Source organism: Scatophagus argus, chromosome 9 (genome assembly GCF_020382885.2).
Source record: "Scatophagus argus isolate fScaArg1 chromosome 9, fScaArg1.pri, whole genome shotgun sequence".
In the NCBI taxonomy this organism is placed as follows: domain Eukaryota; kingdom Metazoa; phylum Chordata; class Actinopteri; family Scatophagidae; genus Scatophagus; species Scatophagus argus.
This window is the reverse complement of record NC_058501.1, coordinates 23183987-23757559: the sequence shown is the minus strand read 5'-3', so window position 1 is coordinate 23757559 and position 573573 is coordinate 23183987. Positions and strand designations below refer to the sequence as shown.

The 573573-nt window shown below is 43.4% G+C and overlaps 22 protein-coding genes, 4 long non-coding RNA genes and 2 other non-coding genes across 76 annotated transcripts; 15 read left to right on the top strand and 13 right to left on the bottom strand.

Moving 5' to 3' along the window:
- The first annotated feature begins 8577 nt into the window (after nucleotides 1-8577).
- LOC124065424 (cortexin-3) lies at nucleotides 8578-15167 on the top strand. Its single transcript, XM_046400816.1, has 2 exons — nucleotides 8578-8940; nucleotides 13141-15167. The coding sequence occupies exon 2, from the start codon at nucleotides 13219-13221 to the stop codon at nucleotides 13468-13470; it is 252 nt and encodes an 83-aa protein (XP_046256772.1). The 5' UTR covers nucleotides 8578-8940; nucleotides 13141-13218; the 3' UTR covers nucleotides 13471-15167.
- Nucleotides 15168-20877: 5710 nt separating this feature from the next.
- On the top strand, nucleotides 20878-24233 carry LOC124065049. The gene is made up of 3 exons (XR_006844359.1): nucleotides 20878-21258; nucleotides 22930-23043; nucleotides 23275-24233. It is a non-coding gene; the product is annotated as an uncharacterized LOC124065049 (long non-coding RNA).
- Nucleotides 23844-28722, bottom strand: LOC124065050. 2 transcript variants are annotated; one of them, XR_006844361.1, is made up of 5 exons: nucleotides 28627-28722; nucleotides 27729-27816; nucleotides 27472-27596; nucleotides 25817-25996; nucleotides 23844-23974 (listed from the first exon to the last, which is right to left on the bottom strand). It is a non-coding gene; the product is annotated as an uncharacterized LOC124065050 (long non-coding RNA). The 2 variants fall into 2 exon arrangements; XR_006844360.1 differs by lacking the exon at nucleotides 28627-28722 and having other exon boundaries at nucleotides 27729-28514.
- Nucleotides 28723-28728: 6 nt separating this feature from the next.
- ptpn23a (protein tyrosine phosphatase, non-receptor type 23, a) lies at nucleotides 28729-45052 on the top strand. The gene is made up of 24 exons (XM_046400065.1): nucleotides 28729-28867; nucleotides 30662-30736; nucleotides 31693-31820; nucleotides 32317-32393; nucleotides 32604-32653; nucleotides 32728-32859; nucleotides 32938-33018; nucleotides 33111-33242; nucleotides 33350-33397; nucleotides 33658-33714; nucleotides 33824-33882; nucleotides 33991-34070; nucleotides 34654-34768; nucleotides 34871-34936; nucleotides 35359-35504; nucleotides 35652-35969; nucleotides 36339-36493; nucleotides 36581-36912; nucleotides 37233-39792; nucleotides 39987-40171; nucleotides 40289-40393; nucleotides 40813-40951; nucleotides 41148-41261; nucleotides 41721-45052. Exons 1-24 carry the CDS (start codon nucleotides 28784-28786, stop codon nucleotides 42315-42317), a joined length of 5835 nt encoding a protein of 1944 aa, XP_046256021.1. The 5' UTR covers nucleotides 28729-28783; the 3' UTR covers nucleotides 42318-45052.
- On the bottom strand, nucleotides 42445-71386 carry LOC124065046 (SREBF chaperone). Of its 7 annotated transcripts, XM_046400067.1 has the most exons (24): nucleotides 67914-69065; nucleotides 66081-66281; nucleotides 63009-63129; nucleotides 62341-62498; nucleotides 61373-61593; nucleotides 60054-60159; nucleotides 59525-59697; nucleotides 58477-58603; nucleotides 57206-57318; nucleotides 56922-57016; nucleotides 56418-56516; nucleotides 55381-55593; nucleotides 54692-55077; nucleotides 54096-54245; nucleotides 50889-51090; nucleotides 50287-50402; nucleotides 49528-50074; nucleotides 49128-49213; nucleotides 48709-48791; nucleotides 48097-48263; nucleotides 47698-47778; nucleotides 47170-47376; nucleotides 46716-46994; nucleotides 42445-42916 (listed from the first exon to the last, which is right to left on the bottom strand). In XM_046400067.1, exons 1-23 carry the CDS (start codon nucleotides 68087-68089, stop codon nucleotides 46749-46751), a joined length of 4074 nt encoding a protein of 1357 aa, XP_046256023.1. In that variant the 5' UTR covers nucleotides 68090-69065; the 3' UTR covers nucleotides 42445-42916; nucleotides 46716-46748. The 7 variants fall into 7 exon arrangements, with proteins under 7 accessions (XP_046256023.1, XP_046256026.1, XP_046256025.1 ...); XM_046400070.1 differs by lacking the exons at nucleotides 42445-42916; nucleotides 67914-69065 and adding an exon at nucleotides 71226-71386 and having other exon boundaries at nucleotides 43099-46994; XM_046400069.1 differs by lacking the exons at nucleotides 42445-42916; nucleotides 67914-69065 and adding an exon at nucleotides 70691-71196 and having other exon boundaries at nucleotides 43099-46994.
- Nucleotides 71387-71498: 112 nt separating this feature from the next.
- Nucleotides 71499-74691, bottom strand: elp6 (elongator acetyltransferase complex subunit 6). The gene is made up of 7 exons (XM_046400074.1): nucleotides 74430-74691; nucleotides 74187-74265; nucleotides 74001-74071; nucleotides 73388-73512; nucleotides 73026-73251; nucleotides 72638-72802; nucleotides 71499-72176 (listed from the first exon to the last, which is right to left on the bottom strand). The coding sequence occupies exons 1-7, from the start codon at nucleotides 74481-74483 to the stop codon at nucleotides 72051-72053; spliced, it is 846 nt and encodes a 281-aa protein (XP_046256030.1). The 5' UTR covers nucleotides 74484-74691; the 3' UTR covers nucleotides 71499-72050.
- Nucleotides 74692-82880: 8189 nt separating this feature from the next.
- Nucleotides 82881-129004, bottom strand: cspg5a (chondroitin sulfate proteoglycan 5a). Of its 10 annotated transcripts, none has more exons than XM_046400254.1 (6): nucleotides 128358-129004; nucleotides 110668-111649; nucleotides 98846-99034; nucleotides 92667-92742; nucleotides 88513-88569; nucleotides 82881-83893 (listed from the first exon to the last, which is right to left on the bottom strand). In XM_046400254.1, exons 1-6 carry the CDS (start codon nucleotides 128452-128454, stop codon nucleotides 83726-83728), a joined length of 1569 nt encoding a protein of 522 aa, XP_046256210.1. In that variant the 5' UTR covers nucleotides 128455-129004; the 3' UTR covers nucleotides 82881-83725. The 10 variants fall into 10 exon arrangements, with proteins under 10 accessions (XP_046256210.1, XP_046256209.1, XP_046256208.1 ...); XM_046400253.1 differs by having other exon boundaries at nucleotides 92667-92745; nucleotides 128358-129003; XM_046400252.1 differs by lacking the exon at nucleotides 88513-88569 and having other exon boundaries at nucleotides 92589-92742.
- Nucleotides 129005-134179: 5175 nt separating this feature from the next.
- Nucleotides 134180-136114, bottom strand: LOC124064924. Its single transcript, XR_006844335.1, has 2 exons — nucleotides 136052-136114; nucleotides 134180-134910 (listed from the first exon to the last, which is right to left on the bottom strand). It is a non-coding gene; the product is annotated as an uncharacterized LOC124064924 (long non-coding RNA).
- A 221-nt stretch (nucleotides 136115-136335) lies between these two features.
- LOC124064263 (homeodomain-interacting protein kinase 1-like) lies at nucleotides 136336-143927 on the bottom strand. The gene is made up of 15 exons (XM_046398556.1): nucleotides 143916-143927; nucleotides 140509-140736; nucleotides 140220-140411; nucleotides 139827-140008; nucleotides 139602-139725; nucleotides 139346-139462; nucleotides 139178-139246; nucleotides 138885-139072; nucleotides 138370-138780; nucleotides 138070-138266; nucleotides 137415-137529; nucleotides 137300-137333; nucleotides 136939-136975; nucleotides 136720-136783; nucleotides 136336-136639 (listed from the first exon to the last, which is right to left on the bottom strand). The coding sequence occupies exons 1-15, from the start codon at nucleotides 143925-143927 to the stop codon at nucleotides 136567-136569; spliced, it is 2043 nt and encodes a 680-aa protein (XP_046254512.1). The 3' UTR covers nucleotides 136336-136566.
- A 3795-nt stretch (nucleotides 143928-147722) lies between these two features.
- smarcc1a (SWI/SNF related, matrix associated, actin dependent regulator of chromatin, subfamily c, member 1a) lies at nucleotides 147723-170813 on the bottom strand. 9 transcript variants are annotated; one of them, XM_046399091.1, is made up of 29 exons: nucleotides 170536-170813; nucleotides 168443-168562; nucleotides 168260-168345; nucleotides 167984-168065; nucleotides 167665-167757; nucleotides 167460-167529; nucleotides 167123-167192; nucleotides 166882-166957; nucleotides 166420-166545; nucleotides 165242-165360; nucleotides 164571-164701; nucleotides 163279-163338; nucleotides 162990-163027; nucleotides 162755-162876; nucleotides 162274-162345; nucleotides 161992-162105; nucleotides 161265-161418; nucleotides 160940-161053; nucleotides 160757-160816; nucleotides 160040-160298; nucleotides 159434-159595; nucleotides 158066-158121; nucleotides 156833-156989; nucleotides 156459-156637; nucleotides 155767-155901; nucleotides 153611-153956; nucleotides 153050-153175; nucleotides 151295-151421; nucleotides 147723-151234 (listed from the first exon to the last, which is right to left on the bottom strand). In XM_046399091.1, the coding sequence occupies exons 1-28, from the start codon at nucleotides 170719-170721 to the stop codon at nucleotides 151330-151332; spliced, it is 3405 nt and encodes a 1134-aa protein (XP_046255047.1). In that variant the 5' UTR covers nucleotides 170722-170813; the 3' UTR covers nucleotides 147723-151234; nucleotides 151295-151329. The 9 variants fall into 9 exon arrangements, with proteins under 9 accessions (XP_046255047.1, XP_046255042.1, XP_046255043.1 ...); XM_046399086.1 differs by having other exon boundaries at nucleotides 162990-163036; nucleotides 170536-170812; XM_046399087.1 differs by having other exon boundaries at nucleotides 147723-151224; nucleotides 162990-163036; nucleotides 170536-170812.
- A 1395-nt stretch (nucleotides 170814-172208) lies between these two features.
- Nucleotides 172209-172290, top strand: trnas-aga. Its single transcript has one exon. It is a non-coding gene; the product is annotated as a tRNA-Ser (tRNA).
- A 773-nt stretch (nucleotides 172291-173063) lies between these two features.
- Nucleotides 173064-176436, top strand: si:ch211-215k15.4 (fucolectin-4). The gene is made up of 6 exons (XM_046398847.1): nucleotides 173064-173124; nucleotides 173386-173453; nucleotides 174012-174297; nucleotides 174971-175125; nucleotides 175425-175704; nucleotides 175928-176436. Exons 2-6 carry the CDS (start codon nucleotides 173390-173392, stop codon nucleotides 176076-176078), a joined length of 936 nt encoding a protein of 311 aa, XP_046254803.1. The 5' UTR covers nucleotides 173064-173124; nucleotides 173386-173389; the 3' UTR covers nucleotides 176079-176436.
- A 1826-nt stretch (nucleotides 176437-178262) lies between these two features.
- On the top strand, nucleotides 178263-181645 carry LOC124064410 (fucolectin-7-like). Its single transcript, XM_046398846.1, has 6 exons — nucleotides 178263-178390; nucleotides 178525-178589; nucleotides 179346-179631; nucleotides 180029-180183; nucleotides 180324-180603; nucleotides 181134-181645. Exons 2-6 carry the CDS (start codon nucleotides 178526-178528, stop codon nucleotides 181282-181284), a joined length of 936 nt encoding a protein of 311 aa, XP_046254802.1. The 5' UTR covers nucleotides 178263-178390; nucleotide 178525; the 3' UTR covers nucleotides 181285-181645.
- A 1398-nt stretch (nucleotides 181646-183043) lies between these two features.
- On the bottom strand, nucleotides 183044-202165 carry dpy19l1l (dpy-19-like 1, like (H. sapiens)). The gene is made up of 22 exons (XM_046398845.1): nucleotides 201711-202165; nucleotides 201285-201309; nucleotides 201106-201193; nucleotides 198569-198706; nucleotides 197885-198005; nucleotides 196130-196223; nucleotides 195811-195868; nucleotides 194597-194688; nucleotides 193710-193809; nucleotides 192838-192915; nucleotides 191097-191183; nucleotides 190821-190880; nucleotides 190473-190553; nucleotides 190191-190292; nucleotides 189737-189808; nucleotides 188830-188897; nucleotides 188369-188393; nucleotides 186808-186927; nucleotides 186458-186632; nucleotides 185668-185767; nucleotides 185173-185298; nucleotides 183044-184965 (listed from the first exon to the last, which is right to left on the bottom strand). The coding sequence occupies exons 1-22, from the start codon at nucleotides 201931-201933 to the stop codon at nucleotides 184794-184796; spliced, it is 2205 nt and encodes a 734-aa protein (XP_046254801.1). The 5' UTR covers nucleotides 201934-202165; the 3' UTR covers nucleotides 183044-184793.
- Nucleotides 202166-260358: 58193 nt separating this feature from the next.
- tbx20 (T-box transcription factor 20) lies at nucleotides 260359-270455 on the top strand. 2 transcript variants are annotated; one of them, XM_046400328.1, is made up of 8 exons: nucleotides 260359-260655; nucleotides 261587-261824; nucleotides 263192-263356; nucleotides 264249-264357; nucleotides 266199-266357; nucleotides 266892-266968; nucleotides 269285-269397; nucleotides 269807-270455. In XM_046400328.1, the coding sequence occupies exons 1-8, from the start codon at nucleotides 260526-260528 to the stop codon at nucleotides 270133-270135; spliced, it is 1320 nt and encodes a 439-aa protein (XP_046256284.1). In that variant the 5' UTR covers nucleotides 260359-260525; the 3' UTR covers nucleotides 270136-270455. The 2 variants fall into 2 exon arrangements, with proteins under 2 accessions (XP_046256284.1, XP_046256283.1); XM_046400327.1 differs by having other exon boundaries at nucleotides 269282-269397.
- Nucleotides 270456-279539: 9084 nt separating this feature from the next.
- On the bottom strand, nucleotides 279540-286256 carry herpud2 (HERPUD family member 2). Of its 2 annotated transcripts, none has more exons than XM_046399667.1 (9): nucleotides 286104-286256; nucleotides 284350-284751; nucleotides 283256-283333; nucleotides 282459-282566; nucleotides 281871-282028; nucleotides 281490-281615; nucleotides 280907-281242; nucleotides 280578-280686; nucleotides 279540-280394 (listed from the first exon to the last, which is right to left on the bottom strand). In XM_046399667.1, the coding sequence occupies exons 2-9, from the start codon at nucleotides 284494-284496 to the stop codon at nucleotides 280194-280196; spliced, it is 1263 nt and encodes a 420-aa protein (XP_046255623.1). In that variant the 5' UTR covers nucleotides 284497-284751; nucleotides 286104-286256; the 3' UTR covers nucleotides 279540-280193. The 2 variants fall into 2 exon arrangements, with proteins under 2 accessions (XP_046255623.1, XP_046255624.1); XM_046399668.1 differs by lacking the exon at nucleotides 286104-286256 and adding an exon at nucleotides 285832-286015.
- A 718-nt stretch (nucleotides 286257-286974) lies between these two features.
- Nucleotides 286975-288795, bottom strand: pkdc (protein kinase-like domain containing). Its single transcript, XM_046399669.1, has 3 exons — nucleotides 288643-288795; nucleotides 287952-288334; nucleotides 286975-287725 (listed from the first exon to the last, which is right to left on the bottom strand). The coding sequence occupies exons 2-3, from the start codon at nucleotides 288320-288322 to the stop codon at nucleotides 287101-287103; spliced, it is 996 nt and encodes a 331-aa protein (XP_046255625.1). The 5' UTR covers nucleotides 288323-288334; nucleotides 288643-288795; the 3' UTR covers nucleotides 286975-287100.
- Nucleotides 288796-289531: 736 nt separating this feature from the next.
- On the top strand, nucleotides 289532-292890 carry LOC124064921 (macrophage mannose receptor 1-like). Its single transcript, XM_046399815.1, has 6 exons — nucleotides 289532-289666; nucleotides 289839-289879; nucleotides 290094-290462; nucleotides 290543-290884; nucleotides 292015-292112; nucleotides 292393-292890. Exons 2-6 carry the CDS (start codon nucleotides 289843-289845, stop codon nucleotides 292489-292491), a joined length of 945 nt encoding a protein of 314 aa, XP_046255771.1. The 5' UTR covers nucleotides 289532-289666; nucleotides 289839-289842; the 3' UTR covers nucleotides 292492-292890.
- Nucleotides 292891-293751: 861 nt separating this feature from the next.
- ankmy2a (ankyrin repeat and MYND domain containing 2a) lies at nucleotides 293752-299503 on the top strand. The gene is made up of 10 exons (XM_046400409.1): nucleotides 293752-293975; nucleotides 294453-294517; nucleotides 295013-295151; nucleotides 295257-295355; nucleotides 295972-296132; nucleotides 296586-296800; nucleotides 297452-297587; nucleotides 297859-297987; nucleotides 298364-298493; nucleotides 298848-299503. Exons 1-10 carry the CDS (start codon nucleotides 293909-293911, stop codon nucleotides 298979-298981), a joined length of 1275 nt encoding a protein of 424 aa, XP_046256365.1. The 5' UTR covers nucleotides 293752-293908; the 3' UTR covers nucleotides 298982-299503.
- A 498-nt stretch (nucleotides 299504-300001) lies between these two features.
- On the bottom strand, nucleotides 300002-301995 carry LOC124065225 (leucine-rich repeat-containing protein 72). Of its 2 annotated transcripts, none has more exons than XM_046400411.1 (7): nucleotides 301885-301995; nucleotides 301717-301790; nucleotides 301510-301579; nucleotides 301357-301366; nucleotides 300947-301060; nucleotides 300748-300837; nucleotides 300002-300655 (listed from the first exon to the last, which is right to left on the bottom strand). In XM_046400411.1, exons 1-7 carry the CDS (start codon nucleotides 301897-301899, stop codon nucleotides 300558-300560), a joined length of 471 nt encoding a protein of 156 aa, XP_046256367.1. In that variant the 5' UTR covers nucleotides 301900-301995; the 3' UTR covers nucleotides 300002-300557. The 2 variants fall into 2 exon arrangements, with proteins under 2 accessions (XP_046256367.1, XP_046256366.1); XM_046400410.1 differs by having other exon boundaries at nucleotides 301357-301438; nucleotides 301885-301986.
- A 4879-nt stretch (nucleotides 301996-306874) lies between these two features.
- Nucleotides 306875-309791, top strand: sostdc1a (sclerostin domain containing 1a). The gene is made up of 2 exons (XM_046399913.1): nucleotides 306875-307198; nucleotides 308750-309791. Exons 1-2 carry the CDS (start codon nucleotides 306994-306996, stop codon nucleotides 309187-309189), a joined length of 645 nt encoding a protein of 214 aa, XP_046255869.1. The 5' UTR covers nucleotides 306875-306993; the 3' UTR covers nucleotides 309190-309791.
- Nucleotides 309792-310301: 510 nt separating this feature from the next.
- On the top strand, nucleotides 310302-347756 carry crppa (CDP-L-ribitol pyrophosphorylase A). 6 transcript variants are annotated; one of them, XR_006844338.1, is made up of 11 exons: nucleotides 310302-310687; nucleotides 312748-313021; nucleotides 315960-316109; nucleotides 319915-320019; nucleotides 320288-320333; nucleotides 321312-321409; nucleotides 325600-325677; nucleotides 325872-325964; nucleotides 330797-330922; nucleotides 346740-346824; nucleotides 347007-347756. XR_006844338.1 is itself a non-coding variant. In XM_046399907.1 (10 exons), the coding sequence occupies exons 1-10, from the start codon at nucleotides 310437-310439 to the stop codon at nucleotides 347109-347111; spliced, it is 1326 nt and encodes a 441-aa protein (XP_046255863.1). In that variant the 5' UTR covers nucleotides 310302-310436; the 3' UTR covers nucleotides 347112-347756. The 6 variants fall into 6 exon arrangements, 5 of the variants coding, with proteins under 5 accessions (XP_046255863.1, XP_046255866.1, XP_046255865.1 ...); XM_046399907.1 differs by lacking the exon at nucleotides 346740-346824; XM_046399910.1 differs by lacking the exons at nucleotides 346740-346824; nucleotides 347007-347756 and adding an exon at nucleotides 343853-346710.
- A 4795-nt stretch (nucleotides 347757-352551) lies between these two features.
- Nucleotides 352552-383505, top strand: meox2a (mesenchyme homeobox 2a). Its single transcript, XM_046399912.1, has 5 exons — nucleotides 352552-352735; nucleotides 353780-353850; nucleotides 373740-374322; nucleotides 378678-378850; nucleotides 381665-383505. The coding sequence occupies exons 1-5, from the start codon at nucleotides 352690-352692 to the stop codon at nucleotides 381881-381883; spliced, it is 1092 nt and encodes a 363-aa protein (XP_046255868.1). The 5' UTR covers nucleotides 352552-352689; the 3' UTR covers nucleotides 381884-383505.
- LOC124064965 lies at nucleotides 368399-388099 on the bottom strand. 3 transcript variants are annotated; one of them, XR_006844341.1, is made up of 4 exons: nucleotides 384841-384974; nucleotides 379552-379654; nucleotides 377504-377669; nucleotides 368399-372944 (listed from the first exon to the last, which is right to left on the bottom strand). It is a non-coding gene; the product is annotated as an uncharacterized LOC124064965 (long non-coding RNA). The 3 variants fall into 3 exon arrangements; XR_006844340.1 differs by lacking the exons at nucleotides 368399-372944; nucleotides 384841-384974 and adding an exon at nucleotides 387938-388099 and having other exon boundaries at nucleotides 377268-377669; XR_006844339.1 differs by lacking the exon at nucleotides 368399-372944 and having other exon boundaries at nucleotides 377268-377669.
- On the top strand, nucleotides 384782-428410 carry agmo (alkylglycerol monooxygenase). 3 transcript variants are annotated; one of them, XM_046399904.1, is made up of 14 exons: nucleotides 384782-384925; nucleotides 385086-385329; nucleotides 388930-389060; nucleotides 390196-390350; nucleotides 402708-402811; nucleotides 403033-403128; nucleotides 405220-405286; nucleotides 405410-405475; nucleotides 406886-406965; nucleotides 407380-407514; nucleotides 410230-410346; nucleotides 413418-413500; nucleotides 415292-415397; nucleotides 427801-428410. In XM_046399904.1, the coding sequence occupies exons 2-14, from the start codon at nucleotides 385210-385212 to the stop codon at nucleotides 427879-427881; spliced, it is 1341 nt and encodes a 446-aa protein (XP_046255860.1). In that variant the 5' UTR covers nucleotides 384782-384925; nucleotides 385086-385209; the 3' UTR covers nucleotides 427882-428410. The 3 variants fall into 3 exon arrangements, with proteins under 3 accessions (XP_046255860.1, XP_046255859.1, XP_046255861.1); XM_046399903.1 differs by having other exon boundaries at nucleotides 384809-384962; XM_046399905.1 differs by lacking the exons at nucleotides 384782-384925; nucleotides 427801-428410 and adding an exon at nucleotides 421821-424774 and having other exon boundaries at nucleotides 384958-385329.
- Nucleotides 428411-439673: 11263 nt separating this feature from the next.
- On the top strand, nucleotides 439674-499258 carry dgkb (diacylglycerol kinase, beta). 5 transcript variants are annotated; one of them, XM_046399711.1, is made up of 25 exons: nucleotides 439674-439979; nucleotides 442211-442350; nucleotides 447998-448074; nucleotides 448805-448825; nucleotides 449647-449794; nucleotides 452459-452596; nucleotides 455998-456047; nucleotides 457510-457584; nucleotides 457740-457859; nucleotides 459409-459526; nucleotides 459991-460079; nucleotides 460410-460526; nucleotides 460801-460899; nucleotides 462000-462101; nucleotides 464333-464406; nucleotides 465008-465082; nucleotides 468225-468310; nucleotides 468984-469073; nucleotides 470193-470353; nucleotides 476786-476850; nucleotides 487144-487234; nucleotides 488387-488582; nucleotides 494393-494513; nucleotides 494665-494725; nucleotides 497387-499258. In XM_046399711.1, the coding sequence occupies exons 2-25, from the start codon at nucleotides 442281-442283 to the stop codon at nucleotides 497492-497494; spliced, it is 2352 nt and encodes a 783-aa protein (XP_046255667.1). In that variant the 5' UTR covers nucleotides 439674-439979; nucleotides 442211-442280; the 3' UTR covers nucleotides 497495-499258. The 5 variants fall into 5 exon arrangements, with proteins under 5 accessions (XP_046255667.1, XP_046255668.1, XP_046255669.1 ...); XM_046399712.1 differs by lacking the exon at nucleotides 439674-439979 and having other exon boundaries at nucleotides 441843-442350; XM_046399713.1 differs by lacking the exon at nucleotides 439674-439979 and having other exon boundaries at nucleotides 442273-442363.
- Nucleotides 453935-454043, bottom strand: LOC124065506. Its single transcript, XR_006844437.1, has one exon. It is a non-coding gene; the product is annotated as a U6 spliceosomal RNA (small nuclear RNA).
- A 1792-nt stretch (nucleotides 499259-501050) lies between the features above and the next one.
- etv1 (ETS variant transcription factor 1) lies at nucleotides 501051-525610 on the top strand. 9 transcript variants are annotated; one of them, XM_046400453.1, is made up of 14 exons: nucleotides 501051-501686; nucleotides 501832-502052; nucleotides 502952-503042; nucleotides 503369-503416; nucleotides 504098-504188; nucleotides 507656-507709; nucleotides 513246-513375; nucleotides 514525-514713; nucleotides 516216-516463; nucleotides 519785-519853; nucleotides 519944-520012; nucleotides 520124-520293; nucleotides 521890-521991; nucleotides 523747-525610. In XM_046400453.1, exons 5-14 carry the CDS (start codon nucleotides 504128-504130, stop codon nucleotides 523966-523968), a joined length of 1314 nt encoding a protein of 437 aa, XP_046256409.1. In that variant the 5' UTR covers nucleotides 501051-501686; nucleotides 501832-502052; nucleotides 502952-503042; nucleotides 503369-503416; nucleotides 504098-504127; the 3' UTR covers nucleotides 523969-525610. The 9 variants fall into 9 exon arrangements, with proteins under 9 accessions (XP_046256409.1, XP_046256408.1, XP_046256410.1 ...); XM_046400452.1 differs by having other exon boundaries at nucleotides 501058-501686; nucleotides 519782-519853; XM_046400454.1 differs by lacking the exon at nucleotides 504098-504188 and adding an exon at nucleotides 510345-510377 and having other exon boundaries at nucleotides 501068-501686; nucleotides 519782-519853.
- The last annotated feature ends 47963 nt before the right edge of the window (nucleotides 525611-573573 follow it).

Sequence of the window (573573 nt, the reverse complement as noted above, 5' to 3'; positions counted from 1 at the left end):
GTTCTGTTAAAATCCTGAATGTTTAAATGCACAGGAAGCATTTCCCACTGGAAATGGACGGCGGTCCAGACACAGACCAGGTCCGTGCAGACAGCATGGCGTACTTTAAGGCTGTGACTGGTAATGCAGATAAAATTCCCCCAAAAAGAGGATATCCTTCTGTCCGATCAGATAAATGAAATACACACACACACACACACACTGGCCGTAAACCTTCAGGTTCGCTCAAATACTCAGCAATGCCGCAGACTCCTGGAGATTATTCAGGGCTCCAAATTGGATTAACAGAGATGCTTCTGCCAGCAATTAGTCTGAGGGAATAGATGAGCTGAAGGAAGCACAAAGCTATTAATTAAAGCTGGGGGGAGAGATGTGCCATTGAGTTCATACTGTAGCGATGAAGACGAGGTGCTGCGGGAGAAGAGGTGTCAAGCAACGTGGCCCATCAGACGAAAAGCCTTGAGAGGAACGAGGAAATCAATAACACCCCGAGCTGCGCTTTTTGTACCCTTGATGACTGACTCGGATGTCAGTTTGCTTGCAGGAGAGCTACAGGGAGCTTTGGCATTGCAGAAGTTTGTAAAGTGTACAGTTGACATTTTTTCTCACACTTAGCGGCCTCATTAGAAATTTAACATGAGAACTTTGTAAGCCAAGCGGGCAACATGAAAGGCGCCTGTCGTGGGGACCGGGAGAGAACATTGGCTCATCAGTCCAGGGATGCAGCTCACAGCATCCCCAGAGTCAAGTGCACTCAAGTTGAATGTGAAGTGCCTGCGAGCGTTGGACTTACCTCTTTAAATGCAAATGCTGGGTTACATAACTTTGTTGCATGAGCCTAAGTGATGTGGTCAAATGACTTTTACTTTCTGGAAATACATGACATGAAAGAGAGTTTTTATTTGCAAATTATTCCTGCAGAAGCTTGACATCTGCACAGATGTGCCTCTGCCGTCAGTCGCTCTTCGTCTTATCCTCATTTAGTGTTTACTGTCTCATGCTTACTTCTCACTTTGGGAACATTAGTTTGACTCGTCGACTTTGGAAAGCATTTGTCGGCACTTGTGTGTTTCATGAAAGACAAAATATCATTTGTTCACCTTATAATGCAAAACTTATTGGTGTGTTGTTTCCTAGCCTTTCTGTAAGAACTCTGTGAGCCCACATGAAAGGCGCCCGTCAGAGGAACAAAGGGAGATTTGGTGAGTAAAGGAACACTTTCATTTGTGCATTTCTAACACATCAAAGCCCCATACTGCAATCTGTGTGTAGCAAACAAGACTTCTCTCCCCACAAACTGCATTAACGGAGATTAAATGTGCCTGTCATTTGTTTCTTTGAGCTGACGCTGAGTGAACGCTGTTAGTCGCTCTTACATACGCTAACGTTTTCCCGCTCTGCACTGATGCTGCGGGGAAACATGGCTTCGCTTACACTTACTTAGCAGACCCTGTTCATCACCCTGAAACGATTCAGTATTATATTCATAAATAGCACATTCAGGAATAAATGAACCTGTTTGCTCACACTCAGGTCTGTGCTACATGGCCCCAGTTGCTCATAATGTTTTTGGCCTTTTCAGGGATCATTTGTGACGCAGTTTGACTTTTTTTATTATGAGAAGTGCAAGATAGAGGAGGGCAGCAGTTTGATGTTAGCTGATGTTAGTACATTTCTCCACAGTCATAAAATAAAATGAAAATATATTTTAATACAACTCGTGTTCAAATGGACACCAGTGGCTGCATTTTCCACAGAGGGGCAACACAGTTTCACAGTTTTGTCAAATGTTTGTGAAATGTGATGTGTAAGATTTGTGTACATGTGCACAAATGTTGACAAAAAGTGCAACAAAATCACTTTCTATGGGATTTTTCATCTTTAACTTACGAGGATTAACTCATTAATTTGTGCCCTTTTGCATAAAGATTGCAGATTAAATTTCCTCACTGTTTCACTAAGTGCTGTGAAACTGCACGGGGAGGGAAGGCTGAGTCCTGAACCGCAACACGCACCTGAAACCTGGAGGTGAATGTCTGATTAAATCTGAGATCTTGTTTATTCATTCTTTTATCTCTTTTTATATATGAATAGTTCCTTAAATCATTATTTTGCTCTGAGTATTTAGGCAAAGTTCCTGCTCAGCTGTTTGTGTGTTGGTTTATTTTGTGAAAAGAAAAACAAATCGGCTTCCCTTAGAAACATGCCCATATTCTTCAAAGGTATCAGAAAGTATATTGTTGGCACTGGCACCAAAACTCACTGGTCACACTGGCACTAATATCAAAACACTTCATGGCACACAAGCTCACAGGGGGCGTAAATAAAACACATTCTTAAATCAGTTGCAGGGCCACTCTCAGTATCAGCAGGCACCAGTTGTGGACTCTCTGCTTGTCAGCTTCCAGGGTTCACATGAAATCAGCCCCCCCTCCGGGTCCCAGCCCGGTCCCTGTGGTTCCCGAGACACAATGTCTGCTGTGTGGCACTTCAGATCCTCTGCTGCTGGCCACCCCCACAGTTACCAGTCAGTCAACTGGCTGCTCATCCCCGTCCCTCGTTAGCCAGCCATTCTCTTTACCGTCCACCAGCTTTTCTGTTTCTCTGCAGCACTTTTTCCTACAAAGTGCTCATCTTCTGAGTTTCTGCTGGCCAGCCTGCCCTCTGTCTCTCAGTCAGCTAATCTTCCTTATGTCTCAATCTGAGCATCCTCCTCCAGTCCGTCTGTTCCCAGGGCTTCCAGCAGTCCTTCAGTCGCTCCGTCTCTGTTGCTGCCTCTCAGCCCGAGCCTCAGTCTGAATGTATCTCCATGTGTAAACATGAAGCTCTCTCACTGTACGAGCATTAATCTGAATCTGTCTCTGAGCCTGAGCCTCTGTGTGGGCCTGAACCTGACACTAAACCGAGAAAAGTCTTCTCAGTCTCAACCTGAACGCGTGTCTCCGTCTAAACCTGAAATGATCTTTTGAAAGTTGTCTCTCTCAGTGAGCTGCAGTCTGAGTCCTTCTTTTCTCTGTTTCTGGCTGAGGAGCAGATATTCTGTTCCTCAGCACAAACCTGTGAAACAGAAACAGGATGGGGTGAGTGACACTGATCAGACTCAGCTTCAGCCTCATCCACCTGATCCTGTTTCTATTTTTCTTCTAGGACTTGGATCTGTTCATCTTTGCACTCCGGAGCTTCAGTTCCACTTTGTTTCCTCTGTTTCTCCACACAAGTCAGTCTCCATTAGCTCTCTGTCCAGCTGTGCTCTCTGCCCTTGTCAGTTTCTGTCTATATTTTCAGTGTGAGTCCTGTAGTCACTATGCTGGCTACCCTGGGGGGATGTTGAATTTTGTCCCTGAAGGTTGCAGCCTTTGGGGACAGGATGTCATCCTCAGATTGCCGACATGTCTGCTTGGAAAATTTCCAAACCCCGTCCTGCTCCCCCGTGCCCTCCAGATGCACTCATGTTTTTTGCAGACACAAGCTGACCCAGGTGCTCCCCTGTCACTGTCAGCTCCAGTGATTATACACAGAGACCAGTTCACTGATTATGTTTCCAAGGGTGCTATGGCCTCGGAAATAAAGTAAAATGCCTCAAAGTGTGTCTGCATTTGGGTCCAGTAATTTGTTGCTGTGACGAGATCTGTGACAGAATCTGATAGTTTAGTTATTGTTGGGTTTGTTGGGCCAAATGTCCTGATTTAATCCTCAGCCTTGTTCTCCATATTATTCGCACAGCACCTGCTTCTACCCAGACACAGATAAAGCAGGGGAGGTGATGACCTTTTACATGCAGGAAGGTTGTTTAAGACTTTGCATAACAAGAAAAAATCATACGTATCAACCTATGGTGTGATTTTCCTTCAGGCTCTAAAAATGAGAAAAGTACCAAAGAAATCTGGCAAAATTCAGTCTGAAAAGTGAAGTAGCATAGACAGACGGTCCACCCAAAAACTGCAAACCTGAAAATTCTTTGAAAAACCAGGACAAAACCTACAAACACCTACAAGATCTTTATTTTCTGGGATACCGAAAAGAGATAACAAAATCTGGAGATGAAAAGTTTTGAAAAACTGGGCCCAGATGACTGTTTTGGGTTTTTGGGGTTTTGGGTTAACATCCCAGCCAGAATCGATCAGTGCTTGTGTACTTAATGGATTTCTCCTCTTGACTCGCAGCCATTTTGACACGAGCCAGGTAGGATTTAAAAAATAAAAGGGTAACTGAGCCTGCTGAGAGGCATCGAGTGGTGGTGAGCAGGTTTCAGACGACAGCTGCCAAGTCGCTGGCATCGCATCATGCAGCATGTGTTGGCTGCGAGTTCTGGCAATGTGCTCATTTTTTTTTCTCCGAGCCTGTTAAGATGACAACGTGTGTGATGGGAGTATGTGTTGAGGTTACAGCAATGTGATCAGTTTGTCAGCGCCAGCGTTGGCCTGACAGCCACATGCTGTCAATATGACAGAAGTAAAGATCTGTTTATGCTGAACCAGTGTCAGCAGCGTGTAAAACCTGCACTGAATCCTGCTTTAAGGTTCTGATGACCTGGCTGGCACAGACACACATTCAGGTTAAGTGTGGAAATTTGTTTCTTCTACTTAAATCAATTCAACTTTTTTGTCACAAAATGTCATTAAATGTCAAAATATGCCCACTATATAATTTCTCAGAGCCCAAATATTCTGTTTACTATCACATCACGCAAATTCCCACATTAAAGAGAGGATGGTCTGATTGGGCCGATGGTCATTTGCATGTGTTCATTTATGTGTGAAAGTACCTTCATTTGTGAAACTGAGTAAGTTCATGTACATTAACACTCACCCTGCCAGCTCCAACCAATCACATATCTGCTGTTGGTTTTGGTAGATGATCAGCATTCACTTTCCTCTCTGGCTCCTCTGTGCAGCTTCATCTGAACATCCAGCAGTCAGACAAAGGAAATTGGTTCCTAGCCTGGGGAGGTATTGGGGTTTTCAAGGTCAGGTAGCAGCTCCCCTGCAAGATTTTTGACAGGAGAAGATGTTCACCCTGCAGGGGCTCCAGGATGAGCTCAAACTGCCTCCATACTCAGTATCATGCATAATGAGATCAGAACCAGCCAACCAAGGACTCCTGGAAGTTTTTAGTTGTGAATTAAAGTGCAAACGCAAACCACAAGACTTTTGGCTGTCCCGATCAAATTTCTTTGAACTAGAACCCTCAATTCAGCACAAATTCGGCTGATTAATCGGCTTTGCCAGTGACTTGGCACTGAGGTCAGACGAAGACTCAAATCCAGAAAGCAACACATTAATAATTTGTGTAGATTAAAGGTTAATCCGTGTTTCTTTTCTCCACTACAAGTTGTGGCTCCTGTAAATCACGTCTGTGTTATTTGTCTACTTGCTTTCTTGTTTGAAATAAATAACACCATGTGTCTGTGACAGAATCCATTGAATCTGAACCTCAAGCACTGACACATTCTGCCTGTATCATATCACCATATCACTGTCTCCAATCAGGGATTTCTCAAAATGGAAAAATCTTGTAATCAGTGCACCTCGTCTGAGACTGTGCAGTTTGGACTTTTTCTTGTTCACAGTGGGAACATGAAGGTCTTGTGGTCTGAGCTGACCAAAATTCTGAAAGCTTTAACGTCTGCACTTGGCTTCAAGACTAATGTGCTGACACTATAGTTTTAAAAGATCAAAATTCTCTTTTTTGACACAGAAGGTTTTACAGATATTTCATATTCCGGTTCATGGCCTACTATTCACCCAAGTGAAATTAGGCCTTGCAGCAGTAGTAAACATGTGACTCTGCAAGATTCAGCAGATTCATTAATAACGTTCAGAGGAAAACAATCACATGTAGTGCAATCAAACTGTTGCTTTGCTCATGTGTCAGACACATTTGTAGTGCAGCAGAAATACATTCGTACGTCTCACATTCAGTGTTCATCGAATATGCATGGATCTGCTCCAGCAACCTGCAACCTGCTGGTGAAACTGTGCAAAAGCAAACTGTTATTTTTCTGTGATCTTTGTCTTCTGGAGCATGAACTGTGGACTGAGATACTGACACAGCAGCAAGGACCAATTGGCAGCTGTCCAATCGGCAACTCCCTTGACCAGGCTTTCATAACCCTGTTAAGTACAGAGTATGACCTAAAATATCATCCAGACCCCAAAGTTGAGACAGTGAGTGGAACAGAATCTGCTGATTTTCAAACATTTCATATAAAGATTAAGCTGACTTATATATGAAATAAGGACATTTAAGGTGTAGAACATCGCACATCTGATCTTCAGCAGGCTCAGCCCTCGTCTTAATGGTGGCCTTTAATGCTTGACTAACTTATGTTACCCGCGATGAAGGAACACACTGGTATTTTAGGAAATGTGATTTTTGGCCTTCTTTCCAGTGGCTCAATAAGAAGATCAATACCACTTAGAATTTTGTAAGCTAAGTAAGAATCTGTAGCCACAGACAGTTAGCTTAGCTGGCTAACCCTTTGAGCTAGCCTGGAAACAGGGAGTTTTGTAACTTTGTCGCTTGTGGTGGGAACTTAAAATGACTTTCCATCTGCATTAAGGTGAGAAGATAATGACTGAATTTTCATTTTTGTTTGAACTGGAGTTTGTTAACTCTGTTTTGCCATCTTATTTACTGTGCAGATGAGAGTCGTATCAATCTGCTCATCAAACTCTCAAATAAATATATTTGTCAAGACCTTGAACTTTTCCTTTGAGGGTTTAACTCCTGTCTGCATCTGCGTCAAAGCACTACATTACACTACAATCAGCCTGCATTAAGAGCTGTGTGCATAGATAAAGAGGTTATTGATTTCAGCCTTATTTAACAAAAGCCCGACCCCTAAAACGACATTCTCTTCTGCTGTAGTTCGGCTCTGAACGCAACTTACTATGATGTAGTCTCAGCACCTGCAGTCCTAGCTAACCTCCACCGGGTGGAGACACTGCACAACGTTTAGGCTGCCACGCCTGACGGAGGACATTATGTAACCTCAGATTTCCCTCCTGACTGCTCTGCACAGTCACTATGTGACCCCTCCATGGGCTGTCACGTCCTCCCAGAGCTCTGACGGCTAATTTGCATCTGTCAGGCTGAGACAGCAAAGTCTCTACAGCTTGTCACCAAAATATACACAGGATGAGTGTTTTCTGCTTAAGATGCCTGTCACGCCTTAACCTCAAAACAGTCGCTGCCCACATCCAGCCGGACCAGCGAGCAGTCCATGTGCAGCAAAGTCTGTTCTGATTTCCCCAATGGGTTGCATGTCTTTTCTGGATGTATGGTTTGTTGTAACAAATCCTATTTTTTACAATACGCTGCCAGTTTTGCATCATGACAAACTGTCTTCGTAATGCACTTAAGGGATTGGAATAACAAGATTGGTGCTTTTTAAAATACTGATATACAAGGAAGTTTCAGTTTGTGTTGATTTTGGCAGCCCCTGCAGAGAAAAGCGGCAGTGTTAACGAGAACAAAGGCTGCAGTGTCACAAAGATGTCTATATGGCTACTATGAACATTAGTTTTGGTGGCAAGTGAAAGTAAGTGAAACTACTTATTTTTCAAAACATTTTTGATGAAATAGGCTTTCTATTTGTGCCTATGTGGAGCTGTAATATTATAATGGCAAAACAAAGTAAACTGTTAAGCCTACAACTAGCAGAACTGGCTGCAGATCTGGTAAACAACATACCCTTCAAATCAGTTCAGGGTCATTTTGAATCCTTTCAAATCCCGCAGTTCTCTCCATCTGGTGAATGACTGGCCAAGGTTGACTCTTGTTTTCGTCTGCTCTTCGTCTTGCTCTTCCCTTCCTGTCACTTCTTCTCTTGCTTCAGTCTCTGAGTTGGCGTCCCCCCACCCCCGTGCAACTATAACAGCTTTGTGAGGTCAGACACTGTTGTTGGACCAAAAGGCCTGGCTCACAATCTCCGTTCCAGTTCATCCCAAAGGTGTTGGATGGGGTTGAGGTCAGGGCTCTGTGTGGGCCAGTCAAGTTCTTCCACACCAAACTCATCCAACCATGTCTTTATGGAGCTTTGCTTTGTGCACTGGGGCACAGTCATGCTGGAATAGAAAAGGGCCTTCAACAAACTGTTGGCACAAAGTTGGAAGCATAGCATTGTCCAAAATGTCTTGGTGTGCTGAAGCATTAAGATTTCCCTTCACTGGAAGCCCAAACCCTGAAAAGCAGCCCCATACCACAACTGAGTTCAATAATAAATGAGTGTGTCCCAATACTTTTGTCCATACAGTGTAGGTACTCCTCACTGCTGAGTGTAAACAGGCTCTTCCAGTCTGTGTGCTGTAAATGGCTTTATCTGAGTTCATGTTATTCTGTCTTCTGGCTGATGTTACTGTTTGCTTCTGCTGGTTGTATACAGCCATCGATATTAAATTCAGACTGTTTGATGACCAGTTAAAAATTCCTGGTAGCTCCTTTAATGAACAGCTTTGTTGTTGTTGTTGTTGTTGTTGTTTTTACATCAGTCTCCTTCTCCTTTAATTTGTGTTTTGTGCTCTTCTGGCTCTTCTCTTAATTTAGCCCATTTGTGATTTGCAGCTATATGAGAGCCACACCTATCCCTCATCCGCTTGCAATATATAGCCTACCTGGAGGATTGCTATGGCAACAGGTTGCCAGTGGCGACGGGGTACCACTACATCTCTGCGCGCGAGTCTGCGGGGATGAGCTGCGCGTCAACAAAACACAAGCGAGCAGCAGAGGGTGAGGTCTGCCCGGCTCAGTCAGCAAAGACAGGGAAATAAGCACTGCGAGGCTTTTTCTGTCATGAAGTGAGGAGCCCCGCAGTCTGCAGGGACGCGTCTGTTCGCTGCTGTCGTTTCGGTGAGAAGAGTCTGCAGCCAGAAGCGTCGGATCGAGCGGGATGGAGAGCCGCCGCTGACTGAGATCCCCCAGCGCCCCCGACAACAACAGGTTAGTGCTCACACACTCGGTCACTTTCACCTGCCGCCGATTCGCTCGAGCACGACCACATTCACCTTCACCTTTGCTTTCCTGTGTGTGTGTGTGTGTGTTTAATGGGTTGGTTTTGTGCTGTCAAGGTGTGAACCGTCCGACGCACCGGAGAGGAAACAGATTTTGATGCATCCACGTGTGCAGAGAGGAGTCCTGCTGTGGCTCACATGCCGGCTCGTTGCAATGTTAAGGCTGTCAGGGTCGAGTCGGAACAGATGAGGTTCAGGTTCAGGTTCAGGCTCAGGCTCAGCACATGCAGGTTTTAGACGTTCACGTTAATGGCGGCTCCTCATTTCGCGCTGAGTTGTTGAGCGTTAACGCGTTCAGGCTGCGGGTGTGTCTACCTTTGATCAGGACTGGATTACATACAACCGGAAGGATTGTCCAAATTAAAGTATGTATATGTTCTTATCAGCACCGAATGAATGAAAGGCATGTCTTTTTATCTTTTCATTTATTCCACTGGAACGGCGTCATATTTGGACCTCAAGCGGTAATTTAGTTATGTACACCCTCTTTTTAATCTTTTCTTGCATTTCTTTGCATGAAAGTATGTAACTCTTTAAATAAAATTAGAGAAGTTTATAGTTCTAATGTAAAGATTTTTAATTAAACACTGTACGCATATCAAAAATTTCCAATTCTGGATCAGTTTCAGTCGGCTTCCTGTTGAAATGACTGCATGTTGGCTCATAAGGAATCAAAGGTTTATTTGTCTCTTACATGTAATGAAACACAGTGTGTGTCACGTGTCAAGACTAAATACGAATAAATATTATTACATGTACATTTTTACACATATTTCACTGTTCGTTTCATAGTTAAAACTTAAAAATGTGTTTCATAATGTATCTGTTCATTGCAATAACTTCATTTTATATTATGAACGCCCCGGCAACATGCTGAAAAATAAAATCTTGTAATTTTCCTGTTTCATTTCACCCCCTCTGATGCACTCTGAATTCTCTGTCAGTCACAGTCAGTCACACACACACACACACACACACACACACACTCAGCCTGCAGGTTAGCTTAACTTTACAACATAATTGGCTTCATTTCTAAATTTGTCTCCATGTCCTTGTCACACTCTCCCACTTGTCGATCACTTTGTTTTTCCTCCTCACCACAGCAACATAACGCTGAACAGTTGGACCAAATTAACTCATGAATGAATGATAACTCATATAATTCTGGGCAGTTTCTAAAATCAGACATTCACCAATCAGATTAATGATTAAAACCCCTGACAGGTGACATGAATAACTGATCGACTACAGCATTCATGTGGGTTTTCTTTGGCGTGCACCACCCCCGTATCACCGACCTTAACACTGCTGCAGACCACGTACCCCTCCAGTCAGGACGATTTGCACGCGGCGCTGTAGGGTCAATCAGATCTCAATCTGATCGATGTGGAACATGTCTGATCCACAAAGGCCTCACCTCACAACCCACACCGTTAAACTGCTGTTGTGGCCGATCAGTAGGGCTGCAAGAATCCAGATGCAAAGTGAAAACATTGATCCATGCTGTCATCAACAATATGACTTTATTTTGAAATTCCAATGTCATGGAGTCAATTTCAAGTAAATTAATTAGTGTTTTATGACCAAAAGCAGAAAAGAAAGGGATGGCAGCTTCTCCTGTCTTTAATAAAATATTGAATCGTGATGAAACTTGTGATCCCACACCCCTGCTGATCGGTGTGTACGTATTTCTGTCATCCAGAGGCTATTTCAGGGCCTCAGAAGTGGTTATTTTTTCATGAAACGTAGCTGCTGATGAGCAGAGTACACAGATAACACGACATTCTTCAAACAGTGGACATCTCATTTTGAAATTGAAAGCGTATCCCTCTCTGAAGTCGTCAGTGGAAGATTAAACACTTCTTGTATCCCTGTGTAAGAAGACTGTCAAGAAAAGCTCCAAACTCTGAGCACTTAGTCATGGAGCTGCTGATGATAGAAATGTGGGGAGTCTTTTGAAGCGCATTACATAACCAAGTGGTTTCTGGCCCAAAGTGCTAATACTCCGTAACCTCGCAGTGTCCTTGGAGGACAAGATGACGAGATTATAATTTGACAGTAAACGGTTATGAAAAACCAGCGGACAAAGACAAACAGCCAGCTTCTTATCATTTTTCACAGCGAGGGCAATGAATCACTGCTGTGAAATATCATTTTTGAGTTTTAAGGGTGATGGATTACAGGCTGCTGATCAGCGAGGCAGGGCTGAACGCTGCTCCCTCTCTGTCTCTCTCCTGAGAGTTGCCTACAGAGGCTTTTTTCTTTTTTTAAGTAAGGCAGAAAGAGACGGCTCTTCTGCCCGTCCTGTCACTTCAAGCGGTCTCATAACATCCTCCTCCCCTCCCAAGTGATTGTCGGCCTCTGTGACAGCTCTTCACGCTTACAGGAGCGTAACCAAAGGACAACCCTATAAAGGTTGGAGTTTGGGTTACACAAACATTTCTCAGAGGCGATTGATAATCTGGGAATGATCTTAAATTGGTAAACGGAGCCAGCAGAGCAAACTCTTTCTGCTTTCAAGAAAAGCCAGCTGACACTCTGGTCTCATTTTTTTTTTAAATTTTGGCTCTCTAACCTCTCATTTGTAGACAAAAACAAAGCTCAGTGGTAAAATCTCTTAGTTGTAATGACAGAATTGCTCTCATGTGCACCATAATAGTGTGCACAGAGCTGTAAATCACACATGGTTACGTTTCCCTCATATCCTCATAAAGAGAAGCTTCAGGCTCTATGGGTTGGGCTGATCCCCATTGGACATGCACCCTGGTTTTAGGTGATCACAAGGCAAAAAGTCTGGAAAACTTTGGCTTAGATTGGGGATGTTCTGATATACCAGCATGGACAATAACCGGACAGCTAAATGAAATGTTGATATAATGTTAATAGTACACATCTGATTTTATTGTGTGATGAATCCAGCACAGATGTTTGCGGATCTGTTGTTCATCAGCTCATCGGTTTGCCTTTCCGCTGTTAATTAAGTCTAATTGTTCTTTTTGTTGGGTTTTTGCTACAGATTTTCTGTCTTTCTCTCACCTACACTAGTTTACATAGACTAGATGATGCTCACTTGATCTGAAGATTTGGTTTTGAACTCCACAGTTTAGCTGGTGGACAAATGTTAGCAACCTTTTTAAAGGGTCTGTGTTCAAGGCTACAAGAATAATAGAAGAAAAATCTATTTAAGCCTGAAAAACAACCTCAGTTTTCTGAACAATCTCACACATCTGAGGTTTAAATAAAACATTTTGTCTCTTGTGCTCCTCTGCTGTAAAAATAATTATAACTGGTTTGCAGCAATGTGAAACAAACAAAAAAAAGACGATGAACAGTCGCGCTGGTTATTTTTGGATTGATGATTTTACCTCCAGCTCTGTTTATAGAACGGACAAAGCCAACGATCTTCTCCAAATTCAGTGTGTGCCACACAGAAAGCTGCAAGCTGCTCCTCCTGTTCAAACTCCGTTTTAGCATATTTGTTGAGAACAAAAGTCATGCTATGTGTTTATTTTCATATTAAAAGTGAGTCCGGTGCTTCTAAAACCGACTGATTGACCTGACCCTGAGGGCCATGCAGCTGTTGCCAGTTTTACTGCCTGCCTCATTCATGTTACCTCGTCTGAGAGGAGAAATGATTTTTTTCTCACGTATGACAGTGTTTAAAAACAAACTTTGCCACTGGATATGATTTGCGGCTGCATATGAACGTAATTCACTGGAGATCGGATTGGACATTTCAGAATGGCAGGCTGCGGTTGAAGGAAGCCAGCCACATATCTACCTTCAGACAAGTGTTGAATCCAATAAATGTCTAACTAAGACTCTAAAGTGTCGATTCAAACCCCCCAAGCTGCAGAAATTCAAGGCCAAAGGAGTCCCCTGAGCCTTCTTTCCTCACTGAACGGGCTTTTTGCCTGGAGTTCCAAATATAAACTAATCCGAGAGCCACTTTGTTCTGGTCTGACGCACATTTTGTTTTGTTCCTCTTGTCTGTTTATAGTCCTTAGATTTTAGACTTTTTCTTCTTTCCACGATTGCATTAAGTCAATATATTGGTTTGCCGTTTCATCTGTCAAGCCACAGACGACACGATCTCCAGTCTAATCCGTCTGCTTGGATTCCCTCACAGGTCTTATCCACTGAGCCCATCTTCCCCTGCAAAATCTGAGCAGCAAACGACAAAGAGCTGGAGCCGAGACGATCTAGCATGGATGTGCCCAGGATGGCTGAGGGCCTCTTCAGCAGCACGCTGTCCTCGTCGGGTGGCGGCCATCATGTGCCTTCCTACCTGACGCTGGAGCAGAAGGCGGCATTCGTCTTTGTGCTGCTGCTCTTCATCTTCTTGGCCCTTCTCATCGTGCGCTGCTTCCGCATCCTGCTGGACCCCTACCGCAGCATGCCCTCGTCCAACTGGACAGACCACACCGAGAAGGACACGTTCGATTACCGCATCGTCTGAGGAGCCCTGAGGGTGCACAAATTGAAAATAAATAAATAGATAAATGTATTAAAGACTGATTTGATGCTTAAAGAGCACTTTGGTCCGAAGAACAAATGACTGCTGATTGATCAGGAAAACAACGGCTTTCAGAAAACCTTCTGAAAACTCAGACGAAGTTGTCGTCGAAATCAGCACTAATCAGAGTTCAACAGCTTCTCCCTGCCAAATCAGAAAATTCTCAACCATGACATGACAACCAGAGCTGTGCTATGAAGGCTACTGATCGAACCACAAACTGTCGAGACCCTCCGTCCAAGTCATGCACCAGGGCCAGTTACCCGTAACTCCCCTTCCCCACCATCAGTTCTCTTGTGGACTACCTCGGTCCTCCTCCATGCCACGTGTGGAAGACTTAGTGTTCTCTCATATCTCACACAGGGTCGAAATATCTTTTGAGGTCTAAGCCAGTTTATTAATAACAGTGTTTACATCTTATCATGTTTACATCCTTAGATTGTTATTGATAATGTAGACAATCAGTGTTTAAAACAGTTAGTTGAAAAAAAAAACAACTTGCAGAATAAATATTGGAGGTCTTTTGTTTTTAGCGTATTTTGTGGACAGACACGAGAGGTGCAAAAAGACTTTGTATGACTGATGTGATTCAGGCGAAGAGGAATTAAATGCCTTATGTCTTTGTAAGATATTCTCTGGTTGTCATTTCCTTCTAGGAGAGACTGGTTTCAAGGTCATAAAACAGGTTAAGTAATCACCAAGAAGGAAATTGTAGTGGAAAAGTTCTCCCTTTAATGTTCTGGAAAGGTTCGGACAGGCAGATGCCAGCAGCGAGTACGTGTAACCGTTGTGCGTGTGCGATAAAAACAGTTCGTCCTTTCAGTCTCGACGGGCCCTGTGGTGTCCACGTCTTTAGATGTCAGCAACCAAAAGAGGTATTGAAGAAAAAACAAAACATTTACTGTGCTGTACCGTGTGCCTAATTTGAAAAAAAAGAAAAAGAAAAAAGCTAGATTGATGTTTTAGAAAAAAGAAACAATATTTCATATTTTTGTCCTTCAATGTTTTTTGTGTAATGCCCATTTAAAGAAACTTAAACAGCATTTTACTGCCTGCAGTTGGTGTATTGACAGTTGGTATGCCAGACCTGCAGAGTGTTGATGATGATGACTATGACGACGCGTTTTCACATCAAACCCTTTACGAACTGATGTTGTGGCTCTTTCGTTGGGCAATTTTTCAACTGTGCGCCTTATAGTGTAGATTGTTTACAGTATCGTAGGTAGCGGAGACACTGGAAATCAGCCAGTCACTGATGTGTCTTTGCACTTCACGGAGATGTCATACAACCCGCTAAAAAGAAAAAAAACAAACCCTTCCCTGCTCTCGTTCCTGCCGAGACAGGAAGTAAACTCTGGCCCTTTTTGACGACGTGTGATGTTCTTGTGATCTTCCGTGGCCTTTTCCTACCTTATCGCAGATGTTGCGATGTTGTGCTGAGGTGATGTATTCCTTTTCCGCATGTATCTCTTGCAGAGTTTCCTCTCCGTGCATGGTAAATGGTGAAGTGCTTTAATCCTGATGTTGTAGCTGTGGGTCAGTTGCTCAAGCAGCTATTTCCTGTCTGTACTGGAGCCTTTTGTTTCAATCTGTTTTTCGCCTGGAGCCGCCGTTCTTTTTGTAATAAAAATGATCAGAGTGCACAACTGCCTCTTAATGTGTTTTATTTCATTGGGATCATTCACCAGGCAGGAAAGGTGGCAGGTGTTAAGGACAAACAAAAAAATGGATGAGAAAACGTTCTTCCAAACCACCCTGCCCTTTTCAAGGCAGCCATTGGTGCCACAGGCCCAATACATTCTTTTCCCCGTTTTATCAGCAGCTGGCAGTGGTAGCCGGCAGGTGTCTCAATTGGTTTTCTGTGAACCCAGACACTTTGTCTGGCAACACACACACACACACACACACACACACACACACACACACACACACACACACACGCACACACCTCAGAGTAGTCTCCCGGCTCCAGGCCCAGGCTGCTCTTTGAGCCGAGACCCTCCGGAGTGCCATGCAGAATAACAATCTTCTCTCTGACACCAACACTGAATATGTTGATTTGCAATCATCTGCTGCACATCCCTGAAAAAACTCATTTCTCACACCGAAGCAAGACGCGGATAGATCGACCTATGAATTTTGTTTTGCGAGTGAATGTGTGCATCTCTTGTGTGTGTTATTTAATAATTCTGCTGATATCACACATCCACAGGTTTTTTTTGTTTCTTTTTTATTTTTTTTAGGGACGGCAGGGAGCTGAAGCGGATCAGAATTTTAAATGCGAGCTGATCCCACAGAGGAGAAATGTGCAGTCTGCGCTTTTTGGATTATTATGTAAGAGACAACCTACGTCTTTACCGAAGCCTTTTCACTGTTTGCTCTTTTCTAAAAGTCAAAATAGTGGTGTGGATGCCATCCTCGGCTGATAACGGCTGCAATATATGGAAGCAGAACTAAATCTGCATCATTTGTTCAAAGTGAAAGCCGCTCTGGCGCAATGCATGCTGGCATGAAGAAAAATCCAGTTTGTTACACAAGAAGCTGCTGTAAGAACAATCTTCTGACTTAGAGGGAACACATCTGAGGAGTGATTAGATATCCTTCATTTGGAACCAGAAAACAGAATGACAGTGACGTGAAACTAAAACCCCTCTGAATCTCCCCTCAAATCTGTGCTTTCCCCAAATTACTCATGTTGTTCAGCAAGTATCACCCAGAGGGTTCGAAATTCTGATCATTCTGCTTGATAACCAAAATAGAAATAAATGAAAGCCTTCATTTTCTGTCTCTAAAATCTCATTAGCTAGTGCCAAACAAAGGCTATAATCCAATCTAAACACGCCCTTACACAGCGAGTGGGAGCAGCAGTGAGGAACATTTACTATTATGGATCAATATCACAGTCATGCTTTATGCAACATGACTCGTATTAAAGAAAGACACTGATAATTGAATTATTTTCATTCTCTCTGCTGTGCACGCTCAAATGCCTTGTGCTGAATTTATTTCCAAACGCCTCATTTCACTATTCAGCCTCCAGTTAATTTAATGGTCTTTGAGCAGGTTGGAAGGGACGGTTCCCCTGTGAATGTGAAAAGCTGTGCAAGAGGATAAGAGAGGAACTAGTGATATTGGATAATTGATTTTGCAGCGATTCCTCTTATTCCCGAGAGCTGGTGACATTTGCAATAGTCTGACACCGATTTCACCGACGAATAGCGTGAGACTTCAGGGAACATCGGCACCAAAGAAAAGACGATTGCTGGCATAATTCAAAAATGCTTCAAGTTTGCAGCTTTCAGAGGATTGTTTGAGTGTTACTTTGTGTTCAAGCACGCAACAACACCGTGCATCATAAAAGGTTTAAGGCACTAAAAAAAATTAGTGCCTTAATTTGTGCCTTGATTGACAAAAAATTAATCAGCAACAATTTTGATAATTAATCATTTGTGAAGAAAAATGCTAAATATTTGCTGGTTTCAGCTTTAATGTGACGGTTTGCTTTTCTCTGACTTAGTATCATTGCAAATAATTATGGGCTGTCAGTCATAATGACAGCTGGACAAAATGAGCAAATTATGAAGACATCCCTTAGCGCTAAGGGGAACTGTGATGGAAATTTTCCAATTTCTGACTCTTTATTGACTAAATAGTCCACAACCAACCAGTTAACAATAAGCGAGAGATCAAACAATAACATAAATAATCATTAGTTTGTAACCCTAAATAGAATAAAATGTGGCAGTGAGAAAAAGCAGATAAGAAGTGCCGTAATGTCAGGAGGACCTTTAGGAGGAGTACATTATGATACAATAACACTACAGTTATACTGGCTTTCTATGTGGAAGATAAACCTTACGTTGATTTGTGAGGGCATAGATGGCCTTTAGTGTATAATGTGCCCAATGAGTGTACCAGAAAATTAACTGAAATATGTCATAATACATACAATGCATCAGAATTCATGCCAAATTAATCCCACTCACGACAGTCAAGAACTAAATAGTTTTGTGCAACGATGACGAAGTATTTGAAGTCTGACTGCGTGTTAGATGTGAGCCATAATCAAAGTCTGTCTGCAGGTAAAGAGCCGCAGATGATGCGCTCAATGGAAAGCTGAGGGATCAGCAAAGTGATTGTAATTCATCCTGAGCAGAATATGAATTTCAGTCCATCCAATAGTTCACTCACAATTTCACTCAAAACCACAAATGTCAATTTCATGGTGGTGCTGGAGGAAAAGTCAGGGGATCACCAAAGTCATTGGGATTCATCCTCTGGGGATCATGAATGTTCAAACAGAATTTCAAGGAAATCTATCACAATCATCGCATTTCAGTGATGGACCAACACGTATGCTGCCGTTTCTAAAAATAGAAATGATCAGCTTGCTGACACAAAAGCTCAACAACCCTTGTAACCCTTGGAATGAAAGTATTTGTATCAAGTCTGTTGTAGTGGATTGTGTAAGAAAGTGTTTTACAGCCCACTTAAAACCAAAGCATGGAGGAAAAAGACTTAGCTGTGCAGCTGCATTTTAAGAGGTGATTTTAAAGGTGACATTGTCCCGTTCTCCTCAGGCAGGTCATTCCAAGCCTTGGGGCCCTGACAGATGAGGTGCTGTCACTCCTGGTCTCTCTGGGACAGCCTGAGGGCCCCTGCCAGGTGACCTCAGGCTGCGTGAGTGTTCACACAACCTTCACAGCTTTATAACATGGCAAGGACCCTGGCCATGAAATTCTTTTGAGGCTAAAATTTGAGATCAGCTTTGAAAATTGCTGGCAGCCTGTGTGAGGCGGATACAGCAGGGGTGGTGTGATCCCACCTCCTACGTCTTGTTGAAAGTCTGGAGCCGGTCTGTCAGATTCATGTCAGCCACAATCTGCTTTAGTCCTCAAAGTAGGAAGACAGCTGTTCAAGAACACACATCAAACACCAGCACACACTGAGCCGTTTTGCGCCCATATTTCAAGGGCTTTCGGAACAAGGAGCTGAGTGCAATGATATTTGTTGTTGCCATTGGCCACCAGGAGCTGCCCAGCATAATGACAGTCATTACTGGTGACCACTGGAGAGCGTCACTAGCGCAGCTGGAGGATAAATGGCTCCACTGGCTGCAGCACAAAAAATGTGGACAATTTACACAAATGACTGCATAATTTAAATATTAGTAAGTGTTTGAATCTTCATATACAGTATCTCTAAATACACTATGTGGGCGAAAGTATTGAGACAACTGACCTTCACACCAACAGGGACTTTAATGACGTCTCATTGTAAACACACAGACAGCTTTGCAGCTCTAACAGCTTCCACTCTTCTGTGAAGGCTTTCCACAACATGTTGGAGTGTTTCTGTGGGAATTTGTGCCCATTCATGCAGTAGAGCATTTGTGAGGTCACACACTGATGTTGGACCAAAAGGCCTGGCTCACAATCTCCGTTCCAGTTCATCCCAAAGGTGTTGGATGGGGTTGAGGTCAGGGCTCTGTGTGGGCCAGTCAAGTTCTTCCACACCAAACTCATCCAACCATGTCTTTATGGAGCTTTGCTTTGTGCACTGGGGCACAGTCATGCTGGAATAGAAAAGGGCCTTCAACAAACTGTTGCCACAAAGTTGGAAGCATAGCATTGTCCAAAATGTCTTGGTGTGCTGAAGCATTAAGATTTCCCTTCACTGGAGGTCAGGGGCCGAGCCCAAACCCTGAACAACAGCCCTGTAAAGAGGTGTGTCTGGATACTTTTGACTATATAGTGTTTATATGGATGATGCACAAAAACTGAGATGGCTGTTCACATATGAAACAGATTAGCTGCTTACCAGGAGAAAGCCTGGGACATGAAAAAAAAGCTCTTTATCAAGATAAGTGTGCAGTCCATTTGAAACTCATTATTCTACTTTTAATCATTTCATTTATTTTTGCTCCTTTGTGTATTTTTTATCTTTACATCCTCAAGCTATGATTCAGCAGGCTTTAATCACACTGTGTGATGTGCCCTAAAAATGATTTCATGCATTCTGACACAGATTAGGCTTCATTAGACTCGTCTCGCGCAGCGTGATACGTGACGAACAAAGACTGTCCTTATGGAGTTTATAGGCGCCCTTAGTCCCCCGTCAGTCCTTCAGACCCCCTGCCCCCAGTTTGTTCTGCAGACTTTCTGTTCTAAATTTGTGTTCTCCAAGTAATCCAGGATGAGATTATCCTGATGACTTCACTATGACATAATTCAGATTATTTTCCCAGACTCCTCCTGTGGTTCTGGATGTGTTTAAGTCAGTGAAATGTTCTTTTAAGTCTCTGTCTTATCTATCTGTTGTTTTAAAAGAATGACACTGATTCAAAGTCAGAAACAACAAAGCTCTTAAATGCAAATACGCGAACTCCTGACAGTTTCATAAAGGAAATAAAACATTCAGATTAATCTTATTGTTGTCTTCACGATTTCTTGGCAGGGAAATATTTAGTTTTGGTCATTTTGCCAAGCATTTTTTGGCTCAAAAACCAATGACTGACCTTTAGCTCGCTCTGCTGGGGAATGTCACCAGTGTTAGCGTTAAAGCTGCTGTTACTTATACACTCATGTCTTTTTTCTCCCCCTTTTGGCTGGATCTGTCTGGCTGTAGTTCAAATTAAACCTGTTGTTGTATCACACAGTAGGAGGACTGGACGGATGGCAGCTGAGATGTTTAAGAGGCTGCTCGAAAAACATAAAGGTCACAAGTTTGATTGCCAGGAACGATAAGGTGCATCCATCGGCTGCTGTGCGTTCCTCTGAAGAGCCCATCGCTGAGCTCCTGTCTGCTCACTGTAGGTCACCCTGGATAAGAGAGCATGAAGTGCTCTTACTGTAATTGCTTCATGATTATCTCCGTTCGTACTGTGCGGCTCCACCGAGGCCCGGTGACACATGACGGTCTGAGGGCCCTCGTCGCATAAGAAGGACGTAAACACAAAAATACACCAAACAGTGAATAAATACGAGATTACAAAGAACCGCAGGTGGTTTCTTCTTTTACACACATGTGGGTTCTTTTCCTAGTGAGCTAGTGATGTATTTACTTACGCTGTTTCAGTCGATGCTGTAAATTCACTGCCCTAAAACTTGAATTTTTGTTTAATTTTTCTGTTAAAGCTCCACAAGTCAGTAGTGGATCAGATGATTTTGTGTATGTAATATATAAAAGGTAGTGTTTTTTTGCCTGATAGTGAGACTAAATTTCAATTGCATTCATTCATTATGGCTGATTTCTGTTTATTTGCCTGAACCGAGCAGTAACGTATCTGTGCTGTCTGCTGCGATGGTGAGGAGCAGTCAGCTTACCATCTTTATGGCCCATTTGTCTCTATTTTCTCACTTATTTCTCCCACATGAAGATGACGTCCCCAGGCTTAATCCTACCGATTTAGATTTGATTGGCTCATATTTTGTCTCCGAGCAGCTGTTAACACCTGAAGTCAAAAATCACTTGTGGTGCAAAAATAGGTGAGCACATAGGTGTGTAGGTGCATTACTACTTTTTCTTATTATTTTCAATAAATATTTTTCAACTATTATTACACTAGAACGGCCTAGTGCCTGGTAGGAACATAAACACGTGACACAGGTGGAGCAGTTGCGTCCGGGTCGCTAAGGGGGCGGACCACCGCTCTATGCTCACGTGCGTTTGGGATGAAACTGAACGACAGCAGCTTGTGTCATCTCCCTTCTTGTATCTACCTGTTTACAGGTTAGTACTGGGTTAGCTGCCTTCTTCTAGCTAGCTGGGTCCTTTGAGGTCCCATTGATTCACGTAGCTAGCTGCTAATATAGCGCTGTTAGCTCCTGGACGCTGTTTTTAGACACAGTTATTTCACGAAGTTTAATGAGTATAAATATGTTCACCCACTGCTTTCGTGAATATTGATTGAGTATAAGATATGTAACCGTAATGACTTTGATACATTGATATTGTTGTTTTATAAGTGACTTTAAATGGATCGGGTGTTTTATAGTAATGAACTGAATCTGTTTATGTGTTATTCTAAGACTTTGCTCCTGTGTGGAATTCTGTTCAATATGAACGTTTAGTCCGGTGGTTTGCTAGGCGGCTAGCAAGCGGTAGCCTGTATTTACATGCAACGGAGCATCCTTGTTACTGCACCATTGAGCCATAGGGGCCTATTTTCACTGGTGAAAATGTGAATGTATGAATATGTTAGGGATGCATGAACATATGTGTGTTATGTTACAAGATGGCAATATGAATGTATAAGTAAGTTACACTGAGACAAAAGAGATTTTGCTTTTACTGTAAGTAAATGAAACACTGAACGACAGCAGTCTGTGTCATCTCCCCTCTTTTATCCACCTGTTTACCTGTTTACAGGTACACTATCTTTATTACTGTGGTACCACTCTTGGGACCCGTACATACAGTTTAAAATGTGCACATGAGCAGGGATCATGAATGTAAACTGTCAGGGAGTGCGTCTGCTCCAGGTGGGCCACAACATGAGAGCAGACCGATAACCTGCCTGATGTGATGGGCTGCGGGGTCCGTCTTCCTCTTGTGTGTGAGCTGCTGAGGCTCCTGTATCACCTCCTCTCCTTCCTCCTCCTCCTCCTCCTCCTCCTCCTCCTCCTCCTTCTCCTCTGCGACTGCACTGGCTGGCAAACCACCAACAGAAAAGTGGTTGAGTGAAGACTTTTGCACACAGCTGGGATTGTTTTTATGGTCTCTTGTTTACTTATGGTGCAGCATCAGATGGTGTGTGCATGGGAGATGTTGAGTTTGATCTTGATTGATTTGTTTGGGAAGAGGATTTACTCAGGCAGATTTAAGAAACCCAACTTTCTAACAAACTGAATTTCTGTGGTTTATTGCTGAATCCCAAAAGGCTGTTTTTTTGTTAATTTTGGAAAATGTAACTTTCCCATCCTCAACCTGCACAAAGTCACCAGGGTGAAACCAAGCTTTTGTTGTGCAACACCTCAGTCTTTTCTAAAGAGGAATTTTAAAATTTAAATGAATGTTTTTAGGCCATAAGATCTGTTGAGCTTTTCATCAAAAATTAAATTAAATTGTGACCTTAAAATCAAAAGTCAAATGGAGTGATGGATTGGGAGGATCATGAGACCCCCCAGATGTTAACCATATTGTGTTTCATTTCAGATAGCTGAGTGCAGTTTCTTTTCCATTTTGCTTTGTTTTAGACAGAAAGAGTCAATAGAAAGAAAGTCAATAGAAAAGAAATGCAGCTAAAGGAGGACTTCTGACTCTTTGTCAGAAGTCCTCCTTTAGTTGTATTTCTTTCTTGACAACACGCACGGGCCTCTTTTACTTTACACTTTAATTTAATTTTGTCAAAAGTACCTGTTCTTACAACAAATAACTGGTTTTCTGTTTGTGTTTTTGCAGTAACATGTACTCGGGATTCGGCCTACAGTTTCGTGCGAGTCCTGTTTGAATTCAAGATGCAAGTGAACACAAGCTGCAAAGTCACCTTGAGGTTGTCGGAACTCGTCCCAGCAGGTGTAATGTTGAGAATCCCTGAGTGATTTCAGCGCTTCCGCTTTGCCTCTCCACATACAATGGAAGAATTATAATAAACTCACTGACTCACTGCTAATGTGCTTCTTGTTTTTAAATTATTTATTAGAATTTTGATTGTTCTTTGGAAAATTGTGATGTCGGTACATCCTTATTAGTTAGGTCCTGAGGTGAACACTGACTGACTGTCCACACACTCTGCTGCCCCCACAGGGTGACAGTGAACCACTGGCCCAGGGCCCCTGGCAGCTGGTTGCCATGTTTGATCGTCACTATGGTAACAACCCTCTGCCCACTGTCGCCCACCACATGCTGAAAGGTTGTTTTCACCGGCGTCCTCTGACTTGCCTGAAGACTGAAGAAGAATAGTTGGTTTGTATTGTTAGATAACAACCACCACCAGGGACTACACAGACAGTATACTGCTTACACAAAGATCGCAAAAAAGGATGAAGTTTTACACACTCACATTTTGATTCACACTGTTCATGCTTGTTGAGGAACACAGATGGATGAAATGAAAGGCTGATTTGTCTTGACTGCCTCCCATTTTGTTCCTGTTGGAGATCGAGGCGTCCACTCCAGGTGTTCCTTGTTTGTTGTCGGATATGATCACACGTCCCTGGAGGCAGCACAGTAGGTCTCCTGATGCTTCTTTATCCCACACCTGCATGAATTTCACTTCCCTTCCATCTGCTGCTTATTCATCATTTCTGTCACCCCATTTTTGCATTTTATCACTGCACCAGAGCACAACTGACATGGTGCCTTCCAGTGATGGTCTTAGAGGTGGTGATCCGCCCTAACAGGCAGGGACGACGTAGTGGGACTCAGGGTTGATGTTTTCCTGGTTGTGCATACCGTCCAAGTTATACTGAATTCTGTCATGATCATTTCCAAATTGATCTGCTGCCTAAATGAGTGAGAACATTTCAAATGAAATCATTATTAGCTCATGTGCACCTGCTGCTTTCTCTTGTTACTCTTATTCTCTTCTACACGTATGTAAATTGTTTGTAAATGTTATCGATGCCTACCTCTGTTTTTTAACTATCCACTTGCTGCTGTAATAATGTGAATTTCCTCATTGTGAGACAATAAAGGAAATCTTTACAAGATACAAGATAGGTTTATTCGTCACACACACAATCATACACGGTACAATGTGCAGTGAAATTCGTTATGTCCCTGCTACCAAAAAATACTTAAGTAAAATTTAAAGTAAAATTTAAAAATCTTTCTTATCTTATCTCTATTTGCAGTATCCCAGATGTCTCCAACAATGTCCAAAACCAGATAAATCTGTAAATTCATTTGTTTGCCTGTCGCTCTAACTTCCAGGAGAGTCAGAAAGTGAGGAAGGAAGTCAGGGAACACGATTAAACGTAACGTGAATGAAACTTAAACACGTTTTTTGTGAACATTTCTGCCTGACTCGTGTCAGAGATTTCCATCAGAAATGTGAATTGCTTGAATGACTCCCATGATGCCACGCTACTTATGTCTTTTGTTTTGTCTTCACTTAGGGACCCCGAGCAGCAGAAATTACGTACGATGTATCTGCTCACAACACAAGTCACATCTGTTCCAATTTTCATTTTGACTTTACTCCAGCAGTAACTTTACTTCAGATCACAGTCACATATCATGCAGACTTATGGTGATTCAGCCCTCACCAGCTGCTTCTGCTGAAGGCTTTACTAACTTTATCCTGGCTGGTTGAAGAGTCATGACCGAGGAGAGCAGTTATCTAACACTAACTAGAACCGCCTACGTACCACCCAAAGGCCTACACACACCTCTCTTACATAAGGCCTCTGTGGGAGACCCGAGTGGGCCTTTTATAATCTCATTTTTCCCAGGAGTGTGTCTGCTAATTTCAACATAATCCTTAACCCCAGTTCTGTTGTTTTAACTAATAGTCTGGATTCTGTTTGTTTTCACAGGCGAGCTCTAATCCGATCTTGTGTGAAATGGTGTCTAAATGCGGGTGTTATGGTAAGAACTGTTTTCAACATGGCTGTCTGACAGAGAGAGGCTGCACGGCCACTGAAACCATGGCAACGCCGGTGAGAGTCCGACCGGAGCTTCGCTAGTCGCACTTAGGAAACATCAAACGTATTATTGAAATCACAGGGGCACTGAAAAAGCACGACTGCGCCTGCAGTCTCGTACTTTTGTCTTCTTATTCTCTTTTTACTTTTCTCCTCCTCTTTCCGTCTTTTGGTTAATCTTCTCGACTCCCCCCGTTTCTGTCCTCTCCCCCCTCCATTGTGCTGCGCTCTGGCTAATCTCTGTCCATCTTTCCCCCTCCCTTCCTTCCCCCCTGCTTCTCTCTCTCTCTCATTCATCCATCTATGTCTCTTTGTCTTCCTGGCTTCATCTATCTGTCCATCTCTCTCGCCATTTCTCCTCCCCGTCTTCATTTTTACCCGCACTGGCTGTAATGTGTTTGGTCATTTTCTGTCTGTTCTGTTATCTTGTTTTATAACCTTGCACCAAAGTATTAGAGAGAAGCAGAGATGACCTGACTCGAGTCTTCCCCCTCCACCCTCCTCCCAGCATGCCTCACCCTTCCTTTCCTCTCTCAGCTGTCTGTCTTTACATCTAATTTACCCCCCCAACAGTTTCTCTTCCCTTTCTTCTTCTCCCTGCCCTCGCTGTCTCTTCTTCACTTTCCTGTACTCATCCATCCTTGTCTCTTTATCCTTCATATGACATGTCATTCGGTATGTTTGCCCCTTCCTGTTTTCACCTGTAGCCGTGGCATCAGCTCAGCATTACTTCTTCTTGTCACACTTGTGGACGTCTGCTCCGTACCCCGGCACGAGCTCGGCCACCTCCCTGTGGCCGTCTTGAGCCTCCCAGCACTGTCATCTTCAGTGTGTTTTTGGCACTGATGTCAGCACACTTCTGCACAGATACACGGCGCCCCCTGATGGTGGGAAAAGGGGAGGGGGGACAGGGGAGAAAGGGGGAGGTGATGAAAAAGATGTCTGTGACCAGGCATGTCTGAAACGTGGGGTGGGTGCAGAGTGTGCACAGTGTGACAAGGTTGAAAAACGTCATTGAAAACAGATGCTGAAATATCAGCAGCAGCAGCTTCAAATGTTTGAGTTTCTCCAAAAGCAGAGCTCAGACAAGTGTTTGATGGCTCTTTGGTGCAAATGGAAACAATCTGAAACACTAAAACCAAGGTCAAATATAACAAGTTTACACTGTGGTAAATTGGGTTTAGGGAATGTGTAAGCACTGTGCCTCAGGTTCACAGTGTAATTATAACTGATGCAGCAGTTTGTCAAAGGCTCCCCTTTGCATCACACACTGCAGCACATGAGACAGTTAATCCATCAATGCTGACACTCCAGATTAATAGAAATTTAAATCATCATCTGTCATATTCACACAGCCTCACAAAGAAAACAAGGACAAATCAGTTTCATTTCATTTAGACTTGATTTTGAATTTATACACATAACTAATGTGGTCAGCCAATAAGATTAAATAGGTAAAATCTCCTCTTTCTGCCCATATTTTAAAAGGAAGAGATCATCACTAAATCCTGTGGCCTTTAACACTGAAACTCCTCTTGCACATCTTGTACATTTCTAAAATGGGACACGCTGTCACAAGATGAGTGACAGAAATAAATACACTTTGACAACCTCCAACGTGTTATCTGTTCTGGTATAGCAGGTACAGGTGGCATCAGAGAAGACAGAATTAAATACCTCTGTGTTATTGGTGTACACGGCGCCTGTGAGCTGTGAATTATAAATGAATGTTATATATAGATATGATAATAAGAGTCAAAGGAAGTGCCTGTGGAAATTTCATGTCAGCTTGTGTGTTTTTAGTAAAAAAAAAAAAAAAATCTAATACAATTGCTTTTCATTATAGTAATAGGTGGAAACGATAACTGATTCCACATAGACACAGAATGTTGTGGAAAAGTACTGTGGATTATGGTACAAAACAAATGATGTGATGCAACTACTGGTATCTCTGGCTATTTAGACTGTGTAAAATATGGATAATAGTGCAGCTGAAATAATAAGTTCATTAATCAATTATTCCATGGGGAGTGACTGCTTTAGATCATCTATTCATTATCAGTCACTGAAGTTATTTTTCATTTCTGTGTTTGCCTTGTGTGACCCCAAACTGAATGTCTTTGATTTTAACCGTTTGTCAGAAAAAAACATGAAATTTGATGGGCTTTTTGGCTATTTTCTGACATTTAACAGGCCAAACTAATTAACAGATTAAAGGAGAAAATAATTGGTGATTAATGGAGTTTATTTTATGTGCTAATTCGTCGTGTTGCGCACCTGAGGCACTGTAACTGATAACTTGTTAGTTTGTTTGTTTTGTCCTTCTTTAAACAGTGTCAAAGCAAGATATACTCACACAGACAGATCACAGCAAAGAGAAAAATCTAAGAGCTGAGAGCAGTTTCACACTTCAGTGGGTGTCTGCTCAGTGTTTCTCACTTTGCCTTGAGCTCCATACGAGGCCTCAGCCAGAAGGTCACACTGCCAGGTGACAAAGTCCAACACGACAGTGAGAGCCGACAATCTGTTTCTCTGCAGCAGATGAGCGTCCACATTCGTCTTATTACAGATTATCTTGAAGATTAGTCCATAATTAACCTATATCAGCCTCACCCAGTCTGCTGTGAACGGAGCCCCATTGGCCAGCAGAACTCTGACATCATCATCCTGTCAGTTGCTGCCTGAGACCCATCAGTGACATCTGCTGGCAGGAAGGAGAAACACTGTGATGAAACAGTCTAACATGGACAACATTTGAACTGGACACCAACTATGAGCATTTGTCTTTGGTCAAACTTATGATTTCCATCCAATATCCTTATACAGTATTTTAATACTGCTTTTGTCTTACGCTTAGCAAATTATTAAATGCTTTCCATCAGCTTTAAGAGAAAACTGCTGGACTGGATGATCGACTTAAAATTGGTCAACATTTTTTGATAACCGATGACAAATTTAAGTCAGTTATCAAACTAAAATGTCAATGGCTCTGTTTCTAACTTTTTCAGATGTTTGGACTTTTGGTTGGACAAAACAGCCAGTTTGAAGACATGAGTGTAGGCTTTGGCATTTTTTTTTCCACTGGTATTTTATCAATAAATAACAGGTTATTTAACTAACAACAGATTCGTCGATAATGAAAATACTTGTTAGGTGCAGCATTTGCTTTTTAAAATTTACTTTAACTAGACTAAATAATACAAATGTGGGCATGTCCATCTGTCAATAATCCCGTGGTAGAAGAAATATTTTGTTCCTTTAGCTACTTCAGTAACAAGTGCATACTGTACGTATTTCTCATGAAATGTAGGTTACTTAAAATATCAAAAGTAAAATAACTAACTATACACAAAATGGTTCATGTCAGATAAAGTTGGACAGCCAGGAGTTGTGTGGATAGCAAATTAACTATTTCCATAATACAGCAATAGTATCAAACAACACAGAGGAAAGAAGTTACACCACCGACTACATTTCCCACAAACCCACGCGCCACGTATTGGGAGCTCACGTCACGTGTGTCTCCAGCTTCCGGTTGAAGTGTAAATGGATACATGACACAGTTGTTTGGAGGAAAGCAATCTCTTGGAAAACCGTTAACGTCCACAAAACTACCAGCGTGGTTTTGACACCGTAACGGCTGACAGTCTCCCGCTGAGTCGGCCGCGATGGAGGCGGTCCCCCGGATGCCGATGATCTGGCTGGATCTGAAGGAGGCTGGGGAGTTCCAGTTCAGCCCGTCCGTCAGGCAGGTGAGCTGGGTGGGGAATGGAGCAACAGGACTGAGGTCGAAAGTCAGCCAAGCAAGGATTATGGACGACTGGATAAACCCGTCGATAAGATAATGTCAGACAGTGTTCAGACTTAACCGCCGCTGTCTGTCCGGGAAGTCAGAATTTTCCAGAACGGGTAGCCTGCCAGCTAGCTAAGATCTGATTGTGGCAAATCCCCCTGACCACCGCCTTTTGTTTGCTAACGTTAGCCTCATGCTAGCTAATAATAAGCTAGCAGCTCAAGTCCAAGTTCCTAATTAGCCCTCAAGCAAACGACTCACTGCTCAGAAACAAACCACAGCGTGGAGTTACACACAGCTAAAACAACGAGCCTGGCTCCCAGGGCCCGGTCTGACTGAGCCGCCATGAAAACGATAAACAGTGATCTCATTGTCACATGCGGCACTACAACAGGTTCCTCTGACATTTAGGATCCCTGCCAAAGGAAAGAAAACCAACAGCCCGTCTAGTCAGCAAGCATCTGTGCTGCACATTTCATTTGTATGTTAATCTAGAGTTACAGGACCAGGAAAAAAGTAAATAAAAACAGTAAGTTGTAGCTGTCACACTACCTTTCCGACCTAAATTAGGTAGAAACTGCTGTTTAACAAGTTTTCTGTCGTCCAGTACATGAAAAATAGAATAAAAATGGACAGAACCGTATCAGCTGCTAAATGTAAATGTCAAAACTAACATCAGAAGTAACTAGTGTATTCAAGGAAGATAATTAACAAAAAGGACAAGGAGATGTGGTTGTTAGTCTGTCCTTGGAGGAAACATGCTTCTTATTGCACATTTTGTCATATAAAAGCTTTATTTTCATACATCTCTGACATAAAAACCTGATGTATGGCAGGGCACACGTAAGTGTGATATTAAAAGGGGTCCAGCATAACTACACATAAGGGCTCACTTTCAGGCACACTGATTTTTGTGATGTTTACAAGAAAGCAAATGCACATCATTCAGTCCAGTTCAACGTGTCTTGCGTTTTATTTACCCATCTTTATCTGGTAACCCGTTTTCCAGCACCTTCCTGATTCAGATAAAATCACAGACCTTTGCCCTCTGGGGTTGCTGTAATTCCTTTCGGTAATGCTGCTGTGAGACATTTTGCAGTGAACTTCCTACGCCAACACCTTCAGTCAAAAAGGGTATGAAAGTTGTTGTTTTCTGACTCCTAACCTCAATGTTAACCTCTAATATACTTAATACCAGTTTGTTCTGGACAGTGCTGGTATATTATTTAAAGCTGTCTCTAAATGGGTTATAATTTCACCTGTTTACCCAGGCCCATAGGCAGAATAGCACATAACTGGCTGGTTGAAGTCAGGACAGGTGCAGTCTGTTTTGTTGCTGTGTCATTGTGCGTTGGTCCAGAAGCCCTGTGACCATCCTACATCCATGATTTCATTAGAAACAGAAATACATGTCAAGCACCAGAACAAGAATGAGTAAGTCTGCAGTGTCATTCACCTCCTGACCCGACGTTAAGTGGCTTGCTGCTTATTCCATTGGCTCAAGGGGACTGGGAATGTCTTGGCAAAGCATGATGGGAGTTTAAACTCTTTGTTCTTGCTTAGGGTCAAAGATTAGTGCTTTCTAGTGGCCGCTGCAGTTTACACACAGTTGAAATGAATGTTATCCTTCTTCATGTAAAACGTGATTAAAGCCAAAGCCTTCAAAATGTGTAATTCCAGTCTGGAGGGTTTTTAAGGATTTTTAAAATACGTCATGTTGATCTGCTTGTTCTTTCTGTGTCTTGTCCTCTAGTTCATCTTGAAAAATTATGGAGAGAATCCTGACAACTACAATGAACAGCTGAAGAAACTGGAGACACTGCGGCAGGTACGTACTGCGAGGAACAAGTGCACAGTCACTTTCTGTCAGATCTCTGTGGCTCTGACCTGTCTGTCGTTATATGGCTTGTGTTTAAAGCTGTTGATGTGAGACGCATTCCTTCGTCTACCATCAGCTCCTGCTTAATTAGATGTGCTACCTCAGTATCTCCTGGTCCCAGGCTCAGTTCATCCCCTTATAGGACGAGATAAGATAATCTTTTATTAGTCCCACAGTGGAGAGATTTACAAAATGTGACGTGGCCTGTATGGGGACTACTAAAACTACTAAAAGTAAAATAAATAAATAAATAAATAAAACAATAGGATTGTTCAGAATTATTAAAATGTTTTTTGTACCTTCAGTGAAGTCAGGATGAGGAAAGTGATAATTAGATAGTTTATTTAAACTGAAACTCAGTACAGAAGGATCTCAACCTGTGACGAAATCGTGCAAAGTTTTATATTGGTGTGTATTCATGAGAAAACAAACTATACATGAAGTATACACAAACATACTATAATTATGGGCTTATTTGGAGTTGTTGGTTTCCAAGGGGCACAGACACGGGAGCTGTGTTTTCATCTCTTCAGTACTTCATGTTAATGATGTTAAATTGGCAAATTAAATGATGTAAAGGACTAAATATATTAATATGTTTACTGAGCCACACACAATTATTTGTCCTTTTTGGGGTGAAATCTCTCTGTCTCTGTTTTCAACTTCAACACCTTCCTGATGTGATTTCAGTCGGGATTCAAGTCCTAGTGATACCTAAAAATAAGCTCTTTGCGGCTGTCATCAAGAAAACAGTCCATTGCAGATGTTAAATGCTAAGACCTGAATTACAGCTGAGTTAGGTCACTGTGTGTGTGTGCAGAAGTGGTGACACTGTGGCTGTAGTGGTAATGAACTGATAGCTGATTGAACACACACCAAACAGAGTGCTTGTGTGTGTTTCACAGAGTGCTGTAAATGTGACGAGGGATTTCGAGGGATGCAGCACACTGAGGAAGTACTTTGGCCAGCTGCATTACCTCCAGAGCCGAGTACCCATGGGAACGGGCCAGGAGGCTGCTGTACCCATATCATGGTAATAACACGTGTACACGCATACACAGAGGAATACATGGAAGCAGTACAGAATACTTGCACGTGCTAATTTTAGTGTGACCCTCGCTGCAGTTTGCTCTGGATAAAACTGCCAGAATCCTGAAACAGAAACAAGAAAATTTTACAAAACAGTTTAAACTGATTTCAAATTTTGTTGATACTGTGTCAGAGCAGTTTGTAATTTATAGTTTTGTAGTAGCAGATTGGATTATATTCCTGTTTCCTCTCCTGCTGTCCAGAATGGGGTCAGACTGATACTCTAGGTTTATTTGCTGTTAAATATTGAAACTTTATTTTGTCCTTTTTTGATGCGAGTGAATCTTCTGCAGCAGCGTGTAGGATTTGTAAGATGGCTCATAGTGTCTCATGTTGCTGCTGTGTAATTTTTCAAATGGGTATCGCATAAGAAGTTAAACTGGTCACTCAACTCCCCTGTGTTTTGATTGTATGCTCTGTCATGCCCTGTTTGTGTGTAGGACTGAAATTTTCTCTGGGAAAACAGTCACCCACGATGACATCAGCTATGAGCAAGCCTGCATCCTCTACAATCTTGGTGAGTTAAGTCATGGAGTTGGTTCCAAGCAAAAACACAAAAAGCTGCTAAAATTCCATATTTCACCTAATTTACCCTTTTCCGATTATATTTTTGGTAGCATAGATTTCACAAGAGGTCAAAACTCGAGCAACACTTGTGGTTTGAAGAGTTAACAGTAAATTTGTTTTTGACAAGCAAAACTTCACTGACTTGTCTGTGACTCTGCAGGGGCCCTGCACTCCATGCTGGGAGCCATGGATAACAGGGTATCTGAGGAGGTAAGACACACACAGACACGCAGCATAAACATGCGCGCACACACAGGCCCACTGACTCTCTGCTCTTCGTCCAGGGGATGAAGGTGTCGTGCACACACTTCCAGTGCTCGGCGGGGGCTTTCTCCTACCTGAGAGACCATTTCAGCCACAACTTCAGTGTGGACATGAGCCACCAGATACTTAACCTCAACATCAACCTTATGCTGGTAGGTTACACACAGGCAAATACACACACACACACACACACACACAAAAAGTCTCATTAACCTGTGTGTGTCTCCCAGGGCCAGGCTCAGGAGTGTCTTCTGGAGAAGTCCATGTTGGACAACAGGAAGAGTTTTCTTGTTGCTCGCATCAGCGCTCAGGTTGACTTACCGGCATTAAATGTTAATTGCATTTAATGATAGCAATCAATAATTGAAATATGCGAGGTTAGTAACTGGCTGTGGTGCCGCAGGTGGTGGATTACTATAAAGAAGCCTGCAGGGCTCTGGAGAACTCGGAGACGGCATCAATGCTGGGAAAGATTCAGAAAGACTGGAAGAAACTGGTTCAGATGAAGATCTACTACTTTGCTGCGATTGCACATGTGAGTCTGCTCAAAAGGTTGAATGTGTGTGTGTGGAAATCTAATGTTTGTATGAGTGTGTCTGTGTGTTGGCGTTTTATTACTTGTTTTTTTTTTCCTCTTCACAGCTTCATATGGGAAAACAAGCTGAGGAGCAGCAGAAGTACGGCGAGCGGGTAGGACCAAATGTCACATCTAAGAAACTCTCAGGATGCTTTTTTGTGTGTTGGTTGCTGCATTGTTCCTAACGCAGCATATCATGATTAACAGTTCGCTTTTCTGCTCATTTTACTGTTGAAGTCAGAGCGAGCTGCTGTTCCTTGTGCCGAATGTTTTGAATACAAACATTTTCTTTCTTTTTTCTGTCCTGCTCCTGATTTCCTCTCCTCAGCATTTCTTTCTGTTGCTTATTCATTCAACGTTCTGTCTCCAACAGTTGGCGTACCTGCAGAGCTCCTTGGACAAGCTCAATGAAGCCATCAAACTGGCCAAGGTACACACATAATGAGATCATTTAAGTGTCCCTCTAACCCATTTGTGTGTGTGCGTTCTCAGTGTTTTAGAAAATTAAACCCTCCTTTGTTTTGTCTTGGTACAATCAGGGTCAACCTGACAGTGTGCAAGAAGCCTTGAGATTCACCATGGACATTATTGGGGGAAAGTAAGCGATATGTCTTTTTTAATGTAGTTTCACTGCTGTCTCTGACTTGAATCAAACCCCATCTTGACAATATTTGTGAAAATGTTGCGTTTCAACGCTCATATGCAGGTTTAACTCAGCCAAAAAGGACAATGACTTCATCTATCATGAGACGGTTCCGTCCCTGGAGACTCTGGCCTCAGTCAAAGGTAACAGGAAGAAGCTTCCGTATGTTCAGGTTCCTACACCGACTCAGTGCCTTCATTACTCTGTGCATGCAAAGCTGCATTTGAGTGATGTGAAGAGCTTCACCAAGTTAAAATTTTGGATTTTTACATGTTTCATGGGAGTAAAGTGAGTCTGGCACAGTTTATTATTTATGACTCCTGCTCATTTCTAATTACAGATGCTTTCTTGTAATTGAGGCGGCAGTTGATGCCAGCCTGGATTTGGTCCTTTTTGAGGCGTATTTGCCATAATGTTTGTTAAATTATTCCGTTTTTTATATATAGAATAGTGCTTTACCCCACCCCCCTTAAACCTATAATACAATAGCATTTTTATTTAAAAGAATGGCATACTTTTGCAGTATTTGTTGATTATTAGGCTTCCTCACATCCTGAATCTTTGAGGCACACACTGATTAAATTGGCTGCAGACTGTGTTATAAGCACAAACTGCAGAGATTGTAGCTGTTTATTTTAATCTCTCACCTTCTGTTGATACCCTGCACATAAGATTGAGCTTATGTGTTCCTGTGCCAGTAAATCCAGCTCCTCTGTGCCCTTCTAGGTGCCCCGCTGGTGAAAGCTCTTCCAGTTAATCCCACAGACCCCAGTGTTACTGGACCAGACCTGTTTGCCAAGTTGGTGCCAATGGCTGCCCACGAAGCCTCGTCGCTCTACAGGTAGGCTACCTGCGTTGGATTCTAAGTTCACATTAGAGGTTTGGAACAGAGTGCGATGACAGAGGTTCATTCGTGTCTGTGGTTACGTGTCTGTTTTTCCAGTGAGGAGAAGGCCAAGCTGCTCAGGGACGTCATGGCCAAGATTGAGAGCAAGAATGAAACTCTAGAGTGAGTATGTGAGAGTGTGTGTGTGTGCGTGCAAAAAATGAGCTTAAAGTATTTTCCCCTGAATTAGGCCAATAAAGTAACATCTGCTGACATGCTGTGTACGAGTGTGCAGAGTACAAATTCTGGGCAAACTGAAGTGATGATAATGTCAAAGGAATGTGATGATTGTTGTAAGCTGAATGAAGTCTCGTTTGTTTATGTGAAGGTCATTCAAACTAAGTCAAGATCCCAACATCCTCAGTTCTGTAAATGTCTGAAAATGAGACAATCGCTGGATATGTTGTTAAAAGGATCCACAGTTTCTAAGCTTTTTGGTACCTTTTATAGCCATTCCATCCTCTGAACTTCATACTGTTGCAGAAAAGGAATAGTGATGTGCTGAAAGGCCACTGTGAGCTGACTCGTCTCGTCTCTTCCTGCAGGCAGTTCATGGACTCTCTGGGCTTGGAGCCGGAGTCAGTGGACAACCTGGACATGTACAGCCACATCCCTCCAGTCCTGATGGAGAAGTGTGCTGCTCTCAGTGTCCGCCCAGACACCGTCAAGAACCTCATCCAGTCCATGCAGGGTCAGTGGCAACATACACGGAGCAGACAGACAGTAATCTAGACTCCAGTGGAAGAACTTAATCTGAGTCCTTTGCGTTTGTTAGTTTGTGGCACCTTGCTGTGTGCTTCTGTGTAAATAATTTCTATCACATTTCTCACCCCTGCAGGGCTGTCGGGTGTCTTCACTGACGTGGAGTCTTCACTGAAAGAGATCAGAGACGTGCTAGAGGCAGACGAGGTGGGCGAACGAGCCCTCCAGGAGGTGGGCGGTCCAGCTGCAGGCGAGGTGCATTCAGCCACGCAGGCCCAGGCTCTCAGCGAGATCCGCAGGGACTTGGAGAAATACATGGAGGCCCATGAGAAGGCCAGTTTCACCAACACAGAGCTCCACCGGGCCATGAACCTCCATATCAGCAATCTGCGTCTGCTGGGGGGACCACTGGAAAGCTTGAAAGAGGCGCTGCCGCGGCCCCAACTCAGCGAAGGTGAGTGCATGTGTGATGCCGCTGGTTTGTACACGTGTGTGTGACTCCAATATAAACATATTGGCCTAAAATAGAATCAACAGATGTGTTTGCTCCATGAAAGTTTGACAGGTTTTGTTTATTTTCATCAGTGTACAGTGATTTCTGAATCAGTATTTTCATGATCGATTAATCTGCTGATGTCTTCATAAGTCGATGAATTATGTTTCATAAATATTTTCGGTTGACCATCACATGAGAGAAACACAAATTAGAAGTTAATTTAGGGAACATCAATAAATAAAAACGTCAGATGCATCAGTCGTGCTGAATCTTAAATGTTAATATGAACAGTGCATGTAACCTGTATGTCTGTATGTACGTTTGCAGATGAAGTGGCAGGCCTGCAGTGCATGAAGCGAATCCTAGGAAAAGTGCAGGAAATGAGGGAACAGAGAAACTCTTTGGAGAAACAGCTCCGTGACCTAATTCAGCAGGATGACATCACCTCCACCCTTGTCACCACAGAGAGGGCAGACATGAAGGTTTGCGTTAGCATGGGCCATATAAATGTCTGTAGCTTTTTTAAAAGCAGTAAATGAGAGACCTCTAACTAATTCCTGTCCTTCCAGCGCATATTTGAGGAACAGCTGAAGAAGTATGAGCAGGTGAAGGTGTACATTGACCAGAACCTGGCAGCTCAGGAGAACATCCTGAAGGCCCTGACGGAGGCCAACGTCCAGTACGCCTTGGTTCGTAAGAGCCTGAGCCAGACTGAGCAGCAGTGGAACAGCACTGTGCAGGGACTCGTGGGCTCGTACGAAGCCTACGAGGACCTGATAAAGAAGTCACAGGAGGGGAAGGAGTTCTACGATGACCTGGAAGCCAAAGCATCACGCCTGCTGGAGAGAGCGAAGACCCTGTGTCAGACAAGGGCAGAGGAGAGAAAGCCCGTCCTGGAAAAGTAAGGCAGACATTTAGTAACGCAGAAGTTTTAATACCATGAGGAAGACTTTTGAAAGTTTTGAAATGTGAAATATAAGAAACCTGTATTTTGGGCTACAATGGATGACTGTTGCTTTGGCTCTTATAGATGGACATACATTTTTTTATGACATTGGATTGTCGCAAAGTCAAAATGTCAAAATACATATTTTTGAATTAGATGACCTTCAGATAGATGAAGCAGTTGATGAAGCACAAGAGACATTTTTTTTACTTCTGGTTTTATTTAAATCCCTGATTATCATGTTGAACTCCTGCTCTCCTTTGTCTTTTCCTCAGAGAGACCCAGAAGAAAGCTCCAGCACGGCCCACAGCAGCTAAGCCCTCTTTGAAGCCAAAGGCATCGGATGTTGACCCTGCTTGCTCTAGCCTGGAGGACCCAGAATTGGCCCAGCTTAGTGCAGCCATCCTGGCCTTGGGGGGTGACCTACCTGAGGAACTCCGTAGCCTCCCCCCTGACATTCCTTCGTTCCCCTCCACTGCAGCTCGTTTGCCTGGTCCTGAAGCCTTCATCCCCCCTAATGCTAATCTGGGCGGCAGCAGCTCTCTGCCTTGGCCTGCCGCTTCAGCTGCTGGTCTTCCTCGCTTCCCTGCCAACCTGCCTCCTCCAGAGCTCCTAGCACGAATAGCTCAGTTTCCTACATCTGGGGCTTTAGCATCACAGGGAGCACTGCCACGGGGACCCCTCCCTCAGATGACTCCACAGATGCCTCCACAGTTACCAACACAAGCAGGTTATCGACCACCCCCTCCTCATGCCCCCCAACCTGGACCCGTTGCCCCTGCCGCAGTCCGGCCATCAACCACGACTGTGGATAGCATCCAGGCCCCTATTCCGAGCTACGCCCCTACACCACACCACCCTGTCCTGCCTGCATCCTCAGCTGGCTACAGTGTACCCCCAGAGATGGGAGCCTACCCCCACTTCATGCCCCAGTCAGGGATGCCCATTCACGGTCCAGCCCAAACTCCAACACCCCAACCACAGCAGCAGAAGCAGCCACAGTCGCAGCAGTACCCTCAGACAATTGGGCAGCCACTGCCTCAAGGATATCAGCCTGGACCGAGGTCTATTCCTGGCCCCCATCGTCCTCTCCAGGCCCAGCAAGGCTACCCACATGGATATATGACCCACCAGCCTGGTGTTCCTCCCCACTACCAGCAGGCATTCCCAGGTCAGCTGCAGCCCCATCAGCAAAATGGCTATCAGCCCCGTCCTCAGATACCCCAAGGCTACCAGATTCCACAGGGTTATGTACCCCAGCAGCACCCTCAGATGATGCCAGGCTCCATGCCAAGGCCACCTCAGGGCCAGATGCCACCTCAAACCGCACATCCGCAAATACCCCCATCCTCTCAGGCAGCACCTCCTGCGTCTCAGCCATACCTGCCGCATCCCAACCAACAGATGCCCCCTCGACTCCCACACCAACACATGTTGCCCCAGCAGCAACAAATCTCAGTGCCTCCTAACGCACAGCAGATTCCACCCCATCCACACATGCAGATACCAGGTGGCCCCAGAGCACAAATGCCCCCAACAAGTCAGCCAATGCCTCCAGTCTCACAGAACTACATGCCTCCAACTAGCCAGCCAATTCACCCAACCCTGCACCCACAGATGCCTCCTGCCTCACAACCTCATATGGTCCCCGGTCCTCAGGTCCACCTGCCAAGGGGCCCTATGCCGCAGATGCCCTCCAGTACACTACCTTCACAACATCACTCTCACCCCGGACAGCCTCCTATACCAAACATGTCCCAGCAGCCCATGCAGATGCCCAGCCAAGCCCAGGCTCAGCCGCCTCATTCCGGTGCAGTGTGCTACCCTGGAGGTGCTCCAGTGATGCCTCAGCAGCCCCTGGCACCACAGCCTGCAGCTCCCCAGCAACCTCAGGCTCCTCTTCCAATGACCCATCCACCCTCTACTATGTACGCTGCAGCACCAGGAGCTAATGTGCCTCCAAGTGCCCCACAACAACCCACTGCCATGGGTCCACATGGTCCACATGTCCCCCCTGTTCATCACATGACCCAGTCATCCCCTGGAGGTCCTTCAGTGGCTCAGCCACCCAACACTGTCCCTCCTTCACCTTCACCTTCACCGTCCCCATCTCCCTCTCCAGGTCCTTCCTCTTTAGGTCTGAACCCTCAGCAGAGACCCACACCAACTCCCACCCCTGGAGGCACAGCTACTCCCACTCTTCCCTCTCCCTCTACTGTTTCTCCCTCCACATCGCTGTTTCAGCGGCAGAACTCAAGCACAGATGACCTACTCTCTTCGAGCCCCGAGAGCCAACCTGGAGGAACCAAGGCCCCCACCAATGTCCTCCAACCCACCAAAGCAGACCCCCAGGATGGGGAGCGTCGAAAGAAGAGCTCCCAGGGAGTTCTCCTGATCCAGGGCGACCCATACCAAGCTCCAGAGCGCGTTGCCCGTCTTCATGGTGAACTGGAACGTTATAAAGCCCAGGTAGATTCCCTGGAGCACCCGTCAGAGAACGAGGGTGGCTTGTCAGTGCTAGATGCCCGTTGGAAAGAGCTACAGGACCAGCAGGAGAAGGACGCTCGCCAACTCTCCATTGCTATTGCTCGCTGCTATACCATGAAGAATCGTCACCAGGATGTCATGCCCTACGACCTCAACCGTGTGGTGCTTCAGTCTGGCAAAGACGACTACATCAATGCCAGCTATGTAGAAGACTTGTCACCATACTGCCCACGCCTTATTGCCACTCAGGCTCCACTCACTGGCACAGCAGCAGACTTCTGGCTGATGGTGTATGAGCAGAAGGTGTCACTGATAGTCATGCTGGTTTCAGAGCAGGAGCTGGAAAAGGTACAAAGTTTTACTTTTCACTGTGACTGATACAGAAACAAATAGCTAGAATTGCAGAAACATTTTGTTACGTTGAGATGAACATAAATAATCAGCTAACTTTCTATAGGTACACACTCTAGATGTCATTTCTTTAGTTATTCTGATGTTGCCGTCTGTTGTGTTACAAACATTGTCTTCTCAATATCTCTCAGGGAAAGGTTGTGCGCTACTTCCCAACAGAGCGCGGTCAGCAGCTCTCTCAGGGACCAATCACGCTTGGCCTAACCACGCAGAAGACAACACCGACACATGTAGAGCGCATGATCAGCCTGCAGTACCGCGACCAAAGCCTGAAGCGCACTGTCGTCCATCTTCAGTTCACTTCCTGGCCGGAGCTGTGAGTCATGTGAATACACGACTCTGATCATGCGTTGTTGGGATTTATTTATCTCAATTTAGTCAGTCAAGTGCATTTTGGTGTGACGAGTCTTCGTTTCTTCTAATTTGCCATCAGGGGTCTTCCTGACAGCAAGAGCAACCTGTTGCGGTTCATCCAGGAGGTCCATGGACACTACCTTCACCAGAGGCCCTTACACACACCTGTCGTGGTGCACTGCAGGTGAGTGTCGAAATATCTGAGACGATGCCTACTTTCAAAGCAGTTGTTTGGTTCATTCTGCAAGCTGTCCTGTCTTTATGAGGGATTTGTGCTGAGTCCTGTTTCACAAAGAAGTCATTTGAGAGCACTGTTTTGTTCCTGAGTGTTCCATAGATGGTCAAATGAGCCCTTAATCCGTTACAGGGTCAAAAGTATTGTGACGCTCCCTAAGAAAACCTGTTTAGGGTCATAAAGAGCCCCCTGCAAAGGGGTTAATAGTTTACAAGTGAAATAAAAATGTGTCATCTGTAATGAGGTTTTTTGTTTTTTTTTTAATGATAAAACGGTCATGGTTTGAATTTAAAAACAGATTCTTTCACAAAGTTGGATGTGTTACAAAAATCGTTGAAGACTAACTTGTCCACATGCGTCTGTCTCAGCTCGGGTGTGGGACGCACCGGCGCCTTCTGTCTACTGTATGCTGCACTGCAGGAGCTGGAGGCAGGAAACGGGATCCCAGACCTCCCACTGCTGGTGAAGAAGATGAGACAACAGAGGAAGAACATGCTGCAGGAGAAGGTAAGACACACTGCCACCTGAAGCCATTACATTTGATTTAAGTCTGTGTTTGGAAGCTGCACTTGGCAGCTAATGCATTACATTACAAATACAATTCATCATGAGTCGAGCCCGGTGCTGCGGATCGTGTAATCATTAAACCACAAATGTACAAAGCTTCATACTCAGTATTTTTCTGCTTTTTGTGCATCCCCAGCTCCACCTGAAGTTCTGCTATGAGGCTGTGTTGAAGCATGCTGAGCAGGTCCTTCAGCGACACGGCATCACTACTGCCACCTACAGCAAGAACACCAACTCTGCAGCCGCAAAGGTTTGACGCTCACAAATTCCAAAACTCTGTTCAGGTGCATTAGATGTTAAATTTTTAAACTGGCTTCGGGATTCATCAGCCTCGGTGTCCAGTAGATGTGATCTGTGTGCTTTCAGTACGTAGCTTTGGAACCTCTGTGTCCCATAAGCCACTGGGACATCTGAATATTTAGTGTTTTAGTTTTTACATTAAAATGTCTGCCGTCAGAAAGAAGTCGAGTAGAATCCCTGTTCCTCTAGTGTAGTGCCCGTTGGCGCCAGTGTTTTAAGTCATTTACATTTGAATTTTAATGTTACTTTTGCTTCACATTTTGCACACGTAAAGGAATTCCTCGAGTTCTGCTCAGACGAGGTACTCTTTGTGCTTTCAGTAGAGCTGTCACAGCGTCAGCAGAGGTGCTTCATTTTCTCTCGGTCTCTCTTTTTGTTCCTGAACATTCTTCTGTTTTCTTCTCTGCAGCCTTACTCGAGACAGGAGTCCCAGCAGGATATTGTCCTTGGCGGTGACCTGCCTATCAGCTCCATCCAAGCCACCATCGCCAAGCTCAGCATCCGGCCGCCCAGCGCCACGGATCCAGCCATGGAGGCTTCTTTTGGCCTGGAGGAGCAAGTCGGTGCTATCTTACCTGACCTTGACTCGCTGGGTGACATCCAAGTGCTCCACTACCCCTGTCCCCCCACAGATCCCCTGCCCCCTTCCTCTTTCAGCCCACCTCTCACCTCCCCATCCGACTCTGTGCTACCACCACCCAACGGCCTGGATGCTGTCTCCCCCTGCACGCCACCAGTGGCCAACCATCAGGCGGTCCCAGAGGTGGCGCCCAGCGTCAGCCCGCCTCCTGCCTCCTCTGCTCCGGCTCCTTCATCCCTGGAGCTGCTGGCCACGCTAACGCCCGAGGCCTTCTCCATGGAGGGAGGGGGTAAGGGGAAGCAGCGTGTGACCAAGCAGAGCTTCCTGCAGCCAGCGGACGGTCAGGGTCTCCACGGGACCCGAGGGGAGGAAGGTGACGACCCACTTAGTAGCTTGGACCCCCTCTGGAGCCTCAACAAGCACTGAAATGAGTCCACAGATCGCCGTCTCTATTTCACTTTACCACCAGGTGTCAGCAAAGGCCTGTAGCGCTTTCTTTTATTAACTCTTTCTCTTTTAAGAAGAGATAAAACTGAATCCTGAGTATGAGACATTTTAGCGGTGTTGATTACCAAGACGTGCCTACTGGCAGACGGTTTTGAAGTTAGCATGGTTTAGGGATGTGAGATAACTTAAGACAAACACACTTGCTTCTCTTTCCATCACTGGTGGCTTGTGGGACCAGATCACTATGCACCCGTCTGTACTCCTTTAACTCCTTCTCTCACTCTTTGCCGCTTACCTTTCTTTGTCTTTGATGGAGGGATGTCCTGCACTTTCAGCATCGGATCTGGACTCCCCCAGAAATTCCCAGCATGCACTCCACTTTCAAAGCCCACCCTTCACAAGAGCTTGTCAAGGCATCTGCAGAGTGTGATGGTGTTTGGCTGCTCCCTTCTGCGCTGCTCTGAGATCACATTAATGACTGGAACAATCGATGCATGGACTTGCAGGCCAGAGGAGCTGGGTGGAGGTATTTTCAGGCTCCAATCCCCTCCCCTCAACTCAATCAGTGCTCAGTTGTCCTGTTAACACAGAGCAGCATACAAATCAGCACATCTTAACAAGTTGGTTAATGTTTTTTCCTTCATCTGTCACACTGTAAATATCTTAAATAAAATTAGACTATTGAAAAAATCCTTCTGGAAACTAATCACTAATCATTCATTATTGTAAAAATATCAAATAAATCCAATAGGCAGACAACTTTTGTGGTATCAAAGCCTCTTTATTTGAAAATTAGTAAAAAGTTTTGCGCATTACAAAATAGTAAATAAGTTACCTCCACTACTACAGCCTGTGTAGATTGTAGCCAGCCAATGAAGGGAGGAGGCTAAATGGGGGGAAGGAGGAGACTTGGGGATTTTCAGACTAAACTGTTACAGAATTTTGTTTCTTCTCCCACAGCTCTGATTTTCACCTCAGCTGTCTCAACAGTGGAAAACTGAAAGATACAGAATCTGATTTCTACTTGTTTAGTCAGCCGGTGGGAGATCAGGTGGACCACAAAGCAGGAAATAGAGTTCTGCAGTTACTGTGAGAATCAACCTTTCTCTGCTTTAACTACTCAAAGGATGTCATGGCTGCATCCACAAACCTGATATGATACACAGAAAGCCAGATGAAAAGGTGTGTTGGAAGCTCAGAAGCAACAACAAGCACGGTTTACTGAAATAAATCAGGCAGAACCGCATTTGTTCTGTTGGATACAGATAGTCACAAGTCCCCGTGAAACACAACATTCAGGAGAAGCTAAGATTCAAGTGAAATTGCCACACCAACCCTCCGTCCTTAAAGGAACAAGTTCGACATTTTGGGACATTTTATTCACTTTCTGGTGGAGAATTAGACAAGAGAAGATCAGTACCACTCTAATAACGGTCAGTTATAAATATAAGGCTACAGCCAGCAGCAGGTTAGCTTAGCTAGCTTAACAACTGCTATTCACTCCAGTGATTTTACAGGAATATCAAACGGCTCCGAATTTTCGCACCTTTTCTGCCTCGATGCCACGGTGCACGTTTAAGGACACTGGGGCATAAATAAGTAGAAGATATCTGTGTGTCAGCACCTGTTTGTTACTGCACATGTGCAATGTTATGTAATGTTTAACTTAATGCAGGGAATAATGAGCCAATGGAAGAATGTCATGGAACCGATTCTGTTACCATCAAGCACAGCCACGCTAGCTGCTAATCCATTTCCAGCCTTTATGATGACTGACTGCTAGCTGGAAATTAACTGTTAAGATTAAGATTAAATTGAGTGCTAACTCATATGTAACCTTCCATCAGAAACAACATCAAACCAATCTCCCAAAATCTCCAACTTTAAATCAAATTCACATTGCTAGAAAACAGAAGTAAACAAAACAAAGAAAAACAACCCTAGCTACACATTTTCCCATTTCTAAAAAGCTTTTTCACTACCATTTACAACAGAAAACACAAAGCTAATAAATTAACAGGTTACAATGCCAAGGAGGTCACAGGTCTGGTTTCTGTGGGTCAATTCAATGCAAATAATAACTCAACATGAGCAGCTGTCCAAACCATTTTCAGCAGAACAGGAAACACTTGGTCGCCGCATCCCAGTGACACCAGACCTGCGACCTCGACACATCTGCAGTGTGCATGTTAACTAGTGCCGCAGCTGTGAACTCACTTTAGTTAGGTCCACACTTCCTTTATGTGAGCTAATGTTCGCCAAAGTGCCTAATGTGTGTGAGCGTGCGCGTCAGAGAGGGTTAGTAGTGCAGAGAATTAACGATGCGATACCGTAAGGGATTCAGTCGCCGGTTTTTAACAGATTTGTTCGTCACACCTTCTTCTGGGACAACATTCAGTAGACGGCAGATGATTGGTGTCTTAGTCTTAAACCTGCAGGACTACATTCAGCAGGTGTCCACAGTAAAGGGGTGAAGTTCAGGCACTGACTAGCAGGTGAAGCCAAACGACTTTCCTTATTTTTTATGAGTGACTTGAATGTTGTGGAATAAAACAGGACGTACTAAAGTGTTAAAAGGTAAGTAGACGAGCTGTAAGGGAATTTAACAGAGACTGCGTGTTGGTAATTAATCATTCTTACTTCACTGAACCAGTCCTACATCTGATTGTGACAGTAACATTAGCACATCAACAGTAAGAGTGGATTCTGATAAATAAAAAAAAAGAATTAATAGCTTGATGAGTAAATTAGATAAATATTTGTATTGGTTGTTCAGCCTCAGTGGGCAGAGCCAAGGAATCATTTCATCCAACAAACTCAATTCCAGTCATACATAATGTGAAGTGCGTGGAAAAGTTTTAGTCCTGATATAAAGATTTATCAACAAAGTAACAGTGAATTAAAAAATGACTGCAGGAGCCCAGAAAGAGCATGTAAGTTGTTGGCTAAACAAGAGCATCTGTGCGTATTATTAGCTTGTAGCATAAAACTGAGCCAAAACAACTGTTTAGGTAGTTTGGAGTCTCTAAAGGAGTCTATTTCTTCACATTTTCACTGATGGCTGCAGAAAAAGGCAGACAGGTTTTCAGCCAAATCCACTCAGGTTTGCATCTCCAACATGTAAATGATAGCGAGGGGTCTCATGTTGGATGCACTTCACTCTGTTTTGATATTGTCAGTGGCCAAAATGAAAATCCTAGACTGGAAATTTAAGTTGGACCAGTTACAGTGATATAAAAAAATCTCTACGGGGCACCATTTACAAAAAGAAAGAAAAAATGGACATGTCATCAGCATTCTCATTCAAAATTCAAGCAGTTTGGAAAATGGAGGTAGCCCAACAAACGTGCAGCAAACGGGGGCCCTCGCTCGGCATCAGTAACCCCAGATCAGGATCAGAGGGGTAAAAAAGGAGGAACCTTCTCTCTTTCAGCCCCCAACTGCCAACAAACACCCCAATGATTCCAGTTCAACGTTAAAACAAATCGTGACATAACAGATTCCCCAACCCTGCCAAACAAATAATTACCACCTTATTTTTTTGTTATTATTTCCACATTATTATATTCTTGTTTAAGAGCTGGGATTAGCCATTCATAAACAAAGTGTTATTCAAAAATGTATCGCTAATAAATAACAGATTTATACATATAAAAAAAGCCCCCTCTGGAGGTTTACTTTATACAATAATCATCAGTTCTCCCTCACACACATACACACACACACACACACTTCACATATAACCGAATTTTTGTTCTCAGCAGTGTTTTGCCCTAAAAAGGCCTAAATCCATTCATTCGGTCCCAAACACACACACTTATGTCGAACTGCGCAGCTCATCCCAACCGGCTGTAGAGCCGTCGGGCTCGCCGTGGCTGCACTTCGCTCGTCAGGCAAACGAGGCAGCAGGAATATTAAAAAATAAGGAGATAGTTTCATCTTCCTCTCTGGACGGGTGGGTCACAGTGAAAGCCCCACCCGTGTCAGCAGCATAGAGGGCAGAGCCACAAAACAAACACACACGCGCAAAAACAAAGCACAAACCGGTGACTGGTGGATCTCCTTCAAGTGAGAAACATCCAGCTTTTCTTGAACCTCACGACCCTCAAAACACGAGGGTAACAAGGGTCTGCCACCCCCCTCAGATCAAATGCAGCAGGTTGCACAATCAGTCCCCAGCTTTTGTTTTTCCTCATTACATCCAGTCCTGTACTTAAAGAAAAATAGAGAGCCTTGTATCCACATGGAAGCCAGTCTTATGATCGTGCCTCCTTTGGGTGTCAGAAACAACAAAAGAAGCAAAAAACCAGTGAGAGTCAAAACGATTCAGAGGAAACGTTCTGAGTGCACTTTTTCTTCCTCGATGAGTATTCCCACCGGTATTGACTGCTGCGTCCGACCACCCGTCCCTCAGTCTAGTTTCTCCAGCACAGAGGGCACGTAGACCAGGCTGAGCTCGCTGCCGAAGTCGCAGACGATGGCGGCGTTGTCGAGCACCAGCAGCTGCCTGACGCCCTGTCCGTCGCTGCTCTGGCCCAGATAGACTGTCTGCAGCAGGTCTCCAAAGTTCAGGTCCCAGAAGGAGACGCAGCCCTGGCCCCCCGTCACCAGGAGAGACTCAGAGATCACTCCCAGACTGGCACCACAACCCACCTCCTGGTGAGGAGAGAGCGACACAAGGTTATTTTGATTTAATATGTTTTCTCCATCAAACAGTACAGAGCTCAAAGATAATAAATTTGTACTGATGAAACAGAGCAACGCTGGTTTGTGACCGTGGCTGATGCTTGCCGCTGACTGGTGCATTTTATAACCAGAGCCACATCTGTACCTGCTGTATGGAGTAGAGCTTGATCCCGGTGCTGCGGTCCCAGATGCAGATGAGGTCATCCAGTCCCGAGCTGATGACACAAGAGGTGGTGCAGACCAGCGAGGTGACGTCGCCTCGGTGACCGTAAACATGGCTGACGCGGCTACCTGTCAGGACGTCCCACAGGCAGATGGCGCCGTCCTGCCCGCCGCTCGCCAGAACCATCGTCTGAGGAGATGCAAAAACGTGTTCACAGGAAGCGTTTGGCTTTTCAGATTAAAGCTAAGTTTTTGCTAATGCAAAATCCCCACATGTAAATGTTCTTAAAATCAATTCAACCCGTGTCATGTGACCAATAACTACGAGCACAGACTAAGTGAACCATTTGTGATTCCAGTTTCAACCACATACTGTGCATGTACCACGCAGGGACATCCTTCATAATGGCCTTTCACAAAATAACCACAGAAAGTCCAGACAGAGCTGGAAGAACAGTGTGGATTTTTTAATGTGACGTGAAATGATAACAGGAGAAGGAATATGACTGACCTGGTCTATGTAGATGGCTGTGATCCCTCCAGAGTGACCCTGCAGGGTGAAGAGGCAACACGAGTCCTCCAGACGATAAATCTGACAAATAAACAACAGTTTGTGAGGACTGAACAGGAACATGAATAAAACTGTTTGTCGAGCTTCATCTTACGTCTGTACTTCTCACAACATACGCAAGTGTATGAAATCTGGATTCTCACACCAATAAATCAGTAAAAGTTTTCTGAATGCTTTCCATGCTGCTGAGTTCAAAAACACTCTGTCAAAGCCTCGCAGCTCCGACTCTTCACAGCTTTACTATTCGTTGTATTTCTCCATCTGGTGTGAAGCTCTGATGGTAAAGACTGTGCTAAAACATCAGACAGAAGCCCGACACGTTCGAATTCTGCGTCTTACCCGGACAGTGTGGTCCTGGCTACCGGTGACGACCCTGCCGGCGGCCGCTCGCAGCACCGTGATTGGCTTCTGGTGGGCGCACTGTACGGAGCGCGTGAGCTGGCAGCTGATCACATCCTCGCTGCTGTAACAGGGAGAGGTAGGCATGCTGCCGCGCCCAGGGGCACCTGGTGGAGGAGGAGGAGGAGGAGGCCGTAGTTCACCGTGTAAATGTCTAAATGTATCTGTATCTAATAAATGTCATCTGGGTTTATATTAGGGCTGCAACAGTAATGTTTTTGGAATCAGTCGTTTGATCTGCTTCAAATCAAAAAACTCTCAAAAGATTTTATCCTCAATTTCTGGGCTTGTTTTTGAACAATAGTTTCCCACCGAGAGGTAATGCAGAAAACAACTCTCACTATATTACATATAGAGTCATAAATCAAGTGATGTCAAGTGACATCAAATAACAGAAAACAAATGAATAAGGTTGTCATTCTTTTTCATTTCTGTTGATTTTCTTCACAATTAACCCAATTAAGACCATGCAGCTCGTTCAAGAGGTCTAAGAATGCATATACATAAACAAACATTGTGACACAGATGTAATGATGGACACCGGAGGCTCACCTCTGTACTGCAGCAGACACAGAGGTTTGTTGATCTCAACGGTGAAGAAATCTAATGACCCGTTGAGCCGAGCCGCTACGATTCTGAGGAGGAAGAGGAAAGAGACAGAGACTCGGGATATGTTCGTGTCTAATTTAACACCACAACATTTTCCAGTGTAAAATGAGAAGAGTTTGTATCCACTGACATGGATTCATGTTACACACTGTCGTGAAGTTTGAAAAATTCCACATAAATCTCGTGTTAAAATGACAATGGATGGCTTTTAGTATGCAGCAATGCAAGTGTGGATGCACAGCGAGTGCAACACAAACAGGTATGAACCTACATGAGCTTAAACAAAACCTGAAACACATGAAACCAAAAATCAAATATGAGTCCCATCCCAGTGAGAGCACTGTGTTTCCCTGTGTGTCAACCTGTTGTTGAGGAAGGCCAGAGCTGTGATCCCAGAAACCCCGTCTTCATTACTGCAGCGTAACGACCCTTCGACCGCATCCCACAGCTGCAACCAAGCACAACTTAAATTCACTTTGCACGTTTATCATACTGTGTATGCAGCATTGTATTGTCTTTAGCTGACGTTTCATGCAGAATGAGAGGAGTTAATGGTTCAGTATCTCTCTGAAAGCCAAAACCCTTTTCAGCCTCTGACTGAATAATGTGTGAATCTTTTAATTTACAAAACAAACGAGCAAACAAAACATTAGGCCCTCATTGCACTCATACAGCATTTACCCATTTTCCCTTATGCAAAAACAGATAAGGTATGTGAACACAAACAGCATCTTCTCTGAGTTCAGTTATTATTTTACACACCTCCAGTTTGCCGCTGCTCCTCCCAGCAGCTATCAGGTTTCCTCTCAGCTCCATGGCCCACACAGAACTTTCCCAGTCTGCTGTCGCCTGCGTCCCCACTGTGCAGGCTCTCTCTTGGGCTAAGAATGCAGCTGTGTCCCCTAAGCTGGGTCTCCTCTGGAGATGAGCTCCTGAGGGCGGTGAGGAGGAGGCTGAGGAAGGTGAGGGGTAGGTGGAGGGTGAAGGGGGCTCGTGCTCCATGTAGGCACGCTCCACCAGACCTCCGAAGTCGAAGCCTCCCCTGGGTGGGGTGGAGAGGTGGGAAGGGGGCTGGGAGGTGAAATTGGTGTCGATGAGCGGGGTTAGATCGGGCTGGTCGGTGAACAGGGTCGGCCGGGCGGGAGCAGCGCGCCGTCTCAGAGGGTAGCCCTCCTCCTCGGACAGGCCGTCACCAGCAACGCAGGCACCACCAGCTTCAGAGCCTAAACACTCCGACTCTGCCGCTCCGCTCATGCTGTCCCAGCCATCGCGCTGCTCCCAGCAGCCACTGCTGCTGCTCCGTCTGAGCCTGAGGAGGAAACATTGGATGATACTGAGGGTCACTGAGAGACAATCTGGCCTGCCTGATATCAGTGCTGGAAGTCACTGCATTGCTGCACCATTTCATCATCACAGTTTGGTCACTTGAGGGCCACGAGATTGTTTTTCAAATAAAAAATTAAATTAGTCGTTTTGAAACAAATTAAAAAAAATAACATAATGCTAAGTATCAGATCTCACCCGTGATTTGGGATGACGGTCAAACAGTCACCAGTCTGGGCGTCCCAAACCCGAATCTGTCCTGCCAGGCAACAGCTAGCCAGCAGCATCCCGTCGCTGGCCAAACACTCGATGTCCTGCAAGGCACGAAGGCCAGGAGTGAGTTTTGACTGCTTTTATTCATTAAAAAGTGATGTGCCAAAAAATACCAGTGCATGATGTGATTCTTTTTTTTTTCTTTTGTTTTTGCTGTGCCTCTGTATTTGTAAGCTGATCACTAAGTCTGCATAAAGAGCTGCTTGTCCTTCCATTTTTCTTTTCTTTTTTTTTTTTTCTAATTAGCCATTAACAGTCCTGTTTGGACACAATAAAAAATGTGATGAAGTGTCCATTTTCAAAGACGTCTATGAAAGTTTATGGATGCGTAAACGCAATGATTCACAGTACGAATGGGGCTAAAGAGAATTTGAGTCTTCAGTTTTCACAATTCTATTCCGTGCCTCTAATCAGCCCACGTGTCCACTAAATGTTGTAGGTTGATAAACTGCTGTGAACAAGCCAGTTTGATCGGTCCAATACTTCATTCAGACATCTACGCGTCTTCTTTGTTAGTCCATTCTCACCATACTATGGCCCCTCAGCAGCAGAGGTGAGATCTCGCTGACGGGAGGTGAGTAGCCGTAATCGTCGCAGGGCAGGTCTCCTCGGCGTCGGCGCCCGTGAGCGACGCCATTCTGGCCATAGTTACGTGGGCAGAGAACCCGGTAGAGACAGAAGAGCAGCAAAACCAGCAGGACGCCTGCTGCCAAGCCCAGAGCTGCCACCCTGGGTGAGGTAAGGACACAGGAGGAGTCAAATTAAAAAAAAGTTTTTTTTCTCGCAATCAAATAAAAACAATCCTCGCTCCTCGCTCCCCCCCCCCCCAAAGCAGAGCATGACACAGCAAATCCGCCAGCTCTACCGTTAGTTGAGGAATGTGGCATGACGGTGATGATGAAATCTGCCAGAGGAGTGTGACCTACTCCGTCTGAAACAACCTTTCAAACTCCTACTTTTATTAGACATCTGAGCATGCAGGAAATGAGGGGAAGGAGAGATACAAGGTAACATTAAGCAGAGATTTGTTCCAAGTTCAATAAAAAACAGCCATAGCAGTAACGGGGTATGGCTGTTTGATATGACTGATAATTGTCAGCTTAATGGTTTTAAACAGCGTGACCAAACCTGACAACCGATTTGTCAGGTAGAAGACGACTCCACAGGTCTTAATGTTCTTTCATGATTGTCCGAGAGCTTCTGGGAAAAAGACCTGCCTGAACAACTCATTGCTTCACAGTTGTTCTTTGTGGCATACAAAGATGTTTTCTGCTGATTAAAAAATAATCTTCCTGTGTTGCAACCTGCACTGAATTCAGTTGTAACAGCATGTTCAACTTTATCACACTGGCCTTCTCTCTCTCTCTCTCTCTCAGGGTCATCTAAACAGGCTATAAAACTCAGCTGCCACTTCCCAGCCGTGAAGGTCACGACACTGACCTAACTTCAGCTGATAGCCCTCGTATCTTCTGGTCAAAGATGAAACGAAGAACTCAGCCTTCCCCTCAGCACACACAGTACCTTACACAACACAGCACAGTGAAAGTTACACCTCAGAGTCTGAGGATGGATAATAAAAACCTGGCAAGAAACTGCCCCGATGAAGTCTTTCCAAACAAATTTACATAAAGTGACAAAGGTGAACCATCAATCATCAAATCCTGTCATTTAAGAATTTAATTTAATAGATTATAATCAAATTATCAAAATAGTTACCAACCAATTTTCTCTGGACAGACTAATCGATTAATCAACAAACTGCAGCAGCTCCAGAGACAAGCATGTACTTGACCCTCCTGATGCCGTAGCAACCGCTCGACACACCCAGTCGGGTTGACTTTAGAGACTCTGAAGGTGGGGACGAACTCGTCGGTGGCTGAACAACCACAAGTTTGAGAAAAGAGGAAAGTACGATCGCTTGGAGAGGCAAACTGCTGGGGCAGTCGTACTGTGAACAGGGCTCAAAGTCAAGCCGACACATCTCAGACAACCAGAGGAAGTAAAATGAAACTGCACTTTGAAAACTTCCTGACTTACTGCTTTCCATGGAGAAGACCAGCTAACTGCGCAACACCTGAATGACTCATCTGCAGGAAGAACTGAAAGGCTGCAATGGAGCCAAAACAAGCTCAAGCTCAACTTCTTTTGCCAGCAAACGTTAAATACTTCAAGCTACTAACAGAGAAGAATGAACACACTGAACACACGTCATGGGTTTTTGTCCTTGAAAATCGGAAACGTAAGCTACAGAACAAAAGAATGCATTTAACTCAATGACATATTTAACTGTTCTAAGACTATAAAGGATGAACCATCTTCCTCTCCACTGCTGCAGATCTCCAGTATTATCAGAGTAACCAGTCAGCCTTGTAGGTCCAGTCAGGGTGGGGCAGTATTTGCAGAGAAAGCCAGCAACCCCCTTTTTTCTTTATTCTGTTGCTCCAACTCTCTCTCACTGATAACAATCAGCCCAGTGACACTTGAATCAGTGAACGTCACGCATCCTTAAGTCAGAGATGCAGCTTCTCCATGATTCTTTCCTCTAGAAGTAAAAGAAAAGGCCTCCTATGCATACTGTGTGCATCCAAATATTCGGTGATTAAAAACTGTTCTGCATCACGCAGATTTACTGCCTTAATTCATTTAAATGCTCATTAAAAACAAGAAAATCTAATGTATCAAGGCTGTCACTCTACTGACACAAAAATAGTATAAAAAAAAGATACTCAAAGCCTCTTTCAATACAACAGCAAAGTTCTAAGCACACAGAGAGATTTTTTAAATCACACAGTGCTGTAACAGAGTAACAGTCACTGATCACGTGCCAACACATGGAGTAATGTAAAGTTTTTTTTAATTAATTTCTGTACTTTTGATACTATAAAATGCAGATATTGTATGGTTGTAACACCCAGAATCAAAAAAGCTTTGATACTTTGACAACCCGAGTTACATATGAGCGTAAGAGCTCTGCATGACCTTGACCACAGTCCACCTCGGGATCTGCTCTACTTTACTGTTCTATCTCAAGAGGAGGACTACTGAAGAAGGGACTCAACTAAAGGTTTCAATGTCCACTGTGCAGTCAGTTCATTGACACCCTGGTGGGAAGACCCAAGGCCAAGGAACGGGGTGTGTGTGTGTGTGTGTGTGTGTGTGTGTGTGTGTGTGTGTGTGTGTGAGCGGTGCAGGCTGTAGACTTTCCAATAAATATTTTTGTCAAATTGATTGATTGATCGTCAGAGTAATTCAGTGTTGTAAAACAATAAAACATTAAAAATCCTGAGATTTTATAGGCTCTGTGGAAATAATAGAGCCTCAGCACACAGCTGGTCAGAGATCAGATTTCTCCCCTACCTACTACTAGCATAGTTTAGGTGCTTTAGTACTATCACACTTCAGTGTCATGTTTGTCTTTTGCCTCTTTTTGGATGCAAGCATTTTGACGTTGTTGCAGACACACGGTTACTCTGAGCATTTATTTTACACACAAACTTCTGCTGAGTTTTTGAAACGGACTCATTTAACAGCTGTGACGATCTTTAATTTCCTACTGCTGTTAGAGTGAGAGTTTGGCTCTCTGACGTTCTGGTGTGTACACAAGCTCTTTAAAAAGTGGGCCTTTTAAAAGCAACCATAACCAGGTTACCCACATGCATATCAATACCCTGATTAAGAAGCCTGTTCAGTCTTTCAAATCAGGTGGACAAACGTGTGAGCGTATTAGTACTAACTTGTAAAGGGTGAGGTCTGTCTGCAGATCTGCAGACGCTTTGGGAATGGGTGGAGGAGGGTGTCTGGTGTCCTGAGGGTGTCGTGCCTCAATGGCCTCCTGAGGGCTCAGGTGAACGGTGACGGGAATGATAGGCAGGATGCTGATGTACCTGAAACAAGACGGACATTAATGAGGAGAATATTAAAACCTGTGTGTGAGGAATGAAAACAGTTGGATGTGGGTAGGAAGTGAGTGCACTTTGATTTGCAGCTAGTGGACGCGTACAGTTTATTTCTGCCTTTCACCGCATCCTGTTTCAAGCTCATGTCAGACTGCTGTTGTCTGACAGAACCTGCGTAAATTATGGCACTTAATTGTTTAATAGGAAACAAATGAAACAGGTTACTGGCTTGTACCTACTTTAACTGTGTGAAAGAGCTTGCTTTTAACAGAACACAGCAATCTTTAGATTCGTCTTTTCATTTATTTTACTAAAATCCTACAGCATTAATCTTTTTCAGTTAAAATTGAGAGTTAATCTTCATCAGGAATGGACTTTTCTGAACTGTCCTCTACTACGACTGAACGCTGAATGGCTCTCCTCTCCTCACTCACCTCTTAGCTAAAGTGATGTTATAGTAGCTGAAGAGCGATGGCCAGTGCCTAAAGGAGAGCCTCCTCCAGCCCTCCTCGTCCTCAGCACCCCAGGTGATCTGGGGCACAGCAGGTGGAGCCTGGGGGAGGGGCCCTGCCCTGGCTGAGCCATGGTGGCCCTGTGATTGGTTCTCAGGTAAGGGTGTCGGATCTGGTGCGGGGTGGATGCTGAGGGTGCTGGTAGGATCTCCTCCCCGAAAGACGGGGGCTACTCCCAGGTGAGGGGGCAGACCCCCTCCTCCGTGATCTCCCAGAGGGCTTTGCTCAGACACCTGTGCAGCAAGGTAGGTGCGTATTCCGGCTGGGTCAGTGTAGACGAGGATGCCGATCCAGATCACAGTGCCAGCCTGGACATGAAGCAAATGAGCAAACACAATCAGTCACAATGAAAAAAAAAATCCAGCTTTATCTGTCACTTTTCATCCCCAGAATTTTCAAAAAGTGCATGATTTCCAGAGAGGATGAATCCGTAAAAGCCTCCCTTGTAATGGATAGGACAAAATCCACTTTTTCAACAAATCATCCACATTTCAGTTTGGACACAGAACTTAACCCAGTTTACTTTTTCCACTTGAAATGTCAGTCATGTGACAGACAGAAGACTGCAGCTAACACAGCACAAAATCTACAGTTTGAATCCATCTTCTCACCATGATGATGCGCTGAGCCAGGCGTGTGCGGGCCAGGAAGTACACCACACGTAGCCTCTTAGGAAGCCTCAGGTTCCTGAAGGCTGGGGTCTGCAGGGTGATTGTGTGGGGGGAGGGTCGGGGTGGAGGGGGGACCTCGCGTGGACGCAGCGGGCCAGGCTTTGGTGGTGGTAGTCCTGCTTCGGCTGGTAGGCGGCGGTTCAAGTCAGCCAGCTGTGGTGGAGTCAGGTTGTTTACACATTTGTTTGCACTGACCTGTTTTGACCTTCTCTAAATGGTTTACAAAGACAACGAGTTGCACCTGCCGCTGGTTCACAACGCAAAAATGGTTCAACAATGGTTACTAGTGTAATACAGAACTGATCTTATGTTTACTCCATTTGTGTTGTTGTTTTTTCACACTATTTACTGCTGTCTTCAAACTTCACATAATCTCATACACATCATATCTCACTTTTATGCTATTTGTATGTCATTTTTAACTGGACAAGTGACTTTTGTGCAGTGAAAGGTTAAATTACTTTTAAAGTTAATATTATATTTGGTTATATTAATCATATATTTTACTTATACCACATAGTCTTCTTTATCTCGGGATTAAGGGTTTAAGGACTCTTTAGCCAGATTTTTCTTTGTGTATGTACATGTATAGGCTTACAGTGCTAATGCTCATTTAGTAGGTCACTGAGGTGAACACTAACGGAAGGTTTCTGTGTGTGTGTGTGACAGGCAGTAGAACAGTAAGAGGTTTGAAATAAGAAGTGCGCATGTGGGAAAACAGTAATCTGAAAACTATGTGTTGAATGTATGTTGGTTTGTGGCTGCTCTCCTCCCGTATCACCTCTATCTGCTCATGAGAAACGAGCTGTGTCTGCCAGCCCCAGTTTTCACGTTGTCTTCGTGTTTACATTTGAGATTTTCACACTGATTGATTCACAGATGAGTGCTACCGTTTTGTGGTGGATTTTCCCTTTAAGGAAAAGTGGCGTAAATCTGTATTGAAGTCTGCAAATAGCTGAAATGTAAAACATTCTCACCTCCATGCGTCGGATGTCAATAGACAGTACTGTCGTGAAAAAGAACATCTGCAGGAAGAAATCAGACACCAATCCCACAACAGCAAACAGACAGAACTCCTGAAAGATACAGAAACCAGAGGACACAGCAGCCCAGCAAATAGACAAGGCAAAGGTTAGCATTTCTCACAAGTACAACCTGTGGCATGATGGCTAACAAGCCTGGCATCATAATGAGCAAACAAGTAATTTTCCACTAACAATACACTGTTTGAGAATTAGAATGATAAACTCCCTGTGATACATTTAATAATTTTTGGATTGAATGTGTCGTGTGTTGAAAAAGACAGAGGGTGTGTACTGGACATGTACTTTCATATTCACATAGATTCTCAACTGTTTTCAAACTGCATTAAAATATTATTCAGCATACCAGTCATGCCTAACTACTCTTTCCTTTACTTCAAGCAATGACTGAAATCTACTTCTGTTCACAACAAGGTGAGATAAAGAGATTTCAGTTACCTGGATAGCTGGCACCAGAGTGAAATATCCAATGAGGATGATGCACAGTTCAGTGGCCATGTTCTTCATGATAGACCAGCTCTCATTACTAAGGCCTGGAATGTAAGCAACAAACAACTTCATACTCCACCTTAAGCACAAAGACACTTCAAAAACTAGACAGTTTACTATATTTTCTTTCCTTTTTTAATTTTGAAAAATAACAACTGGTAACTAGTGCAAATGTACTGGCAATTAACTGGCATCTGGTTGCTGGTCTTGCTGTGACTGAACTCAACCCTCACCCTGAGCTATGCGAAGTTTGACCTCGAGGTCAACAGGAGTGGACACTACAGACTTGGTGAGGACCAAGACGTTCTCCAGGCCAATCACCACCACCAGGTAAGGAAAAATCTCCCTGTAGACAGACAATAACACAAGCATGAACACAAAACCGTGGTCATTTCAAAAAATACATTTTCCTTTGTCACTCTGCTGAAGTGTACAGATCAGCTTGTGCTGCAGAAGTGTATAACTGGGTCACAGAGGGGCCAACAGCTCTGCATGTGACATCAGGTGCACTCAGTCACTCATAAAAAACACACACAACTCACAGTTATCTAGGGAGCTGTGTGTGTGTGGGGTCAACCAAGACTAAGCGGGAAGTTAGCATTCATATCTTCATCTTGTTGACCTTGATGTGCGTTTATGCAAACATACAGAAAATCACAGCCCACTGTGGACTTGGATCCTGGTCAGTGGTTGGAAAATGTGCAGGTATCACGCCATGAGGTCTGCTTTCTAACAAACCTCAAATGATTGGACAACCACTAAATGTCAGTATCACGATAGCTCCGCCCCATTGTGACGTCCCACCAACATCCACGCCCCGTGCTTTCATTTTCATCCAAAATAGCACACTAACTTTTTGTCCACCTGCTGTAAACATTAACACAAGTCCATGTAAAAATCAATACAGAGGAAGTGGAAAGTCAATAAGCTGGTGCATATGTGCAAAAGAGTGTGTGTGTGTGTGTGTGTGTGTGTGTGTGTGTGTGTGTGTGTGTGGCCTGTCCTTGTCTTTCCAGGAATAAAGTAAGAGATGATGATAAAACTTAATAGCCTGTTAGGGCAGTAAATATTAACAAGATAAATTTGCATGTCAGTAGAGCATAATGAGGACACGAGTTGCAGAAATTGTTCCAACTGCGACCCAGAAACTAAATTCAGTTGCGTCCCATTAATAATTTTGAGGTTATTAAGTGCAGCCTTCCACCAAACCTTTGCACATGGTTGCACCTTAAGACATCAACCCTTTTATTCATTTCAAGTCAAAGTCATTTCTCGGCACCTTGGATTCCAAATTGGCTACGCACTCACTTTAAGCTCATGCCTAATCATTTAAGTTAAATTAATTTACATTCTACTGGCAAAAATGAATCCCAAAGTCTCTGATCCTGTCCTTCAAATGTTTCTGATGTACACTGCTGACACACAGACAAGCTAATGACCACAGGGAGACGAAGCCTCTCTGATTATCTTTGTAAAGCATGCAGAAAACAGCGGGCATCCCTACCCTCCGTTGAGCGTGGGTGTCAGTCCAAACAGGGTGCACAGTCCCACAGACATGAGCAGAGAGCTGAGGACTGTCACCACAGCAGCCAGAGCCAGACCCCACTTAGACTTCACCATGTCGATCTTACCTGCACAGAGGAAAACAAGATGCACTATTACACCTCAGCCATTTTGTGTGACTTGTGACCAGCTGCAAGCCAAGAGTTTCATAAAAGAGAGTCAGCAAGTTGACAAAAGTTACTGAATGTAAATGAAACAAAACACCAGCTTTGCTACTGAAATAAACTTGACTTAACCAACAGTAGAGAGCAATAAAGAGGACGTTTGTTTCAAACTCTAAGAGCTTTTTATGATTTTCTAATCCAGAATTGTTCAAGTATTAATCATTTTTAATCACTGCCCTTGACTAAAAAAATTTGATCAATCAAAAAATACTTTAAGCCATTTTTACCATCAGAAACTGTTCAAACTATACTGATACACACATACATAAAGTATATTTTACATCTATGTCAAGAAGAAAAATATTAATAAATATTCTTGAAAAAACAAAAAAAAAGAAACAAACAAAACAATAGAAAAATTCTAAGAGAACCTAGAAGTCAGAAATCATTTTCTCACTTTGTCTCATAAATCTAAAACTAAAAAAATAAATAAATCAAAAGTACAGTTTCAAGAAATTTTCAGTTTACTTTTGCACATTATATTTGGGAAAATATCCAATTTTATCAAGGTGCCAAACATGAATCAGCTACTGAGCTTTGTGTTTGTTTCACGAACTAATGCTTATCCTGGCAAGCAGCTGAAGGTTAAGGTGAATGCACTCTTACAGCGGTGTACAGTGTTCCTGCGTGAGGATTATCCCTGCACCAGACGGGAACAACCTTGGCACACAAACACACGTGTGCACACAAAGGCGCAATAGGCACGAGTCTGGATCTTTGGCACATTTCGGAGATTAAATGGTGAGAGGTGCAACAACAAAGTATAAAGGAAACAGTGAAACAAGACAGCAAAGACAAAGCGGACGGGCAAGCCGTCGGACTGACGTGTGGAGAAGTAGATGTAGGCAAAAAGGATGATGTATGTGGTGACGAGGGGGATGAGCTCCGCGATGCCGATCTCCTCTTTGAAGTGGACGTGAACCATGTGGTCGTCTCTCAGGCTGCAGTTGGCCGACGGGTGGAGCTGCTTCAGACGGGCCCGCAGGCTGCCCAGGAACCTGGACACACACATACACACACACACACGCACACACATGGGTGTCAAGATGAAAATCAGCAGCAGCACTGCAGACACACCTCGCTAACTGATTTAATGAACACAGCGAGTGTGAAGAAAAGGCTGCGCAACGCAGATGATGGTTGTCAAAGTACTTCTGCCCGGGGACAGCACACTTTGCTTTTGTCAAACTGTTGCTTTTATATGGTATCAAAGTAATTACTGAGAAGAAGGAGATGCATGATAGTATTTTGTACCAAAGACTAAACTAAATGCACTCTTCACAGAAGCAGTATAAGTAGTAAAGTAGTATAACTGCACTTTTGTTTTCCCCTTCTGTCTGCATATGTAACTGACCCTGCGTCATAGCTGGACAGCACCACAGTGATTGTGTATGTCACCACCCTCTTCCTGTTGTAGTGACTGACGCCAGTGTACTTTCCAGGGACGCCAAACAGCAGATCTAAAACACACACATACACATACACACACACACAGAACAGCATGTTAGTGTAAAGATTCAAGATTCAAGAGTCTTTATTGTCATTATGCAAGCATAACGAAATTTTGTGCAGATTCTCAGCTTAAAAACACACTTACAAATAGTCAGAGAAAATTAAAATTGCACACTTAAGAAAAAATATAAAAATATAAAATACAAAATACAAAATACAAAATGAGGTAGATAAAAAAAGGACAACCGCTTCCTGTTGCAGTGACTGATAAACAGGAAGTCAGATATTCTAGACCAGTATTATTAGAAGTCAGTTTAGTGGTTAAGCAGTTTTAGCAGTTGCAACAGCCAACACAACACCCCCACAGCTGTTGCTGAGTACACTCAGTAAGATCTACGTGCCATTAAATTTTACAATGATTCACACAAGGTGTATAGTCTTCTGTATTAATTTGCACTGATGAAGAGGGAGGTGGGCGAAAGCATGGGACGCCTCTCACGGTGGCTGTGGGAACATAAGGATAGGATCCAGGTTCCTAAGGAAGCCTGACTGGCCTTACATCAGCTCGATGTGAACAAGAGTATCAGCCTGACTGTGTCTGGCAGCCAAGCTGTCGCTGACTCCAGCTCCAGAATAAGCTTCCCAAATCTAAATCACTTGAGCTGGAAGGTGGGGCACAATGCTGAGCAGGTTTTGGCCAGTCAAGGACGAAGCAGTTCACTGTGTCAGTGGGTAAAGTTTTACAGAGAATTCAATAAGTTCCCAAGGAATGAAACTGCTTGTTCTCTGTCAATACGAAAGCCGCATTATTTTCTGATACAACTAATCCCCCGCTCACCACCTCCCTGCAATCACTCCTGTTGAATGATGGCAGAATCCTTCCAACAAGGCAGTCGGAGTATAAAAGCCTCTGAATAAACTGCTCTCCTTTAGTTTGCATCTTCATGTTGCATTTTAAACCACCACACCAACCTTCACTTTGATACGGTGACACCAACACACTGACCGTAAATTAAGTGGGTCTGCTAAGATGAAACTTCGTGTCAGAGATACTCAGCATACTGGGGCTCCAACTAACTTTTATTTTTGCTTTTTATTTTACAAATTAGACTATCAAATAATTTATCAATTATTCCAAAGATTACTTTTTAATTACTAACAAAATACCAAAAATAAACATGAAATATTCCGTCCCTCCATCTGAGTCCTCCTCATCCCTACCTCGCAGCGTGGCTGAGGTGTGCAGGCCTTTCGGTTCATGTTTCTGGATGGTCTTGAGGAGGTCGGGGTCCGAGTCAAACAGCTCCCGCTGGTTCTGCCAGTAGTTTCCAGGAGAAACGAGCAGGCAGCCGTGCTCTGGCAGCACCGACTGCATCCGCCGCAGCCCAGGAAACAGACCTGTCACCTGGAGACACAGCGACTCCAGACTACGAATCCCGGAGCTGACAGAGGAAAGAGGATTGATGTTAAATAAGCTCACAAACACCAACGTCTCCACAAATGATTCCTTTCTGAGCAGCAGGTAACATTAATGTATCAATAATCTATCAATTTAACAGCATATGTGAACATTAAGAAGACAAGGCAAGTATCACGGCATTAATTTCACTCTCAGGAAAAATGTTTTAGATTTGAGCAGACTATGTTAGTATCAACTGCACTGTACAACTTCCAAGCAAAACAAGTGACTGTCCTTTGAATCAGCACTCCTATCAGTGCTCGATACAGTACAGCTGTCCAGCAAACGGAGGGCTGCAACACAGCACGTGCCCGACCTTGTTCACAACAGATCAATGGCTGTTTTTCTTTTCCAGTCCACAGATATTTTTCTTTCTCTCTCTCTCTTGCCAAAGGCCAAATAGTTTTAGGTTTATGGCTTGACTTTGAACTGCTTGACAGACAACAGTGCATCTTAAAAAGCAGCTCTACTGAAGACAGATGACAGACATAAACATCATATTTGTCTTTACCTCCACTAAAGGTAATTAAACTATCACAAAATGAATCTGCTATTATTTTGATAATTGATTAATTATTTACTTTTTTAAACTATGTAAATAGTAGCTGCAGAACTGGCTTTGTCTGTAGGTGGAAAGAACTGTATTGCAGAATTGTATGCAGGCTGATCTTTCTCTTTCTACCGAACAGATTGAACATCTAGCTCGTCATCTATCACTGCATGCGTTTACCTGTCAGAGTGAACATGGTTGCGGATCTCCTCCAGCAGGCTAAAGGCTCGACCCAGCGGTGACCGAAATACATCCACCGGCACCAGGCTGCTGTCCCATGGAGACACCGCCGCCTTCACCAGCACCTGCTGGATATAGGCTACCGGAGGACCCCGATACTACAGGGACACACAAACACGTAAGTAACACATTCAGACAGAACATGAACACGATTTCTGTACTGAAGCAGCAACATCAGCTGGTGCCACAGTTTCACGATTACTAAAACCAGAACTCAGGCAGTGAGAGCTTCCTGTGAACTCTGTCAAGTTCCTGTTGTCTCACAACAAAGGCTCATGGTAAATTAAAACTGCTGCTGACAAGTAAGTAAGCCACTGCTTTGTGTTCCTCTTCAGCTTTCATTATTTATGAGCTTCCATCTTTGTTGTGAAACCTGTGTGTGCATGTCTGGTTCTGAGAAACAGCTTTAGAGTAAGAAGAATTTCCTCAAAAGAAGTGTGTTTCGGTTTAAGATTGAGCTCTCAGATTGTAATCAGTCTTGGGGTAGAATGAGGATTAGGATTCAATACCAAGAAATGGATGCAGTTAAAGGAATAAAAACAAAGGTGATGATGAGATACTAAATATTATGGGATGTAGACAAAAGTGTGCGCTTTCTCTTCTCCTACCCAGTCGGGTTGTTCTCCGAGGTCTCCCTGAGGCTCATGGGAAGGGACGCTGTAGTCTCGCACCCCTGTGGTGAACTCCACAGGACCTGTCCCAGGCAGGGGTAGCCTCAATAACGGATAGCTGGGAGGGAGAGAAGGAGAAGGCGTGAGGAGGGGGGAGGCCACAGGGTACACAATAGATCTGAGACACAAGTGTGAGAATGACTGAATCTCTCCAAGAATTTGATCTGCTTGAAATGTTTCCCGAACATGTCGAGGGAATTCGTTAAACAGATATTTCAACAGGGACGTCAGCACTGTATGCAGCAACTGAGGTCTATGTGCTTTATGAATTAATCTAGTTATGCCATTTGTGGACATACCAAATCACCATTTAGGAACTGGTTAGAACGAATGCCCACCACAGAGTACCAGAGCCCAAATATTAGCCTGACTATTTCAGCTGCACAGTAACTCATACGTAGCTGTTTATGCATTTTCTGACTAATTCATAAAATAAAAAAATAAATAAATAAATGAGTAAACTAAGTAAACTAAATCATAGACTGCTTGACAATGCAGTCGTGTTAAAGCGTCTGTTTAAAGGTTTGTAACTGTGTTACATGCGTGAGTGTGTGTTCAGTGTACAACAATTTAAGGAACATGAAACCAGGGCCTCAGGCAGATGAGGTGCTACCTGGAGAGACCCACTCCCTCTTTCTCTTGGAAATGGGTGGGACGTTATGAAACAGGTTCCCTTTGAGCACTAAACCACTTATTTCTTGTCCTGTGTGTGTGTGTGTGTGTGTGTGTGTGTAGGAGTAGCAAGTTTATTTTGAAATAGTATTGGGAAACCCTGACACATAGCTAACTCACTGAGCTTTCAGGGGGTGGCAGGAGAGGTGGACAGATAATGTGAGACAGCTTAAGAGCATTCACACAGTGTCCTCCTGAAGGAGAAACAAGACTGATCCTGTGCCCTGTAACTGCATCCTTGCTTTCCACTCTCCACTGATCACCCACATCACAGGATTAACAAAAAAATAGATAATTCCAATAGAAAACTTTAAGCACTCAACAGTCACTAAGCCTCAGTGTCACTGATTATGATGTCATTATAAGCTTTTAAGGCAGGCAGTCAAGTCGAGATGGAGCCCCTCAAGAAAAACTAAGACAAGTTAGAGCCGGAGTAAAGTTAACAGTTCGCTGACTACTTCTAAAACCAAGTCAAACCTGAGAAAAATCAACACCAAGCTTGAATGGCTACGGGTAATTAGCACTTTATTTTTTATGCAGCACGAAGCAACCAACTGTAATGTTGTAATGGTGAAGCCAGAGGTCTTGCATACAAAAGACGTGCACGTGATGCAGGTGTACACAGTGTGTGTGTTTGACATCAGCTGTTACACTGTTAGCAGAGACTCCAGTCCACAGTGCAGTTCCTGATACAGTTCACTGATAAACCAGAGAATAATACAAAATGTTACTGCCTGTTTGCTGCTGTTATCTTAAAGGCAAAAATGCACTCAGTTTATTATTTATTTTTTTTTTACGTTTTCCTGTCCCTTCATCTAACCGACATGAAAACCGTCTTCCCTGCCACAGGAAATCTGTGAGGCTTTATGAAAACAACCTAAATCATGGAGTACAATGAGTGCGCAATGCTAGCACACACAGCAAATTTTTGATGTTTAAGATCAAGTTTTAGGGTTTCCCTTTGCATTAACGGCAGGTGAGTGTCAAGTAAAATAGTCCTGAAGCTGAGGAGCACATAATAAACATTTTGCTGAGTCACTGGTACTGATCAATACCACTACCAGCTTCCACGCAGACACTGTATTGTCATTTTCTGCTTTAAGTTAGTACAAATATTATTTACTTCCCTTTTAGAAATCTGCTTGTCAGTTGGGTAGAAACCTCTCTTTGCTCTCTGTGCTTCCCCTTCTCTCACCTCCCTCCCCGATGTGACTCCCCCACTCTCCCGAGGTCACTGTACCTCCACAAAGGCCTCTTTTGTGCGGAGCCAGCCCCCCTCCTGACAGGCAGATGGAGGGACAGGCCTCCCATTCTCACAGGGCCATTTTCTCACAGCCCTCTGCTCTAGTCCTGCCTTTAACATCCCCGTCGTCCAGCTCTTTTCTTTCGCTTCGCCCCGGGTGGTGGTCAGTCGTCCATTTGGTCGACACCCCTGCTGTTAAGGTGCTTCAAGGACAGCACGCAGCGTGCGCGTTTCAGATTGCTGAGGTTGTTTTACAATGCCTTTACTGATGAAGCCAGGCCAACTCTCTGACCTATGTCCTCTCTTTTGACCAGAGATTTAGCAAGAGTAGTGCATGTGCGTGTGTTAGCTGAATGTTTGTGTCGCGGCGTCAGCACAGGGGGGCTGTTATGTGTGTGCAGATGGCCAGTTCGGATGAGCAGAGCCAGTTACTCGTCTCCTCTGTCCAATTACTTTCTCTACAATTCAGTCCATCTATGCTGGATGACGAGACTGCTTGTCTCTCACTCTTTAATAGACTAAGAGTTCTGGAGTCATGCATTCATCCCAACATCAGCACCACTCCAGTCCCTCACAAACAAACAAACAAAAAAGACTCTAAAAGACAGTTTTCAAAGCTGTCAGCTTTGAGTCATAGCAGTACTATGTTTCCCCTCACACAGACTTTACTCGTGTGAGCTTCTCAGGTAAACTCAGGACATCTGGTAACCCACTGTCATTTTTTTTATTTATTTACTTATTCATTCAGTCCATCCAAGAGAATGATATCATCAGCAATTAACTAGCTAGAGATTAACAATAACCATAAGCAATGTTTCTCAACTGAACAAATTGCCAAGTTATTTTTTAAATGGCACTTAAGATTTTTCCAAGTACAAATCACCCTCTCACCCTCAGATTGACCCAGATTTACTTTTCAATTAATGAAAACCTTTCTGGCAAAAAAAACCCCAACACATTTCACTTTTACAAATCTGTCTGGTAAGGCCGATTCACTGTACTTTACTGGGGATCTTTAAGAATTTCCAACACTGCTATCTGTGTTTTTACTGATGTTCTAAATTTCTAGCATTTTCCCCAGACAGAACGCCTACCAGCAAGTGAGGATGCTGGCGGAGGTGAAAAGGATGATGGGTACTGGGTAGGAGGCACACAGCAGCCCGTGGCGGTAGAAGGCCGCCGAGATCTTCTCTCTCAGCTGCTCACGCAGCGTCATCTTGGTGGACGGCGTCAACTCCCAGCCATTGGGAAGCACTGCGCGGCTGAGGACGGTGCGCCGCGGGGCATCCAGGGACCTGGAGGAGTCAATGACACAATAGTTTAACACATCGTTCAAAAACCCACAGCTGGTGGTTTGTCTGTCACATTGTAGACTCTACCACAATGTGTACAATGAGCATTTTGTTTGCCCACCTTTAAATTCACATCACAGACACTTTGTTATACCAAAAGCAAACTTTTACCCAAGAGGGTGTTGTAGACCAAAAACTATCACTGTATCAATTTAAATTTTAATCATCAATAATGGTTCGCAGTGGCAGCTGGCTAAGCAGGGTACTCCAGACAACCCTCTGCCCAGCAAAGGCTTCCAGTTCCTCCTGTGGGATCTCCAGATGTTCCCAGAACAGAGGGAGAAATACAAGCCCTCCAAATCATCAAAATTCTAGTGAATGTCATAAACGTATTAAAGTGTTGAGGAGCACTAGCAGGAAGCTAGAGTTGCATAGAAATCAGCTGGTGAATAATTACAGGCAATGTGAATTTCCCTTGGGGATGAATAAAGTATCTATCCATCCATCCTTTGACTATGTTTATCAATGTGTATTTTGATTCATTTTGTATCCACATCCAAATGTTCTACTATTAAAAAGAATAAAAGTTTGTGCAGCCTTGACAAGACACTGTATGTGATCTCCACTTGTTTCTACTTTTCTGGGGTACCACTTCCTGAAAAGTCCAGGTAAAAAAAATAGGTATGTAAAGCAAAATTGGAGCCTCGGGGAAGCTTTTTATAATTCTCACCTTGCAATTCATTTCAAAGATCCTGTGGTGCATCCCCATAGACTGACTGACTGACAGACAGACAGACAGAAAGACAGGCGTGCACACACAGGCAGCTCTTATAGGGAAGCTCTGTCCTCAACACCTAATTTGTTCATTCCTCCATGCGTTGACACAAGTGCTGTTGACTACAGGCATGGTATGTTTTTCCTTCAAGCCAGCTCATACAGGGGTCACATGCTAGACAGCACTTAAACACACAGCTCATTCACCAGCAAAAAAAGGTGTGGACACATTCCCACCAGTAGGAAACCGGCAACTCCGGCTGAACAACTAAACTGAAGCAAAAACACATACATGTCTCATCGATCACACCTGGGTGAATAAAAAAAAGAACATAAAGAAAGCTAAGGTGGAAGAAATAAGCATTTAATGGTGAAGGTACTGTAACTATTTACTAGTGCCAAAGGTAGTTAAAAAAAAAGTTGACTCATTTTCTGAAATCTGTACAAACTGAAGGCTTTCTGAGTTCTGAGTTTAAAGAAAAGTGAAATCTTTGCCTTATGGGAGGTTAACTTTAAACAAAATCAGGTCTTCATTTTCCAGTATCAACTTCATGTCCTGTTGACTTCTCTGCCCAATCTCAGCTCTCGTCTCTCTGTTTACTCAGCAGACAGGTTCAGCGCTGCCTTATCAGTGTTTGTAGTTACACACTGCTTTATTACAATGTTTAACTGGCTGCTTTGACACAGACACAGCAGCTGAATTTGTACAGTACATCATTATATTAACCATTACCACCTTAATATCTCTTTCTTGCCTCAGCTTCTCGTCAATTTTTTTGTTAGCCATGCCAAAATTGTTATTCTTATTCTTAAAAGACAACAACACGGCTTCCACCATACAAGTCTGTTCTGAGACCATACCTGCTAACGGGAGACCAGGCTATCTCTCTGGTTCGTGGACGCTTATGTCCCCTGAAGGCAGCAGCACTTGCTGTTTTAAGTTTGAGCGGTGCCCTGTTGTTAACATAGTGCTCCCCTCTTGATTCAGAGAGAGTGTGCGACTGCTTAGCTCGTCCCCCCGGGAGCAACGGAAACATTCCCTGAGAGGAATTCGCCTCAGGAGTCCCTTGATCTGCTGTTATAAATACCCTATACAGTAAAAACAGCAACGTCCTGGTAAGCTTGCACAATGGGATCTGTAAAGGTCAAAAGGATCCTTGAAGCAAAGCCTTTCTGCTCTCTTCTTCTGTAGGCAAGTCCACTCTCAGTCAGGTTCTGGTCCTGCTCAGTGTCTAGCAGGGGAAAACTTTCAGTGAATGCCTCCATCTCTCTGCTGTCTGTTCACTGAGTGCTGTGCTGTTATGTGGGTGTAGCAGCGAGACCTGATTTGGCAAAGGCTCAGCAGCATCTCCGTCAGTGAACTAATCCGGGATTGAGCCGATCGGAAACTCAACGAGCAGGGCTCAGGGCCTATGGCCACCCCCTCCTGCTTTCCACCTCCTCTGTTCACAGCTTGTACGCAGCCTAACTGTACGTTGCTGCACACCAAAACACTCACGCATGACAAGTTTGAGGGAGAGCCAAAACTTCATAAGCAAGGCGGAAAATTTACACCAGCGCCGCGTCGAGCTGGGGTAGACTGTTGTTTCAGGCTGGTGAGTTTGTGTCTCTTCAGACACTTTGGCAGGTGACCAGCAATTGTTTGGAAATCCTATTCTGTCTGGCCAGATTGGAATAAACCAGCTACTACAGATGAGGGAATAAAAATTACATTTCTACTTTACAGCAGCTTGCAAAATGTCTGTTGGAAAACCCTGTGCTTTTGCACACATATGTGAGGCAAATACTATCTAATAAAGAGCAGTCTATACGCCTCCCCACGTGAGAAACCAGCACCGGTACCACCGGACATGACAGACATATTACTTCACACTGCAAGCACAAAATCATTTAGGCGGGTGCAGATTAATGTAGATTTATGCCTGCAATAAAACTGATAAAGGGTACAATGAGTTAACAGATGACCTTTATCAGAGCTATATCAGACTGTACACTTAGAAATACCCTACACTGGAATAGGAGAAAATGCAGAAAAATACCAGCTTACCTCTTTTCAACACTTCCTAAAATGCTGAGCTTGAAGGCATCTCCTGGGCTTATAGATTCCAGTGGCATAATGAGAACCTTTCTGTGTCAAGCAATGCATTTACATGCCTAATTCAAATATTTCAAGAGCATTACCACGAGCCAAAAGCTATATCAATATCCACAAGAATTCCAGAGAGCTTTAGGCTGTGTCCATTTTCCATAACATGACTGCATCCACATTTAGTCCCACAGATGCATAATGTGAAAGCATGCTCCTCTGATCAGTGACTGCCATTGGTCCTGTTGTAAATGTAGAGACTAGCTTGGCGTGGATGGGCAGATTACTGCAACACAGCCTTTTACAACCAGAGGGAAATGTCCTGTCAATAAGTAACCACATCAAGATAATGAATGATGTGTTAAAGGCTGTCCATCTACGCAGAAAAATGTCTGCATTTCTGACGAATTCTTAAGAAGAAGAAAAAGAAAATGTAAAAATAAGTATGTTTTTATTTTTAAATATTTTGATATACCATTTGTCATGCACATACCTTTCACAGTTTCAAAATGCATCTTTTTTTCTCCAGCACACATAGTTGAATCCACAGTCAAGAAAACGTTAAACATGCCAAAATGGTGAAACAGCTATCACAAGACAGTGAACATACGCAAGGATGATGGGGCTGATGCAACCCTGTCGCAACATCACCTGGCAGAAACAAGCTAGCACACAGGCTCCCTCAGCCAGGGCCAGGGGTGCACAGGGCTGACAAACCAGGCTGGAGGATGGTCCTCCATGACTGAAGAGCAGCTTTACTTTTATCGACAAAATGTCAAGACATAACAGAATGATTTACACGAGACTGAGTGATCCATCACAGGCTTCCCATTTTCTGTCTGTACACGACATTTACCCTCAGTCAAATTTACCAGATCAGCAGGTCGCTAGCAACACCTCAACAACAACAACAACAACAAAAGCTTTCATGGTCCTCGCCAACAGTTCTATAGTTTGACCAGAGACGGTTGGTTTGTCAGGAGAAGCTGCACCAATCACTCTACGGACACATGCAAATAATGCCCTTCTTTATTACGTTTATGTGTTATTCATTAATCTTACTGTTCTTGGATAACATACAAATAAGCATGGCTGTTTGTACTTACTGGGTGGAATTATTTTCGTAACTGAATCCCTATTGATGAATTTGCTGTTAACTGACAACTTGCAAGCTAATCAACGTTAACGTTAGTGTGAACCGCTAGCTAACGTTAGCAAATGGCATGTAGCAGGGTGCCTCCGATTTTCATTATATAACTTGTCGCTAATTATAAGATTTTATAATGTCAGTGTTTAAATAGTAACACCGAATTTTGCGACTTTAATTTCACCTAACTTCGCGAACTGCACAAGTTAACTACAAAGCCTGTAATTATTAGCTTGTTTCTGTTCCCTGAGTGTGTTGATAGACAACACTCCACAACCAGGACGTTTTGAAAAACTAAGAGACCAAATTTACGCAACACATGCGTTATTTCATATGCACCTTACCACAACAAAAAAATGCAATTCACGTGTAACGTCACTCTCAAATAAGTAAGCTTTGTCGCACCTGCAAACTTGTGATACCACTGAGCTAAAGGCTAACATCCACAGCTAAGTTAGCGAGCGCCTAGCTAAACTAGCTTCTCAGTGAACCCAACGAACCCAGGTCTCAATTGATATATATTTTCCAAATTAACATGAAACACATGTGGTAATCAAGAGGTGGGGATAACGACCAGAGACAGGGTAGCTTCACCAACACCTGGTTAACAGGGCTGTCACCGTAAAAGTATGAGAAGGCTTTACAGCCAGCAACGCTACCAGACCAAATTAAGCTAACGCTGAAGTTAGCTTGTTTAGCACGACAAGGAGGTCAGCTGTACGATGTGGTTGGAGATGCTCATATGTGATTTAGAGAAGCAAATCTGATGCGTGTGCGCCCAGCGACTGCAGCCTCGCTGCCATGGCCACAACGACGCTTAGTAGCTAACACCGTGTCACTGGATAATTCAACAGCTCTGCTCTTCTCAGCCAGGGAGCTAACTTTTGCGACATAGCTGGCTAATGCTAACCAGTTACAGCTTAACTGTTAAGTCACTTGCCTGGGCAAACTTCCGAGATTCCCAAATGTAGTTGTTGCTCTGGTCCTCTTTGGTAAACCGACGAACAACCTCCGGCTTATTCCTTTGTTTTGAAAATTAGCTAAATGCTAGCTTGTATGCCTCGAACGTGACGCTGACACGCAGGAGTAACGCTTCAAATCTACTGGTTGTCAAATCCCAGAGAGACCTCTCCACTTCGACCTCTCAACCCGCAGCGTGGAGCACAGGGGCAGGGCGACCCCTAGTGTGCACACAGACAATGACAACATTTTCCAAAGTCACAGTTTATTTTACCAACATCCAGAGAATGCTCCAATCAGTTTTGAGTGAAAATAATGATCTTACTTACTCATTATTATTATTATTATTACTATCATCATTTTCTCAGTCAAATTGCAGCCTGTGACCAATGTATTTTCTACAGTATAACAACAATAGTCAGCCTACTGTCCACTGATGATGACTAATTAGTGGCAGAATATTGACAAGAACACGAGTCTGTAGTCACACTTTCAGCAGATCAGCCTCGTAATATGACTGTAATGCCATTTAGTTATCACTTCAGTGAGCAGCGTTTCAGAGGTCTGAAACCAGGCTGTCAGCTGGCAGGTTCCCAGGGTCCGTCCTCCAGACAGTCTGCTTTCCAGACTGGATCCTTGCCACCAGCAAGCATCCAAATGTAAAGCTTGGCTATGGCTGGTAAATGTGTTGACTTCACAAACCATTTTGGCAGCTAAACGACCAACATTTGTATTGTCTAAATTTAACAGTTGGTTGTCGCATGCAAAGGAGGCCAAAGGCAAATAAGGAGGTTGAAAAATGGAACTAGAGAACAGCGCTGGATGTCCCACGAGCAAAGAAGGAGGCTCCTTTATCATGGACCTTGTACTGAAAGAGCTTCCTCTGTGTGTACTGCCCACCACCCTGTCTCCTCCTCCAACACACTTCCACCTGAAAACAAAGAACACTATTGAGTACTTGCATTTTTATTGTGGGAATTCAACATTTTTTCTGTTCTTTTCCTTTTTTTACACATCTTGCACTGATCCATTCTTACAGACCTTATACCCCACCGTGACTAAAACTGGGTTACTCATGATGCAGATAATGGTCATATCAGTACTATTTGGAAACATAAATGCAAAGTAGACAGGCATCTTGTCATCAACTACCCATCACCAGGAAAACTATTAAACACACAAATCCAGATTTCAGTTTCAGTTTGGAACGCTCTGGTCAGATACTCTGAACAGCTGGCTTTTTCTTCACAAGATTAATTAATTAAGACAATTAATTGAGACATTCAGGCAGTAATCTTTGGTTGCTGCCCAAAAGTTCATAGAGTGTAGCTGGACTATGGAAAATGTATGTTCCATCGGGATCAGAAAAACTGCACAGAAAACCACACACACCTGCCCATGTATGTCCCTGCAAAAGCCAGTAGGGAGACCCTGTACATGAAGAGTGAGGCTACACTGGTGGGTCAAACCCTTCAGGAGTCTCTCTGGGCCTTCATCATCTCCGTCGTCGTCGTCCTCTTCTTCCCCATCACAGCGTGCAAGCATCACCACATTGCCCTGCGGTCAGTCAGAGTACAGAGCGATAAGACATAGTTTTTAATCAGAGCTTTTCACGTTATCCTACCTTCTTTATTGAACGTACTGTACAGAAAGTCAGCGTGTCGTATAAAATGTCTGAAATTCAAGCTGCTGGAGAGATTATGACCATGTGAGCTGCAGCTTGAATTTACCACAATCCAAAGACAGCAATACGGTCATGCTTTGAGAGCACAAATCAAACCTGCAGCTGGGAGCAGACGGTGGCTCGGCAGTAGTGGCTGAAGTCCAACACAGCTCCAACGCTGACCCCCAGACTCAGCAGCACACTGAGGTCATCCACCAGCAACACCGGGGGTCCCCACTCGTCTGTCTCGTCTGTCCCCTCTACCCCTTCTCCCCTGCCACCAGAACTGCTCATACTGGACCGGACAAACTCATACAGACTCTTAAGGCCAACAGCAGGATCCCTGAAGACAGAGACAAATGCAATACTGTGGGACTGGTAATCACTCAAATAAATACATCTGTTTATGTGGTAAATAAAAATATGTCTGTCTCTGTGCGTAAGACAAACCAAAAGTTACAAAGACCATTTGTTTGCACCTGAGGAAGTCCATGGCTTGACTTCCTGCGTTGCTTTCTTGAGGAATCAAAACAGACAGTGACTCCTTCAGGCCCTCCAGGAAAACCAGCTGACCTTTTTCCTTTGCTTGTGTGAGGCTTATACCCTGCAGGCACACACAGATGCACACAGATTCAGTGCTGTTATTCAGTGTGTAACTCCTAAAACTAAACGCCAAAACACTAAAGCTAAGTAGACACATCAGGTTTTCAGTGACCCTGTAATATAATTCAAACTGTTGTACCACACATTATTTATAGGCTATCTATGCCGGTCTTATCTGGAATATAATGATGTAAAATACTCAAACTTCTAACTGATCAAAATTACAAGCAAGTAATCAATAATGACCAAGAAACCAACTATGACAGCATTCATACAACTGAAAATGACTTTATAGCGCAGAAATAACAAGAAAAAGAAAAGAATCTGAGATGTAAGTGGAAAACATATGTGATACAGCCACATCAGGGCAAAATAAACTCTGCAAAATTAGACTGACTGCAATGTAAAACGTCAATTCCTCATATGTCGAAGTCTTCAAAGCACACTCTCCTCTTTCAGTGTAAATGTTAAATGGGACCACAGACTCACCAGCCTCTGACTGACAGCACTGTAATGGTTGAAGGACTGCACCAGACCCAGAAACCACACTCTGCAGCGCGCTGAAATAAAAGAAAAAGACACACCGGCTGTGCTTAAGACCTGGATAAATGAGTTAACATTTTATCACACCTGAATTCACTGTTTCTCTCAGTTTGGTAACAGCTGACGACCCACCTCGCAGGTACAAAGAGAGGAAGTGGTGAATGAGGAAAGAGGCATCACTCTGTCTGTCTGAGACCAAGATAAATTCTCCCTGCAGGTTGGGACAAAGTGACACATCTTACAGAGCTGCTCTGTCGTTTAGCAGCTAACGTTACAGCAACTCACACGCAGGAACGTTAGCATGTAACATGTCTATGTGTAACGTTACAATACATATCACCATGCCACGTACATAAAAAAATGTTAAATCCTCACCCGAGTAAAGCTGTCGGGAGTGATGTTCAAGATACTGTTGAGCTCTGTAAACATAGCTAACCTTGTTAGCTAACTTAACTGTAAATAATAGAAACTGTTTGTAGGTTAACTAAAATAAAGTTACTATATAAGAGTTGTTAGCGGGAAATAATCTCAAAATTTGTCTTGTAAATTCACAAGTTAGGAGTTAACGTTAAAGATTCTACTTTAGCCTATATTTTGACACTTTTCCTTATAACTGCTGTGCTAACGACAAGTAGCATCCTACCAGAGACGTGCAAAAACAAGACAGGAGGTATCACTCTGCACCAAAGCGAAAAAGTCATATGGACCGTAGAGAAGCCACTAGCAACGGCGTACTGCTGCAAAAATGCAAAATTAGTTTTGTAAGAGTTTTTATATAAGTATATCTTTCTATACAAAATAGAGAGCTTTAAGACTGAATGATCTGTTTTATGTGTATTTTGTCTTTGGAAAACCATCCACCTAATGTCTGTGACAGAATAGTCTCCATGGTAACAGTTACGTACAACCTTCACAATAGACGATCTTTGCTGGCACATGGCGACTTCTTCGAAACGTCTCTGTTCTTATTAAGTTGTAGACACCGCCTCCTGCTGGTGATACCGTGTTAATGAGCTGGCTAACAGAAGCAGCAGAAGTGGCAGCAGTAGTGGAGCATTCAACAGCAACAGAGACAGATATTTCCCCCAGGAGCTGATAGAAACCAAAACAGAGATAAAAGAGAGTGAATATGGGACTTACATACAATCCCAAGTAGATGATGTTTCTTGCTGGTTGATGCTGGCTGTGTAAAGATGCAATCATGGGCTCACAAGTTCTCCATATCAATGTAAATGATGGTCACATGTTATTGCTAGTTTTTAGGAACTCATGAGGATATACACCTCAGGTATAACATTTTATCATCCATTCTTGAAGATCATTGAAAGGTGTGTGGCTCTGCACAGAAAAGAAAAGCAGAAAACTTTTTCTTGGTGAGATCAAATTCAGGCTAACGCAAGTCATCCATCTCATACTTGTGGTTCATGCAGAACAGCGAAATAAAACATTTTCAAGTAAAAAGGGAGACAGCAACTAGCAACTGATCATTTTTTGAGTCAGCAGATGGCAGCGTGTAACTCTCAAGCAGCTAAATATCAAGCACACCAACACAGTGAAGCTTCATCTTAATCTTTAAACACGTTTCACGTTGACCTACAAAAACACGGCTCTCCAAAACCACCTGCCGGCTGGTGCTTGTAGTTTGGCTCACCTGACTAAATCCAGAATGTTCATGTTGAGGTGCTGCAGAAAGTTAAGCAGTAAAGTCATCAAATCCTGACTTCACTTTGCTTCTCCATCACATCCAAACAAAAGAACACATGCAAATTTACATGTCAAACCAAAAAGAGTTTATTATCAGTATTTTGGTTTTTGGTTGTTTGTTTTACTTGCATAATTAGATTTTTGAAATGTAACATATTATAATTCAGAATAACAAATTAAAGCTGCATTATTTGTTGTTGTTTTGGCTACTTGGGGCCAGCAGAACAAACTGGAAATAATAATAATCTTTATTAACATAGAACTCTTTAAAATGTGCATTACAAAGTACTTCACAAAGGCAGCAAATGAAACAGATAAGTCATGAAATCATTGTTCTAAAATACATTAAAAACAGAAAACATAACAACAAGAGGACAAATAAAAAATAAAAAACAACGTAAAGTCGCACAAAACCAAAACAGGAAGCTGAATGTCTCTAAAAGGCTCCATAGAGCTGAGGGGAACTGCAGAATTGCATGATGGGTGATGGGTTCGTCACAATGAGCGACGCCTTTCATATTGCATGTGATTGATTAGTGCAGCTTTAAAAATGACAACTACAACTCTGTTGTGCTGTCAAAGCGGCATCCTTTTAAAAAACGTGTTGTAACTGACGTTTTCACCACCACAGTCTGAAAAAGTTTGTTTCTAATTTTGGCCAACCAGGTAATCAGCTACAAATTGACTGACACTCAAGTCGAGAAATCAGGTGAACTAGTTTGCTCCTCCAGCGGGGATCAATAAGGTTTCATATAATTATTATGAATGAGTTGAATCCACCTGGTTCAGCGTGCAGACGCAGAGGCGTGCGAGGAGGGTGATATCGAACAAACGGCCTGTTTGCTCTGCTACGATTTCTGTCTCTGCGAAGGCTTTCAGCAGCTTTTTGAGGCTGGACAATCCAACAGTCCCTGAAGTGCTCCTAAGCAAGACACTGAGGTTCAGTACCGGCACAGTCAGTACAGGCTGGTGCAATACTGTTTCAAACAAGTGAAAAAATATAGTATGGATTCATTTTAATTCATTTAGCCTCATCTTGGTCTCAGTGGTTTTACGTTTATATTTACTTCTTTGCAGCACTTTGTAATCTGAAGATAAAATCCAAATCATTAACTTATACACTGAACTAAACTATTATATTCAGGAAAACAGCTGAATGTGTGTGTTCATGTCATTGCACAGCTGTACAAACGGACACCGAACACGTGATTCTTTCGCTTTCTGACAGCTAACAGAGGAGGCCTTTGGTCCTCTATAACAAAAAGCAGTGTCCACTTTGTCACCACGTTGGTCCCATAGACTGCGTTGTCCTGGTCCAACACACACGTGTCTCTACACCGCTACACCGCTCCGCAACTTCCTGTCTCAACCTGACGCACTTGTCAAACTATGGAAGCAAAACCCTGCAGAAATCCTTGTGAATTTTAGTTTCCCTGAATAAAAGCCAACAAAATGCAAAGTATACATTCACAGAACGAGTTTCAAGATAAGCGGGGACGACGCGATATACGGAACAGCTCATCAGGGCGTGTGGGGGTTCGGAGTCCACAGCCTGGGACCCTGAAGCTCGTTGGCCACAGAGGCTGGCAGCGAGCGAGTACTGACGGGGCTGCAAACAGAACAAGGAGGGGACGGGGGGTACATGTCATCCTCCCACCGCAGGACTCGGTCCTTAGCTCTGCTGGGGCCATTTACAGTCTTGGCAAGGGGTCCGTTGGGGATTTGAGGTTTGGTTTTGGGAGTCCTGTAGAGGTAGACGTCATAGCGGGCAAAAGGACCTCTGGAAGACTGGAACTTAGTCCTTTTGGCAAAGCGGAGCTCCAAGTCGATGGTTACCTTACAAGGCAGGAAGAGTTTAGTTACTGACAAGCAAAAGCACAAGCAAATTTATTAAGACAAATGGACGTGTGAAGACAGAGCACATATATATGTATTCAAATTAAAACCATACTAATTGGAAAACACAGACCTACAAAAAGTTCTTGTTCTCTGTTAAATTCTATGACAATCCAGCCAGTAGTTTTTGAGATATTTCAGTCAAGCAACAGACTGAACATCACTGCCATTCACAGAGCCACTAAACACAGCATAAGAGCTTAGCATGGGAGCTAGCTAGTGCCTCAGAGAGAGACAGTAAAACAAACTGCAGAAAGTGACATATTTATGGAGAGCAAATCTCAGGAAACATTCCCACCCACACTCTTCGAGCGACAGGTGATCATTTCTGGTGTGAGCAGAGAAGAACACGACGTCACTGACATAACAGCAGCCGCATCAAAACAACAGGCTGGGACTTTATTTGATCACACAGCCTCATCATCATCATCATCATCAGCAGCAGCAGCAGCGTCAGTCTTTCCTGAAGCAAACAGTTGGGTCACATCACTCTGAGCCCCGTGAATCTGCCGCCATCAAACTGCCCTGCTGCCAGACCAGTCACTCATTCACATGCAGCGACGGGCGGGCGGGTTTACTCTGCTTTGGACTGTTAATGTTTCTCCACATTTCCATCAGAAAGAAGCCAAAGGGTCCTGTTCTGATCGGCAGCATTCCTCAGAGCCTCATTAGTAAACTAGACGGTGCCAGAACGATTCATTTAGCCGTCGCCCCCCCTCCCTTCTCTCCTCTTCCCTTTGGGTTTCAGTCTCTCCTTTCAGGCGGTTTTGTGAGGCTCACTGTGAGCTTGTGTGCGTGCATGCATGTGATCCTAAATTAAGTGCACTTGTGGAGTTTTTCGCGTGTGTGTACATGTGTCACCATGTTTGGTTTGTGCGTGTGTGTGTGCGTGTGCATGCATGCAAATCCAAATGTGTGCATGTTTATGTTCATTTCAGCACACGTGTTTTTTTCTGCACACATGCACTCATGACTTTGTGCGCCTCCATCACACACTACTACGTATGTATGTGTGTGTGTGTGACCACACCAGCCAATCACAACAGCCCCTTCAGGATCCTAACACCATCATTCCACCACCACGTCAGCCAATCACGGGCTGCTGATGAATTCCAAGTCCCAGCAGGTTTGACTCGGAACAGCAGAGGAGAAAAAAGAAAGAAGAGAACATCTTGACACGCCTTCGCCGCGTTCTCCGTTTCCCAGTCCAGTTTTCCTGAACCTCATTCACAGCATCTCAAGGTTCTTGTATTGCAATGCTTACTTTTCCATTTAATGCTCCACTGCACAACATTTGCTAATGGAGTTCCAGCTTCAACATAAAAACAAATAAACAAAACAATTTGAAAGGATGCTACTGATGCCGCAGACTGAACCAGCGGCTCTCAGCCACGTGTCTCCGCCGCGGGGTCACGCACGGTGTGGCCTAAAACTCAACGCTGCAGAAAAGAGCTGCAAATACAGACAGACAACGTGTTTCCAGAGGACGTCAATGCTGAACGCAGCTTGGACACGTTTGTTCTTACCACAGATTGTGAGGACACATAAACGAAGGATGTTCAGTAACTTCACCCCTTCTGGCTGATCGTTTCACTTGCAGCGTGTTGTTTCACTGATGTCTCTACCTTTACATAACACCTTACACCTTTACTGTGCTTTTCTAAAAAACTTTGCACGCACACAGCGACCATCCTGACTGTACTGTACACGCTGGGAGTGAAATGATAAGTTGGTGTTGAGTTATTTTAAAAGCTTTTTTTTTGTTCCCAACAGCAATCAATAAATCAAACGCTCTGACAAAATGAAGAAAACAGTCTGGTGTCGGCTGTTGTAGGCTCATCTCCTTTCAGGACGCCCTACCTGCCCGCCTGTCCTCCTTCCACAGTGCCGTCCCTCACAGGGTCAGGCGGCTACATTTCTGAGGCGATTAAAGCGAGTCAAGCGAGTAAGAATGGCAGAGAAAGTGCAGCCACAGCTTCCCAGCACCAACACGCCAACATGGCCGCCGTGTTGGCTGCACACATGAATCTAACTGAGATGAGTCATGATGAGGCCTGTGTGTGTGTGTGTGTGTGTGTGTGTGTGTGAGCCCTGAGACAACTGTAAGTGACAGCTGGACAGCTGTGTAGGAGAGGATTAGGGTCGTCTGAAGAGATCGCAGGGTTTAACGTTTAACCTGATGTGAAGTTGAGGGCAGTTTCAGTGCTCTGATATGCAACACTTTATTACTAGATGGCCATAAAGCTGCATAAAAGTCACTTAATCTGCATCTGCTGTGTGTGTGTGTGTGTGTGTGTGTGTGTGTGTGAAGGCAGAGAAACTGGGAGGTCACTGAGTTTGGCTCAGTCCGTAGCATCAGAGTGGGTTTCCATGGCAACGGCGCCCTCTCTGTCTGAAGATGCATGAAATCGTCGCCAGCAGCACATAAGTGAGAGTGAAAAAGGGAGAGAGGAAGAGAGTGTTGTAGTGACACGCACACACACCAACACACACACACACACACACGGGAGGTTAATGCGTCCTCTTCCTGCTGTACACGTGGATCAAAGCAGCTGCTGCTTTGCTCGGACGGGTCAGGTGTTACGATGCTGGCGTCCACATTGTTGTGGCTAAAAAAAAAAAAAGCGTAAAAAGCATTTTGTTTGGTTATTTTCACGCTTATTTGGCAAGTGTGAAACAGGATTCTGTCGTTTTATGAATCCTACGAATGTGGTGCAGTGGCGCAAAGTAACTGAGTATGTACTGTACTTACTGTAAGTTCTGTACTAATTTAAAGTACTGTTATATTTCTTGGGTATTTAAGGTAAAGCATGTTTTAAAAGTGTGTGCAGCGTTGGTAAAATGTTTCCTCTCAGGTGGGTGTTTTAAAAGAACAGCTACATGTGGATGAAGCCAGACATGAAGAAAACAGTGCGTTTAAGAGAGTATCCACCTTCACTCATCCCTCCCTCGAAGCTTGACTGACAGCTGACGGCAACAAAGATGGAGGAATAAAATTTAGATGTTAAAAAACACCTTCTGGTTGCTTGTCATGTGTTTTTAAGAATTTGTTATTATTTCTAACTGCATTTGATGGGGCGTAAGTGAACAAGTGCACAAAGGCTGAGTTTGTCACAGTGTCCCCGGCACCTCCCCCCCATCCTGTCCAGCTTCTCACTGTTGGTAAAGTAATGCCCACTTGTTGCCATGGCGTCCATGGTGCTCCTGGCTCCGCTCATTTCGATTCAGAGGACCTTCCTTTGGTGTGCGCGTCTGTGTGGGCGCGTTTGAGCATGTGCAGTCATGTGCTACTGCATGTGCCCACTTCAACAAGTGAGTGTGTGTGTGTGTGTGTGTGTGTGTGTGTGAGAGAGAGAGAGAGAGAGAGAGAGAGAGAGAGAGAGGCTGACTCGAATAAAAGAAGGTGATAATCACAGTTGTTGCTGTTTTTGTTGCTCACCTACTGCTGTTTCCTATTCTGGATTTAAAAAAGGGCTTTTATTCAGCCTTCTGGGGCCCGAAATGTTCTCTTACCCCCACCCTTCTTTATTTGTCTGAAGAAAGAGAAGTGCACCCAGACCTTCCCCCACCCATCAGCATCCCCTCCACCCTGGGAAGGATCACCCACAATAATGCTGTTTAACCCGTTGTTTCTCAGTGATCCAAAGGAGAAACCCGACAAAAGGCCGGCAACACTGCGACCTCATTTGAGACCCATTCAGAGTTGTTTATGACATCACGTGTGTGTGTGTGTGTGTGTGTGCACGCATGTGTGTGTTGTACTTCAATCCCTGTGGGAACCAATTGGAGTTTTATACTTTTGGACTGAGGACATTTCTTATTACACAAGCTGAACTTTTGATTGGTTTGATTGATTCGAGGACTTGAACTGAATTGGTCTAAAATGACACTTGACTTGAGTGTGTGTGTGTGTGTGTGGAGAAAGCGAGTGGCAGCGAGCATGGGAAGCTGACAGATGCTTTGTGCATGTGTGAATGTAAGTGTGCATATGTGTGTGAGCTCTATTGTGGCACTTCAGCATCCTGAATGGAACAAAAAATTCTATAGAGCTGAAACATGTGTGGGAGGTGTGTGTGTGTGTGTGTGTGTGTGTGTGCATGTAAAGATGTATATGAGGAGTTCATTTCTTTATGTCTATTTGAACTCATAAGGCTGAATTTCTGCAGAATTTGTGCTGGAAACAACTTCTGAGACTCTTTACGTACGAGTGTGTTTGCATGTGTTGGTGTGTACTTTTCCCTGTTCATACACTGTGTGGAAGTGTTTTTTATTTGTGTGCGTGTGTGTGTGTGTGTGTGTGTGTGTGCCCAGCTGCAAACAGGGAGGCGTCTCTGGAGGCAGGAAACATGCAGAAGCAGCAGACTGGTACCTGGTGTTGGCCATCGTGATTTATGTGCTGTGAAGATGATTTTCTAACAGCAGACCAAACCAGACTAAAGCTCACAGTCGGACTGTGTGGCTTCATGTTGCACGTCTCACTAGGAAACCTTCACCACGACAAAGTAAAACAACCTTCAGAATAGTTTGGATGTTTCAGTTTCACAAACCCGCAGCTTATATAGTTATTCTGTGCGGAGGTGGAACAAGTACTCAGACGTTGTACTTATATATGTGTAGAAGTGTCAGAATAATAGAAAAGTGTAGTAAAAGTCATGCATTTTAAGATGTATGTGTTATTGGATTACAATGACCGATGAATATTTGGAAAATGTGTAAATCTACATTATTGATTTTATTTACATATATATATATATATATATATAAGGCCACTTACTGGGCTATTCCACAGCTTTCAGCCACACATGTGGGACTTCATCAGCACACTGGGTCGACTGAGATGAGGTTGAAATGCTTTGGTTACTTTCAGTTAGCTTAACTTTGGTATTGTGGTCATGTGATACCTCAACATCTCCACGACACCTGAGACGACTCCGTCCACCGATGAAGGCTGTGAGATGTGGCTGAAAGCTCCGGAGAAGCCGTAGAGGTGGATCTTGTTTGAGCACTAAGAATGAGACTTGCAGCTCATATGGAAGCTTGTTCTGATAACATTTTACTCATGGTGTGTGTGTGTGTGTGTGTGTGTGTGTGTGTAAGCAAGGACGCACAATCACAGCAAGGATCTAAGAAGCTGCGTTCAAAGCCATGCAGAGTGTTGGAGTTGGGGAAGCGAGGACGGCGTGGGGGGGAGGGGGGACGCTGAGGAAAACACAGGATCCACAGAGGTCATGTTAAAAAGGTTTATTTCAACAACTGTCTGAATCTTGTTTGTTTATTCTCTGTTCGAAGTCCCAAAAAAGTACAAAATAAAACAAAAAAACAAGTACATCAAAGGATTAGAAATCACATCAATGAAAACCAAGACACATTGTGTTGCTTCTTTTTAAATCAATCCAAGCAATTTTTTTCCCCAATATTTATACATACTCACTGGATTAGTCAGACAAACATCAAAACCTCTCAATAGCTTAATCTTACTTTTTCTTTTTTTTTTACAATGACGTTTTACGTACGTTTTAAACTTCTGTATGATTTCTTTCTTTTTACAAAATACACCAATGCAGGCAGGGGAACGTGTGTGTATACATATAAGTGTGTTCATGTTTTCATCTTTTCATTGTATGTGTGTGTGTGTGTGTGTGTGTGTGTGTGTGTGTAGGTAAGAGAGATAAGGGACAGTAAAGTGACAGTAACAAGGGGGGCGGGGCTGCGAAACAGGGGCGTGAGTGGATGTAAGGGGGGGTTGCAAGGCGGCGGCAGGGTGAGGCTGATGGTGGGAGGGGTTACTCTCAGCTGGGGCGGTGGTGGCGGCGACGGTGGTGGTGGTGTACGTATTTTTGCAGCGGCTTGGGCCGCTCGGTGGCAGTGTTGCCGTGTCGGAGGCGGTTGCAGGTCGGTCTGCTGGTATGTTGGCAGGCTGGTTGGTTGGTTGACCGGTTAGGCGCACTCGGCAGCGGACGGACAGACGGAGAGCAGGGAGGGATCAGGGGGCTCCCGTTGCCGGCGCACCTTGTCGTTATCGGTGTCGTGTTGTCAGGTTGCTGGGGTTGTTTTGCTTTGTTTTTACATTTTCACATCATGTTGTTCTGCAGTGAGTTTACCTCCGAGGAGTTCTCCTCGCCCAGGACCTTGTGGTTCTCGTGTTTGGGGGTCAGAGAGTTGTGGATGTTGAGGGAGTCGTCCTCCTTGGTCGGGGCCTTCACCGGGTCCTCCAGCTTGTTCTGGGAATTAGGATCATCCTATCCAGGAAGGGGTAGAGGTGGAGGAGTGGGGGCAAAAAGTACAGTTAGAACCACAACAGTTTCGTGCTCAGCTGCAACTCTGATCCCGCCAACTGGGTCAGTTTGTCTTTTGGTCATTTGATTTTCATTTCAAAACACGGAAACTAAATTTGAAAGTTTTTCAGACCCAGTTGGCAGAAAACCTAACCTCTGTATTCTTTTAAAGCCTTTGCAAATTCCAACCAATCCAAAAGAAGCAGGGAAACAGCTCTTCATGTGAAGGAAATGCATCCATATTGGACGATTCTGCACCAGTGCCAATTCAGTAAGTCCGTCCTTCATGTAGTGACACTAACCACACCTAAACCGGAGTTTATTCACCTCCAAACTCCAGCAATGGACAGGAAAATTGCTGTCACTGACTGTTTTGCAGAATCGCCCAACATCGACGTTCTTGTCTGGTAACTGGATTGAAAATAAAAAACCCAAAGCTGAACTCAATATGCTTTTGAAGAATCCATGAACCTCGAATTTTAATCTTTTATTTCATGCATTCCAACAGATTTCCATGTTGGAAATCCTCATGTTTTAAAGAACCACAGCAGTGTGTTTACAGGTTTTAGCTCTTCAACTACAAATCTTTACTTTTCTGAGTGCTTGCTTTACAAATTTAGATTTTATACAGACACATACAGAAACTGATGGTGGAAAAAAATACTTTGATCTTTGTAAAACACAGAAGCACCGTTTGTTGATGTCGAGCGTATTTCGTTTGTAGTAAAAGGGCTAAAACCTGTGAAAAGAAGCACAGGTATGGTACTTTAGAGACAGTCCAGAATGCAGCAAGATACCATAAAATAGTCAGCAAAATCAAGCTGCAGCTATTGTGTTGTTACTTCAAGCAAAAGCAGTTTTAGTAGCAGCCATTTGACTGGTTTGGAGGCTCCACTGTTTGATAATCGGCACGCTCGGCTGGCATGTTGTGAGGACACAGTGAGGCGAGCTGCATGAGCGACGCTCCCAACCCCCCCTTTTCAATCAACCCAGGAAGCTCATGCACATCCACATGCAAGACCCTGAGAGCTCGTCCCCATGTGCAGTGACGATCGCTCATGCAGAGCCCCCGTCTCCTCCAGCTTCACCTCCACCTTGCATTTATCGTCTCAAAAACAAAAGAAAAAGAAGACAAATAAAGTCCCTGGTCTCTGATCTGTGGGTACCACCATCAGACATACCCAAACAGTTACTGGGAGGGAAAAAACCAACGTGTTTAAGAGCTTTCAATCCAATTCATCTGAATCTAATTAAGGTCAGAGGGAACAAATTGATTGTGGAGTTCGTTTTAGCTCTGTTTTTCCAGCCTCTTATCCTCATTAATATTGCATGGCATCATCGACCCTGCTGCACCCAGGCATCCTGGGGCGTCCATCTGAACCTCTTCGCCCCACACACACACACACACCCTTACAAACACACAAGTGGAGTATGGTGAGAGAGACACATTCATTCATTCACACACTCACACACACACATCAGATTCCAGACCCTGAGGCCTGTGCCATTTACAAACACCTAATTGAATGTTTGCGTTTGAATTAAATGGCACTTTTGAAAAAGGAAGAGCAGTGAGAGCATTTACCCGATGGCTGCTGGCCTAGATAGTAACTTCAGGCAGGACGTGTGGATACGTCACTTCCATGGTTACAGGATAGGGGCCCTCTGTCCTCCCGTCAGCGTGAAACTGGAAAATGTTTTTGTTTGTTGGATTTTGTTGTTGTGCATGGGTGGAGGGGGGGCGGAGGGTGGGAGGCACAGAGTCACGAGGACTTTAGAGTGGGTGTCATTTCAGGGGGTGTGGGAACAGAGATAAACAGGGTTCTGATGATGATGATGATGGAGGCACATGGACAGTTCCTAATGTCCTTTTGTGTTTTACTGGGCTGCTAACGGCGGACTGTAAGTTTGTTTCAAGGAGCTACATGACCAGAGACACAACAGAAGCTTTTGTAATTTATAGCAGGTGGGAAAAAAGCTTTTCCAACACGTTAATCTTTAAGCTCCTATACGTAGATTTTTTATGTGTTTAAAGCCAAAACTTCTAAACAGCTGGGAGGGCATATGTTTGCAGATTTGTTTTGATGGGGTTTATGGGAAAATGTGGTCTTTAATTTTAGCTACAGATCATCTCAGTTATGGTGCACAGAAATAATCAAATTCCAAACTAACTTAGCCAGACCGTGTATATTTATGTTAAAGTTGAAAAGTGCAGCTTAACTTCCTTATTATTTGTCTCTGATTGGATTCAAAGTGGAGGCAGGAGTTCTGAGAGTTTGTGTCTGGTTCAGTATCTTTATTCAGCTCTTTGAATTTATAGCATTTGGGAGTCAGTACACCTGCATGTTTGTTAGCTTTTGTTATTATGCACATAAACTTCAGATTAAAATATTTGTATTGTGTGAGCCCTTGTTTGTGCTTTGTTTGTTTATTGACTCGTATTTTTGTCTGAGTACACATTCATGTTTGCATTTAAGAGTGTGTTTGTGTGTGGTACCTGTGCATGTCTGTTTGACTGGCACAGCCTCCCGATGTGAAGTGAGACGTGGTTTATACTGGGGCACGACGGTATGAATCAGTCCTTCAGTAACAGCTGGACAGGACGACCGTCTCTCAAACACTGAACTGATGCAAAGTCTTGGTTTGCCTCAAAGGTTTAAAATTCATCTCACACTTTCTTATAAACTTTGCACTCTCTCCTCTGAATACCCTGCAGCTTGAAGGCTGTTCCTCTGTAAAGTCTTTTGGCGCAGTAAAAGTGATGTCCTTTAAATTTGCTTGGAAAATCTGAACTGTGCTTTGAGCCGTGATGCCAACAGTGCTGCTCATGCTAACATCCTCGGAGAGCAAACTTTCAAAGGCTAAAGGAAAAAATGTTCCACATACATTTGGAGCATGTGCATGTATTCAAATTAAACGGACAATTTAGACATTTATTTAATGCATAATATTACTGCACGACTGCAACATTTGGACTTTTGGATCGATTCAGTTTCAATGACAGCTGATTCAATCGATGGAAATGAAATCGTCTTAGCAATTATGGCCAGCTCTACCCAGTCAATTCATTTTCAGTGTTCAATTTATTTAGTATTGATAAAAAAAAACAATTCCATTTCAACATTTGCTACAGACGTGACAGCGTGGCTGAACTCTGCTGAGCTGCTGTGGGGAAAAGATTGAGGACAAGAGGGTTCAGTTTGCCGCAGTGAGCCAAGCACAAAGCATCCTATTACTGCAGGGAAACATAAGTGCTTTTGGTGTTATTGTTCAGAAATGACCGGTGTGTGTGTGTGTGTGTGTGTGTGTTTGTACTGGACGCATGCAAAATGTCTGTGTGTGTGTGTTTTTACAGGGTTGTCTTTTTCTGTCTTTGTTTATGGTTCAGTTTCTCTGTAGATTCAATCTTTTTTCCACCAGCTTCAGGGGTTTTCTTGTTTCATTTATTGCCTGCGTGCGTGTGTGTGCGCGTGCGTGCGTGCGTGTTGTCTGTCTGGATGTGTGACAAGGTCCTCACAAGGTCAACAGTTTCCTGCCACAGAGGCCGATGCAGCTTATGTCCGTTATCAGTCGTTGATTCACGTCTGTCAAAGGGCAGTTTCACACAGTTTTCGTGGTTTTATCGAGTAGCCGCTAGCAGCTACACAGATCACTTCCAGCTCCCACTTCTGTGAACAGACAAGCCTGATTCTACAATCACTTGTGATGCTGCGCAAAAATATAAATAAAAATGAAACAACAAAATCTATCTTTTCATTTATCAGTTGAAAACATAATGTTTTAGCTCATCAGCTTCACTGATTTTGTAGATATATGCTCATGCTGAATTTGATGCCAGCAAAATGTTGGGACGGGAGCAACAAAAGACTGGGAAAGTTGTGCACTGCCCATAGGACACCGGTTTGGAACAGTCCACAGGGAAACAGGTTGACTGGTAACAGATGATCATGACTGGCTATGAAACGGGCATCCTTTAAAGGCTCGTTCACAGGCGAGGATGAGCCGAGGTTCACCACCAGCTTGTGACCCGGGCTCAGGAACACTTTGTGAGACTGTTGTTATGTTCACAAATGATTGTGTTCTGTTTTTATTTACATTTTACTCAGCATCCAAACTTCTGTGGAAGCAGGGTTGTATAGAGCAGGCGGAGTTCTCTGTTAATAAAATCTGAACCTGTCTTTTAATGTGATGTATACAAGAAGATGTTTTACATTGATTCTTTGGTGAAAACATAACCCATACTGGTGTTTGTTTGTATTCTTACGAACATTAACTGGAGCTTGTAGTTAACTGTTGGTATGTGCTGAGCATCTGTCAAGAATTGTTTGTAAATCTAATTTTATACATCGAAGTGATGAATTGTGTTTAAAGGCAATTCAGTTCTAACAGAAGACATCATTTGTGTGGGTTTGTCTTGTGTCATGATTTTATGATATATTTTAGTCTTCATTAATTTGCTGGGAGGATTGATCCACTGAGAGCTGAGAAAGGAGTGATTGACAGGGCCACAGTAACAATGAGAGAGCTGTTTGGGGAGGTGAGAGGGGGGGCGTGACTATCTGACATTTGGGATTTGGTCTTACCTCACAGTCGGACTCCTCTTTGGTCTTACACTCCCAGGTGTATCTGCTCATGGTTTTCTGAGGGGAGGGGGATGGTGCAAAGGGTTATACTCCTCAAAACCATACAAGGCATCCTCAGAGAAAGAAAGACAGGTAGGGACGGACAGAGGACGAGGAGAGACTGATCAACAGAGAGAGACGAGTGGGAGGAGCGACAGGTCAGAGACAATGCAGAGAGATTAAGCAGAGAGAAAGATGGAGAGAGAAAGGGGAGACAGACAGGAAGAGATAGAAGCAGACAGATAAAATAGACAGAGATCGAGTGTTGGAGACAGAGACCAATAGCAGGAGTAACGAGACTTCCTCTCAGACGACAGCTGATATTCCCAGCTGGCTACAGTGTCTCTGAGGCAGAAACCGACTCTGGCCGTTATTCTGTGTTTTCACAGTAAATACACATTTGATATTTCTAGAGAGGCTCTGCGCCATCATGACACTGGGTTATTAGCTTGGAAGGGAACTGAGGCTATTTGCTTTATTAGTGGGTGTATTTAGGGGACAACTGGTGAGTTGGTATGGTTTGTGGTCTGGGGCAACCTACTGTAAACGTTCAAGTGAGTTTTGTACGTGGTCTGAACGTGTTAGAAAATAAACCTGGGCTGAATAGTAACTGGAAATCTGCTGTTCGTTTCAGGCTGAATGGATGGACAAGACGGCAGAGTGTGCCACATCTGGACCACACTGATCCATGCCAAGCCTGGCCGCCGGCCAAAGTTTACGCCAAAGTTTTTAGGACTTTTCTTTGACTGACTCATTTATCACAAGGGTTGGGGTTTGATACAGAATCCAGTGGGCATATGAAATACTCATAGATCACTTCTGTAATCTGTTTGGGTTTAGCTTTCCTCATTTCAAGTAACTAAATTTACAAATAACTGAAACTCAAAGATTCAGTTGAGAACTTTAATCAACTTTAGTTGGCTTAGAGGATTCAGCTCCACAAGGCTCGCAATTTTAGCAAAACTGGGATATTCAGACTTCTGAAATTGATGTGAAGCAATGAGCAATGAGAGCGATGCTTCTTTAAATACAGACAGCTTAGCTTCCAGAGAGCAAATAAAGTGGACAGAAACCATATTTCATTTGATATTTTTATACCCACAGAATTAACATGAATTAGTTCTAGCTGATATTTAGCCAATAAAATCAACAGTCAGCGTCAACTAAAGATGAGAAACCTGCTATGTGAATGTTTTGTTTATTGCTTTTTGTTTATAATAAAAAAAGGGCAAGATGAGATAAATGATTTGTTAACAGATCTTTCTTTAGCCCTGGAGCTAAGTAGAAGCATGTATCAGAACCCAACAACCCTGTTTGTTATTTAACGATACCCCATGCAGTTTTTGTGTAAAGAAAAACAAGTTGCTTCCACATTTGCTGTTTCTCACCAACACACTGAGTGTATCCTTGATGCCTGACGAACAGCCTTTCATTCATAAAACTTTTGTAAAGCTAATTTCAATTCATATTTTGTTTTCATGCACGTTTGCCAGCTTGAAGTCTTCAGCACTGATTTTTAAGGCTCACTGTGACATTTACGACTTCTACATTTTACTGTCATCACCTGTGCAGAATGCAACCAACTGCAAAAACAAAATAAAACAACAAACAAAAACAAACAAAAAGGTGACACACTTGGCCCATAACTATACTAGTGGTAAAAAAAACTTCACAGGGTACCTTTAATTGTGATAAAACAAAAAGCAAATATTTCCAAATACTATTCAATCCAGTGGATGATACTGGGATCATTGCGAACTGTGATATGTAGGCTGTGATATGAAGCTGAGATAGGAATTTTTAGAGATGTTATTAGGAAGTGATGATGGATATTTCTTATTATTCTTTTTGGCTTTCTTGTCCGTCGGGGTAGTGAAAATGGTATTTGTTTGTGGTTAAATGAGATACTTGCCTCTACAGGAATGAGGTTGAGTTGTTGCTAGCGTGAACAAAACATGACTTACGGAGAAAAAAAACTAGTTGTCGTAGCTTAAAAAGTGAGCAGAACTACTGATGGAGTTGTTAGAGGGTGGTACCACATCCTAAAACAAAAGAAAAATCAAAGCAAAACAAACTCTACCCCAGTTGTAGCACTAGAACTACCCATGCTGCTACAGCAATAGCATTGTCGCTACTAGCTACCCATGCTTCAGTTAGTGAGGCACCTGTTGGCTCTCTGCCGCCACCTGCAGGCAGTCGTGAGGCGTTGCATCTCAGATGTTTATCCTGATAGCCATTTCTCCCAAAGTTCCACACCTTGAGCTTACCTGTTTGTGACATTGATCCTCCCCCTGCCTCCCCCAAGAAAACCACAATAAGACATTTTTGACCAATTTTAGCAGTCCCTCCCACAGCCCCACCCGTTTTCAGGATAAACAAGTAAAGCAGACATTTTGTTATAAGTACAGGTTTGTAAACAGGCAGCGAAGCAGAGCTGCGTTGGCTGACATGGCGATTGGGTGGCGCATGTTAGCGACAGAGCAGGAATGCCATGAAATACCGATGCAAGAGGTGATCAGAGAGAGCAGGTTAGAAAGAGATGGGGTGGGGAGGGGGTGCAGCAAAGGATTGTGGGAGTTTTCCTCGAAAGCGGTCAAACCAAAGCCTTGTTGCCCTGCTACGTGCATTGTGAGGACAGTCCATAAATGTTTAGTCTGCGTGGTTTCAAACGCTGAGCTGATTTATGTCGCGTCTTCCCTCCAGCATGCAATTAAACTTCCTTAAACTTTCCTTAAACAGCAAATTTAGGCTTAAGATTTGATTTTTCCAGACATTCTCGCCTTGAAATGGTTTAAAAATGTCTCTACAACAGGCCCAAACAGTATCTGAAGTCATTTTACTTTTTGTCATCTCCAATCTGTGCGCAAGTGTGTGCGTGTGTGTCTTGCTGTCACCTTCAAAATAGGATCAATAAGCAATAAACCAGAGGAACTAAATCAATAAACAGGATCAAACTATGAGACTTGACAGCCAGCGTGTTGCCAAGGTAACACACGCCAAGGGCTCAGTCATACCTGTTACTCTGAGCTGTTACGGTACACACTTAACTTCCTGTCGGCAGGTTTACTCAGGTACAGCATGAAAGGAACATGAGGGCAATTTTTCTCTCTCATTTTTACTTTTCTTCTTTTCTCCCCTAATTGCACCTGTCACTTTAACAGTAGCAGGCTTTAAACTGATGCTTTCTCCTCCTGAAATTCAGCTCTTTGTGTGAATGTACACGTGCATGTCATTTTGACAAGGGTCACGCCTTTCTGTCTGCGCATTCATACACACTGACACTACGTGCGTGTTTGCTAGTGTGTGTACGTTAGTTTTGTTGTCGTTTTTGTCTGGTTTCAACTTAAAGGACCACACCAAGCTGTCATGTATATTTTTACTATTTTTTGCTGGCCAGTGTCAGATGCATTCTGTACGCTTCCAGGCTGTCATTTGCCTTAATGACTTGCATGAAAATCAATTAAAAGTAGTTTGTGCGTAAGCGATCAAAGTGAGGCTTAAGTCTGCAATATTTGATGATGTGTTTATGTTAGTTTAAGCACAGATTGATTTGACAAGGCTGTACTGCATTACCTCAGAGCAGGAAGGAACATTTGACCAAAAAAATCATGCAGGCTTGACAGTTCAGTAGTGCTGAAACAAAAATAAATAGTTCTTTCCAAGAAAATGGACCGAATGCTGTATTGCAGTTTATGGTAAAACATGCAATAATTGGTACTACCCTGAAAAGATGAAGTATGTCTGTATATAAATGGATATAAAGACATGGATTTAAAAGCTCTCTACACGACCGAGCGAGATTCGATCTGCTGTATGTGTCTGAAGTGTCTAAAATCATGAGAAAACTCCCGCCATCCTTCCTCACACTTCAGCCCCACCCATCCCCCTCCTTAGCGCTGCACACCTCAGAGTATCGGAGAATACTCATGCCCATGCATTAGGGGGGAGGAGGAGGTACAGTCAGGGGGCCCGGGCAGGGTTTTGCAGGGGAGATGCAGAAAAAGGGGTGCGAGAGAGAGAGGCGAGAACCACGTTACCTGACAGATAATGTTATCATAGTAAGCCAATGCACGGGCATGAGGGACGTTAGGAGGGGTGTCGCACAGTTTCCTTACATTTGGGTGGGAGCCCTCAGCGATGGTGGACAGCGAGAAATTATCATTGTGCTGCTCCGAGGTTGGCCGGTACTTACTGCTGGGTGTCGGAAGATGGAGGGGGGGTGAGAGGGAGGAGAGGACATGGGAGGAAAGATGAGTGAAAGGTGGAGGAAAAGAAATATGGCGTTGTGAGGAAGTAGAGGAGAACAGAGTTTGAAGTAAAAGAAGGAAGAGGGGAGGTAAGAGATCGAAGGGAGGCGAAGCAAAGGAGGGAAGGAAGTGAAAGATCCGCAGACGAGGAGGTGAGGGAGGATGTAGAGAAATTAAGGCGAAGGACATTTGGAAACGCAGAGACAAGGAAGGAGGTGGAGGATGAAAATGTAAAGCAAGAAAAGAATAAAGAACATTTAGAAGAACGAGACAAAAAAGATTTAAAATAGAGAAGAGAGACAAGCCAAGAAATAAAAAGAGGAGCAAAGAGAGGGGGATTTGGGGGTGCAGATAATGAAAAGGAGTTTTGGAAAGATAAGAGTATAAGGCAGTTTGAGGATTTGAAAAGAGTCCGGGAGGAGGGAAGAAAGAAATGTGGAGTGACGATGATGCACAACGGGAGAGGAAGAGAAAAGACATTTGAGCAAATCCAAAGGGAGAGCGACAAACAGATGAAAAAGACAAATGGAGAGAAGGGGAAACAACATGGAACAAAAGGACAAAAGAGGCAAGAGGAAGGACAAATTTAGGGAAGAGATTACATTGTTGAAGAAGAGGCAGACAAAAGGATTGTCGGAGGAAAAGAAGGAGGGGGGAGAAAAAAAGCAAGAAAGCAGCATTAGTCAGACAGCAGGTTCCCGTCTTCTGTTTGTCAGCTGGCAAACAGAACAAAACAGACACACACATTTTATCTGTGATGCAACAAACCGCCGATAAAACATTTCACTTTCGACCATCAGATTTAGGTTATCTGCTCTGTCCCCACAGAGGATAAACTTTGACTCACATGTGACCCTCTGTTGTCCTTGACTAACAGGGGGAAAACTGCAAAAGCAGCCAATACCCGTAAACTGTGAAACCTAAAGCACAGGTTAGCAAACCTGCATTTGACACTGGTCTGAGATCAGCACTCAGTATGAGCCAATAAGCAGGTTCAGGTATCGTAGTCAGTATCAGGAAGAGGAAAATGGTGTTGGATCATCTCCAGTTAACTAAATTAAGAAAAATGGGTTTTACAAAAGTCTGTTCGGGGCCTACAGATGCAGAAAAGCCATTTGGCTGACTACAGGTTCGTGCACCTGAAGTGGTTCTGAAGACAAAGCCTTAGCAAATGGACACTCAATTCAGATGACATTAAAACAGAAAATAAGAAAGAAAATGTAACCAGCTGCTTTTGCTGTGCTCACCTTCATTTATTTTAACTTACTTAACATAAACTAAGTAATGTAAGTAATGTACTGCTGTGCACACGTGTTATTATGTGTCCTGTCCTATTTGTTTAGTGCTGTCAGGAGGCAAATGTACAACACAAACACTCATATTTCTCAAATTGTTCCTTTAAATTAGCTTTAAGATAACTTGGGGGACACATGGATGATTTGTGTCATTCACTGTCCACTCTGATCACGTGGACGGACTCGTGAAACACTTCAAAACAGATGTAACATAAACGGGCTTTTATCTCGTCAGAGGAGCAGCAAAGTTTGGAAGTTCCCTCTTGAGTTAGACTGAACTCGTTGACTCGCAGCCCGTTTCTTCCTCTTTTTCCTCGTCTCCAAGTTCTCAAAGGGAGGAGATGTTTGTCTCAGGGACTGAATGAAACAGTAACAACACAGATTCGTCGTGGTCTCCTCTCTCACACACATCTTCCCATCTCAAAGGTCTCGTCGTGTTTCTCCTTTCCTGCTCTTCACTCCTCCCATCATTTCCACACTTAAAGAGGCTGTGATCTGCTTCCTGCGGCCGTCTGTCTGATCTTCATGCGAGCTTCCGTATTTATATTTCATGGATGCTGTGACGGGACAATCAAAGACAGTGAGACAGAAATCTGCTCTGCCGTCAACACTTCTCAAACTCTCAACACCAGAAACCAGCTTTGGACCTCTCACTACGCTGTCTTTCTGTGGATCCGAAATACCTGCAGCCAAGAAATAGTCCCGCACACCATCCTGATTAACCACACCTGTGGTCTATCACCTGTCCCTGGTCTGGCCCATAGTCAGCCCCACATACTCCTCTGTTTCCCAGCTAACAAAGACACTTGCTTGGTCCCTTCACTCTTGTTTGCCATATTGACAAAGACAAGCCAAGCTCCACATGCCAACACAAAAAAGAAGAAGAGGAAACGTGAGCCTGGGATCTGGACATTGAAACCTCAGACAAGACCTTCAGCGTCTGATGATGAAGCATCTTTGAAATTCAGCCGTCTGAGGATCCTGCCTCGACTTGGAGGCGCATCCTCTGCGTCCAGCCTGTCTTCGCTCTGCCTCCTGTGTTCATTGCCAGAGTGTTACTGCTAATGGCTCTTGGACTCTTGGTTTCAGTCATTTCAGCAAGTGCCTGAAAACAGGACTTGGCAGTAAAGCAGGAGGTCAAGTGACATTGTTATAGAGATATAAAGTCCACAGAGGGAGGAACAACAAGTTGGTTTCTTTTAAATGATAACAAAGGCTCCCTAACCTTAATATACAGCCTTAATTTTGACCAAAAATACAATGTTTTTCTGCTTGAACCATGATGCAGGTGTCGTCCCCGCGTCGAGTCACAGAGCATGAGCAAACATTTTGTTTTTTAATTTGGAGGACATTTACCTAAAGGAGAATATCAAACTGATTCTTAATGTCTAAAACGACGAGGATGCATTTCATCCATCTTTTCCTCTCTCTCGCTTTCCCTCCATCTTTCCGTCTCCATCTTTGACCAGGATGTTGGGTCTGATCTCGACTGCGGCAGAAAAACACTGCAATTACCCACAGCAGATGGGGGAGTGTGGGAGTCTCATGTATTCATGAGCCCTGTCAGTGCACGCGCACACACACACACACACACACACACACACACACACACACACACGCGCCTTTGAATGTGTCACACTGAGCCTTTCTCTCTGTGACCGCCCTCTCTCTTTCTCTTTCACTTTCTCTTTCCTTCTCTTCTCCCCTGCAACAGTTTCTCCTTCACTCCCTCTCTTCCACCCCCGCTTCATCCTGCCCTCCTTTTTACTCCTCTTCGCTGTCACCCTCCTCCTCCTCCTCCTCCTCACTTCTCTTCGATTTCTTTTAGCCAACCACTTGATGAGGCTGTGTTGTCTCTTTCATGCTGCACACTATGGCGCTACACACACACACACACACACACACACACATGCACACACCCCTCAGGTCGCACAGCTGTATGTAGGTCAACCCCGCCTCCCCCCGTCCCTCCCTCCCTCCTCTCTCCTGTTCAGACTGCCCTACTTTCAGCTGGAGCACCAATGACATCACCCTTTTCTCCTTTTTTTAAAATTTCTGCTAGCTGGCGTTGAGGCTGCAACTGACTGACTGCACCACTTTTCCTCCTCACCGTCGTCTTCATCATCCACAATCTCCTCTGCCATGACTGGCACGATAGCCTTCTCGGCTGTCGAGCTATAAATAGACCCTGTAGCGTGAGATCTGGTGTTGGATTTGGTCCTTTGCGTCACATTTGCATCCGTGGCGCTCGATCGCCGGGCTGCTGCTCATCCACGACGGCTCTGTTGCTAGGGAGATGGCCGCTGAAACACGGGCACCGGCAAAGCGATGCCGAAACACCAACCCCCCACGCCTTTTTATATTCAAGCCAGTCCTTCAGTCTGCCTGTCACTCTTCAGTTTACATTCAGTCCACGTCTGATGGGCTTTTTCTCTGCACATATTTCACACAAACATTTGGTTCTTCAGGGTTCTTCATCAGCTCTGAGGTCTAATTCTAAACACACGTGGTAATGAACTGCTAGAGTTTCATGTTTAAAATTTGCACTGCACATCTTATTAAGTGTTTGATGTCTGTTTTTGACATCATTCCATCAAGTCGTCTGTTTCCAGCACACATTGGATCGTCTGCTTGATGACTTGATCTGGTCTGACTTGGTCTCTGTACTGTATGTTCCCCATGTACACTCAATGGCCACTGCATCATTTAAGTTTATACAATCTAAAGCCTTCCAATGCAACAGTTCAGCCATAACATCAAAGCTAAGAGAGGACTAGAAATTAGAAACACCTCGCGATGTAACACCATCACCTTCATCACCAAGCAGGACCACAGGGTTCTCCACATCCACAGCGTTTCCTGGTCCTTCGTTTTCCTGAGAGTCTGTGGCGGCTTCTCTTCCCGCTGCCTCCTTCATCAGTTCTGTCATGTAGTTTTCTGCCATCAGTCCCTCGCCTCCTTCTGCGTTCCATCATCGCTTTCCTCACTTGTTCGCTTTAAACAGCTTCCTACCTGTGCAGACCTCCCCTCCTCCTCGTCCTCCTCCCTCAGACTGTCACCCACCCCCCCACCCTCGTCTTCCTCGTCTTCCTCGTCTTCCTCTCATTCCTTATCCTCCTCCTCCTCCTCTGTCATTTTCTTACCTTCATATCGTCTTTGCTGCCACTGACTCAAACATGGGACGATTCAGACTGCAGCGTCACCTTTACAACCTTGTGCCTCTGAATTTGGTTCATGTCTTCATTGTTAAAATTAGGTCAATGACATGAACTTTGCTGATCTAAAGGGAACAGGTTCACTGCAGCAACCGTGATCATCTGTTTGGAACGTTGTGTTGTTGTTGAAACGTCCAGAGCAAAGTGCTGCACTTCTCCTGCTGAGTCATTCTTTATTCTTGAGTCATTCCTGCCTGACAATGTTAGCTGTAAGAAGTTATCACTGTGAAAAATAATTCCTGTGCTCAGGGCACAAAAGCCTCCACGTCCTGGTTTCTGTCTCTGCTCCTGTGAAGGACACCTGCTGCTCTTTACTCGTCCTCTAAATCTCAAGAATTCTCCTTCTATAAAACGAATAAGCTTCTGACGTTTAACAAAAAGCTTTCAAGCGTCTTCTTTCAGTCGGTGATGTCGACTCTGTCACGGTCATCATCGTCTCGTTTCTGCGCATCTTTATGCCTCAGTTTCACGATGCTGAACGCACATTAAACAGTCAGTTAAGATTCATGTTATGAATCTTTTCTAAGTGACTGCTGGAGACTTTTTGCCCTACAGATCCTTAAACATCCATGAAATGAAACAAACCGAGAGGGAATGAAATGCTCTTCGGTCAAGCTGCTGACAACTTACATACACAGTAAAACACAACTTGTGACAACAGGCTGCAATTATTGATTTTTGGTTTAAGTGGTCACAAGCAAAAAAAGTTCTACTAAGTTCTACTTTTAGTGATTTAAGCTGGAAAAAAGTCCTGCTGAGGAATCGTTGCTCGGCAGGTGGGGAGGAAAATGCTCATACTCGCTTTAGCTATGATGACTTTTTAGAATTGACATTCATATCTAATCAACATATTTCACAACATAAATATGTGTGGCACGACAGCTCTTTTTCTGCTTTTTCCTTCCCTCTGAGACTCATTTCTGGACGTATTGATTGAATTTCAGTCGGTGTTTAAAGCTGCTGGTTTGTCTGCTTCGCCTTCAGATTTTATTTCTTCATTTCCTCTCTGCTCTCTCTCTTTGTCTCTCTCTCTCTGTATCGACCTCACTGTCTCTTCTCTCTGCTTCTCACCACACAGTCGGGCCCAGAGGCAGCGGCAGCCGCAGAAACAAAGTTTATCTCCTTCAGTCTTTAACATTGATGGGCGTAATGTACCGCAGCCGAGGTTCAGTGTGTCTGCTGGGTGACTGATAATAAATCTGCTGCGCCAGAATGTGACTGAGCAAAGCACCTAAAGACAATTTTAGTTTTGTTTGATTGATCTTTTAAACTTAAACAGATGAACCCGCTGGTTCAAAGATGAGCGTGGAGCCTGCAGGACTCCTCACGCACACCAAAAGGAGATCCTGACAGATAGTTTCACTTGGGTTTGTATATTTCTTCATAAGAAACTTTGTGGGGAGGAAAGGTCTCTAAAAGCTTGTCAGCAAAATAAATGCAGGCACTTCGATTCTAAGGTAAAATAGACTAAATAAAAACATTTTTAAGTTAAGTAAGTTAAAGTATGTCCAGTTTTTTAAATTGACCACCGCCTCACCTGCGCTTGCGCAGCTTCTTATTCTCCGTCTTGAGCACGTGGAGCTTCTTGGCGAAGCACACGATGATCATGAAGAGCAGCAGGACGACCAGAGCCGAAGCGCCCACGGCCAGACACATCACCTGGAACTCAGTCACCACCGACTCGCAGCGAGCACCCTTGTGCCAGATGTAATCCTGCACGTTACATCTAAAAGAGACGGAAAGGAGAGAGTAAAAACAGCAGTCAGAGCAAAAAAACAGCAGAGAAATAAAGGAAAGGAACATTTTGATTTAAACTGATGTGGCAGAGAGAAAAGAGAACAGACAGGGAGAAAGGGACAAAAACACAGAGAAGCTAAAGAGGAAGTGGTTAACTGTGGCATAAGATCCATATATTTGGCTTTTAGGTGTCACTGAACATGAGCTTGTTTTAGCGCCTCCCAACTTCATGAGCGTTCAGGATTTCTTTTATGCTCTTGATTGTCTGACGAAGCTCATCATATTTAGCTCCACTAACTTGTTTGCATGTTTTATGTTACATAAATCTTTAGCGTTATTGTGAATTAATCGACCACAGACGTGTCAGAGCTGCAGGTTTTGGATGATGCTTTATTCAAAACGGATAGCGTCATCATTTTGTGTGTCTGAAAATAGAAAGTGAAAGAAAGAAAAAAACGAGCCCAGCGGGGTTTACGACTGTAACACACAAACATAAACAAACAGTCGTAAAAACACATCTAACACAATGCATATGTGCGTCCTCGTGTGGATGTACATTATGGGCACGTGTGGAGACACACACACACAGAAACACACACAGTGCTGGAGTGCCTCTGTGGCCATTTGGCAGAGTACGGTGTCCGCCCGGGGACATAAACGACAGAGGCAGATGGCTTCGTTTACAGACTGTTCGGCGTGTAAAATGGCAAATCTATTTCACTGCTTAAGCAGACTGTGACTCTGCTGAGCGACGTGACAGGGCGAATGTGTGGCCGTTAGTTTGTGTCTGCGTGACCACAGAACGTGTTTCCATTGACTCAAGTTCACATTATGTCTCCTTTCCTTCAGGACAAACTGGTTGGCTGGCCGAATAATTAGATCAATGCAATTTCTCCAATTAGCCAACATTTCAAAAGATTATTCTGCTGTCTTTGTATGCACCAGTTGTTAGTTGGTGTCTTGTGTCAATGTCAGCAGTCATTTTGTCAAAGAGGGCATCCAGTTTGAGGACACTGTTTACTGACGTGTTGTGTAGTCAGGAAGGTCTTGTAGCTTTTTTGTTTTCGACCACAGGGCTGTCATAGTGCTTCACACAAACACACACAGGCAGAGTAAAGACACAAACCTGCCAACGGTGTGATTTCAAGCATGAAGGAAACGCTGCTCCTTTTCTCACTCATGTATTTTTTCACATGTTTATATCAGATGCAGTTTCGGTAGGTATTGAGCATCCAGGGTTCGTGATACTCACTCGAAACCAAAATGACCACAGAAGTGCTAAGCTTACGTTGAAGCGGCAGAAACCGCTTTTGTTAACGAATGGCGAACCATCAGCTCATTTTTCCATTGCTCCAGAGGACATTGCATTGACCTGCATTAATTCCCAGGAGACTTAACCTTGTGCTAACATTACACCACGTCTTCACCCTAAATCTGAGTGATCCAAATGGTGTTTTATCCCCAAAGGGAAGATGAGTCCCCACAGTATGAGTAACACAAGCACACACACTCAGTGATGAGGCAGAACAAAGTGAACTGAGGTGTCGGGGTGTATGGCCTCGTCGGCTACGTTCTCTGCATGATGAGCAGGTTCCTTTCACTGACCGACTTCCTGTATCCTTCCTGAACCCTTCACGCTTTAAATTCACCACCTGAAGGGAATAACTGGGCATAAACTAGAGGACATAAGCGGGAAAGAAAGAAAGAGAGAGTGATGACGGCTGATAGGAGACTTCAGTGCACTCAACCTCAATTAATTCTCTTCATACAAAGAAGAGGTTTACGTAAGTCAGAGTTAGATGGAGGGAGGATGGGGGAGGGATGCAAATAGAGAGAGAGAGAGAGAGGCATAAAGGAAGAGGGCAAGCGAGCGAGGATATGCTGGTCGTCATGGCAACCCAGCTGAGCAGCAAACGGAGCAGATGCGGCGCTGACATGTCATTCCATCACACGCAACCTCGCTCAGCCGTCCACGGGGACGCACTCGAGATTTAGCGGCCAGTTCCCATTTCTTTCCTTTCTTCCTCTCCACTTCCCTCCCTCCTCCTCCTCCTCCTCCTCCTGCTTGTCTTCTTGAAAATCTCTTTTCTTGTTCCCTGGCTCTTTACCTCCCCATCCTCCCTCCCACCCGTCTCTCTCTCGTCTCTCCTTCCTCCTCCTTCCTCCTCCTCCCTCCTGCACTTTGCCGAGCGCCTCCAGCTAAATCACGTCTTCGCTTTCATTTCATGCAACTGCATTTCTTTGACTTCAGGAGGAAAACAACAAGTCCATGGTGAACAGTCTGGTTCAGTTATAAAGGTAAAGAGATGAGAAAACGATTGAACTGAACTCTACCAACAAGTATTTCCTGTGTATCCAAAAGCCTGATAGATTTTGACTGTAAAACTACGTATGCATGTGCCACTAAGAGTCCACTAGGAGTGGAGCTTTGAACTTAATCAGAGTTTTGGACAAATTGAAATCTTGACTGGACTAAATTTCAACTGGTTTGCACCATCAGTGTCCGTCCAATCCAATTCATAATTGAGATATTTCCAGCACTGCCTTCAGAATAAAATGTTAGCACTGCATGTTTCTGCAAACCACGAACATTTGCGCATTTCACTAGTAGGATATTTACGTTTCTACAATATGTCAAGAGATTTTCTTCTTTGAGGCACACAGACTTCTTGTTCACAAAGGAAATTTCCTACCATGTTCTGGTAATACATTTTATGATCAGATTCATGACAGAAATGTCTACGTTTCTGTCATGTTGTTAGGACTACAGGGCACCAAATGTGCAATCTGCAGCTGAAAATAATCCCCGACAAATGTGATTTTTACTCCTGTTTGAGTTATATTAGGTAAAAGCTGCAGTGCCGACACATTAGATCCTGCCTGTGCTGAACAACCTTATCCATTAGAAGTTTTTGGAACATGGTTTAACAAGCTGACACAAGAGGAAACAGCTCTTGGCTGAATTTCGAAGACAATCTTTAGGAATGGTTTTCCTTTGCCAAAAGTCTCACGTCCAAGGCAGCTGCACAGAGCAGAAATCAAATTGGAAATGACTCCTCATGAGGGACGAAAACAACGTCTACTGTCACGACATTAAAAGCACCGAAGCCCCTCTGGCTGAGACGTTTTGACCAGACTCCCTCGTTCCCACTGCCTTCCACCATAAAACCTCCCTCTGTGTCCTACAGCAGAGGTTTTTCCTGCCCAACCCGTCATTATCTCCGTCACTCCGGCTGCATTTACAGGGTTGTCACAGCCGCAGAAGAATTAGCATCAGGGCGGCCGGAGCCACGTTACAAAGAGCTAACAAATCCTCTCAATATTTACCTGATTAGGCTGGCCCACAGAGGAGAGAGATTTAACTTTCAGAGGGTGACAATGGAGCAGATGGGGCTGTGGCCTCCTAATAAGACCCCCTGTTGGTTCTGATGAGGCGTAATGGAGGGTGAGACGGGAGGAGACGAGGGGGGGAGGTGAAAGGCCAGTTCTAGACAGACAGTCGGTTCAGTCGGGCTAAAGGCCAGCAGATTACAGACTGTGGTAGGTATTTTTAGAGTCTGAAAACACTGATAACAGCTCCAACATTTACAAAACCTCTGCTCTCAGTTTAATACACTCACTGTATTCTGTTGTCATAAATAACGTGTGATGATGAATGTTAAGTTTGAACACAGGTCCTTAAAGTGTCCATAATCAATATCTTTAATATTAACAAAGCAGTGTGACTTGTGAAAAGAACTGATCTTCGTGATGAACCGTCACAGACGTCACCTGAACCTGCAGCTTTGATCTCAGCTTTAGCTGATAGTTTCAGCTTGTTGTTTAACCAATCAACCCATAATTTTCTGTTTTGGCTCACTCTCACTGCCCTCATGGTGTCATTTTTGGACACCATGCAGGATGAAAACAGTGTGAAATAAATACATAGAATTTGTTTAGTTTAGTTGGGTATTTTTTAACAGGTTTTAGAGACCTTTAGAGACCTTTTTCAGCAACAAATGGACAAATTTTCTTTTGCAGTACAGAACAAGAACAAGCAGAGAGCAGAAATGTATTTGCAAGCAGATGGCCTAACCTGCACTGACCAGGCAGGGCACAGCAGGGTGTTTACTGAATGTTTTGGCATTAATCTTACGTTTGCATTAAAACAACAGCATTTTTCAAACTTTCTTACTTGAACAAAAGCATTTATTTTCTGATGTAACAATTGCAGAGGGTGAAGAGGAAGGCAGAGTCACCCAGAGGGCAGCTGATCTGATGTTAAAGACGAGAGGAGAGGGTAAACCTCTGTGATGCTGCAAACTTCTTCATATGGCAAGTTAGGACTATAAAACATCGGCCCTGAAACGAAAACCTCATCTGAGCAACCTTTCTCATCCTACCGAGGGCTTTGGGAGGGCAAACTGCTGGGCAGGCAGAGGACAGGATTAAAAACTGGGCTTTAAAAAGCTGACAGAGAAAAGAGTGCGGGACACAGAGTCTGAGCTCAGCTGACTCCATGGCTTTATTTGAAATTTAATGAAGGAAGGCAATAAAAGGAGGATGAAAGTTCATACTTTTTGTTACAATAAGAAAAAGATGGCTCAGAATGAGGTAGAGATAATAAAAATAACGCTGTGACTTCACCAGCACCCATCTCAGAGACGTAAGTGGATGATTTCATCCATTAGTTTGTTCAATTGGACGATGAGGGGAAGATTAATCTGTTATATGTTTACTTTATGCTTACTTTTCATGTTTACTTTTTTCAATGATTTTTGAAGGATAAATCTTCATTCAATTTGTTTTCAATCATAAGTGCTATCAGACTCAGTTGCTTTGAATTCATTTCAACATGTGACTTTCTTGTCGAGTTCAGCTTTAACTGTTTCAGTAAACTGCTGTGCGTTTGTGCAGGAAGACGCCCTGCTGCTACGGTCGCTCTTTCACTGTCACCGTTAATATGTGGCTTGGCTGCTGTGCTGCTGATTGAGGCCATGTGACACACTGTGAAAAATAAAACCAGTACTGAAGGCTGGAGGTCTGTGCTGCTGCTGCTGCTGCATGTTCGTGTCTGAAGGATTTGGCACCTCCTCGGCTGCTTTCAGATAAACTAATAAAACAGACAAGTGAATACAAAGATGCGAGCACAAACCAGGCCACCTCCATCTGAAAACACAAACATTACTGTGTGATTTTAGGTCAGATGCTTTTTGTCTTCCATCAGCCTTCCTCTTAGATTTCCCCGAGGCACCCAGTCCTCTGCGCCACACTCAGAACAAACCAGCTTAAATAAAATATCACTGCATCATCAGCTTCCATTATGCAGATGGAACCATTATAACCTTATTAGTAACCCCAGTGGGCAGAAAGCTGTTCCATTCAATCAGCCAGTATCGCTAAATCCTTCAATTTGAAAACTGGAAAGGGATTTTGAAAATACGACAACATAATCGGCGTTCTCCGTTTGGCACCAGAAGAATCCGACCGATTCTGACCATGATAACAATGTTAAGATACTTTCAGACATTTTGTCACTTGAAGGAGCTTGTTTTCCATGGTTTATGCCAAGTGGGAATGCAAGAAGAGGAGGGAGATCTGTATGAAGTATTTCTGAGCAGATTATGCCGTCTTTCAAAATGAGCATGAGCACAGAGCGAGTGTGATGCCGCGTGAAGATACTTGAAATGTTGCCACAGTCCAATAAAAGCCTCCCATATCTCTGGTGAGCAAACAGCTAATTTAGTAAACTTCAGTTTGCTTGACTCATTTACATTTTCTGCAGAGCTGCATCATACATGACGAGAGGCTGTAAATGACTCGCTCAGCGTGGATCTCTGTACACAACCGAGAAGAGAACTCAGAATGTATTTAGGTGAACCCCTGCGTCCCCGGAGAGCGCTCACAATACCATAAACTGCAAACCAATTACCAGTATGCAGATGTGGCCCTCGCTCAGGCTGGAGGGCAGCCTGAGCGGTTAGCAATTCTAACCTCTGCTAAACCACACTGTGTCTCTTATAACTCTATAACTTAAGAAGACGTTCCACAGAGATCAGAAACAAAATCCATCAAATTCATTGTCAAATTCGGTTGTGTGGGCGAGCACCTGGAGAAAACCCCTGTTCATCCTCCACCTGCAGCTGTTGGTGTGCTGCTTTACGGGATGAGGATCAATAAAATCACGGTGGTCACAAAGCCTGCAGTGATGGCCGTGACCTGAAACACGTCTTTCCATCAGCTTCCTTCGCAAGTCGAGCGGACAGGTGCTTGATGTGGGCTTGCAAACACTGGACGATATCTGCTTCCACAACTGGATCCTGCAGTGATATTACAGTCCGCTCTACAGCTCCTTTCAAAATAAGAGCTTGAAAAATTTAGAGGAACATGGAGCAAAGAGACAGAGACAGAGACAGAGAGAGCTGAGACAGTTAAGGTCTGGTTCGGTACAGCCTGTTGGCCCCGCCCACCTCAAGATCAATAAAAACCTATTGACTGAAGTGTGTGAGAGAGAGAGAGAGAGAGAGAGAGTGTGTGTGTGTGTGTGTGTGTGTGTGCGTCTATGCAGTGAACCTAACAGAAACACAGCCATCCTGATGCTAGAAGACCAGTGCAGTGAAAAAACATATTTCTGTGTGAGAGTGTGTGTGTGTGCGTGTGTGTGAGAGTGTGAACAATTGAATACATCAGGCCAGACTACCTTTGGCAAAAACAAACTGTGTGTGTTTGTGCGTGTGTGCGTGTGTGTCTTTTGTCTCAACCTTCTCGGCTCTCATAAATCTCAGTGTGTTTGACCTCTGGCCTGGTTAGACAAGGCTGTGCTCTTTGACTTGTCTTGTGTGTGTGTGTGTGTGTGTGTGTGTGTGTGTGTGTGTGCGCGTGTGGAGGGGGGGTGTTGTTGTTTGTGTGAAATATATGAGCGTGTTGCCATGATTTAGTCAAATCTAAAATGGACACAAACTGCTGTTGGTGCTCAAAACTTCCCTTAATCACATCAAGATGCACACACACACAGACACGCACACACACACACACACACACAGTAAATTCGACCTGGCTCGCCCGAGTCGTTTCCATGCTGGCAAGCGTTTTAAGGTTGTGACTCATTCTCTCACTCAGTTTCTCCTCCACCTCCTCTCAGTTTCTCTGTCCACCCCTCACTTCTTCTCTCTTTCTGTCTTTCTTTCATTTCCTGTTGATAGCTTCTCGCTCTCTTCTCCTCCCCATCGCTCGCTCACTCCTTTTAAGTTCCTCTGCTTTCTTTTACTTAATATCTGACTTTTTCAGCTGCAAACATTCAGAACATAAACACTCTGTCTTTTGTTTGCACCCGACACACACTCAGTCCTTCCCTCCCTCTGTTCTCTCATCCCTTTCTCCGAATATGGTCCTCTGTCCTGCAGCTAAATTCGGGGAAGCCATTCACAACAGTAAAGCTGTCAGATCGCATAAGTCAGAGGGACAGGAGAGCCAGTGCTGGAGATGCCACAGATAGCTTCCACACAAAGAGAGATCACATCGCAGAGTGTTTGTACAGAGCGACTCGGGTTAAGAGTTAAACCCTCAGAGAATCAAAGCAGTCAGAAAGGTGTGTTTTGTCTCACTTTATTCAAGTGTATATGACCACTGGAGTGTTTCTGCACAAACAGACTCTGGAAGTGACCATCTGAGACATTTGCTGAAGCTAAACTAGAAACAGACTCTGTAGGCGTTTGTGAAAGCTCAGACTGACTTGAAGCTTCCCAGGAACACCAGTTTTTCTCTAACTCTTCTCCAGATCATTTTATTTTTCACACATTGTTTGTCCGTACTGAAACATTTTCATCTTGAACTGATGCATTTTCATCCCAGTTTGCACTAAACATGCACTATAGAGACAAAAGTATCCAGACACACCTCTTTATGGAGCTGTTGTTCAGGTTTGGGCTCGGCCCCTGACCTCCAGTGAAGGGAAATCTTAATGCTTCAGCACACCAAGACATTTTGGACAATGCTATGCTTCCAACTTTGTGGCAACAGTTTGTTGAAGGCCCTTTTCTATTCCAGCATGACTGTGCCCCAGTGCACAAAGCAAAGCTCCATAAAGACATGGTTGGATGAGTTTGGTGTGGAAGAACTTGACTGGCCCACACAGAGCCCTGACCTCAACCCCATCCAACACCTTTGGGATGAAGTGGAACGGAGATTGTGAGCCAGGCCTTTTGGTCCAACATCAGTGTGTGACCTTGTGGAAAGCCTTCACAGAAGAGTGGAAGCTGTTATAGCTGCAAAATTGTACTTACAATTGTAAGTTACACTGAGACAGGTGAGCTTCACAGCCCTGCAGGAAAGACATACAACAGGCTGGTCTGAGGTCAGTAAGCAGCACTTCAAAGGTTCATGTGTTTTACTACTGAGGGCTCAAGGTCCAAACATTCATCCTGCTCTAATTGAACTGGCCAGATGTATGAGGCAGCTCTGGCTCAGCTGCATGCACCAACACACACACACACAAATGTGCACTGGACACACACACACACATGAACTCACAGTTAACACGTGTACACACAAACGCAGTCGTACGTGTAATCAGAAACATGCCTAAACACACACACGCATGCAGAGGAGCATATCGGCCCTCATCTGTGTCAGCGCTCCATTAACCCACATTGCTCTCTTTTGCCCAGCAGTCAAACGCCTCTCAGTCTGCAGCCCTCATCTGACTCACTCTCAGAGGTTCATCACTGCTGCTATCTGCTGACTGAGGCCCAAAATCTGCCCTGACTATCTGGATCATGTTGTCCGCGTAGCAACAGAGTTTTTTAACACAGCGCTGAGTGAGCATCGCACCACAGGGTCAGTAACAGTTGTAATCTGTTGATTTGCCTCCTGCTCAGCCACGGGTACAGCAATTCAAAAATACTTAAAACAATTATTTTTAAAATTTCTGTATGTTACCTAATGATGTATCATAAAAATAATCAAAAGTCACAGTCAGATCATCGGTGTTATTGGTGAGCAGGTTTGCACAAATAGTGAAAATAGCTAATTAGGGAATATTTTCATATAATGATTATGAGGTGGTAATTAAAATATATAAGTAAATAGTTTTGTTTAAATTACTGCACTCAAACGACTATGTGGGTTTGTGTGGGAACTTTTGGGACTATTTCTTCATATCTTGCACTGCACTGTAACTGAACTGTAGGAATCTTTTATTGTCCTGTACTGATTTTACAGTATTTAACTCTTTCAATTCCTACACTGAGGCAAAATAAATCTGTCTTTTCACTATCAAAAACTTCTCTGATGCTGTTCCAAGAAACATCTCTTATTTCAAATTGTGGTCATCACATAATCTTCGTGGTCTGCGCCATGTAGGCTCGAGGTCATGGGAGACTGGGGACATGTGGACTGTCTCCATGCTCTCTGAGACATTCAGCGTGTCTTTGTTAAGGCTGAGAATGAAATGTGTCTCTGAAGCTACTTCCTCCATCATCTCCAGTCAGGGGGCTGATCACCACTGTGCATACATTTGCATGTTAATCTGCGCAGCTGTTTGCTAATTGGAAGTTTCTCCCTGCTGATTGGTCGGTTCACTCATTTCATTATTGCAGGGAAAAGCATGTAAAATCTCTGTCATAACGCAATGTGAAGCCTGTGTTTATGTGACTGATCGCACAAACACGGAGAGAAACAAATCAGCCTCAGAGCTGTCCTTGACATTCACTCTTTTCTGATGAAATTGCTGTTAAAACAAACTTTATGTGCAGCCAATTTCCCTCAGCCAGGGTGTATAAACTGATCTCCACGGCTCTCATGTGATGGATTTCTTCCTGTATGGATGCTGACCGTCAGTACAAAATGGTGGCTGTAGAAAAAAGTCTTTTCTGCTTCTTTTGTTCTCAGGGACTCAGGACACCTAAATCATACGTTTAGATTGATGTTTTACGCATTTTCTACCATCTCCACCTTTTTGTAGTGCTAATCAAAGTATTAAAATGTTATATTACGTATGAAAGAAACTCCAAACAACATAACAGATGCATTTACAATATCAGTAAAGCTTTAACCTGCTTTTAAAACTACTGAATACGCCAGGCTGAAATAAATCCGCGAAACACGTTTAACTTTAGTGACCGATATTAGCAAGAACCGAAAGGAACAAAGAGCTGAAAACCCAAAATGGAGGAGGCCATCTTAGCATGATCAGCTGTGTTGCACCATCCACATGCTCCTCTGTCCAAATATAAAGCACTCCACAGACGAGGGACGAAGAACCGTGGGTGGATTTCACTGTGTCTTTTTGTGGTGTGGCTGGACATCAGCGTTAAGCGGTATTAGGGCAGATTCGACCATTTTAAGAGCACATTATAGGGAAAAGAAATGGAGGATGGGGACGAGGAAATCATTTAAAAGGGAAATAAAGGTATATTAATCAATTTTCATCTAAAGACTGACTGAAAGTGATTCTTACTGCAGATTGTGAACACGGATTTAGTATTGATGTTCAGTATATAATATGAACACCATCACTTCCACAATAATACAGTACTATAAATCAGAGCAGCCATCTGACAAGGTGCATATGGCCCTCCCCCATCCGCAGCAGCTCTAATCCTGATCGCAGCGTTGCTGATGAGATGTCGAGTGTAGCTTTTCTCATCGCAGATCAGGACGTTTTGAAGCACAGATGCAGTGGCTGACTTTGAGATGCATTGGCAGAGGACTCATACTGAGCTGGAACTACTCTGTGGCTTACAACATATTTTCATAAATGATTCTCTTAATCCGTTTGACTTTTAACCTCCACCCAGATCCAGTAACACGGCAACCCCATTGGGTCAAATATTGAGGAGAGTCATTACTGCAGTTTGTGGCTAATGCCTGGAAAGCAGGTCATAGAAAATAATATCATTAGAGCTCAGTGTTTGTACGTGAAATGAGTGTTTAATAAAATCACACATTTCACTTTCTGTGTCGGTGTTCATGTATTTACTTGTATTATAGTGTGTGTGTGTGTGTGTGTGTGTACAGTTTGCATGAGAAAGAAAACCAAATTTCACAAAGCTGAATTTCAGTTTGGCAGAAGAAGGGACATTTCCTCGTTAAAACCTCTTGTTAAAAATAATAATAATGCTCCGGCTTATATTGTGCAGTTTTTCCACGTGTTCCTGGGCAGCAGAGCAGAACAGTAAATGCAGAGTTTCATGGCGCCTTGTACATCGGGTGACAGAACATTTTATTCTACAAACTGGTGTCTGATTGCTCCGTGGATGCTGCAGAATAAATTTATTATTGATTATACATGCAAATGAAGCCTGAGGCAGCTGCGACGCTTTGGCTTTTGAATTTTTTGTGAAATGTAAATTTTCAACAATTACCTTTTTCTTTCCTTTTCTTGATTGAAACCTTTTGTTTTTGTTCAGATTTTGCTCCTTTCATTTACAGTCTTAAGGCAAAGTCAGTACGTCTCAGCTAAATTATCATTTGTAAGATATCTCTGGTTACTCCTAATTTGGTATCTAAATAGTACTATACATTACTTTTTACTATGTAAACAATTTTGGAAGGGTTTTACACATCTGTATGATGAATGGTGGATGAAATAAAATGTATGCAATGTGTACTATATGTTGGGTGAATGTTCATGTTGCATCATACCTGCAGAAGACTCCCATGCCCTCCAGCAGGTAACACTGCCCCCCGTTGAAGCAGTAGTTGGGGAGCATGTCGCAGGGCGAGCGGCAACTTCCGTTCACCATCTGGTAGCCCACACGGCATCCACCCATCCCGTCTGACCCGTCCACGGGTGAGGCCGCTGGGGGAGCTGCCACGGGGATGTTTGGTACCGGAGCTCCCACACCAGGAAATGCTGCCCCTGGGATGAAAGAGCCAGACCCTGGTACCCTTGGCCTAGAGCGAGCCGGAGACCCAGCAGAGATCCGGAGGTCTTCGTCGCTTTCGTAGGCGTCAGTCGTGGTGCTGTAGGTGTACTCATCGGCAGTGGGGGACACGCCATCCTCATAGGGTGTGAGGTAGTCGTAGTTGTCCGGCATTGCCCAAGAGGTCGGGTCACCGCCCTGCAGCTCGTGGGCCAGTGATGAAGGAGAAGGTGGGACCAGGTCGAGGCTACGGCCACGAGATGAAGGGTCAAAGAAGTCCACGTGGAGGACGTCAGGGTTAGAAGGATTGGTGGTGGCCACAGGTGGTGCAGTGGTGGTGAAAAGGTGATCCAGGTCAAACACAGCTGTGTCCTTGGAGTGAATCCAAGGCGGGTCAGTGTGTGGCAGACGCTCCTCCTCATCCTCTTCCTCCTCGCCCTCCATGACTTCCGGCTCGCGTCTGTTGCTCGGCAGCAGGTGCTCTGTCTCAGCTGAATCAGGGCTAAGCTGGGGCGGGGCTGCCACGCCCACTTCCTCCACTGCAGGAACCACCGTTTCACCGAACATGCCGCTGCTCTGCTCGTCCTCCTCCTCGCCGGCGCGGGGGATCCGGCCCGCCCTCGGGGTCACAGCGCTGATAGTATCGGGACTTGCTGAGATGCTGATCTTGTTGACCTTGACCGGCCCTTCCTCCTCATTAAGCAGGAAGGTAACATTGGCCGTGCTGTCCGGCTCAGTGGCATTGGTCCCGACTACGTTTCCTACAAACACACACAAAAAGATTCCAAATGTGACAACTGAAGAAGTGATCTGAATTTGTTTTAAAGCTTTCAAAGGAAAGCGGTGGCTCTGCAGTCTCATGGATTGATTGTGACACCCTGAGAGCAGCGAAGTGAAAGCCCCCAGTATGATCTGAGTGAAGGCAAAGATTTTTTCCTGGTAGGGAAACACAGTGATGTGGGAACTTCAACATATTTAATGAGGTGAAAATGGTTTCACTTAAAAACAGACTACAGTTTGTATTGATCAGCTCAGAAAAAACTTCAGGCTCTTAAATGGTTCAGTTATTGGCAGGCAGGGGGATCTACAGCTGAAAAGCAGAAATACCCTTGAAAATTAATGAAACATCCATAAAAATAAAAACAAACCAGAAAAAAAATTAAAAAGAGTTTTGTACATTTCACTCTCTTCACACGTCTGTGGTCAATAAAGCAAGTGTACGTCCTCAATGGGACACCATAGAGGATTGACATGAATTTGAAAATGCAACGACTTCAGCAAGTTCTCAGTCGGACGCATTAATGGATTCAATCGTGCTCGAATTTTTGGAACAACGGCTCCAATAATTTGGGAACTTTGGGGATAAAAACAGGATGTTGTTAGCTCTGGGCTAAAACTTGAGCCCAGTTTTCATGCAAGTTTGTACCATTAAAAGTAATTAGCTATTGGCTGTTTGCAATGTGCCCATGGATACAGAGATTACTTTGAATGTGAAGAAAACTTTTATGTGATAATTATGTGTATGATGAATAGAGCCACTAAGAAAACGTGTATATATTGCAACTAGCAACAGAAAAAGTCTAATGTGATCCCACACAAAGCAGCAGAAGGTGCAACGACTTTAACTGTGAAGAGCCGCAGGGGTTGAAAATAAACTGGGGGACAGAGAGGCGAAAACAACACCGTCCTTTTCTGAAAGACATTTAAATCTAAACTACATGTGACCTAAAATCAGATCACCTCAGCTAAAAATATAACATCCAGGAATTTTAGCAAATAGCAGCTAAGAATAACAAAAAAAAAAGGGCTGTTGGATGCAACATCTGCTGTTGTTTGTATCAGAACTGTAAATACAAACATACACATACAATCACCAAATGGTTCACACTTCCAGCCTCACACACACACACGTGGTTCACCGCCTCGCAATGACATCACAAACTGAAATCTGTTGTTTTTTTTTCATTCTGAGATGGACAAAAGGGGGTTCAGGGAGTCTGGCCCTGAAACCTACCTAAACAAATTAAAACGAGATGTGATTGGCTGTATGCTTATCCTCTGGTCAATTACTTCATCCAGGGGCAGCTCGTTGAGTCGTGGAAAAAGCTGCTTTACGGCCGCTTCCCACTTTGGATTAAAGGAATAATTCGCTAATGTTCTTGAATGGCGAGGATTTGGGATTATGGGGACGGGGAGGAAGGGATTTGGAAGACTTTGGGGGTACCCTGCAGGGGGGGCGGTGATGATCTTGAGGAGACCCAGACAGGACTACGTCTCGACCACTGTACTGTAAGAAAGCTGTAAATATGTGACGATGACACAGAAGAAAATTCCAGATGGAGGGCTGAAACGAACCGTACAATAACACTGGCACATTTTTATGTTCTGCGTCACAATGTTTTTATGAATTGGTGTTGAATAAGTCACGGAGGTCCTGTTTCATGACTGCATTAATCTGTGGACAAATCTTAACCTGATAATGAAATGATAAATTAACGCCAGTGTTATCCTTTAATACGCAGTCATAAATGTCATCTACACTTACGAAAAGGCTTCACATCACATTTACTCAAATCTTTTTGTCAGACCCCGATCATCCACAGTCATTAAACGCACGTACTTGTGGTCGCATAAGGAGCTTTGGTAAACGGCCTCCACTGGATGGCATATGCGAGGGTATCCGTCAGGATCTTTGCCGACTGAAGATAAGCTCTGACCCTCTGGGGATTTAATCTGTCCATCTATAAATGTCTCCTCAACACTCAGCGAGGCTCCATTTGCACAGCCAGTAGTTTATCATTTATTATGACCTCCACCAAAGTTTTATGACTTACATGACGTGATGTCTGAATTGGGAACAAACAGACATTTAAGGTGCACGCCCTCGGATAATAACGAGCCACAATCTAATAACTTCATCACAAAACAGAACTGCTTAACCGAGGAACTTTAACACGATCTCTTCTACACAGCGACGTCAGTTTAGGTTTGTTTGCTTTCAATACGCAAACGCAGATTAACCGAAAAGCTGAAATGGGGGAGGTTAGAGGTTAGAGCTGGTCTGTCTGGCCTAACTGGCTTGACTTTTATTGCCTTCTTCTTCTCCTCTGAGTGTTTTGTGATGTTTTCAGTCACTGCATCTCTCAACTGTGCGACGTATTCTGGCTTGATATACCAAACCAGCCCCTAAAATCCCACCGCCAGCACTTTCCACACCTGGCTAATCCATATGGTGCAATCAGTCATTGTGTTGTCTAATACTCAGGCTGCCCAGTCCTAAAATTAATCCTTAAGTTAAATAAATCAAGACATTAATTAGCTCGAGAAAATCACAGAGGCAATTAATCCACCAAGATTTTTTTAGCTGTGCGGCAGGTTGGAAAGAACAGCAACACATTGAGAGTTTTTCCAGAGTAACTTCAAACGAAATATATCATGTGATTTAACTGCATTCTGGTCTGCTGACAGTAATACTGACAAAAAAAATGCTTTGCTTCTTCTTTGATGGATAACTTTTGGCATTTGATATCTTTAATAGACAAGAGAGTGGAGAGTTGAGGGGAATGAGAGACAATTGTCCCTGATCAGATGCAAACCTGAGACAATCGTGGTGAGTGCGTTAACCCAGCGGCCGACCAGCGCTATTAAAACCTCTGAATGAATTGATTTTGAGGAGCTTTCATGAAAACTTCAAGTTCAATGATCCAACCAGAAAAAGCAGCATGGCCTGTGTGACTGTCAAACTGCTGAAATAAACTAATAAACACACATCATATCTGCCCAGGAGTTATTGGCTCAGCTTCCATTTTCCATTTTAAAGACATTAGTTCTGATCTTTAGTGCGATAACACACACTGTACTTAGTAAAATACGTCTCCTGCTGCCGCTGCAGGACAACTACATCTGGAGTAGGAAAGTCTGTAGTCTCAGCGTACCCTTGAACGAGGCCTGGGAGCATATGGTTGGATTGTGTCAGTGCTTAAAAAGGCATCCCTGCAAAGAAAATCTTAAACGCTGATCAATAAATATTCTTAAAATAAACTAATATATATGGATGCATACACGTGAGGGTGTCATCGTTAGGCGTGAGGCTGTCGCTTACGCCACGAGGTGTTTGACAGGTGGAAGGCTTCGGTTTATTAAAGCTTTTGTTTTGCGGCGCGCCAGCTGTGAGCTGCGTCTTTGAAGCCGGAGTCGCTCTGAGGCTAATCCTTCCAGCAGTCCCACAATCCACCACTGTTTAACACATCAACTGAGCAGCCCGCGATAATATGCCAAAACCACACTCGCCCGCACACACGCACATACACACACACTTGAATTTACTATCACTACTCAGAAGCGTTTTACACACTTAATGCTTGATGAGTTTGAAAGCACACATAAAAACAATCATGCTCATCATGCTTTATCTCTCACTTGTGTTTTCTGTCACGCACACATGCACACACAGCAACACACATGCACACACATGCACACACAGCAACACACAGCAACACACATGCACACACAGCAACACACATGCACACACAGCAACACACAGCAACACACATGCACACACAGCAACACACATGCACACACAGCAACACACATGCACACAAAGCCGACAGCTAAACGCTCATTAAGTGACAGTTTGTCCAGACGAGCACATTGTTTGGCTGAATCTCCTGGGGGAAACCAGCACACCTTCAACACAACTACCTCCTCCTGCTGCTACAGCGAGCCTAATGAATACAAACCATACAGATGGGAAAAGTGACAGTAATGGCTGCAGCGCAACCAACGAGAATGACAGGCGGTGGTGAGGAGAGACAATAACAAGGGACAAGCGGAAGAAGTGACACATCAGGACGGAGAGACGAACAGGAAAAAGCCAGAATGAAAAACTAAGGGAGGATGTGACAAAGTCTTGGACTTTTATTCCCAGTCTGCGAGTCTGTAGCTGAGTGGTACCTCCTCTACAGAGATCTTCAGTCTACTCTGTACTCTCTGCCGTCACTTCAGTTCCTATGATGCCCCCTGTATGAGAGGCAAGACCTGCTAAACGCTGCTGCGAGGCCTGACACATGATCCTCAAAATTTAGAAAAACACTGATCCGCCTTCGACTGTGTTGATGTGATTGGCTGTTGGTGTGTGATCCAGAACACACAAATCTACATCATTATACATGAAACAGCACCTCCTCAAGCTCCTCAAGGTGAACTTAACATCGTCAACTACATTAACATCCGTGTTAGCAATCTGCTTTCAGTATACAGGAAATGGCGTTTGCATGAAAAATGAGGAACCAAGTCATTCACATCCACTGTAGGACTCAAGGGGAGGGGCAGGGATCACTAAAGTGCCCTCTTGGATGCCCCTGTGGTAGATATAATAATAATAATAATAATAATAATAATAATAATAATAATAATAATAATAATAATAATAATAAAGTCCTCTGCACTGGCCCAGTGTGATAGGATGGTCTTCCAGTGCAGGAAACGTGATGCGAGGCCATATGAGCTGCCCTGCATGGTAGAAAATCAGTTGGCCTCCACGTGCCTCTAAACAGTTAAATAGCCAATAGTTTCCTGTGCGTTTTTATTACAGATAAATGGGATTTCGAATACGAGTCACATAATAACAATTTTAATGGTATCCAGGGTTTGGATTAGTTCCATCATTAATGCGACTTTCTGCATAGCGTCAGTTCCTGTTGCAGGACTGTAGTCCATCTGGCACAGCAGGTTCCACAAAGCAGGATATGATGTTAACATGTGCAAGCTGATTCGTAATTTCCATGTCTAGAATGATCATTAAAATTTATATTCTTCAAACAAACAACAAATGAACTCTGACATGCTAATTTGCTGGAGCTAGCAACACAACACATTCATGAACTCACCACAGCGTGAGCGAGGCGCATCCTGCACTTTATGTCCATACAGGCTGTTTAAAGTCTCGGACGTCAGCAGCTTAGGGGCCGGACATTACGAAGACCGAGTTTTAGCATATTGCTTCATTTTTGGCATTTGGCCGCGGCCTGAAAAGCCACTTTTGGGTGGAGCAGAAACTGACACAGCTGAGAGTGAGTCACTTGTCAGTGAAGCAACGTTCAGACATGCAGCTCTTTTACCAGCGAGACTCCCATTACATCTTCCAATCACTTTAACAAAAACACATATTTCTGTAATTCGTAACAGGGCATCATCATTCACATGAGCCAGCAGGGGTTGAATACATTCATAGTGATCAAAAAAACAAACCCTAATGATTTTCATAATCTGCCAGCGATTCTTAGGTTGTTAGTAAAATATTTACGGACTTGAATCCCAGTGTGCCAAACAAGTTTCCACCAACACTATTCTGCAGGGGCACAAGATGAAGGACAAGAAATACAAACAAACCAGAGCCTTTTCCTGCTGTGCTAACTATAAAGACTGCAGGTGTGCAAGACTCCGAAACCCCTCCCACCAGCACAGTTTCAGGTCTTCCTGAGTCCTGAAAGTCCTGAAAAACGTACATCCGACAGTCAGAACTCAGGAAGTCTTGCTGTAGGAGACAACAGTGGAGTCAGTCTGCCAGCATCCTCACTGTGCATCTCTGGACTGAGCTCCAATTAAGTGGAGTTGTCTCCGTTTCACCGCCTCGTTAGCCTAATTGGATTAACGAGGAGGAACCTTTTGACGGACAGCTGGTTTGGGATCAGCGCCGAGGCTCTGTGGCAGCTCAGGAAAGTACGTTTTGCATCACATCAGCACACAGCAGCTTTGTTTGCCAGCAGCTCTCATGTGCTGCAGCTGTTGTAAAAACATCTGGAATGTTGTTTGATTGGCTTTAACAAAATTAACGGTGGACAAAGAAAATGAATCGCTGGTATAACAAGGTCATGATTTCCATTTAGCCCGTAACACTCTAACACTGCACATGAGAACAATTAAACAGCCCATAAGGGCCCTGCAGAACTGCTGATTTTTGTAATTAGAATTTTAGTTAAAGGTTTTAACCCACCGGAAATTCAAATTTTACTTTTGAATTCAGATCAGTTTAAAGTAACGAACAAAAAGGAGCAACGACTTTCCTGACTGAAGCTTGTGTCTTTCTGAAATCGTCCTGTGCAGCAGAGTTTTTATTAAGTTCAGTGTAATGAAAGTAAGAATCACATGCTCTGATTCATTAAATCCTTTGAGCACAGATTTGAGCCACAGGGTCGATTTGAAGATATGAAAGGAAAACACTGGCCTCATAAAGTTAGGTGCTGCTGAAGTGTCACACGGAGTTTATTCATCGATTCGCTTGATTGGCAGTAAATTAATCTGCAGCTAATTTAGTATTTGATGAATCATTTGCTGGATTCAGCTTCTTAATGCGAGAGCTTGAGTCTTTTCTGCAGCCTGCGGGTCTCGCAGTAGGCAGCGTGTCAGTCTCATAATCTGAAGGTCGAGCCTCACACGGGGCGGATCTTTATGGGGGGCAGCGGTGGCTAGAGATTGGAGAAGCGGCTTGTGATCGGAGGGTCACCGGGGAATCGACTCGGAGGGTCACCGGTTCGACCACCGGACTGGCAGGAAAAATTTGGGTGTGGTGGAGTGATTAATGCGAAAAATGCCCCCCCCCCCTCCATTAGCCAGCTGATGTGCCCTTAACCCCCCAACATGCTCCTGGGCGCTTGATGCTGCCCACTGCTCCTGTGTGTGTTTCACTGCATGTAATGTGTGTGTTCAACTAAGGATGGGTCAAATGCAGAAGACGAATTCAGTGTGTGTATATCAAAATATATATACTGTCAATAAAGCTGATTCTTCTTCATCATATGTACCAGTAAACCAGCATACGAGGAATTCTGTGTCCTTTCTGTGTCTGTCCAGATATTGCTGGTATTATCACTATCTTCACTGTGTAGACAAATCAGTTGTTTGTTAATGGAGGAAATGATCAGTGGATTAATCCAAAATGAAAGTAATTCTTAGCTGCAGTCCTGGTGATCCATACAAGCTTCCGAGAGGGCTTCAAGTAAATCTTTTCATCATCAGTTAATCTGTTATTCCCATCACATTTTCCAAACTAACAACCCAAAATCCAAAGACACTCAATCTGCAAACATATAAAAGAAAGAAAAACAGCAAAATCATCACATTTAACAAGCTGCAGCCACAAAACGTTTGGCAGCCTCATTCAGGATTTGGTTCCTCCGAAGTGCAAGCCCAGTTGAACCAACAATAACCAGTGTCTTCTACCCAATTAGAACCGCCGACCAGGCAGACGAGACATCAGCTGGCAGGGTCAGAGTCAAGTCGGAGCGAGTTGTTGAGGGTTTCAGTCTGAGTCCAGGACAGATGAGACAAATGAGGCAAAACTAAAGGGATGAAAGAGTCGTTGTTTGTTCCCCTCCCACATCACACAAAATAATCAAACAGCATTACATAAGGCCTGTCTGTGAATTTGTTTATGTGTGTGTGTGTGTGTGTGTGTGTGCTGTCTCTGTGCCAATGTAACCCACTGGTAATTGGGGTGGCTTCCAACTCCTCTGGTGAAGGGTGTAGATGGTCATAATGAGAAGATTTTGGCTCGTTTACGTGTGCGAGTGTGTGTGTATGTGTGTGTGTGAGTGTGTGTGTATGTGTGTGTGTGTGTGAGTCAGACTGATTATTTGGGGGGTGATGGCACCCCGAGGCCAAGTGCTGTTGGCCTGAGCTGGCAAGTCGCCGACCCTCAGGCTTCGCCTTTTGTTTAACCCAGATCGTTTTGGAGAGGGGAAGCCACTAAACCACCCACAGACCCGGGGCACTCTGATTGGCTGTGACAGACTGTAAAGAGGAAGTTGATTGGTTGTGACAGTCGGGGCCCGCCAGCCAGTTTGCTGACCCAGACTGGAAAGAGAAAGGGAAAGGATGGACGCTGGATGGCAAACAAACAAAGGCTTACAGGCTCCTGTAGAAACAATAAACAGACAGGTTGTACCTTGTAAGAGCATCATAAATGTTTTCATGTTTTCAATGTTTTCATGTTTTCAATGTTTTCATGTTTTCAATGTTTCATTGCAGTTTAAGTATCAGTCCAAATAAAACACATTTCAAATAATCTCTATACTGTCATCTGTTTAAAAACAGATTTGCAGGTTCTGATGGCATAACGTTTGACAAAGAGCAAATAATGAAATTACATTTTCCTTACAGCTGCTTATTTAACCAATAAAAAAGGCCAAGTCACATCAGTCTTCCTTTTTCTATCAGTTCTAAAGTGTTGTGCTGGCCTGCCGTGTGTGAGAAAGGTCAGACATGAAAACGTGAAAGGGCAAAATGAGGGCATTTCTAATTACCAGACCCACACTGGCATCCTCCTGTGCGGTGCTCAAGTGATGACAACAAGGTCTACAGCATTTATGTAAAGAGAAGAAGCACTCCCGTAGTGTTCCCATAATCCCAAATAACATAATGTGCAGAACAACATCATCATCACAGGTGATACTGGTTTGTAGTTGTGTAGAATCTGCTCCAAGTCTACTGAAACTGAGCGCCTTCAGAGTGGCTGTTGCCTGGATTTCCTGTGGTGTGTGGCCATTAAACATTAAACACACAGGATTTAATTGCTGTTTGTAAAAATGGCCGCACCGACGAGACCACAGGAGACAGCGAGGAAGACGAGTGAGCAGAGACGAAGCTGAGAGAGAGAGAGAGAGAGAGAGAGAGAGAGAGAGAGAGAGAGAGAGAGAGAGCCTCTTTAACTCACTGTCATTGATTTTAGCTTACCTCATAAGGACATGCACACACACACACACACACACACACACACTCCTCCTGTCTTTTCTCATTCCCACACTCACTCACTAATGAATAAGACATGAGGATTTTTTATCTTTACTCAACGCTGTGCATTAATATCGATATAAAGAAGAAATGCACAGGTCTGCAGTCGGCTCTAATTGAAACCCTCCGCATTGATTTTACACCAGCTGCTCTCACTCCTCCTCCTAAATCTCTCCTTCTTTCACTCATCTTTTTATCTCTTTCTTGTTCCTTGATATCTCATCACCTCCTCTTCATCTCCCTCGTTCTTATCGCATACATTCTGTTCATTTCATCCCTCTCTCCTTGTCAAATCAATCTTTTCATGCCTGAAATCCTTTCTTTTCCTCTCTCCTTCTCTCTCTCTCTCCCTCTCTCTCCCTCTCTCTCTCTCTCTCTCTCTCTCTCCCTCTCTCTCTCCCTCTCTCTCTCTCTCTCTCTCTCTCGTTCTCTCTCTTTCTCTGTCCAAACGTTTCTCTCTGCCTTTTTTCTCCTTCCATCACATAAATCCTTTCATTTCTGACTCCACAGGTGGTGGGATGGAGGAAGGATCTGTTGCCATGGGAACGGTCTCGGCCTCGCTAGAGTTGATGCGGCGCTGCAAGCTCGACAAGATCTGCATGCACACGCATCAAACACACACACACACACCTAATAATAAGGTGTTTGTCTTTGAAGAACTGTAGTTTTCGGAGGTTGAAATGTAATATTGTGGGTGTGGGTGTGCATGCATGCACATTTATGAGTGCGCCGTGCACGTAAGATTTCCACACTCACAAGCGTTGTGTGTGTGTGTGTGTGTGTGTGTGTGTGTGTGTGTGTGCGTGCGCACATTAATTACATGCATTTTGTGTGTGTGCATCCAAGCATCTACACTTACACAGCCTGTTTTCCCCCCATGTGACCTGATTTTGAACAGTCAGTCAATTAAAATTCAACTGTGTAGGTATGTGTGCATACGTGTGTGTGTGTGTGTGTGTGTGTGTGTGTGTGTGCATGTTTTCCACTCTTACACACACACACAGGTAAAAAAAAAATCAACAGTACATGATATTACGACTGCTTTGTCACTGGAACATAAACATGTTGCTTTTGGACCACTTATTTACTTTACATTTATGGTGACACTTGATGCGCTTTCATTCTCTTCTGTTGTGCAAATCTGAACATAAAATCACCACACAAACCAAATAAATCCTGCCGTTTAATTAACTGTATTGCTGCTGAACATGGTCTGTTGCCATGACAGTTGTGTGTGTGTGTGTGTGGGTGGGTGGGTGTGTTCACAGAGGAGTGAGGTGGGAGGGCTGAACGCTAATATGACGAGGAGCCTGCAGACGGAGAGGAGAGGGGAGCTCGTGCACCAACATGAACTCAATGACTCGCTTCGCCAAGGACACGCGGAGACGCACGCTAGCACCTACACAACACGCTAACATACACGCAGACAGCAGGAGGCAGTCGTCCTGTAACACGCAGAGAGACAGGAGAAAGCCCACGCACACACTAAATGATACACTCTTGTTCCGGCTTTCTTTTTTCACCCTCTGTCTCTCACAAACATGTAAATTACTGTTCAAGGGCATCCAGAGTTTGAGAACAACGCCAACTCAGCACCGCTAAAATAAAAAATAAAAAACACACATGCACACACTGCACACTAATTATTATCTTGGAGCAGGAAGGACAGAAGCAGCCCCTCACTGTCAGACTGCTCGTGAAACTTCACCGGCTCATTTGATGACCTTCTCCACCTGCTGTAGAAAAACTTCAGGAGAAACCAACGCCAAGGACGGCGACAATGACGCCCAAAACAGCTGCCAGCTGTGGGAGAAAAAAAAACACCTGGACGCTGACAAGGACGACAACACTGAGGGGAAAGACGGCACAAAGGGACGCTTGGAACGCTTGAATTGTTTCATACCGTTTTCTTCTTTCTACAAAAGGTTTGCCTCAGTCTGGTTAAACTCGCCCCCTGGTGGCTGGCTGCAGTACAGCTCCTAAACCCACCCTCTCTGTGTTAGCAGATGGGACATGAGCCAAACTAAAAACTCAAAGTACACGTCAAATAAATTTTTCCCAAAGATGGTTTCTATCATTTTATGCAGTTCTTATCACACTGATGTGTGTTTAAGGGTTCGTTTTTCTGGTAAGTTTTGGCTTTAATTAGTTATTTGATGCTGCATTTTAGCTTCTTCTGCTGCAGCACAGTGGAGTAACCTTCCAACGACTTTAAAGGGGAGGAAATAAATTCACGTGGCCTGTCAGTCGTTTGCAGCCCATGTTTTATACCACAGAAGAGGAAGGTTTGCTGCACAGCCTTTTTGCTGTCTGTTGGATCTGGGACCACAAGTGAAACACACCACGAGTCTTCATCCAGTTTGTGTCCTCAGTGACTGGGACTGCTGATGTACAACTTTTTAATTATCAAATCAAATCAATCAATCCATGAAGGGCGCAGGGTCTCTGTTCATTATCACTGATCACACACAGCTTGCTATACGGTCAGTATGTTTGCCGCACTACACTGGACCACAATGGGACACTAAAACCTTCCTCAGGGTGATGAGATGTTTTTAGGGTTAACAGCTGTTTGAAGAAGGAAGAAAGTGGCAGTGAAAACTTGAACAGAAGCCTGGTGATATGAGAGAAATTTTCTATGTTATGTGTGAGGCTTTCCATCACTTTTGGCTGAGAGGATCCTCAGGGGGCTGCAGCTCTGACTGACTGGGGTCTGATGTTGCAGACAGCATTCACTTTGATATGATAATGGTGCTTTTACAGCGATGTCCATGCATGCTGTGATCACATATTCAAAACGGAGGGAAACAATCACTTTCCCCTGCAAAGTGTATTTCAGATTACATGCATGTTTGTTACTTTGTGGTATGAGGACATTTGCACCTCAGAGGAAGCTTAATTGCACACACACACACACACACACACACACACACACACACCTATGTACAGTACGTCTGCACGCACTAACACACAGTAACGCAGAGAGAAGCCAGCAGCTGGTCGGGTCAAGCCTGTGGCCACCTACGTATGCTAATGTTGGCCTGCAGGCAGATCCAGGTGGGAGGGTTTTTAACCAATGAGATTAGGATCACTCAGTTTCCCAACAAACAGATTTATCCAGGATGAGGCACATCAGCAGCCGCAACTGATCTCAATTTAGTGCTGCGAGGAACGTTTCTGTCCCTGCCTGAGAAAATGAGACCCAGCCTTAATGTAGTAATTCAGCATTGGTGGTTTAATCCAAAATATCCACCACAACAATTAGGAGCGCAGCAAAGATGATTTCCACTATCGATAACTTTTTAATCAGAAAAATAATGACAAATTGCTTGTTTTGTCTGACTAACAGTGAAAAGGTACTTAATTTATAATGACATGAAACAGAGGAAAACAGAAAATCCTCACCGTTGAAAAGCTGAAAGCAGTAAATGTGTGGTAATTATATGTGATTAATGAGTTCAATTAAGTGTGAAAATCGTCTTTAATTTGTTTTCTCTAACTTGACTAATTGTTTGATCTAATAAGCATTTCAGGATCAACCATCAATGACTGAGAATACACTCATAGGCTAACGCAGGGTTTATTTAGCCCGGCTTCGGACCTTTGAATCAATCCGCTCCACCGAGTCGACTCATGACACCAAACCTGCGGTTCTGATAAACAGCCGTGACTGACACGGGACTGAGCGCTGATTGTACCTTTTCCCTTTGACAACACAGGCCACATGTTAGGGGATGTTGGCCGGTTTTTATGTCCAGTGTGAAGGGGGTATTAATGATGGCCGAATACCATTTCGTTCATGTTATTAGTAGACTGACACCTCATCTAATGTCTGTTAGACACACTGATGTGTAAACTCAATGCGAAGGTGAGACTGCAGGTGTCACATCTCAGAGTAGCTGCTGTCAGACTGAGACTGCTGACATCACTGCAGTTTGTCCTTTTGCTTTCACTCTTTCATCGTGATTGGATGTTACTACGAATTATTTGCAGTTGGTGGGTCCATCGTGTCTCCAGCAGGCTGAAGCAGTGACTTGATGATGTCTGCATGTCCATCACTCAGTCTGACAGCTAAAATACAAAAACTATCATGCTGCGTTCACTGTAACGTTACTTTCTGCAATTTGTGTTTCAAACAATGAAAACCGAGACACTCGTTGATCCCAAAATAATTTCAGGACAAACTGTGGATGATCCGTGAGGTTTACATACAACTTTGAAGACACTTTTTGTTTTTCCTTGTAAAAATGCTGCATCTTCTTTTAGGCATTGAAACCGCAGTAAAAACACTCATTAATAGAGTCAGCAGCAGAATAAGTACGTCTGCTAAAAATCACACACGGTATGCAGTGCATGAAATCATTCAGCAGAAATAATGAATACACCAACACAAATAATGATTTCATCTCCAATTTAGAACTGCTAATCATGGACTCCACCCATTGCTGGTGACTCTGGACACACACACACACACACACACACACACACTCAGTAGGCGTACACCCACCAGACTTAGCAAGAAATTACAGCATGTGCCAAAATCTGAAAAACATTCTGAGCCTTAATGAAATTCAAAGCGCGAACACATTATGGCAGCGATATGAACACGCTGTTCTGCCAGCCGGTGTCATCCGATGTGTGTGGTTTCCATGGCGACAGAGAAGAAGCAGAGGAGAGAGTGCAAAGCCATTGTTCACCAATAACCAGAGCTGTAGATGGCGCGTTAGTTTCACGTGTGTGTGTGGTGTGTGTGTGTGTGTGCGTGCGTGTGTGTGTGTGTGTTTTCTTCCCTTACACTGCAATAAAGGCAAAAAGGGCTGGATTGGGTTAGTGGAGTCATGGAGGGAGGATTTGGCTCGAAGATTAACCCGCTGCGCATCAAACATGATCTGCCAGCGAGCAGATATGTGTCAGCAGGCCAGAGAGGAAAGAAGAGACCGAGAGGAGGAGGAGGAGGAGGAGGAGGAGGAGGAGGAAGATGAAACGAGAGGAGAAGAACACCGAAGAGGCTGTATGGCCATGAGTCTCCACCAGCCAACAAACCAAACTGTGCACTGGGGGGGAGGGGAGGATGGGAAGGAGTGTACCATCTCTGCTAAACACACACTGAAGGAGGAGGACTGAAAATGGCCACTGAAAATAAAAGGCAACAGGAAATGACTGACGGGATTCTGGTCGGCTGCCTTCAGTTCAGGGCAGTTGGCTTCTGTCGTCTGAGCATCAGTCACAGATGTGGGGCAAGCTGCCGTCTCCACACTCCACCGGTGAACCGAGAAGGTGTGTGTGTGTGTGTGTGTGAAGGGGACGGAGGAGGTTAGCCCAGCATTGTTTTAAAGTGTCTGCACCACATCTGCCTGTTAAATGTCCACCTGAGTGTGAGCTGACACAAACTGACTGCTGCAGCGCTGATGGATGAAGTCATTAAGTGCTTACTGGTGCTCAGACGGGAGGTTGAGGTGCTTCACGGTGTCCTCCATGGGATGGACAGCCAAGCACGTTGTCCTCAGCAAGCTAACATGCTAAGCTAACATGGTGAAAATGATAAACGTCACACCTCAGCTTTGTTGAAGCCTTCGAGAGAATTTCACCTTGTTTTCACGTCAGATCGATTCGTTTTCGACATCTCTTTGTCACATACGGACTCGTTTCAAACCGGCTGAAACAGAGGGAGATGTCTTCAGAGGTTCAGCGGCTAAAAAAGGCTGGATGTGGTGGGGATTTCTGGAGATTTGTCTCCAGGAAGTGAGGTGCTTTGCTCAAAGGCACTAAATTCCATAAGACTGCACACAGGAGTGCTGAGTTTAAGGTCGACCACAAGGCCAACGTTCCCAAACGCGCATCTTTTCATCTCTGGCAGCATCACTTTCATCTCTATAGATTTTCATGCAGTTTTCATTTGCATTTTTGACAGATCAGCTGATGTTTTTGTGCTCACCGTAAACTGATGTTTTAACACCTGGATTTTTAAGGACATTGACTAACACGTTAGGGCCGTTACACTGTTTCCCTCCGCTTTCAGACTTTATGCTAAGCTACTGGCTGCAGCTTCACGCTACATCACATGAGAATGGTATCCATTTTCCTATCCAACTCTACTCACCAAACTGTCAAAGTATGCTTGTTTGAAGTCTACATTCCTGTGCATCAAACCTTGTTAGAGGCTCTCATGTTTTCTTCTTTTTTATATGTGTGGGGAAAACTGAAGCACAGGCTGAAGACTGGAGGACATAATTTGGTCAGTGTGCTAAATCATTAAATATCTGGCTCGGATCCGCAGCTGTCAGGGAACAACATGGCTCTTGGATGCTCCCCTCTTTAAAAAGCTTCCAGGCGGATCTTTGCGCTCCAAATAAAACACGCTCTAGAACAACACTGTTGTTTTTTCCCCTCGGACTTCACCTTGCAGTCTCAGTGCATGAATTTCAGCCACTGCCCTGACAACAATCAGCCAGATTATACTGGATTATAACGCCAGACTGATTTCATCTCGTGCACGTTCCTGCATTATTAATCTGACAGTAATGTAGCCCGCCGTGCGCAATGAATCTCAGACAAAGAGGCAGCGAGAGACAGAAAGCTTCCATGTCTCCTTTTTGTGTTTACTCGGGTGTTTTTTTTTTCCTCCTCTCATTTTGTGTATCAGAATGTCCGTCCAGATCCCCTCATGAATTATTCATCGGGTCCCCCGGCCCTAATCCTCGCCTTTGTGTGCCAGTGCGCCTCCGGGGATTCGGTTTACTGCATCGGCTGGACGCTGTCACTGTCACACATCTCTGCAATTTAACGTTCATACGGCGGCTTGCAGTTCGCCTGCAATACTCCAAGTGTTTATTTGTTGATCTGATTTCTCTGATTGCTTCCTGAGATGTCACCATAACGCCTCATCGTGCCGCTCGAGTGTCTGGAGGGAGTGAAACGGCAGGTTTTAAACCCCCCGTCATGCTGCTGAACGACTTACAATGTCTGCACTACTCCGCACTGAGCTGATAGTGACCTTATTGTGTATTCATATATGAAGATATCCCTTTGATAACAATGCTGGATCATAAAATACTTTCGTTAATTTCTCAGTGTGTCTGTGCTGTCCAGTCGGTTTACACTGACATAATTTCTGCCTTCTCTTGTGTCTCTCTGATATCCCTAAAGACTTAGTCCGTCTCCTCGTGTCTTTGTTGTGACCTAATTTCGGGTTTTGTCCCCTGTGACATCTCTATAATTTCCCAGCAGGGACGCAGTGTTCAATACTGACTTCATCGTAACAATAGTGTCTCTAAAATGCCAATAAAATCTGAAAATTCTCCTGATATCCGCACGTAATGACATTAGTGTCGTGTTAAATTGAATGTTGAATTGCTCACATTTTACCACAACAGATTCTCCAAGACAATTTATTTCAAGTTTGCAGTAACTGGAAAATGTCATTGCCAGTACAGCGTTGAGAACAATGTCACCAAATTTTGCTAACCGATAATCCATCAATGCCAGCTGTGAGTGTGAAGTGCTTCCTAACCCACAATCCGAGCCTCACTGACCTCCTTTCTGGCTGCCCTGTGGGAGTGCGTTTAGGTGGCCTGAGTGCACGGAGAGGACGCGCTGCTGCAGCAAGAAGACACCGAGCAACAAATGTGCACCTTTCTTATTCTGCATGGTTAAAGTGCACAGTGCAGGGCAGTTTCTTACCGTGGACACGCAGCGGGATCAAGTGCAGAGCCAGGACGCACGACAGCAGCGTAAGTCTCCAGCATCCCGTGCAAAAGCTCGCCTCCTTCCCCTGCATCCTCGCCGTGCAAAGATAGCCTAAGATGGTCTGACTAGAAGAAACAAAATCCCTGCTCTAATAGTTAGAAGAGTTCACAGAATGTGGCAAAAAAAGGTAATCCGGACAAGCGGGTCTGTTGGTCTGCGTGCAGTCTAGACTCCAGCCTCGCCGCGCTTCTCCTCCATAGCCGCTCGGTCTCACACGCTCGGCTCGCTGAAGCACACTGAGGTCGCTCACGGCTCCATTGCCAAAGCGCTGCGATCGGAGACGGCGAGGCGAGGGTGGTGTTGGTGGTGGCGGCGGCGGCGGAGGTGGTAGAGGCGGGGGGTGGGGGAGTGTGCGTGTGGGGGCTCAGACGCACGCCGTGGCTCCGCTTGGCTTGGTTTGGCTCGGAACGGATCGGTACTGTGGGCACTTTGTGGCTGAGAGGGAAAACAAACGCACGGCGGAGTGCGGCGCGCTTCTCATCATGTGGGGAGGGGAAAAGGTTTGTAGATGATGCCCCCCCTCATCCCTCCTCCTCCTCATCATCCTCCCCCTTTCCCAAGACGCTTCCCTCCTTCTCCCCCTCCTCTTGCCATCCTTCCCTCTCCTAACTTTCTTCTTTTTTTTGGTTCCTCAAAGCATTTACATCTTTCCTCTTCCTCATACTTTTTCTTCCTTTCTTCATTTTCCAAGGCATTTTGCTTTGTCCTCTTTCCAAAGACTTTTCTCTTCCTGCCCTCCTCTCCAATCCAGGTTTATCTCCCCTCCTTTATCTCTTTCAGCATTTTTTTGCTTTTCCTTCTTTATCATCCTTCAGAACATCCGTGTTTCTGTTCTTCAGACTATTTTTCTTCCTCTTCACTTTCCAAGATTGTTCTTGTTTTTATTTGTTTAATGTTTCATTTTCTTCTTTCTTTCCTTGTTTCATTCGCTCATTACCTTCCATCCTTCCTTTCTTTTTATTTTTCTCAACCTTCTCATCCCTGTTTTCCGTTCATGAAATGTTTTCCTCAAAATTTCAATATTCATCCTTCCCTTCTGTTCTCTTGTCCTCTTTTTTCAGTTTTTCATCATCTTCCAAAACGTTTCACCCTCCTTCTTCCTGAACCTTTGGAAAGATGTTTCCCTTCTTCTTTTGTTCTGTCCTTTCACTTCTCTAAAACTGCTTCTCCTCCACCTCCTGCTTCGTGGAAACACATTATTCCTCCTCCATCTACATCCCAAAGACCTCTCGCTCTTCCTCCTCTCACATTTCTTTCTCCTCCTCCTACTTGACACCTTCCCATCTTTTCCAACTCTTCTCTTCCTTTCCCTAAACTTTTCCACTTCCTCCCCCCCTCCCTCCCTCCCTGCTTGTTCCCCCAAGGCTTTCAGTTTTTTGCTATTCATCTAAAAGTGTTGTATATTCAATAGAAGTGCACACTCTGTTCTGGACACTTTTTTATTTTCTCCCCAAGGGAAATCGGCCTTTTTGGATGGAGCTAAACTTCCCTTCATCACTCCTGCGTGTGTGTGTGTTTTGGAGAGGATGAAGCAGTTTGAGATTATGTAAAAAAATAAGCGTGGGGTTTCATGCCGTCAAAACAACCAGCTTTGTCTAATGGTGTGACACAGAGAAGCAAACAAAGGGGGAGGAGGGGAGGCGTGGGGGGGTGTCTGAGTGAAAGGTGGGGGTTTGGAGGGGTGAATGGTGTGTGGGGGTGATGAATGCCCAAGAGCCCCGGGGGTAATGATGGTGGTGGGGGTCGTGGGCATTCTTCCACACAGAAAAGCATAAAGAGAGAGAGAGAGAGAGAGAGAGAGAGAGAGAGAGAGAGAGAGAGCGGCTGGGCAACAGGACACGTTTGTTTGTATCTGCAGTTTGTTGTTTACATGTGCATGCAAAAGCAAAAAAAAAAAAAAAAAATGTCAGATTTAAACCCAAAAAAAATCAAAAATGTTCAGTGGAATAGAAAATGTGTTCAGTCAATTGTGAAAAGTAGGTCAAGAGGACACTTCGGTGGACTCCATTTAAATAATATAAAATATGGTCCCTTTTTGGAAAGGTTTTGGGAACACCATACACGAACAACGAGAATCCTTCCAATAAACTGCCACAAAGGTATCTTGACTGAAACACCTGTCATCTCTCTCTCTCTGTATGCTTTGCTTCTTCATTTTAGCACAATGAGATCATACTCTCACCACTGACCTTCCTGCTCATTTCTGCGTTTACCTGATCTTATTGGACGGCTGGCTCTCGCTCTTCCACCGCGTGGCCTCGATACGAGCTGGCAGCGACGTGGGACCGAGCAACAATAACAAAACGCATCCCATCTGTTACGACCTTCCCATTCAGCCATGTTTTGGTTGTGTCTTCAGTGTTCGAAATAAGACAAATCTAATAAAGTGGGTTATTTGTATTTCTGTCTACTGTTTCCTCATTTTGTCCCACTGTTGTCTACTGACTCGCCTCGGCCGCCTGGCAGTCGTCTCATCAACCCTGAGCACGAGGCTGCAGCTGTGGCAGTGGATGATGATGGTACAGTTAGGGGAGCACCAAAGTTACTACAGTTAATGCTGAGGGGAACATGAGCTCAGTCTGGACCAGAATGGTGGACCAGCTGACGGACAGACCTGAAGCCACACCGCTAACGTGGCTAACGTGGCTAACATGGCTAACGTGGCAACACTTTAAGATTGTATCTGCACCTTATGCGTTGCCATTCTGCACCTTAAATGCCATTATCTATATCATGTATATACCCTGTTATTTTTTTATAATACTCAGCTATTTTTTTATATTACTCTGTTATTTTATATTTTGTGTGATTACTTGGTACTTTTGTGTGCTTCTCTGTATTGCACCCTGGGCACAACAATTTCCTGCGGGATCAATAAAGTTCTTACCTTATCTCATCTTAATATTAACTGCCTGGCAATGACAGCAAAGTCCACCTTGCAAAACTTGTAGGTTGGGCTCATAATCCATTTAAACTAAGACTTTGTCGATCCCTGGCGTGTTTAGTAAGTATTCACTTCAAATTGCTTTTTGTTTAACAGTCCAAAATATTCAAAGTACAATGAGAAAACAGTAACTTCTCACATTTGAGAAACTGTGACGACAGAATTTCTGACTGTTTGCTTGATTAATGAGTTAAACAGTTAGACTGAGCGTGGCCCAAATGTACACAGATCTGCCTCCCTGCCAGCTGTGCACAGCCACACAGCTGGGACCTCAGCCCAATGCCCGAGTTATCGTAGGACTCAAAACTGTCAGCGAGTGTCGCTCGACGCCTTCCTTTCATGTCAAATACCTGCAGAACTTTCTTGTGTCACGAACAGCATCGTATTTTGTCGCATAACGTGATTGTGTGGGTTTGGGCTGTTATGGTGACGTGACTTCGGTTTGGCTGGCTGGTAGCAAACAGGAGGGTGTCGAAAAGCCTGGCAGAGCAAATTAGACCGTATTCTTCATTTAGAGAGTGGAAAAATGTGCCAGATGCATTGATGCCATGGGAAGAGATTGCCAAAACCTGCCCGAATACCAGTGACTGCAGTCGTAGATCAGCGGTTAGGGTGTCGGACCCGTAACCGGTGGATCGCTGGTTCGATTCCCCGTCCCGGTGTTCATGGCTGAGGTACCCTTGAGCAAGGTACCTAACACTCACTGCTCCCCGGGCGCTGCACGCGGTCGCCCACTGCCCTGGGTTTGCTGTGTGTGTGTGCACGTCACTTGGGTGGGTTAAATGCAGAGAACAAATTTCGTTGGAGTGAGTTCCCTCCAATGACAAGATATGTCACTTTAATCTTTAAATTAGTATTTTTTCATTAGCTTGACAGTTTGACTTTATCGAGATTTGTTGGTCAGAGCAGAACCAGGAAGTGTAATGATGCTGTTGTTGTCCCCAGCTTGCCGAGCTGCATGCTGACTCACGTTAACGCTGGCGGACAAAGTTGCCTCCTCAGATCTCAGATCCTTTACTTAAAAGTCCTGCATGAAAAATCCCACCATAAATCAGGTCGAATTCTGTCTGCCAGCACAGCGTTGTCCAGTATTTTGGGGTTAATTCCTCTTACAGATTTCATATCTGACTGAGGGTCACATGCAGTTGTTGTGACACTCCTGCTTTACAGACATTAAAAGGGGGACAGTGCTCATCAGCGCATGGCTTAGGGACATTTAATCCCTCATGTTCACCGGGCCGAAACATAAATACGCACCCTCGCCTTCCCTGCATCCACATCTCAGAGGGAATGAGTTTGATACGCCACCTTGAGCATAACAAACACTTATTATAAGCCTCATCACCCACTCCTGTTCCTCCTCTCTTATAATTCCTCTTTTTTAATACCGTAAAGCACATAATAAAAATAATTCTCAATAAAGTTGAGCAAACAGGGAATCAGACATTTGGCTACAGCTGGACCAGTCAGAGTCAACCACAAGACTTTATATTTCCCTACAAAAGCAATTTCATTATTTTTCACAACAAATGCAAAAGGAATAAAAAAACCAAAAAGTGATCTGATCTGTGATCTGTTTCATGATCAATGACTGGGTCCATTATTCTGACAGTGAAGTGGTTTTACCGTCTTTATTTTTGTATTAATGCGGCCTTTTGGTTGGCTCACTTACCTTATTTGTGCATCAGAACAAATAAGGTGTGAAAGAAAACATTAGAGCAGCTAAATCAGAGTTTGCCAGTTTATGTTAGCAACTACACAAGAATCATGCAATTAAGACCTCTTTATAGCATCAGAACAGAGCGACCGACGCATGAATCAAATTGCTGTTGTTGTTGTTCCATCATTACACTTCTAACATCTAGAATGAACACATTGCAGCCTGTCTGTGAGTGTGCAACACCAGGCCTGGGGTCATTTTATGACCTACATCTCTATACATACATACAGACTACCTTGTACCTATTTTAATTAGTTCGGTCCATAACAAACACATGGTACCGAGAAGAGAATCAGGCCTTGGAGCTCACTTCAGAGGAATGTTGTTGGCTACACATAGAAATGAGATGCTATATTATGTTGTACCCTTGTTTAGTGTTAAAGGATAAGTTCAGATATTTTCAAGGCTATCTTGGCACAACATTAACATGCTTGTATGTACTTTGGCAGAGCTACTGGTTCCTGTAGTCGTTCTTCTTCTCCGCACTGGCTGCAAAGCACACCCTTCCCAGTGCAGCACCAGTGTAAGAAATGAGACAAAATCCACAGTCCTTCTGTCCAAAAGGCGTCCAGCCAGAGGAAATATGAGGTATCAACCGTGTGAGATGGCCAAACAAGGTCACATTAGTCTTCTTCATGCAAAATCCCCTGAGGAGGAGGAGGATTTTTTTTGAAAAGCGGTGCTGCACATGCCACGTGTTATGCCATTACACATTTTATGCCATTTTAAAATCATACAGAAAATAATTTTAATTATCAGCTCCCAACTTACCTAAATAATGTAAATACTATGAACAGGAATTATGAAATTTCTGAAAACGCTGATGAATCCATTTTGAAGTAAATTTATTGTGAAAAGGCTGAAAAGCCTGTATTACTCATGCTAATTAAACCTGAAGTCGATGGATGTTAAGCTGCGTTGTCGTTGCACAGCTCTGGAAGCCATCTACAGGTTCAGCTTCAGGTGAGTGTTTCACACATTAGACACTTTGTTCAAGAATAAAACCTCTTTGCAATCATTGGGACAACACTTCTTATTTTACTACTTAAAATGCAGAACATTCCTGAAACTGACAGTCTTACATCCATTTTAATCATTTATTTTTAATTTGTTGTCAGATTTATCAGAAATTATGAATTATGAATATGTCTAAAAGTAACGCCTGCACGCTATACTTTACAATAATGCATTATCTGTCACCACCTATCTGTTGCATGGGGCAATTTAGAGTCACCAATTAACCTGCATGTCTTTGGACTGTGGGAGGAAACTGGAGCACCCAGAGGAAACCCACGCAGACACGGGGAGAACATGCAAACTCCTCACAGGAAGTCCCGGGCCTTCACAGGAAGTCCCTGGCCTTGCTGTGAGGTGACTGCGCTAACCACTGCACCACCGTGCTGCCCTGAACTAGATTATACACTACAGTCTTCTATCTTATTTATGAGCTGTGTGGTAACAGGTAAAATTAAATGCTGTTAAAACACCAGGCCGGAAACTATCAAGTAATATTAATCTCAAGCCCACGTGATTACGACACCTCCCTCAAGCGGGCAAGGAAAAACTCCCAAACTGACCCCTTTAACGGGAGAGTCTGGAAGAAACCTTGGGAAGGCTCGCACAAGAGGAAACCCCCTTCCAGGGACTGTTTAGTGTCGATGGGCCAAAAAGACAAGCCTGGTGCTGCTAATTAAGTCAATGCAGGCGTCACCGTTTATCTCCCGGTGTTCGTTGCTCCTTCTTCTGTGCTTCCCTGCAGTCCATTTCTGGTCCTTCCTTCGCGTAGCTCTCAGGTGAAGAGCGGCTGATGTTACAGCGATGGCCTGGGATCATACAGAGACAAACATGATTACTGTAAAGAGGCACCAACGTGAAAAAGCAGCAGTGTAGTAGGGATTTTGGAGACTAGAATGATTTTTTTCTGAGGCCCTTTAGTAAATATGTTCAAAGCCCATGTTTAGATAGGCGTCCCAAGTTTCAAAGGTATGTGTGATATAGGAAGGAGGTCTCTCTTCCCCTTCTCTTTGTGTATTGGAAGGGTCCATGTCTAGATGAATACTCCCCTTTTCTTGTAAACAACCAACCTATAAAAGCAGAGGGTTAGAGATGATTCAGGAGTGTGGTTGTATTGGCCTGAATCCACTCACATGCATGTAATTGATGCTGGACTGCTTTGTAATAAACCTTTTTATGCAAGCAAGACAGCGCAGCTCTCTTTCAACATCTTCACATCATCGTTATCCAACATACAACAGCGGCAATCTGAAAACCTCACAGCAGCATCTGCCTTATACTTACACTTGTCTGGTATGAGCTAATAAAATATGATGTTTAGTCAGGAAAACTTGTCACTGTTTGTGTCAAATTTTAAACCATTAACTCCACTATTTTAAGCTACAACCTGCTCCATTTGAAGATGATTAATCAGAAATTATTACGGGAGGTGGACATCAGCAGGCTGTGGTGTTTGCTACAGGCCTTTATTAGGACTGAAGGCAGCCTGTAATAGCAGCAGGGGAGTTGTGCCCTGCTGCCAATAATTAAAAACACTTAATATCCATCTTGGTGGGTGCCTGGTGGCATCCTCATTTAGACCCTCCATCCCTTCAATTGCCAACTTCTCTCAATCTCTACATCAAGCTTACCATGAATAACTTTTAAGTCTCATGTCAAAGAAGAAAAAACCCTGACACAATCACCAGGGTTATTTCATAAAAGTTTGGAAAATGTCCTCCAGGACCACAGAAGATGTTATACATCAGTACGCCTCATACTGAGTAAAACTGAGCTTAATGAGTCAAGCTGTCTGTGAGTGTTCAGGGTCAATTCATCTTGCTAAGTTCTTGCTAATGATAAATAAATGTAAATAAATTCTTGCTAATGATGAAACACCTAAAGACACTAAGAAGTGAACTGATTGAGAATCAGCCGATCCTGAGAGTGAGTTGCCATAGATGAGCCTACCTGTATGTGTTTGTCCACCTGCATCCCAGCTCATCTTCATCCTCTTCCACTATGTGGAGCTGCTGTCTGGACTTCTTTAGAGATGCTGCTGGAGTGTCCTCAGAGTATCGCAGTATTTTCCCATCTGTTGGACATATGTACTCACAGATAAAGAGACAGAATTGATTGCTTGTTGCATCTTATATTCATATCACGTAACAATTTCGGGTAAACTGATTTAAAACTGATTAATCTCAAGTGTGAGTGCTGGCAAACTGTCTATGGTCCATCCAGGTTCTTCTGTTTCCTTTTCCTCTTCCTCGTCGTGTCTGGAGATGAGCAGTCTGGACTTCTTTAGAGATGCTGCTGGAGTGTCCTCAGAGTATCGCAGTATTTTCCCATCTGTTGGACATATGTACTCACAGATAAAGACACAGAATTGATTACTTGTTGCATCTTATTTTCATATCACATAACAATTTCGGGTAAAATGATTTAAAACAAATGAATCTCAAGTGTGAGTGCTGGCAAACTGTCTATGGTCCATCCAGGTGCTTCTGTTTCCTTTTCCTCTTCCTCGGCATGTCTGGAGATGAGCAGTCTGGGTTTCTGCACAGATCAAATGTTGTTTAAATCTTTTGCTCCAAGAGTACAATCTAATGAAAACGGGGTTGTGATGTAATACCTACTTTTCGTCACGCTGTGACTCTTTGGACATGCTAGATGAAGCCTGGTGAGAGTTGTTGGACACCTCTGTAAGGAAAAACAAAACAAAACAAGGAAGTTCACTTGTTCACCAACATTTGGAAATTGATTCACAAAATTTCACCAAACTACCTACAAATGTGTCACTTTTATACAGGACATGGTTTAACTGAGACCTGAATTGGATTCAAAGATGAGCTTACTTGTTTTTTTCTCCACCTCCTCTGGGTCCATCCTCATCTTCTTCCTCTTTGGTGAGGAGTTGTCTGGACTTCTGGGTGAGCCAAGATGTGAGTCTGTGAAAGTGTCCCGCTTCCTTTTCTTTTGAGGTTTAACGTCGGCCACACAGGCTTGAACCTCAAATGGAATCTCTTTCGAGTCGTGAAGAGGGTCCATCCTCATCCTCTTCCTCTTTGGTGAGGAGTTGTCTGGACTTCTGGGTGAGCCAAGATGTGAGTCTGTGAAAGTGTCCCGCTTCCTTTTCTTTTGAGGTTTAACTTCGGCCACACAGGCTTGAACCTCAAATGGAGTCTCTTTCGAGTCGTGAAGAGGGTCCATCCTCATCCTCTTCCTCTTTGGTGAGCCAGTGCCTGGTGTTCTGCATAGATCATATGTGTTTGAATCTCTTGAACTTAAACAGGAGACCTGAATCATTATTGACATGTTAAGAAGTACTTACCTTGTCCCACTATGTGAGGCTACAAAAGTGGCCCATGTCCTCTTCCTCTGATGCTTTGCTTCGGCTGCGCTGGATGTTGCTTCTGCTGGAGTCTTGTTAGTGTTTTGAGGTAATTCTGGAAATGAGTAAAAGGTAAAAATGTGATGTTTTGATGCTTACAAAGTTCAGGAAAGCAATTCTTAATGTTCACCATATAAATACTGACTAAATTTTGAATCATATGGAGTGAACTTTCAGATTCATCGTCCTGCTTTCTACATAGGGATGACTGAGAAATGATTGTTGAATTATTATATAAGTTGGCCAGTTCAGATGTGACTGTCCACAGACTGCTTTCGACTATCGTCGGTCTCTTCCTGTCTGTCACTAGTTAGTAATAGTTTTCTCTCCCATTTTACGTGAATGTTGCATCAGGTGAAACAACTTTCTGCAGCAATGTTTGGCCACATCTCACTTTATTCATTTATCACGTAAATAGAGACGGTGCAGCTGTACAAAGTGGTGAAACAAACTAGTTCTAATGTAACAGTTAGTGTTTACTTTACACTCAAACCTAAAGGTATAATATATAGGATTTCTCCTAAAACTGTGTAGTCTCATACACCTCACAGTATGCCTTAAATGGTCAAACCTGTGTTGACATAAATGAGCCTACCTTTGGGTGTCTCATCACCATCCTTCATTCTCCGTTCCCTCTCTGGTGAGCCTGAGCTTCTGTTGCAGCTTTGTCTTTTGCTCTCTGGATTGATTGACTGACCAATGCTGCCGTAGTTGAGCCCACTTTTGAGTGTCTCGAAGAAATCCATGTTCACCTTCCTCCTCTTCTGCGCCGGCAGGGTCCTTTTTGTGCTTCTGCATGGACCAAATACTGTTTGAATCTCGTGAACTTCAATGGAAATATCATGTAACATAAGTCTGTAATAAAATCAGCACAGGATAGTCATACAACACTTGCCTTTCACTACTCATTGAAGATTCAAAAGTGTCCCTCGATCTTTTCCTGGTAAGACCATCTCCGCCTGGACAGCACCGAACCTTAGAGCTGACAGGCAACCGGTGTTCTGGTTCGCTCCTTTTGTGGTTAACAGAAAAGCTAATTTGCTGAGGTTCTGATATGTCGTCGTGGATGGAGAGGCTGCTGGAGATGGCTGATGCAATGTTCTGGATGAGGGGATGTTCTTTGTGTCTGTGCCAAGCAGGACGTGGCTGTCGGGAGATTGACTGGTCCAGGGGGGCAGCGCTGATGGTACTGGTGCTGGTGCTGGTGCTGGTGCTGGTGCTGGTGCTGGTGCTGGTGGAGGCCTGTGGGCTCAGGCATGGCTGCTGACCCTGACACACTTGCATCATTTCACAAGATGATTTTATGCTGCAAGAAAACCATTAATTAAATCAAGCAACTACATTGATCGAGGCACGCCAGCAGAGATTCTAACATTGAGATTCTAATGTTGAGATTTAACGTAGACTTACTAGAGGCTGTTGGGGTAGCTGTTTGTAAGGTCATTCATGGTGATGAATAGATCCTCAAGAATCTGACTGGGTGTTATCCTTTTGCTGACATCGAGCTGCAGCATCTTCTTCAGCAGATCTACAAAGGTCTCCCTGTCTGTGATTTCTGCCCTGTTGTCCTCATCTGACAGATGGCAGACTGGCTTTACCTGAATCAGAATAAATCATAGGTGTCTTAATGGCTCATGGTAATGGATTTGTGACAAATTTTCTCATGTTTAAAAACAATCTGATTTGCCAGTTGGATTTCATACCTTATTTAGATCATCCAGGGAGTTGAAATGAGTCTCAGTAAAAACTGCGCGTCCATACTCGAATGGTGTCTAAACAGAAATATTTGATTGTCCCAAACACAGTGAGTAACGGAAAGACAAAGCTTGAGGGAACAATAGAGACAATGAAAGATGTTCTAGTGTTCATACCTTTAATGTCCACTGACATTGACGATACATCTTCCTCCGAAAAAACCACTTGGTTTTTAGTCCATTGTTGAGAAGTTCCTGTGGCAGCTGACCCTGAGTCTGCGTAATATGTCGTAACTGTTTGCACAAGACAGATAGGTCCCAATGTCAGTTACACACTTATATTTTGTGAATTGTGTTGGAAAAGCTCACTAAGAAAAAGTACTGCTGTTGACTAGAGGAACTGTTTTGCTTTGTGGAAAATGCACTGACTTACCATGTCATATTCACTGTCCCCGGGGTACAAGACTTTGCCCAAGAAAAGCTCTGCAGCGATGCAGCCCAAAGACCAGATGTCAATGGCTGTTGTGTAGGGAAGTCCAAGGATGACCTCTGGAGACCTTAGAGAAGATGGAGACATACAAACACATTGATTTAGTTTGGTTGCCTGCTTTGTTGGAAATAAAATCTAAAGCTCTCGGCCATTTGCCTAGCAATTTACCTGTAATAGCGTGGCTGGAGATACGAGCCCCTCTGTGACTGTGAGACGTGACGAGCTAAGCCAAAGTCGATCATTTTAACCTTCAGCGGCTGGTTTACATGGTCCACCATCATGATGTTGTTTGGTTTGAGGTCGGCGTGAACAAGTCCGAGGTTCCTCAGGAATTCTAGAGTTGTAGCCACCTGAAATCATAAACAAGCCGTGTAAGAAGGTCAGTTTTTGTCTCTGAATATGGGTTTTAAATACAGTCCTCTCTCTACAGTCCTCTTTTAAACACAATGCAGTCCACTAGAACAGTAAGGATATTTCCTACATTAAGATACACTGCAATGCAACATCACCACAAAAAATGTTTTGTGGGCCAACTGTAATGTTAACAGCAGTGACACATACCTGGTATAAGATAGGACGTATTTCGTTCACAGAGAGACAGCAGGTATGTTTCTTCCGCATGAAATCGAACAGACTTATGTCGAGCAGTTCAAACTCTATGCAAACGTGCTCTCGGTCAATGAAGCTATCAGTCCACTTGACAAAGTTGAATCTGTCTGAGTCGAAAGCTCTCAGGTATTCAAGGATGGCCATCTGGGGAACGTAAGAGGGAGATGTTGAGATGGTTTGAGGTGAACAGTTTAAAGTACATTTGAAGCAGCACAAAGGAAAACTTTGACAAACATCATACCTCATTCTGCGCCTCGGACGTTAAACTCCGTTTCTTCATTATCTTCACAGCCACCGTTCCTTTTGTGGCTGCCTTTACGCACTTGGTGACGGTTCCAAAGCTGCCCTCCCCCAAAATAGACTTCACGAAGTATTTGGAGGAGGGGGAGGCCAGGGTGTCCAAAATAACGAGAGAGTCGTCATCTGAGGAGGTTGTCAAAGATTGAACTTTCTCCCTGTAATTCATAGACTGGAGGTGAAGCAAAGAGAAGTAGACACAGAAAAGGATTATTATGATTTGTTATTCAAATCATAGTGAGTCTGTTAACTCAGAAACTTCACTCCCACAGATTTCAAATTAAGATGCTCCAAATTCCCACTTCTTTTATTTCTCATCATGTCCAAATGCCATTTAACTAAACACATGTGCACCAAACTTGCAGATCTCATAAAAATACGACACAAACATTAAAAATTGTGTAAAAAAACTTGAGCTGCTCATCTATTTAGCCAAATATATATGCTCAGTGGACTCTAAAGTACATGTGAACCAAAACATGCCTTCACTTTAACATTGAGATCAGCTAGAAACTTAATGTGACTAATTTGCACAGAAACAAACTTATTTACTCAACTTACCATCTTGGTTGCTTGGTGTTTCTCTGTGTTTCGTTCACCGTGTCGAAACTGAAATGTCTGAAAGGTTTGTCCTCGTGCTGAAACTCACTCGAACAAAGTGAGAGCAGAACCGCAGAACGGACTGATCTGAACCCTGCAGGCCTTTGTGACATCACAGGGTTCTAAAGTCTTTGACAGTCACACGTTCTAACATTCCGCAGGTAGAATCAGCTTTATGTCTCCATGAAACAGTATGTACAGTGTGTACTGTATGCTTGAAAGACATGTTTTTTATTTTTTATGACATTTCATGAGTTTCTGTTCAGTGCAAAATGTCCACCAACTGCCCACATGTCACTGGGAAGTCCGAAATACCAGATTACACCAAAATAAAACCTACTCCACTGCATTGTACAGTCAAACATTGTACTTTATTTTCTAATGATGTTTTTTTTCCCCTTTAAACTGCTCACATCACAGCAGCAAGAGGTAAAATCATCCAATCCTTCACAAAACAATCAAAGATTAGGAAGATTAAATATGAACTTGTATCAAAATGCCCCCCCTCAGTTGCCTCAGCTCTCAGAGGTATCTGATGACCCTCTGGTGGGACCGACCCCTCGTCTGGGACCCGCCGGACTTAACTACACCCATGAAAAATATGAAAGCAGCACTGTTGTTTCTGCTCCCATTTCTCATATTTAAGAAAATGTGATTTAAGGTTTAAGTATATGCACATAATATTTATTCCTCACAGATTTTAAGGACAAACGTGTTTGGAAATGACCTTCAGCACACCCAATGATTTTGAAATCATTCAAAATCAAATCAATCAAAAATTGATGAGTTTTAAAAGGTACAAAGCACAAAAACAAAGAATAAAAATGAAGAGTGTATGAAATAAAGACTTTACTTCTGTGCCCCCACAGCTGCTGCTGCTGGACTGCAGACAGACTGCTTTCCAGAGCAGAAAAAACCAGACCGAAGACAAACCGTCTGCCTGCCAAAGAGGCAAGAAAAACTGACCACTTTGCATTTTGCTGATGCTGCGACTGAAAATATCTGACAGCGAGTGAGGAAGAAACGGTTGAGTGTTTTACACAAGGGCATTGTGACTCGACACGAGGGTCAAACTGCAACCTTTCAGCTACAAGACACTCTGCAGCGTCAGGTGTCTCCGCAGTTAGGATGGGTTTCATATTGTTTGAGCTCTGACCGTCTCTTCCTCCCATATTCAGACGATAATCACGAAGCCGACAGCGGAGGCTAACGTGACTGACACGCGTCTGTGGAAATTTGCTGTCTGTATTTGCTCAGTAACGCAAACAACGAGATGAAGCCTGCGTGTGAAATTAGGCCGTCAAAAACGACCTCATACATCTCATGAGACGTTGCTGTGATGTTACTTTACCCACACATCACTTCAGTCCCATCAGTTCAGTCTCGCAGTGAAGTCAAATGGTTAATAAGCAAAGTCTCTCAAGCACAAAATGCCCATTAAATCAAGAGAAACCAAATTCAGCTTTCTGACATCACAAGTCTTGGGACGTCAGGAAGCTGAATTTGGTTTGGTTGGTTGGTTTGGTTTAAGCTGAAGTCTCAAAACTTAGTCTTCTAAGATCATTTCTGACTTACATTTGATTCAGAAAAGATGCTGAGCATAAAAAAAACCATAAGCAGCTTCAGTGCGTTTGTAATTTAAGCACATGTGATCTATGAATCTTAAATCAACTTGCACCTGCCTTGTGATTTCACCTCATAACACAAATGAGGGCTGAGATCACATGGACGGCAGAGGAGGCAGAAGCCAGACGACACGTCTTATTCAGTGGACTGTAACGTGAAAGCAAAGCCAAACACGCAGCTTGAGAGCCGAGCTGGAGCAGAAAAGCTGATGACTTCACAAAGAAACGGTCTAACTTCAAACGCAAAATTGATGCAGTGTGTCCAAAAAATAATGACTGTTGGTCTGCTCATTCCTCACAGTTTGACTGATGATATCACACTGTTCATAAAGCTTTGGACGCATGTGTCCAAAACTGCAGTACCCCTACATAACCAGCAGGACGATCACTCAATGTCAAGTCCACCAAAAAAAGAGATCAGATCATTTCCACATTTTATGAGTAACTAGTCCTGTGTTTTGAGGCCCCTGATGTGAAAACCAAATGTAACTTCATTAAACATAAAAATAAGATGTGTGTATGGATGTGTGTCCTGGGGGGGACAGTTTCTATGTCAGTCCACCGTTAAAATCAGTTCAGGTGGAAGATGAGAAGGGTGGAAATCTGGAGAAGTTTTGGAAAGGGAGACTTATTTTTACTTCTGTGGGTCCAGGAAAGACCAGGAAGTCCTCAGCTGCAGCCGAGCTGATCCAAATGTCCAGCGGCGCCTTGTTGCCCAGGAAGGTTCAGGAAATCCAGCCAACTGCTGCTCTGCTTGCTTTTATGGACGTCACCGTTTGTCTTTCTTTCATAAACTGGACTAAACGTCTCATTTCCTCCTTTCCAGGTTGAAAAGGGCTATTCTGTACTTTTTATTTCCTCCCTTTATTTTACAGAAACAGAAATTTGGGTGCATATTTGAGGAAATCACGTCATATGTTGCAGCGTGTGCACGACTGCTGTGCGACCGCCAGTAGCTGATCATTAGAGGAACTTCATCTCTGTGTTCCACTTCTTGGTCACATTTTTGCATATCTTTGTTTACATAAAAGAGACAGACAACTTTTAAATTCTTAATATCCCTCTGATGGATTTCCTCACTGGCTCTGGCCAGTGCTCGTTCCCTCTGTGGCATCCATCCTCTCACCTTCCTCGTCATGCAGCCTCCCGCTGGTGCGGAGTGTAAATAAATGAACAAAGCAAAGCTGCAGTGGGTTTATATAACTTTTTGGGACCACAAATTCACCAGGACTCACAGTGCTGCGTGTCGCACCAGAACATAGGAAGAAGCTTGATCTGTTGATGCATGAGCCACACTGAGCATGTATGTATAATGTGTATGTGTGTGTCTGTGTGTGTGACACACTTCCCCAGAATGTTTCATAATTAACATGGCCGCTCCCTCCGGCCTCCCACATCTGCACTGAATCTGCCACTACTGATGAGCTTTACACTTTGCAAGTCAACCGTTCTCCGTGTCTCTCAGTTTCTTTGTTTTACTTTCTCCCACCAACACTCTCGCCTCAGATTTCACCTTCACTACACACACACACACACACACACACACACACAGAGCTCATGGGGCAGAAATGGCTGGTTCATATCAGTTCTGAAATATCAACTACTGGATGGCCCATAGAGTCTAAATGGTTCTCAGGGGTTTAGCTGTGGGTCACTTTGGAGGGTCCCTGTATGGAGCCAGTAAATAGAGCTTTTCACTGCTCCAAATTCCAATGAAATGCAAAACCTTCAGAAAGCAGACACACATGAACTAATCTGGGGAAAAAGGAGACCCGATGCAAAGCAGATGAGAGGACGGTAAACGTCCAGAGGTTTCAGACCTCTGGAGGTTTCGGCCCTCTGGAGGTTTCAGACCTCTGGAGGTTTCAGACCTCTGAATATCGGGCGTTTCCTTTGGTTGGAGAAACAGAGCTGATTAGGCAGAACTAAGAGGCGGGACATCTTACACCGCTAACTCCCTCCATTCATTAAAAAAAAAAATATATATATATATATATATATAAGTAAGTGTGCGTTTTTCACCGCTGATCCTTGCCATGTGGTTGGATGTGGTTGGAGGAGGTTGCTGCTATAGCGATGGGGGCGCCCAGCTTTCTGTGTGCAGGTCAGTGTGCAGGCCTAACGGCTGGAGTCGTAACCCCCAACCACCTGCACCCCACGTATGGCAACAGTTTGGGTGCAGTTTCTGTTTTCTGTCAGCTGCTGACGTTTGGAAAACCTGCGACAGGACAAAACAAACTGAATGGGTTAGCCTGAGATGCATTTGTTCACGAGGGATTCTAGTAATGGAAATCACACATACAGTTTCCTGACTGTGTTCTAATCTCAGATTAAGTGTCAGTAAAATTAAACCGCCAACAGACCCGGAAAGGTAGTCAGTGTGACTTCAACTTGCTGATGCTTCGTTTTTGGCCTTGAGTGTGCTGAAAGAAAAGGTTAAACAAAAACTCAAGAAAGGCAAGAAAGTAAAAGTAGCTAAGCTGTTTTAAGTTTAAATCTCATATTTAATGAACAGAATTTTACATCTTTTTCTCAGATTCAGAGTTACAGCAGCTGTTTTTCCTGTCATCCTGACAGGAAACGGATGGAAGTACACAACATATAGAATATTTAATACATGTACATGCGCATACCATCCAGTCCGCCTGCAGAGAGCTGACTGTGTGAAACGCTGTTTTAATATGTCAATACTGCAAACCGCAGTCGTTGTCTGTTTCTCAGGTTGTTTGGTCATGCATGTTTTCACGGCTGACATCTCACTGCTGTGTCTGGCTGTGTGTGTGTGTGTGTGTCATAAAAAATGGAGGAGGCTAAAGTAGGCCAGAGGTTCCCGAGCCCCACATGGGCTCAGGAGGTGAAGGGGCTATGCCTCCCATCGCCTCCCGTCCTGCCCTGCTCTTTGTCCTCCTCTCCTCCCCATCTCATCAAGCTGTTTCTCCATCGCACTTTGTCTGACTCCTTTGGAGGTGCAGTGAGCGGCAAGGCCCAAAAACTGCACCGATGGTTCTTTTCATAAATAAAAATCAACCACAATGCACCTGATACCTGGTACTGTTGGTTTAGCGGTCTTTTAATTTCTGCTCTGAGCTGAAATCATGATGATGAACATTAACGTTGCTGCTTTATCTGTTGTTTACCTGCAGCGCAGCAGATCCTGAAGACCTGATTCCCACCACCACAGGGTCAGATCTGCATCAGTTTAACACATCTGCAGCAGGCGTCCTGAACTGAACAACACACACGAGACACAACTGAGAAACTGATTAAGTCTGACTTTGTTTTGTCAGTCTGAGACAAAGGCTGAAGAGGAGTTTCATTCCTGGTTTGTCTCACAGTATGTGTCAGTATATTTACAGTAATTATATACCATTTTACCATCAACTGACTCCTGTTATGAGGCTCTGAACTGTTTGCACCATCACTGATCCCACAATATTTGACCTCTTGCTCTCATTGCTCCTTTCACACACACACACACACACACACAGTAATCACTCTGTGGCCCCTCTGCGCTCTCAATAACATCCTCATAGTCAATCTGATGGACAGATTACAGAACTGGCTGACAGGGATTAGGTTTTAAACAACAGCAACAGGACTTGTTGTTGTGTTATTCCCATCATTTCCTCTTCATGTATATATGTATATATATATATACACACACACACACACACACACACACACAGCAGCAGCAGCAAAACATGTGAAACAAGCCTTGAAACATGTGGCCTGCAGAGCAGAGTAATCTGATGGCATAAAACTGCTCCAGAATCACCTTTCATTCACTTTCACCACATCAGTTAGAGTATTTCTATGGTTAACAAGTCTTTAGCTTCTCTCACAGTAATAATTTTCACATTTCTTGCATTGATTACATCTGTTGTTTTGTCAGAACATAAAAGCCAACTTTCCTGTTTTTTTCCCCTACTTAGAGAGATTTATTAATCGTTAAAGGACACATTTAGTGACGTCACCCTTCAAATGTGCCGTTAGCCACCTACAAAGCTGTTCATGGCATTTGTCACAGGCACTGCTGCAGATGATTTCATGTACTGCGTTGGACAATTTTTACAAATCCAAAATTGAAAAGGAACCTGTGAAGCACTTTCTTTCACCTCCACGATACAAAACATCTGAGCGAGATGACAGACGTTTTCCCCACATAAGGAGGAACCACACACGACCGCACAACAGCTTGATAAGCCTGTGAAGTCACTGCAGCTCACACTCTGTCGACATGTTATGTGCAGATGTTTTACAGCGACGTCCCTAATCCCGACACAAAGGCTCGAGGGAAACCAGCACATAATCCAGTTCCTCCCTCTGGAGTTGCAGAGTGTCTGGAAGAGAGACGAAATGCTGGAACATCATAACTGCCATCAGTTAGCCATCACAGGTGTTTAAACATTACAAACGTTCCTCACATTAATATTCAATAATTAGATATTTTATTGAGGTAACCCTGCTGATTCAGGACCGGCGGTGGACAGAGTACAAAGATCAACAATGTGAAAATGCTTTCATTACAAAGTCTTCATGCAAAATCCTAAATCAGCAAAACCTTACCAACATGCACTTTTAAAAAAATGTTCTCTATAAATAAATATTAAGTGGTACTGTACTCCAATATTATAATAAAGCATTTTAATTATGTATGCAAACCTTCATGAGTTCAGACAGACACGACTGTGGCAATTAGTTTCTTAACCAATACTTAATATTATATTGTTCATAAAGCTCACCACAGGTCCTACCACCCACTTAAATCAAGTCTAAACTATGCTGGAGATAAAATGGTATTTTTAAGATCAAAATTGATCAGAAGTCTCCTATCAACGAGGCTCCGTGTGTCTATCAGCTGATGATCAAACAGCAGCAGGAAGCGGAGAGGAACTTTGTGAACTTTAAAAAGAAATGATAATCCAGACATCAACCTCATACAAAACACAGTTTATTCGACAGTGTCTAGGTCCAAGTACCAACAGACCCCATACAAAATAAAAAGAGAAAACAAATGCTACAAACTTCCATAGAACAGAGATAACTTCCATCTACACAAAACTTCTCCTTAAAAATACATTACCATTAACACAAAAAAGTAGCAATTAAAGATAATATATGTGAGGGGATTCCTGTCATATTTAAGTAATATTACATAATAAGCCAGGTGACATGTCGAATGGGACAGGAGGGCGCGATGAACGACAGTGTGTGCGAATGATCGTACGTGTGATGTGTGTGTGTGTGTGTGTGTGTGTGTGTTTTCTTCTTCCGACAGACCGGGAGAAGAGGGCAACAGTCGGTGATGGAGCAGTCACGTGGGCTGGGAAAAGACGAGAGAACGGAAAGGAAATGGGAACGAGAGGTAGCCAAGGGGTGCGCAGAGAGGTAGCAGGCAGCGAGAGGAAGATTTCTAGAGGAGGTAGCTAGCGGATGAGCGAGGAAGAGGTAGCAGAGATACTAACGGTGCTAGCGAAAGGGGGAGCGGAGTCGTTAGGCTTAGGAAGTCACATTTAACTTATTTCAGCTTATTTTCTAAACCTGTGTGTGCACTGCAGAGAGACGCAGGATGACAAAGTGCCTCATAGCGGTTTAGTATCTGAGGAAATGAGTGTCGGAATAATTTACTTTCCATTTTAAGTACTTCAATTGTGACACGATGTGAAATTAACCACATGTTAGTTGGCACAACAATCCGGTCACAAGGTTCCTTTAACAGCCGTTCTGGAGCTTTCGACTGTGTCACATGGTATTCCTCAGCAGCTGTCAGCAGGTCACATCTTTTTCTCAGCATCTGAAAGACTTCTTAGCATTATTGGCTTAAAAGTTTCTGAGTTCTTGAGCTTTTGATCATATCATATGATCAGGAAGAGAAGACCTCAACGCGCCTCCCCAAAAAATATAAAACTGTCAAACTTTGAGCGCCAACTTTTAAGCAAATAATGATGAAGAGTTAATAAAAAGCTCAGAAGAAATGGAAATGCAAACATCAACGGCTGCTGAGCAACACTGCGATGAACAATCCAAAGCTTCACAGCAGCTGCTAGTGGATCCTGAAATGTTTTTGACTTCTTCACCAGTCAAAAAATGAACTGCAGTCTTTATCTACTAGTCAACAAGAAATCTAAATAACCGATGAAGAAAAACACCAGACGCACTGTGGCTCCAGCTACTGCTCATGTTTTATCACTGCTGATTGGACAAAAGGCTTAATGTGAAGCCATCAGACGACCATTTTCAACATCTTATTGAAAAAATAAGTCAATAAAATGGCAGGAGATGGTGAATATTTCACTTACAACTCCTGAAGCTCAAGGTGACATCTTCAAATGTTTTGTTCGATCAACAGTCTAACGTGCAAGACAAAGAACAACATAAAATATTCACGTTTGAGACGCTGGAACCAGAGAATTCATTGTTGTTTTTGTTACAAATATAACTGAAGAACTATCAGAACCGATCCTGATTAACACTAATCATCTCAGTGGTTGTTCCCCTTGTTCACGCACCGTAACATCACAGGGTTTGAGCATGACTGCTTCTCACTGGTGACGCAGTAACTTTCAGTGTGCTGACCACAAAGCAGGTTGATAAACAGGAAGGAGGATATTGCTTAGTTTTCCCGTGGCTAAAAATCAGTGTGCGTGTGTGTGTGTGTGAGGTGCGGTTAGCGAGGTAGGCAGCACTAAGCGTTAGGAAACTGTGAGCAGTGGCGAGGGGGGGGCGGGGTTTATTCGCTACAGTATCAGCACCTAAAAACGTCTAGAAGCCCACCGCGCTGAAGACGAGCGTCGCTCATGTTGTGATGTCTCCCTCTCTGTAAAGGCTGTGTGAAGGTCAGCAGGAGATTATATCCAAGTGTGTGTGTGTGGGGCAGGGTCTGGCCAAGTCAGCGTGTGTGTGTGTGTGTGTGTATGCAGCCTCCAGTGTTAGCCTCATTTCACATTTCTGTGTGTGTGTGTGTGTGTGTTTCACTGTCTGTACTTTTTCAACATCTGAGACTTTTGCATTAATGTTGAAATTCAGATGATTGTTTTTCCTCGTCATCATCAGCAAATCCCTTTAAAAGACCAAAGCTAACAAACCCATTAGGAGCGCAGCAGTGAGCCACACTGCTGCAGCAGGTGATATGTTCATTACCATGAACACACACAGTGTAGTTTACTGTGACTCAAACCCATTATGAACCATCCTGCTGAAACACTTAGCATCAAATGTGGATTAATCCACCACTTAAAATAGTCCCCATCAAATACAGTGTTCAGTCCTCTTTGATTTAAAAAAAACCAAAACCTTCAGCAGCCAGCGGTTCAGGAGTCTTTTGAAAAATGCGACATTTTTTACACTTTTCTTTTTGGAAAAAAAATTTTACATCTTCAGCAGGAACCAGTAGGCTTGGTACTGAGAGCTGAGGGTAAGGATGTCAGAAAGTCATCAGAGATGGACCAGGACATTGATGGTTTTGGTCTTTTCATGGGATTTACTAACAAGAAGGAAAAAAAAAAGAGAAAGCCTCTTAAAATTCAGTCAGAGGGTCAGAGAACGATGACGCACCTTGTCAAACAGAGTTTCAGATCAAACTATTTTACTTTAATAGGAGTGAGAGAGACGAGTTACGAGTTCTCGTTATTAACACGTCTTCCACCTCGTTTCTCCAATATATAACGTGTTTTTAACCTGAGAGGTTTATTTCTTTAACTTTACTCATTACAGCAAAAGTCTCAAAACTGAAAAGTGATCACATAAACACACAAACGGCAACAAACGTCCCTCTTTCTTCCATCTCCACCCCTTCACACACACACACACACACACAGATCTACAGTGTATCATCTAAAGAGGAGCGAGAGGTAGATACCCGGCCAGACAAGAGGGCAGGCTGGGCCCCCTCGTGTGTGTGTGTGTGTGTGTGTGTGTGTGTGTGTGTGTGTGTGATTTACAACTCGGGTTCACACTCACAGCCCTGCTGTCTGACTGGCCCTCTTGTCTCACTAGCTCCCCCCAGCGTTTGGCTTGGAGAAAGAGGCAGCAGATGTGTCGAGTGTGTTCAAGAGGAAAACGGGAGGGGGTTACAGTGTCATGTAAAACAGCATCGGAAAGAGAAAAGAGGGTGAGACAGGAGTAGCTTTTTATGTGTTGTCCCCTTGTTTCATTTTCTGTACACAGACTCATTCTCTCCAGCCTCCATCTGGCCCAACAGAGCAGGAAACAGTGTTTATTACTAGACGACTCTTGCCGCTGTGCCCTGAGAGGAAGTCTGGGTGTGTGTGCATTTAAAACTGGGTTACCCTTGCCACTGAACCCTGAGTGTGTGTGTGTCTGACCTGTAATAACGTTTTTAGTAGTTTTGAGTGTTGAGGGGGAAAACATCGAGCCAGTAGCAAAGGCCATCAACATCAGGGCTGAGGTTCAGAGACAGAGTTATGTGTGTGTGTGTGTGTGTGTGTGTGTGTGTGTGTGTGTGTGTGTGTGTGTGTGTGTGTGTGTGTGTGTGTGTGTGTGTATGTGTGTGTGTGTGTGTGTGTGTGTGTGTGTAGGTCTTAGTTGTCAGGCACTCGAGCGCTCGGGGGCACTGGAGGACCCACAGGAACTGGAGGTACCGCTTCAGGCTGTGCAGGTGGTGGGCCAGGGTCTGGAAAGAGGAAAGATGCTGGTTTTAGAGCAAGAAGGATGCACTTCATGAAGGAAAGGAAAACTGATGGTGGGTGGCAGTGGTTTCCAACGTGGGGGTCTGGACCCGCCTAAATCTCAACAGGACAGAAGAGACCACAAAACATTTGCACAAAATAATGCACATTTTTCAGACTTTTCTATCATCAGTGTGGTGTTGAACTGCCCACAGCTTGTGGACATACGCAACTTTGTCAAGCATAGTCAAACACACAGTTTGCTTTTAAGGTCTCACCTGTCAACAGGTTTAAAAATTACTGGAGTGGATGTTTTGGAAACAGTACTAACACAGGTTCAATGTTGCTTCGGAGTCTCCCATTCATACATTCGCGGCAGCCTGCCACGACATCAACACCGCCCACCATATTCATTTTTTATTTCCGGATCTATGCTCTCTGCCTCCGCCTCACCCACATCATGACTTTCCCCCGACACGTCATCTTTACTTGGATGGGTCGGCCAAGTATATTAGCAGCCGTGGAAATGTATTTAGTGCCTCATTTTGTTAAATTTGTCCAAGAAGATGAGGCCATCCGCAATCCATTCGCGAGCCGACAATCTCCACTAACTCGACACGTCCGGTCTGCACGTGCTCAGAGAAAAACACGGACACGCAGCGAGACGACCACTGGTACTACGTCCTTTCTGCAACAGCAGCGATCGAAGCGTGACCTCTGCTGTTTAATGAAGGTCTACTCGCACTGTAGATTTAAGCTTCTAAGCGCACCTGGTTCATGCGACGTCATTCATCGTTCACAACAAGCCTCCTCCACGCACGGTTCACCTGCCGCTGTGACAACAGAATCACATGTCGACACAAATCCAAAACTCAAGCTGTGTTTTTGGCTGAACAAAGTCAACAGAGAAGACAAAGGGAAAGAGAAATAGAAAAGAGGCGAGGGAAACCGGTGTGTGCATGCATGTGTGCATGCATGTGCGTAAAGTAAAATGAGAACTAAAGGGAAAAGCAAGCTGAGCAGATGAAAATAGTTCCAAACACTTTTAACCAATCATTTATCAGCTCTAAATGATCAAAACTGAAGCAGGTTTTTAATTCCTGAAGATAAAGAGAGAACAAGTAAATGCTTCTTTATTGTAAATTACACCTCCACCACAGGAGGGAAAAACGTCAAAAGAAAACATGTGAAACACGAATGTTTGTCAGTCCGCGCTTTTTCTACAAAGTTGTCATCACGCTGCTGCCTGATGTGAGCTGCCGACTGGCTGCAGACGCAACAAGGCCGAAGAAATCAGCACAGACTGCAGGCTTGGTGTGTGATGCTAACAGGCGAGGACCCACACGTTCAGCTGCAGCTGACATTCAAAATAAATACCAGCTGTCAGTGTTTGCATCACAGAAATATTTGGATTCCCAGAAACTGTTTTCCAAAAGTTGTTTGTGGTGTAAATAACCGATTCCAAAAACATCACCACATTTTAACCTGGGTCGGGTGAATTAAATGCTGTACTCACATAAAATACCAAAAATAAAGAGTAAAAATCTCATGCACACAAACATACAAATATACACAGAAACACACGCAGCACAAACATAATGTGAATGTGCGGCAGAAGGGGATTTGTACTCACACATGCCGTTGGGAGCTCCAGGGTGGCGTGGAGGCATCATGGGAGGCATGCCGCCAGGAGGGGGGCCAGCGGAGGGCGGGCCGGGCATCATACGTCCAGGCATTGGCTGCCCGGGTCCCATTGGTCCTGTAATGCAGAAAGGAGAGCGGAGACAAATCGGTCGTGTGGAAAAACACAGACGGAGTGTGGTGGGTGGAGTTTTAAACAAAAGCTACAAGCATTGTTTCAAACCAGGAATCATCATTTGATGAAATCAATAAAATGCCATGAAATCCATTGAACCTTTCCTTAACCCGTCTGTCCCTGTCGTTCCTAACCTACTGGCTACAAAGAAATGTCCTCGTAAATTGTTTTCAAATTAAGTGATGGAGGACTTAAGGAACTTGGAGGAACTAAAGCTAATGTGAGGCTGCAGCAGTCTGAGTTTGACAAATAATGTGGGTGTTTTTCCAACGCTGCAGTCAATTTAGTACAAAACTCCTTCTGTGTGTTAGCAGGAAACGTTTTCTCTTTACACGCTTCGTATTTCTGGATCACCTGCTCTGTCTGTCCGTCTCTCACCTGTCTGTCCTGGGTGGTGAGGCGCCATAGGGTGGTGACCCATCGGTGGGTATCCGGGGTGCATAGCGCCGCCGTGTGGGGGCCCTCCGTGGTGTGGCACTGGTGCTCCATGGTGTGGCTGGGGCCCTCCGGGGTGCATGCCCGGTGGAGGGGGCCCAGGGTGGGGTCCAGATCCAGGAGCCTGTCCCTGTCCTTGTCCTTGAGCCTGAGCGGCAGCGGCGGCGGCGGCAGCTGCGGCTGCGGCTTGCTGCTCCATCTGCTGCCTCGCCTTCATCTCAGCGTATTTGAGCTGCTCCATGTGGAACGCCTGCCGCTCGGTGAGCAGCTGCTGTCGCTGAAGCTCCAACTGTACAGAAAGAAACACAAGAAACACCAAGAAAGATGATAAAATGAACTGGTAACAACCAATACCAAGAACAACTGACTGAACTACAACATGACAGTGCTGATGCTCCATTCAATTTACTTATTTTTTTTAAAACACTAAAAAGGATCAGCAGATCGAATTATTTACTTAGGTGCAAATCCATGGATATTTGGTTTTACCCCAAAATATAGAGACAGACAACCATTTTCATTTAAAAATGATATTTCAGCAGCAACCAATGTGGACTGTACCCCACAGAGCCCACTGTGTTTTGTTCTCTGTAGTGGGGCTGTACAGCTCAGAAGGTGGACATTTAAAACCAGAAGAATTCGCATGACTACATTCAACTCGGGTAAAGTGGAAAAATATGTCTTTTAGTAACTGAACTGACACTTTAATACTTTATAACACCAAAAGGGGGTCTTTATGCGAGAGTGTAAACTTTTTTCAAGGCTAAATGAGAACATTCCACAAAAGGATGAAAGAGCAGCATATTTGTACACTTGAGTGGCTGCCTGCATGTTTGCTGCATGCACAGGTCTGTGAAGCCTAACAGTCAGTGTTTAACTGTCTTGTGTCCCTTTGCTCTGCTGTGGATCTTTGTTTTTCAGAGGCTCTGTGTTTTACAGCTTATGGCAGCAGCAGAGGTTTGATTTCTCTCCAGTCTTTAACAGGCTTATGTAAACCAGAGTCCTTTTCATGCACTATTTACAGCTGTGAAACTGGGCTTCGCTCCCAATGCCTTCACCGCAAAAACAAAGTTTCATGCTCGCGCTGGCGTCTCCAGGGATTGACCAGCGGCAGCACACACACAGAGCTGAGGGCTATTCATTTGCCTCGAAGAGGCAGGTAACAGTTTCGCTTGCCCGACAGCCGCTTTGCTCTGGAAAATGTTTTGTTCGCTGTTCAGCTCCCTCACAGAGAAGCAATTCTGTGCCTCCTCTTCAGTCTCTGTGGAGGATTTGAACCAAGTGCGAAGCAACTTGTTAGGTGGCCAACGTTGGCCTGTGAGCTTCAAATATTTACTGGCTACTTATTTCAATTTAGCAACCACAGAGGAAGGTCTGTGTGACACAGTTTTAGATGAAAAACCTGAATTTTAATTTCAATTTAAAAGAGAATTTATTTGCTTTTTAATGTAAGCATAATTCACAGTCATCATTCTGAATCTTATCTCTCATGTACAATGTGTCACCTGTAACTTACATTTCTTTTTTGAGCCTCCGTGTTTGAATTCGTTTCCCATGTGAATAAAAACTTAGACGAACGATATTCGATCCTGAGCAGAAAGTACACAGGATTTTTCAGCTCCATTTGATTTCAGAAAAATCTCCCAGGTCAGCTTTTATGCATATCAATAATTTCAAATGATCACCTTATAGATGTGGAGAAGCTCCAGTATCTGAAGCAAGTAGCTTAAGAAATAAAGATGTCAAAGTAAGGAGGCTAACACCTGTTATTCTAATGTGTTGCAAGCATATTTACAGCTTATCTTATTTCAAAGTTGTAACTGAGAATTCACATGACTGACATTTGAAAACAGTTTCTTTGATTTTTTTGTGTTAGTTATTTATAAATGCAATTGGATTGAGTTATTATATTTGTTTAAATTTAAATTTAATCAGATTCCACAAGGGATTTGAAAGGACTTCAGTTTGACTTTAAACCTGCAGGATGAGCTTCATTATTCATGACTACAGCTGAGAGCCCTTACTGAGTGTGGGGAGATAAGTGAAATGTTAATGCTGGAGCGAATGCACTTGTGCAGGGTCACTGTTGGCCAACTTACCGCCTCTTTCTCTCGGTCCATGATGGTCTCGAGCTCCTCGAAGTGTCTCAGCTTGATCTCCAGCTTCTTCATCTGGGTCTCCACCAGCAGAGCCACCAGGGACTTTATCTTCCTCTCCTCCACCGCCGCCAAGTGCTGAGAAGACAAAGAAAGACAGACAAATGACATAAAAACATGCAGTGATTTGACTGAATCTACTTAACTAATTTCACAGAATGCCCTCCAACAGCCCCCACAACAAAATTTTGTATTCCACATACATCCAGCCGTGTGATGCATTTCCAGTACAGAGAAAGTTTAAGTTGTTGCCTTCAGTCTTTCTGCATTCTTGTCTTGAATAAACAATACACAATATTCAAGTAAAACCCCCACTTATGACCAACAGCTGTAGAAGAACACTGTAGAAGCTGTCTACACATGTGGCTACAAAAGACAAAACCACTTTTTTTAATTCATCAAGTCTAAATTGGCAGCAACATTCAAAAAATCTCATAAGGAAGCCTCATATTGACTGATTGATTGACTGATTCAATGAATCTGTGCTTAGCTCAGCTGTTACTTTAAGTGTTGTGGGGGGAAACATGTAAAAGCCACTGTGGACATTAGGGGGTTAATGGGATCAAACCAATGACTTGCAGCCAAGTTTTCAAAATGACCGCCCTGGTGAACATGTGCTGACGTGTGCATCTCACCTTGGCCTTGGTGGCAGCAGATGCCAGAGCAGCCGCGGCTGCCGTGGCGATGTTACCCTCTTCGATATCATGCTCCAGTTTCTTCCTCTTCTCCTCGCCCTCCTCTGTAGCTGCCTTCTCCTCCTTATCCTTCTCCTGCTCTGAGGACGACGTCTCCATAGATTCCTCCTTGTCTTTGTCTGGCAGGCACGGAGACAGAAATGTAACAACTGATGAACTGAGAACATAATCAGCATATTCATCAGTAATGACAACAATAGTTAACTGCAGCCTCATTTAGGAGCTAGATGCCAATGAAAGGCTCGAGTTGTGAGTTTATGAACGTGACTCGAGATGGACATTTTCTTATATTTTAACTTGAACCACTGTGGTACCTGCTGGAGCCGTCTTGGCCTCCCCTGCCTCTTCGCTCTCCTCCTCACGTTCTGACGCCTCTGTGCCCTCCTTCTTCACCTTCTCCGAGGCCTCCGTCTTGTCGCCACTCTTCTCTGCAGACTCACTGGGCTTCTCTGCCTCGTCCTTCGACTCGGCCTGAAGGGTTAAGATGCAGTAAACAAACAACAGTAAGTGGCAGGCGTCAAATCTACAGGAAGTACTATTAAGGCCTGTATTACAAGTTTGAAGACAAGATTTATGGCTACTGCTTAAAGATTAAAAAATTTAAAATGATGAATCCAAAAGGAAAGAACAACATACATGACCTATATACATCATCAGAGAACAACTTAGCCACAGCAAGTAAATGTGGCCGCTTGTAACCAGTCATCATTTTAAGGGGCCACTACTGAAAAGTCGGTAAACACTGTGACGCTCAGGGCAAATGGAATAATGGGTCGTATCGTGATGCTATCCACTGTTTGGGGGACGATCACTGCGATTTGGACAAAGTGTCTGACAGTGCTTAATGGGTGCTAATGAGGAAGCCATCAACCAACAAGCTGTTCAACAGAGCGGGAACAATGTCAATGCTAAAAAAAATGCCATAACATTCAGCCGCTGGGCCTTTCCAAAATGAACTTTAATCACCAAATGGAGGAAAAGTGTTGAAACAGGATTCAAACACAGAAGTGAATGCTAACAGGATGACTGCGAAACAAATCTTTTCTTTAACCTCAGTAGACTTGCAGTGACTGACATTTAATGTACTAAAATGAATTATGTTGAGTGGTCATGTGATCTTCCACTGAAGTTTATTTTGCCCCAATCCCACATACACCCTCCTGCTGCCAGAAATACTCATTAGTGTATTAATCCACCACTAAAAATAGTCCTCAACAACGGCATCAGCTATCTGAATAACGCCTGCTAAAAACAACAGCTGGTTTTAGGATCTTGCTGAACCTGTTTTTTAAATAAAAGTGCAAAGACTTTTGTAGAAGAAAGCAATGAGTTTGGGGCCTTCAATACTACAAACAGGGTTGGAAAGTTTTTAGAAACAGACTAACATCTGGTAACAGCTGGTTTTAGTCTTCAGATGGGATTTGTTGACAATAAAAGCATTGATTAACGGCAGCTTTATTCAATAATGATCACTCACAAAAATAAACCAACTTTCTAAAAAAAGTTCTCTCGAAGTTTAGGAGGAGCTGTTTGAGAGGTGGTCTTACCTTATCGGCCTGCTGGGAGTCTGTGTCAGTATCCATCTTCTCTGCTTCTGTGGTTTCTACAAGTGAGGTACAGAAATTAACAACATGTCGCAGACTAAAACGGATCCAGATGGTTACAGAATTTGTTTTGTAGCACAAACTTTTCACTGCAAATGTTCATTCATCTATGAATTGCTTATGCTTCCACAAACCGGGACCACCGAGCCAGAAGCGGGCTGAGATCGTGTTCATAGATAATCACAAAGAGAAATTACAAATCAAATCTAATACATTCAACTAACAGAATGAGGCACCGGTCACGTGCATTTACAGATTCTCTGAGACAAACGCCATCAAAAACTAGCGTTAAAGGGAAGAAATTCAGTACAGGATATAAAAGTCAAAAGCATATTCAGTGAGCAGGCCCACAGGGGAGATGTGAAGTGTGTGCAAGCGTATGCACACACTCACAAAAGACCAAGGAAGCACATGTGAATACATGTGTGCGGCTGAGTGTTAAATCATGTCACGGGTGCACTTGGGCGTGTGTTAAGGGTCTGAATATTGACTATCTGATGTGTGTGCTGGTCAAGTGCTTCAGGCAGGGCGAGGCACTGAATGCATTTAAGCTTATTGATTGCTACTGTGGCTCTAGAGGGCCTTAATTCAGGTATAACAGATGATTGGTAATGTGTGTGGGAGAGTGTGTGTGTTTGATAGCGAATAGAGGGGGTGCAACAGTGAAACAGCAAAAAATACTTCAAGAAAGCAAAGAGCAAACAGAGAGAAAGAGATAAACATATGAAAGAGTGCGATGACCCAGTTTTTGGTTCTCCCCTCCTCCCACTCCTTTGCCCCATCTGCCACCGTTGTTTTAATCCAATGGTTACCGCGGCAGTTTGCACACACACAAACCAATATTTCTGTAGCGCACCCTCCCACTGGAAATAAACTGACATGTGCATCGCCTTCAAATGTCAAGACAGATTGATCACATCTGCTTGATATCCAGGTGAAGAAAGACTGTCATTTTATTCAAAGAAAAAGGAAAAAACAAGGATCGGCTCAAGACAAAAGGATGCTGTACATCCCTTCATCAGCCTTAACAGTACACGCACGACACACACACACAGAGCAATAATCTGCATCAAACATGTCTTTCCCTGCCCACTAGCATGTGGTTAGTCTGCTACTATCTGCTGCCCTCCAGTGGCTGCGGAAGTCACAAAAACCACCAAATCTCCAGTGAAAAACAAAAACAAATTAGGGAAAGATTCCCTGCTTCTAGTTTTACACACTTCAAACCTTTTCATACAAGCTACTGATTTTTCCTGAACCTCAACCTGCGACTTCAGCTCCCGTTTATACTCCTCGCCTTGCGTTACTCACCAGTCTTTTCCGGCTCTTCGGGGGCGGTGCCAGCGATGCCGCTGCTCTCCAGGCCGAAGGCGGGGTCCACCTTCCCTGTGCTCCTGGCCGCCTCCTGCACCTTTTTCACGTGAGCCTCCACCAACTCAGCAGGCACCTCCTCACGCACACGGGAGAACTCCTCTGCAGACACAGAGAAATTATATTTAGCAACATACAGTTCAAAACTGACATTAATCTGGCACTCTTAACACTCAAAGATTTTCACGTTTATTATATCAATCAACATAAATTAATTTATAATAAACAATATTGAGAAGGGTGGTGCTGCACACAATAGCCTATGCAGGCATTAGTAAAATAGTATAAGCTCTCAAAGTGCAATTTGAAGAAATCATCAAAATATTTCTAAATAAATACCCAACATGTCAAAGTCCTATCACAATACCATTTTAGACCGACTTGATGTTCAAGACAAGGCAGGAATTCTAGCTAAGATATTTATTATTAAAAGTAATTTTGACATCATAAAATTTATAATCTCATACAAAATTTTTCATTTGAAGAACTCAAACAGACTTCAAAGATGTGATGCTACAGTTTTACTTTCCCTCTGTCAGTTCTCACCTAAAGCTGCCCGAGCAGCAGCAGACGCCACTCTGGGGTCAACCACAGAGGCCAGGAAGGCCACTGTGCTCATGACGGGGTTTCCAGACTGGCTGAAGGGGATGGGCTGGTAGGCCAGAGGGCCCAGGCAGGCCTCAGTGCTCTCCAGGTAGGGATCCTCAATGGGCAGCCGCAGGAAGTGCAGGATACACTCGTCCTGGGTGCGTGAACCAATGTGCTCAGACACTTTGTTCCAGTCATCTTTGTACATCTCCAGAGCCTGGAAGACGTGAAGAAAGAGAAAATACGAGCCTTAGCCATAACATATTGTGTGAAATATTCATAGAGGTATGCAGGATCATAAATGCAACCAAGGAGTGGGAGGACAGAAGTGCAGATTAAAGGGTTGTGATGCAGAAGGTGATGGGCTGGACAGAGTGAGGAGGAGGGTTTTGTAGTGTGGATATAAGGGTAACTGAAACGCAGAAAGGCAGAAGAGAAGGGCTGACAAAAGAGATAAGAAAAGGAGAAGGAATGAGTGTGGGAGTCACAAACAGGACAGAAAGGGAACAGAAAAGAGAAAATGTGGTGACTGGGAGGCAAAGGAGGACATTCAGCAAGTGCAATGACCATCAGTATTCACTGATGACTGAGTTTCAGTGCTCAGGATTCAAACACATTCACAATCCAGAACACTTTAAGAAGCTTCTCTCCTCTCTCACGTCCCATGAGACTCACCTCCAGCAGCAGCAGAGTCTCCTGCTCAGTCCATTCCCTGGTGGAGCTGGCAGGTTTGGCCTGAAGGAAACCAAAACCAAGCACACAATGGAGTCAATCGGAAAATGTTTTAGCAGTAAGGTTTCAACCATTTTTGCCATTATATTTTATTTTATTTTAGATTTTTAATATAAAATATTAAACCTTGGGGTTTTTCTTGTTGTAGAGGTCGGTGCGGAGGCCAAAGTTCTGCAAGTCGATGGCCTTTTCTTTGCCTTTGTCTGCAAAGTTGGGCATTGGCTGCGGAGGAGGAATCTGCTGGGATGAAGCACAGCACGTGGTCATGCGAAATGCAAATGAAGCTTTCTGTGTAAACAGTGGAAAAGGCTGGAACCCAGATGAAACGAGATGCTACGTCACAGCCCGGCTAAGATTTTCATTCGTGCTCCTCATTTCATTTTCTCCACTTCACAAACTCTCTTCAACCATTCATCACTCGCTTTGCCTTGTGCATTTTATCCAGCCTTACCGGTGGGGGTCTGTGGTTCAATGGCATGACTCCAGACGGTGTGTCGGCCAGCACGGTGAAGTGGGATGTGGGTGGGGGGCCCATGGGTAGTGGGCGACTATCAGCATCAACCTGGTAGTTCACCAAGCCCCACTGCTCCAAGAACGCATGAACCCTGGACAGACAGCAGTCACGTGTAATGGTGTATTTCAACATTTTTCTGATTTATTTCATTTAACTCATAAAGACTAAATGTTTGCAGCCTGCAGAAGAATATAACTGCATGCCTGCTAGTCCAAGACATCACATTTCTCTGACTGTCTTTGGAAGTTCTACAGCTAAGCTTTTCACAGCTTTAAGTTGTCTGAGCATTTCCAGTATTTATCTTAACCTGACACCAACATTTAACCACCACAAATAATCTTAAACATGTCACACTTTTGGGGGGGTTATGGACTCGTTCATGAGGTGTCCTGATATCAAGAGAGCTGAGAGACAAGTTCAAATCCTGGCTCCTCTCTCACCTCTGCAGGGGTGGCTAATCACAGAGTGAAGAAGGTGTGAATGTTGGATTGTGTCTTGTTTTATTTATTTTTTTTTTAACTACCACTGACTACCATCTAATCCTTCTGAGTAAGTTCTTTTTTAATTTTTATCTGAGTAAGGCAAGGAGAGAAATTTGGAGCTATGTGTGTAGTTAAGAAATTTAGAACACTGAAAATAAAACACTCGGGGGAATCTGGCTCACCTCATGATGGCACAGACATCGCCGGTCAAGTTCCTGCGACAGGAGGTGGAGGTGAGGTACTCCTGAGGGTTTAGCCGATACGTGTCGATCATGAAGTTGCGGTACGCCAGGTATCTGCGGAAGAGTCGAGCAGAACCACAAAGAGATTACCGTGACAGGAAACATAACACTTTGTGTCTGCAGCGACACATACACACAGACGTAACACACATGTGGCGGTTCAATGTGATCGGTAAGTGCGTGTGTGCGTGTGTGTGTGTGTGTGTGTGTGCATGAGCTCACATCTCAGGAGTTTTGGACTTGTTCTTTCCGTTAAAGAACTCGGGCAGAGCTCGTCTCTCAATCTCATGGATGCTAGCAGGAAAGAAGTCAAAGTTTCTGTTATACGATCAATGATTTTAAATTAGGAAAAACTGACTGAGGCTCCTTGTTATCAGCTGTATTACAACCCATTTAACTGTACTTGAACAGATGCAGTCCTCTCAAAGTCAATATGACACTGACCCTTCACTTGTAAGTAAAATCCTATGGAGCCCCCCCTTGTCTCAGCGGAGGCTAAAATAATCACACGTACATTTATTTTGCTCAAAACAATCCATATTATTACAACATTCATGTAGAGATTTCAACTTTATACGTCTGCTATTAGTACGTACGAGTTTTTATATCCTCATTCAAAAATAAAGAAAATTTAAAACAAACACACAACAAAAAAAACAAGCAAAACAACACCAGTTTAGTAGTAACATAATAATCATCTTACCAGTTGTAATCAAACCACGCGCTGTAGCTGGGGATGATGATGTGGTGAGTCTGTTCAGTCACATTGTCTTCGCTGGCGTCCATCAGCCGACTGAGTTCAGCTTTGCCCTGTTCCTCGTCATCCTGCAGGAGGCAAAGAGTCAGAGACAGGTAAGCCTGATGAAGACACGTCCTGCCAGAACAGCATCAGGAGGCGGCACCAGGTGGAGTTAGTCTTGAGTCATGGATCATCTTACCTTTCCACCAGACAGCACAGAGTCATCTTCCATGTCATCTGGAAAAACTACACAGATTTTAGTCAAGGTACATCGCACGGATTGATACTCATATTTGAGAACTGATTATTCTACTTTACTAATTCATGCAATTTATACGCAATCACTGGAGAAAAGGTGTTATTAATATATTCTCTCAAATATTTCCAATAGCCAACTATTAGCGCACACTTGAGGAATACTAAATGCACGTCACATTTACACTGTCTATCTGTGGGAGACACTGATCACTTCAGTGTGAGACACGTACCCAAGTCGGCCATGTTTCCCCCTTTCACAGGGGTGTTCTCACTGTCTTTCTTTGAATTTGCTGTGTATGGAAGAAAAGAGACGAAAAATGAAAAAAAGACTACTGCTAAAAAGGGGAAAGTAAAATAAAAAAAAAAATCTAAGACTCTAATTCAGCCGTGGGTAAGAAGGCATAAACCAGCACTCTGGTTTGCAAAAGAGGACACTAAAACAGAGACCGAGCGAGGGAGTGTGTGTGTGCTGGGGAATTTTTTTTAGAAGTGGGACATCCCAGATGGGACTCGGTCTAAACAAAAAACCAAAACATTTTCAGTAAAGATTGTGTTTGGTTTTAAAGGCAACATGAGGAGAATACAAATCAAACTCCATTCATGCCTAATTGTTTCAAAAAATCGGCAGGTTGCTTTCATACTTTTATGACTGAACACTGTGTATCTGGATTTTTCTTGAGCCAAGTTTGTCATCGTTATGCTCAGTGTATGGTAACCCATCACTGAAGTCACAGAAAACCCACCACGGATTACAGATTTCAAAAAAAATGAAATGAATTAAATCTAATGTTGACTTACGTACTTGGTAATATGACTTAATTCTGTGGCACAAAAGTTTTGAATAGTAAAATCAAGTTGATGATTTTGTTCAAATAAGGGGTTTTACCACTAAATAAGCTTTTCTGAAAAACAAAAAGCTTACAACTGCAAGAGAATGTCACACTGAAGGGAAAGACAATCCAGCTTGGTCCACTTCCAAGTAAAACAGGCAGACGTTGTGCACATTAAATCCCGTAGGAAACAAGCGGCAAAAAAAATGAATACGAAAGAGAAAGTTGTTTGTGTGGAAATCTGCAATCTCCCAAAAACTTTAATTTACTACCTGACTGTGTGCACAACCTCCTCTTTTCCTTAGCTCGCCTTCCTTTCCATCCTCTGACACAGCAGCTACACCCATATTTTCAGCAGTTTGAAATAATTATAAACTGCTAGACATCAAGTCTGAACATAAGATTCTCTGATACTGGAGTCTGTTTGGCTCCAGGTCTTCTGGTTCGCTGAAGTCTAAAATAGGTCCAAGTTTAAATTTAAACTTAATTCAAGTTTAAACTTTCCCGATGTCATTCGTGCTTGCCGAATCAGACGGCCATCATCACATCATATCAAATGTAGACCACAGCAGATCATCACCGTCTTCGTTGACTGACATTTCAACTGAATTCCCGCCTCAACCTGGTTATTCAGGGTGACAATGTTTCAAATCAAAATGAGCATCCAGCTTAGGCCCACGCTTGGCACGTACCATTCTTGGACATCCCGCCCTCCTCCATGCTGGCACCGGCTGAAGAGTCATCCATGTCCTTGGTCATATCCTCCTCTGTGTCCTCCTCTTCGCCTCTGTGTCCTCGTCGCTTCCAGTGAAGCCCCGGATTCCTGACACCAAGAAGAGAAGAGAAGAGAAGCACAAGTCTGTTTAATGCCACTGAAAACTCTCATCAAATAACTCATTTAGCAATTCAGTATATATCTTAAAATAGCAACACAAATGATTGAACCCAAGGCAACATTTTTTTCACGTCCTGCAAAGGAGACCATGAACGATCAGGCTGTCGCAGGCCGGATTTTCTAAAGCCTGAAAGCTGAACCTCGAGGAGGTGCTGACGTTTTCTCTCAGACCACTTGAATTACAATATGCTGAAAAGGTTATCATGGAATTGTTGCCCAATGACACACAGCTATATCTGTTTTAGGAAATTACTGAGCCCTTTTTAAAGATGAAAATACTGTATGTATACATACACCTTCAAGAGTTATATTTTTAGTAAGAACTAATAGATTTGAAGATTGGAGACACAGCAGGAAGTTGGATGTTTGGTTTTGGGATTTGTTGTCAACAAAAACATAAAGTGTCAGCAGCAGCAGGATCATTCAAAAGTCAGGCGTTAAAAAGAAAGACAGAAACTGCCTTCTTACCCCTTCTTTCCCCCCTTCTTGCGGGACTCGGCAGGAGTGCTGGGCGGTGAGGGCGAGCGCCTCCTCTTCTTGCCGGCAGAGTTGGCCTTGCGCTCCTTGCGATCGGGTGTACGGGAAGACTGATCAGATAAACCCCGTGCAGCGCAGGGTGCGAGGGATGGAGGATGAGAGAAAGAGCAGCAGAATGAGAGGATGGAACGGTTGCACACACAAGGAGGGGAAGCAGCGGGAGAACGACGACGGGGAGGGGTGGGATGCAGTGGTGGTGGTGGAGACAACCTGTATACTGTCCTTACTCAAAATAGGTTCTTTTTCAACTAAGCTTTAGTTTTATCTGCCTTAAGTTATGTCGAGCAGATAAATCACAACCTGACTTTGTTTGCATATCATCATTTTTAGTTTAGTAATTTCAAGTTGGCTCCTCTGAACTTTGTGAACCAAATGTAAGTAGAAAAACACCAGAATCAAACTGGTTTCTGATTATGTGCTCATTTTGGAAGCTTGAAACTATCTGAGAGCTCTGAAAAATTCACATAGCCAGTGAGCTTCATGTTATCAGAAACTGTGAAGCGTTTCCATGAAATGTCAGTTCCAAGACATAAAGGTAATGTGTAACATTTTTGAAACTAAATGTCTTCCCCCTATAAAGAATCCTTCACATGGCACATAATCACAATCAACCTTTTAGTTTGCCAGCTTTTGCTCAAAATTATTCTCTTGACATGGACAGAAATCTTAAAATATACATATTAGAAGGAGACAAAGAGTGAGGAAAGGTTTGGAAAGGATGCGCAACACACAAGACAGTGCGAGATGCAGACGAAGGAGGAGGACAAAGCACAATCCACAGGGAACAGCCACATGCAAAAAAACACAAACTGGCGGCAAAAACATACACACTTACACCAGCACTCAGGCGCATTTTATCACTCATGTGCCCAACTTTCTACACAGTACAGAATTCATAATCTGACCAATTTTACATTTATATTTCTAATGAACAGACAATCTGCATCGTTGCTATACAACAATAATCACATGGCACAAAACCAGCAAAGTTGCTGTTGACATCTGACAGCTTCACTGATGATCCAGGGCTAGCAAATGCACTTTTACATCGGGGTGTTTGTGGAACTGAAAAAAACAAAAACAAAAGCACACAAAGCGCAAATATGTACCTCCTCCTCCTTGGGGAAGATCCTCTGGCGGAAGCTGACTGGCTTCTTGTTGTCATCCACCTCATAGTCTTCCTCATTCATCCACTCATTGAAGGCATCAGTGTCTAAAACCCACTTGGCATGAACCTGAGAGGGAGGGAGACACACACTGAGGCAAGCTGACCATGAACGAGGTTCAGAGTGCTGATCCTCATCATCCCTTTACACTGCTGTCCTCATTTTCCTTTTACCACTTCCCAACAGAATACACTCACTGTTACATACTAAAAGCAGAAACAGAGTAGGGTTTTGTGACAACAGCCAGAGAAGTTAAAAAATCAGAAATGATTTAACTGCAAACAAACATGAACTGTAATTTTAAAGGCTTTTCAAAACGTTTTTCTTGATTACCCAAACCCATTTTGGGTTAAACATGTTGAAACTGAAAAAGTTCCTTTTCTGTCTGCACAACTCATTGCTCACCTTCCATGGTCTGTCAGTGCTGGGTGGGTCCTCGACATCCCCATCCACCTCGCTGGCCGACACCCAGGTATCGTAACTAACGGGGAGAAAAAAAAACAATCTCATCGGTCAGTTATGAAGTACGTTCACAAGTTGACCTGCTGTCTCCAAACAATTAAAAGCATAAAAAACAGCATTACTTAATAAGAAAAATAAATCAACCATATTTTTTGAATGATTTAACTTATCTGAAACTGCTCACCTGTCTGGGGCGAAACCCCAATGCACCAGCACCTGCTTGTCTTTCCTCATGACAGGACGAAGCCACTCTTCTGTAACACACATAAACCAGAGCAGACAGTTCACACATTAACTATATGATATACCAAGCTTCCCATAAACATATTAACTATTTCAATATGTGCTTGTCATTTCAAGTTATTTGGTATCCCCATTGAAAATCTATATCCTATGTTGTTTATTTAAACAAACATTTTAAATGATTCATTCTTGTCATTGCTGCAATAAATAAAACACTGGTTTTAGGTTTTAGAGATTGACTTTAATTGTGTGTATAGACACAGACAATTTTATCCTACCTTCTTCATGTTGGGGTGGAGAGGGGTAAATGTGGTGGGTAGCCTTTGACTTGTCATCAGTAATGGAGCCCTGAGGAGGATAGAGTGGAGAAAATGGTAATAAACAACCTGAGAGCCATCAGAGTTTGCTTTGAGAATGAAAACTTCTCTATTTTACTGACAGATCATTTCACTGGCTGGTTTGATGTAGGTGCCTTGAACTCACCTGGTGCCTTTTAATGATGTCTTTGAGCTTACTGGCTAGTTTCTGCTCGATGTCCGGCGACAAGAACACAATGGGTCGAGTCAAGCAGTTATTCTGGAAGTACAGAAGCATTATTACTTTTTTAAATTAATGTTAAAGACAGCCGCTGCTTATCCACCTGTCCATGCAACTTGGTTTGGTTAAAATTAGACTTAAGTGCCACAAAAAACAAACATCGGGCCCAAAGTTTATTCAATAAATACATGAAGACCATATAGACTGACTGCAGCAGGCATCTTTGCTGGGGACACTGAGCTGTTCATAAGAGGTTGGGTCATACCTGGACCAAGTTCTTCTCCACGTTTAGGAACATTTCCACATTCCTGTCCATCCTGGAAGGATTCTGCAGGTCAAATCTGCGCCTGGAACAGTGCAATGAGATGTCAGCAAAATACAAAAACGTTAACACTATTATTTGGTTCATGATCTTCCAAAAAAATGTGCAACTAAGTGCATTAGAGGAGTCTCATAAGAGTGAAAAAATGATTGTGAAAGAAAGAGCAGGAGCTTCCTTGTCACGACAAATTTCCATGGATGTTAAATGCAGTCAACTCACCACCCCTGCTCGCTTTTGAACTTGTAGACCGACCCCAAGATGTGGCAGAGAGCACCTCCTGCCTTGAAATCCAGGAAACACTTGGCCTGTACACAAGAGAGCAACAATGAGGATATGACATTTCAAAACTCCTCAAACTTCAGTATGTGGTTTTAGTAGAAATATGTGAGTGTGTGTTCTCACAGGTAGCTTGGTGAGAGCAGGATTGTTGACTCTGCGACCAAATGCATCCTCCTGAAACTGCAGCAGCTGGACCACCAGACCCGCCAAGGATTTACTGGACGGGGAGTCATTCTGGACATACTGAGACCAAAAGTAAAACATTCTTTAACACACACACACCGGTGATATTCATATACAAACACACCATATATAAACACACCTGAAGCAACACAGTTTGCGCAGCATCACAATTATACTGTCATCAATTAATTAAAGAGGGGAAACGTCGCCTTTGAATAGGGCGGTACATAACAATTATTCACACATCAATGATTTACAATGACGTGAAGCCAATTTTAACGAACTTGCTTATAAACGATATAACTTATCTCTATAATCTGCATCTTAGTGTGCATTTGGAAATGTTCTGGTGGAGTTGCAAGTCTGCTAGCAGAGTTCTGTTAATCATCATGAGTGAATTTTAAATTCGTAATTACCAACCACTTTGCCATCTCTTTTCAATGGATCATACACTGCTGCATTCTCTTTATTAAAACTTGAGTTGTGGTTTCGGGCAATTTTATAAAAAGAACAAAGTCACGAGGGGCGAGAATGACTGATGTGTGCAATCCAGAGCCCAGTGGTGCTGGTGTATGGGGAAAAAGGAAAAGAGAGCACTTAAGGGAAGAGCAAGGTGAGCACCAAATGCTACTCTTTTGTTAATGTTTTTAAAGTGTTTATTCACAAGTAACAATAGCCCAAAGCCATGTCCTAAAATCGGCTGCCTATAAAAGCGTATTTACTTCAACAAAGTTGTCTGAATAATAGAAGGTGATTTTTCATTTAAAAATCATGTGAATTTGCTCTTACTGCCAGTACAGCTGCATTTAATTTGAAATGTGTGTTTTCACTTGCTGCCAAGTTCACGGTCAGCAGTGATTCCAGAAGCCTGCAGGAGATTCAAGGTCTTTCTCAAGGATGTCTCAGCAAGATAGATCATGTCTTTTCTTTGTCTGCCAAATCTTACTCTCCTGACCACAGCTTCACAGAAACGACACAAGGATCAGCAATGGAAAAATAGAACAAGTCAAACTAAAATAAGAGGGGCGAAGCTCAAATAAGACCTGGTCTACTGCTAACAAGGGCAATGTCAAATCAAGCAGATCAACTTACAGCCTTAAAGCACGTACAACTTAGCTGATTTAGGTACAGAGCAAAAATGTCAACAAACTCAAACATGTGAATTAGTATTTTGTGCAGAAGCAAAGTTTACATGTTTAGTTTCACTTGTGTTTCCAATGTAACTTTATCTCCAAAAGGGGATTAATAACTCATCTCAATTAATTTAACGTGATCGTTGTCTTATTTCGCTAATACAATCAGCTAAAACATATGTGGCAGTTTGAATGAGAGCATGAAGAAACAGGAGCACCAGTCTTTGTTTGGTTAACTTAGTGGGCGAGTGGAGCCTGCATGGGACTAAGCTGCTGTGTTGACAAAAGTCAAGAGAGCAGCTCTTCTGAACATAATATGTCTGCACTTGCAAAACGTACACAGATCCGATGAATACTTTCCTACTGGAATGCATTTTGAGCGGGAATAAAAATCCACGTCCGGATCCAGTGTGCTGATATTACAAATTGTTTGCAGGGTGTCCCGTGACACGGTTGGTTAGCATCTCGGGCCTGATGATGTTCTGACAACGTAAGGTTAATTTCACTGGGGTTTTGGTAATTATGAATAGTTGCAAATATGAAATGTACAACTTCACTAGCTCCAATGTCCATCTGCTGCTCGTCGTTTGCTGCTAAACGTTTTACGGGTCAACGTGTTATTTCTATCGACAATGATCACTTAGCTGGCTAACAGAAAGCTAGCTGACTGATAAACAACCTCACTCATGAAAAACGTGTCTATTAGTGGTATGTTAACACGAACATGGACTGACCACATCACCTTCAACTGGCAAACAAAAGCAAATCTTTGTATGAACAGCTTAAACTTTAGCTGTCTTAGTTTTGTGAGGCGGAGGCTAGCGGCTAGCAGTGCCCCATTGTGGCAGCGGGACGCGGGCCATCATAGAAATCAATGGAAGAGCAGTGCAGCTAGCTCACCTTCTTGTAGTGCTTTCCGATCCACAGCCGCACAGTTTCCAACTGGGATATCGTCTCTGAACTCTCCCAGAATTTAGTGGAAGGTCCGCCGTCCTTCTTTCGTCCCATTGCGGTTCCGCTTCCAACTAGACCGGTGGCTGGTCCGCCTGAGCCCGTTCCGCCTGCCGTTGTCGCCGCCGTCGCCATTGTGTGTTTTGTTCGCTGCGTTGTCTTTCTCCTCCACGGCGCCTCTCACCGTGCAAGTTTTCGAATGATAATGCGCAGCCGCAAACAGGTTCACATTTTCAAGTCTCGCGAGTCTCAGTGTTAAAGCGCTTATGGGAAATGTAGGCATATGAGCGGCTCTGTCGAGTTTCTACATTTACTTTGACCACAGTGCTAAAAACGAACACATACAATGTCTCTCCATGTACCTTATATTGACCCCTTCACGCGAACCTTCACAAATTGTTTGTTTTTATTTTCTGAATTAATATTACATTCCTGTGAGTATACAGAGGGGCAGGCGTGGCCTAGAGGTTGGAGAAGCAGCTTGTGACCGGAGGGTTGCCAGTTCAAGGTTTCAGTTCAAGGTACTTGTGCAGAGTTCTCTTTGAGTCAACATTTTAGAAAAAGAAGAGAACAGTATAATAAAAAAAAACAGAACAATTTAATAACAAGAAATGTACAAAAGATATAAAATATGAAAGCACTATACAGAGAATATATATACACAAGTTTAGATAGAAGTTAAAGGGCAAATGTGATGATGCTGTCCGCTCTGCAGTGTTTGTGTGATTCCCTCTGCGCTGTATGTACATAGAGTCCATGGAGGGGAGTTTTGTCCCTATGATCCTCTCCGCACTCGTTATGCAGTTCAATTCCCCCACCGGACTGGCAGGATAGATGGCTGATGTGCCCTTGAGCAAGGCACTTAACCCCCAATTTGCTCCCCGGGCACCTGACAGTGGCTGCCCACTGCTCCTGTGTGTGTGTGTTCACTGCATGTAATTTGCTGGGTGTTGCATGTTTGTTCAACCAAGGACGGGTTAAATGCAGAGGAAAAATTCAGTGTGTGTAAATATATATATATACTGCCAATAAAGCTGATTTACATTTACATTTTACATTACAAGATACATTCATTATCTAATCAAACCAGGAAGTTGTGCTTAATGTGATCCCCCTGGAAGTCTATCAGCGATATCAGTCATCTACACTGATACTTTACTGCTTTATTTCTGCTTATCTGAGCAGGAAACACAACTGCATTTCTTTTTTTCATCACTCTGATCAGCAAACACACGTGATACATTTGGCAACACGAAGGTTCGCCACTGGAAAACACATAATAAAAGTGCATGTTTACATTCTTGCAACGTTCATTCAACTGATGTTGCAATGAAACTTGAAAAGACAGTTAAGACACTTAACATGTTCAAGGTTACTGCATGTCTCTGTATATGACAGAGTGCTGCTTTGATTAGAGGTGATGTTTATTTTTTTGTGCTGTCTCCTTGTTCAGTAAAGACCAGACTGAACATTTAAACACCCTTCTGTCCATTCGAGGGCGGGAGGTGGAGCAGGCTGACCTAAACTTACTCCTCACTGCAGTGGACAACAGCATCTCCATCACCATTATCAAAAAGCAACACCAAGAAGTTTAGGTTATCATGGGAAGTGATGCTTGTCGTGTTGTCGTGGCCGAGTGGTTAAGGCGATGGACTAGAAATCCATTGGGGTCTCCCCGCGCAGGTTCGAATCCTGCCGACAACGGTAGAGCTTTGGGGGCAGCCGTGCCCTAGAGGTTGGAGAAGTGGCTTGTGATCAGAGGGTCACCGCTTTGATTCCCCCACCGAACGGGCAGGAAAAATTTTGCAAATAATGCGAAAAAATTGCCCCCCCCCCCACCCCTCCATTAGCCGGCTGATGTGCCCTTGAGCAAGGCACTTAAACCCCCAATATGCTCCCCGGGCGCTTGATGCTGCCCACTGCTCCTGTGTGTGTTTCACTGCATGTAATTTGCCGGGTGTTGCATGTGTGTGTTCAACTAAGGATGGGTCAAATGCAGAAGACGTATTCAGCGTGTGTATGTAAAAATATATATACTGTCAATAAAGCTGATTCTTCTTCTTCTTCAGTTCTATCAGCCAACCACACTCGGCTTTTTCCTTCTTTACAGTCTGGACATCGTGGACTGAGAGGAGAAGCAGCTGGACAAAACTCCATGGCAAACTCAGTAATCACTGACACTGAGCTGCCTTTTCCCAGTGACATACATGAGACTCAAAGGTTAAAGAGCAGCACTGAATAGCACTGTGTTCTACTGCTGTTTGTATTCTACAGCCGTTCAAGGTTTTTGGTTTTCAAAAAAAACAAAGAAAAAAAAAAACCCCATCATAAAATGTCGCTGATCCTTGATCTGCTTGGTAAGTGAAATGAGCCTTATCTACACACAAGCCAGAGACAAAGTCATCTGTGGTAAATCATCAATAAACAATACAATGTGCCATGATAAGATGAGCGCATAAATATCCCAGTGTGGTCCACATGAACTCATATTCACCAGCAGCTCCCTGTCTTTTTCTGAGGTCATTTCTGCGAGTGACGGTGAGTGTTGCTGTTGAATGGTGTTGCGTTTAGAGTTGGACACAGTTTGTTATCTTGTTCTTACTGTGTACTGACAGCTGAGGCTACACACATGCTTTCTTCTTTGTCACCATTTATCAAAATTTCTGTCATCCATTTATTATCATTTTAATGCACTTCTGACTTCTAGAATAAAGATGGTTGTGAATATGGGAAAGAATTCAGACAGTAATTATTTCTTTAGTGGGATTCTTTCATTGACTCTCTTTTGTGTCTCAACAGGGCAATGAAACACGGCTCAGTCTTGCTTTTGCAGTTCCTTTTGGGAACATGCTCTGCTTACACCTATGGTAAGTACAATCTGGCTATAACTGTGAATTCTTTGTCATAAAATATTAAATTTCCTCTTGACACGGTACACGATGTTTCCACATTCATCTGCTATGTGCTCAACTTAAATCTGGAATTTTCAGCAGAATTAGTTTATGTAATTTTAAGAATTATAACTTTTTAAATGAACTTTGTGAACCAGCGACATCAGCTATAACTTGTTATTCAGAGCAGATGTCTTAAAATACATCTGGAGGGGATTCTAGTATGGTCAAATGTATTGAGTTTGGGAGTTTCATCTGTGAATTTGCTTCCAAATTTTATGCATTATTAGTCAAAGTTCAGAGTTTAGGACTAGAGGCTTATTTGTGACTTGCAAGACAATGACTTGGTCCTGTTGTTGTACCCTGTTGTACTGAATTTCTTGAATGTGTAAATATAAAACTGTTTGCTAACGAGTTCACCAGATCAACTTAAAATGTCAGTGCTGCACCCGCAACTTGTGTCTGCTGACCCCAAGTGGTCAAAAGAATCATTTCCTTACATTCTATTGTTTATTTTAACTGTCTCATTCATAGAAAATGTGGCCTTGCGTGGAAAAGCGACCCAGTCATTCCGTTATGACCACCCATTTGGATCCGCCTACAATGCCATCGATGGAAACCGTGACTTTAACTTCATGGCCGGCTCATGCACCCACACCATCGGCCAGACCAACCCCTGGTGGAGAGTGGACCTGCTGGAGTCCTACATCGTCACCTCCGTCATCATCACCAACAGAGGAGACTGCTGTGCAGAGAGGATCAACGGGGCAGAGATTCACATCGGCGACTCTTTACAGGAAAATGGCATCGCAAACCCACTGTAAGTCAACAAAATGACTGAGTAGTAAATCCAGGGCTTCTACAGGAAGTTGTTTAGCAGAGGTAAGCTTCCCAGATTGTGTCGCATCTTATCATCTATTTGCTTGTAGACGATGGATTGAACATGTTAAACTGTGCCTATGCTCTTTTTATGATTTTAGCGAAATCCTTACATTAGGCAATGTACTCAAATGCAGCTAGGTGTAAGAGAACAAGTAATTTTTGCCTTGATTTTTCTGGATTGATTTGACGGAGCATTTCCTACTCATTTATAGCTTCACCCTGCCCACCTAAATTTGTGGCCAACACTGTGTTCAAAAGTCCATTGAAAGGTGTGAGGGAGGAAAGGCTGTGACTCATCCTCATGCTTTCACAGATGGAGGAATTCAAAGAATTCCTCCTCTTTTTGAAAACAATTAGTTCTGACTGATTGGCACGTGTACATTAATTTCCTGACACAGACAGTCATGTTTATGCATCTGTACCTGAGAAATGTTTCCTTCTTGTCCACATGTCGCTTTTATACAAGCAACTGAATGACTAAAGTTTTAAATTTGATGACATGTGTTAGTTTGTTGGTAGAGTGACTACATGTTGGTATCATTTGTCGCTCTGTATTGCTATTAAATGCTGCAGTTTCATAACACATTCCTCTCTGTTTCCGTCTCTTTTAGGGTTGGTGTAATTTCTCATATCCCAGCAGGCAGATCTTTAAAATTAACTTTTACTGAACTTGTGAAAGGACGTTATGTGACTGTAGCTATACCTGGCTCAGGAAAGGTCCTTACACTCTGCGAAGTGGAAGTCTACGGCTACCGTGCCCCGACTGGTGAGAATTTCAGCTATTGCAGAATAAAATGATTTTTCTATGCAGCTGTGGTCACACCTTCAATCAACCAGATCGCTTTTCATCGGCAATAGTAGTCTGTGAATGAAGACAACAAGTCCCATGTTTCCACACTGCTTACAGTATGTCTTTTGATTTCCTTTTATTGAGACCCAGAGCAATGGAAACTACATGTTGTGCCTTTAAAAATGACTTACAGGAGATAAACCTTTTGTTCTGCAAAGAGCATCGAGGAAAACTAGATATCAGTGCTGATGTTTGCAAATGTGTTGTTTGTGCAGGCGAGAACCTGGCACTCCAAGGAAAAGCCACGCAGTCGTCTCTGCATTCCACAGGCTTTGCATATAACGCCATAGATGGGAATCGTGCTAGCACCTGGAGCCAGGGTTCTTGTGTTCATACAAACAATGACTTCAACCCCTGGTGGCGAGTGGACCTGGTCAAAACCCACAAAGTGTTTTCTGTTAACATAACCTCTTACAAAGAGTCTCACTTACGACTTGATGGAGCTGAGATCCGAATTGGAGATTCTCTTGAAAACAATGGCAACAACAACCCCAGGTAGTTCACAGTTATTAATGACATTATTGTATGTCTGTCATTGGGTTTGTTGGCACATTTATGCCGAGCTGAAAAAGCTAAGGATGAAGCTTTGGCAGTAACAAATATTTATCAGTGTTATCTTTAAAACTCAAAATGAAAATTAGACGTCTTTCGTAGAAAATCCGTTCATTCAAATGACCATCCGATGAGTGATCAAAGCCATTTTTTCATTTTCTTTTAGGTGTGCTGTGATCTCAGGCCTCACTGGAGGTTTCACCGGAACCTTCCTGTGCAACGGGATGGACGGTCGCTACGTGAACATTGTCATTCCCGGAAGAACCACACACCTGCTCCTGTGTGAGGTGGAGGTGTACGGCTCCAGACTGGATTAGGTGTGTGGAGGTTCAACACTGATAACAACGACCCTCATGTTGCAGATGTGGAATTGATGTTCTTGTACAGGCTTAGTGGCAAACACTTTTAGACGAGAGACAGTAGCAATGTGGCTGAGAGCATGTTAATACTGCAATATATTTTTCACCACTAGGGGGTGGATGTACTCCTTAATGAGCTGACATTTGGAATTGTTTATGTGACTGCCTGATGAATGCAAATCCAGTCTGTGAAAATTAACAGAAAATAGTTTTTCCTCCTATGACATGTGAAAATATCCATGTAAAAAAGGCATATTAAAACTGAGGGTCTTGAAGCAAGGTTGAGTGATGTAATTTAGAAGCTCCTACCTGCTTGAGGACATATTCTGTCAGAAAGCGAGTCGCACAAGAAGAAGGTGCAGCCAAAATTTCCCAATACTAATATGCGACCTTGACAGCTGTGAATGCTAACAACAGGTGTTCATAGTTTAACTTTGCTATGAAACTACTGGGTGTTTTCTTACTCATGAAGGTGACATGAGGTTAGACAAACAGGGAGGCCCAAAGGGGGGAGGTGGGATCTTTTAGATTTCAAAATAGCTACTGTTGCTTGTTTCACCAGCTTGATCAACCCGAGCTTTAACATAAACCCCTTGTATTGTTAAATTATCCAAGAGACTCTTGGAGTGATTTTATTAACAGCGGGAGAGTTCTTTTAGATATTAATACGTGTATTTCATGTGATTTTGTATGAACTTTGTACATCCGTATTTGGTTTTTTTTAATTTTGTAAAGTCATTGCTGAGTTTTTGACTGAGTTTAAGTGTCCCTGTTTTTACTACTGACAACTACCTGTGATGTCATCGTGTGCAGGTGAATATTACATGACCTAAATAAACTGAAACTATAAAAAGTAATCTGTCATGTCTTTGTTTTGAAGCGGTTTGCAGCATGTATCTCATAAGCTTATTCTGCTGTTGTTGCGACAATTTTTTTGTCTTACACATTTAAATCATAAAACTATATTCATGAGGTCTTACATTCTTGTAGTAATTTTATTTTCCCCCAGTATTTAAACTAAAACTAAACAGGGTTGTCCCCAAAATACAGTATTCATACAGTACTTCCTAGTGGATTCCTAGATAAGAAGACTGAGATCTCTCATGCATCTGTGTGTTAATTATGGATCTAAAGCCAGGAGGTGATTGGCTAAGCTTACCATAAATAGTGAAAGTGACTCTCAAAAACATTTCTGTTAACACCTCTATAGCTTTCCAGCAAGCCTTGAGATGTTAAATGGCTGTTGTTCACCTGTCCAATCACGAGTGTGTTGTTACTTACTGACCGCAAACTTCACACCAAAAATTCTTTTATGGCTCATAATCAGAATAAGGCACATCCACAATTCAACGCCATAACACCTTAATGTTCACGGTCAGAGACAGAGGGATACCGGAGAGAGCTGGAAGTGTTTTGGTGTTTCCAGAGAACAAAGAGAGAAGTAGAGCATCTGGGATGATGAAACACCAAAACACTGAAGTGATTCTGGAACAAAACAGAAGTTTCAGGGTGTGTGTACATTGCGCAAAGTAAAAATCTGCAACCAAGCAATTTCAACATTGATGGTTACTGATGTTTTTATTCCCTTTTCTGCATATTCTTAAAATTGGTAAATTTCCACTGAATAAGGTCAAAGATGTTATCATGAAGCACACACGAGTGCACTGCAGTTTTAGTGTCAGGGATGCCAGAAACTTGCACCAACCGCTGCACACTTTGCTCCCACGAGTCAAGAGCTCATAGAGAAAAGTGTTGGTTAAGTATCACACCTAACCAGCATCACAGACGCACCTGTGACACATAATGCATTTGTTTGTTTACATGTACACTACTTCCCTCTGAGACGCAGTGGAGCAGAATTATAAAACAGCATAACAAGGAAACACTAAAGTACAAGTACCTCAAAATCTAAGTATGTACTTGGACACATTCCATCACTGCCACTAACTGAGAGGAAAAATCCTTTTATTACCTTAAAGTTAATGAAAATAATGAATCTGGTGATCTTTGACTTACTTCTTGGTGTGAACTTGGACAACCTCATTCACGAGTAAGGGAGTGAAATACATGTGCATGGGAGTGAAGTAGTATGGTGTGATTGGATCATTTTGAAGATGTATATGATCTGATTTCCCATGATTGGTTCAACTGATGCGGAGGTGAAGAAACAGACGCATATATAAAGTACAGAAGTTGCTTAGTTTTTAGGGGCTTGGAAGCTTCATCCTCAGACCTCAGGAAGAAAGCGTCTGCTCTGTCCGGGTCTCCAGGTAACATTTCAGTTGTTTTAGCAGAATCTCCTCTGTCACGCTCAACATGAACATTGTAATAAGGAATAACAAGAATAAGAATAAGAATAAGAGATATACATCATTTAAATGTGGGTCTCATCTGTCTCAACCAGAATGATGAAAGTCAGTGTTTCCCTTGTGCTGCTGCTGCTGGGGTCGTGCTCAGCTGCCACCTACAGTAAGTACGATCTGAGCATTCGTGCGACGTCGGCACCTCTGAACATCGCCACACGCAGTTGTACACATTTCTGAATAACATCTGGCTGTGTCATTTAAAGTGTATGTCTCATAATGCATGTAGAAGTTTTGAATAGTAGGAACAGCAGGAGGTGGGTGAAGGTCTGGAGTTGCAGTGGAAAGTAGAAGGTTATTTTTTTCCACAGCATAACACACCACTTTTTAATGAAAAACTGGAAATTCAAATTTCGAATGCATCATGTTTTGCTGCTTCTAAATGTAGTACTGAAGTTAGATGGACCAACTTCCTCTTTCCTGCAAACCCGTACAGAACAACTTTCTGCAGGATTTTTGTTTTAACTAAAAGTTTTACTCATACTGTTTAATTATACACAATCCTGAGAACCCAGGACTGTGTATAATTTGCTTTTCCCCTAATGTATACAAAGTGCATATAATATTCAGTGTTGGAAATGACCCAGATGGTCTGACTTTGTTCATCCCTCATCTTAAAAAAAACAATTTCCTGCAGGATCAATAAAGTTCTTATCTTATCCCTCTTCAGTGTCTCCTGGAGCAGCTTGGTTCTGTTTCTTCTGTTGGACCTTGCTGCTGGGTTGTCTGTACTTTGTGTCTAGTCTGTTGGCATGTTTTCTTAGCGTGTGCAGTAAGTTCTGCTCTCAGGACCACAGCACAGGTATCAGCTGAAATGCTAATCTACCATTATGTGCTTTCTATTTCCACTGCCCGTTCACAGAGAATGTGGCCTTGCGTGGAAAAGCGACCCAGTCACATCGTTATTTGCACACATTCGGGGCCGCCTACAATGCTATTGATGGAAACCGCGAAGGTGAATTCCACTCAGGATCGTGCACCCACTCTGCTGAAACGTCCAACCCCTGGTGGAGAGTGGACCTGCTGGAGTCCTACATCGTCACCTCCATCATCATCACCAACAGAGGAGACTGCTGTGAGGAGAGAATCAACGGACTGCAGATCCACATAGGCAACTCTGCAAATAACAACGGCTTAGAAAATCCAGTGTGAGTGAATGTAAAAAAATAAAACCAATCATCTTTGTGTCACTTCCTCCTGATCTCCCTCAACTCTGCCCTGTTTAATATTCATCAACGGAGTTTCTCACCGAGACAGTTCTGTCTGGCTAAAGGTGCAGTGCAGCTGGTCTTTGCTGCTGCTGTCGTTTCCAAAGCCAAATCAGCACATAGCGTACATCCTCCTGTTTGTCTCTGCTCCACTGGCTTTCTGTGGCTTCCTCATTCAAGAAGCATTTTGTTCACTGTAGGGTAAAAAATGTGTTCTTGTGGTTTACTGCACACGTTCTGGATCTATTCATATCACTTACTCACACAGCCCATGCTGACATTGTACAGGTGTATAAACTGATTGGTGTGCTGCTTCCTCTCTCTTTCTCTCTGTTAGGGTTGGTACGATTGTTGAACTTGGCAGAGGTGAATCATACACTAAGGCTTTTGATAATCGCGTGGAGGGACGTTACGTGACCGTGTCTCTGCCTGGTGCGGGACGAATTCTGACTCTGTGTGAAGTGGAAGTCTATGGGTATCACGCCCCAACTGGTGAGAATTTGAGTGGAAATATCAATAAACGCAGACAAAAATCATACGATACTCTTTAATGTCACTAAAATATGTCAACATTTGATTGTAACGATAACTGCGAAGTCCAGGTCTCAGTGAAAATTGTGTTCTTTTTACAGGAGAGAATCTGGCCCTCAAAGGAAAAGCCTCACAGTCGTCACTGTATGAATATGGCTTTGCATATAACGCCATAGATGGGAATCGCGGCAGCAAGTGGGAAGATGGCTCCTGCAGTCACACGAACAACAACGTGGCGCCCTGGTGGCGACTGGATCTGCGCAAAACCCATAAAGTGTTTTCTGTTAAGGTCACCAATTCACATACCAACCCAGAACGACTGAATGGAGCCCACATCCTAATTGGAGATTCTCTTGAAAACAACGGCAACAGCAACCCCAGGTAGCTCATACAGTCTGGTTTTACAGTATTTGAAAATTTCAACCTTTTATTTTCTTTTTCGATTTATACAGGACACGAGCAAAGCAAGCAAGCAAACATTTACAATAGTTACACGTTGTGTTCAGCAAACAAACGGCAAAAAAAAGCTAACGTTATGGCTGATGTTAAACGAACTACACCGCAATCACACGAGTTCAACGGAAACCTGCGAGGCTCCGGGAGATGTGACACGAATGTGTCATCGTGGCTTGTACTCAAGTCATAGAAATTTTAAAATTTATAAAGAATAGCGGTCAGAAAAAGAGGATTCTGTGGAAAAACTACTAAATGTTTCAGTTTCAATGCCATATGTCAGAACAAGGTGGAGTTTTTGTAACCCCTGGCAAATATTATTCAGTATTATTTATTATTTTATTTAATTTAGCTGGTTTTACTTTTTAAAGCAGAGGGCGTTTTTACCACTGCTTGCTGACCTTTTTTTAAACACTTAACGTTTTTGGAGTGAACTCACTGATTTCTGCTTCCTGCAGGTGTGAAGTGATCTACAGCATCCCAGCAGGTGGTGTTAGTGAATTCCAGTGTAACGGGATGGAGGGTCGCTACGTCAACATATTCATCCCTGAGAGAGACGAGTTCCTGAGTCTGTGCGAGGTGGAGGTGTATGGCTCCGTCCTGGATTAGGACTGAAGATTTTCAAACTGCAAAACAATAACATTTTGCTCTTACAGACGCTCATACTAACTGGAATCACTGCTGAAGTTTAAACATAATCAAATAAAAAGCTTTTAGTGCAACAAAGGCGCGATTTGTCCAAAAATCCTTGTGAACTCAGCATCTCTTTTTATTACAGAGCTTCTAGCACAAACTAATGTAACGCTATGGACATATGAGAATGGCTCTACTTACAGCATAAGTACGCTGTTTGTCTTTCTAAATACTAAACTTATGATGGACTTCCACTATCTGCTGCTGGATAAAACTTTGTATGTCATCAATAGTGAAACAGCATTTGATGATTAAAAATCATTTCAACATAACTGTATGCTATAATAGTCCATGAAGTATTGTGTTCTCACTGTGTATGTTAAACCTGAATTGAGGGAATGTTTAAATATAAATCAACATCCATCTATCCATCCATTTTCTATACGGCTTATCCGTCAGGGTCGCGGGGGAGCTGGAGCCTATCCCAGCTGACTACAGGTGGCCAGTCAATCGCAGGGCCAACACACAAAGACAAACAACCACACACTCTCACACTCACACCTAGGGTCAATGTAGAGTATTAATTAACAATTAACCCAATGTGCATGTTTTTGGTATTGTGGGAGGAAGCCGGAGAACCCGGAGAAAACCCACGCAGGCACAGGGAGAACATGCAAACTCCACACAGAAGGGCCCAGACCGGGATTCGAACCTGGAACCCTCTTGCTATGAGGCGACAGTGCTGACTAAATCAACATCCATTACATCCCAGCCCTTTCCAAATGAGTGCACACAATGTCGATTAATTCAACAGCAAATAAATCTCTCTGGATTTCACTGTATACCTTTTAACTATTAGACTGTTTGGGACAGCCTAATATAGGGACCAAATAGACTCTGACAAGTTCCAGAAGAAAGTTCCTCCATTTTCAGACTGTAATCAAACCCACAAAAGCCGATGGCCCAGGTATGCCATTAGTCTAAAGAAGTTTTAGAAAGAGAGAAATTTTACTGCTAACATAGTTGTTCAAGGGTTTTCTCAATTAGCCTTTTAATATGATAAACTTATACACCTCAGTATATGTTCCATTAAAGAGTGCAAATGCAAGTACTTATTAGATTCGTCTACATGGCATGCTTATTCCCAATTAGGGTGTATTGTCTTTCGTGAATCAGATAAGAGATCTAACATCACTTCCTTCTCTTTTTGTTTGGGTCAATGTGCACGGATCCTAAAGATTAAATGTTGTAAGTATTTCACCAACAAATTTTTTTATTCATATAAAACTGACATCACAGTCTCTCCCTAACCTTTTCAGCTACATTATAAATTGTTAGCAAAATCACCTCAGTAAAAGGGAATAAATATGTATTCAAAACTCCTAATCATAAGATTCACACGCACTTTTATTTGTATGAGTAAACTTCAAGAGCAGCTTACAAATGATGACACGATCAATCCCATTTAATCAATCTCTTTCCCGCAAGAAGAGACTGAACCTTAACTGAAATAGTTTTAATTTCACGTTGCAGAAGCTGTAAATACTTCTGACAAGACACGATCAACTGTGGTATTTATTACATTTTTGTACAAAAAAAAAAAATTATAAAAATCTTGTTCTACTTACAAAGTATGCAAGGTTCAACAACTGCAAAACTTGCCTGAACAGACGTAAAGGAGGTAAATAACGGTCTGATTTCTATATTAAAACACAAATTAGGACAAAAAAGCAGGTGCAGATGGCACATATTTTATTTTTTAAAATACAGACAAAATAGACAAATATTATAAAAGACCTCTGAAACACGGCAACGCCTGCAACAGAAAGAAACTACTTATGTCAAAGTGTTTTTTTTGGTAAGTGTGACAACAGTCCCACTCCCTAAAAACGGGCACTTGACTCACAAGATCACACGATGAAACCTCAACAAACAGCTCTGAAATCAGACGGACGAAAAGGCTAAACGCGTTTGATTTGTTCAGACGCTCACTCTGAAGTATTTCACCTCACCGCAGTGGGACCTTCTGAACTGAGAATGTGTGTTTGTTTTGTTTAAAATCTCACTCTGGTGCCCAGCGAGTCAAATCACCTGCACAAAGGTGTACTGTACCCACATTATTTCAACCTGTTCACACACCAAAAAAAACACATTAAAGCTGAGAGAAACGTGCAGCCTTTTTAGAAACAAAACCCATCACAGAATATTTCACAAGTAGTTCAGTTCCCAGTTACTGTGAAGTGCAGCCATCACGTTGGACGAGAAAATGTCGCTCGGATATGAAATGTTCGTTTCTCCTGCTGCCACTCGCCCAACACAGTGACTCCTCACTGCAGTGTGACGTTTTGCAAAGCGACTCGCTCGCTTTCTGGCCACACGTTAGATGAGAAGATGAACTGTCTGGGTGAATAATTTCCAATCACTGACCCCAAGACTGCTACCATTTACATAAAGTCCGCTGCTAAAGATTGTTTGGATTGGCTGTTTAAACTCACAAACAGGTTCTCAGTCACTAAAACACATCTTTCACGTGCTTCAGTAATCCGAATACAAGCTTTAAGAACAAGACATACTTTGGCAATAAACAATCATTCAAGAAACAATAAGTACCATTAAAGGCTGTACAGTGGTATTTTACAAAACAAGTGTGTGGGTTTTTTCAAAAACGGGACACAGTCAGGGGAAATCTGCTTGTCTCATTGACTATGCTTTGCCTTCTCTTTCTGCCAGTTTATAACTGAATTGGAATCAAAAGCTCTTCTACTGTGTGAAACTTCGTTAAAAACCTTCTTTCCATCTAATAAAGGCTGAATGATATGTACTACAAAGGTTTTTAACAGCTTCCAAACACAAGATCAGAATTTTCACCGTTTGCTTCGAAAGAAAACAAAGAACACCCTGCATACTCGCACGCAAATAAATTAGAAAAACTGTATACTGGTGAAGCACGTCTTCAGAGATCAACACTGTGCATAACCACAGAAGAAGTCGGCTTTTGTCAAGTTTGCAAAGGGTATTGCTTCACAGTAAGTGGACATCATCGATTGGTCCCTCCAGACAAAATTTACTTCTTCAGCGCAAGAAAATGAAAACCACGCAGTAAAAAAACAATACTGATGTATGGACAGCATCTCACTGAGGACAAAGTTCCTTAATATAATGATTCAATGTAACAGAACCAAACGAAGAGCTGCGACACGTTTTAGCTTTCACTCGAGCACCAACTGGAGCGTAACAGGAACGTCGCTGGATGCCGACGATGCAGTAACAAGGATGATTGGCAAAGAGTGGACAACAGGGAGAACCGCGAGAAGCTCCATGAGCGCAGAGCCTCATGGCAACGTGTCCAAACCGTTAGTTATCCACCTCTCAGAGCACTGCAGGAACTGCATGGATTCAAGGGAGTAAACAGCAGCAACGGCAGAGCAGGAACAAAACATAGGAAAAAGAAGTGGTGGGAAGAACAACAAGTCGGTCTGTCGATGTTATCTCAGATCTTTGGCAGCTTTGGGGACTTTGAGAACTTTGTAAATGTCATTTGAAAAGACTGTGGTGAAGTGGGGACGTGAGTTCTTGGACATGTGGGTGCAGAGGGGAGTTTTACCAACATTTTGGGGATCTTCGATGTCCCAGATCTCTGGCATACTGCACCCGGGCCTGGAAGCAGAGAGATGGAAGACAAAAGATGAAGAGGAGAAGAGGGACAGAAAGTAAAATGCGGTTAATCAGAAATTAAAAGCCTTCAAGTTTGCTCTTCGTAATTCTCCCTGAATAAAAGCACCAAAACAAAAACAGGAAAGAAAAATTAGCCCCAGGTAACAATATGCCCCTGTCTGTGATAGGACACTCATGGTGTTGAGGTACCTTGTTCTCCTGGTGCACCAAGAATCCTCCAGGACGAAGAAATCGACTCCCAGCTTCATCAGGTTCCTTTTCACTGTTTCTCCAGACATGCGGCTGTACATGGAGTAAACCAGCTTGGTTCTCTCCCTGTGAGGAACACAATACAGCACCGTTACAAGGCCGGAGAGAAAATGATGACAAACAGAAAGTAAACGTGCAAATCTCCAACACTGAAGGTATCATTAACTGGATGATGGATTTATTAAATTAAAGCAAACAAGTGTTGAAGACAAATAAAGCCATAAATTGTATTTTTTATTCCCTTCACATTATAAATATGCACAATAAACACTATGACAAAATCTGCCTGAAAAGCAATGCGGGCACGAGCACTCGATTTGCACGTCGAAACGTGCTGCGTACTGACCAGGTGAACACACTCTAAACAGGAGTGCAAACTGCCTCTGGACAAACACAAACAGGTTCTCTGTGCTGCTGTGTGTGAGTTCCACTGACCTCAGACCAGCGTCTTCGTAGTGGGGGTGGTTGACGATGGGCCGCCCCGTGGAAAGCTTCACGCTGGCCATGGTGGGCATGGCCCCAGCAAACACAGAGTCTGCATCAATCACACACAAAAGCATCTTATTTGACGTTTGAAGTACAGTATTAAAACTGTGCGCTACAGGCAGGGAAAATACTTCTTTCTGATTGGCTGGGAGGAGCCCAATCAAATGGTTTATTCAGTCAACGCACAACACCATCAGTTGATTTTGCAGTTATTTTAACAGCAGCACGACATGCAGTAGAATCAACACCTCTCAAAGAAAGTTCCAACAAAACGTGCACATCATAACCGCTGTGAAGGTCGGATTTACTGCAGGACTGTTGCATCAGGCTCCACCGTTTATTACATTCAGTAACAATGTCAACAACACAACCGTTACCATTTTAGCCCGGTTTAGTCTTAGATGTCTAGACATCTTCTGACCTTCAAATTCACCAAAACACACTCACCGGGTATAGACACAACCAAAATGTCAGCCACTTGTCGCACACTGACCTTTACCTCCTCCTCTGGAAGGAAATATTTTGGTTCAGCCTGTTGTGACTAACTGTGGGAGTATTTCAGATATCGAGAGCCTGAGCAGATTCTCTACAACACACGCTTGAAGACGAACTTTGATGGCAGATCAAGTGGAACCAGAAGCTCTCTCCTGATGTAATGCTGCATAAATTTGTCACGACCCATCTCATCATACTGAGCAGCAAACTCAGCGTAGTGATGGAAGCAGGCGACCTCACTCACCAGGCCGCGTGTTTTCCTGGATCCACTCCAGCAGCTCCTCCTGCGGCAGGTTGCTGAACTCTCCAATGATCGCCCACTGAGCCTGCAGGTTGGCCACGCCCTGCACGGCCATGAGGGCCAGGACTGCAAACACCACAGCCTGGTGTTTGAACTTCTCCCCAATCCAGCCAAACAACTGGAACGAGGGGGGGGAGAGAGAGCATTACAGGAGGACAGAGTGTGTGTGTGCTCAAAAGTCTCCTTAATGCTCAGTATGTGTGAAGAAACTTCACAGCTGAAACACTGATAACGCTAAGGAAACAGCTAAACTGAAGCTGTTATTCCTTCCCTTCATGTGGTCAGAGACACACCTGTTTGGAGCAGATGAGCGACGCCATGATGCACATGTGGGGCGTGAGGAAGAGCTTCAGACGCATGATGAGGATGGCCAGGACAGCAAAGGCAACCAGCTGCAGACTGTGGTACACCAACTGCAGAGCGACAAGTTCACACACACACACACACACACACACACACACACACACACACACACACACACATCTGATGATCGAGACTGACAGGAAGGAACTGCAACCCATTGTCTTCGTCTGCCATTTTATTCCCCCAAACAAGGCAGCAACAAAAGATTATTTTCATTGCTAATTAATCTACAGATAATTTCCTGGATTGATCAATTAATTGTTTGGTCTGTCAACTGACAGTTTCAATTATCCCAATCATAACTTATTTATAAAACAAAAATGCTGAACAAACTTTTATTTATTCAGTGTTTCTGACTCCACAGGGTAATTTTAAAATTTCCACATTTTTCTTTTTTTAATACCCCTATAAATTAAATATCATTTTGCGAGTGCTGTTCTGTTAAAACAAGCATTTTGAGAACATGTGATGGGCCCAGACTAAAACAATTCATTTAAAAATATGACACACGTGTGGAATGGAAAGGAAAATAGGGCGGTCATTTCTTTGAAATTCAGAGTAAAGGTCTAAAGGGAAAATTTTAATCTGCCAGCAACACTAATAACTGATAGTGAAATCACAAGCTGCAGCGCGAGAGTCACTGATCTGATTTACACTGATTTACAGGCGGCTCCCCTCAATTTCAAACTGATCTGAACAACGAGGAACAGCTACGTTTGCTGGACAGACCGCATGATGACACTGGCATGATGCTTTGATCTTCATGCTGAGAACGCCCTCGGGGTTCTGCAGTGTTACTCACTGAGCCATGCAGAAATATTAACGCAATTATCTGGGAAACTTCCCCACACTGTGGCTGGTGGATGAACATGCGAGCGCTCTCCTGCCCTGGGAGGGATATTAGAGAAAATGACACGCAGCAGCTGGGAGGGAGCTGACAAAAGGCGGCACAGCGGGATTTCAGAGCGGAGGGGAAGCTGCCTTTCATTTCTCGGTAATGAGAAAAGGGCTGAAAATCACTTAGGGACATGGTAACTGAGCAGACACTACTGCACTGGAAGAATCTAATCAAATAAAACAGGTTTACAGAAATGGAACAAAGCTGTAAAAAAAAAAAAACCCTTCACATTAAAGTCGTCTCAGCCACCAGCCGCAACGTAATCCTTTGAGTCAACTCTGACCGTCAAAGTCACGTCCACTAAAGGTGTTTTTTTGTTTCCACTCACAGGCTTAAATTGTTACTCTGAGTATCAAAAAAACATTACATAAAGGATTCGTACCAAGTAAAACGCATTGCAGCCGTGTTGCAGCTGACGACTGAGGTGACCTACTGGACCAATTCCAAAACTTCTGGCGAGTATGAATCATTTTTATGCCAAAATATCCCAACAGAAGGCCCAGAATGAAAAATACTGGCATTCCTCTTTAACACCGAGGGCTTATCTTGTGTTTGTGACACACAACATAAAGGAGGTGAAGAGTATTTCTCACCTCTCCTCTACCGACTCCTTCACACCTGCAACACAGAACAGACAGAAGTATATCAGCTCAGCCGTCCACGTGGGACCGATCGACATGCAGAGCAGCAAAACTGGGGTGTAACAAAAAAAATAGATAAAACTTTGATATTTTGTTTTGTGATGCTGTATCAAGTTTTAATAGTTGAAACCCCTGACAGCTAGATGGCAGCGAATTAATCTTTCAGCCATTTCACTCTTCCACTCCATTGTAACGTCAGCTGAGACAGGAAGAAGTAAGCACACATTGCTAGTGTAAACACAAAGAAGACAGGCCAGTGAAAGAAGATACTGCCTGGCAATACATTAGCCCCGTAAAATATTCTTACAAACTAATTCATTTTTTCTTAATTGCTATTGAAAATGTATTCAAGTGAATCAGTAACTTTTGTGAAATCAGCAACAAGGCCAGCGAACAGGCCTCCGGAAGCTCACCCTGCAGCTTCATCAGCATCGTCAGTCTTCCTGCCCTCCCTCAGGAACCGGACTATATCCTGGACAGTCTGAAGAGGACATATTCTTTCAGACACCATGTTTCCAGCACATACTGCAGTGTTTAAGAACATTTTCCTAACAGCCTGCACAGTTTGTACTGCACGCTTTGTCAAACTGACTTACGAATTATAAGTTCAGCGTAGGTGAGGCTTAATGAGATGAGACGACGTAAAGAGCAGTTCCTTTAAGTGTTGTTTTCTCTGACGTTTGCCCCATAATGTATTTCATGTTTTGGGAATCAGAGAGCAGCAGAAGAAACATGCAAATGACAGGCAACCAACGTCTGTTCAATCAGTCACTACAGTCTACACAGAAGGTAGTCTTTTTTAATGTATTTTAATGCATGTGTGCATGTAGATTAAATGCTGAATGTGTGATTGAGTGCTTGAGTATCGAGTGTTTGTGGAGTTTGTGGTGACTGCAGCGTGGCACAACTGAAGACGTGAGAGGAAGCTGAAAGCTAAGAAGTGAACCTTGAGTTTAGCATCTTATTAACATCTTTAATGTCTGACAAAGGACTATGATGGACACTTAGCTGCTGAGTTCAAGTCCTGTCAGTTTTTCATAAGATTTAATTCTTTAAACCATATACTTGACCCCTCCTCCAAACAGCGACTGCACAATCAAAGCTCAACCAGCGTACGCAGTCACAACAGGTCTGCCACGCTTCAGACACACAGCACAACTCGTGAATCTACTGGTTGGGATTCAACCACACTCAGATCTGCTCTCTTTAATGTTTTCATGCTTTGCAGCCAGACTTTGTGCCGTTTCTTTTGGTCAGATTTTATCTTGTGCTTTGAAAACAAATCAAAGTTTGTCCATTTGTGAGGAACAGGAGATTTACCCTCCCAGCGATGAGAGCGACCACCAGCAGGTTGATGGGCAGCAGCAGTGTTTTAAGGTAGCGTACAGGAGTCTGAGGGAGACAAGAGACAGAATTATTGAGTTACAATAATGTAGACTCTACTCCAACTACCCGTCTGCACATTCACAGACACAAAACACAAGAACAGGTCTGCCGTCTAGCACTGAACTCAACTCAGAGTGAGCTGTTGCTTCTGCTCATGTCAGGTTTCTTTCCTGTGAAATTCAAAGCACAGGTACGGCTCCCTCTACACCTATGACCTGCCGTGAGAAAGTATCAGCCACTCTGATAAAAATCAGCAGGCTTTTCTTTTTGGTCATCTCAGGAGACACAAACATCTGGCAAGACGTTCACACCGAACCACCTGGGACTCAGCGGACAAACTCACACAGATGAACTTGATGAACTTGGCTTTGGTCAAAGCAGAACTTACCTCTAACTCAATGAAGTCAAATTCAGCAGCACACGTGTACATCAGAGTGTGAAAGTCTTTGTAGCTCGTGAACTTGGACTTGATTAGACCACTGATGTGAGCCTGGAAAAAAAACAATTCAAACCAATTTAAGATTGTTCACTGAACTGAAAGCACCGTCACATTGGTAAGTACTGTATACTGAGCTGTTAAGTCAAAAATAACACCACCGTACATCAGAAAAACTGCTTCTGTAAACATAAATCAAAATTAACAACAGCTTTTGAGCTCAGAGTTTCGTACATCATCTGAGGCACAGAGGACCGTGGACAGCATGAATTTGAGGAGCACCGTGGAGCCGACCCAAGCCAAGCCCTGCATGACCTGAGGGGGAAGAAGAGATGCACACTGAAAGGCTGACGTGACGCTAACACACACACACACACACACACACACACACACACACACACACACACACAGGTTGGGAGCAAGTTGTGCAGACTATGCTGCTGCTGACTGGACATACAGGTTAAACAAATTCAGTAGCCAGTGCCAATATTTTATCTCTATTAAGCTTTATTGTTCATTGCTGATTTACTCATAATTATGTGCATCCTTTAAAGACATAAAAGTGAAGTATATCCTACATACCCATGTGACGATGCCAGGTTTGAAGATTTGAGCAAATCGATCCCTCAATGCAATGATTGCCTGAACAAAAAATAAAGAAAGAAATAAATAAATGATCAACAGAATTCAAACTCACCAAAAAACCTAATCCACAGCCATGCAAAATGCTTAAACACAAATTATCTCCACTGTTTCGTTTCAAATGTATTTGTTATTTGAGCCCAGCTCGATACTTGGATCAAACTGAACTTATCTTCACTGTGCACACAGAATATCAGACTCCAGGGTCCAGCTCACCCAGATGGAGATGAGTGAGGAGGCATAGAAGGACGTGAGCAGCATGGAGTTTCCAAACATCAGGACAAAGCAGACGCCGAGAGTAATCTGCAGGATGAGAAGAGGAAGCAGAGGAGGTGTCACTCATCACAGTCCTGTGGTATTCACACGTCGGTGGACTGGGCAGCGCAGTCCATCCAGCTACACTAAGTGCTGTTTTCCAGCAGCTTGATGTGCATGATCTGTCAGTGTAATTAAAAATAATGCCAAACATGCAAAGCCGGTTTCTGTGGCTTTCCGGTGGTCTCATTAAAACACTCAGCTGCATATGCACATCTCTGTCTCTGTGTAGCAGGAGGGGATGGATTCTACTGAAAGTCAGTCAGAAGTCTCTCTGCGTGTCACAGTGTTGTCGAAAAACACTCCAGAGATTTCAACTACTGCTATAAAGTTTGAATACGCAGCCAATAGCAAAACATAATCCTATTCAACGAACTCTTGATGCTTAATCCCACAGTGGAGAGTGAAGTGAAGCACCGCTCTGCATTATGCACACAGTGGGGCAGGCTTTCACCACCGGGGACACGAATAACGCAGGGCCAGGGGGAAGCTCAACCAACCTGAAAAAATAGGAAGTTTGTGCCTTAAAACAGTTAGCATCTGAGCAGATTCTCTTAAAAAACAACAAGAAACAAAAACAAGGAGATTCAGTTTACCATCACAACAAGCAAAAATTAAAAAAAATAACAAACAAAAAAACAGTGAATTGACTTTAAATGTTGTTTCAGCACTACTAAAAACCAACAAACTAAAACCTCAAATATTATTAAATTCCAGCTTCTGAAATGTGAGAAACTGCTGCTTTTTATATTGTAAACATTTTAGTGTTTGGGATCAGATTAAAGGCATCGTGTTGGGATCTGAGGAATAGCGATGGGTAATTTTTGGCATTCTCAAAAACTAAATGCTCAATTAATGATAAAAATAACTGACAGATGAACTGAAAATTTGTTTTGCTCCTATACGTTTGTATTCCTGTAACAAGTGACAGCGCACAGGTTCGTTATCAGCGCTGTGGAGGTCAGAGAGGACACACACGCCTGGTGGTACTTCTGTATTTCTTTTCTCACACAAAGCCAAAGTCATCGTTGGCAAGCACTCTAAATTATGCAGAGCCATATGCCTTCCTCTGACACAAATCTCCACCATCTCACCACAAAGGGCCTTCTCCTTATCTGTGGAGCACACAGTCGCCAGCTAACAGGCTGCCATGCTGAGGGGATTAGGGAGAGAGAATGTGGAGGAGAGGGACCAACGGCCGCAAGAACACACACACACACACACACACACACACAAACATCTTTACACACTCTCACATCAACACTGATACACTTGTGTGCTTGGCAGGGTGAATCGAGTTGCCCACATATCCTCCCTCTTTCAGGCTAAAAAGGCGCTCGCTCAATAGCATCGTTAATGCTAAAAAAGAAAAGTCATCCCTGTCTCAGCTGGCCCTCGCAGCTCATGAAATTCCTCTGGCTGAGAAGCTGAGCGAGATAATAAGAACCGAGGCAGAGCCCATTACAGAGGACAGAAGCTGCAAAGACTGTGACTTACTTTGGAAACAACACATGATCCAAACACACAGTGAACGCTAATGTACACCTGTGAGACATCAAACTACTCAGCAATGCCACTGCATGATGCACCAGTGGCAAATAAATACGTAGGGTCAGGACTTCTGAGAGCTCATCCACTGTACCATGTGAGTGACCAGGATGGACTGCATCTTGGCGGCGCCGAGGTAACCCAGGATGTAAGAGGCAAACAGAGAAGCCACCTGGAAAAGAACAATAAAAATAGACAAACTTAACAATACAGCGCAACACCGAATAACATACAAACAAAAGCAGCAGGAGCCTTAGTTATATACACATATATAATATCTGTGGAGATTCTCAGTCATCCAGGTCATATTCACTCAAAGAGTTAAAGCAAGGCGTCTGGACTTGTGAAGATTTGACTTGAACACATATATAATATTAATATGGGCATGAGCTGTTATAATACTGTAAAATACTAGCAAAGAGGATAATCTAACAAAGCCACTACTTCTTTGATTCTAAAAACTTGTTAGACCTGGAGTGTATTTAGTGCATTTATTCAGAGTGAGAAGTGAACAGCGTGGGTGGATATACAGTATTTGGCCTCAGGTTGGGTTACACACATAGCGGATGAGACGGACGGGTCCAATTAGCAGCTTATAAATATAAATCAAAGAAATTACAGCGGTGAAATGACTAAAAACCCCCGTACAGAAGCGTGGGCTGAACTGCTGCTGATGACCTGTTTGTTCTTCAGTCCAAACTCCAGCTCTTCTGTCTGCCAGCCCACACTCTTCACATGCTTGTGTGCATCCCTCAAACAATCTGTTCCTCTCAAATTATTCGGATTTTAAATGCTCGTTTACATCTATGCTGCAATTTGTGAATTCAGTGTCTTTAGCGCTCTTCTTTCAGGCTTTCTGCACTCTTTGCAAGACTCTTCTGTCCCCTCCAAGTCTATTTAGTCTCTATTTTCTCTGAAATCTTTCCCTTTCTTCTCCCCTCACGGTTTCTCTTGCTCTCTGCTTACCTGTGTGAGCAGCACAAACTGGGCGAACTGCCAAGGGAGCATGAAGCACAAATTGGAGACGCCCAGGGCGACCATGGCTGTCCGGCTCGCCTTCCGTGTTCTGTGGAGAGAAGAGAGACGGTGGGAGGGAGGGAAAAACAGAGCGGCAAGAAAGTGTGGGCTTAAAGGAGATAAGAGAAGATGCATTAACACGGCTGAGGAAACACACAACCACACACACTTAATTTCACTCTGAGTGTACCACAAAGACCCAGTTATGCACTGAGCCAGCCTCAGAAATACGACACGGGAGTTCATTGTCCTCTTAAAGCTGGTGGGAGAAGAAGTCAGAGTCACTGGCAGCCCTCACACAACACGAGGTGGCGTCCACTCGCTGATGTGCAGCGAGAGCAGCACTCGCCTGTGTGACCGGTACGTTAGCTCACTATGCTGCCTGGTGACACAATCTGGCTTTGCTTCCCCACGCATAAACTGCAGCCCGCATTGCTTTCAAATTACAAGCAAGTAGCAAGTAGCAAGTAGCAAGTAGCGTCTTGATCACGTTTTACTGCTGTCGCTTCACATATTCAACAGGCTGGTTAAACGAAAAGAAAAGCAGAACTGCAATGGATTATAAAGTAGCAGAAAGTGTAAATTCTTAAAGTACAAGTACCTCAGAACTTGAGTAAATGTACTTGTGATGTAAAATGAACACTACATTACAGAATAATGACAAGCTGAGAGTTTCATATCAAATTAAAGAAAGAAAAATCTTGCTTTATTCCTTTGTTTTTATGATTTAATGTGGAGTATATGCTAACGTGATAAATGAGGCTCGTTGGGATATGCTGTGGTGGGAGAATCTGCATCACTGTGTGTGAAGACGGCGAGGCTGTCTGTGAGTTTACCGCAGGATGTAGGTGAGAAGGAGCATCTGCAGGACTAAGAAGGGGTAGGCAAAGCTCTCCCTCAGGGGTGGAGTCCACATCACCCGAGTGCTCTGACAACATCCATGAAAACACACATCAAAGACAAACAAACAACGTATATATTAGATAAATTTATGAGTGACCTGACAAACCAAAAAATTAAATGTTGGCTGTTGTCGGGCTTGTGTGTCTGTATTTGACCAAAGATCATTTGTGAGGCAAGACCCTCCACTCTGTCACTCCTGTACAGTCACAGGCGGACTTTTTCTTCTTCCAACTCCAACGAGTTTTCTCAATGTAGCATCACATTGTCTCAGTTGGAACTTTAACTTACATAACACCAATAATTTAGCAAGTAAACAGCACAGTCACAGCTGTCATTTCAATGTCCCAGATAAATATTTAATCAAGGTTGCATCTATTCTTCTGCTATGTGTATTAGTCGTTCCACTGCACGCTGAGCATCTTTGGCACAAAATATGTTTCAGAATTATTTTCTATTTGATCTCATTTCAAATTTCAGCTTGCATTGTCACTAGTCACCGGCGTCATTTAGGTATACAAAATATATCACATTCATCTTGACTCTATTGTATCAACAGATATTTGGGACTTTGGACTGAGATCGTTTTTTCTGGCTGCCACAGACTGCTTGCAGAAGGGGACTCGGTCTCTATCGCTTGATAAAATCGCACACCCCTATTTATACATAATATACTTCACACTATAATCTCACACGTTTGCCGCCTCACAACACTTAGCAACATTACCAACATACTGCTTTAAAAAAGCAAAAATAACAGATGCTCCTGAGGCACACTGACAGGAGGGAAAAGACAGTAAAGAGGACAGCATGGAGCTTGAAAGGACTGAGAACCACCTTTCTGTATGTGTGTGTGAGAGACTGAAATGTCGCTGTATTGATCTGGAAATGTAGTGACTTTGTATTTCATTTGAAGGAAACTGAAGAGAGGGAGGAGGCGGGTGGAGGGACTAAGCTTTGAAAGTCAGCCAAAACCAACTCTAAGCTCCTTTGAGGGCTGAAATGACTCCCTATTAACCATCCTCTGCTTTTGTGAGAGCTTCTCCATTCTGAGTTATACACATTTTGGAAGCTTACACCCATCAAGACGAGCAGCAAACGTTTAACTCCTCTGACTCACCAACACTGATAGAAAGGGCAGCGCACTCACCTCGCCGTGGTTGAAGAAAAAGCACATCGTGGTAACGACGCCTCCCAGCCGACTGCCACTACACAGGGAATATGGGAAGAATTCGGGTTGCAAGATAAAGGAGGCAGAGAGAAAGAGAACAACAGATTCAAAAAGGTCAACCTCAAACTGATGTTTCAAATCCACATCTGACAGAAGAAAAACCGCAAAGATGCTTTTTCTTCTGACAGCTGACTCATGAGGGAGGAGACAGACCACAGAAACTGATCCCCTCATCTCAAAAGCCCATCTCAGCCTGACAGTACAGAGTCACAGACAGGTGAGTCAGGTCAGGACTTACCTGAGGTAGGCACCATAAATGAAGAACAGGCTCATCATGGCGCCGTTCAGCAGGAACACACAGGTCACGTAGAAATATGCCGGGTCGCCCATTCCTAACATCCGCGAGAACACACCAGACGGAAACAGAGAAGATTACAATCCTTCCTCAGAGTTTCAGAGATTGATCACTTGAGGAACAAACAAATCACTTGACAGCCATTTTGATAATGACAGATTAATCATCAGTGAGCCACGGACAATTGTCCCCCCATTCAAGCCTGGTTGTGAAAGCAGCTTGTCACCCCAGTTTCTCCCTTTCACCTCACATTTTCTTGTTAGCTCTCTAGTGTGTCCACATTGATGCAAATGTCCCAAAAACAATTACTCTCTCTTGTGTATCATTATAAATTGTATATAAATGAGACTTCAACAAAACAACATGAAGACATCGGCTTGGCCTCTGAGATGGACACTTTCCCTGCCCTAGTTTGTCTTCTTAATGTCTCTGGTGTGAATCGAATTCACATTCAAATTGGCGAGCTCGCCCCCACCCACCACCAGTAAAGAAACCAAAATGTCTGTCTGCCACGGGAAGTCTAGAAAGATCTACGGAAATTTCGGCAGAACTGAAATTAGTGAAGATGAAAATGAGAGTATGTGGCATATTTGAGATCCGGGAAACATTTAGAGAACACGTTCTGTTTGACCAGTTCCTGTGTTGACCTAATTTAAACTGAATAATAATGCGTCTAATTTTGATGCAGAAGTTCAGGTTCCTCAGTTTGAGCTCAGAGATGCAGTTTTTTTTCCTGACAAAACACTCACTTTGCTTCATCTTACTACATCAGTAGGTACACAGTACATATTAACAAAGCTGCAAAGACGAGTGAGGTATATGGAAGTGTGCCGACATTACTGGGAGTTGCTTCATCGCTGTGACATGAGGGTAAACCACAGGATAAACAGAAAATCCAGCTTTTTCCGACAGCAGCTCAGTGTGAATATAGACTCCCTGCTATCTACTGTGTCATTCTCACAAAAATAATGTCCTCACTGACAGTTACAGGAAATGTTCCCACTCTCTGTTAGCTGTTCTGCAAGGCGGCTTGCGTCAGGTTTATGTAAACACTGTGAAAACAGCCTGTGTACATCGACCCCGGGGTGCCTCGCTGCACTAATGAGACTGACAGAAACACACAGATTACAGCATCACAAAGGAAAGCTGACAACCGATTTTTCTTGTTTACTCTCAGCAGATTTACCCTTCGAGGAAATGCTCATTCAAACAAATACCAGATAACTATGTGTGCAATAGGTAAAAGCAGTTTTCTATCCCTCAGGGTGCTGTGATAATAACCATTTTTCCCTCGCTGTCTTAAAACTGCTGTTATACCTTTGAGAGGCCTGGTGTGATTTGGTGAGCCTTGATTTGCTTATCTCATATCTCACTGCTCATCTTCTTGTTATTGATGACAGGGCTGATATGGTTGGTCGACTGACTAGTTGATCAAACCATGTTGATAATCAATTAATCATTTTCAGGCACTTTTCAAGGAAAAATGCACACATTACACACACTAATTTTAGTTTCTCAAACATGAGGATTTGATGTCTTTGTCCGTCTCATGTGGCAGCTGAGTCGTTTAATAAAGAAAAAGTTTAACATTTTTAGAAAAACACTTCTTCTTAGGTCTCCAGGAAATGAATGTAGTGGCCCGAGTGTGTGTGAGTATATTTGCATGTCACAGTGGAGCTCCAAGGCGACGGTGGGTACCTTCACAGCTGTCCACAGGCGTGAGTCCCTCTCCTCTGTTGATAGACCAACACATCTTTGTGGGAATCCCAAAGAAGCCCATTACACCTGTGTACATCCGGTACCAGCTGGCGAGGACCACCTGGGGAGCAGAGACAGAGACAATCAGTCCAAAGCCAATTTAAACATGCTTGAAAGGCCTTCCTGTCCTGTTGTCTCTGAGGGCTACAGACACCCACTGGATTCCCATTGTTGTCCAGTTGAATTCCATTACTTTTCCAGAAGACATTGTGAGTACTCCCCCTATTGTTTTGTTGAAACTAGTAAACAGTGCCACCCCTGATATAACTGAACTAGCTTTTGAAAATGCAGGAAATAAAAACAGATGTGTGTGAAACCAGTTGAAACTAAATTCTGCTCTCATCTTATTAAGTACCAGTTTCCATGCTATGGTTTTCAAAATTCCACAAAGTGAGTTTTACATCTAACATTCTTCTAAAATTCTTATATCTAATCCAGGAATAAAGAATGACTTCTATAAATCTCGTAGATCATGAGACTTGCACTTTAACAATAGAATGTTATTACATTTTTTGATTTGATTGTTTTAAAGTCTGATAACAGCAAATAAAATTTGCAAACACTGAGATGGATCACGCTACCAGACAGCAAATCATACGACCTGCTTGTCAAATTAACATTTACCTCTGGGTAGAGATTGAATCTCTTCAGTGTGTTAATGACCAGGGGGTACTCTGTCAGCCGATCATTCATGATCATGTGGAGGCCATCCAGGAAAGAGGGAGCCTCAATGATGGTCTTGTAGTAGGAATAGTACAGACCCTGCAACCAACAGAAGATTCATGCACTTCATTAAACTCATACAGAAAAGCGAGATACATTTGAAAAGAGAAATGTCAAGGCAGAGCGAGAGCAAGAAAGACCAAACAAAGAAAAGGGGAGATAGAGAGAGAAGAGAGTGATCCAGAGAAAGAGACAGCAGACTGACACTAAATATAACTCCACAACATACAAGTCAGACAGAGAAAATCAACCACTTGTACAGGCTCAGCAGATGGCAACAGCTCACAGCACATTTGGTAGCACACAGCAGGGGTGAGGGAAGGAAAAACATTCTGTTTGCATATGATTATACTGTCACCTTCAGCGTCACGTCTCAAAAGGGCAACGAGTCTACATTTCAGCGACTTTTACATGGTTATGGTGATGGGCGAGGACAAACACGTGCTACATTAAAAAGACACACGTGCTGATCGCATGGCCACTGCAGCTGCCTCTGCAGAGACCAAAGTCACTGAAAACACACACTACAGAAAAGCACCAACATTTTGCATATTGTCAGAATCACAAATGTCAGCTCTAAAGATCCAGTCCAACATTTCCAGTCCTAATACTGCGGAAGGAAATTGTGATTTTTCTCTGAATGTGCAGATCATGTGCAGAATATTCCAGTTGCTGTTTCCACACACACAATTCAAAGTCGGCTGCTCCTCCACAGCTTGACATTTGCCTCCCGACTGTTTGTCACAGCTTGGTAATGGAGGTGGTCGAGTGAGCCACACGGTGAAGGAAGAGAGAGCAGAGCAGTGAATCAGAGACAACATTTTCACAGGGTTTGTGTTCTAAAACACAAATAAACACACCCACACATCTGCACAGCCCTGTGGATTTTGGGTGAGTACAGCTGAAGTACAGGCTTCACACACACCTGCAGATCCTTAGGGAGAAACAGAGACAGCTGTAACCTGGTTGGTACTTCATAAAGTCCAGACCTCGCCAGTCATTGGCTGGGGGATATGATATGAAGTGCTGCACAGAGGCTGACAACCAGAACTGTTGAATCATTGCAACATACTAAGAAAATAAGAGAATACAGACAAAGGGCAGAATGTCTGCAGATACAGACAAAACCACACCCTTTCAGAGAGTAATAAGGGATGACTGAGAGAGAGCGCTTTGCTGGATATTATGCCTTTAAAATACAGATAATGATTTTAACTAAAGGCTGTACAAGAGACAAACTCAAGCCTGCGTTTGTTGTTGTGTACTGTGAAACTCAGACGGGCAGGTCAGAGTTCATCTCTGTTCAACATTAACTTGCAAATGCATTTGGTTTTCAAATAATGACAGAAGCCCCGTGTTTGGAAATGCTAAAATCACTTTTCTACTGCTGTGTAGTCACCTTGTTCTGTCACGCAGAGTACAAACTGCAGTATCGCCTGCAGTTTGTGATCGTGCTGCTTGATATTTATTTATGACCTAAATATGAACTGCGGCATCACATCCCTCTTCAAGGCTGAGTGTGGGACAGAAGAGTAATGTGACAATGTGATTACAGTGACTGTGGCTGAAACTAACTATATGTATACAATTTATACGGTGCATACTTGGTAAATTTGTTTTCAGAACAAAAACTTTTTTTGTAAGCAATCTTTACGAAATTATTTTTAGAATTAATTAATAATCTGAGTCATCTATCAAGTTAAAATAGTTATAATAGTAATAATCCTAGGTAGCTACCTTCTATATTTATGCACTATTTAATGTCCATTTCACCTGTATTTTTGTATAGCATAACTTATCATCTGTACATTTCCTCTTGTAAATTATGTCCATAGTTCCTGCCTATAGTCTACTACATTTAATGCATGTCCATCTGTATAATATGTTCATATCATCATCATACATAACATACGATGTACATATTATTCATTTATTTATTATATCTGCACTTGCTGCTTTTTGCACTTCTGGTTAGATGCTAAACTGCATTTCGTTGCCCTGTACCTGTACATGCGTAATGACAATAAAGTTGGATCTAATCTAATCTAGAAAAAAAACAAAGCTAAATATTTCCTGGTTCCAGCCTCTCAAATGGGAGGATTTGTTATGTGATCGTAAATTAAATCTCTTTGGGTTTTGGACTGTCACACACACACACAACCCAAGACCTTTGGGTTCTTGCTTATATGAGGTTTGGAAATATGCACTTTTCCCCAAAAATTTATAACCACAACAAAAACACATTAGTCAACAAATGTGGAAAACACATGCGAGTGTAAGTGCGACGTCGTGCTCTTCCTCTGAAGCTGAACCTGTTCTGAGCCAAAACTCGAGCACGAATATCAGCACAGGCTGACATCAGCCAAAACAGTAACGTCAGCTCTGAAACAATTTTATCAGTGCATTCGAAACAAAAACAAAAACTATGAAGTATTTACCATTTCTGTCCGAAAAGCCATTTCCTTCTCCAGGTTTGACAAGTGTGAGAAGTGTCTGTCATTCTCAAACAGCTGTGAGAGATGGTGCCTGAGCACAGGAGGAGAAATAAGTGAGCCGAGAGCTGCATCCCCAAGCAAACACAGCAGTAACAGTAAGACATGCCGACACAGCAACTCACCAGTGGAGATAGCCAGTCAGAGCAGCTGTGGACAGAAAACAACGAACTTAACGTTACTTCATCGCTGAATGGCTGCACGGACGTCCAGAAACAAACACAAACGATACCAGTTAAACTAAGAAACGAGATAGCTGACTACAGTCACACACATATTAGCTTGAACTTTGCCAGAAAACCTGTTAACACGTGAGGAACTGACAGGTCCCTGAAGCAGAGACGAACACAGGCTAGTTTTATGTGATTTTAATGAACAGCAACAATGGGTCGCTAACGCTGGTGAGCTAGCCTTCAGGTGGGCTAACGCTAGCCAACCGATCGGAGATAACTTAATCTAGCGGATCCGCTAATGCTACGAGTGTGGACGGCGTTAGCAGCAGTTAGCTAAAGGTCCGCGGAGAAGCTAGCAGGCTAACGCTCCTAACTTACCGAGGAGCAGAGTGATTCCCAGCTTCACGGCTGCAGACGGAGTTAGCCCAAGCTTGTTTCTGATACCCGAGAGTCCATTTGGATGAGAGCTGTTGAAAGCTTTGCCTTCCCTGCCTGGTCGCCTAACGTTACTTTTGCAAGGGGCAGAAACAAGCGGACTCTTGTCGCGGTCAGTCTGGGTCGCTGGACTCTTTCCGGTCTGTTTTCTGTTTTTAGCCACCATGATCTCCAGGAGGAGCAGAGGTTAGGAAGGCGCTGAAAAACCCGAGGGTGTGCGAGCTAAGCAGCCCCACAGTCGCTCGTATCTGCTCCTACGATCTGCCCCCTTTTACTACCTGAGTGATGCTTTCACTGGTTTCACGCTTCAGACGCTTGTAGAAATCTTACGAGGCTTCGCCCCCAACCGGACATTTGGCGCCACTGCAAAGAGCTTCCGATGGTAACCATGGGAACGACGAGTCCTGGGTACCATACGGTTTAGCCGGAAGCAGCGCAGTTGAAATAAAAACCTCCTCTCTATTTTGAGAGGACGTTGCAGGTTTGGCAAACTCTGGCAGGCTGGTTGAAAACGTGGCTTTTCTCTCGGCCGATTTCAGCAAAAACAAAACAAAAACAAACAAAACTTTTGTCTCACACCAGTGACAACTGAATAAAACGTCATACATCCAAATGATCTTTCAAACTTTCCCAGGAGTTGGTGAGTTGATAAATAAACGAATAAAGACTTTCCAGAAGAAGTTCCACCAGCATTTCAGCACCAGTAGGTGTCGCTGTGGGACCACACTTCCATCACAGCTGCACACTGTCGGCTGCACCTCCTAACAGTGTCAGGTTGTTGTTGCACAGACTTTGTTCACATCATTATTTAAAGGGGTCCTAAACTTTCAGAATTTCCTTGTTATGTTTTTTCCTTCACCTTTCTGGTTGAATTTCATTTTATTTACAGCAGCCACGCTACAACTGCGGCCTTGTTACAGTCGTCTGTGGACAGAAGAGATTCTGCAGATTCCCAGGCTGTAAAGGGAGAGAAGGGAAATTGTATTTTCATACACTTCAGTGTATGAAAGTGCACAGACGAGCAGACTCCATGATGCTGGGCTGAGATGTGGCTGCCTTAGTTCCAAACTGGATTGTGTGGTGCTCAGTCTGGAAACAGAGGAGATCAGGAGAGATGAGCTGGTCTCATCTGTTTAGCCTGGGGAAGGACTTGGAGGGAGCAAGGGGTGAAAACAAACAAAAGCCCTCCACAAACAAACACCCGGTGGCGGGGGGAATCAGCTCGCCGGTTCCTGCTCCGGGTGATGTGGTGACGGGCGAGAAAACCAGGGATGGACGTGAAGTTTTTTCTGCCCTGGTTCGGTTACCAAAAGCCAAAATCTGCACATGATGATCTGTAAGAATCACCAGAGAAAGAAGGAGGCGAACAAGAAGATCTGATCAGCGATCTCACTAGGAAAACCGAATATTTGTTCGATCATTTGACAGGATTTCTTGATTTTAGCCTTTGACCTCAAAAGAGTTTATGTAACGTTATAAAATAAACTGCGACCAGGCTCTTGTTTTCTTGTTATCAATAGGAACATTAATTATTTTGTGTTTTAGTTTGAGTTTTGTTGTTTGTGATTTGAGATTTGAGATTTTTCTGTGATCACTTTGCTTGACTTCGATAAAGTTTTCTCAATCCTAACCATCTCGGTTAAGTTATCTTCCATCATTATCACATTTAAATGTAATTCTCACACATCACAAGTGCAAAGGAGCCACACAGCGTAGTTCTCATAATGTAACTGCCTCATGTGAACAGGCTTTCTCACTGCCCACACATGTCTGACAGGATGCTTATTGTTACACCAGCCTACAGCAGTTGTTGTTGGAGCGCCATGCGTTTGTGCCCTCCACATTTTTGTCTGTGGAAAACCACCAGCACATGTGGACGCTGCATGGGCTGAAAATCCCTTCTCCTGCGTGCCACATCTCTCATCATCGACCCCAATTTCCAATTTCAATTTCAGGGCCGTCAGAAACCCAGAGCTGGGTGGACCGGCGGTGGACAAACTATTGAAAACAGTTAGCTCAGCTTGCGATTGCATTGAGGGAGTTTGTTTTTACACCAAACACGGCATGGCAGAGGCCCTGAGTCGGTGTCGTAGCTGGGGGCTGACGCCACCACCTACCCAAGACACTTCACGGGTGTGTTGCTTAAGGGAGCTCCTGCTAATTTAAGGCAGTTGAGCAAATTGAACAGCTAAACCAAGTCTCTTTCCCTTCTAATTATCTAAAGCACCTGAATACCACGTTCATTTTGTCTTTGTGTGTGCGTGTGTGTCCTGTCAGGTTGGCTGAGGTGTGAAGCAGTTTATAAGCCGAACTTTCAGAGCAGTGAGGCCGTCTGTGCTGCACAAACATCTCCCAGATGGCTGCAAGAACTGAGGAAGCGAAGGAGGAGGAGGAGGAAGAGGAGGAGGCCTCTGGCTTGGACTGCATGGAGACCCACCGATGCCAAAGTAACCATGGGACGCTGGGAAGACGAATGTGTGTGTGTGTGTGTGTGTGTGTTTAATGCAATCATGCGATACAAGCGTTGGTAATTACAAAATTGCGAAAGTATGGATCAGTTTCTGTTGAATTTACCTCCTCGTAACAGAGGAGCAGTGGGCACAATGTGTGTGTGTGTGTGTGTGTGTGTGTGTGTGTACTCTGGTACATCTGCTGTCTTTGTGGGGACCAGCTGAAGGATGTTTTGTCGGGTCTTCATCTCTGTGTTGCTGTTTAAAGACTTGCATTTTGGGTTAAAGTTAGGCTGGATTCCGGTTCAGAGTTTGGTCAGTGTTGGCGTTAGACATGGCAGTGTGTATTGTGTCAAAGGTCCACCAAAGCAATTTTTTCAAGAAACCAGGAACATTTTTAAGGCACTCAAATGGAGCAACAAGCAAAGGAAGAAATATAGACACAGGTGCAGTTCTACTGTCTGCGTTTTGATTGGTTGTCCTCATCATGTTCATCATTGTCTTAATTGCTTTTCTAATATACACCATTAAAACTCTGGGGGTGTGGCTTAGGAGGCAGGGCAGGTTGTCCACCAAATGGAAGGTTGGTGGTTCTTTCCCCAGCTCTGGGGAAGATATGCTATAAATCTGGTTTGAAAAAGCCTAAACTCATGAAACATCATACAACTCACCAAGAGGACATCCATCCATTTTCTATAACGCTTATCCGTCAGGGTCGCGGGGGAGCTGGAGCCTATCCCAGCTGACTACGGGCAAGAGGCGGGTTCATCACAGGGCCAACACACAGGCAGACAACAACACACTCTCACACTCACACAACCCACACAGGCACAGGGAGAACATGCAAACTCCACATAGAAGGGCCCAGACTGGGATGCGAACCTGGAACCCTCTTGCTATGAGGCGACAGTGCTAACCACTGCACCACCGAGAGGACAACAAAACCAAAAAAACTTGTGTCTTTTATCCATTTGTTTCTATTATGTTTATCTGATTTTATGTCTTTGTGTATAAGAAATGGTGATGTGAAAGCCTGACCTATAAATGTTGTCTGTAATGCCGTGTGTGTGTGTGTGTGTGTGTGTGTGTGTGTCGGGGGTGTGGGGGATTAATTTGCGGGCCAACCTGCTCCCTGCGTAGCTGTGACATGTTTATCACGGAGCAGAAACACATGCTGTCAATGATCACTCGTTGTTTGAGTATCAGTTATCTCAACATTAAGGCCCATTAGTATTCTCTGGAAACCAATTCAATTAGCGCTCTCCAGGGGCCCCGGGGCCCCAGGGCCACAGCACCACATCAGTCAGGTGGCAGGAGAGAGCGTCTGTCACAGCCAGGACGTCTGTGTGTGTGTGTTTGTGTGTGAGAGACACAATTTAAATCTTGGAGGTTAAGAAAATTTTTCTCGTTCTAACATCTTCTCATTCAGGGATTCAGTTCAGCCTTAAAATTAGGCTTAAGATCAAAGACAATCTGAGAAATTGATTAACTGAGAAAAAAAATATTATTGTTTTTTTGTTTAATGAATTTGTCTCACTCAAATTTTTACTGTCAGAAACTCGATGTTTAATATTGGTGTTTAGATCAATGAAATATTTTTTTTTGTTTCAGACATTGATGTAAATGCAGTAAACGTATGCAGACAGATCAGTGCTAGAAAGTACATTTACTCAAGGACTGTACATGAGTATTTCTGTTGTATACTCTTTGGTACATCTACTCTACAACAATTCAGAGTCAAATATTGTTTTTTTTTTTATTCCACTACATTGTTCTGACAAATGTGGTCATCATTTGCCATTCAAATGACGGTTTTACATTTAAAATAAGCAACCATAAGTGATCCTGATAATTTATGTCAACATGAAAGCAGCAGAAGCCAAGCTCTAAGGCTTGTGACCTCTCATACACTTGTGGTATAAAGACAACCAAGCTTTTTCTGATCCTGGTTCTGACTCAGTGTCAGACGGGGTCAGAAATCAGAAGGATAAAAACATGTGTTTACACTTTGTTTCTCCCAAAAACATCCGGTGAAGCAGCTAAAGCAGCAGTAAAATGCTGCTTACATACTGATGCATGACATTCAGCAGGTCAGTGCTGTCATATACAGAATCATGTCAGTCAGAGGCGGCGTTTTACTGCAGGAGAAGTACTCTTACTTTGACAGTTTTCTGTTCTTCTGCTTGGATGTGGTTTTAATGCAGGGTGATTACTTTGTAATGGAGTGTGTTGACGTGAATGTTTTGGTGAACTCAACTGAAGGATCTGAGTGCTTCTCCTTCTTTTTCTCCTTCTTCTCCTTCTTCTTCTTCTGTAGTTAGTTGATGGCTTCTGAACTAATGATTTGGTTAATGATGAGTCCTCCTGAGTGCAGTGAAAGAGAAATAGAAGGCCGTGTGATTATCTATGAGCGTATGTGAATTTTATGGTCACGATCAGACGTCCTGTGCAGCTCAGTCTTAAACTCCAGCAGGTGCTTCAGCCGTCGGACTTCTTTCCATCCAGGTCGTTGTCATGGTAACACCTGTTTTAGGTAGACAGCCCGACGGCCTTGGCCTCGTCTTAATCCTGGTAACACAGCTGCCCGGATTACCCGGCGCACCTTGACCTCGAGCGTTTGAATCCCTCGCTTCCCGGCACAAAGCTGTCGGCCGGTTCACCTGCCGCCCCGCTGATGGGGAGATAAACCGAAGAGGAGACGTCAGCCTGAACGAGGAGTCTGGCACACATCACAGACGCTGCTTCATTTCATTAAACCAAAGCTGCCGGCTGATCAGCGCTGCGCTTTAGTTGATATAAATGAAGATTATTATCGAAACTCATATCAGCAAGTCGGCCATTCATCTTTAATAAGATTTATTGTTGCTGAGCTGATGGTTAATCTGCATAGGTGATAGGTTCACGGGCTCCAGCTCCTTCAAACACACATGAAACGTTTTCTTACTTTGAAAATCCACTTTAATGAACGCCCTAAGAGAAGGTGGAAATTATGTGAGGCTTTTATGAAGCAGGCTCTTCCTCTCTTGTGTGTCCTTTTAATTATGGCCACGTTAACTTTAGAGTCCAAAGATCTGCTGTAGAGACGTGAGAAAAGCAGCAAACCAACATGTATCAGCATCAGCGTGCAAAATAATAACTGTCTTTTAATTTATTAATCCTTCAACAACCTTTAGTGGAGCTACAGGAATGAAAAACTCAAAATGAGATGTCACATCACAATTCAAAACATTTTACTCACTTTTACATGCTTTGAAAAATACCTAAAGGGGATATTTAACGCCCAAAACCCAAAAGTTTTCGCACAATCATTCAAAGAATAATTAGCCTGAAGGTGAAAATGGTTTTAAGGACTGATGATATTTTGTGAAGTTCAAGGCAGTAAGCACACATGGCACAACCAAAGAAGAAAAGCTGAAAACAAAAGAGACGGAGGGCCAGCGAGAGGCCAAGCGGCGAGTTGAGAGAGAGGACATGATTGGCTTAAGTCGGTGCAGAAAGATTGTTTCCTTTGGCCCTGTGCTGCCATTTCCTGCCCTGTGATCGTCTCTTCCATATGATTAGGCAGACGTGCAGAGCATGCAGTCATATGACGGGCTTTGCTCCACGCCGGCTCTGCAGACAAATGAAGCAGAGCAGCAGCGCGGTCAGCAGGCGAGCACACTGAGGATTAGCAGCGGCAGAGAGGAAGCCGCTCAGGTGAGGGGGCGTGGCTGCCGCGGGAGGCTACATGTTAGCATCATGTTAGCATCGCGTGCGTTGGTCAGAGCTTCGGTCCTGGATGCTCTTTGTCTTCTCCCTGCTCCCCCGTGTCACTCTGTCACCTCCTCCCACTTTAAGGCACGTGAAGCTGTGAGGACCCTCCCTGACAGGAAGTGTCCCTCCGTCCCTCACGTTCTGCGTCACAAATCTCACCTTACTCTGAACCCCAAAATAAAGTCCAGACTCTCACGCAGGCGTTGGAGAAAAGTGAGGACTGGAGAAAATGTGCTTTCTTTCCAAAGCTGCCATCACTCTCAAGAGTGCAACTCCTCTTCACAAACCAAGACGTGTGAGAGCGCACTCTGGAAAACACACTCACACACGCGCACACACACACTGATAAAGGAAGCACTAACCATCCCTGCGTAGGGTCAATGTAATATAATTAGCCCAAATCAGTGACCTCCTTTTCAGACCCAAAACAATGCCAGAGGGGCCCTGCTCTCCCTCAGGAGCCTCACAAAACACACACACACACACACACACACACACACACTTTCACCTTCACACACACCACCACCGCCTAACATCCCATCTGGGACCTTCTGGCTAATGGAGTCTGGAATAGTTACCAATGTGGGACCATATGCCAAACATACTGTGTTAATGTGTGTGTGTGTGTGTGTGTGTGTGTGTAATATATATAGAGAGAGAGAAATGATGAGCTTTCTGATCAATCTCTGGAACAGGAAGTTCTTTACCAAAATAAAATGCCATGAAAATTCTTTGCTAGATTTCCATAGAGGAAAGCACATGCAGCACATCATCTGTTAATGTTTAATCTCAAAGTTTTAATGTTTCAGAGGTGAAATATTCAGATTTATTTGAAACCAATCAGAAGCTGCGAATTATTTGGAAGGAAACTTGACTATTGATCCGAATTCTCAAATTCTACTTTTCAGTAAAAGTGGAATATTGATCCGAGATTACTCACATGCTCATGTGTGTATCAACAAGTGTTGTCGCTTGCTTATTTTTGTTTATCTTATTTTTTGTTTTTTTGTTTTTACCTGTAACTATGTGCATATAAGTCACAGTGAAACAAAGCATACAGAATAAAGAAAGTCATGTAGAGCAGGTTTTTTATACAGACAGACAGATAATCTGTATCGTATGACTCAGCAACCTGCTTTGACGATAATCCACTCAGTTACAGACACGATAAACAAGCAAAGTTTCATTAGAAATGTCATGCAGAGAGAAACAAACGTTTACTTTTTTACACACAGTGAATCGTGATACAAACTGACTATTCGTTCTGTCTCTCAGTCTTTCCTTCTGACCCTAAAGGTTTTGTTTCTGTTTATTTCTCTTTCTCTCTTCCTGCTCTGTTCTTCCAATATCCATCTCTCTCTCTCTCTCTCTCCCTCCCTCCCTCTCTCCCCCCCTCCCTCTCGCCCTCTCTATCGCTATCTCTCTCTCTTTCTCCCCCCCCCTCTGTCTCTCTCCCTGTCTCTCTCTCTCTCTCTCCCTCTCTCTCTCTCTCTCTCCCCTTCTCTCTTCCTCTCCCTCTCTCTCTCTCCCCCTTCTCCCTTCCTCTCCCTCTCTCTCTCCCTCTCTCTCTCTCTCTCCCCCTTCTCTCCCCCTCTCCATCTCTCTCCCCCTCTCCGTCTCTCTCCCCCTTCTCCCTTCATCTCTCTCTCTCTCTCCCCCTTCTCTCTTCCTCTCCCTCTCTCTCTCTCCCTCTCTCTCCCCCTCTCCCTCTCTCTCCCCCTCTCCGTCTCTCTCCCCCTCTCCCTCTCTCCCTCATTACCACAGTGATTTCTGACTAATCCTCTGACTAATCCTCTGCTACAGACGCACCTGATCGAGTATTGGGGAAGCAACCTGCAAAGCCAATTGCTTTAATGAAGGTGAAGAGTCCCTGACCGTTTGGAAAGGTGGGAAGACCCCGTGCACAATCAGCGTGTGTGCGTACACTGCGTGTCTATGTGTGTGTGTGTGTGAGAGTCACACACCCGACGAGCTTCTTCTGTCATTTGTCAGCACCCCGATGGTTTAATCTTTCCTGCCTGTGCGAGTATTAAAAGATTATGAGCGTTCTGCATGGCCTCGTGCACACCACATAAGGGGCTGTTCCTCCCGGGGCCCTTTGCTTCACTCTCAGAGGGGCTGAGATGGAGGCCGACGGGGGGTGGAGGAGCAGAGGAGGCGGTTGTGGTGTTTATGAGTTTCTTCTGCTTTCTGATGCCAGACTTGAGAGAGAAACTTTCTAAAGTTTTGGCCGCCTTAACCTGCTGTGTGTTGGCTTAGATGATTTTGAAAGGTGATGAGACGTAAAGAGTGGGATGGTTTTCATGATGAATTATGAAGAAAAATGTAATGGATTATACTTTTATGTCTTCTAGGAATTAAACCTTGGCTAAGTCCTGCACCATTAGCTTCCATTACTTCAAACTTTGTGTTCTTTTATTGCTCATATGCAATTTATGGAGATAACAAGAGCAAAACCGCCTGAAATTGAAAGTGACTTTTCAAACAGTGGACCCCCAATTTCAGATGTAAGCTGACAGAAGAAAGACTTTTTATTTCTAATTAAACTCTAAGGGACTGGAATAAGACATGTTTCTGGCTGATTTGAGCAGTTTTGGCTGCTAACTTTGTGAACTGGTTTAAAATGTTGTGTCCAGCTGATTTGTTTAAACAGACAAAAACATAAACAGTGAGTATGTCTTTACTGTGGACAAACACTCCCACAGAGCCTCCCCGGCAGTCTGTCCATGTGTATGCCTGTCCAGAAGGCCGGGTCAGATGTAAAGGCAGGGTGTGTGTGTGTGTGTGAGTGTGTGTGAGTGTGCGTTGTTACTGAGGCGAGCTGTAATAGGCTCTTTCAGCGCCTCGGCTGGCTGCCGGGCTGCGGTGATCTTTCAGCGGCTGGGCGCCCCGCTAGCACCTCTCTGCTCACTGCGCTCCTTCAATTAGCAGTTTATTATTGCAGGGGCCCTCAGCTTCGGCCCCCAGGCGCCTTTAGCTGCATGCCAATACGGCTACTGACAGTCTGTGGGCTTGTGTGCCGGGGAGACGCGGTGCCAGAGTGCAGACTGACACCTTTCAGCGGCAGCCTGTCGGGTTTTTGATGAGACGTGCTGTGAGCTGAGCAAAGATTTTATGTGTGTGTGTGTGTGTGTGTGTGTGTTCAGGTCCTGCAGAATATACAGATTCAGTCTGTGTGCGTTTGTCTGCGTGAATACTGGCCCAGTGAGGCGTGTGTGTCCGGTTCTGCATGTGCTGTGTGATGACTGCACAGTCAGTCTAACGTTTGATTTGGTGTTTGGTTTTAATGGTTGTCTCAGGTGTTGTGTCCCTTAACTCAACATATTCCTGGACGCCTGTACTGTTTTCACTCATTAGTCAGCCACAAGAATTAGTTTAGCTTCTAGTTTTCAAATATTAGTTTGACATTTCAGGAAAAACTCTTGTTTACTTCATTTCACTTGGTTTGGTGTCAGTTAAAACACCAAGCAGCTCAGTGTCCAGCACGTCCAGGAATCACATCAGTAATGGACGACTCTGCCCCTCGCAGTGTCGGTGTTAAGCAGCAAGTCTTTTATGCAGCAAGACGGAAAGTAAATGAGTGTAAGACGGCTGGATTTCAAAACACAACAGCAGATTTTGTGAAACACCTGCAAGTAACGTTCACTTTTCTTTTAGTTTTGCCGTGTGCCGATCTTGTAGAAAAGCAAAACTCTGTTTCAGGGTTTTCATGATCATCAGTGTCCAGTAAAAGTGTCGAATTAACACACTATATGTTTAATCCTTTCAAAAACAGACGCAATGTATAATTATGTCCCACCAAGAAATGCTTTTTAGTCTCCGTTTGTGTTCCAAATAAAAACACGACGTGTGTGTTAATTAGTGAGCTTCAGAGGTGTTGGTGGGTGTGAGTCAGCCATGTTCACGATAACCACAAACCAGTAAAGTGGACGTTCACAATCATCATCTGTCACACCAACATCTTCAAGAACAGATCCGTCATCAGACACATCAGCCATCATTAACGCTGAGTCAGCAGCTGCATCATCACAGCAAAGTCTTTTAACCGCGTTTTGGACAAGAGCACGCGTGTTTTGTATGTCAGGGCTGAGGGATTCACGTAACATTAAAACCAGTCTGAGTTTCCACTGTCGTCATGTCCTGTTCACTGCAGAGCTCACACACACACACTCACACACAACTCACTTTGTGTATTTCACACACAGTGTGTGGTTAACACACACACACTCTCACACACACACACACATTCATATGCACACAACTGACAAATTGTGGGCTTTGCTCTCTTGTTTTTTGCATTATCAGAAACTATGCACACACACACACACACACACACACTCACACTCACACACACACACTCACACAGGGCTGCAGCCCCCCCTGGCCCTCCTGCCAACGGGCTGCTGGTTAGATATTGTTAGGATTCCATTTGCCATTTACATTTTCTCTGCTTGACATAATTGAGGAATGGATGCTCTTATGAAAATTAAACTCTCAGTCCTCCTGGGTTACTGTAACCCTGTTAAAATGTAATGAGATTCTTTATGCGTCGTCTTGTGATTTTTTTATTAAATAGAATATCAGTATGACTAATTCCCTGGGCCCAAATGTGGACTGAGACACCGCATTATTGATAGGCCAGTGCATAAGTGGTCTCTCTTGGCCTGCCTCTAATGGCCTAATAATGCATTATACCAGTATCAGTGGGCCTGTGGCTTGCAGTGCTTATTGTCGTTATTGAAAACACCTGGGCGGACCATTCATCAAGGTTAAATCACCAGGGCCCATCCGTTCATTAGGCTGTCAGTAAACATCTTTATTTAGTTTTCGGCTGCCGATACTGACGGAACGGAGGCACGAGGGGCCCTGACGAGCAGCTGCGGCCCTGCTGCGTCCAGGAAGACGTGACTGCACGAAGCCGGCCGCGGCGAAGCGGTCGGTCCGCCACGGCCGGACCGAGCCTCCCCTGTCAGCTGGAGGGATGATCGAGCAGAATGGATTAGGTTGGCCGTTCCCGGAATAGAGACTTTTTACAAGAGCTGTGCATTCGCTGTGCATATTTATCTTCTCTGACTGTTTTGAGTGTAAGCGAAGGGAGATGCTGAAAAACTGTTGGGTAACCTGAGAGAATTCAGAGGCTTTTTCTCATCGTGACGGATGGCTCAAGGCCCTAACGAAGAAAGATTGGCCGGGCGGAGCAGCCGGTGGAGAAATGATTAACCTCATTGACTCCCATCTTTAGTTAAAGAGCAACTTGACAAATCATCACTGCACAGGCTGTGGGCAGCAGTATTAACATATTCATATGGATACTGAACAGCTCTAATTCAACACACATAAGGCTTCTACACCTGACAAAGAGCAATCAACTTCAAGTGATACATGATGCTTTAAAAAAGTCAGTGTAATCATCTGAAACAAATAATTCAGCTCATCAGAATGAACATCATTTCAAACTTTAAATACTTTGGAGTAATCAATACGTGCCGTTCATCATCCGCTGGATTAGAAATGTGTTTTTGTCCACCATGCAGTAACAACACAAAACCTTCACCAGACCCTCATACAACACACAAACACACAGTTTTGATTAATCCTGATCTGCAAAAAAAAAAAAAAAAACAAAAATAAAAAAGACTCAGAAGTACCTTTTGTTTATTTTAACTGAGTATTCAGTACATAACAATTTAACATGTAATACAAAGTTCCAAATTTCCATGTTTTCTCAGTCCAAACAGGTCTGGCTTAACTTTATTTAACATCCGGGCTCACACACAAGATAATAAAACATCGTTAAGCTACAATAAGACACAAGACTCATTTGTTTTATTCCTGGCCCCAACACACATAAATAATTCATTGTCTTCTCATAATTAATTTCTTTACAGCCGCTGGACAGAATCGGACAATTTAATGAATAAATTAGGCAGGTTTGTGAGAATAAGTGACGTCTACCGCTGTGTGCTGTAACACAAACGGGACTTAATGCGGTTGACCATGACATTAACGATTAATTCAGAGAAAACTGCTGCAAATTAAGCAGATGGGGTAAAGTTTCAGGGCTTAATTTTGATTAAAAAAAAGAAAAAACTGAACCCAGAATGGGCTTCATTGGTTTGGATTCTAATCTGGAAAATGGGCTAAAAATCAAATGCTGCCATCACTGGCTTTTAGTCGGTTCAAAACAAATGACGAGGGAGACTCCTGACTGGGAATGTAGATCACAGAAGCCCGGCGGTGAAGAATTCGCTGACTTGTGGCTCAGTGAAACAAATGATGTGTTGGTACATCAGTTTATCAGCGACTCTGCAAAATGGAGATGCTGATCGGAATCTGTGGCTTTTTTTTCTTGTCCTAATCGCTTTTATTTTATGCAAATGGAGAGAAGCTGAACAGCACATTTCAGCTGCTTTAATTCCACATGAAAAATTTAAAAAAATGTTTTTTCTTTTTTAATTTTTTTTCATCAGATGTGTGTAAAATCTGATTTCTCTTGGGGTGGATTTACAGAACGAGCCGACAGCCTAACTGATATAAGTCAAAATGCACTTTTCCACCTCGCTCATTTACACGAATGTGACGCCTGAACATTTGTGCCGTCTGTGCTCATTCACCTCGAACGGATGCAAAGACGATGTGTGTAGGAGTGTGTGTGTGTGTGTGTGTGTGTGTGTGCGCGTTCAGTTCAGCCTCTGACTGACCTTCACCCTCATATAACATGAGAAGCTACAGTCTGCACACACACACAGTTTGAAAACAGAAAAAGTCAATTTGAATAAAAAGGATACTCAACATCCTTTTTACATTTTTGATTTAATGGCCATAAACAGGAGGACATGTACAGACGGATCACAGACCAAAGAGCTGCGTCATGATCCACACACACACACACACACACACACACACACACACTTGGAGCAGACACCACATGTGAAACGGACGGCCGGAGGTGTTGATGAACTGATGTGGACGGCAGCTCCCGTCCTGCCAGCTCGGGAGACACAGCTCGGATTCATGGGAACCAAAAGTTCCAGGGAACAATATATCTCTCAGAGACTGTGAGGGGGGAGGGAGGGGGGGGTTAAAGAGCCGCGCACGTCTGTCACTGACTGGTCGGGCCCCGGGGCCTCAGACCAAACACAAACAAACTGCAACAGCTCCATGCAGGGGATTCGGACACACACACACACACACACACAGCCGTGCAGACTCAGACTCATAACCTGCATCCAACTTATCTCTTTTATGGGCTGGAAGGTGTTTATGTGTAATAACAGCACAGAGTTCTCCTTGTGCTACTGAGATTTGCACACACTTCCAGGAGCTTGTAGAGCTTAATAATTAATTAAATTAATAATTTGTATGTATCTAATGTAACCTCTGCTTAAAGTTTGAAGAAAGGGGTTTTAAAATTATCTTGTCCAAACTAAAATTAAGAAATCATATTTATATCAAAGTGAAGTATTACCCTGAATTAAATAACACAAATTTCATCATTCATATACACGATACCCGATTTGTTCACGATTAATGAATTTTGTTGTAGACATAATCTGATTGCAAAAATTAACCAAATTCGTTTTCTATTTTGACAATGCAAATCTGGCTGATACAGATCAACAGAGTTTCAGTGTATCTGAAAATATGCTGACAAATAAAGTTTGAAGTTTAAAAAAAAAAGGTTAAAAACAGAATTGCAAAAAGTTTATTGTATTTCCTGTTTCTGAATCAGTTGAGTGTTTCTTCAGGTTTTTCTCTTCATCTTTAATTGATCTCTGTAATTTGTTTTAGATGCAGCTCATCTCAAACTATCTGCTATAAGACCAAAAATACGTTAAGAGTTACTTCACCCTGACTGGAAGACACAAAGCGGTGGCCATGTTGTTCCTCCACTGACCTCTAGGGGGAGATAACAGCACGAACAGCATTGTGACCTCCGACATCCCTCTGAGCTCTGGAAAACAGGAAGAGTGACAGAGAAGAGGAAAGTCCTGAGAGACAGAAACAAACACTTTCACTTCTACTGGCCCTAAAAACTATTTTTTCTCTTCTCTCTCTTCTGTTTAATTACAACCACAATGTAATTAAACAGAAGTTGTGCTGATGTCCGCTGCCTTATGATCCAAAACCAGATGATCCAGCTCTACAAAAATGCAAAATTAAATGTAAATAGAAAAGTGAAATAATTACACAAACGGATTTTTGTAAAACATGAGCATTAACTCATGTGATTTTTAACACATTTCATAAGTTGAATCTAATGTTCTGATGGCCGGGCCTGCTGGGAGCTCTGTGGACCGTTTTAATACACGAGCACGCAGTCGTGTCGCTGTGATTACATTTTATACTCGGGAGAATAATTTGTGTGTGTGTTTTTGTTGTGTGTCTGATGCATTATGTCCAATCAGAGGACGTCAGTTGTCTTGTTACTGTCTCATCTACTGCTGTGTGCGAGTTAAATCAGAGTATTGGGATGATGTTGAGCTTTCATTTGATATCAGATATCACCAGAGACTGAAATCTGTGCAAACTGTCTGAAAACAGCCTGTAAAAGCTACAAGTTTTATTTTCACATGTAAAATGACATAAACATGAAAAGTGCACCTATGAAAGATTTTTCAGTGCATGAACAAAAAGATTTCAAATTAAAAGCAAATAAAAATGAAAGGAAATATCAAAGCATAAAACCGCAAAGTGAACTAATTAAAAAGTAATTAAAATAGGTTTTAAAAAATGCACATGTTTTTAACACAGTGAGATTTTTTCCATTTTTATCCAGCAATCTGCGTGTCTCACCTGCGGCTTTCAACTGACCAGAACTCACTTTGTGTTGTGGTTCAGAGCAGTGCCAACATGTGTTTCCAAGCGTCTGGAGACAGACACCAACAATTAAAAGCTGCTAAGTGACCTTGTTTGGCAGCAGCAGCAGCAGCAGCAGCAGCACCTCCTCACCGGACAGCAGCGACAGCGGCAGGCAGCTCTCTTGGCACAGCGAGACTCGGGGCAGAGTGAAGCCTTCTCGACAGCGTTCGTCATCCCGGCCTGGGCCCCTGAGAACTTCTGAATGAGTAAAATGATTTGATTATGTTGAAGCTAATGACGAGGGGCATACTTAAATCCATCTCCACGGTTTTCTTTGCTTCTGCCCCTGATTCAGCACGCTGTCAGCAGCTTGTTAGACGGGTTTTCGCTGCAGTGCTTCGGCTCAATGCCTCGTCAGTTGAATACTGAGAGAGAGAGAGAGAGAGAGAGAGACAGACAGGACAGAGAGGTAATAAGGAGCAAGGGAAGAAAAGAAAAGGTTTGACCCTCTGGAAAGATAATTAGCATGTGGTCACCGAAACTTTCTTCATCTGCAAGTCAGTCACTCAAACTTTATGCATACTGCACCCTTAAAGGCTTCTGACGAGGACAAACAGTAAAACAATGTGTGGCTACATAAACTGAGACATGAACAAAATGAACAACCTGAACCTCTCGGCCAACAGCTACGTGAGACGTGGACGTGGACGGCAGCACAGGCGTCCACACGGCAGTGACCATAAGTCGTGTTTCATACCACGTCTGAGAGACACCGTGTTTTATTTTGTCTTTACCTACGTGGCTGTCAGTCAGTCAGTGTCTGTCCATCAGTGCTGGAAGACGGGTTCAGATACTTTATATGAGCATAAACACCAATGCAACAACATAAAAATACTTCAATACCAGTAAAAGTTCTCAGGTCAAGCTTCTTGAGGTAAAACCACTGAAGTGTTTTCACTAAAATGTCCTGAAGGTATCAAAAGTAAAAGTACTCATTCTGACTCACGTACCAATGCTTGTTTGAATGACTTTATGCCGTGTACTGCTGGGTAGTTCAGCTCGGCGGTTCCCAGTTCAGGAGTTGGACCCCCTCGCAGTAAAGACGACAGAAGTTTGAAGAGACTAACGTGAATTTACTTTTTAGACTTTTATGTTTTGTCTCTTTTTAAACTACTGGAAAAATGAATAAGTAGATAATTATTGGCGTCATATACGTGTTATAGAGTAAAAAGTACAACATTTGCCAGCTGAAGTATGGAGTGGAACAAAAACGTCATGAAGGTACCTCACAGTGCAGTACATAATAAAGGTACTTATTGCAGTCCATTTGACGGAGGTACCTCACTACATGTACGTGTTTGTGTTTTTATCTAAGTGCAGAACCAACAGTTTGATGTTTCATGGAGGTTGTGTACAAGACTACCGGGACAAGGTCCTCGAGCCTCCGGATGACACAGTAACTGGTTCAATCTGACGAGCTCAGCAGCGGCTTGGCATGTGTCTGTGCAGCCAGGTGTCCATGCTGTTTCAGTCAGGACAAACCACCTCCACTCACGTAACAAAGTTAATGTGCGCCTCAGGCTGCAGGAGTGAATACAGACCATATGGAGAGATGAAGTCACTTAGCCTGTGATTGACAGAATTTTAATACCAGGACCAAAAGCGAACAATCGGCGGCAGGCCGAGCTCGTCCCGCCTGACATATCGAAGCAGTCGAACAAAGCCGGTGAGTGACACGCAGTGACCTCTGCTTCCAGCCGGTCGACACAACAAAGACATCCGCTGTCCACTCAGAGACAGCTGCTGCCGCACTGCGTGAGGCCCGACCCTCTGAAACCTTACTGTAAAGAAAAGAAAATCACGTTAGGGACGAGAGTGGAAGTGAGGAGAAGTCACACGGCCTGTTGTTCTAACATTAGCGATGCTTTTACGGAAGGTAAAGCCTGCTGGGAGCTCCGTGGACGGTTTCAACACACAAGCAGTCGTGTTGCTGTGATTAAATCTTACACTCAGGAGATGTTCTGAATACTTGTGTGTGTGTTTTTGTTGTGTGTCTGATGCATTAGATCCAATCAGAGGACGTCAGTTGTCTTGTTACTGTCTCGTCTACTGCTGTGTAACGCGTTTAGATCATCAGATGACACTGAGCTTTAATTTAATTTCAGAAGAAAATCTCACCAAATTTGAACGAAAGAAAAATTACATTTTTATTTTCACATTAAGTTCATTTAGTTGTTTTTGGTTTCCTGTTGTCCATGTCATACAAAACATCCAGCATATACACACACACACAGAGACACATGCAGTGTGTGGTACGCGAACGAGCGAACACACACAAGTAAAATCACTTTAAAAAGAAATGATCTCATGGAAGCTTCTTCATGAACTGTTGGCTGGATTGTACGTTTGCGTCCAGGCGTCTAAGTTTCAAAAGAGACTTTCAGGGGCCACGTTTGTCTGAATTATGGTTGCATCTAAAAGTTATTTTCATTAGTTGTTAATTTTTTTAAATTAATCCATGAATTTATAATATAGCTTAAATGTAATAGCAACCTAAAGAAACCTAAAGAAAATATTCTGCCAAACATCAAACACTCCAAAAACTGAACAAGAAATGTTATTCTAATGATTAATCAATGATCAAAATTTGTTTGATCAAAAATTATAATTTTTTAAAAGGAATTCTGTCATTTGACTAACTGATTAAATCATTCAGTTTTTGTGAAGTCAAAAAAAACCCTCTTTCTGTCACCAAAAACTAGAATCAACCCTCCACTCTGCATGTGCCTGAGTGTGCACTGAATGTGTGTGTGTGTCTCTATGTGTGTGTGTGTGTGTGTGTGTGTGTCCTCGTCTCCCGGTCAGTCTCTCAGCGTTATCGTCACTTCCTCGCTCGCCGCTGCAGGTCACGCCGGTGAAAAAGACAAAGAGCGAGATGGGAGATGAAGAAGAAGAAGAAGAAGAAGAGAGGAAGGAGGGAAAAACGAAGCATTTCACTGCTTTCAGAGAGTCCGTCGGTGAGGAGCAGCAGCACCACCACCACCTCCTCCTCCACCCCACTGGCTCTAATCACATTACCCAAGAAAACTTTTACTTATGGCTAATGGAATTCGCTTAAAATTGAACCGTTGGGGCGAAAGCAGATTTGCATTGATCCAGATATGTATAGAGCCAAAGTCAGTCTATCTATTCTGTGAGGGAATTAAAGGCCGCTAAGCCTATAGAGCCAGACTGTATAATCCTATGTCAAAAGATCAATACTGGCTGGAACCCACGTGAGCTTCTTTCATTGTGTGCTGTTGTGCGTCTGCCTGAATATACAACTGTGTGTTTCTTTGTCCAGAATGTATATTTTAGCTGTAAATCCTTCAGTTTGTGGGAGCTGGCGCTGCCCCGCTCATCTTTAGGCTCTTTTTGGTGGGTTGAAGTGGGTGTGGTGGGGGGTTTGCAGTCAGACTGTTAACACCATACAAATAAGCCTGACTGCCCAGCGTTTATTTAGTCTGACTGCCTTCGTCCAGCGTGCCCTCTGACAGCTTTCACCCCAGGGAAGAGCAGAAGAAGCAGACTGAGTTGGCAGCCAAGGTGCGGTGGGTGCAGCTTTGGCTTCAACCAGCTGGATGTCAAACATGCTGTTGGAGTGCCCACCTCCACCTCCTGTGAGCTTCAGAGGAACATGAGAAACTCACCTGGCGTGAAGGAGGCATCTGGAGCAGTCATAGTAGATCATTCTTCATGCTGATATTTCTGAAAATTCATTGACATCTGCACATATCAGGTACAGAAGTGTTAATTAAGATTAAGGTTAGGCATCTTAAACTACAAGATTAAAGACAAGAAAACATTATGGTTGCAAATAAACCAAGTGTAAACCCATTGTTCTGGTCTGAAGCCTGCACTGCGGTATTATGGTCGCCGCCATCTTGGATTTTTGGAGGGTGAAGATGGGGAGGATGAGATCCTGATTGGATCTGACTGAGAACCTGAGGACGTGTTGGGGTAGTGAGCTGTCAATCACAATGCAGCCACGCCCTTAAGCATAAGCTGCTTTATTGGCTGTTTTAGTCTAAATGGGGCATTAATTTACAAAATTAACATCATGCTGTGTTGAAGAAGGCTTGAAACTAGCAACTGAAACCATGAATTCATCAGTAATCAGTCAATCAGAAGTCAGCAGTAAACTCATTTTCTCAGAAGTTTACAGACAGTCGAACATCTTTTGAAACCAGTGAAGTCGCCCCCTGTTGGTCACAAGAAAGAGTGCAGCTTTAAAGCACTTCTGCATTTGCTGCAACTGCAATAATCACCTTTTACTAATTAATCTTGTGTTTTATTTTCTCAGTCTCTCATCATCTACAAAATGTCACAAAACAGTAAAAGAAAACTGCTCAATCTAATATTCCAGAGCCCAGAATTCTGTCTTTACGTTGCTTTTTGTTTTACAGATGAACAGTGCAATACCCAGAGATTTAGCTTGATTAAAGATTTGGTTTAAAACGACATAAAACAGCAACACAAAAGCTCATTTTTAAGTTTGGCTTTTCCGCCAAAACAACAACTTACTGCTCGTCCTGCCTTGTCGGACTTTGTTGTGGTGATGTCACAGCACATCTCACCAATTAACTTGATGAGAATGTTGTCACAACTTACAGACAGGACGGCCAAAACAACAAAACTAAGAGTCCTATTAAACCAAAATAATCCCTAAACTTCCAGCCCTCTGTTGTGGCTAAATGTTGCACCATTCGCATCATTATTATCTTAGCATCTCTTCGGGAAAATGTTCTTTCTTTGCATGTGCTTAACATGGACTCATACAGGGAGATTAGCTAAGTGGTCTCCCTAATCAGATCACAAGGTTTTAACTGGGCGAGACTGATCAGCTCAGGAAAATAATTCTCCCTGGCAGTCCATCAATCTCATCCATATTCACTTCCCCCTTCAAACATCTGGGCTGTTCCCCCTGCAAACCCTGAGAATGTGCTAAATGACCTCACACACTGACAGCGTTGCCACACACACACCCGATAGTGACCTCATTGATGAGCCAAGTCCTGCCAATACTGAAGCACACACACATACACACACACACACAGACTCGTCAGTCAGGAGGTCATTGCGAACCCATCATCATCACACTGGCCAGAATGGGCAGCGGCAGCAGCGCAGCAATGACATTGGCGAATCTGATGACTAAGAAAATCCAAATATGAGATTAGTCCTTCTGACTATCCTGCTCCTAAGTGCCACTCCACACAAATGGGGCCCTAAGAAGATAATAACCGTACAATTGCTTTTATAAGGACAGAGTTATTCAGTTACAAGCCCCTGGAGTGAAATGCTGCTGTATCCATAGCACGAATGGGAGAGGAGCCATGTTTGTTTGTTTTTTGGGGGGTTTTTGTTTTACAGTCTTCAGGAAGAAGAAAGTTTCTCTGTGGATGAAAAGAACTATGTGTTCATGTGAAGGTGATTGGAAGAATTGGAAGAAGCTTCAGAATGAGACAGAATGAGCACAGCTGTAGTCCTTCAGTGGTGGAAACCATGAGGGAAAAAGCTTCACTTTTTCACTCTCCTGCAGAAACCTTATGGGCATGTTTTCATGTGCATATTGTGGGTTTGGGTTTAGAGTATAAATATGCCATGCACAGCAGTAAGTCAAAAAGCTGCTTTAAGTGATAACTGCACTTTTAATGTATATCTTCCAGGTTCTGAAACAGACAGAAGATGCTTGGACTAAATAGCTAAATTATTGTTTTTAATAACCTGTAATGCTGCCAGTTTGAGATTTTGTATCAAAACAAGCATGATGTGCTTACCCTCAAAAAACTTTAAGGTTGTTTTCTGTTTGTTCAGATTTTTAGTTTCTGCATTATAGAGGATGTAATCACTGTTTGTGGTGTTTTGTGCTGTGAATTGGTGTCATAAAACATCTAGAAGAGTTCAGGTGCTGACCAACAACAGATAACCTGAGCCAAGTCCATGTGCTGATGAAGACCATGTGATGCAGATAAAAGTGCCATATAAAGCTATTAATGTTGTCTCATGTTCCTGAACCTGAAACCTGTTCACTACACACGCGGTCTTAAAAGTTGGGAGGTCACCATTTTGCACGAGTCACATTTGGTTTTAATTTGTGCATCCAGAGCTTTATTAACGAAGTGCCACATTCAGATGTTATTCAGACAGTAGAAACAAATGACTGAACCGTAACTGCAGTCTTGCAGGTGGAACCACAGCATCCACTTGGCTTCGGCGCATGTTTGCACCGAGGAGAATTAACTGCTGCCGTACAGTGGACCAGTCTGCCTAAAAGAATGAGTTGTGTTTGACCATCCTTCCTCAGCTCTTTGGCAGCATCCTCTCTGAGCTGTTGAAAGTCCCGAGGCGTGCTCGCTCTCTCCCCAACCCGCTACCTCCAGCTTAATCCTGTTTGTCCCCGTTTACCAGGATTGAAGTGGAGAGTCCTCTCCGGATCCCCCCGCTTCCCCCCCACGTTTCCTGGACCGTATCTATGTGCCCTCATCCAGGACAACTTCTATTACTTACAAATTACAGGCTCTGTAACCCAGTTACACACTGAGACTTCGGTTCTTCTGGAAATCGGCACGATTTCCAGGGGACGGCGGCTCGACCAAGGGCAAACCACAGCTGAGCAGGCTGTCCTTATAGAGGAAGATGTCAAGAGTTGGGACACCAGAAGGTTTTTAATGGTCAGGGATTTTCCAAACTGTGTCACTGACATGAAAAAAAAATTACTAGAACAACTAGAGCAAACAAGAAATCAGGCATGTATGATCAGCTCGTTTTACATGCTCATCGTCCCATCAGTATCACATGATAATCGATTATCGCATGACTCCACTCGCCCCAGAGGGATCCTCAATAAAGACACACAACAGCCATTAAAATTATTGATCAGTCATTCTCAGACACGTCTTGACAATCTGTGGAGTCAAGGTGGAGATCATCACCCATGAGCCTCTGGAGCTTCAGTGATTAAGAGTGGAAGTGGAGCAGAAATCTTATCTTCAGTGGTAAGATACGCAGTGCAAGCACCATTTTATTTAGGTGCATTAAGTGAGATTCTGTGTTTTTTGTGTCCTCAGTTTGACTCAGTCAAAGGCTGGAATACTCGCACACAAAGAGAAAAGATGATGTAGCCATCTAGCTGTCGACTGTATCTGTCGTCTGGTTACTTTCTGCCACTGTGAATCCCAGATATAAAGAAATGTGTCTCTGTGTGTCCTTACAGCTTGTTTCACTCAGCTTACGTCATACTCATTATGATGTTAACTTTAAGGGTGTTAAACAATATAAACACTGTGTGGAAAAAGAGAAAGGTTCAAATTATTACAAAAATCATGTAGTGAGTTCATTACTGAATTGTATAATTTTCAGCTATTATTTCAGATTTGTTGTGTTCACCAGCCTGCGCCATCAGTTATTTTCTCCAGCCTCAGTGCTCATCCTGCAGCACAATACCTGGATGCTGCCCTGTTTTCTCAGTAAACAAGGCTGTGCTTCCACAGTAAGGAGAAAGACAGCTCGGCTTAGCGTCTGCCACACAGTCTTCAGCTGCTTTTATTAAAGTCTGATGGTTGGATCCTACGAAGGAGTGAAGAACGCAAACACTCACAGACACACAGTCGAGTTCACACACAGTGTCAATCTACAAAACCAGGCCTTTATTTGGCTTATATTAGAGACAGGCCTTTGTTTCTAATTAATTGTAATTGTTATTGTAATTTTTACGAGGGACTTTTATTGGTAGGTTTTTAAATGTCTAAAATAATTGTGAGCTGTTGAATTTTTCTGGTTTATGTTAAATCAGGAGTATCTGCAAAGAAAAAAGGACTTGAATTTGTACTTGAAGACATCAGTTCTGAGATTTTAGAGGCAGTGGAGTACTGAGCCTGGAAGATGATAACGGCTGTATGCCCTTACAGCAACCTTTATTAGCCATTTGGTCACGCTGGCTACGACTTTTACATGAGAATGTAAGATATGTAATGATATTTATGTTAAAGATTGTCTTATGTGACTCAGATTTTGCCATATAAACTCTCTTCTGTATGCTCTAACTGCACTTCGCTGCTGTTCGTGCGAGCACGGAGCCAAGGCCGGCGAGTGGGGCTTTGAGACACTGTGTGATATATGAGTCTTTGATAAGTGCCGAGGTGCGGAGATCTCAGGAGGCACAGACCTGTTAGGTTGCCGGAGCGACCCTGCAGGCCTCCTACAAGAGGGGATTATGTTCAGCTAACTCTCAGTCATTTTCAGTTTATCACACAGCGGCTGTTTCTGCCAACTACTTTTAGAGCACTTTCAGCGGACGGGTTGCATCTGGGAAGCCTCACACAGGTCCAGGCTTTATTGTTGGCTTTCTTATCAACACACACACACACACACAGAGGCATGCACCCAAATATGATGAACAAAAAAAACAACTCAAATGAAAAGGAATATACATGTATATATAGACATTTGTGCGGTTTTTAGAAATTCACTTAATAAAAACAAACCTACAGGCTAATTATTTCCTCTTCTTTCCTCAGTCACGTTCACGCCAAAACACACATGTCAACCCACACACCCCCTCACTGCAACCACTCGCTCACACACTGGGGTACACACCTACCTCGTGCCTCCTCCAATTTAGCTGCCCACCAACAGGCCTCGAGGGCCACAACCACAGTAAGTAGCTAGCTAATTAGCTAATATCCTGCTAATCGAATTCAAAGCCACGAGCCCTTTAAGGCTCGAGATGGCAGATTAGCATCAGCAACTGTCTTCAGAGCTCTGATTGGTTCAATATTCAGCCACAGAGCCCAACATTTCTCATCCATAGTTGCACCTTTACCCATTCACAGGCCCTGCTGATAACAGCCTTCCTGTCCAAAATGAAACATCCCTTTGAATGTCTGCTTTTACAGTAAATGACCCAACACACACACACACACACACACACACACACACACACACATGCACTGCCTTTAAGAGCTCTCCTCGCCTCCCCAATTAGGCCTCTAATTTGGCTAATGGAGCATTAATGGAGAAAGAGGCTGCTGAAGACCCAAGCTCAGCACAATGTCCTCCAAACCAACATCTCTCTCTCTCTCTCTCACACACACACACACACACACACACACACACACACACACGCAATACACACATCATCTTCTCCTGGTCCCCCAACCCCTCCACCCTCAACCCAATACAACACACACAGATTAGATTTCACTAACAATAGTATCAGAATGCTCCTCTCTGGAGACAACACACACTTACAGATAGGCCTGTCATCTTTTGAATAGATTCACACACACACACACAAACTTGCATGCACACACAAAATTTAAAAACACGTTGGCCGAGCTACAAGGGATGCAAGTTCATCCATTATAAAACTGAACATAGATATTATTTTACTCTCTCAGGAGCAGCTTAAAAGGCTTCATCCGAGAAGATCTCGAATAGCCCAAAACAATCCTCACGAGTGTGTAGCGAGAACCCACATGGACCAAAGTGTGGCTGAAACCCATAAGAGCAACCCAAAGCGGACAAACAGACAGAACATGTTAGCAGAACATAAAGGAACATCAGGATGCAGCGTTTGTTCTGACTGATTGTTTGCTTGCGTGGTCTTCAGTCTTCAGTTTTTCTTTCCTTCTGGCTTGTTTTTTATCATTATCATGTAGACTGTAGAATAGAATTAAAACATTTTGTATGTAATGTTTTTTATAATGTCAAAATTTTAAAGCAAACAAAAACTTAAATGTTATAAAAAAAAAGATAACACGAAATGTTCACTGGGAACACACACACACATACTCATTAAAGGATGTGGACAGCATGGGAACTGCTGCAGTGCTGTTGAGAGGAGGATCAACATGGCGCCATCACCCTGCTCCTTATCAAACACACACACACACACGCGCGCGCGTGCGAGCTGGTGGTCATGTACTGTATATGTGCGTAACCCCCCTCGTGATACACTAAACATGTCTAGTGAGGCTCTGCTTCGACCTTCATGTCTCTGCACTCTCATCTCAAATTTGGGTGATTTTTACACCAAACATGATAAATGTGAAAACTTCAAACACCAAATGTTCTTGTTCTCCTGAAAAGCTCATTTTGCCATTATGAGGTCATCAGCCAACAAGCACATGTTTCAGCAGCCTTAGTGAATATGGGCCGTATGCTGCGATAAGGCAGCAGCGAACTCCTCCTGTGATGCCTTGTTGGGCTGCGTCGGAGTTTCCAAGGCATGACGGCGCTGGCGACAGCCATATCTGACGCTCTGACCCTTTTCAAGTCAGCCGCTAGCACTTCAATCTCTCTCTCTCTCTGTTGCTCACACATCCTCCCCACATCTGCAGATAGTGTCACTGCTCCAGGCTCCAGGCCCTCGATAAGGGGACCCCCTGAAAGAAAGAAGAGGAGGGGAGCAGCGGGTGTTCATGGCGAGCAGTCTGAGAGTGGAAACCCAGAGTGTGTGTGTGTGTGTGTGTGTTTGCAGTCATGCTAATCTCCAGCCCGGCTCCATAAACACTGCTGTGGCCCCGCAGAGCCAGATGCTGAGAAGCCAAGCAGCTCTGCGGCTCCAAGTCTGATGCATCGCATCACACCACGCTGCCGCCGCTGCTGCTGACCAACAACAAGAGCAGATTAGCTCTATCTGATGATGTCATCAATTGCCATTTCTGGCTGGAAGGGGGGTTGACATTACTTAACTCTCAGGAACATATCAAAATGAGACCAGTAGTGTTGGAAATATTTTACTTGAGTTGTACATTTTTATTTTTAACTTCAAACGGTGTCAGGAAAAACAGGACTACAAGGCCACAGCCATGTTGGCATCTCTGTAAGGCTGCTTGTTATACTCATACAGCTTCCACAATTTCACGTGAAATTAACTAGCAGTTAACTAAATTAATGAACTGGCAGTTAACTAAATTAATGAACTGGCAGAAGTCAGCTGGAACAAGCTTCTGTTGTGAAAGGTAGAAGACAGAACTGCTTTACATACAGACATAACAACAAACTTATCATACTTCTGCCAACATGTGCTCACTGATGTGTCCTGTAATATTTCAAAATGCTGATTGTATTCATCGCTTATCCTCTTATCACAAACTGCATTCCTTTAAATATATTATTATTGTCTACAATTGATTTCCCATTCACAGGACAGAAGATTACTGCTCATTTTGCTCAGTCTCCTTTTGGATTGGCTCTCAGAGTTTAGACTGAGCTGCTGATTGGAGGACACTGAGAACAAGTTTGGTTGTGGGAAGCAGGCGCAGATAAGAGTCGGAGCCAGACCAAATAAAGAGCAGCGGTCTGTTAGCATTCCTCACGTTGTTCGTTATCCCCCCCACCACACACGGAGACATTCCTCTGCTGCCTCAGAAAAACCCAAATGCGCTCTGTGCTTTTGTTTTCAGCACGAATTTAAATTCAAGGTGGCATTGTGTGGCTTACAGTAAGTTTCCCACACTTTGTGTGGCTGAAACATGTTGAAAGCTCCTTTCACAGCGTCAAAATTACCTTCGTTGGTCGCTGATGAGAAAACAGGTTGATATGGTGCACAGTTCAAAGACTCAAAGACTATCACAAATATGCACACCAAATAACTGAGAGTTAAAGTCAGACAGATAACAGACACAACAGAAAAAGATGAAAAGTAACCCGTCATCATCGTGGACGGGTGGAAATGTTGGACATAAATACAACATTTGTGTCTCACTAGGAGAAGAGTTTTGTTATCTGCGTTGTGACATTTGTGCACCTGTAATTATGTGAAGCATCTAGAAATGTTAACTTGTCTAACTTAAAAACTATTTTGACGACACATTTCAGGCCGGGTACTGAACTTCTTTACTTGTAGTGCACCAAATTGCTTTGATAATATCAAGCATCAAAAATGCTTCATCAGTTAGTATCAAGTTTCAATGTCTGCATCTCATCAACAGATGAGCATGTTATTACCAATATGTATATATATATATATACAGATAACAATGCCAGTCGGATAAATAAGTGAACTTTGTGCTGCTTGTTAGCCAGTGAGTGCGGCTGACTTGTATCTGCTCGTCACAGAGTTCATTCACATCATCAGCACTTCCTCCTCCTCCTCGCCGCTCGCCGCTCGCCGCTGGCTGGAGCTGAGGCAAAGTGTTTGTGGCAGCCAAGCTTACAGGCCGACATGTGTAAAAGGGCAGAAATACACCTCGAGCTGACACCGTGGACGTGTGTTAACCGTCTCCAGTCCACCCACGCTAATTAACGGGGTGTTTGTCTCACGTTTTAAATACAGGGAAGAACTTTTGCTATTTTCATTTTGTCTGGGAGAAAATACCTGCATGAAAGGAAAGAGGATGTAACATAGAGGTTCTATTGTGTGATCTTTTTCACTGGAATCTTGTCAACCCCATCACTGGTGCCTCCTCTCTTTGGCTCGTCCAACAGGATGTCGATCGTCAGGGTTTCCTGTTGGAACCAGCGGTGACTTGGGCGTGTGGGTTCCACACTGTCTTTAGTTTTTGATTTAGATGGATGGAGAAGCTGTCAAGGTCAGGACAAAAGCTCCCGAGTGGGAACCCGCATCAGCATCACACACAGTATTGACACGGAGACTTTTCTCTTCCTTTACAAAACACCAGCCGTCAAAACACAACAGCCGGTCGCTGTTAAAAACCGCCGGGTAACAGCGAGTACGCCCTCTCACACTTTCGCTCATTCATGCCATAGGAAGTAGGATGCTGTTTGTTACAACTGGGTGTTTTGCTTGTGTCAACTTTTACGAGTGAATGAGGAGATGTTAATTTCCTGTTCCTGGTGGCTCGGGCCACCCTGCCTTCAGTGTATGGCATCACAGTCACATGATGAGCTTGCACAGGACCGTAGAGGACTTTCTTAGTGCAGCAGGCATCGGGTTCAGCTCACATCTTCGAGCAAGTTGGTCTTCAGAGTCCAAATTCCTGAGAACTGCAGGGTGCAGAAAGTTCATCTTGATAAGTTCTTTTGGACTATCAACAGCCACACCACTCTGCCTGTGTTTGTTTTGTTTGTTGTACGTTTATTCATTTTTTTTTGCAGAGTGACAGTATATCCATATAAAAAGCCTGGAGTACGCAGAGACGTGCCAGACATAATTTACTCATGCCAAATATGAATATCATGGCACTCTAATTGAAGCTATTAAATTTTTGTGGTCGGAAAGAGGCCTGGCACCTCCTTCCACAAACTCCCAGCACTCCACCGTCGTGGTTTCCTTTAAAGCAGCAGTGCTGGGAGTCTATAATAAGGCCCAGTGGTTGTGCCCAACGTTTCCTGCAGTGCCATTCTGAGAATACAGATTTAAGAGACACAATAACTTCAATTTAATAAAAGAACAAACCCAATAACATGTTTTATTTTTTACCAGTAGCCTATAATGTTTGGGATGAGCTTTGGTTCTGTAAATGTAAAGACTGGACATACAATTTATAAATCTGCAACAGAATTATGTTAAGCGATAAAAGGCCAGAAGATCTTTTGAGGCTCTTCTTGCACAATCCTACTTTGCAGACTGGATCCAAATAATTAACTACAGGTAGCAATTCCCTTCCAAAATAAAAGAACTCGAGTGCTCAAGTGTGCACATAAAAGATTCCCTTGAGCGTGTTAATGTTCCAAGACGCGGATAAGCGTGTAATGATGCCTCTGTTCACTGAGGTCACTGACAAGCCACAACTCAAACCACTTGACAGCCATTTTAACTTTGATCTCTCAGGTTCTACCTCAGTGTTCGCACCTTCTCAGGGGGACAAACGTACGTCGGCGGGGTGTTAACAGACGCTTGAAGAAGGCCGCGGGCAGCTGATGATCGACTCGCTTCAAAGAATATGAACATGTCAGTGGTAGCTGTGGCCCAAATTGTTGGATGTCCCATTTTGGTATTCATCTATTGGATGTAAACGGCGCGATCCACAGCACAACAGCAACTGTGTTGTTGAGGGCGTAACTGCAGCTATGGCCCCCAGGGGATCCGCTGGCTGAGGGCCTCAAAGCCACACAAGAGGAGCTAAGCCCTGCTGAAGAGAGGCTGTCATCTTCACCCAGACTGCACCTGTGGAGACTGGCCTGCCTCTCCACAGACCTGGCCGGGAAAGAGAGAGGAGCTTTGGGAGGATTTGGCTGAGAATGGGAGCCCACTTTGCACCTTGACATGGTAAATGCCGTGAATGGGTCGACAGTCTTTGGTATCAGCCCCGAGGGGAGTGAATGGAGATGACGCTGGAGCACGAACAGCTGTGCAGACAGGAACAGGATGACACTGCTTCAGCAGGCAAACGTACACATTACATTATTAGTGCATTATCACACGGATTTGTTGAACTCCGTCTTAGCCGAGTGGATTATCGAGTGATTGTTATTTCTGTATGAATGAGCACAGGGCGAGTCGAGTAAAACTGTTCAAGCTGTTCTCTGGAACAACCTGAAGTCACATTTTTAAGCAAACAGCTTTGTTACACTTCCATGACACCCAGCTGCCAAAATAACACTATAAAAATAACACTCGGTTTTCCACTTTTTATCTTTATATCCATCCTCGTTTTTGAAAGTTGCTCTTGCTTGTTTCATCTTGTCTGATGTTTTGATCACACTTTACACACTAAAAGATTTTTTTTCATTTTGATTTGCATTGGGAACAAATTTGTATAAAACCCTTGTCTTCCTGACTCCTGAACACATCTGCATAGAGCAGTTGTAGTCTGTCTTACACTAAGATATTGTTGCAAAGAAACATTCAATGTGTTCATGCGTCACAAAATGCCACTGAAGTTTAAACACACGTTTCATGGCTTATTTAAGGATATTTTTGGCTCACTAAGATCTCGGAGAATATTCTGAAAAATGTAAGGCACAACTGATCACAGAGGAGCATCGGTTGTTTCGGTTTAATTATCCTCAGGACATCCTAATGTGAACTTCAGGAGAAACAGGAGAAACCAGAGACTCGAACAGGATTTCGTCATGGAAGACTGGAGATGAGATTAGTTGTTTGAGAGACAGACAGATGTGGCACCAAACCTGCTCCATTTTCCCGACTCCCTCCATCCACAGGAGAGCGTTTCACAGTCTGGTACTGCAGACGTGTTTACACACTCTTAAGCCTCACTGTATTTATTACTGACAGAATGCACAGGTACTTACACAGTCAAACCACCATTCAAACAAACACACAAACACACATGCTCAAATCCTGACAAATAGGCTCACTTGTGAATATCATGAAAACCACATTTTGCACATTTTTTTCTCAGAACTTGCACTTACGCTCCTCAGAAGTACTTAACGCATTAGAGAAACAAAACAGATCTGCCTCTCAGCACACACTTTAATCCTCAGGCATTCAGCTCTGGGATGGTGTGAGAGACTCTCATGCTGAGCTCTGCATCCCAGCCGCTCTGCGCTGACAGACGGCGCTCTCCGACCAACGATAGGTCACCGGGTCATGTGACCTAACTTTGGACGAGCCGCAAGCAGACACGAGGGCCATGCCACTAATCCACCTATCCGTCTTCGGTACGCTGTCGTCAAGCAAAGTGTCAGTGATGAACAAGTGGGTTGGAAACTGGAGAAAATGTGGAAGGTCAATCACTCATTCTGTAAGTTCAGCTTAGCTTTCAGGTCATGAAAATGGTTGAAATTGGACCAAAAGCTCTTCTGCAGAAGTACCATCAGTGCTGCTGCCATGTTTTTCTTTCTGCGCTGTTCTGAGCTGACATGTTCTGAGCTCACACAATTCACAATGTGATTCATGAAGGTCACAGGAAATTCAGTTAACCCAACATTTAGTTAAGTTCTTCATTTCAGAATATTTCGAGCCACTTTTGTGGATTACTACCCTGGTCTTATTTCTGTCATAAATTCACTTCTTTCTCTTGTGAATGAGTGAAAAGGTTGGTGAAAATGTCCTGGAAGTGTCTCGGCTGATGCACCTTGAGAAGCAGTGGAGGTCAGGAGGGTCGAGCTGCTGATCCCCACAGTGAAAAACACGGCTCAGGGTTTAACTCCACAAATTCACAGAGTCTGTGAGACGTGGAAGATAAATGGAGCCGTCTCATTTAAAATATACAGAAGCACAAAGTCACACTGAAGTTACTGCTGTCCAACTGTCAAACCGGAGACGAGAGCTTTCATTCTTGCAGCTCACTGACAGTAATAATCAGCTGAAAATAAAAGGTTTTACATTCTTGCTTCACTTGCGAGCGCATTTTGTTTTGATGTGCTTTTGTTGTGACGACCAGGCCAGGAATAACAACACGGTCTGGTAAATTCGAAATCTCGATTTGTGTCTCGACACAGGAAGCAAACCCTGGACTGCTGTGGGAAAATCTGACCCACCGCTCCACCATGACCTTCATCCCTTAACTTATGTACAAGCTGCGTCCATTTCCCAACATTAACTACATAAAGTATTGACTGCAGACTTTACGGTATTTGAGTTGAAAGTAGAGCAGTTCCCCACCTTAGCAGCTCTAACAGCTTCCACTCTTCTGTGAAGGCTTTCCACAACATGTTGGAGTGTTTCTGTGGGAATTTGTGCCCATTCATGCAGTAGAGCATTTGTGAGGTCACACACTGATGTTGGACCAAAAGGCCTGGCTCACAATCTCCGTTCCAGTTCATCCCAAAGGTGTTGGATGGGGTTGAGGTCAGGGCTCTGTGTGGGCCAGTCAAGTTCTTCCACACCAAACTCATCCAACCATGTCTTTATGGAGCTTTGCTTTGTGCACTGGGGCACAGTCATGCTGGAATAGAAAAGGGCCTTCAACAAACTGTTGCCACAAAGTTGGAAGCATAGCATTGTCCAAAATGTCTTGGTATGCTGAAGCATTAAGATTTCCCTTCACTGGAGGTCAGAGTCCAAACACCTGAAAAACAGCCCCATACCACACCTGGACTCAACAGAAAAGAGATGTGTCCCCATATTTTTGTCCATATAATACATCTCAGTAACAACACCCCCCCCCCCCCCAAAAAAAAACTGTCTTCTTCTTTGTCTTCTGCATTATCATGTTTCATGCATTACTGCCACCTGTTGGTCAGCGTGATAACATTCACGGTAATGTGCATCACGTGAACCAAATTTTTGTTTGTGCACACATCACATGAAAACTTCACGTACACATTATGGATGTCAGTATTCACCTGAGCTATACAGAAATCCCATTTCTTTCTACTATCTAAATACCAAAACATTAAAGTAGTAGTTAGCTGCCATTGTGTCCACATGTCAAACGTGTGCAGCTGAACCCAGAGAAAACCCCTGTGTGTTAGCCACATAAAGACGTTAGCTGCACAAAGTGGATGTGGACAGTTTGAGGAATGGAGGCGTTGATAATCTCTGAGGAAACAAATGGAGGGCTGAACGAGCGCTAGCAAAGTACGCGATCGATCACGGAGCGGGAGGGGAGGACCGAGGATGGAGGGGACGTGCGAGCGAGAGGCGGTGAAGGAGTCGGGGGTCGGTGGGTGGGTGGGTGGGTGCAGATAAAGCCGAGCTCTGGAGGATTAACTTGTCTCGAGTGTGTTTCAGAGCCAGCGTGGTTGAGGGACAGGCACTCTGCTGCAGGGGCTCTGGAAGTTCTCAGCAGCATCCAGACGCCCTGTCTGCGATCACACACACACACACACACACACACACACACATGCATAAACAGAAAAATAACATTCACCAACACAAAAGCAACACCAAAATACAGACACACACACACTGACAGCGAGTGTCTCTGTCTCCTTCAGTTCGTGACCTAGTTTTTGACCAGCCAACTTCTTTCTTGGTTTGGTGTGAATTTAGAGACTGTCAGCCATCAGGTTTTGTCTTTATTTTTCTTTATTTTTAGTTTTTCTACAAAGTACTTTTGGTACTTGGACTTTGTTAAGGTTCCCTTTAGATTTATGTTTAGTTAAAGGTTGGGATTAGGCACACAGTTTTGTCCTAAGTGATAAAATAGTGTAAGTATGTGTTTCTACAAGGTTCATGTGACCACAGGTTCAGTGTGGGTATCAGCGCAGAGCTCAACAATCACACTGAGCTCAGCCTGCACAGTTTTCCTGGGAGACAACATACACCACCTGACTGCTGGGTCACTGAAGTTATATTTATGCAACCCAAAATCACATAATTGCCTGAAGGGGCTTTACAGTCTTTATAGCATTCAACGCCATCTGTGTTTACAGCTTCAGCTTTGATATGTAAAAACTCCAAAAAGAAACTTTAATGCAGGAAAAAAAGAGTGCAGTTGTTCCTCCAAAGCCCCATTAAGAAAACTCAAAAGTATGCAAAACAAAACCTGACCTATTAATCAGGTGACATCAAGATGTCCTTTAAATAACAACTTCTGCATGTGGTCATTGTCATCACGAGACTGTGTGACACACACACACACACTCACACACACACACCTTTTCACACATGTACCCTCTGACCAACAGTCATCCACAGTCCTGCTTAAAGCCTGCGTCTCTTGTGTCACACAGAGGACGGATTACACCCTGAGAGGACGTCTTAAAGAGATTTGCAGCTTTACTCTGTCAGCTCAGAGTCTACTGAGTGAAAAACTCACAATGTGACGAGGAAGATGCTGGGATGTAACGCTGCAGCTCACTCTCACATAGTCTGGTCTGGTCTGGTCTCCATGCTGTTTTCTGCTGTTCCCTGCGTTCAGCTTCAAGTCAACACACACTCGGTTAACGTGCAGTGAGGCTGTTGTTAGTTACATGCATCACGTATAAACTTGTCCTTATTGTCAGAAACTTTTACTTGGTGTTTTCTGCACAGCACACTGGCAGTCGTCCCTGATGACTTGAGGGACTGACTTCCTGTTTCTAAACCCTCCTGGATGTTCCAGAGACGCCTGCAGCCTTTAATCAACCAGCGACACGAGTTAGCAGGTCTGTTTCACACCATGACGCTCTCGGCTGTGGTCGGCTGGTGTCGGCTGAGGAAGGTGACAGGACCCGGTGTGAAAGCGCTGATAGGAGCTGGCTTTTCCAGAACGTTCCCACATGGGCCGTCTCCGGAGCCACTGGACTGACAGCATGAGGGCCGACAAGCCTGTCTGCTGTCGGTCATCCAGGGCCCGACATATCATTTGTCAGCTAATTGATAAGTCAGTGAACTACATTTGATGATGTGATGTCCGTTTCATATTAAACCATGTTGGTGTCCGGTGATTTGGTGCTTTTGGAAGATGAGAAAACGTCTCCATACTTATTTGTACTGATTTTTTTAGCCACTATGGACTTTTAAATGTGCAGAACTCTAACTTCACTAAAACTGAATGAATGTTGAGAGGGTTTTCTATTTACGATATGTTTTGTATGTTTTTTCTTTAATTGTTTATTTAGCATTTAATTGTCTGTCTCATTTTCTGTAAGCCTTCTTGTAGCTGGATTTTATGTAATTGTGATACTGAATTTTGTTTTTCCCCATATAAAGCATCTTGTAGCTTTACTTTGATGGGTGCTTTATGAGAAACAAATAAAAATATTATTATGTGCCTTAAACTCATAATCATATGCAAACAATCTCTTTGAAGAAAAAGTACTGATGTGTTGTCTTGTTCGTGTTTCTTCTACATGTAGAGCAAAATCACACACACACACGCACACACACACACACATGCACACACACACACACACACACACACACGCACGCACACACACACACACTGCAGTTGTGTGTTTCTATCCACGCGTGTCATGTAAATACATGTGAAAGTGTGTTAGCGTGTGTTTGTGTGCGTGTTGCTCAGACGTCATCATTACTGTCATGTTGACAGCAGCACACACACGTAGTGCTGAGAGGAGTGGCGTCTGAGGAGCCCCGAGGTGCATCTGTGTGTCAGCAGCGGTGAGTTAACCGAGCCATTACGCTGATTAGCTCGTCTGCCCCCCAGCGTGATGCTTAGCGTTCAGCTGGGGGAAAAAAACCTGCATTATGTGGAGTGTGTGTTTGTGCGGCGAGTGTCGGCGTTGGTGGAAGGAGGAAGTCTTGAAGGAGGCTTTTCTTTTTTGTGTTGCAGCAGCAGTTCAGTTCAGACTTTCCCACAAATTGCACACATTTATTTAGCATTTGGGATTATATTTTGTGGAAACATGGTTTATGAAACAAGACATTTGTGATAAGCGATGTTTTGATGTGCCCTTTGTTACAGTAGGTCTTCTGTGCAGGCTTTCCTCTGGTCTTTTCACTCTTTCTTGCCCTGCACTAGCTGAGAAGCAAATAAAAATCTGGAGAGAGGCCCACCTGCTTCTTCAGCAGCATCTTCACTCCGCAGAGCCTCTCCAGCGGCTGTTAGCCTTATTGTGTCTGTGATTTGTCATCTTCTCTTTTCCTTCAGGAGACTTGGCCGGGGGACAGCTGCCTTTGTGTCGCTCTGGTGTTGAGCTCTGGTGAAAAGGCAACAGAGACGAGGCAATGAGCTAAGTGATATTTAGCTCTTTGCCTGCTTCGAACCAACACACACACACACACACACACAGACTATCACACACGACCTACACACGCAGATAGATGTTTTACACACACATCAAACCAAAACACAGCCATCCAAAGTCAATACACTCAGCAGCCGTCGAAGCTGGCTCCAAACCTCTGAGCAGTCAGCACGAACACACACAAACACACACATCCTCTGTCAGCCTCGAGTTGACGTTGACAGGCCGCTCTTTTGTCCATCATTCACCCGCAGACAAGAGCACAAACAAGACAGAGAGAGAGGGGGGGGGGGGGGGGGGAGAGATAAAAGCCCTCCCCCCTGCCCGCTGTAATCCAATTACAGGTCTGCAAATTTGATTGGCGCCCCAGGAGTGTGCCATCAGCTGTCCGTCATTAGCAGCTGGAGAACAGGGGGGCTCGCCGAGGGTGCTGTTAGGGTGGAGGGAGGTGTGTGTGTGTGTGTGTGTGTGAGTGTGAGAGAGAGAGAGAGAGAGAGAGAGAGACAGAGCAGGGCTTACACTTTATCTCTGTTTCCTCAAAGACGTCTCCTCTGTCTTCATGTGCCAGTGTCCCATGTATACTTCCCATTAGCAGCCAATAGAAAAAAATGAAGCGTACTGAAGGATGCCTTTATTAAACATCCGTCAGATCATCAAACATGCTGCAGATTCCTGTGGTAGGCCTCCATGGTCACATGAACCCGAAGGAATAAATAAAAGCTGAAAATGAAGCTGAACGGCAGCGGATCAGTGACCTTCGAGAGGGAAATAAGAGCAGGCATCTGCACACTGACTGGCTGACGGGATGAAGTGATGGAGAGACGGATGCTGTGGTCAGTAATGTGGCCCTTTGTTTTCAGCTCATCCAAAGAGGTTTTTAAAGCTTTTATTAAGTTGAAGAAGGAGGAGAGGAACACTTCATCCTTCAGTTATTTTCATTTGCCATATTCACCCCTGAGATGTCGCAGAGTAGAAGTACAAAGCAGCCTAAAATGGAAATACTAAAGTACAGACACCTCAGATTTGTACCTGCGAGGACATGTGGACGAGAGGGGCCGCTGATCAAACCTCCGACTTTAAAATCAACAGAAGATGTGCTCTACCAGCCGAGTACCTGCAGCACATGTATCACCTGAGAACAACATGTTCACTTTACTTCACAGGATGTTCCGAATCAGTGTGTGCGTGTGTGTGTGTGATGTCTTCTGAGTTACAGATGGTTAACATTTGGGCTGAAAGTGAATAATTCTGTTCATTATGGATTCATTTTTTAGCTCTTGAAAATGTCAAAACTGTGAAAAAAGACTTGAAATTGTTTGTTGTGTCTAACCCACAATCCTAAACACAAATATATTCAATTTACTATGACATAAAACAGAGAAGAGCAGTAAACCCTCACACTGAAGGTGTAGGAGCCAGAGAATTCAAATCTTCTTTGATAAATGACCTAAAGGATTAATCCACTATCAAAAATTGTTTTCATTCTTCTGTCAAGGGGATAATCAATCATAAACTTATCGTTTCAGCTATGCCTTTACTGGTTTTCTTTTGTTTCTATCCAAACAGAGGCTGTGAGGACAGAAAGCTTTGTACGTCGTTTGCTGCACTGATCGTTAAGCGTATTTGTGGCTATTGATTTTATCGATAAAACTGACTTGGCTACTTGTGTCACAACAGCTGCTGGAAAGACAACAGCCTCATCCAGCTGCTTCGGTTAGATGGTCCACCCCTGTGGTCCAGATTGAGATATCATCAAATGAGGAGCGCTCACTCAACCTGAGGAAGAGGAAGTGAAACTGAAAGTAAAAACACCTCGTTTTTGGAGCCAGGAAGTAGTTCTTCCAAATGTAACAGACAGGCCAAAATAAAAGGTTTACGGGATTAAACGATGGACTTGTCTGAAGGCGTATCTGATGGCTGAGGCCCTAATGGACTCTGGTGTCCTAACTGATTGGCAAAGCAACAAAAAAAATAAGAGCTTGGCTGAAGAAATGAGGAATCTGGACTCAAATACAGCTTCAAAAGCAGTAATGTTGCTTGTTTGAATGCCGCTGTGTGAACAGCATATGGCGGGTTCCTCTGCGGATGCCAGCGAGACGCCGCTCGTATCAGCGGGGAGGCTTGTATCTACTGAGGGAAGATCAGTGAGGAAGTCACAGACATGCCGCAGGTCTTATCTTTTATTGGCTGGCTCCTCTGGGGCTTATCTTTTATTGGCTGGCTCCTCCGTCAAGCTTATCTTTATTGGCTGGCTCCTCATGAAGACAGCCGGTAAGCCACGCAGGGCTAAGGTGGAGATGGAGGTGGAGGTGGAGGTGGAGGTGGAGGTGGAGAGGGCTGCACAGTCAGGATGACTGGGACCGACACAGATAGCTCTATCACCAGTGTGGGAAAACATACAGCCCTGTTTCCACCTTCAGACCAGAGGCAGACAGAGTTCCTGCTGTCTGCACTCTCCTCTCCTTACCTCCTCCATCCTACTTCCTCCCTCCATCACGCTGCCATTGTTTTGACCTCATGACCCACTTTACAATTCACGGTACTCATTAAGCTGATGTTTAGGTTCACTTTGGATGTGATTCATGTATTTAGATGGATTTGAATTGTGCTACAAAAACACACACAAAATCACTTTATTTCTTAATGTGTCGATTTTAGTGACATCTAGTGGTGTGGTTACAGATTGCAACCAAATGAGCAGCCGTCATCTCGCCCTGCCCTCAAAAAACACAAGAAGTAGTTAGTTTGTCTTTTCTGGGCTACTGCAGAAACATGGTGGTGCAGCATGGACTCGTTCCATCTGTACATCTGATAAGTTCATTGTAAAGTAATGAAAACAAAGTTTTTTCAGGTGATTGCGTGCTAATGTAAACAGAATCATGAATATTATTTTCCATTTCTGCCCTTGAATCCTGCACACTGAACCTGGTTACACCAGCTGACAAAATCAGTTAATTTTTCAGTCTGACTTGCTCGGATCAGTGGAATAATTCATTTGCAGTTTGTTGAACTTTGACACAATAAGAGAAGCTGTTTTGGCTTATTAGCTCCACTATTAAACCTCCTCTGTTGGATTTTAAATTTATATAGATGAATCGTTCATAGTTAAAACATTTATTTTTAAAAAAAGTAGGATTAGCATGTCCCACGCTGGCTCGCATACTAGCTGTCAGCTTCAGGCTTTTGAAGGCTGTTTTGGCTTGGCTTGAACATTTTCCTCTGATTTTAGAATTAGTATGTTGATTTAAAAGAGTAACATAAAAAACACCCATGAAAGTCTTTTTTGCTGACCTCCATTGGTTTAGCTTTCCTTCTTGTTGTAGTGGAGTACAGGTGAACTCCAGAACATTTCAGAGAACATTTCTAAGTACACCCAGCCACACCTGTCGGTGATTCTGGGTGTGGTAAGAGGTCAGACTTTCAGCAGGGCTACAAAACTTTACACGAGACTGCAGGCTAATAAGGAAAAAAGGGACCAGAACTGGAAGAAAGAAACATGGCTGCCCGCCTTATCAAACAAACAGATTCCAGGATCAATCAGCTCTCGTTTAGATATTTTATTTTGAAATGTGTATCAAAAGAAGGTTTTTTCCCCAATGTAAAATAAGCTGACAAAACTTTCAGTAGTCATTTTCATCCTTTCATACTACACTTGTTTTTAATTTTCCTCTGCATTTTGTTCCCAGGACCAACCACACACACTGACAATCTGATGTGTGGCTTTCATTCAGCAGCCTCCTTGTTCCTCATAATGTGTGTGTGTGAGTGTGTGTGTGTGTGTGTGTGTGTGAGTGTGTGTGTGTGTGTGTGTGTGTGAAATGACCGAGTAAGATGCTGTTGTTCTCAACACGTTTTTCCTGGAGTCTGGCCTATCAGTGAGATAAACAGCAGATCTCCTTCAGCTGGTCTGTTTCAGGACTTGCTGTTCACAGGCGTTACACAGAGGAAAAGCTGATAACTGACCTCTGCAGACCCCGACACGCTGTTAACGCTAATTAGCATTTTAAGAGCTGTGTTCCAACAGGAGATGTCTAAAAAAAGAGACACCTGCTTTTATTAAATATTTCAAAATACACTACATAAAACATTGTACAGAGATAATTAAAGGCTCACAACCCAAAACAAGCCCTGCATTTGGCTTTAAACGTCGCACATGCAGCCTCCTCAGTACAGCATCGCCTTTCACTCCTGAACCTTACGTGTCTTTGGTTTCAGAATATGAGATGTTGACGTTGTGTTTTGAATCACCAGTTCAAAAGACCAACGCGTGTGTACAGAAAAGTGTAAGATCCGACTCAGAAGGCACCTTTGGGGATGAAACATCCAATCACAGAGCTTAAAATTCCTTCAGGTAGTCTGACGGAAGGTAAGAATTACATATAACTGACACATATAACGATCTGCACCTTAAATTAGTTCATATTCAGGGTCACCTTTAGATTAAAAGTGTTCATTGATTCACAGCTCTGATGTTGTTTCAGTTTGTGCTTCGTGACACAATGACGGAAAAAAATACACACCAAGTTGAAATAAATGCAACTTCCAGGATTCTCCTGAGTGTTTATGTTGAGAAAAGATATTAAAAAGAGAGAGAGACAGAGCGAGAGAGAGAGACAGAGCGAGAGAGAGAGACAGAGCGAGAGAGAGAGACAGAGAGAGAGAGAGAGAGAGAGAGAGAGAGAGAGGGAATTCACAGGCAAGAAAAACAGGAAAAACACTGAACCAACGGACTTCTCAACACTATCAACAGAATCTGCTTCTGTCCACTAAATCCTGTCTGCCTGCCTGCCTGCCTGCCTGTCTGCCTGTCTGTCTGCCTGTCTTGTCAGCTGTTAGTGAGGGGGGCCGTCTCTTGGTCTCTGGATCCCCTTATCAGCCCCCCACCCCACACCTCCTGTCCCACCAAGGCTCCACCACCAACCGACCTCCCCCCAAAAACACTGATGTCCTCTACGTCTTCTGATAAGTGTGTGTGTGTGTGTGTGTGTGTGTGTGTGTGTGAGAGAGAGAGAGAGAGAGAGAGAGAGAGAGAGAGAGAGAGAGAGTTTATGGTGTGTATTTGCACAACTGTGTCCCACTGTGGCCCCTGTCTGTCTCCATGCCTCGAATGACATCACTCAGTGTCTGGAGGTGGTGGGCTGTCCTAAGGTTGCCGTGACAACAGCATCCTTCATCCCATTGGGAGGCTTATCACTCTGGAAAGCTTTTAAAAGGAGGGGGGGAGGGGGGGAAAAGGAGTTGAGGAAGCAGAGCCTGATGGGTAAATAAGTTAAGCAGAATCCATCTCCGCCATTTATGAGCTGTTCCCGTATTTCCTGATTACTAACCGAATAGCATGTGAGCGAGCGTTTGTATGTCTTTGTGAGGTCCAATTTAAAATGCTTCCTGGTTGTTCTGCCAGTGTTTCATCTGCAGCAGCATGTCTCAGTGTGATTGCCCCCGAACAACTTTTAAAGGCTCACCTACAGGTGTTTCTAATCATTGGTTGACGGGACCTGAAGCTGTTATGGCAATTACATGAGCTCGCCACACCTGGTAAAAACCAAGTCCTGACACACGACACTGGATGATTTTCCAAAGGCACAGTACATCTGAGGGGCTCTGAAAAACAGAGATGCACATTTTCTGCTCAGGTTGAAGGTCGAAGTTGCCAAACGCGACATCTTATGGCACTAAGACTGTCAGTACGTTCAGGTTGGATTTCGCCTGGTGAGACTGAAAGTGCCTTCAGGTGGTGTCAGTAATAATCGGAAAAATTACTTTACCCAGCTGGGAAAATTCACATGAACGCAGCCTCGAGCCAGAACAACCATTTCAAATTACCTCCAGAAGTAACTTGTTACATTATAAGGTTATTGTTTACCAAATTGGTAGATGATACATTTGTAAAAACAAGTGCTGAAAATAAAAACTAATTACACACAGAATGCAGTACAAAAAAAGTACATGTAGAAAGAATTCTTCCTCCTCTTAGTTCACAAAAGTAATCAGAGTACTTTCGCCATTCTCATTACCTCAGTAATCATCATTCTCTCTCTCTGCATCATCTCATGTCTCTCATCCAGCCTGCTGAAGGACTCAGGACTGACAGGGCACCATGACGGTCCACAGCTCGGTCCTGTGATTGGCTGACAAACAGGAAGTCGTGCATGCATCCAGGTTTTACAGAAAAACCTGCACTAAAGTTCAGAGCATTGATGTTGTGTTTTTCAGTTGGCACACAGTGAGGAAGAAAAAGTCACATGGCATACACCTCACACACACACACACACACACACACACACACACAGTGCTAAAAACACACACCTTCCAGATGTCTCTCCTTATCGCTCAGCTCCTTGGCTACATCTTGATACACTAACCATGTACAAATATGGAAAGAGCAAAGCACTGTCAACACCATCCCAGTCATCCCGGTATGGACCAGAGTCATTCTCCAGACTGAACACACACACACACACACACACACACAGATGAAACACACACTTGTACCAAATTCACAAAAGCACAGACTTAATTTGGTTGACTCATACAATTACATGTTCAGACACTTTCACTCTCACAATCATCAGCACACACACACACACACACAGTGATCCTGCCCCGTGTGCCCCTCCTCCCTGGGAAAGGGCAAGAGGACAGCAGGCCGTCACTGTTAGTGTAACATACCACTCTGAGCACGCTCAGATAAGACGAGCAGAGGAGCCGAGTGCTTCAAAAGACCACAGCCAGATCCTGACGGAGCTGCTGACAAGACAGTTAAAAATACTACATCACTTTTTTTTTAGTGCAAGGCACCACATAATTGATGTTCAGATGATCCTGATCAACAGTTTAATTAGCGTTCTCTCTGCTTTCCGGATGTGAATGACAATCCTGCCCAGAATAAACTGCCTCTGAACACCTTTCTGCTCTCAGTACATTTAATAACAAATTTGATGCCAGCAACACCTTTCAAACCAGTTGGGACAGGAGCAACAAAAGACTGCTACGTTAAAATATACCTTTTCAGTACTACTTCAGTAAAAAAGTAATAAATATAAATAGTTGTTTTATTTTGAAAATGGACAGCACTTCCTCAGTGAGATTACTCTGGCATCCTGAGCGGCTCCTCCTGTGACGTCTGCAGGGACTGAGCGGCTAACTGAGGGAAAGAAGTGTGTGTTGGACAGTGATGTCCAGAGTGCTGATAAAGGACAGGAGACGTGTTGTGTTCGCTTGTTCGCTACTTGAGGACCTTCTCTAATTGTGGCCCACTAATGGCCTGCAGAGCTCCTGTTAGGATCTGTGAGATGGTTTATCTGTGAACTGACCCGGGACACACACTCATAACCAACCACCATCACAAAACCAAAAAGAATAACAAATAAATTCATGAATGACTCATTAAATAAGTCAGTGAGCCGTTATGGGAAAAGACTGCAGATACTCTGAGCACGACAGACGTCGGTATTGAATAACTTATTTTGTTAGCAGTGAAAGTGAGAAAGTATTCTGACTCTTATATTCTCATATCACGACGCCTCATTGAAACGTCCCTTCAGTCTGACTGTTGAGTCGGCCTCACTGGTGATCCAGCAGCCTGGAAGCCGTGAGGGTTTGTCAGAGTCCAGGGTGCTGGGCAGGAGGGTCAACAGGTCACAGAGGGAGGCCTGAAGGTTCAGGGCCAGGCAGTCTGTCTGAGAGCTAATCACACACACACGTGCACACACACACACACACACACAGACACACACAACCGGACCTCTGTGCCACCAATAACCGCATAGTCCAGACCAGCAAGCCCAGCGTGTGTGTGTGTGTGTGTGTGTGTGTGTGTGTGCTTGCATGAATCTGTGTTTGTCTGTTGTCTGCGCTGTCTTTACTGCATGCGTGCATGTGGTCTGGACTATGCGGTTATTGGTGGCACAGGGGTCCGGTTGTGTGTGTGTGTGTGTGTGTGTGTGTGTGCTTGCATGAATCTGTGTTTGTTTGTTGTCTGCGCTGTCTTTACTGCATGTGTGCATGTGACCCCCATCCTGCCAGTTGCACATAGGGAGGCAGGCCCGAGGTCAAAGGTCACAGAGAAACAGAAGTCCCTGACCACATCTATCTTTCATCACTCCATCATTCTACACCTTCTTTCTCAGCGCTGAGGAATTAATGACAGAGCTATCAGCACTTCATCTGTGGACAGAAATGACTGCTGCTGATTTGTTTACACCAAACTTAACACGGTCAGCCTGGTGCAGATGTGCTGTTTTTATGTGAAAGTTCATTCATATTCTCAACCTCAACATCTGTTTTGTTTGAATAAACTTTATTTGAATTGTCGAAGGGAAAGACCAGCCTGGGGTTCAGTCCACAGGTTCTGGTCATGTGTTTATTTCATGAAGCACAATGTGTAAATTAAAGGCCTGTCTCACCCCTCCTCCCCCACCTCTCATACTCAGCAGACTCTGCATCTTTGGGAAGTGAAGCTGGAGAAATCAGTCATGCATGTTTTAAAGCCAGATAAAACATGATTCTTATGTACATGATTGACTTTCACTCCTCCGCTCGGAGACGTTGAACGCGTCAGCTGAGAAAATGGACACAGTTTTTATTTGTGTCGGGAGTTGGGCTGCAGGGACGTGTGACAGTGTGTATGTGTGTCACCAGACAGTTATGGAGTGTGTGTGTGTGTGTGTGTGTGTGTGCATGGGTGACCATTCAGAGGTGATACTGTGTATGTTCAGTCTTCCATAGATTTTAGCAGCAGGGTGTCCGCTGGGCATCCTCAGTGCTTAGCAGCTCGTGTGTTTCTGCGGAGGTGTGGAGGTTAAGTGTGTGTACATTCATGTACACTACAGTGTGTACAGAGTGTGCGCAAGCGTGTCCCACTGGACTGTTAGGATTCTTTATTGTTTTATGAGTCTGTAGTTGGACTCTTCACAACCCAAATTACAGTTGACCCAAACAGTCCCTGACAGAAAAAACACCAGGCCACCAATAACAATCTGACAATCGGTTGGTTGGTTGGTTGGTTGGTTGGTTGGTTGGTTGGTTGGTAGTGACCTATAGACCAGAAGCATTTATGTGTCTCCATGTGGGACCACAAAAACCAGTAAGAGAGACATCCTGGAGCGGAACTGCCAGTCAACAGTTTAGCTCTTTAGGCTAACATTAGCCTGGTGCTGTTGATGAAAGCTTAACGGTTAAAATCTCCCGTTCTCCCGTTCGCCTTCTGCTTTGTTTTGGGTTTTTTCTGTGTTTTCAAAGTGCAAAACTTCAATTGGTGCCTTGCTCCCTCTGGCACAGTAATCTTAAATAAAATATCCAAGAGTGTGTGATGCACCATGCATCTGCAAATCTCGATTCATGTTTGAGATTAAAGAGGAAATCAGCGTGACACAACACAATCTCAGATTCACTTGGGATTTTAAAACTCCTGCATTCCCAGTTTTAATCAGCTGGATTATAGATGGATGGAAAAAGAATGCTTTTCTACTGCTACTCTTTCAAAATATTTATGTGTCTGCGTTGTGTCATTCATTGTTTGATAGATCAGGAGTTTCACTGTAGTTCACAAGCCTCAGGCTGCAAGCGGGATCTGAAGTGGGTGAGCAGTTAAAAAGGCCTCGTGGATGCTCTCATTATTTCAAGTTCACCTTGTTTGCATTTATATCAGTTCTTTGGGTACACACACACACACACACACACACACACACAGATTCAGTCCACTCTCAGGGGACTGCAGCAGTTCTTAGCAGCTGCTTGGTGTTTATGTGACACCTTTTCAGGGGTGCTAATGCTGCAGAGCCGTTTAACAGCCAAACAGGCCGTCGAACCCTCCCCGCTGCCAGGAAACAGTAATGGATGGTTGGACAGTGACTCAGGGGGAGGAGAGGACGGAGGTGAGGAGCAGTGGTGAGGAGGGGTGAGGGAAGATGTTGTTATGAGGGGGTGTTTCTTCTTCTTTCTCCCATGGCGGCTCCCCTGCTGCGCTGGATGAAAGCTCCCCGACCAGCAGTCATCGCTGTAACTAATTTGCTGAGATTTTCTGCTTGACTGGAAGCACGAGGATGAGGCTCCCCGACCCGCCCAGACCCCCACCAGCCTCCCACCCGACTATCAACTTCCCCTCGTCTCCCCTTCAGCACTCACAATCTCTCCATCTCTGCTCCCCTGATCCCATTCACTTCACTTCATTCACTTTCAGCTTCCAAAGAGATCTTAATGCTGATCATAAACATGATCTTTGTTACAATTCCCCAGGTTTTTATGAAGAAAGATATCTGTTCTGTACCTTTTTATCTTTCTGCCAGAAACCCCTTCTAAGACTTGGTTAATGTCGCAGTTTGTTCCTTTAAACCTCAGAAGCAAATCTGTTAGATAAATACAGAAAAGGAGTAGCATGACTTAGCATGAAGATGATAAAACCCCAAAATAATAATATTTGAATTCCTTCATACATCGTACAAATGTTTTCTTTATGTCACAATACATGATAACAGCTACTTCTGGATCTTCTGTCAAGTTTCAGATAATAATTTCAAACTTCACCCTTTTTAAACAGCAAAAGAATTATGCTAGTAGCTCCGTGAGGCTGGACTTTAGAACAGCAGTGCTTTGAGCTAAATGCTAATGTTAGCGAGGCAACACGCTCATCATGACAACATCAGTGTTCACCATCTTCAGCATCTCATGTAGCATTGGTTTATTAGCCACAAACACAAAGTACAGCTGAGGCTTATGAAAGAATGACGTTAATCTTAAATCAAAGTATTGAACAAACTTTAAATTAAAATTTTGAAATGATTATGCCGCTAAAGTCAGAGGGTGAATCATGGCAAACCATCCAATCGTCAGTCCCGGGCCACAGTCAGGTTAAGTTCAAATACAGGACCAACATCTCCACTCAACCCCCCGCCCCCACCCTCCAGATCCCCGTCCACCTCCACTCATCCCCCCCATGAAGAGCATGTACATCCATCCATCCAATCTGCCTCCATCTCCTCCTGAGTTACTTTATTTCTCCCTCACGTTTTTGCCTTTAGACAAATTTGGGAGCAACAATTTTTAAAAGCTTATGTGGGTGCGTCCAATCACTCAAAACTTCCAATGTCAACCTCATGGTGGCGCTAAAGGAGAACCCAAAGTATCACAAGGATTTATTGTCTGAGAAGTACAAATGTCTGTGCAAAACTTCACGGTGATGCATCCAGCGTTGTTTTTGAGATATTTCGGTTTGAAGCAAAGCAGTGCACCAGGTCACACTGACATCCCCGAGCTTCTAGCAAAGCTAAACCTCCACAGACAGCAACTCACACAGCCCCTCTCTCACTTCCTCTCTGCTGTGTCGCAGTCACGTCATCATGATAATATCCCCTAATCACCGCTGTGGCACCCTTTACGGTTCAAACGGGTCATTGGCAAGAAGCCATAATCCTTTTCTCGAACTCTGACCCACGACAGCCATTTTAATGGGGTCAAATACTGAAAGCGGATCACATCACATCCTGACCAGCATCGCAAACTCTGACGTACGGGCAGCCGGAGGTGAGAGGACACTTTGAGAGGCTCTTTATGCCTTTTGCACTTTGGGAATTCAGCAATTACGTACCTGGAGGGGATAAACACGGGGATTAAAAGAAGGCGGATCGATAATATTGATGGAGAGGTGATCGCTTGTCATCGCTTCATGTACCGCCAAGCCACTGAGGAGAAAACATCTGAGTGTGTGTATGGATTACGAACAGACGCATGGGAACTTGTATGTGTACGAGCGTCTACGTGTTTTTTTGCATGTGCCTGTGTGTCTTCAGCTGTGTGTGTGTGTGTGTGTGCATTATGGTGTAACTAAGCGCTGATAATTCCAGGCAATAACAACACTTGGACAACAAAAGGCCTTTTCTTGGGGCTGTTTGGCTCTCCTCCAGTTTCCTCAGTGTTATTTTAGCAGTGATGCTAATCCCACTCCTACCGCCGTTCAGTCCGTCCGCCAGCCAAGACGAACACAGACCATGAGACCGCAAGATTACGGCTTATGGACGGTGGTTTCCATCCCACACAAAGTTCATATGAGTGTGTGTGAGAGTTTGTGGATTTGTGTTGTTATATTTCTGCTTGAAGTTCATGTAAAAAAAAAACTAAAATTAAAATCAGTCTGGTGTTTGATTTGACTTAATTTCCCAACATCTTTAACATAATGTGGGCTTTCTTTGGTCACTACAGGACTTTCATGCCATATTAATAGCTTTGTGCCATTTTACCGTGTGACCAGCATTGTTTTTTTGAATCTCACACAGCTAACCTAAACCTAAACTCTGAGCTGGATTGGATTGGATTTCAGTTAGACTTTAGAATCTAACAACTAAGTTAAAACAAGCAGCCCAAGCAGCCTTAGCTCAGCAACTTTGTCACAAAGATCTTAAATTTTCCCAGCAGCACCCACTCAGACTCAGGATTAAATTGTTGGCACCAAATTAAGGACAAAAAAGTCTTCTGAGCGACCTCACAGAGAGAGAGAGAGAGCCTGGACAGGGTGGGTGAGGAGTAAGGGAGGTGGGTGAGGAGTAAGGGAGGTGGGGGAGGGCGCTCAGGGTTGTTGGGGTCTTTAAGTGAATGAAGGTTAAACTCAGTTCTTCTAACAGGAGCTCTTTGCGCACTCCTCTCACTGCGCCGGCTGTTAGCACCCTGCATCCCTCTGCTCTTCAGATCCACAGCGTGTTTCCCCCGACAACACGACCAACACACGCACACACACTGGCATGCGACACATGCACACAAAGACTGACAGAAATGCAAAAACAAACTTGTAGTACATCCTACTAGTGCACTGGTGTTATCACTGAAATCCCAATGAGGAAAATTCAGATAATATTATGGAGCAAATATACATCAGTTTCCAGAAATCCATTTCATTTCATTTCAATCCATTAAAAACAAACTAGTCCCAGCTCATAACAGATCTGCGAAGCTCACAGGAAGCTGGAAGGGCCAGCAGGGTCCATTCTGCTTCAGTTCAGTTCTTGTTTTGCCACTATAATAATCCAGACTTCACTGTCAGGCCACTTTCACACCTGGTTTCACTCCTGTTCTCCCTCTTTGTGCTTGTGTTAGAATTTGCACTGTCATTGATCTTTTCACAAAGTGTGAAAAGTTTTTCTCGAACTGATGTTTGCTTATGTTCTGCTAGAGCCATAAATAAATAAATAAAATGTTAGGATTTAAATATAATATCTTGGAATGCGTATAAATGAATAAAATCAGTACCTGTACATATAAAGGTCTTGATATAAAAGGTGTTTTTGTCAATGCCAGAAGTGAGCAAGGGGACGAGACGTGATAAAAATCAGAGATGCACTTTGCAGAGAAAGTAATGGCAGAGTTAGGAGAAACACTGCGCCTCACAACTTTGTAAGTTGGACCGTGACCTTGACTTTTGCTTTGACTTTTCAGCCTCGGTGTGAAGGTTGCTGTGGGCAGATCTCCTTCTCTCTCCTTGCCAAAGTGAAAATCTGTGGAGCTGAAGTGTGGAGTTCTGAAGTTGAGGTCAAACTAATAGAAGGACATGGAGGTGAAGTCCACAGTCTAACATGCAGGGGACGCCTCCCCCCCTCGCTCTGGCCATATTTAGAGATGTGACTCTTGGCACATCTCAAAAACAGCCTCCCCGGGGGGTCAAGAGGGTCGATCCGGTCTGCAGAGTCACAACACAATTACAGCACTCCTTCTTAAAGAGATGTACAAGGAGGCCAAGGCGCAGGGTGGAGGGATGTATTTCTAAAACCCCACTGTTTGCTTTTAGCACCACCCCCTGCCGCTAAAATCTTATGGCTGTCCGCGTTATGCTGCAAAAAGGGTTTGGGTGTTGCAGTAAGCGTGTTATTAGCGTCTGTCACGCTCTCTCAGGACGCGGAGCAGAGAGCCTGTAGATGTGCATTAATCTGTCCTTTTTTATCCACCGAGCTCCTAAATTATTCAGCAGCAGTTTGGAGTCAAACATTCCCATTTAAAGATCTAACACTTGTTTGAGCAGCTGAAAGTCCGACAGGCGTGTAGAGACCGACGGGGCAGGTGGACGGACACCGAAACCTTTCAGGCACTGAGACGCTCAGCGTGCTTTTGACAACAGGTTTTTTAACAATATTCCAATAGAATAAAAACTTTATCCTAGTGATTCACGTAGACTTTAAAGGCAGGGTTGGTGAGGCGTGCCTGGCAGGGAAAGTGCAGACGAAACTCTTCAGAACTAACGTCCCAGCTCAGCAGCTTCAAGTGCTAACAACAGCTCTGTTCATTGTTCACGTCCGCCATGAAGTTGGTAGGTGTTTGCTTACGTGTAAATGAGACATGAGGTGGTGTTAGCCATGACAATGAAGTGCTTTTACTTCTGTGGTGAAACTAAATTCTCCACAGCGCTCGAACAGCCCTGAGCAGCAGCAGCTACAACATCAGCATCGTTCATCAACTGACCTTCTCTTGCTCATTTCTCCAACTGTACCGACAGCAGCTTTAAGGGTTTTTTTCTACCTTCTGATGGCATAAAAACTTTTGCATTTAATAGATGTGGTCCTGACTTGGTGTCCTCGCAGGACAAAAACCAGACAAATCTGCAAAACCCCTGGATTACATCCAGTGTTGAACACAAGTTGCAAGTTGGTGTATTGAGATCAATGGCTGCCTGGAAGTTTAGAAGTCGAAGTCTAAAATCTTTTCCTGACAGCCTGACGTGGTCCTTCAAAATAAAGTGGTTGCAGTGATGAGATTGTCTCCTGTCTTAGAGGTAAATGTCTCCCCTCTTCAAGGCCTCCCACATCTCACAGCATTGCAGCGTTTGTGGCCCATCAGTCCCCTGATCCATCACATCCTCGTCCCTCTCCCCCGGCCCCCTCTTTCTTTTCATTTGACCTATCCTTCACCAAGGCCCAGTGTAATCCTATTGAGTTTGGGCAAAACAGAGTTTAAGGGGGAAGGCTGGGTGAGGAGGGGAGGGGGGAGGAGGGAGGAGGGAGAGGGGGTGTTAAGGAAACCTGTTCTGTAAGCTGAAAGTCACAGAGTTGATCCTGCAGCTGAGTGTTTGACCATCTTTAACAGCAGACAAGTAAGGCAGGGTTTTTGTGTTCATTCATTCAGTCTCATAATACTGTGATCTTTAGCTCAATGTGGCTTTCAGACAAAAGACAGTAAACATAAATAAAATACTAAAACAACACAAGTGTCGCCGGGTTCAACTTTTGTGGTGGACGGCTGCGTCTCCAAACTGTCCTCTGATATACACAGACATAGATGGCTAAAATCTGTCCAAATGTGGCCTAAGTCTTGCTTAACCCACTGAAGTGATGTCGTCGTGTCCTTAGAGCTCAGCAGACGTGTGACTAAAATATTACCATAAACAAAAGGAATTTGGGTTAGAACAAAAAAATATTTGAACCAGACTGTATGAAAGCAAGGAGTAAGAAAAGAAAAGAAGAAAAACTGACTTAAGCTGAGGGTTGTGAGATGTTTATACCAGTTCTGACCTGAAGGTGGGGTGAGAGAGCACTGAGACGCAACAATCACACGCACTTTTCTCTTCAGGAAGGCACTCGTATTGTTGCACTTGCTTATAAAACCAAAATCCAAACCCCTGCCTATTTTCTTACTGAGCCAGTCGCTGCGGGAACTGGACTTGATGTCGGGTAGTCGATTTTCAGAAACGCATCTTGTTCCCTGTAAGTTTTAGCTCGGATTTAGTTCGCTGTTTGGCCCTTTGGAAGGCATATTGACTCTTTCATCTTTCAGCTTAACTGACTGATCAAAGTGTTAGTGAGAGTAAACTCCTTAAACTGAAAATATCACGCTGAATGCACCCACATAAGCTTTTAAAAGTTGTTTCTCCCAAATTTGTTTAAAGGCAAAAACGTGAGGGAGAAATAAAGTAACTCAGGAGGAGATGGAGGAAGATCGGATGGATGGATGTACGTGCACTTCCGTTTGTTAAAGCTCTTCATGGGGGGGATGAGTGGAGGTGGACGGGGATCTGGAGGGTGGGGGCGGGGGGTTGAGTGGAGATGTCGGTCCTGCATTTGAACTTAACCTGACTGTGGCCCGGGACTGACGCAGCAATTAGCACCAGGGATCAGCATCAAAAGGAACGGCACAGTGTGAAGCTGGTCTAATTAGTCATATGAACGGAGGCAACAGACCGACCACTGCATGCCTCATGTTCTGGAGTGTGTGTGTGTGTGTGTGTGTGTGTGTGTGTGTGTGTGTGTGTGTGTGTGTGTGTGTGTGCGTGCGCTGAGGGCTAATTCACTGCAGTCAACAGCAGGTGAATGAGAGTCCACGTTGGTGAAGACACGCTTCAGATCAAAGCTTTGTTAAATCAGCTCATGTGTGATCTGATATGATCTGTTTCTGAAATAAAAGGAAAACATCCCCACTGCTTCTCCGCATGTCCAGAGTTTTATTGTCCTGCATCAGTCTCGTATTGATCCCAAAGACAATAAGAATTCACAACAGCTTCCACTCTTCTGTGAAGGCTTTCCACAAGGTTGATGTTGGACCAAAAGGCCTGGCTCACAATCTCCGTTCCAGTTCATCCCAAAGGTGTTGGATGGGGTTGAGGTCAGGGCTCTGTGTGGGCCAGTCAAGTTCTTCCACACCAAACTCATCCAACCATGTCTTTATGGAGCTTTGCTTTGTGCACTGGGGCACAGTCATGCTGGAATAGAAAAGGGCCTTCAACAAACTGTTGCCACAAAGTTGGAAGCATAGCATTGTCCAAAATGTCTTGGTGTGCTGAAGCATTAAGATTTCACTTCACTGGAGGTCAGGGGCCTCAGTACTCAGTACTTCTGTCTATATAGTGTATTTTGTAGAAAAAATAAAAAAAAAATATTTATACAAATTATTTAGTGTCTGACCTCCTGGAGATGCAAGCTGAAAAGTGATCACCACAGTCCATCCCACAGCTGGTGGGTCGACCAACCACAGGAAGACATTTCCACTCGTGTGGCTGAAAACTTGTGTGAAAGAGTGTAGTCATAAACCCTCTCAGAGAGCACCGCCCTGTGGCCCCGCCAGCCCCGCAGGTGAGCACCGACGTGTAATATGCAGAAGCACCTGTGATAATGGGGGATTTACATTGACAAAACAAACCTATGCACATATATTAGATGTATTCCTGTAGGCAAATAGTCGCCCCTGCCGCCTGCTCTGTAATCTGGTAAAAGATCGTCAGGGAGGTGAAAGGTTTGGGTCACAACAACAGCCATTTCATTACTGTGGCTCAAATGTCCCAGGATTCAATTCAATCACGGGGCGATTATTTTTCCTCAGATTCCACTCTGCGGGGAATTGGCTGTCGTTTGTCGCTGACCTTTTCACGCTGCGGTCGTTTATCCCGGGGAATAATTGTTCAGATGGTTTGGTCGTCATATCCCTGAGTGCTGCAGCTCGTGGGCTGTCGGCGTGGTGAGCCGTCACATATCCTGTTATCTCCTGCTGCTGAGGAACACTGATGTGTGGCCGGACGAGCAGCACACACACTCTGCATTCACACACCAGCACCGGCTCATCCACTCAGACTGAAAATGGTTTCTTTTCTCTTTGAAACAAGTGTCTCAGAAACAGGTCTTCAGCATCTGTCTGGCTTGAGATCGTTGTTTGAGGAGAGTCTGTTTTCTGATAACTCATTACACGTGTCTCAATCTGCAGCACTCATTTCATTTGTCTGGACTGAAGGTGGGATGTAAATGAGGTGAACGCAGCCAAAGTGCGTGACAGAAATGTCACAACGAGGAGATTTAAGCTCATAAGTGAACAGGAAGTTAACCAGTTCAAAATAAAAGGCCCAGTCGGCAATTTGCGTGTATAAACCACACGTTAATTCACATTTCTTATTGTGAAGAGTCACGATGGGACAGCAGCGTTTCTGAAGTGCACATTTACAGACATTACTGACGTACTGCAAACACAGCATGAGGAAACACTGATGTGTTAGAGGGCAAGCAGGCTCCTTTACTCTCAGGGAGAAGATTTAAAACTGATCACCAGCCCTTTCAGAAATAGTCTGACTTTTTAACTTTTATTTTATTTTTATTTTATCTTGTTATGTTATCTTGTTTTATGTCATTTTGGGACAGCCGGCTGTACAGACTGTTTTGTCCCAAGCGTCCACTCGTCCCTGCTGGCGTGTTTTTAAGAGCCACGCAGAAAACTGAAAAATGAAACGACGTCAGTTTCGGAAAAGAAATGAATAACTTTAGTAAGTTAAATGTGAACATGAGCTGAGGCGTGAGCATGTTTTCAGTAACACAGCTGAGAAAACCTGATGGAGCAGATTTTATTATTCATCTTTAACTTTGTTCATTTTTTGACTTTTAAATTAATTACACTCAAAATACTCGTGTAGTCTGTAACCAAAACTGTACAAAAAAGACTTTATGACAAACAGAAGCTCCACAAGGCCAAACGTCTGCTGGCTTTCAGTGTGATCGTATGGGTTTTATTAACATGATATCAGTATTTCATTTCAAATAGCTCAACGTTCCTACTACACACTAGAATTATTTTGTTCAAAAATATTTTTAAAAAATTAAATTATTTTCAGTTATTCAAGGATTCAGGCTCAAAAACAAATTGAGATAAAATTACTTGAAGCGTAAATTTAGTATTTGTCATTTATAATCATTAAATTTTCTGCGTATTTTTGTGGGGTAAAAAATATTTTTAGGGCATTTAACCGTTTAACGTTTTGACTGATTATCACTACAGATTTGTTCCTATTTAGAGTGCGATTTGAAAGGTGATTCACAAACATGGATACAAGACAAGAAAATCAAAAACGAACCGAAGTGAACCTGCAGAGGGTTTGATGTTGAACTGAAAGACCCAAACAATCACTCCGGAGGGTTTGGACACTCAGTGACGAGGCACAATGACGACACGCACGTGGGTCAACTTCCTCCACCCTAACAGGTTTACTCCGAGTCTCTCCCGTGTCTTTGAGCCTATGAATCCTCAGTTCGAGTTTTTGATCTGCGACTCCTCATGTGTTCAGCTGTGAGAAACTGAACACCATCTGGTTCTCCCGCAGCTCACTGTTTCTTTAAGGCTGCACCGGCCCCTCAAAGTGTGAATAATATTCAGTAAGGACTAACTCTTAAGTGGGAAAGCTTTTAGCACATTATCCACTGGCAATTGCACGGTAATCTAATTCGCCCGCGCAGGTCTCTTATTAAATATCTGCAGCAGCGGATTTGCATTCAGGAGTCTCCTAATGGGTTTAGCTGCTGCGCGGATCTCTGGCTCGGCGTCCATGCGAGCCTCCATCTCAGAGAGGGGAGAGAGAGAGGGAGTGACATTGAGGATGAGAGGTGATCCTGCTCTCTGCACGCACGCACACACACACACACACACACACACACACACACACACACGCACGCACGCACGCACACACACACACACACACACACACACGCACACACACACACCTTGAGGAAACATCCGAAGTCAGCGTTTCGGAAACACGATGCCTTCAGGTGCTGTTTGAAAGCTTCTGCTTCTTCCACAGCATCAGACGTTTTGATTTTAAAAATAAAAATCTGAAAGTCTCTCTGATTGGCTGCTGCGACGCATGCCAAGCATATCAGTCATGCTGAGGGAGAGAAAAACAACTTGCCTTTTGTGACGTCTAGACCGGATTCAGTCTCAATCGAGTTAAAGCAAGGGAAATAAAAGAAAAGATTTCTATAATCAGTCCTGAAAGCTTTCTCCTTTGATATAAAACTAAATGAGTGACTAAAGACAGTAAAAAGATGATAACAGACGGAAGTGTGAGTCTGGAAAAGCCACAGACTGAAGGCTGGGCTGCTGTTACCATCAAAACCAGCCAGGCTGCTGTACTGTTATCACTGAAGACCTCATGAAAATAATGTGCATTTCCTGTTGTCACTGTGTGTGTGTGTGTGTGTGTGTGTGTGTGTGTGTGTGTGTGTGTGTGTGTGTGTGTGTGTGAAAGAGAAAGATTAGGTGATCACTGGTGTGTGTCACAGAACGGATTAACCCAAGGCTGCTGCTCCTGCACTCAATAAGGTTCCTGTGTGTGTGTATGTGTGTGTGTGTGTGTGTATGTGTGTGTGTGTGTGTGTGTGTGTGTGTGTGTGTGTGTGTGTGTTGTAAAGGTATTTCTCACAGTTGCTGAGGGTCTCACACACCTCACATCGCACAATGAGGCCAGACAAGCAGAATCAGCGGCGAGCCGGTGGACTCACTCTCAGTCTGTTCATGTGAAGTAAAAGGAGGAGGATCCTGATGTGAATAACCTCCTGAGACCCGGCCCATTCATTTGTGTCCTTTGTAGTGGACATTTTGTTCACCTGTGTCTTCCTAAAGTATTTGGAGTTAACCTATCAAGCTCTATAGCATTCTGTAGAGGACATCCTGGGCTTTCCAGTGATATGTCATGTGATGGGTTTGCATGCTGGGAACTTTATTTTTTTTCTCTATCAAGATGGCCACCATACCAACAGCCACATTTTATGGAAAGAGGAGAGGTAAGTTAAATATTCTTTATCTGTTGCTATTTTTTCCATGATAATTATATATATTCTTGTTTATTAACATGTCAGTAACAATATTTTTACATCTGAAAACAGTTTTATTATTTCTGTTTTGAAATAACAGTCATTTAATGAATGTCAATTGTAGTGGACAGCGGGATCATTTTAATGTATTTAATGACTACACATTGTTGTAGGAGAAAAAATAAAGCAGAGAGAATTCTATACTGGATAATAGAGGGAGATTCAGATTTGAAGCTGCCAGATGAGGAAAAGGATGAAGATGAGTATCAGCCTATGATAGGGGAAGATGGTGATGAAGAGGGAGAGGAAGAAAATGCAGGAGAATCTGATGAGACAGAGTCAGAGTCAGAGTCAGAGTCAGAGTCAGAGTCAGAGAGAGACCAGCAAAGTTGTTTCAGTTTCAGGCTATTGTATTCAATCTTATTGTCATTTTTAGAGTTTTGTAATATTTGTACTCTATGTAACATACTATATGCAAGTTGCCTAAAAATGCTTATGATTTTGGTCAATAGGGAGTAATATTACATCCATGACAATGAAATTACTGCATTAATGCAAATTGATGTGTAAAAAATTAACTGTTCCTTTTATTAACTTAAATTTATTTGTGTTTTTCTTCCATCCATCATAATAGATTCACACCTGTGCTACCTGGGCTTCCTGCCTATCAAGATGACCCTAAAATCCGTGAATACTGGAGTCCAATCCAGTACTTTTCACAGTACATTGATGACAACATCTTTGAAGATCTGGCAGCTTTTACAAATCAAAGACAACAGTCAATGAATACTACTGCCCAAGAAATCAAGATTTTCTTTGGCATATCAGTACACATGGCCTGCCTTGGCTATCCCAGAGTCAAAATATTTGGAAAATGAAATGCAGAACTGCTTATGATCTATGTTTTATTCTATAGTTCACTGTTAAACTAAATATATGTTTTTTGTCCTCGTAAGCAACAAGAAACAGAAAAGTGATAGAGAATTTGATTTTTTTTTTTTTTGGATCAAATTAAATGTGTTCTTGGGTTAATATCACTCTAAAGACATAATTTGTTAATTTTTTTATTTTCTGAATTCAGTTCTGTTTTCACATGGAAATCGTCCTGTTGTACTCCACAGTGGACATGATGTGAAATTAAAATTATAAATATATTCAAAAAAATTAAAATGGTATGGTGTTTTTTTAGGCCCAAATAGATAGGAAATCACACAAAAAAAGAAATTGTAAGACACTTTTTTTCTTCAGTTCTCAGGAGGATATGAGCCCGTCTGCTTCCCGCCATCTTGTCCTCATCCTGCCTGTCCAACAGGTCCACTTCTCACTGGACTCATTCAGTGCAGAGGACAGACAGACACGCAGGAGACAGACTGAAGTGGCATCACATCAAACATTATGAATGAGAGGCTGCGGGGCCATCAGTTTACACTGTGAGCTGAAGGCCGAGGCCAACGCGGAACCCGAACTGTAACACTTCAGCTCATCCGAACACATTCTGTTGCTTCTGCCATCTGATGGATTCAAGTACCCAAGCCCGAATTTAAACCTGATGTGTGCTGGCCACAGGTTGTCAAAGTGTGGTCCGGGGGCCCCAGGGGTCCTTGAGAGGGGGTCACAGCACAAAAAAAGAGAATAATTTGTTTTCATTGTAATTTCATCCACGCGTAACGCAACGACGGAAAGCGAGACTGGTCACAGGTTTCTCTCCGTGATTAGACGCCTAAAATTCTCAGGATAATTTCTGTCCATTTAAGGGTTGGTTTCTTTTGAGTTTGAGTCACATGTTGGCTTAAAATGTTTATCGCAGCTGCAGAAGTTAAAGTTTGGTGTCTCCAGCAGCTCTGAATTTCTCGCACGTTATTTGATGGCACTGGCAGGTTTGTGGTTTGGTGATATTGAATCTTTGTCTATGTGGGACTTTTATAAAATGCAGACAAATGAGTGAGTGTGTGAAGCTGTCATCGTCACCTTCCTGCTGCCATTAATTATCAAACAGCACCATCTTGGGCAAACGGCTCAGCTGCTGACATTCTGGGATTGTGATTCCCAACATGTGGTCTGGAGGCTCTCCAGGGGTCCACGAGAGGGCTACATAAACAAAGTGACTTTAACTTTTCCGGTTCCCTCCTTAATATCGTGCACAGGGAGTAAAGAATTACGTCTTCGGACCACATGCTGGTGATTTCCCACTGTCATCACCCCAGCACGGACAGAATGAAGCCTCACGTTATTCCTCTTTAAACACGCACGCTCTCTCCGGGCTCCTCGGCATGAGAGGAACCCTGACAGCTCCAGGTTTTTTAATTGGCTGCTCGGTATCAGAGCTGCTGTGGGACGGCGGGAGTGTGACGTGGAGGCAGAGGCAGTGATTGGAGGGCAGGCCGGAATTATAAGGGGAGAGTGAATCGGACTGAAGCTTCCCAAAGAGCAGTCGGCCTCAGATCTGGCACAGCAGGACGCGCACCAGTCAGTGGACTCAGTCGTCCCGCTTCCTCCAACATGCGTCCAACAAGACGCGCAGCTCGGCAGTGACAAGCGGATCCAAAGTGGCGACTGTGCGCAAAGAGCCAAGTCCAGGACAAACTGTGCGTTTTCCTTTTCCTCCGCTGGGAGCCCAAAACAGGCGGAGTTGAACCTCTCTGGGGAAGTTTCCTTTTCCTTTTCTTTTTCCTTTTGCTTTACTTAAAGGGGAATATTTTGGTCCGAGCCTTTTCGCCGACATGGAGTACACGTCGTCCCCGAAACCGCAGCTCTCATCCCGGGCAAACGCCTTCTCCATAGCCGCGCTGATGTCCAGTGGGAAACCCAGTAAGGACAAAGAGACGGAAGAGAACACCATCAAGCCTCTCGGTAAGGATGGAACAGGGCCCGACTGGGAAATTCATAAAAATGGGAACTTATTGGAGGTCAGTTCAGTCGGATTGGTGCAAAGACTGCAGCAGTTCAACTCGAGAATTAAAGAAAGATTTAAGGGAGGCGCAGGCAGGACCGACTGTGGCTGCAGAGAAGAAAGCATAGAAAACCTGAGGAAGACAAAAAAGGGAAATAAAATCATTAGGATGGGATATGCGTTGAAGTAATATATATATATAATAATATATATACACACACATATATACATATATATACACATATAATATAATATAATGTTTAGGCTACAAGTAAATAAATTTGGACATACGGTGACAATAATTTCACAACAACATGTAAATAGTTCCGGTGTGTTTTATTATTTTTTAAGCTGTTAACTGTGATTGAAAACACGGAGTAGAAACGTGTGGTAGTCGGAAAGGGAGGGAAGGTGACTTGGCTGACACTCTGATGACAGTTTTACAAAGTGGATCATCAAACTTTGACAGAAACTAAACGGTAAAACTCGATTTCATTTCTGTCAATATCAATCTGAATGTTTTTATTATTATTATTATTATTTCCTGCCTTTTAATGAACTTAGGTGGCATTTGAAGCAACACAAACACACTCAGCCTGGTTTCCTGCGACCAGTTTAGTTTAGAAGGAAAAATTAAAACGAAATAGTCTCCTTAATTTGTTTTTATTTTTAGAATTCGAGCGAAATTGTAAAACGTGCTTCTTTTTCTTTAAAAGATTTTATAAATTTGAAAAAACCAAATGCAAAATATCGAGCCAAATTGTGAGTCTATCCTGAAGACTTTTAACTGACAGAATAAAAAGAAATATAAAAATGTCCAGCCTTGTAAACTAACAGTGAAATTTCTCTTTGTGTTTCCTCACGCTGTGTTTGTTTCTCCGTCAAACCCAGAACAGTTTGTGGAGAAGTCGTCCTGCAACCAGCAGCCCCTGGCCGACCTGTCCTCCCTGGACGGCCACGGGGACTTCAGCGGGAGCGCGCCCGGGGTGTGCACGGAGCCGCTCATCCCCACCAATCCCGGCATCCCCAGCGAGGAGATGGCCAAGATCTCGTGCAGTCTGGAGACCAAAGAGCTTTGGGACAAGTTTCACGAGCTCGGCACCGAGATGATCATCACCAAGTCGGGAAGGTGAAGAGTCCACTGTCTTTATTTTGCTCATCATCTCCCTTTTTATTTTGTTGTACGGTCCCAAGGTGACTTAAAAAACGGGAATCACACTCCGTAATAATAATAATAATAATAATAATAATAATAAATATATAATTCACTGCTGAGATAGATGGGATTATTGGATCATAATGTAAGGGTGCCATAGATCTTGTAATATTCTTCTACAATAACACGCACGTGTTTGTAGCTGATTTTTTCGTTAAAATGTGTGTAAATAAACGCATTAAAAGGAAGACATTTGTCGTCCTGCTGTGGTGTTCAGGCTCTCAGTGTGGATCGTGTTTGTTGGCGTCCTGTGTGACATTTTAATACCTTTAAAAGTAAAAAAAAAAAAAAAAAAAAACCCTTGTGGGTTTTTCCTCAGACTGACACCATAATGTGATGTTTTATACTGACAGAAAGAGGAAGAGAAAACAGTTTTAAAATAAATACGTCATCTACAAATAAATCTAAATAATTCCCGAAAGCGTGTAGCCAAGGCTGGATGAATATGTAGTATTTGTAAGTATTCCAGAGTGCTGTGAGTACTTCGATGACATTTCATTTCAGTACGACGTGGCCAACTCGTGTGAACGTAAAAGCAGCGGAGCCACCAGAGCACATGAGCAGTTTTATCAGCCTGGACGGTTTTTGCAAATTACAGCTAAAAACAACAACAACAAAACATGCAAATGATGCGTGGCTTTTACACCTTTTTAATCTGTCTAAGTTTAACCGACAAACTGAAAATAAAATAAAAAGCGTAAGAGGGAGAATTTTATACCCGTGAGACTTTGAAGTAACATTTAGGACATAAAATAGAAAGCAGTCAGTAAGTGGACTGAAGAGCGCAGACTGTGCAGCTGGTGTCTGGTCAGACTGCACACACAGCCGGTGTTACTGCACAGTCACAGCGTAGTTTACTGGTAGCTGGTTAGAGGTTTTTATATTTTTAGACCTTTAGAATTGTTGTTGTTTTTTTTACTGTTTTATTGTTATTTCTTTCCTCAGTGTAGAGTTTCATCGTACAGGGAAACGTGTTTCTTCCTGTGCATATGACAATAAACACTTTGCCTTGACAGGTGTGTCTGAGAGGACGTCACGTGACCTCAGGGATTCTTTTTGTAGATAAAACAGAGCGTGTTGTGCAGCCATACATAAATATATTCTCAAAATTAGCTTATTGATTTTCGCACACAGGCCCACCGCTACGGCAGCCTTTAAGGATTTGATTTGATTCCAAAACTACAAACACATTTGATCATCACCTGAAAGAAAAATGGTCGATTGTCTTTATTTTATTTTAATGTCCGTAATATTGAAATAACGTGTCGCTTCTCCACCAGGAGGATGTTTCCCACCATCCGGGTCTCTTTCTCCGGAGTGGACCAGGACTCCAAGTACATCGTGTTGATGGACATCGTCCCCGTAGACAACAAGCGGTACCGGTACGCCTACCACCGCTCCTCCTGGCTGGTGGCCGGCAAGGCCGACCCCCCTCTGCCCGCCAGGTACACAGACTCACTCTGTTCACGTCTCTGAGCGCACCTGAACGCAACACACTCCATAAATCGTCAGTGAAAGACCATGAAACGTTGCAGCCTTAATAATTAATCCCAAATTCTGGGCTTACAGGTGACACCGCCCAAAGGGCAAGAAACAAAACAAATGTGAAATAATTCTGAAAGCTCAAAATCAAAATCCAGACGATGGCGAATAAGAGCCCACATTCTGCATTTACGTGGACTATTTGTCCATTTAACCGAGAGCTCCGGTTGTGTGAGGTCCTACAGTAGGCCGAGTCTTGTCGGTGCTGCCTGACAGACACTCTCCTTATCGGTTAGATTACGTTGTCTCAGGAGCTGCTGTTAATAACGAACTGACAAACGAACGGTTGTCCTGAGACCCCCTTTTTATGTATGGATTGGATTCGGCTAAGTTAGGGGACTTGGACTCATGACCTCAGTTTTTCGAAAGTCCTGTCTGAGCCATATGCATCCAAGAAGTCTAATTAAATAGAACAAATTTCTTGGGAGAAAGCGGAACAATAACAATATGTAGGCGTAAATGGTATTTAGGCTAAAGTTTCTGGTTGAACGATGAAGATATAGCCTGATTATTGTGTGAATGCAGTCTGTTAGTCAGGAAATACATTTTTATCTCGATGTTTTCTTGCTCTTGTATCGTCTCTCGTTCGAAAAGGCCTCCTGAAAACGCCCTGAAAAGCCTTTTCTCGGTTTTACTGGGCGGTAGAACGCGGTTGCTAAGCGACTCGTAATTCTCAAGCTAGCGACGTCCACAGCTGTGCGTCGATTGGGTGTCGAAAGTTGGGTTCGAACGCATCTCAGCCAATCACAGCCGAGAATGTGACGCGCTGTTCTTCTTCTTCTTCTCCTCCCGCAGGCTGTACGTCCACCCGGACTCACCGTTCACCGGCGAGCAGCTGATGAAGCAAATGGTTTCCTTTGAGAAAGTCAAACTGACCAACAACGAGCTGGACCAACACGGACATGTGAGCCTTTGTTACGTCCTTTGTCGTCTGTCACGAGAACATGAAAAAGAAAACCTGGCCAGGTGTCGACCCACCTCACCGCGGCGTTTACGGACGCTTTACTGTTGCGTTACCGCATCTCACGTGATTAGCCACACGTTAAATCTGCGTAGACTTTGTCCTCTGGTGAAAAGTCTCCGTTAAGTGACACTGAAATTACTCGCCTGACAAGAGCAAATTGCTCTTTTAATCCTCCTCTCAATGCGGGCTTCATGCAAGCACAAGCAGGTAATTCAAAAACATTTCACAACCCAAAAGACATTCAACGTTTATCCGTTTGTTAGCCAACAGCGAGGCTCAGTCTGGGAAGCAAGATAATTATTATCTGGAAGGGTGTGTGTGTGTGTGTGTGTGTGTGTGTGTGTGTGTGTTACACTTGTTTTTATCAGTCCATAAATAGTTTCCTAACTCTGTTTACATGGAAGTAACCAAAACAAACAGAAGCCACAGTAGGAGTACATTAGGAGTATTTAACTTCTGCTTTCATACGTTTTACAATCTGGATTTACTTATTTTTTTACGTATTGATAGTAATCAATCTGTAGTGTTTAAAGTAATTTCTAAACCTGGAGACAGTTTTGGTTATGTTTTTAAACAATATTTGATGAGATTTAAAAAAAAAAAAATTATAAAAGCATTTTTTTCCCTCAGAAGAAATTTTTTCTTTTTTTTTCAAAACTATATTTTCACAAATATTTTAATGTAAATGAAATGCAGAAATAAGTTTTTTTTTTTGTTATGTTATGTTGTGTTTTTGATTAACATTCATTGCTGTTGCAGCCATAAAATTAGGAAAAATGAATCCTGTGGCACAACAACAACATGCTGATCATATTAAACATTATCTTTGTTTCCCTTAGTCAGTAACTTAATAATCATAATTTATATACGAATGTACTAAATAAATGAACGAATGAATAATTGAAATGCAATAAATTTGTTCTCTATAGCTGCACATTTTAAAACAGAAGTAACGTAAATAAAACAAAGTAAAGTATTACTGTATCCAAAATAAATACTCCCATAAATCCTAACATGTATGATACCATCGTGTGGACATTTGATGAAGACGAAGGAGAGACGCGCTCCTTAATACTGCCTTATTATTCACACAAAGAAAAGAGAACTTTTTTAAATTGTCAGTTAAAATAATCAACCCCGTTAGCAGAAATAAGAGTAATGTACGCGGTGCATCCTGAGGCCACAGTGAGGCCACACTCAGTGCAAAAGCCCTTAGATTTTACATTTCACAAATGTTTCCACACGTCTGTTGCAGACTTCGCTCAGTATTTAATTGTGTGTTTGTTTCTTTTTATTTTCTGATTGTATTTTGTTTACTTGCTTACTCATTGACGAGATTTTAATGTATTTGTTAAATAGAAAATATCAGGAATAGAAAAAAGTCCTGGAGCAGCTTTTTAAAAGGTTTCTAAGCAAACTGAGAAAGCATCTTAAATCAAGGTCCATTCAGTAGCTGTTCTGGAGCTTTTCTGTCGTATCCGTGGTCTTCATCAGCACATGAGGTTGCCATTCAAATTATTTTGGCTCACACACCAACACAGCATCCTGTGCTTTTATTTAAATCTACTAAAAGGAAAAATATAGCACAGTTGATTTTACTCTGAGAATTCTCGCAGATTAGATGAAACTTAAAACAAATGAGATGAAGCCGTGTGCATCAACACACACTTGTTTGGTGCCCACTTGAGTCTGCGTCTGTGAATATCATTCCAGCAGAGCAGACGTGGCCTTGATGTATTCACACTGTGTGTCATCGACTGTCACTGATTCTGGCTCTGCAGATCATCCTGAACTCCATGCACAAGTACCAGCCGCGGGTCCACATCATCAAGAAGAAGGACCACACCGCCTCGCTGCTCAACCTCAAGTCCGAGGAGTTCCGCACCTTCGTCTTCATCGAGACCGTCTTCACCGCCGTCACGGCCTATCAGAACCAGCTGGTGAGTGACTGATGTCTTCATCGGCAGATTTGAGTTTGTCCAGTTGGCTTTCGTGTAGAAAAGCTCGAAACCCGGAGAGGTTCCTCCATCTCACTGAGCACCTTAGGAGCCTGGTTATTTAGTCATTCATGGGTGACTTTATTATCACCAGATTTAATAAGATGATCAAAACATATTTAATTTTCTTAAGAATATTACAGTGGTGGGATCTTATTGGCTTCCTTGGTTGTCAGTTTCAAGATTCATACATCAATAATTTAAGCATATAAAACTTAACAAACCAGAATGACGACCTTCAGTAATTGGATCGTGTAGCTTGTGAAAAATAAGGTGTACAGCAGTTGTTTGCCTGTGCCTGAAACAAAAGCAAAACAAAACAAAAATTTGTATAAAAAACGGATCAGATCAGGGCCGATAAAAACTTTATCAGGACATAAATATGACCAGTTTTAAAGCTCGAGCTCTTTCGTGGACGATTGGCTGTCGATGAAAAGCAGAAGCGTTTTGACTCTTCACTCCTGCTGTGGTTCACAGATCACCAAACTGAAGATCGACAGCAACCCGTTCGCCAAAGGCTTCCGGGACTCGTCGCGGCTGACAGACATGGAGAGGTACAGGGGATTCTGGGTCCTGCACTGTTTGTTTACCATCGATAAGAAACACGAGTGTGTGTGTGTGTGTGAGACATCCTGCTGTGCAGTCCTCTGACGTCTTTGTTTCTGTCCTTTTGTTGAATTTTTCTTTTTCTTTCTTTTCTTCTGAGTATTTTCTTCAGTCTTTCTTCATGTCTTTCCATCTTTTCTTTTTATCTATCTTATCTTCTAACTTCTCTTATTTTTCTCGTTTTTGCCTTCCAGTCTTCCCACTTAATTTCCTCCTCATTAGCCTTCTTGTTTTTTTTTCTCTCGTTCTTTCCGTCTTGTCTCTCGTCTCTCTTACGTTGCTTTACTTGTCTTCTCTTGTATTCAGTCTTTCTTTGCTTCCCCCTCTTTCTGTCTTTCTGTTGTTTTGTTTCTTGTCTTCCCTTCTTTGTTCTGCACTCCTTCTTTCCATCCTTCTGTCTTGTCTTCTTTCTGTTTTTCACTGTCATCTCTCTCAAACTCTGTTCTTCCTCGTCATTCCTTCATTCAGTCTCGTCCTTCTGTCTTTCCGTCCTGCATTGTTGTCTTTTTCTTTAATTCATTTTCCATCTTATTTTTCCTTCCTTTTTTCCCAACTATTTTTGTATATTTTTGTATATCGAGATTCTTTTCATCCTTTCCTTGTGTTTTCTTTTGGTTTTCTTTCCGTCTGACTGTCTTTGCTTCTTTCTTTCTTTTTCCCGTTCGCTGTAGTTTTATTCTTGATTACATTAGATGCTCACTGTTTTATGTATTGTACCATGCTGTGCATGAGACAGATGCCTCACACACACACACACACACACACACACAGACCATCCGAAGGATTTTTATGGATGCTGCCAAAACACACACTTCTCGTAATTCCTGATTCCGGCACTACGGCCAAAATCAGCTGACAAAATCAAACCATCTTCCCATTTCCCTCAATCAAACATCCCAAACCAGAGATGGCTGAAAAACAGCCAGACACCCTCCTCCTCCTCCTCCTCCTCCTCCCTCCTCCTCCTCCTCCTCCTCCCCCCTCCTCCCCCTCCTCCCCCTCCTCCTCCTCCCTCCTCTGTCTCTCTCTTTTTGAGGGCTGTGAATTAGACCTGATCAATTGATCTTCGGGGAGCTGCAGAAATCACATTAGTCTGGAGTCGGCCACTGCACTAAAACACACTGTAATTCAATTGGCTGCAGTGACTGATTGAAACCAGCATGCCCCGCCCTCCCCCTCGCCTCCCTCCTGCCCTGCCGTGCATTGTGGGAGTTCGCCATGGCCTCTGTGCCGGAGGGGCCCAGTGCTGATAAAAACACACACATTTGTACTCCTCTGCTGACAGATATTGCACTTTCCTAACCTAATTGGAGGCTGCGGGGGGGGCGGCGGCTGCTAATGTGGACGCATGGCTCTCATGACGCAGACCACTTGCCTGTCCACTCACACACACTCACACACACACACACACAATCTGAATACCTCCCCCAACAATTTGTGTCACTGTGTTTGAAAAGTGCTATCTGACAAGACTCAAATGAGCTAATGCACTTTGTGGGATAGTGAACATACTCACAGAAACAAGCACACACACACACACACACGTGTGTACACACTACACACAAACATGAGGACAACTACACAGAGTGAAGACACATTTTCAGATATGTAACAAAAATATTACATGAACGCAAAGATTTATGCAAACAAGAACAAACTCCTGCTGTTTCACTGAAATGTGTGACCCATCAGATTTTGTCTCTGAAAACGTGACACAAGTTTGAACTGTTGGTCAGTTATTAACAGGTGAGGCCCCATGCAGGTACACCTGTAGGACAACAACATTTTAAATATTTTAAACATGTTTTGAAAAATTTCAGATATGTTTAAATTATCGATGAAAGCGTATAGATTTTTAAAAAACAAAGAGGGAGTCACATTGGTCCACCGGCTGTGAAAATACATCACGTGTCACGTTGTATGTTTGTGATCTGTCTGTTATATGATCAGCAGTCTCTGCTGTGTGTCCTGGCCAGAACGTTCTTGAACTTGAATTTGACAGGCCACAGATTTTGACATCACAAGAAAACCTTTTTATTTACTTTTATTGTTATATAAATATATATATAAGTTTTTTCTGTTTGTTTTGGTCTCAAATAAATAAAAATGAAGCCTAAAGTAAATGTGGGCGCATTAACATTTTCCACAGTTTAAGAAGGCAAACCCGAAACAGTTTTGATGTTGGGGTGCACCTCTACAAAATAAATATCTAAAGTAAAACAAAGAGATTTATGTCGGGGTTCTCTCTTCGGCTTTTGCTGCAGGGAAAGTGTTGAGAATCTGATCCACAAGCACTCGTACGCCCGCTCGCCGATCAGAACCTACGCCGGCGACGAGGAGAACCTGAGCGAGGACGGACACGCTGCACACGCCAGAGGTGAGCGTCATGGCAGACCAAAACCAACAATCTGACTTGCTGGTGCTCAGTTCCACGCCTGTTGGTCCCTATTGAAGACATAAATCTGTAAATCCAGCCTTGGCCTTCTGAAAAAGGCTGAGTTATTCTGTAAAAGAAGTAAATCTTGCATTTTTTTGCTAATTAATTTAACTAATTTTGACTGCAGATTAATACACATTTGGTGCGCTGTAGAAAATTTCTGGCTGCATAGTTAAGGTGGGACTGACTCAAAGTAAATTACAGTGATTTTGGACAACAATGGAGCTCTTTGTCATAGAGGAAGAGGATGTTTGTTTTTCGTCTTTGGATTTGTTGACACCGAGAAAAATAAAGAGTAGCGGCAGCTGTGACTCACCCTCATGTTTACTTCTACCCGTGTCTCCTGCAGGCTCCGCGTTCACCGCCTCGGACAACCTCTCCCTGAGCTCCTGGGTCACCACCACTTCGGGCTTCTCGGGCTTCCAGCACCCGCAGTCCCTGTCGGCCATGGGCACCAGCACCGCCTCCCTGCCACACCCTATCCAGGGCTCCCTGCCCCCCTACAGCCGGCTGGGCATGCCGCTGACGCCCACCGCTCTGGCGGGAACCATGCAGGGCAGCGGGCCGTCCTTCCCTTCCTTCCACATGCCCCGCTACCACCATTATTTCCAGCAGGGGCCATACGCCGCCATCCAGGGACTCCGCCACTCCTCCACGGTCATGACGCCCTTTGTATGACTCCGTCCTGGGGAGGACACGGCCGATCCTTGCTCTGAGGCTCATCCCCAGTCCAGCGTGACCAGTTATTTCTCCACTTTGGCTCACCACTCCTCCACCATCCCGTTTGTGTCTTTCCCCCCTGGTCTTTGTAAATAGTTCACCTGCAGAGCAGAGGATGTGGCGTACTGATCCAGAAGATCCAGAAAAGAAGGACTGTGGCGCCTCAACAGGACATGCAGACACATCAACAGGTCACTTTGGTGACACTGTAATTTGACATTGACACTTACAACCTCAATACAAACTAGAAAACCTAATGCAAGATGAATAAAAGGAGGAGGATCCCGAAATCTTCACGGTAAACTCATTTTAACAACATTTAAAAGACCCTGCCTCCCTTCAGCAGTTCCTACTGGCTACAGGGTCTCCGCTGAGGCTTTAAAGATGGCTGCCTGCTCTTTGAGCCTTCAACAGTGCAGCCTGTAATGCTGATTTTTGAAGAGACTCATCTGACGCTGCAGCAGAGCAGCCATGTCAGCTGTCCTCCATTTTCTATAAAGCCAACCGTATGTACAGTTCAAACTTCTCGCTTTGTTGAAAATAATGTCAAAAACAAATGTTAAAATACGATGTACAAAGATGAGAAAGCAACATTTACTCATAGAAGAAGTCTCACTGTAGAGTGCAAAAAAACCCAAAAAAAAAACAAACAAAAAAAAGAAATCATAGGACGCATGCTGACCGCAGTAGACAAACATGGCGTATGGAATAACATGGGCGGCAGAGGCTGACCTGCGACAGGACTGAAGGCTTTTTACTTTAAAGGTCCGGTCACACCAGCGTGTAAAACAGTTAATATTTGCAGTTGAATCTTTGGTTTCCCTCACGGCAAAATTTTGTCTGATCCTACACTTCGGTGAACTTTTCCAAATGCTGACATTTGAAGAAAAGGAAAATCCAAAATGGAGGAAGTTACTTCATTGTTTTTAACCTCCTTTATTAGAGTCTAACCCGCTTGTCAAAGGAGAACTGGATTACAGACGGTGCTGAGAATATGTCTTTTGAATATGAAATTACTGCCGCATTAGCAACATAGCTAACGAGCTGCTGGCTGACGGTTAAGGGAGTAAACTGTCCAATCTAGAGAAAACACTAACTATAACTCTGACCATAGCACCGGCATGTTAGCAGTGAACTCGCCAGCTGGTAGAGCATTAACGAGCCTTCAGCGAGCGAGTTGTCCCCGAGTCCCTGAACCTGTCAGTCACTCAACAGGTCAGACTTCCCAAGTTTAAATTTCCGACTTCTGATCTGCAAGCGTTTGAGGTGACGTGAACAGAAAACATGGCGGACTGTGACAAGCTGACGCTTCAGCTTTCAGCAGTGCGGAGTCTTCGTCAACACAGGCGAAACACTGGAGGAAGAAGGAGGCATGAACTTTACTGCACTTTTATACTCTGAAACCTTTCTAAATATTCCACCCGCTGCCCTGATACCAACATGCTTTATGTTTCCTTTCACTTGAGTTCACATGTAGGACTTCTGGCTTTTCTGGAATTTCTGAGTCCAGAGTTGAAGACAAACTTAAAGACATGCGGACGAACTTCACTGTGTTACTTTCTGGTGTGACCGAACCTCAACTGAGAGGGTTTGAAGGAGAACACGTGTTGAGTTCATGTCATCAGTTTTAGTCGTATTTTAGTTCACTGTGTGAAACTGGACATAAACGCATCGCTCGTAAATCTGTTTCCACCAAGTCTGTTGACTGCAGCCTTTCAGCAGCGGGTCTTCAGCAGGTGTTGCCCAGCTGATTCATGGCCGCGTCGGCACGTGTCGACAGGGCGTCCACACCTGGAAATAATGGCTCCCCGCTGTCTCATTTAAAACACGCCGGGAGGAAGAAGCTGGAAGCTGCTGGAGTCGACTCGGCAGCAGAGCAGGTGCATAAAGATGGCGGCTCACTGGTGGAGAAGTCAGTAATTTATCCGACAAATCTGAAGGAGTGCAGGCTGCACAGGTGAGATGGTGCTGTCCTGGAGTGACAGTTCATGCTGTTGTTTCTGGAATACGTTTTAGCCACGAAGATACAGTGTCGGTCCAGGAGGTCCGCAGGAACCAGCTGTCGTCTGTGACCGAGTCCTGAAAACCCGAGCGACACTGAGACTTTAGGCAGCATTAGCTTCCTGCAGATGTGCCTGCTGTTAAGGTGGTGGGAAACCGTGTCTCCATTGCATATTTTGTCTAACAGAGAGAAGTTTACTGTTTCATCAAGCTGGAACAAACACTTGTTGTTCCTGACTGTAATTTTGTCAATGAAAATGTCAAGAGCTAAATAAAATATTCAGTTTACTATCATATATCACAAAGAAAAGCGCGAAATCACAAAATTTGACAGCCAATTATGTTTATGTTCTGCATTTAATTTAAAACAAAGACGAGTAGTTGCATCTTTGTTTGTTTGTTTGTTTGTTTATGGAAAGAGACGCTCATTGCCAGAAAATATACAGAAAACACCTCAAGGTAATTTTACCACCGAGGAAAATATGACTTAAGGGCACAGTAACTGACAAAATGACTGCTTCTGATGGAGATTGTTTTTTGGGGGGGTTGAGGTTTTATCTGCAGGTCACATTTTATGCACAAAATCCAAAGAACCACACGGTGAAACAACCTTTCAGTGTTTGGATGCTTCGACACACGAGGCCAACATGTTGCTGGAACACATACTGGACACTTTAAATGTCCCAGTTTGGCTTCACATCATCTGAAGCCTGTCGCAGTGGAATATGGACAGAAATCTGAAATGTCCCCTTTTCATGCTCTGCATCTCATTAATGTGCAAAGCAGTTCATTTAAACTCATCTGTTTATTGAAGAAAGTCAAAAAATGTTGTTCTCTGACTTCTTCTCTTTGCTGACGTGCAGCCTGAGCTTGTTTGAACTGAATGTTAATTTCCATCAGTGTAAATGTAAAACATTTCCCTCCCTGTTCGAACCATACGCACAGTCCTGACTTAACACTGAAAATAATCTCTTTTTTAAAAAATGTTTTTTGTTTTTTGTTGTTTTCTTTTTGTATGCCATGATACGACACCGAACGAGATTGTGTTTTAATGATTTTTAAGTGCAATATATTTATTTTGCTCTGTGGAAATAATGTGTACTATGCCACATTTAAAAAATAGTTATTTGTAAACCTTGAAAAATATATATCACCACCTGAACTTTTTTCACATTATGTACACTTTTCTGTCTCAATGAAATCACAGGTTGTCAGAAATAAATTAAGTCATGAAATCATTTAAAAACGAATATGTATTTAGGTTTTTCTATCACCTGAAAGTTCAGGTTTATGATTTGGTTTCAAGCAATAGAAAAAATTCCCATACAAGAATGTATGAGGTCATCGAGGAATTCTGCATCTTCTCGTTTTGTGGGGTGAAATTTTATATTTACAGAGTAGAAATCCCGGGAAATCAGTTGCTGGTCACCAAGAAAGACAACAAAGACCCAAACACCACAGTGTTCTTCTGTCTCTGAAGCTTCATCACGATTTAAACGTATCCTCCGGCTCCACCTAGTGGTCAGCTGTTCAACCTGCACCCAGACTGCACTAAGACAACCACAGTTCAGATTATCCTGTTACATTAGGAGGGATAACAAGGCGTCCGACGCACCGTCAGTCTAAACAACAACAACAATAATATTAAGTAGGACTCCCGTTAATCTTCAGTGTTTCTCACAGCTGCAGTGTTTATGTGTATTATGTGTCAACCCATCATTACATTAATAATGATCAATTAATAATTATCCGGATCAAACCACGCTGTGAGCTCTGTTCTTTCCCACATTTCAACCCTTTTCCTTTCATTGTAATCTGCAAGGCAACAAGCCTCAGCTGTCTTATCATCAAGCCACCGTGAGCGTGTTGATCAACCCCAGCCAGTTAAACCACAGCGCTGTGTCAGCAGTATGAGAAGGTTAAATAAGAGATGTGATCCTGTCACAAAAGATAAAATGAGACAAATCGGACCAAAAACATCAACTCAGCAACTCTGAGCAGCTGTTGAATTATTAAAGCCAAACCTGGGCTCATATATCATAATGTTCTGTAGGACTAATGGACCCGAGACTGAAATGCATAAACACTAAAATGTTGGACATTTACATTTCAGGCACTTTGCCGATGCTTTTACGACCATAAAAGAAGAATATGAGCATAAACATCTGAGGCAAGCAGCTTCACCTGATGAAGGTGTTTGTGTGGGTCAAAAAATGTCCATCCCACACCAAAAAGTAAAACATAAAGTCAGTTCAAAACGGTGGTTAGAGTTCATGTGTCCCTGAACACACCCACGTCTGCACTATTGACTCCAGTACACAAAGCACACACAGTCACACACACAGTCACACACACAGTCTATCACCAGGACCATCACCCGCCACCGCAGACGAACTGACGGATCGATGGCTGGACGTTAGTCACCGTTTCACCAGGAAGAAGGCCCCACTTCTGCCCTGATAAGAATCGGTTACATCCTTCGAAAATAAATAAATAAACAAATAAATAACATCCAGCGTGGCTCTGATTGGATTAAAGGGAGAGGGGAAGGGCAAGACAAGCCACCATGAGGTATGGCCTAACAAATTGGAGCGAACAGTCGGGCCAGAGAGTCCATTTTGGGGCATAATTTACACAGTGAGGAGCATGAGCTGAATCTAATGTCACTTCCATCAATTTTGCATTTTGGCCCTTCTTTCCTTCCCTCTGGCTTTTAGCGGTCATTTGAATCGTCTGGCGGAGGACAGCCGGCGAGCATTACAATGTCGGAGATGACATCCAGCACAGCAGCAGAGTGAGAGGTGGTTCTTTATGGCGTGGTGAGTGGCTGCAAAGCGGCAGTGTGCATCCACCGCTGCGACCATCTCGCAAATGGCTAACAATATGCTAATGGGGTACGAGTCCAGAACCGGCCCAGACAAACCACTTAAGGGATGTTTTATCTGCAGGTCGAGAGAGTCTCATCGGCTGCAGTCTCTCCTGACGAGACGTGCCAAGTCAGATTTAGCGATAAAGCGCTTTTAACAGACAGGCCACAAAGTGCTTCAGGGAGGACAAAGGACCCAAACACACAGAGGAGTTCGTGCTGAAATGTGAAACCTGCTGGCAAACAAAGGAAAATCGTTAAGGAAGAAATACACCTTGAAAGCAAAGTTGCTTGAGGACAAGCAGAGACGACAGGACTTCCTGACGGACACCGACTGATTTCACCTCCTGCCCACAAACTGCTGGAGTAAAGAAGAAAAAAGGTTTTTGGGAGCAAATGTGGTCTGACATTGAGGCTGTGTGGTGGTTTCCAGATTTCATTAGAGCCACTAGGCAATGAGCCTGTGCTGCACTGTGCAGCTTTGAGGGACTTGAGTATTTTTATTTTCCTTAATACTTCCATTACTTTTCAGAGGGAAATCCTCAACTGCATTTATCTGACATTCATCTGTAAAATAAAACACAAAACATAAGAGCAGCTGATGAGAATGTTCCACTTGTTATTGTCTCCACCTCCACCCACCAGGTGGATGCACCTGAGGAGGTCAGTGCAATCAGCTTCAGGTGTTTTTGGTGTGAGCAGCACACAGTGTTTGATTGGACTCGTGCAGGCCCTCAGCTTTTGTTTCTGACCGACTGTGTGGTTTGTTCTCTTTGGTTTGGTTTATTTCAGAAGAATAAGAGCTGTGAACCAACACTGGAACATCAAACGGTGAGCTGTGTAGGACTCTCGGCTGTGTGCAAACTGGACGTTTATTGGAAGCACATCTCATTAGTGAACCGAGCAGCCTGTCGGTGGCTTTTTAAGTGAAATTTTTTAAAATTGGCTCCTCCTCGACCAAATGAAAGCATACATGGCCTCTTGGGGGGCTGTGCAGCACCCTGTAAAGTACAGTATCGACATACAACCTCATGAAGTTGTTAAGGGAAAAGTATTTAGCAAACTGTTGCCTATTTACACATTCAGCAGACACACAGCAACATTAGCGTTAAAGTCAAGTTTCAGAATTCCTTTATTTATAAGTTTATTTATAAGTTTGTGTCCACCTGAAGAGTGTTACGTCCAGTGTTCACTCTCCTGAGGGAAATATTTTGACTCTTTAGCTTCCAAACGCTCCACTGTGTTAACCAGATGGGGCTCACGGTGTCTGAGCCCCCATCTGGTTAACACCGTGGAGCGTTTGGAAGCGTTCGGTGTCTGTCTGCTCTGTGGTGCTGGGCAGGTAGTTCACAGCGGTTTTATCATGGCCTGAGTGAACAGACTGAACCAAAAAAACAACAACAAAATATTCAGTTAAAACGGTAAAATGCTCCACAGGACTGAGGGGAATTGCAGAGTCTGGTAACAATATTTAATTTGATTCATTGTTGGTATGGAAATAATGAACACAGGAGCTTTAAACCTGTAGTGTGGAGCCTTTGTCTCCCCTTTTGGCAGTCAAGAGTATTTTGAATAAATTAGTTACTAATGGAGCTCTTCTTGTACTGTGGTTTTGCAGCTTTTATCGAATAATAAAATTATCTAAAACCATCTTCCACCACGGCCTAAACTGAGCTCAGGGGATTTATGATAATGCAAAGATTACAACTCAACTCAAACTACAGCTCGAAATGTCACATTTAAGTCTGAGCTAATGCAGAACTACTGATTTGTTTGGATGCGGGTGCAGCTACATTTGGGAATCAATTGAATCACACGATAATCACGTTAATCACAGCATATCTTGTGTGTGTTTCTGACAGTAGTGAGTAGGAGGATTAGCTGGCCGAAAGAGGCAAAATAGTTTTCAGAGCCACTTAACTGCCTCTGACACATGCCTGAGCCTATACAGCCATACGAACGCGTGATTTTTAAGCCTAATGCGTCTTTTTTAACTGTCAAATAACAATGCAAGAGCCAAACTTCCACCCGGGACGTGGTGGACACGTCCCCTGGCTGTCCGGCTGCCTTTCTTTTCCCCCTGGGTTTTGTCCCTCAGGCTGCATACAGATTGGTTTGGTTGTTGTGGCCACAGTACAGACCAAGAGGAGGACTACAGACAATACTAATGACTGGAAAAAAGTACTTCAACTTCATGTTGGGCTGAAGGACCTGACTTCAGTACACCTTCTTCTGAAGCCGAATCTGAATGTGCTGAATCTCTTCAATTTTGTGATTAAAGAGTTGCAATAAGGAGTGGAAAACATTACAGATGAAGAAACAATCCAAAATGTATTTATTATTTATTATTACTCTATAAAATGTCCCCATTTTCCCCATCTTTCCCATCATGTGCCATCTGTTTTATCAGTCCAAAAACCGAATATCTGGTTTATTGTGAAATATTTTTAAGATAATCATCAAATCCTCACATTTAGGAAGCTGAGGTCAGTAGATGTTTGGTGTTTTTATTGTAAAAATAAATTAAATGATAACCAGTTGAGGAATTTTCAAACACCTCTGTGAAATGCTGCTATCACGTAAACAAATAAATGATCAACCATAGCTTTAATTGTGCCGTTTGGTTGCACCTTCTTCTTCTGTGGTGGTTTAAAGGCACCTAAACTCGACTCTAAACCGCGGAGCTTTTGCTGCACATGCTCAGTCAGGGCTCTTCTAGTGAAAGCACGTGCGACAGTGCATCACCATCCCATCCGTGCAGGTGTCACGCTCATCCCCATCTTCTCTCTGTTTACCTAATGGACTCAGTCTGTCTCGGTGGCATGTGTCCAGCCCAACCGCTGCCCGTCCAACGACAACGAGGCCTGATAGCAGGGAAGCGGGAGGGAGCCGGCTGCATAACAAGGACTTATTACGATGATGAAATGTCCTACAAGACCCCAAACACCCTCTTAAGTAAATCTCTTCCTTCGATAAGGGGAGTCTAACCCCAGGACGAGAGAGGGAGGGAGGGGAGGGGAGGGGAGGGTCCTAACCTGATTGGATCGGCGGCTCAGAGGGGGGTGCGTGTAACGAAATCAAATGGCCGTCAACCTGCTGTCATGCATAATTAATTGCGCCTTCTACGACCAACTACACAAAAATCTATGGTCATTTGATTAGGGGTTTTCGTAGGCCTCTCTGAAGTGCATGGTTGTCTGAGCTGCTTTCCTGCCCACCTCCCTATCTGCAGGGTGTCAGAGCGGCTTTGGCCTGCACAGGTTTAACAAGGACGACATTCAAACCTCCATTCGGGTCCCCCTAAAACTCAAGGACAACGTGGCATTATCATAAAGTCTGTGCATTGGAGTCGGACTTGTTTGACTGGAGGTCACTACTTCTCAGCACGTGGAGTCCATGAAACATCCCTTCCTCCACATGGACCAGTTTACTCTGGCTTTCCCTCCACTGGGGTCCTAAAGCCTCAGTCTTAAAGACACGACTTCATTTCTAACAACACTAAGAGTCTGCAGCCATCCCAGCTGCCCTGTGAGGCCCGGCTTAGGCCCAGCGGTGCTTTAATCTAAGTGACAATAACACGCTGATGTCTGGTCCCATATTTAGCCCTGTGCAGGGGTTACTGAATGTGGCTCAATTAGCACAGGCTTATGGGAATGCCATTAGGTTTCATGAACCAAAGTTCTGGGTGAGTCTGGCCTGATGGTGACGCTAGAGGGAAAAAACCAAGGGTCGTCAAAGCCTGTGAATATTCTCATTCATCCAGGTCATGATTATCTCAAGGAAATTCAATCGAATGCAACTGGACTTAGTTATTTGACTAGTCAAGCGAGGGTGAACTGATGAAGCCTCTTGGATGAGAGGTGAAACGTCTTCAAAGACAAATAACTAAGTCCAGTTACATTCGATTGAATTTCCTTGAGATAAGGGTCGTCAAAGTCAGCAGGATGTATACGAGATTTTCCACAAATATCGCAGAGATTTCAGTCCGGATCGAAGTGGCGGACCAACGCCGCCATCCTGAGAGCCATGCTGCCTGCTGACAGAGATGGATGAGCGAAGCTGATGTGAAATCTACAATATTTATAGTTTTAGCCTCCTGGAAAGAGATGTTGTCACTTGTTCATCTACTGCACTGTGCATAGTTTCACACACATTTTCCTTTAATTTGCAGACAAATGTGCTGTCTCTGACTGGGACTGCTGCTAGGACTGCACAAGGCTTAAACTGAGCTGCATGAGCTTTGTAATGACAGAAGTTAAATCGACCGTCAGCATATTTTATTTCTCTTCTTAGAACCGTACCCTCATCAGACAGCTCATCTCCATGTTTCTTCATTTATGATCAGTTTCACTTTAATTTTTCTTATATTTTTCATTTCTGTTTTACTCTTCAGAGTTCAATCATCTATTAACATCTGTGTGCGCATGCTGCCACCTGCAGGGCATCGGCTGAACTACACGGTGAACTGGAGGTAAACCACAGCATACAGGTCAGATTGCAGCAAGTTTTTTTTTTTAATTCAAAAAAGCATATATTCAGGAATTAAAGATGCATATACTTACATGTGTAAATAGATAATGTTCATAAAGTGAGAAAACGATGTGCTTCAATCGCTGCAATGTCATTATGCACATCGCATGCACACATGAAAATGTCTTTGGGGATGTGGTTTTTCATGGTTTGTTGAGCACACACATCTCTGCCTATCATTTTAGGGAGATTCCTTTCTTTCTTTGTTTGTCGTCTGGATCACATCCCTCATTGACCTTACCACTGCTTAAAATGGAAGACAGCTCCCTCCAGGATTTCACTGCTGAAGCATTTACTCCGATAACAGAGCGTGGTATTTACTTTCTAAACGTCCGTTTATTCTCCTCCCCAGCTGCAGAACTCATACTGCATCTGCTCTTAAACTTCAAAGGAGCCTGTTTTAAACATTGCTCCATTTGTTGGCAGCATGTAAGACTATTGCAGTTGACTAGCTACTCCAGACTGAGCAGTCTGGCATTTGTGGGTGCATCTGAAGATGGATTTGGGGCTAATGGGACAGCAAAGATGAGGGTGCTAATTGTGACACTTCTGTAGAGTTGTTCCTGCTGGCAGGAGGAAGAGGAGGAGGGCTATTTAAGAGGTAGGCCAGAGGGACTGCCTAGTTGGCCTGGTGCGGCCGTCCCTCTGGGATGAGCGAGGTGAAGAAGGTGCTGATGAAGGACCACGCGGTGGTGAGGAAGCTTGGCTCGGGAAGAGCAGCAGCAGCAGCAGCAGCAGGAGCGTCAGCCTGGTCCTCAGGGCCTCCACCTCCTTCCTCGCCGCTGTCATCGTCTTCCACCCCCTCGTCCATCAGACGTTCCTGGGACGCAGACGTGGGAGGACAGTCATGGTTAAAAAGATGGGAACTAGTGAAGACGTAATAACGTAATACAGACAAGCAATCTGTAAGCAAGCCTGACCCACAGACATGCAGCTCAAATCAGACTTGACTGAGAGCTTAAGACAGAATACAAAGGAGGCTGTGAGACGCTGTCCCGCTCACCATTTCCTGTATGTCCTGTCTCTCTGCTTCCTCCTGAGGCGCTCTGGCTCTTTCTCCTCCTCGAAGATTCTGCTGCTCCGGCCTGAAGGGAAACCAACCAGCCTGATGCCTGGGGAAAAGAAACACCAACACAGACATAAGGATACTCTAACACTTGGGTTTATGGCTTTTAGTCTGAAAATCCACATGCCTATGGACAAATGTCTCCAAAATTTTACTCTATTGAAAACTGACAGGCCATAAATGCACAATTCAGCAAACTGTGCTGAGTACAAATTAAAGCAAATGTGTAAAACATGTATCCCAAGTGCTGTGCAGCACTGACTCACAGGTAGACCAGCAGCATGGCACCGACCACCATGACGAAGCGGCTGAAGGAGGAGTAAAAGTAAACAATGCTGAGCAGGACGCCAGCGCGAGACACCGTGTACAACCAGTCCAGCCAATCGCGGTTCAGCTCGTCGTCGTTTAACACCGCCCCGCCCTGCGCGTTCATCTGGATGTTGGGGTTGGCCGGCTGGTTCTCCGGCAAAGGGTTGGGGTCCGGGTTGGGCCCCAGTGGGGGCTGCACGGCTTCGTTGGCCTGGGCTGGTTGATGGGGCGTGGAGGAGGGAGAGGAAGGAGGGGGGCTGCTGGGAGGCTGAGAGGCAGCTACTGCTGCTTGACTGATTGGAGGAGGCGAAAAGAGGAAGGAAAATGAGACAAATTTGTTTTTTACATGACCAGACTTCATCAGTTTTAAGAGACCAGTGACGTTTTATCAGTTTGTTTTTTAAATGTTATGTCTACAACTAAAAACTAAAATTAAATTCTTACAAGTGGCTGTAATTAGAAATCCTGTGGCTACTCTGATTACTCGGTTTATAAATAGAATGAAACCATACACCATACAAACACATTTCTTCAACTTACTATTGCATGTAGTAGTGACGTGCATACATCTGCTGCCACCACAGCATCTGCATGGGCATGTACATGGGGTGGGGGGGCATGTTGGCCGGGAGGCCACCTTGTAGAGGGACCTGGGCTCCGTCTGGCCTGTGGATGAATGTCATGTTTGTTATGGAATGTATTAACTTTGTGCATAACAAACACAGTCTAAAGAGCACAGCGGCTGCTGTCAGTCAGTTTTCACTCTTTGGTATGCACATTAGAAATATTCTTCAAGAATTCAAAATATTTTCTTATCGTTTATGTGTGGACCTCAAATAAGCCCTGTCTTGAGAAAAACACTGAAAAGTCAATGAAAATGAGTTGTATGTTAGTTGTATTTGGTGCCAGATATTTGCTTACCACTGAGGGACACCAGAGGGGCCAGGGGGGTCGTACTGGGGGAAGCCGCCGCGATACCTCAGGCCGTCATAACTTCCAGGGACTGAAGAGGAGGACGAAGAGGCTGGCAGACTGTCCTGATTTGGTGTGTCGGCAGGGGAGGCGGCACTGTCTGGACTCTGAGTGATGAGATGTGAACACCAATCAGAAACCAAGCATTTAGTCAACAATCCATGTAAAGAAAACATGAGGCAAGTTTTACAAAGTCAAAGGAAGACACAAATGGAAGCTAACAAACGTGGATTTGCTGTTGGTTAATCCAAAACAGAACAGAGCTCAACCGAAGACAACAACCACCCACACCACACTGACCCCCACACCTTGACTCTACAGTATGTCATCTTCAGGTTGTAGATGTGTACATCAGCTGCTAGCACAACATGTAACCAAGGTCATCAGGACCCATCGGCTCTTGTAAATGTCTGAGTAAGCGTGAACCTGGCATTTCAGTCTGTGTTTTCAGCCTTTTGTGTGTCCAAACAACAAAACCTTCAAACGCACACAGTTTGAGGCCCACAGGAGGAGGTTGCAGTGTGTTGGTCTACTCACGCTGGGGTCAGAAGAAGAAGAGTTGGCCATGGAGGGGCTTCGAGGCACGGGCGACGCTGGGGGGCTATGAGACGTACACACTAGATGCATCATGTGGTATTCATCCTGCTGCAGGTCGACAAGGCAAGGACACAAGCCAAGGGTGTGTGTGTTGGGGGGGCAGAAAGAGGAAGAGGAGGAGGAGGAAGAGTTGAAGGCAGCGACAGGGTAAAGAGCCAAAAGAAGAAACAGAGAAGAGTGAGAGAAAGAGGAAGGATTATTGTGGAAACGGCCGGAATTCAGTCACAATGCTCTCCCTTTGTGGTAAATCACATCAGATCAGCTTTTGTTTCCCAGACAGCCTGTTTCAGTCGCCTCACCACACACACACACACACACACACACACACACACACACATTCATGTGTCTGCCCAAACCCACAACAACTGAGAATGGACAGCTGACTCATTTTATATGTTACACTTGTTAGTAAAATGTTTTTTGTCTCTACTGCTTCTGTAATGTTGTAAGCTGTGTTCTTCTGTTAACATGTGATTCTTTGCTTCAAATTAAAATTTTATTTAAGGTTTCTTTCAAACTTTGTCAGCATTTTAACTGCCTGACTGCGAGTTAAGCCAGAATCTGATAAGTTTATAATCTAAATCACTGAGAAACTCCAGTACAGGACATAAGCAGATAAGGAGAATGCAGCTGGGCAGCCTTATTTTATCACACGCTACACTACGTGACAGATGAAAGAGTATTCTGGGGACAATAGAGACAACATACAGGAACACGCAGGAACCCGCAGCTCTCACCTTTCGAAGCACATCTCTGAGCTGTAGGTGGTCTTGAAGGAGCCTTCCTGAGTACACCAGCCGCTGGTCTTTGGACAGCTACAGCACAAACCGCATCATACAGTGAGATGAAGAAATGACAGAACCTGTCGTTTCAAACTTGGGTCGAAAATTAACATCAAACATCTTGACAAGGTCAAGATTGAACTTTTAAACCTCAGTTTTTTAAAGCGCTCAGGAAAAACATGAACAACTAAAACTCCATGCGCTGATGAAAATCAAGGGATGTGATCAGAAGCTACAATACTGACCTGAAGTCTGTGTTCTGCCATTTCAAAGCTCAAAAATGGACCTCATCAACACACACACGCACTCTGCCAAATCCTTAAAGTGTGTAAAGTGATTGGGCACTTTTAGATTAGATTAGATTGCTGGGGTGGATTAGGTTCCAAAGCCTACCAAAAGCAAACCCAGTCTGAACATACTCTCAGTTAAGGCCCTTCACATCATTTTATGATTTTATTCTGACTGGAAACACACAACAGAAACACAGAGGTCATCACTCGTCCCACTGACGAGCAATACAAACAGATTGGTGTATTTATGAGGGCTACGTTTTCTCTATGTTCTCGCGCCGTTCGCAGCGTGATCTGATCCTACAGCACAGACGCCAGGATTTGTCTTTGTGTTTGTAACCAGGAGGAGAAAACAAAGGAGTCAAACACACGTCTGCACTGAGTATTGCAACAGCTCTGCATTGAGCAGGTTTCTTTGTTTGTACATTAAGTTTACTCTGAAAACCTCCGACCCCACCCCTCCCCCCACACGAAACTTGCTGCTATGGTTACACAGTTGTGCTTTGCCCTTTTGTCTGTGGCCTACTGTTTCATTATGAAAACCGTTTTCTTCCCGTATCAAAGCACAGAAGGGGGATCATCCACTCATAGATGAAAGACTAGCTCACATTACAGCTCAGCGAAAGTGGACAGCGTTAAGGTTCACAACTTGTCACCAGCACGAGTAGATGCCTGCGTCCTCCTGCACTGTGATGCATTAAGAAAGTAGTTCCTACCTGAAACAGCTCACAACAAGGTGTGTAACACATCAAAACTTACCGGCCTGCTGGGGTACACGTTGGAGATGTGACTCTTCAGTCTCTCCACGGTCCAGTTGAGGAAGCAGTTAATGGTCTGGTCTTCATACTTCTGATTGGGGGCCTTAATGACCAGGGTTACCGGACTGTCAAGTGTCCCAGAGTCCATGGCTCATATTACTGGCAAAGTGGGCTCTGAAGAATCTGAGCTCTGAGGAGCTTAGTGTCACAACTCAGGGCTCACCTGAGGACAAAATTCCTTCAAATCCTCTCCATCCTGTGCTCAGCAGCACACCTAAAGTAGTCCCTTCTGTAGGTGGAGAGGGGTGCGTGACTCCCCCTCTACAACATCAGCCTCATCTGTGCAGGAGGTTCCAACTGTATCGAGGAGAATTCTTCAGTGGTGGGTTCAGTTGTGGGATTTCTGGTGAGAAGGAAGGAAGTCTGAGTCTCTGTAGAGGCTGGTGGGTTTCCATCACAGAATAAAATCATCACATTAAAGTATATTATATATGGCTGTATAACCATTACCATTACCTGAGCCCCTGTACAATTAAAATGTTAATTAATTCATATTTTCTATAGCTGAGATGACAAATAAAGGTACTATCAAACAGTTCGTGGTGCAGCTTAACTGTACTACAAAATGTGTTTAGAATATTTTCTGTATCCTATTTATATTAATAAGACTAAATACTAGAGACACTTCTTATAACATATTACAATACAACAGCAGCAGAAACCATAGCTTCCAAAATGACCATCGAGTTGAATCACAGCCTCTGCAAAACTGAACTTTCACCACAAGAACATTTCAGGGTTGTTGTTTGTCACAGATGCTCAGTATTTTTGTCTTCTCTTGATATGATTTTTGACATTTAAAGCTACGAGGTTTGTCACTGGCAATTTCTGCAAAGGTTTTTACAAGAGGACAACAACTTCCACTCTATATTATTGTTAAAAAATGCATTAGTCTGTATCGCAGTACTTTCTGATTTAAACAACCTGTCTGCTCATGTGTTTCTGCTTAACATAAAACTCTTCAAAAGTATGTAAGGAATGTAAACTTTCATTTTTAACGAAGTAAAACAAGATACGGAAACAGCTCGGCGCTGTAGATTTAAACAAACGTTGCTCAAACAGGAGCAGTTAGTGAAATTGCTGGGGACTATTTTCAGTCATGGAAGCGGCGTAATAAATCAAGTGTCACTCACTTCAACAAGATCAATTTCGGTCTTTACATAAGGATTTGCTGAATGTAAGACAAGGGAGAGCACACATACAGTACGCAGAAGTTAACTAGCTAATAATAAGCGTGTGTGTCAGTACTTCGTGGGGAGAAAAACACACTCAAGCATCAAAACAGAAACCAGTCCCGACACCTGCCACGTCGCGTCATCTTGGCAGTCAACTGTCAAAACAACTGAGGCTAACAGCTAAATGTCATCTTGAGTTCAACTAAGCCAGGTGAATTGTGGCTAACTTTGCTAACTACGCTACTTACCACTAAACACCTTCACATTCACAAAACAAAACCCACACTCGCTCGACCGGCCGGTAAAAGGCAGCGTATGCCGAGCAGCTCTGACTGTATTTTGACCCTTGTCACGAAGCCAGGGTAACGCGGTTAGCTTTCAGGCTAACGTTAGCTCCGCGGCTGCCCGCTGGGGATCCGGTTGGCCTGGCAAACCGTTTCCGCCGTGACAACACATCTAACAGCCGTCTAACACGTGTGAACGTGTGGGATCTTCGCTTCGGAAAACCTTCTCCTCGTACCTGTTCACAGTTGAGCTCCCGTCGCCTCTTCGCCCCAGCTTGGCTCGCCTGCCTTGTTGTTATAATGTCGGGTGTGAGGCCGGAAGTCACGTCATCGTCCTCTTGACAACAGCTGATCAGGAAGACGGTCCCAGAACATTTAAACAGCGAGTCTCGGAGATGCGGCGCTTTAACTTGTAAAAGATGTGAACTTACCGTAATAACGCTGTGTGCTCTTTAAGGTCACATTCTCTTTCAACACCAAATGTGTCACCAAATGTGTGAGCTTTTCTGTATCTATAAGGTCGTAGTGTTTCCTTTTCAGACATCAAACATCGCTACCCTTGGGATAAAGTCTTTGTACACAGTTCCAAAAATCCCTTCCTGTTTCAGTGGGGTCACATTTTGTATTTACACTCATGCACACCCGTGACTCTATCCATGTACTGTGGGAGCCACGTTTAAGCACATCAACACCCAGTATGCGATTAAGAGTGATACAAAAATACAGTATGCAGTAATAACACGGCTGACAGTCCTAATCAGGGCACAGAATCTAATGAGTTACAGCACACAGACCAAAGACAAAAAGGAAAATTTATATGAAAAAGCAAAGTCAGGCTACAATAACATTCACTGTCAAGCCAGCTATTGTTTTCTTTAGAATTAATGTTTAGTCTATAACTAAAATGTCTGTAAGTAGTAAAAAATGTTCATCACCATCTCCCAAAATTACATCTTAGCACTGTTTTTTTTTTCAGACTAAAACCCAAAGATAATCAAGATATCAGTGGAAAAAAAAAGAGAAAACAGTAAAAAAAAATTACTTCAATTATAGTCAGTATACTTATGGTTACAGGACTGATTTCACTATAGGAAATAAAAGCAAGAGCACATTTCAAAAGCTTTTATTTATCTCGAAATGATTTGATCAGAGTGCTTAACTGCACACAGCTGAAGAAGGACCTCAAGTGTGTGTTTGAAATGGATTCTTTTTTCCATGAACAGCTTTCCACGCTCAAACTGGTGAGTTTAAAGTTTTCGGTTCGGTTGACACTTTCAGTTTGTGTAGTACCTCCTTGGTCAACTGTTTACTGTACCAGTTGATCTTCCAGTGTCCAGGCATCCATCCCAGCAGAAAACGATGAAAATCTGTCCAGGCAAATGCAAACATCTCCCTCCACTCTTTCTCCAGTGCAGCAAAGTTCACATCTTGTTTCACAGACAGCTTTAATTCTGTGAAATAGTAGTCCAGCAGGCCAGGTACCCTCTTTTCACACTCCCTCTCCTCCATGCAGCTTCCTAAAAAATACACAACATCTTTCATCCCGCAGCCCCCACCAACATACTGGAAGTCCACGGCGGCCACATCCTGTCCACTCTGGGAAAAACAGAAGTTGGCTAACTTAGCGTCCCCGTGAACGATGGTCTTGAAGCGACATTCATTGAGAATCCTGTCAATGTCACCAGCCGCTGCTTTAAGCTTGGCGTCATCCATGGCTTCCAACTCGTCCGGCCGGGTCTCCAGGTGCCAGTAGGTCCCGACAGGCCACAGACCCTCTGGTGCCACACCCAGGAAGAGAGCATGGAAGTGGGCAAGCCAGCTGAGGCAACCCTTTATCTCTCTGTCATTCAGGCTGGTCCTACAAAGAAAAGCAAACAACCTCATTTATCCAGCATGAAATTTCTTCATTTTCTCATCATGTCTCCGAAGGTCAAGTCTTGAAATTGACAAACATACAGTAAGCAGGTCGATGAATCGTCCAAGCAGAATCACTGCAGCACATTGGAGCTGAAATGTCTATGAGTGGCTATGAGATTCAACCACAGACTACCAAGTATTTCGTATAAGATGCCCCGTGGCCGTACCTTCTCTGATCATACCCAGCCACATCCAGATCCTCCAGCACGATCAGCATCTCATCGCCATGGGAGCAGGCAGCCAAGCAGGCAGGGATCCGACAGTTCTGATTGGTGGAATAGTTCTGGTACCAGTTTGTCTCCACCTGGTAGGATCTCACTTTACGTCTGTGGGAGCGATCGGTGTTCCAGCCACCGGGATGCTCGGCCTCTTCTGGAAACTTGACATGCTTGACGACAACAGAGTGCCGCTCGCAGCCCTCCAGGTGCAGCCGGACTATCTCTCCATAGCCGCTCCACAGGGTCTGGATGTTTGCACCAACGCGCAGAGACGAAGCCCCACACGCGTGCAGGACGAGATCCTGGTACTCCTGTTTCATGTCCAGTCAGAGCTGAAGCACAGCAAAGAGGAAGCACAGTGTGCGTCAGAGCATATTTTAACATGGGAGCAGCCAGTGGAGCGTAACTGAGTACCGAGTACATTTACTCAAGCGCAATACGCGAATGTTTCTATTATATGCTACTTTACGCTTGCAATTTACTACACCGAGGAGACAAATTTTCTACTTTTTACTTCACTACATATGTCTGACAGCTTTAGTTACTGTTACCACTCCGACATGTAAATTTTACGGGAAAATAATAAACACACTATGTGCATAGTAAAACACTTCAACGGAATGTATTTGCTTTACTTTACCTTGAGCTTCATGGCGAACGCGATTCAATGGCCAGACAACAGGAAGTGTTCCCTACCGACGTCTGTGCGGTGTTTAAAGGAAGCCGGATGGTCACCACTGCCACCTGCTGGACCGGGGTGCAACAGCAGGTTCGTGAGGCGAAAGGGAAAAGTGCATCCCAGGCTGAAAACAACTGAAAGCATGTGGTGTGGACTGACGTGGCCCCCAGCTTGAATTCAGATGTAGACTCCGTGGACTAAACAAAGTTAAGTGCTCTCTGTTGTGCATCTCCAGTGAAATCTCCAGCTTCTCCAGAGAAAATGTGATGCAGGTTGCCCGACATGCTGGAAAACTTAATGTGCCTTGAAATTTTTAAATAGTAAACAGTTCCCACCACCTACAGTTTCCACACTTCACCCCTGCCCCCTCACAAATAGGGAATGGGGATTGCAACTGGCATGATTGGCTATTCTGTTTTCATTTTTGTTATTATTAATGCAATATATTGCTGCGAACAACAGGAAAGTGATCTGGAGAAGTCTGCACCCCAGTCAGACTCTGGAACTCTGTTTGGAGTTCCAGACTTGACTTGGTGCCCCTCCTCATCTGGACTTGAGGAATTTTCTTACCTTCCTGAGGATGCAGTCCAGACATATAGATTAAACAAATATGTGCTTCCTGAAAAATTTGAATAAGTTCAACGAAGAGGGCTGAGCGTGAGCTCTAACACCATAAATCTTAAACAGATGAGGATAGACAGGTAAGTCTGTTCTGTATTCTCTAGATATCACTGTGTGCATAATATCTAAAACAACAAATATAATAATATATAATAACATATATATATAACAAATAACAGCAAAAGAAGCTTGCTGTAAGTGTCTCATTGTGAGCAGGTTATTTGTGTTGTTTGCTTTTTGTTTCTGATATGGAGATGATGACAGAACGACATCTGCAGTAAATGATCTGCATATCCATTAAACTTACAGGAGCCATCACTGCTTCATATTAACTTCACTGTGAAATTAGGAGTAAAAACAGCAGGTAAATCAATCAGAAATCACTTAGAACTGATTGCCACCCAAGCTGAAAGCTGTACGTTAAGCTTCATTTTATAATATTCATTATATTTATTTTAATATAAAACATTTCTTTCTGTATTTCACAACACAGTGTTTTGTTATTGCACACATTTTTTTCCCTCATCGTTATAAAGGAAAATGGAAACAATCATAAATCTACTTCTGCTTCTCTCAGGTCAGTGCTGTGTCCTCTATTCAAATTAAGAAAATTATCTCCCACAGCTAATTCATGTCATTTCTTCTTGCGTAATGAATTTGTTTTTCAGCTACATTACTTTCATTGTCTGTGCAGCATTTTACCAGTGAAATGCTGTATAACATTATGCTTTTCAGCACAACATACGCTTGTCAGACTGATGTCAGTCATTCATGCCTGTTTTCTCAAACAGGGCTGTGTTCTCCATCCTCATGTGTGCCCCAGCATTCATACATCTTAGTCAATATGTCAAAGACCTGGTACGAAGCGCAGACCTACTGCAGAGACACATGTTTTGACCTGGCTACCATAAACGACATGGAAGAGATGGAAACAGTACTTCAAGCTGTGGAGGGCAAGTACGACGGTGCCATGTGGATCGGACTTCAGAAAGGGTGGACGATGAGGTGGCACTGGTCTTTGGCCAACAAAGATTTCTACAAGGAGGGAGAAAAAAACAGTTTTGTTTTGGATGATACACATTACAACTGTGTGACTTACCTGGAGGGGAAAATGGATTCAATTTCATGTACATACATGAAATATTCAGTTTGCTTTGATGGTGAGACTCGTTACTTTGTACACTGCAGCTGCATTACAAAACCTTATGCGTGATTGATTTATTGATTATTTTCTTTACAGGGAAAAAAAGTGACCGTGAACAGTATGTTCTCACGACACAAATGATGACTTGGATTGTTGCTCGCGAGTACTGCAGGACTCAGCACACAGACCTGGCCAGTGTGAGGAATGAGGACGAAAATCGGACCATTCAGGAAGTAGCTGGTGGCCTGCAGGTGTGGATTGGCCTTTTCAGAGACCCCTGGGAATGGTCCGACCAGACCGACTCTTCGTTTAGATACTGGACAGCAGGTCAACAAGTCTGGACCGAGCCTGAACAAACATGTGCTGCTTTGTTAAAACACCAGTCTGGTAGATGGGGAGAACTGCCTTGTAAAGAAGCACATGCGGTCCTCTGCAACTGTGAGCAGACTGCTTCAATTACACATAACCATCTGAATTACTTGTTTTAAAGTTCTGAATGTTTAATTTCATGACAGAAATGTGCTAAATCAGTTTAAAGTTTTTACACCTATAATGCTCTCTCTTCCTGTATTGGCCTTGTGCAGTTTACACTGAGAAATATGGCTGCCTGAAATTGCTTGTATTAATTTTCAAACTATGGCTTTTTTATTCTTCTCATTTTAACCAGCAATTGTGGATTTTGACAACTGAAATAACAACCTAAATAACTAGCTTTTAACAGCTATAGCTGGCTAGCTAACTCAGCTAAGGTTAATTCCATGAGTTAATTTGCCAGCTTATTAGCAACTTACTTAATAATAGTTAACACTAACTTCATGAGCTGGTTGAAAATATTGTCTTTGACCCACCTTAAATGTTAATGGGTTTGAAAACAGGAACTAAAAATGTCTTTTATGTACACTTCATGGCTACTTATGAAGATCATGCTTGAAGACTGAGGCTAAAGCTACATGCTAAATGAAATGATCGTTAATGTTACAGAAAACAAGTAGACAACAAACAGATGCTAGATTTGTGCTGTCTGGATTGGCACTTTCACAAGAGAAAAAGCTTATAGATGACTAACCACTGACTTTGTAAAGGCTAGCTTGGCTTAAGTATTCAGCTGGGCTTGCAAGATGCAACACAGTCAGAGCAGCAAATTAATTCCTGACTTGGGCAAGGCGATAAGACATCACTTCCCCAGAGCTAATACAGAGCAGGACAGATCTGCTGATGCCACCGCGTAATGCTGATAACTTCCAAAATGGCTCCAAGGTGTAGCTTTTTTAATCCTAACCCCAAACCCACAAACCAATGCAGTTTGTTAATGACGTGCTTCTTGGCCTTGGAAGTCATGTTTACTTCACTTGTTGGTAGTGAGTTAACGCTCATTGTGTCTAAGAGCAGACCGTGTGCTTGTTTTTGGTTCAAAAAGGCTTAAATATTCTCTTTAGAGATGCATTCATTAATTTTCTTGTCATCACACCTTGTCGCATTTCTGTATTTAAAGCAAAATGTGTTTTACATCTTGCTCTGTCATGATGAATATGATGAAATGTGTCTGTGTCTTTGTCTCTTCCTGTCAGGTCCCATTCAGATGAGGTTCATTAAAATGAGGATCAGCTCACAGGACCCTGAACTGGATCCAAACGATCCTGCAGTGCATGACTACATATTGAAGCTTGTGAGTGTCTTAAACAAATGAAATGTTCTGTCTGAAGTGTCAATACTGATGGCAGAAATATTTTTACTAGGATAATTTCACTGATGTTGTGATGTCATAAAGAAATAAATAGCAAGAGGGAGATAAGTGGTCAAAACCTTCAACGTTAAAGTAATGGTGGACTCACCTGTGAACACAGCGGTACACCTTTATGAGTAAGATGTTTCAGGAAGTGGTAGAGAAAAAATAACAAAGAGCTCGTCTTTTATTTTGTTCATTTTTTTTTTCTGCTGTTTCTCAGATCAAACAGAAACTGAGTGACAAAAGTACGACTGACGTTTTCCAGCTACGATGGAAAAAGCATCCCGGTGGAAGAGTTTTTACCAGGCAACCAAACTAACATGGCTGACGAGAGAGTAGAATCAGAGAAACAGGTTTTTAAAAAATAATATTAAGCCCGGGGTTCCTGTGTGTCTGTGCAACTTTTACTTAAAGATATAATGTTTAACATTTCTACCTTAAAATGTGTAAAAACAATTAGACCTTTATTATGTATTTTGTTGAGTTGTGTAGCCTACTTAGAGCTAGAATTTCATTCAAATAAACTCACGTTTTATTTGGTCATTTGTCTAACTTCCCAGAGAGTCAGAGAGTGAGGGAGGAAGTCAGCGAATGTGACTAAAACTTTTAAACATTACTACTTCATTAAACTGCGTCTTTTGTCTTTTTTTCACCTCCTGTTTTTAAACAAATGAGATTTTCTATAACGTGTGTTTGGGGAGGTGGAGGAAGTATTCAGATCCATTACTCAAGTAAACTGATGCAAAAATATTCCACTGAAAAAGTCCTGCACTTCAAATCCCACTTAAGAACAGGATGGTGAACAAATTCAACTCTTACTAGTATTATTAGTATGGTATGTTTAAATAAAAGATGAGTCTGATGAGTAGTAAGATGCTTAATGTGGGGTTTAATGTGGGAGGAAAGATACAGAAACAGTTTGTTTACACTTTTTCAAATGTTTCTGAAATACTGCATAAATGTACCTGTTTTGTGAGTTCTGGTGGGATATGTCATAGACACTGTATATGTGTCAAGGTCAAGTCCAGTTTATTTGTATAGCAAATTTCATGCCAAGCACCAACTCAAAGTGCTTCACTGAGGGCTCCAACTCCTCTGAAGGAGTGGAGGAGGAATGTTGTGGAGAAGAAATATTCAAGTGTAAATACTAAAGCAAAATACAAATAGGCCTACTAATTTACTTTCTACCGCAGGTTTTTTGTTGTTGTTGTTTACATTTAGCCTTCTCACTCATTGTTCACTAAAGGAAACTTATGGGAACGTATTGGAAACTTGAACCTTTCATCTCGTTATTGTAACACGCAAAGTGAACACAACATGTGGCTGATTTTAAAGCACTTACATTCTGTATGAACTTTCTAGACTTCAGCGGAACTGATTATTCAGTGAAAAACATAGGGGTGAGATCCCTTTTGGAGATTTTAGTGTATTGGATGCAAATAATTAGACTAATGTTATGTGATATATTCTGTATACATTTATCACATTGTCCTAATTAAATTATTTTGGAAAATCTACTCGGGCTGGGTGTATAAAGTTTGAAGATTTTTCTCGGTTGAAGCCTTCTACACCCCCTCTGTACGCAGTGGTACAATCCAAATGACAGCTCGGCTTGAGCTAGCCTTCATGCCGGAGCGTCGGCAGACCGTCAGAGCCTTGGAAACCAAGCATTTAATCAAGACCTTTGCGTGTTATTTGTGCCGCTTTAGTCTAATTTCAAACTTTTAATCAAAACCATGTCTGCTCCTAAGAAGGGGGACTTGTCTCCAACCGAAAAGGAATTGTTTGAGGTTATTACGGCAGGTAAGCCTCTTCAGCTAACGCTAATCCCTTTGGAACCGTGCACAGCGGTTAGCTCTTGTTGCAAGTTATCCTGTATCTTGTATATGAACAGTTACCTTACAAATGTCACGAAATAGTGTCAGTGTAATACTTTCTGACAATGTCCCGGTGAGTACCTTGTTAAATCACAGCAATTAACTTCAGTGTGAATTTAAAGGCTAGGCTTTTTAATAGCTAATAGCTTAGCTGACAGCTAATAATGTGTACGAGTAGCTCATTTCTGATAGCTTACTGTCTAATATGTCCACCTCAGTGAAACATAACGTGTATTCTGAACGCTGGGTCTGTGGCATTGCATTGTAGGGGTAGAGAAGTGTGTATTATGCAACAATTACAATGTGACACATCAAGTCTTCACAAAATCTTTACAGTAAAAAGGTGTGCTTACTGTTTGATTTTGTGTTTATATTGCAATAATGCTGAATTTCATGCTCTCAGGAAATGTTCAAGAGGCTTCACGGTTGCTGGGCTGTAAGGATGTTCGAGTCAACTGTTTGGATGAGGTAACAGAGCATTTCTTACATGGCCTGATGCTTTGCACTGATTCCATTTAGCTTGTGTAGAAATACATCTTGCATTAAAGCATTGACAAAAGAATTTTGCTGGTGAGATTTAAACAAAGAAACATCAACTGTTGCATCTTATCACTTTTGGATCTGAATCAAGTGTTTAGTTTGTCTGCTGTGTGTGTGTGGGTGTGTGTGCGTGGGGGGGGTTCACCAGTTCAACACTACAGTTTGTTATATAGAAGCAGCTCTTCCTTTGTTCCATGACATATGTGTGGGACAAGACATGTGTGAGTCACCACACTGAAGGGCTTTGGAGAAGGTCCTTCATGTCCTCCATGTCCTTCCTTCTGTCTGTCATTGTTTCTTGTCCACCTGTCAAAACCAGGTGTTCGTAACTGATGTGTTATGTAGTGGAAGCTGTGCGAGTGTTGTTCCTCATACAAAAGTTTAAATGTTGCAGACGTCTTTTTTTTCTTGTCTTGTCTGCAGTATGGGATGACGCCTCTCATGCACGCTGCTTACAAAGGAAAAGCAGACATGTGCAGGTTGCTGCTTCAACACGGAGCGGATGTGAATTGTAATGAACACGAACATGGATACACAGCGCTGATGTTTGCTGGCCTGTCAGGTATGCCGTTGATCATCACAGAGTTAGGATTAAAAGTCTCATGTCTGTCACTTTGGAAAGTCTGTCCCTGTGTGTGTTGTGACTCCTCTTCCTCTGTGCCTGCAGGTAAGACTGATATCACGTGGATGATGCTGGACGCGGGGGCGGAAACAGACGTGGTCAACTCTGTGGGAAGGACCGCTGCACAGATGGCCGCCTTTGTCGGTACGTCTGGATGTGACGTGTGCTCATTCACACAGCAGTCTATTGTTCTTAAGCCTTGGATCATCACACACACACAAAAATGAGGGATTGTACGCCGCTTCTTTGTCAGTCAGGAGCATTAAGATCCATAGTGTTTTAGTCTGTTTGCTTATTTTTTGGTGTTGTTCTCCAGGGTGTTTTTGGTATTTACTGATGATGTTGGTCTTCTTAATTTGATTGGTGCAATATCTTTGTCATATCACTTCAGATGTTGTGTGCTGACACCCTCAGCTGTTGCTTAGTACCGTTTGTGACGTGAACGATCTCCATATCACTCCATAACCCTGCACAGAGTCCTGAGGACCGAATGACACGATGGGTCCTGTCAAACGTTGAATGTTGTAAAGGGACATATGGTTTGCGACCACTGTGTTTGTTTGAAAGGGAAAAAACCTCATGTGTCTTGTTCATGTCACACCAGAGTGAGCGTGATTGTGGGTTTCTGACTCGTAAATAACATTCATGTTAACATCCGAGATGTAGTTACATATGTCATGTTTTAGTTTCGCTTGTGTTAACGATTAAGCACAAACGTGTTACAAACATCACTTTCATGTGTCCTCTTTTCCCTCCTCAGGGCAGCACGACTGCGTCACGGTGATCAACAACTTCTTCTCTCGTGCCAGACTGGATTACTACACCAAGGCCCAAGGTCTGGAGAAGGAGCCCAAGCTGCCGTCCAAACTGGCTGGACCCCTCCACAAGGTCATAATGAGCACCAACCTGAACCCCGTCAAGGTAGGACACCACTGACAGGAAATAATGGTTGAGTTTTAGTTGTAGTCGTTGTGTAGCAAAGTGTTCAGACCCAGATTAAACTCATCAAAGTGCTCCTCATCCAGCCATCTTCCAATGTCTCCTCGCACGTTTTTGGGAAATATTAACAGTAGAGAAATAATCTTCATCAGTATGATTGGTTCTTCACATAAACACACCACCTGCCAATTTCGCTGATTGCATTTCTGCATGTGGCGAAGAGAGAAGCAATCAGAGAACTAATCAGCTGCTGCTGTGATTAGTTAGATTGGAAAACAGCATGAAAAATGAGCGTCTGTGCCAAAAATACACCCAGAAAGCTTTGTAGAGCCTGGGCTCAGTGGGTATGGATAAAAATATCTCCTGGAGAATGGGGATGTTTTATTTTGAAAGGGTAGGTTTCTGTGTGAAATGGCGCTTGTTGATGTGTTGTAGATGGTGATGCTGGTGAAGGAGAACCCCCTGCTGGCGGAGGTGGAGGCTCTAGAAAAATGTCGCCGGGTGATGGAGCTCATCTGCGAGAAGTGCATCAAGCAGCAGGACATGAACGAGGTGCTGGCCATGAAGATGCACTACATCGGCTGCGTGCTGGGAAAGTGTGCCTCCTTCCTCAAAGACCGCGAGGACAAGCTGGACAGCCTCATCAAGAGGTGAGGCCACGCGTGGACATTAATGGAGAATTTGTGTCCCGTTTTCCTTACTTACTAAAGGAGCACATTGAAGGCTTTATGAAGGTAAAGTGGACCAGAGGAGGGAATGGAAATGTCTAAAGAAATGGCTGCTGCATCTGATTTATCACTGCAAACTGAAGAGGATGTAGCTTTGTGGAAAAGCAAGTGTGAAAACTGTGGTTTATTCCTAACATACATGGAGAGAGCAAGAGTTCACACAATGTCACTTAAGACAAGTTAACTATTTATTGTATGTATATTGCAGAAAAAAGAAAAGAAATTGCAGAGTTATTTTTTCATATGTCGTCCAGTCCAGTTGTATAAATAACTGAGCCTTCTGTTGAACTGACAACATAAAGTTGTTTGTCTAATGTTTGCTCATGTGAAACCTTCCTCTTGTGAGATAAATGCTCACTGCAGTTCCAACAATATCAGAAGTTCAGCAGCAGGAAACACTTTTTGTCATAGCCCATTACTAAGACAAACAGTAAATACCCTGCAAATGTAGCGAAGCCTAATTTTGTACCTGTGGGGGTAATTTGTGCCTGCCTTGTAAACATCCCCGTGTGTGTGTCTGTGTCTGTGTCTGTGTGTGTGTCTGTGTGTGTGTGTGTGTCTGTGTGTGTGCAGTTTGCTGAAGGGTCGGGACACTGATGGCTTCCCCGTGTACCAAGAGAAGTTTATCAGAGAGTGCATCCGCAAGTTTCCTTACTGTGAGGCCACTCTGCTGCAGCAGCTGGTGCGGAGCATCGCTCCTGTGGAGATCGTGAGTCTGCATGAGTGACTGCCAACGGCTAAGACATGATTATTAGTTTGAGTGCAGTGTTCTGCCGTTCCTTTTTATAACGTCACAGTCGATCTAGTTTTAAACTTTGAGTGTTGATGATGAAAGTGTAGCTATTTGTTGCCATCAATTCTTTCAGACAAACTTTACGTTGGATTTAAATGATTCCCGACTAAAGGTGAAACTTTTTGTTAGCAGTTTGTTGTGCGAAGCCTAATTGGTTTTCTCCCCCCCCCCCCTTTCATCTTCGCAGGGTAACGACCCCATGGCTCTGTCCGTGCTGACTCAGGCCATCACAGGTCAGGTGGGCTTCATGGACGCAGAGTTTTGCACCTCCTGTGGAGAGAAGGGAGCCGATAAGAGATGCTCGGCCTGTAAAATGGTGAGTGTCAGCAGTATCTCAGTCAGTTCTTTTCTTCTTGTGCAAAATGCTTTTTATTTTAGACTGCAACTTCTTCTCAATAAACCCCATCAAACAAGTCTTACAAATCACGAAATACATTTTAATGGGGCCTCGTCTGGCACAGCGATTGTGGGATGAAGGTGAAAGAGAGATGAATTAAAACAGGGCTCTCTGTGCTGCCACAGTTGTGTCTCTCTTTCACCTTTTTGCATTCATACGTTTATATTTAAATTGGTGAAGTTTTCAGTAAAGGATTCCATGTGGCTGAAAACCAGTCATTTGCTTTCGCACCCATAAATCAGTCAAGTCCGCGTCAGTCTGTGACTTTTATTCATTCATCTTGTTTTGGCACTAGGTGATCTACTGTGACCAAGCCTGCCAAAAGTTGCACTGGTTCACCCACAAGAAAGTTTGCAAGAAGCTCCAGGAGCAACGGGAGAAGCAGGAGGCAGAATCAGCCAAACTGAAGATGCAGCAGAGCAAAGGTACATCGTCTGTCTAACGGACGAAACATGACAAAACAGGGCGGACGAGCCGTCCAAAATGTATTCTCACGATGTAGTTCATCGCAGTCACAGCCACACCTGAACTAACCGATTAATTCCTCCATTTACATCAGTAAAACAAATGTTTTTTGGAAAACGTCTGAGCACTAACATCAGGCAAATAATCTTATTTGGATTGGATAAAGAATAAACAAACATATACTGTAGAGTTCAGCTGGAAATGATCAGTATTTCTTTCATGACGTGGTGTAAAAAAGAAAGGAATTTGCATGAGGGGTCTGGACTCTGTAGCCCCGATGCCCCAGACGTCACCACGTTGTCTCTGCGTTTCAGAGGAGAGTAAAGCAGTGCAGGAGGCCACGGACTCCATGCAGGAGCTCTCAGTGGAGACCGGCAGCGAGATCCCCCCCTCGGACTCTGCGGCACAAACCTCAAACCCCACTTCCACTCCAGCTGCGGACAACTGAGGAACATCAGAACAGAACAGTCAGCAAACGCCGACTCCAGAAGGCATCCACACACCACAGACAGGCAGCGGACTGGCAGTGGGACTGGAAGCCAGACAAGGACTGGTTTAGTGGGAGAACAGAAACCGTATTTATGATCGACATGAGATTGTCACTGAGGCAGGAAGACACTAAAGAATCTGAGGGAAGTTTGTGCCACAGCGCTCGTCTTTTTGTCTTTTTATTATTATTTTTTTTCATATGTTAATTTTCACATGATATTTCCATTTGTGAATGTGAAAACTGCATAGGCTGATGTGTTTGTGGTAGAGGTCACTGGGAGGAATTGTGGGTAATCTGAGCTAATGATGGAACATAATTCTGCCTTAAACTGTAGCGTCCTGTGCAGGAAAGAAGTGACTGCTGTTTGCTGGGTTGAAATGTGTTTGATTTATTTTTGTTTTGTAACCTCCTGGCAGATTGTGAGCGGAGAGGAAGGCTGCACACTGTTGACCAAAAATATATATTTTTAAATGTAAACGACTTAAATATGAATTTATTTTTAGTGTATCATGAAAGATGATGTTAATGCTCAGGATTTTTCAAAATCGTGACAAAAAAGGTTTTGTTTCTTTGCCCCCCCCCCCCCCACTAATCCCACACACATTTTGTTGATCAAGCGTTGCTGCACACAGCACAAGAAACACCAGGTCCAGGAAAAAGTGTTTTGACAGAGTTTAAGTGGTTTGTTCTTGATATTCTTTTATTTATTGCGCAGCCTGAATGGACAGAGACGTGTCAGTCAAACGACGGGTCCAACGAGGCTTTGATTGTCCTGAGCTCTGATCATTCGCAACATGTCAGACAACATGAGCTTAATCACGTTAAATAAAGACCAGCTTCATCAAAGTGCCCATTCATCATGTTGATCTTTTCAAGGTTTCTTTTCGTTTTTCTTTTTGGCTACACATCGAAAAGGCATCAGTTAGCTGTTGAACTCGCAGTATTTGATATCTGCCACCAGGGGTCTCTCATCCAAAACAATCAAAACATGAGTCGTAGTCTGAAGTAGTGTGGCATCATGGGAATTGGTGTCACTGCTGCTGATGAAAATTCAACTGATATGAACAAGCCCCCAGGAAGAGCACTGGGCTTTGAAGACAACATGACCTAGTGGCCAAACTGTGTAATTACAGCATCCTGTGAGGCACACTGGCAGGTTGAGTGAGCTGTGAGGTCCATCTTGGAAAAACGGTGCCAGTAAAGTGTGCCAAAGTTGCTGTAAGTAGTTGCTGTTTGCAGTGCACCCTTGAATGTTCAGGCAAATATCACAGCATTAGTTTGGTACTGAAGAAATCTTAAAAATGTGACAATTATCAGGCAAATTCTTAATGGGGACCATAGTTTATGGAGGATTGTAACACCAGCTGAAATTAAGGTAATGTGGAATTCCTCTTTATGAGCAGGACCATAAAATGTACTGCAATGTGTTGAGAGTGACAGTCATAAAACATTCTGAGTAGACCACTCGTTTTCACTGTGCAATGACAGAAATATTCGCCAAGATAATAACAAACATCCTGTCAGCTTAAGTGGACTACGGTGCCCGTCTGCCGAAGGCCACAGACTGGAGGACGTGGTGACGCTCCTGGTTGTACATCTGGAACGACCTCCTTCTCTCTGCCGACTTCACTTCTGAAAAACGCAACAGACACAGACGAACGTTGAGAGACCACAGACACACGGCCTTTTGGCTTTGCAGGTCAGACACGCTCTGAATGTCTTACCTTTTCTGTCTAGAACCTGGATAGAAGGCAAGCAGTGGATCACATGGTGTCGATAGCCTGGTTCATGGGAGATGGGATTGAGGAAAAAAGCTGCAAAGAAGCCCTCATGTTTAGCAGAATCCAGCGAATGACAGACAGAACAGCAGCGTGAGCACAGACTTGGCTGAGGCTCGAGACGGGACTCGATGGAGTCGCTCACTTGCAGTTTGGAGCTGCTGCATCCTCCGGAGCTCGTGCATCGTGTCCTCCAGGCCCCTGATCTGGTTGTTGTGGAGGAAAAGAAGCCGGAGGCACGTCAGATGATTCAGGGTTCCTGTGTGAGAGGCAAAGAGGGGTGAATTCAGAGGTTCACCATCTGTCAGCAGCGTCAGTTTGTGGTGTTAAAGGGGCACCAAGTGTATTTAAATATGTCAACAACAAGTAGGGACTGCAACGGCATCCATAAAATATGTGTCCTTCCATGAGTTCATTTAAAACAAAGTTTAAAAAAGTGAAAAACTATAGTCAACCTCAAATTTTAGGCCACCTGTTACTCTCGCAGGTCAGTGAAAAAAGAACATGTTAACCCACATTATCCTCACATTCAGAGGAGAAAGTTTAAAAAATCACCAGAAATGGACTTGATGTTGTTGTTGTGGAGGTAAAGTTCAGTCAGGCAGCAGTTGAGAGAACGACAGCTGAGATCTCTGATCTGAAAGATTCAAAATAAAAATAAAAAAATGTCTCCCATGAAATTTAAATCTGGCTGTTGAAACGTGTTACCTTGTTGTTATTCAGCCTCAACTCCCTCAGAAAGTGAAATCTGGATAAGTCAGGGACGCCCGTGAGTTTTCTGTCCAGCAAAATAGCAAAAGGTTGGATCTAAATCTGCTTTTATTTGTGAAATAATGTAGCAGCGCGAAACTCAATCTTCTCAGCAGCTGCAGTGGGAGCTACAGATACACCAAAACATAAAAGAGTTTGTCTCACTTTGAGGCGAGATTGAGTCGGCCAACATCAACATCCCTCCTGATTCCACACTTGTGAAGAGAGTCTTTTATGTCCTGTATTTAGGATGACAGAAGGAACACATAAAAACAGAAACACATTGCAGTGTGAGGTTTTAAAAGTGGCCCTGTTTGACGTAAAGCTGCCTACCTTCTCCACCTCCATTGTCTGTAACCTTTTGGATCACCTGTTGCCAGGAAACTCCTGTTGTGCTTGAAGTCACAACAAACAAAAAATAATTCTCCTCTAGGTTTTAAAAACTGTCACTTTTATGTTGGTTTGGCTTTCAGGCATGTGTCATGTCAGATTTGGGGCATTTTTCCGTTAAATTTGGTACATATTAGTGATTAAATACCTGCATCGTTCATCTGTAGTGAACGCTTATGTCCAGTAGGGGGCGATGTTTCACCAAAATTGAATTTTAGTTCGCAGGTTCATTTAAACTGGGGTTTCCAATGGCGCTAAAGGTGAAAGGTGATCAGCTGGTTACACGGATACACACTTTGAACATCAATACCACCAGCTGGTGCAGTTTGGAATGAATCCCTTCATTAAATTAATCCTGTCATTGTCACACAGGAGGAACTTGGAACATTTAATTTGAGCAGTTCCTATGTCAGAGGGAAATATTGTACATTTTGTAACTTAATAGATGTGCAATCCCTCTGCTGAATAAAATAGTTAAACATTTTGGGGACTACGCGTAGATTTTCCTGGGCGGGAGATGAGGAGATGCCACCGTCATGTCTGCAGACTTTAGTTTAAAGACTGGAACCAGAGAGAACCTGCCAGCCTGACTTTCTCCAGTGTTCAAACAAGCCGCCTCTACTAACAAACACGTTGTAGCCTATCTGTTAAATCTATACACAAACAGAAATGTAGAAATAACAGTTTGTGGTTTTAGAGTGAAGTATGTGCTGCAACAATTTCCTGCTGAACCGCAGTTTATCCATACAGCCAGCACATCTGCACAGCAACTGTGGATGCAACACATCCAAAACAGCAAGTTGTCATTTTTACATTTCTTTTTGTGTACAAATTACAAACAAGATACAGTATGCTAATTAAGCTTCAGAAGTGCTGGTAGACATGATTCTGTTCACTTCAGGCAGAGCCAAGCAATTAGCTGGAAAATGCATTATGTTGTTTCACTTCTAATTTTCAGAGAATTAAACAAAGCACATGAAAGAACCACATCTTGGCTATTGAGCTCATTGGCCTCTGACAAAACCAACAGTACAAGCACCTTTGATTGTCATATAGGCTCAATCTAAGGGAACAACAAAGAAATGAGACGCAGCCCTCCATCCATTGTATGTCTTCGGTTGGGATGTTTGCCCAGCTCTGTCGCCACGATGACCTTTCTTCTTTGGCTTTGTTCCAGGTGTTGTGCATTCCTTTTGTTCCCCTCCGGTCGCCCTCGCCACACCCCACATTGCTGCATGAGGGCACTTCCTGATCATGCACACACTCCTGCCATGCTGCTTGTCAATATGCTATTAACCCAACCACCTTTCATTTCCCATGAGGGCTGGGGGCACCTGAGTTTCACTGCCGCTCCGTGTTTGCACCAAGAGGGAGTCAGTCTGCTTTCTGTTTCTTTACATAGCGAGAACACAAAAGCTGGGGCCTATCATATTCACCTTTCCAGCATTCATTTAACCCGGTCCCATAAGAAGCTCAGAGAGGGCGTCGAAGTGCAAACAGTCTTCTGAGAAGAGCCGGCCATGTTGTTCTTTATCTTCTCTCGGAAGCAGAGTGAATGAGCCTCTGGTGTTCCTGTTTTAGCAAGAACAAAAGAGTGAGGAAACAATAATGGAAACCGAGTGTGAACTTTAATGACAGACTGTGTTCACCTGCTGAGGAGATTTAATGCCACAACCAGGAAGGCGCGATTTCATTTTAGGCTTCTGGTACTGGAGTGTTGGCATCACTCTGTGTTTTGCTGATGGTTTAGCTCTTTGGATGTGTTGAATCGTTCACTAAACCCCTCCATAGATGTGATTTATAACTACATTAGTTTGGAGATTTATGAGCTACATTTAGTGAAGAAACAAAGTCGCTCCTGAGAAGCGCTCCGACAGCTCTGGATGCTGCTTGCTATCAGAGTTTAAGCTAACGTTGGCGTCTCTCTCCTGTTTTCTGGCGAGAGTTCACACTTCAGCAAAGTTACGTCACATTTTCCCAATACATCATCAAAGCAATGTTCAAAATGAAAGCAAACTATGTGACAATATGACACTGCCTCAGCACTGCTAACATCGATCAGCTGGTAACATGTAGATTTAGCCCCAGTCATTTAGCTCAGGAACAGCTAAGTAGCTATGAAACGTGTGTTGGACTGCTGTTATGAGATTCCTGTTTTAAAACAAATTAAAACAAACATTAAAAACTCAAACTGGCCGGAGACGTTAAGAATTCATCTGGGGCCAGCGTTGCAACCAAGTCATTAAGCTAACGTTAGCTTGAACAGGCGGTCAAATCTGCCGTTCAGTTATATTTAGCTTTTTTCCTTCTTGTGTCTGAAATCAAGGACATTCAGATTACGAAATAAAATAACACAAATTCAAATTCTGAATTTCAATTTCCTGCATTTGTGCCAACAACAAGAGAGACTGCGAGAGGGTGGCTAAGCAAACAGCTCATTTTCATTCAGCATGAGCTAATAAAACACCCTAAGTGTCCAAAAGTATGTGGACACCTGAACTTTACATCTGGACGAGTTTGTTGAACATCTCATTTTAATGTTCGGTTTTCTACGAGGGTTTGGAACCTGTGCTGCGGGGATGTGTTCCCACCGGGCCACGAGAGCATTCGTCGAGTCGGGCTTGACTGGTGTCGGTGGTGATGAGGTTCCAGCTCATCCCAAAGCTGATGGGTGGGGTTGAAGTCACAGCTCTGAACGGGAAAGGACTGGGCTTTGTGTGTGGAGGCATTGTTACGGTGAGAACCAAACATGGATGTTGACACAAAGTCCAAAGGACAAACTGTCTATACACTGTGTGCTGTAGCATTAAGGTTTCCCTTGGGTGGAACTAAGGAGTCCAAACTGTAGCCCCAGACCAAAGTACACAAATGTAAGCAAACAGGTGTGTCTGGTCATAGTGCACCACTGATAGATCTTAATTTCCTCCTTTCTTTCTGCATTTCTACCATCTTTTTAAATTTTCTTCCCTGTAGAACACAACCGATCGATCTATCAGTCATGTGTTAGCTTGTCAGTCCACGTTGGTCCGTATCACATATAAATCAGTATCAGTCAGGCTCTTCTTTCCTCCAACATCTTTTTAACCTCTTTTCTTCCCACTTTTTTTTATTTATATCATTCTTTCTTTCCTCCCTCCCTTTTCTATCTAACTGCCTTCATTCATTTCCAACCTTCCTGTTTTCATTATTTCTTTCCTCGTTTCCTATGTCTTTCTTCCTGATCTGAAATCTTGAAAACAACCAAAATGAACCAAAGACTCGACTTTTTCTTCACATTTACTGCTTTGAATTCTTGAGCACATTTCTTCATTTATGTGTTTACTTTCTCCTGTTAACTCTTACTTTTAATAGTTTTTTGGTATTGCTCCATTTGATTAAAACGCCAACCTTTCACTCGGGAGAGGAAAGTCACGTCCTCGGGCCTCCACGACTCTCCGTCCTAAGAAGGGTGCTCGTGTGATAATAAAAACCAACAAGTGATCCTCATATCAGCTTCCACTCTCATGAGCAACAATTAGTGTCTCTGCACGACGCCTCTTTTCACATCAGTGAGACGAGTCTGGATTGAATGTTCCCCACAAAAGTAATTATATCTGTGCTTGTTTTGTACAGCGGACACACAAAGACTCCAGTTAGTCTGCGCACTCAGATCATCAGACGTGTGACTGACAGGAACTGAGAGGTCGGCCGAGGGAGGACGGCACAGACAGACAGCAAATTATACGCAGACAATATCGCCTTTCACTCCTGAATTAAACGTGTGCCCGAGAGGCAAGTCACAACATGGAGAACATCCAGAGCAGAAGGTAAAACAGTTCCTGATGTCTTAAACCATCAGCTCTGTACACACGTATGACTGATATGTTCAATAATGAGCAGTGGCCTAATTTCTGTGTTTTGTCCGACGCACAGGACAACACAGCAGATGTCACAGACTTTTAACCAATTCAGAGGAAATTTGAGCAAAATTGATCAGTAATTTAGTGCTCAGCCGAGGTTTTCTGCAACTGGTTTTCAACTGATCCTTTAAGTCTAAAATGATGACCGTCCAGACATGTGCAGAGAGGTTCATCCACCTTCTTCTGGGTTTCCCAACGTGCTGCAGAGGTGTGGAAGGAAGGAAAGACTTCATTCACACGTTCACACCTTGCAGCTCGAGCAGCTGCAGCTTTAAGTTGGAGTTTAGTGAGGGCAAATGTTACGTCAAAACTAATCTAGGGAATGTGATTTAGGACAGTTTTGGAGGCTGGGGTTCATTCAGCTGACAAGTCTGGATAAATGAAGATCCAGATCTTGTTATTTTAAAATGATTATTCAATTGCAGTTTCTCAGGCAATGAAACATGTTGCTACAAAATGTTTCTGGAGAAAACAATGTGGTTTTACCCAATTTGATTTAATGACTGCTAAACACTCTTTCTGTCTCATTTAACGTGCAGAAGCTGCTGTATACCAGTTACACACCAAAAACCAACGTTGACCTGGGATCTAATTTGGAAACTATGGAAAAACTCGCCCTCTTTCTGCCAGCCAGCACTTTAAAACCTTTGTCTCTTCCCTGCCCTCGATGATTATCTCCTCTATTTTAACATCCCTGCCATAATTTCAAGAATTTCCCTCCAGGGATTAATAAAGGAATTCTGATAAGGTTGGTGGACTGTGAAAACAATAGGAAGTCCAAGATTTTAACTGTGACGGAATCGGTTGTGTTTTATAAATAGATCAGATGTTGCAAATGAACCAAACCGAAAACCACGTGTTAATGAGCCATTGACTCAGGCGTGTAATCCCATCATCATCATCATCATCATCATCATTATCATCATCATGGATGTAGGCATCCTCTCTGCTATCCAATTTTAAAGCCTCCAAAATAAAAGATGTGGGCGGGGTTATCCTACGAGCGTGACGACCAATCAGAGCCTCCCAACTGAGACGCACCTGAGTAGCTGCCAAAGCGGGAGGCGGACCGGCTGTATAAAATCACGTATCTGACGCAGTTCGCCCAGCATCAGTCTGCATCCCGTCGGACGTACACCTCCCACACGCCGCCATGCACCTGAGCGCCTACGAGTCGTGCCATTCCCTGGTCGTGGTCTGCATCCTGCTGAGGAGTTGCCAAGCCTTCAAGAACGACGCCACCGAGCTCCTCTTCTCGCAAGTGAGCGCGCCGGTGCCGGAGGTTCAGAGCAACGTGACCCTGAACCGCGCACGGAACGGTGGGAGAGGAGCGGGCAGCGCGGCGCAGGACAGAGGAGGTGGGTGAGGAGGGTGAGGAGGATGCTGTCAGGCTTTCTCCTGTGATCCTTGTATGGGGAGTGTAACGTGTGTCCTGTGACCTTATTGCACTTTAAACTGCTCTTTTAGATTCTCCCGTGTCACTGCTGTACATCCTTCGTCTTTTTGTTGCGTCCTTTTCTCTCCTGGTGTTATTCCTCACTTACTATGCATGATGTAATGGATTACTGTAGTCCAGTCCGAGGAGCATGAACAACACATGAGCTCTTCCATCTGCTCTTACCTCTCACTTCCTTCTGCTTTCATCTCTTCATTCTTCCTCACTGAAGTGTGCATGTGGCCGAAAGCTCTTGGTGAAGTTCAGGTTTAAAAGTGACATTTTTTTAAGGGGTTAAATGAGGGACCTTTTTAATCAGGCTCTCAATCCCGTCATCATCATCATGTCCACACACCTACACATCGTCCAAAGACACTGCAGACTGCTCAGAGAACATTAAAATGTAGCCTTGCTTGCATTAGAGTCTTGCAAACACACTCTGTGCAGTCAGATTTCTGTAGGAACGCCATAGAAAAGCTGCTTCCCCGAGCTGCTGCATTCATGACTTCCAGCACAGACTGAGGAAACCCTCAGCGTAAGACACACCTGGTTGTCCGGCGATGGGCCCAGGAGCCGAATGGGTGCCAGTGCAGCTGAATGGAGGTGTTTTCAGACCCAGCAGCCGACAGTGAAGGGGTGAGGGGGGGGGTAAGAGAGAGCCTCACCCCTGTTCATTCATCATACACTGTGACAGAGGTGGAGGAGGAGGAGGAGGACGGGTGGGTGTATGGAGCTGTGTGAATGGACCTGAGCTTGGGTTACAGTGCTGGAGGGGAGAGCAGGAGGACAGTGTTTGTAGCCTGCAGCAGAATAATACTGACGCTCGTAGCTCCAGCACAGACGTAATCCTCCTGTTAAATCCCTGCTGGGCTAATAAAAATGTTTTCCCTTTTTCACATGACATAATTCTCCAACTTTTTGAAGTTGAAAGGTCAGTGTGCTATTGTGGGCTCATTTCCTGTGTTCCTGTGAGCTCATACCCAAGATAACAGGGTGGGCGATGAGCCACCATTATCACATATTCATGTTTCAGTCTCATGAAGAAGAAGTACTGACACAGAGTCGCTGGGATGTGCACTTTTGTTGTCTGAGTTAGTGCCAAAAAGGACTTTCAAATTCAGATCTCTCAGAAAACTAAATTTAACATTAGAGCTGCAACGATTGGTCAGTCGGCAATTAGTCGATTAATCTAGTTTTAATCAATCTTTAAAAGAAAGAAAACAAACACTCTCTTGTTTCAGCCCTTTTCTTCTTCATGTACTTAAAATCAGCAGTTGGTAACATGAATATTTTGGCTTTTTAGCTGTGGACAAAACAAAACATTTAAAGACATTTGCAGGGGTTGTGTAGAACTTAACACGCTTTTCACTGACATTTTATAGACAAAATGAATGAAAAAAATTAGAAAATAATTGAAAAAATGGCCAAGTTGCAGATCCTTCTTTCTCACAGTTGTCATTTTGTGCTTCTACAGAACGAAGCCAAATCGGATGCAGAGAGCTGAGGTCCACTAAATACATCTCAGACGGCCACTGCACCAGCATCAACCCCATCAAGGAGCTCATCTGCACCGGCGAGTGTCTCCCGGCTCAGATGCTTCAAAACTGGATCGTCAGCTCCTATAGCAGGAAGCTGTGGGGTCGCCGGAACAGCAACCAGGACTTTCGCTGTGTCAACGACAAGACCCGCACCCAGCGCATCCAGCTGCAGTGCCAGGACGGCAGCACGAGAACATACAAAATCACCGTGGTCACATCCTGCAAGTGCAAGAGGTACTCGAGGCAGCACAACGAATCGGGCAACAAGTTCGAGGAGCCGGCTGTGTTGCCGCCGCAGCTCCTGCACAAGCGCAAGAGCAAGAGGAGGCTGGGGAAGACCCGGCTGAGCGAGAACTGGCACGAGACTGAGCCCTGAGGGCGTGCAGACTCTGAATCCACATGAACCTAACGGGAGTTTTGTCTCGCTGATATTGGGACACGACGACCAGAGCTGTGGATTATCTCTCAATGTGACGGGGACTTGATGTAGGTGAAGCTGGTGCCTCACTATGATGGAGAACTCCAAAGGGCATGCTAAGGACTTTTCTTGACAATTGAATCCATGCAGTTAAAGACAATGTGAACAGAACTGGGCTGTGCAGTCTGCAGAGCTTTCTGGAGCCCTGAGCAAACTCACGTTGTCCCAGTGGCCATGTGCATGTGTTCTTATACTCATTTTACCATAATATGGGGATCTGCAGTCAGCTGTTTGGGCACCAGTAGATGACACCAAACATCTTCAAAAAAAAAATCCTGTTTATATACCTGTACATATATCAAATTCTTACTTGCCTTTTGAAGTATGGCCTTGTGTATAAAATTTTACAATGTAAGATTTATGATGTAATATATTTTCTGTGGCAATATATAATATGATAAGTTTTGTTTAAGTGACGTCAGCATGTGAATTCTGGAAAAGCTTTTCATCAGTCTGTCTTGTAATAGTTTTATATGAAATAAATACCACTTTTTATCACATGTATTGTTGTCGTTGGATACTTTTCCTTATATGACTCTACAGTTCACTGTGATAACTCACACAGAGTGACCTCTCATCCAGAGGAGGCCATGCATTTAAACTTAAATCTGGCCACTATATAAGTCCCAATGTAAGCTAAGGGTTACTGATGAAATTCACAGATAATTTATAATATTTTTTAGCTAAACAAAAAGTCAGATAATCACATTTTTTGTGATTACACACTTATACATAAATAAAAAAGAAAATTTTCAAAGTAAAAAGATCAATTCTGATTTTCTGTTTCAGTGGATTATTGGCAGTCAGAAGAGCACACAAATTTACCTTTAGCATTTGCAGTACAACACAGTGCAGGGAATTAGTACTTTATGGATATATTTCTATTTTTAGATACTTTCTACATTTCAGTGGCAGATGTTTACACGTTGAAGGTTCAATGTGGTCAAAACCAGCCTAGACTTGGGAAGTGGGTGGTTTATTTTGAAATAATTCACCGGAAGTACGCTATTTAACTATCTTAGCTTGACTACGCTGTTTCCCAAATCTCCATCCACGTTGCCGCTACCTTCCCTTCCCATTAGCTGAGAATGGACACATTCGGGGATAACTTGTGGTGACCCCCAACCCTCCCCATCTCTGAACTGATGGAGTTTAACTCCGTCAGCAAGCCGGGCGATAACTGTGAACCGGACAGGCCCGCTCATCCCGGGGTTTTCCCAACCTGCGAGGCTGGGAAGAGCGATAACCAGTCGGCTGCACGCACCGTGGACTTCCCGGTGTCTGTGGTTCTTCCTGCCGGTGGCACCGGAGAGAGAACCGGACTGCAGACACCGAAACAGTTCTGCTCGTTTCTGGGTCGGCCACTCATAAGCTACACTATCCAGGCTTTCGAGAGGTAGGAAAACACTGGACTAGGATACGGCTAAAACGTCCCGGTTTGTGAGCATGTCCACGTTCAGGTAGAGTGACATCACTGAGCCTGCACTTCCTCTTCCTCTGACGGTCCGAGTCTCTGCGAGATGCTCATTCGAGTATTTACAGGTTTTTTCTATGGTGTTTTAATGTAATTTTTAATTTTGGGAAATTTGGGAAATTGCTTTTCATCAGAAGGCAATACTGTAGCTACTGCAGGAGTGGAAAGTATCCAAGTACATTAACTCAATTACTGTACTTAAACACAATTTGAAGTACTTGAATTTTATTTCATCTCCTGTTTTTAATACTTCCACTCCACTACAATTCAGCAGGCAATGCTGAAGGCCTGTCTTTTGAATAGAAGAATAAATTAGGATATAATCGTCCACATTCTGATAAAACTTTATTGATCCCCAGAATTCACAAACTACTTAGCAGATAAAACGTATAGACTAATTAAAATTAGCCCCACCTTTACCAAATTCAGCATTGAAGTGACATACACATTAACACATTAATAATTCTAATCCAATCATATAATATACATTATTGTGCAATGGGCCATTCAGCATAATGAGTACTTTTACTTTTAGCAGCCTACTTTAACTACTTTATTTTGATGCTAATTTGTAGTTTCACAGGTACATTTACACCTGTACCTGTTCTTGTGTCTGGAATGTATTGTCTCTTAAGAACAACACAGTACATCTTCCACTGCTGAGCTACGCTTTACATGTGTATGACCTCTTTGCACATAATCACGAGTTAAGATAAAGAAATTTGAGCCTTTGTTGTAGCGTGAACAAAATGAAACTTAATCTGCATATGAAGCAGACACAGAGTAATATGGACAACATGGTTTTTAACCCCACTGTCCTGAGGTGCATGCAGGAGTGTGGAATAATCAATAATAAATGAGAACACATTTCTTTGTAAGGTGGGGAAACTGACTCTTTCATATTTTCTGGTTCCTAACTTGTTTCCTCGTGGGCGTCCCTCTAAAACACCCTGTGACTCAGTTTTTTAAGGTGAAAATTAGCCTCGCTTATTCTGCGTTTCATTTTTGTGTTGGCAAAAGGATTTTAGTGTTTCCTCCACTACTAGAGGACTGACAGCAATATTGTCTTGATATGTCCGGCTCCATAACAGTGAAGAGAGGTGGTGGATGTTTACACCAGTTGTGATTTCTGCCTGACCTTCATTACAACAGTGCAATAACAACCGGTGTTTATAATCAGTTGTGTCTGCTTTTAGCTCGTTGTCAGTGTTTGCGTGTTGTCGGGTAGTGAATGCAGCAACATCCTGTGGACAAGACAGCAGGCGGAAATGCTGTCTGTGTGGCCTCCAGTGACTACACAAGCTCTCGGTATGGGGAGGGTCAAAGGTCATCCGTGTCACTTCCACAGGCCAAGTGAGGTCACTCATGTGTGGACACGCGGTCTGGAAAATTCTGCAGGTCCTTTATCGTTAGGACTTGGGGATTGTCACTAAAAATTTATTAAGATAAAAGGTTAAATTTCAGTTTATATCGACAATTATGACCTATTTTTAAGAAAAAGACCTCAAGAAAATAAGGCCGAATTGAACCACCGCATCTGGGGTTGGAAATTGAAGACCAACGTCACTCTCACGTCTGTGCACTGAATATAACACCAAAACCAGCAGCAGGCCAGTTTAGCAGGGAAAGAAGGCTGGAAGCAGAGGAAACAGGAAGCAAAACCTCAACTTGTCGTTTCAACGCTTACGGTTTTGTCTTGTATATTTTCTGTTTTCATCCTCTCAAATGTGAGGATTTTCATGTCTATGTAAATCAGGTATCTTGAGGTTTGGCTTGTTGGTTGGCCAATACAAACAATCTGAAGACATCACTTTGGAACTTCTAGCGAGCGTTTTTTTCATCCTCCTCCATATTAAACAAGCAAACAGCAATCAATAGATTAGTTGCAGGCCTAATTCCTGTACGAGGCTCAGGGTGTGTGCTCTGCCTATCTTCTCACCTTACCATACAGACTTTGCTGAGCAGATGGTCTCTTCTTGCAGGGTGTCATGGATCCAGTGCATTGTGGTTGTTGTTGCCAAAGAAAACATGGACCTGATGACGGACATCATCCAGCGCTTCCAGCACAGGAAGGTCCGAGTGGTGCCAGGCGGCTCGACTCGTCACAGGTCGATATGTAACGGAGTCCTGGCTCTTGGCGAAGGGGAGAGGCCGGCGGCAGACAGACCAAAGGTGGTCATCATCCACGATGCCGTGCGACCTTTTGTGGAGGAGGACCTTCTGTACAAGATAGCCATGGCTGCCAAGGAGCAAGGGGTCAGTATGATAACGGCTGTTTTATCCAAAACGCCTGGGCACTTAGAGGGATAGAAACTTTGTCTTTTGAAACCAGCTTAATAACTGTGTTTTTATACTAACTGTAATTAGTCTACAACTACTCTGATAATTGATCAATGATTTTAACAGTTTTTCATCCAAAATACCAAATGTTCTCTGGTTCCTGCTCAAATATGAGATTTTTCAGATGTTTTTTTTTTTTTTTATAGAGCTGCAACTAACAAGCTTACCTTTTAAATCAAATTATTGATGAATTGTATGGTGTTCAGATGTCTTAAATTTTTCCACCCGACAGTCTGAAATCCCAGAAGATTCACAAGTTTAATTGATTATCAAAATAGCTGACAAATATTTTTCTGTTGATTGATTGATCACTGCAGCTCTAGTCTTATACAACACTGAACTTTGAGTTTTGGACTGTTGATCAGACAGAACCAGGAAGATGTCACCGTGGGCTCTGAGAAGCAGGAATGTGCATTTCTCACTATTTTCAGGGTGCTTTATGGAGCAAGCAGTCGCTTAATCAAGAGAACAATTGGCAGGCTGAAGCTGCAGCCTACATAAGACGAGAAGATGACAGTAAATCCCGTTTGACACTGTTTTCGGTCATTTAAGACAAAACGGAAAATTTTTAATCAGATTCATCGATGTGCAATCACACACTCACTAGAAGCCCAGATTTTCCACCCAAAGTCATGACTATGATGTTAAGCTGTGTCAAAACTGGAAATCTCTTGGATGTCTGCAGGACAACATGAAGCTCAAGGAGATGCGTTCTCTCAGGTATCAGTGGAAATGGGACTTTGCTCACAGCAAACACTCAGTTTGTAGCCAGACGGTCATTTTGTCATGAGGAAACATTTAAAATGTTCAGTAAATGTCGCAATTTGGAAATGATCATAATTTATCTCCAACGCTCCAATTGTAAATGTTAAACCTCCATGGATTGTCAGGGTTTCCAGTAGCTCATAAAGGCAGGACGTGTCTATTTCCAAGAGAGCCGCAGTTCAGAGACGGCTCGTAATCCGTCTACAAACAGAGGAAACAACCTTAAAATGCCAGTAGTTCTTCATTCTTGGACAGCGTAGTGCAGCTAATTAAATCTCGGCTGTAGCCCGTACTTCATGTCTCCATGTGATCTGAGCTGAAAACCAGAGAGGGTCAATTACGGCACAGAGTGTAGACAAATGCATCATGGTTGGCTGCAGTCAGAGCGGCTGGAATCAAACCTTTTCACCTGGTGGGCTGACAGGTTATCAAAGCGCCTTTTGTTTGTGCATCCCTCCTGGTTCATTTTTCACTGTGCAATGTCAACATAAACAATCCAAATGGTAAAAAATACAGCATAGTCAAGTTTTTCAGTCGCGCTCAGACCAAAGAAGACACACGGCTCTTATGACCGCTCCTTAAGGTTTCACACCAGGCCTTTGCATCTTCTCAGAAAGTGCTTATCAGTGACGGCTCCGTCGTTCCCAGTGGTGGCGTTTTGTTTCATCAGTGATGGATGGGAAACATTGGGCGTCTCTGTGAGCATCACACTTGCAGAGGGGCCTCCTGAAGATTCATGGCTGAGACTGTGAGAGGAGACTGTGCTTAATGCGGGTCACACTGATTGTGAAAAAAGCAAGAGCACCCTGACACGAGGCCAGCATTTGTTTTATGGTGTGTTGCTGAGCGTGTGTGTTTTGTGATGAACTCTCGCAGCCGGCAGTCTGGCCTTCATTATCTTGCCAGTATCCACGCTCATGGCAGGAAGCCTGTCACCACTGAGAAGCAGCAGATTCATTTTGATTTTAACATCATGTGTAACACGCGGAACACATGTTTGCTTTCCTTTCATTTACTGGACGCACACGCTCGCAGTCCTGGAAGCTGCCTTCAGTCATGCTGTAGTGAGATGAAAATATTATCTCAGGACAAGCTATCCGCCACCCAGATGTTTGGGTTTAGATGGATTGTTTGTTATTTTGTATTATGGCTGCTGACTTAAGTATGATCAAGATTATCTCTTTGAAATGTGCAGTTAGTGATGAACAGATATCAAATTATTTGACAAAGGAAAGAACTGGAACTCGAGATCCACTTTTCTTTCAGCTTTCAGCAGCATCACATTATTTGTGTTTCATGATTATGTTCATGGATGCACAATATTTTGCAGATGTCTCATATTTTCTAAGTCATTTGGGCTGATTGTTGTGGTCGATGCTGATGCATACACGCATTTTTTCTACCTAATAGCCGACAAGCTCAAGTCTTTGGACTTCTTTTTCCTACTTGCGAACGTTTGGTGAAATTTATGCATTTTCAGATTGATTTGACGATCATTCGGCTCGTTTCATGCCGTCCTGTGTGTCTTTGTTTATGTCTGTCTGATGATTCTGAACGTGTTCCACCATTAACTTCACAGAAATGTAAAATGCATCTGAACTGCACCGTCCTCCACATTCACTTTACCAAGTTGTGCCCAGTTGAGGTGTTTGGAAAATATTAGTCTCTGTTCAGGCATTTGATCTTTGCCCTTTGGGGATATTCCTGTCTAGACATTTTATTTTTCTTGGTATATTAACTTAAAAATTCAGCTTGTAAAACAGTCTGTTTTTTGCATTTGTCACTAAACATAGAAACAACTAAGTCGGGTGAAACTTGATGTGTGTTTTCCACAAAATGCGCCACAGGAGTAATAACAGATAAGGACTTTTCTGCCGTCACAGTTTGTCTACGGTTAAACTTTAAGTTGTGAAGGAATCTGGATTTGTTGTTCATCAAACTGAGCTGACTGTGTCATTGAGGGCGTTAATGTCAGTTTTGCCTCTTTTTGAGAGAATTTGCTAATTTCACAAGAGCTTTCAGACCTTGTGTGTGTGTGTGTAAGATTCTTTCTAAAGACTGAATCCTCTATTTTTTTGTTTTCACCCAGGCAGCAGGAGCGATCCGACCCCTTGTTTCCACGGTGATAGCCACCACATCAGAGGGCTTCCTGGATCATTCTTTGGAGCGAGCCAAGTACAGAGCCAGCGAGATGCCTCAGGGGTTCACGTATGATGTCATCCATCAAGCCTATCAGAGGGTACAGTCTGTTCTCTGAGTTACCTTTAGTGTACAAGAGGGCGTTGCTGTGTTGTGATGCGAGTACGAGGGTGGTAACGACATCACTGGTGGGACTTTGACACTTGAACATCTGGCTACAGAGCGTAACTCCCCGGCTACAAAAATGAGTATATCGCGACACCCTCACTCACAGCAGAATTAAATAAATATAAACATTTTAAATAAATAAAAATGTTATTTATACAGCAGTTGGCTGCAGGTTTGACGTTTGTAGGCAGGGAGGAGGATTCAGCCGGAGAAAGTTATGCGGCATCCAGCGCTTCTTTCATTACAGACAAGATAATAAGTGAGGAAAATTTCCTTCATCGCTGAGAGGGTTTTGTCAGTGTGATTGAAAAAATGCAAAAGATTTTTAGGTTTCACAAGCTTGTGTATGTGTGGGGGCGATCTGCCCAAAAACTAATATCACAATCTCTTTAAGCACAGTCAGGATTCACAATAGATTTTTTTTGCTCAATTTTGAAATATCCTGTAGACCACAGCCGGACTCAGAATATTCAGTGAACTGGTCTGCTTGCACCATTAAAACACACATTACTGCATTAATACATTATTGCATTAAAGTTTTTGGCACGAGCTCCACATCAACCCTGTTTCATTGCAGTCAAAGTCCACCTTTGTGCATTTATCTTTGTACTTTTTGTTTTGTCGCACATACACCAGACACCTGTGTTGCACTAAAAAGCCGCCACTCGTTACCAGATTGTTCCGTGTAGCTGAGGAGGTCGAGCAGCAGCCCAGGATTTGCCCAGTGCACAGGCGACAACAGCTGTCTTTGAGAAAACTACTCAAAACGTCACAGAACCGACAAATGTAGCCCCGCAGCCCTGTGGCGCTTGTCCCTGGTGTCAAATCATTGCACAAAAAAAGTCAAATCAAAACTTATGAAATGACAGTTGGAATGAGATTTATGCTTGAAGAATTATGCCACTTGGATGACAAAGTTTTTTTATGATTCTCATTCATCATAGCAGGCCTCTACAGTCCTTTATTGTTCAGCTGATGTGCCAGGACCTGCAGGGTTTCACTCCGGAGAGCTTGTGGCGTGGGGTGCTATCGTTTTCAGTGGGCCTCCGCTGCGTCTGGGAAAGAAATGACACATTGATATATTCTGCCACACTGCAGCTGATTACTCTGTGGAACAAAAGTGAACAAAGGCTCAGCTGGAAAAATGGCGAAAGAGCGCTGAAATTACATGGCACATTTAGGTGGATTCGGATTAATAGTCTCAGCTTTTGAGTGCGTTTTAATATGCGTACCTGAAAAATGGAAAGAATTTAACAGCTGACGTCAGACGCAGATGTGTTGATTCTTCCCTGAAAGCAGGGGCTTAATGCAAAGGCTGATCCAAGACAACTTAATGTGAAACTTAAGTTGCAGAAGTTGGCCTTATTTATTTTTCAGACACTTTCAGTTTGCTGTTTCAGCCTCGACTGCGTTAGACGGTTCTTCCGATAGCCACGTTTTTGAAGGACGCAGCAAACTTTGAGCTCAGAGCTCAAGTATTCCTCCGATTGGAGCCCCTTTTGTCTGCAGTTATTTTTATTCCTGGCACGTATGGATCTTCAGATTGCTTTGAGAGCCCTGTTGGCTTTGGCATTGGCCTTTTCAGAAAATGAGCTCACATTTGTGCGGCAGTGTCAAGACCAGTCAAGTTGCAAAAATTAAGACAAACTGGGGAGGAAAAATTGGGAGAAAAAAAAAGTTTGGGTTCGACTGAAAGCGTGCCCCCCCTCCCCCCTCCCGCTCCTCTTCAACCTTTCAAAAGATATGGGAAGTGTCAGGTTAGGACTGTAGGACATGCTCATGAAAAATCTCTTGAGAGCTGCACATTTGTACCTTGACATCCATTGAGAGTAGAAGAACTCAGGGCTGAGAAGACAAAGAGGGAGACACTTTATCCAGTTCCCACTGAATGCTTTTGTACGGGGAGAAAATGCTAAAGGTTAAATTACCTCAAGACCGAGAGCGTATTTCTGCTGTAAGTTCTCTCTTCTGTTCCAGGGTCCCCTGAATAAAAGACCCCTCTCTTTTATAGCTTGATAAAATATTACCCAGGTATAATCTCAGGTAGCCTGGATTCGTCTTTGTAGTCCTGACTGCATTTTAAGCCAAATGAGCTCATCGCCTCAGTCCAAACTTCCATGTGATCCACACCAGCTGAGCTTCCCCGGCTGTGAGTCAGGGTAAAAAATAAAATGTTCAGTGTTACAGTAAAGAGCATGACCTTATCCTAATTAAGATTAGTTCAGGAAGAGAAATGAACAACAGTTACATAAGTACACACACACACACACACACACAGTGAGGGTCGACTTTCATTTTTCCAGTACTGGCCCCTAAGTAACAGTTTATGAGTTTTGGTGCAGTGCTGTAAGGATTCTTTTCTTATAGCTGCTTTAATTTATTATTGTATTACCAAAGGATCAAATGACTAAACTACAGGACTATGTTTTAAGTTTTTATTTCCTTGAAGCCTGAAAGAGAAAACGAAGAAAATGGAGTCTGAATTTTATTTGAGTTTTGTATAGGAATATTCCTGTTTTTCTTTCACAAAGTGACATTCCAGCTGATTAGTGCTTAATGTTTTTTGGTCATCCAACACATGTTGGATGACAAGGCGTTTAGATTGAGGGTGGGATGTAAGAAGATTGCAGAGGAAGTAGGAGAACACTACAGGATCCTCAAATAAATCAGGCCACTCCACCCAGATGAACAATTTTCAGATTAGGTAAACATGAGGCAACTGTAGACCACCATGTCTTGTATATGCAAGAACAACCTTTGTGTAGGATTGACAGCTATGCAAGAAAACCAGCACATCTGACAGAACAATGTGGGAAAATGTCTCGTGACCTGATAAAACCAGTGTTCTTCATACGGAGAGATAAGAGTGTTACAGGGCCAATAGTCCATCAGCCAAAGAAAACAGTTTCCTCTGAAGTGTCCGCTGAAGTATGTGGTGACGCCAGCATCGTGTTATGAGCCTGTTTCTCTTCTGTTGGAACACCAGCTCTGATCACGATACAGACAGACAGGCTTCATCGTTTCACCTCAAGGACCATATGCTGCACAGAACCAAATTATCTGAGGAATGCCCGGACTAAAGAGCCGACTCGTTTCCTGAACATCTCTCTGCTCTGTGATGTTTTCAAGTTTCCAAGAAAAAGGCTAAAATTCATTTAAAAAATTATACTGTTTTATATTTTTGTGAGGTAAAAATGATCATAATCTGAGCACAGCAGGCAGAGTAACACTTTGCGCACACAGTTAAGGTAAGAAGTGTGAAGAAGACCTCCGTCCACGCTAACAAACCTGAAAATTCATGTTACATGACCATCCACGTTCGCTTGGCGTATGCGTGCTGGAGGAAACAGGTGTAAGAGTGTCTACCCTTCCTCATTTGTTTGAGACAATGCGAAAGGTTTTTTACTTTTACTTCTCTTTCCTCACTTGGTGTTTTCATTTTCTAATATGTGTTAATTGTAAGATAATTCTTACTGAAGGCAGGACAAAAATGACGAGACGGGAAAACACAGAATCCTCCTGTATGATGCTATTTTTATTAAAACACTGTCAGCAGTATTGGATTGGGGTCCCAGCACAATTTTGCATCTTATCAAGTAACTGTTTGCTTTTGCCAAGTTTCAGTTTTGGCCCTTGAACAGAAAACGTTTCAGAACTCTGTGACAGCGTGTGACACCACAGTCCTACTGACTGTGAATCATCCTCAGCCTCTCACGTCTGTTGTGTCCCCTCTGCAGTGCAGCGAGTCAGACTTTGACTTTGGCACCGAGTGTCTCCATCTGGCTCTGCAGTACTGTGGCACCAACGCCAAGCTCATCCAGGGGCCGCCAACACTGTGGAAGGTGAGCTTGCCAGGGGCCTGGTTTGGGTTGTGGATTTGGTGACATTTTGGCTGCCACAGCTGCGTGACGGCTATTATCACACGGGCGCAAACAAAGCTCGTGAATTGAAAGTGAGGTTTGCTGGCAAAAGAGGAACCATTAATGTATTGAATGTGACATCCAGGATAAGCGTGCAGACGTTAGTTTAAATGTTCTGTGATTAACCACATATCAGATCATATAACTGTTGGGTCACCCAAATTAGACTTAAAGTTATTTTGTCCTTCAGGTAACCTACAAGCGGGATTTGGCTGCTGCAGAGTCCATCATCAAAGGTGAGTTACCTTCTTCATACATGTCTTCCTGTAGGTGCTGCATATAGCAAAGCTTTTCATCTTCTTACACTGTACCCACATGAAGTCTCCATGAAGACGTGTATACATGAAAGGCTGTAGGCGGAAAGTCTTCTCAGGCAGGTTAAATCCTCAGAAGTGAACACTGTGAGAGTTTTTGTCTTTTTGTTGGCAGGTTAGAGTTACAATTGAATAGAATGAACCAAAATGGTCCCTCACTGTAGTCGAGGGGGAAATTCTTTGTGGTGTTGTTCAGCTCGGTGGGACCGCAGTGCGCGACTGTGAGCAAACTAAATGCTACGGAGAGCAAGTCAGGACAAGGGAGCCTATCACAATCAGAGAAATGGAAATAAACACAGCCCTATATTTCTCCCTGCCGGCACCTGGACCAACAATTACCTGTTTGGTGATGACATAAGGTGCACAGTGATTATTCCCAGGCCTCTGATGTGAATGAATTCATTGTGTGCTTTTCAGAAACGACGGGGAAGAAAGTTTTCACATCTGTCAGTATGAAAAACCGTCGAGTGTTTCAGTTTGTGTTTCTGTGTGCTCACACATAGTTTCATACTCGCCACACACCACAAGGTATCTGTGTGTGTGTGTGTGCGCGCGTGCGTGTGTCGCAGGCAAACACGTGGATGTGTGTGACCTCGTTAGAACTGTGTTTCTGTGTGGACACAATTTTTTTTTTGCAGTGGAAAGCTTTTGATGTTGTTTCACAGCGTACAAGTTCGCCGTCTCGATTTAATCACCTGCCTCATTATTTTGATGGCGGTATCTCAGGAACGCCTCAAAGAAATTTTGTAAAAAAAGACTTGCACACACGTCCGGTCGGGCTGAAGGATGAACCGATGAGGTTTGGGCTGTCAAAACAGGATTTTAGCCATAACCCAAGCTTCTCTGAGACAACACTGGTGGACAGCACTACTGATGAGGTGTCATGTCTTTGTCTTTCAGAGACCCTGTCACGGTCTGCCTGTGTTATCACAGGTGGGTGTGCACAGGCTGGGACACTGGCCGACGCCCTCCAGAAGGCTGTCGGAGCTCTCGACATGGTAAGAGTGTGACAGTCACAGCTGATTAAGATGTTGGTTTCCTTGACGACGGCAACACTGAGGTTCTCCATGGGTTTGCCATTTTTATTTTCCTTCTATCTCCCTGTTCCCGTACCTCCAATCCCCTGCAAACTCAATGTGAGCTCTACTTGGGTGGCCCGGTGGTGAGACGCGCCATCTGCGGTCAGACCTCTAATGGAGCCTGTCTGGGACATCCACTCTCTGCAACTTTCCTCCTCCTCATTTTCTCCCTCCATCCCCGACCTCCACCTCTCACTCCCCTGCATGCAGGAGAGCAGATGGCAGTCATATTTTCTGTACTGTGGGAGCTTGCTTGATTAATTGAGTGTTTAGTGATGAGTTCTTACCTCCTCCTCCTCCTGCCCCCTCTGCTCAGTCACACTTGACATGTTCCCAGTTTCCACCACAGTTTTTTTTTTTTGGGCACGTCAAATTCCCCGTCTTCTATTTAATTTGTAAAATTGTTTCTGGTAGACACTGGAAAACAATATCTGTGTGCAGATGCAAAACAGCAAGTGAGTGACAGTGTGAGATATTCAGTCAGGCAGCACAGACCACGTAGAGGCTGCACATGTGAAATTCTCTAATTTACCTCAACAACTGCTGGGTTTCCCTTCAGCAAGCCACACAACCTTTAAGAAGAGTGAATGTGACAGAATATAAGCTTTGTGACAACGTGTAACCCGTGACTACAGGTTTCGGGTTTGACAGAAAGACTGGCTTTTGTGCAAAGCTGCTGACGGGTTAGGATGGTCACATTGCAAAAGCAGCATATTTGCTTTTGGTCACATTGCAAAAGCAGCATATTAATCACTAATTAACCTTATAGTAAAGAGGAAGTGGACATAATATCATGAATGGCTGCACAGTCGGTTTTCAGTGTTGTACAGTATTGTAAGAGTTGAATCAACGTCTGTCTAACACAGATTTTAACGTTCTAAGCAAAACGTAGCGGGGCTTTTGTATTGGATCTTATGAGATTGTATGCAGGTGTATATGATCTTGTGTCCATCCCTTTCTGCACATATACTTCATGTCCATCACCTGTTACTCTTCTCCAGAGCAGACACCCAGGCTGACAAACTGCCCACACATGGCTTCATGTACAAAAACATGTTTCCTGTGTCATCCTGATGTATATGTATTCCCCGAGCGTAGCTGTTGACAGTGGAAGGGGACTGTGGAGCTCGCCGCATTAAGTCTGTCCATGTTCCACCGTGATCCAAACAGTCCATCCTCCTTTAAACTCGCTCCAAGTCCTTCATCAGCCGGCATCAAACGGGCGGATCTCGCTGTCCGGGGCTGGACAGGGCCCCAGAGATGGATTGGGGTCGGTATCGGTCTCCTTGGATCGGCTGATTGGAGCCGTTCCCGTATGTGCTCAGGTGGCCGGCGGGGTTTGTGTCTTTCCGGTGCGCGTGTTCAGAACCAGATACATCCTTTTCAGGGAGTTTAGGAGGGAGGAATAATGGAGGGGGAGATGAAAGGCGAGTGGAAGAAGCGGAAGATGAAGAATTACCTTTGTCTCAGTGCCATTATGTGAATCTAATACAGGGATAAGCGAGGTTTGGCCGCCCAAGCTCAGCTGTAAACTGACAGTACAGTGTGGAGTATTGCAGCGCGTGTGTGTGCATGTGCGTGCGTGTGCAGGTGGAGGATTTGGCAGCATGTGTGAGTAAGAGGAAGACACTCAAACTAAGAATGTGATTAAGGGATTCTCTCAGCAGGATGTTATCTGAGAGACCCATTTGATGCAGTTTAAATCCAGGCTCACAGAGAAAAGAGAAAATTGTCAGTTGGTGTAAAATTTGTGCAAGAATTAATCATGTGAAAATAACACATTCCAGGTGCAAATAGTTTTTGTCACCTTTATTTACTGGGGCTGTGTATCAACAAGAGTCAAACAGCACAATAAGTACACAGGAGTTATAATTCAGTGTACTGTGATGTACTGTGATCCTGCTCTTTGTGTTTGCACCAGTGATGTGTGTTTACTGCTTCCTGTCTCAGTTGATGTGGAAGAATCAAATAGCTAAAGATGATTATTGAACTGCCTCAAACAGCCAATCTTTGCAGGTTAACTATTAATTTTAAATTCATACAGGATAACCTTCTAAAACCTGTTTCACTGCAAAACATGGAAACATTTTCTCCCATCAGACAAGCAGTTTTAACAAAGGTTTCTTAGTAATACAAAATGCGATTGTGTCCTTTATGATGGTCCAAGTCAAACACTTTTGTATGCCGTGTCTCAGTTCACAATTCAAAGTTTTTACAACGTTTGCCCATCACATCTCTCTGCTTCTCATTAGCTGAGAAACCAAAGAAGTTTGGTTAAAGGACATAAATGTTATTATTTTGTTAGTAGCAAGATAGTTGTCAGATGTGAAAGTGTAAATGGTGCAGTAACCTTTGTAGAACCTTTATAAGCCGTTATATTGTTAGATTAATACAACAGTTACAAACAATGTCAGGAATCTACGGGTTTCAGCGTCACATGTGCAACACGTGATTAAATGGAAAATCCATGAGACAAACACATAAACCAGTCTGTTCTGTTGTGGAAAATACTGAATATCTGTATAGAACTGAAAACCTCACTTTCCTCTATACGAGTCCCCTCCCCCGTGTTTGACCGGTCTTTGCGGTCTGTCACTATCCTACTTTCCCCTTTTGTTACATGAATATGACCCATCAGTTATTTCAACATTTGGCTTCAATGATTTTGGAACAAAGGCTCAGACGAGTAGATGTTTTATGGGGACCTTAGCACATAAATGAGGAAAGAGGTATTTCAGTAAAAAACTACTCCTCTGTACTACTCTTCCTTATCGCCAATCCTTTAATCTTGATGCATAATAATAATATTCCCATGTCCAGCCCAGATCAAAGATGGTCCTCAGACTCATGTATCAACTTAGTGAAGGTTTTTAATGGTTAACCTCAGCCTATGAGAGAGTCTGTCATGTAGACCGAGAGCAAGGAGTCATACCACTCCAGGAAAAGAGCTTTATTCTCTGTCAGACGCCGATAAGTAATGTGCTCACAGCAAAAGTATACCCGCCGAATGCGTTAAGTATGATTTTTAATGGGATTTTTAATGTTTAATTACCGCCTCATTTTTGTTAAGGTCCATTCGGTCTCATCTTTAACACTTTCAAACCTTCTTTCTTTCTGTCCTCACAGGGATTTGGTTGCTGAGCCTCAGTGTCTTCTTGGCTCTCCAGGCCGCGTCTAAATTTAAATAAACATTCCTACTCTGGGATTTCATGCCCAACCTGGTTTAGATCATGTCAGATTTTTTTAAAGCCTGCAAATCTAAATTTCGGACTGAAATGATTTTCCTCCTGAAGCCATGAGCAGTTATCTTTCAAGACCAATTAACCCTCTGACATATGTTTCCCATATCCATTTCACATTTCCAATTACTTTCTGTTATTTTAAAGGGTAGAACAACTGCACCTCGATGCCAAACTCAGACTTTGGGTGTTTATTTCTGTGTTTATTTCCTGCGTGTGTGAAATTGTAGCACCGGGCTGTAATTAAAGGCACAACAACGCAGATGAATGTGAAACGGACATGATGGACACGGCATGCTATCCGGATCTCTCGTGTCAATTATATGCCAGGGCTGAAACTGGATGGAAAGATCGGGACCTGAATGTCCTGGTTCTAAGAGCAGAAAAGCTTTTACGATTCTTGGCTGTAGTCGGCTTTTGACTCAATTTGCAGTGTAATGAAATTTACGTTGGCTTGTGTCTGATTGTTGTCCCCGGCTTTTGAATATGACAGAATTTTCCTGCCAGGTCAGACGTATGAAGGAGCCCAGAAATGGTTTCTTTTTTTAAAAATATCTTCCATTTGTTCAAATAAGCTTCTGATTACAGTTGATGGAAAAAAAGCTACTCGCTAACATACTGCCTCAGTGTGTTTAGATTTTTTTAATCCTTTTTCTCTAATCATAAAATTATAGATGGCAGGAAAACAGGTGGTTTGCTCTCTCACACTAAATGATTGAAGAAGTGGCTGAAACAGAAACCAGACGCCTCTTGACCTTCGAGCACTGAAGTCAATCAGTCACTCCACATTAGATGCATTAGGAGCCTGGCTGCTTTAAGTGTTATCACTCAGGATCCTGTAACAAGCATCAGGGTATCTCTGTCTTACAGGAGCTGGATGTCATCCCAGATGTGATGGGAGGAAATACCAGGTATCTGTTAAAGGAGTGGAACTTCATCCAGGTGTCTGTGAGTCCCAGTTTTAGCCTCAACCTTTCTGAGAAACGTCTGTGTAAATATTCACGATAAGTTCTGGCCAAAGACGTGTGCAGATTGTAGGTTAAAAGCTTGCAATAAACTTCTTATCTTGCTGCACATCATGGAGACAAATGTAATCTTTGCTCAAACGTTCTTATCTTGCCTTTGATTCCTGTGGTCTCCAGGTCAGTCGTTCTTGCCCGTCTGAAGTGGAGGCCTTGCTGACAGAGTTGGAGGCAGCTAATCGGGCTCTTCTCCACCCGCTGGTTGTCATTTGGGTAAATACTGAAGCTATCGTTTTAAGACAAAGAGGCTACAGCCACGCTGCACGCAGACACAGCACTTCTTTGTGCTACATGTCAGCATGCTAACATGCTCACAGTGACGATGATCACACGCTGAAGTAATGCAGGTATAATCTCTGCCCTGTTCACCACCTTGGTTTGCTAATCAGCACTGAAAGCAAAGTGCAGCTGAGGCTGTACAAACGTCTGTGTCTCATGGCAGTTCATCCATCCTGTAGTAGTTGAGACGTTTGAGTCTGGACCACAGTGGTGGACAGACTGACAGAGTGAGATCATTAGAGCCGTGCTGCGAGAAAGGCTAAAAAGCCACTTGCGATTTCACGTGTCCAAATCGATTTTACACTCCGTACACTTGTGTTTCCGTTGCTTGCTGTGAGCTCTTGTTGTACTCTGATGGACAGAGTTTTAAACCAGCAAAGAAGTATGAATGCATACATGCTGGGGATTACAGGAGCCATAACATAGCAACTGCACAGCAGCTCTGGCATGCAAACTAACAAGGAGAGAAGGCCAGTTCCTTGAATTTGTCAAATTAAGTCCATCTCAGTATATATATATTTAACCTGGACCACTGAATCAGTGCTAAAATAGTATTTGGTAATGAGGCTAACAGAACCTGTCGTGTGTGTTTAAACCAGTCCTTCTTCTTCTCCAGCTGAATAAATGCAAATGGCACACATATTACGTTGACACAGATTTGTGTCAGGTACACCGACCTCTGAGTGAAGCTCTGAGTCCACACACACAGGTTTCATTAGTGCACGATCGGCTGTCTTTGTCATGCCAGAACAAAAGCATCTGCATAAATCTTATGCTCATTGCTTTCTTTATTTTCAAACTTATGGCTGTTTTGCTTCAGTGTGTCACAGTTTCTCTAACAACACATCCTGAGTCCAGCCCGTGCAGTCATCCTGCATGTGCTGGATCTCACCGTGATGATACACAGGAAGCGATGTTTCCTATGAATGAAGCAGGATCAGTAGTTTCTTGGAAGTAACAATGACGATTAGTCATTAGCAGGGATGTTCCTGATGACTAATTTTCCTGACATTTAAAGGGAGGATTTAACACAACAACCAGCGTTGTTAACATCAGTAACAGATGCTCAGTTTTTGTGAAGCCACACGGGATAATGAGGACATGACATTTCAGTGTAAATGTCAGCATGTAGCAGCTAAGCCTACGCTTGAAGCCACCGACGGGCTGCACTGACAGGCTAATCACTGACGTGTTGTCAGTCCGACTTTGGAACTTTGATGGAATATTTTTTGTTCACTATAAATATTCTTCAACCTGTTACATGCGAGAACATGCACTAAAAAACTTAACTTTTTAAAGTACAGAAACTGTACGTATCGCAGATGATAATATGATTCAACTGTACAAACAGGGAAGCTTCCCAAAAGTTAGCAGCGGGTGGAACAGTCTGGTTTTTATCTAGAGATCTACTGTAGATCTGTGTGTTCTGGAAGTTAAACTTGTCTCACACTCTGAATGAACTTTTCTCTGCATGCTCGTGAAAACAGACATCTGTTACTGGGCAGATTCAGTTTCTTCGAGGTACATCTACTGGGGAGCCAAACCTTTTCTTTTTTTCCTCCACTTATGAAAGACGTCACCTGTAGTCCACCTTCGTTACCTTCATGTTCTCTGTAGCTGTTTGGAAACCCGACTCCTCCCGGCGGAGCTGCTGCAGCTCGGCCTGGCTTAATGCTGCAAACGCTACCATCCACCACTAACACAGTAACACTGACCGAGAGCACCCACTAAACAAACTGATCAAATCCGCTCCAACATACTGTCAGAGATATGCAAACCAAGGGCCTGGCTTCCCTCTTTTGATTTGGAAAATTGACCTCTTCAGCTAACACACAGAGAAAGCTCCAGCACAAGTCGTGGTGTGAAGAAAGAAATAAACCTACAGAGGCAGACGAGATGTCACACAGCGTTACTCCACTGAAGCCCTCCTCTTATTGGTGCGAGTTTTCAATAAGAATTGGAGCACACGCTCACACAGTCGTGTTTCCATCACTTCAGAAGACATTAAAACGGACTTATTTTCATTTCTTTGAGACTTCCCCTAAACCTAACCCTAATATTAACATTCACCCGTGTAAACGCACACACACACACACACACACAGATTTACACGTGTAAACACACAGTCTGAAGCTGGATTTCAGAGGGATCGACTTGCCACACCAGAACAAAAGCATGTCAGAGTTCCCACAAGTTCTCCACTGTTAACATGCTTCTGTTCTACTCTATTTTATTTTGCTCTTGTATTTTCTGTTCTCTTATTTTCCTCTTCAGCCTTTGCTGTTCTACTTTACTGCACTCTGTGAAACTCTTTTTACAGTTCAGCTCTTCTGTTTTGTTTTGTTGTACTCTACTTGTTTTTACCCCTTTTTAATTATACTCTTTTTTATTATACTCTTTTCTTTCTATTATAATGTTCTCCTCTGTTGTCTGTTGTGCTCTCTTCCACTCCTGTCTGCTCTGTTCAACTTCATTAGTTTCTGTACACTAGTTTAGATTAAAACAAATCACAAGAGCTTCAGTATTTAGTTGACTAATTCATTATTCAGTCAGTAGAAAATCAATCAACAACCACACTGACTGAATTGAACTCAGTCATTTAAGTCATTTATCAGACAAAATGGCCAAAAGCTGCTCTCTAAACTGAATGCTATTGGAAACTGAGCACTGTTGGATTGTTGGTTGTCCAACATTTCACAGAATGATTAGATAAAACAAACAAACAAACTTGACTTTACCAAAGTAAAGTGCATTTTAAAGCAAAGAAAACCATCCATTACTATAGCAGATCACACAAAGTTCACGTTTCCCTCCTTGCCTAACCTGATTTCATGGTCACGTTGGATTGTCTGTGACCTCGGACGTTGTGACTACCAGAAACTTGAAGCAGCCACTGAGTTTCACGGCTGTGAGATTTTTTCCCACCTCCTTTCCCCTGTTGTTAGAGTGCACTCATATTCAGCTGTTTATCCCAGGTTTGATTATATGGTAGCGATCAGTGGAGGGATAATTCAGTTTGAAGAGCAGACGGCGGCCTCGAGGGCGGAGGGGCAGGCTGGTCGATGAAGGTCATTGTTTCAAACCGTCTGTGAAAAACGAGGGGCTGTGGCGTTCAGCAAAGAATGAAGCCCGTGTTGTTGATATTAGATATATGATGATAGTGATATTATTATATTCTTAGAACCCCGATTCCAAGGGACTGGCATGCTAAATAAAAACAGACATTGAGTAGTTCTCAAATTGATATGAGCAAATAATTCTGTTTTATTTCTGTTTTACACAGTATCCCAACCTTTTTTTTCCTTTTTTTTTTTTTTTTTTTTTTAAATCGTTGTTTTAGACCACAGCTGTTGTGTTTCACAGTATGGTAGCATTTATTTCACAGGTGAGTCTAAGGTTGAAGAGTTACATTACCTGCAAATAAACAAAGTTAATTAAATGGAACCAAATGAATGAGTCAGTCACTCTGGCTGTTGGTCATTGTGTAAGTCCAATAATGAACTTAATTTGGTCAAAGAAACTTTCTTTTTCATCCACCTGGTTATTCACTTTACTGTGCATCACACACGTCCTGGCTGACCTTCTTCTGCTTGATCAGAGAGTTCCAAGAAAAGCATAAATGATCCACCACATTCAGTTTGTAGGCATCACCTGCTAGCAGCAACAGCTTATTAAAAATCAGGGTTCTCATGGTACCTGCTCCAAACACGCCTCTAATCAAAGCACAGCACGTGTCTTCTGAGGCTGCTGATGGAGGAGGCTTTGTGTTGTCTTGTACGGTGGATTAGTGGTGAGTCTGTAAAATAGCCTTCACTCTATCATCATGAGGACCTGACACCACACAACCAGACACAGTGATGACACTTTAGATCACTCAAAACATCTTCTGTTGGCGGAGGAATTGTTGTCTTACTGTCTTGATGTGATGTCTCCCAGAAATGCACTGTGCACACTACAAAGCACTGCACATCTGCAGTAGCTGCTTTTCGTGGAGCGTAGATCCCCCAGTGGACCTGTGGCCAAAAGTGCCTGGTTTAGATGTTACCGTGTGTAACTCAATAAATATGAAGTCCAAATGATTGCAACAAAAGAATGACATATTTTTGGTTATTTAATTTATGCTAAACATCACTCTGACATCGACATTTCAATAAACTCATATGAAGCAGTGGCCTGTTAACGTGCCGAACAGCCAGTTCTGAAACTGAACTTCACCTGATGACAGCGAACAGCCGATTGATATTAATGCAGAAGTGTAATAATAGCACGTTAAGGGGAGGTGTCGTTTGCACATTGAACCGATTCTCCCAACTGTTGCACCTCACTGCCGCAATTCTTAAGGACTTATGACAAAATAATTGCAGCGAATAAATCTTGAGTTAAGTTTCTGTCAGCAGGTCGGTTATGGAAGTCGGCCAAGCTTCAGATATTCTTAAGGATGACACAGTAATGTGAACCAATGTGTCTGGATTATGCTGCAGTAATTGGAGAAAATAAACCCCTAAAGATTTACAACTGAATTCGAGAGTGATTATCTCCCCAGACAGGACTGTGTATCACCCATCCTCTGTTTACTTGGTTTAGCTCAAGTCCTCTCTGAGCACAGCCTTGAATAAACAGGCCTGCAGAGTTGCAACATATTTAAACTACGGCTTGAATAATGAGCTGTAATTGCTCAGAAAAAGGGCATAATTGCTGTTCTGGTAAGAGATCCTTGCAATGGGCAAAGGTTTTCTGATTGGGTGCTTTGGCCTTTGTTTTGATAGGTGCATTTGAGCGCTTCAGATGAGCTGCCCATCAGAGGGACAGAACCGCTGGCGATCATGGACCTGGCCTCAGCAGCCAAGCTCCGAAACGTTCTCCTCTACGGAATCCAGCTTCATCAGTCAAAGGTAAGCTCTTGGTCTCCTTCCATCTTCTTTGTGTTTTTCTTTTTTTTTTCCCAAAGGTGAGCTCAGAGTTCACGAGCTCTGAATGCATATTTAAGAGAGGCCAAACAAAACAGCATGGGAAATATCTTTTAAGTGTTTCGTTCCAATGTCTTGGCATGCTTTTTATGCTTCAGGCAAGCTTGATGTCTTTTATCACACGTCTTCATGTGTGAGAATATGGGAATAAATGAGTGCCAGCCAGTGTGAGCGAAAGGGCAGGATGTCAACTTTTCACCTTCTGCTATGTGTGTTGTATAGGACTGCTTGGTGGAAAAATTCTGTTGCTGTGCCTTGAGATGGCTCAACAACGTGGTGCATTGTATTTTTGTTTTGGTCTGTTAAGTAGATGCACATGCAGAAGCAACACACAAAGTTTTAGCACAGAGCAGAAAGATAATTCACAAAAGGCTACTTGAAAGAAAGCGACACCGGTATCCCCTCTGCTTCTCTCATCATTTTACTTGCTTCAGATGAGACTTGACGATCACACAGTTTCTCTGGACTGTCTCTCAGTGTTACGTTTGTCCAACAGCATCCCAGGCTGTCGGGGTAGCAACATGAACATTAGCGGTTGTTGCAGTAGCTTGCCTTCCAGTGCTGTGGCTATTGTGACAGTCCTCATCTTGCACAGTACTGTTTCAATTGAATGTCAGAGGGATGAAAAAGGATGCAGAGGTACTTAAGGTCTGAAACATCATGCAGCTCACCCTGTGTAGGCCAAACCTCCATTATTTAAACTGTGTGTCGAGGGAATCTGCTGTGAGGCCTGCCATGTGTGCACTGGAGTCATCAGAGTGGATGTGGTTGACCTGAAATCCATAACTGAACTGCTCAGTAATTACAGGATTATATAAAGTGGAATCATTCATCCAGCATAGTGAGAAATGTCAGGATTCATGCTACCAAAGCCATCAAGTCAAATCACAGCTTTTGGGCCAGATGTGCAGGGTAAACCTAAGACAAATGTTGAATATTCATGGCGTTGTTGGCCTTAAATATGACAGCCATCATAATTTATGTTGATGACAGACTTGCAGCAGTGTGTGATAAATGAGGTTTCTTGGCAGCTGCGTCTCTTCACAAATCATTTGTAAAAGCCTCAGGCGAGGGGATGTTTGAGCAGGTCGGCTTTATTCGCTCCTGCAAAAAGAAAACGACGAGCTGACGGAGGAGGAGGCCGGTCGTCTGTGGTCAGGGATTCGACACCGTGCGACAGGCCTTTACGTCAAACTGCCGCCTAATTGAAATGAGATGCTTTTTGTTTTTGATAGTGAGGCATGCAATACGCTGTTGGGCCACATGTGAGTTTGATTCAGCTATCGGATGTTGGACATCATGGTTTTCCCCTGAATTATGGAGACTAATGCTGTTAATTAGTCATCCTGCTTCAGCTCCTCAGAGACAACAGAGAAAAGGGGAAGGGAGTAGACGCAGATAATGCGTGTTTCACCATGATAAAATGCTTTTTGTTATGAGATAGTGGAACTGCAGAGTACAGAATATATAAATCACTGTTAGCTTTTTGTTATAATGAAGATAATTCCTCACAGATGGCCTTGTTCATATTTGCCAAGATGCCTGCCAACACTTCCTCTGTCAGCCGTACATTATATATGAATATTGTTTTATGCCTTTGACTTCAATAAAGAAGATCTGGAAGCAGGCAGTAATGCACACGTAGTGAACATTTTCAGGCTATCAGTCTGATTAGTTAAAGATGCTTTTAATCTGTGTGGATGGCTTGTACTTAAAAAAAAAAGAAGCATTTTTCTTTATTTTGTTTTCGTCACGAGTGTTTGTTGCATTTGAAAAACTTCCCTGTGAAAAACACAAACATGTGAGATGGCAAGCAGCTTTGTAACTGAATATCAGGCTTGACTCGAGATCCTTTGCCATAAACTTCAGCTGATGTTCAGCTTGGTCACATGAGGGGTGGCATGTTGTGTTTCCCCAGATTACATTTTCTGGTCCCTGCAAAGAAAGGTTAAGTGTTTTTTGGTTTGAGGTCTAAAAACATTTTTGCAAAAGAAGCACAATAAAGCTGTCCACATAAACAGTCGCTCAGTTCACAATAATCTTGTCCAATATATTGCATTTTTACTATGTTGATCCTTGTGGTGTGGTGAATCAGACTTTTTCCTTTATTTGTGTGTTTGGCTTTATGCACTTGTGTGTGCGTCTGTCAGCTTCAGCACCAGTGAGAATGCAGTGAAAAAAGGCCAAACTTAATCTTTGATTCTTTCCATTCAGTACAAAACAGCTCAACAGTCAGCATGAACACAATGTTCTGCCGTCGAAGTTTAGTTTTTGAGTTTGTGAGCCGTCCTTTAAAAGTCGATGTCAAGTCGTAAGTCGACGGGATCCCAAATCGACCCAGCATCTACATTTTTATTTTTAGCTGCGTCAAAACAACAGGAACAGCACGTTAGGCTGCAACACGAGCCAAATTTCTTCTGGAAATATCCTAAACATAAAACTCCTTCTGCTTAAAGTAAACTGGGAATCGAATCATGTCTGTTGTGTTGTTGTGTGTCGGCTTTTGAACCAGACACAGGATACATCGAATCGAAACATTTTATATCTTTAAAACTTTAGCACCCATCCTGTCCAAAACATATCCTGTTTCTGTGCGTCCGTATCACATTTTCATTCTAAATCTGGTTTAAATGTAACGGGAGTTGTTAGCACTTCTCAGAAACTAGATGACAACTCAAGTTTTAGTTTTGACATTTTCTCATGCCTTCAATTTGCCATCAACATCATCACAAGGTAGGACATAAATACTTGATGTTTTTCTAATTTTTCTACAAAACCTTGTTAAAGAAAATCCCCCATAAACTCTGAGTCCCTTTTGTTCCTCCCTCAATGATTTCATTCTGTGCTCCAACATGACTGGTTGTTGTCATCTGCACACCAGTGAGAAGAACAGCCGTGGAGAACATGTAAGTGTCCCTTGCTTCTCATTATGTATCACTCCGAAGAATTACTGGACGCACCCTCCTTTGTGGAAAAGTACAGCCGCTTGGCTAATTGAATTTTAACCTTTGACAGTTAAAATGCATGAGCACATGGAATTGAGTTCGTCCCAGAGAGGTTGGGAAGTGATCCACCTCATCAACATTCAGTGATGTCTTTTTGGATAAAAGGCCGATTTTCTCAAATGAGGCCTGACTATGGTTTCACATTATTCACAGTAACACCCAGCCGCCGAGGCACAATGCATCCAGCAGCGTGTCGCCATGTGTGCCACTTCCTTCATCGGGAGGCGAGAGTGAAATGGAGTCACGGACAATGAACGGCGGTCTGTCTGAAAGGATCAAAGCACTTCTCTGGAGTCTTTTTCTGTTTGTGTTGTTATCCCTCTGAAGATGCCCACAAGCCAAACATCAGGTGCGATAATGTGTGAAAACCTCAAACCCATCTAAAGATGTTGGCTGAGAACGCGCAGACACCGGATCCCCATAAACTGACACGATGTTGTGAAAACGGTGACGGTATACGCTATCGGTGTCTGCAGCGGCGATAGGAAGTGTCATTGGATCCCTCCTCGCACAGGGTCCTGGCGACTTGTCATGTGCTGAAAAGGGAGTTGTCACGGTGATATATGGGTGTTGTAATCCCTGCAGTGAGAGCCCTGATGTTTACTCAACCCCATATTTCCTCCTCCTCAAAGAGCCCGGACCGGGAATCCTAAACCTGAGAAGAGATTAGCCGGCCGGGAAGAAAAGAGAGGGAGAGAAAGGAGAAGAGGGAGGGGAGGGAGGAAGAAAAGGAGAGGACTCTATAGGGCTATTCTCCTCTACCTGTTCAGATCTGGGCCTGAAAGGCAGACAGGTGAAACCGTACACGACATAGTGAAGCTCTTGCTGTGACACTCGTGGAGTTGTACCCTCGCCGGGGTCAAGGGAGATCAGGAAGGCTGTCGTCTCTGTGGTTTCAGCGCACTCACGACTTTTCTCAGGCTAAATCCAACGGTTGTTCTGTGCTGAATAAACGACTGGTCTTAACAGCACTGAATGAAAGGAAACATGGATGAGAAAGCTGTAGTAGATTAACTTTATAGTACATTCATTTAAGGTGTCACAAGCAAGTAATAACAAAATAAACAACTGATTATGAAAATGCACATGGATTGACAAATAGAGTTAAAATAGGTGAAATTTAAAGAAAGTAACTGTCTGTTTAAAGGGTTCTCAGTCATCCAGGTCATGGTCTGAGTAGTAAATTCTTAGGGCAATTCTTAGGTTTAAAGAGTAACAGTTTAAAGCTATGCTAGCCTCCTGAACTTGTGGTTTGGCACAATCTTTTGAGCTCCATGCTGACATCAGGATGATAACATGCTCGCTTAGTGTCAACATACTGATGTTAAGCGGGTTTATCGTAGGTTGGAGTATTATATAGTATTATATCAGGTTTTCAGGTATTTGTATGAACAGCTTCAGTTTTTTTTACCTGATGGTGGTGCTGATACCTGGTACCTGATGAAGACAAGCTTAGGGATCATCAGAGTCAATACAGTTCGTCTCAAGGGGGAAATTAATTTATTTATGTGCCAGAAGACACTTTACTTAAAATCTCAAATATCAGCCTCATGGTGGTCAGTAAAGTCAGCAAATCACCCAAGTCATTAACCATGAAAGTCTGCACTGAATTGAGTGCCAAACCTTGTAGCAGATTTGAAGATACTTCACTGTGACCTGCCGGTGGCCCAAGAGGAAGTCAGTGAAACTCATCTCTTGGGGACTGTGAATGTCTTTACAACGTTTTAAAGCAATCCGTGGAATAGTTGCTGAGAAATTTCAGTTGGAACCAAAGCGGTGAACCAACCTGACGTTGCCATACCTGAAGCCACAACTAGCAAGGCCAAAAAGAGTCTTAAAGTGAGCCAAAGTTTATAAAGTCATAAGCAGTCAGGTTTCACCGCAAAGTTCCATAACTCAAACCTGGTCTTTTAGTTAATTCCCTCAAAATGAATAACACACTCGTGGGGAATTTTCTAAATGAAGCGCTGAGGGAAGATGATTTCTCCAGAGGTCTTTGTCTGCTTTTTTTCTCACACTACATCTGTCAGGCCACATGTGCAGATTATCCTGTTTGGGTCCAACAAGGCGGGCAGGTGAAACCCAACACAAGCAAATGAGGCTCTTGCTGTGACACCCATGTGTTCGCACCCTGGCAGGGTCAGGGGAGATCAGGGTGGCTGCCGTCTCTGCTGTCCCAGCACACTCCTGGCCTTTCTCTGGGTAAATCCAACAATTGTCCTCACATGAATAAGTGACTGGTGTCATATTTTCTGTGAAGAGTGTTGGGACTTTTCATGTACGCTGACAGACCATCGCCATCCCAGCTTCTCAAAATGAGGAGCCTTTTCCATGACGAGAGAGATACGATTAGCCTCTTTGGCTGGTCTACGTCGAGTAAGGAAGTAAGGAAAAAAATGATATTAAGTTGCTGCTGTAAAAGTGATGCTGGACTAACAGATCAGTTAAAGAAAACACTACAGGAAGCAGCACACACAAGTGGCATTTTGTAAAGATTCTCTGGGAAGGCAAACACATTCGGCTTCGTGTTAGAATGAAAGTTCAGTGTCCACCCTGCTCCTTCATAGTTTTTCCCCTGCTGTTTGCCTAAGCACTTGACCTGGTTCTGACAATTATGTCCTTAAACGTTATCTAAGATCCCCCTGGAAATGTGGATGAGAGCACTTGGCTGCCTCGGTGGAGTCCAGACATCTCCATAAAGACAGAAGCCTGCTGATCTCTCCCCTGCTCACTGATGGATTTGTAGTGTGTTAGGGAGAGACTCGCACTGCCGCAACATGTGCAGGATATCAAGCTTGATCTTCCATGCTGAGAGTGCTCCAGATGTGTGTCGGTATGTGTGAAACTTGACCGCTGGAGTTTGGCTCAAGGAATTAGACATACCAAAGCAGTGTTTACTCAGCTTTGATTTCTTAGATTAAAAAGACCAGCAGGCGCGCTGTTTGGGCTGATGTGACCTGACGCAGGCTCTTACAGGCAATTTGGAAATGACATTCCAAGAGAGAATTGGTGTTACAAACAAACAGTGCATTCTTATGGAAGATTAATGTAATCCTGCTCTTCCCAATTAGTTTGTAAACATTCAGTCACTCAGACTAAGGACAAAACATACGTGTGTGTTTGTTTTGCCACTTGGTTTTGTTTCTGACCACCCACAGTAGTCCTGGTTTGAGTTTTCTTCCAGGGATTATGCTCTCATTTAACAGACCTCATCAAAGATTGTTTGTGTGGAGCTCACCTTCCTGCTCTGTTTTTGCTTGTATTTGCAGGGACCTCTCAGTACACATGTTCGTCTGCTTGGGTGTGGTGGAAAATAGCTGTGGAACGGCATGCAGTGTATTCACACCAAAATAGCACCACATGCCCCAAAATGCTGCTAAAACTTCAGCTGAGGCTGGTAAATTTGTCCGCTCCTCCAGTCACTGTGCAGGTAAACTAAAGCACTCGAAAGAGATATACCTCTGCCAGTGTTAAACAATCGATTTTTGATAATAGAAAAATTTGAAATCAAAGTAGACAGCTGTGCTAACTGGCTGTTTATGGCTATAATTTTTGGACACTTATACATTCTTTAATGGGAAGAAAAGTTTAAAAAATTTCCATAATTGTGCCCCAATAAAAATTTTAAATAAAAGCCAAGTGACATTAAGTTTCACAGAATAGCTCACACTTGATACATGCATGTACAGTAAGCTTGATTAAACGTGACCATGCCACAGCAAAGATGTGTTGTCTACCAGATGTGATTGGATGATTTATGCACGGTGCCAAAGGTTACCAACACAAATAATATACAAACAGACTTGAGTCATTCACATGACACCTGCAACGCTAGATGGGCTTGTTATGCGTGATGGAGACCTACTCTATAACCAGAGGGAATTTGAAGCAAACTTTTGAAATAACAGAAAACCAAAAACAAAACAGTTTCTATCTACTGGTTTGGAGCGAACTAACCAGGCTACATAAAGTGAAGAAGTAGAGGTTTTTGAACTGGAAACAAAACAAGTTGTTTGCCAACGACAGTAAACCTGTCACCTTGGCCAACTACAGGAGAATGTGGGAATTAATCTGGAAATGGGAATCTTATGGACATATCTGGGTAGATGCTGGCAGAGGACACGCCTTCTTCTTCTCCTTCTTCTTTTTCTCCTTCTCTCTTAGCAGAATCGGTCAGTCAAGTGAATTAAATGTTCTCTCAGTCAAGATCTATTCATAAAAGAAATGAACTCTTCCTCAAAAAAGACAAAACTACCCCAAGAACCTCAGTACAATATCTGACAGCTTTAACCTCAAGTGAGCACAGAAACTTTTTTTGCGAAATGTTGCCGTTTCCAACAACCTTTTCTGATGGCGTCTGTTGATGGAAACAGGGCCATTGTAACTCACAGTGTAGCTTCAGAGTCTTCACATGCAGCTGCTGAAGCAACACTGAAGCCCCTTAATGCACGACCATAAATCAAGCCTTTGTTTGTTGGCCTATGGCCTAACTTTCCATAACATTTTGGAAAACTGAACAGCACTGAATCTAACTGAAAGCATAACTGAAATGTTGTAATGACCAACCAAGTTGTCTGGAGGTCCGTCCTCCCCAGGAGTTAGGAGGATCAGTTGGCTGGTTTAAAAATAAAAGTATAAAAAATGGCTGAGTTTTGGGATTTGGTCCCCAGTGCTAAAATCACATTCCCTGCTTTGATGGAAACCCCAATGGGAAGTTTATAAATCTATAAATAACCAGGTTTGAAGGTAGGATATCAAGAATTCAAATCTGGTCTTGTATTTAGTGTCCTCAAATTAATCTCACAGTCATGTGAAAATGATTTTCTGTTTTTCTTGCAGTGGGCCCTTCTTGTTCTTGCACTACATCTGTCAATCCACATGGCTGTCAGTGTCCCCCTGATGTTTAGTCTGCGGTACACCGATATTTTGACAGCAGGACAAAAATACAGTGTTTCACCTATGTTTGTATGTTTGGCTTATGGCCTGCTGTGATTACAATCTCATACTTGCGTTGAGGATGGAAGTGAGGGCACTAAGCCTTGGCCAGGAAGTGTGCTGCTGAAAAGCAGGTTGTAATAAATGTCCTGTTTTGTGAAATATTCCTGCACCTGCACCTGACCTCAGATGGCCCGGGATTGGATTTGGCTTCCCTGTTTTGGTGTAAGTGATACAGTGTGATAAGTAAATGAAGCATCTGTGGAAGGTGTGTGTGTGTGTGTGCGTGCGTGCACGTGCACGTCCACTCTTGGCGCTCTCTCACCGCATGTGGGATTTGGTGTGTCCCAGTCCATAAATCCCACCCATGCCTTCATGCTTTCATACCTCCTCAACTAAAGGTCCATTGTTCTGCTTACTGTTTTGAGGTATGTCTTTCGGTGAGTCAAACTCAAACAAAGTCGTCTCTCACCAGAGCTTGTTGAAAAAGTTCTCACTGAGGGGATCCAGTGGGACTACAGACCCCCTCGATGTCCCATTCTTAGCAGCCGTCTCTGAAAAGGGCTCACAGAAAGAGAAGTCGTACATTAGACGTGACTAACAAATTGCTATGTTTGCCCAATAGACGCCCCTAGACGGGACAGGATATTTTGGAAACCCGTGTTGAAACAGCTTCGCCAGTGTACCATGAAAGGGTTGTGTGGCAGCAATTGTTCTCTCGATAGGGCCTGAAAAGCAGTTATCAATCCACAGTTTGCTTTCTCTTCCTCCTGGAAAGCCTTAGGGAGCTCACAGCCACACAGAAGTAGGGTGGGATGCAGACTTATTCATTTTCCTCCATTACAGTCTCTTTCAGACGAAGTGAGGCAGAGTGGGAACAACACGGGTATCTAAAATACAGACGCTAAAGACCTCTGCAAAGGTCAATAAAACACACTCCCCCTGGAGGCATTGAATTTGTAAGAAATATGAAATGAGGCTTCTGTCACTGCCGTCTTTGTCAGCCTCGGCTCTCAGGCTCTCAGGCTCTCAGGCTTGTATACGAGCAAATTTTTATATCTGTGGCTGAACTCTCAAAGTACTGTATGATCGATGATCTGAAGGCTGTTCAGAGCCCAAACTCAGCAGTAAATATTAAAACTGACTGGATGAAAGTATTTTCTCTCTTCTCTGTGTCTGAGTGAAGTTTGGCTGGGTTATTGATCCTGTTTGATTCAATCCATCTCAGTCATTGATCCTTTGTCCCTTTGTCTTATTCTGTTCTCCTGTCAGTATCAGGCCCATTATCAGTAAGTGGAGACTGAAGGAGTTGGTTTATCAAGCACAATACATTTTGAGTTATTTTTCTGACTCGGTCCTCACAGACTCCTGTTGTGCAGCCAAGTAGTTGTTCGAACCCACAGATCTTTATTTCAAATTTTAGTGGAGAACCCGACATTTCCAAAGATATCAAACATGTCAGGCTGAGCTTTGAGAAAAATGTTTATAAAATGGCACATGAGATTATTCACAGTGTTTCCAGCCACCTGGGAGTCCTGGCTTTGAGTACGTCCCTCATATACCTTCAGTGGAACAGGCTGGTAAAGAATCTATAAGATGCGGTCGGACAGAGTGGAACAACCGATCTTGATTTTTTTCCAACCTTAAAGCAGCTAAGGGGAAATAAAATGTGACAATGGAGTAAAAGATTTAACTGTGGGACTTTTACTTTAATGGTGTGCTCCCCCCCTGTAGGATTTAGAGTCATTCTGCCGCCATTCTTCACTGTATCAAATGAGTCTCTGCAGGATCCTGACGGTGTAAAATTCGGGGGCTCTAATCAGACTTATGGACTTGCCGGTAACTGGACCTGTTGCCCCCTTCTCGCTTCGCAGCGCAGCCCCAAGCTACTGCCTGTCTTCAGTGATACACAGAGGGGAGCGAGGGCAGCAGGACCACAATACCCACTCAGGGACGAGCTGTCAGAAGCCCTGAAACGCGATCCTCTCCCAGACCAAAGCACTGGGTGTTTTTAGCTGTATTGTATCCCTGGGATTCAACACATGGGTCATTGGAGAAATTACTTCATCTATTAAAGAGTAGAAGTCAGAGTAATGCTCAGTGAAGTTCACATTAGGTGGTTGGTTTTAGCTTTTAAGACTCCCGTGGTGGAGGATGCTGTCTGGCCTTAATGCAAGCAATGATACTGCCCTCAAGTGGATGTTCCAGCTGTTTGTATTGCAGCACCGTCATGTCACAGGCAGAAATACAGTGACAGTATAATGTTAGGATGATGAAAAGAGGCCATAAAAACCTTCTGAATGTTCTTGGCCACCTTGGTTCTGGTAGCTGGTGTGACTCTAACAACTCTTTCCAGTTCTGTTGGCCCAGGCTCTGCGCCAAGCTTTTCCATAAGCTGTTTTTCAATTAGGACCCAGCGCTCTTGGCATTTCATGAAGGGAGCAGAAGTGGAAGCCCTCAGCAGCGGCAGCAGTCCTGAGGGTCGGGGATGTCGGGAAAATGACAGAGGCATACAAATTGTCACTGTTAAAGGTCCTAATTGCCTGAAACCTTTCAAGCTTCAAAGCGTCTTGTGTGGCAGAAGTGCTGCTGCGCGCTCCTCTCAGATGGAAAGGTTGATTGCAACTGTGGCATTTAAGAGTAGCGAGAGTTTGAGGATTGCTTATTGTGTGGTCTGCCGATGCTCCGCCGGCCCGCTCGCCCTCCCCCCGCTCTGCGTTTCAAAGACCTGTCGCCTCGCGGCTTGTCAAAATCCTCCCTTTAAACAGTAAGCAAAAAATAGAAGCTAATGATTGAAGTTCCATTCCATAAACTTGTGGTCGCAGTTTGGAATAACAAGGCTGTTGCATGTGTTTGTGCATTGGTACACATGGGAGCGATTGAGCCCATTTTGCTTTCAGTCAATGCCCAGTCAAACGATTATATATTGCATTGTTTATATATTAAAACAAATCTGTCAGTTAATTTTGTAATATGACTTGTCTCTTGGACTGGAATCCAGGTTCCTGGTGCATGAAGTAAAAATAAAAAAAGGCCCCAGATCTCCTTCCATCTATGACTTCTATCCAGTGGTATTTTCCTCTTGATACCGTTCATTTATTGTTTGCTAACAGTCTCTATTTTTAAATATGGAATCCGTCAAGAGAAACTCCATAAATGCCATCTAAGCCACTAAGGGATTGAATGTGTCGGTAATCGATGTAGCAGAGGCTCTGCTGTCAGTAGAAAAAAAAAAAAAGTGTTTTAAAATGTAAATGTGTCACTTTCACATTTAATATGGCATACATTACCGGTGATAGTCCTTCCACTAATGTGAATAAATGATGATTCTTTTGGCAGGGAAATCCTTTAAGTGAGGATTTGTGGCAGTTAATCATTATGAAGTGGAAAGTGAGGTTCCCTCACGTCTAATAATAGTGAAGTGAATCTCGTAAAAACAAGCTCCTTTAAAGTAAAGTGAAATACCCTCCTGCTGACTGCACTTAAGACTTTGGCTCGAGAAGAAACTTCTGTCTTTGGAACGTATGAAGTCTAATTCCACTCTATAAACAGGTGAGAAGCACCGATCGCTCTATCAAACAGACTGATCCACTTGTGGTTTCACTTCTCAGAGACTCAATTACGCGATCGCTTCAAGTTTCATCTCATGTCTGTCCAAGTACGCCACCCCGGTTCTGTTTGTCTCAGCGCTGCCACGGAAGAAACGCTTGTTAACCAGTTTCTCCGTCTCCAGATTCTGCTGGAAGAGACACTGGGACAGAGACAGTGGAAAACTGTCTCAGTCAACGCTGGAGGACATAAACTGCTATGATGATGATGACGAGGATCTTGAGACATGTAAATCCCTCCAGGATCATGTTCCACCTCTTTGTGTTGGTGTGTGAGGCTGCACATGAAAGAGTACAGTGCCTCCCCCACCTCCCCCACCTCCCCCATCGCTCTGTGTATGTGTTCTGTCTTCGCATGCATGCATGCATGTTGTGTTGTGTGGCCCAGCTCATGTATTCCCTCTCATTGCGTGCCCGCAACAATGAGCCAATGAGCTGCTTGTTAGCAAGCTGCTTTATTCATCCTGGATGGTCCTCGGTGGAAAGAGGAGACACGAGCCGAACGGAGCGCCGCCCCCGCCAACGGCCTCCAAGCCCGGGTCAGAAGAGGTACCAGCTGAGCGCCGATCAATCAGTTCACTTGTTCCTCGCGCTCGAGTCGTCTAGGTTTCAGCCTGAAAGCAGTTAGATATGCAAATGTGTCCGAGGCCTCTGCGTTTGTTTCTGTGCAGTAATTCTACCCTTTTGTCGTGCTTTTTTCCTCAACCACATTTGAAGCCTGAGTGGCAGTTGTGACTACTTAAAGCTGTGCCACGAGTCAATGAAGAGCTCAAGTCATATTTGTGTTCCACTGTGCGAGCAACTACTTGATTTAATAATGCTGTTTTATGAAGCGTGATTAATATTTCAAAGGCAGCATATCTGGAGTGGAAATAATTCGGGATCAGGGCTTAGACAGGCTTAAAACTTTGATCCTCCCTGGTGATCTCGACTTGCCTTTTGCTTTTTATTATTTTCTTGTGCGCAAACGTAAGTGTTTTTTTGTTCTGCCCATAAGAAAACAGACCCCTGTAATAGAGTCATTAGCTGTGGTTTAATGGCTGCAGTTGTCCTCAGTTTGCCCGAGACGCTCCGAGTTTTCGTGACTTTCCCAGTTCAGTGCAGTTGGGTGGCAGTCGGGCCAAGGATGGCGCTCATCACATTTTTCATCCCCGTGGCCTTTTAGCTCCTCTACACACATGTAACGTCTCACATGCTTTGCGTGTGAAGATGTAATTCCTTTTAGATGACAATGGGAGGAATGCTTTGTTCTGATTGCTTGTGGAGTAAACAATGATAAGATGCAATTAGTTTTTTTTTCTTTTCAGAACACTTGGTGCTTTCGGAGCTCCTGAGCGATGACTGAGGAACCTCTGCATAGTCCCGAGGACGTGTGGACAGCGTTGTGCTGTCAGCTGCAGTTGTTGACTGCTTACAGATGTACTGGCCTGCGTCGCACGAGTGATTAAGCTACTAAGCAGTGACTTGGGTACATCGTAAAGGAAAACAGGAAAGCCTCACAGTTTTTCCCCTTAAATCCACTTCCTTCACAGATCTAGCCAAGTGTAAATCTAAAGACACATTAAGAGAGGGGTTTAGATGCTGACACACAATGCTCCTGGAGCCCATTCAAAGCTATCATATTTTGATTCCTTCAGTTTTTTGTCTCATTCCCTCGTGTTGCTTTAATCAGTGAGAAGCTGCAGTCACTGATCTGTAATCCAGTGCCTCGGTTCCCCCTGCAGTCGGCTGGTGTGGAAAATCCATGTCATCTGACTCCCCCAGCGCTGGTTCTGATTAGGGAGGAGCGCCCGGGGGGCTCTGCATCCAGGGTCCCTCGCTCCCATTAACCACGGTCAGGCCTGATTCCACGCTTGTCGCTCTCACACCTCGTCACTTTCCCGTCCCGCCGCTCCGTGAGCTGTGCTGTCTGGTGCTGGACGGTGAATTCAGGCTTAAGATTGAGAAAACACAGAGTGACACAAAGCTTATTTTTCTCCCGCTCATCATCCACTTCGCTCCAAATGTGCTGCACTGCTGATGTGTAGTTGTAAGCCAGATTTGAAGGTATGTTAGACAGGATGTTACAGATCACAAATCATCCTTGTTTTGTCATTTTGTGTGATATCTTTTTAATATAGTTTTATGTTCCTCTTTGTGGATGATAGGTCATTAAGGGCTTTGCAGAAAGCCTTCTTAAGCCTTCTTAAATTGTTTTATTTCACTCTGAGGAAATCTGCCTTCGGAGAGCTGGCTGCTAAAATTGGGTGTAGACCCAGAAGAGAAAGTGTCAGATTGGTTGGCGCACTTCTGGTGAAATGAGTCAGCTCCAATCCCATTTTAAAGGATAATTCACAACAATATTAAAACTTGGATCAAGTTTTTGTAGCTTCATTATTTTTGTCTGTTCTGATAACATCATGCTGTCCGAAGTAACAGGATTGTTTTACAGTGGATGTTTTGACATCTCATAGCAGGAAAAGTAGAACTAATAACGTTAGCAAAGGCTGCGCTTCAGTCCGGCGGCGCAGTTCCAGACCCTTGGTGTCATTCTGGCTCAATGTCATGACTTACTGAACACCCAAATGGAACAGAGCCGCCATTAATGTCATTAGTCACACCTGGTCGGCTGCAGTGAAAAAGATCTGAGTGCACGGCGACGTCGCTGAGAAGACGTGAAGCGGAGGACCACGTTTCAGTCTGGGAAACAAAGATCTGAAGGGTAAAGTTGTTACCCAGTCGGTCCGATGGAAACTTCATCGCAGTTCTCAGTCCGACTTGCTGCATCAGCTTTGACTTTCGTACTTTCCATAGTTGTATGTGCAGATTTGTTGTGCAGCGTTGGTTTAATTGCTGCCATTTTGAGGGCCCTCGTCTGTCGGTTTCCAAGGTGGTAGACGATTCAGGTTCCCAGCTTGTCCGGACAGTTGAGTTTCTGTCCCATCTGATTAGCAGCAGCACAGTGTTCTCAGATCTTCACGATGTGTTTAAAGCCAGCTGTTGTTCTTCATGTGGTGCAGCACAGTGATAGCACTTCAGCTAACCCGAAGAGTAGCATCACACAGGTTACATCTGATTTGTTGCCTTTGTGGAGGAAATGTTCCAACCCCAAGCTTCATTTAGCTACTGGAGCTAATGGTTAAGATCAAGAAAGAAAAATCTACCGACCTCTCCCTTAACTTGTCATGTAAGTGTAATCTTTTAGGTCTTTCAATGGCAGAGTTTGTGAAACTAGCTAAACCGCAGGCCTTTCTTTTTTCTGTCCTCACCGTCTCTTTTAAAGCTTTCAAAAGATGAAAATCTTTCTTATATTTTCTCCCTCATGCATGCGGGCACATCAAAAGCTTTGTCAAAAGCCTTATTACAGTCCTGTTCCATTTATGAAAAAGTCCAGGTAGAGCATGAAGCATAAATCTACGTGACGTTCAAGCTTGTGGTTAAAACAAAGTAAAGCTCCTTGAACTGCAGCCCCTTTGAAAGATGGAAAACAGGTCATTGTTAGGCCTCATCAAGAAACTAAATCAAAGTGGAGGGTCGCTGTAGCCTAAGGAATGGAGTCAGTGGAGTGAAAACCATTAAAAGTGCATTGTGCGGGCGGTCCGCAGAGGGAAAGAAAGAACAAGAAAGAGATACAGAAAAGACGAATCACGAAAGCAAAACAACCACAACAGTGGAGTCCGTCTGAGGCAGTGAGAGAATGTATGGTCTCCTTTTGTCTGACGAGTGGCTTAGCGTAGATCTGTCCAATATCATGCACCATAAATCTCAAAGTGGGTCTTATTGGTTTACAAGCTTCAGAGGACTTGACATTAACACAAATTTGTGAAAAAAGAAAGTGCCTTAATTCTGTGGCGTTTTTCTTCCCCCTGCTTCGGAAAATTGCTTCCGTCTGTTGATTGAACAAGCCATAAAATAACATGGGAGTCACGAAAATCCTCCACCAGATTTTGTGATTCCTACAATCAAATAAAATGCGGTAAATTCAGATGGCCGTTCAGCTAAAGCCCCGTTTGTTTGACCTCGCTGACCCCAACAGGAAACCAAAGGATTTGACTCTCATGAGGAGAATCCTGGTAGGAAGTTCAGAATCACACGTTCACTTTTAAAGAAAATGGCAGCTGATGCTTAATTTGGAACCTTCCCAACCTTCTTTTTACCATTTAATGACCCAATCAACGATGTTGTAACTCCTTCATGGTTTGATCTGTCTCTTAGTTTTACTACAAGTGGAACAACATGGTTTGAACTGGCTGCTAATGCTAACCGGATGCTGCTGGCAGACCCACAGACTGAAACGCTGGTGTGTAAACATTTGGATGACTCAAACAAAGTCGTGACTATTGAGAGAAAAGATAAACACGAACAAATGTGAATCTGCGTGGTCTTCGACCGCCGCTGCAGGACCTCAGTGCAGAGCGAGGTGGCGTGTTGCTAGCATGTCTGTAATTTTTATGTTCTTTCCTCCTCCTCCTCCTCTCTCAGGACGCCGAGCGCTGGGAGAGGTCAGTGTTGAAGGTCGCTGAGATCACGTCGGCGCTGATCCGGGAGAGGAGCTCCGCCCTGGTGGGACAGCTTCTGCAGGCGTGAGGGGAAGCAGCACCGACAGAAAATCCCCCAAATGTGACTCACTGACACCGCAGACATGAGACAATCAGTCTCTTCTGCTGTAAAAACTGAAGCAGCAGAGGCAAAGTCCCCTAAACCAGAATCCTACGCTTCCCATCATGCAACATTCACTCCTCACTGCTCGGCTGAAAGCGCAGTGGCAGCAGTGACAGCGTAGTTGGAAAGCGGTGGTCTGTTGTACGTCAGCAGTTTCATCTCCTGTCCCACAAACTAACAAAGCAAAAATCAAAAACGTCCTCATATGTGCAGTCACATCCCCGTTTCAGAGCTGTGGGAGATATTAAAACTGGAATATTTCGAGTGTTTTTGCTTCACGTCGACTGAACACCTTTTAAAGCTGCCATAATTTTGCTTTTGTGTTTATTTGTTTGTCTCGCCTGCGTTTTACTCCACCATCTTATGATGAGAACGTCAGTTCACAACAGTCTGAATGTGCGTCAACATGAGCTCAGAGACAACAGCAGATGTTAAAATACTGTACTACGTGTCCTAACCGCTGCATTCAGCTCGGGGCAGAATGGTTGAAACTCTAATATGTAGTGAGAAGGTGCTTATATTTTTGTACTCCATTAAAACTGCTTATTTAAAACAATAAATATGGCGCCATGAATTTTTTGTGTGAAGTGTTTTCACTGTGCAGGGGCTGACGATAGGACGAGAGGAGGGACGGCGTCCACCAGGTGGACCTCCTGCTTTTATCCGGCAAGATGCAAAGCTGCGACTGTCAGATCGTCTCCATCACATCAGGCTGGAATGTAAGGAGGCTCCAGAGGGACATTTTTTAACTGCTCTAAACCTGTGGAGTCTGAGTCACGCGTCGGCGAACATGTTTGATTCATACCGAAATAACTTTATTTATATATCATGCAGAGACAAGCTGAGAAAACCAGCTGCTACTGGGAGGCTTTCACACACACACACACACACACACACACACACACACACACACACACTCCTTTATGACTGTGCAGCATAAAAAGTTTTTTTGAAACACATTTTTAACCTGAGTTATTAATATTTTCAGTGTCTTACAGGCATACTTAGACTTGAAGTGAAAAAGGCCCATAAAGAAATAGATGTTATTGTAGTTTTATTTCTCATATTTTTTCTGCTGTGTCTGTACATAACTACTGAAACAATGTTTTAAAAGCTACACCTGCTCATCACTAAAGCTTTACACACATTACAGGCGCTTGTGTCATCTTTCGTGTCGTTTGTGTTCCTGGCAGCTGTGGACAAACTCAGACTTGAATCTGAATTTGTGCCGAATGTACCAAAAGGAACCTGGACTGTGGAGGGTCAGGAGGGCGTTTTCAGCTGTCAGCGGAGTAAAAAGTCAAATATTTTAACTCTGCGATGTAATGGAGAAGAAGCAGACAACCGCACTGAAAGTACATCAGTTGAGTAAATGTACTTTGTTATGTTCCATCTCTGATGTATCAGAACAAAATATATTAAGAACATGTGAAACTGCGTGCGTGTGTGTGAGTGTGTGTGCCTGCAGCCGTCCTCAGGATCGTGTGTTTGTCACAGGAAGGAGGGAAAACAGCGCTGCACATCAAAGCGTCTTTAAAAGTGTTGATGGCGGAACATTCCTCAGACGGCCACAAAGGCCTCGTCGCTTTGTGTCCGCCTCTCACACTTCCAGGGCATCTCCAGTTTCCTGCGTTTCTCCGTCCTCTGCAGCTCAGTGGAATTCCAGCCGTTGATCGAGAGCCGCCTCGGGCGAGAGGAGCTCCGTCTTCGGATTCCTGTCATGAACTCCTCACAACATGTGCTTGTGTTTCAGGGATTTCTCTGGAGGTCCCACAGTGACATACGATGAGCGCTGCAAGCGTTTGTTGAGTTTTATTCATTCATTCAGGATGTTCTTTTTACTTTCAATAGGAAAGAATAAGGCTGGAAGTGTCACTGTAGTATGACTTCTATAAAGGAAAATGAAAAAATACCATAAAATGAAATGGTAGTTCTGTTCTTACTTTTCTTATTGCAAAGGTCATTTATGTTCTTCCAGAAAGCCCCCCTGTGGGTTTCACACCAGTGATACACTATATAGACAGAAGTTCTAGGACACACCTCTTTATTATTGAGTCCAGGTGTGGCATGGGGCTGTTTCTCAGGGTTTGGGCTCGGCCCCTGACCTCCAGTGAAGGGAAATCTTAATGCTTCAGCACACCAAGACATTTTGGACAATGCTATGCTTCCAACTTTGTGGCAACAGTTTGTTGAAGGCCCTTTTCTATTCCAGCATGACTGTGCCCCAGTGCACAAAGCAAAGCTCCATAAAGACATGGTTGGATGAGTTTGGTGTGGAAGAACTTGACTGGCCCACACAGAGCCCTGACCTCAACCCCATCCAACACCTTTGGGATGAACTGGAACGGAGATTGTGAGCCAGGCCTTTTGGTCCAACATCAGTGTGTGACCTCACAAATGCTCTACTGCATGAATGGGTACAAATTCCCACAGAAACACTCCAACATGTTGTGGAAAGCCTTCACAGAAGAGTGGAAGCTGTTAGAGCTGCTGAGCTGTCCGTGTGTTTACAATGAGACGTCATTAAAGTCTGTTGGTGTAAAGGTCAGGTGTCCCAATACTTTTGTCTGAAACTGAAATGTTATGGATATTCTCTCTCATCACTTAGATGTAAAATGCATGAGGAAGGTATGAACCGGAGGACTGATTACAGCAAATAACACTCTGATGGGACTCTGATGTGAGTACTTGAAGGCTGTTGTTTCCTAATGTGGATCACATGTCAGGCTGCACATGTGAGGTATTCCTTTGTGTTTAGTGACACCTGGTGGACATCATGATTAATAAGTCTGGTCAGGTGATTTTTTCACATTTTCTCTCCACTAGGGGGACATGTTGGCCTTTCCTTCACAGGGACTTGGCTCTTAGTGGAAAATGTCCTGGTAGGTACTGAGACCAGAGAAGCTGGCGTGAAATGTGCTGATTGTGATTATTTGTCATCACTCTAATCAAGTGAAAACCAAACCATTTACTTAATATTTAACAGATGATTAACATCATCTGCTCTGTTCTTTAAGATATTTTAGGTGTTTGATGCACGTCGTTCTCCATGTCTGCCTCCTCCTGTCATCTCTCTTCTGTCACATCTCTAACAAGGCCCCACAGAAACCCTCTGAACTGTAATTATCATCCCCCAAAGACAAAGCTGAACACCAGTCAGTGCTGTAGCTGCTGGAATGTGTAGCTTAATGCTGACACCTCAGACCAGCTCTCGTTTAGATTTGAATGGTGACAATTAAAGTAGGCCTATCAATTGTGCCTATCATTGTGCAGTAAAATGTTCTCTGTCGGTGTTTTACTTTTATATGTGATGCCTTTGGATTAATGTTACTGCTGCATCAGTGTGTTTGTTGTATTTTACGGCTTTAGATGTTTAAGATTGAGTTTGTTTTAACTACATTCTTACTTAACCGAAAAGTTCCATGAGCTCAGGAAAAGTTTTCAGCTTTGTTACGGCTTATCCCACTGGGCTTTTTAAAGAGTTTATTTACCGGTAGCTTTAGCAGCAGGAGAATCTTCTTAACACCTAAAAGAAAGCTTCATCCTTCAGTTTATTGCAAACATTCAAGATCAGCACGTCTGTGGACACGTACTCTTCACCGGAGAGGAAGGCCATGAAAATTTTTAATCTGAAAAGTAAATAAAGCAGTCAGTTAAAATGTAGTGGAGTAAAAAGTGCAACTTTTACATGTGAGATGTAGTGGATTGGAAGTATAATGCTGCATAAAATGGAAATACTGAAGTAAAGTATAAGTATGTGACATCTGGCGGAGTACCCTGAGCTGGTCCTGCACTCACAGCTTGGTGTGTCTGCCTTTCCATACAAACCACATTCACTGCAGCTTTTCCGGGTGCTTCTGTAAGTGTGCCCGGGTTTGAGATGAATGTGCACGAATGTGACAATCCTAAATTTAGGTTCCCGGGTTCCGAGTTCACCCTGGCCGAAGGATTCCCAAATCTGGATCCCAATAAAAGAGGCTCGTCCAACAGAAACCACGAGAAAGCACTTCTTCCTGGAGACTACAAAACAAACACAGCGAGGGGGTCAAAAGAGCAGACTAAGAATATGAGCACTTTGGACGGGTCAGGAAGCTCCGTGAGGTGGGATGCCAAATACAATAACGCTGCCATGAATACAGAACAGAAGGTGTTCAGGAGTTTGACCTCATGAAGTCACCGCAAGCCCACAACGTCTGCTTCCTGGACAAAGAAACTCACTCGGACCTCTTGGACAACAGTGGGATTAAGTGTCTGTTTGTGCTGCTGTAGTTAAAACTGTAGCACTAATGCTGTCACTGATGTGTTTCCATGGATTTCCACCGATGCTATCAAAATAAATGTTAATGTAATATAAAAGTTTTGCAGCACTGGAAGTCACCACACACTACGACTCTGAACGAGTGGCACCTGAACTCAGAGAGGAACATCTGTGGACCACAGCGCCATCTGGTGGAGATTAACTCCTGAATTTCATGGTGGATTTAAAACAGACACTCAACAGTCTAACCGCCAAATCCAAACAAATGCATGCAAGTTTGCTGTGTCACACGCAGCCACAATTACTGCAATAGAAGGTGCTGTAAAATTCCGATTAAGCTCCCCCTAATGATTCATGCAGCTACAGCAGCAGATGGACGTTGAAAAATGCCTGCTGTGAGATCACAGCGCAGTGAAGCTGCACTGTAAACATGTCGGGAGTGATGTCAGTGTGTGTGGAGAAGTGAGTTTATACAGAATTTGGGAGGGGGGGGTTAAGCTGTGATTTTGGTGGTCTGGAGGAGGTTTGGAGACCAAGTCAGCCTGGGAAAATCCGACTGAGGGGAAATTTAATGACACATGGCTGTTCTCGCTGAGCATCCAACACTATGATGCCACTGAGAAAAGCACCTAAACTTCTGGTGGAAAACATCAGTGCAGATGAGGAATTTTACTGATCGGGTTCGTGTTGCCTTCTTGTGTGAAAACAGCATGAATTTTCAGGTCATGTTGGGATGTCACGAACACTGCTTACAAAGCCAACGCATTTATTTCAGCTTATAAAGATCATCTCACGGGCATCCTGCAGCACCTGGTCCTGGACTCACATCTTTTACCACCCATCAATCATCAACGTGATCATGTTGAGCTCCTTCTTTGAGCAGGCAGGAATTATGAGGTGCCTTCAAATGTGGTTATGACAAATACACGAGGATCCGTCAAGCGGAGCACCCGGGACCATAATTATTTAAACTTATCGTTGAAAATCATGCGTCTCTGCAGGTTTTCGACGTTTCCCTGCTCCGGCACACCTGATTCAAATGAAGAGGTCGTCGTCAGGCTTCTGCAGAGCTTCATGACGAGCTGATCATGTGAATCAGGTGTGTTGGAAGATGGGAGGGGGGCAACACAGTGACTGATGAGGTGTAACTCACTCTGCATCACCCAGGACTCCAACACACCACCGCCAAGAGGAAGTCATGACATGTGGCAGCTGACTGCTGTTCAGTCAGGCTCAGGCTGAGTTATGGCAAACGGCTTTGAGTGTAATATGAAGCAAGTCAGCAGACACGGCAAGAACATTTTATTTACTTATTTTACTGTAAGATATGTGATGCAACTCACCTAATATCTCACTGTCAGAGTTCAGCATCTCATATTTCTGCCTGCTTCTTGTGAACATCCTCTAAATTCCATCAGGCAAGTTTTGGTAACTTAAATTTATCAAGTTTGGTTTGGATCCCAGTGCTGGGAAAAAAAAAAAAAAATCTCGATCACATCCTTCTTGATGTTTTTCAATTAACTGAACAAATGTAATGTAATAAAAATAAAAACTTGACATAATACAAATCGTTTACAAAGATTTCTAATGATTTATAATACAATAGTTCATCTCCCCAGTCGACTTTCACAACATCAGTAAGCTGGAATGAAATCCGGGGGATTTGATGGCACATTTGGCCACAATAACAAAATCCAGGAGTGTGTCTTCAGTGTGCTTTCATTGGATGCTTTTGGAATTTCCCACAGCTACTGAAGGCAACAGACAAGTACTGTGAGTGGGAAACAAATATTACAACATAAATCCAGTATTTGGGAAGGACGACAGGGATCAGCACCGTTGGGGAATAACTTGTACTCAGTCTTGTGAGCTGGTGTTCAAATGCAGCTCTGTGTTATATTGTTTTATTGTTCTGTCTTCTCCGGCCCCCATACCCACTCCCACATATTTCCTCCGCCCCCCCACGAGCTGACTGCTCCTGAGGGCCAAATGAATTCCACATTTCTCCCCTCCTGAGCTGTCACTGGTCCACACACGGCTGAGGCTCGCCTTTATAAATGAGACTCAGCAGGACGTGGGATTTCTCGCTGACAGCTAAGTCTGAAACAACCTGCTGGAAACGAAGCTTCGGTGGGAGCCAAACGGTCAGGGTGAGGCTTCATCTGCCCGCTGCGGGGCCCCGGGGCCCCACGGTGGTGCTGTGGTGAACCACAACCGTGTGGCGAGCAACCTGGTGTTGAGTGGCAATGTTGTGAAGATCTGCCGCGGCTGACTGCAGATGAAGGCAGGGTTTCATTCAGTAGTCTAAAATAAAAGTTTTTTTTCTTCACCGCAGAGGTAATGAACAGCAGGAAGACTCGGATCCAGCACAGTGAAGGAAGAAGGAGCCGGGCTGATCCAAACAAGGTAGGAGGATTTATCTTCATGTGGAACATCCTGCTATCAGTGGAGAAGGGGAGGACTCTGTAGCACATGAAGGAATAAATCCATTACATTTCTTGCAATTATTGTTTCACTTAAGCGAAGTAGTCACGGTAAAATGAACTTCCAAAAAAAAAACAAAAAAAAAAAAGAAAAAATGTTCAAAAGAGATTTTCACATTGGATGAAATCTGTTGAGTACCTAAGAACCACTACCTCAAAACTGTACTTAAAGCTGTATTAATTGATGTTTGACCACTAGAGGGCAGACAATAACAGCCCTGGCCGTTGACAGGAAGTGTCTCCCCTTCCTCCCAGTGTACAAAATGAAGCTAAAATATCCCGGATTCCAGCACTGGAGCCAAAGCCTGTCAATCAGTTTCCACCCATACACCCGTCTGACCCAATCAGGAGCCACGCCCAGCTGTCAGTCATGATGTTTCGCCCCATTTTAGAGCATCAAATAGCTAATAAAAATCAAACTTGAAAAACAATTAAAAATAATCACTTGAACATATGTCAGCGTGATCAGAACTAGCTAAAATGGTTGCTGGTTCACTATCACTGTTAGTTAATGGAACTGAGCCGTCGTTACTCACTGTGATCAACCTGTGACGAGTCAAAACGTCAGCTATGCAATCAGTCCATTGCAGGTCACTCTGTGTGTTTAACTGGCGACATCTGCTCGCTAGCCTTAGCTCCTTAGCTGACGGAGTGTTTGCTAGCAGAGTTACGCCTATACGGTCAAGTCCTCCTCAGAAACTGCACTTGTGAAAACTTCATGTTGCCCCCAACACAAGACCTCCACCCCTCCTCCTGGGTGAAGTACCTGACCCTAAACGCTCCGATGTGCTCCCCATCTCGCTGCTAACTTTATCTGTCTGCTGTTTGGTGCAGTTGGTTTATCAAAGTTTGGTGGTAACCAAGCAGCTTTAAATACAGCAGGATGGCGTTTGATGTATGTATGTACAGTGCCTACCATCGGAAGCTGAGCAGCTCTCTGGTATTGTAACCTTGGTAGACTCCTTCACTCGGCAGGACTGAGATCCAAACCTTGTCTACATTACTGGTGCCAAAGGGTTGGATCAGATGTACGACAGAGTTTAGTGATAGAGTGAATTGGTCCAAATTAGGTCCAACAATTTTCTACAATTATGGCAGCGGGAGGACGCGATGGCACATCAGAGCTGATTATTTGTGTTTGGAGGCGGCTGGGTGCTGAGGGTTAATGGGTGCTCCATCATCAGGAGGAGAACAGGAGGGAATGACTCATCCGCCGTGGATGTGAACGAGCGACTTCTCTTATGCTGCAACGACCTTCATAAACGAAGATGTTCCAGAACGGAGGGATGAGTGAAGGAAGAAGGGGAGAAACATTTATTTACAGTATGTGAACAGGAAATATGGAGAAACAATGGAAGGAAGGGAGGAAGGAAGGAAGGGAGGAAAGAGACAACAAAACTGACTGAAAAGAAAGAAGGTAAATATGGAAAGAGGAAAAAACAAGAAATGAAAGAAGCAAGGAAGGAAAAGTGGAGAGAGAGGGAGAGAAAGGAAGAAAGGAAGATTAAGAAAAATGGAGGGAAAAGTAGAAAGGAGAGCAGAATGATGAAGAAAAATGTGTAAAGAAAAGAAAAATAAGGTAGGAAGGAAAAGTGAACCGAAATGAGGAGGCACTGAAGCAAGAAATGATGGAGGAGAAGGAAAGAGAGAAAGATGGAAGGAGGGAATCAAAGGATCGTGAAAAGCAATTAAGAAGAAAGGAAACAAAGTGGAAAGAAAGACAGACAGGAAGTCCTGCTCGGCGTCCACCGTTGAGCTACTGGACGGCTGGCTGACAGAAGCTGATCGAAGAGGCGAGTGAGATGTGGAACGAAAACCGCGACGTCTTATCTCGAATTGTGAAAAATCTCTCTTCACGCTGGTGCCAATAAAGTTAATTGAATCGGGCTGAAACTGAGAGTGGGCCTGCAGTTAGTTGGAAGCAGCTGTGGCTGCTTGGCCGTCGGTCCAGCGAGTCCACCAGCCCCTCCGCCCACCTCCTGTTGGACGGGACCTCCATCAGGCTGACAGCCGCGTTGCCGCTCTGTTCGTGACTCCTCTCTGCGTCTCCTCCTGGCTGCTTGACTTTTTACTCCTCAGCTCCTCCGGCGCCGCTCAATCAAGGCCACCTCGAGCAGGCGAGACGGCACATCCATCCATCACAGCCCGCACCCACGCAAACACACACTGAAGTTATGATCCACAGCATCTCATCATCAATACACGTCTGATTAGCTGCTCTCCATCACAGGCCGCCTGTCTGAACACAAACACTTTGTACAGTAGAAATATAGTAAAAATATACAAAACAAAAAAAAAGACTCAGAGCGCCACCTGCAGGCAGCATTTAGCACTGCTGGAAGTATTCAGGACATTTACTTCTAAAAGTATAAATACCACACTGTGGAAATACTCCATCAGGAAACGCCCTGCATTCAAACTTTACTTAATTAAAAATATGTAAATATTACCAACAAAATACTTAGTTAAAAAAAGTAGTCACTGGGCAGTAAGACTTCCCTCTGTGTTTTACCGTGATATCAGATGTTTTGTATTAACATTACTACCGTATTTAATGTGTATTTTACTGCTGTAGACGTCCTGTCCTCGACGTCGTGTCAGCCAGGCCTCACACAGACATTCAGTCCTGTGACAGGGAGGGTCGGGGGTGTACTTTAAAGACCCTTTAAAGACCTGAATCAGGAGAAAACAGCCCCTCACCTCTGAGCTTCTCTCCTCAACACTTGGCATCTGTTTTGTTTAGGCTGAGCTCCATCAGGAATGTAAAATGTGCGAGCTGAGGTTTTGCATTCGGCTTGGGGTCAGAAGTTCTGCTGCTGCATTAAGGGTTCGAATCGTACTTTTTTACTCCGTTACATTTGTTTTACTCTTATAGATGCTCGTAAAGGTGCTTTAAAAAAGACACGATATGCTTATGTGATGTGATGCAGTACAGCATCTGAACCGGCTTGACTAACATGGAAATGCTCTCAGTGATTTCAAAATAAAAGAAGAAGAATATAATAATACAGGAAAAGGAGCCACTCTGCACGAGTACTTTCACTTTCAATACTTTAAATAATACTTCAGTTCTTTTACGTAAATAACGTTTTGAATTGTAATAGAGTTTTTTGTACTTCTTCCAGCACTGGTTTTAACTGACAAACTCCTCGCCGTGTTGGGCTACAAGAGTTTCTGCGACAGACAGTCGGTTTGGTGTCCTCCTGCGTCCAGCTGTTGCCTCCAGGGTTGCAGGAGGTTCACGGTCCTTTCGGGAAACGTTGCATTTATATATCATTCATTAGCTTTTTAGGGAGTCAAAGTATGTGGCTGTGAAGGCTGACAATCATGTCAGACCAACTCCTTCACAGGGGGAATTTTTCCAAACGATCAGTTTACGGGCGCAGAAAACGGAAGCTCCAAGTGAAAGTGACTGCCAAAACAAATTTATCCGATTTACTGCAAATATGGTCTCAAACTCAGCTGCATCTCACTCTCTCTCTCTCACACACACACACACACACACACACACACACTCACAGACTAAGTACACCATAGAGACAAATCCCCAGCTGATCTTTCCCATGAACATGTCTCCCTGACTCAGGACTCGCCCCCCTTCAGCAGGCCCGAGCCTCGGCTCCCTCTGGGCCTCCGTTGAAGGACTGTAACTATTTTCTCCACAACGAAAACCTCAAACACAACAACAACGAGTTAGTCATCGAGACCTGCCATAACATCTTGATTTGTGTTGTAGCGTGGGAGCAACAACACACACACACACACACACACACACACACCAGCACTCTCAACAGCACACTTTGTGGGATCAACTCATCAGCATGAAAAAGATTCAAGGTTTTGGAAGCTCCCTGCATCTCTTCCCCTGAAAAATGATTTACGAGGCCGAATCATTCACAGCACTCGACTTCCTGTGAGTGAAATCTCCAGACGTCCTCCTCTGTTTTGTGCTGTCACGTCCCATCTAGATGGCTGGCTGTGGAATTTAGTGCACGGCTGGATTAGTCTTGTCTGCACATGTGTTTCGCTGTGGGGAGTTCTGTACCGTTTGACCGTCCTCGTTCAGTTTTAACTGCTCTCTTTCATGCACAGACTCACTCTGTGTTTTCCTTGTATTTCTTAATCGTCTCCCTGGCAGTCAGTTAAGCATTTTGCACTGACAGAAATACAGTGTCCTCGAAGACTCTCGGCCTCCTAAACTATTCAGACCTTTGACTCCGAGTTTGGCTCCGTCCGTTGGCTTGACGACTTCCTTTCCGATGCCGCTGTGATATTTTACTGCCTCCTGCTCAGATGCTTGAAGATGCTGAAGCGCTTGCGCACCGAAGACAGAAAGCGGCCGGTGATATTTCAGTAACTTCAGCATTCATCCTGACTGAAAGATCCACTTTTACTTTTTATTGCAAATTAACTGCAGGCCTCCAAGTAGCGCCATGCTCGGGTGATATTTATTGATATGCAACAGCCCCTGAGCGCCTAATTGGCTGTTTTGGAAATGACCCGACCTGCGATGGCTCCCTCGGCTGCCAGCTCTCCTCCCAAAATGGCTGCCCCGACCACAAGCCTTCGTTTGGCCCAGCATTTTCATGGAGCTCGGCTGTAAATCCTCTTTTTCTTCTCTCTTCGCTCCCCTTCGCCTCTAACGTCTTCATTACTGAAGTCGTTTTGTCAGCACACCATCGAGCGTAACAGAATACCATGCTGACCAACATTTAGGTCATTTCCTCCTCTTAAGACCAGATATTGCGCCGCCGCAAAGGTAGCCAGATTGCCAGATTGGAGCCCTGGGTTGCCAGATTGGGGACCCGGCTAATCTAATTAGAGAGTGAGGGAAAGAGGCCCGAGGGGCCCGCAGGAGTGGGACTGTGGTGGAGCCAGGACTGGTTCCCCCTTTTGAAAAACTATGCACCGCAAAATACAATGTGGTAATGTCTGCGGGCCTAATTCTTCCGGAGGGCAGAGAAGCCGGACTCTGTCCTGCAGACAGCCACATCCCTCGCTTCAGAGGGAGGGAAAAAGAGGAAAGAGGGAGCAAAAGAGAAGGAGTCCGAGAATGATTTATGTCCTGCCGTACAGACGCAGAAATAAATCCAGCGACCTAGCGCAGAGGGGGAAGCAGGCCATAAAGCACAGGATCAATTCAGAGCTGGTTCCCCTTTTTCGAAAAACCCCAAATGAGCCAAAATCTCCTCCCATGTCAAAGCCAATCGCTTTGTTCTATGTCATCAAGGCCTTTCATGATGGCGTTCCCATTCTTAAGTGGGAGGCGTGGCCGCCTGTCTGTCGCTGACATACGAGGTTCAGTCTCTGGACTGAGCTCGGGGATCTCGGAGCTCTCGGAGCTGATAATTAGGGTCTTCGGTGGTGAACGTGGTGATGGCTGCGTGGGAGGCCTCTTTAAAAAAACAACCAAAAACCTACACTGCTAATTTAAGTTGTTGGACTTACTGGGGTTATTGGTGCTCGCTTTGACCTGCAGCTCTCAGTGGTGCGTGGGACCTGCACGGCATCTTAGATGTCACACACACACACACACACACACACACACACACACACACACACACACACACCTCCAGGTGGCCGAGAGGTGTGCGTGTATTTCACACCCACTCTGCCACGATCAATTTCACCTCCTCGCATGCGTCCAGCTCAGTGTGCAACTTTTACAAGAGAGCGAGGGATCAGTTTCAGACTCCCCCACAAATCCCAGCTTCTTTCCATCTGCGTGAAACGGACCTGAAGCTGACCAGTAAACCGATCGCGGTGCTCATGTGTGACCTCCTGAATGTGCTGGAGGCAACAGCTATTTGTTAGACCGAAGCGTGGAGTGAAAACGAAGCTCTTCGGTTGCAGGATGCCTGACAGTGAAGTGAAGACGGACGGGAATTAGAAGAGACAAAGCAGGAAAAAGTCATGAATAACGAAGTTCTCTAAAAAGTTCAGAACTCGCTGAATGCTGCGGTTCCTCAAGGTCACAAACTACATTTCTTATAGTTTTACGAGTAAATTATTGTCATTTTTTTGCCCTCAAAGTATTAAAGTGAAAGACAGAGCAGGAAGAAAACCACCGCTTTTTAAACTGTACATATTAAAACTGTCATGCAAATTAGAGACTTTATCTTTTATTTGTCACTAAATATTAACTCACTAACAGTGGTGGAAAGTAACTAAGTACTTTTTCTCAAATACTGTACTGTGTTTCCTCTTTCTGCTGCTTAATACGTCTGCTCCCCTGCACTTCAGAGGGAAATATTATCGTTTCTACTCCACTTCGCTTACTTTCTACTTCCATGCAGTTAACCACACGATCACGTCATGTTAACACGCGTCTGCTGGTGGCCTCTTCTGTCCTTCAGGTTTCAGGACGTCTCGGTTTGTCTGCCGCATCCACCTCTCCAAATCTCGATTTCACACAAATTTGTTCCTCTTTAATCGTATTAAAAACTAAGAAAGGGAAAATAAACCACGAAGGACGATTGTTTAGCCAATAATGTGTCTCCCCTAAAACCCGCCTCCTGAGGCCCTGACTGATTTCAACACTGGGGGCCCATTTTAAAAACATCTCACACACGTTTAAGCGACTCCTCAGAAGCTGCACGTGTCTGATCTTCTTATTTTAAACCACACACGTCCGTTCATGTTGTGAGGAAGCTGAGCGTCCACTCCTGACTGGCTATCGGCACACTTGTCATTTACTGAGCAAATTTCCCTCGTTCTAATTTGATTGTGCAGGCCCTGAGGGGAACACGTTTTTCGCCCGATGCAAACAGCTGGCTCAACACCCGCTCTTCCTCTCGCTGTCTTTCTCACACGTTAACAAAACCCTCCATCTCGCCGCCTCTCAATCTCCCTGACATTGACTAATCGTGCTTTGTTGTGATTAAAGCCACCAGATGCTCGGGAGAAACCGGCCAAAACCCTGTAAACTCGCAGCTCTTTTTCTGTTGCTGCTCTTTCTTGTGGAGAGCAGCAGGAATGTCAGCCATCTTCCCATCCACACGGGACGCCACAACACACTGGCTTTTAAGAGTGTGTTTACAGTGAAACGTTCCGCTGATGTGGGATAGATTTATTGCTTATTTACTCTCTGGCTTGGCCCGACTTTTTGTTGGTCCGACTTCTGATCACTTTCGATGCCTCACGCCAGACCACGAAGTGATGGCGGCATGTAAACACACCCGACACGATCTGGAATCCAGGGATGTGTGTGTGTTAGTGTTTGTGTGGGTGTGAGAATGAGGCAGGCAGTCTGTGTAGTTATACCCACGCCGGAGTATCTCTGCATATAGATACTGTGTGTGTGTGTGTGTGTGTGTGTTTTAATGTATACATTTTGACTTATTACTGTGCATAAGTGCGTAAATGTGTGTTTGTGCGTACATGTGTCCTTGTGTGTCCTCTTCTTCTTAACTTTGTCTTTTAACTCCGTGTGTGTTCCAAAAAGTTTGTGTGTGTGTGTGTGTGTATGCATGCATGCTTCCTCCCCCTCAGCGTTGTGTAATTAGTCGGTTGTAATCAGCGCCTTATAAAGGATCAATCAGGTGGAGGATAAACACGGCTCGGTTGTGTAACACACTTCATTAAGCAGGAAAGCGGAGCTGTGGGATCACACGACGTTGCTGCAGTATTTAAACAAACGTCTGTACTTTTTAATACTTCCAAGGCTGGAATTAAAGATCATTCGGCTTTTATGCTCTGGTAAGGTGCAAATTTTTCAAGCAGTTTTTCAAATGGATTGTCTCAAAGGATAAGTCTGGTTTTGGAAACGTCGTCTGACAGGGAAAGAAACTATCAGACAGGCTGTGAAGAAGCCAACAGTTCAACCATAACTGCATACACACACAGCTACGGTAAGACCATCACACCAACAGGGACATTAATGACGTCTCATTCTAAACACACAGACAGCTCAGCAGCTCTAACAGCTTCCACTCTTCTGTGAAGGCTTTCCACAACATGTTGGAGTGTTTCTGTGGGAATTTGTGTCCATTCATGCAGTAGAGCATTTGTGAGGTCACACACTGATGTTGGACCAAAAGGCCTGGCTCACAATCTCCGTTCCAGTTCATCCCAAAGGTGTTGGATGGGGTTGAGGTCAGGGCTCTGTGTGGGCCAGTCAAGTTCTTCCACACCAAACTCATCCAACCATGTCTTTATGGAGCTTTGCTTTGTGCACTGGGGCACAGTCATGCTGGAATAGAAAAGGGCCTTCAACAAACTGTTGCCCCAAAGTTGGAAGCATAGCATTGTCCAAAATGTCTTGGTATGCTGAAGCATTAAGATTTCCCTTCACTGGAAGTCACTCTGAAAAACAGCCCCATACCACACTGTCCGAATACTTTTGTCCATGCAGTGTATTTTTAAAACTACGTAGTCCCTATATATACTTATACTTTGGTGTGTAAATGATTCATATTTAGCAAAAATTGCTGCGGTGGCTGCAACATAATCCATCATAATCCAACCATTTAAAGTGTCGTCCACTGAAAGTGCTTTTTTAATCACTCGCAGGATGTGATTGTTACAGCTGAGCTGTTGCAGTTGCTTCATCATCCAGATTGTTGAAATAAGCTAAATACTCACACAGCACTTTGGAAATTAACTCCTGCTGGCCTTTTATCTCTGCAAACTGCATCTCTGAAGCACATTTCCACGGTCGTCTTCCTGTAGCGACTCGCCTGTCGCAGGTTTTCAGAGCGAGACTTGAACAAGACGTGTGATGGTTAAATAAAGAGGATTTTAATCATAAATTAGACGAAGGCTCAGAGTCACCTTATTACAGTGTTGTTGTCAGCACAGGGTTACGATCTGAGCTTTTCTTGTAACAGGAAAACATGTATTTTTAATATGTTAAAAATAATTTATTTATATTAGAAATATTTATTAATATGTAAAATTAGAAAATGCTTGCTGAAAAGTGACAAAAATCAAATGTAAATGTGTTCTTACCTTTAAAAATAAAAGAACATAATCCCAAAATGTGTGTGAATGAGCCTCACTGATCAGAGACTTTGGTGTCCTGTCAATAAAACATCCACAGCTGGTTTCATGATGGCACTTTGTCAGCGTGTTCTCAGTGTGTCGTAAAGAAATCTGTTTTCATGGAGGCCGTGTGAGTGTGCAGCTCCTCTCTGGACGTTTGATTTGAGGCGTGTTGTGTTCGGACAGCATCGTGGGGACAAATTGCCCAGAAAGTTCTTTAACTGACCAATGAGAAAAACAAACAACTCCAGCTGTTGTTTGTGCACTTGGCAAACAGCTGTGAAATAAGCAGGAGAAACACAAAATGCAATTTAAAGAGGAGTCTTCATGTGTTCAACAACGCTGCACTCTCTGTGCAAAGATACGAATGTTTTCTTAAAAAAAGCAATTTTACAGCTATTTGATGTTGTGTATACGTTTCACGGCAGCAGCTTAACCAGCTAGCATTAACACGCGACACAACGCCGAGCTCCTCTCGCCGAGCTCCTCTCGCCGAGCAGGAGCGTTTTAGCGCCTTTCAGCTCAGTGTTTTGGTTTTCTCGCTCTCGTCAGCAGCAGGCAGCAGCTCTAATAAAAGTCGGTGAAAGCGGTGGAGGGTGGAGGGTGTGGCAGCTGAAGATGAAGGTCTTTTTTGAATGAGCTGGCAGAGAGCTTAAAGAAATGTAAATACAGATTCATCAGATGTCCAAGTAAAGGATAATATTGTCTGTTGTCTGTTGACTGTGTCTGCTAACTCAGTATGGTGCTAACACGGCAGTAATGTGTTTGTTTTGTTGTGTTCTTCGAGTTAACGGCGGCTTTTGGAAGGAAAACATGAAACGAGGGGTGGGGTTCAGCTGGTTGCAATCTACAATCTCACCCCTAGATGTCACTAAATCCTACAGACTTTAAGAGTGATTTTTTTTGTTTGTTTGTTTGTTTGTTTTACCTACAATCAAACACAGCATGCGTACTTAATATATGAAATGAAAATAAACACCGTATTTCCATCGTGTTTGAGCTCTGGCGCTCATTTGATGCATCATGTCATTGTGCCTTCTGCCACAGTTTAAGGGCACCTGAATGGAGAGTTGGTGGCGCCAGCTGTTCATCTCAGTGAATCAACCCCTAATAATCACGAAATAGTGGTGGATGGAAACGAGCATAAATCCACATTTTGTTGTGATGATTTTCTGTAAATTTGGTTAAAATTTGTGCCACGTTTGGACGGAAAGCAGGACTCGGTTCCACATGAGGACAACGTAAGTTTAACCCATGTTTCTGTAGTTCCTGCTGGTCACCAGTAGAGGTCTACATGAGTCTGACAGCAGGTTTGTGTTGTAATGAACTGCTCAGATTGGACGCCACAGGCTAATGCCGTTGCATGATGGATAACTTCTGTAATAGAAGCACATGATATGACTACGGTGTGACTGTAGACCGTCTGTCCACATTAAAAGTTGCAGCTCTTATGGGGTCACGGTTGGCCTGTAACATTCCAACAGGAAGTCCCACCTCCTCCTCCTCCTTTTGTTTTAATGAAGCCCCTGGGAGGTTCTGGAAAGCCCTGGAACTGAATGCAGTCCATCCCGTCCAAACCGCCGCCTCCTCTTCAGTCCCAGTGAGCTTGGACCAAACCCTGCTCTGCCTCCTGCACTCTGCCCCGTCGCCACGGCAACTGCAAACAGGACGGGGAACAGGGTCCCGCTGCAAGACGGGGGCTATGATTTCAACAGATGTCACGACACACAGGCAGCAGAAACGCTTGTCTCTGGTCAGTTTCTAGCGTGACTCTCGGTGGATCTGATCCACGGGCAACACATTTGACATATCACCAGGGTTCGAGCGCCATATTCTCTTCTGCAGCGCGGGCCGTCATTTTTAACAAGGCAGAACAGCTGGCCTAAGGTGTCGCAACATAAAATTCAGGAAATCGACACTACACTGTATAACAACCTATCTTACCCTGTCCTCGTGACAAAGGGGGGGTATTTGCAGCCATACAACATGCCTCTGTATCCTCCTATTGTCCCGGCCATGCGTCATGTACACACCGAAGCCAGTCTCCTGATTGGACGACGACATGGGATTGTTCTGGACCACAGTCGGGGGGGAAATGCTTGGGAACTCCACTTCCCAGCGTGAGAGGAGACGGAGAGCAGAACGGCTCCCTGGAGGCACAGCCAATGACCCCGCTGAGTGCCAAATATGCAGAGGTCACCGGATTCCTATTGGGCGAGAGCTAAATATGACTGACACCGAGCAGCAATAACCCTTGACTCCAGAGCTGCTGGGGAGACACGCTATTTATTTGCCGGCAGATAAATGTCAAGCAAACAGTTCTGAATTTCAAACATGCCTTCAGTAGAAAAGTATCTGGGGTGTAAACTGAAGGGAGGAGGAATTTCAGCTCGCTCAGAGCAGCCAGCAGAACAAGTAAAAACAAACAGTAAAAGAAGTGGAGTTCCAGTGGTGGAGGAACATTCTGTAGCTCTTCACAGCCATCTGTCTTGTTTTAACTGTAATGTTGATGTTTTGTTGTGTCTTTTCTCGTTCTGTATTGTTTTAATTCACCACAACTGACTGATATCTTTGTACTACGTCACCGCGGGGGCCTCCGCCCACTGTGTTAAATAAATAAAGAAGAATGCTATTAGATAAGGATTTCATCCGTCCTTTGCTGAAGTGCTGTGGTAAAAAGCAAGAATTTGTGTCAGTTAGGCATTTCGTTTATACTCACACACATCTGATTAGGAAAATGCATCACAAGATTAATTCAAGTCCCCTCCAGTCAAAAAAGTGTTTTTCTTCTTGTTCCTCCAGTTGAATTTCACATTCACAGGCTGAAAGTGTTAAGTTTTTCTGATTTTATGAGGTGGAGCCTACGGACCTGATTTGTGTCATCACAAATAATCTGACAGACGATCCTGACCCGGTGTTCAGCACACACACACAGGGTGATGTGGAAACCTGAAGGCCTCAGTGCAAACACACTGAAGACGGACTCCACACGTCATCGTGTCCAGCAGGAAAACTTGTGAAATGAAAAATATTTGGGTGTTCATATACTCTGGAATTTTTAATGACAAAGAAGAAATATGGGCTATTTTAAGGATTTTAATGTAAAAATTATACATTTTTCTAAGCTAAAACTCTTTATTTTAAAACAAGTCTGCATCTTCATTTCCACCTGGCATCAGTTGAGATCATTAAAGAAAAAAACAAAAACCTCCAAACTTTTAGGATTATGTCAAAATTGAAGGAATCGACAAGACAAAGATAATTTTCTGTAGTTTCACTTGAGAAATATTGACTCTGTTTTTCCATTACCTGACACCTCGTGTCATCGAGTGATTGTTGATTCATAACTTCAGCAAATCACAGTAAAATATAATCACCACAGGCTCGTCTCTGCACACACACACAAAACACTCACATCACAATCCCCTTTACCTGCTGCCAGTAGAGGTCGCTGTCCCCCAGCTGCACCTCCTGTGACCTCAGCAGGGGCAGCAGCAGCACCTTTAGGTCCTCAGGTCAGAGCGTGGAGACACGGTGGATCACTGTGCACCCGTGCTTGCAGTTGATCTATCTGTCCCGGCATGGTGTCCGGCTGAAAACTGGAACTCACGTGAGGGAAAAGATAAAGGTGTCCGGCATGAACAGGTGCAACAGCACAGCCACGCCCACACAGCCCTCACAGGCTTTTACTCAAAGGAAAACACCCGTGGGTGAGAAGATGGACACCTGTAGCTGAGTGTGGATGATGTTCAGAGGCGACACGTTTCTAAGTGAATGAAGCTACGTTTGTGATCCGCAGGGAGGCGGTCGGGGTGGATCGTGGACTCTGAGACTCCAGAGTCTGAGTTTTTCATCCTGAGTCTGTGTGTGGTTTAAACAAAAGCACTTAGTGTTCTTGGTTAAAGTCACAGCAACCTTTTTCTGTATTAAACCCCACACACAATCTTTCCCAAACTGCTGCCAAAACATGTGGTACGAGTGTCATAATGCTGCGGTCATTACGAGTGAATGTTAAACTGTGAGTCAGAAAGAAAGAAAGAAAAAACACACGAAATGAAAAGTTAACATTTTACTGATACGTTCAGTGCATGCATGAATAACAGAAGCAGACACCAGCTTCAAAGAGGGAACTTATTCAATAAACTGAAGTCAGTCACACAGTTTTCCTCTTGATTTTACTTCATCACGAGTAAAGATACTGACACATTGGATTTGGATGGTATTTGTACTCCCAGAAAGTACATTATCTTGCCAATTAGTTGCTTATAAGCATCATTCCCACGACACAGGGTAGCAAGTCCAACGCCATCAAGGACCCGACGTGGTGGAACTACGTGAGGAGGCTCAGCAGAAATCAGGCTGCGGGTGCTGATCCTGAATTAAGTGTTGATGAGCTTCACCAGCCCTGACACATTGGGTTAACATTAGTCAGAAAACAGCCCAGTCCCCCCGTACTGCAACTTAACGGAATAAACGCTCTGGGAATCGTCCAGAAACTCTCAGGAACCTAAAGAGAGAAGGAAGCTGTAAAAATCATAAAAGGTTGACTTCACTCTTCTGAATGATTTGCCTTATTGGAACAGCATGTTGAAGTCGGACCATCAGAGGGCCACTGGAGTGATGCAATGTGGCCAGAGCTCTTCCACAGCCTTTGGACTGAGCCTGCAGCGTTACGTGCTTTGGTGCAGTGCAGCAGGAAGTTTAGCGTGCGGGGTGGGTTTTGCTGGATGGTACGTGGGCGGGCGATCCAATTGAACAAATAAAAATCACTAATGGCCCCGTTCACAAATTGAGAAGCCTGGCGTTGTTCCCCGCCTGGCACCCACTCGCCTGACGATGGCGAGGAGTGTGAAGTGGGCGAAATGAAGGAGAGCGTTTACAGATTTAGTCTGGGAGGAAACGGGCTTAGCGCTGCGGCTGGCTGGGGACGGTGCCGCTTTTGGTTTTGGCGGTTGTACCCGGTCCAGATCTAAATGGAGGCTTTAGTGCGGCGACCCCGAGCCGTTTGAGGTGTGGTGTGACTCGGTGCGAGGCCCTGCACAGCATCACACACGTCTACTCAGGCTCCAGTGCCTTCAAGCTGGAGGCGGAGGGGAACCATCGCACCAGACAGCTCCAACCGCCCCCCCCGTTATAGAGGATGATCTCACCCCGGCTGTCGGCGGCCATTACAGACACAGAGAGTGGCCACCTAAGAGCTGTGCTGCTCGCTCGACGTGACTCTTTAGGGCAGGAAGTCAGACGGTTAAAGATCTTTACAAAGATACCAGAAGGTTATGTCAACATTTTAGTGAGAAAATCAGCTCGTTTTTGACTCGATGCCTGTGTTAGTTTTTTAGATTGACATTATAATCATATTTTCATCATCCATTTTCCCTCTGTGCATAGCAGGCAAAAACTGGAAGTGCAACATTAACCACAACAGCAGTGATATTCCAGACTACATGCAAAAGATTTTTTTGAGTTGAAAACAGCAGCTCTTAAACGACATCTGATCACTGACAAAAGCTGAGTCAAACAGAAGAAGATTAAACACACAAATGGTTTTTGTCCATCTCAGGCTCCATGAAGCGAGGTAAAAAAAATAACAGACGCGTTCGAAGCTGTCAGCGTTTTCCCTTTACGCCCCTCACACTGGCGCTCGCTGTGACGGCTCTCAGTGCTCGTCTCTCCATGTGACAGAGCTGTAAAGGGAGACAACATTTACTGTCTCACTTCGTCGTATATCACTGACATTATTCCCCGACAACAGCTGTAAATCTGCGGCTGAAGTCTCGAAGGAAAGGACAGTTTCCCCGCCGCCGCAGATGTTCGTCTCAGCGTCTCTGTCCCCGTCGCTGCTCTGTGATTAGGCGCCGGATCAAAGCAAGGAAACATCTAATTTATCTCTGAAGCTGATGTGCAGGCCCATACAGTCAGAATGAAAAGGGTTTTTAAAAGTGTTTTAGTTCAAATCGTGAAATTCACTCAAAACTTAATGGGACGATTATTTATGCTCATGTGGTTGAAAACATCCTGCAGAAATACTTTTGTCTTTTAACACAACCCTGACTTGTAGGCATCTGATCTTCAGATGACGTCCTGTTACACCAGCAGTCATTTTGTAAGAGAAGATATTTTTCAAAAGGTAAAAAAAAAAAAATAAAACCTGAAGAGAGTCAAAAAAATTTCCCTGATGTCAGAAATCTTTCAAAAGTTTTAAGTGCTGCAGGTTTTATTTAACTAAAACGTCTAATTCAGGTCATATTGGCTTAACTGCTCTTACAAAACGCGTTTATTCTAATCTTACTGCGTTTGGCTACATGCTTTATATATCAGGAGAGGCTCACTGAGTGTTACACACTCTGAAAAGTTTCCATATTAGTCAGAAAATAAAAAAATGTCTAATAATAATTACACACACACACACACACTGGGTCCTTTTAAACGCTTATATTACAGTCTGAAGCTGAGAGCAACATCAAAGCTTTCTGTAACTCAGCATTAAAACACACGAAGGAGCTGAGTGCAGAACAAAGATTTCAGATTTTATCACAAAGTCCATCCAACTCTGAAAGGCTGTCATGCTGTCGTAATTATGTGTCTTAGGATTATGCTGAAAGCTGAATCTGAATCATTTCCAGTTACGATTATCATTTAAAGCTTCTATTGGTTTATCAAATAAAATTTGTCCAAATTTTTAGTCTTTACTGTAAGCCATCAATTTAGCATTTATAGGCAGCACATAAATGTTTGATAAAGTATTTTGAACACTAATTATTTTTGTTTGTTTTATTATTGTTAATTCGTCAACTTCCCTGCGAGGACATAAACGAGACCATAACGAGTGTGTTTTATTGTACAGTTTACAACAAGCCTCAGCTGACGGCGGCCCGCACAGGACAAAAACATTAAGAGACACTGCAGTCTGCTCACAGACATTCTGGTTACAAAGTATTTATTAAATGGTTATTTGTTAAATGCAAAATACGGGCATTTAAAATAAAGTTTCATGTTTTCTGTCCGCACGAAGGCCGAAGCTGCTCTGCTTTCCTGTGATGTTTTGATCGGGTCTCTCGCTGTTGTGTTGCATCTCTGCAAAAGCACAAACTTTGTCCTGCAGTGAAGGCTGTTGACTTTCCAATGAAAAGCAACCCCCTCCCGAAACACGCAGGAAACTCGGACGTTATGTGAGAGCAGGCGCGACGCGGCGGCGGCGGCTTGTTTGTTTTGGTGACGGTGGCACTGAGCCGTCTTTAATGTAATCCTTCCTGCCTGCGTGACTGACAGCCACAGGCTGAGCAGCAGGTCCACCTTCGCTCTCGACTGAGGAGGAATCCTCATCAGGAGGTCGCCGTTCTGACCTCTTCAGCTCTCTTTAGTCCTCTCTTCATCTGACGTGTCATCACGTAAAGGTGTGACCAACGTGAGCCTTACGAGGCCCATGCAGGTAGTTTCAGAATTCGGTCATCGATGATTTGTGTGCCCGGATGGGAACATTTGGGACTGGAAGGCATCTGAAACAGCATTTCCTCCGTCACGGGACACTAAAAGCCTTCACTGAGTCCAAACTAATATTACACTGCGGTTAGCAGCCCCACTTGTTGTTCACAGTGGAAAAAGCTGAACTACAGCAAAACTACCTGCAGAAAGATTTGGTTCGATTTACTAAAGCTACTTAGAAATAGCAGTTCAAACTACTGTGTAAACACATAATCAAACTGACAAAGTGAACGTGATTTGAAATTACGACTAAATATGATATAAATATGTCACATGCCAGCAAATAAGTGCCCACTTGTTCACAGGTCACACATAAACCAAAACAAATAAAACACACCAGCTGCTTTCATTTGAAAGTGCTGTGAAAGTGTGTATGAGTTCATCACCTGCTTCAGGTGACACCACCCAGCCAGCCAACTTCTCTGGACATTTGGTAATAAATAATCAATACTGATGAGTCCCTGACACCTAATCAAGGCCTACAGGCATAGTTTTACTTTCCTCTCGTGGTCAAAAATTGTTTGTAGTTTCGGCGATTACACAAAAAATGGCAATAAAGCAACTGAGCTACTCGAATCACGAAGCACATTTGAATGTAGTTGAAGCACGAGAATGTAGTTAAACTACTGGTTTAATTCCATGTAGTTCACCACATGCCCAACACTGGTGGCAGAGAAGACAAACGACTCGCCAAATGAAAGGATGGAAAATTAAATGAGCCAAGTGTGTAAAGAAAATAAAGTTTAACGGCTGGATGTTATGTGGAATCTCAGTAATATCTGAAGTGGACAATGTGACAGGGTGACACCTGATATCAACATCAGCCTGATCTGGAAGTAAAATGTCACGTCTCACACACACACAGTTACGCACACTGTGGGAGATTTTTCTTCACAGCCCACGAGGGGCGAAGACTCGGGCTGACTGAAAACACGCCCGTCACCGTCACATTGGAAACACGTGTGAATTAATACCTGCTCAGGGCCCTGAGCACATACATCTCCTCCTACAGCCCGGCTAACCTGCTAATAGCCTTAATTTGTAAGGTAAACAGTAGAAGAGTTTGACACTCACTCACCTAAGGTGCCTTTCCTCTGCTGCGCTGCCTTCGGAGGCTTTGGAGGGACTGTGTGGGGGGGAGCGACAGCAGCAAAGTTACAGCCTGCCTTCGCCACGCTATCTGTTAAAGTCATTTTCTCCCAAAGAGGAATTAATTTCCTTTCTCGGGCGGCCCAGAGCGCCTGTGGCACAGCCTGAGTCGTCCACTCGGATCCCCAGAGCGCGGAGTTATTGTGGCTGATGTGAAAAACCTGCCGGGGCCCTGAAAACTCTGAAACAATGACACACTTCTACTTTGTTTTGCGTAGTGTCAGATTTTAATCTGAACTGCGTACTTTTTAAACTTGTGCCGCAGACAATACAGAGTACAGATGAATAGAATACAGAGGATTAGACACGACCACACGGCTGCTTTGAGTTTTAGAGATTTTAAGGAAGGATATACGTGTGTGAGAGGATCATTTACCTTTAATTTAATCATCTAAATTATGCCATCTGGATAAATAATACAACAGACGTATTTTAAGAGCATAGACTAAAACCAGATTTTTATAATAATTTATAAACTTCCCCCGTACACTTACAGACCAAGATTATTTCTGGTATTTTAAGTCTGATGCTGTCTGTTTTTGTATCATAAGTTATATGAATGCGTTTGAGGGCAAATAAATGTCTTAAATCTGTTAAAGGTTTATTTGAGTCTTGGGATATCTTATAATACTAAGACAATAATAATAAAGGAGAATAAGAGAAGCCAAAGTGAAGGCATCTTTCTTTCACTCCTGTTTACCGGCTTTTAGTCCTCCTTCAGTTTGACAAAATGACACTTTTATGGCAAAAATGATTTAGTGACACTGATGTGTGTACTGACAACTTGTGATGTGAGTGTTTGATGTATTTTGAGGTCGTACGTGGTTGAAATATTTCATCTTATGCAAACTCATAAACCTTTTCTGGGAATTTATTTCTGGTCACCCTCGATGCTACGAGCCACAGATATTACTTCTGTCTGTGTGTGCTTTTTATAAATAATGATAAAAATGTTACAGGTTTAGTCTTATTGAATAGTAGTGTGTTGAATATTGCTAAAGTAAGTAACGGTGATTTTTAAAGCCAACAAATTGGGTATTTGGGGCACTTTTTTGAATTAGAAGCGAATTAAAGCGGTTACCTGAACCTCCTGACCTCATATTGATGGGCGATCTTGCATCAGTATTAATGAGATTATCGACTTGATGATGTGAGGTGTTTCATTTCAAAACAAGACATCCCATAAAACTAAACTGAACTAAATTAAAATGAAATTCGGTTGTTTTTAAAGGATAGTAGGAAACTTACTTGCATGACAAAATCAAACTCTTATTTCAGACTGGATCCTCTTGCTTTGCAATGGATAAGTTTCTGATTTTTATTTTGGCATCAAACTTTCCACATTCTTTTAAAAATAGCGAAGAGTCAGAAGAACTTTCCGGCGCTCTTAACGTCACAGGATTTCTACGACACACAAGCAGAGGAAACCCTTAGAGTGTCTTTGCTTTCTTCCACAAGACTAACAGTATTTTAAAGGGTCAAAGCTGGCGAAGACGAGGCTGACACACTCAATTAACCCCTGACACCCCCACCCCCCACCCCTCCACACTCTCTCACCTCCCCTGACTCCCCCCTCTCCCCTCTCCCCCAGCTCCACCCATGAACCATTAAGGCTGTTTTCTTGCAGGAAAAAAATGGCCACCGAAGGTCAGATCCAAGTCCAAAATAAATTGCTCTCTTTTCCTGAGGCTCAGCCATTTTAATAGTACAGATTTATTGTGCTGTGCTTTTTGGAGGGTGATCATATGTATGTGGTCAGTAGCGCGTATGCAGTCTGTGACCCAGCCTCCCTCTCACGTTACACCCTATTTATAACATCCCCTCCGCCGGCTCCCCTCGTTCTGCAGTTCCTAGGAACCTCCTTCTGCTCCCAGCCTCGAGCTCCAGTCCCCTGTTCCTCCTGACATCTGAGAGGCTCTGCTGCAGCTTATCCTGGGCTAACTGTTTATCCTGTACAGCCTGGCAACTGGCCGCATGCTCCGGATTATCACAGGACACCCATTTCAAAACACACTTTACTTTCCACTCTGATTATTCAAGAGTCGAGTATCTGAGTTTTTTTTTTAACTGAAGGAAGAAGTTTGGGGATAGTCCAAGGAAAAAAGAGAAGCGTCTTGGATATGTGCATGTGATCTTTCTGTTTTTGCTTGATTTAGTAACTTTACCCTTTTTGACTTGCCCGTCTCGCCTTTCCCGGAGGGCCGTGTGTGTTTGCACACAATGGATCACACGCTGTTCGGCTGCCTGCGGAGCCCCCACGCCCCGGCTCAGGCCCTGCATCCCGCCTTCACCCAGTCTCCCCTGACCCTGCACGGACGCTCGGACCACGTCTCCTACCCCGACCTGGCCTCTTCGTCGTCCTCCTCCTCCACCTCCTCGCCATCGCCCTGTATCATCTCCAGCTACCCGGTTGACGACGGCCTGTTTCCAGGGCAGCACCACCACCACCACCACCCCCACCGCGGCCACCTGCCCTCCCAGCAGCATCACCACCCGCCTCAGCATCACGCGTCTTGGCACATCCCACAGATGCCATCGCCTGGCAGCAACACACGCCACAACCTTTGCCACCCGCACTCCCACTCGTCCCACGACAACGGGCCCACACCCCCAGACCTGGGCCACCCCGGTGGGCCCACTATGTGCGCCAGCACCCCGAGTCTGGGCAGCGGCAGCACCCCTACGGGGGCCTCCTGTGTGCAGCCTGCAGACTTTGGCAGACAAACTCTGTCACCTGCTGAGGCCGAGAAGAGAAACAGCAAGAGGAAAAGTGACAGTTCAGGTCAGAGAAGTTTTTTACTTCAAATACTCATAAAAATAAGCAGTTTTTGACAGCTGAGCCTTAATGTAAAATTCTTTGGAGGTATTTCGTAGTCCAGTCTTATCGTTGGTTAAACATCGTTGTGGTTTTAAATATCCGCACTTTAAGAAATTCCAAGCAGGGCTCAAGAATAACACAAACATCTGTGCTTGTCATTATAAATCTTTCAGCACGTAACTGCAGCTCCGATAGAAAAACAAAAAAGGCTCTGAAAAGCAGTTTGTAGGTGTCGGCCGACACGCAGGGAAGCTGAATGAAGTGCGGAGCAAAGGCCACATATCGTAGCTGTGTGGCCACATCTGACTACTGTCGTGTTTTCTTTAAAAATCACATCTGGTTTGTTGCGACGCTCTTTAGAGGCCAGAAAATGAGGCACACAGTAAAGAATTAATGTCATGGATTGTAAAAGACTACACCGGCGCCTCGCGCCATACTAAACACCCCGACAGACTTTCAGGCTTTTCAGCCTTTCCTCTTGTCTGAATGATGCAGTTAAAATAAATCACAGTCAGGTTCACTGAAATGAAAGGATTCAGAGGATCATCTGTGTAATAACAGGATGCAGGACTGATTTATTTTTAGTTTTCTTTTTATGAGGATTATGAATTAGTTTGATGCCACAAGTAAACTCTTATTGAGCCATTATTACCTTGTCTTAATACTTTAGACAGATTAAATAAAGATAAATACAGATTTATTGAATGGATTTACATTCATATAAACTCAGCTGTGTGTTCTGTCAAGTACATCAGCTGTGAGCCTCCCTGTTTTGTTTTTAGGAATTGTGTGACTGTAAAAGTCTCGACACCTTAAAGCGGGTTCAGATGTTGTGACCTCGAACTCTTAAAAAAAAAAAAAAATCACTGGTCAGTGTGAAGTCTTTGAAGATAATTTGTTCAGTTGTTTTTAAGGCCTTGCATTATTAACATCCATAAAAGTCTGTACATTTCTAATAATATAAACACATTCTGAAAAACAGTCAGTCATCTTAAAACTATATCTGTATGTTCGCACATCCGTGAAGAAATCCCTCTTTTAGGACTGTACCCAAATAGGTAAGACCTCTGACGACCTGCAGTCGCCTCAATAATCAATCAGCGCATGACAAACTGCCGGATCGGGTCGCAGGAGTTCTCGCAGGGAACGTGATATTAGTGAGAGCTCTAAGTTTTCCAGGGAAAGTGTGCTCGCCGCTCTCTCAGTCCATTTGAGGACGGCGGACCGTCAGTGCCGATCCCGCATCCTTTTAAAGGCCTCTTTGTGCGCTCAGCGTGTCACCTGCACTTGACCACCGACTTTTATTCCCGTGTGTGATCGGTTTTCGCTCAGGATGCTGGCGGCCCCAGAGAGCAGCCAGTCACTGTGACGGGCTGCAGTTCACGGCCAGGTTACAAAACTCCAGTGTGCAAAATATAACAGATACAAATACAACATTAATAGACGACGTAACTGCTCTGGAAACGTGTTTGTAATAACTGAGGTTGCAGCACCAAATGTGAGAAAAAGCATTCAAAATTCGCTCTGATCTTACACGAACTCCAGATGTTATGTGCTCAGAAATTCTGAGTGTCACGAAATCTCGCAGAGCTTTCTGAGAGCTCGGATGGCTCAGTTTTCGGGATTAGAGGCCTGTTTGAGCTAAATGTCCTATCATCCAGATGCAAACTGTGAGTTCAACACTCCATCTCCTATTTCCTCTCCTCCTTTGTCAAATCATTTGGAAACTGAGCCTCGGCCTCCTAATCCCACTTCCCCTGTAACAATAGTTGCTGCATGATCATTACATATGTGCTGTGCATTCTCTCCACGCTAAGACCAATAATCACGCTGATTATTGAGCCTAACTAGGTTGCTGACTCAGTCAGCTGTCTAAATATTACACCACTCGGGGTTGCATGTGATAGAGCCCTGATTAGGTTTCACCATCTGGACCAGAAACCTGAATTTAGATACAGAAATAACAACAAAACCCGAGAACTCATTTTCATGCGATGTTCTCCGCTATTGGGGAAATATGAAGCACCTCAGCTTTCTATACATAACACACTCGATTATGATTGTTTCCTCGACGAAGGCCGCAGGGTGGGCTGATGAGATGAGCCAGCTCCTCGGTATTTCGGGTGTCTGCTTTTTTCTCATTTTTTTGTGACCGAGCTGGAGAGTTTTAGCCCAGCAGAGTGTCTTTTGGTGGCCTTTGCCGAGTGTCTGGGTTCTATTTGCATAGTCCTGTCATGGGAGTGGTCGTTCTTTAAAAAGTTACTAGATTTTCTGTGTGGAACAATAAAAGGTGCTTGAAGTCTTATTTTGTGGGGGCAGCGTTGTAAAAAGGAGGAGCGAGGTGCCCCGAGGCCTCTCGCTGGCACTTGCCTTTTTTTCGGAGAAGCTTTAGAAAAACATTGCGGATGTGTTGGTGCATTTGAGTTCACTCTTGTGTGTGCCACTGCAATAATATTTTACCGAAGGGAAATAAGAAAATCACAAGTTTCACTCTTGGAAAACATGTGATTTTTCCATCGCGAGAAAAATCAGCATTTCAAAACGTTTTTGCTGTCCATTCGTAAAGAACGTTATTTTTGAGAGGGTCCCTCCTGCACTGAGCTCAGTTCAGCCGGGAACCCTAAACGACGTGCCCTTTCTGGGTGCTTGTATTTTTCTCATATTGTTCCTCCTTTTTTGTGGAGAGATGAAAGTTACAGCGGGGACCTAATTGCTGTGGTGTAGCGGCTGTGTCATAAAAGCCTGCCGCTCGTTTTAACTCCAGGCCTGCTGGTCTGCACCAGCGGCTTGTGTTATTCTTTTATTTCTCTTTACACAATGTCTGTGTTTACCAGAGAGAGGGAGAGAAAGCAGATAAACACGACTGAAAGCTCGCTTCAATCAGCCACACACTGTTTGGAGCTCTCGGTTTGAAATTACAGGGAGGGAAAGGCAAGGTCGTGGGGGGAGCTGGACACGGGCTGCGGGTCAAGCAATGATCTGTTTCATTTCATAAAACTCATGTGGGAATTCCTGCAGTCCATATATCTGGGGTTTTTTTCCGACGCAAGTGCCATACAAATATAACTTTTGTAGAGCAGTTTCAGTTAACTCTCATCTTCTCTTTAGCCTCTCAAGGGGGTTATTTTGTTCTGGAAAAACATACATTTAATTAGAAGGAAGATCCTCCTCCTGTTGGAAAAACAGAGCCGACAGGGGTCCCTGCGGGTGGACGTCTTAGGTGAAGAGACAGACGTCGCTTTGACGTGGCTTCAGGCTCAGTCTGGATCTGGGCTGCAGGACTATTTACAGTTTGGCTTGATGCAGGCCTGCTGGATTAACACACACGACAGGACAGGACCGCAGATGAATTAGCATGCAATCACAGCTGAATTCAAGTGCAATGTGCAACTGAAGCGTGTCCAGCAGAGCAGCCGCAAAGGCCGCTCACAATAGGAAAGTTTTGGAGGGAAAATTAAGCGTATGTGTTTTCTTCTGAAATACCAAAACACAAAGTATTTTCCCTGTGTGATGAGCTGAAGTGGAGATGACATGTGCTGGGGATTTCTTTCTTATTTGCTTATTTATTTTTTCTGTTTATCCCACGTTTTTCCTCAGGAAATTCATGCAACATGTCGCTTGCTTCTTGCCTTGCATTTCGTGCTCACACATGTATTTTTCAATGCTGGTTTAGTTTTGTCTACTATCTACTCTCCTTAAGGTTGTTTATTCAATGCAGCACACTATCTGACATTAGCAGGCGACATTTTATGTGATGTAAGCATAATGTTTTTGAAAACCTTCACCTGCAATTTCTTCTTCTTTTTTTTTTTTTGAAATGCACATCTTATGATTGCAGGAAATTCATTGTTTTGCTGGTATTCTGAGCTCTGCCGAGAAAATGTGAATCAAAAGCTGAAAAAGTTGTAGTTGAAAAAAATGCCTATAGTGGTATTTAAGTAAATACACATATATATTTTATGTATCCTACAGAATTGCTTTGTTCCATATTTAAGAAAAGTGAAGTCGTATCAGCAGATTCTTTCAAGACAAATTAAACCCATGTTGGCAGTATAAAGGCCAGCGCACTGAAACAGCACAGCTGCCACAGTCAGACACACATGTGTAGCCGCCCGCGAGTCCTTCCAGCCACTTAAAGTGTTCATAAACAATGACTGAACAATAAAGTGTGATTGACAGCTCCCATTGTTTCTCCTAATAAGCCTCTTTTCTTCCCCTGCCAACTTGCACCTGCCACATAACATTTGCCTTATTTTTATTTTTGTTGCATATAAATCTGCCCTGAGTGGAACAGAAACCTGTGTGGTGTTTGGTTTCAGAGTCCCAGGACGGGAATTACAAGTCAGACGTGAGCAGCAAACCCAGGAAGGAAAGGACGGCATTCACCAAGGAGCAGATACGAGAGCTGGAGGCCGAGTTCGCCCACCACAACTACCTAACCAGGCTAAGACGCTACGAGATCGCCGTCAACCTCGACCTCACTGAAAGACAAGTACGTTCCCACCCACCGCAGCTTGTTTCCCCCTGGGCACAGACATTATTGAGCCCTCCCATTAGCACATTAATGCCATGTTGTGAAAACAGACTCGGCCTCGGGACAACGAGGAGGCTTTTCAGCTCGCTACTGTGTTTTTGTAACTCCGGTGCGAGCGCTATTGTGCTCCAGATGTGGCTGTGTGACGGGACTATCATATTCCAGATGTTCCTGTCTATTCTTTCAAGCAGGCCACAGTCAAGGCAGGGAGACGGGTTGAAGGAAGTGCTGTCTAGCAAGTCACTTCCTCTCTTTCACTACCCCTGCAAGCACAAATTGGTCTCTGAGCGTGGGCCCGTCGCTGTAAAACACAGCCACATGAAATAAATAACAGGAGACAAATGGTTGGGGGAAGGAAACGTCGTACAGCCTGTTGTTCTCTGACACCCGTTTGGAAGCTATAAGTCACACTTAGTTGATTTCTTGTCGTGATATTTTGCTGTGTGATACAGCGTAGATTCAATGTAAAGAACTGAGGTGAGAAATGAGTTTCAGGTGAAGCCACTGATGCAAATGACAGCACAAGATCCCAAAGATATGAGCCCTATACATCATGTGTTTGTAAGGATTTATGTGTGTGTCATGCTAAATAAAAAAAAAAAAAACAATAATTGCATAAGCCAAGTACATGCAGAATTTGCTTATGAACCAACACAAACCTTCTGAAGGAGAACATCAGTAATGGCTCCATCCCATTTTGTATCTGTTCGCTGCTTTTTCTCATTGTGCATGCTGGCTCAATGGCCGAGTTCACTGCGACACCTAAAAAAGAACCAAGCCAGGTTATTATTAGACCTGCTGTCCTGCAACCACAGGAAGAGCCTGCCATGAGGAAAGAATCCAGGCCTTGAATGTTTTCTTCAGTGAACACATCGCATAAGCATCTCTCAGCAACCTGCCATTAGCTGCTCCACAGGAGACTATTGATCCATTTTGCAGTAGTTGGGGACATCAGTAATGTTGTCAGCTTGAGGTGTTCAATTCCCCCTCGCACATACCTGAGGAAATCTGCCTCCTGCTGTGAATGAAAATGTCTGCAGTTGTGTGTTGGGGGCCTCTCAAAGTAATGCGAGTAGTAAACCTGCACAGTTGCATTTAGGTTTTTACTCCTCAGTCTGAAAAGTGATAAATGTATCATAAATCCTCAAGTAACCCTCTGCTTTTGCTTCACATTACAAAGGTGTAAAAACTTTCAAGGAACACCTCTACATACCACAAAACTCCATCTGACTCCACAGGGCCACCAAGCACACAGATTGCCATTGTTAATTCCACTTCAGCCGTCTCCCAGACTGTTGCAATTAATCTTTTTGTGGCTCGAAGCAACGTAAAATGTGCATGAAATTTCTTCAGCCCACGCGGCATAAGTTGTGCGGGACCTCGGTTTAGTCAGGGAAAATATACAGCAGGAGATAGTGAGGTAAATATTGGCAATACAAACAGCTGGCCAACGAACTTGATTTACACTGCATGAGCTGTTTGGAGGAATATGATGGATGTTTTATGTAGTTGGAGGCTGTGAAACCTGGAATATTTACAAAGATGGCAGGGGTGGAGCTACAGGCACGAATTTGTGGCATTTCTGGTTTGGAGATTACACCAGCATGGGAATAAGGGTTACTTGAAAATCATTGGATTTAAATTTTGAGATGACCGGTTCCTAATAAACAGATGTTTTTATATGTGTAAACAGCTGGATCAAAACCAGGCTAATTTTGTTTAAAGGTGAATCTTTTTTTACATCTCTGAGACAGTTAGAAATATTGTTTTCATGGTGTTTAAATGACTATATTTCACTGTGAAGTAGGTAACAAAACACTGAAATAATCATTGAGGTGCTATTAAAAAAGTGGTTTGAGTAACCAAGACGTCGCCTTTCTACCAAACTCTGCTCAGTTTTAATCTGGATGCGCTGGAACTTTTGACTTGCAAACCAAATCACACCAGTTACTTCCTTGTTGTTTTCTTTTGGACGTGTGCTTCATTATTAGTTTCCTGCTATGTTTCACGACCTGAAAAGAAAAGGAGCTGAGTGCCCATTAGTGCTTCATGGAGGCTTAAATGAGCCATTTTGAACCAGTGGATCTGCCGTTCTTCTCAAAGTTGAAAGTTGTGATTCAACTGTGAGTGTGAGTGTGTGTGTGTGTGTGCACGTAAGCCTTGAGGGTCACATGTTTGGTGTGATATTAGAGCCTGGCATATATAAGTGATCCTTTGCTGGACTTTCATCCACCTTCTCCTGCCCTCAGAAAAGGCCCCGAGGCTTGTAAAGAATCCGAGGTGATACTCAGCATGGCGTGAGCCCCTGACGTTGAAGACAAACGTTTGTGCTGTCAACTAACTTCCTGACCATGTGACTGCTCGGTCCCCTTGGAATGATACTCCCCAAAAATAAACCCACCTCACCCTGCGTGACAGGAGTGAGCCTCCCCCCTTCCTCCCCCTCCCTTCAGGCACATGTGTTGACACTCTGAGGGCCTCTGCTGCTACTTGACATGTAAACCGTTTTAAGCAACAGCTTAATCATCAATCTGAGAGAGGTTAATACGGTCGAGGCTGTTGAGTCAGGGAAAAACAGGTAGACGCCAAGTGGCAGATGGAACACTACATCCACACATAATTGCTGCTGTAGAAATGGCTGCCAAACTTTTCGACAAAGTTGCTGTCAAGCAGCAAGCTCCCTAATTGCCTTTTTATTACTTTTGTGAGTGTTTGCTTTCTCCTTAAGCGCAGTGAATCTGACGTTCTCTCTCTCTCTGCTTCACCCCATAGGTGAAGGTGTGGTTCCAGAACAGGAGGATGAAGTGGAAAAGAGTGAAAGGTGGCCAGCAGGGGGCAGCGGCTCGAGAGAAGGAACTGGTGAATGTGAAAAAAGGGACGTTGCTGCCGTCAGAGTTCTCTGGAATCGCAGCGCTCCACCACTCGACGGACTCCTTAGCCAATGAAGACAGTCACGACAGCGACCAGAGCTCCGAGCACGCTCACTTATGATGCACACACACACACACACACACACACACATCCCCCACCCTGCTCCCCCCCTCCCCCCAAAGAGTAAAGGCCCTGCCTCTGCCTCATGACTGTCCTTAGAAGGACTGCTGTTTGCTGATTCGCCATCGTCATACAACGATGCTAAATAAGTGTACAAATGTACAGAGGAATGACACGTGATAAATAATGAAGTCATCGCGCAGGCAAAATGGAAATTTCAAGAAGTGAGCACATAAAGGAGGACGACATATTTCAAAGTGCCAGTCGTGAAAAATTTCCTTGATAAATGTTAAAAACAAAAAAAAGAAGAGATAAGATGAGATAAAAACTGAAATGTGTTGTTTTGGCTACAGAAATTCATCGAATAGGCTGTTGCAAAACATTTTGTAAATCAGTCAAAGTGTTGTAAACATTCCATGTTGTGTGCCTTGAGAGAAGCCGGCTCAGGCTTTGATTTGCACTGTTGAACATACAGTCTGCGCTTCAGTCAGTTCATACTGTATAAAATGTAAATTACGATGTAATTGACTTATTGATCAAATCATGTGCCAGGAAATCTAATTTGCCTAGCTAATATAAATGATCTGTAAATAATTCTCAGTATTGTCTTACCTTTCCAATAATTTTATACCCACACTATTCAGCTCACGCCGTAATAAACACTGGCAGTTGTTTGGTCAACACTTTTCTGCCTGGAGATGACATTTTGTAAACAAATCTGAAACCTGAAATAAGTATATTATTAAATCCTTTCAGGGAGAGTTGCAGATGGAATAAAATTTAACCACTTTTAAATGGGATTTCATATGATTGGATCATTTTTTTCCCCATCTATGCAGCCAACCGTATGAATCCAGGCTGATGCGTGTCTGTTTCATGAAATGAAGCTGTGATGAATTAAACATTGCAGAGAGTGCAGAAAGCTGGTGATGGCGGCGCATGCTAAATTCACCTTTGCCTCAAGGCAGGGTCGGGACTCCTGCCAAGACTCAGAGAGAGAAACCCGCAAAAGATCGGATTCTGTTACAAAATCCAGTTGAAAATAATTTCGTGACTTGATCTCATCTTTCACCACACTGTGATTGTGCATTCTAATTTGTTGAGGAGGAACCTCACACAGCATGTGAGGTTTTCTGGAGGACATATGGACGACACTCCCCTCCTCCACTGGGCCTTAATAATCATGTGCTCGACATCAGTCCTAATACAACAGACGATAAAGTTACTCAGCTTACTCTTACTCACTGAGGCAGCACACTCACCTCCAGCTTCACCTGCAGCAACAACTGCTGACTAACTTCTGATTCTTGGCTGTTTAATAAAAAACAACTGTAAAAGTGAACACAAACCTTCAATAAATGCTTTTAATTGCATGTGTGAAGACAAAGATCTGCTTTAACGTGAGCATTCACGTGGAAGCACAGTAATGTTTGGACCTGTCATTGGGCCCTGCAGTGCACCACCATAAATCTACCAAGTTCCCTTTTAACCCTGACCTAACCTACCCTTAAACTATCCTTCACACCTTCACATGCAAAGCAGATACTCAGATGTGTAACCAGGCCTCATATCTACATTGTATCTGCACAAGTTAATTTGTAATTACTGGTCCCATCTGCTTCATAGGAACTTTAAACTGAATGCCACCGTCCTACAAGCAGTCCATTCGTAATGTCCCTTGATCTTGTCTAACCGAAGAACAAAAAGTTATACAATATGAAGTGAAGTGTGAGAATGCAGGTTAGACTTCAGGTGGTGGGCCGACGACACATAGAAGGCTCAACAGTGTGTTCCGGCATTCCAGGATCACTTATCTGCACCCACACCCTGAACAACACCCTCTGAAGCAATCTGGCACTATTAGCTTACTATCATCAGTCCCTGAGAGCACATGTTCTACCCTTACCAGTCACCAAAGTAAAGGACTAGCCTGTACATGACCGTAAATATGTCAAAACTGCTTTGACTCAAATAATGTAGCCAAGCTAACCAGCCTCGCTTAACAATCCTGCTAACCTAACTAGGTCTCTGCCAGCACTGATGGTATGAGGCTTAACCAACCACAAACCAAATCGGTCTTCTCAGCTACCTCAGCATAGCAAGCGACAAAGCACACACTTCTGTCTGTAACATCAACAGCTAAGAGCATACCAGCTTACTAGTTCCTAGTTAACTTAAGTTAGCTAAGATAGCTTAAGGTAACAAGCAGCCAGTTAGCTTAAGCTAATTAGCGTGTTACCATACAGTTTTGCTATAACACTGTCTCTAAACTTATGTCAATTTAACACTGCAAAGTCTTCAAAGTCTTCAGAGGTACTGGCGTCATGGCTAATATATAGCTGACATATAGTATGTACCTGTCAGGATACAACAGGGTATATATATGTACATATATATATATATATGTGTGTGTGTGTGTGTATATATATATGTATATATGTACACACACACACATACATACATTTATATATATAAATATATATTTACAACATTATTTACAACATTTCAGTTACTTATTCAGCTCAATAACATGACCTTAAGTTATATACCTCCTTCTGGGGGATCATTAAAGGGTTAAAGAGTTTAAAACACTGTTTTCATCTACAAGACTTTCTTGTTTCTCATTGTTATTCTGTCATTGTACCAGAATTGTAACTTTAGTCAGCAGAGTGATATTCCTTTCAGATCCAGATTAGTTTATACATGGTTTGTGGACATTTAAGATGGGCTGATTGATTAAAAAAATAGACTTTTTAGTTTCCGGTTAAAATCAGAAAGTCTCTGGGGTGAAAAAGGAGGCCAGAGGGAGCTGCCTGTTTCTAAAATCCTGGCTACAGCCCTGTTGAATATGCTAGTTTGGATCCTAAGGCAGGTCTTAACATCTGAATTACTTCTGAAGAGTGTGTGATCAGACGTTAAAACGCAACAGGGGTTGATGTGCACTCTGGAATACACACGAACGGCTGATGGCAAAGTGCTGTAAACACACTTCTCGCGAGATAAAGTGAGGCGGAATGAGACATCTCAAGTATCTGGCAAAAGGTAAGCTCGCCTCCTCAGAACTGAGCAGCAACATCAGGTAGCTCACAGGAACAGCATTCAGCAGCTGTGGTCTCCCACGGCCGGTTTCCTGTGTGTGAGAAGCTTTCTCCTCGGCTCTCCCGCTTCACGTTTCGTAACTGTCCTACTTAACTTGCCACAGAGAAAAACAAGCCTGTTACACGGCGGTCAGAGGAGCTAGGTTCAACTCAACGTGCCCAGTGTGAGCTTGGTACCTGCACAGGTGACAGAAACTCTCCAGCGGCTTGCACGGTGCTGTCTTGCTAATGGCTGGAGCTGTGGAGCTCGGCTCGGTGTCCACGGGGCTCCGGGCCATGTTTTCCATGCTCACACCGAACGAATCATCATTTCAGAAAGTGGAAGATGTTCCTCAGTATGTGGAGCAGGTGGGTACAGGTACTTTCTGACTTTTACAAATATGCGTCGCAGTAATCGTAAAATATAATGCAGGGGATACATCTCCTCCGGTGCCCCCCTCCCCAACAACCTCCCAATATATTAAGGTAATATATATCTATATCTATATATATAGAGAGAGATCTATATATATATATGTCTAGATAGATATATATAAAAAACGCCAACAACGCACCACAAGTCAAAATAATCATTATCAAATTTAATAATAGGTGATTGGGGTTAATTTTTGGTGTTTGTTCCACATCCATCCTGAGTGTTTGCTGCACTGATATTATTCACATTTAGTGATTTTATCATAATTAAAAGGCCACCTCTACACACTTAGGCTTTTTTGTTTTATCGTTATGTCGATTTCAGTGTTCAGTTTCTCATTTTGTCTGCTGTGCTGCTAATGATCTTACAGTGGTGGTCCACTAAATGGGTGTAGAAGAAAACAAGCACTTCTAGTGTCGTGCTGTAGGCTGCAGCTGTCCTGTATGTGGTTTGTCCTTGGGGTGTTGCCTTACCCCAGCAGAAGCCGACTAATGTGGGTCAGTGTCTAACACCATACTGGCTCCTTTTTCCTTACAAATATATTAAAAAGTGTAACATGAGTTTGACATAAGCTGTATGACCATCGATCATGAGGAGAGGGGACGAGGGGAGGATGTAGGACCAGAGGAGAGGAGGGGAAACTGAGAGCCGAGCAAACGCCCCTGCTGGCCACACAAGTCTACTTGGAAATTTCAAAAGAACAAAAAACAGTCAAACAACAGCCAAAGCTTAGCCTTTATCTGTAGTAAAACAACATACCGAGAAAAGTAGTGCTTGGGGAAAAAATTAATTTTGATCAAATTACTCTAAATGTCATTATGTAATCACAGTGAAACAGTTACTGTGATGGAAATCGCGAGGCAGCGCTTTTGGTCCAACATCAGTGCCTGACCTCACAGGACTCCGAGATTATTTTGTTAAAGCCATTAATGTGCAACTTCAGTAAGGTTAAGCTTGAGTTATTTAGTTGTATTTTGCGCCTGAGACCTGATGACAAATCGCATGTGCACAGCGAGACAAGTCACACAAAATAGTCGCTTCACATACTCATTAAAGCAGTTGTAAATCATTTAAAAAATGCAAGTTGTGCTGCTCTTCATTCACTTCATTGTAAGGTGCAGAGCGCATTATATCAGAGCTGGTTTTAGAAAGCTACAGCTGTCATCCGGGGTCACCGCCAAACTTTATGTCTCTGACCTAATTGTCAGACTTCAGATAGACAACTAACTGCAATTGAAATCTACTTAACAATTTCCCACTACTACTTAATGCACAATTTTAAATAAAAGTTTGAGGTTTTTTTTCTCCTTCTTACTGTCGGTTTACAGTGTCTCAGTTGCTGTTTATTATGGCGAATGTCTGGTGCAGGTTTAACAGCACATGTTGTTATGAGGTTTTATGGGACACATCAGGGGAGGGAGAACAATTACCCCCTCAGCAGGAGTCCTTATAATCCACTACCAGCCATGATTAAACAAATTTGTTTTAGCTGCAGGGTGATAAAAGTTTGCATGGGTGTGTGTGAGCAGCATATGACTCGGCACTGTTTACAGTTTGGGATGTGTCATTAATTATTCCTCACAATTGTTGGTCTCTGATCCCAACGGGGCAAATTAATTAGAGAAAACAAAACACAATCTTCTAATTTTGGAGTTGTTTGGAATTATGGGTTTGTGGTTTGTTTCCAGGTCTCTCAGCTATTTGGTGATTTGAATGCAAACACAGTATTTTTCTCAGACAGCGGTGATAAAAGTGTATTGTCAGCCTGCATGTTTTCAGCCAACATCAGTCATCCGTGACCTTATAAAAAGGGTGTTTGGGGAAAATGCAGACATCTGGTCCACAAATGTCATGTTCCATGTAATGTCGGATTCAGAACAAAATAAAATTATTAGGTTCCACAACAAACAGTCCACGCAGGATCTAAGTGTGCTGCCTTTCTTTAGTGTGATTTAGTTTGTTTCTTTGCAAAAAATAGAAAAACGCAAGATGCTTATTTCAGTGCGTGCAAAATCAAAAAGGGACTTTAAAAGACAAAGGGGGGAAAAGTGGAGGACAACTTATATCAAATAAAGGAGCAGAAAATGCAGACAGTAAAAAAAAAATCCAAACTTTTTTCCCTCGCCGCCGCCTTCTTTTGTTTTTTTGTGCACAGCATGAGAATCAACTTGCCCAACTGAATAATTTTGTCACGAGCTGTCAAGAGCACCGGCATGCAGAGGTAAAACTATCTGCTGGACAGGAGAGAATAAAGGAGGGAAGGTTTTAGGCCGACGTCCAGAATGATAATCTCTCTCTCAGCGGGTTTGGCCTGCGCTGGGAGCCCATTTGTTAGCTGCAGCTCTGCAGTCTGCTGCCAGATGTTGGAGCGTTGCGTGTGATCGCGGGTCCCTGGTGGCGCTCCCGCCTCTGCATGTGCACACGCAATCACACACACATCCCGCACCTGCATGCTAAAGTGTGAGCGCTCACATGTGGATACGCACCTACACACACTCCCACTTCTATTCACACACACGCACACACTTCCTCCCTGCCCACCTGCAGATGTGCTCCTCGGAGGCCTCGTCACGCCCCTCATTCCTCGCTCTTGGCGGACTCATGTGTCCCAGTTATGGCTGCGGTCACTTGGTCAATGAGCGCCTTCGAGCTAAAGCTAACCAGCAGGTCTGACACGCCGCTGAAGTCGCAGTCTTGACCTGTTTGCTAACTACGGTCCCTCACTAATTGGTTCCATGTTTGACAGACCCATTAAGAGGTTATTACATGTTTCCAGCACGGTTAGAATAGAAGCCTGTCACTGACTGTTTGGTTAGTGCTCACCATTTGTTTGGTCATAGCTTGGCATAGTGACGAAATGCAATCCATTTCCCACAGAAATTATGTCAATTTGAATTTTGTTTGATAGTCAAGTGGCATTTCAGTCCAATAAAAGCTGCTGAGTTTGTCCCGATGGACCACACATTTGTCGGCCGTATTGCTGCAGCATGTCAAGTTGATTATACAGAAAAAAAACTTTAGCAAGTTATTAAGGCTAAGAGGCTAACTAGTTTAACCTCGATGGCTGTGTGTGTGTTATGTGTTTTATCAGAGAAAATCAATCAGTTAAACTTCCTGCGGCGTCTCTTACTCTCTGTTTTATGTTGCTTGGCTTCCAGCTGCCAGCCCTAAAAATGAAAATATGTGGTTAAGTTTAACTGAGCCAATGAGAGCGTTTCTACCTCCAGTGCAGCTCTGCTCAGACAAATGTTTGTGATCTCCAATCTGCCAATACGCTGAGGCTTTAAACCCCTTTGCTCCAGCCTTGGTCTGTGAAACAAATATCATGGATCACAAGACATGAAAGTCCTGCAAGCTTTTAGCTCATCTGCCAAGACAAATATTCAAGTTCAACACAACTGCTAAAAGCAACAGTGGACTTGAAACTGTCTTGTTTTGACAGTTTGTAACAGTGCTGAATCATGATTCCCTGTGTGTGTGTGTGTGTGTGTGTGTGTGTGTGTGTGTGTGTGTGTGTGTGTGTGTGTGCGCAGGCCACTCCTTTCTTTATAGGGCTGATGGTGCTGGAACTGGTGGTGGGCATGTTGAAGACAGGATTCTCAGTGGTGACCATCAGTGATGGATTCACCTCCATATCAGCTGGAATGATCTCCAGACTCCCACTGTGAGTCCTGCATGTAGTACAAGAAAAAAGTAATGTGCTAATTGACTTAAATATTTTTTTTTAAACATTTTTTTTGTCATCATCACAGCTGCTTTTCCTGTTTTAATGAAAAATGTAGTACACAAGTGATTTCTGATCAGAAAGCAGTTAATGTGATACGGGAAACAGGAAGCAGACTAAGTGCATCAGATGATGTGTCAGTCTTACCGTCCAGAGAGTGTACCTGTCTGTCTAAGTGTGGACAGATGAAAGGCTGTGTCCTCATGTCCTCCTTTCAGTGCAAGAGTGTAGTTTCTCATCACTTCAAGATAAATTTTATACTAAAGTCTCAGTCTTCAGTTACACTATACAGACAAAAGTATTGGGACAGCTGACCATCACACCAACAGGGACTTTAATGACGTCTCATTGTAAACACACAGACAGCTCAGCAGCTCTAACAGCTTCCACTCTTCTGTGAAGGCTTTCCACAACATGTTGGAGTGTTTCTGTGGGAATTTGTGCCCATTCATGCAGTAGAGCATTTGTGAGGTCACACACTGATGTTGGACCAAAAGGCCTGGCTCACAATCTCCGTTCCAGTTCATCCCAAAGGTGTTGGATGGGGTTGAGGTCAGGACTCTGTGTGGGCCAGTCAAGTTCTTCCACACCAAACTCATCCAACCATGTCTTTATGGAGCTTTGCTTTGTGCACTGGGGCACAGTCATGCTGGAATAGAAAAGGGCCTTCAACAAACTGTTGCCACAAAGTTGGAAGCATAGCATTGTCCAAAATGTCTTGGTATGCTGAAGCATTAAGATTTCCCTTCACTGGAAGTCTGGATACTTTTGTCCACTTATTGTGTTATCATTACCAATACTTCTCTGCCCTAAGTGTTTTCTGGCAGGCTACACACAGACTGCCTCACCTTTTTTTGGAGAAGGCTGTTGGGGGTTACATGCGACCTGAAAGGAGCACCTTCAGGCAGGACTAAAGTGTTTTCAGGCTGTATTTTGGGTTTAGAAACAAACAGAAGGGAAGTAAGAGATTTTCAGATGAAGCCAGATGAGCAAATGAACTTGATATTGCAAATGAACAACATACTGATGGGCACACTGTTTGACACCCCTATCCATCCCTCCCCCACCTGCCCAGGTTGTTGTTGAGGAGAGGCTGCGAGCTGACTGCTTACATGTTTGTGTGGGACCGGTACCACCTGGCAGAGCTGCCCTGGAACTCCGCCTGGACCTGGTGGTTTACCTTCCTGGGTGTGGACTTCTGCTACTACTGGGTCCACCGCTTCGCTCACGGTACCAGCACTCACACTGATGTGCACAGCCCACAGCAACGCATGGGGATTCAAAGCTAAGAAGCGAATAGAATTAAATGGTGGTTTCTTGTCCTGCTGTTTCAAACTGTGACACTGCTTCAAAATATGTTTAAATATGCTGCTTCCATCTCATTCATGCTTCAAAGAGGCAGCCCGTTTTTACACGTTCAGATTACAACACTGAAGGTGGAGCACCTCGTGTTGTGTTGGTCTTCTCAGTGTTGAATCTTAAATTATTGAATCTTAAGTCTCTTCCCCCGTCCTCTTTCATGTCTCCCTCGGATAACACAAACAAAAAAACTACAAAAGGAGCTGACGATAAGTGGTTGTAAAATATTGATTTAGTTGCCATCCCTGCAGGGAGGAGCCGTGAAGATAGCGCACACATCATGCTTGCCTGGATGTTGTGGAGGAAGCAATTATTTTTTGACTTGCATCCAGCTGGTTTCGAGCTGTGCAGATGTGAGAGGCCGTAGTCTCCAGAGGCCTGCGGTCTGAACCCGGAGCTCGCCCAGCAACAAGCTGTATATAGTCAGGGCCCTAAAGCAGCAACGTCCTGCAGCATCACTTTAAAAAGCAGGAATAAAAGCACGTATGCCGGATACAGTGTTTCTACAGTTGGTCGTCTTTCCATGTGTGCTGGCTCAGTGATACTCGTGCCAGATGCTCGGCTGCCACACAGCACACCGGAAGAGAGGTATTTATTTGTGGCCTGCATTGATGTTTATTTGTGTCAGTGGCACATTGCGCTGCCCACCGTCTAGTCCACATAGTTTTGGATGAAATTCCACTGCTGCCGTGTTGGTGACTAAACAGAAGTTGTGTTTTTAAACCGTCTGCTACGGTTCGCCAAGAGCTGCCCGACACGATTCTGAGGTGACGAAGAACGTCGCCTCGGGTTGCTCGGTGAAGGTCATTTTTACTCTGTTGCGCCACTCTGCTTTTAAAGTAAACTGGAGAGGTATTTTTAGCTCCCGCCATCGTGGCACAGAGCATATTGGACGTTATTATTGCCTTGGTGGTGTCTGTGTTTGTTTTAATGTGTTTTGGCACTTTCTTCAGAAGGTGGCCTCGCTTTTGTGAAATTGCCACAGTTCCTCAGCGAAATATGTGACGTTGAATAAAGCAATTTTGAATATCACTGAAATGTAAACTAGGCGGAAACAGGTTTTGGATCGAATAACTCAGCGTGTCTCTCTTAATGCCATTTCCCAGAGACAGCACAGACAGCAGATAACGTCCCTCACGTGGGTTATTCTAACGCTAAAAAGAAAGAAGAATCACTCTGAAGCCATGAATAGTGAAATACACTGCAATAATATACAACAGTAAAGGCAGCAGCTTATTTTGGTACCTCTTAAAACAAAGAAAACCTGCCAAGCAAGTCAGAGGTCTGCAGGAACAAACAGATTGTGTTTTTAATGGGACGTTTACATATGTTTCTGCACAAGACAAAGACCAAGGACAGCAGACGTATCACTGTGTAAGGGGTGCATGAAAAATCAATACTTGCATGCTGTCCATCCATGGCACCAAAATAATTAAATCCAAAGTCTGCTTGAAGCTGAGAGTAAACTGAATATGAACTGCCGATGTGTGGGTTACACTGGAGGCATTTAGTCACTAAGCTGCATGTTGCAGAGCAGCAGTCCCCAACCTTTTTTGTTCCACGGACCGGTTTGATATCAGCCCGTATTTTCACGGACCGGCCTTTACGGTTTGGCGGATAAATACAATAAAATAAAATTATAAGACCAGCATAAAAACTGGGGTATTTTTTAAATATAACAATAAACGTGAATCCAGTGTGTACTCGCAACTTTATTAGCAGCGTCTTCGTAACATCACGCCAACAGCATAACATTAGTAACGTCTTCTCTGCCCTCAACGCTCTCTGGTCGCTATGGTAACGTTTAAACATGCCTTCAAAATAAGATACACCACAAAAACAAAAAACGTACATGAAAAATACAACTCACCATAATGCTGAATCAGTGGGAGCCCTGAGCCGGAGTTTCTCTGTAACGAGGTGGTCCCATCCAGAGCCTTTCCCCTTTACAGAGACGTTTGTTGTTTTTTACTCATTTTGCTAGCTTGTGGGTTTATTTTTCGAGACAAACATCTTGACATGCATCAAGAGTGAGTCATAGACGGATGTAACGGAGAGAATCCGGTCATTTTTCAAAATAAAACATCGTTCAGACTCCGATAACGAATAAAACGGAAATAATGGAAGTTACTTATTCTTTCTGTGCGACCTGGTACCAAACGACTAATTGTCATTTTTCAAACCAAAACCTCAAACATCTGCTGGGTTCAACTCCTTAAATGTAAGGATTTGCTTCTCTTATTTGTTATTGATGTCAGTAAATGAAAAGTCTGTTTGGCTGTTGGTTGGACAAAGAAGCAACTTGAAGACGTTACTTTGGGCTCTGGGAAATTACGCTGATTTTTTGTTGCAATTTTTTTATCATTTTATAGACTAAGTTAATTGATTAATCGGGAAAATAATCGGCACATTAATCGAAATTAAAATAATCGTTAGTGGCAGGTCTAGATCACAGCTTAAATGATAGGATGCCCCAGAAAAGCACATTTTGAGTGCAGCCGTGTCCATGATGCTTAATTTACTTTATAGCTACTGAAATCAGGTCAGAGTCTCACATGGCAGGATGACAGCAGCTTAAATAATAAGCAGACAGACAGACTTTCCACTATGCTGGCATGAGATGGAACATGAGACAGATGAGCAGGTAAAAAGTGCAAAAGACAGAATAAAACTGAAGCGTCACCTCCGTACGAGTGGATCATTTCTTGTGATTTGAGGAAAAAACAATTCAATGTTTGAGGCCGAATGATCACGTAAACAAACTGCAGACTCTTAGTCTTCAAGATGAGGTTAAGCAGCACACACTGATGTTTGGAGGGCTGACAATCCATGTGTGGTGATGTGTCTGCTGAGTAACATTCAGTGAACCCTGAAGGAATTTCTAACGGTGTGTTTGTCGCCCTTGCAGTCTGACGATGCAGAAGAATGAATGACGTCTGCAGTATCGCACACCTACTGGGTTCGTTTGGCCGGCATTTCTTTTATTTTTGAACTGCAGAGTCATTCTTTAAGTCTACACCCACCTAAAAAAACTTTCCTTTTCATTTCCTCTTCTTCCAGCCTGTCGTGGTTGTTATTATGGAACATTGTGGGGTCGCAGATGATTTTCTGTCGCTGTGCGGCTGCAGCGCTCGCTCAGGATATAAGCTTTTCCCCTTGTTACCAAAGTCCTCCCCGACCGCAGGACAGGGCCGGCACGGTCCTCGCTCCGCACTCTGGTCAGCCAAGGTCTTCTCGGTCAGCCAGATTTTGACCTCCAGCTTTTTCCAGAACAAGGTTCAACCAAAATACTCCAATGTGTGGGACTGATGTTGCCTGTAATGAAGCCCTGAGGAATGAGACAGATGTAGGATGCGGGTAGAAAGTATTTTTCAGCAGTTTAATGAGTGTCAAATTGTCATGTAACGCTGCTTTGGACGGCCTGTCTTCTTTTATTGCTCTCGTATTTTGGAACGGTTTTACAATCTTGCCAGTTTCTGCCTGAAAACATCAGGAACGGTGCAACTCTAATCCTATTGTGTCAAGACATATAAGCCATAAATCTTAATATTGCATAATAAGGGAAAGATTACAATAGGAACCTGCAAAAGGAGGCAAAAGTGAAATCCTCTGCTGGGAAATATGAGCCCTTATTAGCCTCACCAAAATATCATTTTCAGTCTGACCAGCTTTATGGCCGTTTTTTCCCTCCTCCTCCGTTTCCCTCTCATGACTTCCACATGAAAGCACAGCTCAGAGATAATTAAGTGGAAAGTACTTTGAAAGGCCGTCAGTCGTCTGTGCTGATGCCATCGTCACTGAGGACACATCAATGCTTGGCTTCGCCCTCGCCAGATGCCGAGATCTTGCAGATAGCAATGGTTTGGAAGGAAAGGGAGCTGCCCCCGGTCTTGGTCTGGGTCTGGGTCTGGGTCTGGGTGAAACTCCGAAAAGCCTGAGGATAGATTATATTTGTGCCTTTGCTTTATTTTGTTTGATTGTCAAATTTCAAACACCTGAATGACCTTTGTGCATACACACAGACTCAAATGAGATGCTCGTTTATCTCTTGATATAAATATTTGCTTGAACTCTTATCACTGGTGCATGTCCCTGAATCGACATACTGTGGCTTTGGTGGGTCCCGCTTTCTTAAATTTTCAGTTATGGACTTGCGTTTAGTTTCGTTCTTTTCCAGTCCACCGACTCCCCAAAGTGCCTCACACTTGCCACATTCTCAAACACAAGCCGCTCCGCTCGTCAGGAGTGAAGTAACGCTTCCTGTTCTCTATGCTTTATCTTCCTGTCCACGCTCATTGATGTTTGCAGGAGCAAATTGGGGTTCAAGGACACTTTACTATGCAGCCGGAGCCGCCGATCAAACCACCAACCTGCCGATGGGCAGACGGCCCTCTCTGCTTCCTGAGCCACATGTTGCTGACAGATTTCTAGAAACTCCCCTAACCCCTGAAATATGATCCTTGCTAAACATTTAACCACTGGTTTATGTATTAACAGCCATCAGATCCACCTTTTATAAACACATTGGTTCAATAACCTGCTGACTGACGAGAATAAAAAAACAAACCTGACGTTTTGTCTGCCGCTTTCCCCTCTGGTCCTCTCTCACCATGTACAGGCTGCATGTGTTCACAACCTTTCTATTCTGAACCCGCCTGGATAAGCAGAGGGTTTTGAGTGAGCGCGAGGCCGGCATGGTTCGGATGTGGCCACCTTGTTGACAGGCCTGTTGATTTTGTTTATTTTAACCTCATATCGCAAGTGCCACTAATGGCAGCTCTGCTCTGGGGTAGCATCTATATCCGGGCGTGCCAGCCCGGCGGAGGCCATTAATCAGCCAGTCAGCTGTCTGTCCTCTGATTATATGTGAGGTAATGCAGTTACGCTGCAGTTGTGTCACCACACTGCCTGCTGCTGCTCTGGGCTACACTTAAAGTTTGGAGACATCTGAGAGTTACTTAAAGATCCTGTGAAATGGTTTCCTGGTGAAACAGGAGCACAGGCAGAAATCTTGGAAAATTTGTGATGATGTCTTTGGTTAAATTTGTTTTATTGATTGGAGTAAAATCTCTGTGGCTTCACCTGCCTTGAAGTCTGCGCTTAGAACCTTATCCAGTGTTGCGATTTGATCTCCTCGTTATATCCAGCAGGAAATCCTTGATTGGGATATATATATATGATAATATACAGTTTTACATGCAATAAATAAAAGTGGAACTCAGGGTGGCTGCTGCTTTTTGAGCAAACCAATGAAATTACTTTACTTTACTTGACATTAATGAGGTTCAAATTAGTACGGTGAAATGAGTTTTAAAGTTCAAAAAATATGCTTCCAGCTGTGGGAACAGACTTAACAGATTTGTAAAAGTTGGAATTTTAATACAATCAGATTTTGTAATTTTTAAGATTAAGATTAAAGTGACATATTTTGTCATTGGAGGGAACTCACTCCAACGAAATTTGTTCTCTGCATTTAACCCACCCAAGTGACGTGCACACACACAGCAAACCCGGGGCAGTGGGCGACCGCGTGCAGCGCCCGGGGAGCAGTGGGGGTTAGGTACCTTGCTCAAGGGTACCTCAGCCATGAACACCGGGACGGGGAATCGAACCAGCGATCCACCGGTTACGGGTCCGACACCCTAACCGCTGATCTACGACTGCCTTTGTGATGGCAAATACAAGTAGTTTAGATGCTCTGATTTTAGTTTCCGTTGATGAAAACCTACATGACAGGAAGGTGATTTTAGCTGCTGTGTGGGCTGTTGTGGGACATGAACTAGTTCCTCTACATAATTTAAGAACAACACATTTCTTATTGTTGCCCCAACGGATTTCCAGGCTGTGATTTTTTTTTTTGCTGAAACACTTCATGTGTTTCACATGAAAACATGCGTGCAGGAAGGACATATAAGAACTGTGTTTAAAAACTATAAAAACACACCTATCCACAAACTGCAACAGAAAAAGGTGCCTCAGCTGAAGTGCTTTTAATCAGCTTCATGTATTAAACAGTTTTTCCCTGTTGAGTCTCAGGGTCCTGACATGAGCAGCCCCCTCCTCGGTGTGTTTCCCCCCTCGTGCTCTGCTCGCACCTTCCTGCATCCTCAGTGTGTGTGTTTGCTGCTCCCTCTCCTCCTCTCAGCCTTGCAGACAGCAGCAGTTGTTAAGATAAATAGATGTGCTCAGCACTCCTCCGCCGTCCTCCGTCCCCGAGGAGACGCGGCCGATGTGGATGTTATTGTTTAAAGAGCAGCTCCTCCTGGCTGTGTGGCCGGGTGGAGGGCATGGGGTGGGCTGGTTAACCCGCCCCGGGGCTCCATAAATCTTCACCGTGACGGCGAGGTCCTGGCCCGGTGCAGGTTGCAGGGCCGACAAAAGAATCCGGGCCCCCGCTCGGTTTGCTGGTTCTGTCGGTGCGGCTTGGTCAGGATGTGGGGGCCTCGCTCGCAGCAGCAGAGGAGATCCGAGTGAAAGGCCTCATGGGAGGCAGAGATAACATCAACAGTGATCTATAGGTCACTGTGCTCTCGCTCTCCGGCTGCTGCATGCGATGAAAGAGAGAAAGAGGGAAACTGGTGCGGTTAAACCCAGACATCACAAAGGGATAACGTCCACAGGGCCTGCACGCACAGCATTTAGACAAAGTGTAGAAAAGACACGTGAGTTCTGATGGCTGAGCTCAGCACAGGCCGCAATCCGGCTGGCTGCTGCCCTCGTGTGCTCCCCTCGCTGCATGGACACGCTTCCCCCCGTCAACAGTGTGGACGGACGAGGAGACCTGCACTGTTCACGCAGCTGAGGACAAACCTCGGCCGATTGGGGGGATGAAGCGTGAAGATGAAGGACGAATATGAGCGGCAATACCTCACATGTGCATCACTTGGAATGCTGTTCTCATTGTGATTGTTTTTATGAAGCAGCGCTAACTGCTGAGATCTGTGGGTCAGTAGAGGTTCATAAGGGCAAGAGATGAGAACAGAAAGACTAACATGAAAGCTGACATCATACTGCTTATGATCATCGTGGATGTTTTGGGTGTGAAAATCTGAAAAGCTGCATTCATTTCTTTAGTGTTTTTGAAATGCTCTGTCCAGCAGCTCTGTGGCGTCTTTGCCCTCAGTTTTATGTTCATGGGTTTCGTGTAGTTTGTTTTGTCTGCCCCAGCTGACCTCCTGGTTCTTTCCTTTACTGGATGTGTTCCAGTGTGACTCTGCTGGGGTGGTAAAACTCATCACTCTGCACTCCGACTTCACTGGGAAATACGGTGGCCTTGAAGGCCAAAGCACATCAGCTTCTCAGAAAGCTCAATTAAATCGTGTTACAACAAGAAAACGTTAATTAGTGATTGAATACGAAGGGCTAAATAAATGGCCTTTCGTTTTTAATCTAATTTTAACATAAAATTGATCAAGATTATTCGTTTATGATGTAAAAGAGAGAGAAAACGCACAAAACTCTTTTGTCTGGGTTTCAGTAAGTAAGAATGAACAGATTCAGGAATACAATCAATTGAAATAAAATGTTTAAATAATAAAATCTACTAGAAAATCTACTTCATCGCGCCCTTCCCTTTCTATACGTTGTTTTAACACCCAGATTGTGAGAGCTGTAAGTGGGCCTGACCAGGTTTTAGTGTGTTTAGTTTAGTGTGTGTGACTGAGCCGTGTGGACAGCATGAAGTATGGCAGCGGCATGAGGGAGTTGGCCGACTATCCCGCCGAGTCCGGCGCTCGCTGTTTGAGTTGGCACCCCATCCAAGAGCCCTCCAATCCAAACACTGGAGGGCTGTTCGCAGGCCATTACCCCTGTGACTGACGGGGCAGCCCACCACTCAGAGCGCCGCACATGAACGACGGTCAGTCAGTTCGTGCCAGGAGTTTGTCGCCGTGGGTGATGAACAGGCAGCTGATTGATGGAACTGTAAAAGAATTTCATAAGGTTTTTAAAGGTTAAAGAGAGTTGATTATGACCTCCTTCAATGCTGATTATTTTTCTTTTTCACCAGTCATACTTTCTTTATATAGACGCATTTTCAAGGTACAGTTTGATAATTATTGGCACTTACTGTGGGCTTCTGGTGGAGGTTAATTTATGGAGCTCAATAGGACTGTGGGCCTCACGTTTATATGACTCTTGTTATATAAGCACCACTTGTGTCAGCGTAAACAGACTCGGTTAAACTCTAACTCAGTCACGTAACATGAATGATTATGACTTATAGGCCCTGAGTATGTGTCATATAATTCAACAGTGTGATCTGAAATCTGTGAATTACCTCACCCTGCTGCCTGGCCTCTGCTCACAGCCTGGTGAAACCTGGTGGTGAATACTCATACAACAAGGTTTATTTTTTCCTGCAGGCTTAGTTACACATGACAGCTTGTAATGTGCTACATCTGAACATTACCATGTTTATACGAGGTCCACTTATCACAGGAAGTTGTCATCCATTTTTATGTGGTCTTTTCACTCAAATCACTTTACTTACCCTGCTGATATGTGCCCTTGCAGATACACTGTATGGACAAAAGCACTGGGACACACCTCTTTATTATTGAATTCAGGTGTGGTATGGGGCTGCTTCTCAGGGTTTGGGCTCGGCCCCTGACTTCCAGTGAAGGGAAATCTTAAAGCTTCAGCACACCAAGACATTTTGAACAATGCTATGCTTCCAACTTTGTGGCAACAGTTTGTTGAAGGCCCTTTTCTATTCCAGCATGACTGTGGCCCAGTGCACAAAGCAAAGCTCCATAAAGACATGAACGGAGATTGTGAGCCAGGCCTTTTGGTCCAACATCAGTGTGTGACCTCACAAATGCTCTACTGCATGAATGGGCACAAATTCCCACAGAAACACTTCAACATGTTGTGGAAAGAAATAATTAATAATACTTTCGGATGCATTCAGTGGTTAGAAGGGTGTGTTGTTGTGCCCACTGCATGCTGTGATCCCCAGTTAGAGGACTAACGTTATGTATGTTGTTTCTAGCTATCTGTTAGGCCTGCATGATAAAGAAAATCTGTGACGTATAGCAATGTTATCCAGTATTGCAACGATGATGATGATGATGAAGTCAAGATGAAATTAGTTTACGTAACCCACTTCATACACTACTGATCTTCACACCCCACTGGCTCACACATATTGCACAGTGTTTATTTTAAAACTGTTCATTTATAACTCTATAACTCTATTTTTGAAACTGTTTTGCACACTTTTGGCTTTTTGCACTCTTCTTCGCTTCTTTCCCCGCTACGGGATCAATAAAGTTCATATTATCCATTCGTAAACGCATGTGATAACCAGAATGGATGGAATTCAGTCTGACCAGAAGAGAAACCAGGAGCATCTGCCAGAGAAAATAAAACAGCAATTGGATTTGAGATTCAGATCCAATTGAGATTCATCTGGTTCCCAGGCTACGAGCAACTGTAACACAACCCCCCCTCCAGGGATCGATAAAGCATTTCTGATTCTGATGAAACAAGTTGCGTGTGTTATTCAAAACCAGTCAGTGACTTTCCAAAGAAAAATCATTCACACGATGGTTTTCGGATCTGCCGCTTCTACGTTCAGAAGCTTTTCTGGTGCTAAAACAAAGTGTCGCTGCAGTGCCCTGCAGTCAGGATTCAGGCTGAGTAAACGTCCTGTTTCAGGGATGTGAATAAATGGCTGATGTTGTCATTTTTACAGTGATAATATAAACTGTGATAACTGTCCATCACCTGATTAGAGTGCACTCATCCTTATTACTCCTGAGAAAGTGTGAGTTGGGGCTCACTGGAGGCCACGAGGAAGTGCCGTCCTCAGCGTTTCTCTGCTCTTGCTGGGAACGTGGGCTCTGTGGCATTGGTTCTCACCATTAACGGGGCTTCCCTCCTGAATAGGCCCTGCCAAACTATGCAGTGTCCCGCCGAGTCCGAGAGATGAGGACATGGGCTCGCAGTGAAGCCTAGCGGTTCCTACTTCCTATCAATGACAACGAGCATCAATCTTAGCCGCCCTTGGTCCTGCATCCTGCCAAGTGCGATTCCAGCGAGAAGGAAAAAAAGCAAAAGACTCAGGCTGCTGGAGCTGAACAAAGGCTGGATTATCCTCTCAATATGTCTCTTAGCAGGGCAGTTCATCTCTGCGTCCCCCATGGCTCGGAGAGGAAGAAACGTCATAATTTTTGTGCTTGACTGCTGTGGATGCAGTCTTTTTTTTTTTCACTCGCTCCCCCCGTCTCACTCTCAGGCTGTGGACTGCAGACTGTCATTTATGTTGAGAGGGCAAATAAAGTTTGAAATCAAATCTAACCCTGTTGCTTCCACTTTAAATCTTTCCAAAGTACTCCGTTTAATACTGTGTGTGTGTGTGTGTGTGAGAGACACTCCCAAAAAACATTCCCTGTGACATTTATTCTCTCACACCTGCTGAAGTCCAGTAATAACTGTGTTTAAAAAAAGCGAGGTGTGGAGTATTGCTCGGGGGCAGGAGTTTTCTCTCAGAGCTCCTCAGGGTTTGACCTCAAACGCTTGAGGAATTCCACCTCAGTTCCACCGACTGGAAACGAGTCCGGTCGCATCGTGGAGCTCCTCTGCTCGCGCTGCACACACACCTCCAGCTCTCGGCGGTGTGTTTGTTCAGGTGCGGCGGACATTCGACCCGGTGGGGTTTACGACTGACCGACACGATACAATTCACGAGTTTATTACCGGCGAGAGAGGAGGAGGTGGAGATGTGGCTTTGAATGATTTTCTCTAAATAGAGCTGAGTGTAATCCCACAGCGGGCGAAGCTCTTACTGCGTGTGAGCGTATGTTGGTCATGCACACCTGGATGCGTGTGCTTGAACCATGTGAAATCATCACAATCATGTGAATCTTCGTATTCACTCCCTGATGGAGAGATGTGAACAGATGTGAACTCCTCTCACGTCTCTGTGTTAAAGCTAGACGGTTAGCGGTTAGCTTAGCTTAGCACGGAGACTGGAAACAGGAACACAGCTAGCCTGGTCTCCAGAGCTTAAAAAAAAGCACCAGCGCTCCTAAAGCTCACCAATTAACACGTTCTATCTTTTTTTTGTTTAATTCATATGAAAACGTTTTATGTGCTGGACAATTTACAGCATGAAACCCCTCATAAAACAGCAAGTTGTTGTCTTTACTCAAGTTAAAAATGTAGAGTATTTTTGTTACTCTCAGACGGAGCCAAGTGGGCTGTTTTCCTCTTTTTTTCAGTCTTCATGCTAAGCTAAGCTAACTGGCTGCTGGCTGGAGCTTCATATTTACTGAACTGAAATGCTGAGTGGTATCGTCTTCACTTCTTCACCAGAAGGCAAATAAGTAAATTCCCCAAAATGTCAAAACAGTGGTGATATTTAGTTCATCTAAAAAGTCCATCATCATCAGGCTAAAAATAAGGTTTGCGTGTACGTGCCAGGACACACACATTCGTAGATGTCAAATACGAGTCTAAACCCTGACGCTTTAGCTTCTCGGCCGCCCAAACGTGACCACATTCATATCACATTAATATCTTTTTATTTAATCCAAGTTTTATTGTTTGATGGTCCCAAATCTCATCACACATCAAGGCTGCCGCATAAAACTAAATCCTCATTTAATAACTTGGACTGCTTTTATTACAGCAAATACATTACTATACATAGTCTATATGGGCCTTTGTGGTTCTGCAATATTTGAAGGTTACAGTTCTCTCTTGTACGACTGCAGAAGCCAAAGTGGACGCGAGGTGCCAAAAAGCACAGACCAGACGGGGTGGTCCGGAAAACGGCCCGGAGATCCAGTGAAACTTAACAAGCATGTTCCCTTTGGATGTTAAAATGAAGTGTAACACAGATATTAATGTAGCAAATATCACAACACAGCAGAGGAATGTAAACTGGAGCGCTGGGACATCAGGCTGGACGCTAACCAGCTGCAGCCGAATACCCCACACCGTCATTCACGGCTGGCTAGGAGCTGGACCAAGATGACTCCTTCTGGGGATGAAAGTGTCCAGTTACTTATCTGGGAAAGGAGCAAAATTCATGTTCAAGATAAATCAATAATTTGTGTGTGTGTGTGTGAGGGTTCAAGGCCTGTGTGTGTATCTCCTGAGCTGCTGTGACCTCTGTAACTCATGAATGAGCAGGCAAATGAAGTGATAACCTCATATGAGATTTGGACTCTTGCTCCTGTTTTATGGTGGACCTGTGTGTGTGTGTGTTTGTGTGTCCAGAGGTGTCCATCCTTTGGGCTTCTCACCAGGTTCACCACAGTTCAGAGTACTACAACCTCACCACCGCCCTCAGACAGTCTGTCACCCAGCAGTTCACGTCCTGGGTGAGATGTCTTTCCTTTTTACTGCCAACATATCCCGTTCATTAACAGGAATGATTAACAAGACGTTTTCTTTGTGGATCTGTGATGTATTTTAAGCCCTCGTGTAGTCAGATTACTAACTGATTGTGTGTGAAAAACATACACTTTGCTGACGAACGTAAGATAGAAAATGTGCAGGAGATTCGTCACACGTGTACTGAAGTCATTTCTCTCCCCTTCAGATCTTCTACCTGCCTTTGGCCCTGGTTGCACCTCCTTCAATCTTTGCTGTTCACATCCAGTTAAACCTTCTCTACCAGTTCTGGATCCACACAGAGGTGAGTATTGATTCGACGATCGTATGGATCCTGATAAGAGGACGATGTTGGCTGGCGCACGGACAGTGAAAGTTTTATGTGTTCAAACGTTTGACTGTTGCAGTAAAAGTGTCCCATAACCACAACAACAAGTCCTGTCATCCATCCATTTACCAGCATGTCAAACTTCAGGAAAAGTTTAAGATACCGATTGCCGCCATCTTGGTTTTATAGCTCTGCATTGCTGATTTGGTGAGAAATTGATCATCAGTTAATTATTTCAAGTTAAGTCAAGACGTTTTTATTGTCATTTCAGCTGTTTACGGTAGTGAACAGTGAAACGAGTCCGCGTTGCTCCAATGACCGGGTGCTATTTATGCATTTCTAAGTAAAAACTGATAAGACATAGTTTTCTCACTTTTGTGTTGTTTAAAACTTAGTAACAGTCCCTCCTAAAAAAAAAAAAGAATCAATAGTGTAATTGCAAATAAAAATACTTTGTAGCTCTTTTATGCAGGTAGCGAGCCTGCATAATACAGCGATTAAAATATGTAAATATGATGGAGCACATGTAGCTTTGTATGAATTTAAAGTTCTTCTCACTGTTGCTGTGCACAGTTAAAAAAGTAATATGAGTGAAAAATAGGTTGTAAAGTTATCTATCTCCCTGTGCCAGTACTAATCTGCCCACTAAGTCAAGCCTTTGTAGGCTCAGCGTTGCAGTGGAACCTGCGTTCAATAAAAAATAATGAGATTTTATGAAATATTCCAAACAGAAGCATGACCACTCTCTCCGACTTTAAAGTAACTTGGAGTATCACTTTTACAATCGCAACAGTCTTGAGAGGGAATGAACGGATTTGGAACGCCTTCCATCGTTTAGTGCACTATTAGTGAAAACAGTCGTAATAGTCACAATTTTCTGAAGGGATGTAATTTATGCCTCCTTTATGGGCTTTTTTTGATGTCATGTAATTTATTGGCACACTATTTGCTGCGGCACTCCAGCCTTGGAGCCGGACTGAAGTGGTGGAGACCCCTTTCATTCAAGATGAAACTCTCACGCTCGGCTGCCAGACGCAGCCATTACATGGAAATAATGAATCACTGAGAAATTCTGTCCAGCCGTGCACATTTTTGCAGACTGAGAGGTCCGTCGTATTGATGCGAAACATCAAAATATCTGAGAGTTGCAGCCAAAAGAGAAACACGACCTGTGTGAAATTTGCTCTGTGACCTCTCTAATCTTTAATGACTCACTGGTGCATCTGTTTGATATCCAAGAAGAGAAATGGTTCATGATTTTATGCACAAAATGTTGTCATGATGCATTCACTGCATGCGTTTCTCTCTCCCTCTGGGTGTAATTGGGCTTAAATGCTACCATTAACATCTCTGCTGTTTTTTTCCTTATCCCCACTAGTTGCTATGCTGCCAGTCCATAAACTCAACCAAGCCTTGTAGCTGAGCTCATTTTTCGTCACCTGTTGAAGTAATGTAACTAAAATCATGGATGTAAACTGCAGCTTCCCTGGTGAGCAAAGGCAGACAGTCGTGAGTCAGTAAATGTAGTTTCAAGCAAAAATCCTGAATATTTGATGGTTCCAGTTTCTAAAATGTGAGGACCAGCTGTCTTTTTCTTGTCTTAATTGGAATATCTTTGGGTTTCAGGCTGTTGGTCATGCTAACAAAGGGGTTTTAGAAACTTCATCTCGGTCTGTTGGGAGCTGTGATGGGCTTTTTTAGCCATGCCGGCTGTATGGCTCTACGGGGGGGAGTGTCCGTCTCTCAGTTGCTCCACCTTTGGTTGATCCTTGACATTGGTGGTGCCCATCTAAGCACTTTGTTAATCCCCTGACTTTTTGTCTCGTATCACTTTTTTGTCAAAGGGAAGCCGTAGCAGGTTGCCAATAGAATTTTCTGAACACATTCATGCTCCCCAGAGGATCAACCGTCTCCATTTTGGACACATGACTTTTCATCATGTACCACCATCAGGCTAAAATATCAATTTTGCACACGAGATATCTCATAATGAAAAAAATCAAAGAGTGATTAAATTAAATTTATTTAAATATATTGGATGTAAAGTGCTTTATTTTGTTATTTCAGCTGATCAAAGACCTTGGACCTCTGGAGTGGGTCTTCAACACCCCGAAACATCACAGAGTTCATCACGGTGAGATAAGCTTTATTTTGCAGGCTGAAATATCAAATATGTGATAAACACTGATATGTCTCAAACAAAACATGAATCCAGGATCAGTTTCTATGATCATCTCACAGAATATTATCTCAACAGGGAGGAACCTTTACTGCATTGATAAGAATTACGGAGGAATTCTTATCATATGGGACCGATTATTTGGTAAGCTGAAGTCATCAGATGTCATCTTTCTGATTGTCCTAAAATTAACCAGTGCTTTAACTGATAAGTACCATTTTAACTGCTAAATTACTGCATTATCGCCACTTCCTGTCAAAGAAGAGATTAGCTATCAATGTGCTGCAAGACTATGTTCTTTTTTTTTATGACCGTGTCAGAGTAGAAGTACTGGAAACTGAAGTGTTAAACCAGGCTTTGCTGATGTGCAAACACCCTGAGATTTATGTGTTTAAGGTTCTGCACTGTAAATTATACTTACTTTAATTTGCTGTTGTTGTTATTATTGATGTTTAGAATCACCTTTACATTAAACTTTGCACAAAAGTGTTAAGTTTATGACTCGTACACAGACATTAGCAGCCTCTGATGTCGAACCGTCACACATTTCAGTCCAAATTTACGATCAAACTATTCAAAGATGTTAAGAGTTGACTGTTTTCGGTGTTGGTGTCTGTGATGCCTGCCCTGTCATTTCTTGATATTGGACGGAAAGTTGTGGTATGTACCAATTATAAGAACAAAATGAAGGGAAACTGTGACTATATACTGTAAGTTCGCCTTTAGACTCAACTCAGCAGTTTTGCATCAAACTTCAGTGAGAGGTGACTGATTAAATGTTGAGGTTTACGTTACCCAGCAATGCCTTGTGCCTTTTTTCTCTCTGTAACTGCAGACGGTTTTAGGAGGTTGGTTCCTGAAGCTGGGATACCCATTTCTCACTGATCTGAAACAGGTTTTATATTTTAATTGTCTGAGTATTCTCCTTTGACTGTGAGAAATATTGATGGAGACTCGTAGTCTGAGAAGTGATGTCAGTGTGGAAGAATTTTATACCTGCATTCTTTCTAATGGCCAGCAGGGGGCTGGAGGTCTGATTGTATGTAAGCTTATGAGAAAATGAGCCTGCTTCTCAATTGATTTGTTAACTCAGTAAGCACTTTGATAACCAGTTTATGGTCTCAGTCGTTAGTTTCAAGTCTTCTTCAATACAGCATGAAGTTCATTTTTTAAATTATGATCCCATGTAGAGTAAAATAAACAATAGAGCAGGGAGTGTTTTAAGGAGTGGCTACCTTGTGCATGTATGTAATATGTAAATATGGTCACCTCCGGTTCCAAAAACCAACAATTCGATTCAAAGCAATAGGCCACAAACCAGTAAGATATCCCAACGCTTTACACTCTGTATTCATCTCATCCAAAGTTGGGCAAATGCCTTGATTAGATGAAGATATTTCCCTCTTTTGGAGACCAAAACAGCTAAAAGAAAGAGGGAATGTTGGACTCAAGGTGAAGGCAGTTTGACATGCCAAAAAAAAGAAAAAAAGAAAAATAAGGTATTCATACTTGTTTTTTAGTTTTACAAACAAAAGCTGTTGATGGCCTTCTCAGGTACCTTTGCTCCAGAGGCAGAAAAAGTGGTCTACGGCCTTGTGTTCCCTGTCAAAACCTTTGAAATCCTCCGTGTTCAGGTGAGTCCCATCTTCTGTCAGCAGTGTGGTCACCATAAGTCAGCCATCGGTCGAGCAGTTCACCTCTGTCCTTATGTGTATAAACACCTTCAGTAGATGAGGCGTGAGCTCATGTTTCTCTCACTGGCTGAGTGGCCATTTTGTAACCATAACATTATTACTTTACTCTAAACAAACTGCCCAGCTGAGGTCAAGGAGGCCAGTAAAATGAAATGCCAGGAGGTGGATGTTCTGGTTATTTTTGCTGCCCTCAGTGCTGGCAGGACACAGCGTGAGCAACATCCTGCCCAGTGAAAGCAGAAACATTTCTACTCAGGATTAGTTAGCACAGCTATGTCTTTGTTAGCACCGATCAGCTAAATGTAGCGTTTGATTGTATATTGATGGTTGACTTATGGGGTTTTTCTCTTTCAGTTACACTATTATTGCTATTTGTGGAGAAAGTCCAAGACCTACAAGAAAATCAACAACAAAGTGTCAACTTTCCTCAAAGGTCCAAGTTGGAGACCCGGTAAACCTCGGCTAGGTGACCACGCCAACAACCCCAAGGTTAGTTGAAAAACATTGAAATAAAAAAAATCCTCTGTTTTCATAAATCCTAAGGGAGGCATATTTTCATAATAATGCCCTCAGGCTTCATTAGCCGTCACTTTGACACGCAGAGCCGAGGCCTAAATGACTCAGAGCATTCCTTATTCAAGGATTCACATATTCTACAAGTTTTACAAGGAACTGCCACATCAAATAAAAGCTACAAAGTCTTTGTAGAGGGAACACAATAAGTTCATTTTCACCATCTTTAAATGCAGTCTGCGGGATTAAAACCGCATGCCGTCGAGTGTAAAAGTGCATGTGTGTGTGTGTGTGTGTGTGCAGAAAGAAATACAGGCTCCAGTCGAATGCCCCGGCGGTTAGCTTTGAAATAAGGCTGATGGTGTCACACATTTAGTTCCCTCATGCTTCACACTTAAAAAAAAAAAAAAAAAGAAAAACTCCCCTTTGCCTTTACAATTAAATTGGCCCCTTTAAACCCAGCGGGGTGATTCTAAACACGGACAAATCTGGAGTGTAACTGAAATATCTTGAAAGGCTTCGTGTTAGACGGCTGCTGCTGAGGGAAAGACAGGAAAGAGAGGGGAGCGAAGGTGGAGTCGGGGCTGAACGTGTTTCAGCTCTTTGAGAATAAGCAGAGCAGCAGGCTGGAATACCTACAGGGTTGGGGATGGGATGCGAGGGGGAACCCACATGTGTTGGGATCCTGGGAAACCCCCTGACTGAGAGACAGGCATCTTATGATTGGCTTTTTTTTTTTTTCTTTTTGGACTGAATTCCCGAAAGAGGATGCAGTTTCAGCATAAATCCCTCAGGCCTAATTGCTTTATCGTTAAGAAGCACACTCAAGACAAAAACAGGTCAGATGACTCAGGGAATTCTTACAGAAGGACTCACATATTCCTCTGTGTTTGCTGGAAACCGCTACACCCAATAAATCCTGCATGACTTTGTAGATGGAACACAACAAACTAATTTTCACCAGTTTTCAAAGCCAGCCTGCAGGAAACTGAAATAACAAAAGGACTTCTTGTTAAGAAAACAAGCACACACGAGGTGAAAGGTCATCAGAGGAGCTTTAACATGTTGCTTCATGACTTTTATAAGTAAAATTATGGCATTTTGAGCTTTTTAAAAGCTTGCTTCTGTTTTCTCTTCTTTTTCTAATTCCTGCCCTAAGTCTGTCCTTTACTGTCCTTCAGATTTATAATCCTTAATGTTTTTTTATATCATTTTTTATACTGTTTGTGGCGTTTTGGCAGTAGCTGTTGTGTGTATTTGCATTCTGTAGTTGCCTCCCATGTGAGATGAACTAAGCTTGATTTGAAAGACCACAGTCAGTGTTGTTTTTGTTTCTTTGGTCGTCTTCATGAGAATCACGTGACATTCTCTCATCTCTCGCTTCGTTGTCAACGTGCACACCTGTTGCTTTTCAGGTGTGTTTGCTGCCCACGGTGGTGCACACGGGATGGTACAGGACCTGTTATTAAAACCACAGGCAACACCAAATCAGCCAAGGCTGAAACCTGGAGCATAATGATTTAAAATGGAAAGAGAAAACTCCCCCCGACATCCCCCCAGAGTGGTGTTATCCTCACTAACCTGAGTCACCTGCTGTAACTGAGAGTGTGTGAAAGCCAGTTAGCATGTGGAACAAGAGGAGTCCAAATGGATAACCAAAAATGTTATAAGATAAGATAAGATAATCCTTTATTTGTCCCTTAACTGGGAAATTACAGTATTACAGCAGCAAACAGGATAAAGAGGATGCAAAGCATGCAAGGATAAGGGAAGGATGAGCATTCAGAAAGAATAAATACACAGGAAACAAGTACCTGCATTATTGCACAATTATTACTACACATGTGTTATTGCACAGGTCTGGCGTGACCATTTTGTCCCAGTATTATTGTCCAGTTAACACATTCATCAGCTTTTAAAAGTCCAACCTGTCAGTGTTGTGGAGTCTGACAGCAGTGGGCAGGAAGGAGCAGCGGTACCTCTCCTTCACACATACGTTACAGTGTTAATGTATGAACGGATGAATAACTTGACTACACTTCTGAGACAAAAGAAAAAGAGTCCAAGCTTGAACAACAGCAATTACAGAGAGCGTAACTGCAATAACATCCACTTTGGTGTAACGATTGGTGGTAAACAACATCCTGTTTACAGCCGGTGGTGTTCGAGGTGAACTTCAGCTCAAAGGATTAAATGTTCTCACAACGTTAAACTTCATGTGCAGGTCGAAAACTCAGACCGAAGCTGCGATACAAACGCCTGCGTTCAGCAGCTGCCTGCATCTGCTGAGCGACTGCACGCTGCACGCTGCATTCACGGGCTGCTCGTAAATTACAAACATGAAGTTGCATTCCACTCATGTCCAAGTGTTTCTCCTGCACATTTTTCTATGTTACCATGTAGAGTTAATAGAAGCTGTTTTTTTTTTAACCACCCTCACCCACCAAAAAAATGAATAAATAAAACGATAAAATAAACTTGGATTTGGAGATTTGTTACATCCATCCCAAAGTTACACTTGCTATTAATGACAGACCAGTCCAAGCTTGCACTGCTCCCTCTCACTGTAAGTTTCTGAACATGTTACAATAAACATGAGGTTAAACTTAATGAATCGGCACAGGCAGCTGTCTGGTGTGAGAATCTGTCCAGGGATCGGGGAATTAAACATGTTGTATTTTCCATCTGCAGGTTACCGGAAAGGAAGTGCCTCACAATCCCAGCTGGCCGCTGCCTTTACAAGCTTATGTCGTCGTACATTTCCTGCTGGTGCTGCGGACATACCATGAATTGTTTGAAAACAAGATGGTATGTACTTGTGACATGAGGACAGTTGTACAGCGCAGAGGATTTGTGTTGTTTACTGCCTTGCTCAAAAGCCAACTCGCTGAGGGCATTTTTGTTTACTTTCTTCAGTCAGACGTTTCGGGACTGGAGGACTGAAGCTGGTGACCTTCTGGTCACACACTGGCTGCTGGTGTGTTTAGGCTACTGTAATCCCTCATATAAAGTATGACAAGGTGGTCCAGGGATCTTAATTTAAGACTGAGTGCTGCATGTTTGTTCGCCAACATTATTTCACCCAATTATGCAGTTTGTTGTGGCTGGTCCATGGTCGGGCAGAGTCCTGTACTTAGCCAGCAGGAAAAGACCAGCTCGGTCTAACATCATGACAGAATGACTGATCGGCATTCCCCTTTAGAACAACCTTTGTCTATTATTTTCCACTCGAAGAGCCAAGAGACCCCCTTCCTCCTCCCTCAGAAAAAAAGAAACAGGTCTCCTCAGCAGTTATCTTTGGAAGCCTTTTTTCCCCAGGCATAGTTTTGGTTAGCCAAAAAGTGCTGTTACGCCCAGCTTCTTCAAACTCCCAAATAAAATGGCTTGTCTTTTTGTGATGGCTACCTCTGTGGTGCTGCTTCAGTTGTGGTCCCCCTCCCTTCCCCACACACATGCACACACACACACACACACCTCCCCTTCATGGTCGATGTTTCCCCTCCCTCTCGGCAAATGAAACACCAGCTGGTGGTCCAGCACTGAACACAAACGCCTTAATTGTCGAGTCAACCATTTCCCAACCCAAATAGCCTTCAGGATGCAGCAATCAGGACTTGGAGGGAAAATAACAAAGTGAGCGCTCTGGCCTGACAATAAATCATGTCACTGTTATGTATTTATACCCACATGTTCGCTAGGCGCTTATTTAGCTTGACAATTGATGATACACTGCCGGACAATTTATAGTCTTTGCGTTAATTCGAAGCCATGAAAACATGGTTATTTCTAACAAGTGAAGCTACTCTTCAATTATATGATCAGCAGGCCAACGTGTGTGTTTCATTATAGGCCTGCTGAACAGTTACTGTTCAAGGCAGAGAGGAGAAATGACCGAGTCATGTAATCTTATCTCACAGCTCTCCGGTAGTGTTTTGATCGTTACAGATTTGCACTTTGTACCTGCTGTGATGTAAGGTACACGTTAAAGCAGAACGGAGCGACAACGGGAGCAAAGGTTCGACAGGATTTATCTGATATCACTTGTTAACGTTGCATCATTACAACTGGCCAAACAGCCATAAAGTCGGCATGGTTAGCAGGTTGTGATGGATGAACTGGTCGCCTCAGTTTTCCTTTCCTGTTTGAAGCTTATTGAATTATTATTGACTTGAGTAGCAAAGCTGTGGGATCACATAAATGTGATAGGTCAGTTGCAGTCATGGTCCTAAACCGAGATACGTTATGATATTGTAGGTGCAACCCCATATTGTGGGACACTTTATGGTAAAAAGAGCAATTTTTATTCTCTTATATAGTGACACAGAGTTAACCATACATGCACTTTTTTAATTCTATGGGGTTGAGAAGCAGCAAAACATGGCACAGATATGCGCTCGAGTCATAAAGTAACGTGAAATAATCCCTTTTTCTCTAAATCAACCTCCAGGTACAGTTTCAAAAAAATCACTTCCATTCATCTTTGTAACTCAGCTTAGTAACATTTCACAACTGATGTCCTGGTGTATTTTCTCAGTGGTAAAATACGAGCCCTCACAAACGTCATCATCATAACAGCTGCAATAACGGCCTGAATAATGAGTTAATCTGCTGCGTCTCGGGGGACAGCAGAATAACACAATCAGTCCGCTGCCACCAGATGTTAGCTTTCGTTTCTGTCCTCCGCTGTTATTGCTGCAGTTTGACACTTGATCACATTAAAAATTAGCTCGATGAATGAGCCACAGAACATTTCCCCTTTCTGCTTTTTTTTCTTTCTTTTTCAAAAATGACTGCTGTAAATGTGACTCCACCTGACGACATTGAGGGATTTGTGGAGGATTTTCTCTCGAGCGTAACGTTTCAGCTGCTGAGCACCCGGGGTTATTAAACTCAGATAAGTTCACATAACCTTTGATACAAAAATAATCTCCACTCATTACACCTCCTACTAAAAATAACAGTATCTGTAGCCTTTGAACCCTAACGTAATGATCATTCAGCTTTAATATGCTTTGACATTGTGGGGTGACTCTTGATCCTTCGCTCTGATGGATGGATGGAGGCCAGAATCCCCCGTTTGATTCATCCTTTTGCGTTCCCTTGAGAGGGCTCAGATAATACAGTTCTTATGGGGACTTTTGGATTCCGACCATTTGATAAACATAAAGACATTGGGTTTTATTGCATCCTGTCGATGGGTTGATTTTACGTTTACTATATATGGCCTTCTGGGTCTGTGCAGTATGGGAGCACTCAGTGAGATTTGGCTGCTGGGCTCTGTATTGAGTGTCAGAGAAATGTAAACCTAAGCTGACAGCCCACGGCATCCTCAGGAGACACCGGGCTTCCAGCTGCCGCCCTCAGCCAAGGCCGTAGGTTAGAGAACACGAATTAGACCGTACATCACGTTCTGTACTTTTATGTGTTTTGCGAGTCTGTTTTGTGTGTGCGTCCCAAATAGCTTCAGAAAAGGTCAGCGAGGATCTGCATGGGATTTCTGCTCCGATGTTGGTTGTTTTGGCTCCGTAGGGGCTATCGGGATTCAAACTGCAGTCTCTTCCACTGTGGTCAAGTCCCCTGTCAGGACCCATCTGGGATGATTAGAGCGTCCGTGTAAACTCGGCTTGTCAGTGCAAAATAAGAGGCGGATTGTATTTGCTGCAGGATACTGAATGTGCCAGTACACTTACTCTGAAGGTCAGACATGTTTTGGTTGGCAATGCCAAGTAAACAGTCGAACAGCCGTGCGGTTTATGACTGCTCTCCCAGCAAGCTCTCTAGTGAACGTAACTTAACCAGCCGTGATATTAATTTAAGGTTTAAGTTCTAATGTATTTTTTCCCCATTTCTCTTGGCATGCAAACACATGCTGATCCAAGGTGCTGTCCCAGTTAACCATGCTGGGGATGACCGGCTACGTCCTGCTCACTCTCACGGCGCTGGGCTACATCATGGATCAGAGGTACAGTACGAGTCATTTGTGCATGCATTGATTTTTTTTTAGAAACATTGTGATATTTAGTCAGATAGTGGCAAAATGTGGAGGAAGGCAGAAGCAAAGAGAGAAAACTCCTGATATTCATTTGAGTGGTTCCCAAGCTGGGGATTGAAACTCTGCAAGGGATCGCAAGATGGTTAACAAGATGGGAAAGAAGACAAACTGTGTAGTTCTGCTGTTGGTGCTGAGATGATTAGCTGATCAACTGACAGGAAATAAATGAACGTATTTGAGAATCATTTTAAACGTATGTAATATATGGCTGTTGCTCAAACGAGGAGTAAAATTAAATATTTGATTTATGGTAATTTGTTTGAATTAAAAATCTGCCATGTCCAACCTCAAACTGTAAGTCTGTCTCATGACTGTAAATGACATCTTTCTTTGTGATGAGGAGCTGCAAGTGAACGACCCTCAGACTTGAATTTGGCAAAATTTATGGTAAAATTTCTAAGTTGGGGTCCACCTGTGAACCAGTGGGCAGATTGAGCACATCTGATGGTGAGAGAAGTTAAGCAAATCAATACACAAGGAAAGAAATGGAGGTGAGGCGAAGCAAACAAACAGCTGAAGTCATGAGGACAAACACTGGAGGCTCTTCTCATTTTTCACTGATCGTTGCTGTAGATATTTTGAATGAAGCAACTGACAACAAGCTGAAACCGTCCAAGAGGCGAGCGAGAGCGAACGCTGCTTGATAACAACAACAGTTTGTGTATCCGCAGTCTTCAGTCTTCTGGCTTCCTGTTTTGAATGATGAATGCCGACGACTCGCTGGCGTGGAGAGTTAGTTCCTCTCACGTTCTGCCAGTTTCTCGTTGTGCAACTTTTGGCCCCACCAGACACCAGCAACGTTTGGCAACGCGGCAGTCAGCCTTGTGATGCTTCACAAGACAATTCTCTTTTTATTCTTACATTTTATAAAGGGAAACAAGGAAAGGAAAAAAAGAAGCCGTCACCCACACTTATCTAAATATTGCATTTTGTTATGAAATAGAGGATTGTTTCACCACTTTGGCCTTCTTAAGATTACTCAAAGGAAATAATCTGAGAAAATGAAAGAAGTTAGAGAACCACAGATCAGTGCAAGGTCAGAGTCAGAGATCTGAAGCCCCATTCAGACAGGATTAGTATTGCAGGGGGGAGATGAGTAAAAGAATATTTTCCCCTGCTTCTCAATAACTAAAATTACAGGAGGTGGTTTTGTAATGGACCAGAATTATTTGACAGTAATTTGATTTATTTAAAATCAAATGATTTGGATAGACACTTGCAAACTACAACAAGGACTTTGGGAGTGGATGAGCTGGCATCTGTCAGGTTGGCACGACAGCTTTTCTTCTTCTTCAGTTGTTTCACAGAGCTCCTCTTGTGTGCTGAGGTGATGAAACTCGATAAGAGGAAAATGCGAAAACTCGGAGAGACATTTTTAAAATATGCACATAATAAAAGCGCAAATGAAAAACTGAGGCATGTAATATTAAAATAACATTCTGCAGTCTGAATGGGGCTTCAGTTTTCTTGCTGTTGTCATATTTCTGCCTTGTAGCTCTGAAGCTGGCCTGCTAACCAACAAATCTGTCTGCACTCAAGCAGCTCTGGAAGTAGAAGCTTCTCTCATGTTGTTGTTCCCGTAACGTCACGACAGAAACGTCTTTCCTGCAGGTGAAGGCCAGGACGTCCGTGAGGGTGAAGGTGTCGAGCTGAAGTGTTGTTAATGCTCAGTGTTGTTGGTTGATGTGTCCTCATGTTCAGGCCAACAGCGGCTGTCCTGGAGACGCTACGCTGTGTCGTCCTGATGACAATGCAGAGGTACGCTGACATGAAGCCGCTGCCGCATTACCTGGCTGTTCCCGCTGAGGTAAGACAACCTGTGGTGCGATTTAAAGTGTCATGATGGCGGAAACGGCGTTTACGGTTATTGACAACGAATACATAGTTGTCCGTGAGTGGAAATAAGACGTGGACAGAGAAGTCTTCTTAAGTCTTCATACTTCCTGTTTCAGGTCACCATCACTTTTTAGTTTTAGTCACATGACATCTGCATCTTAAGTTAACGGAGAAACAAGCTGAGCTAACGTTAGCAGCAGCTCAGCCCTCAGCCCCCCCGAGACGTCCTTGGTTAGAGAGACGCTTGATTTTGAGTTTCTAAATGTTTTAATTACCACATCCATTTTTAGAGGCGGAGATACCTGCAGGTAATTCAGCTTTGGGTAAAAACCTGAATGAATCCTAAACCATAAACAAGCTGAGCACCCGCCAACAAAACACCGGTAACGTTAGTAATGTTTAATATCACTGGAATACTGCATGTGAGAGACCACGAGGTCTTCAGCCTCGAACTGCAGAGTCCATCCATGTTTCTGTGTTGAAAACACCATCATCATCATCATGCTGCTTTGGTGGAGTCTGTCGACCAATCAGAAGCTGTGCTCTTCTCTTGTCCCCCAGATCTCGATTCAGCGTTGTAATGCACTAATATATCTTTATTTCTTAGTTGGACTGGGACCTTCCAACTTAGTTTCACTGTCTGCTAGTTGTTGTTTGTTTATTTTCTGACTGCCGTCCACGATGTGAATCAATCAGAATCAACTTTTATTGGCAGTATATACTGTATATTTTTACACACACTGAATTTTTCCTCTGCATTTAACCCGTCCTTGGTTGAACAAACATGCGACACCCAGCAAATTATATGCAGTGAACACACACACACGCAGGAGCAGTGGGCTGCCACTGTCAGACGCCCGGGGAGCAAATTAAGCGCCTTGCTCAAGGGCACATCAGCTGGCATCAGGTGGGTTGTTTAGGAAAAGATTCACTGCATTCTCAAAATGTCACAGAGTGGTGCCTCTTTCTCAGGAGCTCTTTGACTGCGTATAAACACGTACAGGCTTACAACAAGCAGGAAGTTTAATTTGTGTTTCAGCCAACTTGTGGAATTAACGTTAATAAGCTGCAGCAGAGTTGTTGTTTCAGCTGCTGATATTGACAGCCGAAACAGAAGACAAGGTTAATGATCGATTAGGGCGCACATACGAGCGTAATGAGTTGGCCTGTTTTCTACCAGTGTTCCTATGGCAACACGATACTTAAAACACTGTTGGTCATGAGTCTGACTCGTGTACGTTTTGGACGGTTCTTCCTCCCGCTCATTTAGGATTTTGAGTTGGCAAAAAGTCTCACCGAAGGCTCCATTTAGTAGCTGTGGTCGAGCTTTTGATCACATCGCGTGAGCTTCATCAGCAGACGGAGTTTGTAGCTTTGGAGTTGACCTCAGAGACGACAGCCAACAAAATAATCTCACTTCAGGGGACGTTAAGTAGCTTTTCCTGAAGCTTTTGGTCACATCCCTTTGTTTCAGATTGTTTAATTCTTCTCTTCATTTCGGGGCACAAACGGTCAGATACCATCCGACATCAGGACCTGAAAACCTTTGAATTTTGTTTTAAAACAGTTTCCGAAACTAATATAATTTCTGTAATGACACTCACGTCATGACATGTTGTGGAAAACGTTTGTTCATTTGGAGGTGAGGCAGAGTTTGGCCTCCTCCCTGCCACCCTCCATTAACACGTTGTTGAAACGGAGAATCGGTTTGTGTCCAGTATGTGCAACACTGAAACTGTCTCATATTTCATCACAGTTTAAACACGAGGAACACAAAGTCAACACACAGCGAGACCTAATTAGCCTGCTCGTATCTCCCGGGTTTACGGTGGATGTGGAGCGCCGAGTGTGTTGGGCCAATTACTAAACGTACTGTACGCCTTTTGTCTTCTACTGTGGGAACACACGGAAAAAAACAGCAAAGTTAATTGGACAAGTCGTGTTAAGAGGAGGAAATCTGAAGAATAATTTTCATGTACATAATGACATGTCATAATAAGACGACTCAGTGATGCCAGTGGACAGTTTAACATGCTGAAATCCTTAAATTGTAAAATTATTGTCTGGGAAAAGTGTGTATGAAAATCCTCATAAGACTCCCTGACAGCATCATGTTTCCCTGCTGCGTGCATGTGTGTGTGTGTGTGTGTGTGTGTGTAGCCTGTTTGGTCATGCTTGTGTGTGTTGTGTGGTCTGTTTTGTGTGTGTGAGCTGGGTGCTAAGTCCAGCCCAGCGGCCCTGTGATCTATGAGTCCAGATGCGTCGCCCAATTGACCATAAAATTGGCGTGCCTTTCTGGCTCTGGCAGGCCGACTGTAGATGGCGGCTGACCTCTCATTTCTTGCCCTCCCTCCCTACAACTGCCTCTCATTTTTTCCCCCCCTTTCTCCCTCTTTCTGCCCGCCCTCGCCGTTTGCCGTCTCAGCCAGTGTGAACGAGAGCAACGCTTCTGGAACCAATTAGTGCCGTCTGCCGCTAACTAGAGCTGGCTGATGAGATTTGCACGTGAGCGCTGAAATGCTGCTTTTTTATTGTCCTCTGACTCCACATCTGCTCCGCTCAGGTGTTCAAAAGACAACTCGAGGCTTTCCCACCTTTTCTCTTTCTCACCATAAAGTGGAATAAGCCAGAATAAATTGAAATTTTTTTCTAAAGCCGTGTCTGAAATGAAGCACGTATCCAATCACGTTCTGAGCGTCTTGATTTATGCTGCACGTGCTGCAGGGCCGTGTCACTTTGACAGCGCTGTGGGCTTTATGCGGCCGTTTTCTTAAACGAATCATTAGGCCTCATTTCAAGTCACTGTGCATCAGTTTGAGATGAATAAATGTCTCGCTTGCAGGTGGAGCTCGTTGAAAAACCTCACAATTTACTTGAATTGGTTCCTGACGTATTTGTACCCTTTGCTCAGAACAGCGAAGGGGGGGGAAAGTGAAACCACCCTCAGACTTTAAGGTACTTTAATGATATATGGGTCTGACGCGTGAGGTGAACGGCCAGCGCTTTGTTGCTGACGGGGGGCGTGTTTTGAAGTCGGGCCAATCAATTAACAGTCACTCGAAATGGAGGAGGGGAAACTCACATTTAATTGTATTCAGGCTCATGCGACTGTACGGTTTGGAAAACGTGGGAGGGGAGGAGGGGAGGACTACAAAAAGACTACAAAAACTAGGTCGGTTTGTGGTCCTTCAAACCCAGTGGTGTGATATACTGCACCCTTAAAGCTCACAGTGGTATTTATAGTGGCTCTGGAGATTTCCCTTGTAAAGCTGCAGGCTTGACCTGTAAACCAGGGCTGCCTCTCACTCCCAGCCGCCCACTCGCCTGCCCAAACCCACCACTGCGCGGCTCACATGAAGACCTCGCCGGTTCAGACGAGGCTGGTAACCGTCTGTGAGAATGAGCTGGGGGGGGTTGAGGTTAAAGCTGTCTGTGCGTGTCGCGTGGTGTGTGTGTTTGTGTGTGTGCCGTCATCTTAAATGAGCCTCTAAAGACTTGAAAGTTATTGATGGCTTCATGGAGAACTGAATGCACCGATTCTGCTTTTCTGAGGCAGATACTGAGATGTTTGAGAATTGGAAAAGTCTGATGTGATCCACCAGCACATGCAGCAGCAGTAGGATATGAGGGACCTTCTGCACTTAAAAATCTGCTGCACAACCCACGAAAATTACTGCAGTGTAGTCATTTTAGTACGGCAGATTAATCCATGAATCAGCAGCTTGGGCTATTAATTATATTTCCACACAAATAATCCAGCATAACGTAACCAACAGTGTAAACTGCTCTCAGAAAGCAGAAATAAAAGAGCGGTTGTTTTGATGTTGCTCTAACCCGATTCGCTGTGCATATTAAACTACAAGAATGTACGACACTGGTTTATTACTTCAGTTTACTCAGTTATGTTGTTTTGTTCTTAATGGTACACCGTTGAACACTCTTGTATACTTTACTCGAAAATTATTTTTGCTTCATAATTTTCATAATTTAAGTTTATCATGATGACTGTGGCAGATAAATTCTGCTAATCTGTGCAAAGTTGTGTACAGGTTCTCATGCTGGTTATTGGTTAGTTGATGTAAAATAAACTACTGTAACAGTCACAGTTTGTACCTGCCGATTGGTCGGCTCTTTTAACCAGAACCAGAAGGCTGCAGACTGCGTTAATGTGCTCCTGTTAGCTTCTTCTAAAGGACACAGCAGACAAGATCGGGGCTGCTTTTAATGATTATTCTCATTGTTCTTTAGTCGATGTCTGTTTAAATGTCACAAAACACCCAAAATAAATTCCCACTGCAGTTTTTTCAGAGCTCAAAGCGACGTCTTCCCGTCTCGTTTTGTCCAACGAGATGTTCAGTTTACAGTTATATAAAACGAAAGAACAGCAGCAGATCGTTTTGTTGATTAATCGTTAATCCAATCAGCTTTGGACAAGATGCCAGCGTGTGAAGATCCTCGGCTTCCTCTGCGTACGTGGAGTTTACAAAATGACAGGAATTACAGTGACTCATATGAGCACCGTTGCTGTCTGCTGTTATTTGGTCAACCAAACTGTCCGTGTGTGTGTGTGTGTCCACATGTATTTCCGTGTGCTCAGTAGTGCAGGACTGTAATGATGTAACACATGGTTGTATTACTGTGTGGGCCTCTGGTTTGCCTGAAGGCAGCGAGCTGTGCTGCTGAGCAGAATTTAGACGCTGTGTATCCCGGAGTAATTAAGCAACTCTTCTCTCGAAACGGCCGCTAACTGCTGCTGGTAATTTAAGAGCAGAGCTTGTAAAAATACACCTGTCTTTGGTTGAGGGAGAGAGAGAGAGGGAGAGAGAGAGAGAGAGCATCGTCGGGTCTCCTGTTTGACACACAACATTTTAGACTGAAGTTTCCATCAGAGAGACAACTTTACTTCTCAGATCTTTATGTCTTTTTGTTGTTACCCTAACAGAATACTAAGAATCCTGTGAAGACTTTAATGTGGTCTAAGTTGCTTTTACTTCACATTATGACTGAGATGTGTCCTTAATGTATGAGTTCAACGAGTGATGTATTAGCTCATGCAGTTTTGACACTCGAGAAGCAAATTTAAATCTACATAATCCAGCCCAACCAAAAATATAAAAAACATCTAAATTGTTTTCACACCCCATTGGATTTTCCATCTTTTCATCTCTGTGCTGATAGTGTTTTCCAGTCTGAAAAGAGCCCTTTTCTGTCATACTTTCAAGGGAAGGATAAATGCTTGATGGCTAAAAGACGAGGTCAGAACAATATTATGAAGTTCGTGTCAAACACAAAGGCTCGGCATGTGCACAAAGTGGCTTTATCTTCACCACATCACCTGACTTGTCTGCAAAAACTTCAGATCCCACCCTCTCTTTCCCGCCGTCCCAGCCATGAGCGTGCAGATAAGACAGCGGCCGGTGAGAGGTCGGCCTTATCTGGGAGCGTCGTTTCCATCCGCCGTATTTCAGGTGTGAAAGGTCGGCGCCTCCACTCCCTCCCCCTTTTTCTTTTTATTTTTTTGATTTTTGAGGCAGGAATGTGTGGTAGCGAGAAGCAGCGCTGAGGTTAACAGGATTGTTTGGAGCAATGGAAACTCGGTGAGCATGACATCATCTGAGAGCTCGCAGGAATGGAAAGGAAAGGAAATCTCCTCCCAGGGAGAAAATGGAGGGATTTGAAAGAGAAATGCTGGGTAGGACTGTTCCGTTGGAGTAAACAGCGGGGTGGTCGACCGTACACAGTGTGAAATATTATCACTCAATGTGCAGGGGATCGTGCCCGTCAAAGAGTAACCGCTTGGTTTATGTTGTCAAACCACTTGCCAGGTAAAGCTATGGAAATCTAAAAGCAATTGGCCCTCTGGGGGTTCTCTAGCAGTATTTAGTTTGGCTTTTGTGGGGTAGGTTACTGTGGCCAGCGTTGACTTTCTTTTGAATTTGTCTTCCTATTTGTGCTTTAATTCATGGGTGAAACACAACAGTCATCCAGTTTATGACGGAGCTGCAGAGCCAGCATGTGAACCTGACTGAACCTGCCGTTCTGGTGTTTTGTTTCCCTCTCTCCTTTAAAATGCACTTAAAGCTGATTTCACAGAAGTGTAACGCCAGTTTCCAAAGCGGTCGCCCCAAAATTCGAAACATAACAAATGATAAAAGACTTTCATGAAGTTCAAGTATAAATAAGTCAAAGCTTTTTACTGTAAAATCTATCACAGTGGTTCTGAGCGAAGGCTTCGCATATTGATTTAGCAATCTTTATTGCAGTGAAAGCTTTCATCACTCCCCATTCAGTTTATTAATCTCTCTCTCCGCCACGCTCATTGGCTTACTGGCTAACAATCACACGTCTGATATCGCAGTAAAATGAAATTTTTCATGGTCCTTTTTCACGATAGTGCAGGCTACAGCATCTTGACCGAAGTGAACTGGAAAATGTCTCCAGCTGCCAGGATCCGTGAGCAGTTGGGGGTTACAAGTTTGGACAGACTTCAGATCCAAGACTGAAAAATTGGGAATAGCACAGACCGATCCACAGCAAGCTTTTCTCCCTGCTGCCCTCCTACAAAGGTACAACAAGCCGCCACACTGACGTACTTCTCAGGGGAGGATATGGATGCGCTGATCGGACCCTTCAGTCTCCTGAAACACATCAAGGTACTGGCCCATAAGGCGTATTGCAGTCTGAGCCCCAAACCTGGAATCAAACTCCTCCTCTCCACGTGTCGAGGTGCCCTTGAGCAAGACACTGAACCCCAGCTGCTCCCAGTGGTGAGGCCACTGCTGTCAAGGTTGAAACTGTGTGTAAACAAGAGAAATACATTTTTAACTGGTTCATTTGACAAGTATTCACCCTGACTTAATGCTGAAAACCTTGACTTCTGATTCTCCAAGGCTTTGAGTTTAGGTGCACAGACATTTGGAAGTTATCTGTCATAGGAATCAGTTTTATATTTGTCTGAACATCTGCTGCTCCTGGACACAGAAGTCATTTTATTTGAGAAGCAATGATTTTAGCTCCTGAGGTCGCATCCTCGTGCTGCCTTATGTCCTCTCTGCTTGTTGCTGAACCTTATATTCAACCTAACAGCTCGAGATTTTATTCCCCCTGTGAGACGTAGCATCCGTTTGCTGCCTTATGGCCACTGTGTCTGCCTCCTCAGTCTTATGTGATGAATTGTTATCTTTGGAGCTAGTTTTTGTTCTTAAATTAGTTTATCTGATCCTGTTTTAGATTTTGCGTTTCTGTGTCTCAGTCAAACGAACTTTAATTGGGCAGTAGATCTTCATTTAGTGTGTTTGCTGTTGTGCTAACACCTCGGATCAAGCTGGCGAGCTGATTACATCCATGCTTGTGTTGCATTGCTAATTGGCGGTGTTGATTACTGCCTGTTTGGACTTCCATCCCCATGTGGCAGTAACACGACTGGCTTTAAGAACAGCTGGCTCCAAACTCAGCAGTAGGTGTATGAAACAGAGGCTGCTATGATTTTTATAAATATCAGTGGGTGGAAGAAATCGGGCCAAAGACACGCCTCTTGCATACCCTCAGAGACTCATTCGTCTGTACTTGTTCCTCATGTAAATACAAACAGGGGCTTGATTTTAGAAAAGCAAACACATCTTCCTGTCCACTCCACCCTCTTTTTGTTTGTCTTTCAGACCCCCTCCAGGATGGGGGTTTCATTTTCTTAGAATGGAGATGGTATGACCCACCCAACTCTGCGTCTGATTGGCTTACTGTGATATGCTTGCCCTAATGCTAACCAGTCATCAGTCTTCACGCCTAAACCTGACCAATCCAACCAAAAGAAGATGTCGACGATGAGCCAGTCAGAGGGACGGTCGCGTGGGTCATTGCGTCGCCATCCTAGAGAAGAATAGTGGCCTCCTGTCCCTGCTGCTCTGCTTTCCACGTTTCTGCAGACTAGTGTGCTCTTCACCAACAGGTCTGACAGTGTGGCGACCCAGAGAACTGTAGTTAATGATGAGGTGAGGACTTATTACTCTTATTGAGGCTGAAGTGGTGCCAAGCTGCTGCGGTCTGAAGAGAATTAAACAGATGTGAAAAGAGTCGCTCTCAGGGATTTGTCTCATGTTTTCTGTGAGGCATAATGGTCTGGATGAGTCGTTGTTGACCTTACACGTGACCTTCGAGACACACACACACAGAAAAGTGAACAAATGCCAGATGTGAAAAGGAAAACATCTAAACAACTGTATCATTCTAAATTGGCGTAACATCAGACCACTTTGTGTTTTGCTGCACTTTCCCCATTCAGCAACTGCCATTTCACGTGTGTTTTGTCTGGCTGTACTTTCCGTGTGTGTGTGTGTGTGTGTGTGTGTGTGTGTGAGACAGTGGTATGTCTCATGGCTGTGCTGCAGAGCAGGCACTACACTGACTCTCTGGTGGCACATTAATCTGCTCAGCGTATCCTTCCTGAGTCTGGTCAAACAGCCCGAGCACAGAGGCCGTATATCTGCACATAATGAACAGACAGGAAGTCCTCTTTGTGTGTGGGTGCACATGCATGCTTGGACATGTGTGTGCATGACATGTCGTGCTCTTGCACTCTTTAAATTTTAATTTAAATAAGGCTCACACGTTTTAGTTTTTACATTTCAACTGTGTTCTCGCATGTCTCTACAACCAGAAGGCTGCTAGAAAACCAAAATGCGTAAGACACTTGGGAATGAAACAGTCTTAACAGATATTTTCTGTGGTTTATTTTCACCAATTTATCAACGTCCTGATGCAACAAACTCCACCCACTCAGACTCTCTGTTGAAACAAAAATTCAGGATTTTTTTTCCGATACAGTTCAGTCCAGGTCTGGTGGACTGTAGGCAGCCATATGGAGAGGGAGCTCTGGAAACATCCCATTACAGGTCATACATCACACGTCTGACAGCAGCCATTCTGCCTTGTTTTCATTTCAATCACGGGTGCAGCTGCGTTCGAGAACTCTGCCGTTTTAACCCACTGAAGGCAGGAACACGGTCACACCCGAATGCACCTTGAGGTGTTTAATGTATCTGCTTGATGCTTTATATCCATCAGCCGCACACAGAATGACTCAGTGCAGGGTTGAGTGGTGTTGTTCTGAAGGTCACCCAAGATGTTTTTGTGCTGGAGCTGCGGATGGACATTATTTGATATTTTTATGTTTGATTTGTTTTTTAAGAACTGAGCGTTTCATTAGCCTGCTGATTTGGAACAGTGTTGACACCATACTTACTTTAAACTACTATTTTTACATTTAACTGTGTTTATTTTGGCATTTAGGACAACTTTGCTGTTCTTACGTCTGCAGCAAGTGGACAAGCTAACATTGGTTACAGGGACGGATTAAGTCCACACTGGCTTCGGCCTACAACACGTAGTCTGGACGTTTACGATAACTGCAAGATATCCAGAGCCAGTGATAACCAATTGCACTGGGTTTCGGCCCACAGTAATAATTTGTCACATGTTAACATTTTCCATTCACAGTCAATGAAATTAATCAGATATCCACATAATATGATATATTACGTGGATCATTCAGCACATCCTGTTTTACATCCAGTGACAACATGCAGTCTCGATGCTCTGTGGGTAGCGCGTCGCTTATGGAGGGAGGCCGAAAGCGGAGCTGCGAGTGTTGTTTGTATAACGTGTTTGACTTTAATTTCACAGACCTGCAGTTGATGTTTGCCTTCTTATTAACCGTAATCTTAATCACTCCCTTAAAGTGTTTTAGTAGCCTAATGTGAACCATTTCCTGGCCATAATTAAGGTCGAAACCTTAACGAGACCGTAGCTGCAACGTGCAGATATTGTAGAAAGTAAGAACATCGTTCATATTCCCAGCTTTTGCAGAATCGTTCAAGATTCACACTGAGATCGTCCCAGTCGGTTAGGAGAAGCGTTGGGACGAGTTTCTCTGAAGCAAACAGGCCTGAAGGCCCCGAGTGGGTGAAGCTCAACAGAAACTAGAGAAATTCTACAAAAACCACATGTTTTTGGCGTTTTGTATTACTACTCTTAACAAAGTACCTTCAGTCCAAAACAAAGTGAGTGTGAGTCGATTTGCTGAGATCTCTACTTCAGGGGCCGCTGCTGTCTGGCCGTAGTGCTTATTTGTAGACGATCAAACCCGCTTCCTTGCAATATGTAATCTGTCCCACATGGATTTCCTACAGAGTCCATTAAGCTGCAGTGGGCCGACTGGGGAGAGATGGGAGCAGAGAGAAAATAGGTGCCCTTCCTTTGTCCTCAACATGCGGCTTTGATAGAAACTTCTGTCATGTTTCAGTCAGTTTGAGTGAAATGTGATTTGTGAGGTTCTGCCGAGCCTTTCAATCTCAATCCATCTCCAAGATGGACACAATACAACTTCATTTATTTGTAATGCTCCAGTGTTTTTGTTTTTTTTTTCCTTGTAGAAATGTAGACTTTCAGCCGTCCTGTTCAAAGCGTATCAACTGGATTTACCAACTTGTGAAATAAATTTATCCTGTTAAGTTCCAATAGAAGCCAACTGATTTTTACTTTGAGTTTTATCCCTGAATTCCCGGTGAGAAGCTACACATCCCACAGCCTCCAGTCAACTTGTTGAAAAGGGTAACGTTACCATAGAAACTCTGAATAAAACTGAAACGCATTGCCCCACTTTCCGCTCGTTCATTTATTTGATGGCATTTCACTCTCAACAATCTTTGGTATATTTTGTCAAAAAAATGAAGGAATAATGAAAAGCAACCAGTGATGCTGTGAGGAAAAAGCAGTTCATTTTTTCTTAAATTGTTTTCTCTCCCTCACGTCCAGTTGGGCGTATTTAAAGTCGTACAGGTAGCTTTGATAAAGAAGGCTGTCATGTTATATTTTAATGTTGTATCTTGGGTTGGGTTGTAATTGATGCTTTAACATCGTTTAATGTTTCTCAGGGACCACAACATTGTACTTCAGCACCGTATATGCAAATGATCCCCCCATAACCGTGTGATTTATCTTGTATCTGCTTGATTTGGACTTCAAAGCCACAGATACATAAATGATTTTCGGAGGACAAAATGGAGGTAAAAAGGGAAATAAAAAGCGGAGGCTGGTGTGTTTTGAAACCCTTTACATCCTTGATGAGTCCGTTGTTTTCCTTCGTCCATCGTGAGGTTTTGATTGTGCTGTCAGCGGGGAGGCGGTTTGCAGAGCAGGTAGAAAAGCAGAGTGAGGTCTGTCTTAAACTCCATCTCGCTCTGTCGCTCTCAGAGGAAAACAGCTGCCGAGTCCACGAGGAAACTTTTTTTCCCATCAGGCCGTTTTGCCTCTGATGGACAGCGGTCTGGTTTTGGCTCAGGCTGCGATGTAGGATGCAGTTTATGGGCCAGAACGCAGCGAGGGGTGGAGGCGAGGGCTGTTTCTGGCAGAGCCCCCCACCACCACCACCCCCACCCTCTCTGTAAAGCAGCGGGGCTCGCGATGGTGACCCCTCTGACCCCGTCGTGAGGGCATCGGGGGAGGCGACCTGCACCTTCGCCTTCCGAGCCCGCCGGCTGCACCATCCTCACTGTTTTCTTTCAATTAGGAATTCAGGCTCAGTGTTTGCCTTTCTGTTCACTGGGTGTAAACGATACCGTCAGACTTTTTATGTCCTGTTTTCTTTTCTTTTGTCGCGGTCTTTTTCATGGTCAGATGATCCACTTATCCAGAGGAAGGCAGGACAAGTCCAATAGAAAATGGAAGACAAATTAAGTATTATTGTGGAAAAAATATATACAGTTAATGAGAAAGAAAAGAGTCTGAAAAGAGGTCAGGTTCTGCAGGTATATTAAAGCAGGGTTTTCAACAGTTTTTAATAATCAATTAATTGTCATTTTCTTGTGTAAAAATGACAAAATTTCACAGGTTCAAGCTTCTAAAATATGCTGAATATTTTCTTGTTTTCATCATCTTGTGTGATCATAAAGTATCAACTGTGTCTTTGAGTTTTGAACTGTTAGCTGCACAAAATAAGCTCTTTAAACTTAAACTTACTCCTTTCTGATTTTTTTTTCTCACTCCAATCAATTTATAAATTGAATGAGACAATAACTGGCTGATTAATCAATAATGAAAACAATCTCACATTGCAGGCAGATATCTGATTTTGATAAAAAGCATTAATAATTACGTGTATCTGCCTTTGTCGCACGTCTCAAACTCGAGCTGTCGGCTCATTAACACTTTGACAAACCAGAATGTTGCTGTCGTCGCTTTTTGCTGAAGTAACACTTGAAGTGATCATCTCAGCTCAGTCAGTGTCTCCCCTGAGTTTGTCCGCGGTGTCTCAGGCGTCATTTTGAAGGAGGTGGACGTGAGGCCTGTGATCCTAACCCCCCTCTGTCTGTGTTGTCCAGGCCTTTGTCTCCCTCTCTCTGCTGTACTGGGCTCTGCAGATCTTCTCTCAGCTGCTCAGCATGAAGAAGAAGGCCGACTGAGTGGACACGACAGGCTCAGTTTTCTCTTCTCAAGTCACGATTGTTGACACGTTTCCATTGCAGTACATTTCAATAAGCCCGAACACTGTGTGTAGCTGCGTCGGTGTGTGGCGTCCATCAACTTCTGCTGAAGACAAAACGGTTCTCATCTTCTTCTGCTTGATTCCCTGTTAAAGTCTGTTTTTAAACACTTTTATCGTGTAGATAAGAGGCCATGAAATGCTGAAGGTGCTAAACATTTTTTTTTTAAATCATACATTTCATCTGATGAATTTCTCATTTTAAACTGTGCTTTTTAAAAATAACACAAATAATAGAGGTGCGACACTGCTAATTAATGATTTCACATTTTTATATTTCGCCTGAGCTGCTGTGTAAAGGATCTCACTTTTGCCTTTTCTATGCAACGTATACCTCTCTTCAAACAGATGCTGCCCATGCTGATCACTCATTTTGCCTTTGACTTGCACAACCCTGTACAGAATATTGTTTTCCTCACTGCAATAAAAAAAAATGTGATTTTGCTCTACTTGTCTTAGTTTTTTTGACTCCTTGAAAATGGCCAAAATCAGAAAACAAAACGAAACCCTGGAGTTTGTGCAGGACAAACGGCAGATCCTGTGTGGGAGGGAGTCCACAGCAGATGGCGCCGTTATCGCCTGTCGGACGTCTCTCTAACATCAACGTTTGGTCAACGAGTGGCACCCGCTCATTCAAACGGACACACCAGTGTTTCTGAGATCCGTTAAGAATTTCAGATTTAATTTCATTCGCTCTAAAGCAGTGTGTTAATATTCACATGCCCGTCTGTAGTTTATCTCTGTGTGAGGCCGTGGTGATCGTTATGAAGACGTCACATTGCAGATTATGTAAATGACCGTGGGTTTTAGTGAAAACTGAAGCAGTAGGAGCAGCTGTGTGATTAGTCATGAGGCGTCATATCGACAGATGGCCTTACTCCGCTGTGCATATGTAGCAGGATCACTGAAACACCACACGGCTGTTAGATGTGTTCAGCTAGCAGGTGAAGATGACATCTGTGAAGAACAGCCTACAGGACGAGCTCATGTGGATGTCAGTGTGTTCCGTTCAAGTGAAGAAATACCACATGCACAAAGTAGGATTCTGTGTGTTTAAACCATTTTAAAAAACGCTCAGAGAAGAGACCACATGGTTTCAGTGTGTGTGGACTAAAACCTGCAGGTGAATGAAGAGTTGAATGCTCTTCATTTTTGCTGGGTTCAAGTGTTTTCACCTGCCAAGCCTGTTTCACCAACAGAGAACATCAGCAAACAGCAGGGAGCGGTGACCGTCATGACCGGAGCGATTGGTAAGTTGGTTTTCTCCTGGTTTTGTGTCGGTGAAAGGTTGTGTTTTGAGGGATCTTAAAGAATAAAGCAGCAGCTTGTTACTCCGTGTTATTCGGGGCGGATTTACCCTTTAAGGCCCTAACGCCTTTGAACAACAAGATGATTAAGGAGAACGTTACTGGACGATCCTAAATTTATAAAACATAAAATGTATTTGCAGGTCTCTTTAATGTGCGTAGTTGTGGTTGTTGAGGTGAAATTAAAGGCCAATTTGAACTTCGGGGCAGCATGTGGTTCAGAGTCTCGTTCAGGGCCCGTTTGGCAGCAGATGCTTCACGTTCTGAGGTGGTCATTTTTCATCCATTAAGTCCACGCATGTTTTTCCAGACTCGTGTGGAGCTCCCACTCCTCTCAAAACTGCTCACATTTACCTGCTGAAGAGTTTGTGCTCATCTTGAATCTAAGCTTCGCCTTAAGTTTGGGAGCCACAGTTGGTTCAGTGTGCAACTCGGCCGTGGAAGCTGAAACTCGAAGCCTGCAGCGTTTGTTCCCAGTGGAGACGTGTGTTAACGATGCTGTTAGTGAAAACCGTCATTAACTTTGTAAGAAACTGAGAAACAAAAGCTCCACAAGAGCCACAACTGAGCAGAACATTTTTCACATATTCCATTCCAGTATTTTTACCTGCATGTCTGAAAGTGTTTTGTTCTTTTTTTCTTTATTCACATTAATTCTTTAAACCTTTATTTAATCAGGATCGTCCAATGGCAGCAATTAAGTCTCCTCTATGAAAAAGCAAAGGCAAAAGCTCCAGTAAGAAAGAATCCAAAAACGCACTTTTGTATTTTCAGCTTTAAGCAGAAATTGTGAAACAAATAGTAATATTATCTATTACCTTTTAACCTTTTTTTTTTAATAGTGTGTTTTAAAACATTATATTCATTATATTCATATTCACATGCGTGTTCACTGAACCTGAATTTTTGGGTACTTTAATATTAAATAAAATATTTAATATTAAATTTAAAATATTCATGCTGGACTTTTCTCCTGTGCAAAACGTTATTCTGAAGCCCAGCTGACGTGATTTAATTCAAGTGAGGTCTTTTTAGTCTGAAATTGCTCCGTTGTGTCTGTGCTGAGCTGTGATGCAGCTCCAGCAACAGATCTGGAGATCCCGAAAACCCGACTCCTCACTCAGACTAACCGTATTAACTCCTTGGTTTTATTGTCATTATCTACAGTCCATTTAGTGAATGATGACAGCATTAATCGTGACCTGTTGTAGTTTCCTAAATATTCTCTGTGCTCTCTGCCTTTTAATGACCTGCTGGGTGATTGAGGCGACCCACCAACATGACGAGAGGCTGTCATATTGATCCCGGGGTAGAGGGATACGGCCTTCACCTTTTATGTGCTCCAAATACCTCTAATAGGCACTGAGGGAATTCTGCCCGGGGTCTCGCTTAATGGAACGAGGAAATGTTGCTCAAGAAAAACGATCAATGGGACAGTCGATGGGAATTAGATCTCGCAGGGCTCGCTCTAATGTAAAAGAGAATAAAAAGAAGCCAATGCTTTGTAACAGCCCTGTGAATCATCGGCGTGATACATCAGACTGGTTCATTTTGCCAGGATGTCATCAATAATCAGACCGATGTAGATGCAGATTAGCTTTTGGCTTTTTTAGCTTTTAAATTTTTTTTTTGTTGTTCAAAATTCTTAATATTATAATATAACATAAAATATGATTAACATCATGACTTTGCAAACACAAAAAACCCCGATATATATATGCCTACTCACAGCCTGGCCGAGGTCAGGTAGGTTTACCTTAATGTGCCCTGATGATGGCGCTGTTGTGTACACTTTGGTGCCATGTAAGACATTGTCGACCCCTGATGACGAGGTCAGAGGTCAGTTGGTGAAGAGTTAGCAGGGAAGGTTGGATCACCATGAAAACAGGAGCAACCAAAAACTCTGATCTACCGGCTTATCAAGTCACGTAATATATGGTACCTTAAATCTCTTGGGTAAATACTTTATTCTGATTGGTCCAAGGGTGGGCGTGTTCTACCAAACGGAGGGAAATGGTTCATTTGCACTATTTTTAGCTGTGGATGAATACACTGTTGGTGCGGTGGTGAGTATTTGGAGCAGCATGATGGCGTGTGTGATTCAAAGTAAACTCTTTGTGTTCACGGTAATGAAGGAACATGTCAGCCGGTGCAGCAGTGTGACTCACTGATGTGTTTGTAGCCACACAAGCAGCAGGACTCAGCGCTACGAAGGACTTTTCCTTTAGAGCCACGATTAGGTTAAAGTTTTCACATCCTGTGAAATAATATTTCAGTATCTACCGGTAGGATTGGCACAACATTTTCTATTTGTAGACATTCATGGTTCCAAGAGGATGAATACGGGGGTCAAGAAGGGATTTTCGTGCATGTTTTGTCACGTTTGTCCTTGTTGGCCACCGTAGATGAAACCTACTAACTGTGATGGTTCCTTTATCCTCCAGCGCCACCATGAGGTTCATGCTAACACTAAACAACGATGAACATTTTAAATATTATAAGCAGCAGCCTGTTAGCATTGTCATCATGAGTATGTTGCCATGCTATTGTTAGCATGCAGTACAGCATCACAGAGCAGCTAGCATAGCTGAAGACTCTTCACCTGACTAAGCTATAGCTCCACCATGGAGCTGAGCCTTTGGATACTCGGACATCCATGGATTCAGTTCTTAGTTGGATCTGCTCCTTTGGATTCGTTGACAATAAGAACAGTATAGAGCATCACCACATATGTTCATAACCCCAAAACACGCTCAGAAATGAAGGAATTTAACATTTCAAGAAGAAACAGAAATGGAAACATAAATGAAATTTTGTTTTCCTTCACGCTGCTATCCGAGAACGACTGAGGAATGCGGCGCCTCTGCTGCTCCCCACGAGATGTGAATGAAGATAATCGCATGCCAGTTTGATATCATCACAGCACTTGGGTTAGCGTAAGAATGTGTTCTGCTCACTGATTCGAGGACAAATCACATCAGCAGTGGTCAGGAAAAACCTGTGAACGCCTGAATGCACCACACTGCTCCACCAACACCACCTCTGCTGCGCCGGCGACTGCTCCACTGCCTGGAGTCGCTGCATGGTTGTGCTTCCCCTCGCTGATACACCTGCTGTCAGTGCAGAAGCCAAGCGTCTTTAGGTCTGACTCGTGAATTAATGTCGAAGCGGACTGAAGTGACGCCAGCAGGAACATTTACATGCTGTTTGATGTGCTGCAGGTGGGAAGATGATCGTGTTTGGATGATGTCTGATGTTAGCCGTGTTCTCCACTCAGTGTTTGTTTGGTCACCTGTTCAACAAGCTAAGGTGCAGGTTTGTCAAGTCAGATTCAAGCAGGAAGGCTGCTGTGTGGCTCGGTGTGTGTTAAAATAAGGTCACCGCCCACATGGATGGATGGTGAGCGGCATCGTGAAATCAAACCCGCAGTAATGTCTCCTTTTTGGTTTCACATTCTTTTCCTCAAACGAAAACACTGGACAAGTGAGTTACAGAGCAGACAAAAAAATCTGTTTAATGGTTCAGTTCTGGGAGATAACAATGCAGGACTGAACTGTTGGCAGCGTGTTGGTGGCTTCAGCAAGATCAAGGAGGCCCAGTCCGAGTGACAGATCCAAGAGTTTAAGGTTAATCAGACGTTTGCGCGCTGCACTGCAGTTTATAGGATTTTATGACTGTGGAAAGTTATCACAGGGACAGTTATTTTATCCTTTGTTGCAGTGATCACCAGATCAACAGTGCAAATACAGCAATAACATTGGACAAGTGATGCGCCTTTGCACTGGCACCACCACTGCTCTCAGTGTCTCACCTCATTCAAACGAACGAGGAGGATCCGCCTTCTGTTGTCGCCCATCTGACGTCCGTCTGAATTCAGCTCTGCGTGCAGTATGACAGCTGCAGATGTCAGTGTTAAGTTTTCATTACAATGTGTGCCTTAAGACGTTCACAGCATTTTGGTGAGAAAGGTTGAATGTGCCTTTGGGACAGAAAGCCACCAGATAAAGATAAGAACACCGGAAACTGAAATACTGCATCAACTGTTGGATTGACGTGCAGAGTGCGGAGCAGAAACGCTGCAGCGATGAGCTTCGAGCAGCAAAGACAGAAACAATAAAAGAGACGTTTTGCAGACTCAGTTTGTTCTCTGCAGTCGACAAGCTTTTATAAACACTTAAACTTCACACATCAGCTGAAACATCCTATTTGTCTGTGCAGCTCCCTCACTCCCCTCCCCTCCCCTCTACATGGCAGATGGGAAGAGTGAACAAATGTGATTGGCTCCCTCGCTGCCACAGAACGTTCCAGTGACTCGTGCTACGATGTTGTAGTTCAGCGCTCTGCACCGACCGCCTGCAGGGGGGGGTGGGGCCGGGGGGGAGTCCCACTATGCACACATGACGATGGACACAAACCTGCAAACTGAAAAATCTCTGACCAAACACGTGCTGAGAGGACGTCGGGCCGACACAAGCACATGAGAAAAGTGGCAAATAACTGATGATTTCGAGCTCTGATGCTAACGAACCTGCACGATGATAGAGAACACAAAAAACTTTTATTTTTCAAAAAACACGCCGTGATTATGACTTCCTCGCCTCAGCGTTTGGCAGCCTAATAGTATCCACCCAGAATGCGTTACGTTTCCGACACAAAATTAGCTGTGTGCTAACGTAGCTCACGGGGTCCGACTTGTGTAAACATGTGCTTTGAGACGTGTGCTGAGACATTTCCTGAAAATGGCAGAAGCCCACAGGCTGACATTAAGTGTCAGTGTCAGTCCTCCTTCACTCTTAATGCTCCTTTGCTTGCGCCTGGGGACGTAGCATCCTCAGTGAGGGAAACCCAGCTGTCAGGAAGGAAGACCAGGGGTCAGCCTGTATAGACGCACAGGACAGGACCTTACATAACGCTCCTGTTATGATACGTGGTGTGTTGCACTAGACTCCACACTCAAGCTGCTATTTATAGCACAGGGAGCCAGAACTGATGTATGTGCTTTGGGCTGCTGTCACAGCGAGGGGGGGTCACGGTGCTGACTGAGTTGCCAGCTCTCCTCTGACTAACAGGCTGACTTGATTGGGTCTTAGATGTTGTAATGCTGATAGCTTAGCGGCGTATTTATTCCACAGCAGACGGCTCAGGCCTGCGAGATGTTCTGCAATCATCAGCACATGGTGCACCTGATGCCTGTCAGGCTGTAAAGTCGGATTGTCAGGATTGTCTCCTGTGAGAAAAAATAATTATTAGAAATCAATGCTGTCTTCATGCAGAGAGTACAAGCAATATAACAATTAGCTGCTGGTAAAGAACACACTGTCCCGTCCAGTTAGGATGCTGCTTTCACATTATTTAATCCATTGTGGCAAAGCATTTTTTTTCCATCTCCAAACTCCAGCAGTTGTTAAGCGCCTGTGATTCTCGGAGGAACCGGTCTGTAGGCTCAGACTGTTAACGTACGACTCCAGAGTTCAGCTTGACCACAAGTCGAACGGTGCGCTTCTCTTTTCACTTTTTTAAATGTTGCTCTTGATGTCTCAGTGTTTGCACCAACTCGCCGTGTTAATTTAGCCTCCAAAGTAACGTACGTGTTTTTGACAGCCGTCACTGTCTTTGAGCCCAGTTCAGTCACAGGGTTTCTGTGGCTCCGGCACATTCTTGTTGTTCCTCTTGTTGTTTTCTGTCAGCCTGTTTACTCTGCTGTCTCATGCAGACACTTAATTATAGTTTGTCCTTCATACTTTTTATTGTAAACTTAGATTTTCATGCTTCGGATTCTTGCAGTACGTGTTTGTTCATTTGCCATGCTGTGTTAATGATGACAATTATGCATCAATTATGCACATTTGTCACATGGTTGATGCACAGACTCTGCGTGGTCAGGTGTAGGACAACGCTGGTAACGTTTGGCTTCACGTTTGCTTTCTGGCTTTGTAGATTAGGTTTCTCTGATCGTCTCATACATTCACTCTGGACACAATTTAAATTCTGCAGACATTGAAGGGAACCCTCTGTGTTTGGGTGAGATGCCGAGAGACGTGACAAAACATCAGTATTTGACATCCTGGCAGTGAGACCTGTGTCTCAGTCGGGAATAAACCCAATTCTTGTTTCAGACTGTTTGTTCTCAGTTTGCTTTTTCACTTCGGTTTAATGCTTATTGACCAGAAAACAAATATGAGACACTGAAATCTCCAAATCCGTCATCCGGGATAAACAGTGCAGGACTTATGGACTGCTGGTCACATATTTCGCTCTGCTTATGGAGACAAAGAGCGTGATGCAGAGTGTGATGCAGTCGGTTTCCAGCGAGGCTCCTCATGCCTGACCCACATGCATAATAACCTCAGCTGATCTCACGATGATGCAGGACTGATGCGCTCAGCAGTGACGGGCACATCTGACGCGCGTCTTTTGTATCGTCTGCATGTCAGAAACAACAGGACAGAACAGCAGAGACGTATTGGAGCGCAGCCACGCTGAGCCACGCTGGTCGAGAACCGGACGTCAGACCCTCGGACACGCGGGATGTCGTCTTTTGGCGCACAGTACGGCGTGTTTTAATACCTCTCACGTCAGACGGTCGTGTCTCGTAAATGCAGAATACATGAGACGACGTAACTTCATAACAAAACATATTCAAACTGTAGAAGCAGGAAGAGAACACACTGATTTGTTTGTCTCTCTGTTTTCCTGTTTTATTCTACCAGGAATTGTCATCATCAAAACTTAAAGGCTTGTGCTTACAAGATATTAAAAATGCTAAAAATATGATCATGTTTATGTAATTAGAGAAAAACAACAACAACAACAAAAAAAGATTTTAAAAAATGACACCGTAACAACTACTGCAAACGTCTTCTAAGTCTGCTCAGCAGCTTTTTCCGGTGCTGTCAGCCTCATGCGTTTGGCCTTTCTCCTCAGCTGGTGGAGTTTGCTCACTTTTTAAGAACTTGATACATTAATGCTGCTCAGTCAGTATGTTTCTAACAATAGATCAGATGACTGCATGTAACATAAGATCCCTCCCAAATCTCCCAAACCCCTCAGCTTTACGGTGCATTTTAGCTTCTTTTCAGCTCATTGTTTTAGTGTTGCAGACATTATTGCTGTAATAAAGTGTAACTTTCCTGTTGTTTCCAGAGAAGAAGCACTAAAATAAAAAACACCGTAAGCTACCAGGCCACCACCAAACAGCAGACAGACGCAGTTAGCAACTAGCTGGTGAGCAGTAACAGAGTTGTTGGACACCAAACCAGAGTGTGGAGGTGAACACAAAACTCCAGATGAATGAAAATGTTTCTCTGGGTCTGCTGGGTGTGTAGAAGCAGCCGTTTACTTCCACATTCAGCATTACAACCTCACAACGTGGTAATCTGTCAGCGATGTGTTTGCAGCAACTGCATTTCCACGCAGAGTTCCCGGATTTATCTGAACATGATCCAGGCATGCTGCAGTAGATGAACGTGTGGATGCTGGCAGGGCATCGCTCTGAGGAGCAGATGGCCTGTAGTTACCCGCCGACAGTCACATGAGAAGGACATGTCAATACTTCAACTGCCTCTGCCTCTCTGACACAAATGTACTACCGCATGACCTACACAGACAGCCCGGAGGCAGCACTAAAACACAAACGTTATTGGCACGCTGGTCAGCCGCCGCCCACACGCCGCCCATATCTGGGTCATTGTTCAGCGATCTTTCGTGAAACTCAATACGTGCTGAGGCTCGTGGGCGGGTCAGATTAAATGGTGGCTCCTCTGGGCGGGAGGCTACGTAAAAAGGATTGAGCAGTCTAAAGGTTATCTAAAGGTGGGCTGGTAAATGAATTGAAGATATTAGGTCGCTTCCGGGAAGCCCTGTGCTCATGGCTCAGGCGTTTCTATCCCTGTACGCTTGTCTGGAAGGCAGAACAGCAGGGCACAAGCCGTTACTGAGTACCCTTTATGTGCCTGCAGAGGGTTTGCTGTACGAAGCCACTGGTGTGGCTGCAGGTTAAAGGTCTGGCACACCTTCTGACAAACTTTAAGAGCCTTTCCTCTCCCGAGGAGAACAAACAACCAGATATGAGCTGATTTGACCTCAACTTGATTGCCGTCGAACGTGTTCGCCCTCGTGACACCTTGTTGAAACTGGTTTGAATGGTTGAATCCTTGAGACGACTCGTGCACAGATGGACAGCAAAACTTCTTTTAAATCACTTCTAAAGTCTTATTTTTAGCAAAAGGTTTTATTATAAGTATTTAAGTATTATTTATCTAACATTTTATTAATTTACAATTTGTATTCTTTATAGGGCTGCACTTTTATATTTTATCCTGCTGTTTCATTTACCGATTTAGTCGTTTCTTTTCCTTGTGATTTATTCCTGTTTAATTCATACATTTGTTTACATCTGTTTTACAGCGCTGTGAAACATTGGTTTTGATACGTGCTAATCAAATAAACAATATCATTATTATAAAACAGACCATCTGATTTTGAGACTGTTTTAGATGCCTAAAACAACTGGATGTTTGCGTTGTGTCATTACATTATTATGTTTTCCAAACCCAAAGAAATCTGTAATTTTGTGCAGGGTAACATTTCAGTTCACCTGTTCACCTGTTTGCCTGTTCACCTGTTCGCCTGTTCACCTGTTCACCTGTTTGCCTGTTCACCTGTTCGCCTGTTCACCTGTTTGCCTGTTCACCTGTGCGCCTGTTCACCTGTTCGCCTGTTCACCTGTTTGCCTGTTCACCTGTTCGCCTGTTCACCTGTTCACCTGTTTGCCTGAGTCAGAGTGAGGAAGTGAGTGAACGTGACTAAACGTAATGTGAATAAAATTTTAAAACACTACCTCTCTGAGTCACAGCAGGTAGATTTTTATCAGCAATGCCGGTTGTTTAACAATGAAGACAACAACTCCCATGATGCCGCACTTCATCAAATTACGTCTTCTCTCTTTTTCCACTGTTTTGACTGAGAGACCACAATCGGCAGAAATAACATCCTGTGTTTATCGCTCGTTCTACCGTTAAAACCACTACAACATGTTCACGATCAACATTTTCAATCTTTGTTCATTAAAAAACGTTTTCGGATTATGTGGGTTAAAAAAAATGTATTTCAGGTGGTTTTATGTCACCGCTGTTATGTGCATGGATTAATGTTGTGTACGTCTGCGGTTTGGAGGTGTTATTAATATTCATTGTCCATTGATTTCTTCCCTGCTTTATTGATCTGTTTAATGTTAATGTGAGCTGTGCTGCTTCACCTTTAACAAACGCTGACTTGAGCTGAATTTTCTAAAATGCCTGATGGGGGATTCTCGTTTTTCTCCTTGTGTGACGGTTCTGTGCTGAAATGGAAAAGATTTCGTGCATCTCATGTGTTGATGCTGTGGCTCCAACCCCTGACTTCATTACTATTGATTAGCCATCTAAGAATCCAGGCTCACTTCGACATGTGAGCTCATCATGCGTCTCTCTGGGTGAGAGTGTCGACTAAATGCCTAAAATGTCAATGACTGTTTGGAATATTGATGATGGGTGAACACATTTTGACTCAAGCAGCGGTACCTTCACTTCTAAACATAATTAGAATGAAGAAGAAGAAGTAGATTCAAGGTAATTATAGAAGAGAAAATGTTTTCTTTTATTCTTTGACATCCTTAAGGCCACATTGTAGTGGCCTTTTCTTTTACAGGTGGAATAAGATAATAGTTGATCCTCTTCGTAATATTTTGGTTTGTTTTCGCTGTATTTATTCATTGTTCTGTCTTCATTGGGTATAAGGTATGCCAAGGACATGTGGGATGTTGTGTCTTTGTGTTCCCAGGAAACCAGATGGGGAACATGAACTAAAAAGTACACCACCTTCCTCCTCCACCTCCTGTCTGCCCGCATCATCTTCATCCCTTCTCGCTCTCTTTGTCCCCGTTTCTCATCTTTCCTTCTCTCTTCTCCCCACCATCTCCTCCCTCACTGTTTTCATCTTTCTCTTTTTTCCCGCCTTCTCTCAGCCCTCTGGAGAGGATATCCCACAGGTTGCTGCACTTACCGCCTGTCGTGTTGAATGCTAATGCGGCCGGCTGATTCGTGCCACAGTGACCGGAGTAGAGATGGCTTAAAAGGAGGAGGAGGAGGAGGAGGAGGAGGGGGAGGAGGGGGAGGAGGGATGGGGCGGATGACAAAGAGAGAGCAAAAGCAGGAGAGCAGAGGACCTCAGGGCTTTTTGAGGGGGGGTGAGGAGGGGAAGGTGAGGACCTGAGCGGCTGAGCGGGAAGGGATGGAGGGATGTGACGTGAGCGAGCGGGAGTCTGGAAACTGATGATTGCAGGCAGAGCAGTGTTTTGCTCTCCCCTCCTCCTCTCTCTCTCTCTCTCTCCCTCTCTCTCCCTCTCTCACCGCTCCACATCCCCAGCGATGCTGCTCTGACCAGACTCTGCTGGAGGAAAACAAGCACCATTCACATACTTGTGTGTGCCACACTGACATGCAGTGCAGAGGGCTGCTGCTGCTGCTGCTGCTCCTTCATCCTCTGCCTTCCATCCACAGATTCACTCTCTCTCACTCCATCTAATTACAAACAGCCACCCTTGCCGTGCAGTTGACAGAAGACCCGGAGGAGGATATGGCAGGAATGTGACTGAGGAGCCCCATCTGGAAACATCTGCCTGGAGGACTCCTCCCTCAGCCCGTCTTCGTGATTGAGTCGAGCTCTGCAGCAGGTGAGCGGCATGTTGATATCGCATCTCATTCATGTGTCGCAGTGCTCGCTAAGCGCTTCTGTGTGCGTTGTGGCATCGGTGGTGTCTTCAGCTTGGATCCTCGGTCAGTTTGATGCAGCACATGGATCCAGGCTGAATGTCGTCGCTGCACCACTGGAGGACAACAGGAACTGATCTGATCACATTTGTGGAAATGGATTGTGATTGTTGAAGAGATGCCAGCCGAGTGTTCTGAGAAGATGCACTGCAGTTAGGCAACAGCAGAAAGAGAGCGAGGATGGTTGCAGTGCAGAGCACAGCGGGGATATGCTGCACACATCAGCCTGGTATTACAGATGCTATCACTGTGGTGGAATTAGACTCACTGGTGATAAACACTAAGATTCTCTGTCAGCTCATCGCCTTGCTGTCGGTGTGAAACATTAAATAAGATGTTGCAGAGCGTTTTCTAGTTTCAGCTCCAGCGGCAGATCAAAGTTTATGCGAGGGAGGCTGATTCCCACGCACCCCAGCGTATTAACACACAAACAGCGGTGGCTGCACACAGCGTTTGGCTGCTGCTCTCCGCTTTTTCTGTGTCACAGTAATGATGCTTTGTTAATAAATTCAGTGGCTTGCGTCTTGGCGTTTGCCTTTTCACGCAGGGGCTCTACAAGATGGGACTGCACGCACATGTATTCACACATGGATGAACACACACGCACACTTGGATGAACACAGGAACACACAGACACACGAGGAGCATAAAACAAAATGAGACACATGCACACACACACACCTCACTGAAAAGCACATCAGTGTGTATTATTTACACACATGCACCCGACGATCCTGCACATGAATGCACACGTCCACTTGTTGATCCAGAGGTTTCAGTTCCTGGTAATTGGGGCAAATGCTTCACTGGCGATGTAGCACACACACACACACACACACACACACACACACAGAGATGCCTGAGTGACACCTACACAAACATACAGTTACATACACACTCATTCTGCACAAACAAGAGGGAGAGCAAACAGCCATGACGCTGTGCTGATCGGTTTGGCTCTGACGGCGACGTATGTCAGACATGTTTGTGTTGAACTGATGAATCAAGTTGGCAGCACAAAATTTCAGTTTGACACTTTTCATCCGCCTTGTGACATAATGGACCTTCCTCCTGCGCCACAGTCACATTATACAAACATGCAAAACCTGAAATGAGTTTAAATTTTTCACACACTTTGACACTAACAGCTTCCAATGTAACACTAGATACTGGACTCAGTTCAGAAGTGCCTGCCTACAGAGGCTGATTTAGCTCAAACTCGAACATCATAGCAGCCGGTCAGGCTGATGCGAGGTCGTTTGAAAAGCAGCACCAACGCAGCTTTGGATGCTTTTAATGCCCAAATTAGGCTCTTTTCACACACGACCCTCACACTTCCCTTCCACTTGTTGCAAACATTTCGCACTGCTTCACTCAAAGCCAAGCAGGCTTTCATTTCTATTGTTATTGTTTTCAGAGATTCACCGCGAAGCTGCCACACTTCTATTATCCTGTTTCTGCTTTTTTCTTACCTATAACAAATATCTCTATGATCTTGATATTCCACTTGTTATAGCAGCAGTTGGTAATCAAAAGCTAAAGGGATGGTGGTTAGGATTTCCATTGTTCCAGACACCTCAGCGACCTTTCTAATGTGACTTTATGCTGTTTAGAGGCTGACGCAACTCCTGCGTTTTCTGGGCCGAGGGTTTAATTCTCGCAACCTGTGGCTGTTTTCGTGAAAAAATCAGAAATTTTAATGTTAACTTTTCTGTTAAAATTAAATATCAAGTCCCCGTAACAACACTGAAAAACATGGCGATTAAAAGACAAGGGGGACATTTTCGACAGTCGGCTTCGAGAGGACAGTTGCAGAAACAGGAACAAGCAGAAAAACAGGAAATATGACACATCCAAAATATCAGTGTTATGGGAGCTGAAACACAATGCTGTTGTGATACATCTGCATGTATTGATATGTCTAACAGTATTTCCTACCTTTTACAAAGCAGAAACAATCATTCGGGTTTGGCTTCTGGCTGCAAACAGGCGTCTCCAGCTCTGTGTCCACTTCGGCCACGTGTTCGCTGCGGTTAAGCTGCTCTGCCATTTTGGCTGCCATTAGGCGCAAAGAGACGAACGCAGCTGTTAATGGGGCAGGTGATGTGATGTCTGATCTGCTGTTGTTTACCAGAGTGTGACGCCCCGCTGTGTGCTGCTGCTCGGGGGATGCTCGGCGGACACGGAGACCACGTCTGAACACAATGAACAGCCAAGACAAATGGGTCACGCTGACCCCAGCTGAATTTGCCCTCCTACAAGAATACACTCAATGTGAGTAGAAGAGGTAATGTGTGTGTGTGTGTGTGTGTGTGTGTGTGTGTGTGTGCTTCTGTGTTTCTGGAGGTGTCTCTCTGTGTATGTGTGTGTGTTTTTCAAGATGAATCATTTTCCAGGTGACACACGGGATGAAAATCTCAGTCCCCAGGTGCGGTGAGCATAATTTAACTTTTAATTTGATTTTTAAATCTTCAACCTGGCATTGCAGAATAAAATAGAAAAGCTTAACTGGACTAGGAATTTGTTCTTTTACCTCTAATAAAATATGACAAATGGCAGGTTAGATTATCGAGATGAAGCAAATGCAGTTTGTGTTTTCATTGGTCACAAAAAAAAAAAACAAAAATGAAATGGCTGGATTAATAAATAATAAGCTATGATTTTTCTGTTAGATGGTGAGTTCAGGGGTCTCACTGCCTGAGGAAAGAAGCTGCTCTGTGGTTCGGTCATCTGGCAGTGAATACTTCTGTATGGTTTGTCAGATGGCAGCAGCTTCTTCTGGTTATCTACTGGATAACAACGTTGTTAAAGCTAGACGGATCATTTTTAATGGATCAAATAATTAAGCGTATTGTGAAACGGGTTGTTTGAACTGGAAAAACCCACAGAAAATCTGCACTTCCTGTCAGCTTTATGGAGAGTTTTATCATCTTCCAGCTCATTGTTTTCGTTTTGAGGCCGGTTTAATGTTTTGCTTCCCTAATGTGAAATGACACCTTATAAAGTTCAGTGTAGTTGCTAATTCTCACGTTCCTTAAACTAATCTGTCCTCAGGTGAACATCCTCTGTTCTGAAACATTGCTCTACTTTCTCATTTCCTTGCTTCCTTACTGATACTGCTAAAGCTCCTGTATGTTAATTTGAAATATGAAATCTGTTTTACTCTTGCGTGACATTTTTGTGAATGAAACTTGCCCGAAAATAAAGCGAAACAGACAAACATTCATCAAACTGAACCAAGCAATTCTGACTTTGAAACTAAAAATTTCCATCTTTGTTTTTTATAGTTAATTGCATTCACAAGAGGGAGTTTGCTCCTGTTTTCATTGCTGCTTACTGTCTCTTTTGGTTACTGTCATCGTTTTAAAAAGACTGCGTTTCATAAAGCACTTGTTTTGTTTCTTGCTGTGAGTTAGATGGGAAAATATTTCAACTCTGTGCATTCAGCACTGATATACTGCAGTTTCATGACGTGTTCAGTATAGCAAAGACAGCAGCCAGGAGGAAACTGTGAGCTTAAAGTACCAAAGCAGTAGTATTTTAGTAAATATAAATTTAAAAAATGTTTGATGAGTGACACATTGATTAGCAATAGCTGACATAGAAGTTGCATCTTTATCATGAGTTTAGAGATACTGGTTGGAGTATTTTTCTTCTCTCGGTGAAGGTTTAGTAGTTCCACAGAATAAGCTGAAAGTAAATCAAATCAGCCTTCTAGTGTAACTCCTGGTAAGAAAGCAAAACAAAGGATCTCCTCATCACCCTGTATTGTCCTTGCAGTCTCCCTCAGTTCCCAGAAAGTTGTGAGTGTTTGTACTTGAGGCAAATTTCATCAGTTCGGCCTTTGGAAAGTTGGCATGACTCTGTTTTCTGTCATGTCTTCAGTAATCCTCAAATATTCAAGCCTCTGCACACAAAGACAAATCCTCTCTGATAGCATCAAACCACAGAGTTAACAATAACAAGAGTGTTGTTCTGTCCACTGTAAGCTGCAGTATGATTCAAGCCACTGCGGTCACTCTCAAACAAGCCTTCTTAATGATAAAATTCTGATGCTGTAATTGCTGACTGCATCTTCGTCGTGCTGATGTAGGAAGCTCAATCTGCTCAAGCATTTAATCTGTGTGGTGCCGTTTTAGCTCTGAATGATTCATTTGCAACCAAACAAATGGCTCCCCTGCTCACCAGACTGTGCTCTGGATGCCTGGAGTTTATGTTACGCTCCAAGATGTTGACACATTTCATCATTTGAAATGGTACCAGGGATGGAAAATATGACGATACCTGGCAGGCTATAACTGCAGGATGTTGTGCACCACCCACGCATAGTTTTGGACAGACTTTGAAAGCCACAGTAAATCGTTTGTAGGAAGACAAACAATGGAACTAAATACAGACAAGAAAAAGACTCGTTAGGTGTCCAACTCCTAAGTGCTTTCTGTATCAACTGTCCTTGTAAAATATATTTTCTGAGCTATTTTCAGCGTCAAACATAACATGTTTGAAGCATTTCGACCTTTGCCGCTTTTATTTGCTATTCAGAGCAGAGAGCATGAGTCTTAATAATTAATGCTTTTCACCTAGGATCTCTTGCACCAGTGCTTGGTAATGACATTTCTTCCTTTAATTGCTCTGTGCCTGGTGACAACATTGTTTCTTACTCTGAGGAAGTCCCCTGCTCTCCTCAGGATGCTGCACTCAACAGCCAGTCGTGTTCTGCTTCGTGTTTTTCCCTGTTTTGCAAATATTTGCTTTATGGGAGGCTGCGGGAGTTTGTTGAATTAAACAAGAAAATGTTTTCAGAGACACAAGGCTCAACAGTGTAGCTTGAAATGAAAATTGCGCGGGAATAAAAGGCAGAGAGCGGGATGAAAAACCACAAAGCAGTGAGAGGGAGAGCTAAAGACTGAGTGTGTGTCTGCGTGCAGGCGTGTGTGCACGCCACACAGATTTGGATAATCATGTTCCAACGAGCTCCGGGCGACTCTTTGTGCGCCGTGCAGCTACAGGTTATAAAATATCCCATTCTCTGAGCCGCAACAATGGACACCGCATCGCCTCACCTTCCCTCGTCGCCTCTCCCTTCATCTCGCCTCCTTCCCTATCTCTCCCTTTCTTCTCATTAAAGCGAGCTGTGCACACTTTCATAACATCTTAATAGCTGTGCGCCCAGTCAGGCTCGTAAGATCTGACTCAACAACAATTAGAATTTGTCTTTATGTGATATAATTACTCATGCAGCAGAGTGCTGCCTCACAAAGGGAAAATTCTTTTACTTTTGAAGGTAAAGAAGATTTTCAGTGTGTTTATGACTCTTTTAAAAAAACATGAAATGAGTCTTGTCCTCTGATTAACATGTGCAACACAATGCTTAAATCATTACCCAGCTGAGAAAATACATTATAATTCAACAGTGTCTGCTAAACGTGACAAGCAACCAGCGGATACATAATCACTCACCTCTGTAATGGTTTTTTGTGCTAATAAAGATGGTCAGTAATGATGAGACGCACTCAGTCCAACATGAGGCATTTATTTCCAGTCACTGTTTGCAAAATGTGTTCAGAGGAAATCAAAGATCCAAAGCCATTAGTGCAGGAGGAGGCAAAATGTTAGAGCCGACAAAAAGCTGTTAAGAGGAGCTCAACTGCACACTGAAACAAATGCAGAATATCAGCCATTATTTAACAGGGTAATCATATTTTCTGTGCTATTTATTCTACCGCATCTGCAGTGTGTAAACATACTAGCTGGAACAGTTTATGTGTACTAGTTAATGGATTTAGTGATGGAAAAATCTGTGTAAAGTCTGATATTTTTGGGCATATTTGACTTGAAATCTTATGAAAAGCACAAAAAAAATGTAAAACTGACTGAGAGGGCATGTACTCTGATATATTGTATAATTTCAGTCATTTTAGCTGTAGCTATCCTTTATTACCAGCAACCCCCAACACTCCTGCTGACTATCAATCAGTGACATGCTGTGCAGTTTCATGAACAGCAACTACCTCAGGGTCTGTGGCTTGTCTGTTCAGATGGTGGCAGTTTTAGCTTTCCAAATGTTTCTCTGGTGCAGAACTGCTCAAGAAACAGCGATACTTTCATCAACATCCAGTTGTGCCAATTAAATCTGTGAAAAGGTAACAGACAAGGTAGCTAATATGAAACATTAACTTAAACAGGCATCTCCTTGTGATTTGTGACAAGCTGGCTCATTCATGGAGAGGAGGCAGGCTACCAATGCTTGTGAGAAAATGGTCCTTCTAATTAACTTCTATAACATTAGAACCTGGTATCTGTGGCGCAGCAAATTGATTTAGCGGTTGGGGTTGTAAATGCTGTGGAGCATGCAGTAATTATCACAGCAAATCTCTGCTATATCGAGTTATTTTTGTCTGTAACGAAGTGCTAAAATAACACTCTGTTTTCAAATGTGGTGATACTATGTCAGCCTGTTCCAAATGCTATTCATCTCCTAGATTTATTTTACAGTAATCTTGTCTTTTCTTTCTTGTCTCAAGAAAACAGTAGCGTTAGTGGACAAAATATTAATGAATATTGGACTTATATCTGCCAGCTGAACAGAATACATATCCCAATGAACGCTAATGTTTTGTTATCTAGTTAAAATTCAGTCTGTCAGTGCAAAGTCAATGCAGTTATCTTTGCTAGCTAGCTGGTCCAAATTGAAATTAGCTTCGTTGTTACAGTGGGGCTAGCTTCAAAATCGTCATTTTTTTAAAAGTCTTTAGAGAAGTAGTTAAACATTTTGCATAATGGCATTTACATTTACCTGCAGAGCTGTAGTCCGAGCTAACTGAGGTTAGCGTAAAGACTGAGGGAAAACTGCCAACACCCATAAAGGTGACTGTATTAACACATCCATGTAATCTGTTCGTAAACGAAGCTCTTTGGTTGGTCTGTTGTTTTTTGCCTAATAGTTTATCCTCATGGCTTGGGGTTGCCCTACTGTAAATATAGTCAGCGGTTTTGGTCGGTTTACAAGCATGTTGCCACCAAACTTGGCAACGTCACTAAGACTGAAATATTCTGGGAACTTGTGTCACTTCTCCTGACTGTGGTTTACCCAGAAATAAATCCAACATTTAACTCCTCCCAAAACCACAAAGTGTTGTGTTTACATTTCTTTTTGTGTACATGTTAAACTACGAGATGCAGCGTGTTAATTGGTGAGTTTTAGAGTTGGTCTGTTGTTTTTCCCACGTAGGACAGGGCCAGGCTAGCTGCTCCCACAGGCCTTCAGTGGTTAAACTCGACTCTCTGTTCTCTATGTCCAAGTCTGTGTTTGATGCACACATGTGAGCTTCATGTCAGTCTTATCACCTCATACAGGCAAATACGCATATTAAACTGTTTGGCTCATGGTGATTTGATTTGCCAATGGTGTTTGCCACAGGTGCTCCCACTAGCTGACATGTGCCGCCAGCAGCTAGTTTAACTCTTAAGATTATTTTATTTTCAAGCCTCTAAAAGCAGCGACGTGGCCTTGGTAGCGACTTTCACAGCTCTGACTCACTAATGCGGGTGCGTCTCCCTGCAGACATCATGATGCTGCGTCCACGCCAAAAATATGATCCAAACAGAGCTCGTTGCCTTATTTTGAACACTTCTACAGCCCTTCGAGGTGCTGACAAAGTCCAGAATATTCATACCCACAAATTAAACTGTGCCTTGGATGACCATGTCCAGACTTGTTTCCAAGAACAAAATTAGTTTGTGGTAACAACATGCATTTTGTTATGGACTGCTGTTTAATCTCAAGGCGTCATAAATCACACTTATGTACTGTGACTTAAAGTTTGTGATAGGAAGCAAAATTTTGAATACATGAACAGATGATTGCAGCACATAAACAGAAAACAAATGCAATACCTTGTCCTCGATGTTTTTTGCTCAGACTCAACCAAGAAGCTGAAGGATGTGCTGCAGGAGTTCCATGGAGATGGAGTGCTGGCTAAATACAACCCGGAGGAGGTATGTCCAGTTTAGTGTAGTGTGTAACAGAAAGTTTATAGTCTGTTGAATCCACCTGCTCTCAGAGCTCCCACACAAACACGTCTGTGCACATTTACAAAAAACTGAACAGTGACTATGAATCTAATGTGCTCGATGGCTGTCTGCCTTTTCTTTTTATTGGAAAATGTAAATTTCACATCATAAACAAGTTTGGTCTTAAATGCAGAACAATTACTCTGCAGACTTTTCACAGATTTCAAGCCTTGCTTTCTTCACACTTTTCTCTAAGAATATTTTGACACGGGGATGAGCCGCGAGCTTTTAGCATGAGACGTAATTGAAAGAAAATGTAGCAGCTGAAACATTCATGCAGTTATATCACCATGATGACAAGGTTGGAGTTTTGTGTTTAGCTTTGACACTTGTGTGGTAGTGTTAATGGGTTTTGGAGAATAATTATTTTTTCATTACCTGTAATTGTCTTCACTACACTAACTCACGGGTACATGTAGACATGCAAATGCACTTAAAGTTATGTTTTTAGAAAAAGGCAAGAATTCACAATAAATGCAGGATCTCAGTTCACATCAGTTTGGATTAATAATCGTGGCAGTTAATAAACAGAGCGAGACACTCAACAGCAGGTCTCTGTGGTGATGCTTCACGTATGCAATGTGAACATTTACGGGATGATACATCACTGATGATGTTGGTTTCTCTCTTTCTTTCTACAATGCTGCGGCTTTAGAAGCAAGAGATCCTCAGCCAGGTAATTTCTTCCTCCCTTCTCATTTATAGATGATGTGTTTTGCTGAGTGCTTACATAATTTCTCACATAAATAACTCAACTCTCTCAAGCAATAAAAGCAAAACAAAATTAAATTTCCAGAGGACACGCAGCCATTTCCAGGGAGACATTACTCACCTCAAGTGTCTTCCTTGAACTGGTAATAACTGAGTTTATAAGCAAAATGTAAGCGAGTGTTAACATGTTTCAGTTTATCCAACCAATCAGCCATCCAAACAAACAGAAGGATGGAAGAAGCTAGAAGCCAGAATAAAATGCTGGCACAATATGTTTCTGCAAACCACAGATCACCACACATCATGTCAACACAGTATATGTCATCTCTATCTTACCTATCTATATAAACCGTCTTATCCGTAAAGTGATGAGACCACTTCAACCAACCAACGCACCAGGTCATATTGTAGTATCTCACAGTCGTCGTTGTGGCAACAAAAGTGGATATTTTGAATCATTTTCCAACCGTGTTTGTGGTGACTAAAGCAGGTATTTTAAGGCAACACCTGATCTTTCCTACAACTAGCCAGGAGTTTTTTTTGTGTCTAAACCTAACCGGACCTTGAGCACGTGTTAAATCGAAACCGCTCTGAAATAGATCTTCACCGCCCACAGCCCAAACAACACTCAGCATCTTTGTGCAGAAATCTATAACTTAGATTCAACAGCGATCACAGATTTTCCCCAAACACACCAACAGGCTCTCTTTTTATTGTAAACTCATCTGTGTTTCCTTGAAGCCTTTCATGACAAACATTGTGCTCCCTTTCTGATGTGGTTTCTAGGAGATTGACTTTGAGGGCTTCAAGGTCTTTATGCAGACGTTCCTGGAGAGCGAACTCCCTGAGGAGTTCTGTCAACACCTCTTCATGTCGTTTAGCAACAAGGGACCCAAACCCAGTCCCTCATCTTCTGACAAACCCAGAGCCTCTGGTAAGTGTAATAAGGAAATCTTTACCCTAACAAACCCTCAAGACATAAACACATCCTATTGGTGTCGCTGATATGAAGAAAACTGCCGCAGCTTTCGTTGGTAAACGGCAGGTAATTCATCACTTGCTCCTGCACAGCATTTCAGCAGATTTTAAGATGAGATGCTTGACTTACTTTGCTGTATCCTGAAACATTAAGAGCTTCACTTTTTGTTATGTAAAAGCAGAACCATTTTGTTTCAGATTATAACAGATTTTCTGCCAAGTCCAGCACACAATGTAAATTGTAGTGTAGAGCTGCCAATTGTCTTGGCAATGTTTTTGTTTGTTTACAGCATTTGCACTAAGATCTTACTCTCCTGTGGTAATGACTTACTGATATTAAAACAACACACATTAAGGCCTTCACACACTGGGAGTGGGATGAATGAAGGAAACAAAAATGCAAATTACTCACCTGAGAACATTAAGCATCAAAACTGTTCTGACCCGTACTGAGAGTTCGATTTCCTTCAGCTGCCTGCCCTTGAAGTCTGTCTTTAAGATGCATTCATACATTAAAATATGAATGCATCTTGAAAGTCTTTATCTTGAAAGTCTAACCTCTTTACGAACAAAACTTCAAACCTCTTTAAGAAAAAATAATGCTGTCACTTTCTGGATCTTCTGGATCTGTGCTATTTGCTTTCTGTGTGAAAGTCATGAGAAAATATCCGTTTGAAAAAATATACTGACCTGTGAATTAATCACACGAGAAACACAAAAGCGTAAAAAGTAAAGGCTTGTTTAAAATCATCCAACATCTTAGTCATCCAACTGTGAGTGTAAGGCAACTTATCCATAGTTTCAGGATTAGGTTTCATAAGAATAACTACAGTGTGCAAACAAATACAATAATAATGGAATTAATATTTTTCTACCCAGATTTACTTCACATTACACCAGCAGGGATCATCCTGTCATTGGACAGGAGAATTAAAAGATTTATTATAAGTTACACTTACTGGCAGCACTCAATGGCTGGAAATTGGAAAGATTCCCCGCAGGGACTGAGCAGCATTGAGGCACACTAACAGTAAAAAGTGAGGTTGCCAGAGTGCGACCGTAAATCTGTAAATCCAGCAGGGGATTCCCATGCTACCATAATTCCAAACCTGGAGACATTTTTTGGAGTTGTTTACACACTTGACCAGCAGTGTAGTGTTGAATACACTGAAATCTGTAATAAATTCATCATCATAAAGTTAAGTAATCAGTTTATAAATCCACCAATTGCAGGTAAGTTTGATGTTGTATTGACATACGAAATACCAGAAAGCACATACCTGCATTGTTTATGACCTCCTTCCTCTTTGTTACAACATAATTTAATATAAGAATTTGTATATTTTTGTAAGTACGTAAAATATTCTGTCAATTCTGCGTAAATTTCATTACACTGTTTCAGGCTAACAGCTGTTTAGTCTAACGTGGGACATCACCAGCAGCTTCATTCGTGTGTCTTCAATATTTAATGCGTTTGCCTCATAGAACATGTGAGCATCTGAACCAGTGAGTGTGCTGATCCAGCTGTGTCAGCTGTCCTGCAGGTCCCGTCCAATAGAAACTGCTGCCTTCTGCACACAGGAGCCTCTGCTTTCAAACGGGCTTTTTTTCCTCATTAAAGAAATACTAGAAGCAAACAGCATAATTACTTGTTTGAGAGTTTTTGGCCCGAGTAGTGGAGTGACAAAAGAAGCGTGATTGCAGATGACTGATGTGCCCTCAGCATGTTTTGCGTGACAGGCGTGCCAGCTTGTATTGTCTCATAAATTAGAAAGAACCTGTCAGTTTCTGAAATATTTTTATTCCGTTTTTCCGTCATAGATGTTAAGCCAGCCTTGATCTTCCATCCATCCATCTCTTTTTTGTTGCATCTCCAAGTCTGGATCACATTCTCCTCTCTGGCAATGTCCTCCAGCTCTTCCTGCATTTCCAGGCCAGGTGAAATATGTAATCCTTCCAGTTTATTCTGGGTCTGCCGAGGGTCTGCTCCCAGTTGGACGTGCCAGGTACGCCTCTACAGGGAGGCACGTAGGAGGTGTCAGAATCCAGTGTCCAAACCACATCTGGCTCATTTCAATGCAAAGACGTGCCAGTTCTTCTCAGAGCTCCTTCCAGCTGTCCGAGGTCAATCTGTCTGAGGGTGAACCCACACAAACCCATGTTGGCTGCTTGTATCCACAGACGTATTCTTTCAGTCATTAGCCAAAGCCTGTCAGCATCAGTGAGGGTTAGAAGGAGATTGACCAGTAAACCCACAGCTTTGCCTTCAGGCTCAGCTTCAGATGGATATCAGAGTGTTAATGACTTTACACTGCATTGGTCCTTATGACGCTTTACTGTTGAACCCAATGAGATGAGGTTGAAACGTTGTAGTGAAGCAGAGACTGTTTAATCCAGTAAAATCACACCCAAAGACACAGTCGCGCTCTGAAAACAAAGTGTTTGATGAGGCTAAAACTGGACTCTTTGTTTGTTCGTCTTTTGGATAGCTGAACACCACCCACAGCTGATCAATAGGACTGTATGACTAATGTCAGGCATCCGAACTCAGCAGGTTGCTGGGCTAACATTAGAAGTGTTGTGGAGGATGTTTTGACCTTTCATCTCCGTCTCCCTACAGGGCTGAAGCTGATCAAAGGGAACTCGACCCCTCTGAAGACGTCCGCTCTGCCCCAGCCTCTGGACACGGTGCAGCTGAAGGACATCGTGTGTTACCTCTCATTGCTGGAGGGCGGGCGTCCCGAGGACAAACTTGAGTGTGAGTGTCACCCCAAATCACACGCGTTTCGGTCTCTCTGTTGAGATACAACGAACATCTGCGGGTCTTTAGAACACAGACACGTCCTTATACGAGATTTATGCCTTGACTAAGCCTTCAGGAGGCTTCAGTTAATGTCAGAGGTTGAGGTAAACCTCAGTGGGTGAAAAGGGTTGAGAGAAGACAAAGCTAACACCATGAATCTTTCTGGAAAAATGCAACCTCAAGCCACACAGCAGCTGATCTTTGAAGTTTTAAATAGCCACAGTAAACGTATCTAATCTAAGGGTTGCCTCTTGCAGGTGAATACGCAGACTGAAGCCCCATTAGGACTGGGGACTTTGGATTTATTGGGGTTATCGCTGAGCAGTGATTTTGATTCACTCCCAGCTCAGTAATGTTTAGAGCTGTTATCGCCGGAGTGACGTCCTCCTACTTTAACGCAGATCTCTGAGCTGCTTTTCCTTCTTTTTCTTCTGTTTTGAAGATCAACTCAGTGACTTTTGAAAATGAAGGCTGCAGTCTGTTATTTTCGGGCCTATATATAAAGCAGGTTAAGCTTCATCCTTTGTTTGTCGTCATGGTTACGTCAGTACGATCTGGAGATGCAGCATCGAGCCCAGCTATTGTTGCTACGGTATAATATACCTCTCACACTCCTTTAAGGCTTCGGTTTAACTGTCAACTGGATGTTTGTTCGGCATACCCCTGCCAGCCAATCAGGAACAAGTATTTTCCAGGACCGTAGCATGACATGTAACACCTGCTGCCCGCATCATGTTGAGTTAATGTAAATAAATAACTTAGTCAGATTAAATCAAATCAATACAAACTTAAACATTTTGTGTCTTTGGGCAAAGTGTTATACACAACAGAAATTCATTTCAAGTTTCTCTTGAACTTCTTTCTCTGTATTAGATTGCTCCCAGGTTATTTATTTTCACTAATGTGACCCTTTATATTGAACTATTGTAGGTATATTTTTTATCTTCAGGTGTGTCCTCTTTCTGTCCCTCGTATTTTGTCCCGTTCCTCTCAGGTTTTATGTTATTTAGAAATAGAACAGAGAGGTTCCTTTCTTCCTCTGGTATTTGGTGCTAAGCTGCACATCAAATCAAACCGTCACTTTCTTGTTGTTTTCTTGTGTTATTCTACCCTCTGGTGAAAATAATAACAATAATGACATACGCTCATTCAGCTCTAATTTCAAGAAGAAGAATCAGCTTTATTGGCAGTATATATATTTTTACATACACACGCTGAATTCGTCTTCTGCATTTGACCCATCCTTAGTTGAACACACACATGCAACATCAGTGGGCAGCATCAAGCGCTCGGGGAAATGAGGAACGCTTCACGAATTTGCGTGTCATCCTTGCGCAGGGCTCATGCTAATCTTCTCTTTATCGTTCCAATTCTTTTAGTGTATGTGCTGCCGAAGTGGCACTTATACAAAGGTGCAGCTTATGTCTGAGTGATGATAAAATGGGATTGAGTCTGATGAGTTATCTCGACTGTTTGCTCTTCATCTCATCTCTTTGGAAAAGATCTTTGCAGCTCCTGGGGATGTTTGATGCCTCCAGTTTGCAGTTTATTGACACATCTTCCCACATAGCATTTATCACATCATTAATTCACAAGGTTATGCAGCTTAATTGGACATCAGGTTTTTTGTGTGTTGCTGTAATTCTCATCCGTCTGTTGAATAATTGAGTGGAGCAGCACTCATTAAGTGCAGGGATGACTAAATAATTCAGCTGATGCTGCGTGTGTGAGAACATCTTGCACTGAACTACAGACTCTCCCCCCTCCACAAGGTTGATATTTCGGAGGCGAGTGGCTCCCCCTGCTGGCTCCTCTTGCAGCTCGTTCGAGCAGTTTCTGTGCTGGTGTTTTCCTTTAATCAGGATGGTCTGAAACAAGCAAATTCTGACGATCAATCAGAGATGACAATCTTAACAAGTTACTACCTACTTCAGTGTTTGTGATTCTTACAGAGAAGAGATAAGATCAACTTGGTAAAACTTGATAAAATCAAATACCAACTTGGCTTTTTTTTTTACTTATTTCCATAAATATTAAACTCTTTAATATCATGTTGAGATTATCTAAAAATGAAAGATGAATTTTAGCCATGAGCAGCACAAGGTGTCCCTGAAAAAGAAAGTTTAGTGTTAAGTTTTCAAACCTCCCTAAAACAGGATGTAAGATTATGGAGAATAAAATTAAATAAAATGTGTTTTCAAAAAGTTAAATGCAATACAAAAGCTGTGTCGTAATTCATCCTGAATTATCAATGTTTACAGCTTCATTTAACCCCAACAAAGCGTGAAACCAGACTCTAAATATCTGAACTAGTCGTGAAAGACTTTTCTTAAATGAGTCACACTTTCTTGATGACACTGGACTGTCTTAATAAAACATGACCCCAGTTTGTCACAGTTTTATCCCTAAATTTAATCCCTAAATTTCACATGAAAAGGATCGATGAGCCAGAAATAAGCAGGAAACGACAGGTTTTCACTCAAAGCACTTTGGAACTTCTTTCACTCTGCATTTGTACGTCTTGAATTTCCTCTTTGTGGTGAAGAAAAGTGTAAAAGTCCTCACAAAGACTCACTAGAAGCTCTTCTTTTAGGAAGGTTTATCTTGTGTCCCGAGAACAGTCAGAGACTTTTCTTCGTCCAGTCCATTTGCTCCACAGACAGAACTTTGCTTTTAACATTTTTCATCATCTTTTTGCACTTTATTACCTTTTTGGGGCCTCTTTGGGTCACCTCAATCGCCTCCTCGTGGCACCATCAACCTCCACCCAACGCCAGACGCCAGCGTCCTCCCCTCTGTGCCAAAAAGGTCACACCCCCTCAGGAAACTGGTAATTAGCTCCTCGTTAGTGGCCTGACGGACCGCCGTCTGACGTCAGCTCCTGATGATGTCAGCACACACCCTCTGCTGCTCCTCGACCGCGCTGACGAGGAGGTGGAGGTGGGGCGGCGGTGGCTTAGAGCACCTCTAAGTGCAGCCATTAATATGGAAATGATCTGCAGCCCGGTCATGTTGTTATTGTTGTTGTTGTCACGATTCTGTTAACACTCCTCACTGTGATGTAAGAGCGAGAGCCAATCACAGCTGGGAGCTGTCTGTTTCCATGGTGACACTTTTGAGTCGGGGTGGACACCTGAAGTTCCAGCGTTCAGATGTTTACGGCCGCTGAGATTCAGGGTTTCGTTTTGGATTTGCATGCACACGTTAACACAGGAAGGACACGTGTTTTATGGAGCAGTGAGTGTTTTGGCTTCTCCTTCCAGTAACTGCTCTTAATGTTCACTTCAAAGGCTGGGAGGGCTGCAGAGTGCAGGCTGTTAATACTGCGGCCTGACATTTTGTTTTTGTCTCCACAGTTATGTTTCGCCTCTACGACACAGATGGAAACGGGTCTCTGGACAGCTCGGTAAATATTTCTCCTCAGATTCCCCACAGAAACTGCTATTAAAACCAGGAGCACCAGCAGCAGGACGAGAGAGACGCACACTGCAGTTATTATGTCCAACAACTGACAGTTACTCTCATTATGAGGGTTATATCCTCGATTAAACCACTCAGGGTTTGGAATACAAAATGTTATTAAACCGGGAAAAGTGCCCGTCCCAACCCAGAGACAGGATTCAGTTAAGACAGACTGAAACTGAAACCGCTTAAGGTTTTTATTTTAAAAATGATGGAAACAACTGGAGTTACTGAATCAACCACCAAAACTGCAGATGACTGATCAGCCTCATTTCAGCTGTTTGATGATGACAATGTGAAAGCAAAACTACATGATAATATCTGTGACGTAATGACATCACGGTGATGAGAAACAATTAAAATAATTTACTGAAGTGCAGCACTTGAATGTTTCCAACTACAAATCAGAGGACAAACGTGTACTTTTAACTTCACTGCTTTCAATTCACGGCTGTAGTTAGTGGTTATATTAAAAACATATACATGTCCTTATTTTATATTTACTATATTTAGTATATTCTACAGATGCATATCTTAGGCTATATTGTTATTGCTTTCATTTTGTATTAATACATAAAGATATTTAATTTCATTTCTAAAATATTTGATATTAATTGTTATAGCTTAATCAGTGTGTACAACATGTAACATCAGCTTGACAGCATTAATGACATTTCTTTATCTGTCTGTGTAGCTACGAGTGTATGAATGGATGAGTGACAAAAAAGAAGACAGAAAGAAAGAAAGAAAGAAAGAAAGTTGGACGTGTTCATGAATGAAAGGCCTGCAGTGTTTATGTGTGTATGTATAGAAAGCGTGTGGGAGGGAGTTGAGGAGGGTGGTGGAGTAGAAGGTTAAGAGGGAGAGCAGGGGTGGGTGGGTGGGTGGAGCAGTTTGTAATGTATCCCCTTACTGAGTGTGAGTGGGAGGGAAAAGAGGACAGAAAGGAAAAAGGATGTTAATTCAGCGTGACCCAAATCGGCCTGCACATTTCAGAGACAATGAAACGACTCTTGATTTGCACTCATTCACTCTTACTGATACTCTGCACATTAAAGAAGTGCATCGTAGTGATTCAGGATCCCACTGGATAATAAGCTCCCCACCCCCCACCTCACCTCACCACACACACGCACACACACACTCTGACCGCCGCTCCCTCTTCAAAAAAAAGCAACCACCATAATTAAACCATCAGCCTCGGAGCCCTTCCCACGCTGCCTTTGTTTTCCTCTGTGCAGCTTTTCTGTGCAGAAGAATGACATTCCCACCCTGCTATTACACGCTGTTTATCAGTCTATTCACACCAGAGACATTTGGCGACATCAGCTTGTAAGGCTGCAATATACAGAAAGGTAAATACAGTATTTTTGTGCCCCTAATGACTGTCTGCGGTCTCGCCACAGGAGCTGGAGCACATTATCTCCCAGATGATGCACGTAGCCGAGTACCTGGAGTGGGACGTGACTGAACTGAAACCAGTAAGAAAGACATTTAACCCAGTTAACAGCAAGGAGGTGAATTTGAATTTAATACGCTGTGAAGCACAACTCTTGGCTTGTATCTGCAGGCTGCACTTTAACACCACACGATGGCCCTGATTCTTAAGTTCAGTGAAGATTTCTCTGAAACTTAGATCCTCCAGGAAATGATGCGGGAGATCGACTACGACCACGACGGCACAGTGTCGCTGGAGGAGTGGATCCAGGGAGGCATGACCACCATCCCACTGCTGGTCCTGCTGGGCCTGGAGACGGTGAGTCTTTACACAAGGCCAGACACTGATGTTGGACCAAAAGGCCTGGCTCACAGTCTCCGTTCCAGTTCATCCCAAAGGTGTTGGATGGGGTTGAGGTCAGGGCTCTGTGTGGGCCAGTCAAGTTCTTCCACACCAAACTCATCCAACCATGTCTTTATGGAGCTTTGCTTTGTGCACTGGGGCACAGTCATGCTGGAATAGAAAAGGTCCTTCAACAAACTGTTGCCACAAAGTTGGAAGCATAGCATTGTCCAAAATGTCTTGGTATGCTGAAGCATCATGATTTCCTTTCGCTGGAAGTCAGGGGCCGAGCCCAAACCTGATAAACAGCCCCATATAAAGGTATCAGTGTGTATTTATTTCCACAAAGCTGCTTTTGAAACACCCAGTCTTGTGGAGAAGTTGCAGAGCAAACTGAGGTCAGGCTCATCTAAATATGTCAGGCCGTGAAAATCTAACATTAGCTTAACAAGCTTTCATCTCATTTCATTTCACAGACTGATCTTATTGTTGAGCTGTGTGGACGTGCCAGCCGTTAGACAAGCCGACAACTTCTGCTTATTGTGCTCTTAATATTTGTCCACAAATGTGTTCCCTGATGCAGTTATTGAAAACTTGATGATGAAAACTGGATGTTGCTGTTGTCAACATATTTGTGCACTTTTGGTTCACCAGCCCACCTTAAAAAAATGAAGTGAAAATTAATCGTCTCCTACATTCAGCAAGTGTAAACTGAGTCTCTCCTCAGCTCCTGATAATCACTCTGAGGTCACAGGAGTACTTTTACATCCATTTTCTCGTGGTTCACTGTAAATTACTGTGGTTCAGTGTCAGCTAAATGACTGAAATGTGACTCTGATGTGAGTCGTTTTATTTTTCTCTGCGCACTTTGCTACTGTAGGTGATCATTTGAAAAATACTGGATGCAGTGACACACATTTAACAAACAAAATACACCATTTATTAAACCCTTTCTGCAATTCACTTCATCCTGTAGCCACTAGATGGAGCCATTTGACCAACTTTGGCAGAAATCTCCACCAAGTGTCATATTTTTTGTGAATGAATATTACTGCAAAGGGACGACAGCAAAACCTCGCTGTAAATTTGGATTACACCGCTGGAAGTACTGCAGTAAAATACAAACAAATATTATGATAAAAATAAGAACTAGTGAGACAACCAACAAGCTGAACTGATGTCACGAAGCAGTCGGTTAATCAATAGCCTGTCAGTCAGTTTAAAGATTAAAGATTAAAGTGACTTATTTTGTCATTGGAGGGAACTCACTCCAACGAAATTTGTTCTCTGCATTTAACCCACCCAAGTGACGTGCACACACACACACAGCAAACCCGGGGCAGTGGGCGACCGCGTGCAGCGCCCGGGGAGCAGTGGGGGTTAGGTACCTTGCTCAAGGGTACCTCAGCCATGGACACCGGGACGGGGAATCGAACCAGCGATCCACCGGTTACGGGTCCGACACCCTAACCGCTGATCCACGACTGCCCTCCCCAGACGATTTGGTGTGTTTCTGTCACTGCAGAATGTCAAAGACGACGGGCAACATGTGTGGAGACTGAAGCACTTCAACAAGCCGGCCTACTGTAACCTGTGTCTCAACATGCTAATTGGGCTGGGGAAGCAGGGACTCTGCTGCTCATGTGAGTAAATTCACTTAGCATTAAGGCTTTGGACGGATGCATCGCTGTGTGCAGGTGCAACATGCAAGGCCAGCATTGTGTGCCGTCGTGTTGCAGTGCAGATGTTATGGCTGTTACACTGTGATCATGTCAAAATATTTGTGTGTTGTTTTTCACCTGTCGTCTGTAACAAAATGAAAAAGAAAGAAAAGTAATTAGCTTTGGATTCAGGTGAGAGTCTCAGTGTCCAGCTGTGGTTTAAAAGTTGTTTCAGAGGCTTTTGTTTTGTTGAGAATATAAAATAATGAGGAAAAAGACAACAAACCCCCTGACTTGTGTTTCAGCCTCAGTGGACATTTTTCACCCTGCTCTTCTCCCGGCACAGAAGCTGTTTTTCACAGAATGCTGGCAATAGGGAATATCACTTGTAAACTGCATGAAAAGTCTGTTTTTTCCCCTTTCTGTGTTTCTTTTTCCTTCCCCAGTCTGCAAGTACACAGTCCACGAGCGCTGCGTGGCTCGCGCGCCGCCATCTTGCATCAAAACCTACGTCAAGTCCAAGAAAAACACAGAGGTGCGTCCAATTGGAGTGTTAACCAGCCGGGCACGCTTGGCTCGGCGATGCTCCGCGGAGCTTAGGATGAGGGCTTCTCTTCTTCTAATGGAATTAACGCAACTCAGTGTGCTACTAAGCATTGCTAATTACCAGGATGGGCCTGGTTTAAAGACCCAGACTTTCTTTCTTTCTGCTTTTTCCTCGTTCCTTCTTGCTTGTTTTCTTTCTCCTCTTGCTTTCTTTAATGGTTGTGTCACTTGAGCCTTTGTATACGTCTTGTTTTTCTGCACCATGTTTCATTTCTCACTTCTTTCCCTCCCTGTATGCTGTCTCTCCCTCTCTCCGCAGGTAATGCATCATTTCTGGGTGGAAGGGAACTGCCCCACCAAGTGTGACAAGTGTCACAAAACCGTTAAGTGTTACCAGGGCCTGACTGGGCTCCACTGTGTGTGGTGTCAAATCACGGTAAGCCGCCACCCGAGGAGAAGCAGCCACCTCCTCATTATATTCCAACTGCTTCTTGTGTTTTAGCTTTTCGTTTTAGCACTTCTGATACCTCACAAGTCATTCCACCAATTTACACCCAGAAAACACTTGTTTGTGGTTGTAAGTTGATAGAAAATAAAACAGAGGCAACAACACATGCAATGCAAATAAATCCTGAGCGCGTGCCTGAAAACGTTCACTTGTAACGCGTGCTGTCGCTTGTTTGGCTGTTATTAACGGCCGCCACCTCCAGCTCCATAACAAGTGTGCCTCCCATGTGAAACCTGAGTGTGACTGCGGACCCCTGAAGGATCACATCCTGCCCCCCAACTCAATCTGCCCCATCATCCTGGTAAGACTGCGGTGCTCTCTGGTCAGCCGTCCTGTTGGTGAGGTTGACCTCGTTTGACTCGTGTTATCTGAGGATGCAATCATCAGCCTGTGTTCTCCCACTGAGCTCTGAAATGACAAGTCTGTCTCAGGAGGAGAGACCCAAAACTGATAATTAAGTATCTCTAAAACAGACTTTTCACTTCGTTTTGCTGCTATAATAAAGTTTGTCTGTCGCTCTATGAAATATTTGTATTTTTTACAACAGACGTGGTTAAAAAGGAAGCATAAAATCTCGAAACTCAACAACATCCTCCAAAATCAACCATAAGAAAGTTTTTTTTTTTTTAAATTACTCAGTTTTGTCTTGTTTCTATTTTACAAATGAAAATAACATCAGATTAAATTATCGCTTATTCTGCATTACTGCTACTTCGTACTTCTACTGCAGCACAGTTCTGAGGGAGATGTTGTGCTTTTCACTTCACTACGTTTATTTGATAACTTTAGTTATATTTCTGATTCAAATTAATACAAAATATAATCAGTGAATGATTATATATAATTATGTCAACCCAGGGGAGAATTCACAAATTATCTCATAGTATATAGAGGAATACTTATTTGAAATATATTTATATAGATAAATTTATATTCTTCCCTCTTTTATCAGCTGCAATACTGAAGAAAATTCAGTATTCAAATTTTAAATGCAGGAGTTTAACTTGCAACAGAGTATATTTATTTATACTGTTACTGTTACTGCAGTAAATGATCTGAGTATTTCTTCCATCTCTGTTTAAAATGCTGTTTCAAATTCACAGAATTAAAATTTGTTTAGAAAGACATTAAATCATTAATTTTTATTTATTTTTTTGTTAATTTCTGTTCACCTAAAAGTACTTAGAAAAACAAAAATCAAGCCAAATCAGGATCTCAGCACCTGCAGCGTACAGAAATAAATACAATAAAAAACAAAACCATGATCTGAGACAGCTGATGTGCATGTGCCCTTCTGTCTCTTCAGCATAATCCAAAAGCAGGAAGAAGATAGAAATAAGTTCCTTTTAACAGTCAGAAATGTCTCCAACAAGCTCCCTGCTGTTTGACCTTTGACCCCAGGAGAGGCAGTCGACGCTGAGGAAGGACTCCCGGTCCAGCCAGTCGAGTCGAGGGAAGATGCAGAGAGCCAATTCAGTCACAGTGGACGGTCAAGGCCTGCAGGTGAGGATCAGTTACTTCAAATCTCTCCAGTATAATCACTCTTTCTTCCCATCTGAAGTGGCAGAAGTGGAGACGGTTTTTCCCATTTGCAAAACATTTCAATGTAAAATAACAACATACAAAACCTGGACGCGTTCCACCAGATCTTCTCCATGTAGTGTCGCAGCTTTTAATTTATAAATTCATTTAGTCATTCATCAGTTCATTATTTTTGTCCAATAATGTGCTTTTATTCTGAAATGGATCACTCTGCATACTTAGTTGGTCCTTTCAGAATAATTTGATGCTTATGCTTTTGTACTTTTAAATAAATAGACTAAATTAGTGTTTTGAATGCTGGTCTTTGACTCCTAACCGAGTATTGATACTAAAGTAAAAATACCTGAGTATTTCCTCGAGCGCTGGATAAATTTGATGAAGTAAAACTGACAGATATGCTTTAAAAATGCCCATTTGCTGTGTGCAGGGGGGCTCTGAGGCTAATGAAATGTGGTGCAGACTCAGTCACGTGATCCGATACTGACAGGGAGTTCGGTCCACAGAGCTGCAGCTGAAACAGTGAAAAAGATGTCTTACTCTGACTGAAAAACCTCGAACAACACCTCACCGACGAATGGGAGGCGTCTTGGTGGAGGCGCTTAAAGAAACGATCTGAAACGTAAAGTGGAGCCAGACGTCGTACTTTGAGATCTGTGTTAGAGGCCTTTCTGAACATCCACGTCTCAGACCGTTTCTCATTGTTTCCATGTGAAGCTCTGCACTCTGCAGGCCCTGCTGGTAATCAGCATCATGCCGCAGAGCCCAGACCGGCCTGATCCTCTGCAATACCTGTCAGCCAGCACGCTGGCGATGGAAACCTGCCGCTGTCTGTGGCGACTGCTCGTCTGCGCGAGGCTGGGAGAGAAATATGATGAATCACATCCCGGGCACATCCATCTCTGCCCCTCGCCTGCTAACCAGCATAATAATCAAGATTATTATTTATAATTACAGGAAGTAATGGATCACTCTGCACTGGACAGGGAGCTCGTTAATTCACCCTTGGCCTGCTGGGATAGCAGACAGGGGAGTTAAGCGCTTCATCTGTGTCAGGGAGAGCAACCCTGGGCGAGTTGTCGCAGTCTAACTGCACGAAGGGCAATTCGAACGGGGGGGGCTGCTGGATTAGAGCTTGTTTATGTGGCGCTTTTGGCCTCCGGCACCACAGGTCCTGCCTGTCTGTCCACAGAGGAAGTCCTTCCGCACGTCACACAAAGAGACAAACTGCCCTGACAATTAGGAAGTGGTGACAAAGAAGTATCACGACTGAACTGCGAATCACGAGTTATCAGGCTGAGAGTATTGATTGGCTGAGAGATAGATGGGCCGCTTTACTGTACTGCATGTCCACAGCTGTTTGGCTGCTGAAACTGTCATCATCTGTCTCCATATCTGCAGCATTTCGGGTAAAACTGGAGCAAAAAGTGCGATGACTGGCTATTGTGTTTGTAATATTCTTTACTTTTTCTTTTCTCAACAAATCAACTATGAATTTATCTTTCTGAAAAGTGTTATCCGTGTGTCCAAAAGGTCGTTTCATCTGCGCCACAGAGCTCCACTGTTGTCCAAACACATCAGTGAGCCTCGCTGGGTGACATTTTCTTTCACACCTTTTGACTCCACCCCACAGACTCCGTCCTGCTGCTGTGGACACTAATTAGTGCACATAATGCGCCTGAATCCGCCACTGAAAATAGTCCTGAGAAGTGCACTATCTACACATGTTTGAGTAACTTTGCTTTGCTAAAAAATGTCATTTTGGGGGAGAAATTTTTGAGTCTTCTCTTAAAAATAAGCGAATCTAAACATTCGTGTTGTCACAGATTTGTGACTTCAGTTTGATCTTTTCGTGAAATTTGTTGATCTAAGAAAAATAAAAAATAAAGAGCCTCATCCTACTACATACTGCATCAGCTGACCAAAACATTGACTCAAAGGAAACATTTATGTTATTTACGTTGGCTGTTGATTGGATACTCTAATTAAATTGGCGAGCGCCACACTTTGCCATGTCGAGCTGCCTCTCGTGCATCTCTGCAACGGCGCAGTGAAAGCGGATTTGACTGACACTGCTTGGAAGTGCTGTGGATGCTCGATAAAACGTCTGAGGGATATGGCTTGAAAGTGAATTCCTGTGAAGCATCCTGCAGTCTCCAAACGCCAACGGTTTGTTTTGACATCTTCCCATTCAGATCACAACAATAGAGGGCACTCATCCTCTGCTAGTGTTTGTCAATCCGAAGAGCGGGGGGAAGCAGGGCGAGAGGTAAGTACACAGTCTGTCTCAACATGCTACAAGAGGCCTCTGAAGCGGCGCTCCTCAGCCGCGGAGGGAAGGCAGCGGCGAGGCCTCCGGCTGCCGAGTGCTTCAGGCTTACACCAGTCACATAAGAACACAATCATATTAAGCTAAAACGCCGGCCGCCTTCGCCGTCAGTTCACACAAACCGCGCTCCCCCTCGCCGCCTCTCCGCAGACGCCCTCCTCGCTGTCACGTCCCTGGCTGGTCCCCCTTCTTTAACCCAGGGCTAATTGGGTTATTACTGAAACATATTCATTCACCCCTTATTACGCCGGCCCTCATTTGTTTAAATTATGAGATCAAAATATGACTTCAGCCAGTTGATATAATGAAATTGAAATTAAAATGAATTAGTCTTTCTAATGGTTTTCTCCTCAAGGGGACTTTGGGTATGTCCCACCCCGCTGCCCGGTCCACCGCCCCGTCATGCTCTGATTGGACGTCGGCCTGCATTGATGCTGAATCCACAATTTTAGGCCTGATCTGTGATATTTGATTGTGTTTCTTTGACTTTGTGGCCAGATGTTTATTTACGTATTTTTTTTAAATCTCTTCCCTCCTGTAGGATTTACAGAAAGTTCCAGTATCTTCTGAACCCGAGACAAGTGTACAACCTGGCCAAGAATGGACCCATGCCAGGGTACGTTGGAAAGATCGCCTGCAGGAGAGGTTCAAGCCTGTCTTAAAACCAGAGTCAGGTGCCCATACAAACATCAAAACTGCTTCTCCTTACTGTAATCCCTCCTGCTGTTCATAATGACCATTAAGGGATCCATTTGTGTGATTCCGGTTGAAGGACATTTCAGTTGTGTAGGATCTTTCAAGGTGAGATTTCCTCTTTGTGTCACCGTCCTTCCACAGCAGGTCAGCACAGAAACACAAAAAGGAGATTTTGTAGGAAGAAAGACTGAAATTTAGTTTGAAGTTAAGTTCTTGTAATAAAGAGATCTTAATGTTCAGTATGATCAGGATGAATGTGCAGTGAACACAAATTGTTTCAGTGCATATTGACACTTAAGTACTGTCTTAAGACGCCTCCCCTTTAAGCTGGACAAAGACATGACGCAAAGAAACAAAACAAAACAACAGAAAACCACCAAACAGAAGGGCTGCTTTGATCGAGTAACATGATAAAATAACACTGAATCATAACACCTTGTTGTTAGTGAGTAAAGCTGACCCGTTGTTGAAGTTGATTGATACTGAACCCAGCGTTTTGTTAAAAAGAAACAAACTCAGTGCAACTGCTCAGTGATAAAAAACAAACAAACAAACACATGAACAAAACTGACATTTAAGCTGCTTTTGCTCATAAAGGCGAGTTACAGTCTGCATCAATTAGTGGTTTTAAACTTTCAATTTGCAAAAGTACGTCTAAAGTACCTTTTTGCTGAATTAATTATTTTTGAATACAAAAAAAACTTTCTACATAATTACAACAGTTTTAGGCATCTAATCTTCCTCAAAAATGATAAATGAATCATGTCAAAACCATTTTAAATGCTCTATTATGGCATTGGTTGTTAACTTTAAAACTGAAAGAAAAGAAAGAAAGACAAATGATATGTTTTCAGCTAATGATTTTCTGTTTACAAACAAGCTGTTGTTGCTCGCATTTAATAAGCAGCATCACATGCGAGAGGGGCCTTTGGTTTTAGACCCTTCGCTCACTTCCCTCACGCAGCACAGACACAAATGAGGTGAGTTCACACATAACGAATCCTGGAGACGACGGCGTCATGCTGTAGCCTCAGACGAGCGGCGGCTCCATATGCATAAGTCCGTATGTGAAGGCAGAGCCGCTGACACGGAGACGGCTGGCGGATAGAGAGGGGTGAGGCTCTCGCCATGTCACATGTGATCACGCATACAGACGAGGAGCTCGCTGCAGGCTGCGGCATGGGGGTTCCTATGGTTCACATCTGTGATTAAGCCAATGAATGGATCATTTATATGCACGAGGCTCCTTCACTTTGCTGTTGCCCGTGGCATTAAAACATACAGGAACGCCTCGCCGCCGTGCCGCCACATTGTTTGGCTGTGATTAGATCTGAAAACACAATCTTTGTGGTTTATAAGAAATAAATACAGAAATACAGAGCAGCACACACACACAGGGGGCGAAAACCTCCGCCGGCTTTCGACTCAACACACCTCACGGATTTTGGACTTGACCTTGTGCCTGCTGATGTTCCTGCACGTGGCCTGAAGCCTCAGCTGCACCTCCCTCAACCCAGAGCTGACGCCAACTTCCCAAATGACCTTACCTCACTGTAACCTCGCTAATATTCTGTCAAGTGGACGCACCGCGGCGCACATTAGCGAGGTGAACGGTCACCGTTGGACACTGCAGGCCGAGGCCGCCGCACCGCACTGCTGTCAATTAGCTGCCTCGCTAATGCAGTTACAGCAAATTAAGTGTTTGTTTCTTGGTATTTAAATATCCCCAAAGTTGCCTTTCATGTTTGCGGCCGTCTGTTTTGCGTCTAATATGGTTTGTGGTCCCAGTTGGAGAGTAATTGAGCGAATCATTTACCCGCCATACGAGGCTCGGAGGCTGGCTCATTCAGTTAGGGCTTTGTTATTGTGAAGGAACGGAAGAAGTTGGACTGAACATTGCCTGTCATGATCCAATTAGCCCTCGAACAGGCAGGCTAGCTCGCTGAATGAATAATTATCAATGCGACATGTGTTATTTTGTTGGATTGGTGGGGGGTTTGCAGTGAGGCAGCGTGTCGTGGCAGTGGGCTCAAAAATCTGCTGTGATCTGCACACAGTCTGTTACGTGAACACAAGGCAGAGAAAAGCTGCCGCCTCTTAATCAACCTTCATTTCTTTAAACGCCTGAACAGTTCTGACATTTGGAAATCTTTTTTTTTTTTTAAAAGCAGAATGAAAATAAAAACAAAAATTAAAACGTGACACGAGGCAGCATCAGCAGTAGAAAAGCTGGACAGAGAAGCCGAACATTTCAGATTTATTTGGATTTATTTATTTTTCAGATTTACTCCACAAAGGAACACAAACTTTTTATAAATCACTTCCACAGGAAAAATTTAGGAGAACAGAATTAAATAAATAATAAATAATTCTTTATTGAAAATAGAAATACTTCATATAATTACCGTATTTTTAATTAATTAACGAACAGCTAAAGCAAACATACTTAAATTGGTGTTGTCAGTGTTTCATGGCTTTTCTTGGTTTTGTGAAAATTTCTTATTTTGATTTGTGAATTCTGTTTAGGTTTAAGACAGTAGATGCACATCTGCTTTCTGTCTGCAGCTTGTTTTTATCATGAGGAGGGTAACGGCTGTGTGTTCACATTAACCCAAACCTTTCTGATAAAGTTCAAACACAGAGAAATCTGTCATTTCACCCAAGGTGACAGTGCACCTCATTTGGTTTTTGCGGCTTTTGAGCGAGAGTCAGTGAGTCAGGGAGGAAGTCGGCGAGTGCGGCTGAACATAAATGTGAATAAAAATTTAAAATGTGGACAACTCCTATGATCCCATGTTACTTATGTCTTTTGTTATTAGTGAAAAAGCCCACAGCTGCAGAAAATATTGTTGAGGTAAAATTCTTGAGTAAAACAGTCAACATATTTTGGGACAAATTTGAACGTTATTATACAGAGCTAAACCGTAAAATATTCAAATAAGCACAAAACATATAAGCAGATAACTTATCTTTCAGTATACAATAAACAATAAACCCCAAAGTGAGAAGGAAGTTGTCGCATGGCAGTAACCTACAGAGGAGAACGTGTTTGTTGTTTTCAGGCTGAACTTCTTCAGAGACGTTCCTGATTTCAGAGTGTTGGCCTGCGGAGGGGACGGCACCGTGGGCTGGATCCTGGACTTCATCGGTACACAAGAAATTATACTTTTAATTATCTTTGATGTCATCAGGAATTTTGACCCTGTGCTGCTTCCATAGATTCAGTTATCTTATGCACATTGCGAACCTGGTGCATTTACTCATACTGGAGTCTGCGTCTGATCTCGTACAGCGTAGTAGAACTTAAAGACTCCATTTCCTTTCTTTCTTTTTTTTTTCTTGGCAAAATTGCATTTTTTATTAGTTTTCAAAGCCGGCATCACTCTTGTTGTTCAGCTTGAAATGGTAAAGTAATGGTAAGTCATATGGTTTGTATGTAAACACTTTAATTATGTCTGAGTCTGTGTGTTCAGGGGTGGTAAAATGGGATGATTATGTGAGTTGGAAAACAACATACTAGTCATCATTTGAGGAAAAAAGAAGAATCACCTGGCCCCCTCTATTTGGTCTTGAAGGCGTGTTGCTTGTTCTGGCTCTCAAAAATTGCCTCAATTTTTTATCAATCAAGACAAAGAGCGGTAATAACCGTCAGGCAAAATGTGTCTCTTGAAATAGACTGTACAACAACGCTCATATTGACTTTTACAAGTAGGGCTGCAAAATGGATTTGATGCTTTCTTTGCAAGTCTTTGCAGCGAGTTTGTTTTCTTGGTTTGGCCTTGTTTCGTATCTGGTTGTGATGTTTGTCCCTGTTTGTCCAGATAAGGCCAACCTGGACAGGAACCCCCCCGTGTGCATACTTCCTCTTGGCACCGGCAACGACCTGGCAAGATGTCTGCGATGGGGAGGAGGTACCCACACAAAATAGATTCACTGCAGTGAAATACACGGCCTCAGTTCGCCTTATTACATTCATACTTATGTATGCATGTCATTACGGTAGACTGTCCTGCAACCTACCATTACTCTCATAATTATTATTAACACGGCTGTAGGAGAGCTCGAGGTGTAATGACAGACCACTGAAATAAGGGAGCAAATAACAGTTATTTCGGTTATTGGTCAATTTTCTAGATTAATCGATTGATTTCTTTCTCTGAAATGTCAGTAAATAGTGCGAATGTCCATCACAGTTTCCAAGGTGACATTTTCAAACTGAAATCCAAAGATATTCAGTTTACAGTCAAATAAAACACAGAAAAGCTGGAAATTCTCATGTTTGAGAAGCTGCAGCCTGACATGTTGATTAAAAGGATTATTAATATATGGAGTGCAATTCACGAGATTCATTTTTAAAGCCAGGATTTGTTTTCATTAGATTTAATTACAACCATTTTCATTAATTAGCAACACTTTGTGCTTCAACACTTCATTCACGTCAGGCTAGAAAGTGCGTTTTTAACATCATAAAACTCTCCTTACAAACAGATATTTTAAACATTTTTAGCAGCTCTCCAAAGGAACAATTTGTAAGAAATGTGAGAAAATTTCAATTTAAACAAAATGAACATAATCAACAGAATGTGAGGAAACAACAGCGCTGGCATCATGTCAAAGATGTCCTGTCACCCTCAGTTACTCGCCCCTCCGAAGTCACAGTCCAGAAGCTTCACTGCTAACTGAGCTAACGGTCGCTACATCTACAGCCAGAGATTACAGCAGACAGGACAGTGAGCAGCAGTGGGTGGCTGCTCTGCCACCTACATTCAAATTCTGGCAATATTTTACAAGTTGTCCCTTTAGGACCGGCTGCACCTAAATTTTGGCAGGACAAAATCCTTACTACATCAGTCTGTTATCATTGGCAAGCATGATTAGTCTGTCAGTGATAGTTTACGGTTGCACAAATCCGTCCAGCGTTTTCTGTGGTTTGCCGCTCTGTGAATCAACAAACCTTGAAGGGGTCAGAGGACGTTTGTTCACAAGCTGTTGTGGCCCCACTTTAACGAGTTCCTTTCCGAACTCCCCAGGCTACGAGGGCGAAAGCCTCCTGAAGATAATGCGGGACATCGAGAACAGTTCGGAGGTGATGCTGGACCGCTGGAAGATCGATGTCACACCCACAGACAAGGACGAGCGAGGGGACCCGGTGCCTTACAGTATAATGAACAACTACTTCTCCATCGGAGTGGTGAGTCGGGCCGCAGTCGGCATCCGAATGAGCAGAGGGTCGGTTAAACATGCAGAGCTTTCAGTGTGTGGTCTTGGTCATAAGTTCAAGTGGTTCATACTTTGGTTTGCTGTGGACAGATTTTCACCAGTGAAAACCCAAAAGAGGTAGGGCTCCTCAAACTCAGAAAACCGGAACATGATATTCATTTGTGGACAAGAAGAGAATTTTAAATTTAAAGGTCACATACTGTTTAGAGTTTGAGGGCCACAACTACAGCGAACAGGAAACAAAACCAAAGTCCTGAGTATCATAATGAGTCTTAAATATTAAGATCTGACTCAGACAAACAAAAACAAGACTGTTTAGAATCTGCAACCCAAACTGTATCTTATGACAGATTTTTGTGGACGTTAACACACTTTTAATTATCAATAAGTAATAAAGAAATGTAAAACACATTTCATTCAACGATACAGCAAGAAGTGCAAAACGGGATGAAGAAAATATTAGGTCAAAAATGAAAATAAACAATAAGAAATATTTTTTTCTTACAGCATAAAACGTTAACATCAATATCAATAATGCCAACAGGAAAAAGATAACAATATAACCAGACTGACAAAACATTAAAAGCCTGATTAAAAATAAGTTTTAGTTTGCTATACGTTAACAGTTTGTGAGAATGTGAAGCCACAGCTGACTGAATGCAAGACTCTGAAGCGTATGACACCTTTTCAGCTCTTCTGCACGCCGAAGTTTGGTGACAAAGAGTGTCAGTCGCAGAATAGCGAAGGTGCCAGTAAACAGCTTAACCCAAATGCAAACTGAAATAGAACAAAGAGAGAAGCCACAGACGCATCGACTGACATCCTGAAAATTAAATCCTCTCTGTCAATAATTCTTGGTTCATTTATTGAAGACTGATTTAAAAAAAGCAAAAAAAAAAAAAAAAGCAACACACTGCTGCTGCGCTAACAGCATAATCAGTCAATTTATTTGTTGTGATCACAGTCTGGTTAGGCCTTTATTGAGATGTGCTCAAACCTCCACAGTGTCTGATTGATACACAGGTCTTGTTGTGTATGTGCGTGGTGTTAGGCAGCCGTCAGTCCCTCCCCCGCCTATCCCTCCCCCCCGTCCATCTCCACCATAATGACACTTATTTCAGGTAGCTCATGTTAGCCATTACTGATAAATGTCAGGGGGAAATATGGTAATTGACATTTGCAGGTGGTAGAGGAGGGAACCACTCAGTGTTGTGAGGTTCGTACCAACTGTGGCAGGGACATAAGTGATGCATGGCCTTACAAATGTTAGTTGAATAACACCTCCAGCCTGGGCCCCTAATGACGATGTTTGAGGATATTAGAGGACGGGTCTTGTTAACATTGTGATAGAGGAGAACGGTGGCTGTAATCTGTCTGCGGTGATGAACATATGGTGGTGTGTACAGGGGGAAGTGCTTATAGTGGGAAATAAATCTCTGAACATTCAACCCAGTGTTTGAGTGCATCAGCGTCCCTGTATGAATGTCACATGTAAACACACGTTTCTTCATCTTTTGTTTCAAGCCGCGGATTTCATCGGATTTAGTTCATTTTGTCGGCTTCTTTTGAACAACGCTGTCAGGTTGGCTTTATTTACCTGCCGTTTTAAAAACACAAAACCAATGGGTGCTAAATGAAACAAGAGTTCACTGAGCAAAGAAGGAAGCTTGGAAGTAGGGACGTTTTAGTAAGAATCCCGAATAAAACAGAAAAGTGTAAAAAAGAGCAGCATTTGGCCCAACATCACACACTGATGTTGGACCAAAAGGCCTGGCTCACAATCTCCGTTCCAGTTCATCCCAAAGGTGTTGGATGGGGTTGAGGTCAGGGCTCTGTGTGGGCCAGTCAAGTTCTTCCACACCAAACTCATCCAACCATGTCTTTATGGAGCTTTGCTTTGTGCACTGGGGCACAGTCATGCTGGAATAGAAAAGGGCCTTCAACAAACTGTTGCCACAAAGTTGGAAGCATAGCATTGTCCAAAATGTCTTGTAAGATTTCCCTCCACTGGAGGTCAGGGGCCGAGCCCAAACCCAGTAATATCTGTCTATTCAGTGTACGTAACACACTAATGTCTGTGTTTTCTGACTCCAGTGGAGGCTCTTGGTGAAGATAATACACCGTACATGTGTTGACCAAATTGTTCTATAATATTCAGGTTTTATGGTTTTGCAGTCAAAAACACATTAAGGAAGGAGTAAAAGTGTAAGCATGTTAAGCTTTTTCCATGTTATTTGTCTTCGTTGGTCGGGTTCAGGAAGAGGTCGTTGTTTTGGTTACGTTTTGGCTGTTAATGCATCCTCTCTTTTTATGTTTCAAACTCATGCTGAAGCTAACATGTATGAACTGTCTGCCCCATAAAGTCATTATAACTCGTGTTGTCTTTGCTCTGTTATTGGGATTAGCACCCAGCAGGCGTGATGATGACAAATGAAGTTGTTTGTGGGGGATTAGGAAGACTTTGAGCTCTCTATGGATTTGAGTGTGATATAATATTTTGTGACACATTTTGCATCAGATTTTTTTGCTTTCCGTTGAGCAAAAAATAATAATAATAATAATAATATTACAATGAGGATTATGTGACAAGTGAAGCTAGTAATTACCTCAGAGATTATGCAGATGAAGAGCAGATTGTTTCTGTAATGACATTGTTGAAATCAAAAGATCAGCAGTCACAGCCAACACGGATGTCTGCTTGAAGCTGAAATCATTTGAAGAGAAGTTAGAGGCCTTTCAAATTTATATTTGTCTGATTGCTCTTCTGTCCAACTCAAATCATCGGCGTCAGCAGCTGACTAGCAAACTCAAACATTCTCAGGTGCAACTTCATTTTCCGAGCAATTTCAGTTCAAGATCCCAGGTGACAAGATCTTTTTTGGTAAAGTCCTCCTACCTAACCTTCTGCCAACGCCCAGTTGGACTGAGAATTAATGGCGCCATCCCTTTGGGAGGATGTGGAAGTGACGTGAAGTGTAATGATCTCAATCAGGGCCAGGGGTGAGAGACAGAACTAATCACTGAGCGCGCTCCACTACCATAATGCAGTCAGTCGCCCTAATGACCCTGGCGCTCCTGTCAAAGCCATTACTCTCCCCTGTAGTGAAAGGCACATCAAACCGCTGGGGCCCACTCATAATTGGACTAAACTTTGAGCTATGAGAGGACATTACACATGTCCTGTATTAATTTGGGTGCCAGATTTTTACATTGGTAATTATTTGAGGTTCAGCTAGGGGGAGAGTGAGAGTGAGAGAGAGAGAGAGAGAGAGGGGGTGACGACGGCCCTCCGCCGCCAGGGCGTCGAGGCGTGAACATGCGAATGTGTCCTACATGTGTTGGTGCGGCGGCGGTTTGCTTTCAAATACACACAATATACAACAACTCCATATGAAAATGAGGATCTTAATGATGTTTAAGGAAGTATGTATGGTACGGCCGATGAGAGAAATCTGTCACCACAAGGTCCGTTACGAGAGTGACAAAGGGTTTTATCCGCTCCTGGTTGCTTGAAATCGTTGTCTACTGTTGCAAAAGCCGCAGCTCCACTTGTACAGATCTCAGATAATAGACCCCAAACCAAAGGGGAGACAACCTCTCCTCGCTTTTGCTCTCTTGTTTGCAGCTATTGTCCTGTTTGTAAGAAAATCAAGTTACAATCTCTCAGATACATCCATCATCTCACCTTTCTGGCTCGCGCTGGAAGCGTGAGGTGAGTCTGCGGGGATCTTGAAGAATTCTTTTGGTCTCCTGCTCACAGCATCTTGAAGAGACATCAAGAGAAGCTCCATTGATTTTTTTTCTCTTTTGGCTTCTCCTAAGTTTCTTTACAGAGAGCCAGCAGGGGGTCCTCCCTGTAGGTGCTGTTTCAATAGTGCCAGTCAAAACGGAGCGGGTCAAAACAGATTGCTTCAGCGGGAGGGAGGGGGTAGGGAGAGGAACAAGCCCAAAAAGTTTACAGCAACTTTCCCTCACTCTTCCTGGAGTTGTTTTCAGAGCAAGTTTGCTGAGTTTGTCGGGAGTTTGGTCCGGTTTTCACAAAGGCTTTGCCAGCATTTCTCTGACTTAGAAGTGTAAATTAAAGGAAATTTCGGGGTTGTTTGTCCTTCTGTGGTTCGTCACGTGAGACGTTCCAATCTGTTCCCGAGGTCCCCTGCTTACTTTATGACACCACTTACCTCCTTTCGATGTAGTTTCCAAGTTAACGATTTGTTTAACACCTTGTTCATGATATTATATACGATTAGACTGCATATGAACAAGTTTTCTACTCAGGCAGCAGTTCTGTGGTCTTACAAAAGGTTTTTTGTTGCACCGTGACTGTGACTTGAGGAATGAATGATGAAATGGATTTATTTTGTCTGTCTGAAGCTGATGTGTTGTCGCTCTTTAAGGAGGAGATCTTTGTCTTAGCGAGACTTTTATACAAAGTGCATGGAAATTAAGACACATGATCAGATGCTTTCTGTCACTACAAGTTGAATGTCTTGAAATGTGCTCCTTTTGAATTTGTAGAAGTGTGTATCATGGTGTGTTATGTCGTCGTCCTCCTCCTTGTTGAGGCCTCCTGTCTTGTAAGCCAATATGTGTCAAGTGGGACAAAAATCAATCAATCAATCAAGGCAGGTTTATATAATGTGGAAACCCCCACTGAAAAGTTTTACTTGGTTTTATTCACATTGGACATTTTGTGAAGTTAACTTGGTTTAAAAGAAAAAAACATTTATTGAAGCAGAATCAAAGAGAAAGATTGACTAATGTCTCTGTAACATCAGGCTGATGTGAGGAGGACACGTTACAATCACATCCGATCACTTCTTATCGATAAGCTTCCTCATTATCTTGATTCTGACTGCAGGTTGATTTGGTTCAAAAGTCTGGCCTGGCTTCAGAGGTCGGTGATTCTTCTCAGCCTCCAAAGGAACCCTTTAAGAAGAGGCTGTCAGGTGCTTATGTGAACACTGAATCAGTTCTTTTGTCCACTTCAGTCGTTCCTCCCGTTCACTGTTACAAGAGCTCAGCTTTTTGCTGAACTTGCTTGAGACAGCAGGAAAAGGCAGAGTGAGGTGACTTTAAACTTGTCAGCCTCTTGGTTTAACTGGCGTACAGGTGCACTGATCTAATTCACTGTGAATTCTGGGTACTTTTTTTTTAAACTAAGATGGTGTAACAAGACAAAGAAAAGTCCAGTAGAATAAAATCACAGTTCAGACCGCTGTGGTTGCTCAATGCAGCAGGACTCCTGGTAACTCAGACTCAGGACATTTTCTTTGAACAAACAAAGAGGGACTGATGATGACAACTCTTTCCCCTTCTGATCACTCACTCCGCAACTCTGATGGCAAACCAATAATTGCGAGTCTTGTTTTGCTCGTTTTTGTGCTGCCGGTCCGCAGGTGTCGCTGAGTGTTAGCATGGGAACCTAAACTAGGAGTGATCTCACAGTTCAGACAAGTCTAAAGTGTCTTTGTGTTCTCTGCCTCAGTTTTCTGTTTATTAGCAACCTACGTCAGCTGGGTTTACAGTTAAATCACACCCTATTCTGTAGGTTCACGCTTAAATATTAGATCACAGTCTTACCAGGCTGAGATGGTGCCAACATGCTGGTGAAGCATCTGTCAGTCACACCACACTAACATATGCAACATGAACTGTATCGCCTTGATACCAAGAAGTCCAATGGGGCTGCACTTCATGCTCCCGGCCGCGGAGGGAGAGAGCGGGGGGGGGGGATGGGAAAATCAGAAAGGGTGAGAGAAAGGTCGAGAGTGACATATAGAGAAAGAGAGCGGGAGGAGAAAACAACTTGGTTGCCGGGGTGTCTGCAGCATCCTGTAGGTTCGCTGGGAGCTGTGATTACTCACAATGTGTGTTTAATTAATTAGCCTGTGTGGAGACAGCGTGCTGTTCATCAGGGTTTCTGTCAATACGTTTCCATCCCGCGTTCAGCGCTGCTGCCACCTCCCGCACGCAGCTTCTTTCACCTTATAGACATATACACAAGGGACACGCAAGGTGTAACTGCACTGTTTGAGAAGTTGGGAAAGTTAGCTAATGAGGAAGAGGTTGTCTCGGTGGTAAAGGCAATGTTCATATGTGAATACTTGTACATCTCTTGTAGATGTTGCTCTACACGTTGGCATCTCCAGATGTCAGAGGGATACAGATTTAATCCCAGAACCATTCAACATCATATTTCCAAATGGAAAACAGCACATTGTAGAGCTGCAACAGGAGCTGTAAAGTTTTATCTCCGTCCTCGTTCAAATACGGGAGGAGGAGGAGGAGGCCAAAGCTGCAGGCTTTAAGTTTGAAGAGATGAGAATAACATGCAGTGATATTGCAGCACATTCAGAACAAGATTAAACTCAACCTGAGCTAAAGCTTTGATTCTCTCTTTCAGGATGCCTCCATCGCACATCGTTTCCATGTGATGAGGGAGAAGCATCCTGAGAAGTTCAACAGCAGGTAAGTTTCTGTCCGGTTGCTGTTTGCTGCTCACTGCACATAAGGTCCTTTTCTCTTTCTTTCTTACCTTTTTGTGTTCAGCCTCTTCCACAACGAGCAAATAATCGTTTAAAGCTGAATATGCTGTTACCTCACAGCCTTGTCACCAGTTTGCCCCAGTGGCCACTTGTGGTACTGCAGTCAGAAAATCCCTTTTGGCCCATTTTAAAGAAAACATCTGTAAAACTGTTGCTATCACAACTTGATGAATTTTTCTACTCGTAAAACTTTCACAGAGTTTAGGAGAAGCGTGTGCAGGGCCAGCAGAGGGGACAGTACTGAGCATGTGCAGTGGCCACCTACACGTGGATTTAAACTGGGAGGCCAGAACTTTAGCTGATGTGCTCAGCGAACAGTTCAAAGTGACTGGGCGCAATCTTTGAGTCTGGGCTCTTGTTTGTTATATATATTTTTTCATAAACACACGATCGATTGTATTAACTTACCTGTGATGCTACATGTTGGATAAAAGGATGTTACGGTGATGACATATGGTGTCCCATCTGCACTTGCTATCATATTCTGGTCATCATATCATACAGATATCATAGAGAGTGAAATTCATCTTCCAAAGAGTCTGCCAACTCTCCTAATCTGTGTTTTAATACTTTTTATCGTACAAATATAATGCCATGACTTCACAAGGGCCAAATTATCACAGTTATCTACCTGCAGTGTCTAAGCACTTACTCCAACACATTTATAACACAGCTTTGTGATAAAAACATGCATCTCTTAACACGAAAGTTGAACATTTCTCACAGACTTTCACATCCTTGAAGACATTTTCTGTGAGAACAGAGTCTCTTTCCCTCCCTCCTTTCTCCCTCCTTCTCTTCACTTTCAAACCAACAACAATGGAAGTCAGTCTCAGGAGTCAAGCCCACAGTGCGTTTGCTGACCCTCCTCGTGTGGCTGCTGTCGGACTGAGCATGACGGATGGGCAGGCTTCATATTTAGCATGTGTGATTACCTTTTCAGAGATGCGTTCACCTTTGGAAATGAACAAATGCGGCATCCATGTTTCCATCAATATTTAAACGTCTCCAATACGTCTCCACTAGCGCCAGGGAGTAATTGCAGGCCTAATTGAATTTGCTTGGCTAGTTTGACATCATGGATCAGTCAGACTGATGACACGCAGCCTCGTAATAATCCCATTTGTACTCATTATCATATGTTACCCTGGCCTTGGCACAACATTTAGCCAACTATCCTACTGCTGCTTGTTGGCCCAACATGAAGATACGAAATGGTCCAAAGGGAAGTGAAGAGGTTTGGCCTGTCGTGTTACTGACAGTTGTGGGGGATGTGCCACCATGTTGGAGAAATGCCAAGAAGTCAAAGGATTTTAAACCAAAGGGGTGTCGTGTAGTCGTCAGCGTGTGGTTATGACACGTTGTGATTTCCTGTTTCAGCCGCTTTCCTGATGCAGGACTGGCGGACTGCATCTCTGTTGTTTTACCACATTTTAGGCCTTTGTGAAAAATGATTGAGATATTTTAAGAAAATTATTCTGTCTGTTATTTGAATTCAATTAATAATTCAGGAGGGGGAATGGGTTTAGGATCTCTCTATTACACACTATCCTTGCCAATTCAATAATGCATGATTATAGTTTTTCAAGGTAGCATAGATTTTGTTGGATTTGTCCAAAGGGCTCGTGTCCATTGGAAGTATATTGCAACTTATCACAGAGTCATTTTCCTGCAGCTGGAAGCTTTTTCTCAGGAACTTCAGTGACAATGGAAACAAAGTGCAGCGCGTCTCCGGGGGGGGAAAGACTCTCATCAAGTCTGCAATAAGTATGTTTCTGTCTGGGATGAATGAAAGGAGTAATGAGCTAAAGTGCTAACAAGCTTTAAGCACCATCAAACTAATACGTGCATGCACTGCGGGCTTTCAGTTAAATCCAAAGGTAATGACACCAGTACTCAGTCAATAGTAAGAGCCTTAATAAATAATAATTAAATGGTGATGAGGATGATAATAATATCATTTTGCAAATATTTTTATCCACAAACTTCTGACTACCTGCAATCAGATCACAAAAAGTGACAGAACAGGTGCAGCATCTTCATCTTCATCTTCATCTTCTGTCATTGTCTTCCTCAAAGATGGAATTAAATTAGAAGCCAATCGAGGACCCCTGGGGATCCCCGGACCCCACTTTGAGAACCGCTGACCCAGTTAATCCTCTGAGGTAACAGTGGGAAGTGAAAGGCAATTCTCAGTCTGAAAGGTCAATTTGGAGCACAAAAAGTTCATATTTAAATATAGATTTTTATTTAAATAATTATATGTTTTGGTTTGTACTTCTTAAATTAGTTAATTAATCTACTGTTTCTCATTTTGGAGTATAATTTAACAATAACTAAAAGCACAATTATTTTATGTACTGTGCACCTTAGCCTCTTTTTATTTTTGTATTCTGTTTTGTTAATGTTTTAACCTTGACTTTGCCCTTGGAGACCTTTAAAAGTGTAAATGAATAAAAGAAATGAAAGTAAGATTTCAGCACAACGTGGAAAAAGTCACAAGTTGAATTATTAGCTTTTTAATGGCTCCTCACTTCCCATATGTAGAAAATCTATACGTTTTGTCACTGCTTTGACCTTAAAGAAAGTGAATATTTAATCAGCTTTAATTACCAACCAGACAACATCACGTAGCTTTTCTTAATTATGAAATGAGGAGATTTTGTTGATGAAATGCGGGGGTCACACGCTCTCTCTCTCTCTCTCTCTCTCTCTCTCTCTCTCTCTCTCTCTCTCTCTCTCTCTCTCTCTCTCCCGCCCTTCATTTCTCTGGTTCTATCCATCTTCTGTATTTGCACCTTGGGGTGATTACCAGGGCGAAGGTGTGAAGATTTGACACTCGGCAGATAGATTCATTTACTGCCACTGCCGGACCTGGAGGTGATAATGAGGTTGAGGATTAAAAGCAGACAATCAGTCGGCCCGTGACGAAGGCTGCGCCACCTCCTCCCCCATCGCCACTCCTACTCACCCGCCTTGTTAAAATATACTACTCCTCTTTCCCCCCGTTTTTTTTTTTTTAATTTTGTTTTATTTTATTTTTTTATTTTTTTGCTGATCTCCCATGTAATTACACGCTAATCTGTGACTCTGAGGGAATGAAATGGATGGTGAACGAAACGAGGAAGGAGAGGCAGAGGAAAAGAGAGGGTGTTAGAAAACTGATTTTCAGATTGGACGTTCGTCTCTTTCATCACGTTAACCAGGCCTCAGTTTTGACATACACTATATAGACAAAAGTATCCAGACGCACTGCTTTATGGGGCTGCTTCTCAGGGTTCGGGCTCGGCCCCTGACTTCCAGTGAAGGGAAACCTTAATGCTTCAGCACACCAAGACATTTTGGACAATGCTATGCTTCCAACTTTGTGGCAACAGTTTGTTGAAGGCCCTTTTCTATTCCAGCATGACTGTGCCCCAGTGCACAAAGCAAAGCTCCATAAAGACATGGTTGGATGAGTTTGGTGTGGAAGAACTTGACTGGCCCACACAGAGCCCTGACCTCAACCCCATCCAACACCTTTGGGATGAACTGGAACGGAGATTGTGAGCCAGGCCTTTTGATCCAACATCAGTGTGTGACCTCACAAATGCTCTACTGCATGAATGGGCACAAATTCCCACAGAAACACTCCAACATGTTCTGGAAAGCCTTCACAGAAGAGTGGAAGCTGGAAGTGGAAGTCCCTGTTGGTGTGATGGTCAGGCGTCCCAATACTTTTGTCTATACAGTGTACGTGACATGCAGCACATACCACTGTCCATCTATATTTAACTGACAGTTTAACTCATATTCTATATAATTAACAGCAATATAACAGCAAATTTGAGAAAAATACCAGTCACAAGACGGTCGGTGTTGTAAAAAGTAAAACGTATGTAAAAGTCATACATGAGTAAAAGTAAAATATTTGTTACTTAATATTATGAGTGAAAGTCACTCATTTGGATGAGTACTTGAGGAAGCGTCTTAAAGTATCTGATTATAAATGTACTTAAGCATCAAAAGTATTTTCTCGCAGTGTTTCCAAGTGATGCTGTTGTTGTTGGTGCCAGATTGTTTTCCATTTTCAACAACAAAGGACCAATTCATTCATTTAATGGAGACATGAAGGCTGAAGTTCACCTGCTTCAACAGCTAACATTAGCCTGCTCATCAGACAGGATGAGTTCAGACCAGCGTCATGTTTCTGTTCTGTTGGCAGGTCAGGAGATCTTCACTGATCTTCACCCTGGTTTGCTCGTCTGCTTCCAGTTAGGGCGGGATATCACACTGTGGTTAGTGCTAGCAAGCTAATTTCAGTTGCAAGCACCGGGAACTAATATTTGCACTATTTTCAGTCCTTGCAGGAATACGGTTTGGTGTTTTGAATTCTTGACCCACGTGCAGCTTCTTGTTTTCTAATCGGACGTCAAACCTGTGAAGTGAAACATCTGATCTGGAACCTTTCCGTTACAGCCTGAGAGCTTCTGTGGCTTCGCCTGCCATGTTTGTTTATTCTGTGGCATCAGTGATGGCGCCTTGATGTTCCCATGATATTTGCTCTGCATACCCAGATCTATTTTTGGTCCTGAGACATCTAACACCGTCAGCGCGCTCCTCCAGAGCCGCTGTGCCCCTGTGCGCCCACAGGCTCTCGCTGTGCTGTGTAACCATCCTGAGTTAACCTTTCCTGGAGGCACAGGGAAGCCCAGGCATGGAGCACTCTTTAGCATAATGAGTATGTTCATCAAAGCCCTGCGATGTGCTCGATGGGGCCGCCGGATTCGCCAACACACGCACCCATCAACACACCCATGCTTATGTGTGTGTGTGTGTGTGTGTGTGTGTGTGTGTTCCCACTGAGCTGGGAACAGGGCCACAGGTGATGGTGCTCTAATTTACACATGCACACACTCATTTACACACACGCACACACACACACAAACACGCACGGTGGACCTCTGTAGCGGCCGCCCTCGGACCTCATTCGAGGATGAAATCGTTTATTTGACCAAAGTGTCATCTATAATTAATGACCACTTGTGTGTAATTTAGAGGGATCTCACCTGTGGCCCTGTCCCCAGCTCAGTGGGAACACACACACGCACGTAGGTACACGCACACACACGCACACACACGCAACACATTAACTCGAGTGAACTGACACACCCAAGACTGAAAATACAGATTTACATTATAATTTAAGTCTTATTCTCTCTGCTGATTTAAAATCAGAAACTGATTGGAGAAATTTTCCGTCTTCGTGTCTTCACGTTTGCACAAAGCTAATTAAATTGTATAAGAAGTTTGGCTTCAGAAGTGAAGGTGACACGAAGAAGTCAGTTGTGGTTGAAACATAAAAATATATTAAATAGAAGTACTTTTTTCCAGTCCTGCAGATTCTACTTTCAGGCTGTTTGCCCTATTTGTGACCACCATTTGTGCTTTAGAGTCAAGATTTCAGTGAGTAAATCAAACCAAACCTGCACTTTTAAGTTTCTAGCAAATGTTTTGTGTCTTGTGGTTTGCTGAAAGAGCTCCCCAGTAAACATCCATGGCAGAAAAATACTCAGCTGGCATCCGTCTACACGCTAAATTGCTAATTAGGTTGTTTGCTAAATGTCAGTCTGCGCCTCCAAAACTTTTTTTTGTGAGATATTCACAGAAAACTTGATTTTTACTGCAAAAAGTAATGGCCTTCGTGGTTTCGGATTTTTAAGCTGAACTACTTCAGCTTTTCCATGTTGCTGCTGTTGAGTGAAAACGCTGAGCGAAGGCGAGAGTTTGTTCACAGCTGACAACCACTCGGCTCTTTTGGGGGCAAATCTCAAAGGTTAATGGAGAACGATAACCAACTCGGCTCTCATGGTAAACACAAACACCTTCCTGCTGACATGTTGCTACAGGTGTCAGACCTCAGATTTACATGTTGCTAAAACACCTGATGTGCTGTAAACAATATGAATTCATTAATCGGCAGAATTGATTTGTTAAGTTCTCATCAGTTCCCATCAGTTAACGGTTGTGGTGTGCAACCATACCACATATTTGAACACAACAATAACATCTCACACATAAGAGAAGCAACATAAATACATAAAAGTAATAAACATTGAAAGGCTTCATCTATGATTAAATTCCTGTCAGTTGTCGGTAAATGTCGGCGTTTATACACATTAAGAACCTGACATGGAGACAGTGGATCAGACAAAAAGACTTCAGTGGACATTGGCACACTGCTTAGAATAAAACGTCTACAGCTGCACTGGAACACTGGACATTGGGAATGAATTTTTTATCCGTGGTAAAAGTTTGCGTGAAATCTCATTAAGGTAGAGGGTTGTTTTCAAGCTGGAAACAGCAGTCCAACAACTGGATATTTAGTTCTGCCCGGTTACTTTTAAATCAGCCAGTAAAATTATTTCTGCCTCCACTTCAGCTCCATTTGCAAAACTTAAAACAAAAAAGGAAAATATTTGAGTTCACTTCTGTGTCATTTTAGCAGTTCAGGTTTTGTTTTTCTTCTTAAAGATGTTGGATGTTTTGTACTGGCGTCGGACTCTTCGCACTGCAACAGAAAGAAATACATTTTTCAAACTGCTCGCTGCATCTCTGAAGGCAAGACGATGCGACTCAGATCATTTCTCAAACTGCCAGTCGGAGTCGGAGCGCTCCAGGCGGTGTCATGTTAAACAAAACAGTGCATTGATGCAATGCACAAAGACTTGGTTATGTCAATGCGATATTTATCACCTCTGATCAAGAAGAAATTAGTGTGAAAATAAGGTCGTAGATCATCGTGGGTTAGATTAAGTGTCAGAGGGGAGGAAAATCAATGGCTGTGTGCCCGGCGTTCAGTGTGGCCCATAGAAAGTGCATCTGAAGGTGCTGTGGCCTCAGGACAGCAGCGCGGCTCTGAAGCTTATCGCCTCTGACATCCTTTAATATGGTGACCAGGCGGTGGAGGGCTGACGCACGTGAGCGTATTGTTCAGATTCAGGCTGTTTGATCTGTTGTTGTTCTAAAGTGCTTTGTTTTGGGTTTTTTTCTCTTCACCACACAGTTTGTTTATGTCCCCTCCTTTCAGTTTTGTTTTATGATTTGTTTGTGCAAATATATGACACTTCAGGGCCTCTGGAAACCTGAGCCTCTGTTTTCTTTTGGTATGCCGGCTGCGATTACTACAGCTGATCTCACATGCACGCTGCTAATGTTGTCATTGCAGTACGCTTTGCATTGATGCACTGCAGGTACAATCACAGTTTTGTCTGAAATCACAAAAGTCTCCCACAGGAAATATAATATTGTGTTCATTTTTATTGGACTTAATGATAAACTCCTCTCAGTCCACCTTAAAAGCATCATCTTACACAGATGGACTCTGTATTAATCCTGGGAGAAGCTGGCAACTGTTGAAGACGCTCCTGCTCACAGTCTGTCTGTCAGAGGACTCCGACGTTTAGCATCGGTCGGCAGATAACAAACGGCGAGCCGATCCAGCCAATGGGATCGTCCTAATTACCTAATGAACAGAGACATGAGGTGATTTGTTGCCATGGTGCGCTTGTTAGGTTAAGTGGTGGGAATCGACAGGATGCTCAGATGTTATCTGTTACTGTATCTGTCCTTACAGTCTGCCTTCCTGGCTCAAGTTGTCCCAAGTGCAGTTTGGTTTTGTGAACCCAGGAATGCGTTTAGGACGTTACTGTGTAGACGACGCAGCTGTGTCTTTTGCTCGTAGCGACTGATGTAGCGAGGCACAGAGTTCTGGTAAACTCACTCCTTCCTGACTTGTTTTAATTTTCAAACTTCAGACCCAACTGAAGCCACAAAATACTTTATACAACTTTTCTGACATATGCCACAGCACTCCCCAAGACTTTTGGGTTTGATCGGGTTGTGAGGTATAAAATCAGAGCTCTTACCCCAAAAGATGCCCCATAAGATTTACTACAAAGTGAATTTTCACTTGACATTTATTTGTATGCAGTCTTGTCATATCTAAAACACACCAAAACCAGCTTCAACAAAGCCTCAACAGTCAAAACATGGCCTGTACTGTATCTGACTCCATGTCTCCATCAATCACCAACCACTCGGTTTGAATATGCTTTTCAAAGTAGCCACCTTCATTTGTTTAGTTACAACATCACGCAGGCCTGTGTTCGCGTGCTTTGGGACGTACAGACTGATGATGATGATGATGATGATGATGATGATGGGGGAGATGTAGGTATGTGTTGTTGTGGAAAGCCTCTCAGCATGGCCCCGTCGCCCTCCTGCCTCTTCCCACCTCCCTCAGCTCCCATCCCTCTTCTATTGACCATGTTGCACATTATAAATCAACTCTGAGTTGGGCTACCTTGCAAGTACCTTAATGAAAGCTCATTTATAAAGTGGCTAAATGGTCCTGACAAAAGTCCTAATGAGGAAATCAATAATTCAGTGATTGTTACTCTTCTTATACTAATACGTCCTCTTGTAGCGCTTTGATTCCAGCTAAGAGAAGACCATTTTTTACTTGATTCAGTCCTGCTTGTCAGCGCCGTTGTAGGGTTTTTTTTTCTGTCTGCGAAGCTTTGTAATAAATTGTGTGTTGTTGTCTGTTGTTTCTTGGGAAGATGAAAAGGCTTTTGCGATCTGCGGGTTGCCGTGACGCTGCCTGCTGTGATGCACGTTGTGGTTTCCAGCTGCTGTCGACTCTTTGTCCCTTCTCAGTTTTCTGTTTTACATTTGTTTGTTCTTTCAGGTGGTAGCCTCTTTCGCTGCCCTGTTAGCTTAGCTCCAAGCATGCTAGCTTAGCCTCTAGCCACTGGGGTTATCATACTGGAATGTCCTTTCATATGAGTTAGGTCATATGAGGGTTTCCAGATTCAGATTCATTTCACACACCCTCCTTTCACATCTCCCCCACTCTTACGTATGTATAGGCCTGTTTTACATGAGACCCACTAACTTCTCACCTACCATCTGTTTATGTCAACAAAGAAATGTTTCTGGTTTCTCTGACTCCATATAAGTTTTAAGGGTTTACTTAACAGGCCTCAAGAATTGTGATGTTTGTCAGTCTGCAGCTGCCACTAAATTTAGTGTGAAAGTCCTTATGGGTTTCATTGCTCTCTGACATTTTCTCTACCCACCTAAACTCCCAGCTGTACTCAGTGAAGTCAAATCGAAACCCTGACAGGCAGATTGCAATTAAATTGGAAAATGGATACGGATGGATGCCACTTGGGATGATCTTTCCTCTTGAATCAGTATCACACAATATCAGACTGTTAGCTTAGCACTTAACAGGAGCCTCTTGAATGTTTATCATTATCATTGTTATTATTTTGATGACTCTGACAAGTGCAGAATCATCAATGTCTTGTGAAACTCTTGTGACCAGACATTTATGGCCATCTTTTGTTTTCACATGAGGAGGGAAGTCAAACTCACATTACCGACAAGTCAAACTATTCTCTTTAAAACGGACTAAGAGGGCGCTACACCCAGTGGCTTTAACTTGTTCCCTCTTATGCTCATGTGGTAGGAGTATCATTCAGAATCTGGAAGAAATTATCACAAGTATTTGTCAAACGTGTTATTTCCCCCTCAGTTACACTGTTTGCATGATTATCAAAAAATTAACGACTACAGAGACTGATGATCAATTCTGTAGAGTGTAATCATGAGAGAATATAGCATCGTGTGGACAGATGGTGACTCACCCCTGTGAGGTCATTGATCATCAGGCTTGACAATGGGAGTGTGTGCTGTAGGAAGCCCGGGGAGCAGCACCCCAGTCCTCTGTTAATTGCAGGGGCAGGCAGATTACCCTCTTACGCCCCTCACTGGGCCTTAATGTTGGGCATTGGTACCCACTGGCCACCTCAGATGCCTCCTTAAGTGGCTTTAGATTCATCATTATGCTTCAATATGTGATTAATGAGCCACATTATGCAATCTGTGGAGATTAATGGGTGTGTGATTCTGGTCAGCGGTAAACATTCAAGGTGTGTTTCCTGTGGAGTTTAAAGATGCTTTTTCCAAGCATGAGTCAAACACAAGTGCACCTTTACAAAGCGGTCTTTTCTTTTTCATAAGCTCAGCACATAGCGGAGTGTAGACAGAGAAGAGAAGAAGAGCTGCTGTACCTGTACAGGCTTCAGATTTTGATGTGGGGAAAACACTCCCAATGTTTCCTCTTTTCTTGGTCCCTTTGCAGTTCCTGTTGTCTTGTTTCTTTCAGAACAAAGAATAAGCTGTGGTACTTTGAGTTCGGCACTTCGGAGACCTTTTCGGCCACATGTAAGAAGCTCCACGACTTTCTGGAGGTTGAGGTAAATCAAACCACATGCTGTCAGTTTTTTTGAGCCCTATAGAAAAATAAAACTGAAAAGAAAAACTGCTTTTGTGAATCTTTTATCAACTCTTCAAGTGAATCCCGAGTAGTCATATTCTTTGCGTATTGTCAGAAATATTTCACTGAACCACATGCACATGAATGCAGATAAGATTTCAGGTAAGAGTAACAGTGCTTCTTAAAAATATTCTGGTCAGCCCTTGGTCCATAAATAGTACAAATTTGTGCTAGTTTCAAATTCAGCCAGACAAAGTGTTGATGTGTGAAGGCTATCTGTACACCTTCCCACCCGCTTCTCACTGAACCTCAGTTCAGCACACAGGTAATTAGCCCTACCCGACCCTGCTGTGTGTGATATTGAGTGATAATGAAGATGCTGTCTATACAGTTCATCTTCCCCCTCTCAGAGCTATCCACACAGTGCAGAGGTCTTTATTAATTAGTGCTGGTTAAGTGCAGTACTGGAGGAGGGCAGGTATACAGAGCCATGCTGGTATAAAATCTTATTACTTATAACTGGCCTGACAGAAGACAGTTCTGGTGGACTCTTTTCAGCTTAATCAGATCACGTTGACTGGGATGGTGGTTCTAAAAACAGACTCAGGCTCAGCCAGAGAGAAAATAAAGACTTATATGGATTCAGGATCAGAAAGAGAAACAAGTTAAGGGCAGGTCACCAACAATTTATTACAGCGTTTGCAGCAGCGTGGACTCTGCTCAGCTGGTCTGATGCACTACCATGGCTCTGGATTTGACGCTGTCATTTTGTAACGGACTGAGACGCATTTACAGAAATCCGATCTGACTTTTATTTCAAACCACCTCCAAAAGTGCTTTGAGTGCAGTTTGTAGAAATCACATTTCATGTGGTTTTGTGCCTCCACACTTTAATAAAATCTGAATACAATCTGGATATTCCAAAATATGGATTTGGGCTGGTGGTCTGTACAAGACCCAAGAGGAAGGTTCAGTTTGAGACAGGTTCAGGTTTTCTGAGAGATGTGAGACACGTTCCTACAGAAAGAGGCATTCAGGTTTAGCCACTTCCATTGCTAACTTATTATAAAAGATGTGTGCTTAGCCAAATGTTTTGCAACTTTTTCTTCCGTTTCTTTCTCCTTTCTGCAAGTGTGATGGGGTTACTCTGGACCTAAGCAGCATCTCCCTGGAAGGCATTGCCATTCTCAACATTCCCAGCATGCACGGTGGCTCCAACCTTTGGGGTGAGAGCAAGAAGAGGAGGGGTAACCGCAAGGGGGGGAAGAAGAGCCAAGACAAGAGGACACCAGTGCTCGACCCCAAAGAGCTCATGTTTGCAGCCCAAGGTAGCATTGTTAGCACAAGAAGTTGTACATTTATGTTTGTTGGCCTAAATCCTGCGGTAAACTAGTCCTTCAGAGAAACTTATCCAACCTGAAAGTCCAAAATATCATCATGAACTATTCCATTATGAAATTTGTTTTTGGTTCAATATGGAGTTTTAGATTTTAGCTATGCTAACAGAATGGATCTAAGGAAGGGAGTGTCTGTCAGTCCACCAGACCTTTGATCCAGACTGAAATGTTTCACTTTTGACATGAAGTTTTGGACAGATGTTCATGGTCCCCAGAGGATGAAGCATCTGATGTTGGTGATCTCCTTGCTCTTCATCTAGCGCCACCAGGAGGTCAAAGTTTTCACAGATCCAATGAAACATTTTAAAATCTACCTGATGTTTTCCCATGTTTTCAGACATTTGTGCGTCAGAATCCTGATTATGAATCCCCCTACAGTCATACATTTGTCTTCTGCTATTTAGAAAATGTAAGCATGCCAAGCTCAGGTGGTGAACATAGTAAAGATTGCCTCCTAAACATCTCCGTGATAACATCACTGCGATGATGCCAGGCTGATGTTAGCATTTAGTACGGAGCTGCTAGCACAGCTGGAGACTCAGTCATGTTTTAAACACAGAACCTTTAAAGATGCGTTGTTAAAACTTGACACGTGGCACTTTCTAAGCCCTGCACATACTGTAGATCGTGTTTGGTTTGCACGGTTGTACAATAGCGCTGTTCATTAAACAGGTTTGACAGTGTAGGAGGCTCCCATAAAGCCCAAAGACACGCAGGCAGTTTGTGTCCTTGCTCCTCCAGAGAGATCAAAAACTAAACTCCAAAGTCCAAACTTTTCCAGAGTCCATGAATATTTCACTGATGACAAGGTGAATCATAGCTAGCGAGTTTTTGGTTGCAAAGAAGAGGTACAGTCATGTCACTGTTTGGAACTGTCACCTGCATGGTAATGGTGTGTGTAGGCTCCAGCAGACAGGCTCGGTTAATAGGAGTGGACTGAGGGTGGCGTTGGGCTTACCCCTGAATCCATTTACGTCAAAAGGTAGCCCGTCAATGGGGATGTATGTATGAATGAACGAAGCAGAATGAGTCAGCTGCTCTGTGGTAACTTGTGAAATGGTGTGATGGAAAAGAAGAAAGAAGGCCTATAAGCTTCAGTAGACTATCTAAATTAATATGTAGAGGTATTATATATAATACAAGTACTGGAAAGTATTTGGAGATTGCTAGTAAAGTTTCTGCATTTGAAATTTTTAAAAGATAAGTGTTGTTAGTGTCAGGTTATGTCCACATTTGAGCAAATCTAATGTCAAATCGTCAGCCTCAGCTTTGTTTTGTATTTAGTTTTAATTAGGTGTGACAAAGTGTTTTAAACAGTCTTCTGTACTCTCCTTTTTTTTTTACTGGAAATTATTCACTGGAACCACACAGGTCAACATGGTGGTGCCTTCCATCCGAAAAATAAATAGCTGTTCTTCAATTCCTTCAAAGGCTTCAGCACACACATGAGCCTGGACAGGCATGGATGTCAGCTGCAACTTGACTGGTTGGTGGAGGCATAAATCTAGTTTCTAGAATAGATTATTACTGTGCTGAAACAAGGCTGGTTCTTTGGAAAGTTAACATTTTGGAAATGACAGGATCGGGCACCTTTGACGAACATCAAAGTATACATTTTTCTCATCACTCATGCCGTGAATTCTGGATTTGCTCGGCTTTTAAGTTCATTTTCAATCCTGTCCGACTGCTGCCCGCTCAGGTGATGCACAGTATGTTTTTAAGGCTTCATGGAGAGATGCTGTGTTTGTACTCGGGATGAAGTAGATGTTACAATCAGTGTCGGGCTCCAAACATGGCGAGTCAGTGAGGCTCTGTGGACCCACGATCCCTTATGAGACTTCAAGCATCAGAACGTGACAGGTGGGGGAAAACAGACGGATCTCCGTGAGGCTGTCTATGAAGCTTTATTCATCTTTGTACTGATTCTATTTCCTTTGGATTTCATCAATTTAACCAGAATTGTAAGAATCTCTGAAAACAGGCGTTAATCCCGACTTTACCCTATCAGCGTTTAGTGGATGTGACTGCCAGGTGGAGGTACAGTGTGGTACAGAGGAGGGCAGGCTATGAGGAAGATTGCTGATAAATTCAAAGCCCAACTTTGCTGCAATGAACACTCCATTAATCCCTGAATAAAAATCAATGAGTTTGGTGTTTGTGGTGGAGAAAAAAAGGCCACCGTCTGATCCTGGGAAGGCACTTACTGTGAGTGTGGAGTGTGTGTGTGCGTCTCTGTGTGTTCGTGCCCATGTTTGTCTGTTTGTGCCTGTTTATTGATGTGTGTGTGTGTGAATGGATGTCCTTGTGGAAGGTGCCCTCAAGGTGAGCAGCCTAACTTGTCAGATCAAGAGAGCTGCGTATTTAGAGGTAAACACAGGAGTGCATTAACCCAGAGGGGGCACCGGCGAGCACGACGCACGGATCAAACCGTTGGCAGGGATTAGTGTGTGTGTGGGTGTGGGTGGAGGGTGGCTGCACGATAAAAAAACTCTGACCTTTCGGGAGCTGTTAAATCGTCCCGCTGGTGACGCCAGGAGACAAGCCCCTCAGGTGGAAGGGAATGGCTGCGGACTGAATTATTTAGAATGGGACTGAGGTTTTTGCAGGGGAGGGGGGTGGCGTCCATGCGTGGGCGGAGGGGGTTGATGCCTGGGACTGATGCCCCATGACAAGCCCCATGAAGCTTTCATTGGAGGATCGGGCCTCCGCACACCCTCCTCTTCCTCCCGCCATTTCTCTTTAGTTTAACTTTCAGCCGATCGGCCGCTGGTCCTGCTCTGCTCTCTTGCCGTCTCCCTGTTGGTCCACATGTGTCAGTGTGCAGCCGGCGGCCTCGGCAGGTACTTGTTTGACAGCGACAAGGACGTTGCTTCTTATTCCACGCTCTGACGGGAAGACTGAGAATAAAGCCACGGGGCTTTGGTGAACCTCCCATACGGACGTTCATTCATATGAGCGTGTGACCCACTCTGCATTGTCACCTTCGGCGTCTCTGTGTTTATTACAGCCTTCATCACCTGAATGAGGCACATCATGTTGATTGTAGGTTGTCTAAAAGGTGTGTCACTTTATATTTGGCCGCAGGCTGCTATCATGTGTGCTAATAATTCAGCCTCCTCCTTGCGTAAAGAGTGAGGTGACTCCATTTTTCTCAGTTTATCTCTGGGAGGTAAACATGATGGCTTTTCTATATTTGGCTGAGTCTACTTTTGATTATTGTTCCAGGTAATTCATTACCTCTAATATAAGAAATAATGGCTGGTGATTCAAAACAAAAATGGAAATTCACCAGTAAATCATATTAGATGAAATATGAAATACGAAAGCAAGAACTGCACTGAAATCATGTGTCTTTCTCCCCGAGGTTTATTGTCTCAGGGACATCATTTTGGAAAGTACAAACTGAGATGTTAAAAGCGACAATTTGTGGTTTAACAGGGGGGTTATGTGGTTTATTATTTCTTTCATAATGTTGCTGTTCTGTGGGGGGGGGGGGGGGGGGGGGGTATGATTAAACAAACCTGATGTAACATGTTAATTGGTGAGTTTTAGGGGTGTTGGCAGGCATGTTTATTTACCTCTGGGTGGAGCCAGTCGAGCGACTCCTCCGTGTCTCCAGTCCTTATGCTAAGATAAGCTAACAGTCTGGCAGCTCGAGCTCCATACAAGGACGGTTTTAGGAAGCAGGAAGCAAAAAGGGGATCAGACTTATATTGTGAATTTTGCAGCTGTAGACAGGGTGTTTGCACCAGTAGCGTTCTCCAATAGATCTAAATATGTATTCTCAGTTAGGATTGGATTAAACCTTCCGGAGGTCATAAGATAAAATCTTTCACAGCAGCACAAGGACATGATAAACAGACAAACTTTAAGAGGATAAATAATTGTGTATAAAATAAGACAGAAAATACAGAAAAGCAATGACACACAAAACTTAAAATTACATGCAATTGCAGTACACTTACATACAGTACCCACAGCTAGAGCTGTACTTGAACTAATTAGTGCTGTACCATCTCAAGCGAAGTGACACAATGGTGTGATTAGCAGCAGCACAGAATAGTGTATCTGTAGTGTAACAGTAAGATGGTACTGTGACAGTAAAGCCCAGAGTACCATATGTACCTAATTATGTTGGGAGGTGTATTAATCAGAATACCTTATGGATCCCTGGGGGAAACTGGATTTGTTATTAATATTGAGTATGAAGTAGTACACAATGCAGTAATATAAATTGAAATGTGGTGATATAACATAACAAACAGTACTGCAGTATCAGTTCAGAGTAAGACATGAAAAGTAAAGTATGAGCACAGTGTAGTAATAATAATAATAATTATGAAACTATACTGATATTATATTGTACTGCATAATAACACACAATAGATATTATACATATTGTGTACAGCAAGTCTTTCTCCAACAAAGACAAGAAAGAGGGAGAGTCGTGTGAGTGTCCCTGACCCTGAGCATGTGTGTGTGTGTGCGTGTGTGTGTGTGTGTGTGTATGTGTGCTGGGAAGGGGGTCAGTGGTTGCACCTGAAACACGCAGGTCAAATATAATTTGTTTTGTTTTCATCGAACATCCACCGGCTGCACGGAGGACTGACCTTGTTACATTTGGCAGAGAGGCTCTATCGTTCTCCCGACAGTAAGCACTCTGTAGCCCCGGGCAACAAGGAATCCCTGTCGCCGTGGTGACGCTGTCCATCATACGTGTCAGCGTAGGCCTGTGTGAGCCGTTTGCATTAAAGTGAGAAGTCACAATCTGTGTGTGTGTGTGTGTGTGTGTGTGCAGCTTTAAAGCCCAGAGTCAGGAGGTCAACCTGCTGGATATGTACACACACCCCGACCCTGGAAAGCACCACACTCACAGCCCTGCGGCCGAGATAGGGGCAGACGCATGTCCATCACCATGGTGACAGGTGGACACCGCAGCTCGGCAGCGGCAACAACACCTCACGACAGCAGCAACATTACCGAGGACACGCCCTCAGGAAACCAACACGGCTCAGATAAACATGACAGCGATGGAGCAGCAGCAGTGACAGCGAGCTAACTCGCTCGCACGCACCGAGCGCCTAAAAATGGGTCTTAGTTTCAATTAGTGTCTGTGTGCTCCCAGCAGCGAGGCAGCAGCTTCTTAATTTGTGGAGGGACGAGTCGATGGAGGGTCGGAGGCAGAGCGGGCCGCTGAAACAGATGGGCCCTGCGTGACACTGGGCTTCCAGCAGGGGCAAAATCAATGCTCATAACTGCAAAACAGAAGAGAAATTAATAATTATATTATCAGAAGATTGCTTTGCATTGCCGGTGCAATCTAATTAATAGCTGTTCTGTTTGTAGCTTGTTGTTCTTCTTGTCTTCTTTCTCTCTTTTTTTAAGAAAAAAGGAAAAACTGAATGTTAAATGTTTCAGAAGTTACTCGTGCTCACTTTGTTTCTCGTTTCCTCATGTTTTTAACACGTCCGCTTCATCCCTCATTCTTCCTTTCCAAAGTCTCTTTGTTTCAAGAAAACAGCAGAAACATTTGGGTCATTAATTGATCAGTTTTTGCAGTTCGTGGTTCAAGGCACAGTATTCTCGTGTATGGGACACATACAGTAACTCTTACAGTGTGTACTTGTGTTTTCTCAGAACTGTGAAGTTGAATCATCCTACATTACATTACATAAACTAGTCGGCTGGTGTGACAGCAGCAGCTCCAGCTGATTTGGCGGGTTGTGTTTTCTGTGTTTTAGACCTGTCTGACCAGTTGCTGGAGGTGGTGGGGCTGGAAGGAGCCATGGAGATGGGTCAGATTTACACCGGCCTGAAGAGCGCTGGAAGACGCCTGGCGCAGTGCTCCTCTGTGACCATCAGGTCAGTGTTCAGCGTTCAGTGGGTTTTTCTGTTTGCACTGGTTTATCAAGTTAATATTCAAAAATATCAGTCTGATGGCGAAAAAAACTGTCAGTTGAACATTAAGTTGATTTTAGATTTTAGTCACAAAGCCTTTTCTTTTCACTGACAGAACCAGTAAATCCCTCCCAATGCAGATTGATGGGGAACCTTGGATGCAGACTCCCTGCACTGTAAGTCATTAAATGGATCTGCTGTGTCGCTCTCTGTGTCAGGTGGTTCATGCGACTCGTCAGCCAATTTATTAACCTCACTGAAAAGTAATACAACACAAACATGCGGTGCCTCTCAGCGTGGTCGAAGGCGCGCGATGCTTTTCTCTGTGGTGGTTGTTTCCTGTCTGTAGCACCTCTGACGACACCTGTCCTCCATGTTGAGTGTCATCAGAAGTGTGATCTGTTACACCTGTAGCCACGTGTAAGGCTGAGACTGATTGGAGAATACGTGCACATCACTGCAGCAACAGTTGACCATTAAGTTAAGAGAAAAAAAATCTCTTTATTTCTCTGTATGAGTTTGCTTACTGCACATCAGCATCTCTTTAGCTTGTTAGCTGTTAGCTTGGTTGCTAATGGGACAATAAGCTCATGATTCAGAAGCACGACAATGTGCTACTGAATGTGGCTGCTGCATTATCTGCATTCCTCCCACAGATCACTGCTTGGTGGGGTTTGTTTTGTGCACTAATTTATGTTAACAAATACTTAATTCTGCAAAGTCTAATTTGCTTACCGTCTACGTCTCAAACATGCACTTCGACAAGTGTTTGCCCTCTGTCCAAGTTGTTCATTTTTCAAAATGAAACTCCTCAGTTTGTGCTGATTACGGTTGTGTTTGGCTTTAATTACAACGCCACTGCAGATGAAGTGCCGCTGAGATTTACATATGGATCGCTCAGGCGGCGGTAAAAAACCCAGTGCATGACAAAACGAGTACCCCGAAAGTGCTCTTGTGTCTGCCAGCACAACTTCAACAGAGCGAAGTTAGGATCTGACAATACATAATTGTGCTGCAATGATTTTCCACGGTGAGTTCTTCATACTGTATGTCGGAGCTGAATTTGAATCAGTCGACCTGTTAAATGCTTATAAAAACAACACACTAGTTGGGACGTTAACCCACTAATTATTAACAACAACAACTATGCAAATGCATCTCAGTTCCTCTGCATGCTTTACATATTTAATACTATCAGACCATTTGCATTTTGAAGCGACGTATGACATGTACCAGCGTCTCTCTGATAACTAGGTCTGAGTTAACTGCTGCAAACTGAAATTTTGCTCTATTTCCTGGCGTGATTCTGGTAAAACACCCCTAATGTCGCCGTGATTTTCTTAGCTTGGCTGATTTTTGAGGCTTAAAAACTAGATTGCATGTGGAATTTATTTGTTGTTAAGTGTTTTTAATGCTGAAGAGCCATGTTGCCCTGTAACTCTGAAGCATACAAATGCTTTGTGTTGTGTCTTGAAAATAGAGCTCACTTATTCTCTAAATTTATGTCAGGTATTCTTTCAGATCTTCATATAAAAAGGTCATCATTTTTTGTATTATGTAAATTACATCAGAAACATTAAGTTCAATCACGTTTGATGATGGCACAAAGCCCACAAAAAAACTGGTAATTGGTACTGAGTCAGAGTGCAAGTACAATAAATGGCAGCTTTCCTTTGAAGTGAATGTGGTGCCTGTAATGCAGATGGTAGTATTTCCTCTCCCCATTACTGCATTTAGCGCAACAGTATAATGATTTATGTGCTTAATAGGACGACCCTTCATGGTTGATATTTGTTGTTCCATTGATCTACAATTTCAACCTTCAACAGAAACTGCATTACTGTTGGGGGAACAGGATATTGTTAGATGTTCTGCCCATAATGCCCAGACTTTACAATAATGCAGCATAAAGTATGTTACCATTCATTATCACAGACATGAACTCCGGGGATTGTCAAAGTTTGCCACATTATGGACCATCAAAAGTACACTCATAAGATAACAGGCATCATTTGACAAGAACCCATATGGAAAAACAGCCCATATGGGAAGGTTTTGGTTTTTTTTTCTTTTTATTGTTGATGCATTGTTGAATTACATTCTACTGGGAGATAGCAGTGTGTGAAATGACACTGTGGCTAGAAATGTCATTGTTTGATGAAGATAAATTCTAATGATTTCAAGTACAGGTCAAAATATATTCTTCATAATGCTCGGAACTCAGTGGAACCCCCTTAGGAGAACCACTGATATACACTACAGAGACAAAAGTACTGGGACACATGATGGAGTTGGTCTCCCCTTAGCAGCTCTAACAGCTTCCACTCTTCTGTGAAGGCTTTCCACAACATGTTGGAGTGTTTCTGTGGGAATTTGTGCCCATTCATGCAGTAGAGCATTTGTGAGGTCACACACTGATGTTGGACCAAAAGGCCTGGCTCACAATCTCCGTTCCAGTTCATCCCAAAGGTGTTGGATGGGGTTGAGGTCAGGGCTCTGTGTGGGCCAGTCAAGTTCTTCCACACCAAACTCATCCAACCATGTCTTTATGGAGCTTTGCTTTGTGCACTGGGGCACAGTCATGCTGGAATAGAAAAGGGCCTTCAACAAACTGTTGGCACAAAGTTGGAAGCCAAAATGTCTTGGTGTGCTGAAGCATTAAGTTTTTGACCACTAGTGGTGCTATGGAGAAACATTTTAAAGAGCAGTTCCCTGTTTTATTAGTATCTCGTGGATGCACAGGCCCTCACTGTGCAGATATTCCCAAATATTTGGCTGCTTTGCATTAAACCAGAGCAGAGATTTTTCATTTTCATTTTGTTTCTTTCTAACACCAGATTGAGATCATCCACAAGAACCAGGCTCCCATGTTGATGGGACCACCACAACGCCGAAGCTTCTTCTCCTCCATCATCAGGAGAACACGCACAGAGAGCAAAGACTGATGTGTCACCAGTTCAAGGCCTTCGAGTCCTCGCGAGCAGCTGCAGAGCAGCGGTCACAAGTCGATCATCACTTGGCCCATTCGTGAAAGTTGGGTCTTTGATGCCTGTTTGATAGCCCAGCATACAGTAGCAAACTGTAGGTGCAGTATGGAGACCTCCCTGAGAAGCCCTCCATTAATCCAAATGAGGTGCATTTAGAACCGATGCTTTGATCCGCAGTGTGTAGTGTAGTTTAGCGCCGAGAACACTGAAGCTATTTCAGGAAGTCCAGGTTTATAAAAGTCTTGTTTTTATTTTCGCTGTTGTGATCTGTGCCATGTGGAAAAGACCCACAGATGAATGTGTTTTGTGATATGATGTATTTATTTATTTATTCATACTTTGCTGCTATTGATGTTTTTTAACAGTTTTTGCATTTGCATAGCCCTGATGCATGACGGACGGCGAACGAGGTAGCTGCTGTTGACGCTGACATATCAGGAGTTCGCAGCTGATCTTTCCCAAGTGTTTAGTAAGAAGTGAAGTCTCTTTGCTCAGCATTTCTTCAGCACGTCACTCATGAATGACTTCAAGTAGTGTGAAAACAGAGAGTCTCCTTTGCTTTATTCTAATGGCTCCTGCAAGTGAACCTCGTTGTGTTTTGATCTGCTGTGTTGCTGCTCCGTCAGTGAAAAGATGAGGAATGATTATTGATCTTCATAAAAAATGCATGACACTCTTTGTTTCACGTCGCACGAGAGATTTCCAGACAGTTTTGTGTGCACACTTTCCGTTGCATGGATGACCGAGATCTATTTTGACACTTGTGATAATTGATCGTTTTTGAATCTACACCTGCAGTGCTGATCAGTTTAATCATATCATATTTATATCTGTAAGATGGCTACATTTTTATGAGGTCCTGCATTTTTCTGAAGTGGTACTCAGGTACTTTTAAAGTGAAAAACATTGAAAAGGCAACAGAAAAGGGTAGCACCCAGTCAGACCGTGTGTTGGATATTCACGGGAACAGTTTGACCTCCTCTGGTCATTGATTTGCTGTGATGCTGTCTGCCATTGAGTGTTTACAGTCCGTTGCTCATACAAGCGTACATTAACCAATTAAATCTTAAATACAAAATGACTATTGACCACATATTGTACAAGCTTGATTTAAAGAGTCAGTGCTGAAAATCAGTCCGGTTCAATTATCACATTTTTTCAGAGGCATTTTACAACTCGTCATGTGTGCACATTCTGTCGATAAAATAATTTATAGTGAAAATTTTTCATTCATTTTAATTTGTTAATTTCATATAGGAGTCTTACGCAAATAAACGACATTATTCTGGATGGTAATGATATTGATTCAGTGCATTTCTGCATTTAAATAGTATTTATCTCATACATTCTCACCAAAGGTAAATACGCAAACCCACATTAACTTCAACTTCCAGGGGATTCATTACAGACATACAAGTGTCAAATACACCTGATAAATGTGTTGTTTTTAACAGAATTGCACTTCTGCTCGTTTTCTGAGAATTTTAGGCTTGACTGTTCCAGTCTGAAAAAGTGTCATACCCCAGAGGAGGCTGAGGTCTGATGAGTCTCCATCTCTTTGCTTTGTACTCTGCAGCATTTGTACAGTGAGGTTGTATTTTTGTACACAGTATTATTTATTTTCTGCTTCCTGCTTCACTCACGTTGTTCTGCCTAAAACAAATTATGCCTGCCAATGTTGACCGAGAAAAGTTGTAATGGAAATAAAGCTTTTGTTGTTTGACATGGAGTCCTATTGTTGTTTTTGCATTGACCTTTGACCCCCTGATACATATTATGGTGCGGAAAAATAAACTATACCGCTACAACTCCTCGGGGTCCGCAGACCCGCTTTGAAAACCACTGTACTACCTAATTAGCTGTCAAATCTCAGAGCTGTCGTCCTATAGCCTCAGCACTGTGTTCATCACCCATCGAGGACAGGTAGAGTACCATCACACGTGTTTACGCAATTCATAAATTAGGATTAAGCTGTGGATAACAACATGAGCCTCATCAATTGTTTTCAGTGTCCACATATACATATGCTGCCCCAATCAAATAATTACAATTCATGGCCCACTAAAGGGACTCTCACTGCAGGAAAAATGAAGTTCCCAATAGTAACTACAATACAAACACCAAGGTAGGGATTTCTTGACAGAAAAATGATCTGAATTTACGTTAGACTTTCATTGGACTGCAGTATCAGCAACTTTTCAAGAATTCTGGCAGAAAATGAAAAGAAAGAAAGACAGAAAAGAAATGTTTCTATCTTATTGTCTAGAGTGGCAGTTGGCTTAGTGCAGGTCTCGGTGTCAGGTGGGTGAACGCCAGCACTTGAACTGCGTTTCTTCATCCTCCAGGGGGTTCAGCAGGAGTGACACAGTACTTCACTTCACATCCACTTCACCTGCTTGGTAATGGAACCCTGCCTGGATCCAAGATGGCATCAGCGTGACCACTGCTGACTTCCGATATGTCTGTCTTTCAGTCAGGTGTTTAATGCAATGTTGAAGTTCCCTTTCAGGGGTTTATCCTAGATCTGTCCTGTATCAGTGCAGGTAAAATCTTTGTTGATTGTTGTACCGTAGAAACACATTTTTACAGTCCAACTACTTACTTTTCTCCATTTCTTGCCCTCAAAGCACTTTCAGCTACAACTCCAACTGAGTTTTGGACAGATGTTCTATGTTCTATCTTTTTAAGAATAAGCTGCTTAATTTTACTAGAAGGGCCTTGGGGCAAACACCCACATGACTTGAGATATGGTCAGAGTACACATCATCATTTTTGAGCTTTTCAGGAAGATATACATTTAAACCTGCGCTGTGAAACAAAGGCAAGGAAGTCAAATTCTGACAGGGTGGTCACAATCAGAGTGGGATGTCGGCCCCAGCTAGCTGCTGAATGGGCTACTAAAGATTTTGAAGGCAAACATAATTAAACATTAAATAAAGTGTATATATTTTCTTTATTTTCTAATTTATATTTTGGCTAGAATTTGGTTTAAAAAAAGCTCAAAAGCTGCTGACAATAGAGAGCGCAGACTTTTAACAAAGTTTATTTTCAGATGATTTGTTTGCTCTGACTTAAGATGTTTGTTGTGTCACTGACACCAAAGTTTACAACTAACTGATTCACAAAACCTGCTGTTAAAATGCGTTAGCTTAATTGATCTTCCAAGTTAGTTAGGTAGCATGTTAGGTTGGGCCAAACATATAACATCATGTTTTTTTTCCATCACTTTCACAATCCAAAACTAAACTTCAAGGTATTATTCTCAATTTTAAAATGTCCCGTAGACTCACATTAAAATAATCACATACATCCATACATCATTAAAACACAGTATTGCATTAAATAGTTATTTTTGACACTAGCTTCTCATGCGCCATGTTGCTGACTAAAACCCACGTATCACTTGCAATACGTCAACCGAGGAAGAACCACGTGAATTAATTTGTCCAATCAGCATTTCCGTCCAGTTGGCCACATCACTCTAATAAGACTTCCTATTGGCCACATCATGTAGCGTGAATCAGTCAGCTAATCAGTGATGCGAAGTTTGGAAACAGAAGTCATTAAGTCTCACCCAGAATGCTCACTGACATTAGTAAACCAATCTAACTGTCACACAGCCTCTTGTTTACGTTGTTTCATTTATCTTGTGAATGTTTTGGTTTATAGTCGGGACTGTAGTTTGTAATTCAAAAGTTCATTAAAAAATTCCGAGAATTAGCATTTTTTAGCTTCCTTGTATGAAAATTAATAACCTCCTGATTGGAAATCAGGGGGCAGCAGGAAAACAGACTGAATTTAAAAACTTTACAACAGCTGTATGTCAGCAGACCTCCTTTTATTTGCCGGCCATGTGTGTTAGGGAGCCGTGTTTGGACTTCTTTGGCGGCTGTCCTCAGTTTTTGCCCGGTGACCTGTGCCTTACTTCCAGGTCAGCGCCTTCTGCGGGTCCCAACAATGTATCCCTTACAGGGGAGCGAAGAGCTGGCGCTTCGGCAAGTCCCTCTGGAGGCTCATCAAAACACAGTTACCATGGACACAAAACTTGACCAGGAGAGGAGTGAGGAGTGTGTTTGTGTGTACACACTGTGTGCGAAGGGAAACGAGAAGGAGGGTAAAGACAGGACTGTGTGTGTGAGGGGGTGTGCAGGTGCAGTTTCCATACTTGTTTAAGTGTAACTTTAAAAGCACGAAAATTATGCTTAGTTAAGTATTTTTTTGCCATATTTCTCTATAAGTCCAAACTTTAAGGCGCACGACACTTTTAATGTCCATTGACATCTCACCGTCTGCAGCCGTGCGCGACTGACTGCCAGCAATCTGATCCGGTGAAAGACATTGACAACCAATAGGAAGCGGAGTGCGGCTTGTTTCCATGGGAGGCCCCGGGAGGCGATGCCAAGCCGCTAGAAAGCAACGCAGCGAGCGGGGAGAAGCGCAGGCAGCAGCCGGGGAGTGCGGAGACCCTGCAGCCGCTCCGTGGCACTGCGCTCGCGGATGAAAGCGAGGTCGCTAGGTAACTGCACACCTTCATGCTTCATACTCTGCCTCATAAGTTTATTGTATTGTGTTAAACGTTTCGGTGCGCCCTCCAGCTCAGCGCGCTCCGCGTTTACGCACGAAATTTGCAGCTTGTCAACTTAACTTTGCAGCATCGCCGGAGGTGTTGTCGGTAATTTCGGTTTAGAGAACAGTGCAGGATCCTGAACTGTGCCTTAATGAACGAAACTCGGTTCTTCACTCAGGGCGAGATGAGAAGTCGTTATTCATGTCCTCTTTCTCTCTGATTTCCATCCATCTCGTGTTTTGAAGGGTGACCGGACAGGAGATTTTGCAGCTCGTCAGTTAAAGCCACAGAGGCGCAGAATGGATGGATTTCACGACCAGCAAGTGCCTTATTGTAACTCCAAAGTGAGTGATCGTTGACCAAAAGTAAATAAATAAATAAGCCAAAAAATCTGGAACCAAACTAGACAACAGATGCAGAGCTTTCACATCATTTTAAATACGCTGTATATTGCTTTAAATGTCTGTTGTGTTAATACTTTCTTGTTTGTTCTGATCATCTCTTTCTGTCTCTCTGCTGCTGCTGCCAAGACTCAGTTCTCCCTCAGGGACCATTTAAGTTTCATTTAATCATCAAAGAGAAACAGCTAAACAAAGTGCCCACTACTATGAACACTGTTATTGCTGGTGCATCATGTTACAGCTTGTTAATTACGTCTGATGAGTGAAGCTCGGGTCCCTTTTGCATGGGTCAGGCTTCAGAAGTGTGTCAGGCATCATGAGTGCTTCATTCAGGCTCTTCCATTTGCTCTTTTAGTTGCACCTGTGCTGCAGCCAACAAGAGAATCGCTGCTGCGGTGGGGAAAAGAAGAAAAAATGACTTGTGTCGTTCTTTTTTTTGCTTTGCAGAAGCCACAAGAAAAGACAACAAGCTGCCAGAGGCCAGCACATGACAGAAAGAGAAAATTCATTAAGTCAGACCTGGCTCTGGACACTGAAGGTAGGCAGAGGGCAGAGGGAGAAGTTAATTTCACGGCTCCTAAACATTTAGCAAAATTCAATTGGTTTGTGGCCACCTGCGCTGCTAACTACAGAATCTCAATTACAACACAGCGGCCTGTGATGATTCCCACAAGCTTCTGTCAGTGGTCAGAGACACAAATTGACTTGTTATTAGCTGCACACGTGCCCACTGAGCTCCAGTGACTCCGACGGCGTATCAGCCCGCCATAATGAACTCGGTTGTTTCTGATGCTTCTCCTGTGCTTTGATTGTGCTTTTTCAACTGCCTCTAAACCTTGTTCTCTGCTTCGGTTCCCCCTCCAGAGCTCTTCCAGGACCTCAGTCAGCTGCAGGAGACTTGGCTGGCAGAAGGTGAGTGTTTTAAATCTCGAGCAAAAAAAGGAGGAGAGATGGGTAAAAATGGATAGGTTGTGAGGGGGGGAAAAAGCTGCCTGGAGTTACTTGCCTAGCGTCGCAGTCCAATTAAAAGCCTGTGTGGAAGAGGCACCTTGTGTGTCATGCATACATTAGAGACTGTGAGCGAGGGGTCTTGAGGGAGACCGAGGAGGCTCTACCCAGAGAGTGTCATCACAAATTACCAGGAGAAGGCTCTCCGACGCTCACTGTCTCTTCTGCTTTTGGCAGGAGCTAACGCGCTGCACGCCAGCCCGCCGCCACCACCTCCACCTCCACCAGAGCTCTGCCTACAAGCTCTCTCTCTCTCTCTCTCTCACACTCCCTCATTCTCTCATCTGCTCTCTCTCTCTCTCCCTCTCTCTCTCTCTCTCTCTCTCTCTCTCTCTCTCTCTCTTCGCCTCCTCTCAGCACACCTCTCTATCTTCTCCAGCTGTACCACCACCTTGTCTTCTTCAATTTCATTTCTTGGCGGCAAAAAAAAGAATGGATCTATAATTTTTTTATTTTTCTTTTTTTTTAATAACCACACACTTCCAAACCTGCAGATTCAGTCTCTCAAAGCCACAGCTGATATATATTTTTTTATATATTTAGCAATTTCTTTGCTTTTTAATATATTTTTTCTCTAATGGCAAGACTTGCTCATTGTGGTCTAACTGAGACGTGATGCTTCAGGATTTAAGTGCGAGTGTCCTCTTCCCATCGTGTCTGCAGCACCGAAGTTTTGGTTGGTGGTGAATTTTATCCTTTCTCATGTGCATGCTCCACTTGGTTTCCTTGCTTGACTTTGTATTTGCATTTCACCAGGAAGCTTTGAATATTGCATGTAAACTGAGAGTTTATAGTAGACTGCAAGTTGGCTGTTTCTCGAGTTTTACGGTGAAAAGCAGAACGTTTTCAGAGTTGTTGGATGTAGTTTTTGATTGTTGTCAGTGTTAAACCAGAAATCCAGATTTGTGTTGTGAGTGTTAAGCTGAATGGAGTGAAAGCACATAATTGCTCGTAAAGGGTGATTTGGAGTAGTTTTGCATGTATATAAATTTGAAAAGTGAAACAAATTGCCAGCATTTTATCTGAAATTGGCCAAAGCGCTGTTGTAAAAATATAATTTTTTAAACACTATGTAATAGTAACACCAGCCTGAATCCTCTCTTCACTACACGTATTGACACGTGTAGTGTGATAAGAAAAGAAAAATTATGTAAAGTTGCATGATTTAAAAGTAATATAATATATAATAGTAAAATAAAAGTAAAATAAGTTCAAGTGAAAATCGTAATGCTCTGAAAAATCAGTTTTAAAGTGTGAAATTACTGTTGAGGTTTTACTGGTTTAATTAAAATTTGGGTTGTTCGAAATCAAGAGGACACCTGGACATCTGCAGTAAAAAAAGCACAAAGATTAACCTTTTTTAATATTATGCTGTTTAAATTGTGTAAAACAAGTCATGTAGATTTACATTAAATAAAATTAAAATTTTTGTGTGACAGCATTGCAGCAATAAAATGCTAAAGTGCCACCAAAAATATCGACTCCAGCACACGAGTGAGAGCTGAGATTGTGAAACCGTAACTCTAGTTATAAAGTAGAGCCATCAGGTGCTCAGTGTGATTGAATCAACTTACTTTTTTTTTTTTTTTTTTTTTTTTTAAATAATGACTGAGTCGTAAAACACATCCCCCGGAAAAAAATGTCTGGAGAAATTTGAGCTCACACCTTCACACAGGTGAACAAGACCCTCCATCACTCGCAGGCTCCATCTATTCTTTAACACATTTGAAAATATTCGCAGTGCGATCCAAAGCTTTTAAAAAATGAAAAGTATGCTTTGAAACAGATATTGGAGTAGTTGAGCCGACTCTGAGCTGCGGTTAGATTATGAGTCGGCGCGGCGCACACCGCAGGGCGTGTAAAAGAATAAGACACGATTTTAATATTTCAGTATCCAAAGTGAGAGAAGAGACGGCGGCGGCTGATAAGAGGTATGACTGTTAAGGATTACCGTTCTGCCTGTCATGGATCAATGTGATGATGTACGCTTCGAGATTGTAGGTTTAATGAATGACTTCCTGTCCATTAAGATGAAAAGGAATACCTCCCCGTTTCTAAGATTTATTAGTTCAGGTAATTGGAACAAGAGGAGGAATTATGAGAGACGGACTGAATTTCCGACTCCGAGACCGTGAGGTTTGAGGGGGTTCGTCAGCTGACAGGCCTGCGCTTCACACCCACAAACCACTTCTGCCCTGCACCTCCGACCAGGCTTTGTTGGACTGGTTTAACTGCCTTCCTCTCCTGGGGATAAAAGTCTGGTCCCGTAGAGACTTTTCACCTTTGCCTTTGCTTTATGCGGTGACTCTTCCACGATATTCTGGCGCCGACAGTGTAAAGTGTCTTTTGAAATCAGCACAGGCAGAGTGTTTGAATTTGTTTAAAACTCAGCCTGGTGTGCAGGTTTAGGAAACACCTCAGACTGCCTCCCCTGCCCAGGCCTCACGTTTGCAGCCTCTACAGCTTCTCCTTATTCACCCTCACTCTGTTTTTGTTTTGTTTTTTTTTCACTTCTGTCCTTCTTCCTGTCCCGTCCCCCCCCCTTTTTTTATTTATTTTTTTTTGTGAATGGCGGCAGATTTCCAGCTCTGCCGTCTCCCCAGGAGTTTGTGTTGCAGGGATCAGCTGGCTCATTCACAGGCTGACTCATCCGTCCTGTACTTCCTTTAGGACACAGAGACACTGCTACCTTCTATTTGTTTGTGCTCCTCATCTGTCCTCTCGTTGTCCCTTTTCAGGTTAGGTTGTCTGTCAAGTTTCTGTCAGTTTGTTTCTTCTGACTCTTGTGCTTGTATTTTTTTTCACTGTTGGTTTGGCACGTTTGAATGCTGTGGTTTTGTCTACTGAAGGTAAAATGGAAAAAATATAATTAGAGTCAAAGTGTTGAGATGTTAGAGGCTTTGAGTTTGATTTATCATGTGAGGACTTTTCTTTATATTTGTTTTAACATACTCAAATTTTCATGTGTAGTAAAACAAAGTGGAGTAAACAGCAAAGTCCAAGTTGTTCTCCCGATCGACATTAATTCAGCCAGGCTGAAATACAAATTGCATTGCAAAGGCCAGCGTGCATACAAGTTGACATCTTAAACTGCAGCAGAATCCAGAGGGAACTCTTTCCTGCCTCTTTGTTTGCTGTTCCCATCGCCCGGTTGACATTGTTGGAAAAAATGCAGCAATTTCTCCTCTTGATCTGTTGATTGTTTATTCTCCTCAATTCACACCTCTGGAAAGAAAAAAAAAACAATCCCTGATCATATCGAAAGTGACAAAAATGGAAAATAAGTGATTTTGATGAAGATCTCTAGACATGTCGAGACATGTTACTGATGCAGTGATAATGAGGATCCACCTCATTGTGTGTATAAATAGACGTGCTAATGACACATTTAAATCTCCTTTTTGCTTTCCACCAGAGAGAGTTGAACTTGAGGGACATGGAGAACTGTCGCCGAGTGTAAATATGTGTGATATAAATACGTACATGCTTAATTGGAGCTGGAGCGGAGCAGGGTTCATTATTTTAGCATTAGCCTGAATGCAGGGGTGTTTGAGGCGCAGGTGAAGCATTGGAGGGTTTGGAACAGACCTAACTCGGCAGGTACAGGTGGATTCACCAGTAGGGAAGAAGCCAATTAGATACTGTTAACAATGGGTGTTTGGCTGCTGGCAAGGAGTGAGAGCCGAGGCTGCCGAGCAGTCAATGGACAAGGCGACCTCAGGAAGTGGAATTAGTGGATAGACTAAAGCAAGATGTCTCCCTCGCAGGCTGGTGTTTGTTGTATAGCACTTCTTCTGTAAATCATGAAAAATATACTGTTTAAATCATTTCAGGGGTATAGTTTTCTGTTGTTGTTTTTTTTTTTAAAATTAGGGTTTAACAAGAGGCAAAAATGAAATGATGTGGTGAATAGTTTTTGTCATGACCTTATTGCGCACAGACGTCGAACAAAACCAAAGTACTTCCTGGCCTGATTTTTCACAGCTGCGTTCTTTAACCGACAATGCTGGGATAGGCCCACCTAATACCCCAGGAGACTGTTTGCCAGTGCAGTGTAGAGAGCTGCGATCAATGCTGCGTTGTCCATCAACATCGGAAACAATCATTCCCTTTCTTCTTCTCCTTCTCTGCCTGTGTCTTTAGCTCAAGTTCCTGACAATGACGAGCAGTTCGTTCCAGACTTCCAGACTGAAAACTGTGAGTAAGAGACCACGCCGCTCTCTCTGTGTCTCTGTGTGTTTGTGCATGTGTTAGCGCTGGTGTTTGGGTGTGTGTCAACATCTGTGGTGTGTTGTTTTTTGTTTTATTTCCCCCACTCGTCTCGACTGGTGTGTTTGTACTCGTGGAGAGTGTGTGTGTGGCGGTGTGTGTTTTTCCGTGTCTCTCCGTACCCTCACCTTTGCTCGCATAAGTGCTCTCTGGAGAGCTTCTGCAGACAGGTGCATGTGGAGGGCTGTCTGTCTCTCTCTGTCTGTCTGTCTGTCTCCATATCTGTCTCTCCCGTCCCTCTGTTGCTCTCACCGCCACTGAGATGATATTGCACTGTGGTTTATTTGCATAAACATCAAAATATTGTGGCAGATTTTTTTTTACTTTTCTTTTTTTTTTTTTTTTTTTTTTTGTTAGGGAGTTGAAGTGATATTTTTATATCCAGGTGGGCCAAACTGCTGTCAATTGATGGCTGTTTTGAATGTTCTTCTTTTTTTTTTAAAATAAAATAAAATATTTTTTTAAAAAAAACACTCCTGGATGACCTTTTCCTGGTGCGTTTTGTGCAAACCATCCAGTGTGGTTAGATTTTCTTTTTTAAATACTACATTTATCCTTTTCAGCTGAGGGCTTCTTGGCCTTCTGGTACACTCCCAAATCTTCAGCGGGGATTTTACTGCATGAAAGCAGGCATCTCTTTTGTTTTTCCTACAAGAGAAAAGAGAGAGTTTCTAAGATCATTCCCTAAGAGTTTGAGAGAATTTTCTAGCATCTGACCTGAGCTGATTTCACACTCGCTGTAATAAGGACGAGGTAGTTAGTCGTATTTCACCTGGTCGTGCACGGTGGCTGCACATGGTGACTGGTGTCTTGGCACGGCCTGCTTCTGGAGGAAGTAGTGCCAAGGTGGGGACAGAAATGGAGTGATTGGAGCTCAGTGGGACCCGGAGCGAGCACATGTCTTTCAGATGAGCCAAAACGCCCATGAAACTGTGAGAAAAGACATGAAACAAGTCTTCCCTATGTCCTCTACGCCCTTTAACCTGGAAACAAAGTTGGACAAAATGGAAAGTGAGGATTTCATTTTATAGTATTTTGTTTTATAGTAAAACGTAAGATTAGCAGTCAAAGAAAACATTTGGCTAAGATTGAGCAGAAATGAGTCTGCCATGAAACAACAAACCTTTTTGACCCTTTTTAACCCTTTTTAAACCTTTGCGAGCCAGATAACAACCTGAGATCCTTGAGTCGTTTTCTTCTGTTGGTTTGCGAGATTAAAAGCCAGAGAGCGATCTGTTTTTTGAAGCTTGTGCTGATGTGACCCGTGTCACCCTTTTAAACACAAAATTAAGTCTTGCTGTTATGTGGACAAACTTAAATTTGATGGTGTTGTCCAGAACTTTATTTGCTGTTTTCTTTTTGAATATTCTCTATGTGTTTGGAGCTGTTTCTTTGACAACAGTTGCTCCACAGACTGAAGACTAGAACAGATTAAGCAAACCTTGGTTGTGAGGACGTAAAAACAATCTTCTATGTCCCATTTTGTCCTCTCAAATTGTTTCCATTCATTTGACTTGATTTTGTATTGCTGAGAAAACTCAACAGTTAACTAAAATCCTGACCTCTGAGTGTGAATTAGCTTAGCCTAAAATCCAGAGCTGTGTGGTGTACAGTGGAGAAGCAGAGGTCACCGAGACTGTCCCATTGTCCTTCAGAGGTAGCCAGGGTGGGTGGCCACGGTGGCAGGAGACTGCTGACCATCTGAATTGTCCTGTTGGCAAACCTGCAGCAGACTGGAGAGGCACTAACAGATGGCGGGAGGGTGAGGGCACCGTGGTTGGGCGCTCGAGCAGGCATCCCAGCCGGCAGCTCTCCCATATGGGTTTCACAGAGCCGAGAGATGAAGGGACGGATGGTGAGGTAGAGAGATGGAGCTTAAAAGACATATAGGAGAGAAGTTGTTAGACAAGAGGGTGAGGAGGGCAGTGAGAGAGGATGGACAAAATTACAAGTTTAAGTGTAAACCTGGCAGCACACTTTTTTCTCTTTATAATCAACAAATCCACAGAAACACCAAAGCTAAAAGTAAAACACGACCTGTGAAACCAAAGGCTGATAAATCTCATTCCTCTACGCCATCACTTCTTATCGTCTCTTATCATCTCATCCCTTTCTTATAATGAGCACACTGTCGTTCGTTTTGAGTCGGTCCCAGTCCACAGCTGAAAATAGTTCCCAGAGTTATGTTTGATGAAAAGTATAGGTTAATTTTTGAAAATTGTATTGTTCATTGCATTTTTGATAGTTGGAGACCATCAGCTGAAAGTATTTTCTCCAGTGTTGTTAGCCTAATTGTTTGCTAGCTAGTTTGCTGTCCTTGCTAGCTATGTGGTAGCATTAGCAAAGTAAATATCTTAATTGTCTTTTAGACTGGAGTAGACTTTTTTAAAAAAAATAGTAACATATACTGACATGTGCTAAATGAACAATGAACATAAAACATGTAATGAACTGAAAAAAAAGAAAGAAAACACGATCCCTAAAATGTTCTCTGTCTGTTAGCTACTCCTCCATTTTGAATTCGCCACTTTTTATTCTTTGTTAATCTGTTTTTTTTTTTTAGGTCTGCTTCAGTGAAATTAACAGCAATATTAAAGTAAGATTATTTTTACATTTTTCTAGCCTGTATTTTGGTATTCTCAGTTCAGTTCACAGCTAGAATGAGTTAATTAAACAGAAAAATGAGATGTAAGGGCAGAGGCACCAAGAAAGAAAGGAATCTGTGTTGAGGGGTACTGACGCTTCAAAGAGCATGTTTGAAAGTGTTGTTTTATATTGTTATGGCCGCAGCTTTATCACCTCTCGAGAAGCTATGGCAGTTTCCGTCAATGTCGACTTTGCACAGAAGCAGCATGTGAGCGGCCTTGAAGCAAAAGTGTCCTCAGGCTGAAGGAGGAGAAGGAGAATTTTCTTTGTCTCAAACTCCAACACAGATGCTTACCATTAGCATAACTTAGCAGGGAACGAAGGAGTAGAGGAGGTGTAAAATGAGGCCACACGTTACCAGCAGATCTGAGCCTCCATCATTTAACAGCAAAGGCGAGCACCTACAGTAGGTGAAAATGGAATGGAAGGTTTTTCGCTGTTGCCAAAAGACGTGTATTTTTTTTTTTTTTTTTATGAATGGACTGGAGAAATATCTGCCAAACGTAGGCTGTGGTTCTGCCAAAACACACAATTTGTACCTGAGAATATTCAGCATTTGTGGCCAAGAATTTTTTGATAATATACCGAAAGGATTGCCAAGAAAAATGACAGCTAAAATGAACTGATTAGAATCAAGTCTTGTAAGAAAATGTAAAAAAAACTAAAATAAATTCATTAATCTGAAATCCTGATCATAAAATTTGACAAATCTGAAACAAACAAAAAATTATATTCTGTGACCACATTGTTTGTTTCATTTAATACAAAGATTTCTATTCAATCTGTACGCCAAAGACAAAAGAAAGTGTAAAAAAAAAAAAAAATTCAGTTAATGGCAGAGAAAAAAGAAAACTACAAAACATTTGCATTCAGAATAGACCCAGTAATTGTTCTAACTGCCTCTTTTTTTAAACACACTACCATCTTGGTTAATCAATATGTAGATAATGAGAGCAATCAAGCAGTGATGGGCATGACATTCTGGACTAAAAAGGAAGTCTCTGTTTTAGTCGGAGGCAATGCCCTCGCTATTGATTTGTGTACCTTGGCACCCCACTGACGAGATCTATTGTGACATTTCCATTTCTAATTTAAGGACCTGTGCTGCAACACACGTGAAGCTTAATCGTCGATGTGGCACTTGCAGTTAAACAGAGCATTTTTATAGCCATTATTCATACATTTTTATATGTAAATTGACCCACAAGCTGGTGACTGATGTTCAGAGTTAAAGAAAGAAAGAAATGTTATCTGGTATGAGGTGAACTGAAAAACCAGAAGACAGGGGAGTCAACTCAGAATAACAAATAAATGTGTGTTTATTGTGTCAGGTAATTAAAGTGACACTTATTACACTTACTCAACTCAAAACTGAGGGATTGTTTTGACTCCGTAAGCCCTTAACGAGGCTCTGCCATGCAAGCGTCGTCAAAGGTCTCCCCTCAGGAAGTGTCTCTTTGACCTCCGATCGATGACCCGGAAAGGTCAGGCCCCCAGCGAGGGCTGCGAACAACCCCTGAGCTTTGTCATGCCGGGCCCGTGTGGCCCGTCCCCCAGGGGCTCTGCTGTGCGTCAGATGGGGTGTTGGCAGATCGACCCCTGCTCGTACGGCAGCTGTCAGTCAGCCGTGAGAAAACTCCCCAAAACATCCTCCTCTCTCAGCTCCTTGCTGCCCCAGTATTTCAAAGAAAAATATTCCCACACCACAGATTTGAGTACTTTGGGTCATCAAATATCTAAATGTCTGTTCTCTAGTTGGGCCAAGAGTTGATGGATCTCCCTCCTCCATTCACAATTTCTGGTCGCTCTTTTTCAAAAGCTCCAGAAAAGGCCATCTCTCAGCCTGAAACGTCAGTCAAAAAGCATCCCCTCCAACCACGACTGGCCCTCTGTCGTGTCTGATAGAGCGCTGCGGGACGGCCTCGCCGCTTGGCGAGGCAACCCGACCCTGACTTCATTCTGACTGACTGGGTTTTCGTCAGAAGCGCAGCCAATTGGATTAGCGTTGATCATGACTCGAGATGATGGGATGTTAATCAGGACTGATCAGGCACTTAACAGCCTCTCAGATGCACCCGGCTCACTGTGGGGCCATAGGTAGAGAGCGCAGAGCCCTCCACCCCCACCCCCACCCCCCAGATCAATGAGCCCTGTTGTTGTCGTCTGGAACGTATTGACAGCCAGCTGAAAGCAGGTAGAGCATTTCTTGGAGCTCACCGCACACCCGGTTTTACGATTGCCATATTTCACTAACCGAGGCCCTGAAAGGAAAAGACTGAACAAATGTGATCTGAAGTGAGCTGTTGTGTAAGTGATGGTCTGAAATGTCAGATCCACTGGTGCGTGGATGCCTTGTCTTTTAACTTTAATTTATCCATCATGAATTCTCTTTATCAGCGATGGCCTGGAACACATTCATACGGGCACGAGTATTGCTGTGTGTAGTGCAGTAAGAAAACAGTCCTTTTGTTTCATAGTGAGTAATGGACAGTCTCATCATCCTCTGGAGGTACATGAAGGTGCTGATTAGAACCAACAGCATTCTCTCTTTCCAAATGTGAATTGATCGTTTCTGTTGTTTTTTGTGAATGATTTGTCAGGTATGATGTCAGCTGAGGATGGAGGTTGGTGGCTCAACCTGACATAAAGAGCTGCTAATTGTCAAACCAAAACAACTGGAGCTGATTGAGTGAAAATCAGTGCTCTCAAAACCCACACTATGTGATACCTAACAGGTTACTGTTTGATATGTGAGGTGGCTCATTGTCAGTATCTAAATTAAAAGTTTCTCTCCATGTCTGTTCCTCTCTGGGCGTAGTGGCTTTCCACGGACTGCAGCTGAAGATCAAGAGGGAGCTGCACAGCCCGTGTTCAGAGCTGAGCTCCAACTGTAGTCAGGAACGGCCCTTCAAACTCCAGTATGGAGAGAAGTGCCCGTACAACATCAGGTGGGCACCGCACGACGCCGACTGAACGCTTAAAAATAAACTTCCAAAACGCCTGAAATATCCCTCTGAAAGACGACACTTTTGCTTTGACTGAAAAGAAGTGAGGAGTCGCTGTTTTTAGTTTCACATTTTTCTTTCCACCAGGAACAAAACCTGTATTGTTAAATGTTGAGAAGGTGCACAAAAGCAAATTAAACCAATAGTTAGTGTATTAGAATATCAGAATATTTTTATATTTTACTCTTTGACCAGGCATTTTTTTTTTTGGTCATGTTTTTAGCCCAGTTTTTATTCGTCGTCAGTTGTTGTAAATCTTTTTTAGTCGCTCTGCTCTACATTATATTTTAATTCATCTGAAATCAACTTTGTAAACACTTGCTAAACATTTCAAATTAGACGTACCAGAAACTGCTGGCTTCTGTTGTTCAAAGCACCGCGTGTCAAGTACTTGAACTGATTTGTTTTGTAATACGTGACGTTCATTGTGCTCGGCAAGCTCACATAATGACCTCGTATGCAGAGAGCCGTCTTGAAACTGTGTTTCAGAAGTGGTGAATCATGTGTGTGATTCATTTGCTCACCTGGTGACTTTTGCTCTGAAGACAAAAAAAAAACATTTGGCAGAGTTTAGGTTGACATAAAAATGTGTATGCCAAGAGATGGTGTGACATCCCTTAACGTATCCATCCATGTCAGCAGGCGACTAAGCTCACATCTCATTTTTAAAGAATAATAATGTGCTTTAAAAAAGTACAAATGTAATAATTTAAAGAGCTTGAAAGCAACCATTCACCTGAATATAACTTGGTAGAAATTTGTTTAAATCACCTACTCAAATAATAATCTGACAGGTTTTTTTTTTCTTAAATTTTTTAAATATCTTTTCCTTTTAATCTGTAGTATCTTCCATCTGTTGTACCTGGGCAACCATAGCAACATATAATCTTAGTTTACACACCTAAAGCATGTCAAAAAAAGAACCTGATGCACAAGTGTGTGGATGTTAAGGCCTTGTTCCAACACCAGGAAGACATAACAATCAGTTCTGTCCTTCAGCATCATCATGAAGTCTTACTCATTCAGTATGGAGTCAAACCCCAAACAACTGGCACTGCTGGAGTCATGACTCTCATCTTCTGTTTTCCACAGTGCCTATGAGCAGAAGCAGCCTGCAGGAATGAAGCCCTCCAGCCCAGTGACGCCCCCCTGTAGCACCCCTGTGTCCCCCCTCCATCATGCCTCACCCACGGCGGCCCCGACACCCAAACCAGACAGGACCTACGCTCAGATACCGCCCTCACAGCCGCTCCCTGACAACGCCTACTCGATGGACCACAGGTACTGCAGCCCACAGCCTTTTACATTTACATCACATTTACATGCGGGGCTTTTAGCTGGTGGTTGTACTCAGAACGGATTATAATAAGGTCACAGCAGCAAGATGTAGATCAGAGTTTTAGCTACAGGAGAATCTCGCTGGTTGAGTGAAGATTTGGTGGAGGGAGCTAATGATCTCAACTGAAAACACTGAAAGACAAATATCTAAATGGTGATAGATAGATAGATAGATAGATAGATAGATAGATAGATAGATAGATAGATACTTTATTGATCCTGAGGGACATTCAATCATCCAGTAGCCCATTACAGCAGTGTAGGTTAGTCAAAAAGTAAGCAAACAAACAACCAAACAAGACCTAACTGTTAGTAAGAAAAATAGACTAAAAGTATACTCAATAAAATAAATTATGCTACATAGAGTACAATAGAATGAACTCATGGTTTCAGAGGTTTCAGTGTTTCCCAGCCTTTTTTGGCTTGTAACTTCTCAAAATAAAGTCCCATCATGTGACTCATCTTCACCGGTTGCATCCATTGTATTCAAGACTTAATACCAGATAAAGCAAACTGCTCTCCTACTTCTGGGTAATTGTAAGAGCTTGAGGAGGTAAAAATATCCTGTAATTCACAAGAAAAAGGAAAGTCTGAAAAATAAATAGATTTGTAACTCTATTATATTTTTTATAAAAAGTACTCGCTGTCCTGTTAAATACCTCATGACATCTTCATCCGTCCTGACTGCCGGGTTGCTTTCCACTGTCTCCGAGCGTGAGCCGCTGTAGCCCTTTCATGTACATGTACTTCGATTGTCTAGATTTCTTGTTTCCCGTTGCTGGCTGTGTGTTCACAGAACGTACGACAGCTCGACCTCACGTGAAAAAAATGTCTTTTTCGGGCACCCAGAACAACTCTGAGTGAAGCTTTAAAATCACTACCGTCCCAGTCAGCCTCTGGGATCACGATCATTATATTCTGCTGGTAAAAGCGAACGTGAGGTTTACGGCCGCAGTTCGTTTTACAAAACACCTTCTTTAGTGTAGTTTAAGTCCTAATCTCATTCGAGACGCTAGTGGAAGTTAGTTTTTGATGTTTGGGAACAGTGTAGACATTTTTCCAGAACTCATGACATATTTTCTAGTTTTAGCTTTTCAAATGGGAGTATCTTCCTCTTTTCCTTTCTGTCTAATGTGATTGTATGATTATTAAGAAGTATGAAGATGTCATTAAGCTGTGGCAAGCATTTAACAATATTTTATAGACAAAAATAAAATCATCAAATAGTCAAGAAAAGTATTTGTCAACCCTGCATTCCATTTCTTACAGTCGCTCATGTTTTAGTAAAAGCTGGTATGTGGGTCTCTGAGTTTTATTATTTTGTTGGATATTTGAATGTGCTGTTTAAGCTAACTGTTTTAAACGGGGTCAGAGTAAACAAACAAAGCTTCTGCCTCGTTGTGTCTGTCTGATAGTGGATCCACTGATTTTCTGGTCCTGCTCAGATTCCGACGTCAGCTCTCGGAGCCGTGCCACTCATTCCCCTCCCCGCCAACGATGGCTCGGGACGGCCGGCCCATCTACCACAGGCAGATGTCAGAGCCCAACATCCCCTTCCCTCCTCAAGGCTTCAAGCAGGAGTATCCTGACCCCTTGTTCGAGCACCCGGCCATGATGGGAGCGCCGCTACCCCACACGTACCCCGCCTCCATGATGATCAAACAGGAGCCGAGAGACTTCACCTACGACTCAGGTGAGACATTTGAAAAGGGGTTGTTGTGTGGGTGTTTGTGTATTACTATGGTCTACTCTGGTAAGTGAAAGAGTCATGAAGTGACAACAACCTTCTTTTTTTTATTTGCTGCCAGAGCGTTATCTTTTCAGGAATGAGAGAAGACAAGGGAGGAGGCGGTGGCGTTTATTGAGTTTGCCCATTATTAGGGCAGGGGATCTGGTTGGGCCTGGTGTCTGTGCCGGTCGCCATTTCCTGTGGTGCTCTAATAGAAAAGAGGGGGTAGGGGAGGTTAGGCCTGGTCACAATCCAAAATCCGCCCTCCCACGCTTGTCCGCTCCCTTTAGTTAGAGAGTAAGGAGACCTAATGATCAGCCCGCGGCCTCTGCAGGGCTCGAGGCTACATCAGGACATGAATGAACATACGCCGGACTGCTGTGTTCATTCACAAGCCGGACAGAGAGGACCCAGGAGAGGCAGAGCTGGAGGAGAGTCTGTGTGACCAGTCAGGGAGAAAAGCAGCCTCTTCCCAGGGTGATGAGTTCTAGGAGAACGCTGTGGGCCTCTTTCAGACCTCTTTTACGTGAGGCTGTTTTTGTTTTCCTAACAGCATCTCAACAGATTTTGTCAGGAGGAAAACCAGCAAACTTTCATTTTAGTGGCTTTGTTTTGTGTGGCTTCAAAATACTACAGTGGATTCATTGCAGTTGCATTTTATTCTTTGACAAACTTGCTACAAGCTACCAGGTTGTAGCACATTACTAGTTTGTTTTTATGATGACTAATCTTTAAATTTTAAAGGTACAAATTTGTGTACAAATTTTAGTTTAAAACTGTCAGTTGAATGTGAGAAAATAGCAGTTCTGAACTCAAGTCAAAGACATGAGTAAGAGGGAGTAGTACATTGTAATACCACTTTGTACCTCAAGAGGTGATAATCGGATAGAAGCCCAGACCACCAGAGGCTTCTCTTCTTCATCCCCAGAGTCCGAGTCCTGTTCTGTTCACTGGTCTCCATTACAGCCCTATAAACAACAACAGTCCCCTGCTGCTGGACCACTAGCACAGCTAAATAGACTAGCTAGCTAGCAGCAGCCACAGCATTTACTATCTTTCATATTTGTTTGGAGTATGAATTCCACATGTGGCCAATTCCTTCAGTGATTTCGTCCAAAAGGGCCTAAAAAATTCTAGACAGTGTCGTCATAACCTTTCCTCACATTTTTACTTATTGAATTGATAAAACAATTTATGATCAAAGTTGTTATCAGTTAAATTAAGAGGCTAAGCTGTTGTTCCAACACTATTCAAGATGTTGGGTGTGCATTTCACTGACTTACAGCAGTAAAAGCTCAGTTCTTACTGTCATTAAAAATACACACTCTGTAAAGGTCTGAGTCAACTATAAAGATCGTGAACAGAGGGTATATTTTGCTTTTTAGTCACTTGCCAGTGTTTTGTCCACTACTGTACTGTACTGTACTGTACTGTGCACCCAAGATGGAGCATCAGAGTGAATTTATTAGCAGTCACAGTGGAGCATGTTGACCGGAGCAGGCCTGTTGAAAAGGATGGGAGGAGAGATGGTAATTTCATTAGTGGCAATTTCCTCTACAAGCCCATTACTTTGATGAAGTTCAGAGAAATGTTTATGGGCCTAAATGAAGGGCCTGAGTCTGTTTATTGAACATTCACTTTGTAACCCGTTTGGCTGTTTTTTTGATTTGATGTCTGTGTTGTGGGAGGTTCTGACATAGACAGTAAATGGACGAATCGATGTGGACAGTGTTGTTAAGCGAACTGGTGGATACAGGCTTCTGTACAAAAGTCATTTTTGGAGAATTATGTAATTAGACATGTGTAGGTAAATAGTATGAATCACATAGTAGGTACAATATCTTGCAAATGATAGGTAATAAGTGAAAGTAAGTGTTATGGTTAGGATTGGACATCAAATGATTTGAATCACATAACAGGGCTGAATAGATAATAGATGAACAGATAAGATTTTAAACCAAAAATAGGTTTATAAAGTTTAAAAACCCTGATATTAAAAAGGAGCCACCAAAATTTTGCACTTCAGTGCAAAACCAGCCTTTGATTCTCTCTTACAATTAATATTAAAAAAGCAACGTTTAGATTGAAGCAGAACCTCTCTTGTCTCAAGTCCCAAAAGTAAAATAATTATTATACAGAAAAGGCTCCTTTCATAAACATATGTTTTGTATCAGTGGACTCTAATTACTGATGCATTAATTAATCACTGATGTTGGAACAGGTAAACGTGAGGCTAACTTCAATCACCTCATAATTTATCTTTTATTATTTGTCACCCTAAAAAACTCCTGATTAAAACTCTGATTTGTGGAAGAAAACATGTGACACTCAGAGCTCAGCGTAGTGGCTGTGTTAACAGTGGGCGGAGCTTCCACACCCAGAAAAGTGAGGCCAATGCCATAGCGCCTTAAACTTGCGTTCTTTCAAATGGCCAGTGGGGGGCGACCCCACTGGTTTCAAAAAGAGATCTGATTGTATGTAAGCTTATGAGAGAATGAGCCTACTTCTCGCCTGATTTTTCACCTCAGCAAACTGGAAGGTTTGTGTTCAGTTTGTAAATTAAAATAGACAATAAAGCAGGGAATGCTTTAAGGCGTGGATACCTTGCCTGTGTCCTTGGATTCTCAATCAGATGCTCCTCAACTCTGCTCATTCATTATGATCACTTCTGGCTCCAAAAAAATCAAGATGGCAATGACAGTAATGCCAAAATTAAGGCTTAAAACCAGTCGTCCACAAACCAGAGTATGATGTTACAGTGGGTTTACTCTTGGCTCAGAGAAAAAGTGAAAAATCCAAACTGTCACGACAGAAAAGAGTGTGTTCATGTAGGATCCAGTCACTAATTATGAAAACTTTACCTTTAAATCAACATTTAGCTGTACGTGCTGCAGTCACACGGAGTTAAAGTTAAAAGAAGCTGACACCTTCAGGTCTGTGCTGTTTTGATCTTAAAAAACTGCATAAAAAGCTTTATCTTGAGCCCTCACGTTATGACAAAACTTACATCATGTCAGCCTGTGTTTTCACATGAGCGCCATGTTTAATTGGGTAGTAAGTGTTCCTCTGAGTGGAGACGCTCGGAGTGTGTATCAGCACTGTGATACAGTGAGCTCGCCTGTGGCCATTGCGATGCTGGAGCTGCAGGGCGTCTTCTTTAATCAGAGCCAGTGGTGCATTGAGTGAACAGGCTTTGACTGCTCTCAGATAACTGAGATAGTGTTCTTAATGCTGCCTTCGGGCCCTTTAACACCCACTCTCCCATTCTTGCCTGGCTTTCAGCAGAAGTGCCTAGCTGCCATTCTGTCTACTTACGGCAAGACGGCTATCTGGCTCACACTAACAGGACTGAAGGTACCAACGATGATTCGAGTGAATGTTGTGCACTTTGGATTTTTGCTGAAGATTTTGTGTCAAACGCTTCCTATTTGTCATGTTTTCCAGGCTGCATGTTTGACAAAGTGGTGAGGCATTTCTACGATGACACCTGCGTGGTGCCTGAGAAGGCTGAAGGTGAGTCCTCGTGGAGTGAAGCCGAGTACTTTTACATACTGCACGGAAAACTGCTGGGCGTGGACTAATGTTGAAACACCGTGCAGTAATGGTGTTTTCTGCGTCCCGTAGGTGACATCAAGCAGGAGTCCGGCCTGTACCGCGAGGGCCCGTCGTACCAGCGCCGGGGCTCGCTGCAGCTCTGGCAGTTCCTGGTGGCTCTGCTGGACGACCCGTCCAACTCCCACTTCATCGCCTGGACCGGCCGCGGCATGGAGTTCAAACTCATCGAGCCAGAGGAGGTGAGAGAGAAGAACTTATTTATAACTACTGTTTTGTTTGTTTTTTTTAAACCGTCCGTTTTTATATTAATACATTTAATTGTAAATCCCTTTCATGATATCTTAGAATAATTTCCAAAAACTGGAAAGAACTTTTCCTTTATAGATCTTTTTCTACGACTCATTTTTTTCTCACTATTCTTTTGCTCAGCGTTAAACTACACGTCGTGCTTGTGTGTGTGTTTGAATCAGTCACTGAATCCCTCAGTGTGTTGCCAAAACACAAGTTAGTCGTCACAGGATCAAAAACAATTTTAACAATCGAAGAAAAATGTCAAGCTGTTGCAGGTTTCAGCTTCTCAGAGGAGGATTTTTTAGTTTCAAGTATCAACCGGATGTCTTTAGGTTTTAAACTGTTGGTCTGATGAAACGAACAATTCGAGGATGTCAAATTGGGGATCATGATGGCTGTTTTTGTTTTTTTTTAGAAATGTTAATCAATTAAATCATCAGATCAGTTCAGAATGAAAGTAAAGCAGTTACAGCTCTGGCTCGATCTGTTGCAGTCATGTCTGTGCCAGTTTGTTACAGCTACAGGTGAGGCAAAAAAACAAGTCGTGTGTGTGATGCATCCAGGCGAAATTAGACACCGTCAAAGGTCGACATCTGAAGTGGAATAAAAACAGTTCTCCGCTCTTAAAGTGGTCGAGTCTGGCCTGGGTTTGCCATAATAGTTTTTTATTTATCTTGTACTCTGACACATCCATCCAACTGACCCACTAGGTCAGCCTCTGCTAAATATTTCACAGCACACCTTCCTAAAAATAAGAGCAATGTTGACGGTTGGGCCTTTGGAAAGGGAAACAGAGGCAGCGTCTGTGTGCGGCCACATCACACACAGTGGGGCTCAGTCACTGCTGCTCACTGCTGGGGGATGGAGGAGGATGTGGGGTGCAGGCGGGGGGGTGAGAGTGGAGATGGAGGGGGGTGGAGGGGTCTCTGGCGCAGGTCCACGTAGACCGACGGCGTGTTCAGGCACGGGCCAGCTGCAGCTAACAGGGGGGCCCATTCATGCCATCAGGTGACCAAACGCACTCGCTCTGGGACGCCACGAGACACCGGGCAGGTGTAGCCTGACAGCAGATCCACGTTTCCGGTGTTTTCGCAGTGTATATACATTTCTGTCGCAGAAGGAGTCACAGAAATGCAGAGCGAGACGAACACGAGAAGAGGGAAAATGACAGAGACAGAGTAAAGTCTGCAGAGGGGAAGCTGACGAGAAGCACTGCGGGGCTGTGGGTTTGGACTGCGAGGCCGGGTGGTGGGGGGTCTGCTAGACAGGTGCTGCAACATCTGCTGCCTCCTCCGCTGGGTGTGTGACAAGCTCCTAATGAACACATCCCTGGTCAGGCCTGCTCAGGCTGGACGCACTCTAATTACTGTTATTAGGAAAATATGGACTAATAAGTTTGTTTAACATTTCAGCTGCCGCCGCCGCCTTGACAGGAAGTCAGGTCGGCCGCGCGTGTTTGTGTTCGATGCGTCTGCATTTTGGCATCCCGCTCTCTGTTTATGTTTACTGACTGTGTTTGTGCTGTTTGTCTGTGCGGCACAAAGGTGGCTCGGCGGTGGGGGATACAGAAGAATCGACCGGCGATGAATTACGATAAGCTCAGCCGATCGTTGCGCTACTACTACGAGAAGGGAATCATGCAAAAGGTAAACGAAACAAACACACAAACAGTTAAGAACATTAAAGATCTCAGTGCAGGTTTGCTCAAAAGGTTCTGAAATGGGTTAGGAAAACAGCGTCTCAAGCTGAAAGGTTGTGAGCTGGTGCAGACGATAATGAGCCGATTGATGCCACCTGTATTGAAGGAGGAGCACGTGCTCCACCTTCTCCCAAAGGTGGCTCGCATAAGGAGGCGGAGCACCTGAAACACAGTGAAGCTGATCCGCATCAAGGCAGTAAGCCCTCCTGTGCCACAGATATTCTTGGATGATTGGGGATAAAGGAAACATGAGTTGGTCCTCAGCAGCAGCAGATGATATGAAACTTCTGCTGGATCTAAATCAGACTGCTGCTCTGAGAGGTGAAATTTAACAAAGACACAGAAAAACGTGTTCTCAGAATCGTTGGATTAATTTCTGAGGTTTTCCTGGAGCTGTTTTCACCACCATCAACAATCTAATATTTTCCAACTGTGCGCAGCTCCTCCACTTCCTTTGTGCAGTGCAGTATGGGTGAACAGTGCACATCAACAACACACTCTAAGCTTTTCTTTTTTTCCCTCTCTTATCCTTATTTAGCACCTTTTCAAGTGTGCGCACACCACATAATGAAAACCTGCTCGAGTGATTATGTGATGTGGTTGCGCCTCAGTGTGTGGAGCTTTCAGAAGAAAACTTCAATGAAATCTCTAGAAAGTCGCGAAAAGAAAGAAAAAAATCTGCCCACTGAGATCAGAAATGAAGCTGCAACCAAAAGTGCAACACACATAAAACAACTTTATTCACCAGACATGTCATTACCTCCATCAGGTTGGTGTCTGAGGTCTGAGCATACGCACATTTGACTTTACTTAAAGCTGGGTTACTCGGGGTTATCCAGAAATATTAAGGGAGAGATTTTTATTAACAACTAGGTGTTTTTTGATGACAAAAGGAAATTCAGTCTTTTTACACACTGATGACCAGATGAGTGGCTGTAATCTCTGTTCTAGTGAACAGAAATTATGTTTGTATCCACTAAAACTGTTGTGTTTTCTAAATAGTACATTTCAAGAAAATTATATTATTTTCATATTTTTTACTATATAGAAGTACTGGGACACCTGACCTTCACACCAACAGGGACTTTAATGACGCCTCACTCTAAACACACAGACAGCTCAGCAGCTCTAACAGCTTCCACTCTTCTGTGAAGGCTTTCCACAACATGTTGGAGTGTTTCTGTGGGAATTTGTGCCCATTCATGCAGTAGAGCATTTGTGAGGTCACACACTGATGTTGGACCAAAAGGCCTGGCTCACAACCTCCGTTCCAGTTCATCCCAAAGGTGTTGGATGGGGTTGAGGTCAGGGCTCTGTGTGGGCCAGTCAAGTTCTTCCACACCAAACTCATCCAACCATGTCTTTATGGAGCTTTGCTTTGTGCACTGGGGCACAGTCATGCTGGAATAGAAAAGGGCCTTCAACAAACTGTTGCCACAAAGTTGGAAGCATAGCATTGTCCAAAATGTCTTGGTGTGCTGAAGCATTAAGATTTCCCTTCACTGGAAGTCAGGGGCCGAGCCCAAACCCTGAACAACGGCCCTTAAAGGGTAGAGTCTGGATACTTTTGTCCACATAGTGCATAAGTTTGATGGACTCATTCTGGCCCGCTGTGTTGGAAACTGTTGTCCAAACCCACAAATGTCCAACTCATTCATTCCCCCTCTTCTCTCTCCACCTCGTCCCGTCCGTCTCCGTCCAGGTGGCCGGTGAGAGATACGTCTACAAGTTCGTGTGCGACCCCGAGGCCTTGTTCTCCATGGCGTTTCCCGACAATCAGCGGCCGGTGCTGAAGACGGACATGGAGCGGCAGATCAACGAGGAGGACACGGTGCCGCTGTCGCACTTTGACGAGAACATGGCCTACGTACAGGAGGGGCCATACTGCCCGCCGCACCCCTACAGCGAGGGCTATGTTTATTAACGCCAGCCCCACACACACACACACACACACACCCCTCCACCGTACCTTCCCCTCCGCCTCCTCCGTCCATACACCTGAGACTGTCATGTCCTCTAATTCACAGTCGCTCCGGGAATAAGACTGAACACACCCACACACACGCACACACACACACATGCAGCTTCCTGTCTCTCTCTCTCTCTCTCTCTCTCACATAAACTCATCCTCCTTTTTGCTCTCGTCTTTCTGGCGTCCAGGCCGCACAGCAGGAAGGAGAGTGCACTTTATGGACAGGAACGGCGCGGCGTTAACCTGCCAGGGGCTCGCTATGTGGTTGGCTTTTTATGTTTGTACAGTAATGTGGGAATCATTCTGTTTATTCCTTTGCTTTTATTTTTATTACTCTCATGATTCGGAGCATGTGGCGCCCTGGTGAGACAGGACTCAACGGCCAATTCACGCCATCACCCATGGACTGAACTCTTCCTGCAAAAGAAAAAAGAAAAAAGTCTCGCCTGCACGCGTGCAGCAAATTGAAGGATGATCCCTTTTGTTCGACTTGTCCTTCAGTTTGTCCTCAGTCATCCTGTACTTTCATGCTCATTTAAGTGAATACTGGCAACGTATTGTAACGATAACTTTAATGTCGAAGCGACACGATAATAGACTCGAAGAAGTGACGTGAAAATAAAAGAGACATTTAGCTGCCATCGGTGAGGACTGGCTCGCCGCCAGTTTGAGCACAGCACCTCTTGTCTGTCGTCCAATCAGACTGTAGATCTCATCCCGTAGGTGTTTCCGCCGTAATAAACTGGATCATCCTCTCGACGGGTTAGCAACCATGAAACCTGAGTTGTACTGATGGAAATACTTTCTCAGCATCACATGTGAACGGCCGGCGTTTAGGATAATCAGTAAAGCGACAGGCCGCTGTATAGTAAGTCATTCACTGTCCACAGCAGTTTTCCCTTTGCAACAACGCAGCAGTCGTCCGTTGGTCAGTCGGATGGCGAGCAGGTGAACGTGTATGTACAGTTAAAGTGGACGCAGCAGTCAGTCACAGAACACGTTCAGGATATTATTTGCATCCCCAGATAAAAAAAAAAAGGCAGAAATGTTTTATTGGCTTAAACAATAAAAAGATTAAAAAAAAAAGAAAGAAAGAAAAAAAGAAAGAATCAAACATGAAGTCGATTATTTGCCTGATTTATTTTATTTTTTTTCTGTTTTGTTCCAGGTGAACATGAGGTGTATATTTTGCTTAAAACCCAGTTGCTTTGCCATTGATGAGGTTGCGTTTTGGTAAGAAAAAAAAAAAGATATAAGAAATATTTAGAGTTTTATAATGTGATGGAAAAAAAAAACCCTAACAAAAATAGTGTTCAGTTGTATAATCAGGTAAACTCACATTCTGTTGCTGCTTCAAACTGTAAGTGTATTTTCTAGTCTTGGGGGGAAAAAAAAACAAAACAAGTGCGGCTGCTATGGCCTGCTGTTCTGGATTTTTTTATTATTATTATTATTATTATTTTGACTGTTTTTGTTCAATCTGAGCGTTAAAAAAAGAATCTGGTCAGAGTTTTTGTTTGTCAAGGTTCACGTGTGTGGGATGGGATTGGCAATAGCAAAAATTCTGTAATAAAATAGTTCTGAAAAACAATCACAACTTCTCAGATGTTTAACTAGTTAACCACTGCATAAGTCGTGTTGTTGTTGTTGTTGTTGTTGTTGTTGTTGAGAGGTGTATTTCTTCTCCTGGCTGCGTTTTCACATCCTGTTTTGATTTCCACAGTCAAACTTTTATCACTTCTGTCTTGGCAGAAAAGAGTTGAAGGTCGTGAATTTATGTACAGGAAGTGACACGTGAGTGTGTGTCTCCGTGTGAGGACTAATAGATTATGGACTCCTGTCAGATTCCAGCTTGGACGAGAAAACTCCCAACCACAAAGCATTTAGCCAAAGTGACACCTGAGGAAAAATCAATGGCTAATTTAAGACTTTTTCATGTAGGTGAATTGCTTCTGTCCTTAACAAGACTGGCAGTAATGAAAAAAAAAACACAGGAACACTCCCTTAAAGTTATTATTTCCTTCTGTAAAGTGTCACTATTGCTAAAAATCAATGACTAATTTAAGGAAGCATTGTTTAATTGGTTCCCCTGATGGGGAAAAATGAAAACGGATGTGTAAGTAATGAAAAAACACTGCTTGCCTTAATTTGTCAGAGCGGCTTACAAGAAGCCAACCCCGTTTTTTCTTCTTCTTCTTCTTTTTTTATTGATCGTCTGTAGTGCAGGGAATTGCCCTTAACTTTAAACACCTGATTGCTTCCCTGAGGATATTTAACAACATCTAATCCGACGTACACAAACCCGAAGGCAGCAGTGAGGCTTTTAATATGATGAATGACACTTATAATTTGGGTTCTCCCTCTGAAATGGCAATAATCCGTATTAATAACCTGCCTGTTGGCCAGTGAAAAAGTGCCGCGCACATTTAACGAGACTCTTTGAGTGCTTTAGGAAAAGCTGCAGAGCACAAAGAGGACCGTAAGAGACAACATAATTTAAACTGCTCACATATTCCCTAAAAAAAAATATCTAACAAGCCCCCCAAAAACACATAAACAAACAAACAGGGCCACGAGTGGAGCTTCTTTATTCACCTTCCCTGGAGTTTTGAGGAATAATTTGGTTGATTTTAGGGATTTGGCCTTGACTTTGCTTTTATTTTGCTGGATATTTCACAGGCTGTTTGCGGGATATTATATTTAAATTTTAGTCCATGTTAGTTAAGACTTTCATTAACCAAACGATGAAAAATTTAAATAATGTGAACATTTAAAAGAATTTCTAGCCGTTATTTAAAGTAACTAAATGTATTAGCTCATGTACTGAACTTAAGTACATTTCTGATGTACTTCAGTGTTTAAATGATCTGCCGCTTTGCTCTTGTGCTCCACAACATTTACTTAACAGCTGCAGATTGACCACCACCTAATGTACATTAAATTAAGCAGGTAATAAGATGTATAAAACTACCTCAACCGGAGATGGGTAATAACATTTTTATTCTACTTATGCTATGTTTTACTTTTATATTTCAGATAGATTTTATTGCTAATTCTTACACACTCCAGTTTTACTTAACTAAAATTCTGAATGCTGTACTTTCACTTACATTGGAGTATTTTTTGCATTACTTTTACCAGCATAAATGTGAACACGTAATTATCCCTCCCCTTTCTGGTAGGCGTCTGGCCAGACATGGAGGGCTGGTGGTTTAAGGCCACACTGGGGGCCATTTAAGTTCCTGGAGTCCTGGTTACAGCCGTGCGCGAGACAAACCAGTTTTGGCTGCATGTGGTTTGACTTTTGCTGTTCAAATGAACTTCACGGTTACAGACCGGACACAAATGACTGCGGTTTATTCAAACTCACATCATTGAAATCCCATGCAAACACCTCAGCGCTTTAAATATGTGGTGAGCTTTTCATGTCAGCGGTGAGCTGCAGATGGGGCACCGCGGCGTTTTACACCTGTTTGTTAGGAAGTGTCTTCAGGTCACTCGCAGGATTGCCCGTGTTGCACCTTTTGAAGATGTTGTGTCACTGAGGCTGAAAATCACCATGCAAATCCTGTTATCTGGCCCCAGTTCAGGGGATCGGGGCCTCAGCTATCAACATATTTACCATTTATGGACATATGCTTTACATCCTGTGCCACCAGCCAAATCCTCCCCTCCTCTGCTGCACTACCGGCTAATATTCTGTGTATCTGAACTGTGAATTGCGGTCCTCCCCCCACTGTAACAAACAGATGGCCGCTCGATCTTGAGTCATCACAAACCCATTATGAGAGTGACTTGTCCTCAGCCGGGCCGCCTTGATTTGTGCCCAATGGCTCTCGCCAGTGTTTGCTCAGGCTCTTAAGTCATCCTCGAGCTTCGTGACACACTGTGTTTGCTCAGGTTAAATGGCTTGTGTTGGCCGTGGAGTCCCCCGATTGGCTGCGACGCTGCGGTGTTTGACGAGCGAAATGACACCGAGCGGCCCCCGTCGCGGCAAATGTGTTTGGCTGTTTGAAACAAGTTGGCTTTTAATACAGTGTGTTTACACACCGAAAAGCCCTAAGTGTGTTTCTATCTGTGTTGCCAGGGTCTATCAGTGGCCAGACCAGTGAGCATAAATCATTCAGCGGTAATTCAGAGGAACAACAGAGGCTCTAAAAGGAAAAAGCAGGGAAATTATAAAGCCTCTATAATGGAGGCCCCGATTACGGCTGCTGGTCCAGCTGGTCCAATTTTGGGTTGTAATCAAAGACTTCCCAGTACATCCCCCATTTTCTTCAGAAGTTCCGATCCCCAAATCCAGACTCAAGTCAACAATTTTTGTTTTTCATTTCTTTTCTGTCAATTACAGAGCACACTGCGGCGGGCTGTAGGACACACACCGGGGTCATAATTGTTTTCAGCAGCAGTCACTCCGGCGTGTTGATCAAAGGTCCCGGAGAAGCTGCTGACTGCTGAAAGCAAAGCGTCGTTCTGGTCTAATTTAAAGGGCTGCTGTGTTTTTTAGGGGGTTTCAGGCAACGCCACCGGTTCCCCACTCATTACACTCCTTACTCTCGTGGTGATCATCTTCCTGCTCCGAAGCAGATGAAACACAAAGCCCCCCCTCCACCCCAACACAAAAGCCTGTGTGACAGTAACAAATAGCCTCTGTGATCCAGGTTTAGAAAGCTGTGAAATTGGATATTGAGATGCTCTCTGGAGCTGCGGGTCGGGAGTAGTTTCAGACTAGACTGTGGGAATCGTCTAATCTGATCACCAGGACTGTAAGACGGACTAATCGCCTAACGGGGCCCCGGCTCTTGTGCCCCCGGGGCTTTGGCGGTGGGGAATTGATGCGTTGCTCGATTTGAATGGGGATTTATCAAGTCTTTAGTTTCACAGACACTCGTAAAGACACTTTTATGTCTTTCGCTTGTCAAAACGTTGGTACATTACGTTAGCAATGAAATGTTACTCTGCAGTGCAGCCTGTCCAGTGCAGGAAGTGCACTGCAATGAAGAAAACCCTTTAACAAAGACAGCGTTTTAATAAACAAGGAGGGGGGGCTTTATACTGGGTTTATTTGAATTCGGCGAGTGTTGGGCAAACATTTATTAAACTCCTCACGAAAAAAGAAAGCAAAAGTGAAGCTGAATTAGCACGAGGACATAAAAGTTTCATGAATTCCCTTCCTTCATGATCGTAATGAGTTTTGACCAAACCTCCTGTCGGCACATGACATCTCTGCTGTCGATCTGCATGTGAACTCACCTCACACAGCTGGTATACGTGTGGGTGCCGTCCACGGGAAAAACACTTCAATTTACAATTTTCAATGTTCTCGTTTCTGTGACTTCATATTGACGCCGATGTTTGCGTAAACAGCTTTCATCAGAGTGTGATGAAACCTGATGAAAGCTGTTTGCTGAAATGCTGCTGTCTTAATAAACAGTCCCAAAAATGAGAGCACGATGTGCAGCTACTTCACTTTAATGAAAAATTGGATATTGGCCACTGATGGTGTTCGCTGCTGATGTGATGCAGGGTTTTTATTTCTGACCAAGCAGTAAAATAAAAAGTCTTTTCAGTCTATTCTTTGACTTAATTAAATTAACATTTGTAGGCAGTAATTTGTGTTTCCTGGTAATCAGCATTCAAGTATTTTTCTCGCAGCTATTTACCCAATACTTTTGGCTGGTGTGTACATGTATGTGTTAGGTACCATGCTTTCACATAATGCAACTGTGTTGTCAAAATACACACAGTACAGTCGGTGTATCCGATGCTCTTCAGCCAAGACAATGTTTTAATAAGGAGGTTTATCCTCAGATACCGTGTGTCACATTAAACATTTACAAACATTTGCACAGCTCCCCATAAAGCCCAAACAGCTGCGAGCTACAAATATTTTCAAGATTAAAAAATAATCATTATGTTGTCATAAAATGTCACACGAAAATGCATTTACATCACTAAAATTCTTAATAAAAGTAATGATGAAGTAATAATAATCTGGTTTGTTGGCCCACAACATTGATTTGGTGAAGGGGAATCAATGGAATCTACTACTGCCCTTAAAAGCACCGTACGTAGTTTCTGCCACACTGTAAAAACAAAGGACACAATGACACTGATGAAAACCTGATCCTTTCAACGTGGGAATGTAGTGTATTTTTAAATCAGGAATTAACAAGATACATTATTGAAATAAAAGGTTGGAATTATTATTAGATAATTAAGTTGCAGATTTACGCTGGTTTAAATGGACTAACATACACACACGTTAGTTTAACCGGCTCTTAGTGGAGCCTTTCGGTGTCCAGTGATGCTCTGTATTCTGTTTCAGAATATTTTCAAGAACATTTTGCTCAAAAAGAACCCACAGTCTTGAGTGGGCTTATTTTTTTTCAGTAATTTTGGATGGATTTTCTTCCCATTGAACAAAAGCAAAATATCACAGAGTTTGGTCTGAAGATATCAGGAGGGGCAGCTTCCTCCAAAACTCCCAAATCTGTGGAGCCCGAAGCCCGTCTCTGCTGCTCGGGCCTGGCACGCCAGCCGTCTCTTCACCTTCCACAATGTCGTTTGATCTTTGCGGCGCTGTCAACGCCGCGGATCAGCCTCACGACAGACCTTGTAGCCACAGCCACGCAGTGAGGTGGCCAACCATCTGTCACCGGGGCCCGGAGACCTTGGGCGGCAAAGGGCCCAACCCCCCAACCCCCTCACCTCTCCCCCCACCCCTCGCCCCACACTCACCCCCTCCCAGGACCCATTAGCTCTCCCTAATGCAGCCGCTGTAGCTCCAAGAGGGTCCCTAACAGGCACAAAATGGACTGCTACTTATCCTCCTTAATTCCCAGATGAGTTCTCTTTAGCACATACATAATTCATTTCTTGAAGTCACTTAGGGGTGCCGCGTTCTCCCGTTTAACAAATACTTAAGTGAGGTTTATGTCAGGGTTTTTTTGGTTTTGTTTTTTTTTGGTTTTCAGGCGTGTAAATCTGATTGCAGCTCCTGCAAGCCTCATCTAAAGATTAGCCTGAGTGTGAAATGACAACACACACGCACACAAAGAAAAAGTCTGGATTTCGTAGTCATGCAATGTGATTTAAATAGCAAGCAAGGAGCCTGCAGAGCCTGGAAAAGTATACTAATGTAGTCAGATGAAGATAGATTTTACAGGGGTAAATTTAGACCACCTCACATTCATAATACCTAATGCCCTTTAAATAGGCTTAAGAGGAGGACTGGAAATAGGCTCTGATAATTAATTATTTTCAGTGGATTTCTTCTCCTTGCTTTCTTTTCCACGGGCGTATTAATTCTTTCTCTGCAAATACGTGGTAGCCGTGTCAAATCTACTAAATAATGCACTTGTTACGATACACCTTAATTTCTCGGAGAGAGGAGTTTATGGTGGGGGGTGCGGGGTATTCGACGGTTAAATTGAAAGCAGGCCCTGATGTTTGAGTAATATTTTTCCTTAAATTTATTCCGTCTCCCCTGTTGAAGCACAAAGGCTAATGTGAGGAAAGCTGGGAAAAGAAGTGAAAATGAAATGTGTGCTCCGAAGCAAACGCTGCTCTGTCCACTGTCAAGCAAGACACATTAGAGCGGGTTTCTGAGGGTCGTCAAGCACAAATATCTGGACAAAACATTAGGAAACAGAAATGACTGCCGTTTCCCAGTAACGTCTGACGTCTTGAATCAAATGCACAATAAAGACATTCAAGCTAAAATAAGCAAACAATTGTCAACACACAGAAGAGGCTCGCAGTCACTAAAAGCTCCAGAAAAAATAAACCCTGCTGTGGTCAACAGTCGTATTTAAGGCTCCATCTGGAGAAAAAATAACACAAGTGTCATAAATAGAAGTGACAAAGATATCTCTGGCTATCACAAAACCTGCAAAACACACAGGACAAGCGCGCCCTTCTTCTCGTGAGCCGCATGGGAAACAAAAGGCGTAGTGTGATAGCGCACATGGCTCGCTTCCAAGATCCCCTCCGCAAGCCACACGACGAAGAGCCGAGTAAATACATTACAGTCGAGGACCTGCAAGCGCAGACACAAAGGCTGCAGGAGCAGGCCGCCGTGGCAGCGAGCTGACCATTACCAAACCGCTCATGTGAGGAGAGATTCTGCTCTGGACCCCCGTCGTCTTGTTTTGGCAACTGAGGGCAGGGGGACCGAGTGCCGAGCCAGGACAATATGTTTTTTCAAATGCCCCTCAGCCAATATTTATTTAGCTACAAGCTGGCACGTCTGAGGAGCAGCAAGCAGCCAAGACGGGCTCACAACCGTGATTTTCAAGATGTTACAAACATCAGGCTTCGGTATAAATCTGACCTTGCTAATGTCTAATGAATTAGTTTTGTGTGCAACAATGGCTGCGATGCCACATTTGATGATGGAAGACAACAAAAAAGAGAAACAAACAAATTGACAATTTAGTTAGGAAAACATATGGAATAAAATAGTTTTCTCAAGTAAGAAACGTGTCTCAACCTGGCACGATGTGACAGGTGAATACAGGACAGTAGAGATTCAGTAAAGTCACAGCAGTAATGTTGGGAGTTTGCTGTAGATGACGAGTGAGGCAGAGCTGCATACAGTAGACTGGATGCAGAGGGAGAAAGTGTGTGTGTGTGTGTGTGTGTGTGTGTGTGGGAGGGGGGGCACGGGAGGGAGAGAGGGCTCTTTATTTATTTCTTTCTAGCTTTTAAAACAGATGGTTCCTTATGTGCCGAGCGGAAGTGTCTGTTAACTCGGTTGGCTCACTATTGGTGGCTGCTGGCCAATGACAACAACGGGATCGGGGAGTGTGAGCAACAGTGCAGTTTGCTTTTTTCAGATGCTCTGCGAACAGAAGGACGGCAGCCTGCAGATACTGTTGCTCGGCCACCCAAGCCCGGCAGTGCCAGCGCCGGCACCCATCGCACCTCACGGCGGCACCCGCGCCGCCTCGCTGCTGCAGGTGCGGGCGACGGGACGAGCTCAGGCCCAGAGCACAGGGAGCACAGGAGCTCAGGTTGTTGAGTCCTGAGGTTATTCGCGGATCAGAATGATACCTGGAGGGAAGCTTTTTCTGCATGGTGTTAGCCCAGTGTTGGTCCTGTGAAAGTCCAGATCTCGTTGGCCCATGTTGTTGTCATCCCAAACACGAGCACAAGGAGAAAATCTTCTTCTTTGTGTGATATCGATGTTGCATCCTCACTACTGCAGACATTCCCATCTTCAAAGCTTTAGCAGTAAAGTCAAATTTTTTGGGATCAAAATTTGCGACTTCATCTCAGACTACCAAAGTACCGTCATCTCAAGCACAGAAGTGGAAGTTCAACACTGGCTGGATGAGGTTTTTAAAGTCTGATGTCGCAGCCAAAAGTTTGGGAAATTAGCCAAAAATAACTTTTTTTTTGTTATATTTACAAGCGATGGCTCTTGTAGGAAAAACTCAGGGTTTTGAAGTGCTCTAACAGGATCTTACTTCCATCTTTGCTTCTCAGCGATCGCTTAAAAAAACCAACCTGGTATCACATTGTAAATTACATCCATTATGTACAAACCTGCACCTCATGATTTCCATCCAGCACTGCACAGATGCAGTGTAGTGAGGCGAAAAGTGAGGTCGAAGTGGTGGGTTGGCATGTAGTGAGTGTGAGGCCAGAGCTCACATCAGGACTAACGCTGGGCTTTTCTACTAACTGCATGCACTCTCATAAACCTGGTTCACACCAGAAGGCTGTTTTCACCTTCAGCTGCCGAAACCCGACCTGAAGTCTCGGACATTTTGTGACATCGCAAATAGTTTGGAAGCCAATCGTGGTCCAGTATGCAACTTAGGCCAAACTTCGAGCCTCCAGCATCTTGTGTCCAACAGTTTTGCAAATGTGCAAATTCACACGTTCAGGACTTTTCCGTGAGGAAGTTGACGTGATATTAAGGCACGTAATTAACTTTTCGTGGAAAAACCCGATCAGACAGACGTTGTTGTTCAAAGCAGATGTTTTTAAACCATGTCTGAGGGGATCTTTAACCCTCCTGCAGGGGTCACGCGTGGAAATGCAGAAAGCTGAATTTTGAACGTCATCGTTGAAAACAATAATGTTGTCACCGGTCATTAGTGTGTGTTTTGCAGAGAATCGTCCAGCATCCATATCAAGCCTCGCGACACAGCAGGTCGTTTATAAAGTGTTTGAACAAAAGACAGACGGATGTCCTTTTCTTTGTGAGGACGGTCTCATTCAAACTGTTTAATGTTTAACACACAAAACGGCGTTTGGCGTGAACATCCAGCAGCCTTACAGCACCGTGAGTGCACGCTGTCATGCTTGTTTTGATGCATTCTCATCATGTCAGACCTGCCTTTGTGTTTGAAAAGGGTTATATAAAAAACAAAATAATCTCGCCTTGTCTGACAGTCTGAATAATTACATTACTCATGCACTCTATATGTCTTCACACCAAGAGGTCCGGGAGACGTAATCAGCCTATAGGAAATTTGTCTAATTAACCAGTTGATTAATCAGTATGCTAATTAAAGTATATTGATACAGCTCTATGTATCTGGTTTGGGGCCTGGTGAGGGAGCTCAAATCAGAGCTGTGGGACAGTTGCAGCGCTAAAAAGACGCGTCGCACGCCTGGCAATATGCTCCTCCGCACCGAGGAATAAACACACAGAAACACTTCTCCGTCTGTCCATATGGCTGAGTCTGTCGTGCATCTGGCTCAGCACGCCGTATACAGTTACCAACCTACATTTTCCAGTTGTATTCGCACCTCACGATGCCGCGCGCAAAGTGAAAATTAAAGGAAGAAGGCTCGTGTTACGGGAATAATTAAACGGAGGCCAAGTGAAGTCACACTCCTCGTGGCAAACACGCTGCAACCCTCAATTACTCACAGTGAACAAAGCAATTAAAAGGTCTGTCCTATGGAGTTACCTGGGACTGGATAGTGAGCTGTCTACAGTGAAACCCCCAGGGGCCAAAGGAGCTCCGCTAGCCAGGTCCACAGGTAGGTAATTACTATTGATCAGCTGGCATTAGAGCATGTCAAGAGACATTGTTATTTTTGCCAGCTCTCTATTTTAGGTGTCCAGTGCAACAGCAGGGTTGTTTGCTAGTCTGACAGACTGACTGTACTATGTGAGCAATCACACACAGCTTCATTTTAAGTTTAAGAACTGCTGTGATGATCTAAACACAAAAGCACACAGTTAAAGAGGGGTGAGTACTTGCTACTTTTCTTTGTTCCTCTTTAGCTCATTATTGTGTTCCCAAAATCTTTTATCATTGGCCGAAACTTATGGATAAGGTTTGGTTTGGCACAAAAGCAGCCCGGGGAGGCTCTGGAAAGGATGACGGTTTGGCTTAGAATGATCACTTTGTTAAGGTTTGAAAGTGTGGTGGTTGTTACAAAGAAACCACTGTTGACTGTCAAGTTAAAGCCGGATGTTTTGTTGACCCAGCGATCCATTTTGACCTCCTCCCTATGTGGGTTAAACTCCCTTTGCTCCAGCAGGGAAGAGTCAGAAGCTGCTGGTGGCTTTTGTCATTTGAATGTAAACACACCGTTTGTTTCTTGTGAGGCCTCCAGATAAACTGTGATTACAGTACGGTTAAGGTTAGGCAGCTAAAACACTTGGTTAGCACTGGGAAAAGACAAAAACCCTGCATGAGTCAGACGTGCCTCACTCCAGGACTTTCCTGCTGGTTTGCCACATGAAGGACAAGCCACTTCCTGCATTAGCGCCGGACGTTGGCATTGCACGTAAATCGTGAGGCACCAAATCATCCTATATGGACGTAACTCGCAGGGATGCTGGAACGGACACGCGATACCAAGAATTAACTGGCATCTCGAACAAAGAGCTTCCTCTCCCCCATCAGTGTCTGTTTAATATACTACAGCTACAGAATACAACCCACACACACACACACACACACACAATGCTCTCTTATTAACTCTGCAGCATGCTATCCTTCAAGAGACACACACACACAGATATACACATCTATTTCCACTCTCTCTGACGAGGGCAGTGACCTCGGGACAGGGTACACCCCGTCACCGCACTGATGCCACCCACGCCTGTCTGCGCGCACGCACACACACACACACACACACACACGCCACCCCCTCACACACTTGATTGATTTAGATTGATTGTCCCAGTGTCGTGTTTAGTCCCGAGCCAAACCGAGTCACCGCCGGATCGCGCTGATGATGTTTACTTCGTTTGACTCCTTGACAGAGCCATTGTCTCATTCACACTCCCTCCCGAGTTATTTTTTCTTCTGTCGCCCACTTCCTCTTTCTTCTCCCCCTGTTGTTCTCTCTCTCTCTCTCTCTGCCTTTCGTGTTGCCTCACTTTCCTCACTTTCTCCCCTCTCCTGCAGCTATTCTTAGCTGGGAGCTGTATGCAGTGACTGTCTCTGCCTCACAAACAAAAAACCTTGAGGGAAGAGTGATTAGAATACAGGTTTGTACCTCAAAGCACTCCTCTTTTCTTAGAGACTCTAGAAGTCCGGCCAAAAAGAGCCCGTACTCCAGGTCCTCGGAGGCCTTTCAAAGTTTAATGTTCTGCAATTGAGACTCCAACAAAGGATCCAAAGAATCTTCCAAGAAATGAACCCCCAGCATCAAACGCGCTGCCATTTTAGGCTTGACTTAACAAGATATTTTCTTCAGGTGTTGCCTTTTTTGTTATTCGAAAAAGCAGACTTTTAAGGTTATCCTGTTTGATATTTTATTACAGTGGATTTCAAGGCTTCACTACTTGGGGAAAAGACATTTTAAATTAGAAAATCTACTAGATGTAACTTAGATTTTGTCTGTTTCCAAAGTCAAGAATGGCAAACATGAGTCTGAAGAGCAAAAGCTGCTTCTAATCATCTAAATTTGAACAAATGGGCAAATTCCATGTGCTGATGAAGATCATGTCACGTGAGCAAAAGCTCCACGACGGCCACTAAACGGACCTTTAGGTTGTGACTGTTTTGTCAGCTGCTGTTTTCAAGGTGATGAATGAAAAAACATTTTGAAATTATCTTCAAGAAAAGAAAGCCGATCTAATGACTGAATGAGAAACAGCATATTTAGATATTTTATGTAGAATACCAAAGCTAGAAAACATTTACTGCAGCCTGTTTCCTGTTCAACATCAACACATCGGTTAATTAATTCCTCAAACTCTGTCTGTTCTGTGTGTGTGTGTGTGTGTGTGTGTGTGTGTGTGTGTGTGTGTGCTCAGCTAACCAGATCAAGCCTTGCCAGGAAAAAAATAATAAAACAGGCTCGACTTCAGCAATCCTTGTCTTAATTCTCATTGAAGCCCCAAATTGACATGTCTCCCTTATGATCTTGACATATTATTAAGATTTAATGGTAGAATTATGATCATTAAAACAACATGACTGATACACGGGGCAGATGATGAGCTATTCATTTAACCTACTCTTCCTGTAATAATATTGAAACAGACAGTCTGCCAGTTATTAGATCATAATTAGCTGGTGCAATCTGTACGGAATCCGAGGAAATGACGCCAAGTTAGCGGCACAGCGGCGCAGCTCGCTCCCCGTTCAGCCTGACAGAGAGATGCAGACGTCGTCAGCGTTGTTGCAGTCTTTTTCCGTCAGCGCCGCGAAACAAACTAACTGTACAATGGAGGAGTCCATGTTGAATGAGGAGGAATATAATGAAGCAGATGGTGGCTAATGAAAATAACTGGCAGTGTTTTAATGACAGCGCCGCCACACAAGGCCTTGTTTTGACTGACGTGTTTGTGTTGTTGCCTTGAAAACAAGAAAAGTCCTTTTTGTCCTCTTTCTTTCATTTTCTCTCTTTCTCCAGCTTCCCACACATACAATGAATACATGAAGCTCTGTGCTTTTCATGCATGGCTGCCTAACACACCCTGGCTCTCTGATTTCCATAAAGTGTGTGTGTGTGTATTTGTGTGTGTGTGTGTGTGTGCACCTACATCAACTGTGCCAGTTTAGCGATGAAAAATCTGCACCCTCAGCTGTTTCTCCCCTTTGCACAGAAGAGAGAGAAAGCGCACCACACTGTAGGCGTCCCTCTCTACTAGCTCCCCCCTCCGGCATTTCTCCAGGTAGCGTTCGCCAAAGTCGTCCTATTAATAAGCAACATATTTGATTTTCAATGTGAAACACATTGTCTCAGGCCCCCAAAAAGGCTGGAGATGAGAGACGTATGGTCGGGGCAGAATTATTCAGAGGAGGTGGGGAGTGTGGGAGACGTGTCACGCCACCCTGGGGCGCCCAACATGCTTTGGGTGGGTGAGAACGTGGAGCTGAGAACGTGGAGCTCACCAGCTCAGACGCCCCAGGTGAGCAGCGAGCTGAGAACGCTGAATCCTGCAGTTAGCTTTAATTTTCCTCATCACAACATGAATTGTTTACCACGTAAAACCCACAGAAGCTAAAAATGCAACCAATCAAAGAATCTGATGGTTTCAAAACATAAATGATAAAAATTAGATAACCTGGCAGCCATCAGGTACTAATTAGAGATCCAAACAAGCTGGGTCTGTCATTATGTCTGTTCAAAAATATATCAGTACTGAAGCTCACTAATTAACAAGTCGTGTCATGTATGTTGAAGATATACTGAACACAAATGGAAACACATGCAGTAACAGTTTTCACTTGGTGCAGTCGTTATGCTAAGCTAAGCTAATCAACTGATCAATCTCCCAAGTTAGTGTACAGACACAGAATAATACAGAGCATGTTTCTGATAAAAGATTAGTTTAATTCATAAAAGCAATAGCCTATTAATATTTAGCAATTGGAGGAACAAAATTAATTTCAAGTAACTGCAGGCAACCACAACAGAGCAATAAAAACAAAATAAGAATAAAAACCAGAGGCTTAAAAAGATAGAGTGGTTAAAACAACAATATAAGAGCCAAATTAACTAAAATCAGGGTAAGCTGTAGTTAGCAAACATATCTCATAAAATAGTGCGACAGTTTGGCGCCATAGTCCCTCGGAGTTTACCTCCCCTTGCCCCCGCAAGGTAAGAATAAATTACTGTGTCCCGTATCTCACTGTTAAATTGAGTTAAAAATCACCCACTACAATCATTTATTTACATTTGTATTTGTTAATGTTGTCAGTCACAATTTGCCGTATGTTTTGAGAAGTTATGATTTGTGTTTTTAATTGTTTTAATGGGCTTAGCAGAGGGGTTAGTATTGGCTGCTAGCGTGCCATAAACGAGGCTAGTATGGGGTAATCAAAATGTAAGTCTTTCCTGTTACATGGTGTATTTATTTGGACTGTAATTTATGTTGTTTATGTTATGTTGAGTAGTGTATTAAATGCTAATTATTGTTTGGTTAAAAAATTCATAGCCATTAAAGTGAGTTTACTTCCCCGTCCCCCACAAGGTTTCTGGAGCCAGTAGCCCCCGTGTTAGAGAGGGAGCTGACGGACTGTGAAATAAACGCTAGGTGAAGGTCTCGATCACAATCCCGAATCCTGTCTCTGGTGACTCCTTTCCTTCCGTAAGTACACTCCCCCAACAAACATCATAACACAACGCAACGCAGAGTCCAGGGGAGGCGTGGAGGGACGGTCGGCCAGTCTGGGTTACATCAACATTAGCTATACTTGTTAGTTAGCAAAGCACGAGCAATTGATGATATTCTGAATCAGTGAGCTGGCCAGGCTAATGTGGTAATGTTAATGTGACACATTAATGCGTTTCCTAGCCGCTATTTAGCTAGCGCTGATTGTTAGCTTGCCCACAGCTTTAGCATTAACTGACTGTGAGAAGCATTTAGCTTGTCTGATGACAGTATGATGACACAGTCATCCAGTTCTGCTCCAGCATTAATATTTCCCCTACAGTCACACCTCCAGCTATTTCAAGTACCGCTGTGTTGTGACCTTAAGGCAAAATAAACCTTAACCCAACATGTGTAGAACAAGTTTTAATTTTTTCACATGCTGCCCTAAAAAAAGACAGAGAAGAGAGAACCTGACAGTGACACAGGGAGAAATCAACAGTAAAACATATACAAATAATCTGTTTATATTTGGGAAATCAAAACAATGTGCTAAAAGAGGCTAAAAGCTAAGGGCTCATCTTTTATGTATGTACACAACATGCTGGAGGCAGCATCATTAAAAAAAAGATTTTACAGACATCCCATTTTTTTGTTTGTTTGTTGGGGTTTTTTTGTTTTTAGGGTTAGGGTTAGGGTTAGTGTATGATTGTCATTTAACAGTGAAGAAGATCTCATGGTGCGTTTTTCTTTAAACTGTATTCACTCTGGTATCTCATTTGGATAAACTCACTTCCCTACTCTACCCAAAACATCTTCCAAAGATTGGGTACATTATTGTCAAACTTCAAGTCGTAAAAATGTAGGGGAAACAGCAACAAATTTTTAGTTTTAGATCTGGTGGATTTGATTGAGTAAATCATATTTTAGGTCTGCATTTTTCCCATCTTGGAGGTTTATTAACTTCTTAATTGTTAATCATGTGTGATTATATTAAAAGTGCTTCTTTTTTCTGTCCTTTGTTCTCATTTATTCGCACAAACTGAGCCTAATGAGCTTAATGAGGATTATCAGGGACCTGCCTGCACACCTGTGACTTGTTGCCCATTACTGCTCTTCCACTATAAAGGTGTGTGGGACTTTCATTGCTTGGTTTGGCACTCAGACCTGAGAAGCACCCTTACCTCACATGTGCAATATCATCAGTATTTCTGACAAGACCTTTTTTATTTCTGCTTCTTTGCTTTTTCTTTTTATGCCATAAGCTTCACATGTAAAGTCTCATGTCGCCAAGGCGGCTGTAACTCTTCAGTAGGAGCATGTGGTGCATGGAGACTCCATCGAGAACACGTCTCAGAGTCATGAAGTTCAGGGACTATTTGCAGACAAAACAATAACATGAGCTGGGAGCCCGCTGCTCTGCCCATTGCTGCCCTTGGTTAGGGAGTGGTGAGCAGCGGTGACTGTGTCCTGTGCTGATTACAGTACTGATGGGCCTCCGTTTGTCACTGCTCTTGCTAGCTCCAGCGACGAGCAGCAGGGTTCCCTGATTACTTAATTGCTTGTGAGAGCTCATTAAAGCTTCCTATCCATCATAAGTCGTATGGCGAGTATCAATTTCAGAGTGAGAGGGAGAGATGCTAAGATCTCTGATGAGCAATTACTGACGTGAAACGTCGTCGAATTGTTATAGTTTCATTTCTTTGGGAAATATGTGGAATTCATCACATGGATGGATGCTGCTGTGTTACCAAGTGATAAACAATTATCCAATTTCTCTGTTCGTCACCTCTGAAAGTTTTAGACTGAACAGACTCAGGAAAGTGGGTCTTGTTTGCAGGATAAAATTGAGAGGCAAACAAAATACATTTTCTGATATTCTCATAAAAGGTGGAAAATATGCTTATTTTTCCTTTGTGACATATTTCTACAGATTTATTCTTGTATTATCATATTGTTGCATCAGGACAAAAGACTTTGTGCTTACATTTCTCACCTCTGAAACCCCCTCAGCTAATTTCTCTTGTCACATCTGAAGAACAACACCTTTCTAGCTAAATGGTCATTTTCTTGGTTTTCACTGATGTTGGTTTTGATGGGTTATGGACTTTTGCCATCTTTTTTTTTTCTGCTGTGATCCCAAAAGGGAGGGGAAAAACATCCAGTAATTTGGGTCCATAGCTTAGAAGAGCTTTACAAGATACTCACAATCTTACCAGGTGCAAAATTAGAATTGGATGCTGTTCGTATTAATTGGTGATCATTTGCAAAGCGGGTGGAAAAAACGTCTTTTGCCAAGAGCAAGTCTTACAAGCCCCCAGCTGGGGTTGTCAGGGGCAGGCTTGTTGGCATTGTGGCAGCATATGTTTGGTGCCAAGAACACCATTGATTTGCATTTCTTTTATATGAATTTTACAAAGCAGAAATGCTCTTTTGTGTAGAAGTGATCCCAAAAGTGAGTGTTGCAATTAATCACAAGTGAAATTTATCGGCTGATGAAAAGCCATAATTCTACTTGCAATCTTTTTTCTTTTTTTTTTTTTTTTTAAGAAAAAGTGGCAGCATCTGCAGTGCACTCGCACTCGCTTTTTGATGAATGTGCCTTTAAAGCTGTGCAGTTTGGCTCCATTTAAAACTGGCTTGAAGGAAGAAAAACAGCAGTGCGATCTTTGAGATACTGCAAATGCCATAAGTCATGAAAATAGTTCTTCTGTCTCAAAAACAAGCACTGCATAATGTCGTCGAGTGACGCAAATTTGAAAAAGTGCTTGTATGATTGAAGTGAGATTGTGACGTGAGTAAATGGATATTAAGTAAGATTTGAAACTTGTCTAGAATTGTCTCAATATCATGTGACTGAGACGCAAATGACTCTCAGCACTCGAGAAACCTGGGTACAAACACCACGCAGAACTTTCAAATATTGATTCATAATTATTTGATGCACCTACCGCACGCCATCAAGACCTATTGGGACATCTAATTGATCCAATTAAGCAATTAATTCTTTGGTAGGATTAGAGACAGTCAGCCTTGTATGTGTTGAGATGAGACCGGCCCTGCCAAGAGATGGACAAGCTCCAGGATTTTGCTTCATCTCCAAGATGACTCCAGATGGGTTGGGGGCTTGAGATTCATCTGTGGCCAACTGGTCCAAACCTCACACTGAGACTAGCCTACAGTATCAGACCCACGGTCCCTGAGCAGTGCTCTGCACCATCTTCCTGCATCTTGTTGTCAATATTGGAAAATCATTATTAATGATGCATTTCCCTGCTGATCTCTCTCCTCTCTGAGCTTTAAAGGTACCCTGTGGAGTTTTCTTGTTCAAACAGTTGATGTTTATTACCAGAATGCTTTGTTCGTGCGTGTTCTCAAGCTCTAACAAACTCATTTCCCTCCCCAGTAAACATTTGCAAAGATATTCTGTTATTTTAAACACATACATCCACATGTGTATCGGCTAGCATTCTTTTTCTTCCCGGTCTTCTGCTGGCACATTATTATGTTTTGCTACATTAACTGTTGATTAGTGGAACAGTGTGAAGTTACATCGTCTCCACCCATTACTGTGGGATCAATATTTAAATACGCATCAGTACCAACATAGCAGCTAAGCGATAGCAACAGAAAAAGTACCTACTAAGCAAAAACGTAGCTTCATGTAAACTCCATAGCTTGGTGTTGTGTCATGCAGTTTTATTTATTGACTTCTTTTTTTGTTTTTTTTTCTACTTTGACCTTAGCTGTGGGTGCTTAACCTTAATATGATTGGCGCATATGGACGTAATATCTTTTCCTAAACCTGAGTAGTTGTGTTGCCTAAAACCTGACCAGTCTGTGACTGTTACACGTTTATTGCTTGTTACTATGCCAACAAAGGTCACCAGACAATGGATGGCAACGAGGATCACCAGACTACAGATCTGCTCTTTACAGAAGATAATGGGAAGGACTGGCATAGTGCTTGCATATAAACTTAGTCTTCGTATGCCCCGCATGAGATCTGAAGTCATGTTGTTGGTACGCAGATTGACCGACTTGGGGGTGAATGTTTTTAGCCCAGCGATGGAGCTCCATACAGCTGCAGGTTTTTGCTTCCCAGACAATACTTGTTAGTAGGATAAATTTATTGTTGGCTTTGGTTTTTTCATGGGATTTGTTGCTTAGGTATTTAAGAGTTTGTTTAAAAATCAGTCAGACTTTAATTACATGACATGGTTCAACTGATGTTATTCACATTGCAACCAAGATGAGAGACTTAAGATCACTAAAAATGGCAAATCTGATCGAAAAAGTCTTTGCTGTATGTGAAAGAGTAAGCTGTTGGTCCAACAAACTTTCCCAGCCTCTGAGCCTTCTTTGTGTCCTCCAAGAGATCCCCAGTGATCAATATTAAAGAGGGGAAGGACAGAGTTCCACCAAGGGCTCTGCAGACATGGCTGCACCCCTCCTCCCCACGGGAGCGACTCTCTGAAAGCCTTGAGTTATATTCCTGTAATTAGCTAAGTATCCACACCGGCGCTCTCGCACACGGAGCTCCTGCACGAGTCGCTGTCAGCTCGGTACGCTCATCCCTGTGGAAAGAAGATGCAATCAGAAAAACAGCAACAAGGGAGGCAGGGTGGTGGTGGTGGGGGGGGAGAAAAAAATCAACGCATCAAAAAACAAACTTTAAACAATGACCCTGCTTCTCATGTGCAACTTTTTCCCCTTACACCTAGCATTTTTCCTTCTGTCACGAGTTTAAGGGGCAAGAGCAATGCATCCCTTTTTTCCTCTTCCAAGGATAATGATTTACAAAATGCCTCTCATCAAAGAATTCATTAACAACGAACGTTAATTAAAAAATAAATGAGTAAACATCAATATCAAATCTCAGCACTGTGGAAGGGAATACATTATGCAGAGTAATGATGTTTGAAAGGGGCTTTAGCACCTCTGTGGGACTCTTTTAAACCCCTTACCTCTTAGGCAGTTGCTTATTTTGCAACCCTTTGTTGTTTAACAACAAAGAGAATGGGCTCTCATAATGTTATATTAATCAGCGGATTAATATTTCAATTTGATTTGCTTTATAGTTGAGGTGCTGTTGGCATTTCCATTTTCCCTCCATATGTGCAGTGATGTTAAGTGGTATCATTACCATTTTCTACCTGGGGGTTCGGGGAGATAACAGGCACCCGTGATAGCTCTATTCTGTGGAGGGAGAGGGAGGTTTTTGGGGGGCGCTCATGCATTTTTAAAGGCTGTGTTTGGTGTGCCTTCACATCCATTATTCTCCAGTGTTGCATACAAACAGCTGAGTCACGGCCTTTCTGCCCGCCACAGGACAACGTGAAACAATAATGCCCTCAAATTCAAACTTAAGAGTGCCCAGTAGAAAGGTGCCAAATGATTTATAGTCAGAGAGGATTTATTTGTTGTAAATTGTATTTGACAACCGTTGTTCCAGCAGGAGTCTGGAGATATTGTGAAATAATGGGATATAATTGAACAGGACACAGAAAGGGGACCTGACTGGGTCCTAATTTTGAGAGTTGACTTTATTTCAGTTCTCGGCTGAAATAGGTTTATCTAGTACAGATAACTTTCTTTTCATAAATGGAAAATGTGTAGATATTTGTACTCGTGATGAAGGAAAATCCTCATTGAGTAGCTGACTGAAGTTTATAAAAAACATTCTTGTTCTTGTGATAAGAAAACGTCAATCTGAAACTCAATTCTGAGGCTGTTCTCTCAATAGTTGTCTAATAAATAATAAATGTCTTTCTGATCCATATGAATTTTCTGACACACATCAGGTTTGGGGTTAACAACTTTCAGTCTGTTCCGAGTCACAAATACACACAATTCAGTTGGCTGAACAGACACAGATGATGGTGTGCTCACTTCCTCCTGCTGTTCACTCTGTTTTGTTGTGCAACCGGGACCAATCTACAAATCTTGTAACGCTATTTAACCACATCTTGCTTCCTGAAATATCTGTTTTATTCTTCTCCCAGTGTCACGTGGACTGACGTTATCATTCAAATGTGGGTTGTTCATCCATGTCTTGACTGGTATGAAGGTTGATGAAGATTGCACACGATATCAACAGTTAGTTATGCTTCCTCCGAAAAGGTGGTCATCGACTTTTCTGTTGCATTTCAGTTAAAAAGACTGTAAAAAGAGAAACCCTTCAATCGATGTATTTCATTTCATATTATGGTTTGAAGCAAATAAATAAAAGGCCACCACTATGGGAGCAAAAAGGCTGGAGGACCGAGAGGACCACAACATTTAACGAGTCTAGAAGGTGCCATTTACTCACTGTTTTGAGTTATTTTTTCCTGTCAGGTGGAAGAATCTCCAATTACTCAGACCCCTAAAAACAAGCACACAAGCTACATACTATAAAACTGAAGAAACTATTTTGGCTATTTTTTAAAGCAGTTTTCATATGTACCCATAAAACTGGGATAAGCACAATGGACAGTTAAAATATTGTAACAAAATGCTTACAGTGTATGTGTTTGTGTTCTGTTGTGAATTTGTGGGGATTTGCTTTGGCTGACGTTGGAATCCTGGTCTGGTTTCTCATTCCAGTCAGCATGAGTACATGGAAGCTGTTTTGTGTATGAAATATGTGTGTGCAAAAACAAAACAAAACAAAACAAAAAAAAAATGTTTTCTCATACTCACGAAAAAGTTACACATGGGTTTACGTAGCAACACAAAAGCAGTCCCAGACCAGTACCAGAGGCCGCCCTCTGCTGCTAAACATAACCTGTATGATCAGTGTCAACTTTGCTTTCAGTCTCCAGCTAATCACATCCTATCAGCAGTACACATCTTAAGGAAAACAGACAAGCAATTAGGACATGGATTATTTGTCATAAACACCATTCACTGCCATGCAAATGTAACATAATTGCCCAGCAGACCTTGAGTGACAAGTCATTAGGTGATTGTTCACAACGGTTGATTACGATATGACAGGCGTGTCTCACTGGATACATAACTGAAGCAAAGTGTTGACATCATTTTAAAAGACCTCTGCTCATCACATCCAAACCAACACATAAGCAGGAACCTTGATGAAACACAAACATTTTCTTGTTTCTGTTATTATTTCTACAAGGTTTGCCTGCAGCTGTCAGGTCTTCACTTTGGTTTGTCAGGATTTAGTTTGCTGGATTTGGTTAAACTTCAGATTTTCATCTGCACAGGAGGACTTGTACAATGTACAATGTACAATGCTCAAAGGCAACCAAGGTTTTTATGGCCTATGCCAGGGGTCATCAACTACATTTGTCCAAGGACCAGAATTCTTTTGAATCAGACAGTGTCAGGGATGGACTTAAGAAACAAAGATGGCTGCAACGCGGGCCTGGCAGAGCATCCCCAGGGGAAAACAACCCAGATGTCTGCTGGGCCAAAAATTTCAGGCTGTCAGTGACTAAAAAGTTTTAAATATCTTCTCTTTATTTAACTTCTGCAGTTACCAAAATGCGTGGACTGTGCATAAAATGCTTGTCACGTCCTGCAATGACCATCTAATATGAAGGTAAACACCCTCACACCAAAATAAAATCAACAGTGGGTCTTTTCACAGCAGCCATTTTGACTTGTCACATAGGCCTGCCTGTTAATTCAGCCATCATTTATATTATTACCAGTATTTACACTTGTAAATACCCCCACAAGCTGCAGATAAGCAGGCTGGAGCCAATCCCAGCTGACGTTGGGCGAGAACAGGTTGCCAGGGCTCACATTCACACCTATGGGCAAGTTAGTCAGACATGAACCCAAACCTGCATGTCTTTGGACTGTGAGAGAAAGCCACAGAACCTGCAGGGAACCAAATGGAAGAACATGCAAACTCCACAAAGACAACAGAAACAAGGACAGTAAGCATAAATCACACTTTAAGAGGCAGCCAACATGTGATTACGTAACATTATTATTTTAGAATTGTTTTCATTTATTTACACCTTTGGAGCTCCATAATTATCCTGTTAGAGTATAATAACCTGCCCTTTCAATAGGAATATAGACGATGAAAAAGTGTCAAAATAAATATGAATACAGTGGAAGCAATGCAGTAACAATCTATGAGGAAAATACTGCATAAACTTGATGCATTCAGCAGCTGCAATTATGTTTTTAGATCAGAGATTTGGATTGACTAACACAAAGTATCTGGAACACTTTTTATTGGTTACTTGACACAATTTGATATCATTATTGATGAGTGTTTTTTAAAGGACTCCTCAGGGGTCACCCTTTACATCACGCCCCAATAAACCAGTCATTCTTCTCAAATCCCGCAGTGACCCCTGTGTCGACACATGAGAATAGGTGTGCGTGTGTGTGTGTGCAGTTACATGCCTGTTAACATCTATGTGTGTGTGTGTGTGTGTGTATGAGCACGTGCACTGCTGCCCTTCATAATCAGGGGGTCTGAAAGAGCCCCCACTCTGCCAGTGAATTGCTCACAGCTGTGGGCCCCTTGTCGCGTTGGCAGCCTCGGCCCTGTCATCGTGCGTCCGCCTATCTGACCTGCTAATTTGGAGCATATGTAAGTACTCTTAAAGTGGCGGGCCTTTTGACATGCCACAAACAGCAGCTGTGGCAGCTGCCCCGAAGGAAAGCTTTATTTAATTCAATTACATCTTTTGGAGATATGTAAACGAGGAGCTGAGGGGCTGGGAGAGAGGAGGAGGAGGAGGAGGGAAAGGTGGGTGATGAGGAGGAGAGGACAGGGGGTGGTCTGTCCTCCCCTCCCCTTCCCCTCACTACCCTACCTATCCTCATCACATCCCTCTAGCCTCCCCTGTTCTTTCCCCAAAAAGAGCCTCCACCCTGCCTCTTCACTGTTGCCTCCTTTCCAACAAGACACCTAAAAGTGTCTCGGTCCAGGTGGCTTGATATTCAAATGATTGGGTGAGTAACTGTCGCAGAGCCCCTCACACCTCCCCTGCTCTCCCCCCTCTCACTGTCTCTCCAGCGGGGGGAATCTGAGGGGGGATAATCAGGGTCAGGATCCTCTGCCACACTGATCAGTACGTCTCAACCCCCGGGCAGCCCTGCAATTAATGCGCTGTTGAAAGGGAGTGAAAATATTCACCATCTGGCAATTAGAGCTCATAGGCTCCCTCTTTCTGTCTCTCCTCCTCTTCTTTCCCTCTCTGAGCTTTAAATGCAATTGTGATCTTATTCTTGTTCCAGTTCCAGCGCCTTGCACTGGCCCAAGGCCCATTTGCCGCTCTGAGGGCTTATATAGGAATGAACGAGTGCAGGATCGCAATCCAGGGCAATTCAGAAACATCTCATAGTCCCAAAATGGAGACATAATAACGACTCTTCTTGTCCTCCTCCCCCACCCCCAATGTGGAGGATTCATCCCATCGCTTGCTCTTCCAGCCCCAGCTGCTTCTGGCCTGAAAAGGGGCTTGAAAGAGACTGGTGTCATCATGATCAAATTAACTCTTTCTCTCTGGATGGGAGCAAAGGTTGTCAATGGTACTGTCGTCTGTAGTCGGTTTTTTTTACACATCAATGATGTTATGATTAGTCTTTTTGCTGCCGACAATGGCCGCCAAATGCATGTGAATGCCCTTTGCCGTCAAAGAGGAGCGGAGGGCTGTTGAAAGACATTGATTTTGAGAGAAGTCAGACATGTTTCCTTTTTTTTCTCCCTCCTCCTCTTCCCCACACGCTCATTGTGAAATTCAAATCTAGGGATGACAAACAGGGTGATTACATTTGATATGGCTAGTTTTGAGTTGCAAATGTGCAACCTCGACATTTGGCTAGTGCGAATCAAGGTCTCAGGGACAATGGAGAAGCAAATTTGAGGAAGTAGCAGGTTGTGGATCATACTGCACACAGAGAGCAGTGGGAGATGCTGCACAGAAGGCTGTGTAGCACAACACGGGCAAAGCGGGTTTCCCGTCAATCAATAAATGTATTTTTGTGTTGTTTGTTACTCCAGTGCTTTTCCTTCATGTTTCTTTCTCGTGTAGCAACACCTGTAAGGTCAGCGTTTGTCGACTTTCCTTGATCCGCTGACCTCAGTCTCTATCGTTTTTTTAATTGCTGTACCACCATCCCTACAGCAAGCCGCCACCATTGTGCTTTCCTGTAAAGCGATAATTACACATATTTAATTATTAACAGTCATTATCAAAGCTTGTGCTTAACTTGTTTTGTTGTTGTGTAAGGTTCCTGTGATCTTGGGCAGTCATTACTTATTCACAGACTGGATACTTTTCCCCCAGCCGCCGCGTGTCGACGCATGGCGTTAATGACGCGCTCATCCTGTTTGCCCCCGTTTTAGCTCCAGCTAAGCGGCAGAAACAATATTGAGGTTACACTGAGGGAAAAAAAACATAGCAAAAATGACTATTTATCGGCTCATGAAATCATTATCATAAAGGGAGATTAATTAAACCAGTAATCTGAATCAACTGTTTACATAACAGAGCAGTGATTTTCGTGTGGGCCCGGCTGAGATTAAATGCACCGTTTCTTCAGGGAGATGCCCGATTACAACTCAAACCCACGATCTACATTATACCTCCGCCAGGTGAAAATCATCCCAACAAGATGATCTTCTGAGACAGATTTAGCACAGCAGGTGTACAGTAGGAGGGCCCATGGAAGGACTGTGAAGTAGAAAGAATCATTTGATAGAATGGAAATTAACAATGTGTTTAATGAAATATGGCCACCTACTGAGTCAGCAGTAAGAGGGCATGAGAAACAGTTAGCAAGTGAACAGAGAACCTGCAGAGGATAAACAGCTAAAACAGCTAAAGGAAAAGGGCTTACATAGTTAGCTAAGCGTATGAATAGTTAGCTAAAAGTAATGGATAAACATTTTAAATAACACGATGAATAAACAGTTGAAACAGCTAAAGTAAGTGATGAAGAAACAGCTAAAAATAATGGAGAAATAGTTAGCTGTAGAGTTAGCTAAAAATCTGAATAAACAGTTGAAACGTGCAGCTAAAAGTATTGGAGAAACAAAATAAAACAGTTGAAATAGTTATAAGTGATGATTAACAGGTAAAAGTAATGGATAAACAACTGAAATAGCTATTACGTAAACAGGTAAAAATGATACACTAAAAGAAATAAGAAGCTAAATTAATACAGATTTGATACAGATTTTAAATAGTTATGAGTAATGGATAAACAGCAAGTGATAGGCAGTTGAAATAAAAGACTAAAATAGATGATGGATAAAGGGATGAAACAGGGATGCTTAGAACGTACAGACTTCTGCCATTTCAGGTGGTGATAGCACAAACTGAGTAAAACAGATCTAAACACTGATTTGAATTAACAGTAATAACATGACGTCCTATTTAAAATTAGTTTAAAGGAACAGATGAGTGTAGGAGTGTATAAAGTGACCTGTTTTTTGTCCTCATAACCGTTTTAAAGAAAGCTGTGTCAGTGTAGAAAAATATAACACAGGACTTTCTATCTGTTCTTATTTTGTCCACATTTAACCATCCCAAGGTTGAAAACAGACTTGTAAAAGTTGCAGGATAAAAATACATATTAATAAACAGCTGCTTTAATTTGATTTTTTTTTTTTTTTTTACACAAACTCCCCTGTCAAAATCCTGTAATTGACTTAGTCATATCAAATTTGCAACATGCAAAATGGACAAAAACAGACGACCACAGAACAGGTCTCAAAGCTCTGCCTAAATTTAGGCTCTTGGGTGAACATTTGTGGACAGGTACTCCCGAAATACCCTGAGTGACCAACCACCTGCCTCTAAATTCGGCTCCATCCAAATGGAATCGGAGTATGGAAATAGAAAGACAAACACTGAGGGCAGAAACGGTGACAGACAACTGTGACCTGATTGCCATTTTCTAAGCCCTCCCTTCACAGAGAGATCGCCTGGAAAAAAACCCAAAACAAAACAGGAGCCTGGAAAAAGTCAAAACAACATATCAGTCCTGAGAGACAGGCCCTGGATGAGGAGCTCTCAAAAGCACTTAAACAAATCGCAGACTGGTCGACCACACACGCCGACGGTGGGGAAAGACGCCGCCGCGCTTCAGCACTGGGCTTTTTTGCACATGCAAATGTGGTGCTGGTGTGAGTGGCACGCCAAGCTGCAGCCAGGCGGAGAGGGACGGGCTGAACCCTCACCTGCAGGACCTCCACCCAACCAAACCTCAACACACATCCACTTTGTTCTTCTTTTATTCTCCTTTCCGCTCTTTTGTTTGGTTTACTCTTTGGGAGGGTTTGTGTGTGTGTGTGTGTGTGTGTGTGTGTGTTCACCAACCATCAGTATTCATTGTGCATTCAATATTAAACTCAAGCAAAAATGCGTCAGCTCCAAAGGTAAATATTCAATAAAAAATATCCTCTTTGAGGGTGATGTGCGTACAGAATTTTATTTTGTGGTGGGTCAAAATGTTTTGGCGTGTTTTAATAATTGAACAGGTGTTGTTTAGGTTGATCGTGTTTTGGTTGCAAAATAATGTACATGCAAAGTGAACTATAGCAGTCGAATAAATGTAGTGCAGTGAAGTGTGTTCTCCTCTAAACTGCAGAGAACCACTAAGTAGTATAAAATGGAAATACCCAAAAGTACCACAATACTGTACTGAAGAACAGTACTTCAGTACTGCAGTTTTTATGATTACTATCTGGGATGTTTTTCACGGTGAATGTTTTCTTATAAAAGACAGAAGAGGACGGCTGTCTTTGTGTCTGTCTTGGACGACACCTTGTCATTCTGTCCTTAGGTGTTTCCTCCTGCTTTCTTTTTCTTCTCTGTCCATTTCTTTTCTCCACACATTCGTTCTTCACCTCCTTTTTCTCTTCTCTTCATGTCCTCCTGTCCTCCACTGGATGTTCCCACTCGTCAACCGTGTTAACTGATCTGCCTTTTGGAGCGCTCAGTCCTCTCCTCTCCTCTCCGTCTCCCCTCTGCCTCCCCCTCTCTGCTCTCCTTTCCCTGCGTCGAACAAATGGGTAATAAGCACCACTTTGTACCTCTCTCCTCTTTCAGATCCAGAGTGAAGAGTCTGATTAAATAATCATTGGAGGAGCGTTGTGCGTGCGGCTTTCCCCCTGCTCCTCACCTTGGGGACATATTGTCCCCTGTCACTGAAACCTCGGGGACAGAAGGCTCAGCCGTGGGGAGGCTCAGCGGGGGAGCGAGGGGCTGATGAAACGAAGATCGGGTAATGAAGGCATGGCCCATGGCTTCCGTGGCTCTGCCATATGTTTCACCAAATGCAAATTGCCCCCAATTCAAACAACTTTTTCATCTTGATATATGCAAATGTGTTTATAAATACTGGCTTATAAATATAGCATTGCAGTTTTTAAGGAGGGAGCTTTGAATGATTTTCCCCCTCGCTCTGCTGTTATGTGTGGCGGCGGCGCAGCGTGACAAGCTTTAACGAACAGGTTCGGACCTGGCAGCGCCTAATGGCGTCCTGGGAGACAGGAAGTAAAGGGGGTCAAAGGGAGGGGAGTGCTGACTGGCCGGCAAACCAATGAGAGGGGCCCTGATGAATGTGTCGTCCAATTAAAACTAACCCAGGTATCACACGAGCCAATGGCAAATCAAAGTGAGCACGTTTTACAAGTGAGGGCGAGAGGTGAGGGGGTGAGGGGGTGAGGAGGAGGGAGGGGGGGCACACAGTTGAACTTTTGACATTTTCACATTTTGATTCATCTTATTTCAGACCACACACTTTTTCACAGTGAAGCATTTATGGCCTTCACTTACAATAAGTATATATATATATAAGTATAACAAATAAAAAGTTGGTTGTGTTTGCTGAGTTCTGTCGAGCAGCATCACCTAAACACTAACAGCTTAGAGTGTGTGTGTGTGTGTGTGTGTGTGTGTGTGTGTGTGTGTGTGTCGTGCTCAGAGCTATGAACCCAAAACATCAACATCAAAGAGGCAAAATGTTAAATAATGATAAAGCCTTGATTGCAGTCTAATTAACTTGATTGAGCTACCCGAGAGCTAAACCGCTCACATATTTCTGTTCTGACCTGGAAAAACTTTGTGACACATCTTCATCCTTCAGGGGAAACAAAGAACACATTCAATCAAAAAAAACTTATCTGATTTTAAATATTGATTATTTATTGTTACTACTTACTGTTGGTTTTGGTTAATGTCCTCCTGACGTGCCATGTCAGGTCGCACTCCAGCCGTGAGCCTCCTGTGTCTCCGTCACTCAGGCCTGTGGAGGACAGCTGACGGTGTTAGCCGCTCCAGGTCGGGGGTGTAGTCAGGTGTCAGTCGCCGCGGTGATGATCAGATTGTCACAGTCCCGCTGGTTCCCTTGGAGACGGCACCTGAGTCGGTGTCTGTGCCAACATCTTCATCATCATCCGCGGCCACAGCAGCTGGCGGCTCTGGACCGGACCGTGTGGCTCGACACGGGCCAAGTGGGTCACGCCTCACCCAGAGCGTGGACGCACTCACCCGTAAGGCCTGTTATCATGGTAGCGGGGCGTGGTGCATTATGGGAGGGCTGAGGTTTGCTTGTAAACCTGTTAATGAGCCAATAAGAGAGAAGAGTTTGGTTTGTCCAGTTAATGTTTTTTATTGGGAACTTTCACTCATTCAGCACCTGCAGCCAACACGGTGACCATCAGTGATTTAATATGAAGGGCAGGTATCACTCACACGAGGTGTAACATATGAATTAGCTTAAGTGATCAGTTTGGTGACGTTTTTGCCACCTCAGTTCAGGACGCCATCTTGCTCACAGTTCCAACGTGGTGAATTTGTAATTTTACTGGCAGAAAACCGGCAGGTTGCATTTAGCACATTACGGCTGAGTGTGTTTGTGTGCCATAGACTTTTGGCCATAAACAAACACTAAACACAGGTTCAAAACTTCCCAGAGCAACAAATACAATTTTAAATGTCTTCAAGAGTCATTTCAGAGTTAAGATTGAAGAGGAGGTCCAAGTGAGATCTCTTCATCAGCAGTCACAGCTTTTCCAGCTTGTGATCAAATTATGCATGTTCACTTTAAGGACTTCAAAAGCTGAACTTAAAAGTTAATTAACAACCTTAGACGCATCATTGTCACAGACAGCAGGGTGTACTCCTTTAAAATAAAATTCAAACAAAGTTGGACAGTTTTGTAGTGTGGATTTTTTTGGAGATGAAAAATAAATTTGTGTAAAACATCCCCAAGGCCTAGAAAATGTTTTTTTCTACATGATGTGGCTGCCTTCAGTTCCTTTGCACAAAGATCTGCTGGGTGATAATCGCACATGAACTGAACCAATTCGAGTGATGGATGTGACAGATTATTTAAATTCTTTTAAATTCGTTTGCAGAGCTCATGAGACACCTGAAATATTTCCATGAGGTGATCGGACGTGTGCAGGTGTGACATCACACGCACACTTTGTCCAGCTGATCCGAGGCCTGCGTGAGTCCACCAGTCCTCACATGTTGACAGATGAGTTGTGCTGGTTACTGTAACCTCCAGGTTCACAGTCAGCTCATTAGCCCGAGTGCTCTGCTGCTAATTCAGGGGGGGAGGGTTACGAACTGGATACTAATTAATCACAGGCTGAGACGACCTGGCAGGCTGCTGCAGACAAAGCAGTGGTGTCGGCGAAGGCTGCACTTTGTGCTCTTTGTAGGTGAACGTGGCTCAACAAGAGTCACTGTGTATGCTGAGGACAAGTGAACGAGGAAGGCTGGGGGACGACTGTGTGATCACAGGCGAGCGAGTTATAAAAAGGGGTGCGACTGGAGCGTTTAATTAGTCTCAGTGAGAATGTTAAGTTGTGAAATAGACCCACTAATAAAGATTTTGTCTAATTTCCAGCTGGATCTTCTTTTACTGATCCTGAAAACACGTGGCCAACCAAAAATCCCGTTTGATTCCACTGATATTCACACAGGAAGCTGCTGTGGAGGCTCAGCCATACATCAGGCACTTTGTTCCACATGTAGGTGAAGGTTAAACGGATCCTTGATTGACCACCAGCTAAGCTAAATGCATGTAGCTCCACATGTTTCATTATTACTGATTGAATGAACTAAAAATCAACACTTGATTCTATGCTAAATGGGCACATTTGTTTTACTATTTCAAAAGCTGTTTCATTGTCGTTGCTCAACTGCTTTAAACATGTTTTGTGTGCGTTTGTCTGAAAGTCCAAAGTTTCTTTTCGCTCTGTTTTCAGCTCTTGAGCTGAAGTGTGGAAGCTGTGGGACATAAAAACCAAAACAATGAGCTGAAAGATGCTAAAATATTATGCAGAGCTGAAGCACGATCATCCTCTGTGGGTGACCCGCTCTCACGTCACACTTCGTTATCTCACACAGATCTGGAGTCAGTTTGTGAGACCATCTTCACACATTTAAAATAAAAACCTGACCGAAAATGACAGCACGTGAACACAGTCGACTTTGGTAAAAGCTGAAACAGGGTTTTGAGGATGTGACAGACAGGTTGTGTGTGTTGATCAGAGCGACAATGGCTCCCTCTGGAGGATTTGGTGTGAAAGAGCGAGAGACCAGAGGAGGATCAACGAGATGGAAAATCCTCTTCCTCTTCTCTCACGTGTTTGCAAAGCGACAGTTTTACGTGTCCAGCCAACATGTTTGAGGACAAAATCAGAATCTTGTTTAGTTTCAGGCTTTTTAACCTGACGACCTGTGTGTTTATCCTGCGACTCACCTCAGTTCTTTTCTGTATGCACCTGTTCCTTCTTGTCGTTTTTTGCTTTTGTTTTTGTTGTTTTTGGTTTTTGAACAAGTTGTTTTCTTATGACCAGAAGCTAAGTGTTGATGAGGCTTTTGCTGGTTATTTTACACAAGTGTGGCGATGGAAACATTAAGAGGGTTAAAGTACCTGATAAAGCGGAACAAATACTGGTGGATATGGAGAGCTCGTGTCTTTATGCTCAGTGAGAACACCTGTGCAAACACCTACATCTACAGTATCTGTGTGTGCAAAGATAACCGTGTGTGTGTGTGTGTGTGTCCCAGGGGCTCTCATTAACACAGCAGTATCACCAGCCAGCTGCATTGTTGATCACATGACAATAAGATAGATGTGAGGGGGAGGAAGGCAGGCGTGTGCGTGTGCGCGCGCACGTTTAAAATCTGCATTAGCGGGAAATCTGTGTGGCAATAAGCAAACATTTGTGTTGTGGCAGACTGTTTCATCAGGTATTACTCACTAAGATACAGCCGTGACGTACTGTTTATTCCTGCTGTTGTCATGCAGCACGAGGAGAGCAGGTCGTCTCTCCTGTCCACCAGAGGGCAGCAGATACCAGCCTGTCACTTTCAGTCTGTACTGTTGCTTTAAAAGCCTGTGTAACACATGAGATCTTTCCTTTATTTTTCTCTTGATTCTCCTCTTATTAATAACACTATTTCTGCCGATACGTCAATACTCTGAGTACAACTAGTTGGGTAGTGCTGTTATTGCTCCCTCTGTAACTGTTTTTACTGCGTATGCTGGTGTTTCTCTTACTACTGATATAATTAGTTTTGCTGTCATTCCTGTGACTGGTTTCTTGTTACGTGCTGCAGGACGAGCGATTAATGATGTTAGTGAAAGTTTCCACTCTGTTTATTTAAACCTTCATGGACAAAAGGCTGTCAAACTGAAGTCTTGTCACTAACTGTGCTTCCATCAGGTTTGAGCCAAACGTTGCATCTGTGGATGGTTGGACTGGACTGAATGCTTGAGTAAATAAATAAAAAGAAAGAAAGACACAAATTAACTGTTGGTTTAGTGTCGTTTTATATTAAATGCAACACGGTGTCACCATCAGCACAAAGCAGACATCACAGACAGCAATGAAGGCAACAGAAAGGTTGTTTGTTGACATCATGTAGACAAGCTAAAGCCCCTCAGCTGAGTTTGTGAAGAGGTAAACTGTCTTTGCAGGGGAGGTCAGAGGTCAGGGGTACCTGGGTGGGCGGTTCACAATCATTGTTTCCCCCAAGGACGCTTCAGCAGCTTCGGAAGCTTTCCAACACGGACTGTAAACAAACCACTCAGTCCTGCTACAGCACTGACTTCACTGACTTAAAGATGCTAAAGAGGAGTTGAGTTTTAATTCTCTGTGGGATCAACACATCAGTGATGCCTTTCACTTTGCAGTAATTTGACCCATTGTTGATATAAAAATGTCACGCCGTGCTGATTTAAGCCAATGAAACCCCAGAGTTCCAGACAAACGTATTTGCCATTTGGTAATGCAGTTCAGAGTCGGTCCCACGGGCTGACTCATAAATTAACCAGTCAGCTTCTCTGGAGGACGACAGCACTGAGACTCAGGGAAACATTAGAGGGAGCAGCTTTTGGCTCCGGCGCTCACCAAAACAAATGTCTTCATATCAACATCCTCCAGTGCTCGATGCTGTTAACCCCCTGCAGAACAGGAGGCTGAGGCCATTTAACCCCCCAACACACACACACACACACACACACACACACACACTCACAGCTCTGTTTGTCTCACTCGTCTCATTTCTCACATTATGAGAATTCCCTCCAGACACTCATGTATTAACCAGGGAGCTGAATGTATGCACGGGCTGTAATTGTCGGATTATAAATTCCTACACGCTGTGGTACTGTTGACTTTGCTATCTCTGATTCCCAAGTGTATTCATTTCAAAGGCCTCTACTTGTAGCCTTTTGATTTTAAAAAAAACAACAATAGAAAAAAATAAAAAAAACACACACACACACACACACAGTTGAAGTGTGAGTCCTACAGCCCCAGCCTGGTGTAAATACATTATAATTGGGTCCTTTTACACAGCGATAAATTATACATGAACCTAATGGTCGGGGTTTGTGGCCCCTGCTGGTATGGAATCTGCAAGTGTTTGAGAACTCCATGGGGAGCCAGCAGAAAAATTATAACATATATTTATACACACTGTATTCATTATGGTCATGTGTGGTAACTTTACTGTGTCCTCGTGATCATTAGATGAAAATAGGCAGTGTGACATTTTCCTTTCTCACATTTATGTGTCAGAATGTGCTTAAAAGTTCCAGTAGTTCCAGCACGTGTGATTAAGTTTTGCACGTTTACTACGCTTGGCAAAATGAGGTCAAATTTGTTAAGATGTGAATAAAACTGCGGCTTCATCCCAGCCAGACAGCAGTTACAGACCTGAAGTTGTACAGCAGTTAATACCCCTTAAAGGAATCTTAAGACTTGAAGGTTTGGGAACAAACAAGCTCCCCGACATGCACACACATGCACACTTGCGCCACTCACACATTTTAAATACAGTCTCAATGCCACAGGCAGGGTGGAGAAATAACCACCAGCTAAACGCTGATAAGTAATGGCTGCGTCAAGTTTTTCCACTTCACCAACCACACGGGCAGGAAAGCAACAATTACTCTGATGTCCTATTGAGTGATAAAAAATAATTATATTTGATTGTTAAATACTGCATTTTGGACTTTTACGCTGAGGATTGTGTGTGTGTGTGTGTGTGTGTGTGTGTGTGTGTGTGTGTTGCTCACTAAATTTGCATATTATACTCAAAACGTTTCATGCGTGTTGGTGGCAGCAGGAGTGTCCTGTTGTCGAGTCCAGACATGAGCACAGTGTTGTGCGAGTTAGCTGTACCTTATTTAGACAGTAGTTTGTTTGTTTTTGTTTGGGTTTTTTTAAAAACCATTTTATTACTGAATTGAATTTTGAAAATTGAATTTTAATGTATAAACACTTTGTAACACTTTGTATTAAAGCCAGGGTTGGTCATTTATTTAAAGGGCTTTTACAAGCCAGAGTCTTGGCTTGACTTCCACTATCCTGAAAACTCCAAAAATGCCTGCAGGACAGGAAAGTGTCAGCGTGGGCGGGGTTGGCGGCTGTAGTCTGCTGGAACGCTGTGCAGTCCGGTGGTGTTTTTACAGCCAGGACAACAACAGTGCAGACCAATTCTGGCCACTAGCAAATGAATACTAAAACTAAAACTAAATGATGCTAAAGCAAACAACTCTCTGAAGCACACAAAGTTAAACTATGTCCTAAAGCGAAATCGAACACCTAACAACTGTCTAGAAGTGCTAACTAACCTACTAAACACTATAAACACAGAACTAACCTCTTTATTACTGAATTCGGGTGTTTTGTGGGGCTGTTTCACAGGGTTTGAGCTTCCAGTGAAGGGAAATCTTAATGCTTCAGCACACCAAGACATTTTGGACAATGCTATGCTTCCAACTTTGTGGCAACAGTTTGTTGAAGGCCCTTTTCTATTCCAGCATGACTGTGCCCCAGTGCACAAAGCAAAGCTCCATAAAGACATGGTTGGATGAGTTTGGTGTGGAAGAACTTGACTGGCCCACACAGAACCCTGACCTCAACCCCATCCAACACCTTTGGGATGAACTGGAACGGAGATTGTGAACCAGGCCTTTTGGTCCAACATCAGTGTGTGACCTCACAAATGCTCTGCTGCATGAATGGGCACAAATTCCCACAGAAACACTCCAATATGTTGTGGAAAGCCTTCACAGAAGAGTGGAAGCTGTTAGAGCTGCTAAGGTGGGAGGACCAGCTGTTGTGACCTGTTGGTGTAATGGTCAGGTGTCCCAATACTTTTGTCTATATAGTGTATTATTAGTGCCACAGAATGAGCCAAACTTAAAGTACAGGCAGCATGCAGAGTTATTAATCAAACACTAACTGATTCTAAACTCATTTCCGGCCTTCAGTCTGGGAGCAGAAACAGACAAAACTGTCCTGAAGTGAAGGTCAACGTTGTCTCAGCGCTTCCTTTTACAGTAAGTGTGCGTGTTGAGTCTCACCTGAGTGCTGGCTGTCTGTACTGTACCAGCCACAGTGTGTTACCATCCACACTCCCCACCTCTGTCCGTCTCTCCGTGAAGGTGGGGGATGTCGTTGCAGACAAGCTCGCCACCGCTTTGGATTTACAGCTAAACCAATTACTCACAAGGTCATGGGAAGCGCTCACGTTTGACCGATCGCTGATAAGTTTATCAGGCTGCCTCTCAGCCAGAGAGGCTCTGAGTCACACTGAAAGAATGAGAAAGTTAGAAAGGACAGAGCGGCCATGTTGGTGAGTTACGGGGTATGCACTTTACGGTGTAGTTTGACACGCATGATTTATACCGACCACAAAACAACATACCACTTTTTATTTGTCTGATAGCTTCAGATGTTTAAAGAAAATGACTAAAGCGACAATTTATTCCCCGTAAGGATGAATTTTTATCACCTTGGTGATCCCTGAAGTTTTTCTCTTGCGCCATCATCAGGTCAAATTTTTCATACTACTTCATACTTGCTCCATACTTTGGTTTATGGACCAATAAACCAAATGACATTCACATGAGTCTTGGCTGTATTTTGAGTTAATGCCAAATAACAATAACTGGCTAATAATCCACTAAATACCTGCTACACATCAGTGTGTTACTGATGTCTTTGTTAGCATGTTGATGTTAGTGACAAATGCACCTTTGGACCGATACAAAAAATATTCAAAATTTACATATTTACCACTTTATTTATTTTGCCAGGTAAGAAGACGTGTTATACAAACTATCCCATCAGTTTCCTAATCTACACTTTAATCTTAAGCACGAGTGAAAAGACATTTATGTTCTGGTATGTCAACAACACAGCAGATTTTCTGAATTAACAACCAGAAATGAGAGTGAATTGTTGAAATATAATACAGTGTGTCATCAGCGTCATTATACTCAACAATGACGTCTTTATAAAATGTTATTATGTTATGTTATATTTGTCTTCAACATAAATATCCACTGTGGTTGTTGTTACTGTGTTTCCAACTATTAAATAAGTCATACTGGCAGTTTTGGATTATTTAAAATTGCTCTGTTTTATTTATTTTGGGCAAATAATCTTGTTCATTCAGACATGGAGAGAAAACAGCAGCTGAGCTACTTTTCAAACTGACCCAGCATTGCCGTTTGTAGAAAACAAAGAAAATTGCTGTCATTATGGTGTTGCACGGCCATGTGTAATGACGCACAATGACTGTTTTGGCTAATGAGACAACAGCAGCGTTTTAAAAGTATATTTAGAGGTGAAGGTGGTTTTCTGATCCTGTGTGTGCGCCACATCAAATTTCATTTTCCTCTGTTGAAACGACGCGCCGCCATTCATCAAAATGATTTACGTTCATTGTTATTTCCCACTTCACACCAGTCAGGCTGCTTTTTTAGTTGTTTCTCTGAAAACTGTTTTTCATTCAGGGAGGGTTTGCTGAGCGTGCAGTTATTTTTGTCTTCCAGCAGGGACCCAAACCACAGAGGCACCATTAAGCTGTTTGCCACATCCTCAGGCCTCATTTCAAAAATCAGGTGCTCTGGAGTCCAATGACTTGAAACAGTTTACACATAATGAGATATTAAATCTACCTAAGCGCTTTTAATTTTCCATTTTTACTCCACCTGTCCTGCTCCTGTCAATAAAGACTCAAAAATGGTGACTCAAACCAGTTTGTGACCTGAAAAGTGGTGAATATTGGAGTCAACACAACAGAGCGACCTGTGGTTAACCTGACAAAGACCTGTAGAGGCCAGGCCACTTGTGACTGTGGTAGGATGTTGTTTTAGAGCCACAACACCTCATAGTTTGAGGGATCAGAGTGGATGGTTGGTTCAACAAGGTGTGTGACTTTGGGACAGGAATTTGCTTTTTGTTTCCTGTTTCTTTTCCTGCTTTCTTTCTTTCCAATACTTTTTTATAATTTGAGATCATATCTTGTTGTTTAGCAATTATTGGTAGGTTAAAGAGAAAAGGAAGACATTTGAATCAGCATCATGCTTGGACCAACCTGATCATAACAAAGACAAAAGCTGGTCTGAACAAACTGACACGTTTCTGGCATTTTTTCAGTTTACATCCATGTGTTTGAGCGTTCTTACTTGGACTTCTGCTGATTCACTCGTGGTTAAAATCATGAAGTCAAAGTAATGAAGACACAAAATGTATTTTCTTCTTTTTGACAAAACCTGCAGCAGGCCAGCAGACAAACGGCAGTAATGATTGTTGTTTCTTGGCTTCACATAATTTGGGGTTTTGAGTTACACTTTTGTCCCTGCAGGACTGAGCTCACAGCACCTGCTATGGAGGACATCAACAAACTGTGACGCAGGAAGTGCTTTATTATTAGCCCTCTGGCTTTTGTGACTGTGTTTGCTCAGTGACCTCATGGTAGGTTATCAAGTGAGTAATGGAGGTTTGTTTGCTGAGAGGGTGTACCGATCACGTCAGCAGGAAGAAATAAGGTTTGGCTTTTATGTATGCTAGCTTTGGTTCTGTCTTTTGAAAGACAAACTAGCGTAGCAGCTAAGACGACAGTGTAGGTCTGCTGGTCCTCCTCTGCTGGTCCAGACTGAAATATTTCACCAACTACAGGATTTAAAGCTGTTTGTACATTTATGATCTCCAGAAGGTGAACATTACTGACGTATTCTTTAGTGCCACAATGCAGTTGACGTGTCATTCAACATGAAATGTCTCAACACATTGGATGGATTATCGTGAAATCTGGCACACGCATTCATGTCTCCCTGAGGATGAATTTTAGGAACTTTGGTGATCTTTTAAAGTTTATTGAATTTGTCCAGTACTTTAGACCTGACCTGCAAATACCTGCAAAACTAAACAAAAAAAATTGTTAGCAGTAGTGGAAAAAATACTCAACCTTACAACAATACATGAAATGCTCTAAAAGTACTCAATTAAAAATTTTATAATTCAAGTCCCAAAGTAAAAGTACTGATTTTGCCTTCTGGCCTGTTTCAAAACAATATTGTTGATGAAATAGATCATAACAGATTCGAATTTGTCTGTTGGTTATGCTTTGTATTATTAAAAGTAAATAGAAACTAAAACTTTGAAATCAATGTAGTGGAGTTAAAAAGTAAAGTATTTTTAACATAAAAAACATGTAATTAGCAACTTAGATTGTTGTTCAAGTACCTCGAAACAGAGACCTACTTACCAGTAAGTACATCAGTTTAAAGTCTGAATGTTAGCATGCTAACATGATTAACTAAGACCGTCGAAATAATAAACATTATGCCTATTAAATTTGATTGTTAGCACATTAGCATTTAGCTTTAAATGTTCAGGGCAGCGCTTCTGTCCCTGTCTGGCGGTGAGTTCACTGTACTGATATCTGCTGTAGCTTACTCCATCACTGCAGTTCCTCCACTGTTCACAGCTCTGTGAACCACAGATTCCAGATTTATAAACTCCAGTATATGGAGTTTACTCACAGAGCTGCTGGCATGCCTGTAGACTCGGGCCTTATCTTTTTCAAGAACAAAAACTTGAAACATATAGCGACAGAACTATTGGAAATTTAATGCCACCTTCTTAGCTCTCCATTTTTAGTGAAATACTTCTCAAAGATAGTTTCCCATTACTCTTTACTGATATATTCAGTGGTTCCTAAATATGCATCAAATGGTCTGATTGAGCAGGAAATGAGTAGAGTCCTGCCGGCCATACTGTGCTTGAATAATTTAGGTTTTCATTTGGGAAGACCGCTTGCAATCAGTCAGTAGCAGCAGAGAAGGGACATCCCTATTATGAAATGCAAATTCTTGGAAACTTCATCTGATTTGACTGCTGTGTGCTGTGAACATGTATGGAGTGTTTGCTAACAGCCGTACCGAGAGCACAGTAGCCCTGATTAAAATGTCCTTAACTAGGATCCCGTTGTATAATTGCGTAAATCCATTGTGTTTGCTGATCAGCGAGCATACTAACTAAGAGAGGAGGGTGGATTCCTGTGCACTCTCGCCTCATTAGAATGCAAGTGGGGCTGAGGTCCCCGATGGATGTGAAGGCCTTTTGTTTGTGCCTGAGTTGAAGCAGGACCCATTTGTCCTGCTGTCTCAACAGAGACATGGGAGTTTAATAGCTGGAGGTTGACCTAGTTGCCTTGTCTAGTCTGCGTTTGTCTCTGACAGCGACTGCGAGTGAAAGAGAAAATTGGGGGTAGAGGAGAGGGGGAAAGAAAAGGAAGGAACTGGGGTAAAGCTCCCCTCCCCTGCTGAGTGATGGGACAGCTGAGGGCAACTGCGTGGCAGCAAAACAAACCCACATACCCTCACTGCCTTCACTGCAGAAATAGAACAGCAGCATCCGTGAAGGCATGTGCAGCAACTGAAGCTAACAGGCAGGACGCTGCTGCAATTCTGCTCACTTTGCAGGCAGTGGAAACTTTGGAAGAGTCATACTAGAACTATGAACTAACCTGATGTCATACTGGGTGTTGACATGAATAATAACATTGGTACTGGTGACACCAGTTTGCATGAAAAGCCGCTAAACCATTTACTAAAAAAATAACTGCATTAATCACCACATCTTGATATTAACACTGGATCAATCAGCTCAATGGCTTTTTAGACACTTTGAGCTCATTGTTTCAGTGTCACGAAATATTTATTATTTTGATTCAAACTCCTTGCTCTCATCAAACTGGTTTTTAGATGGTTTCTGATAAAAAAAAAAACACAAAACATCTGTGAATAACTAAAGGCACAAATGCTAGAATTCAGACGGACAACATTAGCAACCAGCTGGTGAACAAAGCAGAATAGAATGAGGAAGAACATGTACTCATTTTGGACTTCGGAGAAAGTCCAAAAAAAAACGTGTGCGCATGCATGCATGAAAATATTAATGTCTCAGGACTGTGGAGATTTACTTACATGAAAATATTAGCAGTAAAACCACTGCATTGCCATAATGAGGCCATGATGAGGCCATGACTATAGCCAAGATGTAAAAATAGCTTCAATGCCTCAACTTTTCAAATTTCATAGGCTTTTTTAGGTTCCGGTGGAGAAATATTTAACGGTTTAAACACTTCTTCATCTTTGTCTCCACAAAAAATACAAAGTACACAACCTCACAACCTCCAGTACCTTCATTGTACCTGACCTTAGTTCTTACATGGTTCATGTTGTGAAAAGTCACAGTTTGGTTGAGTTTAGGCACCAAAGCTACTTTGGGTCATATTAAGCACATGTGATTTATATAATGTGTATGTCTGGACTGTGCATGGGTAAATGTGCTTTACTGGTGAAATCTGTAAACATGTGAAGCTGTAAATATCCAAGGATACTGTGCCTTGTTATTTGTCATCTGTCATCCTTCATTTCCCTGCAGCCATCAGGAAACGAAATGTTGACACCCTTGAGACATTTACAGCCTTTATTACCTTTTTAACCCTCTGTTTTACAACACATTCCTCTCTTCTGTGCTGCTGGCAGTTTCCTCCTGGGGGTCAATAAAGTTCATCTTATTGTATTTCAAATTATCATGCCATGCATTCGTTGTCCTCAGGGTGTTTGGGCAAAATGCGTCGTCAGCTCTCAAATGCAGATGTCAAATAAAGCTTTGCTCTGAATATAGAAAAGCCTTATCAGCCCCACCACTCGCAGAAACGCCAACATGCTACGAGACAAAAGGGATCAAAACAGATTTTTTTGTCAGCATTCCCAGATTGGGTTTTATAGCTGTGTGGGAATACAGAGAAAGCCCTAAAAATGTCACATTTTGTGTCATGCTACAAGATGTTGTGTGAAATTTTCCAGGCAGCATCACTGAGTTAAGGTTCAGGGAAGAAATGGCCGCAGTGCAGGTGCTGACAATAGCCGATGAGGGATTTTTCACTATTGCGTTTTCCTTCCCAGAACTGCTTCTGCCCACGTGTTCGTCGCCCGGGGAGCGTGAAGGGCCTGCAGCAAGACTTCCTCCTGGCCGAGGATACACCTGCTCTGGTTGAACAGGTCCTCAGTGTGCCAAACACGTCACGGCCGTTCCCTGTGGGGGGAGCGCATTGTGCTCAAAGTTGCTGAACTAGTAGAACATTCTCCAGTTGTGGAGAAACACGGTCACATGCTGTTCTGTCTTGTTGTTTGTTCTCCTGGCTCACAACACACTTCTGTCTGAGACTCAAATGCTGCAGAAAGTGAAACATCCTAAAGCAAGCCGATACTTGCTTGTTTTCATTTTGAGTTCAAGCATTTCACTTGTTTCAAGCTATTTCTTCTTCTTCTTATAGCTTAGATTTTTATTTTTTTTTTGCTGGTTTTCAGTGATTTAATACTTGAAATGAAACTAATATTAGAGCACTCAATCTTTTTGATCTCTTCACATCAAGAGCAGGACTTTGTGGATTGTTTGATCCAAGAAACGATGTGATAACCTCTGATAAACAAGCAGGGTGTTTGTCGTTTACTCTAAGAAATGTTAAAGCATTTGCTACATTTGTTATCTCTCCATACGTTTCACATTGTCATTACTGCCTTAGACTTTTTTCTCTTCTAGGCGGCCAGTCTCAGTTCTAGTTGTGGTTCGAGCACATTTATCTCTACTTAGTACTTATTTTAAGTGCAATGTGCTATCGTCTAACTGCATATTGTGCTTCAAATAAGTACAATCCTGGGTACATATAGTCTTACAGCGGAGCCATAATTTACTAAATTGAAGCATATTTTCCGCAGATGTGTTTGCAAAACATTTCACAAAGGTTTATGTCACCTTAACATCAGTGGATCATAAGTTCTGATTACTACAAAAACAGACATGAATGAGAGTCGGCAGCTCGATCGGCGTGCAGGTCGGTCAGATTTTGTTCAAAAAATGACAAAACAAAACAGGTAGAGGGCGCTGTTTTCTCCATGCAGTCAGTGACAGATCTGTGCGTTGATACCATTTTTAGATGACAACCAAGACAAGAGTTTCTGTTGACTAACAACAACATTCGTCTGAGTTTGTCCCCGTTTGAACGCAGCTCTCTGGTTTTGTAGGAAGATGCCATCAGAGTTCTGGTTGGTTGGTTGCGTCCTCAGCAGGTGGAAACAACAGCAGTTATGACGTGAGGCTGAACAAGTTTCTATCCATGTCACTTTTAAAACAGCAACTTGAATTAGCAACAGGAAACCGCAAAACATCAATCTGTGATCTATCTTTATCACCATGCAAGCTCATTTCCCCCCTCCCTTCTAAATCCACTTCCTGTTTCTTCATCATTCACTCTTCCTTCCATTCAAGTTTTTCCAGCGTCAACATGCATGACATGCACTGAAAACACAGCTGAAAGAAAGAAAAACTTCCCCCGAAATCCCCAGACTGAAGTTCCTGTTGCACATTTGACAAGCAGGCAAAAACAGAAGAAAGCTTTCATGATTTCTTGCCAGTCATTGCATAAAAATTAGATTTTCGGAATAAATTATTTTGTGGTTTTTACAAGCTCAGGGTAATAAGCGTAGTGATTTGGGGGGCGCCACTGAAAAAGTAGCGATTGCTGAACAAGAGATCATCTGTCTTTAATGTGGTTTCAGAGGCAGGTGAAGGTGGACACTGGCTAAACTTCTGAAGTGTCTGCTTTCCGTCCTCGCTGAGCTCAGGGGCCCCGCTGAGCTCAGGGGCCCCGCTGCAGCATATCAAACACTGCACGAAGACAAAGCTGCTTTGTGTTGTTTTTCGTGGCCACAAAGATAGATTGCTAATGAGGCTCCCGTCTCTAAGCTCAGATCTGACTTTGGGACTCTTGTCTGGGGTTTCGGCTCACGTTGCAAAAAAAAAAAAAGAAAAGAAAAGAAACGAGAGACTTTATCATTCTGCTTGCGTTTCTGCAACCCAAGTACAGCTCAAAGGGATTCTCAAACCTCTTTCGGGTTGTTTATGGTTTTTCAGAATATATTTAAAGAGACAAAGTGCATCAGGGTTGAATTTGATATAAAGGCAAAATCTTTTACAAACTTGAATTTAAATGTTCATTATTTTTTTTTCAGTCATGTTGGAGATGGAATTTCTTTGTTGGGAGTCCAATTTGGTTAATAATTGATGTGACGGCCTTAATTAGTTATAGTGTTAGTCTTTCATTCATTATGAAGATGTCTGCTGGCATTTCATTTTGTATCGTAGTTCAGAAAAAATATATTGCAATGCATTATTATCAAATGATTTTCCCATAACGTATCATAAAGATGAACCTACATGGAGATTTGTACATGTATATTTAAATGTGTTTGATGGTCAGATCTGAATGAAGAAAGTCATCTGAGTAATGTGTTCACCGACAAAAGCAAAACAAAAAGGATTTAATCTCGGAGGAAATGTGTCTGAAGGCTGACATGTGACAAACAGGTTGGAGGAGTTTCTTGATCTCTGCTTCCTGGACAGAACAATCAGAGCTGAACTCAGTAATGTGAACACCTGAGCAATAAAACGCAATCAGCACAACATGAGTGCAATAAGTGACTCTGTAATAATCCGTACAGTCAGAGTCGACTCATCGCTGAAACGATTTCCCCCGCAGAGGCCTCCAGTCTGACTTGGTATCTTCACAGCAGATCTATGATCAAGTGAGCGTGTTAGCTCCTGCAAAGTGAAACAAAACTTCTTCTTATCACCATACGTGCATCACACAACTTTTTCACGCTCTGTTTTCTTTCTCGCTCTGCTGTATGAAGGACGGAGCCAATTACATGTGAGGGATAGAAGATTACTGTGCTTTAACTGGGCTGTCAGTCTTTTCTAAGGAGATCAGATGAATTTAGAAGGACAACCCTTCAGCTAAACCACAGGCTCACTGAGTGGTCACAGTCTAATGGAGGAGGGGAAGTGCGAGACTACGTTAAATACTTCACTGCTGCGCTCCACTTATCTGACAGATCAATTAATCATATCAACTGACTTGAATGGGAGCTCTCAATAAAAAAAAAACGTGGTTGGTACACGCTACCCCTACACGTTGATAAGCCTTTCACGTGGTAACACTGGCCCGACTTCAAGCGGCGAGCTTATTCACAAAAATCGGACACATGAGGTTTCGCTGAGAGTAACAGGAACATGAACAAAAGAGTGCCGTGGGAGAGAAAGTGATAAGAGGCTTAACGTTGGCTCGGTGACAGTGCGTGCTCTGTACAGTGAATTTACTGCCATATGGGATGGAGCAGAAAAAGAAAAGGGTGGTGGTGGTGGTGGAGCACAGAGTACTTTAACCTGATAACCATCGGCCTGGTCTAGACCTGCTTTAATTGGAAAGCGTCAAGAGATAACTTTTGTTGTGAATTGACGCTATATAAATAAAGTGGATTGAATTTAACTGAACTAAAGTGTTCCAGGGTAATCTATCTGCATCTAAAACTAGTGTGGGTACTTGGTGTTGTACTACATGAAGGAAATTAAATATGTGTGCTCCGATTTCTTTGGAATATCAGCGTACACAATGAATGTTAGTTTTCCACATGTGGTACTCTTCATTTAGATCGGAGCAATGATGAGTGAGAGGTTTCGGAGGGTGAATGATTAAGATCATGGACGTACTGTATGTCTACTTCATACAAAGTGATTTAAAACATAAACATATACAGAAATACTACAGCATAGCTTGTAGGTACTACTTACATTTTAGCTTTACCTTGTAACAGAATTAGACAAACTGGCCATTAACCAGAAAATGGTTAAATGCACCTTAACTCAAGTACTGTAATTAAGCACAGTTTTGGGGTACTTCTACTTCAGTCAAGTATTTCCCTTTTATGATGCTGCACACTTCCGCATCAGCACATTTTGGTGGCAAATATCGTCCTTTTCCTGCCACTGTTTGATAACTTTAATTTTAGTTTGCAATTAAGCTGTCTGGCAGCACATAAAATAATTATAATTAACTCAAACTTTACCACCTGCAACACTGCAGTGATGCATACATGCTGAGACGTGCTGTTCCTCAGGTTTCAATGGCACAACCTGATTTAGTCGGTCACTGGTTTGAAAGTAGCTACGGGTTACTAAGAACTCAGGAATGACTTTACACACAAACTTCGTCATGGATTAACAAATAGCTGGAGCAGCCCTGTTTCAAAAAACTCCTGTTGCTCAGAGCACCATATGTGCTGGGGAGGGCTGACTTTAATTTATTTTGATTTATGGCTCTGAGGGCCAGGGGGCATAACCCAGCCCACTCTTTCCCCTCCCCCTCATCTGAAGGTTTTACAACATGTAGGAGTTAGGAGTCTGGATCTCATAGACAACCTACAGATTGTTCCTCTCCACACCCAGCCTCTGATACTGCATGATGGACTCTGGCGGACTCAAACGTTCGGTTCTTTTAAAAGAGAAAAGGTTGATGCAGGTGAGGAGTCCTGACACCAGACACCCGACGAGAGTGTAGCTTCTCCATCTTCTTGGGCGAGACCCCGAGGCATCTCAGAGGCTGTGATGTAGATAAGGGGCATGCCTGAACACAGACAGCCACGAAAACCAGACTCCATAAAAACCGAATCAATCCTCCCTTATCTGCAACTTCTGCTCAGCTGTGGGGCAGATGGAGCGCACCACCCTTCAGAATATCTCCAATCAGTGTAACCAGGCAGAAAACTTTTTTAAAACAGTTTTATGAGGCTCCTGTGGTGAAGGGCCAGCTCTGATTGCCATGGAAATCGAGGCAGATTGAGAAGATCTGGACTCAGCAGCGTTAATCATGTAGGAACATCAATATAACAAGCCCCGCCTTCCTCATCCCTGCTAAAAAGGGCCCAGTTCATTATTCAGCCTTTCTGTGCAGTTAATGAACTCCTAGCTGAGACTCCTCGTGTTGCGGCTGTTTAAATAACTCTGTCAGTGTTATTGCCAATATCAGGGGAGTCATGCTGTTTATACCGAGAGGAGGTCAGCGGCGGCTAGCATCACGACACGACGAGAGAGGGAAAACAACACACCAGCTGAGACACCAGCGCTTCTCGTTTAGAGGTGGAGTGAAAAGCTGTTGTTGAGGTTTCACTGCAGATTGGATTATGGGCCAATGTGATTCCAATTAGATCAATCTGATTTTGAGGTAATGCGAAGTGGGCCGTCGAGAGCAGCTATATTTGGTGTCCCAAAAGGCTCCAGAGGAGAGGACAAGAAATCTCATCAACATGAACATTGGATCAAAAAGTCCCAGTTCAAACATAGTTTAGTTATATGTCACAAAGCGGAGCGAGATTAGGACATCACTAAATTGAGTTATGTACGCCCTCCAGCTGTCAGGGCTAACTGTTGTTTAGCTAATATCATTAGCTAAGAAACTGTGTGAGTCCTACCTCTCTTGAACACACACATTTTTCACCACGTCCATTTATAAAAAAAAAAGCAAACTTTTACTTCCTTTTAAAGGAGGTTGGGATGAAGATGCTGTTTGGCCTCTTCAGGAGTTATTTTAGGAAGCTATGCTACAAACTGTGATACCAGCTAAGGCATTTCTTGGGCTTGAAAGATGCAACCAGATTTAGTTTTTAGCATAAATAGTTTTTGTAACTTCCTATCATTTATTAAGTACTTCACACAAAAACCAGGAACTGAATTGCAAGTAGTTTTTGCAATCTCATTAAGGACTCATTGGGCTATTAGGCCCAAAATATTTGAATCGCACATATGACCTTGACTGTGTTTCGTTTCTCTCGCCCTCCTGACTGAGGCAGGCGTGTTAAAAACATCTTAAAAGGAAAGACGTGAATGACCTCCGTGTGAACCTTGGAAAGGCTTCCTCCTTTGGTTTGGGAGTTTTCAGGGCTGACGCTGCTAAAAGGCGTTGAGGTGAATCACAGACGGCATCTGATTTGAATTTCAATGACCACACAGAGGGCACAGCGTCCAGACAAAACGACTGTCCTGCTTCTTTATTCACTGAAAGGCTTCTGAGTGCAGTGCATCAGCCTGCAGGAGATGCAGCGAATAATTTAGCAGGCAAAAACAAGAAACTATAGTGACATTTGTCCAGAAACATCCTTCCTTCCTTCGTTGTACCTTTTAGTGGTGATTAGCAGAGACTGAAAGTAACTCAGTGCAGATTGTTTCTATTTTATCAGGCTTTAATTTTTTACTCCACAACATTCAGAAGGAAACTAGTGTATATTCAGATTAAGATTTTGAGTACTTCTTTCCCTCTCTTTATCTAAGTTTCTACTTTTTTCCCATCATGATATTGTAAAGTTTATTTACAAAACGGTTTGAGTATTTCCACTCATGGTTGTTCCTGCTGGTGGTAGCAAATGTGTCTTTCCTGTAAAGTGTGTTATTTTATTCCTTTTAGTTGAGTTTATAAGTTAATCAGTAAAGCACTTGCTGGCTCCACAAAGCACTGAATCGTGGATCTTTCAGCTGTTCTGGGGCCTCACGAAACTCCACTGAGTCCATGTGAGTCCACATGAATTTCCCCATCAGTCAGTGTGCAAACATAAAGCTTTGGAGACCGCAGGCTAAACCCACCGTAATCCCTCATGCCCAAACAAGACCAAAGACAGATTTCACAGGTTTGGGGAGGGGACACGGCTCTTTGTGGGCCAGATTTGTGTCTGGATGTGGATATGCCATGGATGTTGAGTGGGTGTGACCGTGCAGCCCGAGGTTCAAGGTCAAAATGGTAGCCAGAATGAAAAAGTCATTTGCCTTTCATCTTGTGCACGAACCCACGCACACATAGAGATTTCCCTCTTTCCCATTCCAGCTGCCGACAGCCATTCAGACAGAGACTGAGAGGTGAAAGAGCAGTCATCACCTCGACAAAGAGGCTTTCACACAGACTGAGCCAAGGAATGTCACTGCATGAACACTCAGCCATCACTGCCGCAGCACACAAGTGACACCCAGTAGTTTGTGTTGTTCCAATAAAGCAACATTTGTCTGTGCGTGTTGTGCAGTGTTATCAGATTGTGGTGCAGGCTACAATCTGTATTATTTAAGTCACAATAGTCCGTCCTGCTTACCTTACTGTGACTTTGACTCAGACTTGTCTTTGGTCATTCTGGTTTTCAGATTTAAATTAAAAGTGCATTAAAGTCCCAGGACGACACAAACTTTTAAGTACAAAGTTTTAGAGCTGATACGACTGCCTGCGGTTTAGTCCTCCCCTCTTTTAGATTGATTTTGCGAGGACAGTAAAAATATGCAGATTAAAGTCTATGTTTCATTTCAGTCTTGTGTCTCTCTTCAACACTGAGTT

Bases quoted from the DNA above. Each gene is read 5' to 3' on its own strand.
- LOC124065424 (XM_046400816.1), top strand. From the start codon at position 13,219: ATGGATGTGCCCAGGATGGCTGAGGGCCTCTTCAGCAGCACGCTGTCC.
- ptpn23a (XM_046400065.1), top strand. From the start codon at position 28,784: ATGGAGGCGGTCCCCCGGATGCCGATGATCTGGCTGGATCTGAAGGAG. The intron at 32,654-32,727 runs GTAAGACACACA...CTCTTCGTCCAG, and splicing joins ATAACAGGGTATCTGAGGAG to GGGATGAAGGTGTCGTGCAC. The intron at 34,071-34,653 runs GTAACAGGAAGA...GTGCCCTTCTAG, and splicing joins GACTCTGGCCTCAGTCAAAG to GTGCCCCGCTGGTGAAAGCT.
- LOC124065046 (XM_046400067.1), bottom strand. From the start codon at position 68,089: ATGTTTCCGTTGCTCCCGGGGGGACGAGCTAAGCAGTCGCACACTCTC. The intron at 49,214-49,527 runs GTGTGTAAAATA...GCTTGGTTGCAG, and splicing joins GGAGCAGCGGCAAACTGGAG to CTGTGGGATGCGGTCGAAGG. The intron at 48,264-48,708 runs GTGAGCCTCCGG...CTCCTCCACCAG, and splicing joins GTGTCTGCTGCAGTACAGAG to GTGCCCCTGGGCGCGGCAGC.
- elp6 (XM_046400074.1), bottom strand. From the start codon at position 74,483: ATGTTTACAGAGCTCAACAGTATCTTGAACATCACTCCCGACAGCTTT. The intron at 74,266-74,429 runs GTGAGGATTTAA...CCCAACCTGCAG, and splicing joins CTCCCGACAGCTTTACTCGG to GGAGAATTTATCTTGGTCTC. The intron at 73,513-74,000 runs GTGAGTCTGTGG...GTGTGCCTGCAG, and splicing joins GTGCTGTCAGTCAGAGGCTG to GGTATAAGCCTCACACAAGC.
- cspg5a (XM_046400251.1), bottom strand. From the start codon at position 128,454: ATGCAGGGGAAGGAGGCGAGCTTTTGCACGGGATGCTGGAGACTTACG. The intron at 92,746-98,845 runs GTGAGGCGGTGG...TCCGACACCCAG, and splicing joins AAGAAGCTGCGCAAGCGCAG to CAGTAAGTACCGGCCAACCT. The intron at 83,894-92,588 runs GTAACGTGGTTC...CTTCCTGGATAG, and splicing joins ATGATAACATTATCTGTCAG to GATGATCCTAATTCCCAGAA.
- LOC124064263 (XM_046398556.1), bottom strand. The intron at 140,412-140,508 runs GTATGATGTTTG...TACGTTCCCCAG, and splicing joins CGTCCGAGGCGCAGAATGAG to ATGGCCATCCTTGAATACCT. The intron at 139,463-139,601 runs GTAAGTCAGTGC...TTGTGCAAACAG, and splicing joins GGGACAGTGAATATGACATG to TTACGACATATTACGCAGAC.
- smarcc1a (XM_046399086.1), bottom strand. From the start codon at position 170,721: ATGGCGACGGCGGCGACAACGGCAGGCGGAACGGGCTCAGGCGGACCA. The intron at 166,958-167,122 runs GTGAGCAGTTTC...TCTCCCCGTTAG, and splicing joins TGGGGTTTCGCCCCAGACAG to TTACGATACCTGGGTGTCGG. The intron at 162,106-162,273 runs GTGAGCTCATGC...ACTCTTCCGCAG, and splicing joins AAGTCCAAAACTCCTGAGAT to ATACCTGGCGTACCGCAACT.
- si:ch211-215k15.4 (XM_046398847.1), top strand. From the start codon at position 173,390: ATGAAACACGGCTCAGTCTTGCTTTTGCAGTTCCTTTTGGGAACATGC. The intron at 174,298-174,970 runs GTAAGTCAACAA...CGTCTCTTTTAG, and splicing joins AATGGCATCGCAAACCCACT to GGTTGGTGTAATTTCTCATA. The intron at 175,705-175,927 runs GTAGTTCACAGT...ATTTTCTTTTAG, and splicing joins AATGGCAACAACAACCCCAG to GTGTGCTGTGATCTCAGGCC.
- LOC124064410 (XM_046398846.1), top strand. From the start codon at position 178,526: ATGATGAAAGTCAGTGTTTCCCTTGTGCTGCTGCTGCTGGGGTCGTGC. The intron at 180,184-180,323 runs GTGAGAATTTGA...TTCTTTTTACAG, and splicing joins TGGGTATCACGCCCCAACTG to GAGAGAATCTGGCCCTCAAA. The intron at 180,604-181,133 runs GTAGCTCATACA...TGCTTCCTGCAG, and splicing joins AACGGCAACAGCAACCCCAG to GTGTGAAGTGATCTACAGCA.
- dpy19l1l (XM_046398845.1), bottom strand. From the start codon at position 201,933: ATGGTGGCTAAAAACAGAAAACAGACCGGAAAGAGTCCAGCGACCCAG. The intron at 198,707-201,105 runs GTAAATACTTCA...TGTTGGTTGCAG, and splicing joins TGGCTTTTCGGACAGAAATG to GGTCTGTACTATTCCTACTA. The intron at 190,293-190,472 runs GTACGAAACTCT...TTTTTTTTCCAG, and splicing joins TCCTCTGTGCCTCAGATGAT to GCTCACATCAGTGGTCTAAT.
- tbx20 (XM_046400327.1), top strand. From the start codon at position 260,526: ATGGAGTACACGTCGTCCCCGAAACCGCAGCTCTCATCCCGGGCAAAC. The intron at 263,357-264,248 runs GTACACAGACTC...CTCCTCCCGCAG, and splicing joins GACCCCCCTCTGCCCGCCAG to GCTGTACGTCCACCCGGACT. The intron at 266,358-266,891 runs GTGAGTGACTGA...TGTGGTTCACAG, and splicing joins CGGCCTATCAGAACCAGCTG to ATCACCAAACTGAAGATCGA.
- herpud2 (XM_046399667.1), bottom strand. From the start codon at position 284,496: ATGGACTCTGGGACACTTGACAGTCCGGTAACCCTGGTCATTAAGGCC. The intron at 283,334-284,349 runs GTAAGTTTTGAT...TTTGTGCTGTAG, and splicing joins ACGTGTACCCCAGCAGGCCG to CTGTCCAAAGACCAGCGGCT. The intron at 282,567-283,255 runs GTGAGAGCTGCG...GTCGACCTGCAG, and splicing joins TCAGAGATGTGCTTCGAAAG to CAGGATGAATACCACATGAT.
- pkdc (XM_046399669.1), bottom strand. From the start codon at position 288,322: ATGAAACAGGAGTACCAGGATCTCGTCCTGCACGCGTGTGGGGCTTCG. The intron at 287,726-287,951 runs GTACGGCCACGG...TTTTCTTTGTAG, and splicing joins GCTGGGTATGATCAGAGAAG to GACCAGCCTGAATGACAGAG.
- LOC124064921 (XM_046399815.1), top strand. From the start codon at position 289,843: ATGGAAACAATCATAAATCTACTTCTGCTTCTCTCAG. The intron at 289,880-290,093 runs GTCAGTGCTGTG...TTTCTCAAACAG, and splicing joins TCTACTTCTGCTTCTCTCAG to GGCTGTGTTCTCCATCCTCA. The intron at 290,885-292,014 runs GTGAGCAGACTG...TCTTCCTGTCAG, and splicing joins ACATGCGGTCCTCTGCAACT to GTCCCATTCAGATGAGGTTC.
- ankmy2a (XM_046400409.1), top strand. From the start codon at position 293,909: ATGTCTGCTCCTAAGAAGGGGGACTTGTCTCCAACCGAAAAGGAATTG. The intron at 297,588-297,858 runs GTGAGTCTGCAT...TCATCTTCGCAG, and splicing joins GCATCGCTCCTGTGGAGATC to GGTAACGACCCCATGGCTCT. The intron at 297,988-298,363 runs GTGAGTGTCAGC...TTTTGGCACTAG, and splicing joins GATGCTCGGCCTGTAAAATG to GTGATCTACTGTGACCAAGC.
- LOC124065225 (XM_046400410.1), bottom strand. The intron at 301,439-301,509 runs GTAACACGTTTC...TGAATCTTTCAG, and splicing joins TGAGGCTGAATAACAACAAG to ATCAGAGATCTCAGCTGTCG. The intron at 300,656-300,747 runs GTAAGACATTCA...TGCGTTTTTCAG, and splicing joins CCAGGTTCTAGACAGAAAAG to AAGTGAAGTCGGCAGAGAGA.
- sostdc1a (XM_046399913.1), top strand. From the start codon at position 306,994: ATGCACCTGAGCGCCTACGAGTCGTGCCATTCCCTGGTCGTGGTCTGC. The intron at 307,199-308,749 runs GTGGGTGAGGAG...GTGCTTCTACAG, and splicing joins CGCGGCGCAGGACAGAGGAG to AACGAAGCCAAATCGGATGC.
- crppa (XM_046399907.1), top strand. From the start codon at position 310,437: ATGGAGTTTAACTCCGTCAGCAAGCCGGGCGATAACTGTGAACCGGAC. The intron at 310,688-312,747 runs GTAGGAAAACAC...CTCTTCTTGCAG, and splicing joins ACTATCCAGGCTTTCGAGAG to GGTGTCATGGATCCAGTGCA. The intron at 320,020-320,287 runs GTGAGCTTGCCA...TTTGTCCTTCAG, and splicing joins GGCCGCCAACACTGTGGAAG to GTAACCTACAAGCGGGATTT.
- meox2a (XM_046399912.1), top strand. From the start codon at position 352,690: ATGGCAAACGGCTTTGAGTGTAATATGAAGCAAGTCAGCAGACACG. The intron at 353,851-373,739 runs GTAGGAGGATTT...CCTTTCCCGGAG, and splicing joins GCCGGGCTGATCCAAACAAG to GGCCGTGTGTGTTTGCACAC. The intron at 378,851-381,664 runs GTACGTTCCCAC...TTCACCCCATAG, and splicing joins TCGACCTCACTGAAAGACAA to GTGAAGGTGTGGTTCCAGAA.
- agmo (XM_046399904.1), top strand. From the start codon at position 385,210: ATGGCTGGAGCTGTGGAGCTCGGCTCGGTGTCCACGGGGCTCCGGGCC. The intron at 407,515-410,229 runs GTTAGTTGAAAA...TTCCATCTGCAG, and splicing joins ACCACGCCAACAACCCCAAG to GTTACCGGAAAGGAAGTGCC. The intron at 415,398-427,800 runs GTAAGACAACCT...TGTGTTGTCCAG, and splicing joins ACCTGGCTGTTCCCGCTGAG to GCCTTTGTCTCCCTCTCTCT.
- dgkb (XM_046399711.1), top strand. From the start codon at position 442,281: ATGAACAGCCAAGACAAATGGGTCACGCTGACCCCAGCTGAATTTGCC. The intron at 442,351-447,997 runs GTGAGTAGAAGA...TTTTTTGCTCAG, and splicing joins CCTACAAGAATACACTCAAT to ACTCAACCAAGAAGCTGAAG. The intron at 494,726-497,386 runs GTAAGTCATTAA...TTCTAACACCAG, and splicing joins GGATGCAGACTCCCTGCACT to ATTGAGATCATCCACAAGAA.
- etv1 (XM_046400450.1), top strand. From the start codon at position 502,403: ATGGATGGATTTCACGACCAGCAAGTGCCTTATTGTAACTCCAAA. The intron at 503,417-507,655 runs GTGAGTGTTTTA...CTGTGTCTTTAG, and splicing joins GGAGACTTGGCTGGCAGAAG to CTCAAGTTCCTGACAATGAC. The intron at 520,294-521,889 runs GTGAGAGAGAAG...TGCGGCACAAAG, and splicing joins AACTCATCGAGCCAGAGGAG to GTGGCTCGGCGGTGGGGGAT.